The 574,151-nt window shown below is 44.8% G+C and overlaps 16 protein-coding genes and 4 long non-coding RNA genes across 46 annotated transcripts in view; 9 read left to right on the top strand and 11 right to left on the bottom strand.

Moving 5' to 3' along the window:
• The window catches only part of GATC (glutamyl-tRNA amidotransferase subunit C), a 4,482-nt gene extending 3,928 nt beyond the window's left edge, over positions 1-554 (top strand). For both annotated transcript variants that reach the window (XM_030583422.1, XM_030583423.1), the window contains exon 5: positions 299-554. In XM_030583422.1, the coding sequence (XP_030439282.1) occupies positions 299-357 (59 nt within the window). In that variant the 3' untranslated portion in view covers positions 358-554. The remainder of the gene's footprint in view (positions 1-298) is intronic.
• A 1,988-nt stretch (positions 555-2,542) lies between these two features.
• On the bottom strand, positions 2,543-9,202 carry SRSF9 (serine and arginine rich splicing factor 9). Its single transcript, XM_030583421.1, has 4 exons — positions 8,859-9,202; positions 5,877-6,046; positions 4,060-4,232; positions 2,543-2,829 (listed from the first exon to the last, which is right to left on the bottom strand). Exons 1-4 carry the CDS (start codon positions 9,071-9,073, stop codon positions 2,686-2,688), a joined length of 702 nt encoding a protein of 233 aa, XP_030439281.1. The 5' UTR covers positions 9,074-9,202; the 3' UTR covers positions 2,543-2,685.
• Positions 9,203-28,058: 18,856 nt separating this feature from the next.
• Positions 28,059-33,217, top strand: DYNLL1 (dynein light chain LC8-type 1). Its single transcript, XM_030582591.1, has 3 exons — positions 28,059-28,164; positions 29,604-29,741; positions 32,821-33,217. Exons 2-3 carry the CDS (start codon positions 29,610-29,612, stop codon positions 32,956-32,958), a joined length of 270 nt encoding a protein of 89 aa, XP_030438451.1. The 5' UTR covers positions 28,059-28,164; positions 29,604-29,609; the 3' UTR covers positions 32,959-33,217.
• A 94-nt stretch (positions 33,218-33,311) lies between these two features.
• Positions 33,312-50,040, bottom strand: COQ5 (coenzyme Q5, methyltransferase). The gene is made up of 7 exons (XM_030582587.1): positions 49,783-50,040; positions 48,848-48,997; positions 46,679-46,903; positions 37,905-38,011; positions 36,805-36,893; positions 36,446-36,557; positions 33,312-35,811 (listed from the first exon to the last, which is right to left on the bottom strand). Exons 1-7 carry the CDS (start codon positions 50,036-50,038, stop codon positions 35,710-35,712), a joined length of 1,041 nt encoding a protein of 346 aa, XP_030438447.1. The 5' UTR covers positions 50,039-50,040; the 3' UTR covers positions 33,312-35,709.
• Positions 50,041-54,679: 4,639 nt separating this feature from the next.
• Positions 54,680-78,371, top strand: RNF10 (ring finger protein 10). 3 transcript variants are annotated; one of them, XM_030582580.1, is made up of 17 exons: positions 54,680-55,108; positions 64,230-64,432; positions 65,781-65,980; positions 67,187-67,277; positions 68,460-68,644; positions 68,725-68,861; positions 70,832-70,992; positions 71,697-71,831; positions 72,025-72,274; positions 72,527-72,660; positions 73,107-73,224; positions 73,630-73,731; positions 74,311-74,445; positions 75,193-75,293; positions 75,623-75,683; positions 75,819-75,977; positions 77,171-78,371. In XM_030582580.1, the coding sequence occupies exons 1-17, from the start codon at positions 54,946-54,948 to the stop codon at positions 77,245-77,247; spliced, it is 2,412 nt and encodes an 803-aa protein (XP_030438440.1). In that variant the 5' UTR covers positions 54,680-54,945; the 3' UTR covers positions 77,248-78,371. The 3 variants fall into 3 exon arrangements, with proteins under 3 accessions (XP_030438440.1, XP_030438441.1, XP_030438442.1); XM_030582581.1 differs by having other exon boundaries at positions 54,684-55,108; positions 72,028-72,274; XM_030582582.1 differs by lacking the exon at positions 54,680-55,108 and adding an exon at positions 62,601-62,689.
• Positions 78,372-79,364: 993 nt separating this feature from the next.
• Positions 79,365-82,817, bottom strand: POP5 (POP5 homolog, ribonuclease P/MRP subunit). Of its 2 annotated transcripts, none has more exons than XM_030582588.1 (5): positions 82,701-82,817; positions 82,484-82,626; positions 81,736-81,885; positions 80,905-80,988; positions 79,365-80,683 (listed from the first exon to the last, which is right to left on the bottom strand). In XM_030582588.1, exons 1-5 carry the CDS (start codon positions 82,718-82,720, stop codon positions 80,574-80,576), a joined length of 507 nt encoding a protein of 168 aa, XP_030438448.1. In that variant the 5' UTR covers positions 82,721-82,817; the 3' UTR covers positions 79,365-80,573. The 2 variants fall into 2 exon arrangements, with proteins under 2 accessions (XP_030438448.1, XP_030438449.1); XM_030582589.1 differs by having other exon boundaries at positions 81,736-81,786.
• A 56,860-nt stretch (positions 82,818-139,677) lies between these two features.
• On the top strand, positions 139,678-181,371 carry CABP1 (calcium binding protein 1). Of its 4 annotated transcripts, XM_030582585.1 has the most exons (9): positions 147,971-148,064; positions 158,552-158,687; positions 159,998-160,115; positions 165,646-165,822; positions 171,987-172,017; positions 172,764-172,907; positions 174,684-174,793; positions 175,353-175,500; positions 176,312-181,371. In XM_030582585.1, exons 3-9 carry the CDS (start codon positions 160,071-160,073, stop codon positions 176,335-176,337), a joined length of 681 nt encoding a protein of 226 aa, XP_030438445.1. In that variant the 5' UTR covers positions 147,971-148,064; positions 158,552-158,687; positions 159,998-160,070; the 3' UTR covers positions 176,338-181,371. The 4 variants fall into 4 exon arrangements, with proteins under 4 accessions (XP_030438444.1, XP_030438443.1, XP_030438445.1 ...); XM_030582583.1 differs by lacking the exons at positions 147,971-148,064; positions 158,552-158,687; positions 159,998-160,115 and adding an exon at positions 139,682-140,666; XM_030582586.1 differs by lacking the exons at positions 147,971-148,064; positions 158,552-158,687; positions 159,998-160,115 and adding an exon at positions 164,827-165,014.
• A 7,527-nt stretch (positions 181,372-188,898) lies between these two features.
• MLEC (malectin) lies at positions 188,899-210,250 on the top strand. Of its 4 annotated transcripts, none has more exons than XM_030582728.1 (5): positions 188,899-189,035; positions 198,907-199,085; positions 201,079-201,255; positions 201,429-201,486; positions 203,187-203,517. In XM_030582728.1, the coding sequence occupies exons 2-5, from the start codon at positions 198,921-198,923 to the stop codon at positions 203,414-203,416; spliced, it is 630 nt and encodes a 209-aa protein (XP_030438588.1). In that variant the 5' UTR covers positions 188,899-189,035; positions 198,907-198,920; the 3' UTR covers positions 203,417-203,517. The 4 variants fall into 4 exon arrangements, with proteins under 4 accessions (XP_030438588.1, XP_030438587.1, XP_030438586.1 ...); XM_030582727.1 differs by having other exon boundaries at positions 188,900-189,042; XM_030582726.1 differs by lacking the exon at positions 188,899-189,035 and adding an exon at positions 189,448-189,670.
• Positions 210,251-213,521: 3,271 nt separating this feature from the next.
• UNC119B (unc-119 lipid binding chaperone B) lies at positions 213,522-223,218 on the top strand. The gene is made up of 5 exons (XM_030582445.1): positions 213,522-213,744; positions 215,851-215,964; positions 216,663-216,774; positions 217,071-217,243; positions 218,189-223,218. The coding sequence occupies exons 1-5, from the start codon at positions 213,537-213,539 to the stop codon at positions 218,299-218,301; spliced, it is 720 nt and encodes a 239-aa protein (XP_030438305.1). The 5' UTR covers positions 213,522-213,536; the 3' UTR covers positions 218,302-223,218.
• A 1,479-nt stretch (positions 223,219-224,697) lies between these two features.
• ACADS (acyl-CoA dehydrogenase short chain) lies at positions 224,698-237,089 on the top strand. 2 transcript variants are annotated; one of them, XM_030582436.1, is made up of 10 exons: positions 224,698-224,778; positions 225,518-225,681; positions 229,418-229,567; positions 229,789-229,900; positions 230,288-230,439; positions 230,870-231,040; positions 232,525-232,662; positions 232,950-233,045; positions 235,417-235,473; positions 236,413-237,089. In XM_030582436.1, the coding sequence occupies exons 1-10, from the start codon at positions 224,733-224,735 to the stop codon at positions 236,563-236,565; spliced, it is 1,239 nt and encodes a 412-aa protein (XP_030438296.1). In that variant the 5' UTR covers positions 224,698-224,732; the 3' UTR covers positions 236,566-237,089. The 2 variants fall into 2 exon arrangements, with proteins under 2 accessions (XP_030438296.1, XP_030438297.1); XM_030582437.1 differs by having other exon boundaries at positions 224,723-224,782.
• An 81-nt stretch (positions 237,090-237,170) lies between these two features.
• LOC115660772 lies at positions 237,171-251,943 on the bottom strand. Of its 2 annotated transcripts, none has more exons than XR_004002933.1 (4): positions 250,247-251,943; positions 248,224-248,349; positions 240,619-240,830; positions 237,171-238,778 (listed from the first exon to the last, which is right to left on the bottom strand). It is a non-coding gene; the product is annotated as an uncharacterized LOC115660772 (long non-coding RNA). The 2 variants fall into 2 exon arrangements; XR_004002932.1 differs by lacking the exon at positions 250,247-251,943 and adding an exon at positions 248,615-248,800.
• Positions 251,944-257,802: 5,859 nt separating this feature from the next.
• On the bottom strand, positions 257,803-404,308 carry SPPL3 (signal peptide peptidase like 3). Of its 3 annotated transcripts, none has more exons than XM_030582439.1 (11): positions 403,930-404,308; positions 315,259-315,336; positions 292,856-292,944; positions 291,050-291,169; positions 287,363-287,441; positions 285,395-285,507; positions 268,160-268,266; positions 266,973-267,136; positions 261,169-261,368; positions 259,937-260,046; positions 257,803-259,143 (listed from the first exon to the last, which is right to left on the bottom strand). In XM_030582439.1, exons 1-11 carry the CDS (start codon positions 403,950-403,952, stop codon positions 259,072-259,074), a joined length of 1,155 nt encoding a protein of 384 aa, XP_030438299.1. In that variant the 5' UTR covers positions 403,953-404,308; the 3' UTR covers positions 257,803-259,071. The 3 variants fall into 3 exon arrangements, with proteins under 3 accessions (XP_030438299.1, XP_030438300.1, XP_030438298.1); XM_030582440.1 differs by lacking the exon at positions 403,930-404,308 and adding an exon at positions 336,993-337,070; XM_030582438.1 differs by lacking the exon at positions 403,930-404,308 and having other exon boundaries at positions 315,259-315,380.
• Positions 404,309-408,523: 4,215 nt separating this feature from the next.
• LOC115660773 lies at positions 408,524-413,859 on the bottom strand. 2 transcript variants are annotated; one of them, XR_004002935.1, is made up of 4 exons: positions 413,719-413,859; positions 412,468-412,584; positions 411,557-411,690; positions 408,524-410,217 (listed from the first exon to the last, which is right to left on the bottom strand). It is a non-coding gene; the product is annotated as an uncharacterized LOC115660773 (long non-coding RNA). The 2 variants fall into 2 exon arrangements; XR_004002934.1 differs by lacking the exon at positions 413,719-413,859 and having other exon boundaries at positions 412,468-412,864.
• Positions 413,860-417,637: 3,778 nt separating this feature from the next.
• On the top strand, positions 417,638-438,794 carry HNF1A (HNF1 homeobox A). 2 transcript variants are annotated; one of them, XM_030582434.1, is made up of 10 exons: positions 417,638-420,185; positions 427,548-427,747; positions 428,650-428,836; positions 429,492-429,730; positions 431,156-431,313; positions 433,319-433,520; positions 434,411-434,602; positions 434,903-435,024; positions 435,379-435,520; positions 436,434-438,794. In XM_030582434.1, the coding sequence occupies exons 1-10, from the start codon at positions 419,851-419,853 to the stop codon at positions 436,559-436,561; spliced, it is 1,905 nt and encodes a 634-aa protein (XP_030438294.1). In that variant the 5' UTR covers positions 417,638-419,850; the 3' UTR covers positions 436,562-438,794. The 2 variants fall into 2 exon arrangements, with proteins under 2 accessions (XP_030438294.1, XP_030438293.1); XM_030582433.1 differs by having other exon boundaries at positions 431,111-431,313.
• Positions 438,795-438,883: 89 nt separating this feature from the next.
• Positions 438,884-445,359, bottom strand: C13H12orf43 (chromosome 13 C12orf43 homolog). Of its 3 annotated transcripts, none has more exons than XM_030582442.1 (6): positions 444,960-445,340; positions 442,423-442,468; positions 441,591-441,689; positions 440,751-440,824; positions 440,304-440,394; positions 438,884-439,979 (listed from the first exon to the last, which is right to left on the bottom strand). In XM_030582442.1, the coding sequence occupies exons 1-6, from the start codon at positions 445,105-445,107 to the stop codon at positions 439,619-439,621; spliced, it is 819 nt and encodes a 272-aa protein (XP_030438302.1). In that variant the 5' UTR covers positions 445,108-445,340; the 3' UTR covers positions 438,884-439,618. The 3 variants fall into 3 exon arrangements, with proteins under 3 accessions (XP_030438302.1, XP_030438303.1, XP_030438301.1); XM_030582443.1 differs by lacking the exon at positions 444,960-445,340 and adding an exon at positions 444,703-444,787; XM_030582441.1 differs by lacking the exons at positions 441,591-441,689; positions 442,423-442,468 and having other exon boundaries at positions 444,960-445,359.
• Positions 445,360-448,003: 2,644 nt separating this feature from the next.
• LOC115660815 (E3 ubiquitin-protein ligase RNF185) lies at positions 448,004-517,690 on the top strand. Of its 3 annotated transcripts, XM_030582551.1 has the most exons (21): positions 448,004-448,145; positions 455,903-456,134; positions 457,960-457,978; positions 458,696-458,808; positions 459,369-459,423; positions 462,249-462,366; positions 475,684-475,783; positions 494,592-494,727; positions 496,870-496,979; positions 499,997-500,185; positions 500,769-500,874; positions 502,193-502,389; positions 503,232-503,418; positions 506,494-506,580; positions 507,398-507,529; positions 507,849-507,905; positions 508,118-508,183; positions 509,221-509,395; positions 512,048-512,103; positions 515,163-515,320; positions 515,626-517,690. In XM_030582551.1, the coding sequence occupies exons 2-21, from the start codon at positions 455,953-455,955 to the stop codon at positions 515,780-515,782; spliced, it is 2,400 nt and encodes a 799-aa protein (XP_030438411.1). In that variant the 5' UTR covers positions 448,004-448,145; positions 455,903-455,952; the 3' UTR covers positions 515,783-517,690. The 3 variants fall into 3 exon arrangements, with proteins under 3 accessions (XP_030438411.1, XP_030438413.1, XP_030438412.1); XM_030582552.1 differs by lacking the exons at positions 448,004-448,145; positions 455,903-456,134; positions 457,960-457,978; ... (2 more) ...; positions 462,249-462,366; positions 475,684-475,783 and adding an exon at positions 486,354-486,841; XM_030582553.1 differs by lacking the exons at positions 475,684-475,783; positions 494,592-494,727; positions 496,870-496,979; ... (10 more) ...; positions 515,163-515,320; positions 515,626-517,690 and adding an exon at positions 465,828-468,387 and having other exon boundaries at positions 448,012-448,145.
• Positions 467,242-493,548, bottom strand: LOC115660816. The gene is made up of 3 exons (XR_004002943.1): positions 493,537-493,548; positions 478,173-478,181; positions 467,242-467,310 (listed from the first exon to the last, which is right to left on the bottom strand). It is a non-coding gene; the product is annotated as an uncharacterized LOC115660816 (long non-coding RNA).
• A 1,059-nt stretch (positions 517,691-518,749) lies between the features above and the next one.
• PIK3IP1 (phosphoinositide-3-kinase interacting protein 1) lies at positions 518,750-528,960 on the bottom strand. The gene is made up of 6 exons (XM_030582418.1): positions 526,701-528,960; positions 525,831-525,947; positions 525,526-525,642; positions 522,752-522,940; positions 522,529-522,607; positions 518,750-520,284 (listed from the first exon to the last, which is right to left on the bottom strand). Exons 1-6 carry the CDS (start codon positions 526,765-526,767, stop codon positions 520,077-520,079), a joined length of 777 nt encoding a protein of 258 aa, XP_030438278.1. The 5' UTR covers positions 526,768-528,960; the 3' UTR covers positions 518,750-520,076.
• Positions 528,961-529,653: 693 nt separating this feature from the next.
• Positions 529,654-538,233, bottom strand: LOC115660759. The gene is made up of 3 exons (XR_004002916.1): positions 537,095-538,233; positions 536,468-536,563; positions 529,654-531,044 (listed from the first exon to the last, which is right to left on the bottom strand). It is a non-coding gene; the product is annotated as an uncharacterized LOC115660759 (long non-coding RNA).
• Positions 538,234-542,550: 4,317 nt separating this feature from the next.
• Positions 542,551-566,281, bottom strand: PATZ1 (POZ/BTB and AT hook containing zinc finger 1). Of its 7 annotated transcripts, none has more exons than XM_030582415.1 (8): positions 564,983-566,281; positions 562,491-562,554; positions 559,676-559,711; positions 559,029-559,100; positions 555,934-556,105; positions 546,245-546,317; positions 545,377-545,499; positions 543,866-543,999 (listed from the first exon to the last, which is right to left on the bottom strand). In XM_030582415.1, the coding sequence occupies exons 1-8, from the start codon at positions 566,239-566,241 to the stop codon at positions 543,966-543,968; spliced, it is 1,833 nt and encodes a 610-aa protein (XP_030438275.1). In that variant the 5' UTR covers positions 566,242-566,281; the 3' UTR covers positions 543,866-543,965. The 7 variants fall into 7 exon arrangements, 6 of the variants coding, with proteins under 6 accessions (XP_030438271.1, XP_030438272.1, XP_030438273.1 ...); XR_004002915.1 differs by having other exon boundaries at positions 543,911-543,999; positions 546,245-546,382; positions 564,983-566,279; XM_030582411.1 differs by lacking the exon at positions 545,377-545,499 and having other exon boundaries at positions 542,551-543,999; positions 546,245-546,382; positions 564,983-566,275.
• Between the last annotated feature and the right edge of the window lie 7,870 nt (positions 566,282-574,151).

The raw sequence follows: 574,151 nt of genomic DNA, 5'->3' as shown, positions 1-574,151 counted from the left end.
TAGGGCAATGATAGCTTTGGCTACCCATGGAGAAACACTCGTGTCTAGCTCTTTATTACTTGGCCAGTAGTCATGTAGCAAGTAAAGGGTTTTATCGTACCCTGTTATTGCACATATTTGACTTATTCCAAGAGATAACTGTCTGTAAATTAAAGTGGAGCTTGTTTGTAGGGGAAAAGCTAGTCAGCTGTAAGTTTTTAAAGTGAGCCACATGGGCAAGTGTCTGTTTAGTAGTAGGAATGACTAAATAACAAGCAGTTTGTCTCATGCTATCATTGTTGATTTTGTTTGCTAATAGGTAACATCCCTTTACCAAAGCTAGAGGAGCGAGATACTTTTCTGCAAGTCTCCGAGTGAAAGTCAAGGTCTGGAATGCCACTTCGGCTTTTAAGTCATCTGTGACAATTGGCATATATGCCACTATGGCTGTGGAGTATCTTGATGCAAGTGTCTAATCCCAAGAATAATACCGTCCCATAATTATTTGATTTTTCTTCCTTCCTTTCTTCTGTAAGATGACTTTGAAATTAAAGGTTTGGTGTATTTTTCTAGTATATACAAAGGTGGAAGGCTATGGGCCATTTACAAGTCTAGAAATTTGGCCTCAGTGCCTCTGATTAGTCTGTATTTTGTGAAGATTTCCAAATGTTAACCTTGAAAATATCATGCACAGTTAGTACTCTAGACACAACAGCTGCCTACATCAACCCTGCTGATTGGGGGAGGGAAACTGGTACTATTTTACTGTCAAATTACTTAAGCAGAATGAGTAGAATGTTCCAGTACTTAGATTCATTTGGAGCTTCTCCCATCTTGTCACTCAATGATCTGATACTTACCCAAAGTCCCACATAGGAGAATGCTACATAAAAGTGCTTTTTGCCTCTACTTACCTTTCCCTACAGACTAAGAAAGCACTTAATTTATTAGATGCTGCAATCTTTATGAACTATTTTGCTTCTACCAAGTACCTCCATGTCAACACTGTATCTTGTTCCACATCTATATACACTGCACTCTATCCAGTGCTTCGTCCAATTTTGAGCTTGCAAATTAGTTACCTAAAATTGTATTTAGGTTGTATAGGAAACGTGTTTGTTTCTTAAGTGAAATAATGGGTTTGGGCTGGAGATCCTTGCTCAGACAGAAAACTGGAAAGATTCTAGGGCCATTATGAAAGTGTATTCAAAAGACCAGTTGCCCTGTTAGAAATGAAGTCCTACTATTTTCTGTCCACATTGATAGCATAGTGAGCTGGTGCAGGATGCAACCATTGTGGGCTTTGCTCAGAGCGAGTGTAATTGCAGTAATGCTGCCAGTGTCTGTCCACCACTAAAAGCACTTCTACGGGATGCAAAAGGTCTTAAGCATTGCAATTGCTTGCGCTACTGAAATTCTCTCGCATAGTTAAGCCTTCCTATCATAGGCTGAGGCAGGAAAACTGTCATTTTTTTAAATAACTCCATTATATGAAAGCTAGACATCACGTGCAGTCAGGTGTGAAATAAAGATGCACAATAACTTTTTTGGTCACAGAGCAGATTTTAGAAAATTAAGCAGTCTATCAAGCTTCTGTAGCCCAGGTAGACACTGTGAGCCACGAGCTCAAAGAGAAGCCTCCACTAGAAGCAGTGTGCTCATGGTTAGAGCCATGGACTGGGTCTACTACTACCCTCCTGGATGACCCTTAGCAAGTCACTTCACCTCTGTGCCTCTCATATGCTATCTGTAAAATGGGGATAATGATAGCAGCCTCCTATGTAAAGCACTTTGAGATCTATGGATGAAAAGTACTCTTAAAGTATTATTATTTAGAGGAAATTTTAGTAGAACAGCCATCACTCCTGGGCTTTATTATTTGTCCTATCATTGACTCCGTGACTTCATATAAATCATTCTGGCTGCATTGTAATTTTAGGCATTTGTAAAACAAGGAGTACTTTTGCATAAGCGTAGAGATGCTTCATAAAGGCATAAAGCACTTGGAGATATCCAACTGAAAAAGGTGCTACAGCACAGTTTTATTTTCCCTTTTTTTCCTCATTAACTTATTGTAAAGGGGAGAAAGCCATCTCATTGAGAGTAATACCATCCCCTGTGTGAAAATGCCCTCAGGCAGTTCAGCCCTCCTCCACCTGCCATTCTAGAGTGCACTGTTCTGATGCTGCAAGGGAGAACCACTCTCTGTATATATTTAGGCACCTAGTAGCCCACAACCTCAGAGTTGCTTGCAACTGCTCCCACCACCTCTTAATGCCATCATCTTCCTCTAATTGTACAAAAGACAACCACTGCTTATGAGTTACTAAAACATTTAAATATATTTCTACACAACAGGCTGAGTCATACAGTCACTCCATTGCTTTTTATCACCGTCCTGCAGACAAGCCACCAATAGTTACTGTGCTAATTCTCAAGCTTATTTTTCCTCAGTTAGGAGGGAAAAAAGTACACTTGACATTTTCCAAACCAAAAACAAAACTGAACTGCAGAGGTTCAAAATATTTCATTACCAAGAACATTTCCCTAATAAAAACTGTAAGTCGTTAAAAAAAAGATTTTTATTTAATAAAAGGGAAAAACAAAGAGCTCCTACGAAAGACTATATCCATCAGTCTTGGAATGTAACTTCCGAGCAAAAAAGAGGCTCAGTTCACATTTTTAAAAAGTCCTTGTTGGATGCAATCAGTATGGCCTGAAGGGGGATGAGTAGCGTGGTGATCCCCTGCTTTGGTATGGAGAATCACGACCCCTTGAACCAGAACGGGACCGCGAGTAGCCATAGCTGGTACTTCTTTCGGGACAGACTCTGATATAGGAAGTTTCACCCTGAAATTTAAACAAAGAAGAAAACCCAAACATTTACATTGCATCCTGATTAACAGTCCTCCACTAATATGAATAACACCAAATGGACCAAAGCATAAATAACCAAAGACTGGAGTTTCCACAAAGAGGGCAGTATAAATCCATCTGCTGCTGCTTGGGTCAAACTCTGCGCTGGCACTTGATGCCTCGAAGAGGTTCTTTACAAAACAGTATTGTGCATGTACTAGTGAGAAATACCTTGCTAGCCATCATCATCTGCAAGGGCAGAGGCTCAGCAGCCAGAAGAGGACCATGGACAAGTGCCTCCCACATCCAACCACAAAGGAAGAGGCTGTGGCAACCAGTACAGCCAGAGGGTGAAGGTCCCAATGGTCTGACTCCATCCTTAACTGCTGGAGGGAAATAGTTATAGATACTAGTACAGTCCTTCAGCACAGTAAGGAAAGGCCGAACTCTCAGGTCACGATCATGTATCAGCATCTCAAGTTCTGTAAGGAAATCTCCACAGCAAGCACTCTCAGCCTTCAGCTGAGGGGATGGTTGGAGCAGAACAGCTCAGCTACTGGAAGGCGGTTGCAATGAAGTAGCACAGCTCCAAGAATGTAAAAGCGGTGGTTTACTGGCTCAGACACCAGGAGACCACCAGAAGAAGAATCTCCATGCTGGAGCATGGGAAAAACAGCTATAGAAACCAACATAGCTGTTCACCAGCTTGTTCTTTGGGAGAGTACTGTAGTTTGCTGACAAAGCCCCCAGCTGGCAGAGGCAGCATGAATTGGCTTAGTTGAAAGGAGAAGGCTGTGAGCCACTGTGGCCAAAGGGAAAATGCCACAACAAGCTAGCTTACCCTGTAGAAGTCAGAGGCAAGCAGTCCAAATTCTTGGCTTCCAGGTAATGAAGGGTGCAGCCAACAGTACAGCTCTCAGCTATGACAAATGGGCTTGTCTGAGCCCCGCCCCTTCCAAATGTTATATTTTTAAAATATTCAGTATTAGTTACTTCACGCACTGAGCCAAGACCCTAACATGCCAAGCCACAGTGGGGTATGTGTTACAAAAGGTAGGAAGGATCCTTTATATTATTGTAACAGGTCACTATTAACCACCAACTCCAACGTTATCACTAGGTTCTGTTCTTATGCCTCCTGAGACCAGCGTGATAAGGAAAATAAGTGTATGCTCCTCCGTGACTGTGCACACACATGCTCTTCCCCTGAAGGCACGAACCCACCTCATGAGAGCGGAATTTGGTGTCATCCAGTTTACGCAATGCGTAGTCCATATCTTCCTTGCGGAGAAACTCAACTACACCCATTCCATCTTTCTGTACATCTGCATAACAAACATCACCAGCTTCACGCATATGATCCTTCAGGTCCTGCCAGCTGCCTGACGGAGGAAGCCCTGAGCATGGAGAACACAAAACATAAGACACCATATAAACAAAAAGGCCATCTACTCAGGCTGTCCCAGGGATGCTGACCCTGCCAGGCCAAGGGCTCCATCACTTCAATGTGCTTTGTGATTTTTCCATAGGATCAGAACTGCAATAAGAATGGAGGGATCCAAAAAATAGCACTACGTTCCATTCCAGAAAACCAGCAGCTGACCCCTCCGTGGAAGGTACAAAATGCGGGCCTCCTGTCAGTAAGATAGTCCCTGGGTCTCTCTGGAATTCAACGTGCTGAGATTTCAGAGGAATCTGCTATTTGTACTGTTGCAAAGTAATTCAGAACCACCCCTCAAACCCTGTACGTCTGTAATGAAGATTTTGCTCTCAAAGCAGGACTTTTTTTTTCCTTAAGGTTCCTCAAGCTCAGCTCCCCATCCAAGATTGGCTTGTCCCATTCATATCAGTTGTATTAATTTGGGTCCTGAGATTCCAGCAGTTCATCCTCTGGTAGTGAGCAAAATCACATGCGTTTAGCTGGTAATTATCAGCATGTTTACCTAAAGGAAGGCAAAGGGTTGAGTTACCCTGCCCCACAGCATGTTGGAGACTCTAATGTACTGCTGGTCCTGGCAATTTTCAAGAAGGCTTCACAATACCCTTTACCAATGCAGGTTTTCGTGATCATGTCAAAAAAAATCAGACGATTTTCAGTTATTCTCCCCCAGCCCTCCCAGGCTCCTGAAGAGGAGATGTACTCCTGGTTTCAATGGATAGCGTTCAGATCCTGCTGAAATGCTGATGATATTTTATTGCTACAGTAGAGTGGCTTCCTTACAGGGAATGTTTTATTTTTTTAGTCATAAAGTCACAGAAGCATACAGAGAAATGGCGATGTGGGTATTTTAAGGTGATGCATGGAGATAAACATGTTTTTGGGAGACATACAAGTATGTTTTTTTACGGACTGTCCCAAGCATCCGCTGTCAGGGAGTAATGAATCTCCTCCTGGGATTTCATATGCATTGCAGAGCTTCCAAACATACTTTCATTTCTCTCCCATAAAGGGCCCCCTCTACCCCTATTTCCTAATGTCAACTCACTACTTGAATGGCCTTTTCAGTTTGTTTCTTTGGTTTTTTTGTATGAAGTCCCACCTCAGGAATCCACTGGTTGATTGAGGGGGCTCCCTTCCATGGTGCCTTAGTCATTCTTTCTCATAATGAGTAGATCATGTGGAGCTGCTGAGGTACAGACCACACTTTTTTATTTTTTAATTAACAAACTATCAGAGCATATTACATCATAGGAGATCTCTAACAAATCCTTTCTAATTATGATGAAATGTTAGGTACCATTCCATCTAGTGCCCAACTGTTTTCAGAATCCATGGCTGAGTTCACATCTGGCCCCTATGAAGACATTTCTGCTCATCATTCATCAAGATGTGCTCCAAAAAGCAACAAGACTCCTCCTCGAGTCAAACTGGAAAGGGAACTGCACCGGGATACTCCTTTACAGGAAGAGGTTTCAGGTTACAGGAGAAACCTTGAACTATTTCAGTGATATGAAAAGCTCCTTTTTCGCGAGACACGGACACAATGCAATGAGGCACAGCATTAGGATGAGTCCTAGCCAAATTGAAGTGTGTAACATACCTGAAACAAGGACTCGAAATTCAGAACGTCGTGACGGAGGGCCATTCCTCCCACGCAGCCCCCCACCAAAACCTCCACCCCGACCTCGGGAGGATCTGGGGAACTCAACACGCAGTCGGCATTGACCATAATCATAACCATTTCTCCCATAAACTGCATCTTCTGCATCTCTGCAAACAAATAACATGAATCAGTGATTAATGACAGTCAGTGATTCCCAACATCTCAGTGGGCCATCAAGCATGTTAGAAATATTGCAGTTTTAAAGTAACTGCAAATATATTTGAGGATATTTTAGACTGAATTTGAAATGGATTCATCAGTCAACAGTGTATCACATCTGTAAATTGTTAAACGCTTTTTCCAAGCTCTTACGTTCCTGTGCACCATCTATTTTAGGTTACAACCATGTCCACTGTAAAGAACACAGGAGAGTCACATTATCTATCTTGCATTCACTGACAGGTTCTGCCTATCCACTATGCTTAGAAGCAGAGGCCATTTTCTCAGAAAGGCTGCATTCTGACTGAATTCTGATCTCATGGAACAAAGCTCTTTCATAATCTGACAGGCAGTAAGGGCGAATACTTAACCTTCACTAATAAGCCACTTATTAGAAACTGCCTCATTATGGTGTTTTGACTTGCAAAATTATATACAAGGGATATTTGTTTTCCTGAGAGCGTTCTGATGTTGTATTAAAGCCTAGACCTAATCTCACTTTCCATCCCACCAAGTCTATGCTAACGCATGCAGAAGGGCATGAACTAAAAACTAAAGCTTGAAAGTAGTTACAAAGTTATATACAACCACAGAATAACTGTTCAATTAAACATATATCTTTTCAAAATTCAGTCTTGCAAGCTGAACTTTACAAGTGTGCAAACTCTCTTTAAAATTAATTTCAAAAAGCATTGTGGAAGGTAGAAATAGCACTGGAAGATCATAAGTGAGAACACAGTGCATTAACAGAGCATCCCAATCCTGAGAAGTTTAGCATCTATTGTTATTAGTTGCTACTTGTATTACCATAGGCCTAGGAGCTCTAGTCATGGACCAGGACCTCATCCTCGTCACCCTTATCAAGGTGTGGTTCTCTCTTTACAGTGTCACAAGGGATGGGAGAGAGGGCTATTTATAGGTTTGTTTGTTTTTAAAAAGGCAGGAGGGACTACAGATTTAAACTCCTGTGAACCATCAACAAAATATCTCTAAACAAAACACTCTACCCAATAACCTAGGTGAAGAACACCCCTTCCTCTTAGATTGCCTGAGTGTTGCATAGGCTTACTTTAGAAGTGTGGTTCCCAAACTGGGTCTGATCCACCAGTGGTTCTTAACACACTGGCTCATGGTCCATGGAGAAATGGGTGGTCACATAAGTTCTGACTCTTATGCCACTCCCACCCCCAAAAATGTTAATCTACATTAAAGGAGCCAAAAAAACCCACCCCACATTGTTTTCTCAGTTAAATGTTTTCTTCTCCCTGAAAATAAGTATTGTAACTGACAAAGGGATTTTGCTTTCCTTGTGATGGGCAATCAGTGATGTAGTGTCTCTGCTAAGCCAAAAATGGTGTCTCTGTAATGTCTGAGGATGCATCTACAATATGTCCATAAACCCTGATTCAAAAATAATGAATGCAGACATGTTATTCGCTTCCATGGGTGATATTTTAAACACAATATTAGGAAATTCAGAGGCATTTCACCAGTAATAACTGTACCAAGCCACAGTATGCTCATATTAGAGACAAAACCATATACCTGCATGGTACATAGCGGTGGAGGTGAATAGTTACAATTGCTGCAGGAAAGCATCTGTTTTGAGTTTCTGAGTTGTGCTTAAGTATCAGCTAGAATGATTTTTTTTTTTTTAAGTGAAGAGACAAAGAAGATAACACCTTTATGTTTATAGTCAGATGAACAGAAATTCAGAGTCTGGGACTAGGTATACATTACAAATTGTAACTGCTGGTACTAAAACCTTGTGAAAACATTTCCCAAGCTTGCCAAAGCCCCTTTGATGCTACCTGAAAAAGGTAAGATATGGAGAATTCAGAAGACAGTTACTTAGACCACTGCAATCAGCTTAACTCATTAAAGAGGACAATAATGAGCATGTATTCCTCCCTCATATTTGTCCATTATTTATTAGCTGTGTTATGCAAAGCAGTAACTGTGGACTACAGTCATACTGGGTTTAAAGTTTAAACCCAATCCATCTGTGCTCTCTCACACACAAAAATTTACATAGCCAAAGTGAATCAGTTCATTTCTCCTGCAAGCTCAAACCTTGGTGCCTGTAATATTACAATTGCTCCCATGCAGACAAAATTGTGACATTATACACTGCTTAGAAGTGGAAAATCTACACATTTTAATTAATACAAAGGGGAAACTAAACGACTTGGGAAGTATCAGAACAGACTGATAGGGCCGTTTCTGGGTGTTCTTTTAAGAGATGATGTAACGGTGTCACTTAGGCAGAGTTCCGTCAGCTCAGAGGGGGGACAGCAGGTCCCCATTCACAGATTTGCTGTGCGCGTCACTGTCACTTATTCCTAGGGAAGATTGCTGGGGGGGAAGTGGGCGAGTCCCTTGATACAGACGGAAGATGTCCGGGAGTGGGGGGCACAGCAGGCGCGGAGTGATGCGTGGGGGCAGGAAGGGTGCATAAGGAATCGGGGGAGGAGGGCTTTGCCCGTTAGGAGAGAACAGGCCGGTAGGCTCCTTCTCCGGGGGAGGGGCGTCCGGCCAGCCGGGGCCGAGGGTGGGGAGGTGCAGCAGATCCTCCCTGGGGACCCGGGGGTGCGCGCCCGGGCTCTGGTGCAGAGGAGTTTCCCGTCGAGGGGCCGGGGCGGGAAGCGGATGTAACTGCCCGGGCGGGCCGTCTCCAGGGCTCCGTGACCTGGGGGAGGGATTCCACCCGCCTCAGGCCGGGCTGACTCTCCCGGGGGCCCGCTCCCCCGTCCCGCTCACCGCGGGTCCTCGAAGCGCACGAAGGCGAAGGGCACTAGGCCGCGCTTGCTCTTGAGCTCGATGTCGCGGATGCGGCCGTACTTGTAGAAAAGCTCCTCCAGGTCCTTCTCCCGCACGTCCGCCGGCAGGTTCCCCACGTAGATCCGCCCGTCCCCCGCGCCGCCCCGACCCGAGCCCCCGGGCCCGAAGCCCATCTCCCGGTCCCAGCCAGACATCCTCGCCTCGCTGCGCCGCGCCGCCCGTGCACACACCGGCTAGGAACCGCCGCGCCGCGCCGATCCGGGCCGCACACCCCGTCCCTACCTCCTGACGGAGGGCACTAAACAACCCGCTTAAAGGGGAGGATGCGCAAGCAACCGCACACAGCTTTCGTTACGCATGCGTTGTGCTCTGCGCCCCAGCACTGCGCATGCTCGCAGTTCCCCCAGGGGCGTGGCTCTTACGCCTATCTGACTGCGATTGCGCAAATTTCCCGTTCAAGCGGATAGAGACGCTCGCCGTGAGGGCGCAGGCGCGAGTTTCAGTCACCCTGGGCTGTGATAGTTGTAGGCCTTTCTCGTGCACACGTGCAACCTTCTCTTTTCATTTCATTTCCCTTTTTGCTTAAAGTGACAGAAGCAATTAAAAGCTTAAATGTTTGTGATTTTCCCAATACCATGTAACAAAAGTATTTTCTCTGCCCTCCCCTGCTGTTCTATGAAAGACAAAAAAGGGAATGACTACAGGGAAACTGACTCAACACAAAATACTGACAAACAAATTAAGGGAGCAAACAAACAAAAATTGAAATATACTTTTTCCATAATCCCAGGCCCTCATCCTCATCCATGTGTTTATCACATTTTACAGTAGAACCTCAGAATTAGGAACACCAGAGTTATGAACTAACCAGTCAACCGCACACCTTATTTGGAACCAGAAGTACACAATCAGACAACAGCAGAGAGGGTGAAAAAACCAGTACAGTATTGTGTTAAATGTAAACTACTACAAACACAAAGGGAAAGCAATATTTTTCTTCTGCATAGTAAAATTTCAAAACTATTAAGTCAATGTTCAGTTGTAAACTTTTTAAATAACAACCATAATGCCCTGTTCAGAGTTACGAACATTTCCGAGTTACCAACAACCTTCATTCCCAAGGTGTTAGTAACTCTTAGGGTATGTCTACATCTAAAATTTTGCAGCGCTGGTTGTTACAGCTGTATTAGTACAGCTGTATAGGGCCAGCGCTGCAGAGTGGCCACACTTACAGCAACCAGCGCTGCAAGTGGTGTTAGATGTGGCCACACTGCAGCGCTGTTGGGCGGCTTCAAGGGGTGTTCGGGGAACGCAAGAGCAAACCGGGGAAGGAGACCAGCTTCGCCGCGGTTTGCTCTCGCGTTCCCCAAACCACTCTGCAAACCGCAGGGAAGGAGACCTGCTTGTTCGGGGAACGCGAGAGCAAACCAGGGAAGGAGACCAGCTTCGCCGCGGTTTGCTCTCGCATTCCCCGAACCCCCCTGCAAACCGCAGGGAAGGAGACCTGCTTGCACGGAGGTTCAGGGAACGCGAGAGCAAACCGGGGAAGGAGACCAGCTTTGCCGCGGTTTGCTCTCATGTTCCCCGAACCACCCTGCAAACCGCAGGGAAGGAGACCTGCTTGCACAGGGGTTCGGGGAACGCGAGAGCAAACCGGGGAAGGAGACCAGCTTGATTACCAGAGGCTTCCTCAGGTATGCTGGGATACCTGCTTATTCCACGGAGGTCAAGAAAAGCACTGGTAAGTGTCTACACTTGATTACCAGCGCTGGATCACCAGCGCTGGATCCTCTACACCCGAGACAAAACGGGAGTACGGCCAGCGCTGCAAACAGGGAGTTGCAGCGCTGGTGATGCCCTGCAGATGTGTACACCTCCTAAGTTGCAGCGCTGTAACCCCCTCACCAGCGCTGCAACTTTGTGATGTAGACAAGCCCTAAGGTTCTACTGTATGTATGTAAATCCTATTGCAGATCAGATCATTGGTCCATATAGACTAGTATCCTGTCTCCAGCAGTAGCCAGTACCATATGCTTTAGAGAAGCAAGGTGCAAGAAACCTTAGTATAGTTAGTTATTAAATAACATTTGCAAAAGGAACGTTTCTTCCTAATCCCACCACATAGAGGCTGGTTTCTGTCCTAAAAAAATTAGAGTTTACATCCATTCCAAACTTTTTTAATAAAATCCTATGATTGTGACTCTGGATATTCTCATTATCTATATAAACGTCCTATCTTTTTTCTTTTTTAATCCGGTCGAGGTCTTTTGTATTATGTGAAAACAAATATTTCCCTTTTTCAGTTTAAAATGTTACCTTTCAATTTTAACAAATATCAGACAGAAAAGTTATTTTAAAACTATTAGTTTTGCAAAAATTGTAATTCACAGTTTGAGATAGTCTGCACTACTGAATTCTTTTCCAGTTCCCAGCTCTATTGCATATTCAGGGCTTATCTACACTTGAAAGGCTGCAGCAGAGTGAAGACATTACATATGCTCATGGGAGGGCTTCTCCAGTCAGCATAGGTAATCCACCTCCCTGGAAGGGATATGCATGCCATCTGTTGCTCCACCACTGTTTGGGAAATCCCATTACTGCAAATATATCCACTATGTCCTGCACATTACTGAGAGTCACAGTCCAGGCAATTAATGGCCGTGCACATTTGCATTGCAACGTCCCTCACAGTGGGTTTCCTGACTCCAGATTTATTCCTGACGGACAGGTAAAAATCTGACTTTGTAAAGCTTCCACAGTGTGATCGCCACTTGTTTCTCCACTGTCAGTGCAGCTCTCATGTTGGTGTCCCTGCACTGGAAAGCTGAGGCAAGCTCAGCCACAGATTGAAGAATGTGTCTTTGCACATCTGAAAGTTCTGCAGACACTGCTCATCATCCCAAACCTGCATTATGATGCAATCTCACCAGCCAAGGCTTATTTCTTAGTCCCAGAAGCGGTGTTCCACCATCTGCAACTGTTCCGTGAACACCACCAACAACCTTGAATTGTTTCTTGCTATGTCCCACAGTAATCTGTCTTCCAAGGCATCATCTAGTTCCCCACTCATTTGGTTCTTCTTGTGGCTCCGCAAATACTTCAGGATTGTGCGCCCTGTGCTTCCAATGCTCATGACAACAGCGCTAAGCTGTGCAGACTCCATGCTTCTGTCAGATATGGGGGACAGCAAGGAGGGACACATAGGTTTATGAGATGTTTTTTAAAAGGCATGAAAATTATGGGCTACAGATAACATTATGGGATGGAGACAGTTGCAAACTGGGAAATTGACCTCATACTCCCAGTCACTCCTGCGCAACTCATTCTGTGGCCCTACCATGCATTGCTAAAACTTCCAAAAGACAATTTTCTGGACGGTGGTGAGCTGCACCATTGGTGCTGATTCCGTGGGTGCTCTGGGGTTGGAGCACCCACAGGGAAAAATTGGTGGGTGCTCTGCACCCACCGGCAGCTCCCTGCCCCCCCACCCAGTTCACTTCTGCCTCTGCTCTGCCTTCGCCTCCTCCCCTGAGTGCACTGCATGTCTGCTTTTTCCCCCTAGCTCCCAAGGCTTGTGCCACAAAACAGCTGTTTCGCGTGGCTGGGAGGGAGCAGGGAGGAGGGGGAACGCAGCACGCTCAGGGAAGAGTCAGGGTCAGGGTGGGGATCTGGGGAAGAGCTCCAATAGGGGCAGGGAGGTGGTGGAGTTGGGGCAGGGACTTTGGGGAAGGGGTTGGAATGGGGGCGGGAAAAGGGTGGAGTCGGGGTCACAATACCATCTTCACTCTATTTACTCAACTTCATTGTATTGTCGTGGATTGGGTTAAACCCTCATTTAAACTGATGAGCATGATCTGCCCCTCCCATCAGACTAAAGGAGGGAGCAGTTAAATTCCCCTTTGTTTAGTAATAAAAATAGACACCCGCACCCCACCCCACCCCCACAGACCTCCATGGCAAGGCTGAGCAGAATCCTCGCCATGTAGGCTGAGGGGTTTTCTGGGGATTCAGAGAACGATATAGCAAACACAGTAGAAGCTAGGGCATTGATTGGTGGAGCTGTGTGTGTCTGTGTTTTTGAGAGAAGTAACAGAAAACACCAGAGAGCAAGGGCAAAAAAGCCAAGCATATATAGTCAGACCAAGACTAGGATTATAGCCCTGAGAAAAGCAAAGAGACAGAGCTTTTAGACTAACTGGTGCTGACTGGAAAAGGGGTTGGAACTGTGAGCAGACACTGTCTCTTGCTTGATTCCTGCTGTTTGTAGATAAACTGGAATGCATCAAAGAAATACCTGACTCCATCACCAATGTTTCCTCCTATCTAGAAGAACCCACAAGACCCTGAATTTTTGGCTAACTGGATGGGTTAAAAAGGGTAGTAGAGGTAGGGTACCTTCTCATTCTCTGGAACAGATTTCAAAAATATTCAGAAGCCACAACTGGGACCAGAGCTTCATAAAAGCTCAGTTCCCATATTTGGAGTGGTGGCAAAATTTTCAAAAGTGCTCAGCAGCACACAGCAGCTCCTGTTAAAATGACTAACACGGCTGCTACTCTGAAACCTGTTAAAATTTTGATACCTCATCTAGGAGTCTAAATGGGAAATGTTGGGTGCTAATCTCTTGAAAATCTGACTCTTAAAGTGTTTAGATACTAGTGATAAGTAGAGTATAAGAACCTAGACAGATAGATAAGTGTAGTTCTAATCTGTACAAAAACTATGTAAAATGCTACCGTCTTTCTCCACAGATCTCAACCTTCTGTATGTTCAGAGTCATATCTACTTCTTTTAGTGACAAAATTTTTTTTTTACTACTTTTTTACTTTTGTTAAGCTCATCAGAGCAAACACAGTGTTTGCTGGTGGAATGACTAAGCGGAAGAAAAACATGGTTACAGTAAGCAAGGTCTTTTTTTCAATGGCGAGCACTCACAACAAAAAAGCAAAATACGCTTGTTGGCTTGCTACTTAAAGATTATGGGTCATATTCTCACCTGACATATATTGACATAGTTATACAGAAGTCAGTGGAACTACACTGATTTAAACCAAATCTCCTCAAATTGTGCAGAAAAGTTGTCGGCTCACAACATTTTCCTAGAAGTTGTAATGCGTATGTCCTGGATTTCCTACAAATTCTCAGAAGGGATCATTAAATTCTATGTAATAATTCTTCGCTATTATAATATCCTAATGATTAATACTAACAACAGATTATATTAACAACTGCTGGAATATTGTGTCTAGTTCTGGTGACAATAATTCAAGAAGCATGTTGATAAATTGGAGAGGGTTCAGAAAAGAGTAATGAGAATGATTAAACAATTAGAAAATATGCCTTAGAGTGACAGACTCAAGGAGCTCAATTTATTTAATGTAACAAAGAGAAAGCTCTTTGTTTAATAAAGAGGTGTCTTTATTACAATCTATAAGTAACTACCTAGGGAACAATTATTTAACAATGGGCTCTTCAATCTAGCAGAGAAAGATATGACAATTCAACAGCTGGAAGCTGAAGCTAGACAAATTCAGACTGGAAATAAGGCATCAATTTTTAATGGTGAGAGTAATTAATCACTGGAACAATTTACCAAGGATTCTCCATCACTGACAATTTTTAATTCAAAATTGGATTTTGTTTAAAGATATGTTCTATTAATTATTTTGCAGAAGTTCTATGGACTTTGATAAACAGGAGGTCAGACTAGGCCAGGGTTTCTCAATACATGGGTAAGAACTCAGGACACAAAATTGGATTGCCAGACTGTTTCAAAGGGTCATGTGGCAGTTAGCTCCTATCTCATGGGGCTGGCTGGGCTTGCTTTCCTGATCCAGACACTGCAAGCTTTGGGGTATCACCACCACTCAAGTTTGGCCCAGCTGTCATGATGATGGGAGTCCAAGGCAGGCCAAATTTGAGTGAGTGGCACTGCAACCCCATGAGCCAGGTGACAACTCCACTCACGCAAATTTGGTCCAGTCGGGTGTGGCTGGCAATGCAATCCCAGAGGTTGCAACCCCCAGAGTGGAGAGCCAAGGCCAGCCCACAGGAGCTGCAAGAGCCATCACTGTGGGGGGAGTGCCAGACATAACCCAACCAGGTCTGTCCTTACCCATATGCAAACTACGCAGCTGTGCAGGGTACCAGGAAATTTAGGGCACCAAATCTCCTGGTGCCATACACAGCTGTATGCTGCTCCAGCGGCCAGCCGATCCTCCGGCCGGCTGAGCCAGCCAGGAAAGCTGCCCCTGCACCTCCTCTACCCCTTCCCCAAAGCCCCCACCCCTGCCCCACCTTTTCCCACCCCTGCTCCACCTCAGCCCTGCCCCCACTCCACCCTTTCCCCAACACCCCCACCCCTGCTCCGCTCCAGCCCCACCCCCATTCCACCCCTTCCCCTGAGCTACATCCCAGGGGATTGCAGTTACCAGGCAGCAGGAAGTGCAGTCATCTGGCCTCAGCCTGCTCCACTCTGCCGGCTCCCAGCTGCACCGCCAGTGAGTGCTGGGGGGTGGTTCCCCCCTGCCCCTCAAGTCCCAAGGCTGGGAGCCAAGGGAACAGAGAGGAGTGGTCTGGGGTCGGGTCACTCCACTTCCTGCCACCCCGAGAGTGTGGGGTTGAACCTGCCCTGCAATCACCAGGTGGCAGGAAGTGGAGCGACCTGGCCCCAACCTGCTCCACTCTGCAGGCTCATGCTGGGGGGCTGTCATAAACAGATAGTTAAGAGTTAATGCCTCTTTTACCTGTAAAGGGTTAAGAAGCTCAGTAAACCTGACCAGAGGACCAATAGGGTGACGAGATACTTTCAAATCTTGGTGGAGGGAAGTCTTTGTTTGTGTTCTTTGTTTTGGGGGTTGTTCGCTCTTGGGACTAAGAGGGACCAGACGTTAATCCAGGCTCTCCAAATCTTACTAAACCAGCCTCTCATGTTTCAAAATTGTAAGTAACAGCCAGGCAAGGCGAATTAGTTTTATTTTTGTTTTCTCAACTTGTAAATGTCCTTTTTTGCTGAGAGGATTTTACCTCTGTTTGCTGTAACTTTGAACCTAAGGCTAGAGGGTGTTCCTCTGGGCTACACGAATGTGATTACCCTGTAAAGTATTTTCCATCCTGATTTTACAGAGATTATTTTTATCTTTCTTCTTTAATTAAAAGCTTTCTTTTTAAGAACTTGATTGATTTTTCCTTGTTTTAAGATCCAAGGGGATTGGATCTGGACTCACCAGGGATTGGTGGGGGAAAGGAGGGGGGATGGTTAATTTCTCCTTGTTTTAAGATCCAAGGGGTTTGGATCTGTGTTCACCAGGGAATTGGTGAAGCCTCTCAAAGCTGCTCAGGGAGGAGAAGGTTTTGGGGGGGACAAGAAGTGCTCCTGACACTGAAATTTCTGGATAGTGGCAGAGTTACCATATCTAAGCTAATAATTAAGCTTAGAAGTGTCCATGCAGGTCCCCACATTTGTACCCTAAAGTTCAGAGTGGGGAAGGAACCTTGACAGGGGCGGTTTCCCCTCCGCCCCCCAAGCCTGCTTCTGCCCCCCTGCAGAGGCCTGGGGATGCGCCCCCCTGCTGTGGAGGTTTGGGGACCATGCAGGGAGCTGAGTAGGGCACCAAAATGTCTAGGGATGGCCCTGACCCAATCTCCCAGGGGGGCAGAATCTGACTGAAACCAATCCAGGGCTCCACCCACAGACTATTTGTGGGTTGTGACAGGCCATAAACATACAAATGGGTCCTGAGGCCAAAAAGGTTGAGAACCACTGGACTAGATCACCATGGTACCTTCTGGCTATAGAATCTATGAAAAGTAGCACCACAAGGATCCAGCACAGATCAGGCCCCATTGTGCGTGGCACAGGACATACATATAGCAAAAATCAGCCTTTGTCCCAAAGATCTTACAATTTAAATCAATTCCATGTATGGTTTGAATCCCATGACACCTCACTACACAATCTTCTTTTATGCCACCTACCTTACTCTAGCTATCATATTCGCCTTTCCCTGCAGCTCTCTGCTGAGGGTGAGGTATACTTTGATGTTCTTGATTAACAAGCAATGCTTTCATGTTTTGTTTAAAGCCCTTGTATCTCCTATACATTGGTGTTTCCTGCAGTCATCATCAAAGCCTTTTTTTCCAGCTCACCATTGTTTAAGGAATGCTTAGAAATTTGCTGCAGCCAGCAAGTTCAACCTCTCCCTGTCACCACTTATTTATGGGCATTTCTAAAGATAGCAGTATGTGCTGATCAAACTGCAGGATGCTGAATGGTTTATTTCTACAATTCCCGCATTCTGTCTACTGTTGGAAGAGGCACTGACTACACTGCAGATGCCACACCTCCCGATGCACACCCCAAGGCTATCCGTAGCAAAGGGAGGTTCTTCCTGGTAGGTACAGAACCCCTGCTTGCTGTGAGAGCCCAGAACTAGGGGAGGTGGCCAGTCATCCCCTATGCTTGTCTATTCCCCACTGCTTCAATATCCCTAGGTCATGGCAACTCAGAGCTGCCCTAACTGGCACTGGGGGCCAAAGCAATCTCCAGCAGCCCAAGAATTGTGATGATACATTGAGGAATTCATGCCATGGTTCAAAATTGATCAAGAGCAGACAGGACCCAGACAAGATCCTCACTGACTTCCAACCCTCCCATGTTGCACTATCTCCCTGGATGGGGCAATAGTGAATAGAGAGAGAGTCAGTTCCTGTTTCAATGGTTTTGTTGTGGGTCAGGGAAGCATATTTTGCTTTTTAAAGTTACAAGCAAAAAATATCTTTCTTGACCCTTTAACTGTTCCATTACATCACATTGTTTGTTAGGCAGAATTCCTTAGTTGACCTTATGATTTGCAGAGCCCCAAGCTGCTAGTGGAAGTGAAGGGAGATCAAGCTGTAAGTTGCTTTTGAGAGACTCTAAAGTAACCTCTGAAATCCTTTTCCTTTTTCTATCATGAGAATAGCCATGCTTTGCTGAGGTTACCTTCACCCTACAGCTCACAAGAGCATGGAGTTGTAAGCAGTTGTGTTGCTTATGGGTGACACTGAGCCTATATCTGGATTTGATCAGCATGAACAAATATTTGTATTTCAGAGAGAGGTGGATGAATACTCTTGAAACTCTTTATGTAGTTTTTAATTTCTGCAGAGAACTTCCCATCAAACAACTTTTCGAAGGGCTCTCTCACATGCTGCCCCTTATGCTAGTTGCTATTTTGGTCAGACACAGGGGAGCCAGGGTAGGGAAGGGCTCAGATCTGGGAACAAAGAGATTCCTAACCATGGGACTCTCATCAGCAACACTAGCTGTTGTTGGGGGCTTAAGCAGAGAGTGGAACAAGGTAACACAGAAAGCCTTGGGCCTGGCAGAGATATTTCCTTCATGTTGCAACAGCAAAGATGGGACTAGACATGTGCCTAGAGATCAGACAGGAAGGAGAAGCCCTTATGCAGCTTTGAATGAACTCCCACTACAAATAGGTGAACTTCAGGCCTGCGTCAGATAAGCTTCCAAATGTGCAGAGGTTTATCTGGAACCTTATCCTATCCTGACTACATGAACACATGTGCAAAGAGGGGTAAAATGCTACCAAATCAGAATTTTCCACTCATCCCAGTGATAACATTTTATATCCACTTTGCACTCACTGGGACAAATCCATCCCTAGTGTAGCTCCATAGTATTCCAGGTGTGAATCTGGCACAATGTGCGCAAAGTGGGTGTAGAAAGCTACAAATACTGTGAATGGAGAATCAGGCCCACTGAATCTGCAAATATGGGCTGGAAAACTCTGACTCCCAGCACTTCTGATTCCAAGAAGAAAGACACTGTTAAATCTTGTGATGTATCTGTTGTAAACTGATAACATTCCAACCAACAATCATTGCCTGTGTTCCCAAATGCACATGTATCAGTAGCTCTTTCCCAAATGCACATGTATCAGCCAATTCAAAAGATAACAAATGTAACAATGGTTGAATCTCACTAATCTGCACTTTGCTGAATTGCCAAAAAAAAACCTGTCCATTTTTCTCCACCTCTCAGAAAAGGTTTAAATGCAGAGAGTGTCATGAGCTGCCACATTACTAAGATTTAATTTGTTTTACAAACCACACAACAGAACATTTACTAGAGCATTATGATGTACATAATTAAAACCAAACTGCCATTGTCAAAATAAAGTAACTAAGCACATTTTGTGATATATCATCCTTTATTATTATTTATGTACGTACCTGTTAATTCACAACATTCAGTAATTTTCAGTTAATTTCTCTGCCATTAGTGTGAATTAACCATGTTCTAATCTGCAGCTGACCTGCTGAATGGATTACCTGAATAAAAATAACTTTGAAAAATTAACCCCTTCTCCCACTTCTGTGCTGCTATAGTGTTTCAGTGTAGACATTACCTATGCTGATGGGAGAGGTTCTCCTGTCGCTGTAGTTAATTCATCTCCCCGAGAGGGGGATAGCAAAGTCAATAAAAGACTTCTTCCATCAACCTAGTGCTGTCCACATTGGGGTTAGACTGACTTAACTATGCCTCTTGGGGGCTATGATTTTTCACACCCCTGAGCGATGCAGTTAAGCTGACAATTTTCTAGTGTAGACCAAGCCTTAGATTTCCAAGACGGGGCCTGGTCTACACTAGAAAATTAAGTCATCTTAACGACTTTACTCAGGGGTATGAAAAATTCACCCCCCTGAGCAGCATAGTTAAGCCAACCTAACTCCCTGTGCATTAGCACTAGGTTGTCAGATTCTAGCCAGGAGAAGGATGGCTGTAGGTGGGAAACAGCAGCAGCAGTGCAGCCTCTCCTACCCCATGGCGGGCTATGCTCCCCGCCTGCACCTGCTGCTGCAGAGGCTGCTGCCACGCTGGACTCGGGCCGCCTAGCTCCCCCCGAGTGGCACCTGGTTTCTGCTGCTCTCGGCTGGCAGGTGCAGGCCCCAGCCGAGCCCAACCCCTTGTGTCTCCTCCGCGGTGGCGCCCCCTGTCCGCTTCCTCTCGAGTGGCCGCAGTGGCAGCAGCCAGGGAGCTTGAGAGGAGGAGTGGCCCCCGGGCAAGCGGGGGAGACTCTGAGGTGAAGAGGCTACTGGGGCGGACCAAGCACTGAAGACTGACAGGTACCTGCCTCTGCCCCATCCCAGCACCGCCTCCCCCCAGCCCACTGAGTATTACCTGTCCCACCAGCCTCAGCGCCCTGCCCCATACTGTCAGCCACCCCAAGCTCACTGTGACACCAGCACCCTTTGGCAAAGGGTGCCCTGATCTTCACAAACAGCTGTCACCGCAGGCCTGACAAACTCACTGCACCCCACATGTGTCTTACAGGGCACTTACCCACAAAGAGGAACGTGGAAGGGATCTACACAAGGCTAGCAACTTGTCAAGATTGAGAACCTTTGTGAGATGTGTGCACGGGTAATATTGAAAGAATAATGGATTTACCTTAAAAGTCTGCTTTATAGGCTTGCAGTAGAAATTAGTTACCAGTGGATAATGGCCCTTTGGGTCAAGGAGGATTTGTCACCTTGTCTAACCTGGCTGGTGATGCAATGGAAGGCTCAATTGTTTAGCTTTGCACAATAGTAAGACTTTGAATGGGACACCATCAGAGGCAATGGCAAACAATTTAAACCCCTTAAAAGTCAAAAAGAAACATTACAGAGTCCTTACCCGTTCTGACAGGCTGTTTATAATGCTAAGTTTACTAGTTTTCGGAAGTTGTAGGGGGAGGGAGGGGAGGGGGGGGAGGGCAAGGTGGAAATTTCACCTAGGGCACAAAATATCCTTGCAGCGGCCCTGTCTCCTAATGACCATCAAGTTCAGAACAATTGAAGCTTTCATAAAGACTTTACTGGGCATACATATTTCTACACAATAACACTGTGTACAATCAGTTGATTCAACTGGTTATTCTTTGGGATTCAGATCCACTGTTCTCTGCTGAGGGTGTCTGGAGCCTGATTGTCACAAGCAGCAATAATTAAAAAAAATCAAGATATAACAAATGGAAACATGTGAAAGCTGATGGTAAGGACAACAAATTAACAGTTAGGAAATGCAGACAATTAATAAGGCAGATTAAAGGTGTAAATGAAAAACCAATGACCACTAGGATTAAGGACAATAAGAATAAATTATTTAAGCATATCAGGAACAAATTAAATCCTAATAACGCCATATATCCAACAGCATAGATAAGCATGGTAAAAGTAAAAAGCAGCAAAGAGTCCTGTGGCGCCTTACAGACTAACAGACGTATTGGTAGATGTAGTCTACAAGGTGCCACAGGACTCTTGGTCGCTTTTTACAGATCCAGACTAACACGGCTACCCCTCTGATACATGGTAAAAGTGTCAATTATGATGAAAAGCCATGAGTATTCAATAAATATTTCTGTTCTCTATTTAGAAAAGAGCAAGATGATGTATTAATATCTTCTAATGTTAAATATTTTCTATTCTATCAGAAAATAGGGAGGATGTTAAACAGCATCTATTACAGTTAAATATTTTTATGTCTGCTTGACCAGATAACTTGCACCCAAGAGTATTAAAAGAATTGACCAAGGAGCATTCTGAAACACTGTTGTTGATTTTTAACAAATCTTGAGACACTGAAGTTCCAAAGGACTAGAAAAAAAGCTAAAGTAATCTCAGTATTTAAAAAGAGTTAACACATTCACCCAGGTAATAGGCTGACATCAATCCCAGGCAAAATCATGGAAAGGCTGATTTGAGAGCCAATCAGTAAAGAATTAAAGGACATAGAATTTTTATTTAAAATAGTCCTTGTCAAACAAACCTGTTATAATTTTAATGTAGATTACAAATTTGGTTGATAAAGATAACTGCTCACATAATAGACTTCTGTAAGGCCTCTGACTTAGTTCTGTATGACATTCTAATAAAAAAAAATAGAACTATACAAAATCAAGGTAGCCCATATTAAAAGGGTTAAAATTGATTAATATGAAAATTGCAAAAAAGCAATTGTAAATTAAGAATTTGTAATCCAGTGTGAGTATTTCTAGTGGGGTCCTGCAGTAATTTGTTCTATGCCCAAAGATATTCAATGTCTTTATCAATAATTTAAAAGAATACATAAAATAATTCCCGGTGAAAGTTAAGGATAACACACAAATTGGTGCAGTGGTAAATAATGATAGAGACAGGTCACTTATATAGGTTGATTTAAATTTCTTGGCAAGGTGAGCTCATTTGAACAATATGCATTTTAATAAAATCTAATGCAAGGTCATACATCTAGGAACAAAAAATGGAGGTCACAATTGCAAAATGGAGAACTGTCTCCTAGACTGCAGTGACAATGGAAAGGGCTTAGGAGTCATGGTAGATAACCAGCTGAACATGAGCTCCCAGTGTGATGCTGTGGCTCAGAGGGCGAATGGTAGCTTTGGATGTATAATCAAGAGAAGATCAAATATGACTCAGGCCTTGGCTACACTTGCGTGTTATAGCGCAATAAAGCTGTCAAGAGCACTCTACCTCACTCCCCGTTCACACTGGCAAGGCATGTAGAGCGCTCTGACTCCGCGGCTGGAGCACTCCTGGTTCTCCACCTCCCCAAGAGGAAAAATGCTTGTTGCGCTCTTGCTGGAGCACCATGGCGCCAACGTGGACACCTAACGCGCTCTGATTGGCCTCCGGAAGTGTCCTACAATGCCTGTTCTAGCCACTCTGGTCATCACTTTTGAACTCTGCTGCCCTGTCCTCAGGTGACCAAGCGTCACTCCCGCCACTTAAATTCCCTGAGAATTTTGAAAATCCCCTTCCTGTTTGCTCAGCCAGGTGTGGAGTGCTATCAGCGCATCCTTCCAGGTGGCCATGCCTCCATGCGCCAGGTGATCTCCAGCATGGAGCAATGGCGAGGTCAGGGGTGAAAGTAACTTAAAGGACTTGCCGGTACTCCAGAATCCTGCAGAGGGGGAGGGGCCTCAACCGGAAGAGGAGTGGCCTCTATCGGAAGAGGTGGGGCCTTTAAAACCCAGGGCTTTTAAATCAGGATTTAAAGGGCTCAGGGATTCAGCTGAAGCTAGGAGGTGGGCCCTTTAAATCACCCCCATAGCTACCAGCTGCAGAGGCGGCTGGGAGCCCTGGGGTTTGGGCAGGGGTGAAAGTAATTTACATTTCTTATCCATATGGTCCAGTCGCAAGCAACCCACCTCTCCTACATACTTCATGGACTCCTCCCATTGCATGACATAGATAGAGAAAATAAAACTACAATTACTACTACCAGTACTGTCTGTAATAAAACTTTACTATTGGAATAAGCTTGAAAAAGTGAAAACTCACTGTCACATTTTTCTCTGTGTCTTCCCTCCTCCTCCAGCCAAGCTGCAGACACTAGGCTCCATGCTTTCCCCCTGCCTGGCACTGAGCAGCAGCTGCAGGGGCTTCCCTCTAGCTTGCAGCAGGGAGCAGGGAGACTGGCTGAGGGAGGGAGAAGCCTGCCTCCTGCATAAGAACAGTTTAAACTCAGCTGTTCCCTGTGCAGTTCAGTAACATTTCAAAGAGGATCTGCAAGCAGTTTGGACATCACAACTATGATCCTCTGCCGGGGGAGAGAATGGGATAGATTTGAACTTGGAAATGGTTCCTGATTTTGATTGCGTTTTTTTGTGCATAGGAGATCCCCTCATCCCGGGGGCAGAAAAGAACTGCCCCTGCCATGGTCACACACACACCCTTCCCACCCACCAACAACAATTGGGAGTGAAATTAACAAGGATGCCAGAAACAGCTTCTAACTCTGGTGGCTGAACTGTGCATGGAACAGCTGAGTTTAAACTGTTCTTATGCAGGCAGCAGCAGCAGGCATCTCAGCCAGTGTCCCTACTGCAAGCTAGAGCCTAGAGGAGAACCCCTGCTGTGGGGGGAGGGGGAGGAATGCAGAGCCTTGTCTGCAGCCTGGCTGGAGGAGGGGGAGGGAGGAGATGAAAAACCAATGTGACAGTGAGTTTTCCCCTTCCACCTGCTTTTATTAGCTCTGGATTTAAGCTGTGCAGCCAAATGCTTGTATTTATTGTGTGTATTAGTATTGGAGACAAGATCCCCTCATCCTGGGGGCAGAAAAGGACTGCCCCTGCCATGGTCAAACACACCCTTCCCCCTCCCCGCAGCTACTGTGAGTGAAATTAACAAGGATGTCAGAAAACCCTCCTAACCTCGAGGGCTGACCACTCAGGGAACAGCTGAGTTTAAACTATTCTTATGCAGGGGGCAGGCTTCTCCCTCCCTCAACCAGTCTCCTTTTCTTACCGGTCCTCCGCACTGGCCTACTTTCGCCTCTGGGTGAGGTGCTGGACCTCATCAGTGTTTGTTGGGAGGAATCTGTGCAACCCCAGCTGCGCTCCAGATGTAGGAATTACGATACCTTAGGGCACATATCAAGGGCCATGATGGACAGGGGCCATGATCGGGATGCAGTGCAGTGTCGGGTTAAAGTAAAGGAGCTGCGGAATGCCTAACACAAAGCCTGCAAGGCTAACAGCCACTCCGGTGCTGCCCCTGCAACCTGCAAATTCTATAAAGAGCTGGATGCAATACTTGGGAGTGATTCCACCTTCACTGCAACGACCACCATGGATACTTCCGAGCCCAGCACAGCAAGGGGGGGGAGGAGGAGGAGGAAAGCACGAGCAATGATGCTGAGGTTGCAAGGAGACACCCTGGAATCCCCAGATGCATGCAGCCAGGAGCTATTCTCGACACAGAAGGAAGGCAACCAGTTGTGGCATCCGGTGCTTGGGGAAGAACAAACAACAGAGGAGGTTCCTGGTAAGTGACTTTCTTTTCAGGAAGGAAGTTTTTAGGTACAGGCTCTTTGGGCGAGGATGGGGGACCACTGCTGCACACAGGCAAGCTGCATATGGGCCAGGGCAGAAGCTGCACTGTAGGAGAAAACCCTCCCTTGCTTCCCTGGTCACCCTCAGCAGCGAGATATCTTCCAGGATGTACTCCTGTGGAGAATGTTGGGACACTGTTCAGTGTAGGTGCTCCCTGCAGCTGTTGGCTCTCCCCAAGGCACAGAAACCCAGAGGACAGTACAGCCATGAAACAATCAGTCCCCATGGACCCTGTGCGTACTCACCATTTTTGGGGCTCATGTGGGTTATGTGCACTCACTTTGGGACAGGCAAAGTATGTTTTTTGTGATTGCCCTCCTTAAGTACAGGGGAATCATTGCTCTATCTGGTGTGTACAATGCTGCCTCTGTTAAGTGTTGAATTTTCCCTGTATAGGTGCAACCTTGAGAGCTCAGTTGTCATTCTTATCACTGTCCAACAGATTGAGAAGACTCAGGAAGAGGCCGCGTACAAGCAAAGAAGACTGTCACTTTGGATCTTAAGCAGCAACTCAACTGCCAAACAAGACGTGCTGGCGAGACTCGTTAGCATGTTCCGCAGCAGTTTGGGCTTCATTCCCACAGACTGAAAGGGAAGACAAAGCGTGCTCTGCACAGAAACCGTTGAAAGATGGTGCCAAATGTAGACAGAAACACAGGGATTGCTGGGATGTGAAGCGATGCATCATAGGGTATTGGGACAGGATCCAGAATGCCCCACACCCCATGCCTCCTTCCCACAAGCCACAGCACCAGAATGGGAAGAGGTGGTCTGTGGGATAGCTGCCCATAATGCACCGCTCCAAATATCACTTCAAGTGCTGTGAATGTGGCCACGCCAGTGCGCTTGCAGCTGTCAGTGTGGACAGACTGGCGCACTTTCCCTGGTGCGCTCTCTGAAGGCTGATTTAACTCAAAGCGCTCTACATCAGCAAGTATAGCCATGGCCTTGGGAGATAGTATTATATCTGTACACAGCTTTAGTGAGACCATTACTGGAATACTGAGTCCAAGTCTGGTGCCCACATGTAAAAAAAAAAAGTGTTGAAAAATTGCGAAGGGTAGGGAAAAGAGCTGCAAATATTTGAGGTCTGGAAACATGCCTTATAGTGATAGGCTTCCATTTTTGTTTACCAAAGAGAAGGTTAAAAGGTGACCTGGTCACAAGCTACAAATACTTGGGGAAAATATTTCTGATAGTAGATGGCTCTTTATCACAAAAATGCATGAGATTAAATGGTTGGAAGATGAAATTAGACAAACTGAGATTAGAAATAAAGTGCAGATAGGTAGCACTGAGGGTAATTAACCATTGGAACAACTTACTGAGGGATATGGTGGATTCTCCATAGCTTGAAGTCTTTACCTCAGGACTGGATCTCTTTTTAAAAAGATATGCTATAGTTCAAACAGATGTTATGGTCTTGATGCAGAGATTACTGGATGATTTTCTTTGGCCTATATTATGTCCTAGGTCAAACTAATCATAATGCCTCTTTCTGCTCTTATCTCCTGCATTTGTTTCAAGCTGCAGTCACGCTGTTTTCATATGTTCTAAGTGAACTTGACTGACAGGTATTAGAAATTAATATCTGATCCTTGGTCTTCCATTGTATCTCCAAGGGCAACTTAATACATATGTGGTATGCTAATGAATTCATACCAATCCAGATACGCCAACTGTACATGAATCTTACCCGGGTTCCTGTTCCAAGAAATAAATTAATTGGCTCATATCCAGTGGGTAACAATAAAAAGTGAGTTGAGAAACTGAGTAACGCATTGTTTTTCTTAACAATATTACAGAAATTCCTCACATTCAGTTCTGAGTATTTTCTCATTCTTTAAGCTCCCAGAGGGATTTCAGCAGATGCCACTAACCACCTTCAGATCAGAGAATGAGGTAAAGCTTAAAAGCGTTCCATGGTCTATGCTTGTCTACTACCTATTGAGCTTCATTCCTGCTGCAAATTCAGTTCTTATTCTCTAGTGACTTCTGGAGGAAGATAACTGGTCCCTGAACACTGTTGGGTCTGTCCAAAAGAGATAGATCTGATTCCCCCCACAACTGCACAAGATGATGAAGTCCTTGCAGCATCTGTTTCCATTCCCGCTCTTTGTATATCTTGTCTACTTAAGAGCAGCAAAGAGTCCTGTGGCACCTTATAGACTAACAGAGACGTTTTGGAGCATGAGCTTTCGTGGGTGAATACCCACTTCGTCAGATGCATGTAGTGGAAATCTCCAGGGGCAGGTATATATATGCAGGCAAGCTAGAGATAATGAGGTAGTTCAATCAGGGAGGATGAGGCCCTGTTCTAGCAGTTGAGGTGTGAAAACCAAGGGAGGAGAAACTGGTTCTGTAATTGGCAAGCCATTCACAATCTTTGTTTAATCCTGAGCTGATGGTGTCAAATTTGCAGATGAACTGAAGCTCAGCAGTTTCTCTCTGAAGGGGACTTCGGGACCGGACTTCAGAGAGAAACTGCTGAGCCTGCATATATATACCTGCCCCTGGAGTTTCCACTACATGCATCTGACGAAGTGGGTATTCACCCACGAAAGCTCATGCTCCAAAACGTCTCTGTTAGTCTATACAGATCCAGACTAACATGGCTACCCCTCTGATACTTGTCTACTTAGTCTCTAAGCTCTTTGGGCCAGGGACTCCTTTCTCACTTTGCGTGTGCACTACTTCAGATGGGGTCTCTAGGTGCTCCTAAATATAAATACCACTCTTGATCAGTGGCACCTTTTCTCCGAGGAAGGGGCCACAACTCTGGATGCCTGTTCCTGGGGAGATGGACCGCCACATGCCAGTCTCCGGAGGAGGCTTCTGTATTCCCGGGCCCTTGTATCCCTGCAGAGATTTGAGCCTAGGCCTCTCCATGCCTCTGAGAACGGGGTGGGGGGGAATCCTGTCCTCAGCAACGGTCTCCATAGCCCCGTCAATGACAGCCGCCCTCATCGCTGCTCCTGGGTGGGATCCCCCCATCCCTTTTATCGGATGAGACGTTATGGTAGGGATCCTTGAACCCGGGTGGTTCCGCAGGCTCCTCACTCTCGGGTGCAGGCCTCGAACTTAGGCCGGAGGACCACGCATCCTGTTGCTATGGGAACAGACGCCAGCGCGATGCATGTCGGGCTGAAACAAAACGCAACAGTAAGACGCTGCGGTAAGCGGTAGCTTTCGGCCAATGACGTGCGCCTGAGATTGTTGCGTAGGCCAATGATTGGCGCACGCGGGCGAGTCTTAGTCAGAGGGGCGTGGCTAAAAGTATTAGGCTACGGCGGTGGCGCCGCGCGCTTTCAGTCACATCGGAGAGCTGGCTGAGCGAGTGCTGGTTGAAAAGCTGCCTGCCCGCCCCATCCCTTCCCTCCGCGCTCGGAGCCGCCCAGCACACGGTGAGTTCCCGACCGAGGCAGGAGCCTCGAGCCGATCACAGGGCGCTGGGAGAAGGCAGAGGCCTCAGGTCATCTCCGCTGGCGGAGGGAGAAGGAGCGGATAAGAGGAGGGCGCCCCGGGGGCGTGGGTTCTTGTGAGCCTTGGCGGGGGGGCTGCTGTGATTCTGTGTGTAGAAGGGGGTGGGCGGTGGAAGTCCCAGTTGGGCGAGGGTACGGGAGGGCGCCCTGGCTGGGTGGGCGTGGGGAAGGTGACGGGGGGGGTGTCCTGGCTGGGTGGGCGTGGGGAAGGTGACGGGGGGGGGTGTCCTGGCTGGGTGAGCGTGGGGAAGGTGACGGGGGGGGGGGGGTCCTGGCTGGGTGGGCGTGGGGAAGGTGACGGGGGGGGGTGTCCTGGCTGGGTGGGCGTGGGGAAGGTGACGGGGGGGGGGGGGGGGAGAAGACCACCGATTGGGCATGAGGGGATGCCGATGAAAGTATTGTGGCTTCTTCGGTGCTTTAACCCCCCGCCCCCCAATACTAAGATTTGTCTTGGCAAAATGAGAGTGAGGACGCATGGCAGGACTGTCAATGGACACTCCCAAAGAGCCCCATATCTGGGAATGCTACGCGATAGCTTGTCTGTGCCAGGGAAACTACATAGAATTTTCTAGCATCTCTCTCTTCACAAAGTATTCCAAGCTCTGAATTTAATTTCCCGAAAATGTATCTAGTATTTTAAACTGCTCAGGGTCTCTATTTGCACTCAAATTATGACTAAGGGCTACTAGAAGTCCACCTCATGACGGTACTGACTATACCAGAGGTTCTCAAACAGGAGGTTGGGACCCCTCGGGGGTCAGGAGTTTATTACATGGGAGTCATGAGTTGTCCACCCCAAACCCCGCTTTGCCTACAGTATTTATAATTGTGTTAAATTAACAGTACTTTTATATATTTATATGGGTGGTTGTGTTCAGAGGCTTGCTACGTAAAAGGGGTCCCCAGTACAAAAGTTTGAGAACCACTGGGCTCTATAGACTATCAGTTTAAACTGATAAGCTTTAGAGTTTAGCTTAAAAACCAAAAAGTGATTCTACAGATTCTCTCTTGGGAATGAGATCATGATTAGTGAAACTGAAAATGCTCCTAACTATGCTTTCAAACCAGTTACTTCAGCTGAAACAGAGGGAGGAAAGTAGTGCTACAGCTGAAAAATTACATCGTTTACTTTACTGTCTGTATAACTTGTCACTGGCTGTAGAGCTGACATCTGCATGCTTTGAGGAGATGTGTTTTGCATTAAGGCTGGGCCAATGTTCTTAAGCTACTAGATAGTGACCATAAAAATCATGCATTGTACAAGACCAAGCTTGTTAAACAGACTGTCTGTGGGAGTTTTGGGTGGTGGATGCTCCTACTGCCATGTCAAATTATTTTGTGTGCGCGTGCGTGCTCCCTAGGTAACCATGTGTGATCGAAAGGCTGTGATCAAGAATGCGGATATGTCTGAAGAGATGCAGCAAGATTCAGTGGAGTGTGCCACTCAGGCCCTGGAGAAATACAACATTGAGAAGGATATTGCAGCTCATATAAAGAAGGTAAATCCCTGTTGTAATAGCCTTTTCCCTCTGTTGCTGGATATGCATGTTTTAGAACCTAGTATGACAAGAGTACTGCCAGAAGGGACCTCTAGAAGAAAAGAAAGCTTTACTAAGTGCTCAGCTCAACTGAAGTTGTATACAAAGGCCTTCATTTGCCAAGTAATTTAATGTTTAACTCTTCTGAAGATCTGTGTCATACATAACTGTTCCTGGGTTTGGTAACTGTTCTTTTTCTTTCCTTTGGGTTTTTTCATATCCTAGCCATATACTTGTTCTAGCAGCAGGGGAGCTGTTGGGAGAAGCTGCAGGTGGATGTTGCCAACTGAGTCTAGTTGGGAGAGGAAATTGTAGTTTACTATTTTTCGTACTTCTGAAGTTTGCTGAATTGGCAGTGCTAATGGAAGATGCTGGCTTGCCATAAGAGTGGGAAGGCTGAATTGAATTGAGACTACATTGAGTGGAACAGACTTCTAAACAGCAGTCATTGACAACGTATAAAACCTAAGTCACCGAAGTGCTCTCCTTAACTGTTTTTTGAGTTCTTTATAGCTAGCAATTTCCAGTGAGAATAGCAAACTTATTTAAAAAAAACCCCACTCCTGCTTGAGATGTAGAAACAAGTATAGATTTTATTCCCTTTAGAGAATGCACCACTTAAAAATCACTGAAGCAGAAACATCAGTTTAATGTACTACAAAACAATTCTATATCATTGTCAAACTTCAGTATAACTTCCCAATGGCTGTGGAGAGGGAGGGGATGTGATGACAGACACATTGGAAATAAAAACAATTAGCCAAGAGGCTTAATATAATAATCAAATACAAAACAGCTGGATACCTTTGCTTGTCCCAAAGCTCTAAATTTCATAACTGCTGGGCATGATTTGTATAAAGCACTTAAGTCTGACTCTTTGTGGTCATCACATTGGCTAGCAAAACTTGGAGTCAGACTCAAGTGTCTAACTGTAAAATACTACTCATTTGTGAATAAATTTGGTCTATTAAATTAAGCGAGTTCTTTTCTTTTAAGAATAGAGTATTAGGGCTTATTATGGTCTGATCTTTCTCTCTGTGGATCAACTCACTATCTTCATTTCTGATCTTATGAACTAGGATGATGCAAACTAGCATAATGGATTAACTAGAATGCCTCCTAAGCACTCTGCACTTTCATTGTGTGTGCCTGTTTGTGAGATCCTGTGTCACTCCTCCTCCTCCATATGCATTCCCTCTACTGCTTGACTTTCAAAATTTTTTTTGCAGATCACTAACAAGGGCTTTGCCCTATTGCTGGTTGAAAAACAGTAGCTTGAAAGCTATTGTGCTAAAGATATATTAGGACTCACTAGATTCTTGGATGCAAAGAGAGAATGCTTACACCTACTAAACTGGCTTGATTTCTGCAAGATGTGGCAGGTGGGCAGCTGTAACATTAATCAGAGTACAGTCTGGACTGATGGACAGCTCTGTCCGCTCAATTCCCTAATCTGGGGTGCCTTTTGTAAACGCTGCTTTGCTGTGAGAGCAGCCACTCCTGATCTGCTCTCTATCAGCTTTCAGCATGTAAATCATTCCCAGCCATACTGTATGAGTGCTATAGGCAGCCACTCAAGAACTACACTGCAGGACAACACCAGCCAACTCCCAGTCCCAGACTTTCCCCAGAAATGTTTGTCGTACTGCCCAGCACCCTCCTGGATGAAAAAAAACTTGTATCTAGTCTGTCATTTATTAATAGAAAATGATATGCACAAATCTTGTTATCCCAAATGGAGTTTCCCAAATACTTCAATCCAAACCCACTGGTTTAGGAAAAATAGATTAAGTGACAAGTATAAGTCAGGATTGGTTACATGGAAATAAAAGGTAAAACACAACTATACCTAACTTAAGCTAAGTGAATATAAAGCAAAGGGGTCTCTCACCACAAGTTCCAGCAGTCTTCCTGGCTGAACCTCTTCATCAGGATTTCCAGCCCCCAGTCCAGTGGTCCTTCCTTTCATCTTCAGGGGTTGATGCTGTGGGTAGAGAGTGATGATTCGGGATGTCTGCCTTCTTCTTACAGCCCTTTCTCTTCTGCAAGTGTCATCTCCAACTGATGTAAGGTTTCTGGCCACCTTCTACTACCTTACTATCAAAATATATTGCCCCCCGCACACAGAAGAGTGGCCACTTAATCAGGTTAGTGATCTGTTTGAGCTAGCTGACACCTGGCTGAGGCACTGGCTAGCCTTTTATCTCTGGAGAACTTGTTTGTGACTGCCTTCCGGAACATGTCTTTGGTAATATCGTATGGTGAAATTTTCTTTCACAGTCTTGCCACACCTTTTACCAGGACAATAATTTGAAAACTCATGATTTCCTGATTATACATCGGTGTAGGCAACCTATGGCATGTGTGCCGAAGGCGGCATGTGAGCTGATTTTTTTTTCAGTGGCACTCACAGTGCCCAGGTCCTGGCCACGGGTCCAGGGGACTCTGCATTTTAATTTTAAATGAAGCATCGTAAACATTTTTTTTAAAAACAATTATTTACTTTACATACAACAATAGTTTAGTTATATATTATAGACTTATAGAAAGAGGCTTTCTAAAAAAGTTCAAATGTATTACTGGCACACGAAACCTTAAATTAGAGTGAATAAATGAAGACTTGGCACACCGCTTCTGAAAGGTTGTCGACCCTTGCCTTACATAGTATGCTTTGTTCAAAACTTAATAACCTTATGAATGGGGTGAATAAGGGTATAAACTATCACAGCAGTAAAATACTATCTGTACTCCTGCAGCTACCTAGTAAGACAGTGACTTCTGCTGTCTCATGATATAATAACCAGCAATTGGGCAATAAAGGTAAGTCAGCAATTCCACTTCTCCCTTATTATCAAAGCTGTGGTCTTAATGCAGAGCAAAGGATATGCTGTTCTTACCCTGCCACACACCTCAGTGTTTGAACATTTAATATAAAGATGCAGGTGAGAATACAGCAGTTCAAAAAATCTGCAACTTTTGTGTGTCTAAGAAAGGCAGTTCTGCTGTGGTAATATTGTGCATTTTGTTTTTTTTCTTCCAGGAGTTTGACAAGAAGTACAACCCCACTTGGCATTGCATTGTGGGAAGGAACTTTGGCAGCTATGTGACTCATGAGACTAAGCACTTCATCTATTTCTACCTAGGCCAAGTTGCTATTCTCCTCTTCAAATCTGGTTAGAGCACAGACTGTGCTATTCAAACTTGCATCCGGTTCCAGGACTGCACACTAACTCCAAATAGAGACTGAAATCTTAAGCCTTCCCTGGGGAACACACTTTGCTCTTCAAGCCTTTTGTTGTGGTGGTAATGGACAGGGACTCCTCTGTACCAGTTTGTTTTCATTGTTGCTATAAAAAATAGCAAAAAAGTCTTTCTTGTATTTATTTTCTTTCCAAAAACCTGCTTCCCTTTTTAATAAAACTGTTGGATATACTCAACCTTTAAGAGTTTATTCTAATAGTTTTATAGCCATCTATCCCACTGAGCCCTATATTCTTGTACTAAGCTCTAAATTTGTACTAAGCTCCATGAAAACAAGTGAAGTATTTCATAAAGTGAGTGTATTTTCTCTAACCCAAAACTTGATCTAAAGCTGTTAGTATAGAAAAGTTCACTGCTGGCATAGACAAGTACAACTGTCTTTACTAAAGTTAAGTTGGAGCTGTAATTCCTGTAAGGCTGGCCTACATTTTTCTCCATCTGAAGTTCATATTTTTCTTATTCACTCACTTAAAGCATTTGTCAACGGGCAATATCTCCATGTAATTCTGGTCCAAGGCTGTGAGTGGCTGTACACTTGCCTTCTCTATTTTATAGAACATATTTGTAATATTGTCCAATAGTAAAACAGTGAGTCTTAATCAATTTCTGTGTCACTTACAAAAAGTCTCTGACAGATTCCATGATGCTAGATACTACATAGATCCTTTAGGGTTGTGCTGGCAGAGGCTGCTATAGTCCCAGTAAGCAGGACCAGTTCTAAGGATGTTAGTGAGGAGCACAAGTAGTTCTTAATGTTGAAGCACTTTCCTAGGGCAGGCACTAACTTTGAGCTGGGAACTATATCCTTTCAAATGCTGACTGTAAAGCCCCAGCTTGCAACACTTATGGATATTCACCATCTTCAGTACCAAGAATCCTTAGCCATCATGTTTCTGCTGCTCTACACTTGAAAGTTACAGCAGCTTTTGGAGAAGGTATGCCAGCCTTAACAGGTACCAAGGCAGGAAAAGGTAAGGTAAAAAGGGAGATAGGGTAGTGCTTTTGTTTTAAAAGCCTCATTAGAAGTAGCACTGCAACAATTGTACTGTGAAGGATGGTAGTACAACAGCTATTCAATATGCATGAGGCTTTATGATGCTCTTCATTAGTATAGAAGTAATGTTCAATTACGTTATGCTTCCATGTTTAACACTTGAGTATTAATTGTTCTACAGTTATGAATCTTGCTTAATACTTTTTTGAAAAATTTTTTTGAGGTGGAAGAGTAAAATATCTACTTACTGATCTGATCTAGATTCCAGTTGAGGTAGTTTGACAGACAATGTCCTGAATTCTAAATGATTAGGTTAAGTGTCCTGCTGTAGCAGGAACCCCTTAACCTAGTGAATTAGGTGGTAGACCTACAATAGATGATGCACCAAGAGCTGATTAATGTGATTTATCTAAGGGCATATGAAGTCACATTGCATCCAAGCTCCTTTAATAGATATTTTATACTACTATATTGATTACCATTTTGCAAGTTACTAGCAGATTACAATAACTTCGGCTATGTATCAAGCCTGCTTATGATTTGTTTCTACCAACTATGCAGTCTGAGCTAGACAACTCTGTGGCTATCTTTTCCCTTGGGTACTTACCACATTTCAATCCTACACTCTCATTCTGGTATAGAAACACAAATTACAGATTACTAAACCTTCAGGAAGCTAGTAAGAACTGAATTAAACTACACACTTTAAACTCTGGTAAACAAACTACCAGAATGCAGCTCAAATAAGGGTAAGTAAAGACAGGATAAGATTTTTAATACAATATTTCTAGTTTTTCCACATTCATTACTGCAGAAGTTTCCTTGGATCTGAGTAACTTGTCAGTCTTAACAGGATACAGAGGTAAAAGAGTGGAAAATTTCTTCAGACATGGTATAAGGTGATGGGTAGTGTATTTCACAATTATAGCACTGTTTCATGACAGTATAGTTAAAGTGAGGACAGTGAACAGATTCTTTCAGAACTTTATCCCCATCATTGAGGAAATACATTAATAACTTACTACTTCTGCAGACAAGTCTTCAGAAATCAGTGAGACATTTACCACACAAGTGAAACATATATAAAATTTAATATGATCTTTAAAATAAATACACATAAACCCTATGTGTCTCACATTTGTAATTTTAGGTGTTGCCCACATTTCCATACCTACCTTGAACTAGAGTCATTACTTCAATACAATATAAGATATCTTGTTTCAAGGCAAGTTGGTCCATATCTACCTTCAACCAGTTCTATTACTATATGGAGTATATGCTGTCAAACTTAGATAAGTGTAATTTTTGCCATATCCTCACACTGTACTTTAGAAAATAATATATACTAAACAAGTCTAATACAAAAGTCACTGTCTGTGAGGTTTGGGAAAAGTGGTAATCAGTTGAGAGTGAGCACATACCAGGCATCAAGGAATCACTTGACCCATACTTACATAAGTACCTAATTGGCAGAGGGATTCCAGATCTTGAGCTGGTTGTAAGAACATAATTTAAACTCAGAAACCCAAAGTCTGAAGCTTTAGATCTGCAGAGGGACCAAATCTTCCCCTCCCCTCAGTCTATCTTGGCAGTGAAGTTTTTGGAGTTGCATTGGTTTTAGCTTCCTCAGGAGAAATACCCTTTATCCTTCAAGAGCCTTGCAAAGTAGGAGGGTCACAGTTTGAAACCTGAGTGAATGGCTACAATGCCCGATGTTAGATTTCGATATTCCACTTTCAGAAAACCTGCATCTTCAACCATTGCCTTGAACTCATCCTGAAATATAGTAATAAAGAACATAAGAATAGCCAGACTAGGTCAGACCAATGCTCCCTCTAGTCCAGTATCTTGTCCTCTGACAATGGCTGGGGCCAGGTGCTTTGGAAGGAATGAACAGGACACAGCAATTATAGGGTGATCCGTCCCCTGTCATCCAGTTGCAGCTTCTGGCCAGGGACACCTAGAGCATAGGGTTGCATACCTAACCAGCTTGGCTAACAGTTATTGCTGGACATAGCCTCCATAAGCTTAATTTTTTTTTTAACCCAGTAATAATTTTGGTCTTTACAACATCCCTGGCAATGAGTTCCAAAGGTGGACTGTGTTGTATGAAATACTTTCTTATGGTTGTTTTAAACCTGCTGCCTATTAATTTTGTTGAGTGATCCCTGGTTCTTGTATTATGTGAAGGGGCAAACAACACTTCCTGATTTACTTTCTCCACACCATTCATGATTGTATAGACCTCTCTCATATCCCTGTCAGTCATTTGTGTGGGGGGGAAGAGTAACTGTGAAATTAGCAGAAGTAAACTAGCATATGCCTTCTTAAAGGCCTAGTTTCTTTACCCATAACCCAGCTGACCCCATGGTGACAATACACTAAAAGTTCAAGCAGAGCACCTTGTTACCTGGGCTGGAAAACGTCGGATGCTTTCCACAAGGTACTGGTAGGATTTCCAATCTCCAGCAATAATCTCACCCAGAACAGGGATAACCTGGAAACTGTACAAGTCATAGAGCCTGTCCAAAGAGACGAATTGCAGATTAACATGCAGACACTAAAATAAAACCACCTAGGACTAACTTTTTCCTAAAGAGGAATTAATTAGTCTCTGTATATCACCTTGGCTGTGGATTTCTACAGAGTTTGGATTTAAGTGTGCGATAGTGTTTCAAGGGCTTAGGATTCTTCCACATGTTTTTGTCCCAGCTCAAGAAAAACCCTCATGAGAGGAGAGAAAAGAAAAAAAAACTGACATATTCCAACCTGGAAATAAGGGGGTTGTTGACTTGACTGAATTCCAAACACAGAAATCTCCCTCCTGGTTTCAGCACACGATATGCCTCCTGTAGTGCCTGAGAGAGATCAAAAGTGGATGAACACACTGTAGGAAAGCACCCTCTCTATTATAATCTCATGAGGATGTGAAACATGGATGCTCCACCTCCTTGGGTTGGGCACAGTCCAAGCAGAAGAAAGACTGTTCTGGTTAAAGTCACCAAAGTGTCCTGGGATTTTCATAGGGAAAATAAAATATTTAGACTTGGACAATAATACCACCCACCTATCCATTGTGGGCTTAAAACTGTATGTATGCTTTAAATTAGGTAACATTTTCACATAAGTCCCTTTCTGTCAGGCTAAACTCAACCCACTCAGGTCAGAGAAGCTCAATATGGCTGCACTATTATATTTTTAAATCATATCTGTTGCTTTCGGTGAGATTGGCCTACTTTAGGATGGTATTAAACATTAGGTATTGCAGCCTACTAGCAAATATCCAAAGATTCATCATAAGATTTCAAGCTACATCCACCTTCTTCCTGAAGATAGGAGATAACACTACAAAACCAAAGCAAAAAGAAGCAGACATGCAGAAAGTCTTTCATCAGTTGTGTAAACAAGTAATTACACTTTAAGGGATTCAAAGCACATCTCAGCACATGGAATATTACATGCAATTATCAGTTTGATCAAAAATATCCTCTCAGGCAGAACAGTTATAACCAATCTTAAAATACCAGGTCCCAATTGAAATCGGTGACATTACTTGCTAGAGTGCTTACAAATATTTTTTAATTTTTAAGTAAGGACTACTCAGAGCTTCCCAGAAAAATGTATGCAAGTATTTATACCATGCTTATCTCCATGGTAAAAATCTGAACCCTATGATGCCCCTAGAAGGGCAGGATATTTATTAACCTCAATTTCTTTTCATTCAACCAAACTGTAGGGCTATATCCCAGTTTCTTTTACATGCGAGAAGCTGAAACAGAGGTTCCCTCATAACAGGAGTGTTTCTTCTTTTCTTGGTGCCCAGAAAGCCCAGGAGAACTGTATATCCCAAGACATGTTGCCCTGCTTACCTGGTCAATATGAGTTACATTCCGTATTCCAAAGGCAATTGTGTAAACATCAAACTTGTTGTCATTGAAGGGCAGCTCTTCTGCATTCCCAACCACCCATGACAAGCCTTAAAAAAAATACAACAAAAACTCACATATATACTAGGAGCTGCTCATCCCAGAAAACTTTCGGAAAGACTAGATCTTCACTCTGTTTTGGCAAAGGTAATACATATATAATAGGGCTGTCAAGCGATTTAAAAAATTAATCGCAATTAATTGCTCTGTTAAACATTAATAGAATATTTTAATGAATATTTTTGGATGTTTTCCACATTTTCATATATATTGATTTCAATTACAACACAGAATACAAAATGTACAGTGCTCACTTTATATTTTTTTGAGTACAAGTGTTTGCACTGTAAAAAAAACAAAAGAAATAGTATTTTTCAATTCATCTAATACTAGCACTGTAATGCAATCCCTTTATCATGAAAGTTGAACTTACAAATGTAGAGTTATGTACAAAAAATAACTGCGTTAAAAATAAAACAATGTAAAACTTTAGAGCCAACAAGTCTACTCAGCCATACTTCATGTTCAGCCAATTGCTCAGACAAACAAGTTTGTTTACATTTGCAGGAGATAATGCTGCCCGCTTCTTGTTTACGTCACCTATAAGTGAGAATAGGCGTTTGCATTGCAGTGTTATAGCCGGCGTTGCAAAATATTTATGTGCCAGATGCACTAAAGATTCATATGTCCCTTCATGCTTCAACCACCATTCCAGAGGACATGCGTCCATGCTGATGTTCGGTTCTGCTCGATAACGATCCATAGCAGTGCAGACCGACATGTTCATTTTCATCATCTGAGTCAGATGCCACCAGCAGAAGGTTGATTTTCGTTTTTGGTGTTCAGGTTCTGCAATTTGTGCTTTGGAGTGTTCCTCTTTTAAGACTTCTAAAAGCATGCTCCAATACCCCATCCCAATCAGATTTTGAAAGGCACTTCAGATCCTTAAATCTTGGGTCGAATGCTGTACCTATTTTTAGAAATCTCACATTGGTACCTTTTTTGCATTTTGTCAATCTGCAGTGAAACTGTTCTTAAAATGAACAATATGCTGGGTCATCATCCAAGACTGCTATAACATAAAATATATGGCAGAATGCAGGTAAAACACAGAGCAGGAGTCATACATTTCTCCCACAAGGAGTTCACTCATTAATTTAATTAACACATTAACGAGCGTCATCAGGATGGAAGCATGTCCTCTGGAATGGTGGCCAAAGCATGAAAGGGCACATGAATGTTTAGGCACATCTGGCACATCAGTGCTAGCTACAAAAGTGCCATGCGAACATTTGTTCTCACTTTCACGTGCCATTTGTAAATAAGAAGTGGGCAGCATTATCTCCCATGAATGTAAACAAACTTGTTTCTCTGAGTCAAGTGAACAAGTAGGACATAGTGAACTTGTAGGTTCTAAAATTTTACACTGTTTTGAGTGCAGTTATGTAACAAAAAAAAATCTACATTTGTAAATCGCACTTTCAGGATAAAGAGATTGCACTATGGTACTTATATGAGGTAAATTTAAAAATACTATTTCTTTTATCATTTTTACACTACAAGTATTTGTAATAAAAATAATGTAAGGTAAGTACTGCACACTTTGTATTCTGTATTTTAACTGATATCATTATATTTGAAAATACAGAAAAACATCCAGAATATATAATTCTATTATTTACCAGTGTGATTAAAACTGCAGTTAATCGCGATTAATTTTTTTGAGTTAATCGTGTGAGTTAACTGTGATTAATCAGCAGCCTTAATATATAATTTTTAAATCATACTGTGATTCTTCTTTTTGTTAGGGAGGACACCAAGTTTATTCCTGCTACCCTTCAAGGTCCTGCATCACGGCAATTCCCCATCAGACAAGGAAGAAGACCAACAAACTTGTTCCTAAATCAAAGACTTCCTCCTCCCAACTGGAGCGAGGCATGCTCTACCCACAGTACTTCAGACTGGGGGAAATGAGACGGAACCTACATCTTTAGCATGGCAGAAGACAGCAACAGCTATTTGGCTGCCCCTATGTTTTAGTGTAAGGATTCTCTTCTGCAACATTCTCAGTATTACAATCACTCATGGGGATAGTTTTTGCAATGAGTTGTACGAAGTCCACAAAACACTGAAAATGTATGCATTTGTTTTGATGTCAGAAAGAATTTCATGAGAGAAAGTAAATTGTGGTCATGAATCCTATATGACTACAGAAGGAAGAATCATAGGGTGGAATTAAATAATCTTGGAGTCATATACATTTTTTAAAAATAGATAAATACTCGTAGGAGCAAATGTCCTGTTCCATCCACAGATGGGAGTTCCCACGCTTTATATGGATTTTATGAAATGCAGACATTTCATAAAAAGTTGCCCCAAAACAACATTTCTTTGTTTGAACACACTGGTTATTGTCTCTCTATTTATCAGCACTGGAGAGTAACAAAAGATTATTATAGTAACAAAGAAGATGATGGGCTACACAGGGGTAAGCAACCTATGGCACGTGTGCCAAAGGCAGCACGTGAACTGATTTTCAGTGGCACTCACACTGCCCAGGTCCTGGCCACCACTCCGGGAGGCTCTGCATTTTAATTTAATTTTAAATGAAGCTTCTTAAACATTTTGAAAACCTTATTTACTCTACATGCAACAATAGTTTAGTTATATATTATAGACTCAGAGAAAGAGATGGTCTAAAAACGTAAACGTATTACTGGCACATGAAACCTTAATCAGAGTGAATCAATGAAGACTCGGCACACCACTTCTGAAAGGTTGCCGACCCCTGGGCTACAACTAGAGGCCAGAAAGCCAGTGTTTGACCTTTGAGCTCCCCCTTCTGGAAGAAGGCATGAAGTCGGGGTAAGTGAGAAGAAATCAAGAAGCTGACACTGATACTAGAGAACAGGCATTTGAAAGTAAAATGATCTTATCTAGTTTCTAAGTCACACACTAGCCTAGATGACCAAGTTACTTCTATGAGAAATCATTAGCTTACTTAAGCAACTACTAGGATGAGAGGTGGGGCAGGAAATCACAGACATTATTAAAGTCATTCAGTGTTTCATCAACACAATACAAAACGAGCCCTCTACAGGATTCCTTGACATCATTTTACCTACATATAGCACATTTTCTTCTCCAGCTTAAAAAAGAAGAAATATTAATTATCTTTTGGTGTTCACCAATATGTGCAATTCTTTTGAATAAGCCTGGGGGGGGAAATATTTTTACCTTGCTAATTTTTTCTCTACTTGAAAAACATTGATCTGTTTCCCCAACAGTTATTTTTCTATGCGCTACCTGCACCAATGAGGTAATCAGGAGTGCAGAGAGAGCTGGGTGTAGTAATTGGTTTGGGGTATGTAAGACTAAAAATTTTAACTGCTCCCCCAAAAGTTCATCGAGAGGAAATGAGGGAGTTGAAATTCTGTTCATGTTTTCAATCAAGTTTTAAAAGTTTCAAAAGGTACTTCAAATGTTGAGACTGACTGTATTTTCCAGTTACTGTTGATAAATCTTTAGTTTACTTTGAAACAAGGACTGGTATTAAACAATGTTTTTAAAACCAATTTAAAACAAAGTTTTATATAAAATATACCACATTTAAATACATATAGTAAATCTTATTTAAGGAATGTTTCTGTAATTGAAGTGGGAGAGGGCAAACAACTATTCTACAAATACTGTGCATCAAGCACAATTTATTAATTAATTACTTCTTAAATTAATCCTGATTGAAAGGACCAATGTGGTCCCCAAAAGCATTTCTAGAGATCACTCACTGAACTACCCCATTGACCTGCAAACTAAATATTTAATATGACTCAGATTCCAAAAGCACTATAACCTACTCTCTATTGGAGGTATCATCTCTATATAGGTTCCCCCCACCTTTGGACTCATGACATTTTTATTCGCTGCTTTGATTTTTAAAGTATTGCTTATGAGATCTGTGGTGTAGTTAGATTTTTAGGGCCAAACTATCCTATTTTGTAGCTATGCAGCTTGACTAAACTCAGTAGAATTGCATTGGTGTAACAGAGCAGTATTTTGCTCACTGGATGATTTTGAAGGAGAATCAAACACTTGGTTTCAGATTAATACTCAGACTCATATTTTCAAAGAGATACAAGTGTTAAAAAGACTCACTGTGCCTCTATAGAGAGTATAACTCACAGTTGCAGAATTGTCATGACAATTGGCCAGCTCATGTACATCATCTTACTTACCCACTCTTTCCATACTGTTGAGGATAAAGAACCTACACCTGATATTTGTCCATCAGAACAGTTAGTGCTCCTGGCAAATAAGCAAGTAGAATTTTGGACTATTGCTACATAAGGATTTTTTAGCATCACAGGTCTGGTCTACACTACGCGTTTATACCGACTTTAGCAGAGTTAAACCAATTTAACCCTGCAACCGTCCACACAACGAGGCCCTTTATATCGATATAAAGGACTCTTAAAACCAATTTCTGTACTCCTCCCCGATAAGGGGAGTAGCGCTGAAATCGGTATTGCCATGTCGGATTAGGGTTAGTGTGGCCACAATTCGACGGTATTGGTCCCTGGACGGTATCCTACAGTACACCATTGTGACCGCTCTGGAAAGCCATCTGAACTCAGATGCACTGGCTGGGTAGACAGGAAAAGTCCCGCAAACTTTTGAATTTCATTTCTTGTTTAGCCTGCGTGGAGAGCTGATCAGCAGGGTGGCGATGCAGAGCTTATCAGCACAGGTAACAGTGCAGTCTCCCGAGAATCAAAAAAGAGCTCCAGCATGGACTGCACGGGAGGTACTGGATCTGATCGCTGTATGGGGAGAGGATTCTGTGCTAACAGAACTCCGTTCCAAAAGATGAAATGAAAAAACATTTGAAAAAATTTCCAAGGTCATGATGCAGAGAGGCCACACCAGGGACTCACTACAGTGCCGTGTGAAAGTTAAGGAGCTCAGACAAGCCTCCCAGAAAACCAAAGAAGCAAATGGAAGGTCTGGGACAGGGCCGAAAACATGCCGCTTCTACGTTTAGCTGCATGCAATTCTTGGGGGGTCCGCAACCACTACCCCACCCCTGTCCGTGGATTCCGAGGTGGGGGTGGTAATCTCAGCCATGGCTGAGGATTCTGCGGACGGGGAAGATGAGGAGGAGGAATAGGACGATGAGCTTGCACAGAGCACACAGCACTCCATTCGCCCCAACAGCCAGGAGCTCTTTCTCACCCTGACGGAATTACCCTCCCAGTCCTCCCAAGCCACTATCCCACACAATGAAGGGACCTCTGGTGAGTGTACCTTTGTAAATATAAAACATGGTTTAAAAGCAAGCGTTTTTTAATGATTAATTTGCCCTGAGGACTTGGGATGTATTCGTGGCCAGTACAGTTACTGGAAAAGTCTGTTAACATGTCTGGGGATGGAGCGGAAATCCTCCAGGGACATCTCCATGAAGCTCTCCTGGAGGTACTCCAAAAGCCTTTGCAGAAGGTTTCTGGGCAGGGCAGCCTTATTCCGTCCTCCATGGTAGGACACTTGACCACGCCATGCATGTAGCAAGTAATCTGGTATCATTGCATGACAAAGCCTAGCTGCGTATGGTCCCGGTGTTTGCTGGCATTCAAGCAACATCCGTTCTTTATCTCGCTGTGTTATCCTCAGGAGAGTGATATCATTCATGGTAACCTGGTTGAAATTCCGGAATTTAATTAAGGGGACAGAGATGGCCATTCCTACTGGGCTCTTTGCCTGTTGCTTAAAATAAATCCTTCCTTGCAGGTAGCTAAGCAGGGGGAAGGGGGGCGGGTGATTGGCGCTGAGCTTTTTCGCGTTTGGCTAGCAGGGATCTTCCCTGCTACCAGCCACGTGGGGGGGGGGAAGGGGGCTGTTTAGCAGTGATCTTCCATGATATGAACCACACGGTGGGAGGAGGGGTAAAGCGATCATCCCAGAGAATTGGATGGGGGGATGGTTTCTGCTGCTGCATGTTAACAGGAAAGCAGCAGCACTGAACGGGCTTTGCTTGCTATTTGGTAAAGGAGGGCGCTGGATATATGAAGGCTGCAGAAGACAATGGCATACCATGGCTCCATGCAAGCCGAATTCTGCTGCCCGGACCTGCGTCTGCGAGATCTCTAACAGAGCCACAGGCACTCAATATTAAGATGCAAAATGTGACCTTGTAGTCAAATCACATGTGCTATGTAAGGTGAATAGTGTTGTTCACCGTGAAAGAGCATAAACATTGTTCTGTAAAATGTATCTTTTTAAATACTTCTCTACCTTTTTTCCCCTCCCTCATGCAGCTGCAAATTTTTCAAGCCTCCCTACTCCATCCCAAAGGCTATCTCAGATAAGGCGGCAGAAAAAAAAGACGCAAGACGAAATGTTCTCGGAAATCATGGAAGTGACCCGCAATGAAAGAGCTCATCTGAATGAGTGGAAAGACGTGATATCAAATTACAGGAAAGATGCCAATGAACGTGAGGACAGGAGGGACGCTCAAGATGAGAGGTGGCGGCAGGAAGATCAGAGGTGGCAGCAGGAAGATCAGCGGTGGTGGGATGCAACTCTGAGGCTGCTGTGTGATCAAAATGACATGCTCCGGCGTCTGGTGGAGCTTCAGGAACAGCAGCAGGATCACAGAGTGCCGCTGCAGCCCCTGTATAACCACCCTCACCATGTTCCACATCCTCCTCACCCAGACGTGTAAGAACATGTCGGGGGAGGCTCCGTGAACCCGCCCACTCCCCCCCCCCATGGACAGCCCAACCAAAAGGCTGTCATTACTTTGAAATTTTTTTAGTGGCCTTTTCCTTCCCTCCTATCCTCCTCCCAAACCACACCCGGGCTACCTTGTCAGTTCTCTCCCTCTTTTTATAATGAATTAATACGGAATACATGATTTTTAAACAATAGTGACTTTATTTCCTTAAGCAAGCTGTAATCTAAGGGGGAGGGTGGGTTGTTTACAGGGAAGGAGTCAATCAAGGCGGGGGGGGGGATTCATCAAGGGGAAACAAACACAGCAGTCACACCATATCCTGGCCCATGATGAAACTCGTTTTCAAAGCTTCTCTGATGCGCACTGCTTCCTGGTGTACTCTTCTAATTGCCCTGGTGTCTGGCTGCGCGTAATCAGCGGCCAGGTGATTTGCCTCAGCCTCCCACCCCGCCATAAAGGTCTCCCCCTTACTCTCATAGAGATTGTGGAGCACACAGCACGCAGCAATAACAAAGGGGACACTGGTTTGGCTGAGATCTGATTGAGTCAGTAATGTGCGCCAGCACACCTTTAAACGGCCAAATGCACATTCTACCACCATTCTGCACTTGCTCAGCCTGTAGTTGAACAGCTTCTGACTACTGTCCAGACTGCCTGTGTATGGCTTCATGAGCCATGGCATCAAGGGGTAGGCTGGGTCCCCCAGGATAACAACAGGCATTTCAACATCCCCAACTGTTATTTTCTGGTCTGGAAAGTAATGCCCTTGCTGGAGCCGTTTAAACAGAGTAGTGTTCCTGAAGATGTGAGCATCATGAACCCTTCCTGGCCATCCCACGTGGATGTTGGTGAAACGTCCCTTGTGATCCACCAGTGCTTGCAGCACCATTGAAAAGTACCCCTTGCGGTTTACATATTGGGTGCCCTGGTGCCAAGATAGGGATATGGATTCCATCTATTCCCCCCCCACCCCACAGTTAGGGAATCCCCTTGAAACAAAGCCATCCACTATCACTTGCACATTTCCCAGAGTCACAACCTTTCAAAGAAGCAGCTTAATGACTGCTTTGGCTACTTGCATCACAGCAGCCCCCACAGTAGATTTTCCCACTCCAAATTGATTCCTGACTGATTGGTAGCTGTCTGGCATTGCACAGAGGGTTATTGCCACTCGCTTCTCAACTGTAAGGGCTGCTCTCATCTTGGTATTGTGGCGTTTCAGGGCAGGGGAAAGCAAGTCACAAAGTTCCATGAAAGTGCCCTTACGCATGCGAAAGTTTCGCAGCCACTGGGAATCGTCCCAAACCTGTGGTCCCACCAGTCTGTGCTTGTTTCCCGGGCCCAAAATCGGCGTTCAATGGCTAGAACCTGCCCCATTACCAGCAGGATCTCCAAAGCGCAGGGGCCCGCGGTTTGAGAGAATTCTGTGTCCATGTCCTCATCACTCTCATCGCTGTGCTGCCGTAGCCGCCTCCTCCTCGCCTGGTTTTGCAGGTCCTGGTTCAGCATAGACTGCACGAGAATGCGTGAGGTGTTTACAACATCTATGATTACTCTCTTGAGCTCAGCAGGGTCCATGCTTGCTGTGCTATGGTGTTTGCACAGTTCACCCAGGAAAAAAGGCGCGAAACGGCTGTCTGCTGTTTTCATGGAGGGAGGGGTAAGGCTGTACCCAGAACCACTCGTGACAATGTTTTTTGCCCCATCAGGCACTGGGATCTCAACCCAGAATTCCAAGGGCAGGGGAGACTGCGGGAACTATGGGATAGCTACCCACAGTGCAACGCTCCAGAAATCGACACCAGCTCGGTACATGGACGCACACTGCCAAATTAATGTGCTAAGTGTGGCCACGTGCACTCGACTTTATACAATCTGTTTTAAAAAACTGGTTTCTGTCAAATCGGTATAATCCTGTAGTGTAGACATACCCTAAGTCTCTATCACTCACAGACCTACTATAGAAGTGATATAATGCAGGACTTACCTTCAGAGTAGCCAAGATGTTGTGCTTTCTGCTTTCCAACCTTTAGCATTTCCTTATTAATGTCACAGACCACCACTTGGGAACCTCCTGGCAATTTAAGTTCCTCTTCCTGGTAACTCTTAGAGATTTCCTCCCATGATAAATTCTGATGGGATTTCAGTTTCTGTTTGATCTGGTGCTCCCACTGGGACCGAACATAATTGATAAACCGAAAGGCGATGTCACCTGTATTAGTTTTGAAAGGGAGATGCAAAATATGGAATATTTTCTGACATTATAAAAATTAAATATTCAACAGGAAGTTAGGACTTTTAATATTTAGATAAACTGGAACTAACATGCTCCCTAGCTTTATTTTTTTAGATGAAACATTAACAAGTCACTTTCCCCCATTACTGTTAGTTGAAACAGAGTTTCTGTAAGCGTATGGGGTGGCTGCTGGATCGCTAGACGGACTAGATAGCCTTGCTTGTGATGCAGATGCCTGGCCGGGCTCCGGAGTCTTGCTGCCCTGCATGGACCTATGCTGCTCTCTGGACTTTCCCGTTCCCATACAGGATGTCAGGGAATGCCCTCTTCTGGTGTGCTTCCCCTGCTTCTTAGCAGGTACCGGGGATTGGGACTGGTGCCAAGAGGCCAGTGGCAGTGGCACACTTCGCACCCATGCTGCTGTGATTGCTGCAGAGTCTGATCTCAGGGGCTGACTCCACGAGGAGTGCTTACGTCCCGCTACTTTTTAGTCCTTGGCTGGAAGCTCTTGCAGATGTGACACATCACTAACGGGGGCTTCTCCCAAATACTTCAAGCAACTTTGATAAGCGTAGTTGATCTGCATAGGCTTTTTACAGCAATCACAAGGTTTGAAGCCCAGGTCAGGGCATGCCTTGTTCGTGGGGTAAGTCCTAGAGGGGACTATCTAACTCATCTACAATACTATTTGCTAGTCATTAAGAGACCAAATAAATTACTTATCTGGAACTATTTACACAATGTGATAGTGGGAAGGGGGGGGGAAGGGGAAGGGTAAAGAAAATGCTTCCAGCACTATCACTGGCAGTAAGAAGGTACTGCGGGAGGGGCCAGTGCTGCCCTTATACTGGCTAATATGTATGCCACTCCTGAGGGCACCAGAGCCGGTCCTTATGGATACCACTGAGGGAAAAACTTCCCGCACTGGTGCATGTGGTGAGAGCACATACCTAACATGGAATGGACATGAGCAACACATCTCAAAGAACAGCAGTTACAAAAGGTAAGTAACCATTTTTTCTATAAGTGTAATACTTTGCACTTCTCGAGCAGCTTTATTCAAGGATCTGAAGTGCTTCAAAACATTAGAAAACTAAAGGTATGTCTTCACTACCAACATTAAAGTGCTGCTGCAGCAGTGCTTTAACATGGCTGTGTAGTTGTGGCACCAGCATTGTAAAAAAGCCAACTCCAGGAAGGGAGTAGCTCCCAGCACTGGTGTACTATCTACACTGCCACTTTATAGTGCTGAAAGTTGAATCGCTCAGGGGTTTGTTTTTTCATACGTACCCCTGAGCAAGAAAGTTTCAGCGCTGTAAAGTAGCAGTGTAGACAAGGCCTAAGACTCAAACCTGCCCCTTGAAGAATAGAAGTTATCGTCATTCTCCAGATAGGGAAACTGAGGGACAGAGCAGTTAATTACTTGCTTAAGGTCATAGTGTGCGTGTGGCAGAACAAAGACTACAGCCCAGTATTCCCAATGTCAGGCCCCTTATTTAGCCACCAGACCAGTGGTCCCCAAACTTTTTATGTTGTGTCCCTGCTTACTCGTAATGTAATCGGTTCGCGCCCCCTGGAGGACTGAAGCTACAGCTGGAAGTCAAAGCTTGGATTTGGGCCAGGGCAGAGCAGGCCTGGGTGGTCTTCCCTCCCTGCCGAGCCCCCCCGCCCCCTCACAAATGTTTCTCCATGCCTCCCTAGAGGGCATGCCCCACAGTTTGGGGATCACTGCACTACACAGTGTTCTCTGGAAAGTCATGTAAATGTTGTACTAAGTGCAGCTATGATTTCTATTGTCTATATTGTACTTATTTTCCATTTTAATCTATAGGTAGATGAATTTCTGCTCTCCATTAAGGAATCATTACTCCAGCAAATAGAATTCCTTAATAGTAGTACTAGAAATAAAATGGAGTGCACCTGTCCCTCCAGCAACGTCTAGCAGCTGAGTTCCTGGGTAAGGGTTCATTTGATGCAGCAGGATATCCTTCCAGAGCCGATGAATCCCCAGACTCATTGAATCATTCATTATATCATACTTCTTAGCCACGCTTTCAAATACATGGTAAACTGAAATAAAATTACATTATCATGCAATACATGTCACTTTGAGGTAGCAGGGGATAGCATGCCACTAAATTTCATTTCTACGTATTCACTGTCCTCTTCCTATGTCTATACTAACATATAGCCCTGTAAAGTCTCAGGCAAGAATCCTATTTTTTTTATTTCATTAGCTAGATTATCATACTTCATAAAGTTTATATTTTGTTACATGCATTTACTTTCAACACATTCCTACATTTCACCACAATCCCAATCTAGGAAACACCATGTGAAGGAAGAGCAATTTGTTTTAAAAGTTATTTATAGACAGATTACCTGAAAGCATTCAGGTAAGCATTAACTTGCTAGGAAATTCTCATCCCTCAGACAGCTAATCCTTGAGCTATAGAATGCACCCATTTATTATAGGGGTAAATAAGCTATTATTTCTATTAGGGTAACTCTAACAACTTCCAACCAAGATCAGAGATCTGTTGTGCAAGGCAGCGTTCAGGTACAGAGCAAAAAACACGCCCTAGCACAGAGTTCTCACTATAAATGACCAGACACAGGGAGAAGAAAGAATATATGGAGCGAGCAAGTGACTGGGAGGAGGAGGAGGAGGGTGGGTGTAGGTGTGTGTGTGTCTCTCTCTCTGTCTCCTCGGTCCATTTTGTTTCACAAGAACTGGACCGCACTGCCTCCTACACTACACCAGTCATTGGGGTAGTTAACGGCCCAGCAGTCATTTCCCCTCTCCCCCTCGATCCCCGGCCAAGTCGCCCCGCCTTGCTCCTACCCCCCCTCACCTTTCTCCCCTTTCTCCGTCTCCGACACATTCTGGAATCCGAAGTGCGTCTCCCCCTCCGCGACAAGGCGCCGCGCCCCACTGAAGAGCCCCCGACCTCCAGACAGCAACTTCCTGTGGTAGCGGCGGCTGTGCAGAGCCCTAGAGGTAACCGCGCCAATAGAGGCCGCCATCTTCGGTAGCGGCGTGAACTTCGCACTCGCAGAACGCGTCTCCGAGTCACGTGACGCTTCAGGCCCCGCCAATGGGAAGCCCATCTGGAGAGGAGTAAATAAAGCGCGTGATTCTTACTGGCCCGACGGCAGGGAGGGCGGGATTTATTATGTAAACCAGGCCCGGGGAACGTGGTGCTGGGAAGAGAGGCTCGGGGTTACCGAGGGAACAGGGGTCTGGTATGTCTGGTGCTAGTGGCTCGTTCGCCTCCTGCCCAGAGAAATGGGCTTATGCAGCGCGACTCCGGATTTACCGCCCTCGCGTCTGCCCTGTGACACCGCACCGCAAACCCACCGCCGGTCGCGTCTCTCTTCACCCCCCAGCTCCGCACGGCAACCCCCGATCTTCCGCTTCGCGTGTGCGCTGTGACACCGCACCGCAAACCCACCGCCGGTCGCGTCTCTCTCCCCCCGGCTCCTGAAATCAACATCATTCTCTCAGGCTCTCAGTTCTAATCTAACTTCGGAGTCCACAACCCTCATTCAGTTGCCTAGCCTCATCCACATCAGTGAAGCAAGCAGGTGAGTAAGAGCTGCACAATAAATATAGTTAAAGTGGCATTTAGGGTACTACTTTCCAATAGCTCACAAAGAATCTCTAGCGGGTTACAAGTATTAGTTTAGTTGGCCTCATTTAAGGCTGATTTTTTTCAAACATGGACATTTGTATCAATGTATAGAACCATAATATGCATGGTTATAAAGACCCAGATCTATGAATGTATTTAGGAACCAAACTCCTATTGATTTCAATGCAAGTTATGCACCAAAATATCTTTGAGGATCTGGCCCATAATCATGTTCACATGTAAGTCAAACAACTTTATAAACCAGTTTAACCACAACCGCTTTTAAAACATGTTTGAACATGACTGAAAGCCTTGCCTAAGCATAAACAGAGAGCTAGCCATTCTCCATTACTGCATTTAAAATTTAATTATGTCATTACAAATTTCAGGTACATGAATGTGTGGGTTATTACTCCATTGTGGTCTGATCGGTTTATTGACATTTTTTTTTAGGTACTGAAGTTTGTTTAGCTTAGAACAGAAAATATAAAATACCCAAAGCTTTGTACATTTTTATTTAGATTGTGGTAGCACCCAAAATAATGTGTTACACACTTCCCCAAGCCAGAAAAAGACACATCCCTGCCTTAACATATATCCAGTCCAAGGACTCTGATCCTACAAGTTGTTCCATATTGACTCAGGGATCCACTTGTGTAGAACAACTTACAGGATCACAACCTAAAAAGATGGACAAAGGGATACATTTTATAAGACTAAGATCCAATTCTGCAATTAATTTTGCATGGCCCTTCCCCTTTGACTTTTTGATTTTGGAGCCCCTTTAACTTCACTGGGGCTCAATGAGCACGAACGGCTCTGCCTATGCAGAAAATTGTAGGCTTAGGGCCCTAGTGAGCAGTGTTCACAACTGATTACAGTTTACTTCTTATCAACCCCTTCTCTTAAATGAGTAGTTCACTCATGAAATAAATAACTTGATGATTTAGCTAAGTTTACATAGCTTTGCAGAAGTAATGGGTCTTCTCATAACATAGGAATGAGGGGACACCAAATGAAATTAATAGGCTGCAGGTTTAAAACAAACAAAGGAAGTATTTTTTCACACAACGCACAGTAAATCTGTGGTTAATTTTTGATGATCACTTGTTCTGTTCATTCCTTCTGAGGCAGATGACATTGGCTACTGTTGGAAGACAGGATACTGGGCTAGACGGACCTTTGGTCTGACCCAGTATGGCTGTTCTTGTGTTCAGGAGTAATTTAAAAAAGAGATCGGTGGCTTTGTGGACAAGCCGGGGGAGGGCATTCCATGTATGTGAGGCAATGTGGAAGAAAGTGAAGAGACTTGAGGGAGAAGCAGATAACCAGACATGAAGGTTAAAACTGATTTCTTCATAAATATGAAGATGAGATACTGAAGTACAAATAAAAAAGAATGAGGCGTACTTGTGGCACCTTAGATACTAACACATTTATTTGGGCATAATCTTTCATTGGCTAAAACGCCACTTCATCAGATACATGCAGTGGAAAATATAGTAGGAAGATTATCTGTATATATATATATATATATATATATATATATATATATATATATACACAGACAACATGAAAAAATAGGGGTTGCCATACCACCTGTAACAAGACTAACCAAATAAGGTGGGCTATGATCAGCAGGAGAAAATTTGTTTTAATTAATTTGCATACTGGACACCATTAAATTAGGCTTGAATAAAGACTGGGAGTGGATGGGTCATTGCACAAACTAAAAACTGTTTCCTCATGCTAATTTTTCCCCTACTGTTACTCACACCTTCTTGTCAACTGTTTGAAATGAGCCATCCTGATTATCACTACAATTTTTTTTCTCCTGCTGATAATAGCCCACCTTAATTGTTTAGTCTTGTTAGAGTTGGTATGGCAACCCCCATTTCTTTGTGTTCTCTGTGTATGTGTGTGTGTACATCTATCTATATCTATCTATATATATCTTCCTACTGTATTTTCCACTCCTTGTATCTGATGAAATGGGTTTTAGCCCATGAAAGCTTATGTCCAAATAAATGTATTAGTCTCTAAGGTGCCACAAGTACTCCTCGTTCTTTTTGCTGATACAGACTAACACGGCTACCACTCTAAAGTACAAATGTACTTCTTCCTCTGGACCTCCTTGTCCGTGACCGGACACATTAACCTTCTAAATAAAGGTAATGTTGTATTAAGTTTGTTTTATCTTTCTAAGCATCTAGATAGCTAGTGGTACATTTCTGATGGATTCATCACCTTAGTATTTAGGCATCCACCTCTTGGTCAACAGACCACCTAGAGAATTTGTTGATCCATATAAAACTTTTCATACTTTTTTTGGGTATAATTAACATGCTAAAATGAAGCAGAGGTTCTTCTGGATTCCAAGAAATGTGGGATAGTAGCTGACACTCCCCAACCCTCAGGGTTATGGGGCGTGTTGCCTCAGATTTATGAGATACTGGATCCTGCAAGGGAGGCAGCATTTTATGGAGTCTCTGTCATGACCTGCAATCCTGCATACATAACCCATTAGCAAGATGGAAACAACTACAGCCTGTACTGATATTTTGCTTTATACCTTGATTTTCCATCCAGTTTTAAAATACTAGTACAGGCATATGAATTGGAAAAGGGGGTGAACAGTGAGGGGACAGAATTTGCAGATGACATAAAATTATTTTGTGATGTCCAATGAGGACTATGAGGAATGGTAGAAAGCCCTAAAGAAGCTAGGTGAAAGGGCAACATGACAGATGAAATTAACGTTGATAAATGTAAAATAATGTATACTGGAGGGAAAAATTGGAGCTACCTTTACACCTTAAAAGGGTTTAAATTAAATGGATCGGGTCAGGAAAAGGATCAGGGTATTGGTGTGGTCAATGTACAGCTGTGGTAAAAAATGCGAACAAAATGTTAGGATGTATAAGGAATGAGACGGAGTATGATACAGAAAGTATTATAATGTCATTGTATAAACTAGTGCTTCACTCTCACCTGGAATACAATGTTCAGTACTGTTCACTCCATCTCAAAAAAGATATTGTAGAATTAGAGGGAGTGGAGAAACAAGCGATGAGCATGATTAGGGGTAAGGAAAAACTCTTTTATGACAAAAGATTGAAAAGATTGGTTTACTTTGAGAAAAAGCAAGAGGCCTGTGATAAAAGTATGATAAAAGACTAACTTCTGTTGGTGAAGGAGAGAAGGTTTTGAGCTTACACAGAGCTCAGGCTACCAAGGAAGAGCTCTATGTAAGCTCAAAAGCTTATCTCGCTTCACAACAGAAATTAGTTTAATAAAAGCTATAAGAGCTCTGTGTAGCTGGAAAGCCTGTCTCCTTCACCAACCAAAGTTGGTCCAATAAAAGATACTACCTCAGTCATCCACCTTGTCTTTCTAGTATTTTTCTATGGTGTTATGATTCTGTAACGTGCATATAACGCAGGTTGATTTCATCTGTATGTGAAAAACCATAAAATTGCTTTACAATATTCCGGGGTTGCATATTTGCATGAGTCTATAAAAGAGTCCCAAAACCAACTCAGATGTGAAAAGGATGACAACTCCCACAACGCTGTGCTCCGGATACAGTAATACAAAACAAAGCAGAGAACGAATGGCGTGAAACATTAAGAACTACAACTCCCATAATGCCTTACGATAGTCAATACAAACCAAGTATCAGAGGGTAGCCGTGTTAGTCTGGATCTGTAAAAGCAGCAAATAATCCTGTGGCACCTTATAGACTAACAGACGTTTTGGAGCATGAGCTTTCGTGGGTGAATACCCACTTCGTCAGATGCGCATCTGAGGAAGTGGGTATTCACCCACGAAAGCTCATGCTCCAAAACGTCTGTTAGTCTATAAGGTGCCACAGGATTCTTTGCTGCTAATACAAACCAAATTCGCCCAGACCCACCAGAGAACTACAACTCCCAGCATACATTAGGTCAGCCGGCTCCCTATATAATAAGTTCCATCCGGGTTCTTTTCTTGCTGCTGGCGACTCGTCGCCATTACAGGGGGACAACTACAGTAAGCGGTAGCTGTAGGAGCGGCGCCGAGGAGCCCGCGCTGCCTGGGCGGCGCCGACCACCCCCACCGCAGCCAGTGCCGGGCCCCGCGGGGCTCCTCGTCCCGTTGCCACCCCGCCTCCCCTCCCCCGGAGCCCCGCAGGCCCGGCCCGGCCTCCCCCGGCTCTCTCTGTTTAAGCGGAGCAGCGAGAAGATGTCGCCATGAAGGAGGCCGAGTCAGCGCTGCGCCGTCCCTGTCGGTCCCCTTCGCGGGCCATGAGCTTGGGCCCTCAGCGCCTCCCCCAGCGCCCGTCCTACCCCGTAGTCCAGAGCCGCTGCCGTCCACTCACCAGCGCCGTCGGGGCGCCCGTTGATGCTGCAGAGCTCGTCCAGCGCGGCCCCCGCCTCAGCTTCCGACATGGACAAGAACAGCCCCTGCGGCTCCGGGATCCCTGGCTCCTCGGCCGGCAGCAAAGGGCAGCAGACTCGCTCCTCCTCAGCCGGGCCGGCTGCGGGGGAATCTAAGCCCAAAGGCGGTAAGAGACGGGCCCGGGGGGAAGGGGCGCTGGGGTAATATTGTAGCTGAGTCTCCAGCCAGGGAGCGGAGCTGGCAGGTCTTTCGCACTGAGAGGGATTCCAGGCTGTGTAACAGTCGGAGGGCTTCGTGCTTCCGGGAAATGTTAACATCACCCACAGGAGGTCGGCGTGGGGCAGGGATACTAAGTGTCCAAGGGGTTGGTCTGCAGCCCAGGTGGTAGTGATCCACTGTTGTCCTCTTTCTAGCCCTTAACATACTGGGCATCTCTAGGAGTTTTGGAGAGGTCAAGAATTTTATGCCTGGCATGCATTGCCACTGTATTATCATTGAATGGAGCTTGGAAACTTGAACTTCTCTTGCTTGTAGGCGTTCTTTAGGTCAGCACTGAGACACACTTGGAGGGGCAGGGGGGATGTCTGAGGAAACATTCTTGCTCACTTCCATTTGTGTAGTACACGAATGGACAGTCACTTTGCCCACGCTATCGCTTGAGCCTCTTAGCAGCACTAAGCTCACTATGTTGTTAAAAAACAAAGGAAGCTTTCTATCAGTTTCTGTGCTTTCTATATCCTGCTTTGCTTAAACAACTATTATCTCCTGAGTATGGATCATAAAATCTCAGGGTTGGAAGGGACCTCAGGCAGTATCTAGTCCAACCCCCTGCTCAAAGCAGGACCAATCCCCAGGTAGGTTTTTGCCCCAGATCCCTAGGTGGCCCCTTCAAGGATTGAACTCACAACCCTGAGTTTAGCAGGCCAGTGCTCAAACCACGGAGTTAACCCCTTTGTTGTGTAAATAGAACAGTGTGGTGTATATCCAGGTGATGTGACCTGAAGTGGAACTGTGTCTTTTGAGTGGTGGCTTCCTTCCTAGAGTTTCTGAGCAACTTACAAATTGCAACTTGACCCTCCTTGAGGCAGGGGCAGTATCTTAACTACAGATGGAAAGACTGGGACTTGCCCAAAGTTAAATATTGGAAAGCTTTGTTCCAAGCTCTTCCAAAATCCAGCAATAATAAATCCTCATCTGTTGGTCTAATTAAAGATGAGTGGTGTCAAAGTTACTTGGTGGAGAGGATTGAATTCCACTCACATTTAATGGGACAGAGTGTAAATCTAGAATTACATACATTACTCAGTCCACAACAGACTGCTTCCTTTTGGCAGAAGGATCAAAATTAGAAGTGGAAATTGAACATCTCATTATCTCATTATCACTGTTACCTATTCAGTACCTCTTGGGAGAACATGCTTATCAGGACTATTATTATTTCTGCCCTTTTGTTTTTCTCCATTCTTCTTTGTTTCTCTCCCTCTTCCCTGTTTGTGTTCTGTCTTTCTCTCAGGTTCGCTTAACTGCAGCACCTCCTAGTTCTCTCTTCCAAGGGGCAACACTTCCACTCCTTTCCCCATTTTACTGCTCATCTTTTTAGCAAGTGAAGTAACCTTGTAACTGAGCTTTAGAGCCCTTGTTTCAGGCTGTCTGCAGACTTTTTGAGAAGACAGCCCTTATTAGCTTACACTTGGATCACATTTTTAAGGCTTTCTTTGCAACCATGAATACTGAAAACTCTTAATGAATGTTTTCTGCATAGTTTGTCATGGAGGCCATAACGAGACATCAGGGAGGCTGGATCAATCTTGTAGCCATATGTTTGACACACTTGCACTCTAGGTCCATACAAGATCCCTTTAATACTATAGTAGTTAACTATAACATTTCAGTTTAGACTCTTATTGCACATAGCTTCTCTGACTAATAGTTTATAAACTACCTTGTGTATCAGTCTACACCATTGCACTACATTATTTAAGCTAAAGGTCTGATTGTCAGAAGTGCTTAGCAGTAGCAGTCCCATCCCAAGGCAGTTGGAGTTCCTGGAGCTTGACACTCTTGACAGTCTAGTCCTGTTTCTAAGTATTGACATTTGCAACAATACTTGATATTGCTGGACTCTTTGACACAGAATTATGCACATTACAGTCTAATTGGAATGGTGCTGGGATGGCTTGTACTCAATTTCTTTCCTCTTGGGTGGTTTGTCTCAATTGCCTTTATGCCAACACACTTTTTTATAACACAATGTATACCTTGACAAGTTTGCCAGTGAAATGAAATAAGCTTCAAAGAGTAGCCATAGGCAGTTGAAATAAGTGGCTCTAACTCTTGAGGTGTTAGCTTCTCCCCAAGACTTCACTGCATATGTCATGTATTGGCAGCCCTTCAATTTGACATACTTGATCTGGATCTCTCACAGAAGCAACTGGAGTGTGACACATTCTTTTTAGGCTGCACTGTAACTGACATTAATTTTAACTTTAACCCAGTTTTTAAAGATGTTTTTTGTCATTGTGAGTCAAATACATGGGTTCTCTTTAAAAAACTGAAAAACCAAGTTCTAGTAAGATCCCTTCATGAGTCAATACCTATTGGGTTTGAAGCTGGGCCTTTTAGACTCCCAGCACAGACCTCTGCCACTTGAGATAAAGGAAAAAATGTTATCCTCAGTGAGCCAGCTACTAGGAGGGGGGAAGGGGAGGATACTGAACAGTTCTGGGATTCTGGCCATGTAGGGGGAAGGGGAACAGGATGGTTTATTAGACAGAACAGCCAAGTACAGTACATACACTTATTCTGAAAGGCACTGTGACTGAATGGATGAATTGTGGATCTGTCATTGAACTATATTCCATGCTAGTTCTGCCAGAAATGCTCTTGTAAAATCCTTCTTATTTGTAAAATGGGGCACAGTGGTGATGCTTGCCTGCTTCCTATGGTGGGGATCTGGTGCTTTGTTCAGTGACAGTCCAGAGAAATATAAACAACTCCATGGTTTTCTGATACCCTTTAGCCTAGAGAGAGGTGCACTGGTCAGGGAATCTGCAGTGAAAGTTTCTTGTTTCTCCCATCCCTCAGCAGAACATTCTCCAACTTGGCAGTGCTGCAGAAGAGGGATGCTAATGTAACTGAAATGGAGATCATATGTTAGAATCTGGGACTCTGGGGAGGACTGAGGGAAGAATTAAGTCATAGGGCTGTCTTTTACAAGAAGCAGTAAGGAAGCAACAGAGCCTCAAAGATTACTACTTCATATCAAAAGTATGACCTATAGGCCATATACTAATACAAAGAGAATATACCAAGGGCTGTTCTTATGTCTAAATGTTTCACACTAACCTTTCTAAGCTGTTTCCTAAATAACTCCAAAGTGGAAAAATTGGGGGCTGTACCTCTTTCTTTCTTTTATTTTATTTTATTTTATTTATTTTATTTATTTTATTTTATTTTATTTTATTTTATTGAGGCATCAAGGTTGCCTGAAAGGATTTCTTCAACTTTTTTTATGCTTGTAATTCAGGTTGTAGGCTGGAATAAACTGGATAGCTAATGTCAGTTACATTGCAAGAAGCTGTAAACTGAGCTGTTTTAAAAATTGTGTTAATGCTTGATTTAACCTTTTGAATAAATACTAGACTTCTGAATCTTGTATAACATCTGAATGTATATCCATTCAGGTACCATTCTAATGTCTCAAAGGTATTGATGCAATAGCTCTCTTGCTTGCTTTTGTATATAGCTGTAAGTCAGCAAATAACTCTGAGAATCTCTCTGAAACTGGAGGGATACCAAGTAGGTGCAATTGAGAATTAAATGATTTAGTATCTTAAATCCCATTGACTTTCAGTGGAAATTAAGCTCTTAAATCATCTAGGCACTTCTGTAAATGTCACTTGCTGTGAACAGCTGAGAAACTGGAATAGAGTACTTTATCACAACTTCTGACTTGTGGCTTAGGCACCCTGTGCTCCTGCTTAGGGTGCACCTTGAAACAGTTTATAGAACTGCTAGTGTTCTAAATGTGAATTCAACCTTTGAAAAGTTAAACACCATGCTCCCCTGTCTGAGGGGCCCCCACCTCTCACAATTAAAGATAAGAAATGTGATCTGTTCTACCTATAGTTATCTTATTTCAACTATATGAACTATAAGAAATGAGCCCTGCTTCATTAAAATGTGCTGGTTTGGATTAACAGTTCTAGAAAAGATTAATGCTTTCAAAAGTGTTCATTAGATTGGAACCAACAGCAGGGCCCCTCAAGTGAGGATGTTTGTTTGGCAACCAGTAACGAAGGCCTGTTGGGAAATGATATGTACATGTTTTAAAAACAACTTGTCATTAAAATCATTTTTTGGGAAGTGGAGGTAGGGACAGGAACTGAAAGCTTTTTTTCCCTAGGCCAAGGAATAAAATTCTGAATATATTTTATTCTAAATACAGAAGACAGCTGGATAAGGACCTTTGGTAGGAGAGGTCACCAGAGGCAGTTCATAGTACCCTGAAATCCATAACTGAGGCATATCAGAGAAGAAAGATGACAGTGGACAGTAGATGCTTTTTTCTGACATGCTGCCTGCCAAAACAATCAGAGGGAAGAAAAGCAGTTTTCCTATACTTGTAGGGAAATAGGCAATCCGCTCTAAGATGAGCTTTTGCAGCAAGACTAGACATTCATACTCTTTCTCTGGTTTTACATCTGACTCTTCTCTCATTTGTATCTTGTTTTACTACAACCCTGGAGGTTCTTGGACATCTTGGGAATTTTCATGCAGACCATCCTGAAAAGGGGAAACTGCCTTCATCTAGTAAAGTTGTGAAGAAAAAGTGTCTGGAGTCGATACCATTCTGGATTCTTGGTCAAAAGGCACATTCCTTGACCATAAAGTTTGATGCAGTAAAGTTGTCATTATAATGATGAAAGGGGAAACGCCTAACAGCCATTGAGTCAGGTTGAAGGGATGTAATGTGATAGGAATGTTCTGGTAAGAGTTGACTGACAATTTAATGTTCATAATGGCTGTAATTTTGTGTTTGCTTTACTAAGGTGAGAAATTTCCTTGCTATCAACTGCAGGGGAAGATTATTGCCACACCTGACAAGAAGTAATCTGACCCAATCTAAAAAAAGTGAGGCTATGCAGTTATCTTGACCCCTGTCATAACTAAAAGGGAAGGGTAACAACCCTTCTGTAGACAATGCTATAAAATCCCTTCTGGCCAGAGGCACCAAAATCCTTTAACCTATAAAGGGTTAAGAAGCTCAGGTAACCTGGCTGACACCTGACCCAAAGGACCAATAAGGGGACAATATGCTTTCAAATGGGTTGGGGGTGGGGGAAAGAAGGGAAGGCTTTTGTTTTGTGTGCTCTGTTTTTGGGTGTGGTCACTCTTGGAACTAAGAGGGGACTGGACATCAATCCATGTTATCCAAATCTTTGTGCACAAGTCTCTCATATTTCAAACTTGTAAGTAACAGCCAGGCAAGGTGTGTTAGTTTTATCTTTGTTTTCTCAACTTGTAAATCTTCCTCTTACTAAGAGGGTTTTCCTCTGTTTCTGTAACTTTGAACCTAAGGCTAGAGGGGGTTCCTCTGGGCTCTTTGAATCTGATTACCCTGTAAAGTTATTTCCATCCTGATTTTACAGAGATGAACTTTACTTTTTCTTTTAATAAAATTCTTCTAAGAACCTGATTTTTTGTTCATTGTTTTTAAAATCCAGGGGTTTTGGATCTGTGTTCATTAGGACTAATTGGTGAGGGTAGACTCTCAAGCCAACCTAGGAAAAGAGGTGTAAGGACTTGTGGGGAGGAGAAGGATTAGTCTCAAATCTGCCCAGGAAAGGGAGGCTTAGGGACTTGGGGGAAGGCAGAGTTCCAAGTGGCTCTCCCCTAAGATTTGGAACACGCTTGGTGGGGGCAACTTACTGTTAACCTAAACTGGTAAATAAGCTTAGGGAGTCTTTCATGTGGGTCTGCACATCTGTACCTTAAGTTCAGAGTGAGGAAGGAACCCCGACAACCCCCTTGTTTGCAGATACATTTTTCTGTCCCCTTGTGCTCATGAATTGAGAACCCAAAATTGCTGTGGCCTGGGAGGTCTATACCTGTCTAGAATATGCACTGTGATTGTAGATGTAAGAAGGCTGTTCAGTGATGGACTTGAGCTCTATTGGCTTTTCCATATAGACTTAGTTAATTTATGAAAATGGCTAATTCAATAGCCATTCCTTGTCTTTGGAATGAATTTTAATTCTACCAGAGACAATATCCTAGTCTCAGTGGTGTAAATTACAGCTTCTTCTCTACACTTGGTCTGTCCAAATCACCAGAGTCCAGGCCTGGCTACACCCTAAATATTTAGCTGCAACTGGTGTGCTTCTCCAGATAAAACACTGCCCCTAAGGTGTCAGACTGACTTGCCGTCTCTCCCATGTGCACTGTAACTGTTGCACAATTCAAAGAGATGCTGTGATACCAATAGTAGGACCTGTTTGAGTTCTCAATAAGTCGGAATTTGGCTCTGCCATTAGGCCAAGTACATGACCACTTTTGCCAGTAAATAATGGCAGAGTGGTTGCATAATGCCTCTTGAAAACTTCCCTGCTGCTTAACTAATTGATTACTATCCTCCTATTTCTCCATGTCATGTGAAAGGTGTTTGGCTTTAGTCTTAATTTTGAAGATCATCTTCTGCACGATTATCACTCTTTGGAAATCACAGGCACATCTAACAAGTAAAATTCAGAATTGCATGGGGTTGTGACTCCACTGGAATCCGAACTGTGAAAACTGATGCAGTAGGCCTCTTAAACTAGTTTTTCCCTCCACAACTCTAAAATGTGCTGGCTACACATTTCCATCCTGTGCATTTCCTTTCTACTAAGAGGTTAAAGCTTTAATTGGTCTTCAGATACATTTGCTTATTTATTTATTTTGTTTAAAAGCATCTGGATGCTCAGTCATGAGGTATGCATAGCCCTTCTCATTGTTCCCTGAACACACTTTTTGGGGGCATTCAGGAGGGAGAAATGAAATTTTTGCAGTGAAAAGTGTGGAGAATAGACATGAATGAGATCATCTGGTTACTATAAATGTGCAGTTGGATTGCTCCTGATGCCTGTCACTCAGGAGTAATAGTGGAAGATAAAAGCAGCAAAGAGTCCTGTGGCACCTTATAGACTAACAGACGTTTTGGAGCATGAGCTTTCGTGGGTGAATATTCACCCACGAAAGCTCATGCTCCAAAACGTCTGTTAGTCTATAAGGTGCCACAGGACTCTTTGCTGCTTTTACAGATCCAGACTAACACGGCTACCCCTCTGATAGTGGAAGATAGTTACCAAGGTTAGTGGAACAGTAAGTAATATGATCTTAAAATAGGGAAGAAGGGAACCTGTTAGCTGTAAAAGACTTATGCAGAATCCTGAGTGGTGAAAAAGGGGCAGAAGCCTGCTACTTCCCAATATGTGGATCTAGATGCAACTGATGTTCTAGTGCTGTTGTGAGCCATTAGATTTGATAAGTCACAATGGACCTGATGCATTGTTGTTAACTCCTCTTCTGAGAGGGAAGGGTGTATTGGCATATCTATGGGCTGATATTGAATATTAAGCTCTAATTTTATTCTGTTTCAGGAAACAAATGTATCTAGTGGCATTACCAGGTTAATACACAGGGAAGTGGATTGCCATGTTTGGACTCAACCTGATTTTACATTTAAGAACTCACTGGAACTTTAGAGGGAAGTACTTTCTAATCTTATGGAAAGATCCTCTGTAATAGTCTAGGAAGCATTAGCAACTCTTGTACACATTTTGGAATATCTGACTGCTTTCTATTCTTGTGAGCTTTAGAATTAAAGCCACCACTTTGTGCTTGATGCTAGTGCTTTCTGTGTTAAAATGCCAACAGTTCTCGGCACTCTCACTAGGCAAACAATCCCTGCTTCCAGGATTTGGGGATTTACTGACTAAAACACCGATTAGATAAATACACTGGGAGACCAAAGGTGGTGGTGGTGTTTTGTGAAAGAAGTGGGTTTTTAAGACGAGCCTGATGGATTGCACTGCCCAAAGCATAGGGCTTAGGATGAAAGAAGCACAAAGGAGAAAAGGAAATAAAGATAATAGTGATTAAAAAAGAAGTCCACATAATAGAGCAATGTGAGAGATCTAGAGACAGACAAATGCAGGCATGGTGGTATCTTTTACACAGTCTAGACATGAAAACTCACATAATCAACTAAGGGCATGTCTACAATACAAAATTGTCAACTGAAGTTACGTCAGGCATACCACTGCTGCAGTAATTAAATTGTGTTGTGTCCACACTATACTGCTTGTGTTGGCAGTGCAAGTCCTCATCAGGAGCCCTTGTACCAACTGTACTGTCAGTGCAGGGCATTGAGACTGCTTCTGAAAGCAGTTGATGTAAGCATCACAGTGTCTGTGCTGATGCTGTGTTGACCTAACTACGTTGACATTGATTCTATGCCTCTCGTGGAGGTAGAGTTAAGTCAGCATAGCGGGGCAGTTATGTTGACAGGAGCAAAATTTTAGTGTAGACACTTACATGTTTAGGTTGATGTAAGTTGCCTTGCAGTGACAGATATCAGTAGCGTAAGTCAGGCCTATGTATTCCCAGAATAAAGAACTAAATGATGGCTATTGAGTGTTTTTGAAAAACACTGGAAGCTAGAAAATTCAATCTTGATTACTTGGTGTAAAATTGTTCTAATTAAACACACCCTGCTTGTGGCTGTTCCTGATTCTAGCCTGAAACTAGTTTTGTGAATGAATTGTGTAGTATCATACTATCCTCAGTTCAGCTACATACCTGCCTTATGTCTCTGGTCCTTTTTGCTTAGTATAAGCTCTAAGTAGTGGTAGATTTTGGTGTACATTTCAGTAAATGCTGATTAAGGAGCTGATTCTGCATAGAAACTATCCATGGTAGGAAGAATCCAGACAATAGAAGCAACTTAGCTGCATTTTATTTCAAGGCAGCTAAGAAGTCTCTTCCTCTATTTGCTGCATAGGTTCCTGGATACTAATGTGCCTGAAAAGTATTTTGCTGTGGGTTTGGTGGTGTAGTTAGAGAAGCCTTGGAGCTCTGGATAAGTGTCTACAGCAAGACAATACTGACTTGTATACAAATGATCCAGGCCAAATGCAGTCCTGTCTTAAAGGCATAAATTACTTGACAGCCACTAGAAAAGCACTGGAAGTATCTCACTGAGCTTGTGAGGTCTAACTTGTTTTTTGTTTTGTTTTGTTTTTCAGATGGAAAGAATGCAAGTGGATCCAAACAACGTTACAATCGTAAAAAAGAAACTTCATATTCAAAAAATGAGAACTTTTCCGGCCAGTCCCGTCGCTCCAATTCACAGAAAAGCAAAGCTTTTAACAAGATGCCCCCTCAGAGAGGGGGCACTGGGGGAAGTTGCAAACTTTTTAGCTCTTGTAATGGTGGAAGACGAGATGAGGTGAGAATTGTAATGCCATGTCCGCAAGGCCTCTTTTTATGGGACAAGAGGATCACTCTGACCTCCTAGTTAGGTCTCCTGTGTTCCCTTTCTGGGCTAGGAAGGGCAAGAACCGTGAGATGGTAACATCGCTGAGATGCCAGATCAGAACAACTCTGCAACATCTCAGAAGAGGATGCTCTTTGGTCTGAGATTCCTTCGTTTCACTGGTCTTGTTATTGAACAGAAGTACAGTCTGATGAATGGGTGTATAGACAGGCCACATACATATTGTGAAACACAGGTTCTTCATGTACAGTTTTCAGTTCCTAAATCTGACACATTTGTCCAACCACTTGTGTATTCTGAATCCCACATGATGGAATATTTAGCAAAGTAATCCGACTAGCCTTGATGTGATCTAGTGAGGAGTAAAGGCAGTAAAGTACTATGGGTGGTCTGCCTCCCCCTTGGCATATTTAACCATGTTACACCCATTTTTTGTAAATTAGCAATTTAATCTACAAATACACCTCTACCCTGATATAACGCGACCTGATATTACACAAATTCGGATATTATGTGGTAAAGTAGTGCTCGGGAGGCAGGGTTGCATACTCTGGTGGATCAAAGCAAGTTCGATATAACGCGGCTTCACCTATAAAGCAGTAAGATTTTTTTTTTGGCTCCCAAGGACAGCGTTATATCGAGGTAGAGGTGTGTCACATTCAGTTACTATATGAGGGAAGGATAGCTCAGTGGTTTGAGCACTGGCCTGCTAAATCTGGGGTTGCAAGTTCAAGCTTTGAGTGGGCCATTTAGGGATCTGGGGCAAAAATCTGTCTGGGGATTGTTCCTGCTTTGAGCAGGGGGTTGGACTAGATGACCTCCTGAGGTCCCTTCCAAACCTGATATTCTATATTTTCTGAGTTCTAATTCTGTCCATTTCAACTATATGGAAACTAATCAAAAATCATGAAATCTCTGGAATGATCCTAAAACTTGCAATACTGTCTCTTTAAAGGGATGTTGTCATTTAAAAATAGCTTTTGTTACCCATGTCTCTAAAACTAGTTTTTTAGGATTAAAAAGAAAGCTTTCACTTTCACTGCATAGGTTGCTTTTACACTTCCATTTGTACAATGGAAAAAGAGAACTCAATCTTAACTTTAAGTTCCTTCGCATTTCTAATGCTGTAGTATTAGTATCAGACCTGGAGTGGGAGAAGGTGAGTAGGTAGGGGTAGTGTATATCGCTGAAGGGAATGGATCTGTGTTTGTGCTGATAGGTTGCAGTGTACCAGCTTCCAGAAAATTCTAACCAGACCTCTGTGTCTTGTTTTTTTTTTTTTTGTGATGGGTTTTTTTAGGTAGCAGAGGTTCAACGGGCAGAGTTCAGCCCTGCCCAGCTCTCTGGTCCAAAGAAGATTAGTCTGAACCACTTATTGAACTTCACCTTTGAACCCCGTGGCCAAGGAGGTCACTTTGATGGGAATGGTCACAGCAACTGGGGGAAAAGGAACAAATGGGGACACAAACCCTTCAACAAAGAGCTCTTCCTACAGGCCAAGTGAGTGGAAGATCAGGGCTCCTAGACATTCATACAAATGAACTTTAAGGGAATATGTATTCACTCTGTGTAGGTGACTGAGTGAGGGGATTATGTATTTAATTATACTGAATGTTTGTGGTGGTCTCCCCGTGCCCCGTGTTGGTTACTGAAGTCCTGTCTCCACAGTATTGGTGCAAGGGTTACCTTGTGTGTATACGGAAGGGTGAAATATGTTCTTTTCCTGATTATAAAAGGAGATATTGGTATCTGAGAGAAAACAAAGGAAATGCAGTTAAAGGGACTGAGTGTGAAGGATGGAAAGGGTAACACACCCTTCTGCCCAAATACTCCAGCACCACCTGTAAAATTTAATATTCCCTGTTTGGGTCCAGGAAGACCTGTGGTCCCTTTACCACTTAAGTAGTTCATATTTCCTTTCTAACTTGAGTAATGTGTAAACAAAACAAACTCAATCCATCTTAGTAGGGTGATATGTTAAAACTTGCTTCTTTTGAGATCAAAGCAAGTCTCAATTGAGTCCTCATGTGCAGAGGTCTTTGTTTTTAAACAGATACATTGTAATAGTTATACTGTCTTTAAAGGTGACATTAATTTTAACTTGTGTAGAAATATGTACTGAATGCATCAATAATCAAGGTAGTCAGTCCAATATAGCAGATGAACTTTTTTCAAGCTAATATATTAATAGCTTTATCTCTAATTTGGGGCAGGTTCAACATTTTCTGTATCTGATCACTTCCTTTAAGACCATGAGAAGTACTGCTAAAATTGCAGTCATTGGCATTTTTGTATACTATGGTAAAATGTGAATACACTTTATTTGTATAGGCTTACTATAGCACTTGTCTGAATAGTATGTGATTTCCTGCCTTGTGTTCTACCTATTTCAATAGTTTCCTTTACAGAAAGCTGTTTCCTCTGCATAAGTTCCCTTTCATTTAGTCTGTACTCAGACAAGAACTCCAGGCAGGATGGCCAAACTGCAGGGAGAAGAACTGTCCAAAGATGTGCTGGCTCTGACCTTAGCCCTGTTAGGTTCACTGATAACTGCTGGCCATGGTCAGCCTAGATTTCAAGTCTTTTCACATACCCAGCATATGACTTGGTTTCTTGAGGATCTTAGTGCAAAGGCCACTTCTGCCATCACCTGGACACAGTTGGAATAGGTGACTTATCAATTATGCCTTTGTGTCTTCTTTCCAGCTGCCAGTTTGTAGTGTCTGAGGAGCAGGACTACACAGTGAATTTTGCTGACCCAGATACCTTGGTCAACTGGGACTTTGTGGAGCAAGTGGTTAGTAGTGATGGGATGGGTTTTTTAAATGTATTTCTTTTCATCTACCTATCTAATATAAAAAAGTGCCTACCTGTTGCTCTAGTTCCATTTGACATAATGTGAATTTAGTTGCCATGAAGTCTCATTCCTTCCAGTATTGCATGAGTGACACGAGAATCTGACAGAGAATTACTTTTGAAAGACTGTACATAACAGGAACTTAAGACTGCCAAAGAGTATTATGAGGAAGAAGATATCTTCCTCTGTGCTTTATGGATGGACGTTGATTAGGAATATTAAGTGTTTCTGACACTTCACTTCACTTTTTTTCCCCGTAGTATTATGCAGAAATGTGGTCAGCCTTCTGACAAGGTCACAGGGATGAAATTGATGGAAGTGTGCTGTGTAGAATGCTTTTACAGACTCTTATGCTGTGCATGGGCAAACGTCTTTTTTTGCCTCACAACAAGAATCTGTAGCTACTTGAAGCACCCCAGGATTCTAACCAGATCTAGAAAATAGCGCGCTCTCTCGATACTCTTCATCTATGATGCGGTGCATGCATTTGGGAGGGAGTGTGTTTACTGTTTTATCCTGAGCTTGATGCTTCTTTGGAAACTCATGTGCATACTTCCCCCAGTAATCTTAAACAGATTACATATACATTACATAAAACACATCTGTCTGTCCTTCTAATGTAGTTTATTTAGGACCCATAGATTTTTCTTTAATCTGGGAGATACAGAGATTTAGTTGTGTAATTAGGTTGTAAAGTCAATAAGGTGACACCAAGAAGTCCACTGCTGCCTGCAAGATTAGTTGCTTTCAGATGGTAATGCTAGTAATCCTGGAGTTGGGGGGTCAGTGAACACAGGAAAAGGGAAACTAATCTAGGATACCAAGCCTTATCCTTGTCAGACTCTCCAGTGTACAACCTGTGGATGGCTCTACCGACTACCCTATGCGCATTTTAAAAACATTGTTCCTGCTAAAATTGCTAAACCATATGATCAACTTCTTGGTGACTGAAGAAATCTACTATCCCTGCTTTCTTGGAAAGGTTCCAGTCTGTCTTGTCTCTTTCTCTATAGGGCAAAAATATTTGGCCAACTTTGCAACAAATTCCCAAACAGATATCTCAATTTATAATCTCTAGTTTTAGTAATTTATTTGTATTATGCTTCTCTTATGGCCATCCAGCGAATCTGTAGCCATGAAGTGCCCTCCTGCCCAATATGCCTGTATCCACCTACTGCAGCCAAGATCACCCGGTGCGGGCATATTTTCTGCTGGGCATGCATTCTGCACTATCTCTCCTTGAGTGAGAAAACCTGGAGCAAATGTCCCATCTGTTATGGGTCTATTCACAAGAAGGATCTCAAGAGGTAAGACTTGCAGACAATTCAAATCCCTTCATCTTTCTGTAAAGTTAATTCTTGATACTTAGTCTGTTCCTGTATTGCAGTGTTGTTGCTATGGAAACACGCCAGTATGCTGTTGGGGACACCATTACAATGCAGCTAATGCGAAGGGAGAAAAGTGTTTTGGTAGCATTGCCCAAATCCAAGTGGATGAATGTAGAGCACCCCATTCATCTTGGAGGTGGGTACTCAGGAAGACTCTCCTGGAACTTTGGCTGCATGTATGACTAAAACTTGGATGTGGAAGCTGGTTGCTATGGGAAAACCTTACTCTAGGTGTATTTATATTGGGCTGATTACAAAATGTTGCTTTCAAATACTGATCAAGTTAACTACCATCTCTTAAATGACTAACATGCAGTCTCCTACTCCATAACTCCCTTCCATAAACTTGCATCATACATACTTCTCTAGTTTCTGTGCTGCAAGGCCCTGCCATCCCAGAATAATGTACAGAACAAGCCAACATTCAGTATTTCATAACTATTAGTGCATCACTGCAGAGCTCACTTCCTTTTGTTCGTCTCTGTTCTTGTTCCCCATGTTTTTGTTTGGTTTTGTCCCCCTCCCCTCCCCTCGGCTCAGCAGCAGAGTGAATTATTTTAATTTGATTTATTCTGTAGTTTATGCTAAATTATTTCAGAGATGCTGTGTATAGGAACAGCATATGCATGATTCTACCAGTGGAATCTTCTAGTGGGGGAAACTGTGAAAACTCTACCTATCTGGGGCTTGATCATAAAATCATAGAATATCAGGGTTGGAAGGGACCTCAGAAGGTCATCTAGTCCAAACCCCTGCTCAAAGCAGGACCAATCCCCAACCAGATTTTTGCCCCAGATCCCTAAATGGGCCCCCTCAAGGATTGAACTCGCAACCCTGGGTTTAGCAGGCCAATCTCAAACCACTGAGCTATCCCTCTCCTCTCTGAGCTGTTCCATATGCCTCATAATTTTTGTCTTCCCTTCTCTACCTTTTCCAATTCATAGTTATTTATACAGTCATTGCCTAATTTTGGCAATTAAATGTATCCCATCATACCATCTCCTCCATGCATTTAAAGCACTAATGGATACAACAATGATACAACTTGTGTGACTGGTGATGAGGTTCTTCATATTATTACTGCTGCTTTATGGGTTATTTTCATCTGTGGTCTTTCAACCAATCCTGTAAGAGGAAATACCGTAAACTTAGCTCTAAAGGTCAGTCTCCCGTTATAGGATCCTGGAGCATAGAACTCATTTCAGATGTTTGTCTTGGATATTTAAAAAGTTAAGATTTGAGTGTGCATCGGTAACTTTGGGTAAAAAACAAAACATACAGCACTACAGGGATATTGTAAGACTTGGTGTCAGGATAATTGCAAATGCTGAAAATTTCAGCATTAAGCTTGCACTTAAAAGAAATCCAAATATGGCAAGATATGCAAAATACACAGACAAGGGGGGGGTTAAGAGAATCTTAATTTTGCTCTGTAGTGACACTATGAAATTGGGGTGAGGATTGGATTTAAAGGAATGAAGATATCCACTGACCTTTTAAAAGCTTGTTTCTAATTGGGATTTCAAACACTGAAATTGCTTTTATTAATTTGGGACACAGCAAAAGGAATGTTTTTTTAACTGTTTAAACTTCAAGTTTAATACCAAACTGAGATTGTTTCCCACCCTCAGAATGAGAGCCAGCATGCTCTGAGGTCCTCCATCAAAATCGGGGAAGATCAGACTTGCTATTCCTGATGCTCCTAGGGGGTTAAGGCAGCAAATACCTTCTAGGCACTGCTTATTTCATAAAGAGACCAAAGCCCATCCCTTTTTAAAAAAAACAAGCCCTTTGTGCGTTCTTTAAATGTGCAGAGTGTGTTTGTGACCAAGTCACTAAAACAAATATCTAGTGCAGAAATTATTGTTGAAATGTTTATGGAGATATAATTTCATAACTTGCTATTGGGATTTACGATAAACTGATCTCCTATCCTAGTAACTTCTCACCAACGTTGCTTATGTGCAGATCTAGTCTTCCTAGCAGACTTGCCCACAATAAGAGAGTAGATGAGATTTTAATAGGAATGGCAGAGTTTGAAATTGGAGCTTGCTGCACACTGGGTATCTGCAAAGGATGTCTTACTGATATTCTTTCCCTGGCCAGATGAGCAGCACAGCCAATTCTCTAAGCTGCTGCTGGCATCCAGAGAGCAGGTGCTGCAGTGGGTAATACTGGAAGAGAAAACAGCATTACTACAACAGTACGAGGAGGAAAAGAACACCCCTGAGGCTTGCTTTATTGAGGCAGCTATCCAGGAACTGAAGGTGAGGACCCCTAGTTGTGGTGGATGTTAATGGTTACTTCATGACAACTGTTTTTAATGGAGGCCAAGTACCAACAGCAGGTTTGATTTTTGGGGGGATGGGGGAGTGAGATGAGAATCCTTTAAGCATCTAAATATAGAGATTATTTTTGGAAATGTGTGGTGATTCAGTATCCGCAATAGTAATGAAAGAAAAGAGTTAAAATCTCAAATATTCTTCCTTTGGGGCACAGAATATTGGTAAGGCAGTTTGATATTGGTGACACCTGCCAATCAAAAGCAGCAATATAAACACTGAAAGGGAATAAAAACTACATGCACCCCAATCACTGTTACTGACCAAACTCTGCCACCTGGAATACCACCAGCCTCTGAATAGTGTCTTAACTGTAGAGGTAGTTGTGGAAGCTTACCATTGGTGAAGCCAGGCTCTCCTTGTGCCAGGAGTAGCTAATTATTGGGATAATGATTCTTTAACCAAACCTGCAGGCAATGGCATGTTTCAAAGCCAGTATGTGGCAGATGGCCTGCAGAGGTCCTTTCTAAGTAAGCTGGTGTCTCCCTCTATTATAGAAGTGGCCACTGGGTGAGAGAGAGTCTTGATCTGTGGCAGTCTGAGACACAAGGGGAGGGAATAATGATGTTTATCATGTCTCCTGGAATAAATAAGAAACTGAAACGTGTTCTTTTTGGGGTGGCCTGTAGCATCGAGAGAGGGCTCTAACTTCACTGGACCAGAGTAGTGATAGTGATGTCGCAGGAGCTACAGCAGCTATAGAAGAATTGGTCCTGATGGAGCCCTCTGTGGCCAGGGAGCCTGCAGCTTCCCAGGAGAGAGAGGTGGGTTTTTTGGTCCCCTTTTCTCCCCCAAGACAAGCACAGTAGGATCTAACTCCACCTCATCACTCTAGTGTAAGGTGAGCAGGCACTGAGGATATCTATCCTTCTCAGAGCATTTGTGTACCAGAGATTATAGTAGTTCTGAATGGGATGATGTGAGCTGGATACTGACTCTACACTGTTTGTGCTATAGCAGTGTGTTCTGGAATATCTTTCTGCATTTGATGAAGAGATGGTGGAAGCCTGCTCTGATTCTGGAAGCTCCTTTCCTCTTCCCCTGGAAGCAGAAGAGGAGGAGGTACCTGAGGTGGACACTGAGGTGGTATCAGATGTGTGTGCTACAAAAGAAACTAGTCCCTCAGAAAGTAACTACCAGGAATCTAAAGTTACAGCCAACAGTGGACGTTTGAGCAGCAGCTCTCCTTTTTACTATTTCTACCAAGGTTAGTGGAATGGAGTCTGTTTCTGGAGGGAGAGGTAAATGTTGACCAAAAAAAAGTGCCCCGGAGGAGGCATTTGTAGCTTGTTAATTAACCTCTATGAAACAGAACTTCACAGAAGAAAGTCTAACATTTCTTACCATTAATGTTTGACACTTTGTGGGGAGATGGGTGGCTTTGAGAAATCAGTAGTTCCAGGGGAGTTAAGGGTGAGTGGGAAGTAGAGAAGTGACAAGTGAATTTCTTCCTTTGTAGCGGAGGATGGACAGTGTATGTATCTTCACCCTGTGAATGTTCGCTGTCTTGTTCGTGAGTATGGCAGCCTGGAGAACAGTCCAGAGAAGCTCATTGCAGCTGTGGTGGAGATAACTGGCTACTCTATGACAGAGGTAATTGCTGTAGCTTTCCCTTGTGTTATCAGTCATGGCCCTTTTTCTTAGGGAGGGCAGTTGAGAGCTGATGGTGGGTAAGATACTATTAGGAAAGGGTTGTCAAGTGGTTGTCAAGCACTTTCCAATACTTGCCGAAGCACTTTTTTTCCCCCAGGCTGGGGGTAGGATTGAGATCCACTTCAGGCACCTTTGGAAGCAGCAATGTCTAATATCAAGTCCCCTGAATTGACTGGTTTTGTTGGTGTTGCTTTTTTTCCTCTTCCTGAGAACAGATGAATGGGGAGTATTTGGCATAACCATTTCCAAGACAAGTTCCTAGAATTTCAAGTGTTTAGTGGGTCAGAGTAATGTCACCTCCTAAAAAGCAGATGACATAGATGGTTGTGAAGGGAAAGACTTGCAAGTTCTGCTGCAACAAGATATCAGATCTTTTCTCCTTTCAGGATATGCGACAGCGCCATCGTTACCTTTGTCACTTGCCTCTCACTTGCGAGTTCAGTATCTGTGAACTGGCTCTGAAGCCACCTGTGATATCGAAGGAGACCCTTGAGACATTTTCTGGTTAGTACTTTTGTTCGTTTTCCCAGTATGGGTGATGCCCTGTAACCAAAAAGAGTTTGGAAGAAGGGATGTCTGTTTCTGTGGCTGTGGGAGGGCAAATAGATAACAGGAATGTAAAAGGCTCGCTTGCTGCTCAGTCACACTAGTTCATGATTATCCTAGCTAGAACTAGGAATTGCCCTGCTGAGGTTAGGGAAATCCTGATTTGTCTGCAACAAGTGAGGTTTTTATTTGTGTGGATTAGACAAATGGTTTGGGAGAGAAGAGTATGGACTAGGGTGGGACGCTGCACTAACTGGCTTACGGGTAAGTTAATGATCAACTAGTAATAGTGCTCCAAAACTGGAAAAAGCGTTACCAAGTATTAGCTTTTACGTGGTTTCCTATGATTTGTGTGACACTTAGATGATATTGAAAAGAGGAAACGCCTGCGGCAGAAAAAAGCTCGTGATGAGCGGCGTCGGGAACGCAGAATTGAGATGGAGGAGAATAAAAAGCAGGGCAAGTGTAAGTCTTGCTTACCCACAACTAGTGGGTTTCTACAGCTCTTCAAATCCTGGGAAGGGGTGAGGTTTGCAGATTAGGGGTTAATACATTGGGGGGAAGACTGGGGGACCTGCCATGATAGATTAGGTATTCATTTGTAACCTAGCCATAGACTGGGCTTGCTGTAGCACTCTAGCACCCTTTCCTTATACGGTGAGATCATAAGTTGTGCTAGCTGGGTCAAATAAGTGTTTAACAGAAACTGCATAACTAACATTGAAGCTGAAGAACATGGTGGCGGGCTTGCCATGGAAAGGGTATACTGTCTTAATGTAACTCCCAGGATTCTGTCTCTAAATCCAAACTAATCCCTTCAGCTGGAAAGGTGAAGGAGAAGCAAACATCTGCATAGGGATTACCTCTACTCAGCAGCAAGGCTTCTATTTGTTTTTTTCTCAAGGTGGCAGTATTGTTACATTCCCTTCAAGGAAGAGACTACTCCCAAAGCCCTTGAAACAACTCAGCACTTGCACACCTGTGACCAATTACTCCATATTAAGCAATGTTCTTATTAAAACCTTTTTCTGGCTTTCTCTCTAGATCCTGAGGTCCACATTGCTTTAGAAAACCTGCAGCAGTTTCCTGCCTTCAGCGCTTGCTCAGGAGAACTCATCAGCAGTGATAACCAGAGCTGCTCTTTGTCCCTTCTTGGCAGAAGCTCTGTCTCTCTCACAGGTGAACAGTTGGAAGAATGCATAGATTGATGCAGTCCCTCCCTCAGGCTTTGACTCAGAACACAAAGCTAGACTTTCATTGCTGGCCACAGAACCCTTGGGTATTAGTGTGAAATCCAAAAGTTCAACACCCAGAAATAGGACTAAAGTATAGAGCTTCATAAGTGTTGTTGCCTATCTTCCATTATGTCTTGTCTATATCCTGGGTCTGAGCATTGCATTGCAGCCACCACTTACAAGAAGCCTTGTATTGTAGGAAAAGGAATAGCTGCCTCCAAGAAATGGATCCCCACTCCCAAGGGGAGCTGGGAAGGTTTGTAAGTAACTGAACCACCATTTATTTTTCTTGTGTACTGTAACCCGAACCATGCTACCCTTAACACTGAATATAGGATATGTTTTCCCATGTTAGTCCCGAGAAGGATCAAGTCAATGACTCCACCACCTTAGGTGTATCTCATCTTCAGGTCTCCTTTCCAGCATTCAGAGACAGTTCTTGGTCACTTGCTCTCTAGTAAGTGTCCCTGTACAAAAACATCTTGGGACAATCTGTATAAGAGGCTAAATAGCAGAAGGGGAAACTGAAATATCTACAAGATATATTGAGATGAAAGCTGAAAATTATGGACTATTATAATGCATTGTTTGACTTGGCTGGCACCAGCTTCTTTTTCGTCCATTGCACAAATGTGGGATTTTGCTCATGTAATTAGCTTTCCTGTTACATGACTGAATCTTGTCTCTGCAGAGTCTGTCTCAACTCCATTGTCAACTGCTGTCAGCCTGGCTAGCCCATCACTCTGTATCGGAAGCCTGGAAGAAGAGTCTCCCTTACCCTCCTTTGCCCAGGTAAATCCTCTTCCCTTAAAGTTGCATATGCAACAGAACGCCCAGCTGACTATCCTACTTGCTGTTTCCTCACTAGTCTGAAATTTTTAAGACCTCCAAGTATAGTCCTAGTGGCTGCTAAGATGGGATGGTCCCTCTGCTCTTCAGTTAATCAGTGATAATATTTAGCAAAAGACCCATAATACTGGGCAACGTCCTGTTTTCCGGCTTGGAAGTTTTATTGTACAAACGGCCTGGATTTCCTTAACTTCTGGGGGTGTGGGAGGGGATGCTGGCTGATAGGCCTTGGTCTGCTTTCTTATGTATGCTTTTTTCCCCTCCTTTGGTAGATGTTGAGAGTTGGAAAAGCAAAGCCAGAAATGTGGCCCAAAGCTGTCTCAAACTCAAGAGGTAAGGAAACCCTACCTTCAGTGATTATCTTGCAAAATTTCAGGTGTAATGGCTCCTGAATAAAAGTGCTCTTGTACAACCTCAGCAACACAACCTTTCCATCTGTGGCCTTTCTAGAAATCTCCTTTCTTCCAGATCAGAATACCCTGGCACCTCTTGTTCCAGTGGATAGTGATGGAGAGAGTGACAACTCTGACCGTATGCCTGTGCCCAGCTTCCAGAATTCCTTTAGCCAAGCTATTGAGGCAGCCTTCCTGAAGTTGGACAAACCGTTCACATCTGACCCCCTCTCTGGTAAGAACAAAGCAGTCCGTTACCTAAAGTCTAACGTGCAGAGCTCCCTGGCAGTGCGGGGAGTCCTTCCCAGTGTACAGGGGCCATAAAAGCCCCATCACTGGCTGGGCAAGTTTCCCCCCCAGTGTTGGCACTGTATAAGGGTTATATGAGGTCCTGTGTAAGTCCAGGTGTAGTAGCGTATTATGTTGGGGATGGAACTGTAACATCCAATACTAGAAACATTCTGAACAGTTCTAGGTTGTGGAGCTGCTCAGAGGCCACCTTAACACACAGCTGCAGTGAGTTGCACCAGCCTCCAACAAGTCTAGAGTCTCATAGGCACAGAAGTGGCTTAAAACCACCTTTGCCCCCTCTCTCCCTGGACTGCACCTGACTTGGACCTTAGAGGCACAGCATGCAAATGTCTCTTGGGTAGTCGTCATGCACCAGCTTCTGCTGGCTTCTCCCTTTGTGCGAGGATTGGTGTTGTGGTAAAGTGGAACTAGCTCACCTCAATTCTTTTTTGTGCCTCCGGCACTACAGAGATGAATTCTGCAGCCAATTGTAGTCATATACTAAACTAATTCATATCTAGACACTTTAATTTAAATGAATGGGCATTGATTGATACACTAGTCCTTGTTCTTATGCTCAGTTTCATGCTTCCATGAAAGTTGCAATGTATTGTAGACTCCATATTGATGACACAACTGTTGTAGAACTGTTTCTGGCAGTGGGAAGGAGATGTACTTTTTATTTCTAATCTTTATGAATGGGGTTCAAGTGACCCCTTCTTTAGAGGCAAGCTACTCCTATCCTTGCTACCCAATATCTGCCTGCATGCAGCAGTGTGATGGATAAGTATGTTAGTTCAGAGCTACTAAAATGACAGCAATAACAGCTCATACTGCTTGACTATTTAAAACTCTAGAGACCCAGAAAACAACCCATCAGACTGCATGTGTTTCACCTTTGGACAGCTTCCTCTGTAGCTGCCATAAGGGCTAGTACTGTAGTTTTTAAAAAGTCCTAAAATTCTATAGCCTTGGGTGGGAAATTCCTCAGCAATAGAAAACAGTCCTAGGTACCTACATTGAAACTAACCCTCTTCCTCAGCCTATTAACCATGAAATGGGAAGATCACTGTAGCTGGGGGAGAAATACGGCTTAGTCTAAGCCAAAAAAAGTTTATACATTTTTTTTCTTTACAGAGGAAAAGGGAGGCAAGAAAAGAAAGAAACAGAAGCAGAAGCTGCTATTTAGCACCTCAGTTGTCCACACAAAGTGATGCTGCTGTCCAAGAAAGTTGTCTCCTGGTTTTCATTTGCTTTTTGTCTTGCTGTTATAGTTTAAGCTTGAACAGACTAAATCCATGTTTCTAAGCCTGAGGGGGGAACCATAGATATCCATTTTTTTTTTCCCAGCACCTTCAATTGGTTGATACAAAATCAAAGTATTGAGAGAAACTGGAACCTGGCAACTGTTAGCCAAGGTTTCCAGTCTGTGCCAAGTTGGCTCTTTTGGCCCATCAGCAGTTTGAATGTTTTACTGCTGTCTGTGGCACTACCAGTTTTTTGTGGTATGGTGTCACTCAAAAGGCAGAGAAGCTCTACTCTTGCTAGGTGTGTATATATATATAGTGAGGAGACGGTACACAAGATCTAGCAGTAGGTGCAGTTAGCTGTAAAGCAAAATCCTTTTTCTTAGCAAGTGCAGTTGCTCCCACTGGAAACAAGCAATACTGAAGAGGTTCTTGTTTCTAGATCATAGCAGGAATGAGGGTTCTTTTTAAAATGACCGGAATAGCAGTTACTAACTCTTTCTGGTGCCTAAGGATTAGATCTAGAGTGGGAATAAAGTAGATCCTCATTACCAGACTCAAATTACAATACATATAGGACTCTCTGCATTTCAGAATAATGTCAGGGAATGACTGTTGTATTATAAAGCAGCTATGTTACTGTGTTAACATGGATGTAGTAGTAAGACTGATATTTTAGCCAGCATAGGTTAAAGAGAATCTTTGCCTCCATGATCTGGAGCAAACATTCCACTCGAGTCTAAAGCTATATGCTGGGTGGGTTTTTTGAGATCAGATGAATAAGTGATATCTAAAATCTGCAGAATTATTAACCCCACAGCAAGGAGCCAGGCAGTCCGGTCCTGGGGGGAACAGGGGCCTCATTCTGTTTTGTGCAGGGATGCAAGTTGGATTGTACTAGGCTCATCTTACTCTAAACCTTTTTCTCTCCCCCCTCCCTTTTTATTGGAGCAGTCTCATTCTGCACTGCCTGTGGTTTAATTTGAAGCTAATGCATTAATTGGTGTGGATTTTCATTAAATAAAATGAACAGTAGGTGTAACGTACCAGCAAAGGCAAACAGTTGCAATAAATGATATGCACAATTGGAATTATAGTGTGGGGGGAAGGGCAGGAGTCCTTCCTCTACTGTACTCTACCCCAGCTATTAAGGCTTGATTGGAAAGGTTTAACTTCTGCAGTTTAAGCTGAACAGCCACTACCTGAAAAAGAAGATCCTTCCCCTGGCTCCCTTTACCAACTGCCTGTAAAGGGAAAGAATGAAGCTGTGCCCTTTAGCTTGCACGTCCTCTTTATAGAACAGCAGCTTTAAGTTCCTTAACTATCACGAATACCAGAATGTCCTACCTTTTTTTCATGTGGCTATGCTGAAGGATTTACTGTGCAGTGAGCTTTCTTGCCCTACAAACAGGGGAAGATATTGGATTATTATGCTAGAGAGGAGGTCTGGCACCTTATCAAGAGTCTTAAGAATTACATCTTGCCATGTTAGTTCTTCCTTGCTATCAAAATTATCCCTTTGCCAGCCTTTTTTTCTAACAACATAAGAATGGCCATACTAGGTCAGACCAAAAGCCCATTTAACCCCCCTATCCTATCTTATGACAGTAGCCAATGTGACATGCCCTCAGAGGGCATGAGCAGAACAGGTAATCAAGTGATCCATCCCCTATTGCCCATTCCCAGCTTCTTGCAAACAGATGCAAGGCTATCATCCCTGCCCATCTTAGCTAACAGCCATTGATGGACATACGTTCATGGAGGATATCTAATTTTTTTAACCCTGTTATAGGCTTGGCCTTCACAACATCCTCTGGCAAAGAGTTCCACAGGTTCACTAGGTGTTATGTGCAGAAATACTTGAAATTAATAGGTAGCAGTTTTTTAAAAAACATTTTGGTAGCCCCCTAGTTTGAGTGTAAATTACACTCCCTTGTTATTGTCTCTACATCAGTCATTATTTTACAGGCCTCTATCATCTCTTTCCTAAGTTGAAAAGTCCCCCTGTTGTTAATCTCTTCTCATATAGAAGCTGTTCCATACCTCCAATAACTTTGTTGCCCTTTTCTAAACCTTTTCCAATATTTTTTTTTTTTTTGAGATGGGACTAAAACTAAACTTCCCTATAAATCTTTCAGGCTTCTTAAAGCAGCCACTGTCCAACCTACCCCTTCCTTTGCAATCCATTTTATTTAACACAAAGTAGGTATGTCTCTATCTGACATAGGGCAGACTGCTTTGTTTACACCAGGACTCAACTGAAAACATCCCACTACTTGCTCCTGCAGCCAAGAGCAACTTCAATAGTCAAGTTGCATGGAGTAGTTTTGGTTTAGAGAAGGTGCTGGCAGCTCCCCAAAGCCTTGTCTATACCCCTTCTATGTGAGGAGCTGAATTAGTTCAATGATGGGAAAACTTTGGGGGAAAAAAATCAGTATAAAACTTTACACCAACTCCTATGAATATCTTGAGCTTGATTTGTAATGCCTGCTACACTGGCTGTTCTGCAGTCTAAACTTTACTAATGTTATGATTCTATAGATACTTTAGGGGGGAGGAAGAACACTTTTGGGAGGGGGCCCTCACATTTTTCTACCAGCAATGGGGCACCTTTCCTCACTAGTGTGAATTAATACACTACGAGCACACTTCAATCAAAACCCAGAGGTAGATATTAGTGTTTTGCTGAGGGTAGTAGAGTAGTTATTCAAACTGCTTCTTTGACAGTTTAGAAACAGAGACTACACACGCAGGGCACTATATTTTACCATCCTCAAAGATGGCATATTAAGTCAGTTTCATCTCTTCTGCTATAGAAAAGCAAGCATGATCCAGTATTAGGATATGATTCCCCTAGCTGGGTGTAGTTGGAGGTTAACTTAGAGAAGTCCTTGGACCTGTTTTTATTAAAAAAAAAAAAACAAAAAAAACCCCCTGCTCTATCCTTCAAATAAATCCTTTTGATAAGAGCTTGCTTATGCCTCCCTTGCCATTAAAAATCCAGCCACTCCATTTTCCCCCTCTTGGCTTGAAGAGATTCAGACTTTCTGCTTAAACAGAGTAACTGAAGAGTGCTGTAGTTGAGTTTAAGACTGCTGCACAGTGATTTTACAATAAAGCAACATTTTACCCTTTGCTTTATTTCCAAAAAATCAAATATGTTTAAAAGAGTGGGGAATAGGATGCCTTGATCCTTATCTGCTCAGCATAGAGTAAAAAGCCCAGGATCTCTTTTAACTGCAAGTTATCTGCTTGTCTCTCAGGAGGCACGGCACTAGTTTTTAGGTTTATGTTCAGTCAGTCTCTGCAGTGTCATCTTCTTCATCCCCACTTTGAGACTGCTCCTCCTCTACTTCCTTAAGGCAACAGCTTAACAGTGACTTCTGGATGGACTGTCTTTCCTCTGCAACAATGAGGGTTAGGCACACAGTGAAAAATGTCACTATTCAACATGCCTTCACATAGAGGGAAGTACAAGTATTTCACTTAACTATACTGACCAACTGAGGAGCCCAGCTCTAACAAATAACCAGACTGACAGGAGTGAAATGAAACAAATGCATCATACAAAGTCTATGTGTAACAGGGTCCCTTTTAGAAAGTATGAATGGAGCAGCTGCTTACCTTCACTGGTGCAGTTGTGCAATAATAGCAGCAGCTGTTTCCTATTGTACTGAACAAGGAACTTCTGACATGTTCTTATTGTCCCTGTTGGAGAAACAAGTGCACACGTTCTGTATGTTAGCAGAGGGCTGATGTAACAGAGCAGGGCAAGATTCCATTTTAACGCTGCTATGCTATATTCTTCCTACTCATGCAGGAAGTAGGAATGTAGTGGATCAAACAGCAAGAACATCACAGGCTATAATATTAATCAGCTACTGCAATAGTACTGAATAACAAGGAAAAAACTCTTACTATCCCTCCAGCCTTCCCTCCCTGTTTGAAACTTCTTGACAGAGACTCAGTTGCTACTTTGCTCCACTTGAGATTTGATCATAACAGCTCCCTGATGGCAGATTACCAAAGTGTGAGGGGGTGGCCAGCTCTTTGCTGTAAGTAGTGAAGCTGGGAGAAGAAAGTTACACCTGCAAAGTAGGAGGGCTTTTGCTTTTAAAGCAGTAGCAGTATAAAGAAGAATAGATGAGTGATTAACTCAGCATAATGGAAAAAACAGCAGAGCTTGTAGAGTCCATAGCAGAATGAATAATGTCTTAGCTTTTAGATGACCTATTAAAAGCCATTAAAAGTGAGTTTATACTAGTCTCAGTGAGGCTTTACATGGGCTTCATCTGTCATATAACTGGAAAAATATTAAATAACTTAGGGCTCTTCCCTCTTAATCATTACAAGAGTAATAAATTCAAGATCTCAAAGTTCTGAGATGTTGCTGCACTAGGAGGAATTACTAAGACATACCACAGGCCACGAAAGAAAAGCTACTGAAAACCTTACCTCCAACATGTAGTGTGTTGAAGAAACAGGAATAACGCTGGTTCCTGTTCTCTAAGTAAGTGATAAAGGGAAGAGCTGAGCATAGGAGCCTGTAGAAGTCCTTTCGGCAACGCAAGAGAACTATGCCTGTATAGGCATTGAGATATTTCACTGGGCACACAAAACAGCTCATTAGAACAGTTGATCTTTCATCATACACTTGAATATTAGATCATATTTCAGAAATTCTGGTTTACAGAACTGGACTGCAGGGGATCCTAGAACGGAAAAACTGCCACGCGCAAAGGGACTGCACTTCAATCTCTTAAACTGGGGAGCGGAGGGGGGGGGTGTTGTAAACTTAATCCTTGAGGGGGGCTATTTAGGGAACTCGGGATTGGTCCTGCTTCGAGCAGGGGGTTGGACTAGATGACCTCGTGAGGTCGCTTCCAACCCTGCTATTCTATGATTCTAAGCCCCGGGCAGTGCTTTGGGAACTGAGGGCCGAAAGACCCATTCCGGATTGGTCGGAGACCCTGGTTAGCACAACAAGGCTGTCCAGAAATGACACACATTTGTTGGTGATTTTTCAAGACTCATTCACTCCTTGTAACACTGAAACAAACAGCCCGCGCCCTACGTCCAGTGATAGATGGGCAACCCCCGACCCCGTCTCTGATGTGCGCGTAGTACTCCGAGAAACGGTGTCCGGCCCCGCCTGTGGGCCTAGCCCGAGGGTCAGCACCGCGGAGCAGGGGCAGGGGGAGACCTGTGAAGGCGATGAAGCAGCAGGCCAGCCCGTAGTCCCCGTGGGTCCGGGCAACGGCATCCTTCGCCGCAGCGCCCACCGCCCGCTCGTCGATGCACTGCCGGCAGCGGGGGTCTTCGGAGACGATCTCACACAGCAGGTACCTACAGCGCAAGGCATCGCGTTAAGGGGGAAGAGGGAAGTGACCGCGCGAGCGGAGCGGTGACTGCACCCTCACCTGTGCTTGAACCGCACCATCTCTTCCTTGTCCTCCGGCCGGGCTCGGCCGCGCGCCGGCCTCCCAGGGACGCCGAAGCAGACAGACACTCAGCTCAGCCAATGGGAGCGTCGTCTCTGGGCGCTACAGCCAATCGACATTCGGCAGGGGCGGAACCGGAGGGGCAAGAAACATCGCGAGGGAGCGTCGCGCGCGCGCATATTACGTCCTCGTGCGCAAGGCTCCGAGTGGCGCGAGCGGCTCTCGGCAGCTGATGTTTGCTCTCTTCCCGCGGCCGGCACGCGGCCGGCTGGTCGCCCAGGGACAGTCGTCGGCGGATAACCGCCCCTCCCCCCAACCACCGCGGGGTCCCTGCGGCTGCCCGGGCAGGGCCTCGTAGCGCAGCCCCGGCCTTCACGTTCCCGCCCAAGGACCCATCTCCAGCGTTAGCCCCGCGCTGTGTCAGCAGAGCACCGCGCAGCGCCCCTCGCCTCCCAGGTCCCCCCATCTGCCCCGCCTCTTCCGGCTAGTGCGAGCCGGGGCAAGGCGGGCTGGTTGGCGGGTTTGACTGAGGTCCCGTCAGACCCCTGGCCCTGCCCCCGCCCTTGGCCCCTCTGTCCTCATCTGCCCCCGCCAGCCCCTGGTCTTGTTTCTGTTCCAGTCACTTTTTGGAGGCGCTTTGCCAAGCAATGACCCCTGCCCTGCTGGTGGGTGACCCTCAGAGCTCTGCCCCCCAGTCACAGGCCCTCCTCCATGGTGAGAGGCTTACATCTGCTCTAGGTCCCCTCCAAGGATATAGCGCTCTCAGCTGGCCCATGGATCCCTACACAACCACTGTTGCCCATTCACCTTCTGAAAGACTCTTGCCATGTCTCATGTATGTGAGGGGGTGAGTGGAATCCCCCTATCCCAGTGAAGCCAGGGGGTGGGACGAGAAGACCTTGGTTGAAAAATGAAGTAGAGAAGAGCAAGGGGGAGTAAGAGCACAAGGGTGTGAAAGATGGTGATGGGAAGACAGAGGGGAGAAGGGAAGACTGAAGAGAGAGAGGAGAAATCAGTAAGGAAAAATACTGTGAAGAAAAAGACATGGAAATGAAGAGAAGCATACATGTAGAGGAAACACTTGGCTTGCAAAAGCTCAAAGAAAACATCAGGATAAATGAAGAAAAAGTTGAGAAGCAGGAAGAAAAGATTGAGCAAGCCCTTAGCAAGTAAGTTCTTTCCTCTAGAGAAGTTAGTTTCATTTTCAATAAGTGATTTCATGGTGACTTGTCTAGTTCTAGTGCAAAAACAAAAAGTTGAAAATGTTTCAGGTTTTGGATGGGGAAGGGTTGGCCCCCACTGTCCTTAGATCTGATCCCACCCTTGGACTGGCATGGATTTCTCACCCTATCCACTTATTTTCTGATAAAGGTGCAAGTTAAGGCAGCCCTCAGCTCTTTTCTTGGTAATGGAGTTTGGGCAGCCACTGGGGGTCAAAAACACATGGTCTCCTAGTAGGAACTGTTCCTTGGAAATTTAGGATTTTTGTGCTCTCACTCTGGGAAACTACAGGGATTTATGTAAATCAAGTTTCCCTAATCCCAGTTTGTCCAACATGTAAGTAAAGTTCCAAATGCATGGGAGGTGGTTAGTAAAAGGATTTCTAAAAGAGAAGCCTGTCCAGAAGCCTGGGGCTTGGAGCAGTTTGGATTTGAGGGAGGTGAATCTTCTGTGTCGCTGGATGATGGGAACCTCATGCTCCGTTTGGCCATAGTGCTGACACCAGTTTGGGTTGAAGATAGTGAAAAGCCAAAGAGATCTCAAATGAAGACATGTCCAAGTCCTTGAAACCGAACCCAGTGTCAAGGAAAGAGGGTCAGTGTGAGTTCCACTGTGATGTGTGAAGTGGATGGGGACAGGCAGTGAGCACCGTGGCAACCAATGCAGTATGGGTGGTACAGGGCAGGGAGCTTGAGTTCCAAGTCACAGGCATGTATGGGTGGCATAGGGTAAGGAGGTCAGTGGCCCCAGGCAATAGGCACTGGGTATAAATGGTCTTGGGCAGGGAACTCTGTAACCTTGAGTGATTGGACTGGGCATGGATTGCGTTGGGTGGGTTCCTCTGTGGCTCCAGGAAATGGCCACAGTGTGAATGGCACTAAGTGGGGTGTTCTACAGTCCTGAGTGATAATCGGTGAGTGGGGCTGTTTTAACCTTTTTCCCAGATTCTGGACCTTAGCGTCCAAAATATGGGGGTTAGCATGAAAACCTCCAAGCTTAGTTACCAGCTTGGACCTGGTACTGCTGCCACCACCCAAAAAATTAGAGTGTTTTGGGGCACTCTGGTCCCACTGAAAAACCTTCCCTGGGGACCCCAAGACCCAAATCCCTTGAGTCTCACAACAAAGGGAAATAATCCTTTTTCCCTTCCCCCCTCCAGATGCTCCTGGAGAGATACACAGACACAAGCTCTGTGAAACTACGCAGAGTGATTCCCCCTCTCCGTTCCCAATCCTGGAACAAAAGTACTTTCCTATTCCCCCCAGAGGGAATGCAAAATCAGGCTAGCAATCCAACACACAGAACTCCCCTGATTTCTTCCTCCCACCAATTCCCTGGTGAGTACAGACTCAATTTCCCTGAAGTAAAGAAAAACTCCAACAGGTCTTAAAAGAAAGCTTTATATAAAAAGAAAGAAAAATACATACAAATGTGCTCTCTGTATTTAGATGATACAACACAGGGTCAATTGCTTAAAAGAATATTGAATAAACAGCCTTATTCAAAAAGAATACAAATCAAAGCACTCCAGCACTTATATTCATGCAAATACCAAAGAAAAGAAACCATAGAACTTACTATCTGATCTCTTTGTCCTTACACTTAGAAACAGAAGACTAGAAAATAGAACTACTTCTCCAAAGCTCAGAGGAAACAGGCAGACAGACCAAAGACTCAGACACACACTTCCCTCCACCCAAAGTTGAAAAAATCCGGTTTCCTGATTGGTTTTCTGGTCAGGTGTTTCAGGTGAAAGAGACATTAACCCTTAGCTATCTGTTTATGACAGGGGCATTCCATTGCATTGAGCAATGGGTGGATGTGGATGGTATTGGACAGGAAATTCCGTGGCTCCATTGATGGGTGAAGTGTGGTTGGCTTCTCTGTGGCTTTCCTTTGTTTTGCACTGTTTTGTATTAAATCCACTAAAGGATACATTATTCAAAGGAGATTGAGGGGTACCATGCTTTTACTGCAGGAGCCAGGCATTGCTCTGGCACTGTCACCAATTTGCTGATGCAGAGGAGGAGACATTGTCATTGCAGGTTATCCTGGTAAAGAACCAAACAGAGATGTGCCATCTGGTTGCAATTCCTGTTGAGTGACAGGGAGGGTTTGGCTTTGAAGGGATCCCAGCCAGCTCCCCAACTTATATTGTTTTGCGCCTGTAGAGCTGCCAAGCTCCAACTCAAGATTCTGCCTGTTTCACTTCCCACAATCCAATTGCCCTTTGAATTTAACAGAAAGAGAACAAGAACATAAAGTAACAGCAAGACACTCCAGTTAGCACAGTGAGCAAGAGGGTCCTTTATTCATAAACTACATCCAGCCCCACTCCATTTTCAGATTCTACCTGCAACCAACTCCATTTCTAACTGCTGCCAACACCTTAATCCCTCATGTTCTCTCCCTGTGGCACATAATAGTTTGTCTTCTGAGAGCTGTAATACTTTTGTCTAATTCTGGTTGTTGGGCTTGATGTGGGAATGGCTAGGTGGTGTTTAGTGGCCTGTCGTATATACAGGCGGTTGGTCTAGATCAGTGGCTCTCAACGTTTCCTGATTACTGTACCCCTTTCAGAAGTTTTATTCGTCTTGCATACCCCCAAGTTTCACCTGACTTAAAAACTACTTGCTTACAAAATAAGACATACAAATACAAAAGTCACAGCACACTGTTACTGACAAATTGCTTGTTTTCTCATTTGTACCATATAATTATAAAATAAATCAATTGAAATATAAATATTATACTTATACTTCAGTGTACAGTATATAGAGCAGTATAAACAAGCAATTGTCTATATTAAATTGTAGTTTGTACTGACTATGCTAGTGCTTTTTATGTAGCCTGTATTAAAACTATGCAAATATCTAGATGAGTTGATGTACCCCCTGGGAGACCTCTGTGTACCCCCAGGGGTACACGTACCCTCTGTTGAGAACCACTGGCATAGATGATATGGCGGTCCCTTCTGCCCTTAAGCTCTGTGTCTAGTCTTTGAAACTCAGATACACAAGTCGTTTCAGTCCTAGATTTCAGTCTCTGGTTTGACAGTCAACGGCAGCAGTGGCAGCACATCTGGTAATACATTAAAATAATTCCCATTTCTCTCCTGTTTCCTCTGCTCTCCAGGCTGCCTGCTGTGAATCCTGGTGGCTTCATATAAGAGAAGCTTACTGCTTCCTTCTGAGAGAGACAATTGGCTGAGCAAGTAGAGTGGGAAGAAGGCAGTGTCCTGTGGCTTCTATTTCCCTGTCTGCTTGGGCATGTGGAGAACCTCATTTACACTTCAAAATCTGTTTGTCTGTGCTTGTGCTGCTGATCTGCAGACACAAAAAAATGCTTCTCTGCCATTCACCCTCTCTTCACTAAGTCCAGATTGGGCTGGACAAAGCCTGGAAGTTTCATAAAAGACTGAGGAGTAAGATGGCTCCACAGGACATCACACATGAGTCACCTTCACCCTCGTCTTGCCCTCCCCTGTATGCAGCCTTTGGGCCTCTGTCCTTTTGCTGCCAGCATCAAACACTCTCTTAATGATCAATGCAAACATAACTAGTTTGAGTTGGTGCTGAAGGCAGTGAATGATGGATCCTGCAAGCTTTATCCTGTCACCTGTTAAAGCTAATGGGAGTGTGTCACAGTTCCCATGTTAACTGTGCCTCTGACCCCATTGTGGCCCTCTTGAGGGCACTGCACTTAGGTCTCAGGCCTCCAGCTGTCACCTTTCTCTAGGTAGGATCCTGCAATCGTTTTCCTCCAGACCAGGGACTTAGGCTTCAAACTCCTGTAATTCACCATGATCACCTCAGCCAATCTGATTTCATCCCAGCACCTGCAGTTTTACTTTTTCAGGGACAATAATAGGGTTTATTCAGTGGCCAGCCAGCTCTTGTGAAGCAAAGTACTATTTATTCAGAACAAAAGAATTTAAGAGAAAACCGACCATAAAAACAGTAATCAGCATCTTTTGCTTACCCAGATGGTCATCCATCTCACACTTGGAGACTCTGGTAGGGCTGATGTACTTTGACTTTCTCACAGGTCTTGCCTCTGTTGGTCACAGATCATTGCCTGAGCAAGCCCTCCACAGGGCCAGATGCTGTGGAGAACATTTTGTTATGAATAGAAGGGGATTTCCACGCCACTATATCCATGGTTGGATCTTTCCACTTCCAGTCCAGTGCTGGCTGTGATATGGGGAGACCCAGAGCCAGTGACACAGAATATCAGTGCTGTCTCCAACACGCTTTGTGGAACATGCCTGTAGTTGTGTACTAACTGGTGTATGTGCTTAGCACTGCCCCTGCTGGATGGAATGTTAGACTGTGGGTTCTTCTGAAAGCCCACAGGATAAAAACCATATTACTAGCAGCTATTGGAGATTCTCCTTAGAGAAGGCATAGAGGCCTGTGAATTTTGGGACTCTGGGTCCTGGTTTGTATCTCTCTTTGTCCAACCAGGTGAAAACAGACACAGAAATCCAAGTGTCAGAGCTCCTCTTTCTTGCTGCACTAATGTAGTGGTTCTCAGTCTGACTCTGGTCCCTGATAGACCACCTGAGAAAGCAGGAAATGTGCTTGGGAGGTGGTAAAGACTTGGTATTGGGAGAGCAATGAGGAGGCTGAAAGAGAAGGTGTGGAATGGGAGACCAGGTAGAGTATTTAGGTATGAACGATTGGGAGGGTAGAGCATTGGGGGCGGGGGGGAAGAGGAGCTGATTGGGCTGGCATGTGATTCATGGGATGGACTCTCTCTTGCAGAGGGTCCTTGGAATGAAATCATGTGGAACTATTGGCATGCTGTATAGGAAGGATTTAGAGGAAAGTGGGAGCTTGTTGTTAATTCAGTGTGGAAACATCTCCGTTAATTAACTGAATTCTAGACAGAGAGAACAGGATAAACCCAATGGAAATTCTGTCTTGGACGATAAACTCTTGCCCTCTGAAATGGATGCCAGCTCCACTGATCTGTTTTTTCTTTCTTCACTCCTCTCCCCTCCACCTGGGATCACATATTTTTCCTCCAAGCTTCTATGGCAGTTACAGATTGTGATGTGAATAGCTTTATGGGGAGCATGGACTCTAATATGGGTTTGCTGAGAGCCCTTCACCTTTGCCCTCTACAGGTGATGGGACTGATGAGAGGGTGTCATCTTGCCCTGACAATGTCATGGATCAAGTCTGCTTCCCTCGTGAGATGGAATGTTTTGAGCAGGTCTCTGCTGCATTACCTTGTGTTTCAGTATCAAGATGATTTTACCTAGTCTTCCTATCCCCTCGGCTCTCAGGGAAATTAATTGTGTCTGCAACTCATCCCACTTATAGATGCAGTGAGCTCCCAGGTGATATTGATCTGTCCTCTCCACTTTTAGGTCTCACCAAGGCCTCTGGTGTTATCAACCAGGTTCCTGCTTTAGATACACACCAAGACTCATGTGTTTCCTGCCTACAGACTGGGGTCCTGAGTTATCATCCTGAGGTGCCTCTCCCCGCATGCAGAAAGTCTCAAGTTACATCTGCTTGCTCATACAGTCCCAGGTGGAACCCTGTGCCCAGCCTTCTGACTGTAATGTGCAGACACAGGTTGCTTGCACATATACCCCCCTCATTCCCTTTACTTTCTGCAGAGACACAGCTGAGTCTCTGACAAACTGGGCCACGTGAGTGTGTTCTGCCCTGTAATCCAATAGGACATGTGCACTGTGCATGCTCAGGGCTTGGCCCTGTGCACAGCGAAGGCTTCTGTTTTCAGTCCAGGAGGCTGATTAGGAGAGACACAGAAAGCAAAGGAGAAACAGTGTTTAGAGAGCATCCTGTCCCACTTCATTTCCTGCAGAATGTCACTTGTGCTTCACTGTTGCTGATGTGGTAGAGATACACAGAGCAGCCCTGAGCCATCCCTGTTCCATCTGCAATTAATGCTCATGTTAGAACATGCTTCCTGACTCTGGCCAGGCTTGACAGGGCACTTGTCTTGCTTGGAAGAGGGGAACTCAGTGTAAGAAATCTCTGAGGGAGACTATGATAGCATGCAGTATATTCACTGCACGGCACCCTCATCAACATAACACTGCGACCAGCATCTATGATCCAAGAAAAGGTAACTGGCAGGACAAACCTGGCCTGGCTGCACTGGGCTCTATTCTGGTGATTTCTTCATCACCTTGTAATGATTATGGAGGGACTGATAATCTCTTCATAGTTTACACCCCTTCACCCTACAGCTTTGGGTAGAAAAATTTTTGGAGGATCAAACTTTTTCTGGTAATGAAATGTTGTCCTTCTATAATGCCATTTGTCTGAGAATCTCAAAACACTTTACAAGAAGTAATGAATTAGGAAGCCTTTTAACATATTTTTGTGAGGTAGATATGATCTCCATTTTGCAGGGAGGGAAACTGAGTCAGAGAAAAACTAAATAACTTTCTTACAAGTCTGTAGGATAGCCAGAAATAGAAGCAAGAATTCCTAACTTCCAGTTCATTTCTAACCATGAGAGAATGCTCCTTGTAGGCCTTGATGTGATGATTCCTGTGAGTATGTGAAGATGCCCAAAGCATCTGACCTCTGCTGAGCTACAAACCTCCACTGAACCTGCTGATAGGACTAAGATGGATCCTCCTGGATGTGGTATGTCTGCTATGACAACATCTGCTCCCTTTCTTCTCAGAAACATTTACAATTGCTATATTTTCTCTATGGCTTCCAGATCCAGGACCCAGTATGACTGGGCATGTTGACCCTGAAGATAGTGTTGGTCACCACTGTTTGCTTTTCAAAGCTGAGTTCAACAAACACACTTCACTAACTGTAAAAGCCTGAATTCATGCATCTGTGTGGATGAAGGATGGGATAAACAGCCATGAGGAGAGAGAGGCGTCTGCTGAGAAAGTGGGGGTCAAAGATAGAGAAGTTCAGCAGGAGAGCGATTCTGGATAAAGACTAAATTGAGAGAGTTGCTGTGTCAGTGGGTAGGAGTTGCCTTGCTGCGGGAGACCTTAAGAGATGCTAGAGGAGACAAGCTGTTTTTGATTGGGGTGCCTCCTCAAAACAGAGTCATCAATGTTAAGGAGGGTGGGGGATGATAGTGTCCCTGCTCCGTACTGTGTATTAAGCACATTGTAAATAGTTTGTAAAACACTTTGAGACCTTTGGATTAAAGACAGTCTATAAATATGTCTTCATCTTGGACTGTTACAGAGTAAACTGGTTAACTGGGAAAGGTCACCAGGCTGCATGTCTTCAGTTGTAATCTATATACTGATTCCATCTCATCAAGAATACAGAGTGTGCAGGAACTGGCTGATATAAATCCACATGCTCTGGGGAGTTGCAGAAACTGTGTTTCAGAGTTGCCACAACAGGTCCCAGAGTTGTTACCCATAGGTGAGCGTCAGAGCTTCTACCAGGACTGCAGTTAGATATATTCTAGCTAACACTCAATGATCTTTCCCCAAAATGTCTAAGTCTATTAGAAACATCTCAGAGTATCCTGGACCCCACTGGCCTTCCCTTTCTTATTCTGAAACTTCCTGAAATGCAGAGTGGGGATGGAAGCAGGCAGAGGATGAATCTGCTTGTGGGATGGAGATCTAGCATCCTCTGTCATCCTTGACCTTTAAGCAGTTCCACTCCAGAGACAGCCAGCCAGAACACTGGTGCTTAGCAGCCTAAGCCCTCAGCCAGGCCTGCAGGAGCTGACATAATGTGCTTCACCTTTTCACTGTGTCTGTTCAGGGCCTCAGGAGGATGAGTCAACACAAACTGGCTCTGACCTTCCTGTGACTCAGTTCCATATCCGCCTGTATTTAGGGACATTAAAAATGAGTCTTTATGGCATTAGCCTGGAATTTGGAAAGGTGAATAGGGGAGGCTGAAGTCTCTCTTATCTCCCCAACTTCATTCCTGGGGGGATTTCAAGAAAAGCTCATCTCCAAACAGACTCATCTGGTTCTGAGTGTGGTGTTACCAACTGCATTCATGATCTAACCTGTCATAGCTGACTTCAAGATCTGTGACCTGATCCCTGGTATATAAATTACTTTTCATCTTCAAGAGTCTTTACAGAAAGTACCTAATTACTCCTCAGGCCATCCTTGTTTAGGAGGTATAGGGTTGGATTGGATTTGTATTAGGAAGAGCTGTGTGAATAAACTGCAATGAACAATTTACATAATGAATTTATACTTTTTTTCTATCTGCAAACATATCTGAGAATTAGCAACTATATTGCTATTTGAAATTACTGACAAATATCTCCAGTGGAAAAATTCCTGGTTTGAGGGTAGTTTGTGAAATACTTTCCATTCAAAGATTGCAATTTGTACTGTGTGGTCTGTTTCTATAAGTCCTGTGGTATTGTTTCTGTTCCCTGACTGGATGACTTATGTAACTAACCGAACCGGTGCAAAATGTGAAATTTACAAGATAAATTAATTTTTAATAGTATATTTTCATGAGGATTTGTGGCAGTTAAATATTCATGGGCAGTGAATGTGAAGGGATGTGAATATGATTAAATCAAAATTCACTTTCAAGTTTGAATTAATATTTGTGAATGTTTTCTTCACTATTGGCTAATATCTATTATTCTTATCCTCATTTACAGAAGGAGAAACTGAGGTATTTAGACACTAAGTGACTTGTTCAAGTCCCAGAAAGGGTCAGAGGCACAAAGAGGTTAAGTGAGTTAGTGACAGAGCTGGGAATATAGCACAAGGACCCAGTGAGAGGAAGAAGGCAGACCTGGAGCAGCTTTGTGATGAGAGTATCTGCTTTGTGCATCTCTCATAATACCGCCTGACCCCCCTCTATGCAGCTAAAGTAATGGGTTTAAAAGTCAGGTTGTAATATAATAGTGCTCTATCCTTGTTATAATGCAGTTTGATCTTTCCTGTATAGCTAGAACTAAACCATGTAATAACCATGTCACCCAGCCATATTAGAGCTTTGTTTTTTAATATGAGTCTGTTACATGCATATAACACTATTTGGTCATAATGTAAGATCAAATGATGTTAAAACATGATCTCCTGACACAGCTAGTTTGGCTCTAGACTAAGGCTACGTTTACACCAGAAGCGCTGCTGTGTCTCTCTGGCACTTCTGGTGAAGATGCTCTAAGCTGACAGGAGAGAGATCTCCGATCAGATTAATTACTCCACCTCCCACGAGAGGTGGTAGCTATGTTGGTGGGAGAGCTGCTCTGGATTAGTCACTCCCTTGAGCACTGTAAATTATACTGAAGTAAGTTCTAGTATAGACAAAGTGTAAGGGCATGCCTACAGTAAAAATTATGTCAACCTAAATTATGGTGACATATAGCCACTGCAGTAATTAAATCGCTTTTGCATGTCCATACTATGCACCTGTGCCCATCCTGCCGAGCATTCATCCCTCTCTATCTCCAGTCAATTGCGTCTAATCATTGTGTGTGCATGTGGGAAGATCAGCTTAGGGATCAGGTACCAGATTCCATAACTGAGTGGTGTCCCTGGCAGCTGATACCCAGATCCTTTTGAGCAGACCAACCCAAAAAGGTCAGAGAGAGCACTCATCAGCATTTGATGGGCTGGCAGCCCAAGGAGAGAGGAATCCCAGAAGGACTGCAGTGTGGTATGACATAACGCAAATGTCTTCCTCATAACAGCAGGGTAGGGCTGAAAAAGGAAGTGCTAGCAAGTGTAGTAGTTACAAGCACAGGACTAGGAACAGGAGATCTAAGTTCTGCTCCTTGCTCTACTGCTCTCTTGCTGGTACACACATCTTTGTGTCTCCATTTTCCATTCAGAGCTAAGAATACTTGTCTACCTCACAGGGATATTTGAGGCTTAGTTAAAGATTGTCAAGGACTTCGAAATCCTTGAATCAAGGGTGTGCTCTGAGTGCAGTGTAGTAGTAGTATTAACATTGAGAGAGCAGAAGGTGGAAAAAGAATGTTTTTCTTTTGCCGGAGTCACCTCGGTGGGCTGAAGGTGTGCTTCCAAAGTGGGAAGAATTGGTTTGGATTTAGAGGCCCTGTTATTATTTTAAGTCCCAGGCATATTGGGGGGCTGACAAATATCTTGATCTTTACCTGTATCTTATTCCAGTGTAAGTACATTTTATCCCAAAATAACCCCATGATTGAACATACAAAACAATCTGACTAAAATTAAAACTGCCTTTTAAAGCCTCCATCTGCTGTTGCCTGAAGCTTTTTGTTCTGTTTCTCATTTTGCAAGGTCACTGAGACAGAAGAGCACATTCTTCAGGCACATTGGCTTCTGCACAGACTTTCATTTTAAGGGCTGGGAAGTCCTCTCTCAGCTTCTGGTCCCTTTCTCATCTCTCCCCTCCCAGCCTTTCCCTTTGAGCTCAGGGCCCTCAGATCAATAACAAGTCTGTCCTGACCTTTACACTTAGGAATAAAAGCAGATGCTGCTTAGCGGCTCACATGTCACTGCTGCTCATTAGCCTTTCAAGCTAGTCTCTAATTAACAGGAGGCTTCTTCAGGTGAAAGAGGATGTGATGTCTTATGATTTCTTTTTTAAAACAGGCACAACACCCATTTTTCCTTTGCCCCCTTTCTGTTATAGCAGCAGAGCTGAGAGAGCATCTGCCTAGGCTGCAGAGGGCCTGTACTTGTTGGCTTATCAGCTGGAACTGCCAAAGGTGTTGCTCGGAGCATCTTCAAAGCCCTTCCCCTTTATCCTGCCATGTGGAAGGTGTGTTTGAGAGGCCATGGTCTAGTGGTTAGAGCAGGGGGCTGGGAGTCAGGACTCCCTGGTTCTATTTCTGCTGTTTCCCTGACTGAAAACATGGTCCTGGGCTCGTCACTTTGGCAAAAATGTTTTAATAGGGCCGAGCATCCTAAATGCCAATTTAAGTGAATGGGAGGTATGTGTGCTCAGCATGTCTGAAAATCAGTTTCAAGATGTTTAAAGCTGGGCTTTCAATAACTGAGACATCTAAAATTTGAGACCATCTTGATGATCTGAGCCTAAACTGTTGAGCTCCACGTTTGTTCATGTGTAAAATAGGAATAATAGTAATACTTTACTCACTGGTGTATATTGAAGGGGTAGCCATGTAAAGCACCCTCTTGTATAGCCTTGACTTCCATTAAACATAGAAAAGTCTTTTCATAGTGGGAGATTTAAGCAGGAATGGAGGGGCAGCACACTGCTCATTAGCAGCCCTCAAGCTGCTCTTCTGCATAGCTGATTCCAAACTAGTTAATTCACTTAGGGAGAAGGCTAGGATACTAGTTGACGTAATGTAGGATTGTTCACGGTTCTCCGTATGGAAACTTTGCAATTTATCTCATCTGAGTCTAGTCTTTGTACATACACTGTATAAAATACATATTTAATACCTGCCTCAGAGGGGTGTTAGAAGGGTAGTAGAAGGCTCTGAAGATAAATGTAAGTTATTCATTATGTGGAATTCCAGAATTGTTCATCTTCACACAGCTTCCATCAGCAACTGGTAGCCCTTTAACCTCTTGCCATCTGTAAGGCTGGAGTAGAGCACTTCAGTGATGCTACAGGGAGAACTCCCACAGACCCAGTATGCTGTAATGTCCTTAGAGATTCCCATCTAGAACAAGCTCCTCAATGCCTGCTGGTGGGACAGGACCCTGAGACCTTGGTCAGTGCCAAGGGAATACCAGGGCAGGCCAGATGCAATTGCTAAAGTTGATTGGGTCCAACAAAGGAGCCTCCAGGCTTTACTTCAAAGTACAACTCATGGGGATAAATTCCAAAGAAGCTCTGGCTGCCTGTCCAGGAAGATAGCTTTTGTACAAGATCCCCTGATGTAGAACTCCTTGGTATCAATGTATCACCCATTGGTTAAGGACAGAAAACAGAGATATCAGCCATGGTAACAGGTTGAGATTCTTGAATCAAGGGCAAATGTTAAGTTACTGATTATTTTCAGGAGAGCTGAGCACCCCAGCCTACAGAGGAAGGATGGTGGTTAGGTGCTAGCCTGGGGTTCAGTTCCCTCCTCTACCACAGACTTCCTGTGTGACCCTCAGCAAATCACTTAAGGCTAGATTAAAAAAGGGTCTTTGGTGCCTAATTGCCTCATTAGGCAACTAAACCCAATATTTAGATGTCACTGACATTCAGAGCATCACTACTTCAGGAGAGGATTCGTGGGAGAGAACTCCAAATGGAGATAGGCAGCTCCCTCCAACCTGTCAGGCACCAAAGGCCCAGATCAATGTGAGTTAGGTGCCTAAATAGCTTGTGGATCTGGGCTCTATGTCCTACCCCTTTCCTCTGCATTTTACTCCAGGCTGGCTTAGGTGGCTCCCCGCTCAGCTTGCTGGCTTCTGAGAATCCCTTTCTTAGGCTCCTAATTCTTCCCATACAATGCCTGGGGAACTTGGGTGCCTAACTCAGGGCTGTGAATTCCACTGGGTGGCAGGGTATCTAGGAGTTAGGCATTGCCCTCAGTTCCCCATATGCTGATATGTAAAATGTGGATAACAACACTTCCATACCTCATAGGGTGTTGTGAGGGTAAATAAAAAATACTCAGATTGCGAGATGCTTGGGTATTGTGCTAATGTGGTCCATATAATTAAGTACCTAATGTATATAGATAGATTGCCCTGTTCCTTCTCCATCACATTTGGGTTGGCGCTAAGGGGCTCAGTCTTCTGAAGCAGGGAATGCTCAGATTCTTTCCCCCTGCTTCCCTCCCCCAAACTCCCATATGGATATTAGTAGGGGGTCCTAACGTATTGTAGAATGGATCTGCTGTTATCACTGAAAGATGACAATCCTCTCTTAGTTCTGTGTCAAGCCTCTGCAGCCCAGAGTCAGTGATATCTTCCACACAACACTGCCTCTCTCCCTAATGAGGAAGGCAATGAAAACCATTTGCCTGTGCATCCGTCATTAAGGCAACTCGGGGGTGATGGCACAAGGACAGGCATTGAGGGATGACTTTATATAATCTGTGCTTGCTACATGGGATTTGGTAGGGCAGCAGCAGCAACAACCTTTGACAGGAGGAGGGGAGCTGCAGTGGATTAGCTGTGTGGGGATGAGACTCTGATTGGCAGCTGGAGGGTCTCAGCTTGTGCTGGTGTCAGCTTGGTGCCAAGAGTATGCCATTCACTGACTAGTTGGGGTGCACAGATCTGAATTTCATGGCTGACCCTCTCCGACAGAGAGCTGCCCATCTGTCTGTTTCAGCTTTGATCAAATTCTGGTTGCAACATCCCACTGACCACAGCAAATGAGAGCCGCTGGGAAAGAGAGTGTGGTGCAGCCTGTGAATGAAGCATCAAGAGAGGACATGAGCACACATTTTTCCTTGCTGCTGAGCTGATTGGGTAGCTCATGGAGACACATGTCAGAACCCAGTTGGGTCCAGCACAGAGAAAACAATTATCTGGGGACATCTGCTGTAATTAGCTTGGAGACAGAGAGCTCCGGAGACCCTTGTGGGTTTTTTATGTGTTTAATATTATCAGTTTTTTCAAGAGGTGTTTGCACTTAAGTCAAAGGGGTTGGAAATAGCTGTCACTTTTCTAGCTGTGCACTTCACAAGGATAGGAACAAACTAAAAAAGTCTTGTTGCCTTTGCTTGACTTACTCCACCAGCAGCCCCAAGGGGATGGAGTTTGAACTGCACTTGGGATGACTCCTGCTGCTGCTGGCTGGTCCTACACCAAGGTCTTCAGTGATGGACGCAGCAGCCTCCTTGGAGAGCTAGATGCCCTCTCCCACAGAGAGGTAATTGAGATGTGATAGACTCAAGTCATCTATCTCATGCCACCTAAGCTGGAGCCTCTAGAGTACCTTGTGAAACCCAAACAGTTGGTGCTATGTGACTGAGGAGTTTCAATCCCATCCCCACACCTGTGTTGCTTGAAGACCGTATTCATCCTTGATATAAATCCAGTGTCTTCATCAGGGATGAATTTGCCCCAATATCTCCAGACATAACCAGTTTCCAGCAAGTCAACTAACGCCTCAGTTTCTTCTCTCTTAAACCACAGGGGGCATCTGTTTTCTCTTTCCAACTGTCCTGGCAGAGCTCACTTTTCCACATTTCAGCATGTGCTTTTTGCACATCAGCACTAATGGCTGCCTGTGTCTCAATTCAAGCAACCAAAGAGAACCATCCTCTACAAGGGACCCTATGCTTACAGTGCAACCCAGACTCTACAGCAGAGGTTCTCAAACTGGAGGTCAGGACCCCTCAGGGGGTCATGAGATTATTACATGGGGGGCTGCGAGCTTTCAACCCCCATCCCAAACTCCGCTTTGCCTCCAGCATTTATAATAGTGTTAAATATTTAAAAAAGTGTTTTTAATTTATAAGGGGGCGTTGCACTCAGAGACTTGCTATGTGAAAGGGGTCACCAGTAAAAAAGTTTGAGAGCCACTGCTCTACAGTTAGGATGGGAAATCTAAATCAAGAGTCTATTTTGTGGATCAGATTCATTTCAAACCCAGTGTACGCAGGTGGGTCAAGAATCTAACCCAGAGCCAATGAAGGTTTTTCTCTGTCTGTGAATCACACAGGTGGCAAAGTTTCCACCCAGCACTGCCACAGGAGCTGGCATTTCACACAGTGTGGATCCTCTTACACTGTTATCTCAGTCTCTTGAGCATTTGGCAGGGTGAATTATACATTGGACACTTGCTGGTGCATTAACAGGGCTATCAGAAGACTTGTCTACTTATATGGTCCCAACACCACAGCTTCCGAGCACCAAATGCCAAACCTCTTCCAGAACACACAGGGGTGACCCTATTTTGGCAGGGTGGTAATGAATGTTGAAGGTTTATATGGGAGTGAGGAATTGGTTGGCTCAAATAACTGATTATTCCCAGACATGCTGGCACTGAGTTTTCTACACTAGAGGCTTACCTCCAGATGCAGATTGATTCTTCCCTCTAACTCACCCCACATCCCAACACAAAATTCCCTCAATTGTGTGTTGCTCATGGCAGAAGTTGGAGTAGCTACACTAGGGTGCCATTTTTAATGTTTTTTTTTAAGTGTAGGATATTTGGTAGGAAAGTGTAATATGATGGTTTTGAGCGTAGGCCGGTCTCCACTGAAACACTGTTAATTTCAACAGTCCTTTAACTTGTTTGAAAAAACCTACCACATTACTCTGTATAAAACCCTGATCCCTGGGTGAGCACCTATACTTTATTATATAAAAATACGCAGTATTGCCAGCCCCAAGCATTCAAAATTCATGAATTAGGTAATAAAAATGGATGTGATTGCCTTACAAATCATGAGATTTTAAACATTTAGGATTCTCTCTATTTGCCTTCTGGTTTCTGAACCTTTAGGGTGCATTTAGGGCACAACTTCAAGCATTTCTCCACAAACAAGGGCTAAAGACTTACTTTTTCTTTTAAATGAAAGTCAACAAACTCGTGAATTCACATTATGACGGGACCTGGGGCTTCAAGTAAAAGAATAACTAATTTTGCATGACTCGCAATAAAATCACAAGAGCTGACAACACTGAATACCGCATTACTCTCCAGATAGTGAATATTATATCTTTCCACACAGGTACCACAGTGTCCTACGTGTAAAATATTCTGCAGTCGAAGGATATTTTAAAGTTCAAATTCCATTTGTTTAGTAATTTGTCTTGTCATAATCTGCTCTTCTACAGGTGAATGTGTTTAGAGGCTAGGGCACAGGTACCTTCGGATTAAACAATGGAGTTAAGCCTCTGTATGTAAATTGGGCTCACTTTCTGGCTGTCAGTGCTTGATACCATGTAACTAATATCCAGCCTGATGTTCCCTTTATTATTATTCATAAGCTTCCTTTCCTAACAGCAATCAGACTCTTCAGGCTGTGCTGTTCTTCTGGGGATTATCACTCTTGCTGGGTGTTTAAAGTCGCTCCACCTCAAGTCCTCTGCCTGTGACGAGCACCCGAGGCTAATCACCACAAAATGTGATGCCTGTCATGTCTTCTTGCTTAAGTACGTGAGGCAGACCTGTCATTCACTAAAAGCCTTTACATCTGTTATTACGTGGTAATCCTCACGCATCAGGCTTCCATGTAAGGAATCAGTGGAGCCCAGCAATCTATGGCTCAGTCTTAGTTTGCATAATTACCACAATGCAAGGCAGCTCACTTTCCTTGCTGAAATCATTAATAAGCAATAAGAGCGTTATATAAGTAGTAGCATCTTTTTTTAAAAGTATGATCATATCAAATGCTCTTATAATTAGGACAAAGATGAAGAGTTGGGCTGAGGGAGGGAGTGGATGAAGCTTTAAACTGAACCCCACCATGATGTGAGTGGGTTGCTCTGTATGTGATCCCTGTCAGGGATGCAGTCTGATGTGTAAGGAGGGAAGTAGATAATTAAATTATTAATTATGTTTGTTCTGATGGAGCAATGTTGAACATCATAAATAACATTACCCATTTATACCTCTCTAGCCCATTTATACTCAATTAGCTCACCCCATTAGAAGATGCCTGAGAAGATATAGGCCTCATGATGTGCCCTTGCAGCCATCAATTCAAGACTCTGTTGGATAAAGCAGGGAAAATTGTTCCAGTGTTAAGAACTCCCTCATGTTTCCACATTTAAATTAGGGTGACTGCCAGTTAGAGTGTTCCATCTGATTGCAGCTACATTGCTATTGCTTGGCAAGAGACATGGCCGCTCAGGTACCCAGCTTCCAAATTGTAACTTAGATCAGATGTGAGAGACTTGTAGATTTTTCTCCAGGAAGAAGCTATGTGACTGGGTTTGAAGAATCAGTACCTACTGGTAAATGAGAGCCAGGGGAAAGTATGGTTAATGGATGTAATTAATAGGCTGATTACTTCTGAATAGGAGAGATTTAAAAAGTCACCTGTCAGAATTGGTTTTCCTCTAACTCTGCAGCAGCCCTCAGAGATTAGTATCTTCCTAATGTGCCCCCTCAGTCACATGCATGAACACAAAGGGGGTCGGGGGGGTTAGGTGGCGGGAGGCAGCTGCACTGACACTATGAGGTTGCAGGAGCATGATGGCAATTTAGCGGAGCGATTAAATGATTGCAAACATTTATTAATAGCTTTGCTGCTGCAGCAGCTCCTCTGGGGAAATTTTGCTCCCTCAGGGATGCTCTCATGTTCTGCTCGCTTCATTCCAGGGCTTCAGGATTTGGAGATGCAGCTGTGGGCCGGATTTCAACATAAAGCATTAGACTTATATAAAATAGCACACCACCCAACAGCACACAATTGCCCAGAAAGAAAATGCCCAACTGTGAGAAAGAAACAAGCAGGAGCTTTCCATGGAAAAAAAGGAAAGGAATATTTTCCAGATATTGTTTGACCATCCCTTCCTTCCTGGGCACAGTGGCTATTCACTCCAGTCCATGGTTCAGTGGTTCCCTAGGGCCTGGCTGAAGTGGACTAGCCTCAACAGCAGGGCCAGAAATATTTGTCATACTGTGCAGAAAAATCAGTGAAAGGCAGAGCAGTATTAAAACAGAAATGGAGAGGATCTGTTAAAAGAACCCTGCAGAGCAGTCAAACTTTACAAGAGCTGGCTCTCCCACTGTTGCGGTGGCTGCTTTTCGTTTCTTCAACATCAGAAGGGGGCAGAGGTTCTACAATAAAGAGAGGGGGAGAGAAGGACTCGCTCAGCAGGTGATCACCTTAAGTTTGGGGGCTGAGCCTGATGAGCCGCAGGTCAGTGCTGTCCAAGGTGTAGTTGAGATGACTGTGATGGATTGGATCACAGAAACTCCCTTGGGGCTGCCAACTGATGTGCCAAGACTACTTCTGCCCCTGCTTTCCTGCCCTGGCAGCTTAGGACTTCAGTGCCCTGCCTGGTTTGAGTCAGACCCACTAGCCTGCTGCAAACCCAGACTCAGGGTCTGAACCACGTCCCCTAACAGCTGTAGGCTTACCTGAAAGCAACTTACAGAAGTGTTCCTGTCTTTAACACTCAGATGTCCAACTCCCAATGGGGTCCAAACCCCAAATAAATCCATTTTACTCTGTATAAAGCTTATACAGGGTAAACTCATAATTGTTTGCCCTCTATAACACTGATAGAGAGATATGCACAGCTGTTTGCCCCCCTATCCCAGGTATTAATACATACTCTGAGTTAATTAATAAGTAAAAAGTGATTTTATTAAATGCAGAAAGTAGGATTTAAGTGGTTCCAAGTAGTAACAGACAGAACAAAGTGAATTACCAAGCAAAATAAAATAGAACATGCAAGTCTATGTCTAAGAAACTGAATACAGATAAAAATCTCACCCAGTAAGCTTCCTTTTACAGACCAGTCTCCTTCTAGTCTGAGTCCAGCAATCACTCACACCTCCTGTAGTTACTGTCCTTTGTTCCAGTTTCTTTCAGCTATCCTTGGGAGTGGAGAGGTTCTCTCTCTTTAGCCAGCTGAAGACAAAATGAAGGGGTCTCCTGGGGTTTAAATAGACTTTCTCTTGTGGGTGGAGACCCCCTCCTTTCTCCTATGCAAAGTCTAGCTACAAAATGGAGTTTTGGAGTCACCTGGACAAGTAACATGTCCATGCATGACTGAGTTCCTTACCAGCCAAGCCACATTCCTGGGAAAGCCCAGATGTGGATTGGCATTTCCAAGTTCATTGTTGGCTTAAAGACTTCTTGATTGGGCTCTTACTGAGAATGGTCTTTTCTCAGGAAGCTGACCAACTGCTTCACTAAAACCTACTTAGAATCAAACAAGTGTGCAGCCCATATTCATAGCTTCGAATACAAAAAACGATACATGCATACAAATAGGATTACTCGATTCAGTAGATCATAACCTTTACATAGATATGTTACATGGCATATGCAGCATAAAACATATTCCAGTTGGGTCATATATACATTCATAAACATATTTCCATAAAGCCTTATGAGGGGCACCATCACAATAGCTTTACCTTTTTGCATCTTATTTGAGACATCTCTGCTCCACTGGAGCTGATCATGGCTCCTGACTGGTGTGAGACTGCAATAGGAGGATGAAAATATAAGCAATTGCACACTCTGTTGCCTGCCCTGGATTCCCCATGCAGAGGGGAAAAACTAGTTCCTTACAAATCTTTCTAACTAGATCTAGGTCCTAAAACAAATTAAAATGGCCCTGGACAGCATATTGGGAATGAAATCTTTCTGTCAGGCACCAACAGCAGCAGGTACAGGTGTTTGGACCCCTATGATTGTTGTAAATCAGACCCAGAATTAGGTGGGGAGTACAGAACACCACTTCACTCTTTCCCTCTGAATGCTTATTCCCCAGTCATTGCTACTCCTGTACAGCATGTCCAAGCAACTGGAAATGCCATTGGGGCACCAGCTTCTGGCCACCTGGGTTTGACTTCTTGGCTCCATCTGGCGGTTTTATCTTTTTTTCAAATGTACTTGCTCTACATATGTTCCAAACAAACCACAGGGTAATTTTTAAAAATGCCAGTGCACAATCTGTGCATCACTGCTCTGTACAGTAGAATGGGCAGCTAGAAGAGGTGAGAGAATAGAGCAAGGATTAGAAAAAGGAGGTGTGGAAGGGAGTGAAGGATGCAGGAAGAGGAGCAAATGAGAGAGTGAGCTAAGCAGTATAAGGCCTACATGCTTACTATCTGAGCCAAGCAAACTCCATTTTTGTGTTATTTCCATAATGTTATAGCTGGGCTTGGTTCTTTCCATACAGATCCCCCTCCCCACAGAATTTACAGTCAAAACTTTTCCTCACAGACCCTATAATATAATCAGCTGTATAGCATCGTTTTAAAGTGACCATTTTCAGGTGCTGATATAAGAACTGGTTAAAAGCCATTGATGGACCTGTCCTCCATGAATTTATCTAGTTCTTTTTTGAACCCTGTTATAGGCTTGGCTTTCACAACATCCTCTGGCAAACTGTTCCACAGGTTGACTGTGTGAAGAAATACTTCCTTTTGTGTGTTTTAAACCTGATGCCTATTAATTTCATTTGGTGACCTCCTCAGTTCTTGTGTTATGAGTAAATAACACATCCTTATTCACTTTCTCCATACTAGTCATGATTTTATAGACCTCTGTCTTATACCTCCTTAGTTGTCTCTTTTCCAAACTGAAAAGTCCCAGTCTTATTAATCTTCCCTCATATGGAAGCTCTTCCATACCCTAATATTTTTTGTTGCCCTTTTCTGAACCTTTTCCAATTCCAATATATCTCTTTTGGGATGGGGTGACCACATGTGCACACAGTATTCAAGGTGTGGGCATACCGTGGATTTATATAGAGGCAATGTGGTATTTTCTGTCTTATTATCTATCCCTTTCTTAATTATTCCCAACATTCTGTTTGCTTTTTTGACGGCCGCTGCACATTGATGTTTTCAGAGAATGATCCACAATGATTCCAAGATCTCTTTCTTGGGTGGTGATAGCTAATTTAGACCCCATTATTTTATATGTATAGTTGGGATTATGTTTTCATATGTGCATGACTTTGCATTTATCAACACTGAATTTCATCTGCCATTTTGTTGCCCAGTCACTCAGTTTTCTGAGATCACTTTGTAACTCTTCACAACCTGCTTTGGACTTAACTATCCTGAGTAATTTGGTATCATCTGCAAATTTTGCCACCTCACTGTTTACCCCCTTTTCCAGATCACTGTTTACCCCTTTTTCCAGATCATTTATGAATATTTTGAACAGCACTGGTCCTTGAGGGACCCCACTATTTATCTCTCTCCATTCTGAAATCTGACCATTTATTCCTACCCTATGATTCCTATCTTTTAACCAATTATGGATCTATGAAAGGTCCTTCCCTCTTATCCCATGACAGCTTACGTTACTTAAGAGCCTTTGCTGAGAGACTTTGTTAAAGGCTTTCTGAAAATCTAAGTACACTATATCCACTGGATCACCCTTGTCTACACGCTTGTTGACCCTCTCAAAAAATTCTAGTAGATTGGTGAGGCATTTTTGCCCTTTACAAAAACCATGTAGACTCTTCCCCAACAAATCATGTTCATCTATGTGCCTGGGAATTCTATTCTTTATTATAATGTCAGCCTGTTTGCCCGGTACTGAAATTAGGCTTACTGGCCTGTAACTGCCAGGATTGCCTCTGGAGCATTTAAAAAAAAAGATGGCACATTAGCTATCCTCCAGTCATCTGGTAAAGAAGCTGATTTAAATGATAGGTTACATGCCACACTTAAAAGTTCTTCAGTTTCACATTTGAGTTCCTTCAGAACTCTTGGGGGAATACCATCTGGTCCTGGTGACTTATTACTGTTTAATTTATCAATTTGTTCCAAAACCCCTCTAATGACCATTCCATGAGATGAGACTGTATCTTCTGCAAAGTGACCATGAGATGGTTGAGTTCAAGATTCTCACAAAAGGAAGAAAAGAGAGTAGCAAAATATGGACCCTGGACTTCAGAAAAGCAGACTTTGACTCCCTTGGGGAACAGATGGGCATAATCCCCAGGGAGGCAAATATGAGGGGGAAAGGAGTCCAGGAAAGCTGGCTGTATTTTAAAGAAACCTTATTGAGGGCACAGGAACAAAACATCCCGATGTACAGAAAGAATAGCAAATATGGCAGGTCAGGGCTGGCTTTAGGCCGATTCGCCTGATTCCCAGGAATCGGGCCCTGCGCCTAAGAGGGCCCCGCACCTTAGACACTTTTTTTTTAAACTTACCTCGGGTCCCTGGCTGCAATCTGCTCAGGGGTCTTCCGTGGTCCCGCTTCCTTGAGCGAAGCGCAGGCAGGAGCGCGGCAAGCCCCGCTCTCCTGGCTGGAGTCCCGGCCGGAGTGCGGCAAGTCCCGCTCTCCCAGCTGGAGCTCTGGCCGGAGCGCGGCAAGCCCCCAGGCCCCACTCTCCCAGCTGGAGCCCTGGCTGGAGCATGGCAAGCCCCGCAGCCCCGCTGTCCTGGCTGGAGCCCCGGCCGGAGCGTGGCAAGCCCCGGTCTCCCGGCTGGCGCTCCAGCCAGAGCGCGGCAAGCCCCACGGCCCCGGCTGGAGCCCCAGCTGGAGCGCTGCAAGCCCCGCGGCCCCGCTCTCCTGGCTGGAGCCCCGGCCAGAGCGCGGCAAGCCCCGTGGCCCTGCTCTCCCGGTTGGAGTTCTGGGCCTTTAAATAGCCTCCAGAGCCCTGGGGTAGTGAGGGGCTCCAGGGGCTATTTAAAGGGTCAGGGCTCCAGCTGCCTGCCTCTGCCACCCTGGTCCTTTAAATAGCCGCCAGAGCCCGGCCACCCCCATGCATTCCCCAGGGCTCCGGCAGCTATTTAAAAGGTCCAGGGCAGGGTAGAAGCTGGGGAGCCTCAGGCCCTTTAAATAGCCCCAAAGCCCTGGGATAGCAGGGAGCTTGGGGGATATTTAAAGGGCTGGGGCTCCAGCTGCCTCTGCTGCACCCCTGCCCTGCCTGCACCAGCCCTGCTTCCCCTGCCTGCAGCCAGCTCTGCACTCTGTGCCCACAGCCAGTCCCTGTCAAACCCCCTGCCGTGTCTCCAGTCAACCCCTGCCATACATCCCTGCGGCCCTGCCCAAAGCCAGCCAGCCCCACACACACTGCTGCCCGCACACCCTGCCCTGTCTCCAGCCAGCCCTTGCTGCACCCCCCTGCCTGAAGCCAGCCAGTCTCACACTCCTCTGTCTCCAGCCCTGCCAACCCCTGCTGCATCCCCCTGCAGCCCTGTCTGAAGCCAGCCCGCCCCACACCTCCCCCATATCTCCAACCAGCCCAGCACCCCTTGCCCTGCCTGCAGCCAGACCCTACCTCCAGTCAGCCCCTGCCCTGCCTCCAGCCAGCCCCATGTCCACTTGTGCCCTGCAGTTCCCAGGGCAGTAACCCTGCACACCTGCTTCAATGAGGTGGGCAGGGAGCAGCTGGAACCCACACATGTGAAATGGCAGTCTTTAATAACCAATCAACAGCATATATGATGCAATGTATATAATATATAATTTTATTATTTATATAGTTATGGGAAGTAAATAATACATGAAAGAAATGAAAGGCTTTTTTTTCCACTTTTTTTTTTAAGTCATCCCTGCCAGGGCCCCGCCGAAAATGTTCGAATTGGGCCCCGCACTTCCTAAAGCCAGCCCTGTGGCAGGTGACCAGCTTGGCTTAACAGTGAAGCCTTTGGTGAGCTTAAACACAAAAAGGAAGCTTACAAGAAATGAAAACTTGGTCAGATGACTAGAGAGGAGTATAAAAATATTGCTCGAGTATGCAGGAGTGTAATCAGGAAGACCAAAACACAACTGGAACTACAGACTGGTCAGCCTCACCTCAGTTCCTGGAAAAATCATGGAGCAGGTCCTCAAGGAAACCCTTTTGAAGCACTTGGAGGAGAGGAAGGTGATCAGGAACAGTCAACATGGATTCACCAAGGGCAAGTCATGCCTGACCAACCTGGTTGCCTTCTATCATGAGATAACTGGCTCTATGGATATGGGGAAAGCAGTGGATGTGATATATCTTGAATTTAGCAAAGATTTGATACGGTCTCCTACAGTATTCTTGCTAGCAAATTAAAAATGTGTGGATTGGATGAATGGACTATAAGGTGGATAGAAAGCTGGCTACATTGTCAGGCTCAATGGGTAGTGATCAACTGCTTGATGTCTAGTTGGCAGCCGGTATCTAGGGGTCAGTCCTGGGGCCAGTTTTGTTCAACATCTTTATTAATGATCTGGATGATGGGATAAATTGCACCTTCAGCAAGTTCACGGATGACACTAAGCTGGAGGGAGAGGTAAATACGCTGGAGGGTAGGGATAGGGTCCAGAGTGACCTAGACAAATTGGAGGATTGGGCCAAAAGAAATCTTATGAGGTTCAGCAAGGACAAGTGCAGAGTCCTGCACTTAGGACGGAAGAATCCCATGCACTGCTACAGACTGGGGACCGACTGGCTAAGCAGCAGTTCTGCAGAAAAGGACCTGGAGATTACAGTGGATGAGAAGCTGGATATGAGTCAGCAGTGTGCCCTTGTTACCAAGAAGGCTAATGGCATATTGGGCTGCATTAGTAGGAGCATTACCAGCAGATCAAGGGAAGTGATTATTCCCCTCTATTTGGCACTGGTGAGGCTACATCTGGAGTATTGTGTCCAGTTTTGGGCCCCTCACTACAGAAAGGATGTGGACAAATTGGAGAGAGTCCAGCAGAGGGCAACAAAAATGATCAGGGGGATGGGGCACATGATTTACCAGGAGAGGCTGAGGGAACTGGGCTTGTTTAGTCTGCAGAAGAGAAGAGTGAGGGGGGTTCCAAAGAGAATAGAGCTCAGCTTTTCTCAGTGGTGGCAGATGACAGAACAAGGAGCAATGGTCTCAAGTTGCAGTGGGGGCGGTCTATGTTGGATATTAGGAAACAATATTTCAGTAGGAGGATGGTGAGGCACTGGAATGGGTTACCTAGGGAGGTGGTGGAATCTCCATCCTTACTTGTTTTTAAGGGCTGGCTTGACAAAAACCTGGCTGGGATGATTTAGTTGGTGTTGGTCCTGCTTTGATGAGGGGGTTGGACTAGATGACCTCCAGAGGTCTCTTCCAACCCTAATCTTCTATGATTCGATGATGGAGCCTGCCAAGGGGGTCTGGCTATCTTTCTATTCCTAGACCATGTGCTTGGAAAGATCACAGCAGGTTGATCACATTGAGGCAGAACTGAGAAATTATGTGATCTGAAAGGGTGGATGTGCCCTCTACAGGAATCCACACTGGAGCATTTGAAACAATGTGGTATACAGCACTAGAAATCCTGGTGTAAGGACACAATGCTGCACTGGCTTCCAGTGTATGGACTAAGTAGTCTAACAGGCCGGCAGTTTTTGTGGCCTTGTAGAGCAATGCTCTTCCAGGGACTACAGTAAGTCACGTCTGCCCCCTTACCCCTGATCTGCAAGCCAGCGTACCATTGCCCAACTATAGTCCACTCTGACCCTGGAGAATTAATTCTTTAATTTTATTCCTCCGCTCCTTGCTTTTCTGGCCATAGGAGAAGTCACCAGAGACTGTGGTGACCCATGGATAGATAAGGGAGGAGGTCATCATGCCCTGAATGTTCATCACAGGCAGGAGACGGCATGGATATCTGGAAGGGGTGGGGGAAAAGTGCCTTCCACAGGTGGGGAGTGACATAACCTTATTCCCAGATTCTGGACCTTAGCGTCCAAAATTTGGGGGTTAGCATGAAAACCTCCAAGCTTAGTTACCAGCTTGGACCTGGTACTGCTGCCACCACCCAAAAAATTAGAGTGTTTTGGGGCACTCTGGTCCCACTGGAAAACCTTCCCTGGGGACCCCAAAACCCAAATCCCTTGAGTCTCACAACAAAGGGAAATAATCCTATTTCCCTTCCCCCCTCCAGGTGCTCCTGGAGAGATACACAGACACAAGCTCTGTGAAACTGCACAGAGACTCCCCCCTCTCTGTTCCCAATCCTGGAAACAAAAAGTATTTTCCTCTTCACCCAGAGGAAATGCCAAATCAGGCTAGCAATCCAACACACAGCTCTCCCCTGATTTCTTCCTCCCACCAATTCCCTGGTGAGTACAGACTCAATTTCCCTGAAGTAAAGAAAAACTCCAACAGGTCTTAAAAGAAAGCTTTATATAAAAAAGAAAGAAAAAATACAAATGTTCTCTCTGTATTAAGATGATACAACACAGGGTTAATTGCTTAAAAGAATATTGAATAAACAGCCTTATTCAAAAAGAATACAAATCAAAGTACTTCAGCACTTATATTCATGCAAATACCAAAGAAAAGAAACCATAGAACTTACTATCTGATCTCTTTGTCCTTACACTTAGAAACAGAAGACTAGAAAGTAGAAAGTACTTCTTCAAAGCTCAGAGGAAACAGGCAGACAGACAAAAGACTCAGAGACACACTTCCCTCCACCCAAAGTTGAAAAAATCCAGTTTCCTGATTGGTTCTCTGGTCAGGTGTTTCAGGTGAAAGAGACATTAACCCTTAGCTATCTGTTTATGACACGCCCCCCAAATTGCAGACAGTGGGGAAGCTCACTGGCGGCAATTTCCTTCTAGAACTTGAAAATAAACAGATCAATACAACACATGCACCTTTACATATACTACTAAGTATATAACTAACAGACTTTTACATGTTAAGAACACTTTTTAACTACTGGATTCTGGGAAACTCTTACGGGAGAGTGCATCAGCAACTTTGTTAGAAGCTCCTGTGATGTGTTGAATTTCAAAATCAAAATTTTGGAGAGCTAAACTCCAACGAAGAAGTTTCTTGTTGTTCCCCTTGGCAGTATGAAGCCACTTTAGTGCAGCATGGTCAGTTTGTAGTTTGAACCGCCGTCCCCAAACATATGGGCGTAGCTTTTCCAGGGCGTACACAATGGCATAGCATTCCTTTTCACTGACTGACCAGTGACTTTCCCTTTCAGACAGTTTTTTGCTGAGAAACACGACAGGATGGAAGTTGTGATCTGTTGCTTCCTGCATGAGTACTGCTCCTATACCACGCTCAGATGCATCTGTGGTTACTAGGAATGGTTTGTCAAAATCCGGGGCCCTGAGTACAGGGTCACACATGAGCGTTGCCTTAAGCTGGGTAAAGGCTTTTTGACACTTATTAGTCCACTTAACGGCATTTGGCTGGGTCTTTTTGGTTAGGTCGGTCAATGGGGCAGCGATTTGGCTGTAGTGTGGTACAAATCGCCTGTAGTATCCGGCCAAGCCTAAGAAGGATTGGACCTGTTTCTTTGACCTTGGGACAGGCCACTTTTGGATAGCATCCACTTTGGCCTGTAGGGGGTTTATGGTTCCTCGACCCACCTGGTGCCCCAGGTAAGTCACTCTGTTTTGGCCTATTTGACACTTTTTGGCCTTAACAGTTAGTCCTGCCTGCCTGATGCGCTCAAAGACCTTTTCCAGGTGGAGTAGGTGTTCGGGCCAGGAGTCTGAAAAAATGGCCACATCATCGAGGTAGGCAACTGCAAATTTTCCCAGTCCAGCTAGTAGACCGTCTACCAGCCTCTGGAAGGTGGCGGGTGCATTTCGAAGGCCGAAAGGAAGGACATTGAATTCATACACCCCCGTATGGGTGACGAATGCTGACCTCTCCTTGGCAGGTTCATCTAGCGGTACTTGCCAGTACCCCTTGGTTAAGTCTATGGTAGAGATGAACTGGGCACGTCCCAACTTTTCCAATAGCTCATCAGTACGTGGCATTGGATAGTTGTCCGGACGAGTTACAGCATTTAGCTTACAGTAGTCCACGCAGAAGCGTATTTCCCCATCTGGTTTGGGTACCAGAACCACTGGAGATGCCCATGCACTGGTAGATGGGCGGATTATACCCATCTGTAGCATGTTCTGGATCTCCCGTTCTATAGCAGCTTGGGCATGAGGAGACACCCGGTAGGGTGGGGTTCTGATTGGGTGAGCATTACCTGTATCAATGGAGTGGTATGCCCGTTCAGTCCGTCCTGGGGTGGCTGAGAACAATGGGGCGAAGCTAGTGCACAGCTCCTTGATTTGTTGCCGCTGCAGACGTTCCAGGGTGGTTGAGAGGTTCACCTCTTCCACGCCACCGTCTTTTTTTCCGTCGTAGTAGACACCGTCAGGCCACTCAGCATCATCTCCCTGGACTGTAAACTGACAAACCTGTAAGTCTCTGGAATAGAAAGGCTTGAGAGAATTAACATGGTACACTTTAGGCTTTAGTGAGGAATTGGGAAAGGCTATGAGGTAGTTTACAGCTCCCAGGCGCTCTTGGACCGTGAATGGCCCTTCCCATGATGCTTCCATCTTATGGGCCTGTTGCGCCTTCAAGACCATAACCTGGTCTCCTACCTTGAAGGAACGTTCTCTGGCATGTCTGTCATACCAGGCCTTTTGCTCTTCTTGAGCATCCTTTAGGTTTTCTTTAGCAAGGGCTAAAGAGTGTCGGAGGGTGCTTTGTAGGTTGCTTACAAAGTCCAGAATGTTAGTTCCTGGAGAAGGCGTAAACCCCTCCCATTGCTGCTTCACCAACTGTAATGGCCCCTTAACCTCGTGACCATACACAAGTTCAAATGGTGAAAACCCTAAACTGGGATGTGGTACCGCCCTGTAGGCAAACAGCAACTGCTGCAACACTAGGTCCCAATTATTGGAGAATTCGTTGATGAATTTTCTTATCATGGCCCCCAAAGTTCCATTGAACCTTTCCACCAGGCCATTGGTTTGATGGTGGTACGGGGTGGCAACCAAGTGATTCACCCCATGAGTTTCCCACAGTTTTTCCATGGTCCCTGCCAGGAAATTAGACCCCGAATCTGTAAGGATGTCAGAGGGCCAACCTACCCTGGCAAAGATGTCTGTTAGGGCCAGGCACACAGTGTTAGCCCTGGTGTTGCCTAGAGCTACTGCTTCTGGCCATCGGGTAGCAAAGTCCACTAAAGTCAGTACGTACTGCTTTCCTCTGGGCGTCTTTTTTGGGAAAGGGCCCAGAATATCCACAGCTACTCGCTGAAATGGGACCTCAATTATGGGGAGTGGCTGGAGAGGGGCCTTGACCTGGTCTTGAGGCTTTCCCACTCTTTGGCATACCTCACAAGACCGGACATACTTGGCAACGTCCTTGCCCATCCCCTCCCAGTGGAAGGACTTCCCCAACCGGTCCTTGGTTCGGTTCACCCCAGCATGGCCACTGGGATGATCATGGGCTAAGCTTAAGAGCTTCTCCCGGTACTTAGTTGGAACCACCAACTGTTTTTGCGGCTGCCATTCTTCCCGGTGTCCACCAGAAAGAATTTCCTTGTATAAAAGTCCTTGGTCTATAACAAACCGGGATCGATTAGAAGAGCTGAGAGGCGGTGGGGTGCTCCGTGCCGCCGCCCACGCTTTCTGAAGGCTGTCATCTGCTTCCTGCTCAGCCTGGAACTGTTCCCTTGAGGCTGGGGTCACCAGTTCTTCCTCAGACTGTGGACTTGGGCTTGGTCCCTCTGGAAGCGATGTAGGTGATGGGGTTGTTTCCGTTGCTGGTGAACCGCTCTCCGCTGGTGCACCTGAGGGTATTTCAGGCTCTGGCTGAGCCTTTTGGGTATGGCTGTCTGTTGCTTCTGCCAGTTCTGGCTCGCTGGCGCCCTCGGGCGTTGAGTTTGAAGATGTGGTTGCACTTGCTGGTGCTGGTTGCTGTTCCAGTTCCGGGCCTGGGACTGGAGATGCTGTGGCTGTTTCAGTGGTAGGCATGGAATCCGGGTCCACTACCTCTGTCTGGGTCTCTGGTAACACAGACGGGGCGTCTGTGGACGGCTCAGGAACAGGAATGGGTCTGGAAGCTTGCCTGGTTTGGCTACGGGTAACCATTCCCACTCTCTTGGCCCGCTTCACTTGGTTGGCCAAGTCTTCCCCCAGTAGCATGGGGATAGGATAATTGTCATATACTGCAAAAGTCCACATTCCTGACCAGCCTTTGTACTGGACAGGCAGTTGAGCTGTAGGCAAGTCTACAGCTTGTGACATGAAGGGGTAAATGGTAACTTTGGCCTTTGGGTTGATGAATTTGGGGTCAACGAAGGATTGGTGGATAGCTGACACTTGTGCCCCCGTGTCTCTCCACGCAGTAACCTTCTTTCCGCCCACTCTCAAATTTTCCCTTCGCTCCAAGGGTATTTGAGAGGCATCCGGGCCTGGGGATCTTTGGTGTGATGGTGGTGTAATGAATTGCACTCGCATGGTGTTCTTGGGACAGTTGGCCTTGATATGTCCCGGTTCATTACACTTAAAGCATCTTCCATCTGATGGGTCACTGGGCCGAGGTGAGTTACTGGAGACTGGTGAGGTTGAAGAGTAGGGTATCTGTGGCTTTACTTGGGTGGTATGGAGGGTCTTTGGCTGTCCTTGGTTGTAGGGTTTATGGTCTGTGTGCCCCCTGGGGTAATCGTTCCCCTTGACAGTAGCTTTTTTGCTTTCTGCCAGTTCCATCCATTTGGCTCCAATCTCCCCCGCCTCAGCGATAGTTTTGGGATTTCTATCTTGTATGTACCGTGTGATGTCTTTAGGAACACCATCCAAGAACTGCTCCATTTGTATGAGGAGGTTCACTTCTTCCAAGGTTTGAATGTTGTTTCCTGTTAACCAGGCCTCATAGTTTTTTGCAATGTAGTAGGCGTGTTTGGGAAATGACACCTCTGGTTTCCACTTTTGGGTTCTGAAGCGCCGACGGGCATGATCTGGGGTTATCCCCATCCTGTATCTGGCCTTGGTTTGAAAAAGTTTATAGTCATTCATTTGCTGCTTAGGCATTTCAGCTGCCACCTCTGCTAAAGGTCCACTGAGGTGTGGCCTTAATTCTACCATGTACTGGTCTTCGGGGATGCTGTACCCAAGACAGGCTCTTTCAAAATTTTCCAAGAAGGCCTCGGTGTCATCACCTGCCTTGTAGGTGGGAAATTTTCTGTGCTGTGGAGCAATAATTGGCGCCGGGTTGTTAGGGGTGGCTGGCACATGCAGCCCAGCTTTTGCCATCTCCAGTTCATGTTTTCTCTGTTTTTCCTTCTCTTCATTCTCTTTTTTCCATTTGTTTTTGTTGTTTTTCCATTTCTTTTTGGTGCTTTTCCATTTCTCGGCGGTGGGCTGCCTCATCTTCGGCTTGTTTCCTTCGGTAGGCCACCTCTTCTTCTTCTAGTTTTCTTTTGTGTGCTGCCTCTTGGGCTGCCTGTTCTCTTTGGAAGGCTGCCAGTTTGATGCTTTCTTCCTTTTCTTTTATCTCCATCTCTTTTTGTTTTATTTCCAGTTGTCGCCTGTGTTCAGCTTCTTTTAAATGGTCTTCGGCCTCCATTTTTGTCCTAGTAGACATGGTTCCTGTTTTCTGGTGTTGGGGTGCCCTCCGGTGTTTATCTTCTGAACTGCAGGCTCTCTGTTGCCTCCTGAAGTCTGCCTAGCAACAGTGCTTTTTTCCTTTTCTCTCTCTAGCTAATGTTCAATTAAGGGAAACCAGAAAAACCACTTTATTTGCATGCATATAAGTGCTGCTACTTGCCTCCTAATGGGAGGGCTATTGCATGACAAAAGACCCTTAACAGTCTTCTCGCTTAATATGCAAACCACAAACTGCTAGAGAGAGCAGAAAAAAAAAAATTCTCTCTGGTTCCCTTTTAAAACCAAACTGTTTCTCTCTGCTAAAAAGCCCTTAGCAGAGAAAAGAAAAATATAATATTCCTACTGGCTTCTGGATTCTGTCTATATCCCAACCTACTGCCACCATGTTATAACCTTATTCCCAGATTCTGGACCTTAGCGTCCAAAATTTGGGGGTTAGCATGAAAACCTCCAAGCTTAGTTACCAGCTTGGACCTGGTACTGCTGCCACCACCCAAAAAATTAGAGTGTTTTGGGGCACTCTGGTCCCACTGGAAAACCTTCCCTGGGGACCCCAAAACCCAAATCCCTTGAGTCTCACAACAAAGGGAAATAATCCTATTTCCCTTCCCCCCTCCAGGTGCTCCTGGAGAGATACACAGACACAAGCTCTGTGAAACTGCACAGAGACTCCCCCCTCTCTGTTCCCAATCCTGGAAACAAAAAGTATTTTCCTCTTCACCCAGAGGAAATGCCAAATCAGGCTAGCAATCCAACACACAGCTCTCCCCTGATTTCTTCCTCCCACCAATTCCCTGGTGAGTACAGACTCAATTTCCCTGAAGTAAAGAAAAACTCCAACAGGTCTTAAAAGAAAGCTTTATATAAAAAAGAAAGAAAAAATACAAATGTTCTCTCTGTATTAAGATGATACAACACAGGGTTAATTGCTTAAAAGAATATTGAATAAACAGCCTTATTCAAAAAGAATACAAATCAAAGTACTTCAGCACTTATATTCATGCAAATACCAAAGAAAAGAAACCATAGAACTTACTATCTGATCTCTTTGTCCTTACACTTAGAAACAGAAGACTAGAAAGTAGAAAGTACTTCTTCAAAGCTCAGAGGAAACAGGCAGACAGACAAAAGACTCAGAGACACACTTCCCTCCACCCAAAGTTGAAAAAATCCAGTTTCCTGATTGGTTCTCTGGTCAGGTGTTTCAGGTGAAAGAGACATTAACCCTTAGCTATCTGTTTATGACAGGGAGGGAGCTAGAAGGGGACCCACAAGTGTCAGTCCCATAAAGAACAATCCTGCCAATAGGTCTCTTCCATTGCTGATTTCTCACCTGGAGACCTGACAGCCCAGGCCTTTCTGATGTCAGCAGCCGCACTGCTCCAGCTGCTCCTTGAAGGCTACATTTCCTCTCTTGGAAATGACTGTTTTGTTCAACCTGCATCTTTAATCTCTGAGGTTGTTCTGCATAACTACAGGAGGATGTAGGAACCTTGCAGTCTTGGGACAGAGATGAGCATGCCCCTTGCAGGTTTGAGGTTGAGTTGTCAGTGGCCAGAGAGGCCAAACTGCAAAAGACCAGTCTGTTCAGAGCTGGTCTTTACATGTGTTTAGAGCACTATTTTTTTTTTATCCACATCTTCCCCTGACATAGAGCTCCCCATGCTGAGTCTAATGTCTCCCCAATAGCCCATCAGGATCTTGCTGCCAGCCCATCTTCTTGATAGTTAAAAAGAGAGATTACTGTACCTCCTGGGGCTTGACCCACCAGTGCTGACTGCCAGCTGCCTTTGCTTGCTACCCAATGATCAGTGAGGACAGTGGCCTGAGCACTTCCTCCTCTCAGGACAAATGCTCCTCTTCCTTACATTGGTCCAACTCCATTGGAATCATGGGAGGTTACACCATCATAAACAAGAGAAGAATTCAGTCCCTTGTGTTTTGTCATTCTGCCTGGTGTGAAGTTAAGAGCATGCCACCTTTGTAGGCTGTACTTCCCTGGAGTTCTTTGCAAACTGGCAGCCGTATTAAAACTGGCAGTTACATTAGCTAAAAAGCATGTGGTTCTGCTACAGTGATGTTCAGACACCTGTGTGTACTTAGGATTCTATTTGTTCCCAGCCATTCTTCTTGACTGGGGCAGGTCAGCAGCACTGCAGTAAGTGTTGAATAAATTGAAAATAGGATAGAAGAGATTAGGTGAGAGGTTGGGGTATCCAGCTCCTTTAGAGGGGTGCTTAAGGCAGGATATTGGCAATTAGGACTCCTAGCTTTTTTCCAGCTCTTCTGACTTGTTGTCACTTCCCCTTTTTGTGTCTCAGTTTATCCATCTGTAAAATGGGGATATTAGTTGTCTTTCTGATAGGGTGTTGCGATGCTTAAATTCAGCATTCTAAGAGCCCTGTACATCAAGCACTAGAGATGTGCAGAGTTTTATTTATATATGCCCTATATTTTCTCCATTTTGTTGTCCTCACTCTGTAAGGCAAAGAATACTTGCATGGAGACAGAGAGCCAGATTGTGAGCTGATGTAAATCTGCATTAGTTCACTGAAGTCAGTGGAGCTACGCTGATTTACATGAGCTGAGGATCAGTCCCAGAATCTTTGGGCAAAGTCATCTCTGTCACAAGAAAAAATGATGGAAAATGAAGCAGAAGTGACCATGAAGTGGCAATGGCAGCCAGCCAAGGAGTTGGAAAGCTTGGCTGTGAGCCTTCACAGGACCCATGTTTGACTTAGGTCAGGGAGCTTTTGGAGACCCTGTGATGAGTCTTGTGTCCTTTAGTGACCTCACAAAGACTATGAGGGACTGCATTGATTCCCTCACTTCGGTGATATCTCTTTATTTTTCCCTTTTCTGCAGCGTGCCTCTCAGTCTGAGCAGCAAGTAAAAGGATTACAGCTGAGCTACATCTAAAATAAATTGCACGAGCCTCCAAATAGAACAAAGGAGCAAAGTGCTAAATTTCTCATTTTATAAATAAAGCAGGAGAGGGAATATTTTTCAAGATTTTAAATAAAATTCCCTTAATTAGAGATGTGAGAAAGAATTCATCAGGTACCAGGGATTTGCCTAATCTGCTCCTCTCCTACTATTAAATAGAGATCTGGTCTTGTAACAGATCCCATGGAATTGACCCACGAAATTCATTTGCTCAGCCATCATACCACACTGGAGTAGGGATTGGGATTTGCGCACAGCCATAGGAAATACACTCCTGGGATGCACCTAACCAGTTCACAGACTTTCATAGCCTTTATGGTAGAAGGGACCATTATGATCATCTAGCTGACCTGCACAATGCAGACCACAGAATCTCACCCACCCACTCCTATATCAAACTTGTGTCTGAGCCATTGAAGTCCTCAAATCATGGTTTAAAGACTTTAAGATGCAGAGAATCTTCCAGCAAGTGACCCGTGCCCCACTCTGCAGAGGAAGGTGAAAAACCCCCAGGGCCTCTGCCAATCTGCCCTGGAGGAAAATTCCTTCCCAACCCCAAATATGGCCATCAGCTAAACCATGAGCATGTGGGCAAGACTCACCAGCCAGACACCCAGGAAAGAAGTCTCTGTAGTAACTCAGATCCCACCCCATCTAACATCCCATCACAGGCCATTGGGCATATTTACCGCTAATAGTCAAAGACCAATTAATTGGCAAAATTAGGCTATCCCATTATAGCATCCCCTCCATAAACTTATCAAACTTAGTCTTGAAGCATGATATGCCTTTTGCCCCCACTACTCCCCTTGGAAGGCTGTTCCAGAACTTCACTCCTCCAGTGGTTAGAAACCTTCATCTAATTTCAAGTCTAAACTTCCTGATGGCCAGTTTATATCCATTTGTTCTTGGGTCCACATTGGTACTAAGCTTAAATACTCCTCTCCCTTCCTGATAGTTACCCCTCTGATATATTTATAAAGAGCAATCATATCTCCCCTCAGCCTTCTTTTGGTTAGGCTAAACAAGCCAAGCTCTTTGAGTCTCCTTTCATAAGACAGGTTTTCCATTCCTCGGATCATCCTAGTAGCCCTTCTCGGTACCTGTTCCAGTTTGAATTCATCCTTCTTAAACATGGGAGACCAGAACTCAGAACTGCACACAGTATTCTAGGTGAGGTCTCACCAGTGCCTTGTATAACGGTACTAACACCTTATTTCTACTGGAAATACCTCGCTTGATACATCCCAAGACCGCATTAGTTTTTTTCATGGCCATATCACATTGGCAGCTCATAGACATCCTGTGATCAATCAACTCTCCGAGGTCCTTCTCCTCCTCTGTTACTTCCAACTGATGTGTCCCCAGCTTTATAACAATAATTCTTGTTATTAATCCCTAAAAGCATGACCTGGCACTTTTCACTATTAAATTTCATCCTATTACTATTACTCCAGTTTACAAGGTCATCCAGATCTTCCTGTATGATATCCTGGTCCTTCTCTGAATTGGCAATACCTCCCAGCTTCATTTCATCCGCAAACTTTATTAGCACATTCCCACTTTTTGTGCCAAGGTCAGTAATAAAAAGATTAAACAAGATTGGTCCCAAAACCGATCCCTGAGGAACTCCACTAGTAACCTCCCTCCAGCCTGATAGTTCACCTTTCAGTACAATCCATTGTAGTCTCCCCTTTAACCAGTTCCTTATCCACCTTGCAATTTTCATATTGATCCCCATCTTTTCCAGTTTAGCTAATAATTCCCGATGTGGAACTGTATCAAATGCCTTGCTGAAATCAAGGTAAATTAGATCCACAGTGTTTCCTTTGTCTAAAAAATCTGTTACCTTCTCAAAGAAGGAGATCAGGTTGGTTTGGCACAATCCACCTTTTGTAAAACCATGTTATATTTTGTCCCAATTACCATTGACCTCAATGTCCTTAACTACTTTCTCCTTCAAAATGTTTTCAAGACCTTGCATACGACAGATATCAAACTAAGAGGCCTGTAGTTGCCCAGATCACTTTTTTCCCTTTCTTAAAGATAGAAACTATGTTAGCAATTCACAACCCCTGAGTTTACAGATTCATTAAAAATTCTTGATAATGGGCTTGCAGTTCCTGTGCCAGTTCATTTAATATTCTTGGATGAAGATTATCTCCGCCCCCTGATTTAGTCCCATTAAGCTGTTTGAGTTTGGCTTCTACCTCGGATGTGGTAATATCTACCTCCATATCCTCATTCCCATTTGTCATCCTACCATTATCGCTAAGCTCCTCATTAGCCTCATTAAAGACAGAGGCAAAGTATTTGTTTAGATATTGGGTCATGCCTAGATTATCCTTAACCTCCACTCCATCCTCAGTGTTTAGTGGTCCCACTTATTCTTTCTTTTCTTCTTATTTATATGGCTATTGAACCTTGCCACACAACGTTTATTGTAGCAGACTCTGCCCACTTTGAGCAGTATCCCAGTTCACCCGTAACACATACTCATACTCTGCCTTTGTGTTGTACTGAACAGAAGCTACCTACACCTGTCCTACACTCAACACAGCCTACTCCATAGAATTAACACATCTGCTGAATTGTACCTAACTGTTGTCAATCACCCGTGCCCCATTGCTGACACAGCACTGAAATGAGGCATACTAGATCTCTCAAGTACACATGCATCTCTTTCCTTTGATCACACAGCCAGAGATCAGGGAGAGGGGCTCACATACACCCCAGAGGAGCACAGCCCCTGAAATCACCTCCTAGCACAATCACAGCTCTTCTGCACTACACCTAACACAGTGTATACAGCTGGAGTGCATATAGGTATTTCCCACTGGTTACTGTCAGCTTCAGCGGAGCAGAGTTAAGGTTGTGTGGGTGCATACTTTAACTCTGGCTTTCATGCATTTCAGAAGTGAGTTGGAAATACCTTAATTTCCTAGTTTTCACAAGTCTGAGTTTTGCTGAACTCAACATTCTGGAAGGCCACAAGATACCCCTGGGAAACCTTAATTCTGCATTAATCAAGGTTTTTGTCAGTGAAAAAAGGAACTAAGATGGAATAGGTTGGATACCCCATAAATTCTGTAAGAAATATAAAGGCCCATGGTAATGTAGATAGGTCCTTTTCAAGTGCTGGGTTGATAGAAGAAGGAAGGGATGGTGAATCTGCCTGTGTAGGTGTTGGGGTTATGGAAGGGAGGGAATGGGGTCTTTAGTTTTCAGGCATTGACATAGAAGCAAGGCAAGAGACACAGCAGTCTCTCCACTGCAATTCTTGGGAAGGGAGAGGAGGAGAAAAAGTGATAATGAGAAGGAGAAGTCAGAAGTGGGAGTGGGAAGGAGAGTTGGTTTTTCAAAGCACATGGGTGTAGAGCTGGGGTAACTTTTAAAGGCACTAAAAAGCAAGGGTAGAGAGAGGGTAGGGGACTTTTCAAGGTGCTTTGTCTCTGGAAAGCCTCTCTTCTGTTTAGAGAAAAAAAATCTCTTCAAAGACAAAATGCTGCCAGGCAACATGAATTTAGAACAGTTGAATGATGAGGCTGCTCATGATGAAGTTGGAAAACTCAGAAGTAGGTCAAGTTTTAAACTATATGAGAACAAAGACATTAACATTTCACAGAGGAGGCTTTCTTGTTCTGATGGTAAATTAAAAACTGGAGGAATAAATGCAAAGGCAGTTGATATAAAACTGAGTGGGAAACATTCCAAGAGGATTATTGTATCACCCTCTCCTGACTGCATTACTCAGGACTCTCCATCACTGAGACATGACTATATCACTTTTTCTGTTAGAAAAACATCCACCACCTCTTCTGTATCACAGCACAGCACCCAGGAGCCTTCATCACCAAGACATGACTGCATCACCTCTGCTATAGCACAGTACAGCATCAGGGAGCCACTTGCAGTGAGAAACTGCTAGGTGATCTCTGCTGTATTTCAGCCAAAGTATTGAGTGACTGAGTATTGAGAAATGAGCTGAGATCTTGACTATTCTGATTCTATCTTGAACCTCATCATTCCTGATGGATTTTATTTCTTTTCTTTTCTAACCATTGCCACTCATGTGTTTTCCCTCTCTTATTCACAGGTACAGCTCCTCTTGTGAACCACCAGCAAAACCATGGCTTCAGTTCTCTCACCAGATATTACTGAAGGGAACAGCCAGGTTGTCCCATTGGCTTCACTCAGTGTTAGAGCTCGCTTTCCCAGATGTCACTCATGAGATCTGTCACTGTCGTCCAGTGCAAACATAGTTCATGTTTCTTTAAACGCTACATTTCAGAAGACCAGCGTCACATGATATCCTCATTTTCTTCCCCACAGTCCTGCTCCTTGCACACCAAGGAGACCTGCTTCCGAGACCTTGCCTGTCCGTCTCCTACACCATCAGATTCATATTCCCTCCCTCCCTGATATTCTTTTTCTTCTCTTTAATCCCATCTCTTCCCCTGACTCCTGCGCCTGCTGTGAAATTCCCCCATCACTCATCGTGTCTCAGGCAGACATGGAGTGCCCCATTCACATAGCCCCATTTCTCTAAGTGAGGGCTCTCATTCTCTCACATGCTTGTTTTCCTGCAATTCAGAGGGCATTAGCCCCTTTTATCTTGTGTTTGGGATAGGCCCTTCCTTAGTGAGGGTCCATTTGTCCACTAACAAGGCCCACACAAGCAAAGCCAGTTGCTTCTGGAACCTCTCTTCTTTTGGAGGCCTCGTATCCCATGCGAGTTCTGGAACTCTGCACTGAGATACCTTCCTCTCCAGCAGCAGGACGGGAGGAAGAGGTGTCAACCCCATCTTTTCCCCTCACCAAAAGAGGAGGCAACTCATGGCCAGATTTCCCCATTCTAGCAGTTTGGGCACCTACAAAGCACAAGGATGGCTTTGTCTCCTATTGTCATTCCCTGCTTCTGTCTCCAGTTTCTCCCCTGGGGAGGCAGAGGCAGTGCTTGGAAAAAAGGTACATGGCAGGTCTCCTGGTACTTGACCTGCCCATTATCAGGGGTTGGATAGCAGAAATTTCCTGCATGGAGACTGAAGGATTTGCACCATAAGGGGACACTTATCATCTCCATCACACACCAACTAATGGGGTACAAGTTCTTATCAAAAGCCAGGCAAGCAAGGAAGATGGTATGGACAAAAGAGGCTCAGGGCACCAGTGTCTCCATTTCTAGATCCTCTTGAGAGTTTCTCTGGAATAAGCATTATTCTAGCTCACACAGAGATGGACTTTTTTGGGAGCATGTGGGTAAGGGGTAGGGATTTGTTTGTTTAGCCTCCCTGTCCCCAGACTACTGCCCTTTGAGAGAGAAGAGTGTGTTCTTTGCTCCTGGCAGCCACACGCAACCTGACACAGTTGGTGTGGTGGGAGCCACAGAGCAGGCAGGGATAACTCATTCTGCCTCAATGGCTCATTCAGGAGCTGCAGGGAGAAGCTATTTATAACCAGCCCTTTCAGGTTCAGTGCAGCAGCATCTTCAACACTGTGGAAAGGGAGGGGATTTTTCAGTTACAAATATAAACACTACAATGCCTCCAGAGGCACCCAGTGAGCAGCTGACCTCAGCCAGTCCTCTATCCCAGTCCCTTTGCCCAGCTCTCTGCATGTGTTCTTGTCCCACCTTGGGCTCTGCTCATTACCCATGTGCACAAAACACAGACTCTTGGCACTTATCTACCTGTCACCCATTCTGTCTGTCAGTGAGCCTGGCAAACTCCCCTAACTCTGTCTGTCTTGTCATTGAAGCAAGTTTCTTCCCTGGATGGTCTCAAACAATCTTCATACCAACAGGAAACCCCATCTAAAACCTTCTGAGGTAGAGTTGCCAACACTGTAGTTAGAAAATAAGGGACTGTTTTCTTAGCACATCTGTCCCACTCCCCTGATATTATTATTATTATTATTTTATTTTATTAATAGTAATAATTAATAATAAGCAGTACTCACCTACATTAACCAGGGGTATTTCTTGCTGCTTTTTTGCAGCATTCAGCAACTCCCAGTCTTGTTGTACAGAGATGAAAAAATAAAGGATGTCCCTTGTAATAGGGGACTGTTGGCAACCGTAGAGTGTCCCTTATATAGGAACTAATACTGTAATTAATAGGATTCCTGAATTATTTTCCTGACCCTGCCACAGACTCACTTCATCTCTCTGTTCCTCAATTTCTGCACATGTTAAATGGGGACAATGATACCTATCTTTGTTTAGCATATTGAGATCTATGGATGAAAAGCGCCCCCATGTTGTTAATACCGGAGAAAGGGGTGCAGACTAATAAGAAATCACATCACATAATAGCAGGGAACAGCATGTTCAAGAGAAATATTTTCTATAAGCATCGACCTGTCTAGATCTAAGTATTTGTGTGGCATGCATCATGGAGATTCTGAGCATGTTTCTGAATTTTATGTTAAAGTAAATGGGTTTGATTTGTCTGTCCTCTAAGATGCTTTTGAAGTCAAGTCTGCAACAACCCAATGAGCTCCTGTTGTCTTGATATTTAGTGTGTGTCCCTTACCATATTCTTAATCCTGCATATTGGGAACAACTCAGAGATCAAAGAGCTGCATGGCTCGCATCATTCTGGAACCGCTTCCCACAGATTCTGCACTTTTTAGCTGGCTCTGAAGCATCACTTCACCATGGGCCTTCTCTCTTTTCCCATTCCCACCTCTTTGTTTCTCATGTCCATTCACACCAACAAGACCACTGCTTCTTCACTGTGTATAGCCATTGTATAGGGCCAGTGCCTCCACAGGCCATCTGGCCCATCCACAGCTGCTAAATCTATACCAGCAGGCCATCTGCTCTTCAGAGTTCCCCCAGCTGCCCAACTCCCTTCACTGCTCCCTTATCTGGCTGCCTTAAATCATTGCACCCTGAACCTTCTGGGCTTATTGGCCCTATTAGCAGTGTCATTTTGTGAATAGTCTAGGCCCTGAAGCCATGAAATAAATAACTGACTTGTCCCTGTTTTCTTATCAGTTAACTTTATGACTAGCACACACTTATAAAATAGCCAAGCAGTGATGCTGCAGGAATCATTCCTTTCCCAATGTCCAACTATGAAGTTTCTGGCTGAGACCAGTAAATGTGAAAAGACGTATTCTTCAGTGGGTGACCAGGTCTTGCACTGGGCTGATAGGCAGTGGTATGGCAGATCAGCACATCTCTCAAGCTGCCATCTTCTTCCAAATCTCAGCTTTCACTTTTTAAAAAATCAGGGCTTTGTCTACACTTAACATGCTGCAGCGCACAGCTGCACCGATGCAGCTGCACCAGTGTACCGCTTCAGTGAAGATGTTCTTTGCCCAATAGGAGAGAGCTCTTCCTTTGGCATAAAAAAACTACCTCTGCAAGTGACATAAGCTTTGTCTGTGGGAAGACTCTCCCGCCAACATACAGCTGTGCACACAAATGCTTATGTTGGTGTAACTTATGTTGCTTATGTGGAATAATCACACTCCTGAACGACACAAGTTTTGCCGACATAAGCTGTAGTGTAGTCATAGCTATCTGCACCAGGAGTTAGGCTGGTATAACAGCACTGCTCAGGGGTGTAGTTATATCAACATAAATTGCTAGTGTAGACCAAGCCTCAATGTCTATCTATGATGGTTGCAAAGAGAAACTAACAAATGTGAAATGAGTAATTGATGCAGAGGTGTTTACATGAACCTGCAGAGAGCTTGGGACAATATCTCTGATAGATGGGAACTGCACCATTCATTTCAGTGAGGTGTGAACTCAGATGACTGGTGATGATATATTAAATGTCAACACCATTAGCTATTTCATTTCTCGACTCATCTTGCATAGGCCATGAGATGGTACCCAGAGCTGTCCTTGGCCCATAGTCACAGGATTACCCTTTCCAGCAGCTGTCTTGCCCATTTTCCCTTCTCTGCCCTGGACACGAGCTGGCACTTACCTAACCTGTTTCAGACCAAGTACTTCCTGTTGATAACACTCTTCAGGAAAGCTCAGGAGTTGACAACTACCCCCTCCAAGCCCAAGAGGCCATAATCTAAGTGCCAAGTGTGAGCTGCCCTGGTCAGTCTCCATGATCCCAGAGTTGTCAGGGCCATGGAGGGGAGATCAAGAATGTGTGCATGTCAGAGGCTCAGGAGGGATTTACCTTCCTGCAATTCCAATTGCTTGTTTTCTATCTGGGGAAAATCCCTTTTGACAGCCCAGGCAGAAAGCTTCTAATTCCCATCTATGGCTCATTTTTCACTTCAATCCCTCAGCGAAAGGATTTTAATGCTTGATGGATTCAAACTAAATTATTTCCGTTCCTGTGGCTTTGCAAAAGCCTCTAGGGTGTGTGTGTATGCAGGGGAGGAGGGCTGGGGCTTGTTTTCGTTACATTCCGATAATCCCCCTCTCCAAGGGAAATGCAGTTCATTTCTTTGTTTAGGAACTTCTTACTGATGATCCCTCTCATGCTGTCTTTCTGGCTCTTAGATCACAACAGTGCCCATAGAAGAGCTGCCATTTCAGGGGCAAATTAGTGTCCCTTTCCCCTGCTCCACACCAGTATTTCTAGTACAAATATGTACACAAATAAAACAACCATTGGGATGTGCTCCAGGAATGGTACTGAAGTGGTGGTTGCCTAGGTGGAAACGTGCATCTTCCACAGACCTTGCCTCTCATAACAGGACTCTTTGCAGGGAATGGGGAGGAAGCACTGGTTATGAGACTAGCAATTACAGCCTGGTACATGGTATCACCTTAGCTGAGTTCTATTCCTATTTCTGCCATTGACTCACCATGTGACTGTGCGCAGGTCATGTCCTCTCCTGTGCTTAAGTTTCTCTTACTGTAAAATAGGGATCATGGTGTCTGTCTCACAGCAGGAGCAGTGATTGTGAAAATTAACCTATGCTTCTAAAGTGTTTTGAGGTCCTCAGATGGATGGGACTATAGAAGGGAAAAATATTATTTATTCCAGTCCCAGGCTCTCCCATCAACAAAAGTCACTCTAGCGAATGATGAAGGGACACTACCTGTGAGAGAACTTGTTGCAGGCCCAGACTTTCCCAGCAGGAGGCTCTCTAGGGAATAGTATAACCACAGAGGCTATGGAGAAGCTCAGAGCTCCTCCAGTTGCAGTGTCTCCCAGAAGGAATCTGTTGGGTAAGTAAGTAAAGTATATTTTCAAAATGAAATCAGCACTGTTTGTCCAATTATAATGTGATACAAAGTGACATTTCTCTGATAAGAACAACAAGCTGAGGCCATCACGGGCTGTTTCCTGGACAGTGGCAGGAGAGATGGCCTCATCTCTAGAGGAAATGATTGTCTGCTCATTCACTCTGTGGAAGATTTTCGTTCTTTCTTTCATATATATAGAATAAATAAAATGACTACAGAGTGCACATGCCTAAAAGAAGGAAGATACCCTAGTCTCCTCTCCCAGTTTCTCCTCGTTTTGTTGCTCTGTCTCATGACCTTTACAGAGGTTCTTGCATTGGTGCTTGAGATTTCTCCCCCCTACCCCCGCCAAATATAACACTTCCCACCTCCTCATTTGCCTTTGATCACAGCCTTGCAGAGAGTTCTGACATTGTATGCATTCCCTACACCGGTGCAAAGCCTTAATCCTTTTAATAGATGGAGGTTTTTAGTTTAAGTCATTTATTAATATTAATTCTTAACTGTAAAGCATTTTGGTGACATCTGAAAATCTGTTTTACATAACATCCTTATTCACACTTGAGTCCTTCAGATCTGGAGTGCCAGGGAATAACTCCCTCTCTCTTTTGATCTCCCCGTTCTGTCATTAGTCCTTGTGCCTTTAATGCACAAAGTCATTAAAAACATTTCAAATGTTTAAGCTCAGTTAATGTATTTTTTTTTAAATCGCACTGTATTATGTGGAATGTGATTTGCTGTCATGTTTGCATTTAAGTGCTGCAGCAGTCAGCAACAGGAGTAGAGCAGATGACTCCATGAAGTCTTCTAGAGGTGCAGATCTAATGGGAAGACTTTAGATAATAATGTGCGCTATGCTATAGAAAACTATGAGATAGAGAAGATCTTTCCCAAAGTGCTGAGTGCCTCTAACTTTCTATATGTAACAGCTCTTGGGAAGGGGAACATGTGATAGAGAACCTAGGACTTGGTGTTTTAGAGAGTTGGGGACTAGGAGCAAATAGCTCACTTATTTTTATAGATATTCCAGCCAAGGCACTGAACAAGGGAAAGGGGAAAAGGATCCCAGTGGGTCCAGAGTCATAATGAGCCTTGTTCAGTTTGAAGTTCTTAGATTTGCTCTGAATTTCCTGAAGATGATTATTCTTTTCCTGACTACAGTACTGAATCTAGTTGGTTCAGTTAGCTGCCAGCCTTTTTCAAATGTCAGCTGCAATATTTGCATCTTTAGTGAGTCCTTGAAGTAGTCTTTAAAACCAAATACTGGCCTCTTCATTGATGTGAACCTTCTTGTAGCTGATTGGGAGACTTTCTTTAGGCCCAGAGCGCTTTCAAATGTGTCCTTACCTCAGCATAGTATCAGAGGAGTAGCCGTGTTAGTCTGGATCTGTAAAAGCAGCAAAGAATCCTGTGGCACCTTATAGACTAACAGACGTTTTGGAGCATGAGCTTTCGTGGGTGAATACCCACTTCGTCAGATGCATGTAGTGGAAATTTCCAGGGGCAGGTATATATATGCAGGCAAGCACAGTTGAATAACAGCAGCAGCTGGTATCTTTGACTGAAAATCTGTTCTTACCAGGTTTTTGGCCAAATTCTGCATACTTAAGTTGTTTGCATGAGCTTCTGTAAAGCATCTGAATATTAGGGTGTGTAGGGAAACTAGATTTGAACTCCCAAGAGTTTGATCCTTCTCTCAATCACACTGGTGAAAACCATGAGTGACTCCATGGAAGTCATTGGAAGCAAGCTGGTGTGAGATCAGTATTCAGGCCTCTTAATTTTTTGATGTTTCCCATTATTGGTCCATGGGGGACACCCCTATGTCATTGCAGAGCCTCCTTCTCCCCTTTTAGACTAGATAGTTCTAAACCAGGCTGTTGTTTCCTCTGAGCAAAAGACTCCACCACCAAAACTTGTTTTCAATAGGATGCTGTCAAATTAAGTTTGGCTCAGATCTAGGTGGTGTGTAGGGAGGAAAAAAACTTTGATAAGACCTTAAACCAAGATAATTGTTTCTATTAAATTAAAAATTAAGTGAAGTCCAGTGCAAACAGTGTTGTGAGTTTTTAAAGAAATAAACAACACCATCCTGTGTTCATAATCCAAACACTGTTGCACAGAGGTAGTTAGTACATAAGAAACTGAAAGTGAAGCTGACTTGAAACTGACTAGATACCAAAAGTTAAGTGACTGCCCTTTTCAGTTCAATGTACAGCCTGAAAGAAATGCAAAGAGTAGACAAAGAGCATTAATGCTAAATTAAATTTTGAAAATTATTTCAGTTTTCATATACTGTGGTGTTGTTAATAACTAGATTACTTAGAGAGGTGAGCTTGAACATCAAATCTGAATCGCTTCCTTCATCCCAGCTTGGAAAAGATGGGAGAATGGATCTGGACCTATTCCTATAATTTTAGGATCAGGGTCACATCAAAAATTGAAAGAAGCCTAGTTTCTTGCATCTGGCTTGGATGCTGCCCAAGAAGACAGGAAAACAATCATTTCCAAAACCACAATACTTAATACTTTGTACTTAAATAGAAATCCTTAAATAGATATAAAACAGTTTCAAAACACTTTAGAAAGATGGATACCTACTTTTCATATAAAGTAACCAAGGCACAGTGAGATGAAGGGGTTAATTGTTATAGGTGCCACTCAGTATGAGAAAACATTACAGCATCTGGCCTCAACTGTCTCAGATAAAGTCACAGGGGATCAGAGAGGGGACTAGAACACAGGTGTCCGGACTTTCAGCCCCCATGCTGTATCCACTAATTTGTGCTACCTCAAAAAAAAAGAAATAGGGAGGTGATTTTTGCCATTGCAGATAACTTTGAGCGCCTGTGCCTTATCTTCTTAGTAAGATCAAATATGGCCTGTTTGTTGTATTTTCATCTAAAACATGTTCTACTATACAGTCCTAGATAAAACAGCTACTCTTTCCATGAGTGCTAATTTGCCCCTGTAAAAACTTGTCTTCTTGCCTTATGGAAAAGTACTGTAGAGTTTAATAGCAATGAAACCAAGACATTTCTCTAGGTATTTAGTAAGGTTATATAAAAATTGGTTTAAAAAACCCTATAAAATTTAATGGAAAATGACCACCTTACAATGGAGGGGTTTTTTAATCATCCTGTGGAATTTAATAGAGAATGCTATCCCTGCCATAGAATTCCATAGGATGGTTCAGAAAAAATCTATACTAAGGTTATTATTTTCTATTCAATTCTATAGGACTTTTCCATAAAAGTTAGGATCCTTCACTCCAATCCATCCCCCTAGAGGCATGTTAAGAAATTTAACTTCATTTCTGTATCATGCAGTTTCCATCAGAAATGGAAGTACCTCACATCAATACTTTGTGAACTTTTCTTGATTTTGTTTTGCGTGCTAGGATTTGTAGCCACTCTATTTTCCATCCATTTTGACAAGGTGCTGGCACAGTCACTCTGTGCTGCTGTGTATGTGAATGTGTGACATTTGCGAATGCACTAACACCTGGTTCCTTGTTCTTCATTTTAAAAAATTCATCTGAATGTGCATGTGTCCAAGATTTATTTTAGGCCTGCAGATGGGTCATAGAGTATGCCTAGTGCACAGGGATGTAAGTCAGGAGACCTGGAGTCTATTCCAAGCTCCTCTGCTGTCTTGGTATATTTGCTGGACAAATAATGTCAACGTCCTGTATCTCAGTTTCCCCATCTGTAAAATATAGATAATGATTCTCATGGTCTTTTGGAAAGTGAGTTGCCATCCTGGAAAATGTAGTAAGTACTCAGATCTGGGCTGTAGTCCCTAAAAAAAGATTTTGTGCTTTTTGCCCCCCGGGGGGACTATTTCTTAATGCAATCCTCTTGATTGTTCAGTTTGTGCTCTAGTATATAGGATTCCGTGAAAGCTCAGTTAAGTGACATGGGATTTAAATTCCCAGGGAACAGGGAGCCAAATAAGAGCTATGGCCTGAGGCAAATCTCATCCCAAATCTCAGGTTTATTTGTCTCTCACAAGATTCAGTCTGTTAACATAATTAGTAATTATTATAACAATTTCCAGTTCTATAGCACTTTTCATTCTGAAAAATCCCAGTTCTCTTTTCATACTGTATATCTAGAGCTCTTTCTCCCACCACTGAAATGCAGCCATCTCTGAGGTGTGACACCACAAGCATTCTGTATTTATAACAGTACTGTTGGAGGAGAAATGAGCAAGGACTTCAGTTAAAACTGAATAGAAAGTTAGGCAGAATGCCCCTGATCCTCAATGGTATTTAGGTGCCTGTCATTGAAATTAATGGTAATTAAGCATTGAAATAACTTTGAGATTCTGGGCTAATTAACTATTCAAGCTATTAGGAAATCAGGGTAGTACTCAAACTCTTGCAAAAATATTATTGGATCTTTTAGTGACTATGAATCCTCAGTGCCTTTGTGTTATGTTTCATGCACAAGATGATACCTCAAACAGCACAATGCCCCCTAACAGTGTGATAGGGTGTTGGTTCAGCATTGACTCAGAGAAAAGAGGGCTATCTACTGGTCTCAAACTTTTCATATTATGATCAGGGTTTGGGTTTTTTTTGCCTTCCTCTGCAGCATGTGGGTGTGAGTCACTTGCCAGGATTATCTGGGTATATCTCATTTAATCATTTTCTTGCGATTGCAGAGGCCTCAAGCACTGATGTATCTCGGTCTTTCCTATTCCCTCCTATCTCTCCCTGTGAAACATAATCTAGTTTTTTATGGGTCTTGTTTACTTTGGTTTTATTTCGGTTGTTGGGTTTAGTGTGCAGGTTGTGTTGGTGGCCTGTGCTACACAGGAGGTCAGACTTGATGATCTAGTGGTCCCTTCTGGCCTTGAACGCTATGATTCTATATTTGGGTGCCTAAAGTTAGGAACCTAAATTCAATGTAGGTACCTAAGTAAAAGTGACCTGATTTTCAGAGGTGCTGAGCTACTGCAGCTTATGCTGATTTCTATGGGAGTTGCAGGCCACTTTTCCTTAGGAGCCCTAGCCAAGATCTTTACATACGTCATTTTAACGCCCAAGTTTCATAATTTTGACCTGAGTCACCAGCACCACCTCTTGCAATCCCTTGGGATTGCCTTAGACAGCTCTCAGGTTCTAAACAGACTTAAACCTGCTTAGTGTATATGAATTAGGTCCTGATCCTGCAAGAATCCCCTTGATTTTAAGGATCAGATCCAAGCCTGAGGTGATGAAGCTTCAAGCTATTGTGGTTTATCCTCCTCCTCAGAGTGAACAGGGTTAAGCTGAAGTTGGTCAGTGCATGTCCATATTTTCAGACTCATGTTTTCATTTCTGTTTATTGGCTATATGTGCCAAATTGTCTCTCCAGAACTAAGTTCTAATGGCACCTTGTTGATTTTGTACCATTAGCTATGTTCATTATGTAAAATCTTTGCAATGAAGGGAGAACAGCTGCCCTGGAGCCTGGAGATAATGAGTGAATCACTCTGACCAATCCAATCTGAGTTTGAGTTAAAGTTATTTATTTTACACCCTTAGCTCTTTTGCTGTAATAACTGAGTTCCCCCTGCAGTGTCATGATGAAATCTCATGTTTTAGTTGTTATATTGGAGAGACCAATGGATGAAAAGGAGCAACTGCTTGTGTCCTAATTTCTCAAACACTCGGCAGGGGGTGGCAAGATGAAATGGCACAAGAATCTGTCATCATCTGCAAATGGCACACATGGACACTTCATTCCCAGTGAATCGTGAGTTGCAGAAAAGAGCCATTTCCTATCATAAGGTCAAGACGTGTCCTCTACGAGGGATGGACTGGCTGCAGCAAAGATCACCATGCTAGGCTATAAATAAAGGCAATAGCAATCGCCTTGGTCCTTCCCCAGTGCAGATCCTTGCTCCCATTCCATCCCTCAAGAAGCCCTCCAAATGTAACCCCTCAGTGTTTGGTAAGTAGGGTGTGATAAATAGAGAGTAGTTTTTGCTTGCTGGCACTTATTAAAAATATGCCAAAGCAGGCAAAAATGGAAGACATTTACAACATAGGCAGGGATACTTTCACCTCTGCTCAGTATTCAGCTCAAGAGTCCCCTTATCTCTCTGAAAAGGGGGCACTGCTCATATGACCCAGGTGTAATTTTAGGCCTTCCTCTCTTCCCTTCAGGGGAAGAGATCACCCCATCACATGACCTGATTCCTTGAGACTGCCTTACCCTCCCACAGGCTGGAGGCTGTGAGCTCCAAGAGGAAGCAGGGTGTCTAGGAGATTTGGACTCATCCAGGAAAGATACCTGGGAGAGCTGGGCTCATCTGGAAGGAGAGTATTGAGAGGTCTCTTGTGAAAACTTTTCCTCCTATGTTAATTGTTGTGCTCAATTAGAGCTAAAGATGATCCAATTGATAGAACTTTACTTTCCTATTTACTCTCTGGCACCACATGTTTTTTTGCCCTGGGACTTCCGCTTGCCATCCACGGACTAGCACCCACGTGTCCCTGATAGAGCCATGTCAATACTGCTTTGATTTTTTTACATGAAGAATTCTTTTTAACACAAGGACTCAGAAATCTACAACTTAATGTGCTGCTCCATCTGCCATGTGGTTTACCCTTCCCTTCTTCGACGCTACAGAATGTCCTGCTAGGTAGAGGTTCACTGTGAAGTGGATCACAATTTGGTAGGGAATGGGTCTGGCAAGAGGAAGGACCACAGTTATCCACTTTGAGTGCAGAGTGAATGGATCTGCAGGGCCAGCCCAGCTTTAAGGACTGAGTTAATTCCCTTCCCAGCCTGTAGGGCTAGAGCTGGGTCTGTAAGAGGGAGCTCAGAAGGATGCAGCTCTAGGAAGATTCCTGGGTTTGTTATGGAACTGAGTTGGGGTGAGCTGCTGCTTTGCTGGAGCTTGGGTGAAGTTAGGCCCTGCTCTTTGGCTCAGGGAATCCCTGCTGTATTTGTCCCTTAGAGGGGCAGGGCATTTCTTACATTTCCTTTTCTGCTTGGTGTGGCCAATTGCAAAGATGTTTAAAGTTCATTGATGTGTGCAATATCATCTCTTGCTTTAAGTGCCCCATCATGATAGCAACACAGGGCCCTAGCCATGCAAAGATCTGCATCTTTCCTTAGCATCATCATGACAAGAAATGCTGTTTGCCCCTGTATCTTTCTCCTTCACCCCATTGAAGATTGCTCCCATGTTCCATGTCCCCACTGTCCTGCTAGAAGGGCACCACCTGATTCTCCCTCTGACAGGCCTTGCAGCATCACTACATCTCCTGTAGCTAAGAAGACAAAACAGAGCTTCACTTTCTCTCTCTCATATTTTTCCATTCTCCTCCTCTCTCTCAATTGTTCTTGGCTCTCTCACACTATCTCTGGTTCCTGTAGGTTTTCTCTTCTCTCTTGTAGGCTGCTGTCTCTGTCTTTCCATCTCTGCTGCCACTTAGATTGCTGAACCCTCTTTCTTTCCCATCCCTCCCCAGAGTCCCCACGGGGCCATTTTTGTCCCTTTCCTCTTCAGAGTTATTTGATTGCAGACCTCAGTCCTCTCCTGGCTGCTTGCTGCCCTTCATCTAGTGCTGGCTGAAATGAGCTTTCTGTTCCCAGTGACACTGCATGTGTAGGTAACCGGAATGGATTTGAGAAAAGTGATTACAGCCAGAACAATAATGCCTTTGTAATGCTGTGGGGATTATTCTTCTCCTATGGAGTAAGACCTAAAGAACAACGCCACATCGTCAAGCAAACTGAACCTCCAGCTGTCAATGCTGTAGCTCCCTTTAGAGACAGACACATGCTTGGCCAACTGCAATTCCCCTGAAGGCAGACACATGGCACCCTTGTTCCCATTGAAACACGCTGTGATTCTGCATCATCATTTGACAGAGACAGAGAGGCAGCGGATGTGAAGGGCCTTCTTTTGCCATGGGACAAGTCCCCTCTCTAGCAACCCAGCAGCTCTGCCTAGTCCACCTTTGCTTTTAGTTTGTTCATCCTTCTCACTCCTTCTTCCTTTGATGGATGATTCTATAATAAAAATGACCTTCTGGAAGAAAAAAAGTCTCTTCTAATTTCTATCTTATCCCCTACTCCTTGAACTTAAATTCCTACCCCTTTCCTGTACCAAAATGGGTCTCTGTAGGAGCCTTTTACACACTCTTATCATGCTTAGATCCCCATAAAGGCAACAACTTTAAAGACTAAAACAAGTTCAGTTTCACCTCACTTTCCTCGGGAAAGGAATCCTTGTTCCCAAAAATCCTCAGTAAACATCTTTCTACCATTATCATTTCAGAACGCCTTTTCAGTCACAGCATATGAGCCAAATTCTGGTTCCATAAACATCAGTAGCAAAATGCCCATTGGCTTGCCTGGGAACAGGAGTTGGTCTAGCATGTTTTGGAGTGATTCAGAGGCTATTTCATGTGCACCAGTATTGGGCTCAGTGCTCTACAGAGCACAGAGGAAGAGACGGCCTGTCACCCAAGGAACTTACATTCTACATTAAATAGCCAGTACAGCTTGGATACATAATGCCATAGCTGCTTATCAGATATCCAAGCAGTGATTTATCACTTTATATAAGGTAATGTCCTACTCTTGATCCCCTGGCAGGATCCCACTAATAGGTTTCACAGGGCAAGATGGGATCGTAATAAGAAGAGAGCGTTCATTTAGTGCACAAGGTTAGTGAGTAAGTTCAAAGCTAAAGCAGCCCTATGGAAGAATGTCTGAATGTGAGAGTGGGAGAATGATAGAAAAGGAATGCTCAGGAGGAGATAGAATAGGGGCTTCTGGGAGTCAGGACTCTTCTATTCCCAGATCTGTCGTTGACTTGCTGTGTGACCTTGGGTAAAAGTCATTTTAACTTATTTGTGCCTCAGTCTCTCCACGTATAAAATGAGGATGAGACCTGCCTGTCCCATACGTGTAGTTGTGTTTGTAAAGCACTTTGAGATGCTCAGATGGAGGTGCTCCTTGAAGAGCAGAGTGTTATAGTTTTAATAGAAGAAAATAGTGTTACCCCAAATGCAAGTGTAAGGAAGACAAGAACCAGGAAAATGTGATACTGCAGAAAGATCTGTTCCAACGAATCACAAAGCCCATGGCCTCTCCTTCCTCAGGTATTTTTGGGCTTCACAGCTTGTCCTGAGACATTTCTCACTCATCTCACTGTCAAGCAGTTCCTTAATAGGGCTGCTCCGTAGTCTCTTTAATACAAACTGAAATGTGCTCTTTTGAGTTCCCTTTAGGACAGATAAAACACCCCTGGTTCCTTTGAATCCTGTTCCATTTCTTCCAGGCCCTTTTCACTAGTGCTAAGGAGGGGCAAAAGGATTCAGATCCCAACAGCAAAAAGATTTTGTTAATTGTTATAAAGGCTAGGCGGGATTGTTACCACTTACAGGCAGTACTGCATTCATAATTACCTGCTGGAATGGGACAGGCACCTCCGTGCCACCTGCTGACATTGAGATGCCTATGACTTTGGGAATGGAATGCCATCCCCTTTCTGGATTAGTCTCTGATTTTGAATTACACAAATAGCTTTGACATTAGTTCCATCTCAGGAAGAAGTGAGTGCGCATGTTATGTAATATAATTTTAGTGTCTCAAAGATTCTGTTCTGTCCTCTTTTGTACTGCCAGATGGCACAGAATATCCATTCTCTCTGGAGAGATGTTCATATACATCTAACAGCTGGATTTATGGTGGTTCACTCTGTAACTGGGCACTGTTGTTCCTTGGCATTTGGCTCCTGCAGATCAGCTAGCTCTTTAGTATTCAGCCAATGCCACACCGCCTCTTGCCTTACACTGCGATCCCAAGATTAAACTGTCTGCAAGAGGACATAAGTGAAGAACTTTAAACACAAATTTGAAAGGAGAGGCCATTTCAGATTCTTCAAACATGTTCCTTCTCTGATGAGACCTAGGCCTGGGTTAGTGAACAACAGGTGTTAGATCCATGCTCTCACTCTGTTCCATTCTGCACTTGTTTCAGCTGCTGCCTGTTTCCTTGCTGCCCTGTTCTATAACATGGCTCTTAGGCTTCATTGTTATTGACTCAGCGGAGCTGTTTCTTACCTTCATCCCTGAAATGCTCTCCAAAGTGATGAATCACACACCTGCATAAGTGACTCCCTTCCCACAAATGAGGCATCTGCTCAAAATTCTGCAGTGTTCAGTTGGTTGGGACAGGGAACTATAACCCATCTGCTGGCAGTGATATCACCACAGTCCTCAGAAATAGCCCCAATAACGTCATGCTCCTTCACAGCAAGCAATGTCAAGTAGCACTCCAGTGGTCTGAACTTCCTCACAGCAGTGCACTGTCAGTGCCAGCTGGGACTCTAGGAATGCCAGCTTCTCTAAAATATCATAACTCCAGCACAATGGTCTTCCCAAAGCACACCTAATGTCTGTATGGGTTCCTCATTATGGATTCTCATACCAGTGTGCTGTTGAGCGTGAGCTTCCTTGCAGAAATGCTTCTTCAGTATCCATGAGTTCTCCAGCTGCAGTAGTTCTAGCAAGGACTCTGCCTCTCATACATGTAACCATACTGCTTCTGGAGTGCAATTTTAGTTTAATATTATAAAATATGAACAGTTATACAAAAGGGCAGCTGGGCTGTAATTAAGAGCAAGAATGACAGTGTAGATTTGATCAGGAAATTACTACTGGACAAGTGTCCTCATCACAATAACCACTATCACAACTGGCACTAATTAGCCAGAGAAATTGGACTCTTCTCTTGACCCTAGAGAGGACTTGAGGCATATTGTAGGAGAATCTTGCACTGCAGCTGAACATGTGTACCTGTTCTGTAGCTAAGCGCCTTCAGTCTCCAGGACTGTTAATGAAACATAAGCACAGCATGCAAAAGTTGGGGAAGGGGAGAGTGTGGCCTTTACTCACTGAGAACATGTGTCTGATAGGAACATTTAGCACTTCTCTTTGTCCAACAATTGATTAAATTTTAAAGCCCCTTTTCAAACCTGTCACCTTTTGCGAATAATGTCCTAGGTTTGATTACAGTAAAACTTGAGACACTAATTTCTTAGAAACAAACGTTTATTTATTTTTATAATGACCTTGAACCAAGGCCCCAGGTCCATTACCAGGCTTGCATCACAGGAAGAAGCTATTTCTAAAATAGTCTGAACAACTGACTCCAACCCTCCTGAACTTTGAGAACTTTGGGATTTGGATCAGGAATCTGAACCTCCACCTTTTGGATGTTTTGATCCAGGGAATTGTTCCTGCCAATTATACCAGTAAGAAGTTTGGATCCAGGTCTAAGATTCCAGGGATGTACCACTTAAGCAGTGTGAGCTCCCTAAAAACAGTGCTCAGAAAATGCCTGTTAGAACTCTGTGGAATGTGGAGTCCCCGACTGCAGCGCTAACTACCACTTTCATAGCTGCGACATCCTCACAGCAATGCACCAGTGGAAGCCATCACTACACCAATGGGAGCTTTCTCACAGCAGTGCCTTCAACTCAGCTAGCACCTCTGCAGTGTGAGCTTCCTCACAGCAGTGCCCTACCCCTGACCCCTGCAGTGTGAGCTTCCCCACAGCCGTGCGCTGCCCCTGCCCTCTGCAGCGTGAGCTTCCCCACAGCGGTGCCCTGCCCCTGCCCTCTGCAGCGTGAGTTCCCCACAGCGGTGCCCTGCCCCTGCCCTTTCAGCGTGAGCTTCCCCACAGCGGTGCCCTGCCCCGATCCCTGCAGCGTGAGCTTCCCCACAGCGGTACCCTGCCCCTACCCTCTGCAGCGTGAGCTTCCCCACAGCGGTGCCCTGCCCCGACCCCTGCAGCATGAGCTTCCCCACAGTGGTACCCTGTCCCTACCCTCTGCAGCGTGAGCTTCCCCACAGCGGTGCCCTGCCCCTGCCTTCTGCAGCATGAGCTTCCCCACAGCGGAACCCTGCCCCTGCCCTCTGCAGCGTGAGCTTCCCCACAGCAGTGCCCTGCCCCTGCCCTCTGCAGCATGAGCTTCCCCACAGCGGTGCCCTGCCCCTGCCCTCTGCAGCGTGAGCTTCCCCACAGCGGTGCCCTGCCCCAACCCCTGCAGCGTGAGCTTCCCCACAGCGGTGCCCTGCCCCTGCCCTCTGCAGCGTGAGCTTCCCCACAGCGGTGCCCTGCCCCTGCCCTCTGCAGTGTGAGCTTCCCCACAGCAGTGCCCTGCCCCGACCCGACCCCTGCAGTGTGAGCTTCCCCACAGCGGTGCCCTGCCCCGACCCGACCCGACCCCTGCAGTGTGAGCTTCCCCACAGCGGTTCCCTGCCCCGACCCGACCCGACCCCTGTAGTGTGAGGTTCCCAACAGCGTTGCCCTGCCCCGACCCGACCCCTGCAGTGTGAGCTTCCCCACAGCAGTGCCAAACTTTATTTCTTATCAGCAGCCTGATTTAGTCGCTTTTCTGCTGTCCGCTTTCCTCTCTTCAAGTTCATGCTCACACAAAAGAGCTGGGCCGGGGCTGCTTGGAAAGTTGATCCCCCTGCAAGTCACGGCGGGGGCCGGTTACCACGACAGGGGAAGGAGTTTAACGTGAAGCGTCCGGGGATGTTTATGGTGATGCTCGTTTTCTGCCTGACACCGAACCGGCTCCCTCAGCCCCTCCCGTGGGTGAGAGGGACGGATTCGGGTTTCAGGCGCTCGGACTCCCCTTCACGCTCACGCGCCACACGATCCCCTGTTAAAAATTGATGCAGCTGCCGCAGCGATCTCCAGCCTCCCCCTGCCTGCTGGGAGCTGCAGACAGCGCAGCCGGGCTGGGTGGGAGACGCCACCGAGCGCCCTGCTTGTCTCCCAACGCCCCCGGGTCGGCTCCTCTCGCTGGGGAGGGGAGGAGGAGACTGAGCGCCTCACCTGGAGGAGCTGCGCGTCGGCACCTTGGGCTGCCAGCAAGGGGAGGGGGAGGCCAGGCTGCTGCTGAGGAGACGGTGCCCTCCAGCCCCCGGCTTCCTGGCGGAGCCAGTGCCTTCCCAGGCCATTGTCTGGAGCTGTCACATGGGCTGTGGTGCTGAATTTAAGCAGATTTCTGAAGGACATGCCACGAGCACTTCCTCCAGCCTGCGGGGACTGCCGGGCGGAGAGCTTCCCCCAAACAGCAGCCGCCACTGGGTTTAAGATGCTTCTGTAGCCTCCCCGAGATGAGCTCGCCCATTGCAAAGAGCGAATCCAAGACTTCACTCCTGAAGGCAGGGGGGAGCCGGAGGGCTGCGGTAGGAGCAGAGCCCCACCCCAGGAAGAGCCATGCCCAGGATGGGAAAGGGCAACCCAGGTACCCAGTGAGGGAGCTGAGCAGCCAGGAGCAGCTCCATGGGGACCCCAGTTCCAGGAGGCCACTTTGCCACCCAGGAGTCAAGGAGAATAGAGTGAAGGGGCTCAAGAAGCAGTCACATGGACAGGGTGGGAGCCAGCCGGAGCCAGCAGAAGGAGGTCCAAGCAGAGGCATCAGCAAGGAGCAAGCCAGGACATCTAGACATCATCACCAACATCACCATCACCACCGCAAGCAGCAGCATCCCAGCCTGGACCAACAGCAGCAGCACACCCAGAGGGATGGGGAGGAGAGGGAGGAGGACTTTTTCTTCGGTCACAGAGAGGGGTCTAGCAGAGAGTCCCTAAAGCTCTCTGAAGGCTCGTCACCTCTGTCCAAATCCAGCAGCAAGTACTCCACCAAGTCCAACAGCAGCAACAGATCCGGGGAACCAGATCCCCTCTTCCAGCAGCTGCACCCCATTCTCAGCTCTGTCTTTGGCCAGGTAAGGACCAGAGGGTCTCACATCTGCCATCCTCCCATCTTCCCCCAGCACCCGCGTCTTTCTGCCCCTTTACACATCTTTGGCTTGCTGGCTCGGAGCCCTCCTGTGCTTTAGAAATAAGCTTGCAGCTATAAATGCACTGCTTCCTGGCTGCCTCTGCAAAACTTCTCTGAGCCATTTGCATCACAGTGGTGCAAAGTTAAAGGGGCGTCTTTCTTGCAATTGTGAACTAGGGTGTGTATGTTTATGTGGAGCAGAAAGGTTTGTACAGCGGACGGGCGCAGGATAGGCTCAGGTGTGTAGGCTGGGAGCTGGCTTTGCGAGTGTCTATTGATAAAGTGAGGGGAGCATCTGTGCACTTTGTGTCTTCCCTAACAAAAGAACAAACCCTGTCAGATCAATGGCTTATAGAAATTCCCCTTGGGAGGCGGACACTGCTGCAGCTGCCATGGTCTGCTGTGTGACAAAGGGTTCTTTCTGGCTGGCTCTGCATGTGCTGCATGGTGTCTGGCACTCTCAGAGATATCAGGCAATTAATTCAATCTCATCCCAGCACCAAAATGAATCCCACCCCTCACCCCATCCCCCTCTCTCCTTGGTTCACTGAAAATCCACTCCAGTTGTCTGAGCTAAATTGTGTCTGTGTCGGTGCAGGGGGTGGGAGTCAAATAATCTGATCTGAAAAACACATGCAGATATTAGGGTCTTTCTTGCACCCTTTCTTTTCTTTATATGTTTACTTCTCCTTAAGGTACATTTATGTGCAATGAGACTATGAATAATTTATGATGGCCTAGCTGTCAGAAGAAGGGAGGGGGACAAAAAATCATTCTGACCCAGTTCTGAAACCCTCTCAGTCAGTGTGTTGAGATGGAACAGATGCCTTCAGTGTTCGCAAGCTCTTTCTGTGCAAAGCTGTTGTTTTAAACTGTGCCTGGTAATGAAATTACCCCTGACAGGGCTACTCTTTAAAAGTGAAGAGGCAAAGGGAGCCTCGCTTCCAGTTTTCATTTAGAACCATTATGGGATGTTACAGTACTGGGAAATGTAATCTCCAGGAAGATTAATGTAACTGCAGTCTCCCAGAAGCACAACTGTAGGTATAAACCAGTAGCCTGAAGTGCTAAATTCCGGTACAGAGAGTAATCAGTGAAACCAGAATTAGGATTTGTGGTTTTGTTTTATAGACAAAGCTGACTTGGGAGGTTCTGTAGACATGTCTAGTCAAGTTGGGGTGGTGGAGAGAGGAAGGGAGAAGCAGAACCTTAGTAGTCAAGAGCAAGGACAGAGTGCACCAGGTCTGTTTAGTTCAGTGTCAGAAAGTGCTGTCTACCTCTGATAACCTTGACTGCACTGAAGAAAATCAAACCTCACCTGTTCCCCTTCCCTAGAACTTTGCATCATCAACAATAGTTTGTTTGTTGGGACATGAATATTATTGTTGCAGTGGACTCAGAACTAGTATTTCCCCCCAGCCCCACAAACAGGACATCAAAACTGAGGGATAAAGTCTTTCAGTAACTACATTCAGGGTTCTGGTCAGTGCCAGTGCTCAATTAGGTGACAAAGAGCAATATAACACCAGCATATCTGGAAATCTGTGGTCTAAATTCTGTTCAGTTACATCTCTGCAACCTGACTGACAGCAGTGGAGATGTAACTGAGTATGGATTTTAGCTCTGCAGCACTGCATGGCCTCAAAGTATCAGAACCACAAAATAAATCCATACCAGGGTCTCCAACACAAAAGCCATTGTCTACCTAGTTTTTAATTGACCTTTTCCCACTGATGGAAACTGGCTCTGAATGGCATCTTTATTATATCAGTGTTGCCTACCCACTTTCAGGTGTCACCACCTTCTACTGCATGCCATAAACTCTGCAAGATGTAGTCCCCCCAGTTCAGCAATGCTGGCTTGCTTACAAGAAAGAAAGGCACAGATTAAATGCTGCTTCTGGCTCTTTTACCCAGTGCATAGCCCCAGTGCCTGTGAATAAACAGAGATCTTTCTTCATAGCCTGACATTTTGTATCTGTGTCTGTCTGCCTCTTGCCTTCTCTGAAAGGATTTAGATGAAATGACCATTCAGTGGATAATGTAAGACAGGAGTGTGGAGTGGGTTGTAGTAGGAACATTTGGGAATGGGTGAACACAGCAGTGCAGTAATGCCCTGGTAGCTGCAGCATGGAATGCAGAAATAGTTGGCTGCAGGAGCACAAAGTAAATAAAATTGTAATTGTAAAGTTCAGGAATGGATGGAGGCCTGAGGACAGAAGCAAGTGCAAGTTTTGTCAACAGAAGGGATGGAGGCTGTATCCCAGGAGTGGAGAAGTGAATGTTAGCAGTTGGATATAAATGTGAGTGTGCAGTAGTAGGGAAGGACAGGAAATTATACTTATAGGAACCCAAGTTTCAATCATGGGTGGATGCAGTGTCACAGGGGTGCAGTAATGCCCAGGATTGCAGTATAGCATGAAAGGAGTTGCAACGCCCATTTATTATACACTGTAATTAAAAGATAGCAACAGCACCATACAGTAAACAGTTTCTTTGGTCCAGGAACTTCTAGCTAACACACCCAGCCCACTGTTTTGTTATCAGACAGTGAGTGAATCAGTTAAAATAAATTTTCAGTTGCACATTAGGAGGGGAGCACAATGCTGCAGATTTACCGCAAGCATGATCCAGGGGCACCAATATGTGTTGCCCCAATGATACACGAGCAAAACATCCTCCTCTATTTACATAGCGGTGCAATGATATGGTCACGTATGCAGAATGGTACAATCAGACAGGCAGAAAACGTTGCAGGGATGACTTTACACGGTATTTCATTATTGCAGTAATATTGTGAAATAGCAGTTCAGGACTCCAGAGTTGGGTCTTAGGCAGATAGATTTGTAACTGTACAGGAAGAAACACAGAGCATGGACAGAAGTGCTATAAATATATAACTGGTTTGCTAGCACAACTATGTGGTGCATTGATGGTGTAATGCTGCAGGCTAATGCTAAGGCATGGTACTGTCAGGGTACGGTAATGCAGAAAGAAGTATTTTATTAACTACACTCAAGGTGCACTGGTATTGTATATAGAGCAATAGTGCTATTTCAGTGCATCCAGCTGTACTGTAGTAGTCGAGTGGTGCATGGATAAACAGATGTGGGGGGTAATAGTGTAATAGTATAAGCCACGGTGCCACATTAGACTAAGGACATATTAGTGTGTTGGCTCTGTGGAGTAATACGTAATATTATAAAAGCGTTTTTGTGTGGTACTTATGCTTGGGTGTTGTACAGCCCCAGAGCGACTTGATAGTACAGTCCTGACAATGCAGTAATATAACAACACAGTTCTGGGGCTGTATAAGGAAGTGATACTGGTGCAGTGTGCGCGCATTTTGGCAGTTCAAGGATGGGATACTTGTGTAGTGTTGTAGCAGGTTGGCAGTCTAATGATAGAGTAATATAATATTGTAAAGGCATGATATACAGTCTCATGGCAATTGCACTCAGTGTGATGTTAGCACAGGGCTGTGCCAATCTGGCAATGCAGTGCTGTTGTAATACCATAACACAGTGAGTGAAATGTTACTATAGTGCTGGAGGGGAGGATGAAAGTGAATTAGTGAGAGTAAAATTAGTGCGGTATTATGGAAATACAATTTTGTACAGTGAACTTAATGCAGTGTTGTTATGGTCCAGGAGTAGTTTCTTAGAGTGGCAGCGTACTGGTGAGATATTAGTGCAGCGGTGCAGTAATGCAGCTGGGTGGTGGAGGGATACTAGTGCAGTGCTGCAGTGGTGTGGAAGATTGGCAGTGGCAGGAGGACAGCAGTGCAGCAGCATGCAAGTGGAAGAGTGGTGCAGTAGTATAGCAGCCTGGTGTTCGATGTTGGAGCAGCAGCATGGCATCATGTTGCAAGGATGGTGGTGCAGTAGAATGGCAGCATGGCAATGGGATGTGGCAGTGGTGCAGAAGTGTGGTACTGTGATATTGGTATAGCAGTAATGTGGCAGTGTGGCAGGAGAGAGAGCAATACAGAATTAGTGTGATAGAGGGACAGCAGTGCAGCATTAGCAAGGCAGCAGGGAGAGAGGAGCACAGTTAGCGTGACAGAGGAATAGCACTGAAGTGTTAGTGTGGCAGCAGGGATAGTGCTTCGGGATACCCGGGCAGCAGGGATAGCACTGCAGTGTTAGCATGGCAGCAGTGATAGTGGTTCAATAGCACTGCAGCGTTAGTGTGGCTGAAGGGACAGTTGTTCAGGAATAGCCGGGAAGAAGGGATAGCACTGCAGTGTTAGTGTCGCAGCAGGGACAGTGGTTCAGGGATAGCCAGGCAGCAGGGAAAGCACTGCAGTGTTAGCGTGGCAGCAGGGATAGTGGTTCAGGGATAGCCGGGAAGGAGGGATAGCACTGCAGCATTTGCATGGCAGCAGCATTAGCGTGGCAGCAGGGACAGTGTTGCAGCAGTAACATGACAGGTATAGTGATGCGGGTAATGTGCCTGCAGGACAGCAGTGCAGAAGTAGCATGGCAGTAGGGATGGTGGTGCCGCAGTAGTGTGGTAGCTGTAGCCTGGCAGCAGGATAGCAGTGCAGCAATAGCCTGGTAGCATAGCAATGTAATAGTGTGTCAGCAAGGATAACAGTGCAGTTGTAGCATAACTCCAATTCTTTCTTGTTTAGATCTGTTAGCTCCACAGTACTGGCCCTTTAAGCAGAGCCTTTCCTGGCGTTTGCCATGCAATATTAATTTGTAAGTGATCCCGCTATGTGAGACCCAGCAGTTTTCAGAACTGTAATGTTTTCACGCCCTGCCTGGCTGTTAAATTTTTTAATGAAGTGATTTCCCAACACAGTTTTCTGTCAACTGCTTTCTAATAGCCTGGGGTCATGCAGGTCAGAGAAAGCCGTAAGGGCCTATCAAATATTTACAGGCTCTGGGCTTGTCTACATCAGAAAGTTGCAGCGCTGGTGAGGGAGTTACAGCGCTGCAACTTTGAAGGTGTACACATCTGCAGGGCATCACCAGCGCTGCAACTCCCTGTTTGCAGCGCTGGCCGTACTCCCGTTTTGTCTCGGGTGTAGAGGATCCAGCGCTGGTGATCCAGCGCTGGTAATCCAATGTAGACACTTACCAGCGCTTTTCTTGACCTCCGTGGAAGGAGGAAGCCTCTGGTAATCAAGCTGGTCTCCTTTCCCGGTTTGCTCTCTCGTTCCCGGAACCCCGAGCAAGCAGGTCTCCTTCCCTGCGGTTTGCTGGGTGGCTCCGGGAACGCGAGAGCAAACCGCGGCGAAGCTGGTCTCCTTTCCCGGTTTGCTCTCTCGTTCCCGGAACCCCGAGCAAGCAGGTCTCCTCCCCTGCGGTTTGCTGGGTGGCTCCGGGAACGCGAGAGCAAACCGCGGCGAAGCTGGTCTCCTTTCCCGGTTTGCTCTCTCGTTCCCGGAACCCCGAGCAAGCAGGTCTCCTTCCCTGCGGTTTGCTGGGTGGCTCCGGGAACGCGAGAGCAAACTGCGGCGAAGCTGGTCTCCTTTCCCGGTTTGCTCTCTCGTTCCCGGAACCCCGAGCAAGCAGGTCTCCTTCCCTGCGGTTTGCTGGGTGGCTCCGGGAACGCGAGAGCAAACCGCGGCGAAGCTGGTCTCCTTTCCCGGTTTGCTCTCTCGTTCCCGGAACCCCGAGCAAGCAGGTCTCCTTCCCAGCGGTTTGCTGGGTGGCTCCGGGAACGCGAGAGCAAACCGCGGCGAAGCTGGTCTCCTTTCCCGGTTTGCTCTCTCGTTCCCGGAACCCCGAGCAAGCAGGTCTCCTTCCCTGCGGTTTGCTGGGTGGCTCCGGGAACGCGAGAGCAAACCGCGGCGAAGCTGGTCTCCTTTCCCGGTTTGCTCTCTCGTTCCCGGAACCCCGAGCAAGCAGGTCTCCTTCCCTGCGGTTTGCTGGGTGGCTCCGGGAACGCGAGAGCAAACCGCGGCGAAGCTGGTCTCCTTTCCCGGTTTGCTCTCTCGTTCCCGGAACCCCGAGCAAGCAGGTCTCCTCCCCTGCGGTTTGCTGGGTGGCTCCGGGAACGCGAGAGCAAACCGCGGCGAAGCTGGTCTCCTTTCCCGGTTTGCTCTCTCGTTCCCGGAACCCCGAGCAAGCAGGTCTCCTTCCCTGCGGTTTGCTGGGTGGCTCCGGGAACGCGAGAGCAAACTGCGGCGAAGCTGGTCTCCTTTCCCGGTTTGCTCTCTCGTTCCCGGAACCCCGAGCAAGCAGGTCTCCTTCCCTGCGGTTTGCTGGGTGGCTCCGGGAACGCGAGAGCAAACCGCGGCGAAGCTGGTCTCCTTTCCCGGTTTGCTCTCTCGTTCCCGGAACCCCGAGCAAGCAGGTCTCCTTCCCAGCGGTTTGCTGGGTGGCTCCGGGAACGCGAGAGCAAACCGCGGCGAAGCTGGTCTCCTTTCCCGGTTTGCTCTCTCGTTCCCGGAACCCCGAGCAAGCAGGTCTCCTTCCCTGCGGTTTGCTGGGTGGCTCCGGGAACGCGAGAGCAAACCGCGGCGAAGCTGGTCTCCTTTCCCGGTTTGCTCTCTCGTTCCCGGAACCCCGAGCAAGCAGGTCTCCTTCCCTGCGGTTTGCTGGGTGGCTCCGGGAACGCGAGAGCAAACCGCGGCGAAGCTGGTCTCCTTTCCCGGTTTGCTCTCTCGTTCCCGGAACCCCGAGCAAGCAGGTCTCCTTCCCTGCGGTTTGCTGGGTGGCTCCGGGAACGCGAGAGCAAACCGCGGCGAAGCTGGTCTCCTTTCCCGGTTTGCTCTCTCGTTCCCGGAACCCCGAGCAAGCAGGTCTCCTTCCCTGCGGTTTGCTGGGTGGCTCCGGGAACGCGAGAGCAAACCGCGGCGAAGCTGGTCTCCTTTCCCGGTTTGCTCTCGCGTTCCCGGAACCCCCCTTGAAGCCGCCCAACAGCGCTGCAGTGTGGCCACATCTAACACCACTTGCAGCACTGGTTGCTGTAAGTGTGGCCACTCTGCAGCGCTGGCCCTATACAGCTGTACTAATACAGCTGTAACAACCAGCGCTGCAAAATTTTAGATGTAGACATGGCCTCTGTCTGTAAGTGCCCAGGGCCAAAGGGCCTGTTGCATTTCCATCTGCAGAGGCCGTGAGAGGCTTTATCTTTTTGGTGTCTGTAGTCCCACTCCCAGATCTGGTTTTAATTCTAGTGACCAAATTAACATTAAACAGGAGGAGGAGAAATACCTTGTTTACAGCCCCCTCTTTTCTTTTTATTTCCCTTTCCTTGTCTGTCTTCTTCAGTCTCTTTGGCGTTTACTAGTAGAAGAGCAATGGAGTTAGGGTGCATCATGGATCAAACCAGAGTGATAGGAACTAGCCCTGCTTATCAGCTGGTTGGGGTCCCAAGCTGTAGGGGTGAGTAACTGCCATAAAGAACACCCTTCTCCAAAAGGAGCCAGAAACTTCAAGGCAAGAGAATATTTCCCAGCCACCCACAGAGAAAGAGTGAGCACTTTCTCCCTGTTCTCCATGTTATCCTGAGGTCCTTACTAAGGCAAAACTTTCATTCACATCACTGGGAACTCTGAGTTCCTATTGATTTGAATGGGAGTGTTGCCTGACTAAGAATGCTGCATCAGGCCCACAACTTAGAGCCCTCCAAGCAGAAATGCACAAGGATACTCTTCAGTCTGAATGATGAGAGAGAGAAAGTGTGTTATGTATATTTCAGTGATGGAAGTTCCTGGATCCCAGACTGTCTTACACAGATGTGTGTGAGTGATGGAGGTCCCTGCATGCTGTGTTGTGCTGTAGCAGAGGGGATTTCATTGTGTTGCAGTGATAGAGGCAGTTGGATGTAGTCTTAGGCTGTGCTGTAGTGGAGATGAGCAGTCATGTTTCAACGTTTATGGTGAACTGAGGAGACTAGTTCTAACAGCTGCACATTTAGGATGTTAGATTCACATAATCATTTGGGGGGCAGGGCATTTCTTCAGTGGCTCATAGTCCAGTCCCCACATTAGCACTGACTCCATTAAGTCTCCTTCGTAGCTGATTAAACATTGAACTTGGGTAACACAGAAAAACACAGAAGAGGGAAGCATAATCTCCTCTCCAGCTGCTTTTCTCTGACTGGACTATTATTCCTGCTGCATTTATTGTGGTGTCTGTGAGGTCCTGTCTGAGACATAGAAGTGGAAATCCAGAGTGAGCCCAGATTCAGAGAAAGGATCAGTTCTGAGACCAGAATGTTGAACTATAGAGAAGAGATGAAACACGATGTTGGTATAAAGACAACTCTGAGATCCTAACCATGGGTGCCTGGTGCAGAATCAGAGGACAGGAAAGAGTTGGTTCCCAGGCCGAGAATACAGGTCCCAAGAGCCTAGCGCAAACCTGCAGAAGAGAAACAGCTGGTTTTGACACAGACGTCTAGCATGAATCCAGTGCTGTCACTGGTTTCAGGGGAAAGGTCAGGATTGTGATCCAAGGAAAATCTTCACGAAGGGACCCTGTTCCCTGCTTCATTTTCCTACCCCAAACATTTCCTCTCTGCTCCATTCCACTCAGACCCTCCCTACTTTCTGTCCCTGGGGGACTCTTCCACTCCCTTCCAGGGGGCCCGGCCTTTTATGGGACTTTCCAGTGAGAGAGGTTCTGCTCTGTCAGTGTCACCAACACGCCCTCTGCTGCTGGCCAGCAGAATTCACTACAGTCTCAGTGTAGGTTTCTCCTTAGGAGACTTCTTTATATTCTAGCTCAGGGGTAGGCAACCTATGGCACGCGTGCTGAAGGCAGCGCGTGAGCTGATTTTCAGTGGCACTCAGGCCTGGTCTACACTACGCGTTTAAACCGATTTTAGCAGCATTAACCCAATTTAATGCTGTACCCGTCCACACTATGAGGCCCTTTATATCGATATAAAGGGCTCTTTATATCAGTTTCTGTACTCCTCCCCAACGAGAGGAGTAGCGCTAAAATCGGTATTACCATATCGGATTAGAGTTAGTGTGGCCGCAAAGATGGTATTGGCCTCCGGGTGGTATCCCACAATGCACCACTGTGACCGCTCTGGACAGCAATCTCAGCTTGGATGCAGTGGCCAGGTAAACAGGAAAAGCCCCACAAAATTTTGATTTTCATTTCCTGTTTGCCCAGCGTGGAGCTCTGATCAGCAGGGGTGGTAATGCAGTCCAAAAAAGAGCTCCAGCATGAACCGTTCGGGAGATACTGAATCTGATCGTTGTATGGGGAAACAAATCTGTTCTATCAGAGCTCCATTACAGAAGACGAAATGCCAAAGCGTTTGAAAAAAAAATCTACAGGCTACACAGTGCTGCATGACAAGCGTAACGGGAAGCCAGAGACTCAAACGGACGCTCATAGAGGGAGGGAGGGGGTACTGAGGACTCCAGCTATCCCACAGTCCACAGCAGTCTCCGAAAAGTATTTGCATTCTTGGCTGAGCTCCCAATGCCGGGACTTTGTCCGGCGTCGTTCAGGGAATAGCTCGTCAATTTACTCCGTCCCTCCCCCACATGAAAGAAAAGGGAAAGAAATCGTTTCTTGACTTTTTTCAATGTCACCCTATGTCTACTGAATGCTGCTGGTAGACGCGATACTGCAGCAGTGAAGAGAAGTATCCGCCCCTCTCCCATCCCTGGTGCCAGACGGTGCAGTAGGACTGGTAACCGTCCTTTTTATCAACCCGTGAGTGCTCCTGGCTGGCTTCAGGTGAGGTTGGCCAGGGGTGCCTGGGTGAAAATAGGAATAGTTTAGTTATATATTATAGATTTATAGAAAGAGACCTTCTAAAAACATTAAAATGTATTACTGGCACATGAAACCTTAAATCAGAGTGAATAAATGAAGACTCGGCACACCACTTCTAAAAGGTTGCTGAACGCCACCCCTAGTCTTCCAAGGGCTCTTCCCCTTATTGACCCCATCTTGCCAAGCTTTCACAGATTCACCCACCAACCATTAGGAATAGTTCTGGAGCAGGAAGTCAGTGATGCACTGTGGGAGGCTTGAGGCTGTGAGGTATGCGGCCCCCAAGTCCTCCTCAACTTCCCAACAGGAGCACGGAGGATGCAGTGATAATTCTTTGCCCTCATCATCCAATAGATATTTAGTACAGAAGATGTTGCATGGTAGAAGAAGACCGCACATGGCCACAACCACTACACAAGTATATGCCTGTGTGCTCACTCACCTACACATCCTGTATGTATACACACAGTCAACATACATACGTTCATGCATCCCTGTATGTACACACACAACCTACATATGGGCACCCCTGTACATAGATATATAACCTTCATACCTACACTCCTTTGTGTGGATACACACACACACATGCATCTCTGTGTGCAAAGACAAGCTGAATATACACACACATACAAATCCTTTCCAAACATTCACATGTTCCCATGCTCACACAAATTCCAACATGTTTGTATATAGACTTCTTCAAATGTATCCACACAACCTGCATCATGTAACAAAATCATTTTATTTAGTGTACACACCACCTTATGTATGTATATATATATGTACACATATACACACACAAACTCTTATATGTTTACAGACAGAGTACTCTCTATGAATACACATAAATATAGGTACACACAAAACTCTCTTAGAAGGATACACACACAGAACACAACTCCCTCTATTTAAAAATACACATATACACACAACTTCATATATACAGTTTTCTTACAATCCAATAAATGTGCACATGCCCCTGCATGAATGTACATATATGCATATAAAGGCTAAAATTTTCAAATTTTAATTCTTAAAGTTGGACATCTAAATGTATAGGCACCTAAAGAATAATACCCTGATTTTTAGATGTGCTGAGCACCCACTGACTGACATCTTCCACTGGAAAAGGAAGGAGGGACTTGTGGTTAACATGCAGAATTGGGAGACAGGCTATTCACATTGCTTCTAGCTATGCTAAAGACCTTGGGCAAGTCACCCTGCTTGTATCTTTGTTCCCTGTCTGTACAGTGGGGATAATACTTATCTCACAGTGGGGTTTGTAGGCTTAATTCACTTATGTCTTTCAGCTCCTCAGCTGGAAGGCACTAGAGATATGCAGAATATATTCACAGAGCGAGCACCCTGTCTGTTATGAACACAGAAAAACATCCATGCAGTCTACCCTTTGCTCTGCAGGGGGGAGAATTTATCGCATGATTTGCTTCTAAAGAGCCTGAAGGATGGAAGCCAGGCACACAGAAGCACTGAGGGGCAATGGGCAAGATTCTTGTGCACACCACCTCTGCCATGGAGCACTAATTCTGTTAGTGATGCATTTTTAAAATAGATCTTTATTTTTAAAGGATTTGGTAAAAATATCAAAGTAAAACCAAGCTAAAAAAATATCCATTATTGCTTTGTTCATCAAATATACAACATAATATCTAACCCACTGACATGCATAAACCTGCTGGCTGGATCAGTCTCATCTTTTGTCCTCTAAATTAGCCCAATGTAAGTTCCAAGGACTACGTATTGCCTTGACTTATGTTTCATGAAATATCATTGGACTCAATGGGCTTCCACAAGGTATAAATCAGGGAAGAGTTTGGCACCATGTACACTGCAGATCCTGTGTATTTGTTACCAAAATTAGCTGTGGTTCTTTCCGGCATCACAGCTCCAGTTGCTGTTTTCCTCTGTTGAGCCATGAGTAGTATTGATTTCCAATAACAAGCAACTGCATGATGTATATCCAGTAAAAGATGGTTAGCTAACTTTGGGCTCCCTTTTAATTATCCAGTGACATTCATGTGACCTTGCAGTTAGTCAGCAGGATCCATAAACCTGAATCACGTTTCTATTCCAGTTCAAGATCCCTTCTTGGAATAGAGGCAAACAGCTGTTACAATTGGTGTGGTCCTGCGCAGTTGTTTAGTAGCCTACTGTACCAATGTGAGGCTACCAAACTCAATACACCTATGACTGAAATCACTATTAAATCAAAAATGTTGAAATTTTCTAATCTCTGTGCTACCCATCCCTTACTTAACATACTTTGCACATCTGTAGCCCCTTGCAACCACTCTGGGAAGGGATATAAATGGATCACTTCATCCCACACTGATATGCAGCCTCCGCTCTAGGGTAGAATGTGGCAGCTATGTAACACTGCACAGCAACATGACACAACTGTTCAGAACAGGAAGTGAAGAAGAAACCTGTATTAACTTAAAAAACTGGAGAGGGCATTTAGGAAGGCAGAATATGATCACCTGAGTTGGAATTTGATCAGGAGACCTCACACTGGGGTTAACACCTTGACTCTTACAAAATGTGTCATTGGATCTTGAAAGAGTGCAGATGATCAGGATCTTGGTTTTTATGAAGGAACCTCCAGCCTCATACCAATCTGCAGTGTCACACTGGGGTATTGGTTTAGTGATGACTCCAAAGGAAGAGCACCACCTGTCTAGTCACCAGCACCATTGACGGCAGCACTTAGTGTCTCACCAGGTACAAACCCAGGCTGACCCTGGGATCAGAGGATAATTAGTGCTTTCTGCAGTGTCATGTTTTTTTCCAGACAGTGCAACTGATTCTCATTTCCCCTATTCCTGAGTTTAGGGCAAGGATGGGCACTGAGGGGAAAGGTTGTTTAAACTAGAGGGCCATTTCCACTCCACAGTGTGTAACTGAGATTCAGGCCCACTGCTTTTCTTTGAACAGTTAGATAAAATTGTCCTGAGCAGCAATTGCAGGCCAGGGTTCTTATACCTTGGGAAGGATGGGAAATATCTGTGGAGGTTCAATTTTGTTAACAGACTTTCTGATTGTGTTTGAATCTGATCCAATTAGTGTAATGCAGAAGAGAAACACTCACATAATGTTATAGTCAGCATGAGTCAGCAACGGACACCTAAGAATAAAAGAAGTCCCAAACTCTTCAGGCAGCTGTACTTGCCTACTAGACTAAGACTTTCCCTGTACCAGCGTGTGCCTGCTGCTGCCTGACTGGAGCACATAATACAGTCCAAGCTCCATTCCTGGTTGGAAAACACACAACTGAATGGGCAGCAATAACATGCCAGGGCCTAAGACAGAAGGAGGAAAGATGACCAGTCTCAGTATTTGGAGGCCCAGTGCTGGTACCAGTGGTTGGGAGCTGTAACAGAAGGACTTCTGATACCAATGACAATGTAGTGCCAAGGATGTTAATAAATCCTAATCAACAGGCTCATTGAAAGTCATCCAACACACATGACTGCATTATTTCTATTTCTACAGAGTTATGTAGAACTGTGTGGAAGGTGAGTAGGTACAAGGCTGAAAGGTAGCAATCCACATGCAAACTCATGGCAAAGGAAAGAAAGAATTCAAAACCAAAGCAGGTAGAAATCACACGTATGTGTGGGATAAATTAAACAGGCAGGAGTCAGATGGGTTTCTCAAGATAAAAAACAGTGAAACCTTCCAAGTACACAATAGGTCAAATCCATCCCTTAGATAGCTCCATTGACTTAAATGGAGGTCCACTGGGGATGAGTTTGAACCTCATACATATATTCTCACCAGAGATTAAACCACCACACTAATATTATTGTTACCCCAGTCATAAACAGGGGTCTGATCTGTTGTCCTAGAAGATGGAAGATCACATATTGTAAGGGACCTGAAATTTGATAAGGAACAGGAATGCTTTGTCCTCTGGAAATTGTTACTTGCCCAGTAGAAACAATTTTATTCTATGCTGCCAAGCTAGGCTGCAATCTGACAAAGCAAATTTCCCTCCTCCCCTCTCACATCTCAGTTTCTGAGTTGGTTTTTGATCTCTCTCGGGGCTTTTTCTGCTACTGGAAGTAGCCCCTAGCAGCTGCCACTGAACTAATCACAGCCAGTACACAGCAATGTTTTTCTTTGGAAGGAATGTCTTTGTCTTTCTTTAATGTCTGTATCTAAGGTGTCGGTTCCATATTTTCTTCATAAGCAGGAAGGGGTGTCTTGTAATAGATAGCTGCTATTACAGGTGAAAACATAGTTCACTAGTCTCCATCTCTCTCAAGAACAACATTGCTTCTGATCATAGAATCTAGAGATGGAAAAAATGACAATATTCTGTCATCTAGTCCAGTCCCCTACCCTGTGCCTATCCCAACCTTCATGCCAGGCTCCTTCCTGCTCCAAGCCATGATCAGTCTCCATAGCAAGTTTCTCCTTCCTGCATGATAAATTCAACTCCAAGCCAGGCTACATCCAAACCAGGCTCCATTCCCCATCCTTGGAATTGTTAGTGGGAATGCAAGGACCCAGGTGAGAACTGAATCTCACAAAAGCCCAGTAATGTTTCAATAAGTTTTATGAAACAATTCCAGACTTTTCTAAAGAAAACCTAATGTATGTGGGCAAACACATATGCACACATCTACCTGCACCCACACCCACATAAATCCACCCACTGATGTGTACCCACATAAATCACTTGTATGCACACGGATCCTTCTGCTGACTCCTTGGCTTCTTATCCTCCTAGGCATAGCAGCTTCAGAGGTAGAGGAGGGGGGAAAGATAGATTTAACTGGCCTTTTTGCATTTCTGGCTCCCTCCCTCCAGATTTCTTAATTCCCCCTCTGCCAGCTTTGATGCCACATCTCATTGCACATCACTAGAGGTGCTGAGGGATGGGAATGGGAATCGGACCACAGCCTGTCAAGTGAATCAGCTGCTTAACATGTACATCAGTAGCTATGCTTAGGTCAGTGATACTCAAGACCTCAGTGGTTCAGGAGCCAGCAAAGTGACTGACCAAGTATTATTATATCAACTACAGTTGGCTAATAACATAGTAAAAGCATCCCAATTGGTTAATAATTAAATCATACAGTGTTTTAATTTCATATGCTGCAAAGAGCTGCAGGACACACATTAAAGAGCCACTTGCGGCTTACGAGCCTCAGTCTGAGTATCACTGGCTTACGTTCTCTACATCCTAAATTGGAGGCTTGCTGGACAGGTACTCTGTTCTTTTACTTTAGAGGAATTCTATATAAAGAGGGAGGGGTTGAAGATTTAGGATTTTGCCCATGTTGCACACCTGAGTGCAAAATGGATCTAATCCCAGACACACCACACCCTTCCAGATCTGGAAGTGCTCCTCTTGGACCTTCCCCTATACCAGGGGTAATAAATTATTTTTTTTGTCAAGGTCTGAAATTTTTGGTCAAGGTATAGTCAAGGTCCAGACTCCAGAGAAAATAATAAAAAAACCCAACGATAATGATAATATGTAAATAAAAAGATTTCATGGTCCGTTCAAAAGCATTGGGGGGTCCAGATTTGACCCTTTGGCCACTTATTGACTACCTCTGCCCTATGCTCTGTCTGTCTTCCATCCTGTCCCCCCTGTGGTTCCCTGCCTTTCCACTTTCTCCTGGAGCAGCTTGGGTGATTTGGTTAATCCTTATGCCAGGGCCATCTCTGGGGATAGAAGCCTGGATAAACTGCTACATTTCCTCCCCTCTTGAACAACACAGGCGGCAGATATTTATCAATTGCGGGGTGTTCCTGGCCACTATGTTGCCTGTCACAGCGAGATTCATGAGCAGCAGGGAGGTGATTCTCTTGTAGTTTTGCTCTGGAATTGGAGTCATTTGTCTCAGGAAGGAGCCAAGATGGCTCACCTGCTATGTGGCAGCTTCTGCTCAAGGGAGACAGGCACTTTGTCAATAAACAAGGAGCCCAGAGATGGTTCCAGCTGACAAAGAACATTATTAACGGCCAACAGCTTGGCCCAGTATAGATCAGCACTTCATTAGCATCTCTGAACAGTGCAGGCTCAAACCAGTAGCCACATACACAGGAGAGGAGGAACTGGGAGCTCCCCCTGGCTAGTGCTTCCTCTAGCTCTCCTGCTGAGTGAGGCTGGGACTGGAGCAAACTCTCTCACAGGCACATGGTCCCGTGTTTTCCCCTGCATCTGTGGTTCTCAAACTGTGGTCCACAAAACGACAGAACAGAGAGAAGATCTGATTCACTGATGCTGCTGCAGGGAGGGGTGAATTACAGCTCTTTGTGCCATCTAATCCCCCTCTACTCAGTGGTGTAGCCAGGTTCTCAGCACAGGGGGAGCAAACATAAAAAAGGCGTCCCCCCTTGGCTCCTCCTCTGGCCACACCCCCCTTGGCTCCTCCAGCCGCGCTGCAGTCATGCTGCGCCCCCCGTCCCAGACACCCCACTCATTGGGTCCGTGCTTACCTGGCTGCCCAGGTGCCTCTGATGAGCTATCTCCTCCTCCTCCACAGTGCCAGGGCGCTCAGCTCCTGCTGGTTCCCGCTGAGTCCGGTGCGACCTAGGAGCTGGCTCCCCACGGGGAATGGAGACCAAGCCCCGCCCGCTTGCCAGGGGCAGAATGCAGTGCCCCGCATGCCTCCCATTTACAAGGGTGGCAAACAACACCGAAGTGCATCTTTACCTTGAGGTGCCTATACTCCAGCCATCCAGCATTGGCGGGAGAGCGGGAATGGGGAGGAGAGAGGCAGCTGCAGCTAATCCCCTGTTTGTGGCCAGGCTTCCCGCAGCAGCCGTGTGGGGCGCGTTTGCCCGGCGTGACAGTGTGCAGCCCTCCTGGCCAGGCGTGGGCGGCTGCATTGGAGTCCTGCAACGCGTGGCTCTGGCTGCGCCCGTGGAGAGGAGCTGGGAGGGAGATTCACCACCACAGCATCCCCCCGCTCGTGTGCGCACATTAGTGCTCCTGGGGAGAGGGGGAGGAGCCCCACACTCCCTCGCCCACCCACCACAGAGGTCGCTGCAGCCCTTGCGGCTGCTGGCCTCTGCACCCGTGAAGCAGCCGGTACATCCCCCTGCGGACGGCGCTGCTCAGGGGGCACTTTGCACCTCACTGCCCAGAGAGCTGGAGCAGCAGCAGCACCTGTACCCGGGCAGCAACAGCACCTCCTCCTGTCCCTCACTGTCTTCTCCCGCACTCTGAGCTGGGTGCTCTGCTGCAGCCCCTCCACACCGGGAAGCCACCGGTACTCTGCCTAGTGCTGAAATGTCTTGAGCTGCCACCACAGCAGCTTCCCCCTCCCGCCGCCGAGCCGCGCTGCGATGCACCACACTGCGCAAGGACCCAGAGCTCTGGCAGCTCCCAGACACCCCACTCAGGCACCGCTTTCGAAAAATGTGCTGAGGGGAAGCGGCTGCTTCCCCTGCACCCCACTAGCTACGCTACTGCCTCTACTCCAAGGGAGGGTGGGCTGTGATATCAGCACTGTGCTCCCTGGAGGGGTTCTGTAGGGATTGGGAATGTTGAGGCAAGGAATGCTAAGTTTCTCATCAGAGCTCCATAGGGACTCTGCCTATAGAGTCTGCTCCGGAGATGCCCTGATCTGTGCTTCCCCATCTTCCCTGCCCAAACCCCTCTTCAGGGATAGATAACATCCATTTGCCCTGGATGGTAGGCAGTTTCTGACCAATTTCTGCCACCACAACTTCCTCCATGGTGAACTTTCCATCTTGAAGGCCCTATGTCTTTCAGATGCTGCTGGTATAACCATGTGCAGGATCTGTCCCAGAGAATGCACTGTAGAAGGAACTCAATGGGCATTGAGAGGCTGGGTATAGGGTGTGGGGATTTCACCTTTGTGTAATACTAGCAGAATGAGGAGTAATTCCTGCTGGACTGGAACTGGAGATGCTGTCAGTTCCCATCACAGTCAGGGTTCCTAAACCAATACTTTAAGTGACTCTTGGTAGAAGAGACCACAGGGCTGTGGAATAGCTGTGAATTCTCTTCACACCTAGGGATCCTACAATATTTCCTACAGCCAGATAGTTTGAATGCAGAAAAATTACTTCTTTGCTGTTGCCTTGACAGTTCATCCTTCTCCATTCTTACAATCCTACAGGTGAGAACTCGTGAAACGGGAATAACCCTGTGTCTCCAGCACAGCAGCACAAGGGCTAAGATCCTGGTGTCGATCCCTTAACAGCTGTTGTTGGAACCACACTTGTGAACAATGTTGTAAAGCAGTTCCTCTGTAGGTGAGAACTCCTAAATCTCTGAGCAGATTAATTAATGTTCTAAAGTACAGCTGCAGCTCCAGCATCATCTCTGTCTTTGCAGTTATAGATGGAAGCGGCTCTCCATTCCATGGTCTAGTTATTCTTGTGGATCCACAGCCAGGGTGGCTTCATAGCTGAGGATGCATCCACCATTAAATTCAAAGCCCTATTGCATGGGATGGGGGTGGATCCTTTCTGTAATTTAAATCTCCCTTCAGACTGAACGTTTTCAGCCTTCTCAAGCCAGAAGTAAATTTGTTTGGGACTCGAATCCCGATTGTTTCATGGATGGGTATTGCGTTGCCCTGTGATAGGGAAGGAGGAAGATTCTGTTATCTCCATGTGCCTTAGAATGAGAGATGGTCTTACAGTTCATATTCAGATATATGTGTTGGAAGCCTTAGATTTCCAGGGTGTTTGGAGCTGAGTGCTTGGTTCAGCTCATTGCAGATATTGAGTGATCTATGAAATTTGGATCTGGAATCTGAACTTTTTTCCAGTACATCCTCAGAACATGGATCAGTCCAGATCCAGGGGCAGAGTCGGCACTAGGCATAAGCAGACTAAGCAATTGCTTCGGGCAGGTGAAGAGGGGTCTAGAAGCACTAGGTTGCTACCTTCAGCTACTTGCTTTGGCCATAGCAGAAAAAGAGTAGTAAGGGAGCCAGCTCCCAGGTCTTCTATTGTTTGTAGAGTAGGAGCACGTCCCATCTATATAAATGGTCCATTGCTGTGCTGGTCTGAGCTCCGGTCTCTGCTCAGAGCCTCTAAATGGATTGCCTTCCATCTAGCCTGGCTTTTTGGTAATTGAAAAGCTTAGAGGACTTGGAAATGCAGGGGTGTGGGGAGGCAGGGGAGATACAGAATGAGATGTTCACTGGCTATGTGGACCCAAAGTAGCCAGATTCCCTGGACTCATCATTGAAATCACTTCTTATGGTGCCTCTCTGCTTTAATTTCCCCTGAATCAGCCCTCTCCCATGAGTGAAACAATCTTCACTGCAGATTGAGGGGGGTGGGAGGGATTTGAGCATTAATCTGATGTAGATTATACCTCCACCTCCCTCTTTCTGTCCTCCCTCTCTCTCTTCCTCTTTTTCTCTCTTTCTGTTTCTCTCCCCTCCCTTTCCTCCTGCTTCATCTTTTCAAGAAAGTGAACATAAAGTAAGAACACAGAGAGAGAGAGAGAGAGAGAGAGGCAGAGAGAAAAGCTCCCTGAAGAGGGAAGCCCCAGCAGCCAATAGCTGTTTGGATTTGACTGGTGCTGCCTTTCTTGCTTTGCTCCCAAGGATACCTTTAATGGAATCAATTGCCTCGGTTCCTTTATAACCAAGTCCATCGGAAAGGCAGACTCAACATATTATGGGCAACTGTGTGAAGTCTCCACTGAGAAACCTCTCGAAAAAGGTATGTTCCCTGAATCAAAGTGCGTTGTGCGTGTTTCAAGCCCTGCTTCTTGGGACGGATGACGTTGCGGGTAGATGGGAAGGGAAGGTGGGAGGAACATGCAGACTTGTTTGCAAAGGTTTCAGCTCCCTCCAGAAGTCCTTTTCCTAAGACCTGTTAATGCAAATGCACTGTTCAGAACCTGCAATGATGAATGCCACAGCTGGTGTGTGAATATGTGTGTAGGTATGTGAGTAGGCATGTTTCCATCCATGTGTGTAAATGTTTGTATGTGCATATACATGCATTTGTCCACTTGCATGTGGTGCATGTATATGTGTACAAGCATGTGGGCACATGTTTGTGTACATATTATTTGGTTATATATGCACACGTGAGCATGTGCACATATTTGTGTGGGTATGCACATGTGCAAGTTAAGATGTATCTGTCTATCAATGTGTGTGCATGGAAAGGTGCGGATATTTGTGTTGTTTCTCTATGTGTGTGCAGACTTGCATGTGAAAATGTGGGAGCACATATTTATTAGCTTATGTCCCTCTCTGTGTGTATGCAAATGAGCACATGAATATGTGTGTTGTGTGTGTGCATTTCTGTGTGTATATCTTAATGTGTGCATACTTATGCATATGTGTGCAACATCTGTGAGTGAGGATGTGTGGTTAAGTGTTGCATGAGTGCGTGTCCACATGTATAAGTGTGTATGTGTATTTGTGCCTGCATGTGTGCATTTATTTTTGGATATCCTTACATATGTGTGGATTTGAGAATTTATATATTTGCATATTTGTATGTATCCAGGTTTGTGCACGTATTTACATATATATGTGGGCAGGCCGATGTATGAGCATGTGTTTGGCCATGTTTGCTCAAGTGTGTGTTCATGCTTTCCCTCATGTGTAAGCATGCCCCATGTGTATACACATTCATGCCCACCCATACTGCCATGTGTATCTGTTTGCATTTTACTTGTGGGCTGCTGTGTGCTTAGGTCTCAATGGTTCATGGATTAATTACATTTAGGAGCTGTGCTGCCACTGTGGGCTGAACTGGCAGTGGGACTAGTTCTTCCTGGTCACTGTGCATATCAGGATGAGGAAGGCATTGAGATAGAATATGCCCATTAGGCCGTCTGGAGGAAGGAATTCACTTGGGGACGCTGAACCAAATAATAATTCACCACAAAATGCTCTGCTTGTTCCTTACAAAGGGGAAGGTCATAATAGGCAATGACAGTGCACCACAGTGAGGGAGCTCACAGCATGGAGGCCTCACTGGCAGTGAAATGGCATTGCTGTGAGGAAGCCATGATGAGGAGGCCTTGCAGGCAATGAAGTGGCACTGCCATGAAGAATCTCACAGTGCAGAGGTCTCACCAGCAGTGAAATTGTGCTGCTGTGAGGACACTCACTGTAGCCTGGAGTCACTGAGTACCTTGCTAGACATGAAATGACCCTGCCACAAGGACGCTCACAGCGTGGAGGCCTTGCTAGCAGTGAATTTTTTCTGGTCTTAGGTTTGTCACTTTTGTGGGGCAGCTCACTGCTGTAAACTCTGCTACCACAAACAAAGCACAAGTGTAAGTTAAATCTGGAGTGTTTCCTGGTAATGACAGAGCATTGCTGTGCGGGAGGGAGCCCATCCCAGCAGACCCAGCTGATTTATGGGGTATGTAATGAGGCAATTCATTCCAAAGCAGCTAGACAGGGCTGAGCTCTCCCTTTTGTCAGTGTGACCCTGGGGAAGAAGCAGGAGAGGCACTTGGGGTTCAGCCAGCTGGAGTACCTAAACTTTGCACTTGTGAAAGGGCCATTCTGGCAATTTGCAGCCTGCCTCCAATGCACATAAAATGGAACAAAATGTACCTGCACTCGTCTCTAATGTGGAGATGTGGTTTGCAGAGAATACAGGTCCCAGCATACAATGGGCCCTGGCTGCTTAGATCAAAATGGAGCATTGCATTCTGGATCTTGTAGCCTGTCTAGCCCTACCTTTATTTGTATTTAATCCTTCACTCCTAAGAGCCATTTAAAGTGATGCATTCTGCACATAGTTCCAAAGGGTAGGAATGAAGGGGTTAAAGATGAGGAAGCCCACAGGCAGCATTATAGAACTCTGCAAGCTCCACTTTGGCCCTTATATTAAGGCCTCAGGGCCCAGTGCTGTGAGGTGCTGAGTCCCCTACACTGCTGTTGACCTCATTGCAGCCTGGAGTCACTGAGTACCTTGCAGGATCAGACCATTACATGACATAATCTCAGACTGCGGCTCTGTATAACATTCCTCCTCTCTTCCTCAGGTTTTGACACTGGCAAACTGAGGGTAAACTTAGTGAGCAAGGAGAGATGGGACATAGGCTGAGCTAGACTTTGCAAGGGAGATTTCTCCCACTCTCTCCAGCTCCACTGAGTCTTCATGTCCAGTTCTAGACTGAGGAACCACCTTGGCTAGAATGATGCCAAGCAGGGCCCTCTTCTTGCTGGTCTCCTCCATTTGTTCCTTCCAAATATGGCCTGTCAAATGGAAGCAGAGACTTTAACGTGACTAGGAGGAACCTGGAGGCCTCTTGCTTTTGAAAAACCTCCCTCAGGGAGAGGGAGGATGGATTTTGCATGACAGAGATGCTGCCTCCTGCACTTCTTTGAACATTGAGGAGGGCATCATTTCAAATTAAAGCGAGAGGGCAGAAGAGCCTCAGTGACAGATAATCATCTGTCACCCAAACACTCTCCCTAGCAGCTTCTCTCACTGCAGTGATGCCAGCTCTCTTTATTGTGGAGGCAGAACAAGAAGCTGTGTAGATCTGAGAGAGGATCTCTACACAGACAAACTGAGACTTCCCTGAGTAGCTTAGACAGAGGAGGAAGCCCTGGAAATAGTGGATGCGAAGTGTCCTGAGAGACCAGGGAATGGGCTCACTTTGAACTCTGGCAGACAAGACAGAAAGTTCAGAATAATCTGGAGGGACGGGATGGCTCAGGGGTATGGTTTGGGACTGGTGTATGGATCTTTTCACCTCCACCTCCCTGGTTCACCTCTGTCTCTGGCTGATCATGATCAAAATTCATTCCCGTCCAGTCTCTTGTTGTTAGCCCCCTATTTCGTGCAGAGTGCACCAGTGTCCCCGCAGAAGTAAACGCCTACGGTCACAACACTAATTGACAGTCTCAGCAGAGGCACCTAGGTGTAAATGGGATAAATCTCAGTACTCAGGAGTGTCCCTTGGGGCCAGGACTGAGGTACATTGGCAGGGGAAAGAGGAGAAGCCTGCTCTTTCTGCCTCTACAGTGGCTAAATAGAAATCTTCATTCTCCAAGTCACTCAGTTTGGCACCTTTTGCCAGCTCTACAGCCGCCTCTCTGGAGGAGCCTGGCCAAGTGCTTGTATGATCCCAGAGCAGCTGTGGGTTTTTATTGGGGAGGGGAGGGAAGAAAGGCTTGAACCTTCCTCACGATTACCTTGCTTCTATCAGTACTCAGGTCTGCGTGTTGCTGCTTCTGCCACTAACAGGTGGCTGGCCTCCTTTTGCCTTGTATCCCTCTCTTGAAGGAGCTGTTTTCTCTGCTTTAGCTTGATGTGTTTATGGGACATGAGGGAAGGGAGACTTTCCAGCACCAGATTGGGGTGGGGGGTGCAAATGGGCAGCCGCAGCAACTGGTGCTTTGTAGGGCAGTTCTCGGTGAGCCCTGTAAATAACCCTGGGTCACTAGCGGCAGAGGGGCGAGGGGAGACTCACATGGTGTCACACAAGGCTAGAAAAGTCCCATTCCCTTTCTCTGCGCTACCTGCGGTTCTATGGATCAGCCTGTTCTGTGTCCCTGGCAATTCTCTCCTCAGACTTGTGATTTCTGTCCACAAAGGAAAATAAAGGGCTAATCTCATCCTTCGTGAAACTCCACTGACTTCATAATAAGATCAAGAAACTAGGTGGCTCAGATAGGGATTAGGAATAGGCTTTGGAACCTTTCACCTTTCATTTGGTTTCAATGGAATTACCCCTGCGACAGATTTGGCCTGACATGTATATTTTCAATCTCTCATATTATATATTGAAAAAGACTCTGGGAAATAAAGCTGGTGATTTACAAAATATGTTGTACCAAAGTGACAAATGTTGACGTCATTATCACACAAATGTCAAGACAATTAGCTGCGCCTGTGATGTGCCAGGTGTGGATTGACATTAGTCTGTTATATTTGTATAGATAAATTCCCCATCCGCCATGTATAATCAGGTGAAGGGTTTCCTTCCCATCCGTGATTGCAATTAGAACCCTGTTGTGTTATTTCCTTTCTTTTGTGATTTTTGTGTGTGTGTTATATTGATCTTGGTGCTTTTGGTGGATAGTCACATGACATTATACATGAGCAGATTGTCTCAAGACTGTGTTTAAAAATGTAAACTACAAGGCATGTGTGCGATGGAGTAACATATGGCAGACGCAGCAAATAGCTACAATAAATGTGAGCAAGTGTGAGTAGGGAGCAAATGTGGCCTGCTTCTCAGCCCTGAAAAAAGAAGTTTAAGATTTAAGGGATGAGTTAATATAAAAAGACAATGGCTGTGGACAAAGTCTCCCAGATGAACTCTGGGAATGTCATCGGTACAAGCAGGAGCTCATTCCTGAAGCAGAAATATGATTGTTAATGTTTATTGTATAAAACCAAAGGTCCTGTGGGTAGTGCTGTCTTTTTATAGCTGCATGGGAAAACTAGGATGAGACATTTCTGCCAGAGCCAGAGAAAAGCATTTCTATATAAGGACAGCAGTGGCTCCTCAGCGGAGCCTGGAGCTCCAACCTCAGATTCTATTCTGGAGTCCCAACTGGCTGGGACGTGTGAACTCCTTGAGAATGGTCTGTGAAAATGCAGAGCAGACAAGGCTGCAGGACTGGGACTGTAAGTGACTGAATAGACTACATTCTCATAGGCTCGGTCAGCTATTGTAACTAATTAGCATTGTAATTGTCTGGAACCCAGCTCACTGACACTGTAAACGGCCGTCTGACGGTTTTGGTATGACTGTGGTACAGGTGTTAATATTCTGTTGAACTGTGTTGCCTGCTGTTCAGTGGAGGTCCCTGACGGAAGCTTCTCTTCCAGTAATCTCCTTCTGTACACACACAGACTCTTATGTCTGGGCGTGCTATTCCCTTGCAGGCCACATATGAAATCATTCACTCTGAGGCTGGAGACGGGAGGGACGGGACATGTTCGTTTTCTACCCTGGCCCTTCCATCTGTAGCTGGAGGGATGTGTGCTGCTTTGAGAAAGTTTGACGTCATTTCAAAGTGAAATCTTCCTGGTTGGCTGGACTTTTATCAGCCATTGACAGTGAACTCCTGTACCTACTGCTTCTATACAAGCCTGGACTAGACTGGTGGGAGGGACCCAGCATGGAAAGATGAAGGAAATTTAGGGCTAATTACTCTGTCAGGCAGCCCAGTAAAACATCAGATCAAAGACTGAGAGACATGGGGAGGTAACTTCCTCTGTTGTATTGTTTACTTGCTGCTGATTGGCTGGGAAGATTCGTCATGAGGAGAAGACCTGCTATAAGGCTGTTCAGACGAGTGAAGAGGGACCGTCAGCCTGCGAGTATCAAGGTCCACTCATGATGCTGGCCCAGAACTGCGCCGTCATGCACAACCTGCTGGGGCCAGCATGCATCTTCCTGAGGAAGGGCTTCGCAGAAAACAGGCAGCCTGTACGTAAGTCACACCCTGCTGGGCGAGAAATATACAAAACACAATGCCCACATTGCCACAAACATGTAGCCACACATGTTGCATCCATACATGGGACTCTGAGATCCCCCAGCGACAGGTCACAAACCTACAGCCTCAGACCTGCAAATGCAGACTTACAGACACACATACATGCTCAGGCACGTGAACTGGAAGAAGTGTGGAGATAACCTGGCACCTAGGTAGTAGGCATTGTAGAAACACGTATACAGATGGATAGATCAGTCGCACTGAAACACTCACAGTCATACGGACTCAGATATACCTGAGGAGTCCAACGTTCAAGTATGACACTCCAGTGAGACATCAACATCCCATACATGGAGGCTCAGATTAATATGTAGAGCCTAAATGGCCACTATATGTGCTTCACTGGATTTGACTGTCCCATCAAGGTGCCCACGTTTGGAGCATACTCAAATACGGCCTGAGATGCATACCCATCCACATTCACTCTGACACACAAGCTCAGGTTCATACACACATCAATGCACACTCCCATATCTGCACAGGAGAACACATACATGCAAACCTCAAAATAGCTACCTGTTCACACACCTTGCACAAACAAGTATCAGCATCTATATACCCACTAATATACAGCAGACACCTATATTTATATTTCTATCCATCCAAGCATATATATGCGTACATACACATCCATTCCTGCAACCTTAAAATATGCAAAAATATACACAGACATGTCAAATGTACATAGAGACATGCTAACATAATGTACATTCACAGTGACATAAAGCACATATCCCTGTACACAAATATTTAATATTCATACTAACATACTTAAACACATATACACAGACACCATATTATTAACACACATATAGGCATATGTGATTAAGTGTACACTTGCATACACTCATCCAGTACATTACATGTCAGAGCCGTAACTAGGTATTTTTGCGCCCGAGGCAAGAATATAAAATTGCGCCCTTCCCCAGGGCTGGCTCTTTGGTGGCAATTCAGTGGCGGGTCCCTCAGTCCCTCTCGGAGGAAAGGGCCTGATGCCAAATTGCTGATGAAGAATGAATGAAGCGGCGGTGGTAGAGCCTGTGATTTTGGGGAGGTCTAACTCATGATTTTTGACTGCTTGGGCTGGTAATGTTGCTTCCAAGATGGTCTTTGGTTCCAGTTCAGTTCTAATCCAGAGAGAGACTCACAGGTTAAGAGAGGAGGGAGGTGCTGGATATCAGCAGTGGCCACTAGGGATCAGCATGTGACCTGAGAATGTGGGGAGTTCAGGTCTGCAGGGAAGGATCGGGGTGGCAGGTTTGTAGAAATTTTGGTGGTGGCCAGAACCCGCTGCCTCCCAACTTCTGTCCCCCCACGCCCAAGGCTCCGGGAAGGAGTTTGGGTGAGGGAGGAGGTCAGAGGTGCAGGCCCTAGGCTGGGGCAGTGGATTGGGGTGCAAGCTCTGGGAGGAAGTTTGGGGATGGGAGGGGGTGTGGAAGGAGGAGGGGTTGCAGATTCTGGAAGGGAGTTTGGGGATGAGAGGGGTGCAGAAGGATGGGGTACAGGGGTGAGGACTGTGGCTGCAGATGAGGGGTTTGGAGTGTGAGAGGGGCTCAGGGTGAGAGTAGGAGTGTGGGGGGGTGAGGGCTCTGTCTGGGACTGGGGATGAGGTGTTTGGGGTACTGGAGGGGCTCAGGGCTCAGGCAGAGGGTCAGGTGCGGGGGGATGAGGGCTCTGGCTGGGACTGGGGATGAGGTGTTTGGGGTGCTGGAGGGGCTCAGGGCTCAGGCAGAAGGTCAGGTGCGGGGGGGATGAGGGCTCTGGCTGGGACTGGGGATGAGGTGTTTGGGGTACTGGAGGGGCTCAGGGCTCAGGCAGAGGGTCAGGTGCAGGGGGATGAGGGCTCTGTCTGGGACTGGGGATGAGGCGTTTGGGGTACTGGAGGGGCTCAGGGCTCAGGCAGAGGGTCAGGTGCAGGGGGATGAGGGCTCTGTCTGGGACTGGGGATGAGGCGTTTGGGGTACTGGAGGGGCTCAGGGGTCAGGCAGAGGGTTGAAGTTGCGGTGGGGGTGAAAGCTCTGACTCGGGGTGTGGGCTTTGGGGTGGGGCAGAGCTGGGGATGAGTTTGGAGTGCAGGCAGGCTGCTCCGTGACAGGGGCCAGAGAGGAGGACTCCCCCCAGCCCTTTCCCTGCCGGCAGCAGTAAGGTCTGGAGGAGGAGCACCCTTTTCCTGCCCCCGCAGCAGCACACTCACCCCCACCACTGTCACTGCATGTGCTCCTAGAGCCGCTCTCAGGTCCAGGAATCTCCCTTGCCTCCCCTGGGTGGGTGCCGGGGGGTGCTGCGTGAACCTCCTCCCCTGCTGTTGCCCCTGACTGTAGCATCACTGGCGGTGAGGGATGGGGCTGCCTCCTTGCCCAGCATGGGGCAGGAGTGGTGACTGCGGGCGGTGGGGGGGGCCCTGTGCTGGTGGAGGGTTCCACTGGAAAATGAAAGGGTCTGAGGGGGAAGAGCAGGCTCAGAGTCAGTCTGCCCTGGCAGTCTATGCGGGGGGCACTAGGGCTGCTGCAGGGAGGCAGCAAGGGGCTGCAGGGGAGAGACAGGGAGTCTGCTCCGGCCAGGAAGGCGAGGCGGGGGGGAGGAGCAAGTCGGGGCCAGGGGACACTCGGGGGAGGCGCAGGGGGGCAGCAGGTGGGGATGGGGAGGAGATCACCCAAGTTATAAATATCTCTGTGCCAGTGGCTTTTTTTTTTCCTCTGCCGCTTTCTGCGCCCCTCGGCTTTGTGCACCCAAGGCAAGTGCCGCACTGGCCTCGCCTTTGTTACGGCACTGTTACATGTTCCTCCAGTCAAACAAAACTCATCCTCAATGTCTGAGATTCATGGCAGTTAAAATCCAGTTGTCAGGCATCCCTCCATAATAAATCTCTGTTCTATATACTCACACACAAAGACACACTTGTCCTTAGCTGGAATAGAATCAAGGACCTTTAGTTCCAAAACCTAATCCCCTTCCACTTGAGTTGAAGACAAGTCACCATTAGTTATTGCTCACTGTAATTTTTTATTCTCTGCAGCCTCCAACCACTAGCAGACAATCGCATATTCCATTAGCCAGCACATTAAAACACATGCAGAAATATTCTCAAGCAAGTGCACACACACATATTTATATACTGGCACACAAACATCTACCAAATCATATGTGCTTATGTAAAGAACTGGATCCAAATTCCATTTAGAATGTCAATAGCTTGCAGGTGACTGTATCCACCATGTTCAGAGCCTGGAAATTCATAATATCCTAGGAGGCTCCAAAGAGAGGAGTACAAACATCTCTGACAACAGCCCTGGTGCGGAGTGAATGTATTTATAAACAGCTGTTCTCCTCACTGGCTCTTTAGACCAGCAGGATTTAGTGTGCATAGGACAGAAATAAAGTAATGCCAGAAAGTTTATTATGATGGAGGGGTTGATGATCACCTCTAGTGTATTCCCAGGACCTGAGCTCTTTGAACAGGTGTATCCCTTTTTCCATATATTCTCCTCCGAAAGCTTTACACTGCTTCAGCTGATTTCTTCTTAAGCAGATGTTTTCCTATTTAATCATTTTTAAGGGAGCTTCCTTGGACTTTAAAACAGAAAATCTCCTCATGACACCAGTTACAATTTGGGCTAGATTTTCCAAGGGACCTGGAGTGGCCTCTTCTTTTGCACATACAGTCTTTGGCTCCCTCCAATGACAGAATCTGCACACACAAAGAAGTGCTTATACCTCTGCACATGCAAATGCCTCTATGTGCAAAAATAGAGGCCAGGCTGAAAAAGTCTTGGGACTTCCTCTTGGACATTCTGGTGTGTTAATGATGCTGGCTATAATGGGGTTTCAGACATCTACTGTGGTACAGCCTGGTCTAGTGGTTAAAGCACAGGCCTAGCTGGCATGAGATCTGTGTTCTCAGCCAGATGCTGCCACAGATGCAGTGAGTAACCTTGCATGAGTCAATTCACTGTTTTGTAAAACTGAGTTGATGATACCTCCGTATCTTGACCATTCCTGATCAGACTGGTGGTGCTCAAGAAGGACTCCTGGGATCATTAAAATTCAAAAAAGCTTGGAGTCTCTTGGCTGGAGATATGCAAACAGTGCTTAATTTGTAATGAAAGAGATGCCAGGGCTCAAGCAATTTCTTTACTTTCATAAGTGATGTGGCAAGCCCAGAGATACTGGGGCTATGAACTGCCAAGCCCAGAGGTGCTGGGGCTCAGCTCTGGCACAGATTAAGCACTGTGTTACTGTAATTCATTATGATATCACTGATAGGAAGGCAGTGAGGCCTCCTGTGCCTGCTTTAAAGAGTGTGAACTCTTTTACAAATCAGTGTCTATGAAAGCAGAAGAAATAGGATGACATGTCTGAAATTACCAGATCTGTGAAGGATGAAACTGCAGAGCTTGAGCCTTCTGAAACTTCCATGCAGCACAGAGATGCCTCTGGGAAGGTTATGAATGACAAGCTGATCATTTCTCTGGCACAGCCCCTTTTTGCACAGATGTAAACCAGTGTGTGTCCTAGTTTGCTGTATTCTCTGGGCAGCCGCCGCTAGAGTTACCACAGAAGCCTACGGTTAATTAGCAAGAGCTCATCCTTATGAAACAGATCAAGGGCACAGTCTCCAGGGACCTGTGGTGAGGCTGCAGACCCCTGGGAGATGAGGGGAGAAGCCAGGACTCAGACAAGAAGGGAAATTTTGTCTCTGTTTCCAAATTCTCAGATATTCTGGATTTGCCTGGGAGCCATGAGTGGAGTTAGAAGCGGGTTTTAGTAACCAGAAAGCAGTGCATTTCCACACTCATCTTTTCTTCCTCTTGATGCAGTCTCTGAAGTATTCCTGTACTCTTTTACATCCCTCCCCTCTCTGAAAAAATCCAAACCAAACTGGATGTTTGAAGTTGCAGTGTTTCCTGATCATGGTGAATCCTTGTCCTGTTTTGTTTATAGAGGACCTTGCTGCTGTATATTTTGTTTCTCTGCCTACTTGTTTGGGTTTGAAATGTTTGTATCTGGAGTGAGCTCACTCAGGGCTGGTGCAACCATTTAGGCGGATTAGGCAGTTGCCTAGGGTGCCGAGATTTGGGGGCGCCAAAAAGCGCCCCCCAATTTATTTTTAAATGGTTGAGCAGCCGCTGCTGCTGGGACAGAGAGGGAGTCTGAGCTGCCGGTGGCAGCCGGCAGCCCAGGGTGTCCCCTGGGTCAGGGCGCCTCTGCGGCAGCCGGCAGTCCAGGGTGTCCCCTGGGTCAGGGTGCCTCCGCTGCAGACCGCAGTCCAGGGTGTCCCCTGGGTCACGGCGCCGCTGGAGGGGGCGGCAGGCAGCTCCGGTGGAGCTGCCGCAGTGGTGCCTGCGGGCAATCGTCTGCTCATGTGGCTCCGGTGGACCTCCCGCAGGCACCACTGCGGCAGCTCCACTGGAGCCGTGGGACCAGCGCACGGGGCGGCGAAATTGCCATCCGCCTAGGGCGCTCAAAACCCTAGTGCCAGTCCTGAGCTCACTGCTTCTACAGTTCCAGTCCCTCCCTACAGGAGTGGCTCTAGGGAATAGGATTGGGAGAGCTCATGGCTGCTCTCCCTCCCAGCAGCAATCACTGTAGACTTGCTGGTTGTGGTGCAGCTCACAGCTATTTCCAGACCCAGACGTTCCCAGCAAGAGTTGCTGTAGGGAATACGGTAGGAGCTTCAGAGGAGCTCCAAACTACAGCGGTGCCAGACTCTGCCACCCAGAGTCACTGTAGGGGAATGATACTGTAGGGGAATGATACACGGTGGAGGCTCTCAGTGCCAGCTCCTCCATCTGTAGTGGTGTGCTGGAGAGCTGGGCCTGAGGTGTGGAACAACACTTCTGTTTGCCCACCTGGCCAGCTGATGAAATGGAGATGGGCTTCCACAGAGAAGTCTGCAGGCAGCTGCTGGCACCCTCCTAATAGGAAAGGGAATGATGTCAAAGCCTTGCCAGGTAGATCATCACCTTCTTCTTTCTTCTGTCACTTTCTTGCTTGTGCGTGATGCTCCCAGGCCTGCCTGTACTCATAAGTGCTATTCTGATACCACTTTCCTATCAAATGGTTGGGTTTAACAGAAGATGTTCTCTCATTGCAGGACAGAGAACTGCGACCAGAAGAAATTGAAGGTAAAACTTTGACCCTTCCTCCATGTCTCACTTTCTCTCTGCTCAGTGAAAATATACTGCTGGCCAGACTGATCACAAGGGGGGAGAAATCTGGGGTAAAACTAGGTAGACGAGCTCATAGCTGTTGCCATTCTAGCCACTCCCTGCAGAAGACATCATAGGGAACGGTGCAGAAGTGCTGACTTTGGGGCAGCTCACATACATGCCATCTCCTGACAGAGGAGCTGTAGAGTGTAGTGTTGGAGTGGTGATTTTTGGGGGAGATCACATTTGCTCCATCTCCTGCCAGGGCTGCCCAGAGGATTTGAGGAGCCTGGGGCAATTTCGGGGGCCCCTTCCATAAAAAAAAGTTGCAATACTATAGAAAACTATATCTCTTGGGGGGCCCCTGTGGGGCCTGGGGCAAATTGCCCCACTTCCCCCTCCCCCCCCCCAGGGGAGCCCTGTCTCCTGCAGGAGGGCTGTAGAACATAGTGTAGGAGTGCTGACTGTCTCACCATTCAAAGACTCTGCAGTCTGAGCAGGGACTGCTGTAGGGCATGGTGTAGAAGTGCTAATGGGATGGAACTCAGAGCTCCTCTAGTTCTAGCTTCTCTCTGGGGAATCTGCAGGGGGAATGGGCACCTTCCTAAAGAACATCTCTGAGATCCTAGCATCGCTGCTGCTCACTCCTTGTGGGGGTGTTCTGGGAACTGTGTCTAACACCATCACTGACAACACTGTCCTTATTGGATTCACCCTGACAGAGTTAAGAGAAGCCTTCAAGGAGTTTGATAAAGACAAGGATGGGTTTATCAACTGCAGGGACCTGGGGAACTGCATGCGGACCATGGGCTACATGCCTACCGAGATGGAGCTCATAGAGCTATCCCAGCAGATCAACATGAATTGTGAGTGTGACCCCTCACTTGCATGTTCCCCTGTCACTGCCATTGTCTGCCTCGTATGCTGGGCTTTAGCTGTCAGTCTCTTGCTCTCATCTGTTCCTCCTCCTTTGTTCTCCTGGCTTCCTGCCTGCCTGCCTGTCACTCACTCTCTCTGCTAGCCCATCTGTCTGTTTGCCTAGTTCTCTGGGCATCAGTCAGTTTGCTTGTCTCCAGCCTACCAACCTATCTGGGTTTGTAGATAGTTAGTGAGGTATAAGAGCAATGTGTTGAGACAGATACACCAACATAGGACTGCCCTTGTTGTGTACACGGTCAAATGTTGCCCTCGATATGGGTGTTTAAGGTATTGGTGTGCAGCTACTGCATGTTGTTGTATTGAACCTGGTCTCTAGATGGTGTGTGCTGAGGAAGGAGATTGGGTGTTGAAAGGAGGGAGATCCTTTGGTGTGAGCATGGTGCTATGTCGGAGCAGAGTGCTGGGGTGTTTAGCTTGAGGTGTGAGAGTATTGAGGAGATAGCTCTGAGTGATGGGCTGAGGGGCTACCCTCTGTCCATCTGCTGTCACATGAAAGGTGGAATAATGGGGAAGTGTATTCACAAACCTGTCTGTGATTGGATATGGCTGTATTTGTGTCCTTTCCTTCTATTGTCAGTTCTTTGTCCTTACACTTGTCTGCAGCAGTGCTATATGGTGCCCACAGGAATATTCACTAGGCATTATTTGTTGTACTCCCTGGGCTAGAAAGTGTTAATCATCCAGAGAGGGAGCAGAAACAGTATCATGTGAAAATAACACATAACAAATAGCAGATAACCAGGGCACTGGTTGCCATGTGATCCACAGGCTGTATAACTAGGTCAGGCGGTGTGGTGATCCACAGGCTATATAACTAGGTCAGGTGGCCTGGTGATCCATAGGCTGTATAACTAAGTCATGCAGTCTGGTGATCCACAGGCTGTATAACTAGGTCAGGCGGTCTGGTGATCCACAGGCTGTATAACTAGGTCAGGCGGTCTGGTGATCCACAGGCTGTATAACTAGGTCAGGCGGTGTGGTGATCCACGGGCTGTATAACTAGGTCAGGCGGTGTGGTGATCCACGGGCTGTATAACTAGGTCAGGCGGTGTGGTGATCTACGGGCTGTATAACTAGGTCAGTCTGGTGATCTGACAAACAGGTAGGAATTTGAGGAACTCCATACCAATTGCAGCTACATCATAAAAAGGAAAATGCATTAATTCATTGAATACACTGCTTGTTACAATAGTTTGTCCAGCTGTGGTGTTGAGCTTCTGGGACAGATTTTCTCCTCTGCTCCAGTGCAGTATAGGGCCCATTCGGGAGATACAACTGGCTGAGGCAGAATTCCCTCTGTTCACACAAACCTGCAGGGCTGCCATGTGCTTGCTCACTCACAAGCCCTGAGGGATGGTGTATGCTGGGAACAGATCCATAGCACACAGTGCTGTGGGGATTCTGAGCTGCCTGCTGCCCATAGGCAGCCTGGGATGGCCTGCTGTAATTTAGAGGAGCTAGGACCCTTTCAGCCCTGTCCAGAATCCAGAGGGTGCAAAGATGGTGTAAAGCCACCTTTGTTTCTCCTCCCCCTGAACTGCACTCTCTGTGCTGTGCCTCCTGGAGAGTCAGATCCTGACGCTCCCATAGGTGGCTGATCTCCAGTGGAAGCCATGTGTGGATGTGTTACCCTGGGTGCTCGGCTGGGCTAAGGAGAAAGGGCGTATTAATGTCTTACATGCAAATTTCCCCTTGGTCCCAAGTGGGCGGCCATGTGGATTTTGAAGATTTTGTGGAGCTGATGGGACCAAAACTTTTGGCAGAAACTGCAGATATGATTGGTGTAAAGGAGCTACGTGATGCCTTCAGAGAGGTGAGCACCACCCCATGCTGCGGGACCCCCTCAGAGAGGTGAATGCCCCCTGTGCTGTGTGACCCCCTCAGAGAGTTGAGCACCCCCTCTCATGTAGTAAAAGTGGAGAGAAGGGGAGAGCAAAGGCAGGGAAGAGAGAAGATCAGTGGGGGAATGAGGAGGAGGAGTGAGCATATACAGTAAAGAGGGCCCTGAGAAGGAAAGAAGAGAAACCAAGTATGGAAAGAAGGGGAGCCCAAGGAGAGCAACAAGGAGAGCAAAGGCCTGAAAGGGAACAAAGGAGGAAGATGGGCCAAGCACAGCGATAATGTATAGGGTCTGTGAGGAGAGGAAAAGGACCTGAGGGAACAGGGTGGTATCAGAGCAGGAGGAGAGAAGATGCCTAAGGAAGGAAAGAGAGAGCCAAGAGAGACTCAGGGGACCTCATGGACAAATATATGCACTCAGAAGGGGAAAACATGGGACCCAAGTCTGGAGACTGTAGGTACCCAAGAAAGCAAGTCAGGGTCCACTTCAGCTGACTGTGCTCTTTCTACTGTTGTTTGTTGTCTCCCTGCAGTTTGACACCAACGGTGATGGAGAGATCAGCACCAGTGAGCTGCGGGAGGCCATGAAGAAGCTGCTGGGGCAGCAGGTGGGCCATCGGGATATTGAAGAGATCATCCGAGATGTGGACCTGAATGGAGATGGGCACGTGGATTTCGAAGGTGAGAGAGAATGCGCTACTGTCCATCTTCACTGGGGCAGGCAGGATTTCGGATCAGAGACTGGGTCATTGCCCTGCTTCAGGAATACAGGAAGGAAAATGATCTCTATGTTCTAAGAGGCCCAGGTATCTGTGGAATGGGGTGAGAGGCAGCCTGATCAGAATCTCCTGGGATTCTCCCTAGTTAGGATAAGGCTATTGGGGGAGAGATGGCTAGTGTAGGAAATTCCTGGTTAGTAGTGTCTGGCTGTACAACTCTTCTCAATGGATCTCAGTGATAAGCATGTCTCCATGGATCACATACTAGGACAGACTGTCCCTATGTCAGAAGAGAAACCTCTTTGTGGCCATGTGCAGCCCAATGGTGGATTTCTGTTTCCTCCTCAATGCCCCCTGGGTACATATGCAGGCGGCTAGCCTGAGCTACTACCCATACCGCCGTGGCCACACTGCTATTTTAGTGTGCTAGCCTGAGCAGAGCTAGTGCATTTACATTTATTCAAGTTGGGAATCACATATCCCAGCTGCTGTGTAGACATACTGTGTCAGTGTCCATCAAAGAATTTAGTGTGGAAATGAGACATTATGTTGTTCTAAGGCAGGTGTCCCAAATTATGAACTGCCCTGGCTAGTGGGATCCTGCAACACGTTGCGTAAACTCTCCAATGTCAGTAAAGAAATCAAACTAGTGAGCAGTGTGGGTGGGGCTTTCCTGTTGGCTGCATAGTGTCTCAGGATGGTGAGAGGTGGGATGGGAATGTGTTGGTGCAGTTGGTGTGTTCTCTAGCCTCTCTGTTTGTCAATGGCTGCAGAGTTTGTTAGGATGATGTCCCGTTGAAGATTACACTCCTCTGAAGAGGAACCAGCACCTCAGTGAGGGCAGAAGAGACCTGAGTGGAGCATCTAGCCCCGATGTTCCCATGCAAAGGTTAATAGGCTGGATGCATTTGAGACCGTGCGAGATGACCCGCCTCTCCTGCCCCAAAGTGGTCCCCACACTCCTCCACCCTTTCACACTGTGAAAGACTCATAATGTCCTGTAACTGGAATTATTCCTCCAAGAAGGCGACAGCAGGAAACTGCAGCGCCAGGACAAACCATGATGTTTTCATGAGATGTTTGCAACTTTAGACTCCTCCTCTCCTGCTTTTATTCTCCCACCAACTGCTGAAAAGCAAGAGAAGGAGAAAGCCTCTCAGATTGGGGAATGAAAGCAAAGCCATCTGGGCTTGGTAGCTGCAGCAGGTCGTGCTCTGCACCTGTTGGATTTCCTTGGTGAACTGTATCCGTGTTTGCTGTGTGTCTGTCTGGAGTTATTTATGCCTCCCTGGTACATTCTTGTGTCTTCTGTGGTTATGTTTACCGAGAGCAACTACAAATACATGTTTGGGGAAAAAAAAAGGTGATAAATGTGCAAACTGAAGCTGTGTGTGCAGCCCTGGCCTTTCTGTGGGAGATGAAGGGTGGGCTGGAGGGAGGAGCATCTGCCAACCGATCCACTCCAACCAGACTACTTTGGGACCCATATTGTGGCTGGGGAGACAAGCTGGAGCCAGGGGAGGTAGGTGCTGCTTGTTGCAGGATTGGTGATTGGGTGCTGTTCAGGGTGAGTGATACCTCCAGCCAATCTAGTCACAGGCAGCATAATGCAAACATGATATACATACTGCCAGGTACCAAAGACTTAATGGTCTAAATTCCTCCTTGCTGGAAATCCATTTAAGTCAGTGGAGTTACACCAGGGATTACAGTGTCTGAGGCTGTACAGTCATCCAGAATACAGAGACTCTGTCTGTCTGTCTGTTGCCTACTAAGAAGTGCACCCTAGAACACAGTATGTGACTCTGCAGTATGTACCAACATACTGGCCCCCAAGCTCTTCCTGTCCCTCTTCTATAGCATCAGGTGCATATCCCCTCTCTTTATCCTTCTCTTTATCCTAGGCTGTCCCTTGGACTCTCCTATCCCCCCCTCACTCTTTGTGTCTCAGGCATATGCTGGGGCTGCCCCATTCACATCCCCATTTCTCTAGGCTGGGGCTTTCAGTCACTCATTAGATCATTGGGCCCAGTTCCTCCTGCAGTTCAAGGGGCATTATCCCCTCTCTCTGGATTTCTCAGAGTCTCCTGGGAGCATTTTCTTATCCTTGGCTGTCCCTCTTCCCACGGTAGGGGCTGAGATACAAGAGCCTCCTACTAGCCCAGTGTTGCTATTCATTTTTTTCCCCTTGGACCGCCAGGTTCCAACATTCTGTTTGTCCCAAAGGCGCAATGCCCTGAATGAAGATTTTCCCTTGCTTCAGTTTGCTTGTTGCTGTGGCAGTCAGTCTGTAATTGACATTCCAGCAGTGGGAGCATGTATGAGAGTGTGCGTGTATGAGAGTATTTGGACAGGAGTGTGTGGGCGGGTTTGTGTGTGTATGTAGGGAATGCATGGGAGCGGGCAGATGGCTATTTGCATTGGAGATCTCTGTGTGTGCGCGTGCAATACTACTATAGGTATGTGGGGGTGCTCACCAGAGGTGAAAGAAAAGTGTATGTACAAGTAGTTGTACATAATACTGAAGCAAACATGCAGGGCTGTGATATGTGTGTGCAGTGTGTGTGTGCAGTGCACAGATACTGCTGTGATGAGCACAGTACAGAATCCTAGCTAGTTATATAGCCATGTGTATGATGGGAATGTTTGTATAGGCATGTCCCTAAGCAATGGAAGTGTGTGTGCTTGCATGTCCTCTGTGTGTGTGTGTGTGTGTGTGTGTGTGTGTGTGTGTGTGTGTGTGTGTGTGTGCAAAGTGCAATGGGAATGTGTGAAGTGATGGAACAGCATGTGTATGTGTGAGTGATGAGGGGGAGTGTGCATGGATGCCCCTGTGTATGCATGTGATGGGAATGCCTGCATAGGTGTTGAGTGTTGATGCATGTGTGTGTGATAAGTGTACATGTACATGGCATACTGAGCAATAGGAACATTGCAGGGGTGTGTGTGTGATGGGAATGAGTTTGCATGTGTGTGGCCCCTGGATGAATGGGTAAAATAGTCACAGTAACTGTCTGTTTGGCTGCCTGCTTGCTGCCTGCCCCTGCACTGAGGCTCCTCTGCCTGCAGCAACAGATGGTGGGACACTGTCTTAATTTATTTAAAAACATAAGTCCATTCATGGAGGTTGCACAGAGTCCAAATTGCACAGGATTCCCCAGAATGCATAATCTCACTCACTGGGCACATTCTCTGCTCATTACTGCTGCTGGGGGCTTACAAATAATCACGTATGCTTAGAGTAACCCTGCCAAAGCATCAGCCTGGAGGATGCAGGTGCAGTGCATGTGTTGGGGGAAGGGTGCTCTCTGACAGATGGAAGGTAGAGAGGTCCCTTTCCTGTCTGGTGATGGTAGAGACTGGAGGCTTTCTCACTCTGATCTGGGGCTGTCTGGAAGAAAAGAATATCACTAAACACAATTTCACCTGTGAATCTTGAGTCCAGCTCTGCTGTATGGAGCCACTGGGGCCATGGATTGCATCAGGGCACAGCATGAAGAGGCTGTAGTTGGGCTAGAGTAGACATGAAAGCCCAAGGCATCTGTTGAGGAAAGTCTTGGCATCCCCCATAAACCCACTGGCTCCTCAATGCAGGATCAACTGCGTGATAGGTTAGAGGGGGCTGGTCTGGATGCATGCAGTAATTGCTGTTGGTGCCAGCAGAATCTCTTCCTCTCAGGGATGGTTTTATCTCCCTATGCAACCTCGAATAATCCCAGGGAGTTTTGCTACTTTTTTGTGCTGACAGGGTCAGAGATTAAATCTTCAATCTAATAATCTCATTCCAGGGATAATCCTTTTGCTTTCATCTCCCAGCCAGTGCCAGGAAGGCTTCCAAATAGCCCTGAAAGACAATATGGAACAAGCAAGGCTCCGTCTGTCTCCCTTCTCTCTTGCTGTGGCCCTGTGCTCATCAGGATAAGCCCCAAGGCCTCAGGCTGCTGTCTCTAAGTGCTTTTGTCCTTAGCTGAGTGTGACCGTGTTGCCCCTCAAGATAGCCACATCCTGTTTCAGTCTATCATGTTCACTGAGCCCTGGTTCTGCCTCCCATCCATGGGTCTCTATTCTCTGTTTTAGCCACCCTAACTATGGATAATTCCTATGGATAATATAGCCTGTAACTTCCCGCCACAGTAAATGACTGGGGCCTTAAGAGGACTAATTGAAGTCACCATCCGTGCAGAATATAGGCCCAACACATGAATTAATCTAATTTCGCTGCTGCTTCTAGAGGATGGAGACAGCTCCAGGGATTGGGAAGAAGACACTGGGCCTTTCACTTGTAGGTTACAAGTGTAAACCCAGCATGGGTCAGGGGACTGGCTGGTTTAGCAGATTAGTAACAAGATACAGAGCCTTTTGTGTCTATAGCACCAGCTCCCATCTAAATTGGTAGTGTCTGAATGTTACGGACAACGTCAGTGGCCTATTGCAGGTGGGGATGGGATGGTCTCAGTCCTCATTAGTGAAAGCTGGGTTCAACGACCCACCTGACAGTGGCTGCAGAGGGACCGAGAACTGAATCATGGAGGCTGAACGCCCCTCTTGCAGTTAGACCTAGCTCCCAGGCCCTCACCTCTTTTGCCAAATCGGATGTTAAGCAAGCCTGCTACTCAGTGAATAATAAGCAGTCTGGCTGGCACAGAGGAAGATACTCTCTTAACTGGAGAGATGAGTGTGGTATTGGGGAGGGGAGAGACAACAATATGCCACTTTCCCTTTCTCCTGTTCATAGCAGAGACGTGACCCTTTCCAAGCCAGCTGAGTCTTAGAATTGAAAGGAAGCAGAAGAAATAAAGAGGCCACTTACAACTCGAGGCCTGCCCAGCACCAGCCCAACAGGAGGAGCACCTCCCTCTGAGACAGGAAGGAAGGAGGTCCAAGGTCAGTGTCAGAGGAAGGGATACCCCTTGTGTGACATGCGACCAGGCAGGGTGCAATGGGCCAGGTTTGCTCATTCACATCCCATAGGAAGCTGAAGTGGGCCTGATACAGAAAAGCACCAGAGGCCAGCCATTAGGTCTCTGTGTAATCTCCTCCAAGCAACCCCAATAAAAACCCTCTTCACCAGCAACTGTGCAATCCTGAGTGACACATACTAGCCCTGAGTGAAGCAGCAGGTGCATTAGGATGGCAGTGGCTGCCCCTCCTCCAGACAAACCCTCCCTAGTTGTGTGAGCCCCTTCCTGGGTCACAGGCCAGAACAAAAGGGCAGGAGGGGCTCCCAGCATGCAGTGTAACCTGCTTGGACTGAACGAAGCAAGGCACAGTGATCTGTGTGTCTCTATGGGCTGCACCTCAGGACTACAGATAAAAGTGAAGAGTGTGTGAGGTAGGGGCTGTGCTTGAGCAACCCCTTCATAAAGCACAGCCCAGCTCCAGGCCCCTTTCTGTGTCCCTGCCGGGCAAAGGTTGCCCCGCCTTGACATGGGCTGGCCGACTGCTCAGGTTTGTCATGGCTGAGCGACGTCAGCCAGCAAAGGCCCCTCACCAGCAGTGCTGCCAGGTCTTGCCATGGCATGCCCCACAGCGAAGGGATTCTGGCTGGGCTGAAGCCTGGCTGGAGATGAGGCAAAAAGCTTCAGGCCGCTCACAAGATTGAGCCCTGCCTGAGGGACTGAGCCCAGCCCCCCGATTGGCTATCTGCCCCCCTTACTTGCCTCCTGGAGCCCAGCAACAGTCAGAGTTGCTGTAGGAAGAGCTTCCTCAGCTACCCAGAAGCAACTCTCGCAGGAGGAGGGAAGGGAGCAGCAAGAACTCAGCAGCTCTGCTCCCTTTTGTGAGCAGTGGGAACAGCCCTCTACTCTGCCCTGCAGCACTCAGCCTGGGGAGGGGCAGGGGTACAGAGGGGTTCCTGCTGCAGCCTCTTCCAGGTGTGTGTGGAGGGGGGTGAAGAACCCAGCAGGAGCAAAAGTGAGGCTTGGGGGCTGAACTGATGGAGGTGGGGGATGTGCTCAACTGAAGGGGGGCTGAACTTATGGGGCAGAAATGAAAGGGGAGCTGCAGGGGTAGAGCTGATGATGGGATTGGTTTGGAGGTTGGGAGGCATCAGTAATTGCTGGGCAGGAGACGGGCAGATGTGGGTGTGAGCACTTCTCCAGCAGGGGTCAAAATCACATTTCCCAGTAAATTTGGGACAGTGGACAACACTACTTGTCACACACACATGGAGGGAGTGGGCAAGGGGAGTTCAAAAATCAAAAGACTGACCAAAAACCGTATAAAAATGTTAATGTTCATGATTTTTTGGGGTCTGATTCATGATTTTTGATCACCGGAGGTTGCCCAGTCAGAGGGTTTCTCAGCCACTTCTGCTCATAACTGATAACGGCCAACATGTGTATACATGCTTTTGGCACTGACTGCCCCTGGGGACCCCAAAGTGCTTTATAAACTTTAGACTCACAGCACCAATAAAATGCAGCCACCTGGGGCAGCGGGAAGGAATTTCAGCTAAAGAAGCAGAGGCAACCTCTCTACTGCCAAAAAAGTGCCAGGGGATCCTTAATGTCCATGCACAGTGGAGAAGGGCTCTGCTTTGAAGGTGCTTTGATCTGAAGTCCCCCACACAGTAAAATATCTGGTGCTCAGTGTATATACCTCAATGGGATCTCAGGGCTCAGTTGATCCTGTGTGGACTTGAACCCATGGAAAGATGAGCTTGAACCTGGAGTTTATATCTCAAAACCATCCCCTTCCTTTTTGTGGGTGTTTTACAGACAGGCTATTCTTGTTCATCCTCCCCTTGGCCATTTCATTTCCCTTTTCTAGCTAATGACTCCACGACAACTCATTACAGTAACTTGTGACATACAAAGAATTTAAGTGCTTAGAAGCTGTGCTGCTGACCCGCTGACCCAAGCTCCTGACAGCTTACACTGAGAAATCTTGAGGAATTAGTGAGGATTGGCTGTAATTGGTATAAATGAGCCTAACGTGGCCTCCCTCTGCCCTGCCAACAGAATGGCATTCTTCCAGGACAGGCTGCTTTCACTCTCTTGCTAATTGAGTTTGGGGGACACCCAGCAGGTTACAGGCACAGCAAGGAGATTAGACTGGATTTAATCCATCCAGGCACTGGGTCTGTCTGAGCTCGGGGGTGATGCCATTGCCACCCAAGTAACTTTTGTTCCCTGATCGGCCTGAAGGACTGTCAGGAGCAGGCAAGAGTCCAGCATGATGGGGCTTGATTTTGAGAGGTGCTAAGCATGCTGAGTGCCCACTGATTTCTATGGGTGCTTATGATGTCTTACAATCAGGCCTTTCTCTGCCTCTTGCAATATTAATAAGCCCTTCTTTGTGGCAGTGCTGCTGTGGGGCCCAGTTACATCGCTTCCATAGCAAGTGAACCAGGCTCATCTAGAGCTACACACTAACGTGGACTTAACCAGTGCACTGAGTCCCCATCAGGGAGCTGGAACTACTTGTCTACGGCTTGTGTATTGCCATGGACAAGGCTAATTCATGTAAAATTCTCAGAGCACTAGTACATCTCCTAGGACTCTCGTTATCACTGGGGCTGAAGAGCGCAGGCACTGTCCTCTCTGTAGCTTGTTTGGGCAGACCTCTCGTTCTGTTCACTGCCATATCACTCTTATGGTGACAGGGTGCTGCTGAGAGTGCTGATGTTCTGGAGGCAACTTAGGACAGGTAAACCCTCCAGTCCTAAAGCCATCTTGCTGGATTCAGAGCTGAATACTATGGATTCCTTGTGTGTGGAAAGAATGAGGCCAGATGGCAGAATGAGATGGAGTCAGATTGGTCAGGAACAGACCGAGACTAGAGTCCTAGCTAGCTAGAGCCTAGGATCATGGCCTTTTGGAGACGTTCCTGTGAATTTGCTTAACAGTAAAATCTACAGAGAGACAAGTTGAGTGAGGTAATATCTTTAATTCAGTAAAATTTCTACTCAGCTGAGGGTAGATACAAAAGAAAGACCTGTCTGCACATAGCCCTCTAAGCAGCTCCTGGTCTGAGGCAGACAGTCAGAATGCAGCCAGGAATTCTGCAATTGCAGTTTGAACAAATTATTGATTTTTTCAGCCCTGACTCATGGCCTAGTGTTCCTGAGGAAGGAGCCATCTATTTGCAAACATGTAGGACCCTTCTGGCCCGATAGGTATCTGCACCAGGGTTGACTCCTGCCAGATTCAGAATAATCTAAAGGGGAAGAAAGCCTTTCTATTCTGGGACAGCAACAGCACTTGTAGCTTCCTTGCTGGACCAGTTTGAGGAGTATGTCCTCTGAATCACGGAACCAGCAACGCCAGCTTGTATCTCATTGGAGGATCTCAGACAGCTTTACAAACAGACAATTAAGGCTCCGAATACCACTAAATAATAGAAGGTATCATTGACAAATGGAGGCAAAAAGAAGTTAGTGACTGGGCCAAGGCCACAGAACTAGTCTGTAGAAGCACTGGGATTAGAACTCAGGAGTTCTGATTTGCTGTACCCTGTTCTATTTAGGCTGATTTGCTGCTCCTAAGGTTTAGCCTGGGTCACCTCTGGCCCAATTGATTCAGGCTACACATGCAATATTCATTCACACTTTTGTTTAACAACAGTTATTCAACTGTCCTCATGTGGAGCATACAACTGGGTAATTCAGTCTCTAAAAATAGCATCCTGCTTTTACCATATGGGCAGCATTCACAGTACAACCAAAACAGGGTACCCTCTAGTCTAGAGGACACTTCATATGTAATGGCTGCAAGAACCATCATGTTTGCAATACCAAGGCTTCTGCCTATTCAGCAATGGGCAGTGGAACTACCCAAAGGTCATAAAAATCTCTCAATTAGTACATATGTTGAAACTTTAACCAATTTTAGCGATAATATTGGAGCAAATCAAGTGAGGACTTAGAAGTTTCATGGCAGCAGAGAGAAAATAAGATGGATCCTGCACCCAAACCACAAGTGTGAACTAAAGGGGAATTAATCTACCTTTCAGCAGTAATTACATGCAGTTGAGTAATTCTGATTCCATCCAGTACAGAGCTGTAACACACACCAAAATACAGTAACATGTAATACAAATTTTAAATACCTAAAAAAACCCCAAGAAACATGTTTCCTGTTTGTTACTAAAGTCTGTGAAAAAGGGAGTGTTCATCACGATTTCAATGCATGAGAGAGGCCAGAGCATTTTGCAATTGGAAAATTAAAGTTTGATTTATTAGGTTTTGTGTGTGCAGTTAATTTAACATTGGTTTAATATTTTTTTCACCAATTTTTCTACTAACTAACAAGACTAACATTAAAACAACAGTAAAAGCTTCCAGTCTCTCATGGTGCTGCTTAGCAGTCCTTTAGTCATGACTAAGGGCTAGGTTCTGGGGTCTGTCCATACGGAGCAGTGTGTAGGATTAGGGCTTCAGTCAGCAGACTGGACATCCCATTCCTTGAAAATTCCCAGTCACAGAGATATTAGAGGAACACAACTTGGAATATTTATTTCTAATAATACACTGTTCTAAATGAGTCCCTTTCAATAGCAAGGAAAGGCCATTTAAAAAGCATAAGGGTTTGCTGCTTTCCTGATGATGTTTAGAAGGGTCTGTTGGGTGGACCAGAGAGCAACATCACTACATCTGCTTAGAGCCATCTCTCCGCTCCTTCCTCTCTTGGCACACACCTGCCTGATGCCTCCTCAGTTTGTTTTGCTGCCAGGACCTTGGGTTAAGCGTATGAGATCCCCCTGAGCAGTGCTTGAGAGTTGCACGCTAACAGATGAGATGGGAAGTGCAATTAACCATCATCAGTGAAACTGACTGCACACAAAATGCTGTCAAACAGCCAATGAAAATGTTGAAAAAACAAAATATTTTATCTTTAATCTGTGTCAGCAATACCAATTTTAACAACAGGCACAGTATTTTCAGAAGGAAAAGTGATTTTCAGGACAACAGTGCTGGCTATTTTAAAAATGAGTTGGAAAATGCATTTTGTAATTAATGAACTGGGAATAGTAGAAAGGCTGCAGTCACTTACTGATATTGACTACACCTTGATACATGGCCATGTTTTCCTCCATTTCAAATGTCATTTCAATGGGAGATAGATGCCTACATATTTTAGAGGATTTCTTTTTAAGGGTGTCACCTTTGGAAAGCATTTGTTTCTCTATGAGCATAGATTACCTCTAATAAAACTAATTTTCCCGCTATATTGTTCTGGGCTTCCCCTCTTCTAGAGATTGGCATTTGAGAATGAGGCTCCAGGAATGGGAGTTGACTCAAAGTGTTTTTGTGGATGGCACTGCCTGTCACCAGCTCTAGGGGACGCGCTGCAGAGCCAGGCCTCTGGCTGCATTTATTTATTTTTTCTTTAAGAACATGGTCTTGCCACATTCCTTTGGACAAGGAATCGCAAAGCATTTTGGGACACAGTTCTAACCACATACTACCCTCTAGTGACCAATGTATGCAAAATCAGGACTGGCTCCTTTATTCATCCTATTATGAAAGGAGTTAAAGGGATCTCACTTGTGGGGCTTCACACTCTGCAGGTCTTAGGAATGATTTCTTTAGTATGCTGTCGCTGAACCAACTCAGCTTTTGCAAGGCTTTATTTGCCAAGACTTCTCAAGGTGCTTTAGAAAAGATGTAGAATAATTTCAACTACAATCTGTAGTGCTGAAGTTGTGATTAAAGGCAAAGACTGGACAAAAAGACTATGGAGCTCTTTTTTAAAAATATGGCAGTGCCTCTGGCCAAAGTGTAGGATAAAACATGGTAAGTGGCCAGTGTGATAGCCACTCAGTGTTGCAAGTTTAGGAGCAAGTAGGACATCAGATGAACCCATCTCCAGTCTGAGACTTCCAGGGGTAACAGAGAGAGAGAGAGAGGATCACAACAAGAATGACATTAATGGTCATACTGGGGCAAATATGAAAATCATGAGGCTATTTGGCCCCATTTACCATGGGCAAGAACATAGTTAAAAAATAAGGTTTCATCCAAACTTCAGCTGTGAAGTCCCATGCCAGGTCCTCCAAAGATCTTGTCATAGTCCTCCAGGATAACATAAGGACACGTGAGGACTGGACAATTCTGTAAAACACAATATGGGGGAGGGGCGTATGTGAGGATTAGGTGCAATAACTTTAAAGCCTTTAAGGAGCAATAAAGGACACAAATACTTTCTTTCCCTGGCAGTTCACCTTTCAACTGCATTTATTATGAAGATCAGAAAAGGTCCCTAAGACCTTTGATTTCCCAGTATCTTCACTTTCTGCAATTACCCCAGAAACCTTTCACTTCTCTGTCTCACCACCTCTTGTGCTTTCCCGAGACATTTTGCTTCCCCTCTCACACCAACTCAGAGATCTCTTAGTAGACACCATTCACAGAGTCTTTTCACTTCCCTCAGTCTCAAGAGACATTTAATGTGTTTTGCTGGGTCCTGTGTTTATGCCATCTTGGATTCTGGACAGTGCATTGCATAGGAATAGTGTATTGCTTGGACTAAAACTGGGTTAACACTCCCTATAAAAAGCATAAACACAAAGGAAGCACTGTTCTGATCTGACAAAAAGCTGCACCTAAAGAAACTGCTTGATGAGTCTCTCTCAGCGGCTGTGGCTACCCCCATCTTGTTTCAGTATAGTTTGTGCTCTAACTGGTTTCCCATCCATCTACTCAGCATAGTAATGGGCACTCAAATAAAAAGTGACAGGTAGAGGCAGGATTAACTGTGGCAACAGAGAATGGAACGAAAAGCATTTTAAACAGACTCTGCCCTGATGTTTAAAGAAAAGCTCTACCTGCTTGTCTAAGCAATCCGTAAGTTTGTAAAACAAGAGTCACATCTCATTAGGAATAACCTGTGAGATGTGTTTGAGAGTAGTGTTAACCACATTTGGCTGCAGTTGCTTGGTTGCTGAATGTCAGCAACTGTATGATGTAAACTAAGCAGGGGTTCTCAAACTGGGGGTCGGGACCCCTCAGGGGGTTGCGAGGTTATTACATGGGGGGGGGTCGCAAGCTGCCAGCCTCCACCCCAAACCCTGTTTCACCTCCAGCATTTATAATGGTGCTAAATATATAAAAAAGTGTTTTTAATTTATAAGGGGGGGGGTCAAACTCAGAGTCCTGCTATGTGAAAGGGGTCACCAGTACAAAAGTTTGAGTATGGGATGACTCCATCTAGAGAATTCAGTCAAGTTGGGTCAGATGCTACAGTCCTTATCCAGAACTCCTAATGATGCTAACAGGATGTTCTCTGCATCAGGATAATAGGATCTAGTTCTATGTCCATATAAATAAAATAAATGATTACATAAAAAATGGAAATCACATTATTCTCACAGATTACACCTTTCCAGTTTCTCTGCAAATAGAGAAACTAGAACTGGAGGGCTGATGTAAATGAAGGAAAGAGATAGAAAGAAGGAAAGCGAGACAGCTGGAAGGACAGAGAGAAATGCCAAGAAGTGGGAGAGAAGTGTATAGGTGGGACACCAAGTGAGGAAACCCTGATCTAAAAAGTCTTCCTTTGAACATGTAGTTGTTTGGTGCATGGATGTCTTGCAGGAACTGCCCTACCTGGGGTCAAGATCTACTTGGCTTCTTGACAGTTTCCATTATGAACACAGACATGAACTCCTTTCTTTCATTTCGCGATTGCCTATGTGTAGGAGGGGTTGGAGCCTCCGCTTATGGGTTAAACCAGAAGCTGAAATTAAAAATGTGGCTTCCTAACCTGCCCTGAAATGCCAGGTCCCATCTGTCAAATTCTCTTCAGGCACCTCGAGCACCCAACGCAGGAACTGGTGACGCTTAAAGAAGCGTTTCACAAACGTCCTCCCCCTCCATCAACAAAAGAAACCAGTCACCCCCTGCACCTCGCCATGGGCTGGATCTCCACCAGGAGCAGAGCTGCTGCACCCAGCACCCCATGGGGATCCCCTTCCCTGAGGCTACGGGGCCCCAGCCCCCACATGGGCATCCCCCCCCGAGGCTACAAGCCCCGGTCCCTACACGGGGATCCTCCTCCCGAGGCTACGGGGCCCCAGCCCCCACATGGGGATCCCCCCCGAGGCTACGGGGCCCCGGTCCCCACACGGGGATTCCCCCCCCGAGGCTACGGGGCCCCGGTCCCCACACGGGGATCCCCCTCCCGAGGCTACGGGGCTCCGGTCCCCACACGGGCCCCCTTCTCTCCCTGGGATAGAGGGACTCGGGTCTGATAAGAACCGTCATTCCGCTGGCGACGGGGAAGGTGACGGTTGCTATGGGAACCCCCACATGCTGAGCCACCCGCCTACTTCCGTTCTGTTGCCTTCCCACAATGCATTACGTTCCAGCGCGTTAGAGCTTCCTGATTGGTGGGCCCCTTGGGAGCGATCTCGGAGAGAGAGAGAGGCCGGTCTGGCCCGGGAGTGGCGGGAAGAAGTACTGAGGGGCCACTGCGTTGCCGTTTCCTCCTCTGTGTCCCAGTGATCGCGCCCAAGGAGCCCGGCCCGATCGCGGAGAAGCTTCTCCAACTTCGGGCAAGTGGTGCGTTCCGTGTCCCCCCTCTCGAGCGGATGGTAGAAGCCCAGCGAGAGCAGGAACCTATCACCCGCTCGGAACTAGGAGACGTTCGGGGAGGGGGGTTTGTAGCACTCCCCGCACATGGTGCGCGCCAGTCCCCGCTCCCCCGGCCTTTGCCAACCCAACAGCCTTAGCCGCTTGCTACCTGCTTATCTCTCAACCAAACGTGCTGTCCTGGCTCCTTCCTATTGGCTCGTCATTTATTAATATACAAATATGGTGACTCCAGTACCAATGGCAGACGGGCAGGTAGTTAACATTCAAGACCACGGGCGGTGACTGGTTGGCTGGTCTCCATCCTTCTGGCCAGCGGGTTCGGGTGCCCCCTTGCCGCGGCAGGAAGAGGAGGGCGGCATGTGCGGCGGGGCGGGGCTGCGCTGAGCTGAGAGCAGGAGCCGGGAGTCGGAGATGGGGGCGGCCGGGGCCCTCTGGGCGCCTGGGGCGGCTCTGGTGCTCGCGGCCCTGCTGGGGGCCTCGGGAGCCGGCCTGGCCGACAACGTGATCTGGGCAGTGAACGCGGGCGGCGAGGCCCATGTGGACGTGAACGGCATCCACTTCCGCAAAGACCCGCTCGAGGGCCGGGTGGGCCGAGGTGAGGCCCCGGGGGGAGGGAGCCGGAGGCCTGGCCACGTCCCGCCTCCCTCCGATCTGTTCTCGTCATCTCCTCTGCTCTCCCGCCGGTCCCTTCCCGCTCCCCCTTCGCCCCTCAGGCCCCGTCCTGCCGCCCCGGCTGTGGCTCCCCCTACGCTGCGCGCTGCCAGGCCCGGGACGGGCAGGCTCCTTGCCATGCAGCAGGCGGTGTGAGGTGGTGATAGGCGCGCATCTGACGGGCACTTAACCCTTGCCCCGCCAGCTGCCCCGGCGTGCCCGTCTCATGACTAACGGGGCCGTCTGGAGCCCACCTAGACGCTTTCCCGCTCCTGGCTGGGGCTGTTTGGAGGCTTCTGGCTCAGTGGTCGACTGGGGGCAGATGCCAGGTGCGGACCGGGGCCTGCTGCCCACGTACTCGTACTAGCAGAACGGCTCCTAGCCAGGTATCTTTCAAAGGTGGGGGCTAAGGGGACGACTCCATCCGTCTAGGACTTCGGAGCCCTGCTGGCTTGTGCCAGGCTGCACTGGATGGCCGAGACCCTAAACATGCCCTGAGGGGCCAAACTCCTGGGTGCAGCATCCCTGCATGTTCTCAGTGCCCTAGGTTACACTCCCATCCCCTTGTGCCTCGTTTGTCCCCTCCTGCTTCCTTCTGGCCTCACCTCTTCCTTTCCCCATTTGGCGCTCTTGGCTCCAGGGGGACAGACTCCTCTAGAGGAGTTCCCTATCTCAGCAATTCTTGTCTCTAGTCACCCAGCAAGTGTTGAACCCTCCTCCCATCTGTTAAAGTGGTAAAGGTTTCCCTGCCCCTACACTTCTCTTTGACTTGGTTGCCATTTTCCTGTTGATAACCTAAGCACTCACCATGCTGGGTACCTGTTCTGCTTCTTCATTCCGTGTTCTGTAATTTCCAGTCACACTGAGGAGCATTTTTGTGAGGGGGATGAAGAGAGACAGGAAAGGGAGTGAGGACTCTTTAGTACCTTGTCACATGCTGTGACCCATAGAGCATAGAGCCTTCCATTGCCACTACTTCTCTCCAGATGAGGAAGAGGACCGGGCTGATAGTGCTGAACTGCATGTGAACTTGTATAACACTCAGAGCTACCTGCTTCTGCCACCATGACTCTCTCTGGCCAGGTGGATACATGAGTGCAGCTGTTTGTAGAGATGCAGAGTCTGACTTTACAGCATGTGCTCTGTTTCAGCAGGCAGGGGGGAACAGTTGGGAGGTTGGTGTCTTCCACCTCTGATTATGTCACGAGTCTAGCATGTGATCCTAACTGAGCATAAGTTGCTTATTTGTTCATATCTGAATGGCTTCACTCTTCTTGAAACTGTTAGAGCATTAGTGTCTCATTGAGATGAGTCTTGATCTAACTTTTGAGAGGGTAGCCTTCAGCGAGAGATAGAAAAAGGAAATGAGCACTTTGGGGACCCTGTATCAAACCTCACAGAAGCAGACTGAGTTTTCTGTATTGTCCATCAGAAAGCTGCAAATATCAAAGTGATACTTACCAGCAACAATAATTTTAAAGTAAGTTATTTAGCTTCTGCTAAACAAGGCCTTTTTTGGAGGGAGGAGGGATGCCCACAGGAGCTGAGAGACTGCTACGTTGGCTGTATCTTGGAAAAAAAATAAATCACCCCTCTGTTGAGCATGCCCAGTGTCTCACCTGTAACATGGTAGCTCCCTGCTTACTGGATGAGACTTGCAAGGTTTAGCCTTGTAAAACTTCAAGTTCTGTGCTGTAGACTGCAGGAATGTCATCTGAGAGGAAGTCTGTCCTTACAGACTGAAGTGGAACTTACTCTTGAAAGGTGATGCGAGTTTGGTAGCCTGACCATTCAACAACATGCAGCAACTTGCTTTTTCCAGAGAAAGACTCCAGTTTCCACAGCAGGGGCTGTGAGTTTGAAACCCAGCTGGAAACAGTCTCAGTGACACAAGCACGGGGTTCAGGCACTTTCCACAGCTGAACTGCATGTTGCATGGTGGCAGCACCCATTACCCAGTGATGGAATTCTACTAGGTGGCAGCAGGGCTGAGCACCTGCTGGTGAATAAGGAACCCAAGTACCTATTGCATGGGAGGTCACAGTAAATGAAAATATGGCTGCTGGCTCACCCACCATTTTTGGCAGCAGACCTCTAGCACTGAGGTCATGGCAGGATTCTGCATTAGCTGTGCCCTGAGTGAAGGCAGTAAATGGGGATACATGGTATGGGGTATGTACTGCTGTTGCAGCTGCTGAAGCAGTGAAATAAAAAATCCACCAGAGGGTGTAGCACATAAAATATGTTGCAGCTGCACTTTGGATCCTCAGTTCTAGGGTAGGGTAGGGGAGGAGCCAGTCAGCATTTGAGCCTCATGAAGTGAGTTGCTGGTTTCTTTATCTGCGCACAATATGAATAATGTCTCTTGGGAGCCAAATTACTGTTCTCCTTTGTTCCGCTTCTGGATGTTCAAATATGATAATGGCTGAAGGTAAAGAACATGAACTCTGTTCTAGTCAGGTACTGTGACACCCAGCGTCAAACACTGAGGTCCAGATTCAGGCTGTCTTTACACTGCACAGCTTACAATGGTACGGCTGTGCCACTGCAGCTACGCTGTTATAAGGTAAGCCGTGTAGCTGCTCTCTTTTGCCAGGAGACAAAATAAAATCACCCCCAACAAGGGGAAGTAGCTTCGTTGACAAGAGAGCAGCTGTCCAGGTTGGTGATTTTTGTTGTTAAAACTTTTCGTTCAGGAGTAAGTTCCACAACCCTGAGGCCATGTCTACATCTAAAATTTTGCAGCGCTGGTTGTTACAGCTGTATTAGTACAGCTGTATAGGGCCAGCGCTGCAGAGTGGCCACACTTACAGCAACCAGCGCTGCAAGTGGTGTTAGATGTGGCCACACTGCAGCGCTGTTGGGCGGCTTCAAGGGGGGTTCCGGGAACGCGAAAGCAAACCGGGAAAGGAGACCAGCTTCGCCGCGGTTTGCTCTCGCGTTCCCGGAGCCACCCAGCAAACCGCAGGGAAGGAGACCTGCTTGCTCGGGGTTCCGGGAACGAGAGAGCAAACCGGGAAAGGAGACCAGCTTCGCCGCGGTTTGCTCTCGCGTTCCCGGAGCCACCCAGCAAACCGCAGGGAAGGAGACCTGCTTGCTCGGGGTTCCGGGAACGAGAGAGCAAACCGGGAAAGGAGACCAGCTTCGCCGCGGTTTGCTCTCGCGTTCCCCGAACCACCCTGCAAACCGCAGGGAAGGAGACCTGCTTGCTCGGGGTTCCGGGAACGAGAGAGCAAACCGGGAAAGGAGACCAGCTTGATTACCAGAGGCTTCCTCCTTCCACGGAGGTCAAGAAAAGCGCTGGTAAGTGTCTACATTGGATTACCAGCGCTGGATTACCAGCGCTGGATCCTCTACACCCGAGACAAAACGGGAGTACGGCAAGCGCTGCAAACAGGGAGTTGCAGCGCTGGTGATGCCCTGCAGATGTGTACACCTTCAAAGTTGCAGCGCTGTAACTCCCTCACCAGCGCTGCAACTTTCTGATGTAGACAAGCCCTCAGTGATAAAAGTTTTAACAATGAAAGTGTAATGTAGACCAAGCCTCAGCCTTGTCTGTGGCATAGAAATTGCCTGCTGCTGATAATGGTGGCAGCACAATATCACTTAGCTGCAAGTTTAACAAAGGACTGAGTTAACTAAGGGTATGTCTACACTACAGGATTATTCTGATTTTACATAAACCGGTTTTGTAAAACAGATCGTATAAAGTCGAGTGCATGCGGCCACACTAAGCACATTAATTCGGTGGTGTGCATCCATGTACCGAGGCTAGTGTCGATTTCTGGAGCATTGCACTGTGGGTAGCTATCCCGTAGCTATCCCATAGTTCCCGCAGTCTCCCCCGCCCATTGGAATTCTGGGTTGAGATCCCAGTGCATGATGGTGCAAAAACAGTGTCGCGAGTGATTCTGGGTAAATGTTGTCACTCATTCCTTCCTCCATGAAAGCAACGACAGACAATCATTTCACGCCCTTTTTCCCTGGATTGCTGTGGCAGAGGCCATAGCATGGCAACCATAGAGCCTGTTTTGCCTTTTGTCACTGTCACTGTATGTGTACTGGATGCCGCTGACAGAGGCGGTACTGCAGCGCTACACAGCAGCATGCATTTGCCTTTGCAAGGTAGCAGAGACGGTTACCAGTCGTTCTGTACTGTGCTGTGCCATTGTAAATTGGTGATTAGATGACTGTTATCAGTCGTTCTGTACCGTCTGCTGCTGTCATGGGTGCTCCTGGCTGACCTTCGCTGAGGTCGGCCGGGGGCGCAAATGCAAAAAGGGGAATGACTCATTCCCTCCTGTATGTTGTATCTAAAAATAGTCAGTTCTGCCTAGAATATGGGGCAAGTGTACTAGAGAACCAGAATACCTGAGAGCACAGCTGCTCCGTGTCAGATCCCACAGAAATGATGAGCTGCATGCCATTCTAGGGGGTACCCCTGCAACAACCCCACCCGTTGCTTCCCTCCTCCCCCAGCCCTTCTGGGCTACCGTTGCAGGGTCCCCCCATTTGTGTGATGAAGTAATAAAGAATGCAGGAATAAGAAACACTGACTTTTTAGTGAGATAAAATGAGAGGGAGGCAGCCTCCAGCTGCTATGATAGTCCAGGCAGGACATTAAATAGTGGGGGGAGAGGAGCCCAGCATCCCGCTGCTATGATAGTCCAGAATCTTTTCTTTAGACATGAAAGGGGGGGCGGGGCTGATGGAGTTCAGCCCCCAGTTGCTATGATGAGGACGGTTACCAGCCATTCTGTACCATCTTCTGGGAATAACCAGAAGTCGTTCCTGTTTTTACCCAGGTGCCCCCGGCCGACCTCGCCTGAGGCCAGCCAGGAGCACTCACGGGATGATGACGAGGACGGCTGCCAGTCCTCCTACACTGTCTGCCACCGGGGAAGGGAGGGGAGAGGATGCTGCTGTTCAGTGCCCCAGCACTGCGTCTACCAGCATCATGCAGTAGACATACGGTGACATTGAAAAAAGTCAGGAAACGATTTTTTTCCCTTTTCTTTCATGGGATAGGGGAGGGGAAATAAATTGACGAGATATACCCTGAACCACCCCGGACAATGTGTTTGACCCTATAGGCATTGGGAGCTCAGCCAACAATGCAAATACTTTTCGGAGACTGCGGGGACTATGGGATAGCTGGAGTCCTCAGTCCCCCCTCCCTTCCTCCATGAACATCCATTTGATTCTTTGGCTTTCCGTTAGGCTGTCACACACACTGTGCTGTGGACTCTGTATCATAGCCTGGAGATTTTTTTCAAATGCTTTGGCATTTCGTCTACTGTAACGGAGCTCTGATAGAACAGATTTGTCTCCCCATACAGCGATCAGATCCAGTATCTCCCGTACAGTTCATGCTGGAGCTCTTTTTGGATTTGGGACTGCATCACCACTCATGCTGATCAGAGCTCCACGCTGGGCAAACAGGAAATGCAATTCAAAAGTTCGCCGGGCTTTTCCTGTTTACCTGGCCAGTGCATCCAAGTTCTGATTGCTGTCCAGAGTGGTCACAGTGGTGCACTGTGGGATACTGCCCAGAGGCCAGTACCGTCGATTTGCAGCCACACTAACCCTAATCCGATATGGTAATACCGATTTCATCGCTACTTCTCTCGTCGGGGAGGAGTACAGAAACCGATTTAAAGAGCCCTTTATATAGATATAAAGGGCCTCGTTGTGTGGACGGGTGCAGCATTAAATCAGTTTAACGCTGTTAAAATCGGTATAAACGCGTAGCGTAGACCAGGCCTAAGATACACCCATTATCAGCAGCAGGTACCTCTTGTGGTGCAGACCGGGTGAACTACCCATTCAAGGCTTGGGTCTCCTGCCCATCACTGCTACAGCTGCAACATACAGTATCGATGCAGCTCTCCTTGCAGTGATGGTGTCACTACTTACACAGTGCCCTAGATGTGGTTGACCCTTCACACACAAGTAACAGCCAAGAGGAATTTACCATTTAAATATGGATACTCTGTAAAGCTTATAAGCTTTTAGTTTGCCCCACCAAAGGCTTATATGCTGGTGACCTGTATTTCACTAGCTGTAGGTGTTCAAATATCATCATTAATTTTAAGGGGAGGCTGACCTACACTAAACACTTGCAGCTGCAACCTGGAGAAGAATGTCTCTTTGGACTTTAGCAATCTCTTTTTCAAACTGTGCGCGGTGTTGTGGTTTGCTCCTCCCAAAAGAGTGTTTGTTCATGGTGTGTCACTGAACAGCAACCTGTTACAATAACCCTGCTGCAACCACAGTGCCGGGCTCAGCAAATAAGACTTTAACCCATGAGCTCAACTGCTATCTTCCTTCTCTTTCAACGGTTTTTATTGCACCATCATTTTAGTTCCCTCAGTTACTCATTCTGTTCTCATTTGTGTGGATGGCAGATAATGGCTGCAGCACAGCCTGCTGCTGATGGCTTAAAAGTCCTGGGTTGGCATTTTAGGGTTGTTTCTCCTCAAGCCTCAAATTCTGATCCTGGGACTTAAGGGAGAAAGTATAACTAAGGGATTTATAGCATATCCAGATGCCAAACAAATGAAGATAGTGGCTACTTTTGTTACTTCTAATGTGTAATGGTTTGTTTCTGTCTTGGTGCTTCAGTCATACTTCACCACAACTAAAATACTGCTAATTCAGATCCACTTCCATTGCATCATGAAGAACTGCAGCATACACATGAATTAGTCATTGGTAAAAAGAACGAGTTCTTGTGGCACTTTAGAAACCAACAAATTTATTTGAGCATAAGCTTTTGTGTGCTACAGCCCACTTCATTGGATGCATGCAGTGGAAAATACAGTGGGGAGGGTGGAATACTGTTCCTCACAACTTCTTGTCAACTGCTGCAAATGGACCATTTTCATTACCACTACAAAACGTTTTTCTCTCCTGCTGGTAATAGCTCACCTTAACTGATTACTTTCATTAGTGTGTGTATGGTAACACCCATTGTTTCATGTTCTCTGTGTGTGTGTGTGTGTATATACGTGCACACACATACAATCTCTTCCTACTGTATTTTCTACTGCTTGCATCCGATGAAGTGGGCTGTAGCCCACAAAAGCTTATGCTCAAATAAATTTGTTAGTCTCTATGGTGGCAGAAGTACTCCTGTTCTTTTTGCGGATACAGACTAACACAGCTGCTACTCTGAAACTTAGTCATTTGTGTGATTGGGTGAATTCACTCTGAGGTCGCTATCCCAGCCTGACAACAAACTTCCTTTCTCTGCAGGCTTGTCTCTAACCTGCAGCGTTAAATAGGAGTTGAGCTAGTGTTCATGAGCTATTTGGACTACTATAATTAGTTAACATGTAACGGGAAAAAGGGATGTATTTACAGCAGGATGTGAAAACAATGAGAGCTCTTCACCTCCTGTGGTTCCGATGATCAAGCTTCCATGACCCTCACTGGTGGTTACAGAACAACAGCAGTCTTACCCCAGGGTCCTAGCTATGTAGAACAGGTGTTAGTTTCCTCTTGGTCATTTCCATGGGCTTGGACATAGGTGCCGGGCAACTGGGTAGAGCTTTTGGCTTACTCTGCATTGGCCAACCCAACCCAACCCAATATCTCTATCCATGGAAATGGGAGTGGAAATAGCAACTGTCAGCTGACAACTAAAAGCTTAGATCAGCTTTCACTGCTGACTGGAAGTGCCAGTTGTGCAGATGCCATCCAGAGTCTCCCCTATTCCATCCAGTGAGAATAGCATTTTAGATTGTAAGCTCTTTGGGGCTTATGCCATCGGATGTGTTTGTAGAGTGCCAAGTACAATAGGGCTCTATTGCTGATTGAGGCCCCTGAGTTCCATTATGATACAGATATTAAACAACAAGGAAGGACAAACAAGTATTTAACCTCCATGATTGCTTCAGATCCCGGCACAGCTAGAAACATTCTTCAAAGGTTCTTCATTGTGTGGTGTACAGATAACTGAAGTAAAGGCTCATGCACACATGTGGCTCTGATGCATACCCCATAAAATCATATGAGGTAGTCAGAGTCCTCGGGAGTGCACATCCTTATTGATTCAGGTTCCCTGCATGGTGTTTGAAGGATTATTAACAAGAAGAAAGGGATTGTATTAAGATCCTTCTAATACATGCAACACTCTCCCAGCCTGCATGTTTTCTCTTGGGTGGAACCTGGCTTTTTAATGTTTTTTTTAGGAGAAATTGTAATTAGGTTTTTTATTTCAAGTCAATTGCAGGGGATGGGATTATATTATCTGAGGTGACTCCGTCCTAAATTGACTTAATTTCATTTGTGCACCGCATCATGTTGGTTAAAACATAAGAAGTTCAAAGTGCTCTTTCTCTAGAGAAGTCTGGTCTTAATGGCCAATCCTCTGATGCTGTATAGGCCTGGTTTGACATGGGTGAGGCCTTATTTCTCAGGAGACAGGATTAGGGAGGTAAATGGATCAGCAGGCTGGAAACAATGTCTGTACTAGCTAAAATAAGGGGAATGCCCAGGGAACCATTTATAGTGGACAGGGTAACAAAGGATAAGATACACCTGGAATGTAAGCTGAGGTAAAGAGTAAGTTATGCATGGACACTGCATGCTGTTCAGGGATTGGTTTCTACAAAATGATTTAAGCCAATTTCAAAATGTGTGATGCAGTGTAATTTGTAAACGTATATAAGGGAAGAGATTTGCTGTGTAACTCTGGATGTGTGGTATGCTCTATACACATCCCCTATCCTTGAGTCTGATCAGTGTAGCTTTACTATAACCCAAATAAAGGTAGCTAAGAAATTAGACTGGAGTCCAACTGAGATCTTGGGGATCCAAGTGGAAGAGGTCTTGGGGGAACCCTAGTGCACCCAGTCCATGAATAGGACCTCTTCTCTGCTAACTGCCTTGGAGATTGTTGCTCGAACTGTGTTTCTGTAGGATTCAGGTTTCCTCCAGCCACTGCTCAACCTACCTCCCCCTCTGGTGTACTAGATTAAAAATAGAAGTGTGGCAGTTGGTAAAGTGGGGATGGGGACACTTGAAAGGAAGTAGTGTCCCCCATTGGTCAGAATTAGGAGGGACTGTGGTGCCTCAAGAGAATTGGTCTTTGGAAGTTGTTTATAGAGTTATCTTCTGCTGATGCCTCAGAAGTTAACCCTTGCATTCTTGTTGATTTTTATATTTGGAACCCAGCCTCTGACTATGGCATGAAGCTGCCAATATTGCGGTCCAACACAGAGGATCAGATTCTGTACCAGACTGAGCGTTACAACGAGGAGACCTTTGGGTATGAAGTCCCCATCAAGGAAGAGGGTGACTACGTTGTGGTGTTGAAGTTTGCTGAAGTTTATTTTGCACAGTCCCAGCAGAAGGTAAGCTAAGTCTCCCCCAACCCAGGATCCTTCCTTGGTTATCTCTGATGATGCTAATGTCTGTCTAGGACTGTGTATCCCAAGTACCTGTGACATGCCTTTGGGGAGTTCAGGACTGAGAATCACCTTGTTACTCCCTGCGGAGGGTGAGAGCCTCATGGGAGCTAACCTCTGTGTCAGTTCCCTACACTCTGGTCTGCTAACCACCCAAACAACCTCCTCAAAAGTTTTGGCAGCCTTTACTTTGCCTTGCAGGTAAACCTCAGGTGCACTTCACTGCCCAAAACTCCATGTGGAGTGTTCCTCTGCAGTATCCAGCCCCTGTCACTGGACACTCACAGAAATTATCAAGTCTGCTGTCTCCAAAGAGGCATATCACACACCAGCCTGTTAACTCAGTTGAGGATTCACCCTTTACTTAACAGCACTCAGATGAATTTATAGCAAAACCAAGAATAAGTGTATTAGGAACAAAGATATAAGTGATACTGAGTAAAGATAGTGGAAGCAGATATGGCTACAAATAAAATAAAGTGTTAACATGCTTCGAAGAGTCTGACCGTAACTTAATGAGCTATAGTCCTTTGGCTGAAGCATTTTTCTTACCCTCAAAGGCCTTTCACAAAGTTTATGGATTTTCAGTCAAACCAGGGTCCAGATTTTTCATGACCCTCCCCTCTATTAGCTCCACTGAGCCAAGTGGAGCTGCCCTAGGGATGAACTTGTTCCTAAGGATGCGTTCCAAATTGATACCGTGCTCCTATATCAATTTCTAATATAAAGTAGAGCTGGATGTACTTGTTTGTGAAGTCATGTCTTCAACTGACTTTCTGTAGTGAAATGTGACTGACACTTGACTTTTGTATAGCACCTTTCTTCTGGAGACATCAAAGCACTTAATGATTCTTGCCGACCTTTGTGATTCCCATTTTGCAGCTGGGAAAACTGAGGTACACAAGAGTCAAGGCCACACAATAACTCAGTTTAAGAGCTGGAATTAGAACCCTAGTCCTGATTCCTAGTCCTGTTCCTTGTCCACTAGCCCATGCTGCTTCCCTACTTGGTGATTATTTTAAGCAGCAGCATTGGCTTGTAGAGGCTGATCAGAAGGATGGAAATAATTGGATGTGAACAGGTGGCTGTCCTGACAAAATAGAGTTCTGTAGGATTTAAGGACTAACATGCTTCCTTTACACAGTTGTGATGGTATTCCAGGCTATGAGTGATGCTTGAGTCACCGCAGCACAGAGATTAGCTTCCGTTCTGTTAGCTGTTCAGTCTCTTTGCCTAACTCATCCCTTTTCTTCTGCCTTTGGTCTCATCTCTTTCCCTCTTGTCTCTCCTTCCCCTGTTTTACCACCAGACCACTGGGATTAAAAAGCCAGGAGCACAATTTTCAGAGGTGCCGAGCACTAACAGCTCCCACTCGAGTCAACGGGAGGTGTGGGTGCGTGGTACACCTCTACCTCGATATAACGCTGTCCTTGGGAGCCAAAAAATCTTACCGTGTTATAGGTGAAACTGTGTTATATTGAACTTGCTTTGATCCACCGGAGTGTGCAGCCTCGCTCCCCCGGAGCACTGCTTTATCGCATTATATCCAAATTTGTGTTATATCGAGTGGCGTTATATTGAGGTAGCGGTGTACTTCTGAGGATAGGGCCTAATGAAACTCCCCATGGTCCTCAGTACTGAACAGTAGTTATGGAGACGTGTTAGAGGCAGGATACAGGTTTGTCTATTTGTAGCCATTTTTAAAGGGCTTAATTGTTTAACTTCTGTGGTCTATTTTGGGGCTGTGGGCCCTCCTTAACAAGGGGGTGGAGACAGATTGCCATATGCACAGAGAATCTGCATTGGTTCGCTGGCACATGCAGTAATACCTCTTATCTCCTGGGCTTTGTAACGAGCACAGACTGTTTCTGTCCTGTCCCCTCTCAGTCATGTGTCTGATTCCTCTCTGATACTCTCTGAAATCTCTTCCACCCCGAAGGTGTTTGATGTGCGCTTGAATGGCCATGTGGTGGTGAAGGACTTGGACATTTTTGACCGAGTTGGACATAGCACAGCTCACGACGAGATCATTCCCATCAGCATCAGGAAGGGGAAGTTGAGTGTCCAGGGAGAGGTTTCCACATTCACAGGGAAACTCCACATTGAGTTTGTCAAGGTAACAAACCCTGGCTAAGGGAAAGCCCTTTCTTTCTCTCTCCTCTCATCTCCACCCAATCCTTCACACCCTGCCACATGGTGCAGATGTGCATAGGGAGAGGGGAAGTGACTCTGATGGGTGGAGGGTATTCCTTCTTTGACAGCATTGACCTTTGTCTTCCCTTTCACTAGGGATACTATGACAATCCAAAAATCTGTGCACTATACATCCTGCAAGGAACAGTGGATGGTAAGTTTTTTAACTAATAATCCTTCAAGACTTTGTAGCTTGGAGGGCAACTGATTTCCTTTTAAACCATGTGTATAGCACTCTGTAAAGTGGCAGCCTTAACTGATCTGTCTCAGCCAGGCCCATTGCCCTCAGCTGTCCCCTGTGAAGTTTTGTCCTAGCGCATCACAGATGTGTTGTCTCTCCAGTCCTTCACTCCAAGTACACAAGGCTGATTCATTTGGAAAGTAGGTTGTGTGTCTAATTCAAAAACTGGGGGCCTTCTGAGTCTCAGTGGTGGTTAAAACTGGCTTATAGCTAAATTCTTTGGCTGCTAGACTTTGTGAGCAGCTCTGCAAAGATCTGGTTCTGGAGACCTCTTTAGCTAGTAATCATTCAGGTTTTCTGGCCCAGTGCTTTCGCTCCGCACGGGGCTTCTGCCCCCTTGGCTCTGAGGATGCTGCTGCAATTTTCCCAGACTTAATCTCTCGGAATAACTCTGTGTAGGGTTAGCAGGAGTCCCTGCTCTCTTGTTGCCGTATGTCAGAGCACTCAGCTGAAATCTTTGTCATATGATGGGTTTGTTTGCTGTTCTAGAGATCAGGGATTGCTACCCTGGAGGCAATGGGTTGGCTCTGTGGTCTAGTGGCAGCACAGTATCTTGCTGTGTGGGGAATCTGAACTCAGGTCTCAGACCAGCAAGGACTGGGGTGTGGGTTGGGATGCATATTGCTTTGCTTTGGTGGATACGTGGAGTGGCACTGGCAGGTTATGGGGAAACTGCTGTGAGATAGGTCTCCATTTACGGGTTGGGAGGCACTTGATTATCAAGGCAGTAAGTCTTGGTCCTGCCTGGGGTCTTATAAGGCTGCCAGGAGCATTGGAGGTTGGAATGGGGCAGATGTGCTTGCGTGATGTAGCTCTTCCTGAATGAGAAGCTGGAGAGTGGTGATGTCGCTCTGTCCTCACAGGCAGGTTCTTCATAATAGGGCCCTACCAAATTTATGGTCCATTTTGGTCAATTTCACAGTCATGGAATTTTTAAAATTAATAAATGTCATGATTCCAGCTATTTAAATGTGAAATTTCACAGTGTTGTAATTGTAGGGGTCCTGACACAAAAAAGAGTTGTGGGAGGGTCGCAAGATTATTATGTGGGGGTTGTGGTACTGCTACCCTTACTTCTGCGCTGCTGCAGGCGGTGGCACTGCCTTCAGAGCTGGGTGGCCGGAGAGCGGCAGCTGTTGGCCAGGCACTCAGCTCTGAAGGCAGAGCTGCTGCCAGCAGCAGTGCATAAGTAAGGGTGGCTTGGTATGGTATTGCCAACCTTACTACTGCGCTGCTGCTGGCGGCGGCTCTGCCTTCAGAGCTGGGTGCCTGGCCAACAACCGCCGCTCTCCAGCCACCCTGCTTTCTCCCCTGTGAAATCTGTACAGTATAGGGTAGAAGCACACAAAAGACCAGATTTCACAGTCCATGATGCGTTTTTCATGGCTGTGAATTTGGTAGGACCTTATTCATATACTAATATTTGCTTCACAATCTGAGAGTGGAGCCATCCAAGTATCTCCATGAATTAGGGTGCTTGTTTTGGAGTGGAGCCCTGGCAATGTGGAACTGTGTACCAGTCTATGGGGTACCCCATGTGTCCTGTTCAACTGGTTGGGTGTGGGATGGGGCAAGTCACATTCACAATAGTGAATTTATTTCTTTTCCAACAGATGTTCCAAAGCTGCAACCTCACCCTGGCCTGGAGAAAAAGGAGGATGAGGAAGATGAAGAAGAGTATGAAGAAGGCTCCAGCGTTAAAAAACAGGCCAATAAGAACCGGGTTCAGTCAGGCCCCCGGACACCAAACCCCTACGCCTCAGACAACAGTAGCCTCATGTTCCCTATATTGGTGGCCTTTGGTGTCTTCATTCCTACCCTCTTCTGCCTTTGCCGGTTGTGAGGGCAAGCCCCATGCAGAGATGCAGTGGCAGGGGCCGCAGGCCAGGAGGAAAGGAGTCGGACCAAATGTGGTTGCTTTCAGTTTCTCCATATTTTTCATAATTTAAGGGAAAAAAAAGTTCATTTGGAATGAACGGCAGGTACAGGTAAAGGGGGAGCTCGCCTTCCCCCAGCCAGCGAGGCCTTGGCTTCGCCTGTTGCACCATAGGCAGCATCCCTTCCTCTTCGGGGCACTTGAGATTAAACTGGATCCTTGCTGTCTGTCTGGGCTGTAGGAAGCTGATGCTGGCGAACTTTGGTCCATATTCCGCATGGAGAGGAAGCTGCGTGACCCAAACATTGTGCCCTTGTCCAGGTGGATAATTGGTCCCGGCTTAAGAAGCTAAGCAGGGAAGCACTCTCTGAATGTTGCCTGGAAAAACAGCCTTTGAAGTGAGGCCTAGATGTGTGTGGTGGTCAGAAGTGTGCACAGATGTTCTGGTGCCTTTGGGTGACAATTATGGGGGAAAGAGACTGGCTTTTCAACAGCGATCTGAATGCGTGTAACTAAATGCACGATACTTCTCTGTCCTAAAGATACACAGGCTCAGACTTGCTGATGGGTCTCCAGGAAAGGTTCCAGCTTTAGAGTGAGTTGCAAAAAGAGCTGAGGGAATTATTTGGCCTGATTTTCTGCACCAGTTGGGAGAAACTTTCCTAGTTTGATAATTGTGTAATGTTAGATCGTTGCTGCAGAGGTTCTGCTGTGACCTGCAATAGGCTGGCTTTTTGCTGCAGTGTCTCTGCCCCAGATGCGTTTGGTTTCTGTTTCAGCTGTGGCTTTTATTTTCCTTTTTAATATTTTTCTTCGCAGTGGGTCACTTCAAGCCCCATCCCACCTTGCCCTCTCTAGTGATCAGTGTCTCCCCTGGAGGGGCTGAGAACCAGGTGACCAAAAAAATGGAGGCTCTGAGCCCCCAATGCTTGTGCATCCCTGCTATGATCAATAATCTGGCAGCCATAAAACAGAGTAGTGCAACCTTGAAGTACTTTCCAATAACCCTGTAATCCTTCTGCATCAGCTGCATTGATCTGATCCAGTCTGCAGTAATGTGAGATTGCAGTCTGTACCTACCATTAACTATCTTGCGTAGGCTTTGGAATATCAGGATGTGCCTAAGAATTGGATGCTGGCAAGTACCAAGGTGCCCAGCCTCTCAGTCCTGTAGGATGAGCATGTCCGTCCATTGTGGAGAATCTGAAATGGATGGAAACTGATGTAGATCAGTCTGGTCAGCTTCCATGGTCACCTAATGATGGGTCTGAGCTACCCTGTTCACTTTCCCCCTCTGACAGCTTAGCAAGTGGACTCTGCACTCACATGAAGAGCATGTGTTCTCTGAGTGGAGTGTCAGGAGTGGCTACTTTGCTCTGGATCTGAGTCTGGTGTAATCAGGAGAGCAGTGTGGAAAACAGCAGCCTGCAATATGCAGTCCACACACACTTCCTGATCTGGAACTGAAGGTCCTTGGGCAGCTGGCATCATTTAAGATCTGAATCTGCAAGGTGCTGAGCAGCTTCCATTCCCATTGACTTATGGGAGTTGGCAGTGCTCCCTTCCTCATAGGAAGTGCCCAACACCTTGCACAGCCAGGGTAAAGGGTATTCTTTGGAGCTTAAGTCTTGAGACACCAGCCTTGTCAGCTTTAATTCTAATAACATCCATCCTCAGGGCAGAATTCTCTTTGCCTTGGGCTAAATATTTTTTTTTGGCAAGCATCTCATCTACTTCATACTGTGCAGCTTGACTGAGAAGTAATGCCCCTGCTGCTTCTGCCTGGATTCTGACTTTTCTTATCAGTTGCTTTTGAGCACAATTGTGTGTAGCTACTCAACTCACACCTGGCCTTTTGATAATCTAGACAGAGCATCTTGGTGAAGGGTCAGCAGAGCTCTATGAATAGTCCTTTTACAGCAGCCAAGACATTTACTTTCTTCCTATTAATTTTCAAGCTGTGGAAAGTGTTGCCCAACCATGGGTGCCAAGACAGAAGGTAGGGACACTCTCAGAGCATTGGTCCCCAAAGCAGCCATCTTTCTGAGCAAGTGCATTGCTGCTTTGTGTTTAACCACAATTCTGATTCTGTGAGTCCAGTGCAAAACATAGGATCCAGCTGAGCTTTCTCCCATTGCTACTGTCAGCTACTAATGCTCGCACAAGCAGTTCAATTGGTAAAACAGTCAGAGAATGCTTGACCGTAATGAAACCTACCCACGGGGAGGAGAAGGCGAGCAATAGATCTCCAGAGCAAGCCAAGCTCTGAAACAGTGAGAGGCCTGGGACTAGCAGCTCATTCAGCTGTTTCCTCCTGGACTCTTATCACTCCTAAATGCTTATTTTCTTAATGTATGAGTCAATTAAAAAGGTGTATTTTGAGGACATTTTTAATTACAGGCATTGCCACTCAGAAAATTTTGTCTAAACTTATGATTTCCCCAGATCTCTTTGGCCACCATCTGATCACTCTAACGCAGTAGCACAGCACAGGGTGTGGAACCTTAATCAAATAGCAGGAACTTCTTGGGTTCAGCACAAACTGCCCTGATTCATTAGGCAAACCAAGAACTTGATCCTGAAAACAACAAGGCTTCCAACTGAGGAGAGTGCTCTTCTCTTCCCCTGAGATGCCAGCATTTCTTAGACACAAGTCTCCTTCAGGACCCCTCAGTCTCTGCACAGCTTGAGCTCCAGGGCCCGCACCTAGGATCATAGGTGGTAGAGGTGGAAGAGGCCTGTTAGATTAGTCCACTCCTCTGCAAGGCCAGGGTAGCTGATCCTGCCCTGTTCCTTCTAACAGTGGCAATGCACTTGCTCTGTGCTGGACTCCCACCTGAGGATGAAGCAGCGTGTCTTTAGGGGTAGCCAGCACGGCATTAGACTTCTGCTGTGTGTTGCAGCCTATGTTTTTAAAATAAAATTAATTCAGTTTATTTTTTTTTAATTGGAATATTTTTTGCTCTGTTTACCCATAACTTGGTTATCAAGCCTTCTCCTCTGCACTGGGGGTGAGGTACTCACATGGGTTTGCGCTCCTTCCCTTAGCTGCTTGCTGGGTCGTCTGGCCCCATGATGGTACTATAATAAAGCAATTTTCCTTTTTGCTTTCCTGTTTCAACCCTTCCCTTTCTGGCAGCTTCAGACTTCATTTGAAGGATCCTTTTGGGACAAGTAAAACGTGCTTTGTTTTTTAAATAAGGACTATTAAAGGAGAGTAGGGTGCAGTGGTCAGAGGGACCCATCCAATGTATGAATGGATATTGAGGTCTGATTGTGGCTCGCTTTTGCCTAGATCTCTTCATAGCTGCATCTGCATTTTGACTGCTTAAAACTGGCAAGAGGTACGCGGCTTGGGGGTGGTGGTTTAGGGCTACTTTATTTTTCTGTTGTTGATATGTTGGAATATCTTATCGTTCAGCCGTTGTCTTTCACTGAAGTTGGTTTCCATTTGTGTTTAGGGATGGATGGTCGAGCAAATACAGTCACAGGCGAGGCTGCTGCATGGTGGAAATGAGTGGAGAGTCAGTGATTGCTTCCATGACACATTTCAAACTCTGGCTGGCTGTTTGCCTTTGGAATGGCTGCGCCGCTGTTCTACTTCCCTAAAGGAGTAGCTTTTCCACGGCCTTACGCTCCGGTAGTCTGTAATGCAGGCCAGTGCCCTGGGGGTTAGGAGACCAGTTAGAAGTAACCAAGGTAGTTTAAAAATTCAGTATCACAAACAAAACATCAGTGGGCAAATACGGACCTGGTCCCTGTGTGCACGGCCTTGCGATAGTGGGCAGGGTGGAGTGAGTACATTCAGGCCACAGCTCAGTGTATCTTGAGGAGCCTGTGGATGGACAGTTGTGTTCTGTGGGACAGATTGTTTAGAAAACAGGTTTAGTCAAGTTTTTTTTTTTTTTTCTAAAAACAAAAAAGCAATGTGATGGTGATATGGGCTTGACTTGAACCTTCCCAGCCCAGGGTATTCAAACTGCAGGTGGAGATTCTTTGGTTTATGTTTTTCCTCCCCACCTGCTGTTCCTAGGGTGTAGGATCTCAGAATAGCAGGCAGCCTTACACACCTGAGTCGTCCTCCTGCAAAGCAGTTGGGAGAGTGAGGATCTGTTTCATCCTTAACTCTGAATTCTGTGGGCAATAGTAGCTTTAAACCGTCCCTGTAACTTTGTACTGTAGTGTTTGTGTGAGTGGAACGATATCTAACCTTTCCCTGTGGGATTGCAGGTGGAAGCAAGTGGAATGCCAAAGCAAATCCTTATGTTCATTTTTGGTGCCTTTTTGTTGTGGTTTGATCACAAGTCTGTTGGAAGAAGCTTCTGTTTTAAGGAACTTCTGTTTCCTCTTTAAATCTAACTCCTGGAGGAGACGGTCCCTAATCCAGGCACTTCCCGCTCTAAAAGCAGCAGGCATTCTCTTACCGTCCTGTGATCCATGCTCTGGAATGTCCTACCTGAAGTACGGTGTGACTTGTGAATATCTTCTGATAGTTTCTGTTGCTGGATGCATAGTAATGGATGTGATAGGGGAACTGGCAGGCTCCTTCAGGTTTGTTCTCCCCAAAGAAATCTCCAGAGGGATGGGGAGCTTCCAGGAAACATTGTCCCCATCTGGCCATGGTTTTCAGGGGCTTGGTGAAGGTCAGATTTTGGGTAGGAGCGTGGCCCTCAGCATGGCTTCAGTCCTGCTTGTGCAGCAGTAGCGAAGTTTATGGCAGGATGTCAACCCCATCCCGCATCAGGACCTTGCTAGCAAAGGTCTTCTCGTAGAGTGGCCATTGTGGCAGGTACTCTAAACCAAGAGCAGAATACAGTGTTTCATCCCTGGCTTTGCTGTGGTTGAGACTGGACTAGCAGCAACCATTGAAAACATAGTTCAATTTCAGCTGTATGCCTGCATAGTCCCTTTGGAAAAGGATAGAAAACTGCTGGATTCTGCATGACTGTCGATGTGTAACAGATTCTGAGAAAGTGGTTTGGGACAAAACTTCTCTTAAACTCCTGCTAATAGCAGACCCTCTGTGGCATCTGTCTGCTCCTTGTTCCAATTAGGGCAGGAGAGAGATCTGCTTAGTGGGAATCTCAGGGGGAGCAAGGTCTGGAATCTCAGAATCAATTCCACTATCTGGCTCTGCTATATCTCCATAACAAATGCATGCAAAGGTCTAATGGGACTAGGCTTGGGATTTTTTTACACACTTGCCTCTGTTTCCACCAGATTTTATCCAGTGATTAAATAAGCTTAGGCATGTATTCTTGAGGAGGAATATATCATGTGGGTTGGAACTGAGAACTCCTCCCAGGAAAGGATGGAGCCTAATAAATAGGCACCAAGTTTCTGATCTTGACATAATGGTTAGGGGATGCATCAGACCCATGAAACTTGTGATTATTTCACATCAGATCTGAACAGACTCATCGCAAGAATATGATAGTACTTAATTTCTGGCATTGGTCTGTGAGGAGGAGGTTGTAGCCAGGGTTCTGTCTTCCTGGACTCTGGCTTACTCAGAGTTTATAGCTGTATATTAAAGAACTTTCTGAAGAGATCAAGGAAATGCTCTGGGGCACTCTGTGCCTGGTCTAGTCAGCACGACTCTCATTGCTGACATTGGTTTTTTTTTCCCCCTCCCCCACCCCAATAAGTGTTTTATTAAAAAAAAAAAAATACAGAAGTGCTTTCTTCCCTCCCAGAGAGAGTGCTGTCTGCTCAGGAAATGTGAATAATCCATAGCAAACAGCAAAAGTTCAGGAGGCTGTGGGTAGAGGTTAATCCCAGGGAAAGTGGGGAAACAGCAGCTCAGACAGGTGTCAAGAGCAGTTTTTAATAAGTCTTGTTTAACCAGAAACTCTTAGTGTGTGTGTGAATCTAGGAAATGCAAAATCTTTGAGCCATAGTTATTTCTTACTCATGTGTGTTAGGGGTGTGCTTATTTGTTCTCTCACAGTGATTCGGTTTTAATCCAAGCATGTTCAGTCAGAATCTTGGAGTGACTAAAACACCCACTAGAGGCTGATAAACTTGGGCCAGGGCTGCTCCTGGGGACGTCTTGCACTCAAGCTCTTCCTGCTTAAGAAACTAACCAGTCTGTAAGGTGGCTCCAGGCTGCATGAAACAAAAGTAGAGTTCTCAGGGCCGTTGGAGAAGTAGCTTGGATTGCCCAAGGCTTTAGCCCAGTTACAGTGACAATGTTTGGGTCTCATCTGCACAGCAACTCTTAACTGTTTTGTAAGTGGGTCCCATGACGTGGATATGGTTGTGTAGACAAGGCCTGAATGAGCTGCTTGCAGGTCCCTCTTGCTAAGGGAACACTGGCTTCTTGCAGTCAGCTGATTTGTTGAGCATTAAGAATCACACAGGTGCAAGCTCTACTCAAGGCTGCAAGACTCGAATGACCACGAAGGATATAGCAATATGGCGAGAAATATCAATTTCTTTTGGGTTAAATCTTCATCTGTATTAGTAATCAGTACTAAAGGGTTTTGAAGGAGGATTTTTTTTTTTTTACTGTCCATTGCTTTGTGTTATAACAACTTGCAGTAACTGTTTGTTTGTATCAGTCTTAGGCCCTGGATTAAAAGCACAGATGTCTATTTCTGATTGGACTGGCTTTGCAAAGGCTTGTTCTTTTGGGGAGAAGAGCTGGGTGTGTGGGTGGGTTATTTTATTTTTGGTACATGTAGCTGTTTATTTTTTAATTTTCCCAGGATGTTTGGTTGAGGGAATGTTCTGAAATCTACTGCCTGGCAGTTTTAACCAGCAGTGTATTAAAGGAAAATAAACAAAATTATATTGTCACTTGGAGCATCTGGTGCTTTTAAAACAAAACAAAACATAAAAACCCCTTTTTTTTTACTGCACAACAGGATTCCTTGAAGTGCTGAGATGGGCCTAGCTGTTTCCATTTACAATCCACCTGTAGAAGAGGCTCTTGGCTCCGATCAGGCAGGATGGAGGCAGATTCTGCCTTGTGGGTGTATTACGATCTGTGTCAATCTTTGCTTAAGACAGAAAGGGGGGCAAAGGGGACCCAGCCCTGAGCAAAGAGATGGTGTCAGGGTTACCCACTTATTCAGGTGTTGCCACCTTCCCCTGAGCTACAGGACAGCACATGTGGCATGGCAGGTGCTGTTAATTAACAGATAGTGTGTAAAGATTCAGCAGCAGGGTCTGAACACTGTAAGGATTCTTTGGAGGCACTAATGTGACTGGGTGTTTGAGCTGAGTGTACAGCACTTTCTTGGCCAATACCAGGGATTTTGGGTGGGTAATTTGGCACAAGGTAACTTGCAACAAGGGATGCCCAGAGAACCACTGCTGGAAGAAGGTCTGGGTGTATGGCAGATCACATCAGTCTAGGGACAGTGCTACCACTGTGTATTCATGTGTAGATAAGGCCTTACTAAATGGCCCAACCAGCATTTCTGGTGGGGCCTGTGAGGAGGGAAGGGAAAGCTCCATCTGTTTTTACTACACAAAGCCACCGGCTGCAGGGAGGGAGGAGGGGCTGGAGAGTAGCACTCCTCCTTTTCCACTGGGTTGTTGGAAAAGACACTTACTAATATTGTGTAACTAAACTGAAGATGGTGGGTTGTTTTCACTCTTTAGTAACTCTTCCCTTTTTCAGGATGATGCTCCAAGGAGTTCTACGAGAGATGACATCCATGGGCCAAAAACATTTGTCTGAAATACACATTGTTTGCCCTGCCTGTGTCCCCCACCCTATCACCAAAGTCAGTTGCACCACTCACCCCAGTGACTTGTGAACACCTACATATGAGCATTATCAAAAACTAAGGGGAGCAATCTTTGTTGGATCCCTTTGTGTTAGGATGTCACCGTGGTGCCTGATAGTAAAAATGACACAGCCCCACAAGGAGAAGCTGCAGCAGCTGCCACATGAAATGACTGGGTAGGATTGTCTAACTGCAGTATCCTGAGTCAATCTTTGCTATGGATAAGTTGTAGTAATTGAGGGTAAGATTGAGGGAAAGGAGCCTACTGGGGATCTGAAAAGAGGAGAGAAGGCAGGGAGACTCAGATACAGCAGAGAGCCCTGCCTCACTTGTCAGCTTCTCCCAACTGCAGTATAGGCATTTGCTCCTTTGGGGTAGAAAAGCAGGGAGTTTACTGTGTTCTCTTTGAAGCAGTGCCAGCTGTTGGCCCAGAGACCACCTGAAAGTGAATAATAGTTGTGTTTGAGGCTTTACAGAGATGTAGGAAGTCTTGAATCTGTCCCACACAGCTTACTTCCTCAATAAACATGCAGAGGAAGGATGGGAGGTGCAAAAAGCAAAGCCACTCAGCCTGAGTTTGGGTCAGGTACTTGGAGACTGGTGTGGTGAGTGAAGGTGTCCTAGATTGTGAGTCTGCTGCTCGGTTGGCCCACTACCAAAATGGAATAGTTATAGGTAGGGTTAAGATCTTGTCATGGGTACTTTTAGTAAAATTCTGACAGGTTGTGGGCAATAAACAAAAATTTATGGAAGCCTGTGACCTTAGTTATAGGGTTCAGACCCCTACTGGCTGTGTGGGCTGGTGCTTGGGAGATCAAGAAACCACAGCTTGTAACCACTTCATTAAGTGAAATGACTTACCACTGTTTTGTGATGCTACTGCTCCTCTTTCCTCAGGGGTGGAAGCTACCCATTCTCTGTAATTAATTTGCTGCCCCAGAAGGTACGTTCTTCAATTAAATTAATGAGTAATATAGTAATGCTTCTGTTTGCTCCAGATCTGTGCTTGCTGAGGGCTATAGCTTAGTTGCCTCTCAAACTACGGCTACTGGGAGAAATAGGGCCTCATAACGCATCTTCGAGGATAATTCAGTCCCTGAAGCTTTGTGTGTGGGAGCAGTGCTGTTTTCATCTCTTCAATTAATTCCTAGGAGCCTCTGCATTATCAGCCTAATTCATCCACCTTAGAATCTCTGCAGTGACTGGTTGCTGGAAGCAGGTGCTTCATCTATAACTTAAAAAAAAAAAAAAAAACATTGTTAAAATGAGTGAACACCTGCCATGGGCTGAGCAGAGCAAAAGCGTTCAGAATGAGGTGTAGCTGTTGAAGCTGTTCTGAAATGTTAATGTGCCCTAGGTGCCTCCTTGTGTGCTCAGACATATTGATCGGTACTGCAGATGCAGGGCTAGTTTTAGAAATTGCACTATTTCTGCTCTGCTGTGCCCTGAAAGGGAAGGCTGCATGGGGGCAGAGCTGGCATGGGGTTTCAGGTCCAGAATAGCACGCAGAGGTGATGTGACTAGGGCATCCACAGTGCAGAATACAAAGCTGTTCTTTGCAGGATTGAGAAATAGGCCTTATGCCATATTTTCTTGTAACAAATAAGATCCCCATCCAAACTGGTTCTGATTACCTGGTATCAGTTCAGCAAAGCATAAGTGCCCACCCTGCCCCCGGTTCCTTGTACTTCGCTGCTCTACCTGGCCATGGTCCTTTCTGTGAGCATAGCTCTGCTGCTGCAGGCTGCTTAATGTCCCCACCTCTGGCTGTGACTGCAGGGCACAGTAACCAGCCCTGCAACAGCGATGCCTGAGCTGCCCCAGAGAGAGCGATAGCACGGATGTGGCGCATAGCCAGCCCAGCATTGGCAGGAGCCCTGGCAACACGACCCAGGAGTCCTGACTGCCACAGTTCCTGTTCTTTGCTCTGCACAGTAACTGCCAGGGGCGAAGACTGGGGGTGGGGCTGATGCCTGCCGCGTAGGCTGGGGGGCAGCTGATGCTGAATAACAGTGTCTAGCTGGTTAGGGGGAAGGGGTGTGTGGCAGTAGCTGCAGGGCTCCCATCCCTCGTCCCCCTCAGGGCCAGGCTCAGCGCCCGGAGCACGCTGGGCTCTGCGTTGCCAGGAGGGGTCTCCCTTCCAGGCTTTGCACGCAGAGGACCATGCTTAGCTTCAGTCCCCAGCCGGGCTCTCAGAGACGAGCAGAGGGGCCGAAGTACTTCCGGCGTTGCCGCCACCCCGGTTGCCAAGCATCGCGCCTTTGCCCTCTGACCCCGCCGGCGCCCCGCCCCTCGCTCCCATAGCTACGGAGGGAGGCGGCGGCCATCTTGGCAGAGGTGGCGGGGCGATGAGCGGCTCGAGGCCGAGGTTGGCGGCGCCAGGCCCCGAGAAGAAGCCGCCGCCGGGAAGCGCGGGGGTGCTGAGCCGGCTGCGGGGGCGGCGGGGCTCTGGGGACGCGGCGCCGCGGGCGGCCCTGCCCCGCTCAGAGTCGGAGCTGCTGGCGCTGGAGACCGTCCGGCCCGAACACGTCCTGGGGCTGGGCCGGGTCACGGAGAGTGAGTGCTGGGCTGGGGGGCCTGGCACGGCCGGGCCGTCTGTGCTGCTGCCGCCCTGGGGGACCCCGGCATCCCCCTCCCCGGGCGCCCAGAGGCTAGCCCCGCTCGCGGGCGTCCTGCCCCACGTATCGTCCCCGGACTCTCCAGCAGAGCCGAGTGTGAGGCCCACGGGGACCTCTGACCGTTTCTCTGAGGATCTCCTCAGGGACCACATACACTTTGCCCCTCAGAGGCTCCATTTGCATTCCCCGAGACTTCACCCCTTACCGCCAGGGACCCCGTTATCATCCCCTCAGAAACCCTATACGCTATGGCCCCCGAGGGACCCCGTTATCATCCCCTCAGAAACCCTATACGCTATGGCCCCCGAGGGATCCCGTTATCATCCCCTCAGAAACCCTATACGCTATGGCCCCCGAGGGATCCCGTGCACCTTACCCCCAGCATCCATTAGCATTCAGCCAGGGACCCCCTATACCAAGGATGGCCAAACTTTTTGGCCCAAGGGCCACATCTGGGTATGGAAATTGTATGGTGGGCCATGAATGCTCATGAAATTGGGGGTTGGGGTGCGGGAGGGGGTGAAGGCTTTGGCTGGGGGTGCAGGTTCTGGGCTGGCACCAAGGGGGGTTGAGGGTACAGGAGGGTGCTCTGGGCTGGGACCGAGGGGTTCGAAGGGTGGGATCAGGATCATGGTTGAGGCACAGGAGGGGATTGGGGTGCATGCTCTGGGCAGCTCCCGGAAGCAGCGGCACATATCCTCTCCGGCTCCCACGCAGAGCCTCAGCCAGGCGGCTCTGCGTGCTGCCCTGTCCACAGACGCTGTCCCTGCAGCTCCCATTGGCTCCAGCTGGAGCGAGGCAAGCTCTGGACCCTGCTCCCTGGCTGGAGCAAGGAAGCCCTGGACTCTGCTTCCCGGCTGGAGCTCAAGGGCCGGATTAAAACATCTGAAGTGCTGGATGAGGCTCTGGGCCATAGTTTGCTTACTCCTTCCGTATACCTTACCCTCTTTGCGGCCCCAGTATCAGTCTTTCTGCAGAACTTGATATCCTCTTCTGAGGATACCAGAAGTAACCTTGCCAGGACAATATTCCTTCCGGTCCAGGACACCTCTTCCCTGGGGACTCCACTATCCCTTCCAGAAAACATCCTAGTGTAGACTATGTGAAGGACCTACTCTGCTTCCTCTCTGAACAGCCATATTTGGCTGGATAGATGAAAAGGTTGAAAGGCAGAAGTTGACATGGTCTTGTGATAGATCTCTGCTTATCCAACTGGGTCCATTTTGGTGTGAGTCATCCCACCTTTTCTGGTTTGTCCACACAGACAGAAAAGTTGGAGTACAAAATCTGTCAGGGTCTGGAATACTGAGACTGTATTGGTCCATAGGGACTCAGATTTTTCTGTGAAGTTCCACATGCATGCCCATGTAGATGTTACATTTTTGGTGCCAGGTCCTAAATTGGCTAGATCATCAAAGTTTTGTTTTACTTGCCTATCTAGGATGAATATCTCTGAAACCCTGAGACTGCTTGTCAGCCTTGTTCAATCTGCTCCTCGAGTTTGTTGGTCTCTCAGTTTCCAGTAGTTTTGATGAAGCAGGAGCCAAACTCTCCTTCCCTTTTGCAATTTGTCCTGTTGGCTTTTTTGCAGGAGTGATGCTGCTTAGGTGGTGCTTGTGTTAAACTGTGGCGTACTGAATAAATAGCCTCATTTTCCCTCTTTGATTGTATTAGCTCACTTAGTATATATAGCTGAGTAGTACTAGTAACTTATAGTAGTTATACAATATATACATATGAGTAGTAATAACTTGGTTCAGTCAGCACTGAGTCCAAATGCTGAACTGCATTGTACTGTTTGATTAGTTTAACTGTCAACTTGCTTTTTTGGTTTCCTTGCTGTTTGCCCCCCTCAACTCTACCAGAAACTTTTGGGAAATATCCCTAAAGGTTCTAAGGTGCTTGGGCTCAGTTAATGTTGCTGAAGGCCTTTTGATACCTGAGAGGAGAACCTTTGAGGCATATGGGTTAGTGGCCCATATTTTCTTCTGATCTGGACTGTCGTGAGCAAAAGAGCCACCTAATATGTTCCTCTATCTTCCAGATTATTTATGCAAACCTGAGGACAACATCTACAATATCGATTTCACCAGATTCAAGATCCGGGACCTGGAGACAGGGACAGTGCTGTTTGAAATTGCCAAGCCTTCTGCTTCAGGTAGAACCTGCTGACAGTGGGAAAAGGACTAGATATTATGGGTTCTGATGGGATGCAGGGAAGGGGCTGTGCAGGCCAAACACCAAGATCTTTCACTATGCATACTGTATTGAGTTCATCTATGTCGTCCCTATAGGCTGATACTATTTTTCCATTTGTGAGCTCGGTGGGATGCGTATACTGTGCTTAGAGATCCCTTTACCTCCTCAGCTCAGCAAGGTTGTTACAGATGGTGCCCAGTATTTGGGGGACTTGCATGCCCCATAGTTGTGGTCCTGCTGTTGTGGTCTGATATGGTTTAATTTTTTTCCCCCTGAATACTAAATCAAGGTTTATCAAATTCCATAGTTAAGTCCCACCAAAGATCCCTTTATGTGTAAGTCGGCAAAGGAAGACTGGAGTGCAGCTCCTGAAGGTAAAAGGCTAGTGGTCAAGTAACTACGTACTTCCATAGTTGATTCCTGGACATGCATCTTTGTGAGCAGGGTCTTTTGGTCCATGTAATCAATTGTGTTTGCTAGGAAGCTGCTCTCTGTTACTTCTTAATGACAGTAGCATATCAAAGAACAGTTCTTAGATATTGCAGTGCCAGGTGTCTGAGCAATGTCTTGGATGGTTTCTGTATACCACCTACAAGCCATCAGCATGTTATTCCTAGAACATCAGAAGATTAACTCTGAGTTGGTAAATTCTTCTAGAGCAAGATGATGAGGACGAGGATGACAGTGGAGAAGTGGACACCAGTGCAGGCCGCTTTGTTCGCTATCAGTTCACCCCAGCATTTCTCCGTCTCCGGACAGTCGGTGCAACGTGAGTAAAAGCTCATACAAAGAGGGGGGAGTAATGCCTCCAGGGAACTTTAGGTACCAACCCTGTCAATTCATAAGTAAACTTAACAATGGACTAGTGAGAACGCAGTTCACAATACAAATGAAAAAGAAGCTAATAGTGACGGGGAAGATTTCAAGATATGCCTCAGTTTAGCAGTGATATCAGCCGTATTGTTAGGTTCTGCATAACCACAGCTCTGAGGCTCTCTGCCTCTCCCAGTCTGAAGTGAGCTAGATGGTCTCATGAGGTATATTTCTCCTGCCCTATGCCTGCAGAGTGGAGTTTACAGTGGGAGACAAGCCAGTGTCAAACTTCCGAATGATTGAGAGACATTACTTCCGGGATCGCTTGCTGAAGAACTTTGACTTTGATTTTGGCTTCTGCATCCCCAGCAGCAGGAACACATGTGAACACATCTATGAGTTCCCCCAGCTCTCAGAGGACCTCAGTAGGTATCCTTCCTCCCTCACTGAACTGCTGCTGTGTTCAAATGCTCTCTCTCCCTGATATGATAGATGGTCACGTGGTGGGACAGGAAACTAGGAACAGGTAGATCTGGGTTCAGTTTCTGGCTCTTCTGATGGCTCACTGTGTAGTCTTGAGCAAGTTGCCTTCATATGCTGTGTGGTTGAGGTTTGGTGTGTTCCTTTATTGGCAGCTGATGACCTCAGAGTCACAGTGGCTTTTGCACGTAATGCCTCAATGCATAGTCCAAGAAGTAACCGTGGTGACTTGGAGAGAATATTCCCTTAAAGGCCAAAGACACACATTCATAGCACCCACTGTTTGGGGTTTGAGTCCTCCAGCTGCAGACTGGGGTTGTTTCTTTTCTGGGAGCCTGTGGAGACCCATCTGTGATGGTAAGCTGTGAATATTCCCTGTGTGGTTTTATTACAAGATGTGCTATGCTGTTGAGGGACAGACTGAACAGGAACAGGTGAATGCTCTCTGCCACTCTCTGGGTATGTCTGGCAGAGGGAGGATGAGCTGAGTTTGTATGTGACTTGAGTACACAAGCTGGGCATGCAAGTGACGTTAGTTTTTCCACTTACTCCACACCAGGCAGGTCTCAGAGGAGGAATGTACTTGTTCAGTGCTGCTGTACTGTGGCCTGACACGGGGTCCAGAATGTCTGTGTGAAATTGATCCACCCTCTTCCAGTTTGCTTTGACAGCCTGAAGACCTGTGTTCTGTGGATAGGCTGAACAAGTGGGCCAGTGCAGAGCTCCTGAGGCTCTCACAGTTATACCAGTTTGCTTCTCTTACCTCTCCTTAGGGGCAGAGCTTCAAAGTGACAGAGGGTTTTTTTTTACCACATGCTTGTTTTCTTCTAACATTGCACTACCTCTTGGGATATGCCAGACACAGTACTCATGACCTTTCTCTCCTGCAGTCCGCCTGATGGTTGAACACCCCTATGAAACCCGTTCAGACAGCTTCTACTTTGTGGATAACAAGCTGATCATGCACAACAAGGCTGACTATGCCTACAACGGGGGACAGTAACCATTGCGTTCATGTCCACTGGATGCTGTGCTATCCCTAACCATTCCAGACGTGCACAAAGGGAGGAGTGCTGCTGTCTCATGCACCAGGGCCTCTTGCTGAACCTTTCCTTCACCCATGGACTCAAAACATGAAGCAAGAAGGCTGAGGTGGCAGTTTGTGACAGTAAAGGAAATCTCCCTGCAGCAGTCCTCTCCCTGGCGTTCTTATGTACCTTGCCTCTGGCTTTCTCTCTGTTTCTGATGGTACCTTGTTTAGGTTTCGGATCAGGGAATCTAAGGCTCTGCTAGCAGATTATTGATGTTGTGGTTTTTGTTGTTAGGTTCACCCTGTGCCACCCAGTGGGCAAACTGCCCCCTGTCCAGAGAGCTCAGCTGATATGTGGGCAAGCTATGTCTCAGTATGAGAATCTGCTTTCTCCAAGTGGAGCCTGAAAGACAGACAATCTCTTTACTGCGTAGTGGTTCAGTCTGTATGAATGACTAAGACTGGCTCCCATTGTGCACCCCTGCTCCTCCATCCCTCAAGGGGAGAGTTACAAGAAGGGATGAATTTATCTTTAAATGGTGCAGGAATCTTCATTCTGCTTCCAGGGACCTGGGCCACTCCCAGGATTCCTTAATCTGTTACAAGTATGTCTTGCAAGGGATTCTAATTGAGGTTCAGGATGTTTGAAAAGAGAGATTACACTAAATTGGCCATTAAATCAACCTGCCAGACTCCCTACTCCTTGAGCTGTTGTTAGGGAATAATTGGGCTGTGAGTGGGGCTCAGCCTTAGGGCTGAGGTTAATCTTGCCACCTTCATTTCCCCTGCATCTGTGTGAGAGATTTTTCTGCTCAAGCTGCACTGTGGGGTAGGAGGTCTGTCCATTTAGCTCTTTCTTTGGAGGTTGAGGGAAAACCTGGAGAGTCACCTGAAGAACAGAACATTCTGCTTAGCAGGCAGATCTTCCTAGACGTCAGTCTTTTTATATATTTTTAAACCCATGTGAGTTTAAAATACCACATCAGAGGTATTATAGTAAGAGGCAATAGTGTTACCAACTCATCGACTTTGTGTTGCTTGGGCCAGTGCTTAAGGTTGTGCTAGTGTTAAACTGAGCCCTAAATGCTGCCCAGACCAGGACATTCAGGCACTGTTGGGAGGTGGCTGTTTGTGATGATCCAACAGGAAGAACTGACAAGATTTTATCCTTAAACCATGTGGATTTGAGCCTCTGCCAGTGTTTTACCTATTTAGTTGGATCATTTATATTTAAGATTTGGAAAACTTCTTATGACTTCTTCTGTGGAGATAATTACTACAGCTATTAGAGCAGCCAAACCAAAGTATATGTTTCAGACCTATGTAGCACCTGGCATTGAAGATGGGGAAAAAATATTTGTCAGGCACTGAGGCTGGGGTCTAGCTCTCTGCCATGCAAATGTGCACTAGTGAAATGCTTATCTGGGTATCATATTGGATACCCTGATCCATTGGTACCTTGCCATTCATTTGCACTCCAGCCCTATTGCTGATCAGGCCTGCCTCTTGTGTATAACAGCTTGGCCTTATCTATGCTAGACAAGTTGATCGGTGCCAATATCGTTTGTTCCCCCTCAGACAGTGGAAATGCACCTTGTGGCCATACACACACTGGCTGCAGTTGGTTCCCAGTCATGCTAAGTAATGTCCCAAGTAGACTGCTTTGTCAGGACTAAATATTGATTAAATCACAATTGTAGGAATGTGGATGTTACAACTTAGGGCTTGTTAATATATACACAATAAAAGGAAGCCATTGTTCCATTTGTGTGGCAGGAGATGAATAACGTTAGCAGTCGCACAGAGGATCAACTAGCTACAAGATAACAGGTGAGAATAAATGTGGGATAAGGATCATGAAAGAACCTTCAGTTATGGGGAGGATGTTAATTATGAATGATACCGCAAATGCCTTTTTTTTTGTTTTGGAGAGGGCATTAATTATGGGTCATCACAACAAATACCTTGGGAGCATGAATTGAATAAAAGTGACCAGGCTCAAGATGTGTGTGTATGGCTGTGGTGTTAGAAAGCTGGGAGGTAAAGAACAATTCTCCTGCCATTTATACCCATCAGCTTCCCCAGGGACGTGCATGTAACCCTATTTGATTGGTAGTTCAGAATCAGTAGAGCTGGTGTATCTTAAGAAAGGTCTCTAGTTCTCCTTTTGCTGGAGCTGTCTCCAGAGCTCCTTGCACTGTGCCATGGTGATACTGAAAGATCCTTTCTCACACAAGTACATCATACTTCTTTTGAGAGGGCACAATTCCCCAGAAAAGTGCTTTCTATCCTGATGTGTTCCAGGATGCTCAAGAGAGGAATGTCTAAGGAGATAACTAGTTATTCCCAAGGACCTGGTGGGAAATCCAGCTGAACTTGTGTGTAGTATAAATCCAGGTGCCTTTAAATATGACTTTTGTCTAATTCTCTGTCTAAAGCAACTGCTTCTTGCTTGTTCTTATGAATGTGATGGTTTGTATTTGTTCCAAGTGTAATGGATAATGAGGTAGTCAGAAGGGATGTGTTATCACCTGAGCCAGCAACAGAGAATACTCTGTACACAAACATCCCAACATGTATAAGATGTATTATCAAATCTTTAAATAGTATCTAGTGTAGGTAGGAGGATTTGGCAGTGGTTGGATGCCATCTAGTTGCTGTTTTGCAGAGTACATCTGCCTAACATGAGTATATTCCTGGAAATGTGGGACTGGGTATTAGCTGCTGAAGAAGAGTCCATTCCAAACTGCAGTGATCATCTTGAGCACCCAGAAGTCAGGGCAGAGGAAAGGACTGGTGCTCTGAGTGTCTCATATGTTACTGTGCCATCTCCTCAGCAATAAGAAAGGGAAAACTAAAGATCATAACAGATACTTCCCTGTTGGAAAAGAGAGGTGCTGCCAGTTGCATTGATTTTCCAGATTTAAAAGGCTAGCCCCAGAGGCATGATGAGAAAAAGGCTCATATAAGAGGGCAACACTATCCTAGGAGGGTTAGTCAGGCAGAGGAAGTTACGGATACTGAGCATAATCCAGTATTCCCTCTCTCTGATGTGCTGTTAGCTTCTCCATTTAGAAGAGGATCTGTGGAGTACTTCCCTGCCCTTGGTAAACATGATTAGCAGAGAATCTTTTTGCCTTCAGTCTGTGTGGTTTGCTGCTGAGTACAAGCTCCTCAAACCAGGAAGGAACTGAATGGGAATCTCCACGCATTCTTCCCTCTCCCCTTTCAAATGGGCTGTCCATTTCAGTGTGGTATATGTGTGTATGGAGCTGGTGCTAATGGAATGAGGCAGACATTTTTATAGTGTTGGCTAAGGAGTTAGTGGGTGGGAGATCAATGTGAGACTGGCCTCCCTCTGTTAGTATACACTAGGCTGGAAAGGGAGTGGGGAGTTAAGCTTATACTGTAAATAAAAGGACCAAAAATGCAAACAAACTAACTCCATAAAGTATTTGTCCTCTTGGGATCAGTCTGAAGCATTCTCACAGTGACTGCTTCAGGCCCATGTGCTGTGCAAGGAGAGGGGAGGAAACTTCCTGCACAACTGTTCCATGGGTGACTGAAGATTTTGTAATGCAGCTGGTGTGATAGAGTCACGTAGTGTTACATGACCAGGTATCGCTGTCCCTGTTCTCTCCCTTAGTTATGAACTGTCTTCCTTTGTGTATTTCCTTATGGTTTTAAGTGCTTCTCATCAGAGAGGAGAAGAGCTGGAAGTCTCTTCCCATTGCAGCTTCTCTGAGCTGCGATTTTCATTTTGCTTCTGTAGTCAAGGTCCAGGAATAATGGGAAAAACGTTTGAAAACAGGATACATTAGTGGAAATGAATCAGGAAGGTGATTAATAATATTTTGTGATAAGTGGTGGAGCAGCAAGATGAATTTGGCCAAATAGTGTGGTAACTCCACTTCCAGGTTCCGTACTTTATTAAATCTAATGTTTGTCTTCTGAACCACTGTCTTGTCACATCAAGCTTTGGGCTTTGTGATGCTCTCTGTGTGCAGGGCTCTTTGCATAGTAGCCCACATCTGCCCTGCCAGATGCACAGATGACTGCTGTCTAATAATCTGCGACTTGAGTACCAGATGTAACTCTTGGAGTCATAAAACATTGCCCTCTCCCTGTGGCTTAATGGTGAGGACAAAGCTAATGGATAGGTGGCGATGTCCAGCAAGCAATTCCTCTTCATCTGTCAAGGAAGATATAAGCACTAGCAAGTATCATGGTCATCTACATAGCCTTATGATTTTTTGGTTGTTAATGAGGTACATTTATAGGCATATTAGATGTGGGTTTTGGGCTGATGGCAAGTTGCAAATGCATCTCTATGCCCCAAAGCTTTGGCACTCCTATCAGAGTATTTGTAACAGGACATAGGTAGTGTTACATCTTCACATGACCAGTTTGTCTGAGGGAAAATATAATCCAGAATCCATACTTGCTTCATTCTGTATTCATTCATTCAGATATTTGAACAAGCCCAGCATTTCCTTGTACTTGGGACTGGCTCTTTGCTTCATGATACCCTTTACCCTGGGAGCCATCCATATTGTCTCCATATCATCCACATGTGTCCCTTTAGATCCAAGAATGATCCTTGGGTGCTGCAGGTTCCCCTTAGTTTACAAAGGACCGTAGCAGTTCAGTGGAGATGTAAAAGAAATATATTTTTTCCTTTTTAAAGATATTTTTCACAGAGAATGCAAGAAGCATCAATGAAGTTGCTTGTGATATTTCCCTCCTCTGCTGTCCTTCTACCTTGGATCCTCATTCCACTGTGTCTTGTCATGTCTCTCCTTGTCCAAAGTAAACAAGGCGACTTATTTGTATAAAATGTTATTTTGTCCCAAGCAATAGTAATAAACCAAGATTTTCACAAGAATGGGATTGAGTACTGTTTCTTGGCTTACTCACTCACCCACACTCTGATGAAGTCAGTATTCACTCACAAAAGCTTATGCTCCAATACGTCTGTTAGTCTATATGGTGCCATGGAACTCTTTGTCACTTTTTACAGATCCATTCTAACATGGCTACCCGTCTGATACTTCACATTATACCAGCTCTCAGCACAAGGCAGACCCCAGTGTTCAGAATCACATTAGACCAGTGAGCCTCGAACATTTTGCATTGGCAACCACTTTCACACAGCAAGCCTCTGAGTGTGACCCTCCCCCTTACATATTAAAAATGGAGTTATTAAATTTAACAGCGCCTCAGGCTGTCAGCCCCATGCCTGGTGGCACTGATAGCTTGCAACCCCCAGGTAATAAACTTCAGGAGTTACAATCCTCCATTACTCTTAAAACACAGTACCTCACTTCTAGCTTTGGATCCACACTGGGTAACAGTGGAAACCTTTATATGTTTCACCTTGAATCTGTAATGCAGATTTATAACTGGCAAGAAAGCTGAGACTATGGCTTCTACCATCCAATGCACATTGAAGCTGCTGGCCTCCAAATGGAGCACTGTGTGATGGGAGGGGTAGTTGTGGTTAAGCCTTACTTCTGTTTATTATTACTCTAGTGTCTAGAAGCCCTGCTCAGGATTGGAACACTACTTTGGTAGGAAGGTAATGTAGATATGGGCCCAGCCTGGAAACCTTTTGAATGCGGATTAAGAACTCTCAGATCATACAGTGTGAAATTATATAGGCTACAGTTGGCTAAGGGGTGTGGTGGGATGGCAGCTGGAAAGAGGAGCTACTAGCTTCCCTCCATATGGCCGTGATGGAGGGAAAACAGCTGGGTTATGACCAAGTTTTTATCTGCATGATTAGAACTTCGCAGCTCTTGTCTCTGCAGCTGGCCTCCCTCGGGACAGCTTGTGGCTCACGTAAGGCCTCTTAAACCGGGAGTTCCCCTGCTAGCTCCAGGTTTTGTTTCACCCTCTCTTGGCCGGAGTTACAAGGGATCGCTGGTTAATGAGGTGCAGCCGCCTCTGCGTAAAACAGAGCAAGTTGCTTAGCGGCTCCCCGCAGAGCAGAGCAGCGGGAGGTTTAGCGTCAGGAGCGGGCTCTGCGCTGTTTCTAGGCTGTTGTGGTCACAGCGCTCAGCAGGGGCTGGGCAAAGTGCGGGTCAAGGCGCCCCAGGGTTGAGCTGCGCTGTGCTCCCCGGGGCCGGCCCCTAGTGACCAAGGCCCCGCTGCCCAGGCCCGGCCTCGGGGCAGGCAGCGGGCAAAGCACGAGGGTTGCACCGGCCTCCCCGACCCAGCGTGTGTCGTGCTGGGCCCGCCCGCCGCTAGCGGAGCACGAGCCGCTGCCGCCGCGGGAGGAGAGCTCAGAGCCAGGCTCCGCCCAGGCCCCCGGGCGATGGAAAGCTGCTTATGAATATTAATGAGGCGGAAGCGAGCCTATCTGGCGCCGGTTGGGGCGCAGGCGCAGCAGGCTGCGCACCAGGATGGCGGCTGTACTCCTAGCCCGGGGCGGCGGCGCTGCTGCCCGAGGTCGGTAGGTGGGGAGCGGACCCGGCTGTTGGGCCCGGGGCAGTGGCGGGCGCTGCTCGCCTCATCTCCCGCCAGCGGGAGCGGAGCCAGCGGCTGCTCCCAGGGCCGCCCAGAGGATTCCGGGGGCAGAGCGGCGGCGGCGGCGCTTGTACTCGCGGGGGGCGGGGGGCTCTGACCACCTCCCCCCCCTCCGAAATGCCGCCGCCGGGCCAGGGCTCGCGGGGCCCAGGGCAAATGGCCCCACTTGCCACCGCCCCATGGGCAGCCCCGGCTTCCCCGCCCTGCTGCTGCTTCCCGGGGCGGTGTGTGCGGGGGGGATTCGCTTGCCCCGTCCAGGTTGCTGGGGCTGCCAGTTTGCGCCGAGCGCGGAGCCCAGACCGGCTCCTGCACAGCCTGGTCGCTGCCAGGGGTTGGGCCCTTGCGAAGCGGCAGGAGCCAGCTGCAGTGGGGGCACGAGGCTCAGTCCTGCCCAGACGTGCTGTACCGGCCTATGGTGCTTCTGTGGCGGGACTGGTAGGGCCCCTCACCGTGGTGTCTGAGCGCCTCACGCCCCTTGGGACAGGCGGGGTGATGGGGGGTGACTGATTTGCCCAAAGTTCACCAGAAGGGCTGGAACCTGGGTCTCCAGCGGGCTAGGCCAGTATGGACCTGCTGGACCATTATTCCTCCTGCTTGGACTTCCTGGCTCTACGGGCATGGTCGCAAGGGATCCCCTTCATCGCCTCCTTTTACTTTCTAGCCCTGACCTTTGGGTGCTTGCGACAGCTGCACACAGTGTACCAAACAGCGGAGTTACCAGAGACCCACCAGATGCTGTGTCAGACATGCCGGGACTTTGCTGAGAAGGAACTGGTTCCCATTGCCGCTCAGCTCGACAAGGAGCACCGCTTTCCTGCTGAACAGGTGAGTGCAACTCATTTGCGTAAGGGTTGGGATGATGGTGTGCAGATCTGGATGACCCCATCTCAAAAAAGATATATTGGAATCGGAAAAGGTACAGAAAAAGGCAATCAAAATTATTAGGGAGATGGAATACCTTCCCTATGAGGTGAGCTTAAGAAGACTGGGACTTCTCAGCTTGGAAGAGTGATGACTAAGGAGAGATATGATAGAATCTGTAAAATCATGATGGTGTGGAGAAAGTGAATAAGGATGTGTTATTTACTCTCGCATAACCCAAGAACTAGGGGTCACCAAATGAAATTGATAGGCAGCAGGTTTTAAAAACAAACAAAAGGATGTATTTCCTCACACAATACACAGTCCACCTGTGGAACTCTTTGGCAGAGGATGTTGTGAAGGCCAAGACTATAACAGGGCTCAAAAAAGAGTTAGATAAGTTCATGGAGGATAGGTCCATCAACGTCTTTTAGCCAGGATGGGCAGGGATAGTGTCCCGAGCCTCTGTTTGCCAGAAGGTGGGAATGGGCGACAAAGGATGGATCACTTGATACCGGTTCTGTTCGTTCCCTCTGAAGCATCTGGCATTGGCCACAGTCAGAAGACAGGATACTAGGCTAGATGGACCTTTGCTCTGACCCAGTATTGCCATTTTTATGACTGTGTGCCCCAGCCTCACCAATACGTGGCCCAACCTCTACATGTGTCCCTAGAGATACACGTGGCCCAGCCCAGCACAAAATATGTTCAGTTTAAATCTGGATCACACATGTCAGATGATGCCTCGTGCATCATATTGAGTATGCTGTTCTCCAGCGTCATTGTATCAGGGTGTCTATGTGACCAGTGTACAAATCGGCATGATAAACCAAAGCTTCAGAGTGATACACAAGGGATTCTGCCAGAAGCATTTCTACTTTGAGACATTATATTGTACTGCCTGTAGGACAGTTATTTAGCTTAAAACCATAAAACATGACAGCCATTGTGCATGTTAATTGCCCTTCTGTGTCTTCCCCTCTGGACTTTGGTACCATTGAGTTTTCTCTTCTCTCCCAGCGACTTTCCCCAGGGCTGCTGTAGTTAATACAGCACATGATGCATCTGACTTGGAAAATCATTAAATCACTTTACTAAAGAGGTGACAGGTCACATTGCAGCAGAATAGCGTATGACAGTGGTCCCCAACCTTTTCGTCTGGCGGGTGCCAGAGCATCCGCCGAATTTCAGCGGATGCTCGACCGCTGCCAGGACACGGGTGGACACTGCGTTGGGGACCGCTGGTGTATAACAATAAAATGTGCATGTATTGAGTGTAGTTCAGCTGATGAAATGAATGAAAACTACCAAGAGAATTATCTTGCCAAAGAGAAGCTGCACATTTTATTTCTTGACTATTAGAAGCAGCAAGGGATTGTTTGAGGTTCCAGTGTACCAGTGTCTAGATGTTTCACTTTTGTGAAAAGAGCTCAGCCATCCCCTGCTGCAGTACCAATGCAGTTGGATAGCTTAAAATGCTAACTAAATTGTTAACAATCAGATATGCTGTGCTAGAAAGCAAAATATTATTGACTTAGCCCACAGGCTTCAAACTGAGCATACACAAAATAAAAAGGCACATTTTTTCTCCCCAGTTTGAGTTACTGGCCACCTAAAATGTCATACTCTAAGAAAATTAATTAAAATGAGTATCCTTCCCTGGTTTACTGATCACCCCGAGGTTCTTACAACTGAAAAGACGTTGACTCTAATGTATTTCCGTCCATTGATGCTATTAAAATTTTCCATTTAATTCTATGGCATTACACGTAAAATTAGTCAGTGTCATTTGTTCATGGTCACTTTACAGTCTCCCTTTCTGGATTTCATATAATGGCTCAGTGCCACAATATTTGGGAGACAAATACAGGCAAGAGGAGCTTTTGATTTAAAAATTCCAAAACAGTTTCTGTTGGAATAAACAGAAGGTCCTGGCTAGAATTCAAGGAGTTTAATTTTTACAATAGGTAAATGTTAAGCCAAATTACCTGGCACTGTCATAAAATACAGGAGCAATCCTGTTGTTAAACCATGACAATTGCTCAGCAATTTACAAGATACACACACAATTATTGCCTAAAGAGATTAAGATTGAGAAGGCAGAACATGTTGTGTAACCCAGTATGGGGAATATCTTGAATTGTGTTGGTAATAATTAACTCCTTGTAAAGACAACTTCAGTGAGACAGCTAAAATTGCTTTCATGTCAACTAAAAGCCCTTTTCTTAAGTACCTTTAGGATGCAGTATAAATAGAGTGAAAGATTTCAAGGTATAGTTGCAAGGACGGGATCTGCTAGATTTCTCCTCAATCACCTCTGTACAGTGTAATGAACAGAGCTTTGCTAGGGAGTGTGAGAATAATCAAACATGGTTGGGAGTGATTCTACGTTAAAACAGGGCTAGTCTTTGTCTCATGTGGCAATGAGCATAGTCAACCTAAGGTAACTTGTCCTTAATCAGCAAGGGTTGCATCAGTTCTGAGCATCTCTAATTCCTATTGAAGTCACTGTGAGCTGTGGCTGCTCAGCAACTGTTGAGATCAGTCCCCAACTGAATCAAAAGCAGATGTGTCCTTTCTGTAAGCTCACTATAGCACATCTGCGTACCCAGGAGCTGACCCAGTAAAGAACGTGCTGCTGTTACCAGATATGCCAGGATTGGCTAGTATGTCCATAGGTGCCCCCAATGCTTTGGAGTGCAGTAGTTGTTCCTGTTGCCTGTGGTCATGTGAACGAACAGGAACACATCTGGAGTGTGCATGTGCTCAAGTGCACCCATGAGGGTGGTGTGGTGTGTGTTGCTGTACGTATGTACTTGAGGATTTGCCAGAGCATCACTGATGCAGAGACCTGGCCTGGTTTACACTGTAGTGTTTTGTCGACAAAAGTTATGCCACTTTTAATTAAGTACTTTAATTAAACCGCTGTTGCATGTCCACACTATGCTCCTTGTGTTGGCAGAGTGCATCCACACTAGAGCTTTTTGCATCTATGCAGAGAGCAGTGCACCATGGGTAGCTATCCCACTCTGCAACTGGTCGCACTGTGCTTTGAGAAGGGTTTGCAATGCCTCATGAGGCAGGTACAGCATCACGTGATGCAAATTTCTCAATCGTGGTGTTCAATGGGCATCCTACCAGATTGCCAGCCATTTTTCAACTGTTTGTGTTGTGGGGAGAGACAGAAATGCAGTGTGTGTTGGGGGAGAGTGTGTCAGCGTGTTGTCTCTTTTAAAGTTCAGACAGCAGCCTGAACAACCAATCCTGGGGGAGAAGGACCCTGCACCCCCAGGAGCAGCAACCTGCAATTCTGTGATTCCCTCTGAGTTCTCAGACAGCCTCCTCAGCAGCTCTGTGAGCTTTCCAGGCTGAGGAATATCAAAGCTTTCTGGAGCTTTGACAGGGGAAGGGTGCATGCCTGCAGGGCAGCAGAGTTCAAAACGTTGAGCAGAGTCTCATGGCGGGCATTATGGGATACTGGGGGAGGCAAGTTATATCAACATAATGAATGGCAGTGTCTACACTGGCTCTTTGTCGACACAACTTCTGCACAGAAAGCCCAACAAAACAAAACCACCTCAACAAAACTGGCAATGCAGTGTGTACAACTCCAGTGTTTTGCCATCAAAAGCTGCCTTTTGCTGACAAAATTCTGCATTATAGACAAGGCCTCTCAAGTTGTCCACTTCTCTTTGTCTAGGTGAAGAAGATGGGTGCCCTTGGGTTGCTGGCCATGGATGTGCCGGAGGAGTATAAAGGGGCAGGGCTTGATTACCTGGCCTATTCCATTGCTGTTGAGGAGATCAGCAGGGGCTGTGCATCCACGGGTGTCGTCATGAGTGTCAATAATGTAAGACCCTCCCACTGTCTGGGAAACAGGGTGTATGGAACAAGTCCTAGCAGCCAGGGGTTACTCTGCTAGTTGAGTAGTGTGAATCAGTGCTGACGGGGAATGACATCTGCCTTTGAGCCTGGAGGATGGGTCCTGGTCATGATGGTGCTGGACTTTTGGGAGTTATTGGTTCACTTTTTCTTGCAGGGTAAATTAACATGACTTCTTTCTTCTTGAAGTCTCTGTATTTAGGTCCAATACTGAAATTTGGTTCTGAAGAGCAGAAGCATCAGTGGATTGCTCCCTTCGCCAGCGGAGACAAAATAGGGTGCTTTGCCCTCAGTGAACCAGGTAATGTGGACATTAATATTCCTGGGCTGATGGCAGAGAACAGTTTCCCCTTGTAAATTCCCCTCTTTGTAATGTCAGGGAGCAGAGCTGTAATGCGTATGGGAGCTTGGAGTGAGAGAAGCCTCTGAGAGGATGGCATTTCCATTCTTAGTTTATTGTGGCTCTGTAAACGTAGAGGTGAGATGGAGCTGCCCCCAGTAAAGTGTGTGGTACTGTTACTAGATGTGCTATGATTGGCTAGTGTATATGGGTGTATGTGTGTGTGGGGGCCAGTTCTGCAGCCCCAGGCCCCATCCCCTGGGGTGCAGAAGTAATTGGTTCAATTGCCTTTGGTTATATGAGTGAACAGGAATACTTCGGTTTTGTTTTGCATGGTGCCTTGCTCAGGAAATGGCAGTGATGCTGGAGCTGCTTCCACAGTGGCACGGCTGGACGGCAATGAATGGGTTCTGAATGGCACCAAAGCTTGGATCACTAATGCCTGGGATGCCTCTGCTGTTGTGGTGTTTGCCACTACAGACAAATCCCAGAAACACAAGGTGAGCTCAGTGGGTTATAGCCTTAAATGTAGCTCTTGGAAGTAGCATGCGGAAACCTTGGTAAAAGGCTCCATAAGCTTATGTTGGACTCAGAAGGAAGAGCTGGGAGAAGCCTGTGTCCCTTCAGAAGGCTGGGGAGGGGGGCTGTGTGGGATGCAGTGCTGCCAGAGGGGGTGTAGATGGATGGGCCTATCCCCTGAGGCCCTGAGTTCATCTGAGAGAAGCTGGAGCAGAGCTCACTGCAGGGAGGACTATTTCATTCCCCCTTAATCTCCCCTCTATCACTTTTTTTTCCTTTCCCACTCCCTTCCCATGGCCAGCTGAATGGGCAGGTGAGTTGGGATTAGCCTCATGTGCTTCCCAGGAGAGCTCTGCCTAGCTGCATGATGAGAGGTTGGAAGCAATTTTAAAATCCTGGATCTGATTGCAGGGCATTAGTGCATTCCTGGTTCCTATGCCAACACCTGGACTCTCGCTGGGGAAGAAAGAAGACAAACTAGGAATCCGAGCCTCTTCCACAGCCAATCTGATATTTGAAGACTGTCGGATCCCCAAGGCCAATCTGCTGGGGCAGCAGGGCATGGGCTTCAAAATTGCTATGGTGAGAACGAGCTGGACTTGTGGGTAGACAGGGGCAGGACTACATCCATATAAACTTGTCCAGCCAATGGTGTGTGTAGTGACCCCTTCTTGGCAATGGAGGAGCACCACTGGTATGTCTTGCCTATCAGGTGTAGGACTTGAGCAGATCTGAAGCAGAGGGAGAGCCTCCCCTCTCACCATCTCACCCTACATCTGCTGATCTTGTGAGGAAGACCTTTTGGATACTTCTCTTTAATTCCCTCTATGGAGGAGAGGCAGAAATTCATACCTTGCTGATCCAGAGAGGACACCTTCTGGAGTTCATCCAGACATAGATTAGATCAGATCTTATTTGGGGAGCATATGTGACTCTTAGGAACTGAAATCTTGGCACATTATGTGCAGTGTAGCAGGACTTCTGAACTTTTGGGAGAGCTGGTTTCTCTACAAGCAGGGCTGGAATAACAACTAAAGGTTGACTCTTACAGGCCCATGAGCTAGACTCATTCTCAGACTGTCATAAGTTAAAAATTTGGAGGGCTGGGGGAGCACCTGCCATCAACACCTTGATTTAGATAGGTTTCTGCCTCCATCATCCTTCCTTTCATCCCCAGACTTGTCTCAGTGCAAGGGAATTTTAGTACACATTATTCTGGAATTAAATTTAAAATACACCAGAGTTTGATGTGGAGGTTTCTACTGGGAACGCTTCATGTAAAGAGGCCTCTTTATGAGGTGGGGGGTAAGAGAGTTCACTGCCACATCTTTTGTAAATGTTGCTTTTTTGAATGAAATCCTGCCTGGTTGAACAAGGAAGGAGCAACACTGACATGAAGGGCAATGCTGGAATTGTTGCAAGAAAATTCAGTTCATTAGAGGCTATAAAGGTGCCAGTACCTTGCTGGGGTGTGGGAGAGAGACATAGCACAGTGTTGAGCCTCCCTGAACAGGCATTTAACTAGTTACCCACCTCAGTACATGCAAGGGAAGGAAAGCTTGTGTCCCCCTCCAGAGTGGCTTGGGTCAAGATTCTCAGAAGTGAGTAGTGATGTGTTTTTTGGGGTGTTACACTTGACACCTTAAAGGAGCCTGATGCTCAGAAGTTTGGAACTTTGCACTGTCTGAAAATTGTAGCCAGTGTTCACTGCAGAGAGAAACAAACTAGAGCTGTTAACAGAAGTAGGGGGAACAGGGTAACAAGTAAATCTAGTTTTGTATCTCTATCATTTTGTCTTACTTCCCCCCCTTTCTTTGCAAAGCAGCAGTTCCTCTGCTAGATTATTTTTGCTGCTGTCGTGCTTTCTCCTCCTTTCATTCCCCTTGTCTGATCTCAGTATCTATCTGGGATGTCCTAAATATACTGAGGATTTTTATTTTCATACGTTGTGGGATTGTCCAGGGCATGCCAACATGACTGCAGATTGCTAGCTCATGCAGATATATTCACCCTTCAGCCCATGGTGTGACTGGAATTACAGATGTATAATTTGTGTCTCTCTCCAGCAAACCTTGGATTCAGGCAGGATTGGGATTGCCTCGCAGGCTCTTGGAATAGCTCAAGGAGCTCTGGACTGTGCTGTGGATTATGCTGAGAAGAGGTTGGCCTTTGGTTCTCCCATTTCTAAGCTGCAGGCTATTCAGGTATGGGTTAAGATGAAGATAGTCCTGTGTCTGACAGTACTGCTGCATTAGCACAGTAGCTGGCCTGGTCTGGGGAACGTAACGCACCTTGAACTCTGGACACCATGTATGCAAGCAACTTAGATTTACAGCTGCCTCCATGCACACACACAGGTCTGGCTTGGGCACTTCCCCATTACTGTGTGTGTGTGTGGGGGGGGGGGATGCTTTGGGTTTCTGAGAGGCTTGTCAACACAGGTGGTGTGTGAAGCAAATGAGTTCTGTCCTCATATGTCTGTCTATTGCAGTTCAAGCTGGCGGACATGGCACTGGCATTGGAGGGTGCTCGCCTGCTGACCTGGAGAGCAGCCATGTTGAAAGACAATGGGAAACCCTACACAAAGGTACTTCCTGCAATCTGCTGTTGATCTAGCAAGGAGAGGCATATGCACAGAATCTTAAACAATGGAAATCCTATTGAGCTCTCTGGTCCAGTCCCTAGCCACCAGGAGTTCTCTCCTAGGGTTTATCTTCCAGTGTTTTAGTTTAGTTAATCTCAGAAAATGACTAACAGAGGGCACCAAACATTGCATGGTATCCCCAGGTCATAGGATTCCCTGCAATCTGACTCAGCAGCTCCCACTTTAATAGAGAATTTAACACCAGTGAAAGGTGCAGTGTGATAACCTTGGCAGCTGAGATCCTCAGTCTGCAAAGCAAAATGAGCATGGGCAGTGGGAGCACTGTTCCCTCCCCATGAATGTGATGGCCTCCTGAGAATGGGTCTTATTATTGGATCTGGGACCTACATCCAGTTACCTTCTCCAGAACTCCCCAAAACATTTATATATATTTAATTTATGTAGCATTTGTGACAGATGCAAGATTTTTTTTCTTATAAATGGGTGATTCAGTAGGTGACTTGGAAGGGTTAACAAATCAAGGAGTTGCTCTAGTTATATCTTGGCTCACCTAAAATGCTGAGGTCTTGGTAGTCTCCAGCTTATTCTTTAATTTCACAAATTGAACCTAGTGCCCCATCTCTGTGCTGTGCATGGGAGATGTTACTCTAGCCTGTGTAGACACACTGAGCTAGTGTTGATGTAGTTAGTGGTCCAGGGCTAGCCTATGCAGCTGCTGCAGGTTCACTGCTATTATTGAGCTAGCCTGGCTATGTCTGTAGAAGGGTGCTAGACAATCCGGGTAAAAACCCTGCCCTGTAACTTAAGGTGCACTAATCACAAAGCATTACTTGTGCTAGCACCAGAGAGTTGTGAGAGTGTACATGGGATTCTGAGCTCTAACATTGCTGGTCCTGAGGAGAGCTCACTTAGAATGTCTGCTAGTTAAGCATGGATGTGAGGGCCTCCTGCGTAGCACCTCTTTGGCTGAGATGGAGAGTCCATGGCAAAGGAGAGATGGAATGAACCCCTAGACAGAGGGTAGGTTAAGGACTCTAGTCAGCTATTGCAGGGTTTATGCAAGGACAACTAGTTGACATCAGTTACTATTACACTGCACATTCCAGCCAACAAAATACTCTTACGCATTTTTTTTTCATTTCATCAACCTGAAGTATTCAGGTTCTGTTACTGATCTTTATCTCCCCTGTCAATTTCTCTTCCCTGTTGATAATTTAAAAAAACCTACACAAATAGGAGAAACTGACTTGAATCAAGGAGGTGTCAAAGGAATCAAGTACACAAATGGAGGAAAAGTGTGTTTATTTTTTTCTTCTGTCCAGGGTTTCAGTGACAATACAATATAGGGAAAAACTTTTCACAACTTAACAGTAAGGCCAAGAGCTTGGCATGGTTTGAAAAATAACATTAAAAAGGATAATTTGCTACAAACCCTTTTGCTTCAGGGCATAAGCTAGCCCCTGGGATGAAGCAAAAACCTCTCTTTGGACATAATTTTCTGTGTAATGGGGTTTTACAGCTTCCTCTACACCATTGCTCTGGTACAGCAATACATCATGAAACCCAATTTTTTACTTAAGTTAAAAATAACTGAACAAGATCCAGAGCTATGTTGTGCCTATACTTTGACTAAAGGGGTTTTTAAAATTTATATTTATTGATAGCATGAAAATTACACAATTTAAATATCTGAACCAGTGTTATGTAAAAAGGCCATTCAAAAGATGGCAATGGGTAGGTTTAATTAATGAGTTATTTAAAAAAAAACTCTAAATTTAGAAGAGCTACCATTAGGTTACAGAATAGGCCATTTACATCAGAATGCAATACAACTGTAATCATGCATTAATACACCATTCCATCTCTGAATGCAGGTATAATTGTAGGCTTGTTTGCTTAACTAATAATTTTCTTTTGAATGAAGTTTGTTTCTATCATTCAAAGTATCAGCCAGAGTCTGCAACCAACCTACCTGCCTTATCATTGACAATTTAATAATTAAACACTTAACAAATCAACATTCCAATTGTAAAGTTCATGCATACAGCAATATGGGCATGGGCAACTTAAGTGTGTCTCATTTCCTGTGTGTACTAAAGCTATGTGCTTTTTCTTTGGCTGTTAGCTCCAGCCCCTCTCACCACTTGCATCTTCTAATCAAACAGGTGGAGAGGGCTTAGCAATGAATGCTCAAATTCCAGCATGAGACTATCAGGAGAATGTGCCTTTAATCACAGAGGGTGTGAATTCTGGCTCATTTACTTGTACACAAAGTTTTGTTTCAGGTGGTGCACAAATATTGATACTAGTGCCCTGCTATATAAATTCTACAAAATATCCTTTGTTTTTAAAGGAAGCTGCAATGGCCAAGCTAGCTGCATCGGAGGCTGCAACTACCATTTCCCATCAGGTAACCATCTGTCTCTCTTCTTCACAGCTCACAGACTAGCCTAAGAGAGACTGGGTCTCCGCTCCAACAAACCAGGGGAGCCATGTGTCCAGATATTACTTGTAGTGTTATAACTGATGGATAATAGCTATATTTATTATCTATTTAAATGTCAGTTGTGGAAAGTTAGACAATGATTTAATAACAGATTATAAATCTTGATACCACCAATTGTCAAGATGTGTCAAAATATAGTAAGTAAATATCCTCACATCAAATTGGATTCTCAAGCAGCATTTTTATTAATGATTTGTTTATCCATGGAAATATTTTTAAGCAGTTGATGTGTATATGAGATGCACATCTACCCATTTAACAACTTAATTCTTCCAAGCCTAAAATAAAGTCTATATAAAGGAAAGAGCTCAACTTTCTTGCTGAAGAACTAAGTTTTGTTCCATGTAATCATGTAAGCACCAAGGCCAGAGAGGAATTACAGCAGTACAGCTGGGCTATTCTGTCCCCTGTGGAAAGTCCCTTCAGCTGCTAGGCCTAGAACTATATTGCAGCAGGGCAGGTTTGAAGCCCAAGTAGAGTTATTCAGTGCAATGGTGAAATATGCTTCTGCTTACCCAATAACACTTGCATTTCTGTGCCTTTCCCTATAGCTGATGACAGCATCAGTCACTGGAGTATGGCACCTAATGAAAGGAGGGAGGGCAAATAACTCAAGGCTGTATCCTTGGTACAACACAGTTTGCCTCAATCATGCTCACTGCAGGGTATGCTGGATGACTCATCAAGTTTTTCTACAGAGAAGGGGTCCATCAGCTACCAGCATGACTGATACACCCTATGACCTCTCTCTCTCCTCCCTGTGGTTGCTACTAGACTAGGGTCAGTCACATGAGGATTGCAGCATGGGAGTCTCTGACATAAGACTCACTGCTTTTGTTTCAGGCCATCCAGATCCTGGGAGGAATGGGCTATGTAACAGAAATGCCAGCAGAACGCCACTACCGGGATGCTCGAATCACAGAAATCTATGAGGGCACAAGTGAGATCCAGAGACTAGTGATAGCAGGGCAGCTGCTGAAGGAATATCGTGGGTGAAGAAGAGCAAGATCAACTCAAGTGCCTTATAACCACTGCAGAAGTGCTTCTAGCCTTTGCCCTGGATGAAATGAGGTGGCAATTCCCTCATATCCATACTCACCACCCCTCTTTAATTGGGTTGGTCAAGCCCCTTCTCAAATTGCCTTTGTAAGGGTTTAGGGCAAAGTGGAAAGGAGGCAGCAGCATCTGTGTGGCCCAATTTATAGTTTCAACTGTTCTCTTACAGACACAATCCATGGAATCAGTAGTTAGCCCTACTGGCTGCTGTCCAATATTTAGTTCCTGTCACAGGGTGCTTGGGGATAAGTAATAGTTGTATTTTTCTTGTGAATGTCAAAGGCCTGGTGAGAGTGGGGGTATAATGCAGCAGCAGGACACTCAAAATAATATTTCAGTACCTAAATGGGGGCTATATTTTCTAAAATTGTGTGGGTGAAGGGGTGATCTGTCTGCACTACCCCAGAATGATTGTTACACTACCTCTTCAGGTTTGGTCACTAATGAATTCCAAATGGTGGACCCTGCTGGCTGTGAGCTCTCATTAGATGGATTTTCCTTTAATTACTGCAGCAAAGGGGGGTTAGTACCAGGCTTGTTCTCACAGGATGAAAGGAAGGTGAGTTAAAGCACGTGTAGTCTGTGTAGGTTTTTTTTTTTTTTTTTTAATAGCACACTTTCAAGAGCATTGCCCATATGCTTTTTCACCACTAAGACAGAACAGTTAACTGCCTTCTCAACCTCAATGAAGCATTGCTTGACAGATTTACTTTTGGGAAGAAGTTACTATCAGACCTTATTTCATTCATTTGAGGATATTAGTGAAAACAGCAGTTCTTGAAACTACACACACTTCAACCACCCTTGGAAAAGGAATGCAGCATCTGGACTAAAGCTGTTAGCCCCTCCCTTGAGGTTAGTAATTAAGACCAAGTTAGAGAGCAGAGGGGGGTATTTTTGCATTAGTTACACACTGATCTGCCCACCATCCATACACAAAGGTCACTGTATGAAAACCTTGATGGGAAGATTGTTTCACAGCAGTTGGTCTTAAACAGATGTTCTTGAAAGTGAACTTTCAAGAAAGTTATACATTATGAACAGGAATTAATGGGGTTGGCATCATTTCTCATCTTGCTCTACCATTTGATCCTGGACTTAGTCCTGTACCATGGTACAAAGGTGGGGGTAATAATCGGTTTTGCTGTAGATCATAATTCATGCTCATTTATGGAAAGGAAGGGCAGTATTACAGATCAGAGCTTTCCCCCCACCCCCACAACATCCCTCCCTGTTAGAACAGGTTCAGGAACTATGCTGCAAGAAGTAGCAACAAACAATAGGGGACAGGAGCTTACATGTTAAAGGACATTTTTGTATTAAAAATATCAAATCCCAACTCTACTGGAAATTGAGTGGGGCAGGGCCAGTATGAAGAATATTGTTTAAATAGTTTAACAATACCAATAGATTGGTAAGAGATGTTGGGAGCTGCATTTGGGATACAGGGAGTCTATGGGAGAAATTGTTTTTAAACAGATGTCTGATGGCTTTTACCCCACACACTATCTATATGCACTTCAGAAAGGAGCAGCACAAGGCACAGCATGATACCATACTCCCTAAAAAAAGTAAAAATTGCTATTAAGGACCAGAATTCCACAAGCATGTTTCCAGAGAATAGAGATGCTGTTTCACTTTGGGGATTAGAGAAAGGTTTGACTGCCCTCAGCTTTCTTTCCGGGCAGACACTTAGAAGAAAGCAGCCCTGCCATAGCCACAGATGAGGGCAAGTATCTTTGTTCCCTCTCCTAGAAGATAGGCCAAGATTCTGATCTTGATGACCCCAGTGTGAATGCAGAGTAACTCTGCTGAAGTTAGTGGAGTTACTCCAGTCTTTCCTTAGAACATGCCTGTAAGATTTTTTTCCTTGCTCTTGCATGTCCTAGTGCAGGTTGGTCACAGTGGCTATGAGGATGTTATTTTCCTGAAGCCCATTAGGGGGCAACTGAACACTCAAGAAAAAAATCTTGTGGCTTTCAAAAAGCTAGTGCAAAAAAGGAAGTATAGGGAGGCTAACCAGGCAGGAAATGGAACATACCTGATATTTCTGGTTAAAAATTCCAGAGAAATGTAAATTATGTTTAATCAAGTAAGTCGAATGAAGGCTGCCTGTTCACTCCACACAAAAGTAGCATCTGGAAGTTCAAAGCCTGTTGAAGGGAAACGGTTTGCTTTAGTAACATGCAGAAATCAAATCACTCATTTGCATTAGGACATGGTATTTATAGCTTTTCCAACTCTGTCAGACTGTTACTATGAGCAACTGTCCAATTTCTTCTAATTGGGAAGTAGAAAACATTTCAGCAACATTTGGGACCCCCAGTTTTCTGGCTGGACCATTTCCACAGATCTGTTTGCCTTGCTGTTAAAACAAAGCAGCTCTGGTAGAAGTCTCTTCTTACAGTTTTAAGACTGAATTAAGAGTCTTCTGGCTGCTGTTTTCTCCTAGTTATAGTCCTGTGTTCTACTGTAAATTATTTCTTGTCATCCTTGCCTCTTGGCAACTTCCAGATGGTTATAGACTCATCCCACCTTGTTTACTGGAAGCTATATATATTCACTTCTTACAAGGGGCACTCAACGTAAACAGTTACTATCCAAAAGTGACACTTCCTAAATTACTGTAACTGAAAGTTTAGAGGAGAGTTTCTCTATTTTTTCTCCCATGTTGTTGGCAGGCTCCCTGCCCAATTTTAAAATTTTGTCCACTTGTCATCACTTTGTACGAAGTCAGTTTTAATCTGTAAAAGCAGCAAAGAATCTTGTGGCACCTTATAGACTAACAGACATATTGGATGCATGTAGTGGAAATTTCCAGCACTACATGCATCCGACGAAGTAGGTATTCATCCACGAAAGCTCGTGCTCCAATACGTCTGTAAGGTGCCATAGGACTCTTCGCTGCTTTTACAGATCCAGACTAACACAGCTACCCCTCTGATAGTTTGAATCTGATTGAGTGGAGATTTAACATATGATAGGAAAGCATGTCTTTAAAAGCCACAAAAAAACTTGTCAGGGGGCTTCAAGGGCAGGTGTAGCATCTGAAACGGCTAATTACTTTATTGAGTCTCCCCCTTTTCTCATAAGGGGAGGCCAGAGACGTTTTTATGCAACTTCTAATATTCAGGTGCCTAGAACAGAAGAAGCTATTCTAAGGCTATATCAGTGAGAAGGATTTATCATCTTCCCTAATACTTGCTAATGACTTGTTTTAACCATATCCTCTCAAATGTGTCTAATTTGCTATCCAGTCTCCTCCCACAGATTCTTCAGTATTCCCAAATTCCGTTTCTGATTTCCTTATCAGGTTATTTTCCTCCATGTGCTTTAAATTAGCATTTTTCCAAATTAATTGGTTTTACTTCTTGTCTGTATTTCTAACTTCTTCTTCAAGCTCTTCAGTATTATTCATTTCCCATTTGCAATTGTGAATTTTAACAGGAAGCTATTTCCACCAACCCCTTTTAGATCAGTCAATGATTTTAATAAATTTAGACCCTGCCGGTTCCCTTCTAGCTTGTTATGGTCACTTCATAAACATTCATTTTTTGTTGTTGAAGGACAAAGTTCCTCAGATAGTAGGGACATATATTCCATACATCCAAGTCACACCAGTTACAGTCCTGCCACTCAGTTATAACAAGCAGGCTAATACTCCACTTCTGCTCTTACAACCAAAGACAGCCAAACAGCATAGTTCTCATTGAAGAGCTCCACTCTGTCCAGATCTAATTCCTATTCTCAAATCTTGCTGAAAATTCCAAAAATTAATTACAGATCTTTGTTCTTCCATATTTTTAGATGTAGAATAAAACAATATGACCTGGAAGAGGTTCTTCCCCATCATAGGTGAAAGCCAGCAGGGAGATCTGGGATCTATTGCTTATGAGAGTTAATACCACTTGAGGGCATGATGCCATGGTGGTTAGATCCCGGCTCAAGCAAACCTCTGACCGTTGACACTCCTGGTCTCTACGCTTCTCTTACCAAAAGTATTGTTAGCACAGCTCCAACTGTATCAGTAGTCCACAGATTCTTCCGATCCACTAGTGGGTACTGGTGCAGAGATGGAATTATATTCTTCAACTGATGGACAGATGCATAGGGTCTGTGTTGATTGGGAAGAAATCTTGTCCATCAGGTGCTCATTATGTGATGTTGGGCAAGTCACTTCATCAGTCTGGGCCTCAGCTCTTCATCTATAAAACAAGAATAATGTACCTCACAGGAATGTGGCAAGGCTTCCTGAGTGTAGAGAGAGCTTTGAGATCCTCAGATAGAAAACGCTGTAGCAGTGGGACGTATTTCAGCTCTCCCAGCAGCGTAGAGCGTCACTGAGGAGATCTGGATGACTCAGTTGTAGACTGTGCAGAGGTATGTGAGGTGCTTTTGCAGAAAGTTGCTTCTTTCCTCGCTGAGGGCTCAGAATAGTAATTACTCTTCCTTCCTGTAGTTTCTCACTGGTTACATAACATGAGTTATTCAGCATCACATACCTTCATCAACCCCACATGCCAAAGTCTAGCTACTTTTATCAGTGTCAGAGGGCGATATGGAGAGGTGGCAGAAGCGTGGCCCAGGCATGCAGCTGTTTGGTAAGGGGAAGTTTGAGGAGGTTGACACACTCTTTTGAACCCACTTCACAGTACAAACGTTCTCAAGCTGCTGCTCCTGCTGAATTTCCAGTTTGCTTTTTTTTTTTTTTTTACCTACAGCTTTCCTGGAAGTTGCAGCTCACCCTCTCTCCCACAGCCTGGACAGCGAGAGCCTTACCTCTGTCCTCTCCAGGACAGATTAATGCCACAGTTCTTTGAGACGTTTCTAAAACGTGCTGGAGCTGAACACAGCAGTTCACCTCAGAGAGATAAGTTGCTATGAACATACTATGCTGGCATTCTGCATGCAATGCAGAGGGTTGCTTACAATCTTTAAAGCCCTGAATGGCCTAGAACCTAGTTACTTGAGTGAGAAAGGCATCTTCACCTATAACTTGTCAGGACATTTAAAATCGTGTGTGTAGCTCTTACAAAAGGGCTTGTCTTTACCGCAAACGGCAGCTTGAGTTAGTACAACTCAAGCTGATCTGTCCGGCCTGACTGACAGCAACGACACTGGAATTACACCAGCAGGACCAAAACTATGGGTTGCAATCCCAAGTGGGTCTCTCCATCAGTGGACAGAGTCGCAACAATCCCAAGTGTGTGGAAGATGCCATTTTACAAAACGGTATCCTCCACACAGCATGACCTCACATTAGGTGTGTGACATGTCACACTGTGCAGAGGATGCCATTTTAAAATGACAACTTCCATGCTGTATGGGGTCATGGGAAGCAAGATATCTGAATATGGGTTCATGGCAGGGAAAGTTGCAGCGCTGGTGAGGGAGTTACAGCGCTGCAACTTAGGAGGTGTACACATCTGCAGGGCACCACCAGCGCTGCAACTCCCTGTTTGCAGCGCTGGCCGTACTCCCGTTTTGTCTCGGGTGTAGAGGATCCAGCGCTGGTGATCCAGCGCTGGTAATCAAGTATAGACACTTACCAGCACTTTTCTTGACCTCCGTGGAATAAGCAGGTATCCCAGCATACCTGAGGAAGCCTCTGGTAATCAAGCTGGTCTCCTTCCCCGGCTTGCTCTCTCGTTCCCCGAACCCCCGAGCAAGCAGGTCTCCTTCCCTGCGGTTTGCAGGGTGGTTCGGGGAACGCGAGAGCAAACCGCGGCGAAGCTGGTCTCCTTTCCTGGTTTGCTCTCTCGTTCCCCGAACCCCCGAGCAAGCGGGTCTCCTTCCCTGCGGTTTGCAGGGTGGTTCGGGGAACGCGAGAGCAAACTGCGGCGAAGCTGGTCTCCTTTCCCGGTTTGCTCTCTCGTTCCCTGAACCCCCGAGCAAGCGGGTCTCCTTCCCTGCGGTTTGCAGGGTGGTTCGGGGAACGCGAGAGCAAACCGCGGCGAAGCTGGTCTCCTTTCCCGGTTTGCTCTCTCGTTCCCCGAACCCCCGAGCAAGCGGGTCTCCTTCCCTGCGGTTTGCAGGGTGGTTCGGGGAACGCGAGAGCAAACCGCGGCGAAGCTGGTCTCCTTTCCCGGTTTGCTCTCGCGTTCCCCGAACAAGCAGGTCTCCTTCCCTGCGGTTTGCTGGGTGGCTCCGGGAATGCGAGAGCAAACCGCGGCGAAGCTGGTCTCCTTCCCTGGTTTGCTCTCTCGTTCCCCGAACCCCCGAGCAAGCGGGTCTCCTTCCCTGCGGTTTGCAGGGTGGTTCGGGGAACGCGAGAGCAAACAGCGGCGAAGCTGGTCTCCTTTCCCGGTTTGCTCTCTCGTTCCCTGAACCCCGAGCAAGCGGGTCTCCGTCCCTGCGGTTTGCAGGGTGGTTCGGGGAACGCGAGAGCAAACCGCGGCGAAGCTGGTCTCCTTTCCCGGTTTGCTCTCTCGTTCCCCGAACCCCCGAGCAAGCGGGTCTCCTTCCCTGCGGTTTGCAGGGTGGTTCGGGGAACGCGAGAGCAAACCGCGGCGAAGCTGGTCTCCTTTCCCGGTTTGCTCTCGCGTTCCCCGAACAAGCAGGTCTCCTTCCCTGCGGTTTGCTGGGTGGCTCCGGGAACGCGAGAGCAAACCGCGGCGAAGCTGGTCTCCTTCCCTGGTTTGCTCTCGCGTTCCCCGAACAAGCAGGTCTCCTTCCCTGCGGTTTGCAGGGTGGTTCGGGGAACGCGAGAGCAAACCGCGGCGAAGCTGGTCTCCTTTCCCGGTTTGCTCTCTCGTTCCCCGAACCCCCGAGCAAGCAGGTCTCCTTCCCTGCGGTTTGCAGCGGGGTTCGGGGAACGCGAGAGCAAACCGTGGCGAAGCTGGTCTCCTTTCCCGGTTTGCTCTCGCGTTCTCCGAACCCCCCTTGAAGCCGCCCAACAGCGCTGCAGTGTGGCCACATCTAACACCACTTGCAGCGCTGGTTGCTGTAAGTGTGGCCACTCTGCAGCGCTGGCCCTATACAGCTGTACTAATACAGCTGTAACAACCAGTGCTGCAAAATTTTAGATGTAGACATGGCCACAATGCTTAGCAGAACAACTGGATTAGCTGCTGTGGAGTAGTTGTATTCCCACTACGCTATTAGCTCAATCAGCAGCATCACTTGAGCTTTAACACACCTCCCACCACTCCACCCCAAACAGGCCAGCTAGTTCAAGCACCAGTTCACTCACACTAGAGATGTATGTGTTTGTGGATAGGAGTCGAGTTAGGGGTAAAACTTGAGCTAACTGTGCTGTGAAGAGACACCCTCAAGCCTCCAGGATCAATATCAGAGTATTTTTGCTAAGGCCCCTGCTCCTGCAGAACTCCCCTGCTACCACGGAGTTTGAGGAGCTTCAGGACGATGAGGGGCATACATGTTTAACCAGGCCTCTCAGGGTATGTCTCCACTGCAATTAAAAACCCATGGCTGGCCTGGGCCAGCTGACTGGGGCTTGTAGGCCTCAGCTAAGGGGCTGTATAACTGTGGTGTAGACATTCGGGCTTGGGCTGGAGCACTGGGTCTAGCACTCTGTGAGCGGGGAGGGTCCTGGAGCTAATGTGAACCAACACCACAATTTTAGCCCAAGTCAGCTGGCATAGGCCAGCTGCAGGTGTCTAATCACAGCATAGACCTACCCTCACAAGCTGCAATGTCAGATGCTATAGTTAAATGATTTGGTTGAAGTAGCTACTTGAGGACAACAGCAGCACACCTGATCCCACATTGGTGGGTGCTGAACAGAAAAACATATCAAATTATAAGCTTTTGCTGTAGATAGGCTGCACCCAGCTCAGAGAACTCACTGACTAAAACAGGTCATGTCCAGGCTTACAAGACTATGAACACTTCCAGCATGCTGGCCAACTGAATATACTCAGGGGCAAGTAAACCATGAAAGTAAAGTCATGCAAGGCCTGCCACAGCTCCTGTGGTGATCTGACTTTACACAGGAGCAAACTACTAAATCTCGTTTCCCTTAGCAGCTACTGTTTGCAATCAACTGCTTTATAAGGTAAGTTTCTGCTACAGACAGATCAGGAAAAAATTGCTGCGTGTACAAAACAAATTTTGCAAGATTCAGTAGGGGGATTTTAAGAGTGATCTCCCCCCTCCCTCAGGGAGCACTAACTTGCCCAGAACAAGCATAGGTAGGGCCAGGCCAGCCTTTGAGAAGAGGCTGTGTGAAGTCATGTTTTTATTTGTCAGTTTATGAGCTGAGCCAAAGCCCAAAAGTGGGGCCTTGGAAAGGGAAAGTCAGGTCATGGACAGATCACACAGGAGGAGAGGAGAAAGTCACAGCTATGCGTTACATTCTATTTTACAGGACTTTGGCTTTTTGCCCCATGAAGTTGTAAGTGAACAGGAAATTAGTTACTAGACAGACTACTGGCAATGAGGGCAAAAACCTTACGAGATGGTCACACAGAGGTGAGGAATACATTAGCAAAAAAGCTGCTTCTAGGGCAGGGAGAGCTGGTCAGATGAAAGCAGCTGGACTGCTCTTGCTTGCCTTATGTTTGGGAAATGCCTTGCAAGAAATAAGAAAGCTTGGCTCTGCACCGGAAGCATTGCTGAAACTCTGTCCCCTTCCCTACAACTATAGGTGGAGAGGCTGCTCATCTTAGGCCTGGTCTACACTACGCGTTTAAACCGATTTTAGCGTTAAACCGATTTAACAGCGCACCCGTCTACACTACGAGGCCCTTTATATCGATATAAAGGGCTCTTTAAATCGGTTTCTGTACTCCTCCCCAACAAGAGGAGTAGCGCTAAAATCGGTATATTACCATATCGGATTAGGGTTAGTGTGGCCGCAAATCAACGGTATTGGCCTCCAGGCAGTATCCCACAGTGCACCACTGTGACCGCTCTGGACAGCAATCTGAACTCGGATGCAGTGGCCAGGTAAACAGGAAAAGCCCTGCAAACTTTTGAATTACATTTCCTGTTTGCCCAGCGTGGAGCTCTGATCAGCACGGGTGGCGATGCAGTCCCAAATCCAAAAAGAGCTCCAGCATGGACTGTACGAGAGATACTGGATCTGCTCGCTGTATGGGGAGACAAAGCTGTTCTATCACAGCTCCGTTACAGAAGACGAAATGCCGAAGCGTTTGAAAAGAATCTCCAGGCTACACAGTGCTGCGTGACAAGCGTAATGGAAAGCCAAAGAATCAAATGGACACTCATAGAGGGAGGGAGGGAGCACTGAGGACTCCAGCTATCCCACAGTCCACAGCAGTCTCTGAAAAGTATTTGCATTCTTGGCTGAGCTCCCAGTGCCTGTAGGTTCAAACACACTGTCCAGTGTGATTCAGGGTATAGCTCGTCAATTTACTCCCTCCCCCCACCATGTGAAAGAAAAGGGAAAGAAATCATTTCTTGACTCTTTTCAATGTCACCCTATGTCTAACTGAATGCTGGTGGTAGACATGATGCTGCAGCAGTGAAGAGCAGTATCTGCTCTTCTCCCCTCCCCGGTGGCAGACGGTACAATAGGACTGCTATCCGTCACCATCAGCCTGTGAGTGCTCCTGGTTGGCCTCAGGTGAGGCTGGCTGGGGGCACCTGGGTAAAAATAGGAATGATTCCTGGTCATTCCCCGTAGATGGTACAGAACGGCTGGTAACCGTCCTCATCATAGCAACTGGGGGCTGAGCTCCATCAGCCCCCTCCCTTTCTGGTGTAAAGAAAAGATTCTGTACTGCCTGGACTATCATAGCAGCGGGATGCTGGGCTCCTCTCCTCCGCACCCTTAATGTCCTGCCTGGACTGTCATAGCAGCAGTAGGCTGCCTCCCCCTCATTTAATCTCACTAACAAGTCACTGTTTCTTATTCCTGCATTCTTTATAACATCATGACACAAATGGGGCGGACACTGCCACGGTAGCCCAGGAAGGTTGGGGGAGGAGGGAAGCAACAGATGGGGTTGTTGCAGGGGCACCCCCCGTGAATGACATGTAGCTCATCATTTCTGTGGGATCTGACAACGAACAGCTGTGCTCTCTAATACTCTGGTTCTCTAGTACACTTGCCCCATATTCTAGGCAGGACTGACTATTTTTAGAAACCATAAAGGAGGGATTGACTCGGGGAGTCATTCCCATTTTTGCCTTTGCGCCCCCGGCCGACCTCAGCTAGGGGCACCCATGATAGCAGCAGACAGTACAGAACAACAGATAACCGTCATCTTATTGCCAATTTACAATGGCAGCAGACGGTACAGAACGACTGGTAACCGTCTCTGCTATCATGCAAAAGCAAACGAATGCTGCTGTGTAGCGCTGCAGTAACGCCTCTGTCAGCGGCATCCAGTACACATACAGTGACAGTAAAAAAGAAAAAAAGGCTGAATGGGCTCCATGGTTGCCGTGCTATGGCGTCTGCCAGGGCAATCCAGGGAAAAAGGGCGCGAAATGATTGTCTGCCGTTGTTTTCCCGGAGGAAGGAATGAGTGACGACATTTACCCAGAACCACCCACGACAATGATTTTTGCCCCATCAGGCACTGGGCTCTCAACCCAGAATTCCAAGGGGCGGGGGAGACTGCGGAAACTATGGGATAGCTACGGAATAGCTACCCACAGTGCAACGCTCCAGAAATTGACGCTAGCTTCGGACCATGGACGCACACTGCCGAATTAATGTGCTTAGTGTGGCCCCGTGCACTCGACTTTATACAATCTGTTTTACAAAACCGGTTTATGTAAAATTGGACTAATCCCGTAGTGTAGACGTACCCTTAGTGTTTTCAAAGTTTTTCCTCTGCCCACCCCATATAAAGAAAATGTATACCCATACATAAAGCAGGAAGTCTCTCTGATCAGACTGAGCCTGAGACAAGCTGCTTTGGCTCATCACACCTAAACATGATAGCATTCATCACACAGAAGTGAAGACCTCACTGATGTTTTATTTCTGTTTCTTTAAAAAAGCTAGGCTGTTTCCCCTGCAGAGTTAACTGGGGTGATTGGCTCCTGGGTGTGAGCAGCCACACAAGAATTACTGTCCTCAGTGGTGCTGCATTCACCTGTGTGGGTCACTAGGATTTCTAGGGGCCTATCCCATGGTTCTCTGTGCTGCAGCCAGCTGAGCTACTGATCATCCCCAGGTAATTGTGGGAAATGTCATCTGTCCTTCTGGGCACGAGGGAATTGTAGGAAAGCACAGAGGACAATCAGCACTCAAGTGGATTAGCCTGTCTTCACACTCAAGTAGATGGGTTACCAGCTCAAGTGAAAGCAGCACTGGGTTTTAACCTATATCCCCCAGAAGACTAACTAGTCTGGATTGAAAAGACCACTAAATTTGTGTGAGAGGGTTGTGCATATGGACAGGGGCAATATTTGAGTAAACAGCCTGAGTTAACTCCGCAGTGAAGAGAATCCCTAAATGCACAGCAAGAGAAATTCACCCTCAGCAATTAAAGAACCACCCATTATGGAGATAAAATAGTCCAGTGGGTAGAGCAGACGCCTGGCAATCAAGATTATGGGTTTCCTTCCTTACTGCTATTGCCTTGCTGGGTTATCTTGGGCAAGACACTTGACTGCATGGCTGAATTTAGAGGTCTGTAAAGAGGTGATAACACTTACCAATGTCTCAGGCGTAAAGGAGTTGAGAGCCTCCAGATGGAAGTCACTGTAGATATAAGAAGTTACTGTTGCACAAGGCACCATCTCCTTTCTCTCAAGTCTTATTTTTTTTTGGCATAGTCCCATCTGCAGTTTGAGGAGAATAAAAGTATGCAATTATCATCACGATTAAGCCTGTGAGTTTGTCACAGAAGTCACAGATTCTGTGACCTCTACAACTTCTGCAGCAGCTAGTGCGCCCTGCCTGAGGAGCTCAGGCAGCACCTGGGCCAGTTGCACTGATTGCTGCTGGGGAAGTCTTGGGCCACCGCCCCCAGCAGCAGCAGGAGTTTGGGTGGGGGGGTGCATGGCTGGGGCGTGGGAGGAGATGAGGGCTCTGGGTGGCACTTACCTCAGGGGGGTTCCCTGGAAGTGGTGACACCCTCTGCTCCTAGGCACAGGCACAGCCAAGGGACTCTGCATGCTGGCTCCGTCCCTGCAGCTCCCATTGGCCGCAGTTCACAGCCAATGGGAGCTGTGGAGGCAGTGCAGAGAGCTGCCTGGCTACGCCCCTGCCTAGAAGCACTGGGAGGGGGAATGTCACCGTTTCCAGGGAGTTGTGGAGCGAGGCAGCCCCCACCAACATCCCTCCCCCCTAGCACTAGTGGGGGTCCTGGGCTACTGCCCATCCCACCCCCCACACCCTCCCCGGCCAAGATTCAGTCAAGGGTATATAATACAAGTCATGGACCATGAATTTTTGTTTATTGCCTGTGAGTAGTCCATGACTTTTACTAAAAATACCTGTGACTACAATGTAGCCTTAATCATGTTCAAACTGAAGACACGACACAGCAGGAATATGTTAAAATGTTTTAAGTACTCAACCTATGCATTTTTACCCCCAAATGCAGCTTAAAAAATACGGTGTCACTCTCCTCTCCTCCGGTAACAACTGAACATTCTAACAGAGCTATCCATGAGGGGTTGATTGTATGTCCACTCTTATTTAATATTTTCATTAATTTACAAGTATAATTTGAAGGGATAGTATATTTGGAGGAGTGGCAAAAATCTGTGAGCAAATAAAAACGGACCTGGACCTAAAGATTAGAAAAAATGAGATGCAACTTGGACATGTTACCATCATTTGGGTAAAATTTATCACGTCATATTCAATATGGGGAAAATGACACTAAATAGTTTAAGGGCAATGGCACACTGCAAACTGAAGTCTAAATTGCAATATAAAAAAAAGACGACAGCAGCCAACAATTTTGGGGCTGCATATACACACATACTGCCACAAAACAGAGTGCGTTTTCTCTAGCTCTGGGTATGTATCTATTTTTGAACACCCAGATGTGCAAGGCACTTCACAAAAACAAGTACAGATGTGACCACACCTGTTATATAGAATTAAATACCAGGCACCTCATTATCAAAGTAACTGCAGATAACAGAAAGGTCCTGGAGGGACTGATTTACTGGAAAAGATTAAGAATTAACCAAGTACTGGATTGGCTAAGAAACAGCTTTGTGGGGGATAGAATAGTAAAAAATGAGAAAGGTACAAGCAGCTAAGAAGGGAGAGAAGTTGAAGATAATATATGAGGGAATCATAGAAGTATAGGATTAGAAGAGACCTCAACAGGTCATCTAATCCAGTCCTCTGTGCTCAAGGGAGGATAACGAATGAAATAACTAAGGAATAGGAGTAAAAGGATTCCAACCCCCACCTCCTCAACCATTTTAGGTCAAATGTCAGGAAAAGCTTCCCAACAGTAACATCTATCAGGCTGTGAAATATTCTCTAAAGGAAGTGATGGCAATTCTACCCCTTGGAACATTTCAAAATAGACTGCAACACAAGCAACTGACAATCCTGCAGTGGCAGGAAAATTTGACTAGGTGACCCAATAGATCTTTTCTATCTCTAACTGCTACAGTTCATCAGACATTCCATTTTTATAGAAAACTGCAGACTGGAACTTGTTTTGGGGCAGACCAAGAAAATGTTACAAAAAACACACTGAAGACCAACCTCCAATCTTACAGTGTGACCACAGCACCTGGGAGCTCTTCCCCCATGACAAGATCTGACAGCAGCAGCCCTGCCACACCTCAGACTGGAAGATTTTGAGAGCTTGTGGATTTCTGCAGTCAAGGAGAGACGTGCGAGATATAACAAGCTAAAAACAGCACTAATTCATTTACAATTGTCTTTACATGTGGCACTTGTGGAGGAGGCTGCAGGGTCCAAAATCAGTCTTTGGTCTCATCACAGGACCCACAAACTCAACGGGAGACTTCATCATATGTAGAAGAAGCCTTCCCCGTCCCACCAAAAGAGGTCAATATTTAGTTGATTAAGTAATCCAGCAGCACATATGTATTTCCTAATTCATGATAGAAATGCCGGTCTGAAAGAGACCTCGAGAGGTCATCTAGTCCACCCCACTGCACTGGGGGCCAAATATTCCTAGGTTATACTTGACAGGTACTTGTCTAATGATTTTCAGTGATATTTCTCCTTCTCTCAGTAAAATGGAGGCTGCCAATGAAAAGCCCAGGAAGTGTCCACAGTGAATAGACATCTGTCAAGTCCCACATCAGAGGCAACACAAGGAAAGGCAGGATTTGCAAGAATGCCCATCCAGTGGGCACAAGGAGGATGAAGCTTTAATACAGTACTTCAGGCATTTGATAGGTTAATTATGCATCACTTGAAGAAAAAACCTCCCCTCAAGTTTGTATTATGCACAACTCTGTCCTTGCAGTTGTACCACTGGACACCAAGTTGTTCTGTATATTTCTTTGCAGCATGGGCTTCTCTCAAAGGGGCTAGTAACAGAGTTTGGAAACAGTGCATAAGAAGGGAGCCAACAGAACGCTTCTCTGACACCACTTGGCTGGACAATATTGGACATAATGTGGCCAGCCTGTATTTCTACCAGTTTGTCTACACTGGCTGGTCAAGCAGTTGGAAACAGATTTAATAAGAACTCTGTTTAGATAGAATTTAAAGCCAGATTCTTAACTCCAATTAATTTAAATTAATTTACATGCTTTGGGCTGTAGGGACACAACCTAATTAAAAAAACCAAACAGGAAGAAAATTAAAAACATTGCATGGCTAAGAAAGCACAGGGGTAGGAACTGTTCTGAGGTTACATTTCAGATGAATGGGTGCAGCAGCTTTAACAAGTTGCAGGTGTTTTCTAAACAGAAATGTTCATTCAAGACATCTGGAGGAATGTGATCTTACAGGTGACTCACATAATGAGAAACTTTACAGTCTGATGCTGAATATTGCTAAACAAGCAGTATAAAGCATTTATTAAACAGCAGATTTCATACTAATTCATAACAGCTCCAGACATCCTAGTTCAGGATGATGCGAGTCATAAAGTATGCTAAGGATGTCCCGTAGAACATTGCTGCCAACAGGCTCTGCCTGATAGCATTATCTAAATGAAATTATATTTGTATACTATTGTGCTATCTATACATTTTTGGTAATATTCTTTTATTTAGCAAAGTTTTTAAATATGCTAAGTAGCACACTTTAAAAATTGTCCTACTCAGATGCAGTCAACTATCAGATAAACCAAAGTGTCCAGAATTGCATTGTCAATTCTGGATTCCACTGAAGAGATCTGTGTCAAACATATAGGGGTACATCCAGACTACCTGCCGGATCGGCAGGTAGCGATCGATCTATCAGGGATCGATTTATCATGTCTTGTCTAGACGTGATAAATCGATCACCGAATGCGCTCCCCATCAACTCTGGAACTCCACCAGGGCGAGAGGCGGAAGCGGAGTCAAAGGGGGAGCCGCGGCCATCAACCCTGCGCCATGAAGAAAGTCAATCTAAGATACGTCGACTTCAGCTACACTATTCTCGTAGCTGAAGTTGCGTATCTTAGATCGATTCTCCCCCCGCCCCCCAAGTATAGACCAGGCCTAACACAACTCTGAGTCACTGTATCGATTTAATCCATTTAAAAAACAAAGGTGGAAATAACACAACTACCTGTGTCACAACTGGGTCCTAGTTGTGATCTTGGACCATGAGTAGCCTTCTGAAATCCAGAGAATCCAAAGAAGCTTGCAGACTGGCCTAACAATAAGCTTGAGAGATGCCAACAGAAACTGCCAGATCAAAAAGACAAGGATGGAAACTACTCTGCTCAGAGAGAGCCTGACAGCACAAGAAAGTAAAACAAGGGGGCTATTTTTACTCTAAAACTGGAAAAGTTTTGTTTGGTCTTACACAGGAGAAAAATACTATAAGGGCTTAAAATATATTAAAGTAAAAAAGCCCAGGAGCAATGCTCTCATCTTTGCAAGTGTAACCATTTTGCATTAAGAGCAATTATGCTTCAGTGAATCTGTCCCAGAGTTCAGCAATGGGTTAAGTAGTCTCAGGATACAAATACACTGCAATTTTTAGCCCCACAGCCTGAGCCCTGCAAGCCCGACTCAGCTGACCTGTGGGCCAGCCACAGATGTGCCGTGAGTCTTTTACTAACGTGTAGACATAGCTGGAGTTCTATAACTCCTAAAAAGGCTGCTCTTTTCTTTTAGGTATGTTATGATCTTAACCCACTTATGTGAACTAGTGCTGAACATAGCTTTTCAGGTCAGTTTTTCCTACCCAGTCAGCTGTTCCCAGCCTCCAATGAGAAGGCGATGCAGACCATTCAGTGGATTAGGTGCTAGAACTTTTAGAGCAAGCACTGTGTTTACAGTTGCATCTGTTCTCTCAATAGGAAGTAGAAAGATGGTTAGCTGTTGCACTTTAGGTAGACAGAGCTTAGCCACAGAAAAGGAATGACAAGATTGTTTTTTTCTGAATGCTGAACTAATCCTTGTTAAACATTTCCTTTGCTAGCCCTTTTAGAGTCCCAAGACATGCCTCTCTTCTATGCATAACAAAGAATACTTGTATGGGCTTTTCCTGGAATTGATCTAAAAATGCCAGGGAGGAAAAGCAAAACTGAGGAGCTGGACTTTTCCCAGCTCTCACTTGGTCACAGCCAAAGCCATCCTGCGGTTTGCCTACCCTAGTCACAACTGCATCATCATATTAGGGAGATGATGTATCATTATGCAAAATGCATGCATAGAAATATTTTCCATATTAACCATAAAGGTAAAGATAGAAGGGAGGCCTAAGAGACTGACAGTGCTTGAGGTGGAAATTAACTTAAAATAGCTGGAAGTGCTGGGGAAATGAAGCAGTGACAGGTTGGATCTGAACAAAGCCTCGTTAATAAAAAATTGGGCAAACACATTAACAGCACTGGTGATTACTATATTTCTGAACACTGATGTACAGAAAGCCTACAACATCTCTGACATAGAAAGCTAATAGCAATGGACACGGTTCTACCACAATCACTTAATCCAATTTCCATGAATAAAACTGAATTTTGAAAGCAGAAGGCTCACAAAGTAGTCGATTTGTTCCTAACCCAAGACGTAAGGCACCAAACTCTCCCCAAGAAATCAGTATAACAAAGAGTAGAATCGGTAGTTATGTACTTAACTGAACTGAAAGTTTATACACAGTCCATGTTTTTTAAGTTTGGAGCACTGTTAGCAGTATCACTGCTGAAGCAGTGAGAGAAACATGCCAGTGAATCTGGTAAGGACTTTTACATCCCCACTCTTTAGATTTTGGTTCTCTCACAATATTCTGCTAAAACCTTAATTGCCTGAAACATACAAATGCAGCTGTCTAAAGATTATTAGCTAGGGATTTTTTTGGCTTTAAGTACAGATGGATGCTGTTTATGAGTTACATGGGATGGGGTGCTTATAAATTGGATTGCCGTTGTAAACTGTCTCCCACAACAGCCCAAAACATTAGAAGACACAGGAAGTGCTAGTTTGCCCTTTTTTTTTTAAACCAGCTGGTAAGAGTAGCTATGTTACTAAACCCTGCCCCTCCCCCCCATCTTGTTAGCAAACAGTATTTTGGCGCTTTATCGTTTCTCTTGTATATTTGCAAATAAAGTAATTAATCACTGCAAAGCAAAAATCATTAGAGAATCTGACTACACACAGACACTTTAAAAGCTTGATGGAAGTAGCAATGCCTCGATTACTATAACTTCCACTAAATTCTCCTATCTTATACATTTGTTCTGCAGACACCAAATGCGAAGATTCTTTGGGAAATGTGAGCATTAGTGTGATGTACCACAGCTATGTAATGACACTCAAGATTTCTGATGACTTAAATGTCTGGCCTGACCCAGAGCCCACTGAGATCAGTGGGAGTCTTTCCATTTACTTTAATGGATTTTGCATCAGGTCCTAACTTACAGGAGAAGCATACTTCATGCTTCTGCAAGTCATGTGGAGGTACTGAATAGTACAGAACTTGGATGCATCACTTGTTCTCTCCAGCTACCCCTCCCAGATGTTTATTCCTTCTACAATCCCCACTCTAAAAAAAGCACACTCTGACCAAAGCACCATCTCCTCCCCTCAGATACCGTTTTCAGCATGACTGCTGGAATATACCTGTAAAGGTGCTGAAAAACGGTGCTCTCTCTTTCTTCTACACTAGCAGATGAACTGTTTTCAGCACCAATTCAGCAGGATTCATTACTGACAGTCACTGTCAGCCAAAGGTGATGTAGAATTGGTGTAAGCCACTGGATTAGCAGCAACTGCGGTATGCAAATACTTACAGATCACAACTGTGCACACGCTGAACTGGAAGATTTACCTGGAGTGGAGAAAATAATTCACTGTCACCATAGCCAACTGATAACATTGTTCGTTACCAGAATAGTATTCTGTGCACAGAGTTAAAAAAAAGTTTACCTTTTAATACATGAAGTGTCTTCATTTCTGGGTTATTCACACACGTGCCCAAGGTTTTAGACCATATACAAACCGTGCTGGTAAAACTGAAGTACAAAAAGTAAGCAAGCTTTGAACCAGGCTATTTCTGCAGGTAGTTTACTGAACAAAAGCTTCCTAAATGTTATTTCATTTTAGTGAAAGAACTTGGGCCCACGGTACCCAGTGGGTTTTTTAACTAAACTGCATTGCACGTTTGTTCCAATGTAAGTTTTCAGTAAAGTTCCTGCCTCTGAGAGGACTCCTTTCCAGTGCAAAGCAAGCATCACTATTAGCTATGAAGTGGGTGTGTCCAATATAGAACAAGATGGTTTTATGAAACTAGTATGAGGCAGAGAGATTGCAGGAAAGGTTTCCATGAGAAGTAGAAGTTTGATCACCTCAGTGTGCAGCCACAAACTTTGGAGAAACCCACTACCCAGTCTTTCAATCCTCTTAACAGTTTATATTTTAAAAGCTCCTACTAGCCATAGATTATTTCTATTCACCGTCAGTTTAATCCAGTCAAACAAATCTTAACAAGCTCACATTTTACAGCCTAAACAGAGCTAAAGAGTCAATGAACTGACAACATCTAAGCACCAGTTTATTTATTGCAGAAGCAAAAGACATTCTTAAAGGACCAATGGCTTGGGAAGTGCGTGCTTGCTACTTTACTCTGTGGCTATTAGCAGAGGTCAATGCCACTGCTGGTGGAATAGGTTCTCTCCTCTACCCTCAATCACCTCCCAGGACTGCTAAACCAAGGACTTTGAGGGAGATGAGCGGAGGAAGAAAATAAGGAAGTTTTATTTTCCTACATGATAAGTGGCTTTCTGAGAAAGGCACTCTCTGGCTGGAAGGAATGTGCTGTTCTCTTAGAGATATCAACATGCAAAATCTTGGAACAGAAGTCCTCTTCTCTCTCTCCTAGCAGTTCATATACAAGTATCCTCCAGCCAATGCTGCGCTATGTGCGGCACATACAGTTTTCATCACACAAAACCATATGTTCCATCCTAGACCAAGGGAAAGGTCTTGCAGAAATAACAGTTTTATGTTTCTACCTGACACTGGATTTCTATTACTGTGAAGAACAGTCCCATAGAAAGAGGTTGTTAGGGAGAGGCGCCTTCCACTGCTTTGCTGGATCTTGAAAAGTCTTGTCCAATATGTCCCAGAAAGATACTGCCTCTTAAAGGGCCTACCTAGCCTCTACTTTTCTTGGGAGTTCAACTACCATGACCAAAGCCAGAGCTGCCTCATCCTCACCACCATGCTGATGAAGAGGAAAGATACCACAACATTCCTTCTTAAATCAGGACAGACTGATGACTTCAGTCAATAATACTCGTTTGTGCTAATGCTGTGGGTGGACTTAAACCTTACTTTTTTTTCTTTTTAAAAACATGCCTACTAACTAGGAATAAGACCAAAGTTTCGGTGCAGTATTTAGCAATGTCATAGTTATTCCTAAATCAGTTTGCAGTCAACAAAACCCTTTAGACATTTGGTTCCATCAAGAAAAGTAGAAGTGGTCTTAACATGGATAGTGGATCTGCAGAGTCCATTCTGGAGACTGTCCCAAACTTCAGGCTTTACAACTTATGGATTACTTTACAGCTTGGAGGAGTTTCTGTTTCTGGTCTCTCATTTTAATCCAGGACACTAACATAAATCATATCTAGACACATAGGAAACACATGGTTTACACAAGCAGGTGGTCTTTTTGGTAGTCATCCTGTTCTGTGACTCTTTTCCACAATGGACTGATTCAGAACTCAGAACACGTCTTCAGGGAAGAAGGCTAAAACTCTCTCTGAAGCAAATTCAGCACAATTCTTCCTCAAGGAACTTCAATATTCCCCTCCTAAAAAGTGGATGAGCACAGATCTTCCATACTATCTGCCTACCATTTTTGCTAGCTGCAGGGCTGAAGAGAGGGTGTCTCTTGTTATGGCTTAAGACTTCGAGATAAAAGATTTTTTTCCTTTGAATACTCCTCTCCCTCCATTATCTTCATTTATATAGTGTCCTGCTGCTTGTGGCCAACTACACAGATCTGTCCAAAACTTCATGAATCTGAGCCAGAATGGAGGGAGGTGTGTCCACCAACAGAACTATGGACTGACCTCAGTCCCAAACCCTTCTTCTAAAAGCAGGTAGACTAGATCTCCCATCACTCTATAAACTTGTTCCACGTGTACCAGGACACAATGACTGAACTGAAAAAATAAGGAAGAAGGAGATGCATAAGGAAGAATTAGCTACCTCTTAAAAAGCATCCAAGTGTGCAACCGGTGAGAGGATCCTGGGATTTGGAGTTTCTCTGTTTGTAACTTCCCAGAGATGAGTCAACAGCCAAAGGAGAGACCACATGTAGGAGGAAGTAAGTCACACAAATACATAAGAGTGTGTTCAGACTGAATTACCAGGAATCCTGCTGGGTTTTCCTTACCTCTTCATAGTGAGAGCCTACTACCAAACAGGATAACATTGCTGCTCCTTAGGGGCTACAAGGAAGTTATGCTTTGCTCTTAAGTAATCCTGTTTCCCCCTAAGTCAGGCAACAACAGCCACCACAATCAATCAGTTCACTAACAGAAGCCACCAGCTCACAGGTGCATGCCCCAAAACCAGTTTGACAAAACATTTTAATCTTGGCAGAAGAGGAAAATCCTGGGGCCCTTAGAAGTAGTTACTCTGTCAGTCAGTTAAATAATATAACCGCAACTATTTGGTTAGAAAAATCCACATTTTAACAGACTCCCATGTACAAAGCAGTCAACACACAAACTTTGACCAATCACAGCAACAAAGGACAATTTTTTTTCTTTTTTTCTTTTTTTTTTAAGGGGTAGGGGTCTGGAAAAAATACAGCACACTAATGAAACAAAATGCCAAAAATACAAAAAAAAATAGAAAAAATGTATTTACAAGTGGTACATTACTATGATCAGAACGCACAAAGACAATTGCTGCTATAATACATGCATTGGGTCAAGAAGGAACTACTAAAAAACCTGCAAGGGAGAAGTTCTTTAAAAAAAGAAAAGGGTAAGGGTTTAAACTTTTTTCTTCCCTAGTTTGCTACATTGATCAAAACCAAATACTCCCCTAAAGTCCATAAGTACAATCAGTACAAATACTACACTGGTTTTTAACTGTGGGTTCAGCTGTGGAGGGGGGAAAAAACAGCAGCTCATCATAGAGTCATATACAAGAAAGCCATAGTAAACTGCTCTACATGCTAAAAATTACAGCAAGCCCCTGACTGCTACATAGCATGATCTTAGCAGGTTTTCCTCTTTATTTATTCATATATATATCTATACGCGTGTGTGTGTATATATATAGATATATATACTGTATATATATATATGTATAAAAATCGTGCCCTTGTTCACTGCAACATGACATCTGGGTGGAAATGTAACTCGCTACAACAAATTCTTATATGTATACTGCAATAAGTCACTCAATGTCTGTGGATTTAATGTCACCTCACACCACAGGAAATATTTAATAAATCAAAAAAAGAATATAGTGACAGATTTTCTGTCTCAGTTCTCTCCAAAACTGAAGTCTGACAGGAAACTGGTCCCAAAGTACTTGGGGGCTCTCTGATGAAACTTCAATTTGCTTAATTGTTTTTCCTTTTAGTGTTTGCAAGTTTCTGAACGACTTCCACGCCGTTTTCAGTTTAAAGTTTGTCTCCTCCTCTCTCACGAAAGTAACAGTCTGGTACTAATCCATAAAAGAGGGAGAGGAGAAGAGGAAGGTGGCTGCAGTTGCACAAAGTGTCCCCACATCTGCAGGGAGAAAAGGAATCCAACGGAGCTCCAGAACCTTTGTATTAAAAAGAAAAAAAAAAAAGCAAAGTCCATTCATACAAGTTCCATAAACTGGTACCTTTCCAAGTACCAGTCCAGCTTTAGGAGACAAAACCACAAGTTAAGAGAAAAGGACCAAGGCAGAAGTTTCAGTCACTTTCCATCTATTCCATCATACTTCCAGGAAACGGGAGCTGCTGGACTTGGAGTGGAAAGGTTCAGACCACATGCGACGTAGATCACCCTAGAGAATGGGAGTGAAAAAAGAAAGCTCTTCAGAAACAGTCCACAGATTTTAGCAACTATTTCTAAGTCCTGTGTTTCAGGTATGTCATCTTAAAGCATATTTGCTGTCTCACAGGTAGTGAAGACTGTATTCTGACACAACAAGGAAGAAAATCTTTTCCAGGCAGAACAAAGACTTGTGTATATTTGAAGCAATTCCACCTCATAGACATTTCTGCTGGAAAAACTCAATGGGGAGTGATATAGAGAATTCTACTTTTGTTGTGCCATACTGCTTGGAGCAGTAGGTTTGCATTTCAACAGTGTCTCTGAAATGCAAACCTTCCATTTTCAATTTAAATTCCAGGTCTAGTTTCTGCAAAGAGGAAAGCAGGAAGAATCTGCCCTTCCTCCACATTTAGAACTTTGTGTTCATTCTCTCTTGATGAGCAGGACATGGGACAAATTCACTAAGCCACATCTTGTTTAAACAGAATGGCCTTTACTGGTTTGGAATCAGATTGCTTGCTAGGAGTTTAAAAATACGATTAATCCTGTGCCCCAGACAGGAAATCCATTCTTCACAAAACAGTTCACTACAATTATGTTTCATAGCTATGCCAGTGAGAACACAACTCTATCATTAACGGCAGCGATACAAACAGCACATCATATCACACCCTCAGAGGAATCAGTGAAACTGCAAGTATAAAGAACAGAACTTGCTTCCACATTAACACTGCTACATCTTCCTGTGTAGGATCCAGAGCTGGACTACAACTTCCTGCAGACTATACTCATGCTAATCTCACCTTTAAATAAGCCATGGTGAGGAGCGGCAATAAAGTGAATGGTACCAAATAGAGCAGGGCAGGCTGTGCGGCCCGGTGGATGCGAGAAGCCACTGTTGCCGTTAACAGACCTTAAAGAGTAAAAAAACAAACAAAAAAAAAGTGGTCAGAATCCACTGGTGATATATGATGTTTTTACCTTTTTATCCACATCTGGATTCCTCCTTCACTGTCCTGTTACAGTGAAAGCATTAATTAGGAATCAATCTACCTAGGATACATTCCTAGCTTTTCTATAGACTGTTCAGCTGTGGGCAAGTCATTTTATCTGTGCCTCCATTTCCCAGGATAGACATGAAAACATTAAATAATGATTTTATTTAAATTGATTTTAAGATTAGGCTTGGTTGTAACTTCAACTTCAAGATTTAACAGTCTCAAGGATTAACCTAACTATAGCTATATAGTCATAAACAAAGTAGTTAGATGAATGCATCAGAAGGATTGTTACACTTTCCAGGATATCAGCTGAGGTTTTCAATCTGGAAATCACTAGACTGAAACATGAGAGGTCTGAGGTAGGGAATTCTCAGGAACCATCTCTCTTCTCAAGTATTTGCCTGAGGCAGCTGGGGTGGAAGGGAAATAGGTTTTTGTAGGGAATGGTCTTCCCTTTCTATCCTTGAGAGAACTGGAGAAGTTAAATTATGTGCATGCGCCTTGAGCTTTATGGAAGAATTTTTATAGGGGGGAACCTGCTATGTTACAAAAATAACTCCCAGTTGTGACTATTACAAAGTTCCTGTATCTTCTAGAAATGTCACAGGATTACGAGCCTAACATTAAAAACGTGTAACAGATGCAGAAAGCTGAGATAGAAGGGTTCATATAGAAGCAAAAATTGTACAACTGCACTCTGACCAATCAGGGCTTCTTTTCTAGATCCCATATGGAATGATCCATCTAGAAATGTTGGTATTCCCTCCATAGCCCAGGCCTCAAATCCATATCCTCCCCACTACTGATGCAAACCTCCACAAAGAGGCACAATCTCAGCCTCCTGCTGCTAATTCAAGCAGTTATTTCTGGTGAGATGATTGGAATAAGGAGATTTTCCCTCAGGTCAGTATTCCAAAGTCCAGGGAAAGTAGTAGGGGGAAAAAAGAGGAAGTCCTTCATAACTGGTCTCATCTGGTACCCTAGTAAGACCAGCCCATTCTTGTAAGCAATGCAGTGGCTGTTCATTTCCTTACCTACAAAGTATCCAATAAGTGTGCAGTGAAAATAGGAGACCTTCTGCATACGCCCAGAGATGTTCCCAGGTCCTGGAGTACCACAGGAATCACTGTTGGCTTGTTTTTTGTAGTTATCATAACGCAGGACAAAGCAGAGCAGAAGACCGGGCATCACAATATCTCCAATCCCCAGCATAGAGAAGTGGCTGCCTGTGGAACTGCAGAACAATTTAAATTACATGCACGCCCAAGGCATTGGATGACAGGATCTAGACTGCTATTTCCACCGTGCTTCTATATATGCCACCTTTCACCTGGCATGACTGATCTGGTTATTAGAAGAAAACTGCCAGCTGGTAAAAAGACGCCATGTGATCCCATCATCACAGCAACATAAGGTGCTTTGAGTTTTGTTTAATGTTTTCGTTCTGGAGGGTAAGATTTCCTGTCAGTAAGAATCTATTGCTTCATATCAGGACATCCCAATTCATAGATCAGCCTTTCCGGATCATAAAAGCCCTAACAGTACTGAGAAGAGATGCACATCGAGTTTTTTTGTGCCACCAAACCGCTGAGTGAAACTGTTGCACTAATTCCAGATGCATCACTCAACTTTTTTTCCTATTTCTGTTTGGAATTAATTTAATGTTTGTGGGAGGTGTTGGACTGACAGTGCTATCAACTTAAATTACTTATTTTCAGCAGCAGCAAAATCTTCCTCATGCTGTCCCATCAATACATCCTACCCCATGGTACAGAGAACAACTCCACCATAGGACAACAATTCATTTTATGGCCCATTCACATCTTTGACCTCAGTTTAGAGAGACCACTAAACAGTCATCTGACAGTATAGCCACTTCCCAGATATGAGCCAATGACTAAGAGTTCTAAGCTTCTATTATCCCATCATCAGTCCCAAGATCTTCTTCATAAAGTGAAGTGCAACTTAATTAAGTCAGAGAAAAGGGCCACAAACTGAGCAATTTTTTTTGTTTTTCTCTTCTTGGGGGGTAGGGATTGGTTGTCTATGGCTTCACTGGGCCAACAGCTGAACGGGATCAGAATAAAAAATAGTGAAGTGTGACTTCAACTACTATATATACACTGAACAAAGGAACTGTAGTACTGGATCAGACTCAAGATTCATTGAACCCAGTATCCTGTCTGACAATGTCCAATACCAGATGCCTCAGAGGAAGGCGTAATAATCTCGCAGGAGGCAGATGAGGAATAACCTTCCCTCAACATAGGTCTCATCCTGATCTCTAGTAGTTTGGAGACTGGTTAAGCCCTGAAACATGAGGCTTAATATCCTTTCCAAAATTCTTGCTATCATTAATTATAACAATTCTGGATATTCTTGATACCCATATAAATAGCCAATCCCTTTTAAAATCTTGTTAAATTCTTGACTTTAATTTTCCTGCTGCACAGTTTCACTATTTAATCATGCATATCATAAAATCATAGAATACCAGGGTTGGAAGGGACCTCAGGAGGTCATCTAGTCCACCCCCCCCGCTCAAAGCAGGACCAATCTCCAGACAGATTTTTGCCGTAGATCCCTAAATGCCCCCCTCAAGGATTGAACTCATAACCGTGGGTTTAGCAGCCAATGCTCAAACCACTGAGCTATCCATATAAAAGTATTTCCTTTTATTGGCTTTAAATTTGTCACCTTTTAAATTTTATTTAAAAAGTTTCTCTGTTACGAGACAAGGAGAACACACATTCCCAATATACCTTCTATAGACCATTAATTGCTTTATATGCTTTTATCATGTTCCCTCTTATTCATCTCCTCTATAGGATAAACACCCCAGTCTTTCCAGGCTCTCTTCATATGAACGTTCTTCATGTCCTTGACTGTTTTCATTGCTCTTCTGAATCTCCTGTACTTATACAATATCTCTTTTTAGATAGGGTGACCAGTACAATACACAGTATTTCAGATAAGGTTGAACCACTGATTTATATAAAGACACGATAATATTTTTTGTATTATTCATGAACTCATTCTTTATGCATCCTAACATCTTGTTCACTTTTTTGACCACAGTTCCCACTGAGCCAAGATCTTCATTGAGTTGTCTGTCTATATTGACACTCAGATTTCTTTCAAGCATCATATTAGGACAATGTTTAGAGCAGCAATTTCTCAGCTACAATATCTGCTTCTTAGAATGGCAAATTCTAGAACACATGAAGAGAAGCTACTCAAAACTTAGTTCTAAATTACACACAAAACTTAATTCAGGAAGTAAACATAGCTGAGCCATTAAATAATATGAACCACAGTGTAATTAAGCTCAATACCTGGGAGGAAGGATCATAACCAAAAAAAACAAAACAACCCTAGCTCCATGATTCAATTCTAACTCTAAAGCAAGAAAAACAGACTTAATATGAAGTTTCTTCATCCACAGACTTAATATGAAGGCTAGTTAACCAGACCATAAGAGTTTCAGAAAGTAGGCAGAACCCTAAAGAAAAAAGCATAGGGCAAGAAAAATATATAATTAAATGTACAGGTGCAAGAGGTTATTCAACTTAAACAAGGTATCCGTCAAAAAAATGAAAATCCAACCAGAAGGATAATAAGTTATTGCTGGTTACAATTAAATTTAAAATAGAAATTAGAGAGGTTATGAAAATTTTTGAAGATAGCCAAGGACATAAGAACAACAAAAACCTGAGAGAATCAGTGGGTCTGCTAAACCGCTAGTGAGCTAAGGGAGCAATTGAAGACAAAAAGGACATTGCAGAGAAGCTAAATTATTTCTTTCTGTCAGACGAGTGGATGGAAGATGTTGAGGTAGCAAGCCTGAGATTGTCAAAGATTAGGATGTCAAGAAAAAGATAGTGGTCGAACTAACTAAATTGAGAGAGAAACAGTCACCAGGACCAAGAGTTCTGGAAGATATCAAATGAAATAGCTGAACTGCCAGAAATATGCACACACTCAACTACTACCTAGAGGACTGGAGGGCAGCAAATATAATTTAAAGGAGACATATGGAGAGATTCTGAGTATTACAGACCAGCGAGCCTTTACTTCAAACCTTAGTGAATTGGTAAAAAACAGTAATAAAAAATAGAATTATAATCCCCTCTACATGATCATATGATAAGGGTAAATCTGGCTTTTGTAAAATAGAATGATGTCTCTAATCTAGAAAAATTTGAGTAGATAAACAAAAATAGTGGAAAAAAGGGAAGCAGCTGATATCTGAACTTTCAAAAGGCATCTGAAAAAGTATCTCACAAAAGTCTTGTAAGAAAACAGTCATGGGGGGACAAAGATGGAGTACTGTGATTAGAAACTGGCTAGGAGGTAAGAAATAAAAAATGGGAATAAATGGTCTATTTCAACATGGCAAAACATTAGCAATGGTGCTACCGGTTCCCCATATATATTATCTCACCAGATTTAGTTTATTTATTGAATTAATTTATTGAAATTGATATTTAAATACATTAAATGCATATTTATTTATTATGCTGACTAGATAATGGGTCAAAGAGTTAAACCACGAAATTTGCTGGTGACAACAATTTATGTTAGTCAAATCTAGAGAAGACTGACGATCTTCAGAGGGACCTAACAGAACTAAGATGAATGGGCAGCATATTGGCAGATGAAATTCAGTGCTGACAAATAAAAGATAATGCACAGGGGTTTCTAACCATTAGAGGAGTGAAGTTCTGGAACAACCTTCTATAGGGAGTAGTGGGGGCAAAAGACCCATCTGCCTTTAAGACTAAGCTTGATAAGTTTATGGAGGGGATGGCAATTAATTTGGCAACTGACCTTTGATTATCAGCAGGTAAGTATGCCCAGTGGTCTGTGATGGGATGTTAGATGGGGTGGGATCTGAGTTACTACAGAGAATTCTTTCCTGGGTGCTGGCTGGTGAGTCTTGCCCACATGCTCAGGGTTTAACTGATGGCCATATTTGGGGTCGGGAAGGAATTTTCCTCCAGGGTAGACTGGCAGAGGCCCTGGAGGTTTTTCACCTTCCTCTGTAGCATGGGGCACGGGTCACTTGCTGGAGGATTCTCTGCACCTTGAGGTCTTCAAACCACAATTGGAGGACTTCAATAACTCAGACATAGGTTAGGGGTTTGTTACTGAAGTGGATGGGTGAGATTCTGTGGCCTGCATTGTGCAGGAGGTCAGACTAGATGATCATAAAGGTCCCTTCTGACCTTAAAGTCTATGAGGAAAGAGATCTGTGTGTCACTGTGAAACCACTCAGTGAACATCTTTATTCAGTACACCGCAGTGGTAAAAAATGCAAACAAAATGTTACATCATTTAAAGAATGAAACAGAACAAACCAAAATTATAATGCTATTACATAAACAGATGGTACGTCCTTCATCTGGAATATAGTGTTTTATTCTGGTTAGCCTATGTCAAAGAAATAGCAAAAACAGAATGAGTTCAGAGGTGGGCAATGAAAATAATTAGAGGCGTGGAAATCTATATGAAAAGATTAAAAACATTGGTCTGTTTTAATTTAGGAACGAGACATGACAAGAGTACACATAATAAGTGGTGCACATAGTATAAATGGGACGCTCCTATTTACATTCTTACATAAAACAGATTTTTCTCTAATTGTCCTCCATTGGGTTTCTTGCACCTTGCTCTGGAACATCCGGTATTTGCCACTGTCAGAGATGGAATACTATATCAAGTGGCCATTGGTCTAAGCTAGTATACCAATTCTATTTCCAAACTCTCATGTAAGGAGGATAACTGTTTACTCCTGGGGGAATTCTGCACCAAAAAAAATTAAAATTCCGTACCAAACAATTAAACTTCTGCCAAATTCTGCAACTTTTGTCAGAACACTATATATTCATGCCAGTTTAAATTATTTTGTTAAATTATTTCAAAATACTTGTCAGCAAGTATGTCTAACAATACAGACACAAAAATTCCCCCAGGATTAGAGAGTTGAAGAAACCTCTACGATAAATCAGTTCCTGCTTTTCTGCCCCTTCCCAGCTGGGGGGCCAGACACACACACACACACACACACACACACCCCCTCTTCCCCCCCAGAGCCCAGCCAGACCAACCCAGACCCTCATACCCCTTCCTCCCCAGAGCTCAGCCACAGCCTCCATCCCAGCCCAGACACTCACACCCGAACCCCACCCCACAGCCCAGACACTCACATCCCTTCCCCCGCCCCAAGTCCAGCTGCCCTCGCCTCCTCCCGCAGCCTAGACACTTACATCCCTTCCCCCCACTCAGAGCCCAACTGCGGCCCCCTTGCCCAGACATTCACACTCCTCCCCATAGAACTCAGCTGCACTGCTCCCCCCCCCACCCCGACCTTCACCTCCTCTCCGCTCCTCTCCTCAAGCCCAGGGATCTAGAGGGAGAAACAACCTGATGCTGGGTCCTGGGCTTGCACAGTTTCACGTTTGCCACCTCCTTCCTTCAGGGCATGCTGGGAACTGCAGCTGCTGGGAACCCTCCAGTTCCCTTGCCCTCCCCCAGCCTTGTCTTCTATTTGCAAACTGGGCTCTGCCAGGTCCAGCGGCCCCTAGTGGCGGCCAACATCTCTGCAACCCATTTCGGGGGGAGGGAGAAGGGGGAAAAATGGGAGTCTGCGTACACAACATGAATTTCTGCAAAATATTGCACTGCACAGTTGAGCAGAATTCCCACAGGAGTAATAACTGAAGAAAAAGAGAAAGTGAACAGGAGCTTATGCTGTATTCTTTAGTAGCCTCATTGCTAACAGAAAGTGAGGGCTATCTTTTGTTCTGTAGTACAGTATAAAAGTGGCTACTCTTACCTTGGAAAGACAAGCTTGCCAGGCAGTGACAGGCGGGGAACATCTCTACCTACGTTTGGTCCCAGATGCAACTTCCGGGATAAAACATCAAGGGGATTATCAGCTGGTTGCGTAGCCACTTTCACCATAACATTGCTATTAAAGATGTAGGCAGAAAAAAACACCTAGGGAGCAGAAAAATAATTAGAGACCAAACAAGCATCAGATAGAATGCAACTCAAATATGTCACTCCTCTGGCTTCTGCTCTGTTCAATGGACGAGGAAAAACATACATACGTAGGAACTGCCTGTAGGATAGGGAAATAAAAGCAATTGCTGGAAGAGTTCAGAAAAAAGGATTTTTTAGTTGCAGTTGTCCTCCAGAAGACTGAATATGGCACTAATGTACTGGAATATTAATCTTAAACCACTGGCTGCACAATTTTGCAAAGGAGGAACAAGGATTGGAAAGTCACAGGCTGGGCACTGAGGATATAGACAGCTAGAAAAAAGAATAGATTTGGGATGTCTTCTCTTTAAACACAGGCACTCAAACTTTGCACTTTTCCATTCAGGAACAAGTAGCCTCTTAGACTACTAAATCCTGCACGTAATGGGATACTGACCCATTGCCAGCACTTGTTGGCAAGTAGTTCCCCTGAGCCAGTAATTAAAACAGTTAGCTACTAATGTAGATTGGACAAAGCCATTTTCACCACTGTTACAAAAGTGTGTTTGTTCCACCAAGTCTCAGTTGTACTTTCTGTAACTATGCTGAAAATGATCTTTCCCCACCAGCAGTTAAGCAACTTTCAACACTGATTTAAGGATCTCAATGCTGATAACCATAGTCAGTAACAGATCAGCTTCCTAGTATACATGAGGCTTCAGTGTTGTTTGGATATGTTGAGTCCAGTCTGCAGCAGTTTTGCTTTTGCTTTCCAATCTGTTCTCTCTCTTTCTATAATATGCCATGGTTGAAGTGCTCCAACTGCGGTTCTGCATTTGTCAAATGGTTAATGAGCAAAGGATTCTGCATCCTACTGCACACTTTTTAAACAAGGCTTAGAACTGGCCTAACGGGGCTCATCCTCTGGCTTTGCTGGAGCTCAGAATTTTCTATGTTTAGAACTATGTTAGTTGACATGAACGAAAGGGCCAATCACAAATATGGACAGAACATGTTTTAAAAGGAATGGAAACTTACCCAAAAGACATCATAAATTAGTAATCCTGAGAGCAGCAAACACGAAACCTTGAGGCTCGGCAGCCGAACAAAGGCAATCATTGCAACACACAGGCCCATCGCCAGAGCTATAAAACAGTGAAGGACATCATTTGTTCAGTATTCAGGACTACAATAGCAGGTAAAGAAGGCCCAAGCTTGCAGCTAGACAGTCATCTACAGCATACAGCACTGTCTAAGACCCCATGGTCTCCTCTCCCAGAGTGGAGATGGCCGATAGAATAAAGAAAAACATATATGCAGTATCTACACTGGACAGACTGTAAACAGAGACTCATAATAATAGGCATACCTGTGTGGGTATTTAATACACTCTCACTTAACTAAACTTCAGTTATCTACAACAGGGTCATGGTCCCACAGGGTACGCCTCACTGTGATTAAAAGTATGATTAAGCTCAGGCAGGCATTCCTAGGCTAGTTTTAATGTAGCTAGCGCATCTAAAAATAGCAGTGAAGACGTAGTGGGCTGTGATCAAGTCACAAGCTAGCAATGTGAAAATGTACCCCTGTTTCCAGGTGGACATGTACAATCTTCATTGAAGTCCGTGCCACCATGTCTTCTCTGCTATTTTTAGCTATGCTAGTTCGATTGAAACTAGTACAGATATGCCTACTCAAGCTGCAATCCTCCCTTCAATTGCACTGTAGACTTATCCCATAGTGTCTAGAATATTAATGATTTCCCCTCATACGAAATCTTGATTATCTAAACTTATTCAACCCTCTCCCCATAGTAAGATTTTATTTTACTAAAAATACACAAATTATTGTCATATTACAGTCATAGGTCAAAATCAGAGACCTTATAGCAAGAATGACCATTTCAATGGCATGACCTTCAACTCCTAATAGTTTAGGAGCTGGCATCTGATACATCATATACATAATCCCCAAATTAGACATAATAGGGTTTGGGTTTTTTTTTAAATTTGTGTTTTTGTTTAAGAAATGCATGAGACTTAGTAATTGAAAATGGAAATCTAAACTTCAACTTCAGGGAATTAAAAAGCTCAGGCAGGGTTACCTTCCTCCATTCCGGTCACAAAAAATGGTAAAGGAACATTTAGAGAACAGTAACATACAGACTGTTCAGGATGGAGAGCTAGAAAGTGATGAAGTAATAGGCTACTGGCTTTACTCAGTGTCATCCTGATATCCAAACCAAGATGGCAATGCAGCCAACAAGCAGAAAGCTGCAAAAATTACTAAGCGAATGCTTTCTCAACTTAAAGAAAAAAGGTCAAGCATGTGCTGCGTGTGCTTGGCGGGTTGCCAGCTGCAAAAAAGTGGAGAGGAGCCGTTCTATCTCCTGCAAAATATTTTTGTGGAGGAAAAACTACGAAGGTGAACTGAAACTAATTATCACATCTTCCTGCTCTCCTGTTACCAAAGCCTTGCCTTTACTTTTGAGAACAGGTTCAAATACATGTATGTAAAACCCTAAAGCAGTGTAATTAATAAGCACTTTAATCAACGTTCATCCTGGGACCTCAAAGCATTGAACTTTAACAGCCGTAACAGAGCCTGGTGGGGTAAGGCAGACATTATAGCTATAATTTCATTGAAAAGCAACCACAGCAGATATGGAATAGCAGTTAACAGGGCACAGAAACATCAAAAGCTATTTAGAAAAGGAAGTGAATACCACCCTTGACCAAATTAAAATACAGGGGAAATTTACACAAGAGGAATGTGATTATTAGAGTGGGAATTTGACTAGGCTAAGGCACATGAATTAATACCCTTTTTCTTGCACAAAAAGCCATCAAGTTTTAAGCACAAGCGGTCAGCATCTTGAAATTACATTTAATCTAAAAGCAGCACAATCTTCCTATCAATGTACTGAGGCAATGGTTCAGTACTAGCTCACAGGAAATAGTGCAACCACAGAATTTCCAACATCAATTCCCACAGGGCTAAACAATTTGACAAACAAGCATGAAGGAAAGAGCATGGATTCAGTAGCTCAGTATGCAGACTTAGTTACAGGCTCTTCCTGGCAGGACAGTAAATACAAAAGAACATTTGGTCTTAAATCAGTTAAGAGATTTATTTAAAGCCCAGGTTAGTATTAGCTCAAGGATACCTATTTTAAGGAGAGGATTTCAACTTATAATTAGCCTGAAGTGGAAGTACTTTTACCAATGTCAAGATTTATTCTTAATGTTTATTATTCGCCTTTAATTCCTCTAGTGCTGCCCAAATACAGGTATACATGTATGACACCACAATTACACTAAAAGAATGCAGAGGCTAGGAAAGGAAAACCCAGTTTCTGAGTTGAGGCTGAAACATACCTTCATCCTCACAGATTAAGGCAGGACACATTTTTGCAGCTGTTTAAGAAACATTGTTAAGATGCAAAAAATATGTCAGAGTGCTAAAGAGCATGATATTGACATCCCCAGGCACTGAAGTGTTAGTTCAAACTCAAAAGGGGACCAACAGCTTCAGGTGCTGGTGCATAAAGATTGTGACACTAGACAGAATGGAAGGAAGGTGGTAAAGGTCTATCCCTGACTGTGCAAGGCCTGATGCAAGTGCATGAGCAACATCAGTGTATTGAAAGAAGTCCTCAACAAACCACCTCAGACATCAGAGTTTCTTTCTTGTTAGTTGCTGGTGTGCAAAAGGGAGCCTGACGTCAGAAGTCCGAAATGCTGAGGTGTTATCTTCACAACTTGCCAGAGTGGCAAGAGGCCTGGCACTGGTAACCTTAAATACCAAGCTACTGCAAGCAGATGCGTGCTGGCAGCGCTCAAGTGCCAATCCACGGGCTTCATACAGAGTAATCTGGATTGCTTGGTAAATTGGATGCAAGCAAACAATATGTATTTTAAAATGTGACCAAATTTAAAGTTCTATATCTTGGAACGTAGGTCATACTTACAGGATGAAAGAGACTATCCTGGGAAGCAGTGATTCTGAAAGACCTGAGAGATAATCAGCTGAACATGAGCTCCCAGAATGGAGATGTGGCCAAAAGGGCTAATGCAATCCTTGGATGCATAAATGAAAATACTAAGTAGGAAGGTTACATTTCCTTTGTATTTGGTACTGGTGCCCCCATTATTGGAATACTGTGTTAGGTTCTAGTGTCATTCAAGAAGGATGTTGATAAACTGCAGAGGGCTTAGAGAAGAACCATGAACATGATTAAAGAATTGCAAAACATGTCTTACAGTGACAGACTCAGGGACTCAATCTGTATAGTTTAACAAATAGATTAAGGGGGAGAACCTGGTCACAGTCTAAGTACCTACAGGGGAAGAGAAATTTGATAGAGTGCTCTTCAATCTAGCAGACAAAGGAATAACACGATCCAAGAACTGGAAGTTAAAAACTGGATAAATTCAGACTGGAAATAGGGCACGTCTTTTTTAATAGTGAGGGTAATTAACCACTGCAACACTTCAACGATTGTGGTGGATTCTCCATCACAAGCAATTTTTAATAAAAGACTATTTTTCTAAAAGATCTGCTCTTGTTCAAACAGGAATTATCCTCTGGCTTGAATTATATATATCAGACTAGAGGGTTAAAATGGCCTTATTATCTACAAATGAATCTGTGCATTTATGCAGTGACAATGGACTGACAGTGGCAGTTGCAGAGGCCAACAGATCCAGCTTCATACAATGTGACTTCTCCATGGGACCCAGTGTGCCTACAGCTCTAAACAAGGTGGATAAAAATCAATTATTTAGAAGAAAAAAAAAGATCTGATTTTTTTGATAAAATGCTTTTTGAGGAAAAAACCTGTCTAAAGATAGTTTTAATTAAGATACATTATAGCTCAAAGATCTCATCATGGAATACTATAGTATGAGACAATATATTCATGAAATGTTTAAGAAAAGTTTTGTAAATGAGTTCCAATAGTCTAGAGGGTGAATTTGTTAACATGAGTTTTGATTGGTGGAACAATGTCCATAATGATCCTGTTGTAGGTGCTTGTGTGACAACAGAAGAAGGGAACGTCTTCCTTACAGAAACACTTGATACATCAGGAAATGCACACACAGCAGAATACTTACAAGTAGCAGCAGTAAAAGTTATAACAAACTATGAAAAAAAATTCAAATGTCTAGTACACAGCTTGGTCACAGACAATGCTGTAAATGTATCCAAGACGAGAAGAAATTTAGAAGAGAGTCCCAAGATAACAACATACAGTTGCAGTGCTCATTTGATGCACCTCCTAGCCAAGGACATGTTGTTGAAATTTCAAAATACTTCCGTAACAACCACTCTGCAGCAGCTGCTCTGAAAAAAGTTGGAGGAACCGAGCTAACTCTCCCACAAGACAGATGGAACTCAGTAGTGGACTGTTTTGAGCACTATGTTAAGAACAGGCTTAATCTGATGACAGTTTGTGAACAAAATTGTGAAAAAATAGATGGCACCATCACAGCCAGATTTCTCAACATTGGGCTTAAGAGAAATGTTGAAGACATGCTGAGTACCTTGAAGCCTATTTCTGTAGCCTTGAACAAAATGCAGGAAAATAGCTGTTTTATTGCTGATGCTGTTGAAATTTGGAAGGAACTGAGTAAGATCTTAAAAAGAGAAATATGCAACGACAGAGTTAAATTACAAGCATTAAAAAACACAAATGGGACAAGCACTATCTCCAGCTCATTTTCTTGCAAATATTCCCAATACTCGGTACCAGGGTCAAACCTTAACTGCTGAAGAGGAAGAGTTGGCTATGACACGGACATTCAACAATCATCCCTCCATAATGCCAACTATCATAAACTTCAGAGCTAAGGGTGAACCATTCAAGAAATATATGTTTGCTGATGATGTTTTAAAGAAAGTCACACCAGTGAACTGGTGGAAGTTACTTAAGCACTTGGATTCAGAGACTGTTGAAGTGATAATCTCACTTTTAACAGCAGTAGCTTCCTTTGCCGGTCTAGAATGAGTATTTTCTTCCTTTGGACTAATTCATTCCAAACTGAGAAATTGGGACCTGAAAAGGCAGGAAAGCTTGTTTTTCTTTTCCAGATTATGAACAAACAAGAAAATGAGGGTGAAGACGACTGAGTTAACTACCGAAGCCAATATTTTAAGTTTTTCATGTAGACCAGGCTGACACAGTCATTTTAAATATTTCGTTTAACTATTTTAGTTACACAATTTTAACAAACACAAACCTGATTTTAAAGAACTCGAATGTTTACCTAAATTCAAAAAAATCATATGCTTGTTTTGTTAAAATATTCTATGTTTGCTGTTGAAGAAAAAAATCCAGAACACATAACATCGTTGTTTTAGTTAAATAAAACAATTTCAATGCCTATCTGGTGATGTTCTCCTCCTAATGCAGCATGGCAAGAAAATCCTCCAAATATTAATGCTTAATCTGTTGAACTGGAGATACCTCAGCTCCTAGTGACTTCATAAATATCTGTTTCAATTATCTTTGGTAAATGAAATAACCAAACAATCATTCATTTTCTGATATAGCTGTAAAACTAATCAAAAAAGTTTTCAAAATAAATAACTTTAAAAATCTATAGTGTGTACCTTCTAAAAATGAAACCTACATCTACCTCTGAGTTGTGAAGAACCAACATGAATGCACTTTTACCTAGAAATCCATGATTAAATCAAGTCTTCCTGACTAATTATTTAAATTAAATCCACCCTGACACTAAGTGTTGATTTTCCCAGACAATCATACATAGATCCTGCATGACTGTAGTGCACTAAGAAGTCTGACACTAACAGCCTTAGGCACCAACGTTGTTCTTTTTGCAGGATGCCAGAGTAATGAAGGATGTCTGGATACTATTGCCTTAAGCATTGTGCGCCAGCCAAACAGGCTGAATATGACTCAGTGTGTCAGTGCTTGAGGCCATTGGAGAGCCAGTGTGCCAAACCACACAGATGCAACAAGCTACATTATAGGATGCTCATCTCCCTGGATAATGTCAGTTTGCATGGTCATTAGACCTGTTGGGCTAGTCCATATAGTGAACTTCCAACACCCGAAGATATATAGAGAGCACCTAAAGTTTTAAATCATTAGAAACTGTATATAGTATCTGACAATAATAATCTCCTGGTACCAGGGTACGTGCTGAATACACACCACAGGAAAACTGTAACTCTACCCAGAAGTTACATGTTTGGCCTTGCAGGCATGGGCAGATAGTGGAAGCTGTAAACGGAGGCCTAAAAAATGGAAAAGACAACCAATGAAAAACCCCACAAAACAGAGCTTGGAAGCAAGCATATCTGAGACCAGCTCCAGTGTCAACCTGTGCCAAGACTCCAAGAATGAACACCTCACTAAACAAGCAAAGTTGGAGAATGTATCTAACACATGAAAGATCCCGAGGCCACAGAAAAAACTGAAAATCGTCAGGATGTGCCTAGCCAGACAAAAACAGACAGGGTGCTGACAGACCTAAAATGGCCAAAGCTCTATTGGGTTGTAGACCAAACCATCTGAGGACACAAGAGGGAAAAGGCCACAAGAATCACAGGTGCATTGGTTAAGACCATTGGGCAGCTACAGCAGGGATCTCCTTTGCCGACCACAAAATGGAAAGGAACGAAGAAAGGTTCCAGAACCTCTGAGGTACCTATAGTTGCAGCATGCTACCAGTGCATCACAGAATCAAAAATCTCAAGTTAGTGGATGTTTCTGCATGACTTGTATGAGGAGCAGGGCCCTGGAACAAGAACCATGCAATAATGTCTTCAGTGAAATTAAAATTAAGCTTTGTCCCCCACCTAGAAATAGCCCAAGAAATCTGACATTAAAAAGTTTTGTTAATCACTAGTTCTAAGTTTCTTTATGTTTTATATATAATTATTTAATAGAGCGACTGCAAAAGGTGGATTAGGTCCAGAGTCCCCCTATTGGAGGCCTTATGGTCCTGTCACACTCATCTCATGAAAGGAGCAGTGGAGAGGTCCTTCAAGCAGGCTAAGTGACTGCAGGGGAAGCAGCCAATCAGTGCCCATGAGGGCCCTAAAGAAAGTAGCTGCAGCACCAGAAACATACAGTTCCTTGCTGGAGCTAAAGGAGTGCAGAGAGTGCTCTTGGCTGGCTCAGTGCTAGTAAGGACTAGGGGAGCAAGGAAGAGCTCCTGGCTGGCTAATGGGCCTGAATTTAGAAGGGCCCTGAGCTAAGGGTAAAGCATTTGTGAAGGCTGGGGCTGTGGGGAAGTGGCCCAGGGAACTGCAGGCAATTTTGCTAAGAGGACATAACAGCACACAGCTGCTATTCTTAGGGTCCCTGGACTGGGAGCCAGATTAGTTGGTGGGCCCGGGTCCCCCGCATAGGCCACTGGGAGGGGCCTATGACTGGACAGCAGTAAACCTCCAGAAGGGGACTGTACTGTCAGAAGTCCCAGCTGGAGAGCTGAGGCCAGAACAGACAGACTAAAAGACTAATGGGCAAAACCACTGCTTCCAGGGAGGAAACCCTGAGGGTACGGCCCAAAACTAGGGCTGGGACTGCTTTGAAGAGTGCAGGCCCATCCGACCAGAGGGGAGTGCTCACAAGAGGTGGGTGCTATGTTGTTACAGGGACAGATTTTCATTATTTTTAGATATGGGGACCTGTTGGCTGTGAATGCGATTCAAGGATCCTTAAGGACTTTGTGCGCAGTTAATTTAGCAATTTTTGTATATATAGTAAAACTTCATTGATAACACTCTACCTGTTTCTACAGTTAGGAAGGAGATAGTTTAAGCTTTACATCTTATCAACTGTCCATAATGGGCCGCTCTCTTACCACTTCAGAAGTTATTTTTCCCTCCCTTGGTATCCTGCTGTTAATTGATTTATCTCGTTAGACTGACCTAACACTTGGTAAAGCAACCCCCATCCTTTCATGTACACCTCTACCCTGATATAACGTGGTCCTCGAGAGACAAAAAAAAATCTCACTGTGTTATAGGTGAGACCGCGTTATATTGAACTTACTTTGGCCCCTCTCCCGTTCCTTGTGCCCCCTCCAGAGACCCCCATTCTTAATCACCCCCAGGACCCCACCCCTATCCACCCACCCCTGCTCCCTGTCCCCTGACTTCTCCGACCCCTATCCACACCCCCCACCCCCTGACAGACACTCACCAGCAGCGGTGGGAAGTGGAGCAACTTGGCCCCAGCCCACTCCACTCCACTACCTCCCAGCCGCAGCGCTCCTCTGCCCGCTGCCGGTAAGTGTGGGGAGGTTGGGGAAAGGACACCTCCTGCACTCACCTGCGGCAAGAAGCAGAGCGCCACAGCTGGGAGCTGGTGGAGTGGAGCAGGCTGGGGCCGGGCTGCTCTGCTTCCTGCTGCCGGTAAGTGTGGGGAGGTTGGGGAAAGGATGCCTCCTGCACTCACCGGCGTCAGGAAGTGGAGCGATGCGGCCCCAGCCCACTCTGCTTTCCTTGCCCTGGCTCCAGCTATGTTGCTGGGGGGCGGGGGTGTTGGGGAAAGGTCCTGCATTCACCTGCGGCAGGAAGCGGAGCGCCACGGGCTGAGGCTGGGCTGCTCCGCTTCCACTGCTGTCAGTAAGTGCGGGGGGGATCCCTTCCCCCAAACCCCCTCCCCTGAGCAACACGGCTGGGGCCAGGGCGAGGGCAGCGGAATGGGCTGCTCCCGGCCCCCCACTAATCCCCCAGGCCACTCTGGGACTACAGGGCCCCCAGAAGTGCCCCTCCTCAGCTCCTGCCTCTCAGAACCCCGGGGGGGTTGGTAGCAGAGCCCTGACCACCTCTGAGACTCTCTGCCCGTCATCCAACCCCTCAGCCCCGGCCCAGCACCTTAACACGCTGCTCAGAGGAGTGTGTCAGAGCTTTACTGCATTGTATGCGAAACCACATTATATTGGGTCGTGTTATATTGGGGTAGAGATGTATTTATACCTGCTCCTGTATTTTTCACTTCATGCATCTGATGAAGTGGGTTCTAGCCCACGAAAGCTTATGCTCAAATAAGTTGGTTAATCTGTAAGGTGTCACAAGAACTCCTCATAGTTTAAGCTTTGTTACAACACTGCAATCTTTCAGTCACTGTGTAGCAGGGTTAATCAAACTGTTGTGGTTTGAAGGCTGGTAAGCAGAAACCACAGAGTATTACATAAATTGGCAAATGCAATTTTCCCTCTACCTTCCCATGAAGAAACAATTGGTGGTCACTGAAAGAAAGAGGACACTGGGCTTGAAGTTTTGACTTAGTGTGGTAAAACTTATGTTTCTGGGTACATTAGCAGAAGTTTCCAAATGTAGTTTTAAGTATATTCTGGAGAGATTGTGAGTTAACCTGAAGCAGAATACCTTTAAATTACCATCTACTCAATTCCCTCAGCATAGCCAAGTTCCAAATTAGTCCCTCATGCCTCTGAAGCTGCTCAAATCCTCCTCACACATGAGAAAAGACATTACTGTCTATAACCCATTGTGTTCACATTATCCACCTCCATTTGAGCAAAAGCATGGGAAGGCCATTTCCATACTTAAGAGAATGTACTCGGGTGCTTGCCATGTCATACTGATTAAATCCTCAGTTCATTTTGCCATCCAAGCAAAAACAGAATCAAAACATTCCACACTGAGAAATAAGCATTTTAAAACCCCACCAACTTACGTCATGTATCAAAACAATCGTCTTGGGAAAAACAACTTAGCTTTCTATTATGTAAAATACCCCTGAACTTTGGGAACAGCTCAGCCAACTGCCCTGGGGAAAAGATGCCAGGATTCATACAGTGGTGGTGTGCGCTAGCAGGAACTGCCATAACCTAGACTTTGTAGGTGCTGCGAACTGGCTTGGAGGAGAGAAAAGGCTCTATGGCAAATAAAAAGGGAGATATTGTCTGAGTTCAGAAAAACACAAGACAAGTTGGGTGTTTTCTCCCCTCCTTTCTGTCAGGCCGAGATCAATGGCCTGCCAGACTGATGCAAGCACACACTTGCACCATCTGTTTCGCTTTCTTCTGACAGAGAAACAAAATATCAACTGAGAGTGGGTGGGCAAAACCAAAGTACACAGAGAGAAAGCCACTGGCAAACAGTGGTTTAAAGCATAGTAAATGCTCCTTTTGCATGCATTACTGAGCACTATAACCGTCATCTTTCCTCCTCAAAGCAGATCAGTTTATTAGAATCCAGTACTCAATTAACAGATAAACAGGAGACATGCAAGGAAATGTGACTGCAGTTTACCTACAATGGTAAAGCTAGAGAGCTTGCTTTCCTGACAAAGGCCTCTACAGGCCCTAGGGTTGCCAGGTGTCCAGTTTTGACCAGAACACCTGATTGAAAAGGGAGCCTGGTGGCTCCAGTCAGCATTGCTAACTGGGCTGTTAAAAGTCCAGCTGGTAGCACAGCAGGACTGGCAGACTCCCTACCCAGCTCCGTGCAGCTCCCAGGAAGTGGCCATCATGTCTGGTTCCTATATGGAGGGGGGGACCAAGGGAGCACCACAGCTCCCATTGGCCGGAAACTGTGGCCAATCGGAGCTATGGAGGCAGAGGCAGCGCGTGGAGCCCCCCGGCCGCTTCCCGGGAGCCACCTGAGGCAAGCACCACACAGAGCCTGCATCCCTCACCCCCTCCTGCGCTCCTACTCCAGCCCTGACCCCCTCCTGCACCCTCAATCCCTCATCCCTGGTCCCAGCCCAGTGGCCACACCTTCAGCGAGAGCCCTCACTCCCTTGTCCACCCCAACCACCGGCCTTATCCCAAAGCCTCCTCCCACACTCTGAACCCCCTCCCACACCTTAAACACCCTGCCTCAGCCCGAAGACCACTCCCACACTCCTAACCTCTCATCCCTGAGCCTGGAGTAGTCCCCTCCTGCATCCCAAGCTCTTCATCCCCGGTCCCACCCCAGAGCCTGCATCCCCAGCTGAAGCCCTCACCTCCTCCTGCACCCCAATCCTCTGCCCCAGCCCAGTGAAAATAAGCGAGTGAGCGAAAGCAGTGAGGATGGAGTGGGGGTGGGGCCTCAGAGAAGGGATGGGGCAAGGGTGTTCAGTTTTCTGCTATTAGAAAGTTGGCGAGCCTAACAGGCCCTTCCTTCCCTGCTCAGTATTACTCATGACTATTTAATTTATTTGGCTTTATACATCCTAAAAAGGCACCTATACATACGTTCTAAGCACTCTTGACATAACTTAATTCTGATATAGTTACACTGGTCAATTTCCCCATGTAGACAAGCCTTGTGGGGCTTTATAAGTCAAAACCAGCACCTTGAACTCTACCCAGAAATGTATAGGTAGCCACTGCAGATCACAGGGTAATGTTATACACTCAAGGTGAGCTACTCTGCTTAATCAATAGAACCCAACACACTGTGCCAGCTTCAGTTTCCAGGTGATTTTAAAGGTATAGCCCAAAGTAACGTAGGTTTCTGTATTTAATCTTGAGATGACAAAAGGTATAGATGAGACATAACATCCATATTCAAACCTGAACAAATGCCAGACACATCCTCAATTTATGGAACAGATATTCTCACCACCTCCTCCTAGTTACTTCCTCCAAATACAACTATCACCTCAGACTTTTCTGGACTGAGCTTCAATCAGCTAGCTCTCATCTAGACCCATCTATGTCAGCAACCAAACTGACAAAGATGAAGGAGATATAAGGCAACTAGATTCTGTGAGAGTTGTCATTACAACCTTTTTAATAAACTTAACCAAAAATTGAAGATGGGACAGGGCAATTGTCAGTCAGACTGCCAGGATCAAGCTACGGTTTCTTGAGCAGCTGCTGCACAGTTTTCTTTAACTGAACTATGCAATCTGTACTCCTCTAAAGATGTGTTGACTATCTCCAACAATAGTCCAATACCTTTCCCACTGGCTTTTACCAGCCAGGAAGGACAACTGGCCCAAACACAAACTGTTGCATAAAGTACCCTCAACAGCTCAGGTACCTAAGAATGGTACCTTCCCAACAAACCTGGGAAGACAGTTTTGTCCCTCCTCAAGAATTTGCCTCATTCCCACTGAATTTAAGTCATTTTATCTGTAAATAAGAAAATTCCTCTCCATAGGAATTCCTCTTGAATCAGCAGCCCAGTAGAAAAAGCTAGGCTTAGCCAAGGCTTGTACTTCCTGAAATTTCTCCATTGGTCCCATGAAATCCCCAATTTGTTTCAGAAGAGCTCCAATCCAGATGAATAATGATGTCATTGAGCACTATCAGCGTCCGAGAGTCCAGTACTACCATGGAGAGGAACTCCAGGAACTCAAGAGGAAACTCTTGAGTTCCTCTTCAGTCAAAAATGAAAAAAATGAAGAATAATAGAGTATGCTATTAAAAGTCAATGTATTAACTTTTTTAAAACTGTAATGTGAAAAGTCAGTGCTAATTTTGACAGTCATTTCATTTTTAGCCACTTAGCTGGCAGTGTTTTGCATCAACCAGAGCATCAATATTAGGTTTGATATCCTGAGACAAAACCAATTTCAGTGTTGCTTGCAAATGTTCACCAGTGAGCCATGACCTTAACACAGATTTGTTAATCTTCATGGAAGAGAAAAACTGTTCACACAGATACATATATACACACACTTCCAAACATTGCCATTACCCTTGCGGAAGCAGAGAATAACGGGAAATCCTTGTTGGAAAAAAACTGGTAGAATTCTGGAATTCCAACATTTGTATACTTCTGCTTCACACTAAAGCTTCACTAACTTCATCTGCATTTCCTCTGCAACATGGTCAATTTCCACAGCAAATGATGTGGGAAAAAGTTGAAAATGTGGTTCAAGTGCCTTGAAATCTCTAAATGGCACATCAGACTGTTTGTGTAAGTTAGAAATGATATCTGCAAATCCTTCCAAGGATTTGGGTTCAACTTTTCCTAAAGAATTCAGAGTTGAGAAATGGACCAAATTGTCAGCAGCCAGCTGTTTCCCCCACAACATAAGCTTGACTTTGAATGACTTAACACTGTCAGACATCTGTGTTATAACCTGTTTTCTACCATGAAGTGTCAACTTCAGTGCATTCAGGTGATTGGTAACATCTGTTAGAAAAGCAAGGTTGCAGATAAAAGTGGAATCAGCAAGCTGTGGAACCTCCTTGATTCCTTCATGAAGATGAAAAACAATCTCCTCTCTAAGTGCAAAAAAATGCTTAAAAACATTTCCACAACTCAGTCGTCTAACTTCAGTGTGATACAGAAGTTCTCCGTACTTGCTGTCCATATACTGACTTCAGTGGAGCCAGGATTTCACTCTAAATAATTAGGGACAAATCTGGCAAACTCCTGTTGAGACAGATCCTTTGAGGAGCTGAGCATGCCCAACCGGAATTTAGGACGTTCAGCTGGTACTTGGTATATTGCAGGATGTTGCACAAGTGAAGTTTTTCTGAGTCAAAATCCTGAACCTCAGGATTTGATATATGATCAGTATTTAAAAACAAACAAACAAAACTCACTATCATAAAACAACAATTAGAAGACCTTTATAGCCTTTGTTCCCCTGAGGTGGAGGTTTCCTCATCAAATAAAGTTAGTGCATTTATATCTTCTAAATCTTGATGGAACATATCCATGAACACCTTATCAGCACACATTGCCACTTTAATGTCTTGTTTTGTAATTTCATAATGTCTTATATTTTGTACCTAATTTCCAACCAGCTTTAAGATATCTGCAGAAATGCATGGTAATACTGCTACTATGTAAACAGATACTTGGTGGTCAATTTTATAACCTAGAACTTCTTTTAACAAAGGATGGATTTTTTTCTACTGGGAGAGATAATGGATTTCTTCATTTCTTCTTTTCATTAACAGAACAGGCATCAACTACTGCTCATTTATCAATAGGACGAGGAAAACTTTTTGAACACAATCGTCTATATCCAGAAAGCTTCTTGGCTGGGCTTGGCATAGCCTATTCAACAACTGCAGAATTAATGCCTCAATATATTGTAAAGCATTTTTAGACGAGGAAAATTTAGGATGGACTTGCACTGGAACCTTTTTGAGGGCTGGCACCAGCTGCCCCCGCCACTTGGGCGCGTTCTCCTCGCTGAAGAACTTGTAGAGTTGTAGGCAGGCTCCTTGCAGGGCCCGGGATGGGGCAAGCGGGATTAATGGTCGGCCTGGTGCAGCAGCCGAGGACAACTGGAGGACAGCGGCAGCACCCGCCAGAGGCATGATTCAGTGCTGGGGGGCAGCAGCAGCATCCCAGCATCCCCCGGTCTCTCCTCAGTGCCCGCCCCACACAGGGCCCTGAGGACAGAGGGGTGTTCCTAGTCTCTGTATGTCAGAGGGTGGAGATAGATGGCAGGAGAGAGATCAGCTGATCATTATCTGTTAGGTTCACTCCCTCTGGGGCACCTGGCATTGATCACTGTCGGTAGACAGGATACTGGGCAGGATGGAGCCAGTATGGCCATTCTTATGTTCTTATAGGATTTCTATTTAAGTATGTACAATAGAGTACCTGAATTTGAACATGTCTTACTTAAGATGCTGAACTTAAGCCAATGCATAAACTTAAGTTCAATTAATAAAAACCTTAGTTTGTTTGCAGACAATTCAGAAACATGAAGGCTATAATGACTGAATAGTTCATTCATAATTCTGCTGTCAAACAAGCACCTTCTCCTGTTATGATGACAGCATAAATGTTCTCCCCATGCCCCAGCCCCACCCCCACTCCACACTTGCATGAGGCCACACCCCTTCCCCAAAGTTCCCGACCCAACTCTGCCCAAATTCCAACCCCTTCCCCAAATACCCGCCCTGGGCCCACCTCTTCTCCGCCTCCTCCTCTGAGTGCGCTGCATGCCCCCTCCTTTCCTCCCCTCCTGAAAGTCCTGAGCACCGCCAAACGCTGGGAGGTAGGCGGAGGAGTGGAGACGTGGCACACTGAGGGAGAGGAAGGAGGGGCGGGGTGAGGGAAGCTTGGCTGCCGGTGAGTGCAGAGCACCCACTAATTTTTCCCTGTGGGTGCTTCAGACCCGGAGCACCCACAGAGTCTGCATCTATGGGGGGCCACAGGAAATAGCTCCGCGGGCCATATGTGACCGATGGGCCGCATGTTTGAGACCCCTGCTCTAACCTAAAACTTACATACAAGATTAAGACACTAATTAATCCAATGCTGAGGTGGGACATCAACAACTCATGCTGGATGCTAACAACGTCATGGCAACCCTTCTTTGGTTTATGCTGTGTTGAGTACTTAGCTAAAAAAAGTCCTACACTGTCTCCCCAATACATGCACAGCTGGAGGCCTCTTACATTACTACGGTAGTGTCACTTTATTGACAGCATCTAACACAATGGGGCCCTGGCCACAACTACCTTCCCTCAACCAGCACCAACTTGTTCTAGAGTGAATGCAGAAGACAGTAACTATTCTAGTTCACTAAAGAAACAGAGCTCTTTCTGCTTCCATCAACTTGCACATGCAAACCAAAACAAGTGGCTGGCAGCAGCAGATTGTTCCATTAGCCTGTCTTCATAAGTATATATTGACAGAATGTGAATCAGGCCATCTAAAAGTGACAACACCTTTTAACACAACTACAAAAGAGATTACAGCAGTTAGAAAATGGATAAAATAGGCTATTCAATGTCTGTCCCTTCCTTATCATCAGATCTTCTTCTACCAGTAGCAATTTCAGATTACTACTTAGATGACCAAGTTCAGTCTTGCAACTTTTGTCCTGAAGTATGAAACAAGTTATATCAAAGTGATTTCACTGAACAAACCTGAATACAATTTCAATTGCCTCACACTTCTCATTAAACATTTGTGTGGGTGAGGCTTTACCTTTTGCCAGCAGTATGGCACTTGAGGAAGGAAGATGTTACTTAAGTGTCTTGACCTGTAAGTATCATAGTCTACATACATCAGTTCAAAAATAATCAACATGAATGGTAGGAATCAGCTAGAAATCAGAACTGACTTTGAGAAATGTCAGAAGGCCAAGCACTCTTCAGCTGCTTCCTGATCAAGAAACCACTTCACTAGATGAGATTAGGCAACATAATCAGAGGCAGAAATGAGATTTTAATCTTTTGTCTGAGGAGGTATTTAATATCTCTCTGCCAGATAAACCGTTAAAAGCAAATCTCCTTACTGTTTAACAATGTATATACTTAGAGAAACTAAGTCTTTATTTTGAAACAAAAATTCACGAACTATGATCTAAGGACCACTGGCGGTCAGGAAGCACTCTGATCTGCAGAAAACTATCTGGATACATGATGCTGACATTCCTCTGTTTTCAGCTGCTAAACTGCATTTAATGTATCTTCAGATATTTATAATCACTTTTCTAGCATTATTTTTCCATGTAACCAGTTGCTGAAGTTGCCACTGGGATGTTATTCTGTCATGGACATAAAAAGGGAGGTGCTCCAGATAATCACAAATGGGTGGGGAGAAGTCTATTGAGATGTGATCTACCCCATGAAAAGTCAGAGTTCATTTTACAACTATGTGAAAAACAAAATCAGGTCTACTATCCTTCGATTGTCTGACACTTTACTCGAGGTATGTCTCCAAGAGCAGGAAATGTTGATGTGTTAAACAAAATTAACACACTATCCCATTCATGACTATCATGAACATCTGTACAATATACTCAAAATCAGAGGCACTGAAAAAAAGAGATACTCAGAGAATGAAGGAGGAAAGAATTGTGTGGAGTGATCACTTGTATATTTAAGCAGAAATCCCACTTTCTTAACTATTAACAATGAGGCTACAACTTTGCCACTCCTGGCCAGCCGAGCACGAACACCATTTGCTGGTGGAAGGCAGAGAGGAGTCAATACAGTCCCTTTTCCTCACACCTAGTAGAATCCTTCCATTACTGCTAGAAACTAATCATCTTCACTAGCTCACATTGATTTAAAGAGGCCTGTGCTGCTGCCCATTGCAATAGTTTTTCCTTAAAGGTATCCAGAAGTGTAAAGGAGTTCTCATTAGAGGAGTTAATTATAAAAATACTCTTCTGCAAACAGACAAAACCCCACCACATTACTGCAATGCAAGTTAAGTGAACAACTCCAGCAATGTGAGTTAAGTGAACAATTGCACAGACTCTCCATTAGCCTGCCACATATTTTACAAAGGTTTGCCAAGTGCGGTCTAACATTTTACTTGTATGAATCAGGAAGGTATCAGGGTCCTGGCTTTGGCAGAAAATCTATAAACTGGGACTTGACTCACATTTCACATACTTACCATCCATGAGGAGCCAGTGGCCAGTTAGGACCCAGATAAGGACAAGCATAACAGACAGGGAGAATGAGAGCAGCTCAGCAGCAGTGAAACGACCACAACAGCCAAAGGAAATCCTGGAAACAACACATCATATAAGTTCAAAGTTTTAATGCTTTAATATTTAAAGAACAGAAAAACCTCTGGCTCTGTTTGGACAAGGCTCATAAGTAGTAATATTCATGAAAGATGCCAGAGAGAAGTTCTCTTTGCCACAAAATAGGTACCAAAAACAGCAACAATAAAGGCTTTCTCCACATTTAAATAACTTACCTAAATCCTGAAGTGGTGGGATAAAAGAGTTAGTCTATATCCGTGCACATGGATTTAAATCCAAGCAGTTTAAAACAGTGATTTTAATCATTATTTAAATCAGCAAGCAGGACACCTTGATTTAAATCAATTTTAATCCTGTTTTACATTTGTATATAGTTATTTTCCTAAAGAAAGATTTATTCTCATTAGTAAATATTAAAACATGTTTATTTGCAACTAAATATAACTGTTACACTAAATTTAGTGCTTCACTTTGCTAAACAGATACACTATATCCACACATTTATTTAAGCAATTATATAGTTTAATTTACATTTATTCAGATTCTTAATTTTTACATATTTTATGTTAGAAATTAGTAACAATGCATTTCATATTTACTAGATTCACTTTTTACTTGTGATTTGTATCTACTTGAATAGAAATTAGAATTCACTTAAAAATACATACAAAACCAATTTTAAAATGCTTTTTTATTAGTTAAATGAAGGTATTGGTAATGTGTTGGATACATAAAGTTTAGCACTTAAAGCTAATTACTAATCAAGTGAAGTTTCTGTAGTTAGCAAGTAGAAATTATTATTTCTGGTCATCATGTACTTCAAGATTTTAGAACTAGCAGATCTCATCCGCTCACAACTAATTTTATTAATAAATTGGAAGAGGAAAATAAGCTCTCTTGATTTTTCAGTTCCCAATTGGTTTCTTAACTTTGAATTAACTAATCACTGAACTAACTGATTAAAGTGAAATGAAGAAAATATTCTCTCTGCATATACAGAGCAGAAGATAGATTTATTTTAATCTCTCTATGTATCAAGTATCAAAAGTAGGTTTAGCACTTCAGCAAATGCTTGCTTCATGTGCTTAATCAGGTCAGAGGTCTGACTCTCTTTAAAACTTCAGCAGCAAACACGTACTGTTTACCTTAAAAAACCAAATGTACTATACTAAATTAAAATCTTTTAAAAATTAGGCCTTAACACAGATTGTCATAATTTCAAATTTATTTTTTGAGAAGTTTATTCTAAAAATAAACCTGTATTTAATTTAAATAAACTGATTTAAATCACAAAAAATCAGCAATTTTTATCCATCCTGGTCTATGTCCATTTAATTCTTGGCTCTTCTGCTGAGACTGTTATCAGGGTTGACTATCAACTGGTACTGAATATGATGGTTTTGCAATACGGATTCCTGTCCGCAAGACTAGCAACTCATTTTAAAAAGGGCATTAAACAGCTGTCATTCATGTTAAGGTGGCTATTGCAAGGTCACTATAGTCTTTGAAACCTCTAGAGTTAATGAGCATAATGCAACTGTGCTAGCTTAATATAAAAGTCCAACCCCAGTTCCTAAGCACATTGAAATCTCACCCAAAGCAAGCCAAAACTTCTGAAAAACACTGAAGAACACTAATCCTCTGCAATAGTTATCATATTTCCCATGCTGGCAAGTGTGCATGATAGGCAGAAATTGTGCTTCCTAGCTTCAAAGTGGGAACATGGCTTTGGCAGAGAACCAGAACTATACAAACAATCTGCACTAGAGCCCTGGAGTTAGTGCTAGTAGCAAAAACCCCAGTTAAAAAAAATCCCATTAAGAGAAATAAATGCAGCATACAAAAGAAAAGCAAAAGATTTATCAAGTCCTTACTTGTTTTGAGGAGAACAAGGCCGTGTTAAATACTGGCACATGGGGAGCAGAAGGAAAGCAAAGGCTATTGTTGCAAGGACTAGAAAAAGAGAAAATGTAACATTAGTACATTCAGATCCAGTTTGAGAAAGCTTTGTGACAATATCTTAGTATATACTACAGCATTTACTAAAGGAAAAACCATTTAAGGCCAAGATTTCTTTTGCAGGACTTTTATAAAGGAAACGTGCAAATAAGTTTACACTTCATTTTACTATCAACTAATATTATACAATTAAAAAACCTCACAGAGGAAAACACACAGATAGCCATTTTTCTTAATAGTCTTCAAGCCACTTGGGGCCACATTCAGAGAAGCAAAATACTGTGTCCAATTATTCCAACAGTCAGCCATAACGGAAAAAGATACATTACAATTTGGTTATGAAACGCTCCCAAAATGCTGCGTCCTATCAACACGGACTATTCTAAATCCTCCTAACACTGAAACACACGAATAGTCTCATTGACTTCAGTGACAGTACTCCCATGGGTAAACAAGCTCATGCACAAGTGCAAACGGTTAGGGCCTAAATAGGGTATAAACTCTGCTATAGGGTTATCTCCAGACCATCTAAACCTGTCTCACTCAACCTATTGTTTTCATTGTATAATATTAGTTGATAGTAAAATGAAGTGTGAACTTATTTGCACATTTCATTTATAAAAGTCCTGCAGAAGAAATCTTAGCCTTAAACAATCATGTTCTAAGGGTAGATTTCAGGGCAGCATAAAAACTTCCCAAAGGAAGTCCTGTTGTAACTTCCTACATGTAAAGTTTCCTTCATATCATATTTTGCAACTACCACCACATAATTCAATATAATGTTGAAGTTGTTAAATTACTTAGGGAGGAAAAAGTCTTTAATCCTACCAAAAGAAAAAGTGCTTGTTCATAGCAATGGGCAAACAGACAACTAAATGTGTTTCAGGGGAAAGGAAGATCTAAATTTATCCACCCTAATAATGATCTCCATGCTGATGTGTAGTTTCAATAGCAAATTCTGCAACATAAGGGACAGTATCCTCCATAAGGCAAGACCAATTCATAGAACAATAACTCCATCACAAAAATAAATGGCTTGAGGGAAATAATTGTTCCAATACCATTTACCCCATTAGATTCATCCAACAAGAATAAAACAGAAGGATCCACCACCACCCTCAATCTACACCCCCAAACATAATATAACCTATATATACACAATACATTGCAAATAAAGTGACAAATAACAGGAAAAAAAATCTGAAGATGAAAAGGGATTAACATGCTCCAATAAAATAACATCAAGGAAAGGAACAGTAGCCTACATAAAACAGAGCTGACAAGAATCAACAATTAAGGGAAAGGGTTTATGACCCAAGTGCCATATAAAGTTACCCAATACTATGAAAAAAAATAGTTTTAACTGATGAGGTCATAGAAGGGTTTTTAAAATCCCCTCTTCACAGAATCAGCTTGAGGGTACAGGCTGACAATTTTTGCTGTGTGTAGCATATTCAAGGCTCTGCCAAACAGGAGCAGTGAAGCACCTTCTTACTGATATCTTGATCAGCAAACAGTGTTCTGAACAACTGCAGAAGTAGGGCCAAAAGGCCACTATAAATTTTTTCTGAAGTCCAATTGGTTGACATTTACTTGTATGCAAAAAAATCGAAGCTAAAGCAGTTTCTGAACTTTTAGAAGATGCAGCCTGCAAAGTTGAGAGGCTTGTTGGCCTGCAATGCATTGAGTTTAAAATATATTTGTAAGGCCCTAATCAATAAAAATTGGCGAAGGGAAATGTGGAGAATTAAGACTAGGTTAATGTTTTGTTATTTATGCATTACACTTAAAGGAAACTATCCCTATGCCAAGGAGTTTACAGTCATGGTTCGATAAAATTTGCCATGACATAGAAAGCAGGAACAGCCAAAAGGATGAAAATTTGAAGGGGTGGCACTACCATAGTACAAAGTCATACGGTTACTTATTTGCCTTTTATTTTATTTACAATGGTTACCAAGTTAAATTTTTATACACATTCATTCAAAATGTACAAAAATCACAGTCATAATAGTGCAGCATTGGAAGGGACCTTGAGAGGTCTTCTAGTTCAGCCCTCAGTGTTAAGGCAGGACCAAATATACCTAAAAAATCCCTGACAGGTGTTTATCTAACCTGTTCTTAAAAACCTTCAATGATGGAGATTCCACAACCTTCCTTGGAAGCCTATTTCAGAGTTGAACTATCCCTGTAGCTAGAAAGTTATTCCTAATATCTAACCTAAATCTTCTTGCTGCAAATTAAGCCCATTACTTCTTGTCCTACCTTCAGTGGACTTGGAGAACAATTGATCACTGCCCTTTTTATAACAGCTCTTAACATATAATCACCACCATCCACTAGCCAGCCATCTTGCCAAACAAGGAAATTAGGCTAGTTTGGAATGATTTGTTCTTGACAAATCCATGCTGGCTGGCTATTCCTTATAACCCTATTATCCTCTTCGTGCTTACAAACTAATAATTTGTTCCAGTATCTTTCCAGTTATCCAAGTTAAGCTAAACTGTCTATAGTTTGCTGGGTCCTCTTTGTTCTCCTTTTTAAAGATAGTTACTATGTTTGCGGTTCTCCAGTCCTCTGAGACCTCACCCATCCTCCATGAATTCTCAAAGACAATCCCTAACGAGACTGCTTCAGCTAGTTCCATAACCACCTTAGGGTGAATTTCATCAGGTCCTGCCAACCTGAAATACATCTAACCTAACTAAATACTGTCTTTAACCTGTTATTTACCTATTTTGGCTTGCATTCCTTCCCTTCGTGTCGTTAATATTGGGTTAAGTATCTGGTCACAATTTACATTTTAAAGTCAAGAATGAAGCAAAATAGAAAGCCCTCAGCCTTCTTGATAACGTCCATTATCAACTCTCCTTCTCCCCTAAGTAGAGGGCCTACAGTTTCTTTCATATTTCTTTTGCTCCTAATGTATCTATTGAACCTCTTTTTATTGTATTTTATGTCCCTTGTTTGATGCAACTCATTTTGTGCCTTAGCCTTTCGGATTTTGTCCCAACATGTTTGTGCTTTTCTTTTGACTTCATCCTTAGCAACATGTGCATGTTTTCACTTTTTGATTTTCAGGTCATTAAAAAGCTCCCCATGGAGCCAAACTAGCTTCTTACGATTTTTCCTATCTTTTCTTTGCATGAGGATAGTTTGCTGCCGTGTCTTCAATATTTAACAAGGATAAACAACGAAAACAATAGGGAAAAGACCAAAAGAACGCTCTGAAATTAAATGCATTGAGGAAAAAGAAAAACAGAGTTAAACTGGGGAAGAAAAGGAAAAATATAAGTCTGGATTCTGAAGCTATCCACAGTTATGGGCATTAATTTATAATTTACACATGCATTTTATTTCTAAAAGTTCCTTCCACATCTCCCCAGAAAATTGGCCAATTTATCATTCAAATGATTTATCATACTCTTTAAAATAGTATAATTATACAAATACAACCCTTGAGAGTTGTCAGGTCATAACATTTTTCATATACTTGGATCACATGATCCATAAATGCATTTCAATTCGTAGTGACAAGACTCAGAATGCTTAACATTTCCTGTTTGAGACTGATGAACATGAACAGAAGAGAATGTAGTCACCTGCTGTGCATATCGTAAAGACTACTTGAACTGAATCAAAGAAGAAGAACATGACTAGGAGAGAAACAGACGCTCCAATCGGAAGGAACAGTGCCTGGGTGGAATCAATGGTCTGGATACCTGCAGGAGAAAGAATAGAACAGGCTTCATTTATGGGATTTCTCATCACACATACTAAAATAGAACATCCTATTTAGATCCTCTCCTAGTCTGTTTTTGTAGTCCATCTCCCAGTCGTTTCCAGGACTCTATGGAGAATTTGGTCATTATACTGCTGACTGAAGAATACTGATTCTAAGATATCCATTTACTTTCAAGGAAATACATCAGGGCCCGGTTACAGTACTGAATGCAAAGATGGTTGTTCAACTAAGACTTACCACTCTCTCATAGGGACTGGGTAAAGAACAGGAGCAGACTTAGCCTGCTGTGGAGCCCAGGAGAGGGATGGGTGGGGAATGGTGGTAGCCTCTGCTCAGGATGTTGTTTGTGACTATCAAGAGATGATAGCAGGTTTAACATTAATCGTGGTAATGTGATTCCCAATCCCATCTCATGTTTACCATACTATTTACCTTAACCTATACAAAATCAGCGTTGTCTAAGATTTAAAGGAATGGTGTTATATCAATGGCTTTCAAACTTTTTTCTTACTGGTGACCCCTTTCATATAGCAAGCCTCTGAGTGCAACCCCCCTTATAAATTAAAAACACTTTTTTATATATCGAACACCATTATAAATACTGGAGGCAAAGCAGGATTTGGGGTGGAGGTTGACAGCTTGCGACCCGCCATGTAATAACCTCGTGACTCCCTGAGGGGTCCCAAACCCCAGTTTGAGAACCCCTGAGATACTGCATCTGGATGAAATATGTGCTTCCCTCATGAAGTAAAGGGGAACAAGGCTGGAGGTGCAGATCTTGAACCCCAGCGTCTTTGGCATAATCCAGTACCCAGGCATGGGTGCCGGCGGTGACACACAGATGACCAGTAAAACGGCATCCCAAAGTCCTTAAAATCCTAAAAACTGCTACTACAAAAAACAAAATAATAGCTATATACAGAAATGAAACAGTCTTTCTGTATTTTAGAGAAGTGTGTCATAAGAGATGAAAGAATGGAAGAGGCTTCAACTCAGACTATGTGATGGTGAGAAGGAACCGAGGGCACAGTTGGTCTGCCCTGCCCTTTATTGCCTCAGACAAAACCATGAGGTGGAGCAAGGACACATGCATGGTCTAACAGACACTACTATTTTAAAAATCTCTGGCTCCAAACACATGCATATAACCCTCAGTGGAACACAATACAGATCATCACTCAAAGAAGAACTATACTATAAATAGACATTGTGGTGATATGAGGTGTTGGGACCTATGAATTCCCAAGTTCTAATTGTGGCTCTAATAATTACCTTGTTCAAGGCAAGAGAACAATTTGTGTGCATTTCAATTTCCCATATTACAATGGCTACATACCATAACTAATCTAAAAGGGTTGTTATAGGAATTAATGTTTATAAAGTGCCCTGAAGATGGAAGGCATTTGTACAAGTACTAAGCATTTGTAATAATGTGTAGAAAGATGTTGTTGATTTTGTGAAGGCCAAAACTATAACAGGATGCAAAAAAAGAACTAGATAAGTTCATGGAGGATAGGTCCATCAATGGCTATTAGCCAGGATGGGCAGGGATGGTGTTCCTAACCTGTTTGCGAGAAGCTGGGAATGGGCAACAGAGTATGCATACTAGCTTGGCCAATGGGAAGACAGGAAGGACTAACGTGAGCAGCTGGAGAGTACTTACTGTTATTGGTGCTGTTGCCATTGAAAGACCCAGGTGAGCTGCTGCTGTCTTTCTCTTTGTCTTGATTCTCAAAGTCCATGTTAAGAGACCTGTAAGAAACAAAGCAAACTCTTAATACTCAAGTTTCAAACTCCCATTGAGGTTCATTGTTTGTTTTATAGTTATTTCACAGATAATCAAGAGGATACATAATACCAGGGTACAAATATATAGTAATGACAGAATAGCTTGCATTGTTGGAATGGCATTATATGCAAAAGAAAGCATAGAGTCAAATATAGTAAAAATCTTAATTAATCAAACACTACAACAATCTCTACTGATCGAAATGCCATGCTTGAATAATAAGAGCATAGCAGTAGGAATAAGCAACTGACCACCTGACCGAGAAGTGACCGTGATAGAGAAATACTCAGGGAGATTAGAGAGGATGTAGGGGGGGGGGGCCACACACAGAAAACCCAATAACAATGGGGGATTTTAACTATCCCAGTACTGACTGGGAACATGTCACCTCATGACGGGATGCACAGATAAAATTTCTAGACATCATTAATGACTGCTTCTTGGAGCAGCTAGTCCTGGATGCCACAAGAGGAGAGGCAATTCTTGATTCTGCCCTAAGGGGCGGACACGATCTGGTTCAAGAGGTGAATATGGCTGAACAACTCACTAATAGCAAACATAATAAATTTTAACATCCCTGTATGGGGGAAAATACCAAAGAAATCCTTAACTTCAAAAAGGGAACTACACAAAAAATGAGGCAGCTAGTCAAACTGAAGTTAAAAGAAACAGTCACAAGAGTGAAATGCTTGCAAGCTGAATGGAAACTTTTTGAACACACCATAATAGAGGCTCAGACTATATGTATAACCCAATAAATAAAAAAAGTAATAGGACTAAAAAATGCCATGATGGCTGAACAGAGTAAAGAGGCAGTTAGAGACAAAAAGACACCCTTTAAAAATTGGAAGTCAAATCCTTCTGAGGAAAATAGAAAGGAGCATAAACTTTGGCAAGTCAAGTATGATTAGGTAAGCCAAAAAACAATTTGTAAAACAACTAGCAAATGACAAAAACTAACAGCAAAAATTGTTTTATGCACATCAGAAGCAAGAAGCCTGCCAAAATCAATTAATCAGTGGGGCCACTGGATGATTGAGGTGTTAAAGGAGCACTCATTAAGACAAGGTGGCTGTGGAGAAGCTAAATTAATTCTTTGCATCACTCTTCACTGCAGAGTATGTGAGGGAGACTCCCACACCTGAGCCCTTCTTTTTAGGTGACAAATCTGAGGAACTGTCCCAGACTGAGTTGTCAACAGAGGATCTTTTGGAACAAACTGATGAATTAAACAGTAATAAATCATCAGGACCAGATGATATTCATCAAAGAGTTCTGAAGGAACTCATATATGAAACTGCAGAACTACTAACTGTGGTATATTAGCACTGTACCAGATGACTCGAGGATAGCTAATGTAATGTCAATTTTTTAAAAAGGCTCCAGAGACAATCCTGACCATTACAGACCAGTAAGCCTAACCTGAGAATCAGTCAAATTGGTTGAAACTGTAGTAAAGAATAGAATTATCAGGCACACAGATGAACAAGATATGCTGGGGAAGAGTCAACATAGCTTTTATAAAGGGAAATCAGGCATCACCAGTCTATTAGAATTCTACAAAGGGGTCAACAAACATATGGACATGGGTGATCCAGTGGATACCAATGTACCTGGACTTTCAGAAAGACCTTGACAAGGTCCCTCATCAAAGGCTCTTAAGCACAGTAATGAGTCATGGGATAAGCAACTGGATCTGTAACTTGTTGAAAGACAGGAAACACAGAAGAGGAATAAATGGTCAGTTTTCACAGTGCAGAGAGGTACATAGCAGGGTTCCCCAATGATCTGTACTGTACTGGAATGCAAGGCACTGGGCCGCCTTGCTCAGCACTGAGGGACCCTGGAGGCTGGCCATTAAAAAAATAGTAGTCTCTACCTGCTCTGACACCACACTGCACCCTAGAAGCAGCCAGCAGCAGGCTCCTACGCAGGGGGCCACACTGCACCCTAGAAGCGGCTCCTACGCAGGGGGGCCACAGGGCTCCACACGATGACCCCACCCCGAGCCCTGGCTCTGCACTCTCATTGGTCGGTGGGGAAGGTGGTGCCTACCGGCACGCCTCCGCCTAGGAACTGGACCTGTGGCTGGCCACTTCCGGGGCGCAGTGCAGTCCGCAGTGCCAGGACAGGCAGGAAGCCTGCCTCCACATCCTGGCTGCACCACTGACCAGAAGCCACCGGAGGTAAGCCTGCACCCCAATCCCCTGCTCTAGCCCTGAACCCCATCACAAACCCAGAATCCCCCCCTTCACCCCAAGCCTCTCATTCCCGGGCCCACCCCAGAGCCCGCACCCCCAGCTCAGAGCCTTCACCCCCTCCCATACCCCAACCCTAGCCCAGAGCCCCCTCCCACGCCCCTCATCCCCTGCTCCACTGCGTCAAGGGCATCAACAATTTTCTTCATCTGGGTTGTCAGAAAAAAAGTTTGAAAACCACTGTGATAGAGGTCTATAAAATCATGAATGGTGTGGAGAAAGTAAGTGGTTTTTCCTCTTTCACATAAAACAAGACCAAGTGGTTAGCAAATGAAATTAATAGGCAGCAGAAAGTTTTAAACTAACATAAGGAACTACTTCTTCACACAACACACAAATCAACCTGTGGAACTCATTGCCAGGGGATGTTGTGAAGACCAGAAGTACAACTGGGTTCAAAAAAGATGATGAAGGACAGATGCATCAATGGCCATTAGCCAATATGGTTGGGACACAACCCATATTCTACGTGTCTCTAAACCTCTGACTGCCAGAGGTTGGGACTGGAAAATTGTATGGATCATTCAAACTGCCCTGTTCTGTTCATTCCTTCTAACACATCTTGTACCAGCCAGTGGACCACTGGTCTCATTCGGTATTGCCATTCTTAAGCCCTTATTTTATTATATATAGTTATAAACCCTGATGCAATCTTAAGTATGATTGTGTCACTGCTCCATCATAATATACACATAATTTTAGAATTAGCTATGACTATGAGCCACATGCTAGACACACAAACGTACACATCACTCTCACTGACTATGGATGTGTCATCTTAACCTAAGACCAGTCATCAGTCTATCCTCCTTTGATTAGGGAGCAGTAACAGCCTCCCTATCACAAAAAACACAACGTTGGTCTCTGACAGGCACAAGACTGAGTGGCCTGATGCCCCAGTTCTATTCCTGGCTCTGCTACAGACTCCCTGTATGACCTGGGAGAAAAAAATTATAATGATTTAATCTCTGGTGCCTCAGTGTCATATACAAGATGGGATATTATTTATCTGCTTCAGAGTCTGAGAGGCTAAATGAATGAATATTAGGTATTAGACTTCCATATATATATATATAAAGACCTGTATGATTGAAATCCCATCTTCTTCCTATATCATTCAAGACATTAAAAATTTTACATCAAATCCTTTCGCATCCAAAATTATTAGGCTCCCTGTCACTTATTTCTTAACCCTTGTATACTTTTCAGTTAAGCTAATTATACTGTGTTGTTGAAACCATTTTGGAAATAGTTTTAAATGTCTACAGCCCCAAGGGAGTCATGAAAGCACACACTGTCTAACATGCAGCCAGCCAGTTAAGTTCCTGTCTGAATTGGCAAGGCATCCAAAGTTTAAAATGTCAGTTGTGATACCTATTAGACATTTATCTACTTCACACGGATGTGTACAAAGTGATCGGAATATGAGCAAAGAGTTGAAGTTCTTTGGGATCCCATAACACTATGTCCACACAGTTTGTTTGTTTTTCTTTAACAGTAACCTTAACTTTTGAGTTTGACGTACATTTTTAGAACTATAATGCTTATCATACATTTCCTACTCCAAGGATACTGTTATGCATTTCCAACTTTATTGTTAGTTCACAAATAATGTTCTTGGAAATATATTAGGTTTTGCTTGATTACAAAAAGTTTCTACATAGCCTATAACTTAATTGGCTACATGATTTATTTAGATGTATATGTAACCAATAAGAATGCAGGGAAATTTGTAAACAATTACCACAAATGAATACTATTCAGTTTCACTCATGGATCCAGGTCAGCTGTAACCCACAAATATTTGTCATTGTTATGGCTGCTCTTTTTATAAAAAAAATGTAATTACTCCATTGCCTTAGCTGAGATCTATCAACTTACATTTACCATTTTTTGGCTAAATTCCTTGAAAAAGTGGTTCTTCAGTTAAGGGCCTATTGGGGTCAGCAATAAACCCTACAAGAAAATCCAATCTAGTTCCACACAGAAGTAACACTAATTAAACTTGTAATGACTTTCTCCTATTTTGATATACTGTGTTTATCACAATTTAGTTGCTGACTTATTTTACTCAAAAAGCCATCATTGTGAGAAACACAAAAAGCATTGTGAGAGTTCTAGATTGGTTCTGCAGCAACACTATCCAATAAATACAAAAGCATTTACACAGAGCTTTACTTTTCCAACAGTATAAGCATTAAACTATTCTCCAAGTTGAGCTGTCAACAGCGATCCTGGTGCACCAACAAATGTTATTACTTCAGCTCCATTAGAAACAAAGGATTAATTTCAGTATTTCCCAAACAGATCACAACACACACACCCTGTTAATTTTTTGTACAACTCTGCAGGTATTAAACATTAACATTTAGTACACACCAATATCTACCTATTGTACTATACAATTATGCAGTTTTTACACATTTTCCTTAGCGTTGCAGGAAACTCTGCATTTTAAAATTTTGCACACGTATCAACTGTTTCTCAGTAGATCTAGGCTTTTCGAGTTTTAAAAATATTTTGTTTCTTCCACTTTGATTACTCAAGAGCACCTGAATAGATTTTGTTAAACTCACCTTTAGGCTTAAGCAAAGCATGGAGAAGTTTCAGTCCTAGACTTCAATTCTATACTCCTGTAAACCTTACGAATTTAACAGCTAGCTAGTTATCAAAAATACAGTGTGTATCATAGAGGCAAGTTAAAGAAGTAATAACCCTCTGTTTTTGCATAGAACTTTTTTTACGTAAGATTTTCAGAGACAGATGTGGTGTTGCAGTGACACTGCGTTTTTCCTTTTTAAACCTTGCTTCAGATCCAAGATAGTGGGACAAAACAAAGTTGTATCTATAAAATTATGTCAAGTTGTGGCACAGTACAGTATTGTCACACCTATGGTGCAAAGTATGAGGCTAAAGGCAGGGTATCAGTTACCTGAACAGAGGTGACATTACAGAAGTGGGCACGCACTGAAGTGTCTTGCTAAGATTACCACAGTTATGTCAAATATTAAAGAGAAACATCATATATACTTGTTCATTAGTCCGTTTGTTTATAAGCCGACCGTCCAAGATGGATAAGTAAAAAATGGCAAAAACTATGAGACCCTTTCATAGGCCGACCCCATATTTCAGGGGTTGGCAAACTTTGGCTCTCAGCCCATCAGGATAAGCCGCTCGCAGACCAGGATGTTTTGTTTACCTGAAGCGTTTGCAGACACGTAGCCCCTCAGTTCCCATTGGCTGTGGTTCGCCAAGTGGTGCAGGCAAAGGGACATGCTGGCTGCCACTTCCGGCATCTCCCGTTGGCTGGAAATGGTGAACCGCGGACACAGGGAGCTGAGGGGCTCCATTCCTGCGAATGCTGCAGGTGAACAAAACTACAATCTATTAGATATTCAACTCAATAGAGCTTAAAATCATCAAATTTTGGTGTAGACCCGTTGATAAGCTGACCCCTGCTCTTTAATGCTTCACTTTTTTACCAAAAAAATTTGGTTTATGAACGAGTATATATGGGTAGTTTATACAATGTTTTTTAAATATTGTTGCTCCAAGAAATTATCTATTTTCAAAATTTAAACAAAAATGAAAACAATGGTCTTTTCTTTGTAACTTAATTTTGTTTTCAGCTTCTTCAAAAAAGTTCTGTCCATCCCTCTTTTGAAGTACTCTCCTTGCCCTACACTCTACTTCCCCTCTTCTGCATTGCTCCGCTCTATGCTCCCATTTTTGCTTCCCTGCCATCTCCCCCATATTTATATTGCAAGAACAGGCCCACAACACTCCTTCCATTTAAATGTTTCCAGGAATCATTTCAAATCACTGGAGAACCAGCTGAACAAACTCAAATGGTAATTTTCCCAAAAATCAAAATTATCTTCTTTAAAATGCTATAGCTTAACTGAGACCCTCTCCTAGCAGCCATTTAATAGTGAGGTCAATAAACACCATTTTGTAATTTAAGGAGAGAGCTAGCAGCCAGGAAGAGGACTGGGAGTTAAAAATGGAGGAAGAAAATAGAGGTGGAGGGGCACACAAGGGAGGCAGATGTGGGCACAAAGCTATTTTCTGCAAAAAGTTGGAGAAAATATTTTAAAACATTAAAATTTTAAGAGTACATGGAACACCTGTGAATTGAATAGGCAACAGCCATTAATTAGGAAGGTGCTTTCAGCTAATATGACATGACACCATTTTCTTACTGGTAGGCATTACAAGATAACACCACAGCTATCGACCAGTTAAAAGCAGAATCACCTAATGCCATTTTATAAATTTGTCCTTATCCTCTGCTGTAGAATTACCAACAAAATCAAAACTGAGAAGAGGTCAATAAACATCCTCTGAAAAAAAATAAATTCAGTTCTCCATTGGGGAACAAGTTATATTGAGAAACTAAATGCAAAGTGCAACAGCAAACAAACTCGCTTGCTGGGTAAATTTAACTTTTGGGAGGATTCCAAAGGCAGAAGTCAGCAAGCATTGCCAACTTGGAAACAGCAAGCAATCTACACAGTTGCTTGCCCCGTATATCTTAACGGCACAATTCGGATAAGAGTACTAATGCCAGGTTATTAAGCCATGGCTTGCCTCCCAGGGAAACATTCTGTAGGTTTACACTAAGGCCAAAGTAGTGACTAATCTGCTGGCACTTTACAACTACCAAAGTTCAATTTCAACCCTGGATAACTTGCATTGTCACACTGCCTCAGAAAATTTGCAGAAAAACTATTCTTGGGACACTAATGCCTTCGTATTAGCTCAATTTTTAAACAAATACTTGTTTCACATGCAGCTAAAGAGATTCCTGAAAACATGCACAAAATTTTTCTTTGTTCTGCTCAGAGTACAATACACTAACCCACATTGGAAGGCTTTGGGAAAAATAAGAACTGTGAACCAGGCACAATACAGCCAGAATTCATTTATGCTAGCTATATTAATTAAAAATTACAGCACAAGGCACAATTAATGAAGTAATAGCAGCTTAATTCAATCAAAACTCAACACAAATTTCAGCACTCAAGATGAGGCACGACCTAAAACCACTAACTGCTTGCAGGATATCAACTTTTAGACTAAAAGCCAGTACAACACAGAAGGACTTGCTGGCTGCCAGCAAAAAGGAAATAGTACTGAAGGTCTCCCCAAACACCTGAGAATTGTGACGCTATCTTCCCCAGCGAAGCCAAAATACATAAGCAGTAACAACAGACCTCAAAGGAAATTTAAAAGTAGCTCTTCTCATTTAGTTTCATGTGTTTAGCCCCTTCATGTTTTGCTGACTGAGGGCTTGTCTACATCAGAAAGTTGCAGCGCTGGTGAGGGAGTTACAGCGCTGCAACTTAGGAGGTGTACACATCTGCAGGGCACCACCAGCGCTGCAACTCCCTGTTTGCAGCGCTGGCCGTACTCCCGTTTTGTCTCGGGTGTAGAGGATCCAGCGCTGGGGATCCAGCGCTGGTAATCAAGTATAGACACTTACCAGCGCTTTTCTTGACCTCCGTGGAATAAGCAGGTATCCCAGCATACCTGAGGAAGCCTCTGGTAATCAAGCTGGTCTCCTTCCCCAGCTTGCTCTCGCGTTCCCCGAACCCCGAACAAGCAGGTCTCCTTCCCTGAAGTTTGCTGGGTGGTTCCGGGAACGCGAGAGCAAACCGCGGCGAAGCTGGTCTCCTTCCCCGGTTTGCTATCGCGTTCCCCGAACAAGCAGGTCTCCTTCCCTGCGGTTTGCAGGGTGGTTCGGGGAACGCGAGAGCAAACCGCGGCGAAGCTGGTCTCCTTTCCCGGTTTGCTCTCTCGTTCCCCGAACCCCCGAGCAAGCAGGTCTCCTTCCCTGCGGTTTGCAGGGTGGTTCGGGGAACGCGAGAGCAAACCGCGGCGAAGCTGGTCTCCTTTCCCGGTTTGCTCTCGCGTTCCCCGAACCCCCCTTGAAGCCGCCCAACAGCGCTGCAGTGTGGCCACATCTAACACCACTTGCAGCGCTGGTTGCTGTAAGTGTGGCCACTCTGCAGCGCTGGCCCTATACAGCTGTACTAATACAGCTATAACAACCAACGCTGCAAAATTTTAGATGTAGACATGGCCAAAGACTAAGTGTCACAGCAGTTGCTGCGCTTCCCATAGGACACAGGGAGGCCAGTGTTTTATCTTCACACATATGAGGAGAAAGTTCTTTCCTCCCAGGTGCAAGAAGCCAACATATTTACACACAAGGAAGGATACCTGACAATAAAAGGCAGTTCCTTCCCACAAGAAGCTGAAAGCACACAGGATAGTGTGTTCAGACCACTTAGCCTCCACATCATAAATATAAACTGAATGAATTTCTATGCAACAAAAATATCCCAGCATCCTCTGACAAAAAGTGAACTGCAGATAGATAGATAGATAGATAGATAGATAGATAGATAATCCAGTCCTCAGGGAGCATCTGTGCATATATTTGGATCAAAAACAGAAACAAGCAGGTAGGGAAGAAACCATGCAAAAATTAAAGTGTGACTGCTTTTACTTAGGAAGTTTTCCCCTTGGCTGGGTGGGGATTTATTTATTCTTTGTATTGGGGTTTGAATATATTTAGTGGTTAATAGTGTTGCCCTCCTCCCACTCAGTGATCAACATTCTACATTGTTGGTGATAGCTCCCATTATTAGTCGAAGAAGTCCAAGTTAAAGATTTCTCTGGAGCAGGCCCTCATTATTTTATTTATTATTTGTATTATGATAGTGTCTGGCTGTGAAACCCTCCCACCTCCTCCTCTGGGTTTCAGAGCCTGAGCTTCACAGAAACATCTACATCAGCCGTTTCCAAATTGTGAGCAGCAACCCTTAAAGTGGCCATGCCACCAGCAGATGGGGTTGCAGTGATCCCTACTTTGTGGAGGACACCATTTTGAGCTGCACAATGTGTCTTGCATGTATGGTGTGTGTAAGGTCACAATATATGAAGGACACCATTTTGCCCTACAAAATGGCATCCTCCATAAAGCATGACCTTGCACGCCATACATACAAGGTCACATTGTGCAGAAGACACCATTTTGCTCTTCAAAATGGCTTCCTCCATGCAGGAAAGACTTCATTAAAACGGCATCATGCCAGCAAAAATGTTGGAAACCTTTAGAGTTTACGTGGCTGTTTTTAGCACCACAGACCTGGACTTGGACGCACTGCCACGAGCATTGGCTTTATTTATGTGCCATGTAGACACACTCTAAAGCAGGCCTGCACAACATACAGCCCGCAGGCGGATTCTAAATCCCCCGCACATGGCGCTCTGCGGGCAGCCCATTAAATCTCAGCCGTGGGGGGCAATCAAAGGGCTCTGGGCTGCCTGCAGCCGCAGGGACCCCTGAGGCCTTTCAATCCCAGCCGTGGCGGGCAATCAAAGGGCTCTGGGTTGCCCGCAGCCACGTGGAGCCCTGAGCCCTTTAAATCCCAGCTGCAGCCGGGAGTCAGAGGGCTCTGGGCTGCCTGCAGGGGCAGGGAGCCCAGAGCCCTTTAAATCCCAGCCCGCAGACACTGATTGCCCCTTCCCCAGACCCCTGCCCCAATCTAAGCACCGCTGGTCCTTGTCTCCTGATACCCCTCTCCCGGGACCCCTGCCCCAACTGCCCGTTGGGACCCAAGCCCCTATCTAAGCCTCCCTTCTCCTTGTCCCCAACTGCCCCCTCCTGAGAACCCCCCTCAACTTTCCCCCAGGACCCCATCCCCTACATGTCCCCTGATAAATCCCTGGGACTCCCATGCCTATCCAACTGCTGCCTGTCCCCTGACTGCCCCCCTGAACCTCTGCCTCATCCAACCCCCACTGCTCCCTGTCCCTTGACTGCCCCCCAGAACCCCCTACCCCTTCTCCAACTCCCAGCCCCCTTACCGTCCCACTCAGACCACAGTGTCTGGCTCCGTGCAGGTCCAGACACGTTGCTGCCATGCTCCCCCGCGGAGCCCACAGCCCCCCCTCCCTAGCACCTGCCTTCCAGATTTGAACACCTCAAAATTCAGGAGTGCTCAAGCTCACTTTGAGCAGCTGTTACTTCATTTCTTCCAAATTAAATACACTGATCCACTGTAACTTGCTGTAGAAAAAGTAGGATAAAATTGAGCAAGAAATGCTTATTAGGACTGGAATTGCTATTTTCAACAGCCATTCCCTTTTCGTTTGTTTAAAAGGAAGACAGTGATATCGCATTGGCAAATTCCCCATAGAACAAAAGAGTTGAACAAAAGAAAAATAAAGGCACCTCAACTTTTCCTCATTTATGGAGGACAGTCTTATAATATGCATTCAGATATCCTCCAATCACACAAGCTGAAAATTGTTCCACTTTACTGCAGCTCTGTAACCATATGGGAACCAATCCTGTCTGTGTTCTGGGCACATCCAAAATTCCTGCTGAATGACCCACCATGGGAGTGAGTCACCACTGACCCTGGGCTTGGGCGGCAGGAGATGTGGGGGGGGGGCACTGGTGGGGGGAAGCCCAGGGTGGGGCAGCAGCGGGGTGGGGGAGGGCACTGGTGGGGAGGAAAGGGGGAAGCCCAGCGCTGGTGAGGCAGGGAGTGTGGGGGTGGGGTGGGGGGGGAGAGCCCAGGACTGGGGCAGCAGGGAGGTACAGGGGGGAGCCCAGGGCTGGGACAGGGGGCAGCCAAATTTTTTTTTTTGCTTGGGGCAGCAAAAATCCTAGAGCCGTCCCTGCCAGGTTCCCCCAGCCGCCGGAGCCCCAAGCCCCGAGCCCTTTCATTTGCCCCTGACGGCTCCCAGCCACCTCTTCAGCTGGGAGCCCCTGGTCGATTTAAAATCAAGTATTACCTCCCCACCCCTAATCTTCCTTTTTGTCCCACAGCTGTTTTGGTGGGGCGGCGCTGGGGAAGGAGGGTTTGTTTCCGCAGGGTTGGGTGGCTCTGGGGGGAGTGTTTCCGCGGGGCCAGGAGGTTTTGGTCCTCGGCTGTTTTCTTTGGAGTAATGTGGCCCTTGCCGCTTTACAAGTTGTGCAGGCCTGCTCTAAAGGATCCCATCAGGCCCCCATTATAGTAGGCATATAAACACTTGAGGAAAACACTATTTAAAAGGTTTACCTGTGACATAATGGATAATAATCCCAATCTTGTCATACACTGTAAGTCTGTAAGCCCCAACCTAAAACTACTTAACTGAAGGGATTTGCTCACCCATATAAAGCTCCCTGTACTGATGAGTAGCCTACTGAGACTAAAATAGTACACAGCAATGCTAATTCTAAATTGCATGTCTAACTGCAAACAAACCAGTGGGTTCAAAGCATGATATTTTACTAAGATATTTGCTGATCCAAATTTTGAACAAGGATTTTGATGGTTAGGGATTTCTGAAGGTGGGGAGAGAAGGGGGGGGAGGGGAAATGGGCTTAGTTTTTCAGTATTAAAAATTTACAATAAAATATGCAGTTTCTTTAGAATATTTAGTGTGATGTAAGAGTTAATACAGTATCCAGCACAGATGACATGGTACTACATGGCTGCAGTACAGCTACAGTGCACAGCAATACTACTTTTCTTAAAACAGTCTTGTCAGCTACCTTAGAAATGTATAGCAGCACAATGCATTGCAACCATATTGCTCACAGTTTGGGTCCTCAGCTTTACAAAGCAGAGGAGACTAAGAATGTAGCAGAGGCAGTGTACTCAGACGCAGGGTGGGAAATACTGCCTAGTAACCTTCTCCGTTTAATTGAAAAGGTGGTAGCAAACTGACTACTAATATAAATGTATTCATCTAGCCTTGACAGAGGGAATGATCCAGTGCTGGATCTGATGTGGTGATAAAAGAAGAGAACTGGGCAAGTGTGTCTCTGCTAAAAATATTTTTTTCCTAAATGAGAAACATTAAGCCTTAATCCTGATTCATGGGCTAGAACATCTCATGTGTAGCGATATTTTTACCACTACCACCCCCCCCCTTTTTTTTTTTTGGACCTAGGGGGAGATAAGTTATCTTTATGTTTGTTAATTTAAATGGAGAGAAAGACAGAAGTCTTTCTGGAACCCTCTGCTTCATTCTCAGTATTATTTATATGAGTTCTAATGAACCCTGAGAGCATGTCCTCCCTCTAAGGCAACTTCACTGCAAAATATATATCTTGCTTCTCTGTAAATGTCAAGTTGAAAAGCCAACTATAAAGACACTGCACTTAAGCCATTTTGTTTCCACAAATGCTTTAGTCTCCCAAAGTCTAAGGGACTCAAGACATTGATTTCTTCCAATAATGCCTCTTGTATACATGAGGTAAGTTTAAATATTTCATTGCAAAAATGGGGAGAGATTTAAATCTCACATCATTTGCTCTCAGCAGTGTTTTAAAGACCTTTATTAGGACCTGTAGGGGTATGTTTCAAAACAATATGCAAATAATTTTGCCATACAGTTCCTATTAGCGTCAGTCAGAGACAAATCCCTTTATATCATTTTGAAAATTTACTAATGTGTTTGAGAATATTTTGCTTATTGGTTAAACAGGGTCTCTACGTTGCACTTTCATGATAAAGAGATTGCACTACTGTATTGTGTATGAGGTGAATTGAAAAATATTTTTTTAATTTATATTTTTATTACAAATATTGGCACTGTAAAAATGATCATATGAGCACTATACACTTTGTACTGTGCTGTAATTGAAATCAATATATTTGAAAATGTAGAAAAACATCCAAAAATATTTAATACATTTCAACTGGCATTCTATTGCTTAACAGTCTGATTAAAACTGCAGTTAATCGCTATTTATTTTTGTACATTAATCGCATGAGTTAACTGCGATCAATCAAATGCCTGGGTTACAGTTCCTCCCATCCATAAAATGTTGAAAATCATCAGCTTGCCCAGTAAAGAACTGGGATGGCAGCATGAGCCAATATGTAAGATCAGTTGCATCAATGGGAAGATTATTTCAAGATGCTCCTCAACTGTTCATCTAGTGTCCCTCTTCTGCTTCAAGTGAGACAGGAAGTCCTGATAAAGCCACGTTCTGTTAACCAAGAAGCAGTTCATACTACAGTTCCTAAACAGAAGTGAGGAAAGGCCCCATGAGCTTATACCACGACCCCTGAGTAGAAAGGAGAGATTATTATTGGTCAGACACTCTTCCAGTCCATCTGGCACACTAATCATCTCTGACGATTGGAAGATGGGTCTTATTCTGCCTCTGTTCAAAAAGGGAGATCATGGTCTATTAACTGTAGAGAAATTATGCTGTTGTCAATCACAAAACAAGTGTGTGCCACAATGCACACTGCTAATGCGAGAAATTAACATGGAAACAGAGGCCAGGATATTCATTGTGGCTTAATACCATGTTGTGCCACTACTAACCAGATCTTTACCTTGAGATAGCTTTTTGAGAGAATGACTGAATTTAATAAGGCATGCTCAGCATTTTTGATAGATTTCCTTTTGACTGTTGAGCAATCTTGAAGGAATCTGATGAGGCATTCCTATGAAGACAGTGTCATTCATAGAAGAGCTCTATAAAGGAATGGAAATCTGTGTTTGGTCAAGATCAAATACACAGTATGGTTTCCCACTCTCACAAGAGTACAACAAGGCTCTGTCTTGTCACCGTTGTTCAATATCAGCACTGACGGATAAGCTTGAAGAGGACAGCTGTCAGTAACGTTGGGCTGAACACCGTTTTGCTTCAAGATCTCAAAATAGGCCGATAAAATGGAGAAAATACACTGAATATTTTGATTACATCATACCTCATAGATCGGGGTCGGCAACCTTTCAGAAGTGGTGTGCCGAGTCTTCATTTATTCACTCTAATGTAACGTTTTGTGGGCCAGTCATACATTTTAACATTTTTAGAAGATCTCTTTCTATAATTCTTTAATATATAACTAAACTATTGTTGTAAGTAAAGTAAACAAGGTTTTTCAAATGTTTAAACAGCTTCATTTAAAATTAAATTAAAATGCAGAGCCCCCCTGGACCAATGGCCAGGACCCGGGCAGCGTGAGTGCCACTGAAAATCAGCTCGCGTGCCGCCTTTGGCACGTGTGCCATAGCATGCCTACCCCTGCCATAGATAGAAGTCTAGCAGTCTCACATTGCATTTGAGTACGCTGAAGGCATTTCCATATAGAGAACTAACTTAAAAATTCACATTCAGCTCAAATGATAGCCTCATTGTACCTTGTCAATAGCTCTATAGCTAATCTAAGTGAACAATGAGCTCATACTGGCACTAACAAAACTCTTAGAAACTGATAGGAGAAAACGCCCCTCTTTCTTTGATAGCCTACACAAGACCAAGGGACCTCCCAAAGCAGTATATATTCAAGGAAGATTTAGTGTTTGACAGCAGTCTTCAGTACCATCTTGCCGAAGACTACATCAAGCATTCTGTAGCACCTAACGAAAATATGTGAGGAGACAACTCATGATACTGAACCTCAACTGGATGAAGTCAAACCCTGAACTCTGAGGTTTGGGCCACACACACCGTTGCACCTGTTTAACATTACTTTTAAAACAAATTTTGTTAAACTGGTGCCAAGTCCTGTGTGGACATTCTCAACCCAATATAAGCCAGGTTTAAATCAAATGAAAAATGTCCACCCAAAAGTTTTCACCAGTCTATTTTAAAACCAATTTTTATTAACCTAGTGCAACTTTGTTAGACCATTTAACTCATGGGAGATGAGATCAAGGATTTAGCTGTTTCCTTGTGGTATTTGGGAGGCACTACAACGTCAACATTTAAACAAATATAGAAGACTGAAGAGAGAAAACGGATAATGACAAGCAATTGTGTAAGGATAGGGGAAGTGTTCAAAATATCTTGAAGGTTTTCATGTGAAATAAAATTGGCCCAGCTGACTATTCTACAAATGTGATTAAACACTGAACTTGTACATTTAGTTCCACAGCAGCATACAACTCCTTGAGCGATTCTACTCTTCCCTTAAGGAATCTACAATACTGTACATAAGCTGAAGGAGTCGGGGGATTAGAGGGGCTTGAATTGAAATTCTTAACTGAGTACATTTTCACAAAGCAACTTGCCTTCTGTGCACACCACCACAAGCAGAACCTCAATGTGATTTTGCCAGGATTGGGGTTCCACTATTCTTGTCATGCAGATGTTTCCTGGCACTTTTTCTTTAGTGAATTTCGATGAACTGTAAATCAAGCTTCTGAGTGGATTTGTTTTCTTCCCATGGAACCTCCTCAACCAGATTAATCCAACAAGCACATGAATTTTATCCCAATTACTCATCCACCCAATTCTTTCTAATCCTATTACTGCACTTCTGTCAAAGTCACCCAGCAGCACAACTGTTTTCTTCATTCCGGACTGGGAATTCAGATTTCAAAGTCTACTTCTTACAAAATATGGGTTACTAAGCCCAGATACCCTTCTCTTTCTGTCTAGTGTAGAACCTCACCTCTTCCAAACTTAAAGTCCCCCTAACTCCTAGGAAGCAAAGGAAATTCCCTCACCTACACCATTTTCCAGGACAGATCTCTTCTCTTGCTGAACATTATTTGGCAGACAGGGTGGGCTCCAAAAGGTTATCCCTGTGCTAATGATTTCTAGCAAGTATTCTGAATAAAGTAAATGTATTATTTTCTACAAATTTCTGAAAGGACAATTCTGTATCTTATAGCAAATTATTCAAGATGGAAGTCTTTGTGGGGGGGGGGTTGGTTTGTTTTTTAATAAATGTAAGGAAAACACACCAACCTAGGTCTAGAATATCTGTATTCTGACTACTGTTATCTGAATCAAGTGAACTTGCAGAAAAATTTGAGACTCAACCCTGATTCTAATGACCCTCTCCATGTGAAGAGACAGAATGTAGTATTACTGTCAATTTCCCCACATTCCTTATGACACTACTGTCACATTCTAGGGTGTCCATGGGGTATTATTTATCACAGCTAAATTTAAATTACTGTATTTCTCACACTTAATCCCTGCTTTGCAGATAGAAACAGCAGGGGTTCAAAGACCTTTATGAATGAAAACATTAATGCTGTAGAACTGTACTCTAAGCTCTAGTTAAACACGTCCTGTGACACAGGATCTAGTATCGTGCCATTAAAAAAAAAAGAGGGGGAGGGAGAAATCAGAGGAACAAAATCTGAAGGTAACTATCCACAGATAGTAGGCAATTTATGCTTTAACTTGGGCATTTTGCTGTCAGATGTAAGAGGTCTCAAAATCACTAACAAAATAATACAAGGATAGTTTTAGTCAGGTCTCTTGAAGACAGGTGCCTTAGAACTAGTCAAAACTTCTTTATTTTGGGCAAGTTTGTATTGGTGGCTAACAGGTCTTTTTATATTATTTACCCATGCTGCCTGCAAAGATAAAGAAATAAGAAAAATATGACATTTCTGGTTGTGATGAACCTTGTCAGATTAAGCGAGGGCATGATATCACAAAAGGATAAACATGTTTGAGATAGTCAAATAAGTACTCATTTTATATTTTAATACTTTAATGTAATTAATTAGCTGGTAGAAATCAGTCCTATAATATATTATTGAAGCAAATACAGTTGTGCAAGTAGTACATGAATAAGAATAGAATGTGAGATTCTCCTAGTTAGAATAAATTACATGGTTTTCAATTCTCATGATTCAGACCACATGGTGGCCAATAGCTGTGATCAGAAAGGCATTCTCCCAGTGATATAATATTGCAGAGTTATGTGGTTATAAAATTTTAGGCCTTCTTTCTAAACTTGCAGTATTTTCCGACATAAGGATATTCAACTAGTAGGGTCAGTTATTTGATCTGGTAAGGCAGTGTGTATACATAGTTGGTAAAATATCTAATTAGATGTGTCAAATTAGATATAGGAATCTCTGCATTCAGGCTTCTATGCATATTTGGCACCTGCTCTTTTTATTCTGAGTTTGTATCTTGTTAGAATGATTAATTACAATGGTTGTACATGAGAACTAAGAACATACTAGTTTTGGTTAACAGACAAAGATATTATATGGATTGGAATATGCTGTATTATGAACACTATGCAGGAATATAAAATTAGGGGCTAGTCCAACCTTGAAGAAACCTAATCCTTCCTCCCAACTATCAGAAGACAATGAGTCAGCCACATTGGCCTCAATAGATACACTGCTGCTTATAAGATATTGAAACAGATTGTCATGTTCTTAGCCTTGTTCATCACAGGTCTTCCAACTCTGTGCTGCTTGATAGTTCCCTCATAGAAAGCCTGCATTTCCTGCATTGTCACAAAGGCCAAAGGACTGAGACTGGCACTTGAGTTTTTCCACAAGTTCACTCTCCACCCTGCCCTTCCAAAATGCACACTTCACATTTGTGCAGCATTACAGGCAAGGAGACATGGGGCTAGTCTGCACTGGCAATGTTAAAGTGCTGCCACTGCAGCGCTTTAATATGGCTTGTGTAGTCACAACAGAGTGCTGGGATATAGCTCTCCCAGCGCTCTAAAAAAACCCACCTCCACAAAGGATGTGGCTCCCAGCACTGGTGCACTGTCTACACTGGTGCTTTACAGTGCTGAAATTTGCTGCGCTCAGGGGGTGTTTTTTCACACCCCTGATCAAGAAAGTTGCAGTGCTGTAAAGTGTCATTGTAGACAAGCCCATGCTAAGTTGAAGTCAGATCACCATCCCCTAAATTAAGAAGCTGTAGTCTAACCAAAATTAGAAAGTGGGGTAGAGAATTTAAGTACTCTCGAAGCAGGAAGAGACTGCCTAAAACAGCCAACAGAAAGGTGCTTCCATGTACTCAAAATAGGAAGCTAGATGTCTCTAGCAGCATCAAAAAAATTAGTTATTCATGGTAATGGGAAAATGAGCTTTCTGGGCTGAAATGGGATATTTTCTCAATTTGCATTTGCCTTGTTTATCACAATTATCCAACATCATTCCACCAAATCGTCTGATTGCTACTAGTTAAGTTAGATTCTTCTATAGTTTTCCACAATTCTCCTTAATGACCCTGATTCCAATGCTGATGATTGGGACAAACCACTATCAGCGTCTGCCCGTGCTGAGTAGCCATGTTATACAAGTGTTCCTTATTTATATGTGTTGTTCAACAACGGGACTTTAAGGAATTTTCTACTCTGAAAAGTGATTAAAATAGCATTGTAGAGCCAGAACACTGCTACTAGTATTGAAGATCCAGAAAACCAAATAATTTCATCAGTTACAACTATGTAGCATCTCCGATACACTAGCTTTCTGCACATTCATTATTCAGGGCCTAAATGAAACAGACAATCCAAAGTATGAGGGAAACGTCTCACTTGCAAGATTACTGATAAATATCAGTGACAAGAGAAGAACTCAGCCTGACTATAAGATCACAAATTAATTTCACAAAGGAGACAAACTGTTTTACAGGGCAACTAGCCCATTAAATCACTATGTAAGCACGGAAACTCCTCAATACCATTTTTACAGTCATTTAACAAAACCGAATTACAGTTATTTTACTAGCTTCTTACAAAGAACTTTTTCAAAAGCCAATTTAACAATCCATCTTCCAATTAATTATTAGCTGAAGAGCATCCAGCTCCTCATTTTCCATTATTTCACTATTTTTCTATAAAATAATAGTTCAGAGAAGTATAAGCTTACTCAGTGTAATAATGATTTGGTCACTGTTTAGCCAAGTACTGTATTATGCTGTCCTTAAAGTTTATATGATACTGAGATGCGATTCACAGATCTATAGTTTCAGGGATCACTATTTTGTTTTTGAAGACAGGAAGGTTACAAATATTGCACCTTTCTTCAGGGACAGGTGCTCTTTTAGGAAATACTACCTATTTCAGCAGAAGTTCTCTTAGTGTTTTATTGCTTTATGAACTCCCAAATGAACACTACCTTGCAAATTACCACTGCACCTGAATTTCTTAATTAGCTTAACTATATCTTAGATGCTTCTGTTAATACCACATGATGATTTCCTGTATAAATCATTACATTAGCCTGACCAGGAAAGCAAACGGGATGGAAATTTCTCTCCATCATGTTCCATACTACTACTACCATAGCAGAGATAAGCTGAAGGCCTATTAGTATAAAAAAACGGGGAGATATTGCGTGGGCGCACTCTGAGAGCCCCTCAGTTTTGGAATTCACTCCCCAGTTTGGCTGTAATGGTCGAAATCTGGAGATCTTCAGGACACACTGCAAGAGTGTTTTATGAGCAACATTTAAAAGGGATGAGGTGGTTAAGGGGGCAATTTTGAAGGTGGAGAACTACTGGAAGAGGGGGATGATTTAAGTTTGAGAGTTCCTGGCTCATTGTTGGGGGTTTATACTGCACTGTGCTGCTGTACTTTATGTTCTGTTGTATCTTAAAATATTAATTTTAAGATCTCCTAGAATATAGGAAGAATCTCATTCACTGCTACAGACTAGGGATCAAGTGGCTAGGCAGCAGTTCTGCAGAAAATTACCCAGGAGTTACAGTGGACAGGAAGCAGGATATAAGTCAACAGTGTGCCCTTGTTGCCAAGAAGGCTAACAGCATTTTGGGCTGTATAAGTAGTAGCATTGCCAGCATATCGAAGGACGTGATCATTCTCCTCCATTCAGCATTGGTGAGGCCTCATCTGGAGTACTATGTCCAGTTTTGGGCCCCCCACTACAAAAAAGATGTGGAAAAATTGTAAAGAGTACAGCAGAGGGCAACAAAAATTATTGGGGAGGCGGGGAGGAAGCTGGAGCACATGACTTATGAGGATAGGCTGAGGGAACTGGGATTGTTTAGTCTGCAGAAGAGAATGAGCTGGGATTTGATAGCTGCTTTCAACTACGTGAAAGGGGGTTCCAAAGAGGATAGATCTAGACTGTTCTCAGTGGTACCAGATGACAGAACAAAGTAAATGGTCTCAAGATGCAGTGCGGGAAATTTGGGTTGGATATTAGGAAAAACTTTTTCACTAGGAGGGTGGTGAAGCACTGGAATGGGTTACCTAGGGAGGTGGTGGAATCTCCTTCCTTAGGAGTTTAAGGTCAGGTTTGACAAAGCCCTGGCCGGGATGATTTCGTTGGAGACTGACCCTGCTTTGAGCAAGGGGTTGGACTAGATGACCTCCTGAGGTCCCTTCCAACCCTGATATTCTATGATATGGCTACGGACCCTTTCTACTGCTATAGCAGCAAAGAGTCCTGTGGCACCTTATAGACTAACAGACGTTTTGGAGCATGAGCTCTCGTGGGTGAATACCCACTTCGTACATGCATCTGATGAAGTGGGTATTCACCCACGAAAGCTCATGCTCCAAAACATCTGTTAGTCTATAAGGTGCCACAGGACTCTTTGCTGCTTTTACAGATCCAGACTAACATGGCTACCCCTCTGATACTTTCTACTGCTATGTAAATCCAAACATTCAACCATTGTAGAATTACAGTTTACTGTAACTTCTCCACAAATACAGTATTCACTTTAATTACCCCCTCGACCATAAGCCAGATAGGTCCAAAACTCTCCTGCACCTAGAATATTTAAATATTCATTAATCATCTTAATATACTTGGCTATTTGTTCTCCATACCTTCTTTGCCCTTTTTGCTTATATACCTTTTGTAACATTTTCTTTGATGAAAGGCTTCTTCAGCTCTAATACTATCCGAAGTACAATATTACCCCTCTGAGTATTGAGTAATACCTGCCTAATCTTAATGATAGGGACAGCCAGTTCTTCCCCCCAAAAAATCACTGTTTGCGTTACACAACTTTGCTTAATGTATGATGGGATTCAGCAACCTTTATCTTAAGGGTTGGCATCTGGACCATTTGAGACTTGAATTTGCTCTCACCTGGTTTTGGAACATTAAAAAAAATGATGTTGTGATGTGTTGCTCACTGTAACGAGGAGTCCGGTGGTACCTTAAAGACTAGCAGATTTATTTGGGCATAAGCTTTTGTGGGTAAAATAAACCCACTTCTTCAGATGCATGGCATGAAAATTACAGATGCAGGCATAAATATACTGACACATGAAGAGAAGGGAGTTGCTCATTGTGAATTTCTGGCTGTTTACCATAGATTCATTAGTAACAAGAAGTTATGTACTATTGTTTTCCCAAGCTTGATAAATAAAGCAAACATGTTTTTCATAATTTTTTAAATGTCAGGGGTTTAACTAACTAGAATTTACATATTTTGTTCAACTGGTACACCCTGTCTCTTGGCCATATTCAAAGTAGTCAAATATTTCATACTAGATGCAGTACATTCTGTATTCCCTTCCTCCCTGAACTGCTGCAGTTCAACTGGTTTCTCTAAACTAAACTGGAGGTCCCCAACACAATGGATAGTTACTTTCACAACTTTCCTGCTATGCATTGGTCAACTCATTTAATTTTTAAAGACATTCAAATATATTTTACAGGTTTCAGTTACAGCAACCACCAATTCCATCATGTGGAAAACAGTGACAAGAAGTTATACAGTCCTCTGTGACTCTGCTATACGGATTATGTATCAAAAATACTTTATTTAATCCTTTTGCAGCCTACAAGATAGTTTCAAATGGATGGGGAAAATGTGTCCCTGGCCAATTTAATCCATATACAGTGTAAAACAGTGCTGTGGTATACTTGATATGCCTTCACATAGTTGATGCTATTGTGGCATATTTGGACCTTGATTTGCCTTCATATAATTACATACTTCAGGAACTGGTCTTCCAAATACACCAGGTCCTTCCATTTTCTTCCTCCTCTTTATATCCTTCTCAGAACCAAAAGTGAAAATTTAAAGTCCATTTACAACAAGTATCAGTCTGAGAAAGATAGAAACAAACACACATACTAAATAAAGTCAGACCACTAACTGCTAAGCATTAGTCAGTTCTTTGGTACATCTTCTAGAATAGGTCTAGCTCTAACTGACAGATGTGTCTTTCCCCTCCTAACAAGCAGGCACTGACATGACTAACGTACTGAATGTAAATGCTGTTCATAATGAAGTTTACATCTGAAATAAATAGAAGCTTTAGAGAACAGTCTTACCTGAAGCTGCCATAGACTATAAGGAGAATGGAAATCAGGAATGTAGACACTTGGCTGGAATCCACAAGGGAATATGCCCTAGAATGGGGAAGAGAAAGGCACAATGTGTCACCACAGAGCATCACTTTTGGGTGTCATTTGATAACTCTTCAGCTTACGTTAACAAAACAAAGAGGACACTGAATGACGAGTCAGGAAGGTAGCTATTTCTAGAATGTCAATGCCAAATAAGAAAACACTTAGAAGACTGACTAATTATAATTAGCCTATAACATTCAATGATAGACTCACAAATTATTTGCAGTATTCAAACAGTGATCAAATATGACTTGTGGTAACTTGTGCCAAGCTCACCACACGGGAGCTTCTGCCAAAGCATGTGGGAGGGGGAAGATTCTTTAGCTTTATCTAATGAAACCGTGCCTATAAGATGCAGCCTTCTCAAACAGTACTTAGTTATAGGACTTAACTGGTAACACAAAAGGTAGAATGGTGACCAAGCATTATTTCAGAGAAAACAGGCTGCAGCATGTATTTAACTACATCCCACATAACTGCATAACATTATACCTTACATGAAAGATGAAAATATTTTGATATAGGACTTCTGATGGAGATTTTGGTAAGGACCAAGTCTTAAACTCACTAATGTCAGTTTACTTGCATAGATTTCCTGAGAAATCAGACTTCAGAATACATATGTACATGGCTTCCCACATGTGTTTATAATACAGAACTAAGATTCCTAACAGCCTTGTGTCCCTAATGCCTACGCTATCTAATTTTTGGTTCCCTACCCCCAAGAGACTGAATTGTATTGTGTCTAGCTTATATTGCAAACTCTGGGGTAGGGATGGTGTTTTTGCCAAATTTATAAATCAGCAATCTAACAGAATTAAATATGTTCATACCACCGCTTGACAAATTTCAAGTTTTTGCATATGTATCTATTTATGCGAGAGTTTCTATTGGGCGTCTAGCATTCATATTTTCAGGGCATGAGGGATTCAAAATGCCTCTAAAGTTAAAACCTGACATGGAACACTTAGCAATCACTGGATTGCTTCAGTTTCACTCTGCGGCAGAAATTCTGTCCGTACAGGCAACATACGTTTTTATACCACTTGCATTATTGTAGTATTCAGGTGACTTACACAATGATCCTTCCCTCTGTAAGATTATACCAAAACAAAATGTCTAAAACATGGGGATGTGTATGTTGTAAGATTCCTAAAACCTGTACAAAAATTTAGAACTGAGTGTTTCAGAGGTCTGACAGCTAAGAAATTGCCAATAAGCTACTGTAAACCAAAAGGAATGAATGGAAGATGACTAGCTAACTGACTCAAACAAGTATTTAGGTACGCTTACTCATTTTTCTTCTACAATAAATGAATGGTGTGTTATTGGAGATAGTCAATTTACGCATATCTCCTCCATCTGAACTACATGGTATAACATATCAACTCTAATATTTTAGTATGACAGTGTTTTATCACCCCTGCAAACCCAGATAACTCGCTGGGTTAAGCGTAAGCAAATCTATTCACAACTTTCCCTGTTACAAGATTCACTATTAAATCATAACCTGATGAGAGGTTACTATAACCTAGGTTAACAGCTACTTTGTACTTCAATACACAGGTACCATCAGCAACTTCACCATATTGAACTATATACATTAAATATACTACAGCAAAACTATAAAGGCATCAGAGGATAACAAGTGAGAATGCGAATGTATCCATTTCTTAAATTGGTTTATCCCTAGATCACTTGACTGAAGGTGAGCAACAGCAAAAGGACAAAAAGTACCCTTTCACTTCTTTACAAAGACCACAGAATGCCTGGGGGGTATGGTTCTCTACTTCGCATGCTCCCCCTCACCCTGCCTTTTTTATTTACCATATATATTTGTTCATAAGCCAAATTTTGTTAAGTAAAAAGGAGAAGCATCAGAGAAGGGGGTCAGCCTATGAATAGATAATAGAGAGGGAGAGGTGGGACACAGCCCCTTCCCCCAACAGAGGGAGCAAGAAGAGGCAACACAGCCAGTAGAGATAGAAGGGCAGAGGCAGGGCCAGAGTCTCTCCGCTTCTGGTCACATTGCTCTCCCCCGAGTCTCCGAAGCAGCTGCAGCACTGAAGCAGGCTGCGGCCGTGCCACCTGCCCCGGCCCGCCAGAGCAGGTCTAACCAGGCCAGAGACATCCTCCCCTGGCCCTCCCTAGATAAAGTGGGAAGGGATGGGATGGGGAGAGTGTGGTGGTCCAGGGCTAGGGGTGGGGTCAACTTCTCCCACACCAAAACATTTCCCACCAGTTGCTGTCCCAGCCTGTCAGGGTAAGCAGCTGGCATGCCAGAACACTTTGTTTACTTAGGTTTACTTCCGTGCCTGCAGATGCTACAGGTAAACAAACCATCTCGGCCCACCAGCGGCTTATCCTGATGGCTTGGGAGCCAAAGTTTGCTGACCCCTGAATTATAGGGTCAGCTTATGAATGAGTCATACAAATTTTCCTTTTTTACTTATCCACAGCAACAGAACTGGGAAAGCATTTTTAGGTCACGTTGACACTACAAACTTCAGTTGACACAGGTTATGTTGGCATAAAGCCACAGCAGGTAGTATAGTAAAACCTCAGAATTACGTAAACCTTGGGAATCTAGATTGTTTGTAATGCTGAAATGTTCCTAACTCAGAAAAATGTTATGGCTGTTTCAAAAGTTTACAACTGAACACTGTCTGAATATAGCTTTGAAAAACAAGGGGTGGGGGGCAGCATTTTTTTTCTGCATAGTAAAGTTTAAGTTTAACTCAGTAGTGTACTGTATTTGATTCTTTTTCCTATGCTGCCTGATTGCACACTTCGAGTTCCAAATGAGGTGTGTGGTTGACCGATCAATTTGAAACTCTGTTGTTCATAACTCTGAAGTTCTACTGTGTATCGTTTGTGCGTGCGCACACTTGGCTCTTCTTGTCAGCGCTGCACATACTCCTCAGGAGTGCTTGTGCCAATGGGCAACGCAGTGCATTATTGGGCCGTATCCCAGCGTGCAACCAACCGCTACCCAGCATATGATCTCTTGTGAAGTTTTGGCAATGCATGCTGGGACAGAAATGAGTTGGGTAGGAGTGACTGGGAGCAATGGGTCAACTTCCCAGTGTGCAACTGTCTCCCATAGTGTCATCCATATCCCATAGTTTTTGCACCATTTGTAAAAATCCCATGAACCTGCATGTCCCTCCTTACTGTTCATCTCTGACAGAAGCATGGAGCCTGCACAGCTCCGCATTATTGTCATAAGCGTTGCAAGCACAGAGTATCTGCAGAGCTGTAAGATGAATCAAATCAGTGGGGAACATGACAATTTCTTGGATGACAGATTGCTGTGGGACATAGGAAGAAGCAATTCAAGGTTGTGGGTGGCGTTCACACAGCAGCTGCGGATGGTGGAGCACTGCTTCTGAAAAATGAACATTGATTGGTGGGATCGCACTTTAACGCAGGCTTGGGATGATGAGCAGTGGCTGCAGAAATCTTGGATGTGCAAAGCCACATTCCTGGATCAGTGTGCCGTGCTCACCCCAGTCCTCCAGCCACGGGGAAAACAGAATGAGAGCTGCACCGGCAGTGGAGGAGCAAGTGGCAATCGCACTGTGGAAACTTGCAGGGACTTATACCTCATTCGGTGCACTAAATGCCCCAACAACAATTATGTGGATGAAACCAATCACTACACTCTTGAACAAATTCACACAACGATAAAAGACAAAAGGTATGTCTTCACTAGCACCGTTAAAGCACTGCCGTGGTTTACATGGCTGTGTAGTTGTGGCACCTCCTTGAGGGGAGTAGCTACCAGCATTGCTGCACTGCCACCTTGCAGCCCTGAAGTTTGCAGCGCTCAGGAGTGTTTTCTTCCACACCCCTGAGCGAGAAAGTTGCAGTGCTGTAAAGTTGCAGTGTAGACAAGGCCAAAAATATCACCCTATCATCTGTGAACACACTTCACAAAGCAATCACTTTGTATCTGACCTACCAGTCATCCTCAAAACCAGTGCTCTCTAACCTTTTTCGTCTGGCAGGTGCCCAACAATGAGCCACGGAGGACCATAGCGGCGCACAAGCATCCGCCAAAATTCCACTGACAAGCGGCAACATCAATAGGTGTCGCCGCTGAATTGCCATAGAAAATTGGCAGCATTTCAGCAGCGACGCCTCTGGATGATGCAGTTTGTTGGTAGCATTTCGGCAAATGCTTGTCCATCGGACAGTACGTGGGTGCACTTAGATGCCTTGGCAGGTGACATGGCACCCGTGGGCACCGCGTTTGGGACCCTTGCTCAAAACACTTAACACTTTCAAAAGACGAGCCTAGGGAACCACGGCTAATGGGAGCTGCAGGGGTGGTGCCCGCAGGCAGAGGCAGTGTGCAGAGCTACCTGGCCACATCTCTGCCCCCAGGTAACTGACACCCAGAGCTCACTTCATCCTGTGCTGTGCCCCAACCCCCTCCCACACCCAAACTGGGGGGGAGAAAGGGAGGAGAGAGACACAGAGCCAGGTAAGGAGCCTGCCAACCCTGCCAACACCTCCTCTCCCAGCACCAGCAGGGGTCCTGGGCTGCCACTCTACCCGTCACCCCCAAGCAGCCAGGTCGCCCTCCCCCAACACCCATGAGGCCCGCGGGCAGCCACCCCTCTCCCCCAAAGTTTTATTCATAACTAGTTTTAGTAAAAGTCATGGATAGGTCACAGGCCATGAATTTTTGTTTACTGCCCGTGAACTCTAGTAAAAATACTTGAGAGTAAAACGTAGACTTAAATATAATATACACTCAACAAGGTATTTAATACACTATATTACAAGACAAGGCCCCATTTGGCATCATTCCTTCCCTCCAACACACACGGTTCTCCACTCTAATATGCTATATGACAGATATGACAAACTGTACAATAGCATATTAACACAATTATCCAGTATTGCTGCTTGTTCATGGAACAGTTTAATATGTTTAAAAATGTACAAAGTGGGTGATTTTTTATGTTACGGGGCTCAATGATTTTTTCTTCCATAATACACTCAGATTTGAATCAAGTATTGTTTTTAAATAAAGTTTATTTCATTACAGTGAAGTGAAAAACAATTCTATATGAATACTGGAATAACCCTTACATAAGCCTATAAAGCATTGCAGCGGAGAATAGCACAGTGACCTGTTGATTCTAGGTGGTAAGCAGTAACCATGAAGATATTTTCATCCTGCATACAGCAGTGTTGCCGGTACAGCAGCATTATGTACAGTGGAGTCGCATCATAGACATTTAATTTACGCAATTTTAACTATACATGCTAGGCAAAAACAGAACAAAAAAGAGAAAAACAAAAATTTAAATACTGTACCTGTAGTGCGGGCAATTCTGCCCACCATTCCACTCAATGAGCGTTTGACTATACGTGATTTTCGCCTTACATGCTGACTTCAGAACCTAACCCCTGCGTAAAGATGCAACGCCCCTGTATTCCAAGTAGACAGTGGAGTGTTCCCAGCTTCTCTGCATAAAGATTTTTTTTAGAAAGTGTTCCAAAAACAACTCAGATTCAGTACCATATTACTATGATGCCAGTACAATCCACTACCACAGGCGCTTTCAGCAGGGGAGCCCCAAACAGGTCCAAGGGAGTCACAAACATCCTTCCTTTCTTCATTACTTGGTGGGAAGGGGTTCAAAAGCTTTTTTTCGGTTACATGAAGTCACTATATGAAACACTGAGAACTACACTACAGAACTCAAACAAGGAACTCTCAATGGCTACGCTACAGATGCAACAACCGCACAGCTACAACACTGCAGCTGTAGCGCCATACTACAGATACTCACTACAGGGACAAATGGAGTTTTCCTGTTGCTGTAGTTAATCCAACTCTCATAGAGGTGGTAGCTAGGTCAACGGATGAATCCCTCCATTGACCTAGCGGTGTCAACACCAGGGCTTACATCAGTAACTGCATCTCTGAATTCACACCCCCATAGCCACCTAGCTAAGGGCTTGGCTACACTTGCGAGTTAGAGTGCATTAAAGCAGTCTTGGGCATCCGAGCTCACTCCCCGTCCACACTGGCAAGGCACATGGAGCACTCTGACTCCAGGGCTAGAGTGCTCCTGGTACTCCACCTCAGCAAGAAGATTAACACTTGGTGCGCATTGGCTGAAGCGCCCGGGCATCAGTGTGAACGAGGTGTTGCACTACTGCACTCTGATCAGCCTCCAGAAATGTCCCATAATCCCCTTAAGTCAAGAGGCCATTCTTGTCATTGTTTTGAATCACTGCAGAAATGCAGATGTGTCATCTGAAAGCTCCATTTCTGACAGCCGGCTGCTTATCTGCTCTGAGACAAGTTAGTGTGGAATGCTGTGAGAGAGAGAGGGAGATGGGGGGGAGGGGGAAGTCTGCTGTTGTCTGAACTTACAAGACAGCATGCCGACATGCTCTCAGCCCCCCAAAAACCTAATTTCTTTCTCTCCCCCCACATACACACAATACACTCCATCAAACACCACCCCCTCCATATGAAAAGCACGTTGCAGTCACTTGCATGCTGGGATAGCTGCCCATAATGCACCATTCCCAATGCCGCTGCAAGTGCTGCAAATGTGGCTACACCAATGCGCAAGCAGCTGTCAGTGTGGACAGACTGCAGCGCTTCCCCTACTGAGCTCTCTAAAGGCAGGTTTAACTCACAGCACTCTACATTTGCATGCCCTTGAGGCTAAATACGGTCTGATCCCACTAGAATTTCCCTTCTTCACATAGCCTGGAGACATGGAATGTTAAAGAGTATTGTTCAAGCCTGTGTATAGAAATGCTTCCTGAAACCTGACATCTTAAATGTTGGTCAGTTTGCTAATGGATTAAAACCCTTGACCCCGAGACAAGAATTTTTAATCACTTAATCTAGACCCAGAATAAGGATCTGCAGTAAGTGGGGTAATTACAGAGAGAGTCATTTTATAATCTACTTAGCTTTTTGGACACGACTCAAAATTCCAGAAATCTGCAAACTTATTTATATTTGGAACAGACATCTAAATGACAATCTAATTTAGCCAGTGCAGGAGTCAGGTTATTATGAATACATATGTAAATGTTAACCAGGTCACAACTGGAGCCATATCACTGGCATGCCAAACAAAGTTGTGTTAAACATTTTTTTCAAAGAAGGATGCAAGCAGGAAAAGTAATAGGAGAAATTGTCAACTTTATGCAATGGCCTTTATCCCAGAGTTTTCACTGAATGTCTACCAGGAATGTAAGTCACATTAACTAAATGATTAGCAGTCAGAACAGTAGTAGAAGATTATACATACAAAAGATATGGTTTTAAAACAGAATTTATCCTTTGACTTAAAATATCCATTGAAAAAGCACTTTGTAGTACTTGTTACAAGGCTGTCCAGAATGGAAAGGTGAGCTCTTTCCTGGTTCCTGCTCTCATTCAGAAAACTAGCTGCTGAACAAAGTTAGCTAACAGGCTTCTGAAGGTTCCGGTTTAGTACTGCAGTTCGTTACTCAGCTGTACACCAAATGAAAAGCATTGCCCCAGCCCATGTCCAGTGTTAGATTTATGTGCAAAAAATAGTGCTCAGAAAAGTACCACAAGCTCTTCTGGTAAGGTTCAATGCTTAATAAGATTCTTTTGCTACCATACCTCCAACTGAACATTCGTTCTGGAAGGTGGGTTTTAAAGAATACTTAACCAGGCTAGCAGGAGCCCTGAAAATAAACTTAAGATCACTGATTTTGCCAAAAAATCTAATGGATAAAGCATTTCAAAAGCTGATGTTATCAGGTCATTACCAAATCCATAATTCAATTTAATACTCTCCATAAACTCTACTTTCCCATCTGCAGACAAAAAACCACCCAAAAGTTTTCTTTAGGACTGAAGACCATATTCTGAACTTCCAGTTTTGCAGGGCCACTGCTGATTTTAATAACTGGTCCGCCATCACACATCTGTATTCTAGCTGATTTAAGGCAAGTGCTTACAACACAGAGCCTGCTAAATGCATGCCAAGACAGACACACAGCAAGCACTGTTCTACAACATTCTGTGTGTCAGCCTTCTAGCTACACAATGAGAGTATTCTTGTCTACACAACAATCCAAGCAGCCAGCTCTTTAGCCTGGCACAGAGAGCTCCATAGATGTTTACCTACAGAACAATTCCAGGAATACTGAGCTATTCAGCCACACAACCACTTCCACTCTCCTCAAACACTAAGTGTGGAAAGCATGTACCATAGTACAAGCTACAGCAGGCAGTCCAAGCAACTTTTCCCCCCATTCTGGACAAAAGTGAATAACCTCTATATCCCAGTAATACATACACACACTTTTTGCTCTGCTAGATAATATGTTGACCAGCTAATAAAGCGTCTCAACAGCAAACTTAACGTCGTTAAACTGCAGAGATCACTTACAAGCTCTTGGCCTCCCACTCAGCAATCCGGGGTCCAAAGCATGTCTCTCTTTTCCTTCTCTCTCTATGATAATGTAGCATCATTCATTTGGCTTCCCCTAACCAGACCACTTGGGAGCTTCCAACAAAGGCTTCCTTCAACACTAATTCCTACTCATTCTAGCAACATGTACAATTTCTTTAATTCCTCAGACTACCCACTTGAATGCTATTCTTTCTAAGGCTTTGTCTACACTACAAAGTTTTGTCAACAAAAACAAATGGATACATACACACTGCAATGCAACTTTTGGCGGCAAAAATGCACTGTTTTGGTGACAAAAGATGAGAGAGAGAGAGAGAAGGCTTTTTGTGCAAAATTTTTGTCAGCAAAGCACCAGTGTAGACATCATGCTTGATTTTATCACTTTAATTGGCCTCCAGGAGGTGTCCTACAATGCTCATCCTGACCGCTCACACTGTCGATGCTAGTCCCCAAGTGTGGACACACACTGCTGGCAAAGGGAGTGAGTGTGAACATGAAATACCAATTTTTTTATAGTGCTTTTTGAGTGTTGACATAACTTTTGTCGACAAAACTCTGTAGTGTAGACAAGTCCTAATTTCCTTCCAGAGGCTCATCCTCCATTGTGACAGCCATAAGGACATATCCCTTTATACTTCCCCCAACCTTATACCTTTGATTCTTACATTGCTGCCAGTCTCTCCAGCTAATGATTTTAAAAGGAATTCCACAAAAACTGGTCAACACTGCTTCCAGACTGATGGAAAAAGTCACTTAAGGAAATGCCTTGCATTGCCTCTCCTATCAATTTTCCATCTGTGTTGAGTGATGTGTCTCTGCAGCACATTCAATCCACAATAGACCAAAGAAGAAGGCACCAGGACCATGAATCAAATCTAGCTTTCTTGAACAACAGCACAGAACACTAGCTACTAAGCAGCCTCTGTATCTTAGAGACAGTGTAACTAAATCCAACGAAAAAACTCATCCCACAAAGCAATGACACCAGCAGTAAATGCCACTGGCTCTGGTCTTACACCTCCATGGACAAACAGGATTTTGAGAGAAAGAGAAAGAAAAGAATGCATATTGAATGGCAGTGCCTTTAGATATCAACTGCCCTCACACAGGGCCCCTTATACCCAGCAACAGAAAAGTTTGGCCATATCCCCATTGTGTTCTCTCCTTTCATGCATTTATAGTATGCGTAACTGAATATAATCAATACAGCAGCAATGGAAGGAAAACGACTATCTTAAATAGTATCCTTTCAGAAGGAGAGGCCAGCTGCAGTTCACCAAAACACATGTAAAAACAGAAACTGGTAATTTATTTTAATAGACATTTCTATATCACTCACCATAGTATTGGAGCACCTTTAAGATAAAAGGAGGAAAAATCGAACAATTGTTAAAACAAAGCAGACATAAGAGTGAGGCTAGCCTGTGTTTGTTAAAATGAAATACACAGGCCATTCATTTTGTTTAGAGGAATAGTTGTACAATTTTTAGACTTCTGTGTTAAAGCCTACATCTATATCACTTTCCAACATTGCAATGTTCAGTTTCTGATAAGGTTTCCATTGCCTCTCTCAAGTCCCACTCACTGGATTGGCTTAAAAAAGGTCAGCCTACTCTATAGCACGTGTACATGGGTCAGCGTAAGTGCTTCATGTTAGGCAATTCAGCATCTCAAAAGTATTTATTCAGTATTGTAATAAAAAATTCTAATAAAGAATTAAAATCCTTTTAGTATGTAACAGACAAACCATTTTAAGATACGGCATGCACAGAGATGAAAATCTGAATAGGTGTTTCTCTGCTACTTGTTTAAATAGCTTTACAAAGGACTCAAACAGAATTTATTCCAGTCCAGAGTCTTTATTTCAGACAATGGTATATCCAGTGAGTTCTCAAAATGAACATGATTTGACTTTTAATTGTTTGACAGCTGACTTGCTCATTGACAATCCACTTGCACACCGATAGGTACATATAAGAAATTGCAATTGTTCAGACATGCCCTGGTCTCATTTAATATAGCCACTCACATGGTAAAGAGATAATTGTTTCCTGAGTCATAGATAAAGGAGACCATTCAAAAGAAACCTTAAACTAACCTTGGGGCCTAGTATCGGTTACTAATGTGTGGACATTGTCTAGGCTCAAGATTTACAAGAGTTCAAATTCCTGAAATCATTTCATTTTTCACTGGCTCTTAGTTTCTAGAGCTCTCCAGTACTAGGTAGGTTCCATTATCGATCCTCAACCATGAAAGAATAGATAGGCCCCTTTTAGTTCAGCTCACTAGCCTATTCCAACTTCTGGGGGAAAAATGGCTATGCGTGAAGCAGCTTCACAAAGCTTTACACACCCTTTAATGCATACTAAAGGCCTTACTTCATTCAACAAAAATGGTGTTCCACAGCCACACTTACGAGACACCACTTTTATCACCTGATCTACTTGACCTTACTGCTGGGGAAGTGACAACTATCCATATCTTGCCAAGTCATCCAGTAGGTTACCCCGGGAAGATTTGTCCTACTTTCACAAGTAAATGGAGAGCTGGGAAGGAGAAACTCAGTTAAACCTCTGCCCAACCCCTCTCCCAGGGCTCTCCTCCCTTTTGATGAAAAGGTCTTGTGTATTTACAAGCACTAGAGGAGATGAAGCATCACTTTACTATTGCACTTGCCACTCATGATTTTTTGAACTTGCAAAACATGAGAAGGCGGCAGTTTATTATGGGTTGCATCTCAGCAGATGGGCAATTCTTTCAAAAAAAATCCTCATCTGGAAATCTAGAATCTGATACTGAGATCCACCAATGGTGGAAAAAAAAATTTTACTGCTAAAGTTTAAGACCTAAAAAGCAATTTTACTGTGTAGACCACGCTGAAGATTATCTTCTCTCTAGGTCACATGGCAGCAAACAGACTATCCAAAAATCTTGGTGTGCTGCTTCTTGCCTTGGGCTGTCAAAGGAGAATCTTGCACTCCAGATCAGAATTTTCAATATTTTTTCACAATTACCATACAATATGCTGAACTCAAAGCTTACCTACCATCAGTATCACCACAACTGGCCTAAAGCATAAACATACTTTGTCCACATCAAAAGATGAGCTTTTTACCAGGGATGTGTTTTCATCAGTATGAATTTTTTCAGTTTCTCTACCCTCACCCTATTTCTCAACACTCTGCATAATATCACTTCATTTAAGGAAGTTACAAAATAAAAAAGTTTCACATGCAGTGGGTGGTGTTCTACATTTTAGAAGAAGACTGCTTAATGCAGGTTCGCCGCTCCAGGGCAATGGGAGCAGCGGGAAGCAGTGCGGGCCGAGGGATGTGCTGGCTGCCGCTTCCCGTCACCCCCATTGGCCTGGAGCGGTGAACCGTGGCCAGTGGGAGCCACAACTGGCCGAACCTGCAGACGTGGCAGGTAAACAAACCAGCCTGGCCTGCCAGTGTGCTTACCCTGGTGGGCCATGTGCCAAAAGTTGCCGATCTCCAGCATAATGTATTGGTAACACTTAAGACAAACATCAGTTTTACTCTGAGGATGAGTATACCAATCAGGAAAAAAAGGATTGGTTTTTGTTTGTTTGTTTTCGTGGGGGTGGGGAGGTGGGGTTGTTTTTTCAAATATAAACGTACGCTAGTAATGCCCAACAGTCCCAGTCAAAACTAGAGCCTCTTTCATGGATGCAGTACAAACACTCTGGATGACTTACAGTCTAGTTTAAGAGTATATCTTCATAGGATAGTTAATTTGAACTCCTACCTAGTGTTTCCCTAACAATCCTCCTGACTACACCCAAACCCTGTGACCAGAGTATGTTAGTACTTTCAACATTGAGCAGATAGCTTATCTGGGGCTGTAGGCTAAAACCCAAGTGAGGCTTTCACCTGCCCAACATGTAGTAAGGATGCAGATTAAGTCACCTGTGTGCTGATAGTCCTCCAGTGTCTTCCCCAAATTTGCTCTTGCCCACCCTCCCAGAAGGATAGACAATTTCTGCCATAATTCACTTAAAAGGATTAGCACTAGTCTTATTACTGCAGCACGGATATGCCTTTAGAAGAACTAGTGAGATATACAGACAAATGCCACACAAGTGAAGAGACACTTTGTAGTGTGAATATTCACATCCAGGTTAGACTAACTTGGGTGCCAATCACTCAAGTTAATTCTGCAGTGAAGACATATCCTAAAAGATTAAGTCAGGTGCAAAACTTGGAAACAGCTAGTAAGTGCTCATACATTGCACTGGCACTTCTCTAAAGCTTACTCTCCAGAAACTCAGCTTCCATTTAAAAACATATTTATAGCTGTCACGGTTATAGAGAAAACCTCATAAACATGAACAAAGGGTCACCAATGCAGAATTGAGTCTGCAACAATAGACCCAAAATGTATGAAGTGTCAAATTCATCTCCATGAAACGTTACCTCTTATGCTCAGTGACAGTTTAACTATTAACTATTTTATTCCTCACGTAAGGAACAAGGACGAGAATTACACATCTGGATAATTTATTCTGAGTGACATCTCATTTTGGTGCCACAACTGTGCCCCATTTGGGAGTTACCACTTCAGAACCCCATCAAGAGGAGGCAAGCCCAAAGAGCTTAACAGCCCATCAGCATATTCAAGCTCCACCAAGGGGGAGCCCATCAAGGTGCCCAGGGGAGCCAAGCAACACATATCCTATTTTGAATATCTGCACAATTTACCATGAGTAGTTTTATTTTGGGTTCACATGGGTGGGGCTCACTTTGTGAGTGAAGCTTGGAAAACTACCACTTTTTTTCAAACTGACTCCTGATCAATTGTGTCTGTCTTTGCTTCAGAAGCTCAGGGTATGTGCATATAAGAGCTTGTAACTGGGCTTGCCACTGCACTACAGCTAAATCTGAACACTTGTAGCTACAGTCACGTTTTTCAAAAAGAGAGACATGACACCCATAGCACTAAACATTTAATCCAAATAATTTTTTTTTCCTGTTAGAATCTAAAGGAATTTGGAGTAGTCTGCTTGTCTTTCCCATGAATCACATTAACAAAATAAGTCTGTCAGCGTACTCAGACAAAAAACCTTAACTGCACATGGCTGTTAAATCTGGACAGCTTACAGCAGCCAGAAGATTTGAGAAACAAAGTTCACAGTATCAGAAGTGTCTCTCAAATTTCTCCTTATTCACAAAAGGCTTCCCCCACTGAAAATGAAAACTGATTTTCCCATCGAGCTTTGGTTAGGACTCACTGAACATGCACATATTTTGAAGTAAAAATGAGGATTTACTGCATTGCATTAATTTACAAGAAGTTAATCTGTTTGACTTGAGATTTACATAGCACTAGAGACTGCACAGAAATATTTAGACAGACCATTCCAAAATCCAATACCCTCCTCATCTTTCAGTAGGAAAATAAATCCTGGAAATCATGGCCACATCTGAATGCCTGGCTACTGACTAAGCTCTTAAAGACACACCGCTTTCCATGATCAGTGAAATATTCAGCAAAGCATTCGGAGAAACCCTTATAGACAAAACTGTTGCTGGTGCTGCCATTTGAGCTACCTCCTCTGGTTTACCCAACTGTTTGCCAACAGAGCAAATAAATGACATGTTAAACAATGTTTAAGAATTACAGCAGCTGGAAATGTTCCAAATTTCATGTTCTGTTTTCAACACCCACTATAATGCAGGAATGAAAGCACAAAGAAGATTAACTTCTAACCACTGCATGAAAGGATCAGAATATCTGATTCATGTTATCAAGGGGATCACCTCTCTCAAACAGTGTAGAATGACATGCCACCACTTCAAAACCAGTCACATGCCAGGTGCAAGTTCTTTACTCTCTAACAAATACTACATAAATGATTGCACATAACCAAGCTGCTCCTGAAGGAAGAATGGAGTCAATGGATACTGAAGAGAATACATCTTTGAACTAATTCTCCTGGGGCACATGCAACTGATGGGAAATAAGTTTCCAATCCAAAAATAAAAAGCACAATTGAAAGAGTTAAACTGCAATAATTTAAGAGCTGCAGGATAATACTCATAAGAAATATACATTTTTATACTGCACATTATAAATATATATATAAATAAATGTGAATCTGGACATAAGTTTCATGTCTTCCCCACACAAGCTGACCAGGGCTTCTGAGTTTTAGACAAATAAAGACCTGGGGATTTTCCTTCCTTTCTTTCTCTGAACAAAGGACAATTCAGTTACAGATCAAAAACAATTCACTGCATTAGCACTCAACACAATATCACCTCCAAGCAGAAATTAAAGTCCTACTCCACAGTCCTAGGCTCTGAAGTAGTAAATTTCCTATGTTTATTTCTTAGCAGTTTTGTGGGTTTTTTTAACTGCTTTGTTTACTGGTATCTGTTACTCTGTACATCTTGAATATGGCACGAGCCTGGCTCAAAATCTGTAACAACTCCTCACTTCAAGTCCTCCCAGTTAACATTGTTTTTTTGTTATGTTGCTGATCAATTAGACTAGAGAACATGCTCGTTTAAAGTTATGCAATGCTCCCTTATAACACTGTCTGGCAGCTGCCTGCTTTGTCCACTGCTTGAAAAAAGAGCAGCCCATTGGAGCTAACTGGTGAAGGCATGGAACCAGGTTGGACGGGCAGCCCCCCTATTAGCCCCCTGTTCCCCTAAGTGCCCTGTGCAGCAGCTGCTCAGCAGGCTATCATAGCCAGCAGTTGCAGTTGTCCCTTCCCCCACTACCGTGTGCTGCTCCTGCCCTCTGCCTTGGAACTGCTCTCTCTCTCTCTCACACACATGCACGTGCGCACACACTATAATCTTTTGTCTGGTGAAAAAAATTTCCCTGGACCCTAATCCTCCGTATTTACATTAATTCTTATGGGGAAATTGGATTCACTTAACAATGTTTCACTTAAAGTCGCATTTTTCAGGAACATAACTGCAACATTAAGCAAGGAGTTACTGTAAATCTATTTTAATGTGGTTAAACTGTGATTACTGGGCTTTCCGCTGTTCTGCAGAATCCATTCTTCAGTACAGAACTGTGCTCCAGAACTTAACGTTTCACTTTCAAAAAACTGTTTTGAGCCCTTACTGATAATGAAGAAAACATTCAAATTTCAGTGTAAGGCAATGCAGTGATGTCTTCAATAAGTGCGCAGCAGTAACTGAAGACAAGTGAACCTCATTTCATTTCATTTCATTTCATTTCAATGAGTTAAGAACAAAGCAGAATATGGTAACAGCATAAAATATATATTTAATATAAAAACAGAGGCTGGCTATTGTACTAATGTACTACTGATGTTCATATTTTAACTAAAAAGTCTACAGTTTTTAATTTAAATGAATCTGACGAAGAATGTTCAAACTGCCACAGAAATTAGGCCCAATTTGCTGCTGAGTGCATGGGGCCTTGGGTTATACTCTTAAAAGTAGTTGTACTTCAGCTGAAGAAGAGAAAGTTTAAACTCTAAAGGGGTTTAACTTGAGGTTTTATTTTAAACTAGTTGAGTTAAATTAGCGCAAAAAGATGAATAGACACTTCCGTCAAGTCTACACTACACTCTTTGGCCAGCTTAGCTATGTCAGTCAGAAGCATGATGAGGTGCGATGTGACCAACACCACCGGTGTATATACAGCTGTACTAGCAAAATGAACTTTTGCCAGCACAGCTTATTTCATTGATGGAAGGGCAGCACAAGAACAAGTTATTCTGGCAAAAGCAGCTTTGCCTGCACAAGTTCCATCCACACTGTGAACACTTTGCCAGCATACTGATATAGGTAAATTGGCAAAGTACTCCTCCCATGGACCCAGCCTTATTTTGATTTAACTTAAGGCAATTAGGAATCAACTTAAGATAAATCAAAATAAGCTACATTCACTCTTACTTCAATTTGTCTACACATGGATTTGCACTGGTGTAACTAAATTGGGATAAAAACAGATTGAAGTTAAGCCAGCGTAATTTTGGTACAACCAACATCTTGTACATTACAGCCTTTCAGCCTAGTTTTAAGTGGGGGAAAAAAGCCTCAGACAAGGACCAGCTCACACTTCAGATGTCACCAAGTTACATGAACTCTGAAGTCTAAGTGTGTGCAGTGTCCAAAAGCCTACCTTTTGAGGAAGACAGAATAAGTATTTTTTTTACCTCTTAGGTGAACTTAACGTACAATAGCATTTGAGGGCTATTAGAAAACAATAAAAAACCTTTGAAGGTCACCTTAAACTGTAAACTAAAATCTAACCAAAACCTCAAGCAAAATGCTAACTTGGGACTTTGTCTACTAATAATCCCAAAGACAAACCATCTTCTATCTAAAAAACCGTTCCCAAAAGTTTAGCTTTTGCTATCAGGGCACTGAAGGGAAAAGGGAAGGCATGTAAAAAAAAAAAAATCTTCAGACACATTTACTGAATCAAATCACCAGTTTCAGAACTGTCTCATACTACAAAGATATCTTGCACAGCTCCAAGGCTAGAGAGTTCAAAAACTCCATCCTATCTGAAAAATTGACCACAGGGGCTCAACATATTACACGTGACCTTGGTGGATCATGTTTTTTCTGGCTGGCTCAGAACAAGCTGGCCTTTCATCAAGCAAGATGTTTCAACACTCCTCCAGATTTGTTAGCATTTCAGAAACAAGGCCACTACAAAATCTACTCATCAGACTAACAGCTGTCTATTTGCTATTGATATCAAATTAAATTAAGAAATTAGCTGGAACTTGGAACAGTTTGAAATGTTTACTCCAGTTGCTGCAGAAATCTGAAGAGACTGCAGATGCTATTTGTTCAATAAAAGCTACCTCACACAGAAACCACAGAGTTTCAGTCTCTTTTCCTGGGAAGGTGGGAGTATGATGTGACTGTCTCAGTTACAAGGCAGGCTGCACCTCTGAGCCCTCCCTGGTTTTTATTAGTGCACCCCACCAAGTGATAGGCCTTTATATTTCCCAGGATGGAACTGCAGTTCTCCCACATTCTTACACCAGGCCGTCAGCTACACTACCCTGCCTGCCAACCATGCTTACCCAACAGGTCCAACTGCATTCGGTACTTGCAGTTCTTTCCTTTGGGACTCTGTGACCGTTGGTGAAGAGAGAGACCAGGCAGCCTTCTTAAATCAACATACAATTTAATCTTAACAGCTGGAACAAAGCATAAACATCAGAGAAAGGATTTCATAACAGTCTACACTCATATCTATCTTGACTAAAGAGAGAAAAGGTGGACGTAGTAGTTTTTTTGTTAGTGAAAGAGACAGGCTTTTGAGCTACACAGAGCTCTTCTTCAGGTCTGGGAAAGGTACTGAGTGTGTCACAACTAAATAACAGGTGGAACTGATTGTTTAGTGTAAGCATTTTAAGTAATCATATTCCAAGAGATCATTCAAAGTGAATTGGCCTGTTAACACTTCTGCAGTCAGAGGACACCGAAAAAAAGGAAGCGTGGGGGGCTTTCAGGGGTTATAGATTGTTTTAATAAGCCATAAATCTAGTGTCTTTATTAAGACCATGATTTGTAGTGTCTAGCAGTTATGAATTTAAGCTCTGAGGCTCATCTTTTGAAGGTGTAGTGCAGCTTTCCTTTGAGGATGAAAACAAAGATCAAATATGGAGTGATCATTTTATGAAAAGTATTCGGCCATGGGTGAGTTGATGTTTTAGCCTTATTTTTTGTGTGAGTTCCTTCGAGAGTGTAGTGATTGTCTGGTTTAACTCGCATAGTTATTGGGGCATTTATGCACTGGATGAGGTATACCACATATCGTGATGGACATGTGTAAATCCCATGGATTTTGAAAGGGGGGGCAGGGAGGAGATACTGATCATCATAGCTGTGGTGGTATGTCTGCAGGTTTTGCATTTGTTATGGCAGGATCTGGTGGGTTCTGATCTTTGGGGAGCTTGCTTCTGATGAGCTTGGCATGGTTGGGGGAGTGTTTGAAGGCCAAAAAAAGATTTTTCAATATGTGGATCCCATCAAGTCTGGATTCTAACTGTTTTATGATACTCCACATGGGTTCCAGAGTGGGCGGTAAGTGAAAACTAGAAGTGGTACAGTCAGAGTATTTCGCCCCACTCATCTGCCACTCAGGATTGAAGCAGGCTCTACAGAGGTATTTTGAGTGCCCTATTCCATAATGCAATCTACTTCTTTGGTGGAGTGTCCTTGTTTGGTGAAGGTGATTTTAAAATGTGTTAAGGCATATATTCCAGACTTTACTCAGAGTATATTCTGTGGTATCTCAGTGCTCAGCTGTAGATAGCAGACTTCTTGGTGTATTAGGGGTGGTTACTGGATCTCTGAAGGAAAACGTGGTGATCTATGAATTTCTCAATAATACTTGCCTGTAAGGTTCCATTGCTGAATCTTATTTGTATCAGCATCAACTGGTACAATTTCCTGCCACAAAGTGTTTAGAAACAATCTGACTGACGAGTGGTGGTGGTTGAAGTTGTGATGAAAATCTGAAACTGAGTTTAGGTCATATGTCCAGAGGATGAAAATATATCATTGATGTATCTCAGGTATATCACTGGCGTCGTGGTGCATTTGTCCAGAAATTCTTCCTCCATGTGGCCCATAAAGAGGCTGGCAAATTAGGGAGCCATCCTAGTGTCCATGGCTTCTCCCATGATTTGGGCAAAATGTTTATTGTTGAATGTAGAACTGTTATGGGGGAGGATGAAATGGATGAGCTTGGCGATGTATTTGGGGTTTATGTCTGAGTATAGTCCATTGCCCTGTAGATATTTGAGGCAGACAGCAATGCCATCATCTCTTAACTAAAAGCTTACCACCCCCTGGAGGGAAGCCTATGAAGTTCCTCACACTCCCAGTTACTCTAACCTCTGGGGTCTCAGTGTCCATCTGTTTCCCTTAATTGTCTTTCCCAGATTTAGTGAGTATGTCCTCTTAAATCCAGTCAGGGCCTTTGTTGTGCTGTTCCCAAGGTTGGAACACACACACACCCCTTGACAAACTAGTCAGGTGAGCTCAGCAGAGCATCATAGTTAGAACATCAAAGCAAATGGCTCTTGCATTGTCCCTTAAGCTTTGGAGACTGGCTGGCTAGGTCAAGCTATTGTACTTTTTCCTGCTTGTTTTTCCAACAGCCGGCTATTAAACTAACCTAACATTCACATAGGAATAATTTCAATTTCTAACCCAACACAAGCCACACAGTAAACATCCAAATAACCAGGTCAACATACTGTATTTATTGTTACAGAATTACAGGGACTACACAGATGTACCTTTTATAATTAAAAGGATAGTGTTATCAAAGGATGGCTAAACAAGCAGCCCTGTTATAACAGTCCCCTTCACAAGTTCTCTTCCTCCAATAAGGCCTATGAGTAAGGACAAGATTTTGTCACGGAGGTCATGGAAGTAATGGATTCCATGACTTTCAAAGACGTCATGGACATTTTCTGCTTCAGCTGTGTCCAGGGGCAACAGAGATGAAGGTCCGAGCCACCACTATGGGCAGTGTGGGCCACAGAGCTGTTAGTGCCCCCACCCTGCAGTCATTCTCCCCCTTCCATCCCCCCCAACCCTTATTTTTAGTGGCAGTCAGACAAGCCACAGCCTTCTGAGAATTTTTGTTCATTGCCCATGAGTGGTCTGCGACTTTTACTAAAAATAACCAGGACAAAATCTTAACCTTACATATGAGGTAGCAAATCATCTCATGAAATACCAGGGTTTCCTCAAAAACAGATTGAGAGCCGCTTTTGTCTGTGTCAAAGTTTAGCTTCCACAGCTCCCCAAATGTATGATTTATACTTTCTTTCTAATCTGTTTTCAATCAGCTTGAAATCCTTCCAGATAATAAGAACTGTAACACAAACCCAGAGAAACAATCCATGGTTTTGTTTTCATTGAAAGCTGAACAAACCCAAGGATAATAGCAAGGAAGTATGTAACTGTTTTAAAATAAAGATAACAGGACCAGCACAAACCATCCCAGCCACCTAAAGAATTAACTCTGGACAGAACTCTAGAATTATTTCTCACACAATCCATAAGTTATCTTCGGCAAACAAATTATGTAATTAATCTCTTTAAAAAAATCACTACAAGCATCCCCAGTCACTCTTTAATGTTTTTCTACATACCTAAATACAGAAAAATAATTAACAATAAGACCCCAACACCACTTGCACACACCTCATGAAGGATATGAAAAAGCTTTGGAACTCTGCAGTATTCCCAATTTAGTAGGAATAAACTAAATCTACTCTCTAACTACATCAAGTGTACTTGACTGACATCAATATCAGCAAAAGATTAAGGCACATGGGACTTTTAAATCACAGACCATCTTTGGAGCACTGCAAGAGGTGCATGTGGGAAAAAGTGAACTTGAAGTTTGTCCATGAGGACAGGCAAGCCCAGGCACGGAAATTTAAAAGCTATTAATATTTTCTTGAAACAGAAAAGTAGATTAAAGAGCAGGAAGATTATATTTTAAATTTGAATAGAATAGGGAGTAGTTTTTCAGTAAAAAAAAAGAAGTTAAAATCAAAAAAATCTTAAATGATACCATGGGGTAATTAAGAGTTTCAAGTAAAAACCTAACACTTTCTTTGTAGGGATGTGAAAACAGTTTCTCACGCAAACAGTTGGAATCCAACTTTGTTTGGTAGGACGAGGCGGAGGTACCACTGCTTAAAAAAATCAAAGTCAGACAGAATTAAGTGCTATAAAAATTTCAGTTTTTAAAGATGGCTAATAAAGAAAGTCAGTTACACTCGAACTAAGGATGTTCCACTAAGTTCTTTTAAAACAGAAACAAAGAAGCATGTAGTCTTTGCAGCCAACATATTGTTTAACTCTGAGATAGAAGCTTTCCTCTATTGGCAGGATCATCTTCTAGAGATATGCACTAAACCATATTTGATCTTGCAAAAATTGATTTGAGTATCTAGTTCCAGGCAGAGGCAGAGAAAAATCCGACTCTAAGTGTTTGTTTAAACTAGAATTTTTGCTCCTATTATAACTGGAGTCTACTAATTGCTCATTAATTTAGCTAAAACTTGCATAAGCTAAAACCTGACACTCCATAATCGGTTAATTTTAGTCTAGACAACCCCTAAAACAAAGATGTAAGAAAAAAAATTAACTATTTTATTTACCTCAGTACAGAGATCAAACGAACAATTGCAGCACAGAAGGAGAGGGTACTCACCTTGTGCAGTAACTGGACTTGAAGATGTGTCCCCCATGGATGCTCCACTTCAGGTATGCATGCTCCTTATGCACCTTTGATCAGAGATTTTTGGTAACTTTGTTAGGCCTGGCCTGCACATGCGTGCCACACCTCCTTGTGCCCCATACCGAGGATATATAGAGCAGAGTGGGTAAACCACCCTCAGCTCAGTTTCTTCTCCATTGAAACATCCCACAGACAAGACTTCAAAGCAGAGGGGATGGAAGGCCAGTAGTGGAGCACCCATAGGGGGACACATCTCAAAAGAACTCCAACTACTGCACTTCTTGGAGTAACGTCAGGTGGTTTCTGGTCACTACCCACAGAGAGAAGTGAGCTTTGCAGCTGGCTCTAAGACAGATGATTGAACTGCCATGACAACAGCAGCATCTGACCTAGAAGCACACAGAAGGGTAGAGAGTTTTGAGAAAGTGTGAACAGACGTACAAAGTCCAGCTTCACAAATTTCAGTCACTAGTACATCTTTCAATAATGTCATGGAGGCAGACTGGGATCTAGCAGAATGGGCTGTCACTCTTAAAGGTGGCTGAGCATTAGCAGCCTTGTAGCAAGTGAGAATACAGCCATAAATCCATTTTGAAAGTCCGAGTGTAAACTGTAGGCCCTTTTGATCTCTCCGGAAACAAAATTAACAGTCTTTGAGACCTTCTCAACAGACTGTTTCTGTCAACTTACAAAGCTAACGCCCTTCTAAAGTACAGAGTAGATTCTCCTCTAGACTAGTGGCACTTCTTTATTTTTTTTGGGGGGGGGGGGAGGCACAGGAAAGCGTAATAACGTGGCTGATGTGAAAATGGGAGGATATTTTTGGTAAAAATTCAGGATGTGGTCATAAGAAAACCTTTTCCTTAAAAGAAAACTGTTAAGGGGAGAGTTCTGACACTAATGCCCCCAGTTTTTTGACCCTGTGGGCAGAAGTTATGGCTCCCAAAAATGCCTTTTTCATAGATAAGTGTACCAGAAAACAATTAGCTGGTGGATCAAATCCAAGTTACATGAGGCAATGAAGGACTAAGTTAAAATCCCATATGGGAGTGGATTTCTTATTTATAAGAATAGATTAATCAACCCTTTAAAGAACCCTACCATTGTCAGGTAGGCAAATATGGTGGATCCCTCCACAGACTAATGGAAGGCTGTGAGCACTGCTAAAAGAACTTTAAGAACTCATAGAAAGACATGACTTTCTTAATTCCTAAAGATAAACTAGAACAGCAAGAGGAGGAGAACGAATTTATGAAAGCTGTCACTGAATGCACTAGTGATGAAACCTCTTTTAGTGAAGATAAATAGTTCTGGTAGAAACCTTTCTGCAGTTTAATAGGACTTGTTGAACCTCGGTTGAACCATGGAAGAGCCAAGCTGAGTCAAAAGATGTCCAGATTGGGATGGAGAAACTCAATGGAGATCTGAGATAACACATGAACAACAGTTGGGGAAGAGTAACAATGGACAGGTAGTGACACAAATCAAGTGAGATTCGTCTCAACCACGTTGGTGCAGTAAGAATGACTTTTGTTCTGTTTGATTTTGTTTAGCACCTTCAAAAGTAGAGGTATGGGTGGATATGCACAGAAAAGACCCTTCATCCAAGGAATGAGAAATGTGTCCCCTAGGAACCGATGGCCCAGACCCCCTCTTGAACACAATTTCCTTCCACTTTCGGTTGGCAGCAGTTGCAAAGAAATCCGCTTCTGGAAATCCCCATCTTAGAAAAATGTGCATCTGAAAAGCCAAGAGGGAATTCCCATTTGTAATCTTGGGAGAAGTGCCTACTCAGATTGTCAGCCAGTGTTTTGAATGTTTTGAATGCCTGAAAGTAAGAGGCTGAAATGAGAAGATGGTTGGCTATACAGCATTTCCACAGCCTTATTGCTTCGACACAGAAGAACGTGGATCTTGCCCCCTTGACAACTTATGTAAAACATGCAGGCTATGTTGTCAGTAGTGGCTTTTGCAGATTGATCCATGATGAGGGGAACAAAACAGACAAAGGCATTCCTGACTGCTCCTAATTTCAGGAACCTAATGTGAAGTTAAGACCTTTGAACAAACCATTGGCTCTCTGCACACCTAGGTGAGCTCCCCACCCTACGAGAGAGACATCTTAAGTTATGGTGACTGTTGGAGGAGATTGGTTGAAACGAACTACTGTACATAGTTGGCACAGGTCTTTCCATCAATTAAATGAGTCCAGAACCCAATGAAGAACAGACACCATCCTATCCAGACTATTTGTTCAAAGTATAAACTGTTTCAAGCCATCCCTGAAAGCAGTGAAGATGTAACCTGGCATATGGGGTTACAAAAGTATATGCTACCATAAGAACCAGTAGCTGTAGGCATTTATTTGAATCTCTGAAATTAGGTTTATTAGTATCATGAACCTACCTGCAGGAAGGTATGCCCTGGCTGTTAACAGCATTCAGGAAAGCTCCTATCAAGGATCTCTGATTAACTGGGCTCAAAATAGACTTTCTGATGCTCTGTTGAAGACAAACTGTGAAAGAGAGTCATAGCTGTCTTTACAAGCAGCCAATTGTCGAGGCAGAGGAAGATGAGTATTTCCATCTGCCAAAACTAAGCTGCTACCACTGCCATGACCTTTGAGACTACTACTGAGGCAGAGGAGAGGCGAAAGGGAAGCACTTGATTCTTAGAAGCGATCCTGACCAATTGTAAAATAAAAATCTCTCATGAGAAGGTTGAATTGTGATGTGAAACTGTGTTCTGAAGGCTGCAAACCAGTCCCTGGAATCTAAAGATGGAATAGCAGCTGCGAGAGTCACCATCCTGAATTTCTGTAATTTCACAAAAGCATTTAGGCATCTGGGAGCTAGTATCTGTCTCCATTCCCCATTCTTTTGGGGGGGCCAGAAAATACGTGAAATACAATTGTTATAAACAGATAGTTAAGGGTTAATGCCTCTTTTACCTGTAAAGGGTTAAGAAGCTCAGTGAACCTGGCTAACACCTGTCCCAATAAGGGGACAAGATACTTTCAAATCTTGGTGGAGGGAAGTCTCTCTTTGTGCTCTTTGTTTTGGGAGTGGTTCACTCTTGGGACTAAGAGGGACCAGACGTTAATCCAGGCTCTCCAAATATTTCTTTATCAGTCTCTCATGTTTCAAAATTGTAAATAATAGCCAGGCAAGGCGGATTAGTCTTATTTTTGTTTTCTCAACCTGTAAATGTCCTTTTTTTTTGCTGAGAGGATTTTACCTCTGCTTGCTGTAACTTTGAACCTAAGGCTAGAGGGGGTTCCTCTGGGCTATATGAATTTTATTACCCTATAAAGTATTTTCCATCCTGATTTTACAGAGAGATGGTTTTTACCTTTCTTTAATTAAAAGCTTTCTTTTTAAGAACCTGATTGATTTTTCCTTGTTTTAAGATCCAAGGGGGTTGGATCTGGACTCACCAGGGATTGGTGGGGGAAAAGAGGGGGGATGGTTTATTTCTCCTTGTTTTAAGATCCAAGGGGTTTGGATCTGTGTTCACTAGGGAATTAGTCAAGGCCCTCAAGGCCACCCAGGGAGGGGAGGGTTTTGAGGGGACAGGAAGTGCTCCAGACACTAAAATTTCTGGATGGTGGCAGAGTTACCAGCTCTAAGATAGTAAATAAGCTTAGAAGTATCCATGCAGGTCCCCACATTTATACCCTAAAGTTCAGAGTGGGGAAGGAACCTTGACATGGTGAGCAGCGGTGAGATATTTTTAGGAACCAAAAGCCAATAGGATTTTTTTTTCTCTCCTTTCTAGATGCTTAGAAAGTAGCCTGAAGGCAGAAGCGTTAAGTTTTTTAACAAGGGTCTTTCTTAAGAGGAGGCTTCAAACTGTGAGCAAGCAGCCAGCAAAAGGAATTTACAAGCTGAATTGTTCTCTCTTTTTACCTCTCAGGTATAGCTAGTTAGAAAGTCTCTGTTAACCAAGCAGCCCTGAGCTGAGTGCATCCCAGTTTCAGTGAGCTGCAGAGGGGTGTGGCCAGCACAAGAAAGCAGGAAAATGAGTACCAGTGGAGCAACTAACAAACTAGAGCTGGCTAGGCTAGAAGCAACAAAGAAAAACAACGAACATAAGAGAGAGATGGAAATAAAACAATTAGAAATAGCCAGAGAAGAGGCTGCCCACAAAAGAGCTATGGAGGAGAGAAAAAAAGAGATAGAGATGAAACAAAAAGAGATGGAGATGAAACAAAAAGAAAGAGAGAGAAAAGAGAAAGCCAAAGAAGCTGACCACCAGAGATCTATGGAGAGGAAACAAAAAGAGATGGAGATCCAGAGGGAGGCCAACCAGGAGGCCCTGGAATTAGCAAGGGCTAAGCCGGACATACCAGCCAACCCTAACAACCCTTCTCCGGGTACTGTTTCCCATCCCAGAAAATTCCCCATCTACAAGGCAGGTGATGATACTGAGGTCTTCTTAGAAAATTTTGAAAGCGCCTGCCTTGGGTACAGCATCTCTGCAGACCAGTACATGATAGAACTGAGGCCACAGCTCAGTGGACCCTTAGCAGAGGTGGCGGCTGAAATGCCTAAGGAACACATGAACGATTATAATCTTTTTCAAACCAAGGCCAGAATCAGAACGGGGCTAACACCTGAGCATGCCCATCGGCGGTTCAGACCCCTAAGGTGGAAACCAGATGTGTCATTTACCCGACACGCCTACCACATTGGAAAGAATTGGGATGCCTAGATATCAGGAGCAAGTGCTAAATCTCTGGAAGAGCTGTCCTTCCTAATGCAAATAGAGCAGTTCTTCGAAGGTGTTCCTGAGGAAATAGAAAGGTACATCCTAGATGGGAAGCCCAAAACTGTAACCAAGGCGGGGGAGATTGGAGCCAGATGGGTGGAAGTGGTGGAAAAGAAAAAAACTACTAGCAAGGGGAGCGAATATCAGAGGGGGCAAACCGAAAATAAACCCTATCACCGGGGGCAACCCAAGACCCCACCTACAACCCAAGGAAAGCCCCAGACACCCTATTTTCCCACCTCACCAGTCTCCAGCAACCCACCTTGACCTAGTGACCACTCAGCCGGGCGATGTTTTAAATGTAATGAACTGGGACATGTAAAGGTCCACTGCCCCAAGAACCCCAACCGATTACAGTTCATTACACCGCAATCACACCTAAGATCCCCAGGCCCAGATGCCTCTCAAATACCCTCGGAGAGAAGGGAAAACTTGAGTAGGCGGAAAGAAGGTTATCGCGTGGAGAGACACAGGGGCACAAGTGTCAGCTATCCACCAATCCTTAGTGGACCCCAAATTCATCAACCCAGAAGCCCAAGCGACAATTCACCCATTCATGTCAAAATCTATAAGCTTGTCTACAGCTGAATTGCCGGTCCAGCACAAAGGCGGGTCAGGAATGCGGACTTTTGCAGTCTATGACAATTATCCCATCCCCATGTTACTGGGGAAAGACTTGGCCAACCACGTGAAGCTGGCCAAGAGGGTGGGAATGGTCACACGCAGCCAGGCCAAACAAGCTTCCACACCAATCCCTGTTCCTGAGCCATCCACAAGGGCCCCGTCTGTGTTACCAGAGACCCAGAGAGAGGTGGTAGAACCGGATCCCCTGCCAACGACTGCAACAGCCATAGTGCATCCGTCCCAGAACCAGAACTGGAAAAGCAACCAGCACCAGAACCGTTGCCAACACTGACTCCAGTGCTTGCAAACCCATCTACAACTTCAGCGCCAGAGGGCACCAGTGGGCCTGAACTGGCAGAAGCAGCAGACAACCATACCCAAGAGGCTCAGCCAGAGCCTGAAATATCACATGGTGAACCGCTTTCCGCTGGCGCACTATCAACGAAAACAACCCCATCACCTACATCTCTTCCAGAGGGACCAAGCCCAAGTCCATAGTCTAAGGAGGAACTGATGTCTCCGGCCTCAAGGGACCAGTCCAGTCTGAACAGGAAGCTGATGACAGCCTTCAGAAAGCTTGAGTGGTCGCACGGAGCACCCAACCACCTCTCAGCTCTTCTAACCGATCCCAGTTTGTTGTAGAACAAGGACTTTTATACAAGGAGACTCTTTCTGGTGGACACCAGGAAGACTGGAGTCTTCAAAGACAGTTGGTAGTTCCAACTAAGTACCGGGTAAAGCTCTTGAGTTTAGCTCATGATCATCCAAGTGGCCATTCCGGGGTGAATAGAACCAAAGACCATTTGGGGAAGTCCTTCCACTGGGAAGGAATGGGCAAGGACGTTGCTAATTATGTCCGGTCTTGTGAGGTGTGCCAACGGGTGGGGAAGCCCCAAGACCAGGCCATAGCCCCTCTCCAGCCACTCCCCATAATTGAGGTCCCATTTCAGCGAGTAGCTGTGGATATTCTGGGTCCTTTCCCAAAAAAGACACCAGAGGAAAGCAGTACATACTGACTTTCGTGGACTTTGCTACCCGATGGCCGGAAGCAGTAGCTCTAAGCAACACCAGAGCTAAAACTGTGTGCCAGACCTCAGCAGACATTTTTGTCAGGGTAGGTTGGCCCTCCGACATCCTTACAGATTCAGGAACTAATTTCCTGGCAGGGATCATGAAAAATCTGTGGGAAGCTCATAGGGTGAATCACTTGGTTGCCACCCCTTACCACCATCAAACCAATGGCCTGGTGGAGAGGTTTAATGGAACTTTGGGGGCCATGATATGTAAATTCATAAATGAACACTCCAATGATTGGGACCCAGTGTTGCAGCAGCTGCTTTTTGCCTACAGGGCTGTACCACATCCCAGTTTAGGGTTTTCACCATTCAAACTTGTGTATGGCCACGAGGTTAAGGGGCCATTACAGTTGGTGAAGCAGCAATGGGAGGGGTTTAAGCCTTCTCCAAGAACTAACATTCTAGACTTTGTAAACAACCTACAAAGCACCCTCTGACACTCATTAGCCCTGCTAAAGAAAACCTAAAGGATGCTCAGGAAGAGCAAAAGGCCTAGTATGACAAACATACCAGAGAGCATTCCTTCCAAGTAGGGGACTAGGTTACAGTCTTGAAGGCGCAACAGGCCCATAAGATAGAAGCGTCATGGGAAGGGCCATTCACGGTTCAAGAGCGCCTGGGAGCTGTTAACTATCTCTCAGCATTCCCTACCTCAGCCCTAAAGCGTACCATGTTAATTCTCTAAAGCCCTTTTATTGCAGAGACTTAAAGGTTTGTCAGTTTACAGCCTAGGGAGGAGATGACGCTGAGTGGCCTAAAGGTGTCTACTACGAAGGAAAAAATGACGGTGGCGTGGAAGAGGTGAACTTGACAACAATCCATTCCCCTTACGCAGGGCTACAACTGTTTTTATGACTACACTAAGTATAGAAGAGATATCATTTCCTGTCTCAGCAAGTGTTTGTGAGATAAATCCCGGAAGAGAGACTTGGCCTGCTTGGGGGGGGCAGGGAATGAAGGTAAAACAGATTGAGCAGCCCAGTGTTATGACCTCCAAAGACTCATCTGTTGGAAAATGGGAGAGATGGTCCGTAAAGACAGGGAGGTGGGTAGGATGGGGAGCTGAAGAGTTCTGAGGTGGGAATATTCTGAGTCCTCGACCAAAGCTATTAAAATTGACAGTTGAATGAAGATAAGGCTAGTTGGTAGTGTGTAGTCGCAGTAGGAGGTTTCGTCTTCTGATACCTCCATCTCTTTTTAGATGATTCAGTTTGCCTACAGTAATAGAAGACTGAATCGTATAAGATCTCTGCATTGCTGGAGATCTGCTAAATTTTCTTTTGTTCGCAGGTATACATATACCAAGGGACCTGAATGTGGCCCACAAACTTTTCAAGTATGGAGAAATGTGTCTATGGACTTTGAAAATAAATTATGTCTGCCAAAAGGGAGGTCTTCTGTGCTATTATGAACCACTGTAGGGAAACTGGACAGTTGCAGCCAAGACACTCAATGCCTGATGACAGTGGTAGACATGGAATAAGCCAGAGTCTCAGCTGCATGTAGGGAGGTCAGCCACAAGGTTCTAGCAATGGCCTTAAACTACTCACTATATCATAAGGTGTAGACTTTGTATGGTGTTGTCTACAATACTCATTGACTGCCTCCACAACAGAAGAATTTGATGAAGGATGGGAAAATAAAAATTCAGAGATTTTTGCTGGAACAATGTATTTTTGTCAGCATGTTTACAAGCTGGTGACACCATCACTGAGGTCTATGACATGCTTTTTTCAGTTTCCAATAGAACCTCATTCACTGGTAACAGCGCTCATTCAGAAGATGTGGTGTAAAGGATACCCAAAAGTTTATGTTGCTACTCTTGGACCTCCTCTAAAGGAATCCGGAGCAAAACAGCAAGGCATTTCAAAAGCTTCTGAAACCACTTGAAATTGTCAGTCAAAGAAGGTGGTGAAGGCATTACACCTTGATCTGGCGATAATGATAATCTATTTGTCTGAGGCGTCAACTGGTCTGCTCTGGCCTCTTGCTCCTCGACAGTTTCCTCCTCAGGCTCCAGCTGTTGATGAGGAAGTGGAGGATCAGCCAAGTGTATGTGCACCCCATGGGAGAAACTACCTAGGAGCTCTCGAGAACTGCTGGTGATAGACACACACAGATCTCAAAAAGGCCACTGAGGGGACCCACAAGATGCGCAAGCAGGGATCCACTATTGGTCATACCAGTGAAGCAGGGCTCAAGATTGTTTCGCCTTTTAAATCTTCCTTTCAGTGTAGGTTACAGGTGAGTAGTCCCTTTCATGGTCGATAGGAGATCACTGGACAGAAGTCTGACAATCAGCAAAATATACAACACAGTCCAAAGATGGAGTAAATAATGAACATGGACAGCTGTCCGTGTGGTGCAGCAGGCGCCAGAGAGCTGGTTGGTACCAGGGAAAGATATGGTCCCAAGAGTCCCAGAAGATCCTAGAACCAAACACTTGATATTGGCTAGTAATGGAGACCCCAGCTCTTCCAAAACACAACAGATCTCTGAAATATTTGGAGTACCAGGTGTGTCTGAACTGAGGTTGGATGGGGCTCTGAAATGATCAGTGTTGATACCAAAGACAACAGTGGTGGTCGAGATAGCGCCAGTACCATGGATGCTGAATGCTTAGATGGTGCATGTCTACTGGACGTCAGTACTGAAGAAGCTGCCATCTTCTGGTACACCAGTGTAGTAGCCTAATATATTGGTTTGGGTACAGAAGGTGGTAAGAAGGAGCCTTTTTCAAAGCAGAATGTTTAGAATCTCTGCTGGATGTCATATCTAGTCAGTACCAAGGGAGATTTTGGTACTGAAGTATGCTTGCTACTGTAGCTCTTAGAAGAAGTCAAAGTCTTCAATGAACTCCCAGTACCAGAACAACCTAGAGCCTCAAAACCTTGTGTCTCCAAAATGGTTATTCTGTGAGGCAAAAGATTTCTTTGAATAATCATCTCTGGTAGAAGATCCGGAACCCCTATTCCTTTGAGTCTTATTGGTACCGTCTGTGATCTTATTCCCCAAAGCTCTTGGTGACCAGGATAGAGAAGTCAACAGGGTACAAGGGCACTTGAATGCGCTAATCTACAACGAGGTTCTCTGAGCCTGATCTCAGGTCTTGCTCTAGCACGAGCAGACTAAATTTAATATCCCTGATTCTTCTACATGTGCTTTTAAAAAGATATGCAGATCTTACACTGAGACACATCCATATACCAGCCAAAATAGCCAACCAGACACAGAGAATGACCGTTGCTAATTGGGATGCACTCCCTGCAGAAGAGGCAGCATTTGAAGCCTGAGGATCCCAGAATATCACAACCCTGAAGCTAGCATCTCATCTGGAAGGAATCTGTTTCAAAGAAAACCCCCAAAGCATGCAAGAATTATCAAAATAAACATATACAACTGGGTAAACAACCAAGCTAAACTATCACTAAGAACTAACACTAAAAAATCTAAGCTATAGGCTATGCTAGAGCAGGCATATTAGATGCTGTGTCTCAGGCCAAAGGGTGGTTGAGAAGGAACTGAGGAGCAGTTTGCCCAAGCAGCTCTACATAGCCACAGTGTGGAGCACAAATAGATGTACAGCACACGCGCAGGCTGAACAGATGCTGCTACTGAAAATCTCTGATCAAAAAGTGCCTGGGGCACACCTGAAGTGGAGCACCTGCAGACATACTATTGTTCCTCATGGAAAAATTAGGAATATATTTCTCCAAATAGGAAGCATCATGAGGAGACACTACAACCGTGTATGCACAATCAATACACTGGTTTCAGAGTAGCAGCCGTGTTAATCTGTATCCACAGCAAGAACAGGAGTACTTGTGGCACCTTAGAGACTAACAAATTTATTTCAGCATAAGCTTTCGTGGGTTACAGCTCACTTCTTCTGATGCAATAAACTATGCTTCACATTGTCTGTGCTAAAAAGCACAGATTTAATGTACTGCAGGGCCAATAAAGAAAGTAATAAAATATGAACCTTAGTTCAGATTGTCAGCATAGAGCAAAAGGCACATGAACATAGGACCCCATGCAATCAGTTTGTTAAGGCAGTACTTAACTTCAGTGCAAAAGAAAGCAAAATTAGTGTTCTAGCCTGCAATTTATTTTTGGGGGGTGGGGCTGTTCCACAGTTCTTGCCCTTAAGTACTGGGTTACCCTGCTATTGCTGCTATTCTGGAGGAAGCCATTAAGGAATACTTTTCTTCCTCCATCTGACTGCTGCCAGACCTTTTCTTGATGCTTTGCCTCCTCAACTGCACATCTTTTGAGCTCTCCAGATGAGAGCTAACTGAAGAACCAAAGGAGACAGAAATATAGTACTATGAAAGAAGGCAAGCAGTGGTATTAGGGTCAGAATATACACACCAGCGCACAACTGCCATGTCATTCATTTCATGCCTCAGCTACAGACCTAAACTTTCCAGGGAGATACACCAAAGGGCAAATAGACTGACTAGAGGAATACTAAGCCAGCCTGATTTACTTGGATCCCCTAATGTATCTAACAACAGCAAGCAAGAGTGAGACACTGCTCCTGCAGGCTGTAGAGTCCTGGCAGGAAACCAGTTCAAGTACCACCTCAAAGCCACATCTAACCTTGGCTAGAGATGTGTCAGGGAAACCCACTGTCTAAAACAGCTGAAGCCCACTTGTGGCCCAATCAGCATATAGCAGCAGCCCATGTGACATCCTCAGAGCATACAGGTAGTGTATATATAGTGTGAGGATGTGGCCCACAGACAGCTGTATAATATGCAGCCCACAATTGTAAATAGGTTGAGAACCACTAATCTAAAAGGTATATGGGTCAAGGCCAACCAGCCCTCAATTATTTGCCAAACCATTCTGGAAATCCAATTTGTCCTCCAGAGAAAGAAGGCACTCTAATAAGTAACTTGCAATAGTTCCCTTAAAGACACAAAGGTGTGCTGCTAGTCTTCAATGGAAATGCAGTACACGGAGGAACTGATTTAGGCATCTGCAGCAACATGCCAGTAGTGGGATCTAAGATGTGACAGACCTGAAGGGGGAAAAAAAAGGAACTCTTAAATGGCTGCCTCCAAAATTATGGAAATGGCAGGATGTTCCAGAAATGAGGGCCAGAGAAGTATCTAAGAGCCACTAACAGATGGCAAAGCATGCACCAGCGCCTGGTATTTATGATCTAAGAGTGCAGCCTTCTCTCTGCCAAACTGAGAAATCCCTAGTGATCCACTCTGATGGAAAACTTTATGGGTGGTGGGAAATAGGCAAACTGTTCATTTAAAGTTTAGTACATAAAATCTCCAACTGTCAACTGAAAACACATCTAACAGTATTTCTGGGATACACCGTGAAGATTTAAAGCAGGGGTCTCAAACTTCCAGCCCACAGGCCATTTGCGTCCCAAGAACCTCCCCACTCTGGCCCACGGAGGAGAGACGCAGGCAGCCATGCTGCCGGCAACGTTCGCTACAGACGCAGCCACCACCACCACCCCGCCTCCCCAATAGCACCCATTGGCTGAGGGAGAGGGACAGAGACACCGACACCATCATTAGTTGCCAGTCAGTCAGCCACGGAGGCAGTGTCATTTTTTTCCACATGAATATAAACAAGTCAAAAATACCGAACACAACTATCTGATGCACACCTCACTGCAATCCTGAAGGTTTCAACTGCTCAGTCACTGAGGCCAAATATTAAACTGACAGAACTGAAGCGCTGCCAGGTGTCTGGCAAACACTAAAAACTCTGAGGAGTATATGTGGGAACTTACAGAATCATACAATATCAGGGTTGGAAGGGACCTCAGAAGGTCATCTAGTCCAACCTCCTGGTCAAAGCAGGACCAATCCCTAACTAAATTCCCAAATGGCCCCCTCAAGGATTGAACTCACTACTCTGGTTTAGCGGGCCAATGCTCAAACCACTGAGTTATCCCCCTCCCTACACAAAAGCTTATGCCCAAATAAATTTGTTAATCTCTAAGGTGCCACAAGTACTCCTCGTTAACACCACTACCACTCAAACTAAAATCTCTCTGGCAGGCAAAGAATTGTATGAAGTTGTATGACAGTTTTAGTATTTCTAAGAAATTTGAAAAAAATACAATATGTAAGTTTTCTTTTCTGAATACCATCTTCAGCGACATCATTGGCCCGCTGGGAGGATTTGAGGACTGGTCCTGACCCTAAGGTAAATTGAGTTTGAGACCCCTGGTTTAAAGATTTGGGAATCAAGTAGACCTGGAATCAGTAAAACTAAATGATATTTGGTTCACAAGATACAAAACTGGCCAGAATTCTGAAGGTACCTTCACCCGTAGGAATGACTGTTTCAATTTGTTGCACAATAAACTTTTCCTCCATTTCCTGAATACTCAAATAAAGGCTGGACCTATTTAGACTCCACTATCCAGTACATTCCTTTCAATCCTGACAAACAAGACAGGGCAGGAAATTGTTCTCTTCTGAACCTAGCAGCTATTATCAATAATTCTTAGGCAACCAGAACTACGTCTGATCTGTGGTTAAGGTTCTATTGCACCCACTATTCTGAACCACCACAGCAGTGGTTGGTTTAGTGAAACATGGATGGATTACAATATGAATTGCATACAGTAACCTTTAAACAAAGCTTTAAGAAGCTGCTCTGCTCATAAATAGCCAATTCACAATTTGAGCATTACATCTCCCCCTTTAAATTTAAAAACTTACATTAAAAAAAGTACACGCCGCCACCACCACCGTGCAGAACTGGAATTAAAATTTATGTTCCAGAAAGCTATCAAATCAGATTAATTTGAAGACTCGACCAGCCTTAAACACAGAGTGCAAATTGGTTTATTCTTTTCATTACTTACCTATCATTCTGCTCTCCTTTTACACAATGACCACAGGAACCATCTATATTTGAGACATGCTCAAATTGACTGTCAGATGCTACAGAAGCCTAGTGCGTAATATTTCTATATCAGGGGAACAATTCAAGAGTTGCTAGAAGTTCAAAAAAGGAAACAACTTACAAGGCTGCTTTCACCTAGATTAGAATTTATGGGCTGTTTAAAGGTCCAACTCATTCTTCCATTCAGGGTACACAGTGTAACACTACATAACAAAACAGGATCATCTCATTCACATTTGTCACATCTTGTGTTAATTTGGGATGATCACCTTTAACACCTGCTTTAGCTCAGGTCAGGTGACGCCTCCCTCCTTTATTGGAGGTTTCATGTTAATAGCATTGAATTAGTTTATATTTGTTCTAATTTGTGTATTGTATTCTATACTGAAATTAAAAACACATGAAGCAGTGACTCCTTTAAGAAACAATATCTATTAGTAACTTCTATATTAATTTAATGTTACAACATTGTTAAATTATATCTTCTCTAACGGAGCACTAGGTGAGCCAGAACTCCATTCCAGTATTTCTCTGGTGGCCACATCAGTTTCTTTAGGATTTAAAGCCATCAAATTCAATAACGTTTCTGTAAAATCTTCCAGATATGAATCACTGCAACTTCCTGAGTCTCTTAGAGAAACAATAATTCTCAGAGGACTGTGAACCAGCCCTTTACATTTCTAACCATTTCGGATCTGATTTATTTTAAAAGAAAGATCTTGTTTCTCCAGTGAGACTAAAAATAAGTTAAGAGAAGGAAAAGACCTACGGAGCCTGATTTTCTGATAACCTGCACACCACCTTTGTGTGCAAACTATCTTAGATGTGCATGTCAGTGATCTGCTCATGCACTAGGAAGATAGGCACCCATCCAGCCCCATCCATGTACAATCTGATTTGTACAGATCTGCACACAAAATAACGCATAAGTTACCTGAAAAATCAGGCCCATTAAATTGTTAATCCATCCAAGCACAATGGAGATTTCCATCACCATTCCTTGGGTGGGGCAGAGGGGGAATTGATCTCACTACTAAGACTTTTTCCTCATTTTTTTTCTAGATTGTGTTCTCCTTCACTTAGTTCTGGCCGAAATGTGTGTGTCACAGGAGTGAGGAAGAGGGATGGAAAGAGAGGCTCCAGCTAAAAGATGTGTAAATGAGCAGGTGTAGAGTTCCATTTGCCCCCATCCTTCACCCCACTTTGCCTCCTTAATAAATGCCTGAGCATCATTCCAGAAATTGTGGAAGAGCACATCTTACCCCCATGAGACTAGTTCTTTAAATGTAGTGCCTATACAGCCACTACACTCTCATTTGCTCCAACTCCTAGACAGAGACAAACACCTACAAGATTTCTATCAAGCATTCTTACAACTACCTGCTGAAGTGAAGAAAGACTGACAGAGCCAGAAGAGTACCCAGAAATCACCTACTACAGGACAGATCCAACAAAGAAAGTAATAGAATGCCACTAGCCATCACGTTCAGCCCCCAACTAAAACCTCTCCAGCACATCATCAAGGATCTACAACCTATCCTGAAGGACAATCCATCACTCTCACAGATCTTGGGAGACAGGCCAGTACTTGCTTACAGACAGCCCCCAGCCTGAAGCAAATTCTCACCAGCAACCACAGACCGAACAACAAACACACTACCCCAGGAACCTATCCTTGCAACAAAGCCCATTGCCAACTCTATCCATATATCTATTCAGGGAACAACATCACAGGACCTAAAACACATCAGCCACAGTATCAGAGGCTCATACACCCGCACATCTACCAATGTGATATATGCCATCATTGGCCAAACTAGACAGTGTCTACATAAAAGAATAAATGGACAGAAATGAGACTTTTTGAATATTATAATTCTTGACCAGTCGGAGAACACTTCAATCTCCCTGGTCACTCAATTACAAACCTAAAAGTCACAATATTACAAAAAAACCTTCAAAAACAGACTCCAACGAGAGACTGCTGAATTGGAAATAACTTGCAAAATGGACACCATTAAATTAGACTTAAATAAAGACTGGGAGTGGAGGGGTCATTACACAAAGTAAAACTGTTCCCCTGTGTTTATTTCCCCTCCCCACGGTTCCTCACAACTTCTTGTCAACTGTTGCTAATTGACTATTTAGATTACCACTACAAAAAGTTCTCTCTCCTCTGCAGGTAACAATTTACCTTAACTGATCACTCGTTAGAGTGTGTATGGTAACACTCATTGTTTCATGGTGTGTGCGTGCGCATGCGTGTGCGTGCGTGCGCGTCTTCCTACTGTATTTTCCACTGCATGCATCTGATGAAGTGGGCTGTAGCCCACGAAAGCTTATGCTCAAATAAATGTGTTAGTCTCTAAGGTGCCACAAGTACTCCTGTTCTTTTTACACTCTTGGGGGGGCCTCTAGCCCATTACTGTAATACAAACAATAAATATTGAATCTTGAAGTGATTCTGAAGATTTGCAGCTCATGCTGCTACAGCGGCCCAGATCTTCTAAACAGCCTTAGGTGCTGGGACCCCAAAATGCTGATTCCCCAGCCAGCACTGCTAGAGAAATCCTTAGTTCTGCAATTTTTCTTTTTATTTAAATTTTATTACCTTATCAATAAACATATTGATTCAATTACAAATTTGGGGGATTACAAACAATATTTGAAAGGACAGCTTGTTTTAATCGAAGATCTATTAAACAGCTACACAATTCAGCAACTTTTAATGCTATATTTCAATAATACATAAGATCAAAATTTAAAGGGAAATGAAAGTTACATCACACTCTACAAGTAAAGAATTATTCAGTTATTCACTTATAGAGAAAGTTAAAACAATGACATTCTCTCACTTTAATTTCTTAATTATTCTCTAGGTAACACTTGGACATGGAGTTGAAAAAATGTTTTTCCTCAGTTGCAAAATCCAACAGTGGGGAAAAGTCCCTAAAGTAACTAAAGTTTTGAAATTTATTAGTGTTTTCATACCATCAATCTGCTGATTTAGCAATGTAGGGAATATAAGGTCTTTTGCCAGTGAGAAATCAAGGTATCTTTTACATTTCAATCTGCCTGAAAATATTTGGCCAAAACAGACAGAAAAAAAAAAGTTTTATAAACTGAAGCATCGAACAAAGTAAATAGTGGTATGTTTTATGCTGTAGAATATGAGAAAGAGGGGGGAACTTCTGTCAGATCTGTTTGATTATCAGCCTTTAGGAACTAGCTCCAGAATTTTCAGGTAAACCTAGAACAAAAATACTGCAGGCCCTTAAATCTGTTATACACCTCTACACCAATATAACACAAATTTGGCTATAACCCAGTGCTCCGGGGGCGGGGGGGCTGCACACTCCACTAGATCAAAGCAAGTGCAATATAACACGGTTTCACCTCTAACATAGTAAGATTTTCTGGCTCCTGAGGACAGCGTTATATCGAGGTAGAGGTGTACTTAATTTCCATTTTTCAAGTGGAGCAATGCATTATTATACCAAAAATTAATATTTTTCGAACAGTGACATTTTATGTCCCAGATTACTAATGTATTCTTCCACAGAAGTAACCTTTTCCCTCAAATCATTAATTTTTAAATTGCATACATCTACTTTAGACTCCAAAGAATGAGAGATTCATATGGGCAAAAAGTTTTTATTTTAGAAAGAGTTATATGATTCGGACAAGGAAATGAAATTTTTAATAAACCCTTCCGTCAACAGAAGTAGCTCCATCTAAAGTAGATTGTACACAGGGAAGAAGAATCAAGAAATCCCTTAATAGAAATGGATGTTATGTATTCATTCATATATCATCCTCTCTTATTTCTCTGGAACAGATTGAGAAAAACCATAGAGGGATTAAAATAGGAAAGCATTTTTAAAACAACCTCGATACATACACACACAATTATGCATCTGAAAATTCTGAGAAATCACAGAGCAGCAAGATCATAAGTCTATTCAATCTGTACGCAGTCCCTCTCCAACTCACAATCACAGTAATCACAGGGTGGCGCATTTAGTCTTTCAGACCCTTCTGTTGATTACTCATTTTTTGTCCGAGTAAAACGCAGTCACACTTAAAGGCCCAGAAGATAGGTTTTGCTGTTTTAGACATATACTGGGAAATTTCTCCACTAACTACCCTGCCTTGAGAAAAAATGTGCTATTCTCAACTAGTAATTAAAAACTGAGTATTCAAAGAGAAGACTCACAAAATTTCATTTATTTTTTCTGGTACCTTTCCACCACTGCTACTGTCTTCCAGGGAAGAATCTTACAACTCTGCTCAGTTTCTTTGCTGTTTTGAGATTACTTTGTAAGCCACCCAAGTGGAATACTACACAGATGAATCCTTCCCAGGGCATTCAATAATCTTCACAGGTATTTTAAGCAACATCTTGTTCTGAAAATACCACAGTCCCTTGGGAAGTCCCTTGCTGCTGCCTTTATAGACTGTTTCTATTTCTGCTAATGTCAAACTCAGAAACAAACTGCTACTACAAATTATTTCAAGTAAAGCAAACAGTGTAGTTTAACCTTCCCAGAAATAACTTAATTCCCTTGTGGAATGGATTTCACTGTTTCAAAATACACCCCATAAACAACAGCATTAACATCACAACTATGGGAATCTGAAATTGAGGAATGGGAGAACAAATAAGGCAAGGTCCTCATATATCAAAGGACATTATAAAAGAAAAATGGTAAAATTCTGTATCAATGGTACCTAACTCCCCTTAAAATGGAATGATTACAGTGCAAGAATGGGAAAGTGCTGAAGAGAACATAATGAAAGAATTTCTCCGTATATGGTGAAAGTGACCAAAATTTAAGACATTTTGGAAAGCCATTGGAGATTCTATAAAGGAGATAACGTGTCAGCTGTCAAATAACCTTTTCATATTTTTGCTATTTTTTCATGAAAAGTGAAGTCTTGAGTTTTGTGGCTTTCTTACCACTCATTTCCTAGTTCCTGCTAGAATTACCATAGCAAGGGGGTGGAAGAAGTGTGACTGCTATGGAAGAGTGGGGGAAACTCTGGTACTAGAAAAAATTAACTCAAAGTCAGAGTTCTGCACAAGAGAAGGAAAAAAAGCTATTCAGAAATCTGGAGGAACATTTTAGAGTTTGCTGGAAGGAGGTCACTGCCACCAAATTTGATAGTTAGAGAACTTATGAACACTAAGGAAAAGAGAAACCCCTTCACTGTCAAAATTAAAAATTAAGATATTAAAATTAGGAAAACAGATAGGAAGAAAAAAGAGAAAAGTTTAATATTGCACTGTTTAACCTGTTTTATGAGCTGTCCTAAATGTAAGAAAATCAGGTATCTCGATCAAAACATGAAAGACTATCCAACTACCACTGACTGGAAAGACAGAAGAGGAATACAAATAGCACAAAAGAATCAACCACAATTGTGAACAATACCACAAAACTGAAGAAAGTGATTGGTAGCAGGTCTCATGAATATAGCTTTAGGAACTTTATAGGCCAACTCATATGTATACTAAGTTTATCTTTATTTAAGCTGTAAAACAAATTCTTCAAATTTCTGTTATATAAGAATTGGTCTGTTGATACATTAAATCGAGACAACCATAGGAATGTAAATTCACCCCCAATATTATACTTTGAGCATCTCTCAATATAAAACTGAATCAAATACATTAGCACTTTTTGCATGGAATATTTTGGGTGAACTGTTATTTGTTGAGGACAAGCTTTTTATTGCTCTGCCTGCAGCCCGATAGGTTATAATTTTGCTTTGGTTCCTGTAACTGTGACAACTTTGTGAGCATCTTTTGTGTCCATAATAATGAACAGATGCTGTTTCACTTTGCAGCAATATTATGGCTTGGCTAGAACACTTTTTAATATACAGATGCAGATAATTAGATGTATAAAGTAATGAACAAAGACTTTCAGACAAACCATCCCAAGATACAAAGCACAAACACCATTTATTTAATATTAAAACTACTGCATGGGGAGTGAAAAATAATAAAGGAGAACATCTGCTCAGAAAGAACCACTTAAATCGTCTGAAAGTTTTAAATACTATTTGCACCTCACTGCTGAGGGTTTAAAGTATCTTGAAATAAATTTGATTTTATACACGAGAAACTAATTTGTTGATAGTTGAAAAGTAACAGACAGCTGGAATTTACACAAGAGAATCAAAGCATTGTCCACATTTAAGTCACTAGCTTTGACCTTTAACAGCTGTATATTATGTGATAGAGAAACCCACCACCTTTTTCACTAATATCTGAAGTGGGTCCCATACTTCTGTATCATTGATATCATAAGTTTATAGGAAAATCCAGGAGGTGAAGATAGAAACACATGGCTTCCTCCAGGCCCTGATTAAAGAATAATTTTATTATTTGAAGTTTACAAGTACCACGTAGGCTGGGCAACAGACTGATGCCAAGTGTGTGTTAAATTGTTCAGAAAGTCAACTGTGTGCCTGCCCTGCCTCCTCTCAAGATTGAACAAAAGGCTCTGGAAAGTCTGCCTCAGTCTTGGAAAACACACACACACGCTACATAATTACTCAATCTTAGGCCTGGTCTACACTACGCGTTTATACCGATTTTTGCAGCGTTAAACCGATTTAACGCTGCACCTGTCATCCACACAACGAGGCCCTTTATATCAATATAAAGGGCTCTTTAAACCGGTTTTCTGTACCCCTCTCCCTGACAAGAGGAGCAGCACTGAAATCGGTATTACCATGCCGGATTAGGGTTAGTGTGGCCGCAATTCGACGGTATTGGCCTCCGGGCAGTATCCCACAGTGCACCACTGTGATCACTCTGAAAAGCCATCTGAACTCGGATGCACTGGCCAGGTAGACAGGAAACGCCCCGCGAACTTTTGAATTGCATTTCCTGTTTGGCCAGCATGGAGAGCTCACCAGCACAGGTGACCACGCAGAGCTCACCAGCAGAGGCGACAATGCAGTCTCCTGAGAATTGAAAAAGAGCTCCAGCATGGACTGCACGGGAGGTACTGGATCTGATCGCTATATGGGGAGAGGATTCAGTGCTAACAGAACTCTGCTCCAAAAGACGAAATGAAAAAATATTTGAAAAAATTTCCAAGGCTATGATGGAGAAAGGCCACACCAAGGACTCAGTGCAGTGCAGAGTGAAAGTTAAGATGCTCAGACAAGCCTACCAGAAAACCAAAGAAGCAAACGGAAGGTCTGGGACAGGGCCGAAAACATGCCGCTTCTACGCTGAGCTGCATGCAATTCTCGGGGGGTCCGCCACCACTACCCCACCCCTGTCCGTGGATTCTGAGGTGGGGGTGGTAATCTCAGCCATGGCTGAGGATTCTGCGGACAAGGAAGATGAGGAGGAGAAAGAGGAGGACAAGCTTGCAGACAGCACACAGCACTCCGTTAACCGGCCAGGAGCTTTTTGTGACCCAGACAGAATTACCCTCCCAGCCCTCCCAAGCCAGTAACCCAGACAATGAAGCCATAGAAGCGACCACTGGTGAGTGTACCTTTGTAAATATAAAACATGGTTTAAAAGCAAGCCTTTTTTAATGATTAATTTGCCGTGAGGACTTGGGATGCATTCGCGACCAGTACAGTTATTGGAAAAGTTTGTTAACATGTCTGGGGATGGAGCGGAAATCCTCCAGGGACTTCTCCATGAAGCTCTCCTGGAGGTACTCCAAAAGCCTTTGCAGAAGGTTTCTGGGAAAGGCAGCCTTATTCCGTCCACCATGGTAGGACACTTGACCACGCCATGCATGTAGCAAGTAATCTGGTATCAGTGCATGACAAAGCCTAGCTGCGTATGGTACCAGTGATTGCTGGCATTCAAGCAACATCGGTTCTTTAGCTCGCTGTGTTATCCTCAGGAGAGTGATATCATTCATGGTAACCTGGTTGAAATTCAGGAATTTAATTAAGGGGACAGAGATGGCCATTCCCACAGGCTGTTTGCCTGTTGCTTAAAAGAAATCCTTCCTTGCAGGCAGCCAAGCGGGGGGAGGGGAGGGCGGGTAATGGCGCTGAGCTTTTTCGCGTTTGGCTAGCAGTGATCTTCCCTGCTACCAGCCACACGGTTGGGGGGGGGGAAAGAGGGGTGATTAGCAGTGATCTTTCATGATACCAGCCACGCAGTGGGGGGGAGGGGTAAAGCAATAACCCAAAGAATATGATGGGGGCGTGATTTCTGCTGCTGCATGTTAACAGGAAAGAAGCAGCACTGAACGGGATTTGCATGGTATTTGGGAAAGAAGGGCACTGTGTATATGAAGGCTGCAGAAGCCGAAAGACAATGGCCTACCATGGCCGCATGCAAGCCAAATTCTGCTGCCCGGACCTGCGTCTGTGAAATCTCTAACACTAGAGCCGCAGGCACTCAATATTAAGATGCAAAATGCGACCTTGTAGTTAAATCACATGCTATGTAAGGTGAATAGTGTTGTTCACTGTGAAAGAGTACAACCATTGTTCTGTAAAAAGTATCTTTTTTTAATACTTCTCTCCCTTTTTTACCTTCCTCATGCAGCTGCAAATTTTTCAAGCCTCCCTACTCCATCCCGAAGGCTATCTCAGATAAGGCGGAGGAAAAAAAAGATGCAAGATGAAACGTTCTCGGAAATCATGGAAGTAATCCGCAATGAAAGAGCTCATCTGAATGAGTGGAAGGAGGTGGTATCAAATTACAGGAAAGATGCCAGTGAACATGAGGACAGGAGGGACGAACGTGATGAGAGGTGGCGGCAGGAAAATCAGAGGAGGCAGGATGCAACGCTGGGGCTGCTGCGTGATCAAACTGACATCCTCCAATGTCTGGTGGAGCTTCAGGAACAGCAGCAGGGTCACAGCGTGCGGCTGCAGCCCCAGTGTAACCACTCTCACCACTCACCATGTTCCATATCTTCCTCACCCAGACATGTAAGAATGCATAGGGGAAGGATTCGTGCATCTGCCCACTCTGCTCCCGTGGACAGCCCAATCAAAAGGCTGTCATTACTTTGAAATATTTTTAGTGGCCTTTTCCTTCCCTCCTATCCTCCTCCCAAACCACACCCAGGATACCTTGTCAGTTCTCTCCCTCTTTTTATAACATGCATCTGAGGAAGTGGGTATTCACTCACGAAAGCTCATGCTCCAAAATGTCTGTTAGTCTATAAGGTGCCACAGGACTCTTTGCTGCTTTTACAGATCCAGACTAACACGACTACCCCTCTGATACTTGACCTCTTTTTATAATGACTTTTTAATAAAGAATACATGATTTTTAAAACGATAGAGACTTTTTATTTCCTTAAGCAAGCAGTAATCGAAGAGGGAGGGTGGGTCGCTTACAGGCAATGAGTCAATCAAGGCAGGGGGGGGCAGGGGATTCATCAAGGGGAAACGAACAGCAGGCACACCGTACCCTGGCCCATGATGAAACTCGTTTTCAAAGCTTCTCTGATGCGCACCGCTTCCTGGTGTGCTCTTCTAATTGCCCTGGTGTCTGGCTGCGCATAATCAGCGGCCAGGTGATTTGCCTCAGCCTCCCACCCCGCCATAAAGATCTCCCCCTTACTCTCACAGAGATTGTGGAGCACACAGCAAGCAGCAATAACAATGGGGACACTGGTTGGGCGGAGGTCTGAGCGAGTCAGTAATGTGCGCCAGCGTGCCTTTAAACGGCCAAATGCACATTCTACCACCATTCTGCACTTGCTCAGCCTGTAGTTGAACAGCTCCTGACTACTGTCCAGGCTGCCTGTGTATGGCTTCATGAGCCATGGCATCAAGGGGTAGGCTGGGTCCCCCAGGATAACGACAGGCATTTCAACATCCCCAACTGTTATTTTCTGGTCTGGGAAGTAATGCCCTTGCTGGAGCCATTTAAACAGAGTAGTGTTCCTAAAGATACAAGCGTCATGAACCCTTCCTGGCCATCCCACGTGGATGTTGGTGAAACGTCCCTTGTGATCCACCAGTGCTTGCAGCACCACTGAAAAGTACCCCTTGCGGTTTACGTACTGGGTGCCCTGGTGCTCCAGTGCCAAGATAGGGATATGTGTTCCACCTATCGCCCCCCCCCCCCCGACAGTTAGGGAATCCCCTTGCAGCAAAGCCATCCACTATGACCTGCACGTTTCCCAGAGTCACAACCTTTCAAAGAAACAGCTTAATGATTGCTTTGGCTACTTGCATCACAGCAGCCCCCACAGCAGATTTTCCCACTCCAAATTGATTCCCGACTGACCGGTAGCTGTCTAACGTTGCAAGCTTCCAGAAGGCTATTACCACTCGCTTCTCAACTGTGAGGACTGCTCTCATCTTGGTATTGTGGCGTTCAGGGCAGGGGAAAGCAAGTCACAAACTTCCATGAAAGTGCCCTTACGCATGCAAATGTTTCGCAGCCACTGCAAATCGTCCCAAACCTGCAAAACTATGCAGTCCCACCAGTCTGTGCTTGTTTCCCGGGCCCAAAATCGGCATTCAATGGCTAGAACCTGCCCCATTACCAGCAGGATCTCCAAAGCACAGGGGCCCGTGGTTTGAGAGAATTTTGTGTCCATGTCCTCATCACTCTCGTCGCCGCGCTGCCATAGCCGCCTCCTCCTCGCCTGGCTTTGCAGGTCCTGGTTCAGCATAGACTGCACGAGAATGCGCGAGGTGTTTACAACGTCCATGATTGCGGTCTTGATCTGAGCAAGGTCCATGCTTGCTGTGCTATGGCGTTTGCACAGTTCACCCAGGCAAAACGGCGCACAACAGTTGTCTGCTGCTTTCACAGAGGGAGGGGTGAGGCTGTACGCAGAACTACCCGCGACAATGCTTTTTGCCCCATCCGGCACTGGGATCTCAAACCAGAATTCCAAGGAGTGGGGGAGATTGTGGGAACTATGGGATAGCTACGGGATAGCTACCCACAGTGCAACGCTCTGGAAATCGACGCCAGCCTCAGCATATGGATGCACACCGCCGAATTAATGTGCTATGTGTGGCCGCGTGCATTCAACTTTATACAATCTGGTTTACAAAACCAGTTTACGTAAAATCGGAATAATCCTGTAGTGTAGACGTACCCTTAGCTACAGCATTACTGCTGCAGCACTAGAATAGCAAGTACCTTGGGCTCTGGAACAGGAATCAACTTTTACACACTTATCTCCATTACACAATAGTTTCCCCAGCTCCTCACAGTGAATATGGAAGTGTGCATCTGTCATTTCCCTGACAAGACTCCCTGTCTCTTTAGCATAGCTTCTCCTGGCCCAGGGGAGAGTGGCTTGAGCTACCCTACTCAGGGCTGGACTGAGGTGTGCCAAGGGGAAGGGTGGGCCTTCCCCCGGGACACAAAACCAGCAGAGATCACCACCCATGATCCACAGCTGGGAAGAAGTGCATGTGAAGCAGGTTTCCCTTTCCACAGCTCTTCTTGTTTGCCTTACAGGCTGGGATCAAGCAGAGGCTTACAACAAGACATAGCCAAGAATTAAGCTGTTCATAGCCCATCTCCCCCTACCCAAAAAAACTAGCTGAAATATTTAGTATGCAACCAGTCAAACAGAAATAAAAAATAATTTAAATTTCAAGTTAAGAGTTGTAGAAACAAAGATCTCAATCTTCAGCAGGCAGGTCCCATACGATAGTTGCAGAAGCAAAACAAAAAACTGACAGGCTCATGAACAAAAGAGACATACATATGCGCAAGCATCAGACAGGTTTGGGTTCTGCATCAAAAGCTTAAGAAAAGACAGAACACAATCATTTGGGAAGTTGCCCCTTAATTTCTCTAGTGACATTACTAAAACAATGCAATTCCTGAAGAACAGATCAAAGCTGTTTCATCCTAAAACTACTCCTACAAAGATTAGGTAAAGCAAGTTTTATTGCTACTAGGACAAACTCATGGTATCTTTTCTGGTCATGTTTTTGTCATTCTTTGGAACTAAGAAACATGCTGTATTTGTGCAAATAATCCATAGTTGGCAATTACTTCTTAATGATTGAGAATTTAGCTAACATTTAGCTAAATGGACAAAAGGCTTGGCTGTTTCTTCAACTGTCACCTTAATTTAAAAGCCTGTTTGAAGACATCTTCACCCTAATGGATTTAGTGGCCCACACATATCTTTGTGAAGTGTGATCACAGAGATTCTAAAATAGGCAGCCAGTCTGATTAATCCAGACTAACTTGGATCAATATTGATTAAAGAATTGACAACTTATTTTGCAGGCAAGAAATATGAGATATGGGCTAGTTTTCCTTATTGTGTTTTTAGTTATGCAATCTTAATAATTCTTTCCTCTTTCAAAATTCTTCATTGATTCTGCCTGGAAAAAGCCAGTGCAGAAATTACAGCCATTAATGAAGACTAAGGCCCCTCCTGTAAAGGGCAAGTGTTGCCATGATTAAGAAAGAGATGATTAAGGGTTTGCTTAAAAAAATCTTTAGATGTTAAAAACTATGAAGCAAAATAATTGGGCTTTTTAGGGGGCAGGAAGGAAAAGGGGTGGAGAAAAAGCCAAAATAGAGAAAGAACAAGTGAAAGGAAATTTAGGTAAGTTAGATGTATTTATGCCAGTAGGGCCTGGTGAAATTCATCCCAAGGTACTTAAGGAACTAGCTGAAAATCTCTGAACCATTAGCAATTATCTCTGAGAACTCAAGGTGGATGAGTGAGGTTCCAGAGGCCTGGAGAAGGGCATCATAATATAGTAAAAGCTGTGTTATCCGGCCCTGTACCAACCAGAAAGCTCTATAAACCAGCATTTCTATTCTTCATAGGAAGTCCAGTTCATAGTCCAGTTGGCACGGGTCGGCAGGCTCCCTATCTGGCTCCACGTGGCTCCCTGGAAGCGGCAACATGTCCCTGCTGCTTCTAGGCAGAGGAACGGCCACGAAGGGTTCAGAGTGCAGGAGGGGATGTGGGGTTGGGCCGGCTTTTAGAAATGCAGGGCCCGATTCAAATAGTTTGACGGGGCCCCGGCAGGGATGACTCACCTGGCGGTGCTCCGGGTCTTTGCTGCAGGTCTTCTGTGGCACTGAAGGACCTGCCACTGAAGACCCGGAACAAGTGAAGGACCTACTGCCAAAGTGCCGCCGAAGACTTGGAGAGCCGCCAGGTAAGTAAAAATTAAAAAGGCGCCTAAGTTAGGCACTCTTCTTTAGGGAATGGGGCCCTCTTAGGCGCGGGGCCCAATCAGAGGGGCCGGCCCTGGGAGGGAGTTTGGGTGCAGGAGGGGTTTTGGGCTGCTGGATCTGGGGGGGCACTCACCTTGGGCAGCTCCCCACAAGCTGCAACATATCAAACTGCTCCTAGGCGGAGGCATGGCTCAGCAGTTCTGACCTCACCCCCAGACACCACACACCCCCAGTTCCCATTGGCTGATGTTAATAAGAGCTTCAGCTCAGAACAAGCACACTCATAACATGTTAAGTTCCCTTTTTAAACAGATCAGAGGACTCTGAAGTTTCCAGAAGCAGGTAGTTAGTATACAAAGGGTCTCTCCCCCAGGCCTTATCGTCAAAAGTTTGGCTTCAGAGGGGGAGAATTTGCATTGCCCTCACTTCATGGTATTTCCTCAGGATATTCACTTCACAAGTATGCTCAAAAAAGACCTTTTAAATTCCTCAGACCTTCCAGAGATGGCATGAATCTTGTCTCTCTGCTAAAGAAGTTCCATACAATCTCACGATACAACAAATATTTACATTTATAATATAATTAACTCCAAAAATGTTACACCCCATTCAACGTTTAACTGAATTCAATAAAGTTTCTTAATTCCATAAGGTTTGTTCAAGATATCACAGCTTATTGTCAATCCATTACACACTGATTCTATAGATATCCTTTTCTTCATCATATCTTGTTTCAGACATGAATCGAGAACAAAATATATAGACGCCACAATGACTGCTGTCATAGCAATGGATAAATATGCATGTATATGATTATTGTATTGGCTCAAATATCAGGCCTTGATACAGGCAAACAAATACCTTGTATTCAAGTCTGATCCAACAGGGTGTAAATGGAATGACATTTCAGTGGATTTACTCCTTCCTCTTAAAAGTCATAGTAATACTGGTCAACTTTTCATTCTCCAACAGCCTTAATATGCAGCATACCACAAAATACCACTCAGTTACACCTGCTCCACATGCAGATAAAACTATTAAGAGATGGTGACACATTCTGGGCTACTACAGCTTTTCATTAAACCCAAAGATTACCACAACCAACAGGATGAAGTGAACTGCACAACCCAACGCGGATAAAACTGGAGTGATTTGTATAGAAGCACTCAGAGAAAAAGGAAGAGGCAGAATCTGCATTGCCTATCCTTTGTCAGAGTTGTTTGCAGCTGCAGGGTCCTACTCAATGTATCTGTGAACCAGTTAATTCTCAACAGGGAATCTGACAGACAATCATTAGCATACTAATATTTATAAAAGGGATATTTAGTTTATCATCTACACCTAAAATATTTAGCTCCATTTCCCCATAGTTTTCTTATCTCTCAGCAAGTCCAAAGATTTCCAGAAAGGTAAGCCGAGCCTGTGCCCAACTTTCCCCAAACTCAGTACTTCTTTCCTATCAGGTGTTTGTCTCCTCTCTTACCCCTTTCTGGAGCTGTTTCTTAGGCACTCCCAGGTAATGCTTCAGCCTCCCAGGCTTCAAAAGCACTACCTCCTCCTCCTCTTCCTCTTCCTCTCTTTCCTTAGAATGAACTGTTCCCAAGCAGGAACTGTTCAGCAGCAAGCTGGCCTCCCCCTTGGCAGGGGATTTGTCCTCCTCCTTGCAGTCCTGGCCAGGGGTCTCTGCTCCACTGGGCCAGGACTACAGTCTTCCCCTGCACCCTGATATCCTGGGCCTCTCGGCCTCACACTGAGCCCCTGCACTCACACTGTCAATGCTGGGAATCCCTCAGTGCTTCCCTAACCCTATCCCAGCCACTGTAAAAAAAACTTCTAAAAAAATTGCTAAGAATAAAAATTGATACAATCTTAATAAAAAGGGCATTAATTGTCAAAATTAGGGGGAAAAATTGTATTCTACCAAGCCTATCTACATCCGATCATTACAGTTAAAATTGGCTAGGCAGTTCTCACTGTGTTCCTGAGGTTGAACTCTCCAGGACTGGCATCAGGGCCATTTTAGAGAAGGGCCCCTTTCATTGGAATTTTTCCTCTCTGCAGCATGCCAGAGCTTGTCTAACTTAGAGCACAATGCAACATGTCTGATAACGCTTTTGGTTTGATTTTAGTTTTAGTTTGTCTTGACTCCTTTCAAAATGAAATACTTACCTCTGTAAGAAGGCAGTAACAATGGGTCTTTGCTACCATCTATAGTAGGTAGATTTTATTTACATGAACGTTTGAGTCGGGGGCGGGAAAGTTGTTTGCTTTTAATTCTTACACTAAACAATTAGTTATTTTAGCAATAGTGCACTATAAAGTCACAGCATAACATAAAAGTCTGTGTAATTCTAGAATTCAATGATAACTCTGATTTGCCATGATAATGAGATAATTTGCTGAAGTACCTGACTGTAACTCCACTGTAGGGCCAACCCGAAGACATTGGCCCAAGACACACTCAACCATATTTAGCACTTTATTAATAGAAGGAGCAGAAAAATACAATCATCTTTGTAAGATTTTATTTTCTCCACTCCCCTAACAATTTTACTCAAACAAGAAAATTACTTTAAAACACAAGAACACTACAAACTACTATTACATCAACTATTACAAAATGAGATGAGTGAAACCTGACACACCCAACACACTCTCTTGAACTGTGTTCAGATCTCTTCTATGAGTAAGCTGTAACAATGCATTCCAACTACTAATTACAGCTCCTTAAAGTTATGGGGTTAGCACAAAAATCTACTCCAACACAATTACTACTTCCTGCAGGAGCAGCTCCCAAAATAGCCTGTCATGCAAATTATGTAATATTGTTTTTAATCAAACCTAAACATTTCTCTAAAATCATTTTATGAAGAAATGCTTTTGTGGAAGCATTTGGCTTTAAAATGAGAGAGGCTAATTTCAGAAATCATTGCTTCAGAAAGCTTTTGGGTATAAATAGGCAACATTCTACAAAAGGTAGCTGGGAATTCAAGTCTCAGGTAATCTACAAGAGAATATCCACAGGACTGAATAGGACAAATATCTGATCATATTAATAGGTATAACAGAATTCCTTTGGTCTGTTAATATGAGTAAAAAATAGAATTGTCTTTCAGTTTACACCACCAGAAGAAACATCCTAGTTTTGTACAGGAAGAATAGTCCTTATTACTCTTCCATACAGAAGTTTGAGAACTATAGTTGCATGGATGTTTCTCTTTAAAGGAGCAATAAATCCATTTTAATGGTCAATATTGCATTTCTGATATTCATAGTAATAATCTGTAGAACTGTCCATATTTCCTTGAAGAGTTAACAACAACAACTATGGTAAAAAAAAAGTCACAAGGCAGCAATCTTACAATTACTTTCAGTTCTAAGACAAAACTCCAGCAAATGCAATACAAAGGTGCTGCTTTAAGTAAGTAAAATGTTGACAAAGTCTGCACTGCAAACTAAAAACATAAGAATGGCCATACTGGGTCACATCAGTGGTAAGCTAGCCCAGGATCATATTTTCTGACAGCAGCCGGAGGGAACAAACAGAGCAGGGCAATTTATCAAGTCATCCATCCCCTGCCCTGGCACAGTCAGAGGTATGGAACAGATAGAATATGGGGTTGCTGCTCTGACCATCTTGGCCAATAGCCATTGATAGGTAAGTTCATGGAGAATAGGTCTAATTCTTTTGAGCTCCATTATAATTTTGGCTTTCACAACATCTACTGGCAATGAATTCCACAGGTTGACTGTGCATATTGTGAAAAAGTACTTCCCTGTGTTTGATTTAAACCTGCTGCCTATTAATTTCATAGGCCTAGTTCTTGTGGTACATGAAGGGGCAATAACACTTCCTTATTCACTTTCTACAAACCATTCATGATTTTACAGACCTCTATCATATCCCCCTTAGTCATATCTCTTTTCTAAGCTAAACAGTCTCAGTTCTCTCATATGGAAGCTGTTTCATAACCCTCATCTTTTTATGACCGTTCTCTGTACTATTCCCAATTCTAATATATCTTTCTTGAAACGGGGTGGCCAAAACTGCATGCAGTATTCAAGGTGTGGGTGTACCAGGCACATATATAGCGCCATTATGATATTTTCTGTCTTATTATCTATCCCTTTCCTAATGATCCCTAACGTTGTTAGCTCTTTTGACTGCCACTGCACATTGAGTGGATGTTTTCAGAGAACTATTCATGCTGACTTCAAGAATTTTCTCTCGAGAAGTAACAGCTAATTTAGAACCCATCATTTTGTATGTATAGTTGGGATTATGTCTTCCAATGTGCATGACACTTTGCATTTATCAACACTGAATTTCATCCGCCATTTTGTTGTTCCACCACCCAGTTTTGAGAGATCCTTTGTTACTCTTTGCAGTCTGCTTGGGACTTACTCATCTTGAGTAATTTTGTATCATCTGAAAACTTTGCCACCTCACTGTTTACCCCATTTTCCAAATCATTTATGAACATGTTGAATGGCACACATCCCAGTACAGATCTTTGGGGAATGCTGCTATTTACTTATCTCCTCTGTGAAAACTGAACAATTAATTTCTACCTTTTGTTTCCTATCTTTTAACCAATGACTGATCCATGAGAGAACCTTCCCTCTTATTCTATGACTGCCTACTTTGCTAAAGAGGCTTTGATGCCAAGGGCTGTCTGAAAGTCCCAGTACATTATATCCACTGGATCACTCTTGTCCAAGTGTTTGTTGACCCCCTTCCTAGAATTCTAACAGATGGTGAGGCATGATTTCCTTTTATAAAAGCTGTTTTGACTCTTCTCCGACATATCTTCTTCATCTGTGTGCCTGATAATTCTGTTCTTTAATACAGTTTCAACTAATTTGCCAGATACTGAAGTTAGGTTTATTGGCCTGTAATCACTAGGATCACCTCTGGAGCCCTTTTAAAAAACTAGCTTTACATTAGCTATCCTCCAGTTATCTGGTACAGTGTTGATTTAGCTGATAGGTTACATACCAGTTAGTAGTTTTTCAATTTCATATATGAGTTCCTTCAAAAACTCTTGGGAAAATAACATCTGGTCCTGGTGACTCATTACTGTTTAATTTATCTATTTGCCCCAAAACCTCCTCTACTGACACTTCAATATGGGATAGTTCCTCCGATCCGTCACCTAAAAGGAATGGCACAGGTGTGGGGATCTCCCTCACATCCTCTGCAGTTAAGAGTGATGCAAACAATTCATTTAGGTTCTCCATAACCACCATGTCTTCTTGAGTGCTCTTTTAGCTCCTCGATCATTCAGTGGCCCGAGTGATTGTTTGGCAGGCTTCTTGCTTCTAATGTGCTTTTAAAAAAAAGTTTGCTCTTAATTTTTATGCCTTTTGCTAGTTGCTCTTCAAATTCTTTTTTGGCCTGACTAATTATACTTTTTATACTTGCTTGCCAGAGTTTATGCTCCTTTCTATTTTCCTCAGTAGGCTTTGACTTCCAATTTTTAAAGGATGTCTTTTTGTCTCTAACTGCCTCTTTCTCTCTGCTTAGCCATTGCGGCTTTTTTTAGTCCTCTTACCCTCAAATTTAAAAATAAAAGTATATACACATACAGTTTGAAACTCTATTATAGTGTTTTTAAGAAATTTCCATTTAGCTTGCAGGCATTTCACTCTTGTGGCTGTTACATTTAACTAGCTAAGTTAAAAGGATCTCATTTTTGTGTAGTTCCCCTTTTTGAAGTTAAATAGGGTGATGGGTTTCTTTGGTATTTTCTTCCATACAAGGATGTTAAATTTTAATTACATTGTGGTCGCTATTTGTGAGTTTTTCAGCTATATTCACCTCCTGAACCAGATCCTGTCTGCCACTTAGGACTAAATCAAGAATTGCCTTGCCCCTTATGGGTTACAGGACTAGTTGCTCCAAGAAGCAGTCATTTGTGGTTTACAAGTTTGATTCTACATTCCATCCTGAGGGAACCCACTCCCAGTCAATATGGGGATAATTAATATCCCCCATTATTATTAGGTTTTCTGTTTCTTTAGCCTTTCTGATCTCCCTGAGCATTTCACAACTGCTGTCACCATTCTGGTCACTAGTATATTCATTCCTACAGCTATGTTCTTATTATTCAAGCATGGAATTTCTACCCATTGAGATTCTATGGTATTGTTTCAAGTTTGAATTAAATCAAGACCTGGCCTCAATAATACATAACTTGTCACTTCCAGTTTATGGATTAAAGGAATGCAATGTCTCTTGCCTTAACAGCATCAACCCTATGAAAACTGAAAACCGGTGCAGAATGCAATGGCTTACTTTTTCAGCAAAGCAGATTACTATGAGTACACCACCTCTGTACTCCACCAGGTTTCTGTATATGCCATGTTGAACGTAAGGTCTACCTTCTCATTTTCATAGCTCTAAATGGACCACGCCCATGTCACTCAGAACTTCGTCGCCATCAATAAGTCTCCTCCTCAGGTATTACTAAACAATCTATTATAACAGTGAAGCCTGTTTGGTTCGGAGACGAGTTTTTCTGGGGCTGACCCAAGACATTAAAACTCAATCCCACAGGAACTAGAACCACAAAGCTCATCACTTTCCAGCACATATGCAAAGCATACTTGAATCTTGCCTTTCCAGTATCACCACCTAGTATATCAAGTTAAAGATTTTATAATCCATGTACAAGCAGTCTTTCCCTATGGAGAGGGGAAGACAAGATCCCCACTCAAGAGAGGTTAGTCACTGCTTATTTTTAACTGTGGAAGGCATTCTGGTACCATGGTGACAAGCATGGTAAAAAAACACTGAACAGAACAGACATAAGATGACTTTTGCTATTGAAAAAGCAGATGGAATTGCAATTTAAGTATGATGAATCCCCACACTGGATAAAGCAAAACTCTGATGAAGTGTAAACACTGCGGGGGGGGACTTAGAGGGCTCAGCCTCCTTGAATGTGAAATTTGGACTCCCTCTGCATCGGCCTACCAAGCCTGCAGAATATTCTCATAGAATGCAAGTACTCAGCAACAATCCATACCACCTAAGAACTTAATCTGAGGACATTTTGACTGAAATCTTCTAAAATTAGTTAAATCCCCAAATGTCACATCACTTTAAAACACACTGATGTTAAGAAGATTTAAAATATACAGAAAATTCAGAAATATTCATTAAGAATTAACTTGCTTATGGTGTAAAGCCATCCAGAGATAGTAGGATGGAAAAACTGAGCTGTCACTTGCAGGACTGTTTTCTACTTGTTAATCTATTTCACCAAATCCCCCAGACAAGCACGTTCATCTCCTCTCCCATCCCATTGAGACAAAAATGTTAACAGTTAATAGTACTATGCCCCTTTATAGGGGCTGACCTCACTCAGGCCTTGAATATCAAGAGATGTTAGACTGGATTAAATTTAGTTGGTTCACCTCAAAATGCCTTGCACTCAACATCTTTTCAAGTTAATTATGAGGCATTTCTGAGCACAGTAATCAATCCTCCTTGCAATAGGAGTAGCTCCACTTTACAGTGAGTAAAGTACTCACTTTAAGGTTCACATGGACATATTTTTCATTACTCCACTACTGGCAGTCCTCCCGCTGCCCTGCCTCACACTTGGATCAGTCTATGTACCTGTTTTCCTTCCACTGCCCCACAGTCATCTTGACTTTACCACCTCTCCAATTAAATGTCTGAACTCAGCCAGACTGTGCCCCTTTGAGAGCAGGCAGAGATGAGTTCACATACTCAGTCAAATACCCGTTATAGGAACCATATCATCCTCATGCTTCTGCATGGACCCCCATAGAGCTCCTGGATTTGATTACCCTGTTTGGAGACCCACATGTCCAATCCCATCTGGAGAAGAGTCATCAGAATGCAGACACATACAAGACTATCAGAGAAAATGAAGAAGAGGGGGTACTCCATTGCCATGTCAATGCAAAGCAGCTCCAACAGAAGTACCTGAAGGCAAGGTATAAGAACAGGATCTCCACTAATGCTTCCAATACCTGCCCATACTATGAGGAACTGGACAACACTTCTGTTCGCAATGTCATCACCGTACCCTAAGATGGGGTGGACAATTTTCCACAAAGCACCCCAGATAACACAGCAAGAAATTGGATGGGATCTAACCACGAGATTTTCCTGGGCAGCCAAGAACTGTACAATATGACAGATTCAGAGATTACATAAGACTCCCATGTGGACAGCCATATTGACAATTACCCAGAAAATGCTGCAGAGTGGAGCTTTATCATTAAGTATTATGATCTGTACTATAATACAGCTGTTATTCGGGTACTGGCTCCCTACCACCACGTTGCCAAGCTGGTTCCTGCTCACTCTCCCTCCTTTCCCAGTCTACCATGCCCCTGCTCAAGATACTGGCACCACAAGGATTTAAAGAAAATTAAACACTACATGGTGGGCATGTTTATTGTAGAAGTAGATATAGAAACAGCAGTAGAAAAACTACTTTGGCTCAGTCATTAATGCCCCCAGTTAGGAAACTTGAGATTTTATACTATAAATTGCCCAAATCAGGCTACACAGACATTTATTGCTCATACGGATCTTAAGTCATAATAAGGCATTAATGGCTACCTAAACCCCTTGGGTTCAGAACAATTACTCCAGAATTTTATTCATTTTGTAATGCACTTTATGCTGATTTGTGGGTGTCAAAGAAGAGAACTTAAGGCAAAGAAAGACTGTGCTCTAGTTTGGCACGCACAATGAAAGGCAATGCAACTTTCTCAAGACAGCCCGTACCACTAGTGCTTCCTTCCATTTCTGTATCAGTAGAAGAGACATACCATCTTGGTAAACAGCAGCACTTCATCTCTCTCTGGTTTGCCCATTGTTGAGGTAAGTTAAATTGCTTTGATTTAAATCAGTTCATCCTGTTGAGGGCTGACCTGGTAACAGTCTTCAAATATGTTAAGGGCTGTTATAAAGAGGACACTGACCAATTGTTTTCCATATCCACCTGAAGATAGGGCAAGTAATAATCAGTTTAACCTACAGCAAGGGAGATTTAGATTAGGTATTAGGAAAAACTTTCTAAACATAAGGATAATTAACAGTGGAATAGGTTACCCGGGAGACTGTGGAATCTCATCACTGGAGGTTTTTAAGAACAAATTAGGGTGTGTCTACATAAACACAGTTTCCAACAAGCTGGCGTGTAAACTACCTCACACTCTCTGTTTGGACCCTGCCGCTTTGCACTAACAGTTCTCTAGTGTTTTGTCCTACCCCGTTTTAAAGCAGAGTAGAACAAAGTGCACTAGGAAGCTTCTGGTGTGTGGCAGTAGAGCCCATGCAGACACTCAGTACCTTACACCCTCTACACTGCAATTAAAACGTGCAGCTGGCCTGTGCCAGCTAACTCAGGCTCATGGGGCTTAGGCTAAGGGCCAATTAATTGCAGTGTAGATGTTCGGGGACCCTTCCACTTTGCAGGGTCCCAGAGCCTGTGTTGCAACCCAAGACCAAACATCTACACTGCAATAAAAGAGCCTCTTAGCCTGAGTCTAGCTAGCCTCAGTCAGCTGGCATGGACCAGCCGCAGGTATCTAACTGCAAGGTAGACATACTCTGAGTGTCTGTGTGGACCATGCTTACATACACCAGAAGTTCACTAGTGCACTATGATCTACTCTGCTTTCAACAGGGTAAAATAGAACACTAGAGAACTTTTAGTGGAAGTGTAGACATACTCTTAATGTGCAGCACATTAGTGCAAGGTAGATTTACAACCCAGCTTGCTATGAACTAAATATTCATATAGAAAAGCCCTCAGACATCTGTCAAGAATGATCTAGGTATACTTGATTCTGCCTCAGCATGGTGGGGGGAGATGAACTAGATGACCTCTAGAGGACCCTCCCATCCCTACATTAATATGATCATATGATTTCACACTCTGAGCACTGATTCTGATCCTGAATGTTGTATGCTCAATAGCCCTAGAACCTTGAGAGAGATTCTCAGGGTTTACATTTTTTTCAGCAAGACTCGTCTCAAGATTACATGGCATTCCATTAGTTAGCAGTGTGAAAACTGCAACTATCCCTCTTTTTTGCACAGAGCTCAATAGATCCCCTGAATATTATATGAAATGGGACCACTGACAAATCAAAACATACCACAACAGTGGAACTGGCAGACAGGTGAGGGAAGAAGAGACCAAAAGAAAGCTTGAAAAAGAAGAACAGCATTAGCTCAATTTTCCTATATAGAACATGATAATACCACCAATACAACTTAATACTTAGTACTTATAGTGCACTTTTTATCCTTGTATCTCTAAAGCAAAAAGACAGAAACTATTTCCATTTTATAGATAAGAGAACTGAAGCACTGAGAAATTAACTGACCTGACCAAAATCACAATGGCAGAGTTCGAAATAGAATCTAGACCTCCAAATCCCAACCAGCTTAGACCTGGGTTCTATTGCCATCTCTGTTGTTATACCCTTGGTCAAGCAAAAGACGGTTACTCACCTTTGTAACTGTTGTTCTTCGAGATGTGTTGCTCACATCCATTCCAGGTAGGTGTGCGCGCCGCGCGTGCACGTTCGTCGGAAACTTTTTTACCCTAGCAACTCCAGTGGGCCGGCAGGTCGCCCCCTAGAGTGGCGCCGCCATGGCGCTCTATATATACCCCTGCCGGCCCGCCCGCTCCTCAGTTCCTTCTTGCCGGCTACTCCGACAGTGGGGAAGGAGGGCGGGTGTGGAATGGATGTGAGCAACACATCTCGAAGAACAACAGTTACAAAGGTGAGTAACCGTCTTTTCTTCTTCGAGTGATTGCTCACATCCATTCCAGGTAGGTGACTCCCAAGCCATACCTAGGCGGTGGGGTCGGAGTGAGAAGTCGCGGCACGGAGCACTGCAGTTCCGAAGGCCGCATCCTCCCTCGACTGCTGGACCAGGGCGTAGTGGGAAGCAAAGGTGTGGACCGATGACCAGGTCGCTGCCCGACAGATTTCCTGGATGGGCACACGGGCGAGGAAAGCTAGCGACGACGCCTGCGCCCTGGTGGAATGCGCAGTCACACGGCCCGTAGGGACATGGGCCAAGTCATAACAGGTCCTGATACAGGACGTAACCCAAGAGGATACCCTCTGGGAGGAGATAGGAAGACCTTTCATACGATCTGCTACCGCCACGAAAAGTTGGGGGGATTTTCGGAAGGGCTTAGTCCTCTCTATGTAGAACGCGAGAGCCCTACGGACATCCAGCGAGTGGAGCTGCTGCTCCCTGCCTGAGGAGTGAGGTTTTGGGAAAAAAACCGGAAGGAAAATCTCTTGGTTGACGTGAAAGGCTGAGACCACCTTGGGCAGAAAAGTAGGGTGTGGTCTCAGCTGCACCTTATCCTTGTGGAAGACCGTATATGGGGGGTCTACCACAAGAGCTCGGAGCTCCGACACCCGTCTAGCTGAGGTGATAGCCACTAGAAAGGCAGTTTTCCAAGAGAGGTAGAGCAGGGAGCAAGTAGCTAACGGCTCAAAGGGGGGCCCCATGAGCCGGGACAACACCAGGTTAAGATCCCAGGTTGGAGCAGGGGGACGGACGTTAGGGAATAAACGTTCCAGCCCTTTAAGGAATCTCGACACCGTCGGGTGAGAAAAAACGGAGCGACCGTCCGCACCCGGGTGAAAGGTGGAGATAGCTGCTAGGTGGACTCGCAACGACGATAAGGCCAGACCTTGCCCTTTGAGGGACAAAACGTAGTCTAAGATTTCGGATACCGAAACTTCCATAGGGCGGAGATTTCTCTCTACGCACCAACAGAAGAAGCGCTTCCATTTCGCCGAATATGTGGCTCTTGTGGACGGTTTCCTGCTGCTCAAGAGCACCTCTCTCACAGGCGTAGAGCAGCGCAGCTCGGAACCAGTCAGCCACGCAGGAGCCACGCCGCTAGGTGCAGCGACTGCAGGTCTGGGTGACAGAGGGTCCCGTGGTCCTGGGTAATCAGGTCCGGATGAAGGGGCAGGGGAACTGGGTCGGCTATGGCCAAGTCCAGCAGCATGGTGTACCAGTGCTGCCTGGGCCACGCCGGGGCCACCATGATCACGAGAGCCCTGTCCCTGCGCACCTTCAGGAGGACCTTGTGGACCAGAGGGAACGGGGGAAATGCATAGTACTGGTGGGTTGACCACTGGATGAGGAAGGCATCCGCTATCGACCCCGGCTCCCTGCCCTGAAAGGAGCAGAACGCTTGGCACTTCCTGTTCCCTTTGGACGCGAAGAGGTCCACCCGGGGATAACCCCACCTCCGGAAAATGGAGAGAGCGACGTCCGGGCGAAGGGACCACTCGTGTGACAGGAAGGATCTGCTCAATCAATCTGCCAGAGTGTTCCGTACTCCAGGGAGGAAGGAAGCCCTGAGGTGAATGGAGTGGGCTACGCAAAAGTCCCAGAGTCGTATCGCCTCGTGGCACAGGGAGGAGGACCTGGTGCCTCCCTGCTTGTTGATATAGTACATGGTCGTCGTGTTGTCCGTGAACACGGCGACACAACGACCCTGAAGCTGATGACAAAACGCTTGACAAGCAAGGCGGACCGCTCTCAACTCCCGCATGTTGATGTGGAGCCCCACCTCTTCCTGGGACCACAGGCCCTGTGTCCGCAGGGTCCCTAGGTGGGCCCCCCAGCCTAGATCTGAGGCATCCGTTGTCAGGGATACCGAGGGCTGAGAGGGGTGAAAGGGAAGACCCGCACATAATACGGACTGGTCTAACCACCAGCCGAGAGAATCTAAGACCTTCTGGGGGATTGTGACTAACATGTCTAAAGGTTGCCTTGCCGGTCTGTAATGACTGATAAGCCACAGCTGGAGAGGCCTCATGTGGAGCCGAGCGTAGTCGGTCACAAAAGTGCACGCCGCCATGTGGCCTAACAGGGCTAGACATGTCCTCACTGACGTCAATGGGGCTGACCGCAAACGTTGAACGATCGCCGCCATGGTCTGGAACCGTTGCAGAGGCAGCGAGGCCCTGCCCACAGTGGCATCCAGGACGGCCCCGATAAATTCCACCTTCTGCGTGGGCCTCAGAGTGGACTTGTCTGTGTTTATCAAGAGGCCCAGACTTGCAAATATGGCGGTGATCATGCGGACATGGCTGTTGACCTGCTGTTCCGACGTGCCCCGAATCAACCAGTCGTCCAGATAAGGGAACACGTGGACGCGGTTGCGTCGAAGATGCGCCACGACAACTGCCATGCATTTTGTAAACACCCTCGGGGCCGTGGACAGGCCGAATGGGAGGACTGCAAACTGATAATGAAGAGCCCCCACAACGAAGCGGAGAAAGCGTCTGTGGCGCGGCCAAATGGCAATGTGGAAATACGCGTCCTGCATGTCGAGGGCGGCGTACCAGTCTCCCGGATCCAGGGATGGAATAATGGTCCCCAGGGATACCATGCGGAACTTCAACTTCACGAGGTATTTGTTGAGTTCTCGCAGGTCGAGGATAGGCCTGAGGCCCCCCTTGGCCTTGGGGATCAGAAAGTAGCGGGAATAAAACCCCTTGCCTTTCTCGTTTTCCGGAACCGCCTCTATAGCTCCTTTGCTGAGGAGTGTCTGCACCTCCTGCCGAAGGAATTGCTCGTGAGAGGGGTCCCTGAAGAGGGACGAGGAAGGAGGGCGGGAAGGAGGAAACGAAACAAACTGCAGGCGGTATCCCGTCTGCACCATGCTTAAGACCCAGCGGTCCGATGTTATTTGGGACCACGCCGGGAGGAAAAACGAAAGGCGGTTTGAAAACGGGGGGGAAGGATCCATAGGGGAAACTGTTACCGCGCCCTCGGGCGCACCTTCAAAATGAAGGCTTAGGACCAGGCGGGGGTTTTGAGGAGCCTTGGTTCTGCCCCCCTTGGTTCCCAGACTGCCTGCGCCTGCCGTTCCTGCCGCGGCGCCTGTAAAGGTCCTGCCGCTGGCGGAACTGGGAAAACGGCCTACGTTGTTGCTGTTGTTGCGACCTAAAGGGTCTACGCTGCGTCACGGGGGTGTGCATCCCGAGGGACCGCATGATGACCCTGTTGTCTTTTAGACTCTTGAGTCTGGGGTCTGTCTTATCGGAAAACAGGCCCTGGCCTTCGAAAGGAAGGTCCTGTATAGTGTGCTGGAGCTCCGGCGGAAGGCCGGAAACCTGCAGCCAGGAGATGCGACGCATCGTAACTCCTGACGCGAGGGTACGGGCAGCCGAGTCCGCAGCGTCCAAGGAGGCTTGTAAGGCCGTGCGTGCGACCTTCTTGCCTTCGTCCAAGATGGCCGTAAACTCTTGGCGAGCATCCTGTGGCAGCAGCTCCTTAAATTTGTCCACTGCCAACCAGGAGTTAAAGGCGTATCTGCTCAGCAGGGCCTGCTGGTTAGAGACCCTGAGCTGCAGCGCCCCAGCCGAATACACCTTACGGCCAAGGAGGTCCATCCGCCTGGCCTCTCTGGACTTGGGGGCCGGAGCCTCCTGGCCGTGACGCTCCCTATCGTTCACCGATTGCACCACCAGTGAACCGGGAGTCGGGTGAACATGTAGATATTCATATCCCCTAGAAGGGGCCATGTACTTTCTCTCGACTCCTTTCGCTGTCGGAGGGATGGAGGCCGGGGACTGCCAGATAGTATTGGCGTTGGCCTGGATGGTCCGTATGAAGGGCAGGGCGACCCTGGTGGGAGCATCAGAAGAGAGGATGGTGACAATTGGATCCTCTATCTCCGAGACCTCCTCTGCCTGCAGACTCAGATTTTGAGCCAATCGCCTGAGGAGGTCCTGGTGCGCCCTGAGATCCAGCGGGGGGGGGCTGTTGGAGGAGGTACCCGCCACCGCCTCATCCGGGGAGGAGGATGATGAGACCCCAGGCACGAGAGTGTCCAACTGAGGGTCTTCCTCAGCCCTCGCCTCTGCCTCCGGAGCCACAGCGGAGTCCTGCTGTTTGGACCCTTCCTCCCCTTCCGGGGAGGGAGGGGGGCGAGACAAGGAGGCTTCAGGGGCCCTACGCTCCGCAGTCGCCGGTCTAGCAGGGAGCTGCTGGGGGCCCTGGGCCTGATGGTATGCCCAGGGTGTCCAGAATCCCCACTGTTGTGGGCCTTGGTCTTGCAGCGGCGGATCCCCGAACAGCGCCGCCTGCCGGTCGGTGCCCAGCGCATACCCGCTGTCCGTCTGGGAGGATACGGACGGCTGTCTCGAGGGCCACGGTGGGGCCGACCCCGGATGGTAAGGGTCTGCGCGGGCCGGCACGGAGGATCGTCTCGGTGCCGGGGACCGGTGCCGGGAGTCATATCGGTGCCGGGACCGGGATCGGGACCGGGATCTGTCACGGTGCCGGGATCCTGATCGGTACCGGGTGCCGCTTCGGTACCGGGACCTGCCACCAGCTCGGTGCCGGGAGGTCGACCGGGACCTACCACCAGCTCGGCGCCGGGAGGTCGACCGAGACCGGGACCTGCCACCAGCTCGGTGCCGGGAGGTCGACCGGTGCGGCGAGTAGCGTCGGGACCTGCTCCTGGAGTCGCGGTGCCGGTGTCGCCGACTGGAGCCTGACCGCGACCGCCTCGATGCCGACCGTTGCCGCGAGTGCGACCGGTACCGCTGAGGGGAGCGGTGCCGGGACTGCGAGCGGCGTCGGGATCTGGAGCGCCCAAGACGTCGGGACCTGGATGGCGAATGACTGTCTCTGGGCGGCGCCGACATCATGGGCTTGCCTCTGGGCTCAGTCAGGGCAATAAGGTCCCGAGCCGAGGCGAAGGTCTCCGGTGTGGATGGGACCACTACCTCAACCCCAGATCTCATGGGGGAGCTCGGCGGCACCGGACTCAACGGACCCGCCGGGCCCGGAGTCAACGGTGCTGACGGTGCCGGCGGCGCCGCGGCCGATGTCGAGGCCGGGCGCTCAAGCCGGGTCTGCCTGGCCGGAGTATCATACTTCGACGGCCTTGGCTCTGATTCCAGTGCCGGAGAAGGTCGGTGCTGAGGAGTCTTCTCGGTGCCGGAGCGATCCGGTGCCGGTGCCGATACCACGGCCTGCGAAGCCGACGGGTCAAGTGCCGCCTCCATTAGGAGAGTTCGGAGCCTCTGATCCCTCTCCTTCTTTGTCCTCAGCTTAAAAGCCTTACAGATGCGGCACTTGTCGGATCTGTGCGATTCCCCGAGGCACTTCAGGCACGCTTCGTGGGGATCGCTGGTAGGCATGGGCTTCTTGCAGGCCGCACACTGCTTGAAGCCCGGCGAAACAGGCATGAGCCTGGCGCCGGGTGCCGGGAAGGGCTAAGCCCCCGGCGAAGAACTACTTAACAACTATTTAACTAAACTATCTACTTAAACTAATTAACAACTATAATGGAACTAGAGATGAACGATAGATAAACGATAGAGAACTAGGAGAGCTAGGGACGTGGAGGACAGCTAAGCCGCGCTCCACAGTTCCAACGACCGACACGGCGGTAAGAAGGAACTGAGGAGCGGGCGGGCCGGCAGGGGTATATATAGAGCGCCATGGCGGCGCCACTCTAGGGGGCGACCTGCCGGCCCACTGGAGTTGCTAGGGTAAAAAAGTTTCCGACGAACGTGCACGCACGGCGCGCACACCTACCTGGAATGGATGTGAGCAATCACTCGAAGAAGAATTTAATCTTTCAGTGCATCATCTGACAGTCTATCAACACACCTTTATGTCCTGTTCAAGAGAAGGCCTGAAAACAATGTTCTACCCCCCTCCTCTGGCTCCCAGTTCACTTCCAATACCAGTTCCACATCTTGATCCTGATCTTCACTACTATCAGCAGATCTGGATCTAGCTGCATCACAGACCACCTCGCCAACATCCATAACCCAGGACTGCTGCAATCTTCTGGAACAATGCAGCTAACAAAGCCCAGAAAAGCCTGAAGGCATGGCTACATTCGCAGATGTAGAGCGCTTTGAGTGAAACCAGCCTTCGGAGAGCGCAGTAGGGAAAGCACTGCAGTCTGTCCACACTGACAGCTACGACAGCACTGGCGTGGCCACATCTGCAGCACTTGCAGCTGCACTGGGAGCAGTGCATTATGGGCTGCTATCCCACAGAGCACCTCTTCTCACTCTGGCGCTGTGGCTTCTGGGAAGGGAGTGGGAGGGGCATTCTGGGTCCTGTCCCAATGCCCCGTGACACATCAGTTCGCATCCCAGCAATCCCTGTGCTTTCATCCACATTTGGCACCATCTTTCAACGTTTTTTGTGCTGCGTGTGCTGTCTTCCCTTTCGGTCTGCGAGAATGGAGCCCAAAATGCTGAGGAATATGCTGACAAGTCTCACCAGCACGTTACATTTGGCAGTCAAGTTACTCCTTAAGATCCAAACTGACAGCGAGGACTCCAATGATGATATTGACTCTAGTAACGTATATGACACGAGATAGCTTGTGGCATTCACAGACATGCTCACCACATCAGAACGCCACTTCTGGGCTCGGGAAACAAGCACTGAGTGGTGGGATCACATCATCATGCAAGTCTGGGATGACAACCAGTGCCTGCAGAACTTCTGGATGAGAAAAGTCACTTTCATGGGACTGTTTCATGAGCTCAACCCCACCCTACGGCACAAGCACATGAGATTGAGAGCTGCCCTGACAGTGAAGCAGATGGCTATTGCAATTTGGAAACTGGCAACTCCAGACAGCTACCGATCGGTCGCTAACCAATTTGGAGTGGGAAAATCAACCATTGGAATCATGTTGATGCAAGTTTGCAGGGCCATTAATCACATCCTGCCCAGAAGAACCATGACTCTGGGTAACGTGCATGACATTGTGGCTGGTTTTGCACAAATGGGTTTCTCTAACTGCGGAGGGGCGACAGATGGGACACATATTCCAATTCTGACACCAGCCTACCTAGCCTCCGAGATCATTTATCAGAAGGGGTATTTCTTTATAGTTCTCCAGGCACTTGTGGATCACCGTGGGGATTTTTTTGACATTATCACAGGCTGACCCGGAAAAGTGCATGACGCACACATCTTCCGGAACACTGGCCTGTTCAGGAAGCTGCAAGCTGGGACTTTTTTCTCAGTTCATAAGATCAGCATAGGGGAAGTCGAAATGCCCATTGTGATCCTTGGAGACTCTGCTTACCCTTTAATGCCATGGCTCATGAAACCTTACACAGGGAACTTTGACAGCAAGGAGCGATTCAACAAGAGGATGAGCTGGTGCAGAATGATTGTGGAGTACGCTTTTGGCCATTTAAAGGGCTGTTGGCCTCTCTGTTTGGGAAGCTGGACCTGGCCGATGACAGCATCCCTGCGGTTATATGTGTGTGCTGTACCCTTCATAACATTTGTGAAGGGAAGGGTGAAAGATTCACTCGGGCATGCAACTTGGACATTCAACACATGGAGGCTGAATTTGAATAGTCAGATAGCAGGGCTATTAGAGGGGCCCAGCGCAGGGCTGCAAGGATTAGGGATGTCTTGAAGAAGCAATTTGAGGCTGAAAGTCACCAGGAATGTCTGGTGCCCTGTACAGGAGTGAAGTGCAGTGGTTCCAATGTTAGTAGGAATCTGTGCTTGCTACGCTGACTTGCAGTGCCTGTTCCTTTCCTGGGCTAAGGAATCTTTTACGTTATGCAGAAATAAGGAATGTTTCCAAAGCCAAAAAATCCTTTTATTGAAAAGAAAATTTATTTATTGAAAAGAAACACAACTGCTTAGCAAACAGAAAGGGCAAAGGGTAGAGTGGGGACTGGTACAATCATAGATTTGCTTATGTCCTATTATCACACTCATTCTTCCTGTATGGAGTGCTGTGCAATGAGTGTTGCACTTCAGGATGGCTATACTGCATAGTGATGGGGGTTTAGTGCAGTGGCTAAGGGTCGCAGTTTGCAGGGCTGGGTGGTGAAGCTACAGTGCTAAAGGCAGCTGGTGGTGATAAGAACCCGGATGCTGGGGAAAGTGGGTTGGAGGTGACATGGGGGCACAAGGGAAAGAGTTTTGGGTCAAGGGATGCAGGAGGGGTGGGGGGCAGGCTCAGTAGCACTCCACCTGCACGGCTATGAGCGTCTGGATCGAGTCCACTTGGTGCTCCATGATGCTTATCAGCTGACCCGTGGTTTGTTGCTGGAGCTCTGCGCTTTTGTGCCAGAGATCCACATTCTGCTGGCAGATCTTCCTTTCACTCTCTCTCCACTCCTGTGCTTTTAGATTCTCATTAAGTGACTGCTGCATTACTTCATGCAGCATGTCTTCTTTGCTTCCACATGGCCTCTTCCTAATTCTTTGCAGTCTTTCGGACAGTGATAACACGGACGGCTGAGATGTCAAGGTTGCATCTGTAAAGGTAAAAATGCAGCACTTAACAGAGGCAGCATTGTTCACACCAGACAGAGCAATGATTCCACCATACTTAAGGGAAAGCACAGTCTACACAATAGCATAATTTGCCCATCTCAAAGCGAGCGCGCATAATCCATGGGAGCCCCAAAAATGGTGAGTAAGCACAGGGTCAAGTACAGCCACGATTGTTGCATGGCTGTACTGTCCCTCTGGGTTTCTGTGCCTTGGGGAGAGCCAACAGCTGCAGGGGGCCCCTATACTGAACACTGTCCCCATATTTTCCGCAGGAGTTCATCCTGGAAGATATCTCGCTGCTGAGAGTGACCTGGGAAGCAAGGGAGGGTCTTCTACTGCAATGTGGCTTTTGCCCTGGCCCATATGCAGCTTGCCTGTGTGTAGCAAGGGTCCCCCCACTCCCCACAGCAGTGGTGCGGACATATTAGCCTGACTGGGACAAGGACCACAGTGGCTCCCCCAAGAAACCTGCGCAAGTGCATTGCCCAAGCTCTGGATGAGACCTTGGAAGTGATCACTGAGGCCTATTACCACAATGTGAGACTGCACATCAACGCCCTACTCCGCACCTAGGCATGCATGCAGCCCTAACCCTCCTCGGCCGAAGAGCCCGCACCGCATAACTTCCTTCCCAAAATAAATGCCACTTACCAGGGACCTCCTCTGGTGTTTGTCCTTCCCCAAGCACTGGCCGCCGCCGCAACTGGCTACTTTCCTCCTGGCTTGAAAATAACTCCTGGCTGCATGCATCTAGGGATTCCAAGGAGTCTCTCCTCCTCAGCACCCTCGCTCCCACTTTCCTCCTCCTGCCTTGTTGAACTGGGCTCTGAAATGTCCACAGTAGTACTCGGAGTGGAGGTGGGGTCACACCCAAGTATTGCGTCCAGCTCTCTGTAAAAACAGCAGGTTGTGGGGGCAGTGCCGGAGTGGCGGTTTGCCTCATGGGCTTTGCAGTAGGCATTCCACAGCTCCTTTACTTTAACCCTGCACTGCAGCGCATCCCAGTCATGACCCTGTTCCATCATGTTCCTTCATATCGGTCCGAAGGTATAATTCCTATGGCTGGTGCGCAGCTGTAACTGGACAGCTTCCTCCACCCAAACACTCATGAGGTCCAGCACCTCGCCATTGCTCCACACTAGGGATCGCCTGGTGCATGGAGGCATGGTCACCTGGAAAGATTTGCTAAGAGCACTCCACGACTGGTTGAGCAAACAGGAAAGGGATTTTCAAAATTCCCAGAGAATTTCAAGGGTGGATCTGACTGTCAGTCACCTGAGGGCAGAGCAGTAGAGTTCAAAATGATGACCAGAGTGGCTAGAATAGGCATTGTGGGACGCTTCTGGAGGCCAATCAGTGGACATTAACAGAGCAGGGGATCCACAATAGCTCCATGGCACTCCAGTGGGGGGCGCATCAGACATTATTCCACTCGCCGAGGTGGATTACCAGAGGCGCTCTAGATGCCGAGTCAGAGCACTCTATGTGCCTTGCTAGTGTGGATGCATCGTGACTTAAAGCGCACTGGGCTGCTTTAATGCGCTCTAACTCGCAAATGTAGCCATGCCCGATGATACCCTCTGGTGGGTAGGAATTAGTGTCCAGGCAAGTGGGGGACGGAGGGAGGAGAATGTAGGGTGTATAGAATTTCCTCCAAAATTTTAGCTTTTCTTTTAAAATGTTTTAAAATATAGTTGCAATATTTGCCTAGTGAAAATGAAGCAAATGTATGCTGATGCAATGTGGTCCTCAGGAATCTAAAAACAGCTTCAATGCCTTTTGCTGCTAGTTAGAGCTTTCACTGCTAGGGAAATTGGTAAGACTTATCAGGTTCACTATTATTCAATACCCCAGAGCAACAGAAAATCTGACAAGAATGGTGATATTCTGCTATTGCTTAGGAAAGCTAGACCAGCAGCAGACAAATAATGCATAAAACCAAAAAGGTGTCTGCAAGAAGGGTAAGGTTGCAGAACCATCCACTCCTTCATAACACCAGGAAAGGAGTGGAAGTAATCAAGATTCTGTCATAAATCTCTTAAGAATGCTTCTACTCTTTCAACAGCTGGGAGGTGGGTTTGGTTCAAGTTAAAAAGTGCAAGCTGGATATCAAAGACAAAACCCCAGCCTGTTCCTCCTTTCCAGCAGCCAAGGGCTATATTTCACCAACGTGTTGCTGTTACTTACGCATTCACATGTTCTATATCATCCTCAGCTGGCAGGTATTTGATACAGTTGTCCATCTTTGCTATGATGCAAAATGAACGTTTGTAATTCTTCCACATACTTAAGAATTTGCTAAAAGCATTCTCTGCCCCAGATGTGATGTCTGAAATGCTACTGTGCTAGTTAAAATGTTACAGGTCTTCTTGAAGAGCTTCTTTTGCCTTGGCTGTAGGTGGGGAATCTAGTATTTACTGGACACCCAGCTGGTCTTCTGTCACTGTGGACCTCTCCCTTCCCTGGAAGGTCCTCCTTACCCCCTAGAAACATCTCATTGTTACTGGCTTACTCCTGGATCCCCAGTGTAACATCCTCCCAGAGGAAATTAAGATAAGTGGAGAGCTGTTTGTTTTGGGGAAGAACAGATTCATTCTTCTCATCTTTCTCTCACCCTGTTACCACAGAAAGACACACGCAGCTTTTTTTTTTTTTTTTAAATATCCTAGATTTGGCCTAATGTTAGCATAGTTAAATGGAGAACATTTTGTTCTTTCAGACACTATTCTCAGCTCTGTTAAAAATCAACGTAAGCAACCCATCAAATCCTCAGTTACGTTATCTGTAAGACAGACAACCTAAAGTGTTGCTCACTAAACACTGTAAAGCATACCTATTTATACCAGTCAGCAGAAGAGAAAAGACACATGGTATGCTGACTCCCAATTCAGTGCACTTTGCTATAGGCTCAAGAGTACTCTGTGGAGGATTCATAGAATATCAGGGTTGGAAGGGACCTCAGGAGGTCATCTAGTCCAACCCCCTGCTCAAAGCAGGACCAATCCCCAGACAGATTTTTACCCCAGTTCCCTAAATAGCCCTTCAAGGATTGAACTCTCAACCCTAGGTTTAGCAGGCCAATGCTCAAACCACTTAGCTATCCCTCCCCCCGATTCTCTCTTTCAGAGTCATCCTATGCTGACACTGCTGAACAATGACAGCTTAGTTTTGGCTTTTTGTTACCCAGAAGTCAAATTTTAGAAAAGAACTAAAAGATTTGGGGAAAATAAAGTAAGTCATTTAAATTACTGTGAGCCACCAATGTGATATGGCTGTGAAAAATGATAACTGTAATCCTAGGATGTATTAGGCAAAGCATTTCTAGTAGAGATGGAGACGTATTAATGCCATTGTACAAGACATTGGTAAGACCTCATTTGGATCCTGTGTACAATTTCAGTCACCCATGTTCAAGACAGATGAATTTAAACTGAAATGGGTCCAGAGAAGAGCTACTAGGACAGGGGTCGGCAACCTTTCAAAAGTGGTGTGCCGAGTCTTCATTTATTCACTTTAATTTAAAGGTTCCGCATGCCAGTAATACATTTTAATGTTTTTAGAAGGTCTCTTTCCGTAAGTCTATAATATATAATTAAACTATTGTTGTATGTAAAGTAAATAAGGTTTTTAAAATGTTTAAGCAGCTTCATTTATAATTAAATTAAAATGCAGAGCCCCCTGGACCGGTGGCCAGGACCCGGGCAGTGTGAGTGCCACTGAAAATCAGCTCACGTGCCACCTTTGGCACATGTCCCATAGCTTGCCTACCCCTGTACTAGGATATGGGGAATGGAGAGCCTATCTTATGAAAGGATACTGGAAGAGCTTGGCTTGTTTAAACTCGCAAAAAGAAAACAGAGGAGATATGACTGCTTTCAGTACATACATTAGTTACTCCTGGGGGAATTCTGTGCCACTGTGCACATGCAGAATTCATGGCCCCTGGAGATTTTTTTGCTTCCTCGCAGAAAAATGACTTCTGACGAGGAAGCAAAGGGAAGCTGCAAGAGTGGTCACACACCCTTCCCTAGAAGCCTGGGCACACCGTTTTGAGGGCCCAGAGCAGCCAGCAAAAGGCAAATCACTGCACTGGTGGGGACGCTCTGGCCAGTGGTTCTCATTCTGCACTGGGATCGGCTGCTAATTTTGGCTGGGTCTGGGTCAGACTCACCCGCAGACAGGGACGGCTTCAAGCTGATTGACCGGATTCCCCTGTGCCCAAGCCACAGTACAGTGTACTGGCAAGAGCTGATGTGCCACACTGGCGTGGCCAGGCTTCCCCAGCGGGGCAATTTAGAGGGCTTGGTGCTCCCTCAGCAGAGGCTGGAGCCCCAGGCCCTTTAAACTGCCACCAGAGCCCCACTGCTGGAGCCCTGGGGTAGGGATGTGGGGCTCTGGGGGCTATTTAAAAAGTCCAGGGCGCCCATTGCTTCTATCACCCTGGCCCTTTAAATAGCTGCAGGAGCCCCACCAATTCACCAGGGCTCTCTCGGCTATTTAAAGGGCCAGGGCAGTAGAAGCAGGGGAGCCCTGGGTCCTTTAAACAGCCCCCAGAGCCCTGGAGTAGTGGGGGGCTCCAGCTGCCTCTGCTGCCCTGGTCCTTTAAATAGCCACAGGAGCCCCACTGCTTCCCCAGAGCTCCTATAGCTATTTGAAGGACTGGGGCAGTAGAAGCAGGGGAGCCCCGGCCCTTTAAATAGCCCCCAGAGCCCTGGGATAGCGGGGGGCTCTGGGAGCTATTTAAAGGGCCAAGGCTCTGGCTGCCTCTGCCACCCCAGTCCTTTAAATAGCCACAGGAGCCCTGCCGCTTCCCTAGGGCTCCCGCAGCTATTTAAAGGGCTGGGGCGGTAGAAGCAGGGGAGCCCCAGGCCCTTTAAATAGCCCTCGAGCCCCAGGCTGCCGCTGTTACCCTGGTGGGGGATGGAAGAGGAGGGAGGACTTACTGTACAGAGTGAGCTGTACCCCTTGTACCCGCATTCCCTGACCGCAGCCAGCCCAGCACCCCCTTTTTTTTTTTACTTTTTTTTTTGGTCATCTCTGCCACGGCCCTTGCAAAAAAGTGTTCCAGTTGGGTCCCGCACTTCCTAAAGCTGGCCCTGCCCACAGAAACCTCTCCGAGTACAGGAAGCTTCCCACCTTCAGTCCCCATTGCTCCTCAGCTGTGGGAGGAAGGGTCACTGTACAGGGAGCTGCTTCCCTTCCTGCCCAACCCCCATGAATCCAGACCACTCCATACACAGACTGTCCAGCCAAGCCTCACCCCCCTGAGAACCAAGTGATAAAACCTCATGCACTTGAACCCTCGCCCCCCTGCACCCGGAGCCCCCCACCAAGCCTCATTCCCCCAGTGCTGTAAAAAAACTACCTCTATAGGAGTAAGCGCAGCAGCGCTGGGAGCCAGTCTACACTGGCACTTTACAGCACTGAAACTTGCAGCGCTCAGGGGGGTGGTTTTTTACACCCCTGAGCGAGCAAGTTGCAGTGCTGTAAAGTGCCAGGGTAGACAAGCCCTGAATTGAGTCTTTGAAGGCTTCAAAGGAAAAAAAGAGACTAAGTATGAAGAGAGACGTTTTCCCTGAGCCCAGAGACAGCCAAGAGATTAATCGCTCATTTTCACTGCATTGTTAGCTTGAGGTATAACTCAATTTTTGCTCCTAATCAGACTCCTGTACATTCACAAAAATCTTAAGTGGAGCTTTGAACTCGACCCAGCTAGTCCAGGGGAGAGAGGGTTGAAGCTAAAATGCTGCTGACACTTCAGCTAGTAATGCAATGGGCAGCTTGAGTTCTAACAATTCGGTAACTACTAATCCAATCACTGAGTAGCTCAAGAGTTCTTTTGCAGACTGGTTGCACTCACTTTAGCTAGACTAGCTGAAGTGGAATAACTCAAATGTACTGTCGAAGTGAAGACAAATTAGTCCAAACTCTTTCTTGCCTGAGCGTTTCCCCTAACACTCCTGCCGTTCACACAACCCAACCCAGCAGACACCAGCTCTGGTTTTGTTTCAGCCCACGCTGGTAACCAGCTTACTTGGCTATTCAAGTCTAGGTGCTGTTAGTCCTCCAATGCTATCCCACAATTCCCCGAAAGTTGCACTTGTCTACTTCCTCCCTTCTTCTGTACTCAAGTCACCTGCACTGGCTCAGCATTTTAAACTCGTATTTGCCTGCACCAGCACCATTTCTGCTGCAGACAGGCAGACAAGTCCACTGGGTGCAGTTCAGATCACTGATTTGCAGACTTAATTCTTCAATGGCATTCTCCTTAAAAGTTCTCACCACCAAATGCTGTTTGCTTTTGCCTTCAGAACTGACTGCATTAATAAAAAGTAACTCCATTTGCAAATTGTTTAAATGAAGTATTGTTCCAACGTCATTACCCAAGACATTAGCTTCATGCTAGGTGAGAGAAAGCAAGAGTGCACTCTGCAAACAAATTCACAGAGCAGTCCAGTTTAATGTACCACTAGAATATCCACCAAAAATCCATCCCAGCACATGGGCAGTACACCAACATTGCAGAGGTAGTTACTCAGGCCATACATGGGAACGTTACACCAGTACTAGGCTAGCCTGGAATAAACTTCAGTGAAGATATATCCTTACAGGTAAAGTGAGTATTTAAAGAACGGGAGGAGGGGAAGAAGGGCTATTCTTGCTGTTTACAACCAAGTGCCAGATGACATACAGGAAAACATCTAGGACCAGGAGCCTCCAAACAGCCACAGAGCGTAAAGGAAGCTCACCCAACCCAGACAGAAACAGATCTAGAAGTGACTTAACTTCCTAAGATCGCAAAAGGTGAGGGAGAGGTCAGTGGCATCCCAAAACCATCGTAGCCCTTTTTCAGTTTCTATTATGTTAGATTATTTACTGGTAGTGTTTGTAGGCTATAAAATAGGTTTGCGTATCACTGACTTCTCTGTACGTACACTGTGCATTAAGGAGGTATTTTATGTGCAAGACTGCACATCAAGGAATTGCTTTGTTAATGTTTGCCTTTATAGATAAATGAAGTTGTGATTTAAAAAAAAAAAAATCACAGTAGAAGGGTTCCTGTAAAATTCCAAGGTGAAATATGTAATCTTAAGAAGCCACTCCACCCTTAGCCCATACCCAAAAGACAGACTTCATTTGTACTTCTCTTGGTATATTTGTCAATTTTGAATGTTATTGTGGTGTAGCACTGGAGGACTATTCTATTATAAAACTCTTGTTTTGTTACTGTTCATAAATTACTTTTTTTTAAATGGTGATTTTTTTTTCTAGTAACCATAAGTCTGGTAAATGCTTCAAAAACATAGCAGAAGTACATGTTCCCTTCTAAGGAGCTTACAAATTTTAAACATGGCTGAGTGGAGATGAACAATACAACATAAGAATTACAACACTACAATGACACAGTTACTCCATTTCAGAACGTGCACATCATGGTGGTTCTATAGGATAGAAAGACAGCTTCCTCTTTCACAGGGCGCACAAACAGAATTCCCTAAGGGATACGAATGAGTAAAGTGGCTTAGCAGACCAGAGCAGGAAGAGCATTCCATGCATAGAGGCTTCATGAAAAGTTGTGGGAGAAAAGGATCATCAAGGCCAGCATCACTGGCAGAATAAAAGGAGTGTCGCAATACTTACATTTCAATAAGATTTATGGAACATGTACTGTATTTTCCAAGTATATTACACAGCCTTGACCTGACATTGTTCATACTATTTTGTGTTTCACACCATTTCTCCCTACCCACATGACTAATTTGTTTCCAATTTTTTATTTTGAATCATTTACATACAAGCACAATAACTGTTACCAAAATATGTTTTGTACACTGAGATCTTCCTGTAGACCAATTTCCTTATAGTAGAAAGTTGTTGAAATTAAGTTCTCATGATCCATCCAGAGGATAAGGATGACTTCTACCACACCCTTAATATCATTAGATTGATCCCACGTAATAAGCTCATCATTTTAGGTGATTTAAAAGCCAGAGTTGCTCGGGATGATGCATAATGGGGCAATATGATAGGGTTTGTGTTACTGACTCCATGACAACCTAATGACTTTCCAAATGCGCCAAGTACAACCCAGTCATCTCCAACATCGTATCTGAACAAGTAACAAAATATAAGACAATCTGGAGGCACCCTTATTCAAAACAGTGGCTCATGATGGATTACATTATTGTACAGTGAAGTGATCTTCACAATGTCAGGCTCACTCATTAGAGGCACAGAGAGTCATGTGGAAGTCAAGTGTCCCTCTGAATGCTATCAATCAAGAGACAGCACCTCATGTCAATGAAGAAAATCAGTATTTCAAGCCTGGAAACTTGTGGCAAACCGTTTGAACTCCAACAAACTCCTGGAAGCATTTCCCTCAATTACAGAAGCCTCGAATGTTGAGACAGTCTAGAAACATTTTCTGGGACATAAAATACAATACAGATGCTAAAGTTCTTGGATTTGTTAAGAGAAAACATCAGGACTGGTTTGATGAGAACGACCCCAAAAGTATAGCCGCTCTTTAAATAATTGCATAGTTCCCATCAAGCCTATACAATAGACAAAAATTCAGCCGCTAGGAATGCAGTATATCAGAGAAACACACCATTCAGAACAGACTTCAGCAAATTAAAAATCTGCGGTGGGAAAAGAAAGTGGCAGAGTAACAATTGACAACAAAGACTTTTTTCCTGGGTGTTATGTGTGGTGTCTGGCCCCAGGTACAACCCTGGATAACCCCCGTACATACAATGGATGGCAATGAATTCTTAAACTGACCAAAAAAATCCTTGGCCAATTGATGGAATATTTCAGTTCGCTTCTCAGTCACCCTTCCAACATTTTGAAGGATGCAATTTATGTTCTTCCATACTGCCTATTAAAAGAAGAACTTGCACTAGCCCCTACCTTATGAGAGACCATAACAGCAATAAAGCAGCTGCCACAAGGGAAAGCACCTGGACCAGATGGCATTCCAGTAAAGATCTATAAGCAGGGTTGGTACCACAACGCAAGGCATCACACATGGCTCTTCCATGTTATCTGGGAGCAAGAATCAGTGCCACAGAATTTCAAAGATGTCAACATGGTCCACCTCTATAAACATATGGGTGAGAGGGCAACCTGTGATAATCACCAGCGCATTTCCTTACTCTTTGTTGCTGGGAAAATTCTTGCACAGGTCACACTGAATAGACCTACCAACTATATTGTGGAAACCATCTCCCCAAGTTTCAGTATGGATTTTCATCAGGACAGGGACCTATAGATATGATTTTCAGACTGTACACTTCAGGAAAAGTGCTCGAAGCTAAACTGTGGTCTTTATATATGGTGTTTGTCAACTTAGCTAAAGCTTTTGACTCTGTAAATCATGAGGGACTGGAAACTTCTGTTCATCTTTGGATGCCCTGCAAAGTTTATTTCTGTCATTTGGGCATTCCATGATAGCCAAAGGGGTGCAAAATGGCAAGATATCAGATGTCTTTCTAGTCACAAAGGCACCAAACACTGTTGCATGCTGGCTCCCACTCTTTTCCATCCTTTTTTGGCTATGTTTATGGATGCATTTCATGACATTGACACAGTATTTATCCATTTACAACTGATGGAAAGTTGTTCAATCTACAACACTGTGGTTCTCACATAAAAGTGGCAGATTTACTCATTAAGTTTTTATTTGCCGATGACTGTACAGTGGTTGCTCACTTAATTAATGACAGTCAATTTGTAACTGATCAATTCACTCGTACAATTGTTTTGGTTTCACAATCAGCTTAAAGAACACTGATGTACTGTACCAGCCTGTGCAGTGAATGCACGTCTACTCTACCCAATTAAGATTAACGCTCCACTCAAGTTCATGCAGAAGTTTTGCTACTTAGGTAGAACACCACAATTAATTATGAGATTACCCATTGCCAAGGTCAGTGCTGCATTTGGAATGCTGTCACACCACCTATGGAATGATAGGGGCATCAAAATAAGCACTAAGCTAAATGTCTACTGGGCAGTCACACTTAAAATGCTTCTATATCATTTTGAAACATGGACAACCCATCGCCACCACTTGATCAATTCTACATGCGTAGTTTTTGGTCTGTTAACAGGGGCAAATAATGGGACCAGATTCCCAATATTGATATAATGGTTGGATGTCTGGAATTCAAAGTATGCTCACAAAAACTCAGCTGCTTTGCACTTGGTATCTCATTTATATGGCTGTCTTGAGAATACCCAAAGCCATATTTTATGGTCGCCTAAAATAAGGCATCCATTTTCATAGTGCCCAATATAAACAATATAATCTGGAACAAACTACTCAGTGGAGTTCTGGTGACCCCATCTCGAAAAAGATACAGAAAAGGGCAACAAAAATTAGTGGTATTGAACAGCTTCCACATCAGGAGAGATTAAAAACACAGAGACTCTTCAACTTAGAAAAGAGGCTACTAAGGGGAGATATGATAGAGGTCTATAAAATCATGAATGATGTAGAGCGAATGAATACGTGAAGGGGGTAAATAATACTTCCCTAATCCAAGAACCAGGGATCACTCAATTAAATTAATAGGCAGCAAGTTTACAACAAACTAAGTACTTCACACAATGCATAATCAACCTGGTGAACTCGCTGCCAAGGGATGCTGTGAAGGCCAAAGTATAAGTGGGTTCAAAAAAGAATTAGGTATGTTCATAGCAGACAGGTCCTTCAATAGTTAGTAGCCAACATGGTCAGGGATGCAACCCCCTGGATCACTTGATCTCACTGAAGTCGAGCTTGAAAGCATTTCAGGTTGATCCTAGCAACTGGGAAGCAACAACAGAGGATAGAGCAACATGGCAACAGATTTGTCAAGATGTTAACCACTTTTAAGCAAGGCATATTAACATTTTATGTGAAAAATAAGAGCCCACACCCCAAACTCCTCCTGTGCCCCACAACCCAATCCTCTGCCCTGAGCCATATGCTACACCCAACCCCCTGCCCTGAGCCCCCGCCGCACCCCTCCTGCACCTCAACCTCCTGCCCTGAGCCCCATAACCCTCTGCCCTGAGCTCTGCTGCACCCCCTTGCACTGAGCCCCCTGCCACATCCCTCCTGTACCACAACCCCCCGCCCTGAGCCCTCTCCCACACTCCACACTCCCTTCTGCACCCCAACCCCCTGCCCTGAGCCCCCTCCTACACCCGGCACCCCTCCTACACCCCAACCCCTTGCTCTGAGCTTCTTCCTGCACACCACACCCCCTCCCACACTCCCGCCCCCCAACCTCCTACCCCAGTCCTACATTCACAGCCCTGCATGCAATTTCCCTACCCAGATGTGGCCCTCGGGCCAAAAAGTTTGGCCACCCCTGATTTAAGCACTTAAGAAGGCATTTAGTTTCACACACAAGACATATCAGAATCTGACCTTCTCTTCTTCCAGGTTCTGGGAAGTCTCCTCTTTTAGAAAGTGAGATACTTTCTCATCAGTTATTACTTTAGCTTTCCTGCAATGTATGGACTTTGAGGCATACCTGAAGACAGTTTTGTTTGTTTTTGCTCAATCTTATCTCCTGCGGTACTTCATTTCATAGTTCAGCACTTTTGAGAGAATATGTTAAGTCTTCATCTCAAGCTTCATCCTAGGCTTTGTCAACTACATTGCCAAAAGGCCACTGCTTTCTCATTGTGAAAGGAAAGAAAGGCTGTCCATGATACTGTAGATCCTGACAATCAAGCCCAAGGCCTTACTCAATCTGAAACCAGTTCATGCATATAGTACACTTCTAAATAAATTTGCTATCATACTAAGTGTAAGCAGATCCTGAAGATTCATTTTAATTAATCTGAAGAAGTTTGAAAACACCATGCAGCAGCTTCCATTTATATCCTGGATTCAGGATAAAAGTATAAAGAGGTATGCTATGGTAAATGATCAAAAGCAAAGGTTAACTTGAGGAACTGATCAAAAGCATAACCTGTGTTGGAGAGATGTGCACTTGTTCAGATATCATTCTGCACTTTCTAAATGTATGGGGTATTTTTCTGCCCTGGGATTAACTATACTATCATTTCTCTGTAGCATTTGAATTAGACTAAATGGAAAGAAGTCAGCCAAACAAGATACAGGGATGCAGTATGGTTACTGAATTGGTTACTACAGTCTATAAGTATGTACATGAGGAAAAAAGTGTGATAATGGTCTTTTTAATCTAGTGGAGAAAAGTATAAATACAATTCAAAGGCTGGAAGTTGAAGCTAGTGAATTCAGACTGGAAATAAGATGTCAATTTTTAACGGTGAGAGTAATTAACCATTGAAACAATTTACCTAGTAATGGGGAATCCACCATGAATAACTATTTTTAAAGGAAGATTAGATATTTTTCTAAAAAGATATGGGTAAGGAATTCTTTTGGGGAAGATTTATGGCCTGTGACATACAGGAGGTCAGACTAGATTTTCACAATGGTCCCTCCCAGCCTTAGAATCTAAGAATCTATAAATCTAGGAATTCACAACTGAATGACAGTTTAGGTCTCAAGAGAAGTCAGACACTTTGTAAAGAACTACTGAAGAGCAAAATATTTTAAACTATTAACTAATTTCATGCAACACACCTGTAAAATATCTAAGGATAAACAACAGGGCTATCAAGAGATTAAAAAAATTAATCGCGATTAATCACACTGTTAAACAACAACAGAATACCATTTATTTAAATATTTTTGGATGATTTCTACATTCACAAATATATTAATTTTAATTACAACATAGAATACAAAGTGTACAGTGCTCAGTTTATATTTATTTTTATTACAAGTGTTTGCACTGTAAAAAGAAAAGAAATAGTATTTTTCAATTCACCTAATACAAGTACTGTAATGCAATCTTTATCATTCAAGCTGAACTTACAAATATAGAATTATGTAAAAAATACTGCATTCAAAAATAAAACAAATGTAAAATTTTAGAGCTTGCAAGTCTGCTCAGTCCTACTTCATGTTTGTTTGAGTGACTGGTTGAACAAGTTTGTTTACATTTGCAGTAGATAATGCTGTCCACTTCTTGTTTACAATCTCACCTGAAATTGAGAACAAGCATTATCATGGCACTGTTGTAGCCGGCATCGCAAGGTATTTACGTGACAGATGTGCATGCTTCAACCACCATTCCAGGGGACACGCCTCCATGTTGATGACTAGTTCTGCTTGAAAACCATCTAAAGCAGTGTGGACCGACACATTCATTTTCATTATCTGAGGCAGATGACACTAGCAGAAGGTTGATTTTCTTTTTTGGTGATTCGGGTTCTGTAGTTTTTGCATTGGAGTGTTGCTCTTCTAAGACCTCTGAAAGCATGCTCCTTATCATGTCCCTCTCAGATTTTGGATTCTTAAACTTTGAGTCAAATGCTGTAGTTATCTTGACAAAGTGCAAAGAAGGTACCAATGTGAGATTTGTAAAATCTGTAGTGAATGTGTTCGCAAAACGAACATGTGCTGGGTCATCATCCGAGACTGCTGTAACACGAAATATATGGCAGAATGTAAGTAAAACAGAGGAGGAGACATACAATTCTCCCCCAAAGAGTTCAGTCACAAATTTAATTAACACTTTTTTTTTTTTTTAACAACCATCATCAGCATGGAAGCATGTCCTCTGGAATGGTGGCCGAAGCATGAAGGAGCACAAGAATGTTTAGCATATTTGGCATGTAAATACCTTGCAATGCTGGCTACAAAAGTGCCATGCAAATACCTGTACTCACTTTCTGGTGACACTGTAAATAAGAAGAGGGCAGCATTATCTCTTGTAAAAGTAAACAAATGTATTTGTCTTAGTGATTGGCTGAACAAGAAGTAGGACTAAGTGGACTTGTAGCCTCTGAAGTTTTACATGGTTTTGTTTTTGAGTGCAGCTATGTAATAAAAAAAAATCTACATTTGTAAGTTGCACTTTCAGGACAAAGATTGCACTACAGTATTTATATGAGGTGAACTGAAAAATATTACTTCTGTTTATCATTTTTACAGTGCAAATATTTGTAATCAAAATATACACTTTGATTTCGACTACAACACAGAATACAAGATATATATAAAAATGTAGAAAAACATCCAAAATATTTAAATCAATTTAAATTGGTAGTCTCTTCGTTAACAGTACGATTAAACCTGTGATTAATCGCAATTAATTTTTTTTAATCGGGATTAATTTGAGTTAATCATTTGAGTTAACTGCAACTAATCAACAGCTCTAGTAAATAATGATCACTTCCCCACTCAGATACTCTCATCACTGAGGCGAAATAAAGGGACTGCTCAACTATGCATAGCAACAGTTAAAAAAAAAACACTGCTTAAGAAACTGAAACTGCAAGGAAATTTTTGACAGAAACATCTTTTACTCAAGTTGGAATCTGATCATGAAACTTGCATTAATACTCCTACAATCTCCTTTAATCTCTTTAATGACTTCAGGACCCCAATTTTTACATCTAAACCAGCAGACAGTATCACCTCCAGTTGTAGTAGAATACCCCTTACCACTATTGGGGGAGATTGGCTCAATATTGATCTGCAAAGATGACTGCCACCTACAGAATCACCAACATCATGCCTGCAGCAGTACATCTACAGCTTTTGGAGATTTCAAATCCAAGTACTGGTCCTACCTATCCCTATATAATTTTGATATCAGACAGGATCACAGCAGAATGTGGCATGGCTGCAAGGCCAATATAAGCCATCTGCCATTAATCCAAGCTAAAGTTATTACAAAATTTGCACTGTGCTCAATTTATTTAGTCCCCATTGTTTTTTACTTCATTAACAGCAAACAACCTTGAGTTATCACTTAACTATATAAATGTCAATACTACTACCCACCCAGCTTCAGTTGACCCCCTGCTCCTTGTCCCAAAGTCTTTTTCAGTCTAGTCCCTGACTAGGTTAGTGCAAAGTCTAAAAAGGCAAAGCACAGGGGAAAAGGGATTTAACCAATGAGCAATTAAGGGTGGAGATAGGTACATAACTAATGCTTGTTATTCCAAATTTACTATAGGTCAACTCCATGGATGCCAGATAATACAGATTTACAATAGTTAACAGTGGAATATGGCTGCAGATTTCCGTTACTGACGAACTTAAGAGTAAAAGCTAAATTCTATCTTCATATATAAGCACAACTCCCACTGAAGTCTTCAGGTGGTATGATTAATTAAGGGGAGAATTTAGCCTGTATATTTTGTGATTCTTCTTCTAAAAAAGTTAATATATTAAAAATTACCTTCTTATATTTTCATTTATTGTAATCAGCCTCACATCCCCGAAGTGTCCTCACTGCAGATCTCACTCAAGTTAGCCTAGCTGAAGTGAGAGCAGCCATGCTACAAATAAACACTTGAGCTGCACAGAGTGATTTTCTTTGCAGCTGAAGGTCTGTACTAACTTAAGCTATAGCGTACTGTATATCCCACTGATGGGCCAGCCTACTTGAGCTAAAAGTATCAAACCAAACTTGAGTGAAATTTGGGGGGGGGGGGAGAAGAGGGGGGCCTGGACCTATGTTTGGGGCAACACTGAGTTATAACTCAAATTACCTATGACATGAAGACAGACCCCAAAATTCTGAATCTAAATACACTATAAACAATAAAGCTGATTAGAAATCATCATGGGACAAAGAATGGCATTACGTGTTTGTGCTTATTTGAGAGCACCTTGCTTGCTGACTCATTTGACAGTTCACAAAACTGAATTTCCATACAAGCATACCTGACCTATTTCTTTTAATTTTAACACTTGATAGACACACCTGGTCTGCTAATATTGTCATCAGAGATTTCACTCAATTTAATAAAATCACTACAAATGACATCATTGGTACTGTAATGATGCTGACTCTAACATGTGAACACCCTATTCAATAGAAAGCTTTGATGACTATATCTCTGTATAAAGTCTCCTTAAGCAAAATCTCACTGTTGTAAAGGCTGTTTTGTAACTGTTGCTTTGGTTACAATATTTACATGGAAAGGATTAATGAACCTGTTAATAATTCCTAAATAAAAAGTAATAAATTAATTTCCACCTTTTCTGCACTGGGCTGAGAAGCCGCCTCCTAATACCACTTCTTCATAGCCCAAGAGTTTGATGTCAAACACAGGAACCATTCTACTGCCTGAATCTTCACCCTGAACTTTATAAGTGACCAAATCAGAATTAAAAGGCTACTGACTGAGTACAGATCTGCTTTTTCACTCTGATCCTTCATCCTCCCTGACAACACTCCCATGGAAAATATTCAGACATACAATGTTCTATGTTACATGTAGCCATACTATTAGGAAAGGGTGAGACAGAAATTATAAAGGAAATATACTTCTGTTTTGTTAGGAGGAAGCCTCATTCTTCTCACCTCTGTATAAACCAAGTTTTGGAGAATCTTTAATGGCTTCAGAAAGCAAGAAACCAAACAGACTATTTCCAGAGTGGGTAAGAAATAGGGGGAGTTACATCAGGACTTGAACATTTAGACACCTGCTAACCAGAAACAAATAACAGATGTATGCTACTTTCCCTTCCAAGCAGGATCCAATGGAAGTACTCTAGAGAGAATAGTGCACTCTTTGCACCACAAGCTGACAGGAAAAGAGGGGCTGGATTTTTTCCACTAAGTTACCATCCACAGATCCTGCTGTCTTCATCCCCTTCTTTTGTATTAGAATCGACTTTTCTATGGGCTTGTCTACATCAGAAAGTTGCAGCGCTGGTGAGGGAGTTACAGCGCTGCAACTTTGAAGGTGTACACATCTGCAGGGCACCACCAGCGCTGCAACTCCCTGTTTGCAGCGCTGGCCGTACTCCCGTTTTGTCTCGGGTGTAGAGGATCCAGCGCTGGTGATCCAGCGCTGGTAATCCAATGTAGACAGTTACCAGCGCTTTTCTTGACCTCCGTGGAAGGAGGAAGCCTCTGGTAATCAAGCTGGTTTCCTTTCCCGGTTTGCTCTCTCGGTCCCGGAGCCACTCAGCAAACCGCAGGGAAGGAGACCTGCTTGCTCGGGGTTCCGGGACCGAGAGAGCAAACCGGGAAAGGAGACCAGCTTCGCCGCGGTTTGCTCTCTCGGTCCCGGAGCCAGCCAGCAAACCGCAGGGAAGGAGACCTGCTTGCTCGGGGTTCCGGGACCGAGAGAGCAAACCGGGAACGCCGCGGTTTGCTCTCTCGGTCCCGGAGCTACCCAGCAAACCGCAGGGAAGGAGACCTGCTTGCTCGGGGTTCCGGGACCGAGAGAGCAAACCGGGAAAGGAAACCAGCTTCGCTGCGGTTTGCTCTCTCGGTCCCGGAACCCCGAGCAAGCAGGTCTCCTTCCCTGCGGTTTGCTGGGTGGCTCCGGAAACGCGAGAGCAAACCGCGGCGTTCCCGGTTTGCTCTCTCGGTCCCGGAACCCCGAGCAAGCAGGTCTCCTTCCCTGCGGTTTGCTGGGTGGCTCCGGGACCGAGAGAGCAAACCGCGGCGTTCCCGGTTTGCTCTCTCGGTCCCGGAACCCCGAGCAAGCAGGTCTCCTTCCCTGCGGTTTGCTGGGTGGCTCCGGGACCGAGAGAGCAAACCGCGGCGAAGCTGGTTTCCTTTCCCGGTTTGCTCTCTCGTCCCGGAACCCCCCTTGAAGCCGCCCAACAGCGCTGCAGTGTGGCCACATCTAACACCACTTGCAGCGCTGGTTGCTGTAAGTGTGGCCACTCTGCAGCGCTGGCCCTATACAGCTGTACTAATACAGCTGTAACAACCAGCGCTGCAAAATTTTAGATGTAGACATGGCCTCAGTCTGAAGTTTGAATCTTCACCACCTATTAACCTCTGCCACAGACACCCCTGTAGTTACTATGATAGACAGCCACTTTCCCTTCCCTCACCTTGGTGCTCCTAAAGAGGGAAAACTTTCTGATTGATGAGACAGTCTCAACACAGACCCACTTCCTGGCTTGGAAAATAGATTGGGGAGATTCCCACTCTGCCTCTACTAATCCCATATGAAATACTTCTGCTGTCACCTTCTACCAGAGGACAATTAAGCCCATAACTCTGATGCTCATGAGTTTCCAGAATAATTCAATGGTAATTGCATCAGTTCAGTTTCACTGTTGGTCAGAACTTTAAGCAGTAGCACTGAAACAAATTACATTCTTATGAGCTTCATTCAACTACTGCAGGCACTTGGCAGAAAGTTTCCCCACTCATCATGAGCAAGCATTGTCATTCAACACTTTTTAAAATAAGGTTTCCTTCTGCCACTTGTTCCACGTTGCATATCAAGATTAGCCATTCCCAGGAAAATACTAATCACAGTCATGCCAGAAAATAAATTATTGTTACTTATTTTTAGGATAGTACACCCCCCCTTTGAAATACTAGTTTCTAAATGGACAGATAGATCCAATACAGCAGAGACTGAAAAGGCCCAAAGAAAAACAGTTACTGTTCTGGATAGAGTTTAAATATGAAGATTTTACAAGCAATAGCCTGGAGAAGAAAAGTCAGAAGGCACTTGCTGTATTTAAAAGGCATGACAAAAAGGGATCAGTACGCCTTTCCACAATGGCTTTTAACATAAGAAAAGTAAGCATTGTGAAATAAAAATGCAGACAAAATTAAAATATTAAAGAAAACACTTCATAAAATTTCAGCTTTATATCCGTAATACAAAAAGAGTAAAACAGTGAAATATCAAAATTACAATGTCCTCACCATTTACAAATTAACTTTTCTATCAACTGTCTTAAGACATTCTGAGAAAATCATAGTATGTTATATTATCTCATTGTATAGAAATCATTTCAGACAATGCTTGTGTCCTATAATCACATTTTTAATTATTTTAGAAAATACTTCACATAACACATAGGCAGTCTCCAGATTTCAATGCAAGTGGAATTAGAGTTTTAAATTAACTTGATTTACAAAGTTAAGTGACTGTACGATTAACACTGACAGTTATGCATGGTAAGATGAGGTGATCAAATATGCTCCAGGACAGAAGATAATAAGCCCCATAGGCGTCAGAAAAATCCTCCCACCCTACACCTACAGCTGTCCAGTAGGGAAGGTGCTTTATGGGGTTTTTTTGTCCCACTTTTTCATCAGGGGTTGGCTGCTGTTAAAGGCAGGATACCCAGATGCTAGAAATGGTGTTATCCTATGGGACAGAAAAGCCATTCACTCTGATAAAGCTGCCAATTAAAGCACAAAAAGAGGCTTAGATCTAGCACATGGAGGGGAAATGAACCACCAACTGCGAAAGAGCACAGCAGCACCATTTATTCAACAGCTTTCCCAAGAAACACCTGTTTTCCACTTTGCAATAAACACATACACTTCTGGTACCATAGAAGATTATGTACAGAACTGTATTATCATACTTATATAAAGAAATCCAAAGATTGTTGACTGACTATGAATAATCAAATGCTTTGCAGGCAGAAAAGAGCGCAAAAGATACATAACACAAGTGTTCAAATCTAAACTAGGTCTTTACCATTCTTCTCACCACATTCCTCGCACTATGTTGATTAAAGCCTTACATATAAAGTGTAAACACCACCAGATAAAATAGATTATACTAATGGATATAGGTAAAAGCAAAATTACTCACTCTGTTCTGAGACACATGTATTGTTCTGCTACAGCAAGGAAGAGCCATAGCTCTATTAATATATCAAGTGGTTAAAATTCCAGTTAACTCCTATCTTCGGCTTTACTTGCTTAATGTACGTAGACTACAGAAATATTAATCTCCCTCAGAATAAAAACTGCAGTGCTTTTGGTGCTTATCTTTAGTACTGTTCTAAAAAAAATAAAAAAAAAAGATAGCTAACAACAACCACACCTGTTTAAAAGAGAAAGGGAATCAAAGGTAGCGATTAAGATTTTCAGAAGCATTCAGAGCGGAAAGTTTGCTCATTGGCTCAACTGAATAAATGCAATGACCCCTCTGCAGATGGTATACCCTAAGGTCAAAAGATCAAGTTTTTCCTCTTTTAATAATAATCTCATAAAATTTTCAAAATACAAAAAAACTACTCTTGGCTTTACAACAACAAAATAGCTCAAAATGTGAAAGAGTAAAGCACTACAATGCAAGTGCTGCAATATTCTTCCAGTCAATTCAGTTGTTCCTTTGGCATCTTTGCACAATTAGATTATCTGACATATTTTCCTTTTTAATCCTTTAAATCATCAAAAGCAAACTATGGAAGTAATCAGATCTTGAATCCCAGCTAAGCCTGACAGAGGGTCAGGACATACACACAATGTCCCCTATTCTCAGTTGCTCTGTTTCACTGGTCTCTTGACCCTGTTCTTTTATTTCCTGTATACAATATTATCAGTTCACCGGGGAAAGAACTCTGCCACACAGTCTTATCAAGAGAAATGTTCTGATCCGGACGAATATGGATCTGGAGCTAAAGTTAGGAAGAATTAATACCACTACCTTTTAACTGCAGGAAACGTTTCCCTCCTTACTCTGGGTCGAAGAGGAGTTTCGTGTAACACCTATAGCCATGGACGTGCTCAAGTAACCTAAAAGGACTCCAGCTGCTACAAAAGGGGCTGAGAGCGCAGCGCTCGGTGTTTAGCGAGGCCTACTTACATTTGCAGCCGTTCAAGCGAGTATCTCCGGTGACTCCCCCAGTTATTTCTATAAACGGCCGCGCAGAATAAGCGCCCAGTTCCGCTGTTACAGGTTTACCCGACACCACGGGCCTCGCGCCCAGAGCTCCCCGCTGCCTCCTGGGGGGTCTTACACACTCCCCTGGGGCAGGAAAGGGGCCTTACAGCCCGGTCTCCGAGCCGCCGCTCCATCCCCGAGGAGAGATGCATCGCCGACTCCTTGCCCACCCGTCCCCAAGGACAACACCTGCTCCCCGGCTCCCAGCCACAAGCCCGTCCCCGGCGGCCGCCTCTCTCACCCATCCCCGCACACACCACCCAGCCCTCCGCCCGGCCCATCCCCAGGTCCGTAGCATTCCCTGCCGACCCCCCGCGGGCCCGGAGCCTCCCCCGCCAGCCTGGCCCAGCCGCTCACCAGGAGTAGGTCTGTTCCGCCATGACGGCTGCGGGGCGGCCGAGCTGCGCGGCGGTGGCCAAGCCCCGGCTCCTCCTCTCCCTCACTTGCTCCGGGGCTCACTGGCGGCCCCGCTGCGGCTCCCGGCCCAACATGGCGGCGACTGTAAGCAGGGAGAGGAGCGAAGGGGTCCCCGCCCGGCGGGGGGGCTGCTCAGTAGCCACGCCACAGGGCCGTGCTCGGGCGCCGACGACGGGCAGGCCTCATGACCGGGAAGCGGCGACGGCGGCCGGACTGGGAGAAAGAGAAGGGGAAACTCCGCGTACCGAGCTCCAAGGCGAGCCCGCTCAGACTCTGCTCGCGCACAGGGGGCGGGGCCTCCGGTCGCGCGGGTCACGTGCCCACAACACGCTCACGTGCCGCCGCCGCCGCCGCCGGCCCACTGGCGCAGAAGCGTTAGGGAACCTGACGCGGTTGTGTGCTGGGCCTGCCCGCACTCCATTCCCCGTGATCGTCCGGGGAGGAGAGGCAGAGCCTTCTGCCGGGAGTGCGACCTGTTCGCCTTCTCTGGGGATGAGCCCGTCTTGCCTACGTATCCCCCACCAGAGAACTGGGAAAGGAGCCGTCCCGGGCGGGGGGAGAGTCCCTTGTTTTCCCCTCAGTGCTGGGACATGGAGCCTTCCAGGAGGGCGGTGGGGGGAGAGTCTGAGCTATTCACTTCTCTCTCGGTGGGGACTTGGAGCCTTCAGGGGGGGGGGGGGGCGTGTCTGAGCTATTCACTCATCTCAGTGCTGGGGACATGGAGCCTTCGGGGACTGGGGGAGTGTCTGAGCTAGTCACTGCCCTCGGTGCTGAGGACATGGAGCCTTCCGGGGTAGGGGGGGGTCTGAGCTATTCACTTCTCTCTCGGTGGGGACTTGGAGCCTTCAGCGGGGGGGGGGGCGTGTCTGAGCTATTCACTCATCTCAGTGCTGGGACATGGAGCCTTCGGGGACTGGGGGAGTGTCTGAGCTAGTCACTGCCCTCGGTGCTGAGGACATGGAGCCTTCCGGGGTGGGGGTGGGGTCCGAGCTAGTCACTGCCCTCGGTGCTGAGGACATGGAGCCTTTTGGGGTGGGGTCTGAGCTATTCATTCCCCTCTCAGTGCTGAGGACATGGAGCCTTCCGGGGTGGGGTCTCAGCTAGTCACTGCCCTCGGTGCTGAGGACATGGAGCCTTCCGGGGTGGGGGGTGTCTGAGCTATTCACTCCCCTCTCAGTGCTGGGGACATGGAGCCTTCCGGGGTGGGGTGGGGTCTGAGCTATTCACTCCCCTCTCAGTGCTGGGGACATGGAGCCTTCCGGGGTGGGGGGTGTCTGAGCTATTCACTCCCCTCTCAGTGCTGGGGACATGGAGCCTTCCGGGGGCGGGGCTAGAATCTGAGCTATTCACTTTTCTCGGTGGGGTCATGGAGCCTTCGTGCGGGGGGGAGGAGAGGGTTTGAGCTATTCACTCCCCTCTCAGTGCTGGGGACATAGAGACGGGGGGTGGGGGGAGAGCCCTGATCTATTCATTCCCCTCTCAGTGCTGGGGACATGGAGCCTTCCGGGGTGGGGTCTGAGTATTCACTCCCCTCTCAGTGCTGGGGACATAGAGACGGGGGTGGGGGGAGAGCCCTGATCTATTCATTCCCCTCTCAGTGCTGGGGACATGGAGCCTTCGCGGAGGGGGGAAGAGTCCTGAGCTATTAGCTCCCCTCAGTGTGGGACATGGTGCTTTCTGGGTGTGTGTAATGTTTATTCCAGGTGCCCTTCCCGTCCGCGCTGGGTGCAGGACTCGAGCCTGCTCATTCTGAGCTATTAAATTTCCCCTACAGTGCAAGAAAATTGCCTGGGGAGTAGAAGTAGGGTGGAGCCTGCACACACACCCCCTTTCTCGCAGCTCAGCCCGAGAAGCTATACCCGCCGCGGAAGGGGCTCCGCTCAGCACGGCTGCTCTGGGGGTGCGGTTCTCTCCCTTTGCAGGGAACCATCTTTCCTCGCCAGTGGAACTGCCTTTGGGGTGGGGGGGTGGCTACGAGAGGAGTTCTTCTCAGCCCTTCCGCCTTTATATGTAATCGGTGTAAACAACTCATTAGGAAGGAGCAGAGAGAGTCTTGTACCTGATTCGAACCCTAAATGTTGGAGACAGAACAAAACTGGGCAATGTGCTGGGCGTCAGACTAGATGTTCATGATGGTCCTTTCTGGCCTTTGAGTCTATGAGAATTCTGACCTCTCACACGTCTGGTTTGTTTCTCTTAGTTCACTTGAGTTCTGCTGGCAATGAAAGTCTGGCTGACTGCCAGAAATCCCTCCTTCCAACTAAAAAGCTGGTTTGGGAAGTGTTCGCTGCAGGAGTTGTGAGTCTGCATGGCAGGAATGGCCCTGTTAGGATCAGGTACAGACTTGAGCTCAGTGGAATGGGGAAATCTCAGGGAGTCTTTTAGTAGTGAATAGGGTGAACCAGAACCCACACATCAGAAGTTTGAAAGTAACATCCATTTTAAGGAGGGAGGGTGTCCCTGAGTCTAATTTATGCATATTTTATTCTGACATGTTGCAGCTTGTGAGACCCAGAGTAATAGAGACAGTTTAATCATTTTGGGCTGGGATACTTAGGAACACCAGAATTGGCATATTAAATTAGACCTATGGTCCATCTAGTGCAGCATCCTATCTCTGACTGGCCAGCACCCAGATGCTTCAGAAGAAGGTGCAAGTAACTCCACAGTAGGCAGATGTGGGATAATCTGCCACCTCCCATGAAAAATCTCATCCTAATCTCTAAAACTGTTTTAAACCCAGAAGCATGAGGTTTTATATTGTCAGAAAAATTTGTTAGCATTAACTGTTAACCATATAACTGTCCAATCATTCTGAATCTTTCTAAAGTCTTGGTCTTAATGAGTTCCAGAGTCTAAGCCCTTGGCTACACTGGCACTTTACAGCGCTGCAACTTTCGCGCTTAGGGGTGTGAAAAAACACCCCCCTGAGCGCTGCAAGATACAGCACTGTAAAGCCTCAGTGTAATCAGTGCCGCAGTGGTGGGAGCGCGGCTCCCAGTGCTGCAAGCTGCACCCGTAGAGGATGTGGTTTACGTGCTGCGCTGGGAGAGCTCTCTCCTAGCGCTGGCGCTCCGACCACACTCACACTTCAAAGCGCTGCCGTGGCAGCACTTTGAAATTTCAAGTGTAGCCATACCCTAATTGTTCTTTTTGTAAGTGTGAGAGGTTTACCTTGGTTTCCATAGCCACATTTCCACCTCCCTCACTGTGCTTGCAGTGTGCCATGTAATTGGTTGGTTGCCACCTTGCCCAGAAATTACAACATTGAGTGGAGTCATGGGTAGATATAGGACTCAATCCTGTGAGCTCATGAGCTTCCTCAGTCAAAAGGAGTTGATGTTGAATGCTGGGTTTGGGTATGTTTAGATATTTATTTAAAAATCTGGGGTGGTAAATGTAACTTTTATTTCAAATCAACTTGGTTTTTGTCAATATGCATGTGAGTTACGGGATTTGTGCACAGAGAGATAACTGCACTCCTCTCAGTTCCTGAGGTTGCTACTCTGTCTCCCTCATTACCTGGAAATGTTGAATTTATAGGAGAAGACACTACTGACATTTGAAATGGATGTGCCAATCCAGCAATGCATGCATCTCAGTAGCTTGTTTTCATTACTTCTCCTTGCTCAAGAAATATCCAGTAGTAGCTTCTATGTGTTTCTTCAGTCAAAAAAAAAGAAAAGGGGAAACTCTCCCAAATTTACCTGCAGAGTGATGTCCTTCCAGTGCTGGGGGAGAACATGGGAGAAACACACTTATGGGGACTGTGGAGTGAAGGGGTGCACATGCATGCATACAGCTTGTCTTTTTGTCTTCAAAGGCCAGACTTCATCTGCCTGGGGGAAGAAACAAGCTAGGGGCCCAATCCTGCAAGTCCTAACTTCAGTGGAACTACTGGATGAGAAGGATCACACCCTAATTTAACACAAAACTATATTTCTATTTCCTCTTTTACATACCTGGGTATACATATTGAAACCTTGAAAACCAACTGCTTTTCCCATTGCTGTTTCAGTTCCACCAAATTCATGTGACTTCATAGGTACATGCTATTTCTGAGGAATAAGCTTATTTGTTTTTCAGTCAGAGGAGGGGCACTTGATAAATATCGTGTCCTTGGTACAATGATTCTGAACTTTTAAAATTCTCCTTTAATTACATTCCCTGGTATGTTACAGAAAACTGACACTTACAGAGCCATATTTGACTTTTTCTTTCAAGACAACAAAGGAGATTAAAGAAACCAGAAGCTCAGGATTCTTTTAGGAAGCCTGCAAGGGGACAAAAGAACATTCAAAACGTCCAAACATGCTGAGACAAAATGCTAAATGGATGTCTCACTGTAACACCATACACCATGTTAAAACCATCTGTCAGGGAGAAAACTTGTCACTTGTTGATACGACTTGTCCCTTCCCTCTTCTCTGTCTTAGTCTCTCTCTGTTTAGTGCTGCTGATAAATCCTGAATCCTAAGAATGATTGTGCTTCTCCTGAGTACAACTTGTGGCCCTGATCCCACAAGCTTTGTTCACTCAGGTAAACTTTACTCCATATTATTTTGTTTAAACTGCTTGCCTGAGTAAGGATTTGAGCCCTTGGACATCAGTCCACCTTTTCACTATTTTTCACTATTCTCTTTAACATGGCAGAGGGTAAAGAGCTAGTATTAAGTGACAGGTGTCCGTAATGTAATTGCCTTAGAGATGGAAGAGCTCCAACTAGGCCTGGAATAAATAGCCCTTATAGTGTAAGTTTAAGGTACATGCAGAGACTGCACTCATTAACATAATGTTAATGACTGTAATTATAGTATTTTTTCTTTCTGCCATTGTCCTCAGTGCAGTATCAGGAGCTGAGTTACTTGGTCTTATTTGGATAGGAGAGTATTCAGGACCTATATTTTTGTTAGTTTTATTTATTGTATTGAAACAGGGCAGCTTTGTTTCAGGAGGTTGATCTGTGGTTACAGAACAGGATTGGGAGCCATGGGTTCTCCTCCCAGTTCTGTTACTGGCTCTCTGTGTAACCCTGAGGAGAGTCATTTCACATCTTTGTGTCTCAGTTTCACCATCAATCAAACTGGGATAACAATATGTCCCTACCTCACAGGGGTGTTGGGTGGACTGATTAGTTAAATATAGTAAATCTCTTTGAAGAAGGAAAGTATTACATAGGAGCTCAGTGTTCTATGAAGTTTGTCCTTCCTGGGAGGAGGAGGGAGCACCCAAAATACCTGTACAATTAAAATAGTGCGTATTAATAAAATGACATTTGGAACTTGTTTGAGGGCTTCTCCTTCTCTAGCTGTACTCCTAAAGTACCACATATCTATGCCATGAAAACAGTGTTAAAGATGCATCATAGCTGATGGAGTGAGGAATGTCATCTCCTTCCCCTCTGTCCCTCAGAGGTCTTGCACTGAGCCAGTCAACCCTGTAATGTTGCCACACTTCTAGACCCTCCGCAAAAACACACACAGCAGGACCTCCTCTCAGGGGAAATCATTTTCTTTTCCCTGAACAGTCTCCCTCAAAGTAGCAATTCACTATTACCAGAACTGAAATTGGAAAACTGTGACACAGTGAGGAATTTGGGACTTTTCATTCTACTGCCCTGCAAACAGAGTATCACTGGGAGCGATTCCCACCAGACCATGCATCAGTCTGTTCAAACAATTTATTTTCACAAGTCTTTACATACGAGTAGAGCATCATAATCTGCTCTTTTCCACTATCAGAGGGGAGTGTCAATCAGTACTTCAAGTACTTTTAAGTTCTTCAGATTAGTTTCCTGTACTCTTCTGGGAAGGGGGGGCATACAACAATTCTGGTATCCATAAAACAGCAGCATGCATGCTGACCACCCATGATGAAATGGTTTCTAATTCTACAGCCTCTTTAATTCTCTTACTCTACTTACCACATTAGTTTGAGGCACACGTGATTTTATCTGATGGGCAATTAACGTATCATCATATTTTCAGCACAGCATGGTAAAAGCAGGCAAGTAGACTTTGTGCCTAGGCTAGTAAATATTCATGATGATTTTGCAGGCATGCTCCAGCAGCATTACACAGTAACAATGAGACCAGTTCACAGGGCAGGATTATTGCATTCTCCTGATCCAGCATGCACGCACTCTTAGCAGCATGGGGTGGGGCATTGCTTGCATTCCCCAGATTATTTTCTTATCATATATCTCTCTTTCACAGAATCTCCTCAGACCTGCAAGAGATGGAGAGCCTTACTCAGAGTTTCAGTGATATCAGAGTTTGACATTACAACCTTCCTGGCCACACATGAACAGATTTTAAGGTAGCCATCCTACAGCAAAAAAACTTCAGGACCAGACTTCAAAGAGAAACTCCTGAGCTTCAGTTCATTTGCAAATTTGACAGGATTAAACAAAGACTGTGAATGGCTAGCCAACTACAAAAGCAGTTTCTCCTCCCTTGGTGTTCAGACCTCAACTGCTAGAAGAGGGCCTCATTCTCCCTGATTGGACTAACCTCGTTATCTCCAGACTGATTCTGGCCTGCATATTTATACCTGCCTCTGGAAATTTCCATTACATGCATCTGATGAAGTGGGTATTCACCCACAAAAGCTTATGCTCCAATACATCTGTTAGTCTATAAGGTGCCACAGGACTCTCTGTTGCTTTTGACATTACAGTCTCTCTTCAAGTGAGCTGCACTGCACTGCACCTTGAACATACACTGCTGCAGTGCCTAGACCTGTCAGAGCCATTTCAGTGCTGGCAGCAAACAAATAAGATCCTTCTTTGTCCCTGGTTGCTTAAGTAGCTCCCAAGGCACAGTAAGGTAACAGCATGGGAGAGAATGGGTGGTAGAGGAGAATCAGATGGCACCAGTGACAGCAAAGAGCCCTTCCCCATCAGCCACAAAGCTTGGCTTTTATCAGATGTCAGTCTAACAGAGCCAGTCTCGATTCCTCACTGACGGAAATAGAGAGAGAAGAGCAGAGTGGCCTAGTGTGAAATGACCACCTTGCAGACAGAGACATGACAGGAATGGTTGGCCGCTCTTCGGAGCTTTGAGGGGAGCAGAGAGGATGGAAATGAGCAGGGAAATAAGGCAAAAATCAGAATTCCAGTCTTAGAATTTATCTCAGACCTGCAATGGGTTCTTCTGCATTCAAGATCTTAATATGAATCTCAACATTGTAGATGGTTTAAATGTGTGCTCCTACCTCTGTTTATCCAGGCAGGTCAAAGAATGAAAGGATGGCATACTTGTGTGCACATCCTCCTCCTCCTCCTTTAGAGAGAGAGGAAACTAGAGATAAATAAGACTTGTTCCCTCCATCTCCCTAAGGCCAGTGCAGGGTCATTCCCTATACCATACTTTCTAGTTCTTTGTCCAGTCTAATTTTAAATGTCCATTAGATCTTCAACTATTTCCCTAGGGAGATGGATTGTCAGGGAAGGGCATCAAAACATCTGTTTTCTTGATCTTAACTACTCCCTGCACTACGTGGCAAAGGGAATTAAAGAGGAAAGACATTGCTCTGCTGAAGACAAAGCTCCAGGTTCAGTACCTACCAAAAATTAGCTGTTTACTCTCCTGCTCTACTACAAACTAATTTCCCATCATAATCCCTTCATAATCATGTATTCTGGTACCCCTTCCATCCGGTGAGGTGTTCACAGTTTGCACAAACAGCTGACATGTAACCCTGTAAAAAAACAAAACCTAACATTATCCAGGATTTCTCACAATCCCACGTGTTAATTAAGAATGAGCTCCCAGGGCACAAATCATCATAATCATCATCCTTTATACTTATAATAGCTCCTTTTCACCCTAACAGGGGGATTAGGAGGAGGAGGACAGCTTCTCTGTCTGGGAAGAGGAAGGATAGTGAAGTTAAATTAATTCATGCCAGTAAAATACTTTGAAACACTCTGCTAGAGGTGTAGTAATGTCAGTGTGGCTGTTACACTAATGGAACTATATGGGCTCCCTCTGGTGGTCTCTTCATTATAGGAAAATTTTTATTTGTTCCTTCCCCAGATGCTCCTTGGAGCCATGATGTGGATAAGTCAGGGGCTGACTCTGCCATAAAAAACTGCAATGTTTATTTGTCAGCAGGTATAAGAGGAATAGTTGAATACGATGGATGTAATTAAATACAATGATTACAATTTATGTTATTGACAGAACAAATCAGATGTTATGGGCCTGAATTTGCTCTCAATTCTATTAATTCAACCTTCTGATTTAGGAGATAGATGGCCGTAAAAAGCAGAATTTATATAGCTCTAAAATAAGAATAATACCTATATAACACCCCCACATTGTACGTTCATGCTGTGGCACTGACTGCTAATCCACAGTTAACTATTTTATTAAATATTCTTGACAAAAGCAACAATACTAGAATGGTTAACCAAAACCAGAGCATTATTTATCAGTAGAATAGAATGCCTCGTTCAAGATACAGGAGACACACCTTGTTCCAAAAGTCTGTCAGGAAATGCCAGCAATTCAACACTTTAAGACAACTCCCATGCAGTACGCTGTCCTGTCCGCTGTTTGGGTGGGAGTGAAGGAGATTATTCATTATTATCTGAAAGTAACATGCACAGAACTTTAGAAAAGAGATGTCATTTTTTTATCTCACCCTTAAAAAATACATACAGAAGCTTGAACCTAAAATCTGCTTCCTTCTTTATTTATTTCTCCTTTATGAATTCACACTGATTTGTTAATGTAAAGTTGCTTATGAACACAGGGTTGAGCAAGCTTCTCTATTATTGTAAGGTTACTCATATCATTTTGTCATTGAAGGGTTAATCTTAAGCACTGGGCTGCTGTAACTATGTTTATTCATAATTGGGAGGAAAAGAGTAGTGAACTGATTTTGAAAAAAAAAAAAGGCATGGAAAACAATAAAATGGATGTTGAAAACAGATATAGGAAAAACAGACAAGTGTCATTTTGAGCCTCTGAATCTTAAAAGCTTCCTTTCACTAGTAGAGCTGCAAACATCATATGAAGCATGGTAACTTAGTTCACATTACAGCCTAAATTAATCAAGTCATTCACAACTCAGTAAGTCAGTTATTTCAGATAAGGAAGTCCGCAAACACTGAACATTTATATTAAACAAGAAAACTGATGCAGCAAAAACAAGTCCTTATCATCCAAACATTCATTATTATGGCAAAACCTGTCAGGTGCCATGCCATTAAGTCACAAGAATCTCTGCTGTCCAAATTTGTGCCACTGTACATTTTAGTTCTTGCTCTAGTAGTAGGACTGTAACTTAGATGGGTAAAGCACTGCAGCCTCCTCCTTTAACCTATTCCACAACTATAACGTCCTCATGGGATACTGCACCCAGTTGCAATAATCAGAGGTACCTGATCTAACAAACCCTTATTTTAAAAGAAAGAGCACTGCTGGTGAGGTTATCAATGAGACATTTTCCCCCTGCCCTCTTGCTTCACAATCCGATAAAGCCAGTATGTCAGCTGTAAGACGTTGCAAAGCTCATCTTTTCTCTTGGGTTGTTCAGGAAGGGAGGATTTGAGGAGGGGTATTATTTGATGGGGTTCTGAACTGTTTATCAGTTTATCTGTGATTTGATGGATTATGTTGGGGAACAGCTTTTAGGCAGTAACGTTTTTATATTAAGAATGTTTACCCTCAAATTTTGTTGTAATTATTTGTCCAGGCATCTGGAGTTTAGAATAGGTACCTCTGAAAGATTAAAAGTAGTAAGTCCTTTGGTTCCAGCTGGCCTTCAGATACAGCCACTCTGAAATTTTCCATGTCTGGAGGTTGCAAGGGGGACCAGGACTAGCTGGGAGATGGTTTCAGGGTGCATCAAGAAGCTGTATCCTGTGGTTTTAAAGAAAGAGTATTGGATGTTATCTTCCTCACTTGTGTCTTTCAGTAATGACCCCAGATGTTGGCTCCTCTTGTCAAGAGTGGGCTCTTCCCAAGAAGCAACCAAGAAATCAAATGTGTCTAAGCTTAAGTGGTGTTCAGAAGAAATGGGGGCACTTCCTGAACAGGTATGTTTGTGCCCAAAGTACTCAATTCAAGGAAAGCTGCTGTGTAATACAGAAAATAATTCTCTGTGTTGCACAGAATAGTGAGGTCATTACACTACACTACACTACACAGAGGAGCAAACTCTAAAAAGATTAAGAGAAACATACTACAGCTCTACCCCGATATAACGTGACCCAATATAACACGAATTTGGATATAATACAGTAAAGCAGTGCTCCGGGAGGTGGGGCTGCACACGCCGGTGGATCAAAGCAAGTTTGATATAAGGCAGTTTCACCTATAACGCGGTACAATTTTTTGGCTACCGAGGACAGCGTTCTAGTGAGGTAGAGGTGTACTATACTAGGCACTTTACAAGTGCAACGGAGAAATGTTAAGGTCTTAAATATAACTAAATAGAATAATTCACAATCAAATGGGAAGCCACCATCTTCACAGTATGATGATATAGAGCAAGACTTGGAAACATAATCCCAGATGTATTCATGAAATAGCAGAAGACTTTTGAAGTCCTTCAAAGATAAAGTATCTTTTTAAAAAAATTGGTCTCAACCACTGTAAATTAACTTTCCCCTTTTCACAAAAATATAGAATGCACATTGCATTATCTGTGAAAGATTTAATAAGGTTGTATGGGACTATTATGCCCCTTCAGAGGCTCTCAGTAGTGGCAAAAATGCTGATGGCCGGTTTACACTTTGCTCCTGGTCTGTGTCAAGTCTCCATCCAAACTGATAAATGCCACATGTGTGAAGTCTGCTAAGAGGTACTAATTGCTACAATACTTCCCACCTAAACCAACCAAATGGACACAACTGTGATAATTGTATCTGTCCACGGGAAATGTGAGCTGTACCCCTGAATTGCTCTCTGGAATCCCACACGCAATCTCCCAGGATTGTGCTCTGTCCATGGTAGCCATTCAGAGAGGTAGCTCATCACCTTTTTTCACCAGAAAATAGGGAGTTTCCCCAAGAAGTTGCTTACTCTTTATTCCTTTGCTGTCTCCTGCACATTTAAAGACTGTGGGTCACAATCACCTTTGCTCTGATGAATAAGAAGTGGAGATAGTTTTCTCAAGACCCAACCAGCTCTGCTCCAAACCTCAGCCAGAGCAAGTCATTGGACAGTGTCACACAAGACTTCAAGTCCCCAACATGAGCAGCCATCTTTATATGGTCAGTGTCAGTTTATATTTTTGTTAGGCATCTGGACTCAAAGGAGTCCCAAATGGCAGGAAGGAGGATGATCTTGTGATTAAGGCTTGGAGAGTTGGCCTTTATTCATGGCTCTGCAACATGTTTACTACATGACCCTGGAAAAGCCACTTAACCTTTAGGTACCTTGGTTTCCATCTGCAAAATACCCACATCATAAAGCAATTTAAGCTCTGCAAATGAAAAATGCTATATAATTATTTTCATTCGTCTACCTTCTCAGGGTATGTGATTGTGATGCTTAATTCATTAATGTTTGTAAATCACTTTGAGGTCCACAAATGAAGGCATCTGAGACTGCTAATGTATCGTTTTACAAAACCTTGAACTCCCTACAATTTCCAAGTGCTGATGCTGACTGGAACTTGGGCTCCTGTGACTTGGCTGCACCATAACAAATCCATTCGGAAGAGAGATTCCTCATTTTATTCCCACATACCATGAATATGGAACCTGAAGGTTGTTTTTTTATTTTAGTAAGAATGAGACCAAGATACAGAATAACCCATTTTAGTGTAGGAAGATACAGTGAAGGAGAAAGATTCCTGCAATGACATGAGGCAGGCCCAGAATCTCCATCTCACACTGGAGCCTTCCTAGCATTGTTCCTATTGTCCCAAACTCAGTTTTTGAAAGGAAAAGTGTCAGGTCAAATTAAGTCTAGAATTTGGGGGTTTGTGATTTTAAAGTAAGTTTTACTACATTTAATATTGATATAATGATCTTAAAAAGAAACAGTAGAAGGAGTTTCTTTGGATTTAACTCTTCCTCTGCAGTGACTGCAGCCCAGACATTAACATCACTGTGATAGTGCGTAACAGTCTGAAAGTGAAACTAATAAACATAAGTTAAATTTACTATTATATTTTAATTGTCCAGGAAATAATTTTCCATTTGTATTAAAAGAGGTACTGGTAGGTCAAAACAGAGCCCAAATTTGGGATTAGAAAGAGTTCATTTTTACAAAACCTAACAGTACAAATATTTCCACAGTTATTTTTATTATTATTGCTGCAAAGAACAAAGTTTATTTTAAAGAATAACATTCCTTTCCAGCATCTTTGTAATAGAGATGAACCAGAAAGTGAAATTATAGGAAACAATGATGAACTTGACTAGTCTAGGTTCATTATTTATTTTTTGCAAATCAGCACAAGAACAAATGGATATAAAATTGGCCATGAACAAATTCAAGGTGGAAATTAGAAGGTTTCTAACCATCAGAAGGGTGAAGTTCTGGAACAGCCTCCCAACAGAAGTTGGGGGTGCAAACAACTTAATTAGTTTTAAGGGAGAGCTGGACAAATTTATGAGAACTGTATAATAGGATTGCTTGTGATGGTGGGAGTAGATCTCACTTCTGGTTTATGTCATATGTTCCTGAAGCTCATGTGTCTGGGTTTCAGCTGGGAACTGACAGGTATCAGGAAGGGATTCTACCCCGTCCCTAGTGTATTCTGTGAGGATTTTTTTATCTCCTTCCTTTGAAGCATCAGGGATGACCATGGCTGGAAATGGGACATCAGTGGGGTGGGCCAGAGCTCTGAGGTGGCGCCAATTCCAAGCATTACCTTTCTCAAGTGTTTGGCTGACTGATTCTTGCTCATATGCTCAGGGTCTAACTGATCGCCATATGGGGGGTTGGGAAGGAATTTCCCCACAGGTCAGATTGGCAGTCTTCTATGGATCCTAATACTTATATCTCATTTGGGTTTCATGGGGTCGGTGGCCTGTGATATACAGGAGGCCAGACTAGGTCCCTTCTGACATTAAACTATACAAAATTATTTCAGGTTTTAGCTAAAAGATAACCCAGGGCAGAAAACGCATAATTTTTTAACCTGAAAGAATCCTTTTAATTAATGGTATATTTTTCTATACACAAAGAAAATGCATGCACCATTAAAGTACACTTCAAATCAGGACTGTCGTTTAAAAAAATAATTACATTACTTTTCTATTTTTCCCTAAATACTGAGGAACACCTTAGACCAGACAGAAACTTTATATGTTTCCCTTTAAAGTTTTCCACCCACTGTTGTTTGATCAGAATGTGAACTCTCTTTGTCTAGATGGTGTCCAATCTGCTCTTTATTTTGTTGTATGTTTGAGACAACAAATACAAACATTCTTAAAATAAAAATACATTTTCAGTCTGAATGATTTATTTTAGTTTAAGGAAAACACCCCAGGAAAGAAACAGCAAGAACACTATGGCTGTTAAAGCAGCAGAGTGTCCTGTGGTACCTTATAGACTAACAGACGTATTGGAGCATGAGCTTTAATGGGTGAATACCCACTTCGTCGAATGCATGCATGCTCATGCTCCAATACGTCTGTTAGTCTATAAGGTGCCACAAGACTCTTTGCCGCTTTTACAGATCCAGACTAACACGGCTACCCCTCTGATACTATGGCTGTTGTGTCTGCATGCAGAGGTCCTAGAGACATATAGGTGCAGTGCACGGAAAACGAGGGGTTTGCAGTTTCATAGCTACATGCATCACAGCTGGGTTTTGTAATGACAACAAAAGCTTTCCAAACTTACAATTGGGGCTCAGACTATAGTAAGCTGTGCCTTTTACCAGGCTGAGGCTATGTTCCAGGACCTCAGGTTAGCCATATTAACTTTACTTGTGTATTCTGCCCTGTGCCAAGGGGAGGAGGTGCTTTCTGGAGCAGACAACATCTGAAACAAGGGCAAACTATTAGTGAAAATCCCTGCTGAAGGGCTGACCCAGCAATCCACTGATGATTTGTTGTCAGAAGCAGCCCTAGGAGTTTTGCTGTCCAGGGCAGAAAATGTTTTTAGTGCCCACTATTGTGACCAAACAAAACAAACACCAAAGAAAAACAGACGGCCAATCAGCCGAGTGGAGAAAAAAAATACCACCAAAACCCTCAGAACTTGCTGGTAAGGGCAACCACCTTCCTTGCCCATGCCTAGAACTAGCCTAGCTTGTTGTGTTGTCATAATACGGATCCATTTTTAAAAGGATCCATTTGTCCTTCGCTGGCTCAATGTGCAATTGAACCTCTACAGAGTGAGGCTTGGGAAGCCCCCAAAGGGAAGGGAATGCCCCAGGTCGCTCTGCAGCATCACCTTTGGTCAGTTCTTGGGTTGTGGAGGGAGCTCCATTCAGCCCTCCTCATCTTGGGCCTTAGAGGGGAACATATAAAAGGGAGACAAATGTGTGGGAGAGAATCTACAAAGACCCCCCCCCCAGTAAAACATTATGGTTAAAATCCTCTCCTCTCTGCTCCCACAGGGGAAACAATCACCCCTTCCCAGTCAAGATGGCACAAGCTATAAAATCAGTATTGGGAGATTAGACTATTACAAGTTGATTATTTTAGTTATACCTTCTGTTAGCCAGTCAGAGCAGAGACATTAATTCACAAGTGTTAAGGTGAAAAGGGACCATTATTAACATCTAATCTGACTTCCTATACAACAGGGGCAGAGAATTTGACCAAGTGATTCCTGCATCAAGCCCACACCTTTTGGGATTAACTAGTGCAGATCTTTTAAAAAGACATCCCTAAAAGACTCCCTAGGGAGTAGATCCCTAAAACAGGTTAGTATCAATGGGGTAAAACGATGGTGTTGATAAATGAAGTCACTGTGGGTGGCACTCATAGGGAGAGGAGGAGCAGTTGTAGGCAAGCCAGGAACCTTTAGAAGTGCACCAATACCCAGAACACAGCTTGCATGTTTATTTTGTTTGCCTGCTTAGATTATAAATTCAGTGGGGCAGGCCCCATGTCTCCTTTGTAAAGAGTACACATTGTGAGCGCTCACCAAAAGAACAATAAAGGCAGTAGGTTCCAATGAAGAGAAACGGGGACAGGTAAGTGCCAATGTGGGGAACTGGCTCAGCAGTCATTTAGTGCCCCAGCCTGTCCCACTGAAGTCAATGGGAGCCCTTTGAGAGTATGGTAGATCTTAGAATATTAGAATAAATCCAGAGGTTGTACTTGATGCCTGGGGTGTGGTACACAAAGATTGGACGAGCTGCGGAGGCCACTAATTCCCAACCCGAAGGTTTCAGTGGGACTTAGCCCCATGCTTCTGGTTCCTCAAGCCTATCCCTGTTCTTAACCAATAGGGCCAAGAACCAGTCAGACTTCTCCGCTCTCACTTTCTCATTCAATTTTCTTTCCATTTCTCTCTTCTATCTGTCTCCCATCCTGGCTTTTTCTCTGTCCATTCCTTTTACTCTCCTATTCTCTTCTGCCTCCCTACCTTTTCCCCTCCCCCTCCTGCACTTTGTGAACTGCTGCTGCAGTGCTGAAGTCCAAAGTTCAGTAACTTGCTAAGCACACGGATAAATATGAACCTTGGAGAATTTACACTGCTCCAATGTAAACAGATAGCCAAGGGTCCCTTTATCAGCACTGGCTCAGGACAGTCGTGGGGGGTCTGAAGTGGCTCATTTTTGTATTTTGTTTTTTTTGGGGGGTGCAAAGGCGGGAGTCTAATGCCATTCCCACTCTGCTGACAGTTGGGTGTATTACCTCAGGAACATGGTGTAGAGAAGGCTGAAGGCAGAACGTGCTGAAACTCAAATCCAAGGGACACCAGACTGAAGACCATGGTCTCTAAGCTGAGTCATCTTCAGGTGGAGCTGCTGGGAGCACTGCTGGAGTCAGGGCTAACCAAGGAGACCCTGATCAAAGCGCTCGGGGAAGTGGACCCCTATGCTCTGCAGAGTGAAAGCCAGCGTGCCATCAGTGCCATCCAGGTGGAAAAAGGGGAACCCTGTGCTGAAATTCCCAACCTGTCCAATGGGATGGAGGAATCCAGGATGTCCGAGGAGGAAACCTCTGACGATGGGGAGGAATTCACCCCTCCAATCATGAAGGAGCTGGAAAACCTGAGTCCAGAGGAGGCTGCTCACCAGAAGGCTGTTGTGGACAGACTATTACAGTAAGGACATGGTTTTCCTTTCCCTTTCTTGCTCTCCGTTCCTTTATTTCTCTTTCCTTCATCTCTTCCCTGAAATACGTTAGGGGTGCAGAGATTCTCCCCATCAATGCCAGCCCCAAAACCAAACTGACAAGCTTCATGTTCCTTAATAATGTTCAGTTCTCTTCCAAAGACATTTAAAAAATACGCACAAAGTGCTATGAGGCCCAATTACATATTAAAAGTGCTAATATCATCTGGGAAACAATGACTTTAGAAAAATCTGGGAGCTGTACAACTTCTGTCGCTTTAACTGTCTGACAGTTTTTACAGAAGCCACCATTTCAGTTGTTAGAAAAAAATAAGAAAAGAAGCCATCATATTAACTTCTATCATGTAGTGTGGGAATTCTCATCATAGGAGGGAAAAATGCTCCTAAATTCTCTTGCCATTTTTACCAAGATGTATATTTTTATTTTACTGATTTTAGCTAGAGTCAAGTATTTGTCAGTAGAGACAAATTAAGAGAGCCTGATCTTCATATCTTTGTTCATGTAAGACTCCCATTGATTTCAGTGGGAATTTCAGATGAAGAAGTGCAAGCCAAATTGGTTGGCAATCCAGGTCGACATTACCCTTCTATCCTCCATCTCCCATCATGAACACTGAATGTAGACAAGTGTGCAGTCTACAGACTACTGTTGTATGACTTGCCTGAACATGCAATTATTTATTCTTAATAGCCAAAAAATATGAGCTTCCTGAACCAATCACACTCATTTCACTCCAGAAAGCCCACAGACAGAATGAGAATTGTGCTCCTGCAATTCTGACTCAGCGACATGAATCCTAGAGATTCCAATAGCTGGTCTGCCTGAGCAAGGACTTCAGGATATCGCCCTTCAAATCCACCTAACACAATTAAATCCTTAGCCACAAAATCTCATCCATCTGCACTGAAGCTACTCTCCAAGATTATGAGCAGACAAGAGGCACAGGGTGACTGCGACGTTCTGGAGACTCAAACCGCTACTCACAATCTTTTTGGGGGAAAATTAAACTCCAGTTAGAGGATTTATCGGCTTTGTGGCCATTCCTTTTTATAAGGAAAGGATATTAATACAAAACGTAACAAGAAAAAGTACGCACAAAACCCCAGCAATAGCCCCAAGATAGAGAGAGAGCACAGTACTTAAGGATTAATATTCACTGTAATATTTAAGGGGGGATGGTTCTATTGCCTGACCTCTAGAGAGTCTGGGCAGATTTGGAGCTGATCACATTACAGTAGCTGAAGGAAGAAAATAGACTGGAACAGCACTTACCTGAGAGGAAAGATGCTCCCCATAACTCTATCTTCTTTTCCATCCAATAAATCCCTTCCCTTCTTTGCCTTTTCATTTTGTCCCCCTCCTTCTTTCTTACACCCTTGCTTTTTCCAACTCCCCTGTTCTATATCTGTTTTCCTCAGATCCTCCTTTCCTATCTCCCCACCACTTCTCTCTGTCTCTCCTCACCCTGTTTCTATGTCTACCTGTCTGTGAGTGTCTGTCTGTCTGTCTCTCTCTCTTTCACATTGCTTTTACCCATCTCCTTCTCTCTCTCTTCTCCCTAAGCCTGTGTAGAGAACTTGGGGCAGTTTGAGCTCCAGTTGCACCAGGCGGGCCCTGGCTAGTTACTAATTATCCAATGGCTTTATTATTTCTCTTTTGTCTTATAAATTTATAAACGAAAAGACCCTGATAAGCTTTTTGATCATTAACTTCTGATGATTTATCAGGTGCCTCTCCATAGGGAAATCCATGGAAGCTAGAGAAGAGCACCTGCCTTAATCCCCTTATTAATGAATGGATGAAGCAGGAATTAAACTCTATCCACTGTGCTCTGGTAAAGAGAATTTCACAACTGGAGGGAATTCCTATCCAGGAGTTGGGGATCCAGTGTGGTCCTTCACCCCCACATCTCCCTTCACCTTGGCATAAACTCTGGTTTCTGATCTTCCCATTCTTTCCAGTTGCCCTGTGGTTTCTGTCAGTTTCAGCACAAAACTAATTTCTATACCACATTTTTACAGTAATGCTTTGCACTTCTTCAGCATTTTCTAACTGAAGATCTCAAAGCTCTTTACACACTGTGAATGAAACATCATCCTCATTTACAGACAAGGAAACTAAGGCACAGAGAGGTTAAGTGCCTTAGCCATGGTTACATAGGAAATTGGTGGAAGTGCTGGAAATAGAACAAGGGTCTTCCGGATTCTGGTCCTGTGTCTTAACCACAAGGTATGGAGCATATTGATCCAAACCCATTAAAAACGTCTCCTAAATGGGGGCAGAGGATAGACAGGTCTGATAAAAATCTCTGCCTTTCTGCACAATTTTAAAAAGCAATTGTGTGTTTGGGGAAGTAAATTAAAAGCATCTGGGTCAATATCAGAGACCGATAATGGGCAAGCAATTGCTAACAACTAAGAAGCCCCTTCAGGAAAGAAATCTTTTAATAGAAGAAGGCCTGATGGGCATGTCCTTAGAATAATAAAATAATAATAATTTATATTATATATAAATAATCCTAAATAATGTAGGTGGTTTTGAAAATGCTTCAATTCACTTGAAAAAGGAACAGGACTGGAGGTATGATAAGAAGTCAATATATATTATACATAGTACAAAATGGTGTATTATAGAAATCACTTCCCACCAGATGGGACACAAGGAAGGAGAGCAGCCTTGCTCACCTAGCACAATGGCATGCAGAACAGAGCTTCTCTGCTTGCAAATTGATGGTTGCTCAAAAACCTGAGTGTATGATTTTGTGGTATTCAAATACATAGGCACTATGAAAGTGCAGAAATCCCCTTATGTGTTACCAGCAGTTTTCAGACGATTGTAGACCACATCTAAATCAAAAGATTGTCTCATGGACACCTCACCTCCTGTTCATGGTCACAGTAACTTACTTGTTTACATGGGAAAGTAACATAGGAAAATGTTTTAAGATATTTCTGTGCTTTTGATATACTGCCTGCGAACAAGGAGAAAATCACAATGTGACCCGTCACCTTTCTGCAGACCATTAATATGTGCTCTGTGAAACACTAGTGATTCTGCGAAGCAGTTTGTGAACCGCTGTATTACACTGAATAAATCCAATATGGAGGCAATTGCCCCCTTACATAGCTCTAAGTTCACTTGCTGGAGTCCATTACCCTTTGTCCCTACAGAATACACTGAGTATGCAATCCATAGGGAGGTTTCCTTAGTGAGGAGCTAGTGGGTGAGCCCTTCACCCACTACATTGTGAATCCCAGAAGAGAGATAAGGGATGGGATTTTCAAGAGTACCTCAGCGATTCAGAAGTACAAGTCTCATTGCTCTTCCATGGGACCCACAATCCTAAATAACTTAAGTGTTTTTGGAAATGCCTCAGTTCACTCCACAAAGGACAGAACTGGAGGGAGAAGTCAATAATAAATTAATTAATATGTTGGGGAAGGCTATGGGGCAATTATTAGCTATTCCCTATGGACAAGACAGAATATTGATTGTCTTTGGTGTGGGCCAGGGAAGGAGCAGACTTCAGTTGGTGAGGGGTATGCGGTGGATGTATAATGAGAAGGCAGGATAAGTGCTGCTGTTACCTGTGGCTAGGTATAGCAATTTTTCCCTCTAGGGCAAAGGGTAGAATTCCACAAGGAAAGAGGGAGGTTGAGGTTATAAGATTTTCTAGGCATATTTTCTGAAAAGGAAACAGGGAGCTGTAGAGGTAAAAGGCCCAGTCCTTTCCCTCAGGGAGCTGGTTGCTGAGGGGCCCTGAGATTAAGCTATAACACCCCTTTTATATCAGCATCTGATTGTATAGGCCAAGCTAAGGCAAACCAAGCAAAGTTCAAATGAAAACAACCATGCTGAGGTTAGTCTTACCTTCCCTGCTCTCTGCCTATCTCAGGTCCAGTTTGTGCACTGAAATCCGCGATAGATGTCTGGCACTCTTCAATGAAAAGGACTGGAGGGATGATCCTGAGCACTTCAAAGCTCTGGACCTCCTTTGAACTTGTTTCCAGTTCAAAGCACAAGGAATTCAGAACCTGCCTCCAAGAGATCAAATCAGATCTTTGGCACAAGGGAATCTGAAAACGATCAGACTGTGCTGCCATGAGAGGTGGTGGAGAATAAAGGAAAGAGGATGGACAGAAAGAGGACAAAAAATGGGAGAGAGAGAGACAGATTGGGAAGAAAAATCAGGAAGACTGAAGGAGAGAGAAGGTCCCCTGAATGTTACATCCCCAGCTCTCTGGATTGGGTTTTCTTTAATGCTAACAACTTGATATTTACTTTCCATTTAAATTTGAGATGTTGCTATAAATTATCAACTAGCCTCTTGTTCCCTTTGAGTTTATAACTAACTACCTGGGTTACTTATTGTTCAAGTAACAAAAGGGAGGTGAAAACGCCCTCAAAAAGCAACCTCACAACTGAGGAAAGGAGCAGCTGGAATGGAAGAGATAGGCCCCCATGCCCCAGAGGTTGTATAGGGCCAGGGAGAAAGCCTATTCTCAGGGGACAAGGAGAAGCTGAAGGCAAGAGACCAGGACCTAGAAGATGGGAAGAAAAGTCTATTATCTGAGGATAAGGAAAATCTGGAAATAGCCCCTGAAGAATGGTAAAGCAATGGGGGTAGAGTTTGTACTTGGGAAGAACAGGAAGCTGAAGCCAAAATGAGGCATGAAGTGGTCAGATGTTGAACAAGGCTGGGACCTTTTTGCCGTCCTGACTCACTAAATTAATTGAGCATTTTGCCCAAGTAAAGTGAGCAAGATTGGCCCTGCAGTGAAATCCTACTCCTACTAAGGCAAAGTCAGTTTTGCCATTGACTTCAGTGGGGCAAGGATTTCATCCCTGGTGTTTGTGTCTATGGTGAAGCCCACTGCAGGCAGCACTATGAGGATAAGTGATAGTCTGTGAGAGTGTTCAACTGACCTAGCAACACAGTATAACCTATGATCATGATGTCTCTTTACACAGGAATTAAAGGTTTGGCTTTGACAGTACATGTGGACACAGTTAAGGCATCATCTATGCTACACCATGAAACTACCCTTTACCTGTGTTAAGGGACATCCATGCTGTAAACAGCTCCCAAGTGCAGATGCACTTGAATTGTAGACACACCTTGGGAATCTCTCTCTACCTTGGCACCCCATAGTGTTCTAAACTATGAAAGAGTGAGAGTCTCATCCTCTCCCAAGTACCTCCCCGCTTTTCTCACACAGAGAGCTGAGAGAGAGGTAAGTAAGTGGCTCAGATGCCAAGTGGGAAGGAAGTCAGTACATTATAGAAGCGTCTATGGGTGATCATGAATCCCCCTCCCTTTCTTCACTAGATGACCCAGAAACATGATCTGAAAGATAGGGCAGAAACCTTGCCCTTGAGCATCTTCTAATTATCACTGTACAACAGAATCCTGGGCCAGCTTGGGGCTGTTGGGTATCTCTTTAAAGGAGGAAAGTGCCCAGGGCTCAGCTGCAGGCTGGATTCATAGAGGCTGAATGAAGAGAGACCACAACAGGGAGGAGATTAGCCCTTGTCTCAAGAGGTAGTAGAGCAAACACCAACTGCTTAAAGCTCAGGAATGGGAAAAACAGGTTAGATGAGTTGCCCTAATCTGGGGTCTTTGAAGAGTACAAGGGGAGAGGGTGGAAAATGGAGCATTTTGGCACAGCTCCACCAGTGGTGCCATTTTAAGAAAAGAGATTTCGCCAGAAAGCTGGCCCTGTCTCGCCTCCTATCACACTTTAACTGCAGTTGAGCTTGCTCCTTGGACCGTCTGGTTGCTGTCAAAGAGGCTGCAGCAGGAACAGAGATAAGGATGTTTGTACTGAGAGAACAGGTGCGGACTTTGTCCTCCTTATCGCTTTTCAGCCTCTGACAACCCCCAGAGTCAACAAAAGCAGCTAGTGTTCAGGCTGCTCTCTCGCCCTCCACCCCCAACTATCCTGCTGTATTTTCCCCATAGTCCTGGGTATTTTTCTCTTATTCCACCCACCTACTACTGGTATTTGGAGAGGACATCAACATTATCTATACTGTGCTGGGATCACGTCCACTCCAGTCAGTCCCTCAGGCATTTCACATTAGAAAAACAGAGGGCAGCTCCACGTTACATCTGCAAAGAAACCAGACATTTCCTCAACGCAGAGGTTGTTCATGTTTGGTTCTAAACTGCTTGGTTCAGATCTTCCAAGTTCTACTAAGTTTCAGGTTCAGTCAAACCCAAACGACTCACCAAAATTCAATCACAATCCCTTTACTCAGCCCCAAGGTTACTCAAATGCTCAGGAACCTTAACAGACGTTCTAATAAACCTTATCAGATTTACAACTATTATGAAATTCCCAAGGTCAGTTTACTATCTTTTTTATTTTTTTCCATGCACAGTTCTACTCTTCTTGGCTTGTACAGCGGAGTGGTTGGGATTGTAAATAGGTGTTCATTTTTTTCTCTAAGTACATAGATGCAAAATGGAAAATTTGAAAGAGCAGATGTGTGCTTATCTATATGTGTATATGTAAAAAGCCATATGTGCAACGACATGTGGGTGGTGTATATGGTTGGTGTCTGGGTACAGGTGTCTCACGTGCATAAGTATACATTGTAGAATCATTTCAAGTTATTTTGGGTTTGGAGCTCCTCTCTTTCTTGGCAGCTCCGCTGTGGGTTACCCCAAGCTGGATCAGAGCCAGAGTCAGAATGCAAGTGAGGATGAGTCGGTCTGATATTAAAGTGAACCCAGTTTAGGAAAGTACATTACGTTATCTGTGAGCACACATCCCCCAGACAGGGAAGCAGAGAAAAAGAGACCCACTTCCTGAAACGGAAAAGCAGAGCCCAAAACATACAGCATTGTGAGAAATGGAACCCTGAAATATGGGACATCATCGGCTCCACCCCTCATCCCTCTCCCACTGCTCCAGAGGTGATAGGCTCTTGGTCAGAATTGAGCTACATAGGAAGGATGGCATAGAGGAAACTGTCACCACTGCTACTCCAAGGAGTTCACTCTCCAGGGCTATCAAAAATATTCATTAAATGATTTAGGCAAGTAAGTCATTTAGCTTGGAGGTTAGGTCAAACCCCTGCATAGAGTGTCACACTGAACAAGAGATTTCTTTGGAGAGATGAACGGCTATTATGCAGCATACTACATCTATCCTACCTGCTTCAAAGGCAAAGCATGAACAGAGGATTCACCTCTCTCATTGCTTCTGGTGCCCACACTTCATGCAAGAAGTGCTGGCTGACATTCCTTGAATCCCTTTTGTGCAACCTGGATACACAGACAAGAATTCTATCTTTAATGAGGTGCATTTTCTGTTCCTTCTAGAGAGGATCCCTGGAGAGTAGCAAAGATGGTGAAATCCTACCTCCAGCAGCACAACATCCCTCAAAGGGAGGTGGTGGACACTACAGGTTTAAATCAGTCTCACCTCTCACAGCACCTCAACAAAGGCACACCCATGAAGACCCAGAAGAGAGCTGCCCTCTACACCTGGTATGTCCGCAAGCAGCGAGAGGTGGCCCAGCGTAAGTATAGCAACAGCAAATCTCTCCTAACTCTAGTGTCCTATAGCTCCCCCTACCCTCATCTGCAGTGTGGAAGGCAGGGGAGGGGGGCCCTTCCTAGCAGTAAGGTTAGACAAGTTCATGTCACCACTCAACAGGGGTGGCCAAACTGCACAAAAGAGCCTGCAGCCACCCACTTCTTTAAAGGTGGAGAGCAGGCTACAGCTCTCATCTGTCGGTATATCCAAATGGGGGCACTGACTTGGACCAAGATGGGGCACTGCCCAATGAAGTGCATTTATGTAAGCATAGACAGCATAGCTGATCACCAGCAGTGATAGAACCCAGGACCTTCAGCACCAGAAAAGAGTTATCTGCAATTTCATCTAAAGAAGTAATTCCTTTAGCCATGAGTAAGTAGCAGGCTGTAGCTCTGGGGTCAGCCCTGAGTGGGATACCATCTCTCACACATACTAAGTCAGTGTGTTACAAATACATGCTTAAAATGATAGCCTTTGCAACCTCCACCTCCATATGAACAAATGTGGCTGTAATTGGTTTCATTTTATACGTATTAGATGGGCCCCTTGTAAAATTAATAGTTGGCCTTTAGTTGGGCCTAGAGGGTTGGACTCTACATGAGTTGCATCCACCCCAGCTCCTGCTGCTAGTTCTGTTTCACTGCTTCACACTAGGAATCAAGATGCAACATATCCAATGGTCCCAGTGGGAATGATCTTACCCATTTTAGACAAATATAGAGCTTTATTTAAATCTCATCTAGATTTTGCACCTGCATTTGTTCAATAGTAGGAGACACTGAGTAAAGCTAAGTTGCTCTGAGCCAGATGAATTCCAAGCAAGAGAATGTTACAAAAACATCCTATCAGCAAGCAAAGCCCCTTGCCTATTTGTGTTTCCAGAGTTCACTCATGCTGGTCAGGGACTTGTGGCAGAGGAGCCCATGGGAGATGACCTGCCCACCAAGAAAGGGAGAAGAAACCGCTTTAAGTGGGGTCCTGCCTCACAACAGATCCTATTCCAAGCTTACGAGAGACAGAAGAACCCAAGCAAGGAGGAGAGAGAAGCACTGGTGGAGGAGTGCAACAGGTGAAGGAGGGTCTCCAGTGTTGATGGAGGAGGAGAAAAGAGAGGGATGGAATGGGTCTTTGTGTGCTCTTGCTATACTGCCAGAAGCCATACTCTGCTCTGTGTAAGGGCAATGGGGTAGCAGTGGATTGAGATCTCCTGTTGTTCTTTCTTTGGGATACAATTTGCAAAATGCTGTGTAGTGAAATCCCAATACCCAATGCAAGAGAATGATTGGCTAGAGCCAGCTATAGAACAAGCTTCCAGCACTGAGCTCTCATTGCCTGTTATTCCAGTCCTGGGCTCCAACAACGCTCTGCCTCTCTACCCACTGTACAGAACAGCCTGCTCATCCTGCCCTGAGCCTCTGCTTAACGGGTGACCAGGCATGCATACAGACACCGAAGTCATGAACACACCACACACCCACACAGACCTTTGGCTGTTGAGCGTGTCCCCCCGCACTCCCCACACTCCATGAGTGTATCATCAAGGGCCTGGTGTTATGGAGACCCTGCCTGGTCACAGGAGTCACCATAGCACATATTAGCTAATTAGGGAGTCGATCCAGAGCTATCAATCATTCAGCAGTGCTCCAGCTCACCAAACAGAAAGAAAGTGTTTCCTAACACATCTATGAGATCGCCAAGGCCCTTCCTGTGCTCTTTCTTGATAGGGCAGAGTGCATTCAGCGTGGCGTCTCCCCATCCCAGGCCCAAGGTCTGGGCTCAAACCTGGTCACCGAGGTGAGAGTTTATAACTGGTTTGCCAACCGTAGGAAGGAGGAAGCCTTTCGGCACAAGCTAGCCATGGATACGTACAGTGGGCCGCAGCCCAGCTCTGCTCCCTCACTGACCTCTCACAACTCTTCCTCCCTTCAGCCAACGCCTGCTATCTCGCCAAGCAAAGTCCACGGTGAGTACTGACTACAAAGAGGGAGTTTTGGAACAGGAGACTGGTGAGCCTGCAAGTTCAGGCACCGAGGCCATTTCGAAGCTTGTCCCGTCAGAGGCTGATCAGTAGATGGGACAGCCAAACTGACATGGGGTTTACACAGGATCAAAGTGTAGGTGATAAAGGGATATTTCTGCATGCACGAGATGAGGGGAGAAGGGTGACAAGTGGAGTGAAGAGGACACTGGAAGCTCAATGCTGAGGGAGTGCCTTACAGTCAGTTCTTATTCATTGCTCTGTCACAGCCCCCTATTGATGAACAGCAGTCAGTAATCCCTATTTCAAGTGCTCGCCTGTTACGTTGTATCAGAGGTTAATTGTATACCCTTTCTTCTCACACGCACGCACGGCTCCCTCTTTGGGAGCCTCCAACTGCCATAAGTCAGAGACACAAACATTCTTGGCTGAATTGTTAGGAGTTAGGAAAAGTTACCCTCTGCAGCCTCAGCAAGCCAAAACAGACTCTTCTGCTTTCAGTGATTATGAAAACTGACAATGGCATCTCCGCCTCCTTTCTCTGTGGTAGCCAGATGAACAAGTGACAAGTACCTGTATTCAGCAAGCTCACTTTTCTATTATGTAATGCTCAGGTGCTTTGTCCTTTTTCGTGTTTCTAGGCAAAAGTCCTTGAGATGCCAGTGTGTTAGTGAAGCAGTACCAATCATCATTGATCTCCAGGGCTGCAAGAGACACTGCAACTAGAGCACAAGTGCAAACGCCCCCTCTGTGCAGGGAAGGGAATAAAGCTGCTACCTAAACTGTCCTCAGTGCTAAAGCAGGGATTTAATGGTGGAAATTCCATCATCCCTCTCAGAGTAAGGGGTTTCTAGCAATCTTCCTTGACACAATAGAATAGAAAAGCCTACCACTTAAAAGGCTAGAAGGAATAATTCCCCTCTCCCTTTGACACACGTTGGTCTTGCCAAAGAAGGATTTGGGTCTATTGGTAAGGCCAGGGAAGCCCAGGATTGAGTGAACCTGGAAGACTGAGTTTACCTCTCACTTTGGGGTAGATGCTATCACCCAGACTCCCTTCCCTTCTATATTTACTCCTAGGAAGAATTTCTAACCAACTTAGCTACACAGCTTTTTTCGCATGGCAATACTCAGCCTTGCACAAAGCTGGTACATCAGGAGATGACTTGTCCAAGGCCACCCAGCAAGCTACTGGGAGGATTAAAATTTTGGTGTGTTCTTGGTTTCCAAGTACCGTGCTCAGTCCACACACCCTCTCAGCTCTGAAACAGCACCAGTGAAGGAGGGCTGCCTTGGTGCACTTGGCACTTCTAAGGCAAAGGCCTAGAAAGGGAATTGAATTTATTGCTTGTCCTAATTTACTAGATCAGCCTCATCTGTGGGAACCAAGTCTCTCCTTTTCTGACATAGGAATGAGGTACAATCAGCAGCCAGCCAATGAGGCAGAGTCTTCCAGCAGCAATCATCATGGGAACAGCTCCATGGTGACCACCCAAACCATTCTTCATCAGGTCTCTCCCCCTGGACTGGAGCCAAGCCAGAACCTGTTGAGCACAGACACTAAGCTGGTGAGTGACATATACCCTAGTCCAGGTGATTCCATGATGTCAGGGAATCAAAGAAGGCTCCCTGGGTTTCCAGAGGACAATATTCAGATATGATATTTTCCAGAATGCTGTTAACTCTCCACAGCAGTACCAAGTCCAAAAGCATTCTTAGGATTCTCACACCATGACACCTAGTGGTGGGGGTGGGTACTGGGAGCATGAGGACTGAGTAGGACTATCCTATCCAGTTACTGCCCTGGGATTAATCAAAACAGTATGGTACACCTTTCAATAGGAAAACAGGGCCCAGGACATCTAATGACAGACCTGCCATTAACCTCCCCATCCCAAAAGGTCTGTTTCTCTCCCACTATCAGATTCCTTCCATTACCACTCACTTTTGATTGAACTCCACACTCAGCAAGATAGGGGAAAAGAATCCAGTGGCTCTAACAAATCAGGGACCTGTTACTTTCCCTGACCCATTTGTAAAAGTAAGGTGCAACAGACCCAGTTTACATATAATTCCTACCAATAGATCTTGTACAGTAAATCTGGATTGTACCAGCCTAATCATATTCATCTTGAGGCAGATCTCCTTTGGATATCTTTCATTAACTAAGCCTTCTCCCATGTGGTATGTATCACTACGCTAAGGTTATATAATTGATCATTCTTGGCTGGTTTGCACAGTTCCCTTTGGATTGTATGCGACATATAAAACCTGTTAGCAAGAAGTTTCTATTGGTCCACCGCTGTCCTGCGGCAAAGTTCAATTCATTAATCCAATTAAAATCTTTACAGTCACCCAGTCGCTTTGCTGATTTTCTGGTCACTCCTGTGAAGGAAAAGTCTTTCCACAAGACTTTGAAAATCTCCTTCTGCTGCTGTGTACAAAAAAGGACACTGTCAAGATGGTTAGTCCAACCATTTACCCTATTGCTCCTTAATCTTGTTACAGATCAATGCAGATATGTATGTTTAGGAAGTTCCAATGCTTTATTTAACTATATATATATATATATATATATAAAGTATTCAGCTTTGGCAGCTTAATACTTGTGATACTTTTATAGGACTTTTTAACTAGGGACCTCACATGGTTTACAGACTATAACCTCAACCTCACTAGAAGGTAGACATGAATTACGAAGTTCACCTGAGAGTTTGAAAACTGAGACACAGACAGGTTAATTGACTTGACAAAGGGCACAAATTCAGTCAGTGACAGAACCAAGTCTAGAACTGAAAGTCCTGCTCTATCCACTAGCCAGACATGCTCTCTCTCTCTGTAACAAGCAACCCTGCAATAACGCACACTAGAATTTACACCCCTCTGGTGCGTACTTACATAGAATGTAGAGAAGCCCTAAGAAAGGAAGGACTCATGAGTTCTAGCCGCCGCTTTGAACCAGCTTTTAAGTCACTTAGCCTCTCTGTGCCTCACTTTTCAAACTCTAAAATTAACTTCATATCTACCTTCTAATGGGGTTGGGAGGGTTCAAGTTTGTAAAGCCTTTTGAGATCCCTAGTTACAAAGTGCTAAACAAGTATAAGTGTTAGGCTGCTAAAGCTGAACATTTAATATGTTGAAGAAAAAAAAAGCATCGAAACTTTTTATACATAAAAATTTGCATTGGATTTTTAATAACATAATAAGCAGCAATAGGGTAAATGGATGGACCACTGTACCTCATTTTCCCCTCCCTAATGTAAACTGAGGATAGTACTTCACTATATGGGAACAGAGGCTAAATTCACAAATGTTTGCAAAGCACTCAGATTCTCAGATGGGAGGAGACTGACCAGGGCAAAGTGTTATTGTTAATACCATGACAGTGTTCTTTAATAGTTAATCAATCAGCACGGAGGCAGCATACAAACTATATTCAGCTAAATAAAGTCCCTTCCAAACTGTCAGAAGCTGGGTGGGAAACTGATCACAGATTGGAACTTTAAAGTGCTCACCATACTCCAGCTGTTGCAGACGGCATTTTCACAGCTCTTCTTTCTTCCTCATGCCCAGATCTCTGCTCATGGGGGACCTCTCCCTCCTGTCAGCACCCTGACGGCTTTGCACAGCCTAGAGCAAAATCCACACACGTTGAGCCAGCAAACCCAGAATCTAATCATGGCATCACTGCCTGGTGTTATGGCAATTGGAGCTGGTGAGACCTCATCCCTGGCACCAGCATTCACCAACACAGGGGCCTCCACCCTGGTAATAGGTGAGCAGTGAACAATGTGGGCAAGTTGGAGGGCTCACTGTGGTTTCTATCCCACACTCTGTTTAGCAGGATTTCCAGAAAGGGAAAAAAGGATCTATGATCATTTTAAATATCTCTCATTTCCTGAGCCAAAAGCTTTGAGGCTGCAGGGAAAAATATATGGTTGAAGGATGAATCACAAATATGGGGACTGTCAGGAGCTCCTCAGAAGCATTAGTACTTTGCACCATTCCACATGATATGAAAATGTCCTACTCCTGTAGAAGCTTAACAGTTCACAAGTGGGGAACGAATGGCTAAGCAACTTGAGTAAAGGGATACAAAACCTTTCATCTCCATGTCATTGTTTCAAATCCAGCTATTTGGTAGCCTAAACAAAATGAAACCCATGAGTCTAAATTTTGTTCTTTGTGGCTAGTTACACATAGCACTCTTGTCAGCAGTTTGAGGTGAAGTTAAAATAAGGACTGGGCCATTAAACTCCGCTTTCACTTTCAAAGAAGGTCTCTCCAGTGAAGGATTACAGCAGATTTGAACAGAATTGCATTGTGTGATCTGTGGCTGAACAGGATGCCTCAGCTCAGGCACAAGCACTGGTGGTAAGAGCTACTTGCATGGTGCTTTTCTGCACAAGATGTGGCTCAAACTACTGTTGATAGACCTTAACTTTCATAGACACTAAGTTCATTCACAACTGGACAAGGCACAGGTGTAAAGCAGCTCCCCCTGCCCCAGAGTCCTAGCTCATACTACTATTGGAGACTAGGCACAACTATGGAAATCATTCCAAAATTTCTGCAGACCCCATTTTGGCAGAGGGAACAGTCATGCACTCCCAGTATGAGATGAGATGAAAGAAGGAACTGAATATGCATGTCTTTATTTCTCAGGCCTAGCCTCCACCCAAGCCCAGAGTGTTCCTGTGATAAACAGCATGGGAAGCAGCCTTACTACCCTTCAGCCTGTCCAGTTCTCCCAGCAGCTCCACCCATCTTACCAGCAGCCCATCATGCAGCAGGTCCAGAGCCACATCAATCAGAGCCCCTTCATGGCCACCATGGCCCAGATACAGAGCCCCCATGGTAAGGGTTCAAACTGGATTTCACCACCTTCACAGTCTCTTTTGCTTGAGAGGTTAACTGATGGCCCCTGGGTTTGAAGCACTCTGTTTATTATCAGAAGAACAGAAGAAGAGGGTAGGTGATTCCTCTTCTAGATCAAGATCCCATTGGTTGTGTCTGAGATTCAGGATTGATTGACAGCAGATTCATGTTGGTGTCACTTTGGCTAAGTTGATCTCCCATTTATTTAACTGTTCCTGTTCCTAGTTACAACTCTCAGAGCTCCAGAATCCACACAATCTTGTTTTCTTTCATTTCTAGCTCTCTACAGCCACAAGTCTGAAGTGGCCCAATATGCACATACTGGCCTTTTACCCCAGACCATGGTGATAACAGATACAGCAAATCTCAGTGCCCTGACTAACCTGACACCAACCAAACAGGTAACAAAGCAGGGAATGGTATTTATCATATGCCTTCATTCCCCTACTTAAAACTGCACTGTATATCACACAGCATACTGCCTATGCCAGTAGAGTATATCTGGTACCCTGTCTGTGCCACTCCAGCAGAACAATCTTCCTCACCCCAGCGCTTGCCAATACCAGCTGGAACATTGGGAACATTAGAGCAAGCTTCCTTGCTGCACTGCCAAGAAGCAATGAGTTTCCTTGGAAACAGAACCTGCTTGCTGTTTCCAATCCAGCTTGCCCATGTAAATGCCTCTTAGAAAGCTTTCAGGAGACAGATCTAACCCAGGCACGGTTCCAAAGCTCAGGAAACATTAATTTTCTCAGGTGTTTACATCTGAATCAGAGACCCATACGGAGTCTGGGATCCACACGTCAGTGTCACAGACACCAACAATACATTTACAGAACCAAGACACAACCATTCAGCACGTTCAGCCAGGCCATCTCCTCACCCCGAGCCCAGCTGGTAAGACCAATAAACTATCATTTTATACTGTCCCTCCATCCCTCCTCCATCTGCCAATACCCCAATGGTAGGACATGAAATAGCATCCAGGGCTTCCTATTCTGCATCATAACTCCAACTAGGCCCTGGGGGATACAGAAAATGACCTAATGAAAAGAAATACTAAAGCACAGTCCATAGCAAGGATTTTTCAGCATATCCAAAGTGAGGTATGGGTGTGGATATGGGGCCTATATGGAATTTGTACAAGTGACTAACATTGAAGAACACAGGCAGGAATGGTGTCCCTACACAGCCAAACATGTAGAAAGCATTCAAGGCTGGGGAGGCAAAGATTCCTTCAGGGATAGGATATAGGGTAAAGCCTACCAACTCTGAGAGGACATTAGTGAGTCATTTTAATTCCAAGGGGGGTTGATCCCCAAGTTACTTTGAGAACAGCTTTGGATCTGGGCACGCAAGTCTTTGCCTATGAAATGGGAATGGGATAAAGGAGTGAGGGCTTGTCTATAAAAACAGTGTGCAGCAAACTGGGGTGTAAATCTAGCCCGCACTAGCCTGCCACGAACTAAGTGTCTGTGGGGACCCTGGTGCCACACACTGGAAGTTTCACAGTGTGCTTTTATTTATGACTGTTTCAAAGAGGCGTAGATCAAGGTACGCTATGAAACTTTTAGTACACTGCAGCAGGGTCCACAAAGCAAGCTAGCGTGAGGTAGATTTACACCCCAGTTTGCTGTAAGCTCAATGTTGGTGTAGATGAGCCCTAACTCTTCAGTGATGTCAGGAAAATATCAGACCTTAGTGTATGAGATGAAGAATCCTTAGATGCCATGTAGGAGTGAGGGAGGGGGGAATTAGAAAAGGAACAGATGAAGGAAACTACCATGCTAAAACTGCATGTTTTTAACAGTCTCCTCTAGCAGCCTGGTGCTCTACCACAGCTCTGACTCCACCAACAGCCACAGCCACTTGCTGCCATCTACTCACAGCGTTATTGAGACCTTCATCCCCACACAAATGGCATCCTCCACTCAGTAACCATGGTGACCAGTTCACAGGTGACTGCCATGACTGAGCCATCAGGAGCACCTCCATCTGTGTTTGTGATTCACTGTCACTGCTGCCTTCCACAGGGAAGAGAGTGCCTGGCCTGGAGGCCTCCACCCCCTCTCCACTGCCTTGTGTGAAGTCCTCACCCTCATCCAAACACAACATGGGAAGAGGTTTTTCTTGAGCACAAAGCTATGAGCACACATCCAGATGACAGAGGAGGACAGGGCTGATACCACTAGCTTCCACTGCCAAAGGGAACAATGGCCAGCATAGAGACCAGAAACTGAGGACTTCCATCAGGATACGGGTCTGAATGGTCTACAGCAAAATTGCAAAGGGATAGCTGGAATTTTCTTTCTTCTTAACCTTAGCTGGGCTGCATATATATAAACCTGCCAATTCCACAGCAGGTCCTGCAGGAAAGAGCAGAACTGAGCTGCTAATGGCAGGTGAGCACCACTTACCCACCCACCACTGCTGCAAACAAGCAGATAGAAACTGAATGAGAAACTTTTCTTGGGGCAGACAGTACAAGAGCCCGAATACTGGCCCTGCAGCTAAAAGACACTGAGAAACAGAGCCAGGGATGGCATGAGAACTATCTTCTCATTACAGAACCACTAACTAAAAACTTGTCATTTCTTTAACTTAAAAGGGACACTGTCGATTTATTTAGGTTCAGAAATATGACTTCCACTAGGCCAGGGCTGTTTGAGGGTAAGAGGCCTGAGTATTTTCAATAGTTCTACTTTGTTTTAAATTCAGAAATTGAAGGTCAGGAGAAAGGAATGTTTAATTCTCCACATCAGCAGGCTTGATTCTTGGTCTCTCACACACCCCACAGGGTGATCAATGGAGCCAGTGCGGTCAGCATTTGGGATGGGGAGAGAGCAAGAAGTGGCTCAACATAATACATCTGAAAATAATGTTTCAGAAACATGGCTTTTTAAGCCCTGCCCCTCATGTAACACCATTGCCCCTTCTAACAGAGGGAGAGGTGTGTGTGTGTTGGTCTCTCTCACATGTATCAGATCTTCTCTGTAAAGGTCTCCACATAGGCGGATTGTTTTAGTATAAATATATTGTTACCACATTCTTAATTCTTAGCCCTTTACTGTATGCCTGATGCTACAGCCCCCCCTCCTGTGAATAATCCCTCACATTTCCATGGATCTATTTGTATAAGTGAACGCTTTGAGTCCTGAGGCCCTAGTTATAAATGCTTCTAGTATTTCCTCTTCTTCCTTGTTGCTTATATGTTCATATCACTGATGAGCTGCAAACAAACATAGGAGAAGCCATAATAAACGTCTTTCTGGGGTTCTAATGGAGCTGAAGCTATCAATTTATACTGCAGAGGGGACAAATCCCAATGAGGGGAAAATATGGTCAAGCCTCTAAAAGGATAAGAGATAACAATAGAGAACAAAAGAAACTATACAAATAAGTTGACAGTGCCCCCATTGCCACCATATCTGATGACTGCAAACATATAGATATAAATTGGTGCCAGTATTCAGAAGACTTTTTCCCTGGACTCTGATATAAAGAGCTATTAGAGCCTAATTTCAGTAACTGAAAATCTCAGTGGAATTTGTCTCTAGGACTGATGCCCCTCTCTACTCTGTTATCCTGTAAATATATTTAACTTTCAGTAAACTGAAAGAAAACCATTTGAGACTGTTTGTATATTTATCCTCTTTACAGTATAAGCAAAGTCAAATGTATGAGGAATCCAGAAAAAAAGTTTTAAAAGTCACATGATTTTCAGAAGTTAAAATTACTTATAACTGTAATGATGGCCATAAGGCATGTGATTTCTGTTGGTGTATTTTGTTAATTTACAGGCCGATTTTCAAAATACTTTTGCAGTTTAGATTCCTGCAGGGCATTTCCTTATGTGAAAAATATCAGGGTTCTTGCACAAAATGCGGGTGACTCCCAGGACCCTATGAGGAGCAATATTTTCCTCACTTTAGCATCTTGAGTTCCTCCACCCATCCAAATATTAGGTCTTTCCCTGAAATCTCAGAGCTGCAGGCCTCTACTAGGAAAGTAAAAACAGTACTGAAAACTACTAAAAACTGCTGCTGCATCTCAGAGAGACAACACACACCTGGTTGATCAAATAAGGACTTAAATGCAGTTACTACCATGCTGGGCTCAAAGGCACCTATTTCTGGCAGTTCTACAGCATCATCAAATAGCTACAGACAGTTGTGCAATAAAACTACATATGATGTGTAATACCTGTTAGCTGTGCCAATCCTAATGGAAGAAGATGGCAGGTCTGCACACAACATTATATCGAATGAGACTACGAGGCATTTATTGTTATTGAATTCTACTGCACACTGGCAGATGTAATACCATGAAAATAAAGCATCGAGGGAGACAGTTTTGAAAGAAATACCTGCTTATAACAATTAAGTGATACCATTGCACAATCTTTTTATAGTTCTGCACAGGACCCCTGGAGAGGTGTATATTCCATGGGAATTAGTAACACATCAGGTTTCGGTAACATACTTCTGGTGATTTTAAGAGAGGCAGGTGGGTCCCCAAGATTTGCCATGATATTTATGGATGAGTCAGTCTCTCTCACAACCTGGAGCTGTTTCTCCCATGGTTCTGGCAGCAGGTGTTGGAGAGGTGAAGTAGAAACTGATCTTCTGCCACCATCTCCACCAAAATCAGTTTATCGCACACGTGCACTAGCTCCAGGGCACAGGATTTGGGCTGGATACATAGAAGGATCCGACCAGGGCAGAGGTGATTCTAATATGTCCCTGTATCGCCCAAATCCCTCAATGCAAGGTCTGCATAACCAGCAATGCAAGTAATTGGTTTGTGATGGAATGGAAAAGGGGAGTTCCCCAAGGGATGCCTCAACAAGGGCAGTCACTTAAACTCTTACTCCTTTGACTCCCCTAAAACAAAAGCTTTGCCAATTGTTTCCCCACATTTCCAGCAGAGGACAATGTGCAGGAACTACCTTTGTTAACTTTTCACCATCCTTCTTCCATCCTGACCATATGTGGTTCATAGAGCAGAATCATCATTTGCTTCTTTTCTGATAATCTTTTTCTTCTTCTTCACCACATTAGGCAATGTTGTTTCCTCTGTACATCTGCCTTCTTGCCTCGTGCACTCTCCATCAATGGATGATAGAGTCTTGCTGCTGATCTGGTCACATCCTGCTGTCTTCTGTTCATTATTATGTTCACCTCTAGCTTTCTTCTTCCTTTTCTTTTTCTTCTTTTGGTTGTGCTCTGTGCACTCCTGCTTGTGAACCTGGCTGGAATCTGGAGGCATCACAGAAAAAGCACTTTGCTTCAAGATATCTGCTGCTGACACAGCAGCCTCTTGGTATTTCTGCCATTCCTGGTCACTGTCCAGCTCACTGGAAGGGTTGCAAGCAAAGTGGGAGGTAAGTACATTACTCTTTCATCCTGAATTCACCCAAAGCACAGACCCTGAGATTAGCATAATCTTGATAAATGTAACAACTTCGTGACTCAAAAACGTATTCCAGTGACCGCTTAACCAGGCTGTACTCCAAGCTGTCCTTTAAGATGCATTATGTGCATTGGAAAAATTAATGCAAGTTGAAATTCCTAGTTTCCCTGCACTAGGAAAAATATTTTTCCAACGTCAAATGTAAAAGGAATCTCTGAAACACAGCATGGAGTATTTTTTGGAACAAAGTAGCAGAATAACACCTCACCTAGAACTGGAAGGTCGTCGCCTCTTGGCTGAGAGCAGAGGTTTGGATTTCCCACAATCTCCTGGAACAGATGAAGACAATAGGCGAAAGCCTAAGAAACACAAAAAGGAACAGGGGGAAATAAATAGGTTAGCAAATTATTTTAGACAAGATATAAAACAGAATCAGTGGCAGCAGCTAACAGCAATCCAAGTATGAGGCAACAGTGGTGTCCACCCTCACATGGAATTTACGTTGGCCTGAAGAACTAGACGGTGTTAGTTAAGCTTTCTGCACTATTACATGAAGATAACAACTCCTGCTGATATTAACAAGAAGTCCTTCTACTGCACTCTTTCTTTAATCTAGAGCACTGTATGAACTAATATCAGATAAAATTAATTACATTTGTCCCAGTGGAGAGCTATTAGATGAGTGCTGACAACAGTGACTGTGCTTGGAACTCACCGTCATCTTCAGAGTCAGCTGTTTGCATGGAAGTCTGTGCAGGACCTGATGAATCCTCCAATACAGTGATGTAGCTAGAAGGAAGACCACAGTCTGAATTTAGGAAAGGAAACAAGGATTCGATTTTATGCAGCCAGGCTAACTTTAAGAAGTTGGAAATGTTAAACAAGATTAAGGTGAGCAGTTAAGTAACCTTTACTCAGTGGGTTCAATTTTAATTTTTTTTTTACTATCTCCACAGAGCACGGCCATTTCATTCAGAAGCATGGCACATAGAAACTATGCATATACAACAGTCCAAGCAGCCAACCCACATTGTATTCTAGGCCCATTAGTTCCCATGGGCCATACTTCCACATGAAAGAAGGGTAACAGCGATCTGCAATTAGGTGAAGCCTTTGAACACCTACCACAATGCCCGCACAGCTCTGAGTTAGGCTGAATTTGTTTGTTGTATGGATAAGTTGACAAAACGATCACAAACGTGGACTGGGGAATTTCCTCAACAGATTCAAAGCCTTGCCATAAATGGAGGTGGCTTTGATAAATCTCAATCCTGTCTATTCCCTTCCCAACACAGAACACAGGTTTACATTATAGGATAGGACAAGGGTCAGTTCACAAGCATTAGGAGCTCAGTCACAGGCCAGCAGTATGCATAGAGATGTAGGAAACAAGCAGAGAAACCAAAATATAAGATGTTTCCCATGGAAAAAGATATATTTAACTCTTCAGTGATTCCCACTTCTACCACTCAAGGGTACTGATACTGCTCTTGCAAGGGAAGGTTCTGATTAAGGCTTGTTTAATCTCATAAGGCTGTGCTTTGGTACTAGTTACCTGTCTAACATTGTTCCCAGTTTCTTTGCAACATGTGCTCTGAACTCTGGTGTGGTCTGTAATTCGTTGCCATCTTTGTCATGGTCATTCACCTTCTGTCTGTTTGAAATAAAAACAATGTGTGATCTCCTTCAGACCCAGTAACCATCTGCTGCTTTCACCTAAAACTGAAGACTGGGGACTGGCAATGGGATAGAGAGCCTTAGACCACTAAAGTGATCAATTCAAATGCAGCTCAGACTGATAGTGGCCAAAAGCAACTACCATCAGAAGGCTGTTCACTAGCATGTGTGAAGTAGCTTGGGTAGTCTCAGTATAGTCCACATTCCCTAAGCATCAACCGATGTCCACATTCCCTAAGTATCAACAACATAATTGGTATTAACTGACCCTTTGCTGAGAGTCTCAGCAGCACAGGCCAAGGATTGGAGCCTGAATGCTCCTACCATTCCTTTGTCCCCGAAGAACAGAGTTGCGGGTATATCAGCAAAGCAATGTGCTGCCGCTCACTCCAAACATGCCCCTGGAGAGAGGACTTTAGTAAAAGTTGCCAGGTTGATAGGCTTGGAGACTGTGCTTAAAAAGAAAAATATTGAGAATGAAGACAGAAGAATGTGGACTCCGTTGCAAGGCTTCTAAACCAAGGATTGCTTTCCCCATTGATCAGGAGAAATATTTGGCCACTTAGTATTCAACTGTAGACAAAAGACAATATCTTATAATGGGAAGACTCAGGTAACCTTAACTACTGTATAGGCAGCACAAATTCTGCCTATAATCACCGTTTCATTTTTCTTCACGCAAACAGCACTCTGAAATCCAGAAAAAATACCTGAGACTAGGCTGAACTGGTAGTAATTTGTCCTTCCCAAAGCAACCTGACAAAACAAAGCAAAGGCAAATTAGACATCTCCAATACTAAAACACCTTTAATCCTAATTCTACTGTAGATGATTTTATAGGGTAAAAGTAATTTTTGCAAGATAGAATAGTGGTCGCATTCAAAGGATACGGTTATGATTTGAAACATTCTTCAAGCAAACTCCACATCAAGTGACTAACTCCACTTGCTAAGATAGTGCAATATGAGTTTAATATTGGATCCAACATCTACTGGAGGAAAGTATCCAACTCTGGCAAGAATCCGATATATCTTTTTCTATTTCTATTATGATCCTAAATAGAAGACAAGCCAAGTCCATCCCTGAAAGTACTATATTTCACATACTCTATGACATAGAGCCCCACAGAGAGACTAACTTTGAAGTCTGAATTCTGGAGTCGACAGAAAGGCTGCCAAATTCCTAGGAGTGAGGTACAGATGAAGATCACTGGCAGGGTGAAGGCACAAGACAGAGTAGATCTGAAGCTTCCTGGCTATTTAGCTACTGATTAAATTACCCAGAAATTCTGTTTGGATTCAGTAGCTGGATACTATGTCTGGTTTAAGTAGGAAACACCTATATTTTAAACCTTCATTATGATTAAACAGCAGAGACAATAACATTATCCAGTGTTTAATATGAGACAAGGTTGTTTTTTTGTTTGTTTTGGTGTTGTTTTTTTTAAACAGGAGGGTTTAGGGTCCCATCCAAATTGTAACAAATGACTTTTAGAGAACTATTACAAGATTCACTCTGCATCAGAGAGGGAGCCAAGATGCATATTCCCAAATAATGTTACTGCCCTAAACAGTTAAAGCTTTAGTATGGTCCAGGAAAATGGATGGATGCGGTCTACATGGCAGGACTAAACAATGTTTTAACCATAACAAGGCAATACTGTATTAAAACCCTGTCTACAAAGTAGTAGCTATCACAGTTTAGACAGGATCTTAGAAGTCCCCCAATTTTCTGCTCTCTCAGCATCCAAGCAAGCATACTTTGGACAGCATGCAAGACAGTCTATGCACTTATACAGAAAAACAATGGTACGACAGCCTGGGGAGTAAGAAGCCAGCATAGCAAAACGATTTTTCTTCTGTACATTAATTCCCCAGATTACATTCAAAATATGAACCATAACTCAACTCTGTGACTTACACCAAGGGTCAGGAACAGTGAAGAAAGGCAGACAAGACACCAAACATGAGTCATGATGCTAGAGAATCCTCAGTCCTCCCAATTCTTTCATTTTGAGATTATTTCAGATTTATTTTAAAGGATATTTTTAAGAAGTGTTTTCTTACAGAGAGTGCAGATTAGCATGAGATTTAATATGACACTTTCAAATGTTTTAACACGACCTATCCCTGTTTGAGTCATGGCTGAGTTCACCATTAGATTAGTTCCTAACCAACTGTACTCTAGACACGATCAGAATTAAACATAAAACTCCTGAGTTAATACTGGAGGAGCAACTGCCTTTGAGAGGCCACACTGGGTATGTGTACATCTACAATTTTGCAGCGCTGGTTGTTACAGCTGTATTAGTACAGCTGTATAGGGCCAGCGCTGCAGAGTGGCCACACTTACAGCAACCAGCGCTGCAAGTGGTGTTAGATGTGGCCACACTGCAGCGCTGTTGGGCGGCTTCAAGGGGGGTTCGGGGAACGCGAGAGCAAACCGGGGAAGGAGACCAGCTTCCCCGCGGTTTGCTCTCGCGTTCCCCGAACCACCCTGCAAACTGCAGGGAAGGAGACCTGCTTGCACGGGGGTTCGGGGAACGCGAGAGCAAACCGTGGAAGGAGACCAGCTTCCCCGCGGTTTGCTCTCGCGTTCCCCGAACCCCCCTGCAAACCGCAGGGAAGGAGACCTGCTTGCACGGGGGTTCGGGGAACGCGAGAGCAAACCGGGGAAGGAGACCTGCTTGATTACCAGAGAGGCTTCCTCAGGTATGCTGGGATACCTGCTTATTCCACGGAGGTCAAGAAGAGCGCAGGTAAGTGTCTACACTTGATTACCAGCGCTGGACCACCAGCGCTGGATCCTCTACACCCGAGACAAAACGGGAGACCGGCCAGCGCTGCAAACAGGGAGTTGCAGCGCTGGTGATGCCCTGCAGATGTGTACACCTCCTAAGTTGCAGCGCTGTAACCCCCTCACCAGCGCTGCAACTTTGTGATGTAGACAAGCCCACTATCGGGGGCAGGGGCTTGCACCCACCTACTGACCCATACGGCCCGCCAGCACCAAAATCCAGGACTAGCCACTTCGTCTGCTTTGGGGTCTGGTTGCTCTTGCTGAGATGTGGGCCAGTCACAGGCTCGGCTACTGGCCAGCGAGGCAGGAACGGAATTGGGATGTGACAGCCTAGGATTGCCCCTGACCAGGTGAGTCCAGCCCAAGCATGGGAGGGGAAGGGCCTGCTCTCGGTCGGGCCTCCGGTCGCCAAACCAAAGGACCCCAGCGTCACCCCCAGCTGTCCTACCGCTGCCGGGCTGAGGCCGAACCACCGCCGACCGCTGCCCAGCCAGGTCCCAGACGGCCTCGCGAAATCGCTCCAAGTCCTCCGCGCTGCTGCTGCTGCTGTCCGAGTCCGAAACATTCGCGCCACAGCCACCCAGGGGCGCGGCCATCTTGGAAACCGCATAGCATCCTGGGACTTGTAGTCCAGGCCACAGTGACAGAGGACCGAGAGCCTTCTGCTGAGCCCATGCGTTTGCAAGTTCCTGCTCTGGCGGGGAGACTCCACAACCCTCGCCTCTCCCTAAGGTGGACGGGGTGAGAGAGTGACGAGCTGCACTTCCTCCGCAGGGCTGGTTTGGGGGGCCATGTTTGTATCTCCCTCTGCAGTGATCCCTTCTGAATGATCATTTAGCTGAAAGGGACAATATAAAGATTTATGTCAGTGTTTCTCAACCTTTCAGGTTGGCAACCCCTTATCCAAAGTAAAAACAATTCATTAGCTGATTACATTTACTATAAGAGTGAAAAATGTATCAATGACAAGCCTATATATTTGTGTATATATTTTGATAAGTTGATGGAGAATCCTTGACCTTGAAAGGCACAGGTGTGCAGTGACTGCAGGGATGAGATTTTCTTTGCTTTAGAAATGTTCAACATCTCACTACCAGCCTTGTTGCCTTTTGTGAAGTCCCTGGGGATGATGAGCCACTGGGTGAAAAACATTGATTTATGGCATTCAAAACCAAGGTGCTGATGATGTACAGTCATCCACAGCACTCTGATATCACAGAGGGAGCAGAAAGTGTCTGCTAGGATCCATCTCATATGATAATCTTTCCTGCATTGTTAAGTGGAAGGAAGTTACATCTCAAAAGCAGATGGGAAGAGGGTCACAAGGTGCACAAGAATCCAGTAAAACATGGACAAAAAGTCAGGTAGGCAGTACCTACTCTGTATCAAGTGGGGTGAAACACATTGGTACTGCAGTGTAAAATAAATCTGCATTGTCACTGACTGTTGTGTAACTGTTCTGTGCATACAGAGGACACAGTCTCCAAGGATCTGAAATAGGCTGATATAATTTACTAGCAAACTCAAAACTGGGTTAAAAAACAAACAAACACAAAAGGAACTGCACCACCCTACACTTTCAAGATCGGGTGGCATAAGGAATACATAATCTGCAATATCCCCGACTGGAGGTAAAAGGTTGATGGGTCAAAGTACAGACATTGAGATATGAGAGTATGAAGTTCATAAAGTGGCTATGTTCGGGTGTGGAGTATAATGAGTAGATACGATGATGAGGATGGATTGACCCTCATTTGGTGAGATTTAATGTTCAGGGAGTTTATGATTCCAGTTCATACGATCCAACAGAGAAAGTCTCTTGGTCCCTTTCTCGTAGTCGAAAAACGATGTCATTCTGGCTCACGCCTCCTGGTACTGTCGTTGGCCGGTGATGTTCTCGATGTAGATGCCCCTGGACCATCGGATGGTGTCTGAGACCATGAACCGTGCGTAGTGTCGACCGATCCCGCAGGTCCGCAGCACACGCTCGTTGCGGGGGTCCCAGGCACCCAGGGTTCCAACCATCAGGGCGTCCATCTGCACCTCGTAGCCCTTCGCTCTCAGGGTGTCAGCCAGGGGGGCGTAATTTTCCAGTTTACGAGCTTGGGTTTCCCAAAATGCCGGGGTCCTGTTGTCAAAGGAAACTGTGATGTCAACAAGGATGATCTTTTTCTGGGCCTCGTCGGTGACGATGACATCAGGTCATAGCTGGCTGTCAATACTGGGGATGGTGCAGTTCACGGAGATCTCCTCCAGGCGTGGTGCGATGGCTTTCACGGGGCGGTTCTGGATGGTGTTGTAGCACAGCTGCCAGGCTCTGGAGTGGGGTTTGCAGGTGCACAGGACGTGGGGCTGGGTCTTGCTGGAGTAGCCACACTTCTGCAACACTTGTCTTGGTTCCTGTGGCGGATGGCTCCGTTGAGCGGGACGCAGTTGAGCCGGACACAGTGGATGAACTGCCAGTCAGCGAAACGGGTGAAGCCGCCCCCGGGCAAGGAAGTGGTTGCTGGCATCCCACTTGCTGGTCAACTCAAAGGCTTTACCCTGGTCCTGTTTATGCTTCAGGGTTTCCACATACAGCGAGTGGATGGAGGCCTTCAGGGTCCTCTGCAGCAAGCCCCTGGCACTTGGGGTGACAATGGTGTTGTTGTCAGACCTGATCTGCGGCACCAGGACTCCCAGCTCTTGGCGCTCCTCGCACCACTCCCAGCAGCAGCCAATGCGCTTCCCCAAGCAACACGTGGCGTTACAAGTGCGGGACCACAGTGAAGTGATGTCGTGCCCATCCCGTCCGAATTCCCCATCTAGGGAGCTGCTCAGGAAGGTGGCAATGTCTTGGCTGGAGATACTACACACATCTTCATCTTAACTGTGTGTTGTTAGTTGATACACTTGTGGAAATTCCAGCATGGCTGCTTGTTTATAACTTTGCTGTGGATCTTGCGGAAGACATCTGCTACTGGTGTTGACTTCTTGGCTCTTAGGGCCTCTGCTTTCCCAGGCTGAAGCCATAGGTAGTTCATGATCTGTTTAAAAACAATAAAACTGCAGGGGATGGGGGGTTGGACGGACACAACCACTATGGCTTAAACCATCTCCTCTGTCTCTGTATGTAGACCAGTGCAGAAGCTGCACTCTTCTCCCACACCCCCTAGGCCCCTGTGTGTGGAATCCAGACACTGAAGCGTGCTACGATGGTCTGGTTCCCTTAAGTTTAGTAGAAACAATACCATTGTTTGGTGTTTAAGCTTAAATTACCCCCTGCTCCACTGCCGTAGGAACCATGGTGTGTGGAACCAGCCTCCATTCCCCCTCATACTCCTCCCTCCCGTGTGGAAGCTGGACTCTTTTCGCCCCGCTCCCCCCGGTGCGCGGGATCTACGTGCCCCGGCTCTGAGGGGGGAGAGTTGCCCCCCGCCCCTCCGCTCTCCTGGCAGGCGGAACCTGATGCCGCGGCCCCGCGTGCCGGTCGAGAGGCTGGTCCCGGACAATGCAGGCGGGGCTGGGTTTCCGGGGGATCAGGTGACAGCGGCGGCCCAGGGAGGAGAAGCTGGAGCGGGGATTGGAGCCAGCTGGGAGTCCGAGTCTCGGGGCTGTTGTAGTTGTCGTGGGGGTCGCGACACCTGCTTCTCAGGTGAGCACCAGGGGGACGGGCCTGAGACTGCCGGGGGCGGCTTCGAGGCCCTGCCGGGGGTTGCGGGCGGGCCCGAGGCCCGGGACGGGAAGCGGGCTGAGGAGGGGGTCGGTGGGGTGGGGCTGGGGACTTGGGCGGGGCTGAGCGGTCGGGTGGGTGTATTGGGCTTCCTGTCAAGTTAGCAGTAGGTGGTCGGGAGCTGAAAGGAAAAGCCGAAACCTCTGGCTCCTCAGGCAGGCGCTTCTGGCTCTTACTTTGTCTGTGGGGGAGGGCGAACAGTTCGTGTGCAAGGGGGTGTCTCCTCGCAGATACACTGAATTGACATCTGTTTACGTTTCGTTTTTATTGCCTCAGGCCATCAACTGGGTAACTCGTAAGTCTGTATACGCAAAAGAACAGGAGTATTTGTGGCACCTAGGTTACTTCTTCGAAGAAGTGAGCTGTAGCCTACGAAAGCTTATGCTGAAATAAATGTGCTAGTCTCTGAGGTGCCACAACGCTCCTGTTCTTTTTTTTGGAAATCACAGTTTATTAATGCTTACTTTCCCAAACTAGCACATGGCACAGGGTGTCCCAGTATCTGGCTTGACTCAGGTGGGAAATAACCCCTCCCCTCCTCATCTGTGTGTGGCTCTTTGTAAAATGTTATTTGGTAAACAGTCTCTTGTCCCAGTTGCATTTTTTCTGTAACACTGACTGTGTTAAGCAACAAAGAGTTCTTGTCTTTTCTTTGGTAAATTATAGAATAGCAGATTTTAGGTTTACCTGTAACAGTGGGACTTTGATTTTTACTTTTGCAGCTGAGGGAGATGGTACTGCTCAATGGTTGGAGTAGGAGTCCAATAGCAAGGAGACTTGGATTCTATTCTCCTTTTTGCTTCTGGGTTCCTGTGTTTCTGCAGGGAAACAATTATTTGGTTCCCCATCTGTAAAAATTGGGATAATTTACACTCCTTTGTAAAGTGCTTCAGCCTCTTAACATTATTTGTCACTCTTTACATTTAGATATTTTTTTCTCTCCAAGGACCTAAAATGTTTCATAAGTGTCCATCAAAGATGTGGCTATTTATAAATAGATGAATATTTGGGTTTTAGTTCTAATCTTCAAATATAGTAACTTCTGATGTATTTTAATTGCCCTCTGGGATTCCTTTATATGCTTTAAACCACATAAAAACAATTATTTTTTATTTTTTTTTAATTTAAAATAAAACCTCCCCTGGCAACCTATAAAGTTCTAATAAGTAGTCCACATAGTACATTTGTGACCGATTTAATCCTGTAAAACATATTACATAATCTAATATCATCTGAATATTTTTTTCTGGCGTTATCTAACTGATTATATCAGTTTTCTTTATCCCTTAGATTTGCCATGGTTTAAAAAAGAAGTGTATTCATAGGCTTCATTCCAAGTTCTGTTTGAGTCTGTTATCTGTTTAATGGACGAGAGAGAGCGTAAAACAGAACAAAGCTATCTTTGTTTTTTACATGCTTGGTGTTCACAATATTTTTTTTATACTAACAAAGTACCTTGCATTTGTATAGCATTTGGATTCCAAATCACTTTTTAAACATAGGCCTCAATCCTGCATTCTAATCCTCTAGCATAGGTTTGTGAAGAGTCCCACTGAATTAAATGTGTCTCTGAATTGCTGCATGGGTCTCTGATAGTAGATTAATGTGCAATATGGTGTTTTAAATTGATGTTCAGTCATATATATATGTGTATATATATATATGTAGGGACCACTTCATCTAACACTGAAAGGGATATACAGCACAGCAATATAAAAACCGCAAAAGGAGAATAGAACATGCATGACTGATTATCTAAAGAGTGAGTCAAAACATAACCTATTAGGAGATGGGGGAAGGGAATAAAGAGGCAACTAGGTAAATGTATGTTTAATAATTAACAGTTTTATTTCAGAAGGAATGTACATGCTGTGAATGTCAGGAAATAAACTTACTGTTTTTCATGTGGCTGTCAGCAAACATCAGCTCTTGCAGAAAAAGTGACCTGTGACCATATGTTAGGTACACTTAAAGTTCAGAGAAGTCTCAGGTTTCAGATTTGTGTTTTGTTTTATGTCTGAGGGTCTTCTTCTAAACCTAGTGTCGAGAGAGAGATTTTCTTTAAACTTTTATAATATTAATGAAAACAGATCATTTTAAAATTTGGATTGCTGTGTTTGCAACAAAAACATTGTAATTTTGTGCTAGTACATCAGAAGAAAGTGAACCCGAAATTTTCATTGTCCAAGCAGAGGGAAATTTAGAACTTGAACAAAACAGAATCTGTCATGAGAAGCAAACTAGACTTGAAAAATTCTTTAACTTTTTTAGTAATCTTTTTAGTAATGTAACACTGTGACACATTAGTAAAATGATCAAAGAAACTTATTTTTCTATACAGGTTTTTTAATCTGACAGTGTTCCTTTAAATCTAATATTTAAGATATAAAGCAAAGAGAAATAATTAAAAATGTTAATATGTAGTCAGTGACCTAGAGCCCAATTGGAAAGCAGTTATTCTTAATATTTATGAAATAAGTAATATTATAAAGCAAACACTTTTGAACATTTTATATACCCTACAAATATGATATATAACTTAGGTGACATTATCACCTGATGCTTTCTATCCTGCACTCTGAATTATTGTCAATCTGTGCTCTTTGTCATTGAGATTTTTGGATGCTTTAATTTAAAATGTCATGATCTCTTTTTTCTTGTGAAGTTCCTCGTAGTTTTCAGAGGCAAATTGCTGTATCTCTGGAAAATCTCTAATTTCTCTTAGATCCATACACTTGGTCTCTTTCACTGGCTGATGCTCCAGCCCTGCGTTTCCTGGTGCATCGTTCCCCCACTTTTCTACTCCACTCTATGTCTAAATATTTTGTGGGTATCTTCTCCTCAGTTGTTTCTTGTAGGCGCACAGATGAGCACATAAACCTCACCAGTCTCCCATGCTATTTATTTCCCCCTCAGTTTCTCAGACCATCTGTTGCTCTGAACTGCCATGGAACCTTCAGCCCCCAGAGTGCCATCTGCTTCTTAAAGCCCTCTTTCTCCTCACATATTCATTTGCTCTTTCAACCAGACTGGCTCCAGAAAAGTCTTCTGCCCCTTCCCCCCCTTTTTGTTTATTTAAGGACATCTGCATGAAAACAAGTTCATTTTTTCTTAACAGTTCATCTGTTCCTGCTGTTTGTTCTCCATGTTAAGTAGTAATACACTGTGATATCAGTCATTTCCACAGCAACCAGTTATGATATCACAGAGGATGATGATTTCAAATGGGGGAATAAACAGCAGGAACAGATGGACACTTAAGAAACAAATACTTTGTTTTCATGGAAATGTCTTGATAACAAAGAACAAGGGAAGAAAAGTGCAAAATCTTTGAAAACTTGCCATGAGGTCAGAAGTAACTGTTGCACCTTCTCCTTCCTTCAGTTTCTTTAATGGTCCTGGCATTTGTGAGTTGGGCCTTGAAGAGCTGGTCAAAGGATAAAGGTTTAGTAAACCTAGATCAGGGGTCTGCAACCTTTCAGAAGTGGTGTGCCAAGTCTTCATTTATTCACTCTAATTTAAGGTTTCGTGTGCCAGTAATACATTTTAACGTTTTAGAAGGTCTCTTTCTATAAGCCTATAATATAACTAAGCTATTGTTGTGCGTAAAGTAAATAAGATTTCTAAAATGTTTAAGAAGCTTCATTTAAAATTAAATTAAGATGCAGAACCCCCCCCCCCGACTGGTGGCCAGGACCCAGGCAGTGTAAGTGCCACTAAAAATCGGCTCGTGTGCCGTATTCGGAACCTGTGCCATAGGTTGCCTACCCCTGACCTAGATTATTACCATTATACTCCCAGTTCTTTCTCCTCACTTTTAATAAACACTTTTGTGTTTAATTTAACCTGAAAGCAACAGTGGCTCCTGAGGTGCTTTTGGCGTCTCCTTTATCTGAGCCCCTGAATCGAATACAAAAAGGGTCTGGCCTATTTTAGTTGAGTTTCTTAAGTGTACTTCTCTGCCTCCTATTCTGTTTCTTTTAACAAGCTCAGGTGGTTGACTGAAGGTGGTATCATCTTGGAATTTACTCTCAGACTTATGAATCTGTTCTAGTTAGAACATAAGTGATCCAGTTATTATGGATTGAGCAAATGTGCTGCTTACTCTCTGACTCTCAAATCCTTTCTCACTTTAATTTCAAATGTATAAATAATAATGTTTGTACAATACCATAAGAGTCTGCATAGTGCTTTACATATAAATATAAGATTGTCCCTTCCTGCTGCAAAGAGTTTATTACAAACTAGATTAAATAAGACACGTTGTGCCTCAGTGAGAGATTACAACAGACTAGTGGGTGAATGAGACAGTCTTCCACAGTACATGCTCATAAGTTACTTGTTATTGTCTTATCTTATTAATTATGTTTGTAATCTTTTTATTTTTTTAATTGATGAATTCCTAATGGGGGATTAGATCTGAAAAAGAGTGCTAAGAGAGACTTGGAGGAGGTGCAGTTACAGGGTCAGGAAGGTCTTTCTTTTCAGGAGTATGGGTCAGCATTGGAGAAAGTACAAAGGCTTTTGTGGGAGAAAAGCCGAACTGGGTCATCTGACGGACAGCTCAAGTGCGGTGAAGGAAGTTATTGGCAGAAATAGAAGTAATTAAGCCTTTTTGTGTATCTGGTTTCTCTCTTGCATTATGACCAAATCTGCTTTAAAAAGAACATTAAATCCAGGTCTGAAAATTCATGCTATAGATCCCAAAATCTGTAGGGGGTAATCCTTCCCCTATCTCTCCTGCTACTAAAATATTAAACCAATATTTAAAGCAGAATACCACGTGAGCGAATCCTGGTACTTTAAACATTAACTTCTTGCTTCAGTTTTGGATTTTTTTTGTTATTGGGGTTCATTTAAACATTCATTATCTGAGCAAGATAAGCTAATGCTGCTAAAGATTCTGGCAGAAAGGATGCATGACAACAGTGAAAATTGTTTTTTAATGTGTAGTTTGGGAATTGGTAGCATTTCCACCTGTCCTGTACTAAAGCATTTTTTATTTTTTTTTTTAATAACAAGGGCAAACTGCCTTGCTGATGAGGGTAATGAAGCCATGCTGTGAAATGCTAGGAGTCAGCAGTGCTGAGAGGCAATGTGCGTTAAGGCACAGTAGTTGTAAATGCTGAGCTGTCCTTCTGGGACCCCAGGCAAAATGATGTAACTGAGTGAAAAAGCTCTGTAGAAATAAATCTCTTCTCCTTCCCCATTTGTTCTGTTGTGGTGTCATTGATGCAATATTTTAATTGGGCTCAGGCTTGACACTTTTTTAGTCCTGCAGCAGAACTGCATTGTATGAAAAGAACTCTGCGATAAAAGCTGGAGATACTGAAGTTTTGTGTTACAGCTCTGTATGTGTGCTTCAGCATTACTCAGGAAGCTGAGGTGACTTTTTTAGTACTTGTGGGGTAAGTTATGCAGTCAGTAGTTTATGAAAGGTTCTAGTTGCCCTTTCCAAATAATTAATTTCTGTGTACTTGTGAAAGTTTTAGACAGCCATCTGTTTCTTTGATTTATAGTATCTATGATTTATAGACTTTCAGCATCTTGGTATCTGAGCTCCTTATATATTTTTAATTTTTTTTTCTTGGTTAATTGTTACTGACTCAGCAGGTATAGATTTGTTCTTGATTTGTGGATTAAAATTAGAGTAGACGTTTGGTATTTGTATTGGATAATAAAAAGTATATCTCTATTCCCTGGGATTTACATGTCTTGTACCCATGCTGCCTCCATTCTGTAAAGTGCTTTGGGATTCGCATGTCATGGAAATCTCATACTAAGGTTTATGGTAGTTATGTTTTAGCAGAAAGAAATAAAAAGAGAGAGAATCCTGCTGAGTAGACATATACCGTATGTGCTGGACAGGTAACATATTAACATGAGTCAAGAGCATGTGAGCTGTACAAACAACTGGGATATTCAGTCCTCAGTATACTGGGTGCTTCTGCAACATAATGGCTTGAAATGTTCACTGTTCACTTCCACCCACGGCCATGACAGCAGTGAGAGGGATAAGAAACAAGGTTTTAAAATAAATATATCGGAATTTTTCAATTTAAACTAAATATATATTTAAAAAAAATACGTGTAATTAGGTAACTTTGAAATTGACAATCTGTTAAGGCCTAAACTTATTGTTATATAGTTAAATAATTTTAAATTAAATACAAAAAATATTAAGCAGTGTATGTTTGCTGCTGAGTTTCAAAGAAAGTCAGACTTACTGAACTGTTGTAAGCATCTGGAACCCAAATTTGTTGAAGTTCTAAACCAGATTTTGAGAGCAGATAGCCTCTTCTGCAGGTGCAAGAGAGTAACTTTTTAAATTTTAGTTTATTCAGCTAGTTCAGTTCAATAGCTAGTTCAGTCAAAGTTAAGAAGGAAAAAGCAGGAAAACTTGTCTTCCTCTCCAAATCTAGGAATAACAATCAGGTATAAGAAGATGAGATCTACTGATTCTAAAATCTTGAATGACATGGTGACCAGAAACACTCGTTTCTGTTCGCTAACTACAAATAATGCTTCCTTTGTTTAATACATCATCTAGTTTAAAATGCAAAACATCGATACACTTTTTTTTCATACGTATCCGGTACATTTAAGGTAGTTCTATTTAAAACCAAAATTTAAAATGCTGTTTTTGTTTGTGTATTATAAGTGCATTCCAAACAACCTCCAAAAGGAGCTTGACACAAATCACAAGTTAAAAAAAAACAAAAAACTTATGTAGTAAATAAGAAAAACCCATTTACCATTTTTCTAACATAATAAAAATGTAAAAATTAAGAATCTCCATAAATGTAAATTAAACTGTATAATTGCTTAAATAAATGTGTATAGATATATTGTATCCCATGGTTAGCAAAAAGAAGTACCAAATTTAGTACAAAGGCTGCGTTCAGTTGCAAGTCAACATGTTTTAATTTTTACCAACCAATGAGAATCAATGAGAATCTTGAGAAAAATAATTAAAAAATACCAATGTGAAACACACACCTAAAATTGATGATTTAAATCAATCTACCCTGGTGTGAGTATCACTTCCATCCACCTTCTTTTCCCGGGCTCCTGATAACCTGAACTAATGGATGTAAAAAAAAATCCTAGGTGCATTGAATGACCCGTATGTTCAACCTGAAAGTTTGTGGGGGGGAGGGGATAAAAAAAGACCTCTTTAGTTTTCTTGTAAATCTCACTGAATTCTAGAAGAAAGGTGTGACGTGGTCTCCTGACATGGTCCTTTGTTAAACTCCCTTTCAGGCTGTGCTCAGAAATTTGTGCTCTGTGCTGAATTTTGGGAAGAGCACATATGACTAAATGTACATGTATCAACAATACACTTTGCAAAGAGTAACTGCTCTTTGGTAACATTTACAAGAAGTTGGAGATGAGAAACCTGTGTTAATTTTCAGCCTTGGGGTTTAATGTGCTAGTCAGTCAGTGCACCCAGAATTTTAAAATGTAGGTGATATCAACAGCTAGGTCATATGACAGATATTCAAGACAGCTTGACTTCTAAAAAAAACTTCTTGGCTGCCATAAAATTGAGATGTTGGAATGTGGGATCCAAATGGTCCTTGGGCAAGTAATCTGAATATTTTTTTCTTCTTTCAATTTCAAATAGGACAATAATGTAACAGTAATGCAACTGGAATTTCTTTTTCTCTGCCTCATAGGATTCCAGTCGGAAGATTTTACTGACCTTGGATCTGATTAATTCCTGAGGATGGCAAGTAAAGGGCCCACGGCATCTACATCTACTGAAAACTCCAGCACTGGAGGGACCAGTGGCAGCAGCAGTAGTAATGGTGCTGGGGACAATACTAATCAGGACAGCACTTTTGAATGCAACATCTGTTTAGACACTGCCAAGGATGCGGTTATCAGCCTGTGTGGGCACCTCTTTTGGTCAGTATTCTGCTTTCCTTAGGTAGGCCAGAATATGGGTCTGGGACAAACACACTTTTATCATCCAGAAGCTGAGGATGTAACAAGGTTAAATCTCAGATGAAAAGTCCAGCCTTGTAATCTTAAAATGTGAATGGCATTATGGACTTGGAATTGAATGCTGTAAGCAGAAATTTGCCAACTTACTGTTCTGCCCCCAGACCCATTTTTCTGTTAAATATGTAGTTTCTCCAGGCTAGTGTTGGTCTCCTTAAGTTTAGCTTTTGGTAGCCCTCTGAATTGTTGTGCTAAAAGCTAAATTGCACAGCCTTGATTAATATAATTTGGCAGAGCAATATTATTCTCATTCATGCCTTCTGGCTTGGCACACACCCACTGTTTGGGTCTAAATTCCTCTGTAACCCACCCATACCTGGAACTGCTTTGCACCTTGTCCTTGAAGCAGGCTCTGGAGTCCAATTATGCATTTTTATGCAAATCGCACCCTCACTGCAGGCCTCCTTTCACTGCTAGTGCTGGCAGAAATGTTGTAGAGAGCCTGTTTTTGTTGTGAGGTTATTTTTCTTTCCGTATAGCATCTTGGCAGTGGCACTAGCTTTTCAGGTCCACCGTCTGTCCAATGTGAGCAGATGTCCCATAAACACAGTGAAAATGTTATGCCTCCCATGTGTCTTGTCTGGGTTTGAGCATTGAAGTAGATTGCCCCTTTTCCACAATACTTCAGTGGGCTGCAATGTTATCTTTTGCCTCAAATGTTACTGTTTTGGTGTAGTTGAAAGATGGAATGATACAGGAAATAACCCTCTTTCCCCAATTTTTTTTAAATGCAACAGTTAGCAAGGGTTGACATTGCTAATTGTGTGGGGTTTTAAACACTATGGATTAAATTCAGGTCTCAGTTAAACCTGTGTGGTTGCGTGGGTGAAAGCAAGTAGAATTTGGTTTCTAATGTCAACATATCAGCCGTAGGTGCTTGTTATCTGGCTTTTTTTTTACAATGAAACCTTTTTGTGATCACAACTTTTTGATTAAACCACCTAAGTGGGGTGACTTTACAGCAGGATTGAAGATCCAGTCTTTCGGTGGACAATCTGCGTATTGTTTATACCACTTGGAGAGCAGTTGATTGCAGTGTCTTTTGATAAGTAGTCTTATTTTGTGGTCTGTTTTTGTTTGATTTTGACTTTTTTAAAGTTGCCACAAGGACTTTAATTGAAGTAAAGTGTCTTAAAGGAGAAATTAGAATAACCCTACTCTGTTCCTCATACTGCATGCCCATTTTAGAATTAACAGTGTGATGCATAATGTACATTTCTCCATATCTCTCCCAATATTTTAGCCATATGATTCTTAAGATCCTAACGTCATTCAGTTGGCATCTTTTTAATTTGCAAATTCGCTTAGGACATGAGCGCATGGTATCAGTGAGCAGAATCTGTGCAAAAAGGCCTAGAAGGATTAATTTAAGCCTTTATGTATGCCTTTTGTGCTGATATCTAAGGCGGTGGAACTTCTAGATGGTGAGAGTACAGGGACCAAGAGTTGTGATGTGGTTTCTGTCCATTTGGTAACCTAGTGTCAGACTGAAAAACTGGAAGGGCCAGAGGAGGTTTGACTTTGGCTGTACTTTCAGAAGTTCAGTTTGTTCTAATGCAAAGTTATGGTACTGACATTGCTGATTCTTTAACCTTCTGCTGTCCCTTAGGTGTGCTGTCCCCAATATACTCTCTGTATTTTCCAAATCTCAGTGTAAGTTACTAACTACATTTTTTTAACCTTTCTCTCTTTCTGTCCTGTTATCAAATCACCCTGGGAATACCAACAGTTGGCCTTGTTTACACCAGGTAAGATCGTTTTCTTTTTACTTTGTCTTTCATCAGCTCCTATTACACAATAACCCCCTCAGTCCTCTAGGGTATTCTGTCAGAAGCTGCAATATCCCCTTCTCTTTCTAAGCACACTTGTTTCTCTCCAGGGCAACCAGAATGCACTAATGAAACTTAACATGCAATAATTTGTAATCTACTTTTCCAGAGGAAGAGAGGTATAAGCCCAAAGTCCCTTTTCTTTTCAGGGTCTTAACCACTCAAATATTTAGAGATTCAGGGAGGAGAGCTTGCATATGGCAGACGAGAGGGCTTAGTGTGTAGATTAAAAACTTGAAGCACTTTTCTTGCCACACTTACTGTTACACCGCTACTCTGTATATGTTAGAATCATAGAAACAAGAGATGAGACAAGACTAGTCCTTCCTTCCCCAGGCCAGTGCGGGGTTGTTTCTACAGTGTAGTTTTCAGAGTTTTCCCAGCCCAATTACAAATGTACACTTCAGCAGATGTGATATAGCATTTTATTATACTAAACTGCAGCAAGTACTGCCCAAATCTGAGGCACTTTGGTATTTCCGAAGGGTAGGCAGTTTGCCTCCTTGTTTTTCAGAATACCTGTAGAATTCTATTTGGCTGGCTTTTGTGTGGCTGTGTGAGATATATTTGCATGTTGTTATTGTTCCATTGTTCTCATGGTGCCTTATTTATTTTGGTTTTTTTTTTCTCTTGTAGTGGTTAGAGACCAGGCCAAACAGGCAGGTGTGTCCAGTATGTAAAGCAGGAATCAGTCGAGATAAAGTTATTCCTCTGTATGGAAGGGGTAGTACTGGGCAGCAGGACCCCAGGTAAGGAATCTAAATGCAGCCACTTCTTTGGAAACCACAAACCTAATTATTATACAGTTGATGTGTCAGATAAGAGATGGCCAAAACTTAGGGGAGGTGATATGTCTGCCAAATACATCCTGGCTCTCCCAGGACCTGGATTCCCACACTCTGTTTCTTGCTTATCTGTGGAAATCTATTTGAACTGAATTGAACACTAATTACTAACTGAAGATGGCACATTGTGCAAAATAATTCCTGACTAGGACAACTTGGACAGGACGTTCATTGGGTTGATCACAGTTTTCAAGCTCCCTTGATTGTGAAATGCAACAAGGATGTTGCTGCACAGAAATGTAGAATCTCAATTTGTGGATTTGGAACTGGAGGTTCAACTAACTGGTGGGCCTGTTGGCCCCTGCTAGTAAGCTAACTGCACACAGGTTTGCTGCAACAATTCAGTGGTCTCTGGACATCTGTGAAAGAACAATTAATGTTGGTTCTATTTTACTGGCCAGGGCAGGAAGCTAATATTACACCATATATCACTACGTTTATACTAACTCTGCTGTCTTTTCCAGAGAAAAAACTCCACCACGACCACAGGGACAGAGACCTGAACCAGAGAACAGAGGGGTAAGTAAAACACAAGTTAAAGTGGAAAGATTGGATTAGGATTTGGGGAGGAGGGAGACCAACTGTGGAGATCCTTTTATATTGCCCATTGTACATCTCTTGGTACCTGATGTTGTGTTGTGGATGCCTCCATTCCTCAGCATTTTATAGCACGAGTTAACTTTAATCAAACTTTACAATTAAAGCATACAATACGGTGTTGCTGGGGATATTATCTTTCATAATCAGAACGTGCTCCGTATGCATAAGTGGTGCAGTGCTTCTGAAAATGGTTCTGGACGTCTCTCTCCTTTTTGTCAAATGAGAGGTGTCTTGGAAATGTACACCATGTGTGCTTCTGTCACTGTATGCCAAAGGTCCCCAAAGTGTGGGGCACACCCCCTGAAGGGGCCATGGAGGAATGTCCTGGGGGCGCAACGAGGTCCAGGCCAGCCTCCATGGAGGGTGGAGAGGGAGTGCCATCCAGCCCCTCCACGCCCCCAGCTCTGCTCCTGTGTCTGGCCCCAGCCCCAGCCTCAGCGCAGCTCCGCTGATGGCCCCATGCCAGCTCCCAGCCTCGCCACTAGCCGTGGCTCCATTCTCAGCCCGGAGCCGAGGCTGGGGGCAAGGCTGGGAGTGGAGCCATATCTTGCAGCAGGCCCAGCTACCAGCCTACACCACATCCTGACTGGGACCTCAGCCTTGGCCCTTTACCCTGTCTGTGTTCCTTCCTCACCCTCCCCGCCCCCCAGAGCTGCAGCCGTGCTCCCAGTTCCGGGGGTGTGTGGACAGGAGTAAGGGGGGGGCATGATCCTCAAAAGTTGTGGGACCACTGCTGTGTGCTGATATCCACTTCACTATAGAATGTTACTTTACCATGTTTATATATACACATCCCAAATGAGTGGGGTACATTTATGCAAGCAGCAGCCCAGGTATGTAAATACAGTGAATATAAATAGTAACTGTTCCTCATGTACAGCCTATCAGGATAGATCAGAGTTTCCTAGGACAGTAAGAAGTGATCGTGACCTGATGAAACACTTGCATATTTCCATGTAATTCAGCTTCAGGTCCCCAGAGAGCACTCGTATATCTCATTGCTTCAAACAAACAGCCCTGCTGGGTATGACTGAGTAACACTTCTACATTGAATAAATGGGAGCTCAGTAGTTCTCTGTCCACTGAGCATTGCCTTCTTATTAAATCAGCTGCTGCATCTTGGTAGAACCTTTTAGCAAGTGCTGCCATTAATTGGAGGAATCTGGCATAAAGACATTGCAGCAGTGGTGCTGCTTCTCCAGTTTCTGAAACTGCAGGAGTTGCCATGCAAAGGAGCATTGCTGCATCCAGGGCCGGCGCTTTCATTTAGGCGACCTAGGCGGTTGCCTAGAGCACCAGGATTTGGGAGGGCAGCATTTTGCCCTCAGCGGCAATTCGACGGTGGGGGGTCCTTCCGCGCTCTGGGTCGGCAGCAGCAATTCTGCGGCGGGTCCTTCACTCGCTCCGGGACCCGTCGCTGAAGTGCCCCAAAGACCGGGAGCATGGAAGGACCTCCCCCTCCGCAGAATTGCCGTCAACGACCGGGAGCCAGGAAGGACCCCTGCCTAGGATGCCAAAAACCCTGGCGCCGCTCCTGGCTGCATCTGGCCCCTTTTGTAGGGAGTTGAGGACAAGACAACTGTCAACTAGACAGAAGAGTCAGGGGATTAGTCCATAAACTCTAGGTCTAAGAATTATGTCACTGGGATCAGTTCTGTGTACACTCAAAGCTGGACAGCTAGAAACTAGGGTATTCTCCAGAACTGATACCATTGGTATAATTCTGAGACAAGGCGGCAATCTTCTTTGGATTGGTGGAGTTTAGCACTAGGGTAACTGTTTGCTCTCCCACAGCCATTCCTTACAGTATCATTGTTTTGTTTCATACTACACCTCCTTGGGAGCCAAAAAATCTTACCGCGTTATAGGTGAAACCATGTTATACTGAACTTGCTTTGATCCACCGGAGTGCGCAGCCCCCCCTCGAGCACTGCTTTACAGTGTTATATCCAAATTCGTGTTTTATTGGGTGGCATTATCACGGGTGGCTTCGGGCCCCAGCACGCCAAGCTGGCAGAGCGCCCCCCGCAGCATGCTGCCCTGCTTGGGGCAGTGAAATGTCTAGAGCCGCCCCTGAGCATTATATCAAGGTAGCGGTATAGTTGTTTCCTAAACATTGCACCCATTTAAAGGATTTGGATGTTCCTGATTTAGGAGTTTCATCTTTCTGCTTGGCTAGACTAACTCTGTAATTTTCCTTTGGACCCTCTACAGTCAGTCAGTGATGTTGGATCATAAAGCAACCCTTCCTTCCCTCCTACATCACATTATGTTGTATATAACCTATTGTAGGCTCCTTGGGGCAAGAACTCTTCCCCATCTCCCCATAAAGCTTCCTATGGTGCTACAGGAACACAATTTTAAAGTGACCGTGCACAGCACTTTACATATCTCCTGAGAAGCAATGTTGGGTAATTTTTCATGTTACTTTTGTTTTAGATTGATGGACAGCAAATATTGACTCATAATTAAAGCTTTTTTAAAAACACAGTGAGTGATATCAAATTATATAAATTATGATACATTGTCAGATATCTAGTGAGAGAATTACAAACACATTTAGCATTTGCTAATTTGTAGTCCTCAGACATGAGCTGCAGTGACGTGTGGGACCATACAGGCACATACTGAAAACTGCCAGACATTTAGACTAAAGGAGTCCATTGACATGGAATATTTGGCTTTACTCTGTCTTGCAGTATAAATGACAGTATGTTTCACTTCCATTTTTTCCTTCTTTGCAGGGATTCCAGGGCTTTGGGTTTGGAGATGGTGGCTTCCAAATGTCATTTGGAATTGGGGCATTTCCCTTCGGTATATTTGCCACAGCATTCAACATAAATGATGGGCGGCCTCCACCAGGTATTATGCATCTCACCTTCTGGGAAAATCCCACAGGAGAATAAATTTCATATAGATTAATTTGTATCTTTCAAGCAAAGAACCTGCTAAATCACTAACTTGTCTGTATGCCAAAGTAAACCAGTGAAACAACATGTAGGGAAACACCCCTTTGAGCACACAGTGTTGGTGCACTGTAGAGCTAATAATTTAAAGGTGAACAACAAAGGGAAAACCTTTGCTGTGTATTATATAAAATACATTTTAAAGGTGTTTTTCTGGTGGTTTTACATTAGAAAATACCAGGTTATGACTTCTCTCTGCTTTGCTGAAGGGCTTTTTGGAGGATTGAAGAACTGGAGAACAATAGTGACATTATAGGTTAAACAGGTTTTAACAAAAAATGTTTTAAAACAATCCGACTGAACATTCCTTCCGCTCAGGTGAGAACTGGGAAAGCCTCTTCAGTGATCTGAGCGCTTCCATTCCAGTCCTCCAAAAGATTTTCCAGGAAAGCCAGAGAAGTTGAGACCTGAATTTCTAGCATTTTTAAAAAGGACAACTCCCACATACACAAAATATGATGATCTTTTTTCATCCCAAAAAAGTTATCAGTCTTTATGTACCATAAAGAAGAAGAAAAAGCAAGAACACTACTTTCTTTGCTTTGCAGTTCATCTTCAAGATGATCACTTATGTGCTACAACAGATAACTTCCTGGTGAATTAATTTCAGTGCTGTCAATTGAGTAAAACCAGTTGGGTTACTTTAGTACAGTGTCCTCATTCTGAGGATTGCCAAACAGCCTGTAAAGCTGAAGGGTTTGGCAGTCCCTCTGCACACTACTCAAACTGCAAGAGTCTGCCTGTTTTGGGCAGAAAACCTACAGCCCAAGATTTCCAGGCCTGCCTGTGATCAATCTTTTAGCCAATAGTCTGCCATACTGTGTATAGAGTAAAGGAGCCCCAGTCCATGTATTTCATATGGAATAATGAGAGAAAACTGAACTGGATTCTTAAGCTCATGAAATGGCTGCTAAGTTGTATACCCCTTGGCATCTTCATTTAGGTCGTTAGTTGTACCTTGCTTTGTACTATCTGCATAAGCATGTGTCCGTTTGGAGCTAGAGACTGTGGATATGTGCTGGTTTGGGTTAAATAAGTACATAAGAATGGCCTTACTGGGTCAGACCAATGGTCCTTCTAGCCCAGTAGCCTGTCTTTTGACGGTGGCCAATATCAGGTGCTTCAGAGAGAATGAACAGAACAGGAAATTGAGTGATCCATCCCTTGTTATCCACGCCTAGCTTCTGGAAATTAATGATTGTCAGTAATCCTTTTTTAAATCTGTTGTTCATCTGCAGGCTCAGTATTTTGTTCCAGACGGAGACACTTAGTTTTCAGCTCCTTTAAGCTTCCCACTAGTTTTATTGGTATAAGACTCCCCTTAAGATTTTCTGTCTGTTTATAACTTGCTTATTCTGAGGTAGCTTCCTCTTGTGGAGGGCAAAGGCTGATGCAAAACTTTGTAGTGTAGAACAGTGGTCCCCAATGCAGTGCCCGTGGGTGCCATGGTGCCCACTAGGGTCTCTCTGTGCACCTGCATACTGGCTGGCAGACAAGCATCTGCCGAAATGCCGCTGAAAAGAGGCATCATCAAGAGGTGTTGCCGCCAAAATGCTGCTGAAAAGCAGCGTTGCCAAGAGGCATCGCCACTGAAATGCTTCTGATTTTCGGCGGCATTTCAGGAGCCACACCTCTTGACGTTGCTGCTTTTTGGCCGCATTACAGCAGATGCTTGTCTGCCGGCCACGGTCCTCGGTGGCTCATCGTCCGGTGCCCGCCACCTGGAAAAGGTTGGGGACCACTGGTGTAGAAACACCTGGCTGAGATAGACTTACTTCAGCATTGTCTTTTGTAAATATCTGGTGAGGACTGCAAGCTTGAGTAGGGTCACGTCCCCAGGCCTAATCTTGCTTTGTGGATCTGACGTTTTGCATTCCTTCCTAATTCCCAGGCCATGTCTACATCTAAAATTTTGCAGCGCTGGTTGTTACAGCTGTATTAGTACAGCTGTATAGGGCCAGCGCTGCAGAGTGGCCACACTTACAGCAACCAGCGCTGCAAGTGGTGTTAGATGTGGCCACACTGCAGCGCTGTTGGGCGGCTTCAAGGGGGGTTCCGGGACCGAGAGAGCAAACCGGGAAAGGAAACCAGCTTCGCCGCGGTTTGCTCTCTCGGTCCCGGAGCCAGCCAGCAAACCGCAGGGAAGGAGACCTGCTTGCTCGGGGTTCCGGGACCGAGAGAGCAAACCGGGAACGCCGCGGTTTGCTCTCTCGGTCCCGGAGCCAGCCAGCAAACCGCGGGGAAGGAGACCTGCTTGCTCGGGGTTCCGGGACCGAGAGAGCAAACCGCGGCGAAGCTGGTTTCCTTTCCCGGTTTGCTCTCTCGGTCCCGGAACCCCGAGCAAGCAGGTCTCCTTCCCCGCGGTTTGCTGGCTGGCTCCGGGACCGAGAGAGCAAACCGGGAAAGGAAACCAGCTTCGCCGCGGTTTGCTCTCTCGGTCCCGGAGCCAGCCAGCAAACCGCAGGGAAGGAGACCTGCTTGCTCGGGGTTCCGGGACCGAGAGAGCAAACCGGGAACGCCGCGGTTTGCTCTCTCGGTCCCGGAGCCAGCCAGCAAACCGCGGGGAAGGAGACCTGCTTGCTCGGGGTTCCGGGACCGAGAGAGCAAACCGCGGCGAAGCTGGTTTCCTTTCCCGGTTTGCTCTCTCGGTCCCGGAACCCCGAGCAAGCAGGTCTCCTTCCCCGCGGTTTGCTGGCTGGCTCCGGGACCGAGAGAGCAAACCGCGGCGTTCCCGGTTTGCTCTCTCGGTCCCGGAACCCCGAGCAAGCAGGTCTCCTTCCCCGCGGTTTGCTGGCTGGCTCCGGGACCGAGAGAGCAAACCGCGGCGTTCCCGGTTTGCTCTCTCGGTCCCGGAACCCCGAGCAAGCAGGTCTCCTTCCCTGCGGTTTGCTGGCTGGCTCCGGGACCAAGAGGGCAAACCGGGAAAGGAAACCAGCTTGATTACCAGAGGCTTCCTCCTTCCACGGAGGTCAAGAAAAGCGCTGGTGAGTGTCTACATTGCATTACCAGCGCTGGATCACCAGCGCTGGATCCTCTACACCCGAGACAAAACGGGAGTACGGCCAGCGCTGCAAAGAGGGAGTTGCAGCGCTGGTGATGCCCTGCAGATGTGGACACTCTCAAAGTTGCAGCGCTGTAACTCCCTCACCAGCGCTGCAACTTTCTGATGTAGACAAGCCCCCAGTGTGAGTGAGGCAGTCTGAATCATTTCTGTAACAAAGAAATTTTGCCAGTAGCAGTCTGTCAGCTGGTGGGTTCCTTGCTAATCTCTCTAGACTTGTGAATATGCTATGTGCAGTATATACTACATCTTGAAGAAGAGGAAAGAACTGAACTGTTTTACTCCCTGTTTTTCAGCTGTTCCGGGGACTCCCCAGTATGTGGATGAGCAGTTCCTATCCCGTCTCTTCCTGTTTGTGGCTCTGGTGATCATGTTCTGGCTGTTGATTGCATAACTGCTTTATACCCTGTATATTCCTGGTCATCAGGGTCTCTGAACTAGTTAAAAACTGCTCCCCCATCCCACTTTAAACCTTTTGGTGTCTGGTTCCATTGCTAATCACAGGTTCCAGGAATCAGTGGTGCCACAACATGTTGAGGAATTTCGCATGTTGCACCAGAACCTTGGAATTAAATAACAGTTAAAAAGCATGTCTTACCTCAGCCATGTCTCATACCGCTGGTATCCAGATACATCCATGGGCCTAGCTTTGAGCTTCACTCTCAAAGGGAGCGTTGCTTTGAAATCCTGTGCCAATCAGCTAAGCCAGGTTTATGTGGAAGACACTGGTGCTGAAGGAGTGTGGGCGGGTGAGGAAAGGAGCCTACTGCATTGTTCATCAGTATCACGTGTGTAACATCCATGATGGGAAAGAAATGCATCAACTGAAGTTCCAGAACATTCTTAAATCTTTTTATATCAAAGTCCAGTTCTTGCCAGGAAATATCTTCTGGCACTAATAAGACTTCTTTGGGAGGGCATCTGCCTGAAAATGGAATCAGCTTTGGAGACCAGTGTTCTATACCTGCTGTTACTGACCAGAGTTGTGAAAAGTCCATGGCACTTGAATGGCTGTAACTGGAGGGATTAAGAAACTTCAGCCTAAAATTGTAAAATAATCTGAATTTCCGGAGCTAGACTCTTGAAAATTCTCTCATCATGGGGTTGAGTAGGATTGTTGGATGGTAGAGTACCTCTCTGGCCACATGCAGTGCTGTTCCTCAGTGACAAAGCAGTGTTTGTTTTTCTTGGGTTTGTGCAGCTGTCTTTGCCTTTACTCGTGGATAGTACCTTCATAACTCTATTGCTGTAGCTGCACTCACTCCTTCTTCCAAAGTTGTGAGACTTCCAGGACTATTGTGTACTCTGAATAAAATCATTTTACAGATCTGAGATCATCTTGTTTGGGGGGAGAGGCCACAATGGGGATATATTAAGTGAGTTGTGAGGTTAACTTTTCAAACATATTTATTTTGGCAAAAAAGGACATCTAAACTTGCCTAGCAGGTGCCACTGTAGGGAATAGTGTAAGACCATTGCCTGTATGGTAGTGCCCAGCTGCTTCCAGCATGTAAGGAATAGCTGTAGTGCAAGAGCTGCTGCAGGTTTACCAAAGATAATATTTTTGCGCCTGGAGGAGGATGTTGCAGAAGTTGTGCCCACAACTCTGAAAGCTTTTATGGAATTCTGTTAGGTATAAAGCTTTAAAAAGTGTTTCTGATTGATTCTCTGGATCCACAGTACCTGAAATATGAGGGATTTTTTTACCTCTGTTTGACTTTCTTCTAATTCTAACTGGACACTTTCAAAAGGGTTCTCTTCTGTCTTTATTTTGAGATGCTAATAGTCAGAGACTCACCTTCTGTAGAGAGGAATTTTGTGACTTCCTGGGCAATAAATCATGATATCTGACAAAACAAATCAATATATAGAAACTCATGGACTTGCTTCAGGAGCTAGGCTTTTTCTCATGTACAAGGATGAAGTGTCTGAGCAGGACAACCATGAGCAGTAGCAATGAAACTTACTTGCCTAAACACAAAGTGTTCATCCACCTGTAGCATGATGGTTTGGGAAGAGCAGGTAGGAGTTTTGTTTGCCTGCCCCAAAAGTCTCCTCAGCAAGCACGATTTTGCAAAGCTGGATTCTGCAATAGTTTACCTCATCCATCATATACCAAGATGCAAGATCTGGTTGAGTATAGGTAATTCAAGTGCTGTTTGAACAGTACAGGCACTTCAGGCGCGTCATCCCTTCTAATTGGCCTCTGTAGTGCATATTTTGGAAATTTGAGTGCATTTTTATCGTCAACTGGCCATATTATGAAGCTTTTTCACTGCCTTGATGTTTTATTGAGAGGCAGCTCCACCTGCTGGTGAAAAGGGAACGTTCATCTGCTAATGTAAAAGGGATTTTATTTCCTTCCCTTCTACCATTATTCTGAGAAACTCCTATGCTAGGAAAGAGAGCGTGTTCTTCTAGAAGTAATCTGGTATGAAGATTATTTCTTCAAAGCTTTTATCCTTTGAAGATGACAGTGAGAAATTCAGCTGTAACATGAACAAAAGAGGGTATTAAACCAGACTTAACAAACATTTTTTTGTTTTAAAATATAAAATTTTAAGCTTATTTTGCCAGTTGCTCTTGAGACGCTGAAGGGGTGAAGACTGAAGAGGCTGCAATGACAGAATTTAGAGTCATTAGTTTCCTGGCAATCCAAGAATTAGATAGTTTAAGTGTTAATGCTTTTGATTTTCTTAGTGTGCATTTTGTATTGTATCATTTTTCCCTCCCTTGTATTCAGACTGCACATGGTCTGCAGTTAGAGAAAGATGGCACATACAATGCAACCCTTTACTGTTCACTAATTTTCACTGTTGTGAAAGTGATTTAGAATAAAAAATGGTTTTACATTGACCTCAGCCTGTATGGATTCCTTTTGTGTAAGGAAGTGCAGTGCTCTTGCCTTCTGCTACTTGGAATTTCACTGTAGGAGGCATTACTGTGAACACAGTAGCAGAAAAAATATTTTATATCTATATTATTGTGGAAAATGTTAGCAGTATCAGGGCTGCTGTTGGTACACCTGCTCTGTAGGATGCATGTCCATGATGTATTCTTCACTCAAAGAAGGAACCAGTTGTTGCTGTCTTCTGATAAATGGCAATGAAACTGTTTTTGAGGGTGCTGGAGACTAGACTTAAAGGGATATCCTCTATACTCACTGATCCTTTCACATAGAGAACATTCCTTAGAGCTGAAGGTGCTACCTGTATTAGCATATAGGCCAGCTATTTCTAGTCTAAACAGACCATCTGTGAGATTGAACTATACCTCTTTCGACAGAGAAAGTAAAAAAGCAGGCATCCCTTTGTTTCACTACTTATGTCTTAAAAAGAAAAAAGTGACATTTTTTTAAATCAGGAAACTCTTGTATGGGGGGGTGAATCTGCTCAAGAGTGGGGACTCATGAATGGCCTTGTCCTACTTCTGCCTGGACTCAATCTCTCCCATCCTTTAATGTCATTTACATAGTTAAAAAAGTTTCACCGCTACTAGCAATCTTGAGATTTCAGAGGAAGACCAAAAAAAATAAACGGCACGATAAAAGCCTGAATGGGGGAGGGGTTGAGCCGCGTAAAAACTGCTATTGTACACGGTAAAGCAGTGGTTCTCCAACTTTTTTTTTTTTTCCCCCGGACCACTTGAAAATTGCTGAGGGTCTCAGTGGACCAAAATGTTGTTTGTACAATTAGCTATCTGTTGTAAATCGCTTTGGATAAAAGCGGTATATACAAAATAACAATAATTAACTTTTTTTGTTCTACAAATAAAAGCACACAACTCATATTTTAATACCAGTAGTCTTATCTTTTAATGCAATGGTTATGCCCTCTCTTCCCCCCCCTCGCAGTAGCCCCCAAGCTGGGGTTGGGAAGAAGGGTCTGTCCCCTGCCATAGCAGCCACAGAGCTAAGACTGGGAAGAAGGGCTCTCTCTGCTAGACAGCCGCAGCCCTGGACCTGGGGAAAGTCACTTCTTCCTCTGGCCGCCACAGTCCACCATGTCCCAAACTCCCACCCCACTGTTCCCTCCCACCTGCCCCCTCTCCCCCCCCCCCCAGGCCACCACATCACTGTACATGTGTATCTTCTCAAGGGTCCAGGTACCTACTTAGGGGAATCTTGCATGTGCAGCTCCACGAATTAGGTGAGTGGCTTTTCATTGTTTTATGTGCAACTTCCCAAGCATGCAGCTTAAATGGAACTATCCATGGATCCTTGCATGGAGCTCATGAACCACAGTTTGAGAACCTCTGGTGTAAAGGAACATGCACCCCAGATTAAAACAAGGGGGGGAAAGGCGGGCAGGTGTGGGGGTAGGCACCAAGCCTTTCCCCTGCTCTTAGAGAACTGTGAGAGAGTTGTGTTGTCAGGAGGTGGAGTAAGTAGGGGGGCTGGCTCAGCGTGGGAGCGAGGTTTGCGGATGGTAGTAAGGCTAGAGATGACGGCTGGCCTCTGTGGGATACTTTAGTTTCGCCCCTTTATAGCTGCCCTCGCTCATGCAGCAAGAGAGGCGATACAAGAGCGAGGCGCTAGGATGCAGCCACGTCCCGCCCCGAATCTCCCAGCTGGTTTAGCACGTGTGGCGTTAGGGAGGAGGTGGGAGGGGGCGGAGCCGATCTGTGATTGGCCTATACCCGAAAAGGTCTGTGGTGCGGATTGGCGGAGTTCTTATCAATGGATAGGTCGGTGATTGGCCTGTGACCATAAAGAGGCGGGGCTTCCAGAGATGGGCGGAGCTTTGATTGGCCAGCGGCAGGGAAGGGGCGGTGCAATATTTGCCCCGGGGCGGGCGTTGCAGGCCCCCTGGGCCAGGTGCGGTATGACCCACCCCGCATTCCGTAGAGGCTGACGTCACATGTGCGGGCGAGGTCTGAAGACCTGGTGGAGGCGCTTTGGCCACGCGCCGCACTGAGGGGAGCGAGCCGGGCCAGGCGATGGAGGGGCTGCCAGGTGAGGGGCTGTGGGGGGTGAGCTCTGGTCTCTGCACTGCCTAGGCCCCGCCCTCGGACTGGGGGTGTTCGGCTCCGCTGTCCCCGGCCGCTGCAGGGCGCGGTTTCATTACCGGGGGGGCGGCTAAGCGCTTTGCGTGCCAGGCCCGCCCAACGGGGACAGGTGCTGCCTGCGGCTGCTCGCACCAGGCAACAGGAGCTAGCGGGGAGCCGAGGCCCTGCTCTGCCCCCTGAGGCTCTTTTCACTCCCCCAGTGCCCCTTCTGTGGCCCCCTCCCCTAGGGCCTTGGCGTAGCCCCTCTCCCCTGGGACTCTGGCACAACCCACTCCCCTCACATCCCCCTATGGTCAGGGTATAGCCCCTCCCATACCCCTTCCCTGGAGTCCTGGCGCAGGCTCTCTGCTCATCTCCTACTTGTAGTCTCCGCACGTCTCCGGGGATTGGTGGACAGGGCCAGCCAAGCCATCTGTAGGAGTGTAGGGCCATAAGTTTTTGCTTTTTCTCCATCACTGGCACACTGATCTGGGTGAGTGGGAGGGATTGTGAATTGCTAGCTGAGTGCAGAACAGCAGGGCACAGAAGTGGATGCATGGTATCAAGAAGTCACTTATAAGCTTGTGCCTAATAATGACCCAGCTAAAGGCTGGGTGTGCAGCTCCTTTAACTGCTGTGCATATCATAACTGACATGTGAGTTCAGAGTGACCCTGTCCTCTCCACTGGTGGAGACTGCAAATATTTTTGTGTTCTCCGGTCTCTTGTATCCTTTTCTGGGCAGTGGAACGTGGACATCAGCTTGAGGCTTAATTTGCACAATGTTGAAAGACCATGTAAACGTTTCACTTGATAATGTAAAATTGCTGTTGAATCTTTATTATTTCTTTCATTGGCTATTACAGCTTCCTCTTGGTCTTAAATATTGATCTATAACAGTTTTTTTTTAAGCTTTAGTGAAAATTTCAGCAGAATTTTCCAACCTGCCCTGCAGGCATACTGACCTTCTGGGCATACAGACAGATCTGTTGTAGATAAGTTGGTCTGGCAGTCATACAGAAAGCTTGAAGGAAAGAGAGTTGTGACTCGCATTGTGAATTACCTTCCTGTCCCAGTGCTCCACAAAAGTGTCTGTTCTTTCTCTTTCTTTGTGTAGGCATCCAGACTAATCTGTTTTTGGCACTCAGTTGTGGTCTTTTATTATGTTTGATTTCTCTTTATGCAGAGACTTGCATTCCCAGACATGCAAAATCCCAATGGGGTCCTTTGTTGTTGAGGTTCCACCCATGCTTTATACTCCCTTCACTTTGAGAGATTCCATTGCAGCTACCATCTTTCTAGTTGAGGGTTAGCCTTATAGATTATCTGTAGAGGGTACACTGCTAAGCAATGAGGCACTTCCTTTGTTCCTTCACCCAGCAGCATTCTTGTTGGCCTGGAGGAATTTGAGTTGAATGACCTACTTTGTTGATTCGGTACTTCTGTTGTCTTTTTCATCCTCACTGTTTCTCCTGGATACCTAAGCCAACAAGGGATTGCTTCAGCTGAATACATAATTTCTCACTTGCTTTCCTAAACTGTTGTGTAGTCTTGACACTGCAATGCAGCAGCTGTATAACATTACGTCGCAAGTGAGGTGATTACTGAGAACTTAGGTGAATTTGTAAAGTCCTGTTTGAGCCTTTTAGGTGACTGTCAGTCACATTAACTAACAGTGTGGTAACTTGTGCCTTTAAATTCCTTGGAGCAAAGGCTCTGTTTTGTACAGTACATGGTATGCTTATGACACTAAATAGAGGGAGCTGGATGTAAAGAACGTGTATCTTGTGCACAGAGACTATATTTTATCCAACAGAAGGCAGGATGTCTAAATCTAGTTCACCTATTGCATTTTTTATTTATACTTTTGGGGACGCTGAATGGTTTTGCTCCTTATCCTCATGAGCAACTTCTCAGGCACATGGATTCAGAAACTTACCCTTTACTCTAGAACATGCATCAGACTTATTGGAAACTGAAGTGCACATTCCTATACTAAGTGAATGAAGCAGAGGCTGTGGCCTTCTGCATCTTTCTCTTGGGTTTTAAATCAACATTGTGTCTGTAAATAAGGTCAACTGGAGTCCTATATTCTAAGTAGCAGAAAGGGGTAAAGCTGCTTATGGTATTGAGCCAAAGCTAACTGGAGGAAGAATTGATTATTTGATACATTTGTAGCTTAAATGAGTTTAACTCAGTTTGTATGGACAGTGTCACTTAAACTAGCAAACTGTTTTTTGTTAGGGTGGGTCTTGTTTGTTGCTTGAGTTACTTAGATACATGTACATATATTGATCTCTGCACTGGAGGTGAGAGACTTGTGACTTCCTATCCCTTGCAGCTTCCTGTCTCATTATGAATGCTGAGGATGAGACCAGGAAACTGAGTTAAATATCTGTTAATATTTAGAAAAACCATAAGTGATTTAAAGAGAGAGGTGCATCTGACGAAGTGGGTATTCACCTATGGAAGCTCATGCTCCAAAATGTCTGTTAGTCTATAAGATGCCACAGGACTCTTTGCTGCTTTTAAAGAGAGAGATGTTCTCCAATGAAAGATTATCCTAAGGGTGTTTGAGGAGAGTACCTAGAGCAAATGTTAATCATTATTGAAGTCTAATTAATGGTTTCTAGAATCAGGTTTTTCTCCTAGTCTTGGCTCCTCTCCCATTGTGGTGCCCTGCCTTTTCTACTCTTCCAGGTTCTCTCTTTGCCATAGGTTGTCAGGATGACTCTATTCATCTGCTCCCACATGGTGCAGTAGGAACTCTTAGCTCTTGAGCTGTCATGACACAGATTATTTGTTCATGGTCATTGATAAGCAAGTTGTTGACCTTTTCATCTGAGGTGTCCAGAATGCACTATGCTGAGAGGTCCATGGCAGATTAGATTGGCTTCTCATATTTGGTGAACCTTTTCTGGTGATTGAAAATTTGATCTAGCAACTTCATCTCCATCCCAAACCTTGATGTTGGAGAACCAGGCAAAGAATTGACAAGATGAGGCAATAAATCTGGCTCCCTGTGATATCTGGGGTTATTCTGAAAAGAAACTTCAGTTGTGAATCCTGAAACGCACCAGTGTGTTTTCCTCTCAGCATTGGACAGTGGAGTGTATCTGCTGGAGTTGATCATACCTGAGGAGAAAAGTAACGTAGGAACTCTGTTCTGCTTGGTCTGGTTACCTAAGCATGTGAAGGCTAGATTTCAGGCATTAAATTTCTTTCTTTCCAAGCTTTCTAGTGAAGAGTAGAAACCCTGTGGTGTTTGTGTTCTTAAGGATTTGTGTCTCAAATGCAGTATCCTGAAGATTTGGAAAACAAAACTTGTAAATAGATGGATATGCATCCTAGTTCTAGCTCTCTGAGTCCAGCAGAAGTGATTAGTGCAGAATCTGGGCCTGCAGGTCCCTGAGTTGAATGTTTGCTTTTGCATCTTGAGCAAACAAGGAACCTGCAGTTCATGAAAGCCTCAGAAAAATTAACACACTGAGCAGAAACTCTGGCTCCCTTGGCCACTCTTTATGAATGCACAGAGGGTGGTAACTGGAAAGACATTTGGAAATGGCATTTGCTCCCCAGGGAGCCATTGCATATGTCAGTACTGTACCCTGCCCAGTTATAATTTGCTGCAGACACTCAGTGCTAGTAGGTGACCCTGAACAGGAGCCAACTCTTGTTACATGTGGCTCAGGGAGGTGGTGATAGGGGGGTTGACTGAGCTTCTGTCAGGCTTTCCTGTTCTCTGAAAACTGGCTGCTCATAAATTGGAAGTCTGGCCTCAGATGAATGCTTGATTAATGAGTGTTGAGTTCCTTCTTTTAGCATATCATTTCCATGCAACTTCAATTGAACAAAACTTTGAGTAGAAAAAAGGTGCATTTTGACAATTGCTCCACTATGTGACATGTCTTTCCACACTCGTGACAGCACCTAAACTTTGCTCTCACTTCCCAATCATCTCTTTGTGTCTCATAGATTGGTAGACTTTCAGGCCAGAAGGGACCATCATGATCATGTAGTCTGACCTCCTGCATATTGCAGGCCCCAGAACCTTCCCCCACCAACTCCTCCTTAGTTTCCTTTAGTCCTAGCTTCATGACTCTGCCATGCTGCCCTCTACAATTGAAGTAGTCTGCCCTTGTACACCAAACACCCTTTCCCCCCCCCCCACCTTACAATCCTTTTGTTGTCCAAGTTTGTAAACTGCTCGGGAACTTGTCATATCATCGTGTCTATTCTAGTAGAGGCCTTAAAATCCTTCTGCCAGTCTCCAGCTGCTTCTGAAGGGTCGGTAACCCCAGGAAACAGGAAGCCTGTAGGATTTGTTCATCTTTTCCAAAACGAAGTTGCCACTTACAACTGGAATTGTCTTTAGGCCGCGTAAATGCTTGTAATAATGATGTATCTCTGGTCCCAGGATATTAGACACACTGGGCTGGTGAGGTAATATCTTTTATTGGACCAACTTCTGTTGGTGAAAGAAACCAACGTCTGTTCCTGAAGAAGAGCGCTGTGTAGCTCAAAAATTTGTCTTTCACCAACAGAGGTTGGTCCAATAAAAGATATTACCTCAACCATTTTGTCTTTATGGTAACAAGTGAGCTGACTGGCAGTCAAGGCTATTCTTCTTTAAACAAACCTCTTTTTATTCTCCCTTATCGCCTTTTCTGTTTCCTAGGAAATCCAGTTAATTAGATGAATTGCTGTAAATCTTCTGAGTCATTAGCATGGGGCAAATGCTAGCTTGGCTTCTATACTAGCCTAGCATATAATACTTCTGAGTAATAATAGCTGAAGTACTGAACTAGTTTGTCCTTCTTATTTCTGGGCATGAGAGAAAGGCAACCAAGTGTGACTGCTTGATTTATTTAGCTGAGTCCTGCTTTATACTGCAGAGCACAATGACACTGATGGCCATTGTAGTGAGGCATACAGGTCTTTGGACACAAGTGTGTTAAGGTTCCGGTTGGAAATGCCCCCTGTTTTCTAGAGTTGAGTGTCAGATAGTGGCACTGGCTTTTACTTTTCTAGCCCTGGAGGAGTTGACATTGAACATGTAACTCAAGGATTGTCCTAACAGAGGTTGTGGGAATTCTTGCCTGATAGCATGAAGAGATCTTATGCTGTTTGGTAGCCATTCTAATAATGCTCTGCTTTTCGTGTGTAGGTGAAGAGGTCTGGAGATGTCTGGGCTGTGGGGACAGCATTCCAGCTGGTCAACGACTGTACAGGACTGTTAATGAAGCTTGGCACAGCTCTTGCTTCCGGTAGGTTAAATCTAGCCTGTTTTTAGATATTACTTTTTCCCTATGTTCATCCACCATTGTGTTACCCTGTATGCTGGGTATTAACACTTACAGGGTTTTAACTGACTGCAGTATTTTACTGCCACCTTTATGCCTATTCAGACAAATCTTACAGAATGATCACGTGCTCCTGCTCATTACTATATTCTAATGCTGGCATAGCACTTTGAAACTGAATTGCAATTCTAATAGCTGTTTGAAACAATCTAGAGAAGTGGTGCTTACACAACACACAAATAAAGATTAAAATAAAAATGAAAGCTCTGATTTTGTGGTGATAGCAGAAGGTGAGATGCTGCATATTTCTCTTCAGCTGCATCCCAAGATAGTGCCCACTGAACTAGGCTGAGACAGTTTGAGTAGCGGTGGTGTTCTCTCTTTGCCATATATGTATGGTTTGAGGGAGCTATTGAGGATTGGCAGGGAAAGGTGCTGATGTGCAGGAAGGTTTTGCGTTCCCCAAACATTCTTTCTCCCTGTCAAGCTATTTAGATCTACAACTTACCATAATCTCTTCTGACCACATTGCTAGAAGCAGAGAGTGAAGAGGCCTTTGAAATCCTCTGCTCTTAGCAGCAAGCTTTCATGCTTGTAATCTGTTCCGTGAGCAATTTATCCAATTCTTGCTACATTAGTTGGATTTTCTAAGGGGTCCTGATTCTGAACACATGCAGCTTCTGCTGACTCCACTATGAGTAGCAGTTGTGTAACAGCTGTTGATCGGTCTCCTAAGGTTCTAGCTTTCATTTGGCTTTATCCTTTCACCATTGCTTATTTTGTCTGTGCCCAGGGAAAGGGGGGTTTGGGAGGTGGGTGATATGTGCCAGGAGAAGTGTCTACTGTTCTGTGTTTTTTAAAGTAAAGATCCTACATTTTGGTTACTGGTGTCTAAAAAACATATTAGGCTGGCAAAATGTTTCTAGCTCTGGCAGACCATAAGAGAGATTAATCTAAATAATCTCCCAGTTTGCAAATACTGGCAACTAATACTTTATACCACTGAACCCTGGCTCTCCAGTGTTAGGCTATTTGGCAATGACCAGTCAAAGAGTACCAGACAATAAAGGTCACAGAACTCTAGTCTTCTCTTGTCCACACTCAAAAACAACTTGGGGGTTAAGCGCTCAGGCTTCCTCTCCCTCAGCCGCTGCCAACTTGGTACCAGTAGTCAAACTCAGATGTGCATGACAGACCAGAGCACCAACTCCAAGTGAAGACTATTCCAACAGAGCCCTGCAGGCATCAGTTAGGGAAAACTAACTTTGAATACAAGTTTTAGTTTACATTTGTCTAAGTGCTTTTTGCTATGTGACCTTTCAGGCTACTACACAAGGTGTGAGACAGCTCTCAAGTCGTGTCTTAGCAGATGGACTTGAGGATAGGATGTGAATCACATGGAATCTTCATAAGGGGCTGATGGAGACAGTCAAATCCTGCCCTTAGTGACACCTGCGCAGCCTGCATGGCCTTCAGTGGGGCTGCACAAGCCTGAGTAAGGGCAGGATGTAATGCTGTGCACTAGCTTGATTTCCTAGTGAAGAGTCTAATCAGACCATGCCAGCAAAAGATGCCAAACTCTCCTGTCCTGTGACATGCATCAGATTACTGAGTCTAACTAATGTTGTGCTTCCCTTACTGCCTTGTGCCCTTGACTGGCTACAACACTTGATTACGCTACCGTGCTGAACTAGGCTACGCTGTGAGAAACTACAGTCAAGGAAACTGCCATTCTCTTTCTTCTTGTTCCAGGGTGGGGCTGTACACTGAAACAACAAATTCCAGGTTTAATTGACTGACTCGCCCTTTCTCCTCTCGCTCTGTAGCTCAGCATGTCTCTAATCTTGTGCTTAATATCCCAATGTCCAACTTTTAAAAGGCCTTTACTGGTAGGAAGACTGGTAGCTGAGAGTTCCGGCAGCTCTTGTGGAGAGTTGTTTACAGGCTTCCTGTGGATTAGCTGACTTTGTCGCCTGGCACATAATTTCCATCATGCAGTTTGGCACCTCTCCAGGCCTGTTAGCTTTGTTTAGCCTCAGTCAGGCTAGACTTCTGATCACACTTCAAGCTGGTAGCTGCTGATGCTTGTGCATCTCTCTGAGGATTTAAACTGTCACTTTCCTCCTTTCTTGAATAGCATGCACAGGCTGTGTCCGTAGATTCTGTATCTTCTCTAGGTATGGCTGGAGAGCAAAGTGATCAATTCGTATTTGATATGTACCTTGGACATCTTAAATTGTCTGTCTGTTGGCTAGCTAGTGCTTTTGCTTGAACCTACTGAGTTATTTGCTGATATTCTTTAGGAGAGGCATCTGTCCACTCTAAATATGCCTTTGCATAAGGCTGTTTCCACCTGTTTCTGCTTCCAGATGTCCCCAGCGACCACTGAGATTCAGTCCCAGGGGCATTAGCCACACAGGGTCTTGCAGAGGTTTCCATTTGTCAGGCTTTCCTTTAGATTTCAAGAGTATCTGAATAGGCATGGTCATGTCCCCTTCTTGCTGATGCTTATGTCTGAATTATCAGTAGGTTTACTGGAAGGAAAATCTGTTCAATTGTGTTTGGGCATAATTAAACTTCCTACCCTAGCCACATAGGAACACAAGTTCTGTTGCCTTCAGAGTGTGACTTTATTCCATGGTATAGCCTTAAGGTAGATAGCTTACCCTCTGATCAACAATAGATGAAATATCAGGCTTCTAATGGCCTGTGCCAGTTACTTGATGCTAGTTTCCCTTCCTTGTTCTTGGCTGAAAATATCATACTAAAGCAAAAAATGTCGCTGATATTGCTTTTCTGTATAAACAATTGCATTTGCCAGAGGGATTTTGCATGTGTTTGGATGAGAGTGGTGGGTGAGCAGAAATGGGAGGCAGAGGTGAAGGAATGTAGTGAGCTGGCCATCTGAAATGAGTTCTGTGGTTTAAAAGAGATGATAAACACTTTTGTGATAGAGAGACTACAGCACTCTGCATCCTTTGACTGTCCTTCCGGAAAGTTCAGGGTGGGGGAGGGAGCTCCTAGTACAGTTTTTTGTCACAATCATGTCCATGTCTTAATGCTGTCTACTAGTAGGGATAGCAACACATCTCTGTGACCATGCTGAAGGGATAGCGTTGTATGGCAACCTCACTTTTTGAGTAGTTGTCTAGTGCATGCCTCCATTGTACTTCATAGCTATCCCATGGAGCAGTGTAAAGTTGCAACATTCTTGATAGGATTCTGAATGAAAAAGTGAACTGATAGTCTTATCTCACTCTGCATTGGGGAAAGCTCTGAGCAGCAGAATAGGTTCTGAAGTTGTCTTTCTGCAGAAACAGGAAGACACCACTGCATCTTGGAAGTAGAAACTTTAAGTGAGTGCTTAAATTTAGCAGAAATTGACTTAAAATTCCACACTTTCCAAGGAAATCTGCCTACCCTCCGCTGACAAGTGGTCAAATAGATTGTATTTATTTATTTTAAATTCTGTGTGGACAGGATTAGGATTTCAGATGGTTCCAAGGCTAATATGCTACATTTTGTGCCTTAGGGCTTGTCTACATCAGAAAGTTGCAGCGCTGGTGAGGGAGTTACAGCGCTGCAACTTAGGAGGTGTACACATCTGCAGGGCACCACCAGCGCTGCAACTCCCTGTTTGCAGCGCTGGCCGTACTCCCGTTTTGTCTCGGGTGTAGAGGATCCAGCGCTGGTGATCCAGCGCTGGTAATCAAGTATAGACACTTACCAGCGCTTTTCTTGACCTCCGTGGAATAAGCAGGTATCCCAGCATCACCGAGGAAGCCTCTGGTAATCAAAGTGGTCTCCTTCCCCAGCTTGCTCTCGCGTTCCCCGAACCCCGAGCAAGCAGGTCTCCTTCCCTGAGGTTTGCTGGGTGGTTCCAGGAACGCGAGAGCAAACCGCAGCGAAGCTGGTCTCCTTCCCCGGTTTGCTATCGCGTTCCCCGAACAAGCAGGTCTCCTTTCCTACGGTTTGCAGGGAGGTTCGGGGAACGCGAGAGCAAACCGCGGGGAAGCTGGTCTCCTTCCCCGGTTTGCTCTCGCGTTCCCCGAACCCCGAGCAAGCAGGTCTCCTTCCCTGAGGTTTGCTGGGTGGTTCCGGGAACGCGAGAGCAAACCGCGGCGAAGCTGGTCTCCTTCCCCGGTTTGCTATCGCGTTCCCCGAACAAGCAGGTCTCCTTCCCTACGGTTTGCAGGGTGGTTCGGGGAACGCGAGAACAAACCGCGGCGAAGCTGTTCTCCTTTCCCGGTTTGCTCTCTCGTTCCCGGAACCCCGAGCAAGCAGGTCTCCTTCCCTGCGGTTTGCAGGGTAGTTCGGGGAACGCGAGAGCAAACCGCGGCGAAGCTGTTCTCCTTTCCCGGTTTGCTCTCTCGTTCCCCGAACCCCCGAGCAAGCAGGTCTCCTTCCCTGCGGTTTGCTGGGTGGTTCCGGGAACGCGAGAGCAAACCGCGGCGAAGCTGGTCTCCTTTCCCGGTTTGCTCTCTCGTTCCCGAACCCCCGAGCAAGCAGGTCTCCTTCCCTGCGGTTTGCAGGGTGGTTCGGGGAACGCGAGAGCAAACCGCGGCGAAGCTGGTCTCCTTTCCCGGTTTGCTCTCTCGTTCCCCGAACCCCCGAGCAAGCAGGTCTCCTTCCCTGCGGTTTGCAGGGTGGTTCGGGGAACGCGAGAGCAAACCGCGGCGAAGCTGGTCTCCTTTCCCGGTTTGCTCTCACGTTCCCCGAACCCCCCTTGAAGCCGCCCAACAGCGCTGCAGTGTGGCCACATCTAACACCACTTGCAGCGCTGGTTGCTGTAAGTGTGGCCACTCTGCAGCGCTGGCCCTATACAGCTGTACTAATACAGCTGTAACAACCAGCGCTGCAAAATTTTAGATGTAGACATGGCCTCAGATTCAAACTGAAGACTATAGCAGTGCAGTTTAAAACGGGAGACAGGTATCTAATGCTTTCTATGGCCTTCTTTTCGCTGTTTGCTTGTGAATACTGCTGGGTTTGTGTGTGCTGCAGATGCATTTGGGGCTGAGATTTATCATGTTCCTTGTAATGAAAGGCAGTTACAAAATGCATCATTTTTCATCTCTACCCACTTCTTTTCCTTCTGCTTCTCTTCTCCCCTCCTTCCCCCACTCCATCCACATATTCTGGCAGTTACAGTAAGCACCTGGTAGAGTTCCAGGGTTGAAAGGTCAATGCTTTATCCACTCATCCTCATGGGAGTCTCTCCTTAGAGATGTCTCCGCAGTGGATAGGGTGTTCAGCTGTTGAATCTCACTCTGGCTATCGGATTTAGAGAGAAACCATTCCTAAGTGCTCATTTGCCCACAGGTCACCCTGAGTTTTCATTGGAGTTAGAAAAACAATGAAGCACTTTGCAGGTAGTCTGTCTTCTGAATAGTTAGAATTCCTCAGGGAGGGTGTAAAAGCTGCTGCAGAATCTTGATGGCCACTCTGTATACGGTAGAGTTGGATATTCCATTCTGAGCTTTTACTTTCAGGTTGTCTTCTAGGGCCTTATCATCAAAAGTCATTACTCGCTGTTCCCAAAGTGTGCATGGTGGTTTACAAACAAATGAGATCAAGGGTTGCTTCAAAAATTTAATCTAAATAGACAAAAGCTATGGGTTGGGAAGCCCCTGAAGCATGAGGGCAGTGGTGTTAGTGCACATTTTGTTACTAGAGATGTGCCCTGTTTACAAAGAGATGTTGCTTTTCCCAGAAACATATGTAATAGACAATTACAGAATTTATCTTGCTTGCTCCTTAGCATACAGATAAATACATTCAGGAAGCTTTTTAGCCTTTTTGAGTTGGGCAAGTGAGTGGTGGTGGTGACGAGGAAGATCCATTTATTGCTGCTTATTTCAGATGCTCATTCTTAGTGCATCATGCTTATCTATGTACCCCTATGAGGAGCTGTCACTGTCCCGGCTTGAGAATGTTATGTTTTAAAGTTAGAAGCGATAGGCAATAACCTAGTAAATGTGCAGTACTTCATTCTCCTTTTTTGTACAGTTTGAGAGGTATGGCTGCTTGCAGGAGTTTCACTCGGATGCTATTGAAATATTTCAATAGCTGATCACTGCGATCAGCTTCCATTATACCATGTGACCCCACCAGCCACATCTTGTGTTGTAAATGCCTTGTAAGTACAAGGAGGTATTGGGTCTGCGTCAAGATACTTGGAGTGCCTCCAGGACAAGGAAAAAAGGCACACTACTGCCTCCTCATTTGCCTAGTAGATGCCAAGCCTGCTCAGATCTCCTCCTCCTCCCCCAGTTTCTACCAGTCTCATCAATGAACTGAAGTGCCCCTCTGTGCATGGACAGTGATCTGCGTATCTTAGGGCTTGTCTACATCAGAAAGTTGCAGCGCTGGTGAGGGAGTTACAGCGCTGCAACTTTGAAGGTGTACACATCTGCAGGGCACCACCAGCGCTGCAACTCCCTGTTTGCAGCGCTGGCCGTACTCCCGTTTTGTCTCGGGTGTAGAGGATCCAGCGCTGGTGATCCAGCGCTGGTAATCCAATGTAGACACTTACCAGTGCTTTTCTTGACCTCCGTGGAAGGAGTAAGCCTCTGGTAATCAAGCTGATCTCCTTTCCCGGTTTGCTCTCTCGTTCCCGGAACCCCGAGCAAGGAGGTCTCCTTCCCTGCGGTTTGCTGGGTGGTTCGGGGAACGCGAGAGCAAACCGCGGCGAAGCTGGTCTCCTTCCCCGGTTTGCTCTCGCGTTCCCGGAACCCCGAGCAAGCAGGTCTCCTTCCCTGCGGTTTGCTGGGTGGCTCCGGGAACGCGAGAGCAAACCGCGGCGAAGCTGGTCTCCTTTCCCGGTTTGCTCTCGCGTTCCCGGAACCCCCCTTGAAGCCGCCCAACAGCGCTGCAGTGTGGCCACATCTAACACCACTTGCAGCGCTGGTTGCTGTAAGTGTGGCCACTCTGCAGCGCTGGCCCTATACAGCTGTACTAATACAGCTGTAACAACCAGCGCTGCAAAATTTTAGATGTAGACATGGCCTTATAGGCTAAGTGCTGAGGAGTCTCAGTCCATGCCTGTTCACTACCACCCCTGGCATCTAAAGTGCCACTTTAAAAACCAGAGCATTTGAAAATGTGCAGCATGTAACTCTTGCCATTCGGAGCCCCTGCGATTATCTGTATACAGCTTGCTTTAAATACACCAAGACAGTTATTTTGCAGTGTTAAAATGGCGGCAACAAAAAAAACCAAACCCTTGAAACATAAAAATCTGCTTGAGTTCCTAAATTTAAAATGAACCAGTGGGGAGCCTGGAAAGTGATTTTTAAGATGGAATTAATTTGTAAATGGAAGTTTTCGTTTTACCTGTCAAGGCCAGAGTTCAGGCTTCTTTGTTTCTCTTACAACAGTTCATGTCAGATGTCTAAAAACCTTGTAAAGAAAGCAGCCCCTGTTGTGGCAAGTTTTAGTGCATTCTGTCTCCAAATCTTGCAGGAGAAACACAGAATTCATGACAACCTGTCTAAACCAGATACAATTTTCAATTTGCAAACAGATGCTCTAAGGCAGGGGTCCCCAACGTGGCGCCCGCAGGCACCATGGCGCCCACCGGGGCATCCAAGTGCACCCGCATACTGGCCACGGATGAGCATCCACTGAAATGCCGCTGGCAAGCTGTCACCAGAGATGTCACTGCCGAAATGCTGCCGATTTTCTGCGATATTCCAGCGGCAACGCCTCTGGATGACGTTGCTTGTCGGTCACATTTTGGCAGCGACGCCTATTGACGTTGCCACTTGTCAGCGGAATTTCGGCGGATGCTTGTCCGCTGCCCCGATCCTCCGTGGCTCGTCATTTGGCGCCCATCAGATGAAAAAGGTTGGGGACCACTGCTCTAAGGCCACCAATGAGTATTATTTAGATCTTAAATAGTCTTGTATTTATTTATTTTTTTAGACTTCAAAAATGCACATGCTGGAGATGTTGGCCCCTTCCACAAAACCCCACAATGCATGGTGGCCAACGTAATTTAGCTGTGGGAATGTTAACGTTGGAATTTCTTCACTCTTATATGTGCTCACCTTTAGTGCAACTTGTTTGTCCAGCAGAGATTAATGGTATCTGCCAAATTACCTGAGGAGGATTAGTGGTTCTGATCAGGAGTTCAGATTTAAAACCTGAGATGTGTAATAAACAGATTAGCACCTCTTTGAGAGAAACCCTTTTATCAGAGCTGTAATGTTCATAATTGAGTGATAAAACAATTGAGAAGGGAAGTAACTCTGTTCACAGAATTCTGTGGGTGGAGTAACTGCTGCTGCCTGATGGCTAGGACTTGTTTCAAAAGTAGAATTATCTTCTTGATAAGATGTTTCCTGTTTAAATAGAAGATTGACTATATGTCCATTGGCTTTAAGGAAACCCCAGACAAAAATCTCTTCCCAGTTTATCTGTCTGGGTGGCTTTTATTACTTTGAAGTTGGGTTTTATCTGCTGGCTTCTTTCACAGACTAGTAGGCTCCTTATCACATCTCTGGATCAATCTTCAAAGGTCTGAAGAGCTTAGATTTACATGGTCACGTGGACTTGACCATAGAGAGGGTTCAGCCTGTGACAGCAGCATTAAGGGGACTGCTTTTATCAGGAGGTGATATGCAGTGGGAGGAGGGGCATTCCAATTTTCCATGGTGTGTTGTGGTGTTTATAGTAAGAGGGCACTGGGATGTGAGCCCTGGGCCGCTTTCAGCACACAATGTATGGAGAATGTGGGAGAAAGGAGTGCATTCCTAGACACAGACTCACAGCATTGCTGCTTGCAGTGAAGCTGTCGGAAATGTCAGAAGGAATTAGATCTGCATCAGAATTGATGGCTGCATCACGCTTTACAGCCCTGGTTCTTTCTGCAATGTCTAAGTCTATGTTAAAAATGAAACTGAGTAGGAGAAACTGACCGTTTCAGGTTCCTTTTCCCCATAAATGTAGCTGCATCTTCTCTTTACAAAAATTAGGTGCCTGGCTCTCTAGTGGAGTTGAAAAGCCAGCCACTGCTGTCAAACCTGCAGCCAGTGCCTCCATTGAGCAGAGAGCCAGCTGTATGAGATGGAGGATTTTCATTCAGAGCAAATCAGGGAACTTTGATCTCTGGTGCATGGCTGGGTTTTGAGACTTGTGAGAATGGCAGGTTTTACTGACTACACAAATGTGGGAGGGCTAATAGCAGCAGTGGCATGTGTAACAGGCTAGCCACTCAACAGAGCGTTGTACAAACACCAGTGCTTTGTGTTGGATAGACCAAGACTCTGAGTAGAACTCTCTGGGTATGTCTACATCTAAAATTTTGCAGCGCTGGTTGTTACAGCTGTATTAGTACAGCTGTATAGGGCCAGCGCTGCAGAGTGGCCACACTTACAGCAACCAGCGCTGCAAGTGGTGTTAGATGTGGCCACACTGCAGCGCTGTTGGGCGGCTTCAAGGGGGGTTCGGGGAACGCGAGAGCAAACCGGGGAAGGAGACCAGCTTCCCCGCGGTTTGCTCTCGCATTCCCCGAACCCCCTGCAAACCGCAGGGAAGGAGACCTGCTTGCTCGGGGGTTCGGGGAACGTGAGAGCAAACCGCAGGGAAGGAGACCTGGTTGCACTGGGGTTCAGGGAACGCGAGAGCAAACCGGGGCAAGGAGACCAGCTTCCCCGCTGTTTGCTCTCGCGTTCCCAGAACCCCCCTGCAAACCGCAGGGAAGGAGACCTGCTTGCACGGGGGTTCGGGGAACGCGAGAGCAAACTGGGGAAGGAGACCTGCTTGATTACCAGAGGCTTCCTCAGGTATGCTGGGATACCTGCTTATTCCACGGAGATCAAGAAAAGCGCTGGTAAGTGTCTACACTTGATTAGCAGTGCTGGATCCTCTACACCTGAGACAAAACGGGAGTACGGCCAGCGCTGCAAACAGGGAGTTGCAGCGCTCGTGATGCCCTGCAGAAGTGTACACCTCCTAAGTTGCAGCGCTGTAACCCCCTCACCAGCGCTGCAACTTTGTGATGTAGACAAGCCCTCTGTCCACTGTTCAGGCAGTGGCATGGACAAGGCAGAACAGGCTGAAGCAGTTTGGCTGTGCAGCAGTTGCAGGTTTAAGTCAAGGATCGAGTGACTTGTTTGCTCTCAGAATAACCAATCTTTGACCTGTTTTTTAATATTACATTCTGCACTGCCATTGAGGAGCCCTGGGCTGGGTTAAACTGCCAAGCCTGGTCTTCTTTTTGCTCTGAGGCAGCCAAGGCTGTACCTTTGGGGGCAGATTAGCCTTCCTCAGAATGAAGGGCACTGTGCAGCAGAGAATCAATAATGATCTAGGAAACTGCGATAAGCATTTATCTGACATAAGCAGAGGCTTAACTCTGTATTTGATCCTGCCCTTGCTTGACATCAGTACCATTGTGCCCAGAGGAGCTTTGTGTTCATATGCCTGGCTTTTATTGTAATAGAAATTTCAAACCTTTCAGGGTGTGTGTCACATGGCTTCTCTCTGGAGTCTGGATCACAGCTCCACCCCTGGTGAAAAGGGTCTATTTCCTTGGTGCTTCTAACCACCCATGTTCCTTTTGTAAAGGATGACTCCTCCTCCCCTCCCGCCTTCAGGGGTGGAACCAAAGAAGGAAAAACTAACTTGACAGCAGTTTGTTCTTGCAAAATCTACCAGCTCCCACAGAAGAATGTCTGTCTGAATTTTAGCAAGGTTAGTGGTGACGCTATCCCACCCAAGGGTGCATTTGCTGCTCAGTGGAGGAGGAGGAGGAGATAGTTACAGCCATGGGAGCGAGGAAAGATCTGAAAAGAAGTGAGTGGCTGAGAGACCTGGCACTCCTTAGGCAGTTTCAGAGAGGGGACAGGAGCCTGAATCAGCACAAGGTGAAGTGAGACCTTCCAGCTGCCATGCTGGCTAAGTGGAGTTGTTCACAGGCAGTTGGACAGGTTTGCGACGGAGCCGGTTTATCCAGTGCTTGAAGATGGGAAGTTACTTGTCTGCTCCATCTTATTTCACTCCCAAGGATCCCTTTCGGTAAGTTTTTTGCTCCCAGATTATTTCCCTCCGGGCCTTGTCTCCACTTGGCACCCTGTAATGTTGTCCTGGGTGCCTTGTGTTTGAGGTTCTCAGAATGAACTTCAGCTGCTTGTGTGCGGGGAGCAGCAGGGCTGAAGCTAGGAGCTCTGACTTGTGAACTGTGGGGGGGACTAGGCAGAGTTCTTGAAAGCTAATCTGTATCCATGTTCTTATTGATAAGAGGGTGTGGCATGTGTGCATATCTGTTCAGTAATGCTGTGCCTATGTGCACAGCCTAAGTGTGTACTGCCAGGCTCCCGTTCAGATTGAAACCATAAACGTCAGCTTCCTCACTGCCTCCCAGGCAGCAACCAAAAAGAATAGGATTTTATGGAAGGCTCCTGAGATGTAGAAAGGGAGACAGTATGTGTTTATGGGAATGACACAGAATGAGGTCATTGAGTGCCATGTGCTCCTCACTGGGAGGAGTTTGGGAAGGTAATGTAATCCATAGGCAGCAGGGTGTGACCATGTTTAATGAATGAAATCAAGTGATTTTCAGGCAATAAATAGTTACAGTAAACGCCTGTTATCTTGGAATGAGCTCTTATCTCAGATGTTTTGCTTATGTTAACCCCTTTTGTTTGTCTGAATGTTAAACTTCAATCCATTTAAATGACTTAAGGTTGAGGAAGGAGATGGCTGCAGAGCAAGGCCTTAATTGCACTAGTTTCTCCATGTTAGCCAGCCAAGTTAGAAATTGGTCCTGCAAACATAGTTGTGTTGGCCAGTAAGGCTTGGGAAAATGCTTAAAACAGTCTTAAAATCCTCAAGACTGAAGTTCCTATCTTATGTGGAACAAGGGCTGGCCAGTTTAGACAGGACAGACCTAACTTCACAGGCAGGCGTCTAAAAACCCATTTCCTACCATTGGGAGGAAGTGCAGGCAGAGCCATAGCCTTGTAATAGCATGTAGAGTCACATTAGTAAAAGACATGTATGGGAATTATTCATGAATACATGCTCCACTTGCTGCTGCCTAAAGGAAGTGCCGTGGGAGAGGTGCATGTGGAAACAGAGCTTCCATGCCCTGCCTTCTGTCTGTAGCCCCTTAGATATACTTTCTGTTGTCTCTTTGCTCTGGAAATTTCTGGGGCATTAGCCTATGTGCGCACTTTAGCTAGGTCCTGGGTGAGGAGGTGGTTAGGTTGAGTTTTAGGGAAGTGTTATGTTCTGGAGGTGTCCTTTTCTCTGCATGGCAGTTCTTTCCCTTCCCCACCTTTGGAGATGTAGACCTGGTATAAGGGTGACCATATGTCCTGATTTTTATAGGGACAGTCCTGATACTTGGGGCTTTGTCTTATATAGGCATCTATTACACCTCACCCCACCTTGATTTTTCACAGTTGCTATTTGGGCACCGTATCTGGTATAGGGTTAACCCACTTCATCTGGTGATCCACAAGGGGTATCCATTAGTGGCCTTTACTGAGAGGGTGCAGCCATTTCAGTGTTAGTATGAGGTTTCTCTTCATTCAGATACTGGCTTCCTTTTAGATGTAAAGGAGACTGCCTTTGAGCTGAATTTTCCCCCTCACGGTTGGTCAAGTTGGTTTCTTGTTGTTATCTGATCCATTTAGCATCCTCCAAAACCAAATTGACTGCAGGTGAGAGTTTCTGATATCTCTGGGCCTGCTCAGTTGCAGAACTCAGCAGCATGGACACAGTAACACCTAGAGCCACACCAAGATGTGACCTATTTTCCAAGTACCATGGAACCCTAAAGCAGATCTCTGGAGTTGTGACTGTTCCACTTTGACCCATAAAATTCTCATCACAGTTGAAATGGCTGGGGCTGGGGCTGGATGGGCTTGGCTCCTTGCTCTGAGTGGGCTTGGCTGGGTGGGCTTGGCTCTGCTCTGGGCACTCTGACCTGGCCACTGCCTGTGGAGTCCGTGCTGCTCTGATTTGGCCTGGCCTGGCCTGGCTCCCCGGGTGGGGGGATGAGCAGCTGGGCTTTGAATGGTGCTATAGGGTGACGGTGGGGCAGGGTTGCTCTGCAATTCTTACTCCCTGGAGGCAGAACTCATCCTACGTTGACTACTTCAAATGTTGGGAGGTATGCCTAAAGCGTAGGGACTGAATGGGATGTGGTGGGGTTTGGGTATGCAGGTCAGTTACATCTGTGAGTGTCAACTTCATGTGAAAAACCTGTCCTCCTCCGGGGCCACTAATTCTCTTGCTGCCTCTTCCCTCTCACTCCCATGTGAGGTAAACAAAAAGATGCAGCCTCGCAGAGGCAGCTGTTAAAGGACTATATATTTTGTAAAATAATTCAATAAATGGTCATTTTAATATGGCTTTAACAAAGTTATCTAGAGTCTTAGGAATGATGGATGGGGAAGGGAGGGAATTAAGCATGGAGTGGCACACACTTCTGTCTGGCTGTCACTATAGATTAGTGTTCTTGATTATATGATTGCCATGGAAGCAGCTCAGATGCCTTTAAATGCAGGGCTGTGGCATCATTAAATGAGTAGGTAGGAGCTACCAGTTTAAAGCCTCTGTTCACATGTCATGGTTGTAAGTGATGGCAAAGGCAGCATCAAAGCCTCTTGAATTTCTTTAGAAAAATATAGGAGGTATGGGGATCCCTAAGAACCCAGCTCTTCCCCCTCCATAAGGCCCATGTTATGGCACCCTCCCTCTGAGTAGGGGTGGTTGCAGCTCCCTTGGATACCCGCCAACATTGCTCCATCAGTCCCTAGAACACTTGAAGTATCATCTGTTCCCCTGGGGTTTGAACATGCTGCTCCCACAATGTTCCTAAGCTGTGGGAGCTCAGTGTCCAAACTGACTTCACCTATTCCCTTGGCAGCCTGTTGTGTTGCCCCAAGCCAACCTTGTTCATCTAAACCCCAGTAGTGTTGGATTTTCACACTTCGTGGAGAAGTGACTGTTCTCTTCAAGAACATATTTGGTCTTCTGGTTTGCGGATGGGGGAATTTCACACGTGCAGGGAAGACCTTCCCTTGTTAAGCCTAGAGGATTGTTGCAGCCCTCATCTCCTACTTTGCCACTACAGGAGTAGATAAGTATCCTCACCATTAACCATGTCCAAAAATCAAGAATCTTGTCAAGGATGCTGGAACAATTTGTATAGAGGGGGTGCTGAAAGCCATTGAACCAAACTGTAAATCCTCTATATTGGGAGGCCAACCTGAGCTTGAGAAGGAGCCAGAATTTACCAATGTACATTGCCAAAGAGCCACAGTAATACATCAGCAGCCCCCATCAGCTCCCCCAGGGCCTCCTGCCCACTGACAGCCCTGCCTATCAGCGCCTCCCCCACCTCCCGATCAGCTGTTCTGTGGCATGCAGGAGGCTCAGAGGGGAAGTGGGAGGAGCGAGACCATAGCAGGCTCAGGGGAGGGGACAGGAAGGGGTGGAGTGGGGGCAGGGCCTGTGGCTGAGCAATGAGCACCCCCGCCCCCGCAAGCACATTGGAAGGTTGGCACCTATAGCTCCAGCCCTGGAGTCCGTGCCTATCAAGGAGCTGCATGTTAACTTCTGAAAAGCCACAAATTGGCCACCTCTGCTCTACATGAGGGAAATCGCTTCAAGCAGCACCTCTAGTTCCAGCCCCTGTGAATCTTGGCAAACATGATCCCATGTTTGGAGAGGTGCTCTGCAGCTCCAGAAAAATGAACTGATTAAGAACTGTTCATGGAGATTCACTTTCCTTACCTGGGGCTCAAACGTCGTACCTGATGGAGTGAGAAGAGAACCTGCCTGAACTTGGTGGGGTTATTAGCAGCAGCCAGCCAGCAAGGGGACATGATGGTGGTTTCCAGTCTCCAAGGAATCAGTCATGTTTTGGGTACTCTCTGAACACAGTGGAGAAAAGTAAATCTGGGATTAGACCTTCCCATTGTCCATATCCTGAGCAGAAGAGTGAAATCTGCCTTGCTTCTGGATGTCGTGGCCTAGAAAGATGAACCCATAAACGAGCAATGCTCAGTTGATGCACATCAAGTGAGATGGAGGGGAGTTTGTCCCACTATCTTGCATGAGTAAAGCTGCTCTCTTAATCTTTCCAACTGGGGACTTGAGGGTCATATGGTGCCTCTGTAGCCTGGCCAAGGACATGGATTTTAGTCAAAGGGTTGGTTCTGGTGACCAGCTCTATACTGTGTACAAACTTTCAGATTTAGAGAAATCTAAAGCATCTTCCTTATTAGAATATATATAGGGTAATGGTGGCAGAAGGAGCTGCGTTGCGGTGTGTTGTTCAGTGAGGTTCTTCTTGCCAACAATGACTCATGACGGAGGCAGCCGGTTAGCACCGTTGAACAAAGTCTTCTGTCTCTGGGACCTGACACACTTACTGTTGCCTCATTGTTCTGGGTGGGGTATTGAGCCTTTAGCTGCAAATTTATCTTGCCCTGATTTGTTTCATCACATAGCAAAGAGCTGACTGCTTACAGACTCCACCCCTTTCACCGTTCTTTTACTATGGATGTGTTGCAAGTGTCCAGAGTTCCCATTTGCTGGTAGAAACTGCTAATCAAACTGGTGTCATAGGGTTGGGATCAATTGCTAAAGTGGTATGGGGAAGGTAGGGGAGCACCTTGTAGGCCCCCTCCTTAAGATCATGTCCCTGTAGTGTTGACTACAGTGGCATAAAACTATGGCAGCATAGCCAGCATAACCCCGTCGCGTAGATGAAACCTACAGTGACACAAGGGGGTTTTCCATCAGTGTGGAAATGCCACCTCCCCAAGCAATGGTAGCTAGGTTGACGGATACATTTTTCCATCAAGTCTACATCGGGGCTTAAGTGAGCATATGTAGGTCACTCATGGGTGTGGATTTTTCACACCCCTGAATAATATAGCTATATCCGCCTAAACTTTAACAGTGGGTCCAGTCTAAGGCCTGGGCTACAGTGGCGCTTTATAGTGCTGCAACTTTCTCTCTCTCAGGAGTGTGAAAAAATACACCCCTGAGTGCAGCCACTTAAAGTGCTGCAAAGCGCCAGTGTAAACACTGCCCCAGTGCTGGGAGCTAATCCCCACGGGGAGGTGGAGTACCTGCAGTGCTGGGAGAGCTCTCTCCTAGTGCTGCTGCTGCGACCACACTCGCACTTCAAAGCGCTGCCGTGGGAGTGCTCCCGCAGCAGCGCTGTATGGCTGTAAGTGTAGCCATACCCTAAGTAATACCAGGGGAGCAGCAGAACACTGCCTGGAGCTGCAGCCATGTTGCTCTTACTGAAACTGGGGAATTACATGAAGGAAAAGTGGTCTCTGAATTGTGACCTTGCTGGGTATTTTCAACACTTGGGTATAACTTTTAAGTGGCTGTGTCAGTGTTTCCTGTCCCCTCCAATATTACTGTTTCCCTCTCAAGTGCAGGTCTGATCATGGAGCTTTGCTTGTTTTAAGCTGTAATTGAGCTCTCCGTGTACACACTGGTACAGGCATACACATGGAGGTGGGATAACTCTGAAGGATCTTGTTTGCTGGTGTTAAACTAGATATTCCTGCAGTGTGTTGCTGTTAGTCACTACTTGCTCTTCTCCCGCCCATCCTCTAGATCATTCAACGAGGGATGCTTACAGCAAACGAAAGCCAAAGGCTAGCGGTTGAAGGAAAGACATTGTTCTAATGCCCTGCAAGTGGAGTGTATGCATACCATTATGAGGGTGTAACTCTTGAAGTGCCCCAGGTCTGGAGGTTGTAATAAATGCACTGTCCATCTTAAAGCTCAGATACTCTCCTCCTACTAATGAAATTGGCAGGGCCTATTGCACATATCAACGCTCTATCCCCTCATGAGGGAAAAGGATTTGCAGCTCCCCAAGCTGGGAGAATCTCTACTTTCTCAACATTCATGAACTATTACTCTAGTTTGGGAGGAGGAGTTTATTAATCCATAGTGGGGGAAATGGCTCCGAATACCTCTTACAATGAAGTTACTTCCCTCAAACCACTGGCTATCTGTAAGCAATTTCACCTTGTTCGTTCTGCATCCATGTGAATTGGAATGAAAGTGGATTTCCATGTTGAGGCAAAATCTGGTGCTCCTCTTGGTGTATGCACATTCCAGTCTTATCTCTACTACCTGGAATTCCCCAGTGGAAGCTTAGCACAAATTAATTTAAACTTCCAGGAAGGTGTGTTAAGGTAGTTCTTGTGTGAAGGATGACAGAATGACATTGATGGGTCTGAGTCTATCTGCAAGATGACTGCAGTAGCTTCCTGCCCAATGACCTGGGAAGATTATCTTTAGGAGGTGAGAGAGTATTTGTTTCCATAATCTCAGGGGTAGTTTACACTGAAAAGTTAGGTGGACTGATTATACTGCTCAGGGGTATGTAAAAAACCATACCTCTGAGCGATGTAGTTAACTTGCCTTAACTCTTGGTGTACACAGCACTAGATTGACAGTTACTCTGTCAACCTAGCTGTCACCTCTCCACGTGGTGGATTAATTATTGTCATGGGAGAACCCTTCCTGTTGCCATAATGAGTGGGTACACTGACATGCTACAGCAGTGCTGCTGCCGTTGTGCCCCCGTAGTGTTTTAAGTGTAGATTAGCCTTCTGTCTTTGGCCTCTCTTTTGCCAAGGGAGTCAGTCTATGCCAATAGTGCTATAGACATACCTGTTGCAAATTGGACTAAAACTGCAAGTACATAAGAACAGCCATACTGAGTCAGATCAAAGGTCCATTTAGCCCAGTATCCTGTCTACCAACAGTGGCCAATGCCAGGTGTTTCAGAGGGAAAGAACAATGTGGTAATGATCAAGTGATCCATCCCTTGTTGCCCATTCCCAACTTCTGGCAAACAGAGGCTGGGGACACCAAGTAGATGATAGTTTTGGTCACTACCAGCCTGGATAAGATTTTATCCCATTACTAATTCTGAGGCTGCCCAATGCTTGCCTTACGGATCTTAAGGAAAATATCATGTTAGCAAAGCCATTGCTACTCCTAAATGATTCAAGGTATTCTCTTAATCTGTCTAGTGCTGTGCATGCTCATGTGAATGGCTAGTCTTGCTTCTCAGGTTGAGGGCTGAATGTGTACTGCCCTGGGCCCCAGGGAGTGTTCAGTATGCATTTTTCAGCAACACCACCACCTGTACAGGCCGCCTAGCTCAATTAAAGTCACATGATGCAAACTGAGGGAAGGGGGAAGGAACATTTAAAAGAAAAATCTTTCTTTCTACTCCAGTGCGTCTGCTAAGAACATAACAGTAATGTGCTTAAGGAGCAGCACAAGGAGCCTGAAGATTTGGATTCAATTTAGTATTTTTGCTGCAGATTTTCCTTTTCAGCAAATTGTTCAATCCTGTGCCTATTTCTTCATCTGTAAAATGAGGCTGATTCTATTTGTCTGCTTGCTTGCTTAATTTTAAGGCTAAATTTATGTCTGAAGTGCATTGAAACCCTTGGCTGGAAGATGTTCTAGAAGTATCAAATCTTTCCTTGGGGTCAGTTATCAGCATGAGGAAGGAGAGAGAAGACCTGCAGCATCCACCACTCTGTGAATAAACATTGAGCTTAAAAGGGTAAATGTCTTGTGAAGCTCATTCTTTGAAGGATAATGTATTATGCAAAAAAATCAAGAGCAGAATTCCTGCTCAGTACAGAGTTCCTTCTGCTTCGGGTGATTTTTAAAGACTGTGGCTGGAGGAAAACTAACTCTTATGGGGCAGTCCATGATGAATTGTTGCTAGCCGTGTCCCTTTGTCATCTTCTAGGTGCTCTGAATGTCAGGACCCCCTCACTAACTGGTACTATGAGAAGGAGGGGAAGCTCTATTGTCACAAAGACTACTGGGGGAAGTTTGGGGAATCTTGCCATGGCTGCTCTTTGCTGATGACTGGACCTGTGATGGTAAGGACTCTGCTATGTCTCGTTCTTCCCAGGCCTGTTAACTGCAGCAGACTGGGGGTTTTAGTCTTAGAATTCAACTGTTGATATGAAGTGTTGAAAGTATGCATGATCTATGCATCTGTTGGGATGTAGATGGCCTTAAATAGGCCAACTTGTGAAGGAGGAGTGTGAGGACTAGGCACATGGGCGGCTCCAGGCCCCAGCATGCCAAGCGTGTGCTTGGGGCGGCAAGCCGCGGGGGGCGCTCTGCCAGCGCCGCAAGGGCAGCAGGCAGGCTGCCTCTGGTGGTTTGCCTGCGGAGGGTCCTGCGGCTTCGGTGGACCTCCCGCAGGCGTGCCTGCGGAGGCAGCCTGCCTGCCATGCTTGGGGCAGCAAAATCCTTAGAGCTGCCCCTGACCAGGCACATTTTGGGGAAGATGGCAAGCAGCTGAAATGCATAGAACTGAACAAGATGAGGCAAAACACTTCCCATCCTTCCCCCAAGTTGGGCATCAGTGAAATTTATGTTCAGGGAACTGAGACTCTGCTGTTGCCTGATACTCAAGTTCCTCTAGAGCAGTTAGCCTCGTATCCAGTGCCTTACGAAAGGCTGCAATTGTCAGTTTGCAGTCTTATGCTATGTCTACACTACAAATTACTTCAGTATAACTTACGTCGCTCAGGGGTGTGAATAATCCACTCCCCAAGCGGCGTAAGTTATAATGACCCAACACCAATGTGGACAACGCTATGGTCTGCAGGAGAGCTTCTCCTGTCGACATAGATACTGCCGCTCATGGAGGCAGGAATTATTAAGCCAATGGAAGAACTCTCTCCCATCAGCTGAGAGCAGCAGTCTCACCCAAGGGCCCGGGGCACTCTGGGGGGCTGTGAGCGGATTTCAGGGGGTCTGCCAAGCAGGTCAGTGTTAGATCTCTGGGGCCCAGGGCAGAAAGCTGAAGCCCCATCATGCAGGGCCGAAGTCTGGGACCCTGAACCCCGCCACCCAAGGCTCAAGCCAAAGCCTGAGCAATTGAGCTTGGTGGGGCCCTGGGCAATTGCCCTGCTTGCTACCCTCTAATGCTGGCCCTTTTTTTTTTTTTTTTTTTAATGTGCAGAAAAACAGTTGTTGTGGCAGTGGTGGGCCGTGGAGTTTTTATGGCATGTTGCAGGAGGGCTCAGCAAGAAAAAAGGTTGAGAACCCCTGGCTTAGAGCATCTTCACCAGAAGTGCTACAGTACTGTAATGTAGATGTAGGCTTAGACTGAAGCATTTCTGAAGCTCCATAGTAAAATGGGACCATACCTAAAAATAGCTTTCCAAGCCCTCGAGTGGCTGGCTGCAGAGTCAGGGTCCCTCAAGCATTTCTAGTTTGAGCACTTCTCGCATGCTTAGGTGTAACACAATATTGTCCTGCCTCACATACCTCACGAACAAGGAAATCCTAACCTTCTTAAATCAATCTTTTCCAGTAATGAAAAGTATCCAATATTTAGGTAGGCTAAATAAAAGCAGTATATTGTGTACCAGCTAACTAACGCTACTCTGGAGGCAGTACTGACATCTGCTAGTGAACATAGTGCAGATGAATTCTCACCATTAATGGAATTTTTGCCAAAATTCCCTCAGTAGGGAAGAGTCTCATATAAGAACTACTGCAAACTAGGAATATGAACAAGCCAATTTTTTAAGTGTCCCATTAGACTCATCTCTGCTTTCTGGTAGCTGGTGGAAGTAGCTGAATCTTGTGCATTAATACTAGTCTTGCAAAATCATCTCTCAGATTTCAGTTAAGGCTTAACATCTACTCTTACCTGTATCATAACTAGTGGGGAGTCTAGTATTCGCTCAAATACCTACTTTGCTCCAGGCTAAAAATTTTTAGCAACACTACCAAATATATGGGGAGGAGGGTTACCTGGGCCACATTCAGTGGCTTATGTTGATGCACTTGTTTCAGAGCAGTGTATTGTTACCAAGGCAGAGAGGGAGGGGATTTAGGAAAGGCAGGGTGGATTTGCATTGCTCTATCCAGTATTTAATGCTGCTTAATCTTGGGAGTCCATGTAGATTTACTGTTAATAGGTGCAGTTATTGCTTCCCCAAGCCCCTTTTTAACAGTGTTCCCTCCTTGATCAGAACTTCCTCTGCCTGTCTGTGTAGGTGGCTGGAGAATACAAGTACCATCCTGAATGCTTTGCTTGTATGAGTTGCAAAGTAATAATTGAAGATGGAGACACGTATGCGCTAGTACAACACTCCACACTCTACTGGTAAGATCAGACACATGACACTCCATTGCTGTCCTGCTAAAATGATCCTGTGGTACTGTGCACTCCATTGTCTGCTGTACATGCAAATCACTTCCCCATTCTGTCTAGTGGGTCTGTGTGGCTTAAACATAAATGGATGTTGTAAAACTGGAGAGGACTCAGAGAAGAGCCATGAGAATGATTAAAGGATCATAATACATGGCCCACATCGGCTCACTGTGCGCAAGGGGGTGAGTAGGTAAGCCAATGGCTGGCTGGCTGGCCAGGTGGTGAAGGAGCCAGTGGCAGGCTGGAGAGTGAGGGTGAGCCAGCAGTGGAAGGTAAGAGGCCACGGAAGTGAGCTGGCGGCGGGGGAGGAGGGATGAGGAGGTGAGCAGGGGATGGAGTGGGGGGGCGGATGAGCTGGTGGTGGGGAGGGCGGATGAGGAGGTGAGAGGGTGGGCAGTGGTGGGGGGTGAGGAGGTGAGTGGAGGAGACGAAGAGGCGAGCAGGTGGGCAGTGGGGGGGGGGCAATTGGGAGAGGGAAATGGCAGAATGCCCCTGACAGTCCCAAATGTTCAAGTACCTGCCCCAGGCTGGTAAAGAAAACTGGGTCATTAAGGCTTGACAGTCTGTGGAGGAAATCACTGCTAATCCCAGGACCAGACAGGCTGCTGTGTTTGGATCAGAGGTTCTTCAACTTTTTCATAGTGTGGAAAACTGGTTAATGCAGGGACTGCCTCATGGGTTCATGTGCCTGTCGTCACTGCAGCAACGGCTTCCATGGAAAAGCCACCTTAGGAGGATGTTTAAATGTATATTTAGCTTCTTTCTAGCTCACAGTCAGAAGAAGCTGGCCCCATGTGCACACACCCAGCTCTCTGGACTCAATCCCACCACACTTTGGGAACCTTGCAGCCGAGTCTGTCCTCAGCAGTGCAAAGGCAAAGTGAGGACAGGATCAAATCAAATGTCCATCCCCGTGTTAAAGAAGAGAGAACTATGACATACTTCACATAAATCCGAACTACTTCATTAGCTGAAGAGTTAAGCTGTAAATTTTAGAGGAGCCCAGTTAAAAGCCCATCAACAAATCTCACTTAGAAATACTTGACAACTTCCCTAAAAACCCACAGGCAGGACCGTCTAGAAATGAAGAGTTCAGAGATCCAGCCCCACAGCCATATCATTCTTCCCTGTTCCTCACCACCCCACCTGCCCTGCGCCCAAGAATCCTAGCCACATCCCACCCAATCCAGGCCCCTACCTCTTCTTCTGCAGAGCAGCCCTTGCCACAGAGCCAGGACTCATAGACTCATAGACTCTAGGACTGGAAGGGACCTCGAGAGGTCATCGAGTCCAGTCCCCTGCCCTCATGGCAGGACCAAATACTGTCTAGACCATCCCTAATAGACATTTATCTAACCTACTCTTAAATATCTCCAGCGATGGAGATTCCACAACTTCCCTAGGCAATCTATTCCAGTGTTTAACTACCCTGACAGTTAGGAACTTTTTCCTAATGTCCAACCTAAATCTCCCTTGCTGCAGTTTAAGCCCATTGCTTCTTGTTCTATCATTGGAGGCTAAGGTGAACAAGTTTTCTCCCTCCTCCTGATGACACCCTTTTAGATACCTGAAAACTGATATCAGGTCCCCTCTCAGTCTTCTCTTTTCCAAACTAAATAAACCCAAGGGCAGAAGGGCAGTTTAAATAATTTACAGAGTCAGTGTTATAAACATGACACAGGTCTTTGTGATTCCCCCAGTAACACCCAGAGGCCCCTGTCTGACTCAGCCAGATGCCTGGTGTTTGGGGCCAAGCCATTTTGGGGGTAGGAAGCTAGGAAAATGTTCAGAAAGGGAATGATGGATATTGGTGAAATACCTTAATTGCAAAACCCCTTTTCTGAAGGTTACCAAACCTCCCAGACAAATCCTACCTGGCCTAGAAGAGCTCAGGGACTCTGGTAATTTTTTTGGAGAAGTTACATGGAAGTTAAAAATGGATCTTAGTTCAGACTGATCCTAACTTACAACTATGGAGTGGCTACTACTGGCCCATTACATCCGTGGAGGCGTCTCTATAGCAGCATTGGGCCTGATCTGGTCTGGCTCCCATCCCCTCTCCAAGGGTTGCAGCTGTCTGGAGGTGTTGCCTTCCTTATTCATGCCACATTCATTCAACAGGGCAATTGATGACAAAGTGGGGGGAAGATCTTATTCTACTTCTAACAAAAAGGCATTTTTCTGTGACTTTATCCTACCTTAGTGGCCCATTATAACATTACCAAGGTTCAATACCGCTGTTTTGGCAGGGCAGCGCTGGGGAAGGAGGGTTTGTTTCTGTGGGGCAGGGGGTGCTGGCGGGGGGGGCTGTATTTCGGGGGGGCTGATGAGGTTTGGCCCTCAGCAGCTGTTTTCTTTGGAGTAATATGGCCCTTGCCACTTTACGAGTTGTCCAGGCCTGCCTTATCGTGATGGACTGAAGGATCTAAATCTTTCTTAATAGAGAAGAGGTTAAGGAGTAACTTGATTATAAGTATCTGCATGAGGATCACATTGAATAATGGACCGTTCAGTCTAACAGAGGAAGGTATGATGTGATCCAATGGATGGAAGCTGAAGCTAGACAAATTCAGACGGGAAATAAGGTGTAAATAGTGAGAGTAATTAACTATTGGAACAATTTACCACAAGAGTGGTGGATTCTTCATTCCTGACTATTTTTAAATAGAGATAAAGTTTAGAAAAACATCCTGTATGTTCTAGGAATTATTTTGGGGAAGTTGTATCATCTTGGTTTTACAGGGGATCAGACTAGATGAACACAGTGATCACTTCTGGCCATGGAATCTGAATCTGTAAACACCAGAATGGAATGATCAAGTACATTTCTAGGGTTCAGGGAGCACTGCTTGAAGCCTTGATAGTTGATGATAGATAATACCATTGTTCCAGCCTTTTAGGATCCGGCTACATAGGTTGGCAAGAAGGGATGGGAAATGGCCAGTGACTCTCCTCTGTTCTTTCTGTAGTGGAAAATGCCATAACCAGATTGTGCTGACGCCAATGATAGAAACTCTCTCCACTGAATCTCTGCGTGAACAGCTACCATACACGCTGACCCTCATCTCTATGCCTGCAGCCACTGATGGCAAGAGAGGGATCTCTGTGGCTGTCGAAGGTGGCTGCTCCAGCTATGCCACCAGTGTCCAGGTGAAAGAGTGAGTATGAAGAGGCCGTAATAGCTGCATTAGCTGTTCACAATTCAGTAATTGTGCAGAGGTATCTGGGCAAAGGAAAGTGGGAGCTTCTGACTAACTTTTATTTCTGAGAATCTCTCCAGTTTCTGAAATGGAATTTCTCATTCAGTGACCACATGTTGTAGGAATGAGATGCAAATGAAACCATGAGTGTTTCTTGGCTGGGCAGTTTTTTGTTGTTATGGCTAACTTAAACTGTGATTCAGGGCAGGGATTCTCCACTGCCCAGAAATCACTTATGGGGTTATAGCCATAACAAATAAAGAAACTAGTTATCTTTCCCTATGGCTTGGCTACTGTTTGCTTCCTTTTCCTGTGGGTATATGAGAAGATCCGTTATTCGCCGAGCTTGTGGAGGTCTGGGCACCTCAGAGAATGCTTGCCATCACAGCTTGGTGGTATCTCACATTAGCAGACTGAGAACACTTCACTGATTTCTGGATCCTAAAAGGGAAGAACACTTTCTGGGAAGTAGAGATCCATTGAACTTCTGGTAATCTGTGTTTAGGAAGATTCTCCAGCATGACTCTTTCCTTTCATTTAGAGTCAACAGAAGACACATTAGCCCAGATGTCCAAAATGCCATCCACTCTGGAGACCGGATCCTGGAAATCAATGGAGTCCCTATTCGCACATTACAAGTGGAGGAAGTAGGTATAGTTTTATCTTGAGGAATCCTGAAGTCTATACTCCAGACTGACTTTCCCCTTCTCTCCCCCCACCCCCTTCTACCTTGGGACTTTTTTACAATCTTCCCCCATAGCAATGCCTATTGCATGGAGCTGTAATGCTGTCATTGATTTGTACTACAGTACAATCCACTGGCTGTGAATGCAAGAATTAAGCTTTTGCTGCCTCTTACTTTGGAGTCAGCATCTAAGTTCCATTGAAGAGGGTAAATTGGGAAGTGGTTTAGAATAGGGGAGGTGTACATCAACAATTGGTAGGTGGTTAAAGAAGCCTGGAGTTCAAGTTGTCTCTAAGGGAAGGAGTTGGACCAAATGACTGAGTTGAAGGCAGAGTACATGTATCCTCTGGCAGACCTGTTTTGAGAGAGGACAGCTGCCAGGCATGGTCAAGTGAGACAATATCTAGAAGCTGTGTATGGTGTAGCAACTGACAGATTTGTCTACATTTACTATATTAAATGCTTTATACAGCTAATCACGTTCAAGGTAACTCAGTGCACAATATTAGGCTACCCTTTAGGTCGCCAGACAACACTTTTTGTCTGCTGTTGGTGTTAGCTAATACTTTGAGCCTTCTCTTCTAAAGCAGAATAATTAGATCTGGGTTTAGACACCTGGGTAGCTTTACATTTCCCTTATAAAAGTGTATTGATCAGTGTTAGGCATGATCTACATCAGGGATTGGCAACCTTTCAGAAGTGGTGTGCCGAATCTTGATTTATTCACTCTAATTTAAGGTTTTGCATGCCGATAATACATGTTAATATTTTTAGAAGGTCTCTTTCTATAAGTCCATAATATATAACTAAACTATTGTTGTATGTAAAGTAAATAAGGCTTTTAAAATGTTTAAGAAGCTTCATTTAAAATTAAACTAAAATGCAGAGCCACCCAGGCAGGGGCCAGGACCTAGGCAGTGAGTGCCACTGAAAATCAGCTTGTGTGCTGTCTTTGGCACCTGTGCCATAGATTGCCTACCCCAATCTACATACACTGAAGAAAGCAAGTCCAAGAAGAACATGGCCTCACTCCAGAAAAATCGTGAGCTGGGTCTCTTGTTGCTGATCAGAGCAGAAGAAGATCTAGCTAGAATGAAGAGCTACATGTTGCTAGATTGTGAGTGGTGTGGTGGACAGTTATATTGTGTGTAACTAAACCACAGCCTTAGTGACCTGATTGAGGCACTGTAGATTCTAGCTTGAAGGACATTCAGGTGTCTTCATGTTTTTACAATGGTCCCCTTCAAAGGCTCTTACTCTGCCCTTGGATTTGTGTTCAGGTGGAGGACCTGATTCGCAGGACAAGCCAGACGCTTCAGCTGCTCATAGAACATGACCCTGTCTCTCAGCGACTAGACAGACTGCGTCTGGACTCCAAGCTCCCCACCCATGTAAACACCACCACCACCTCGCGCTCCATTTCCCCTTTGGACATTAAGGGGAATCTGGAAGGAACACTGAACAGGCGCTCCCTCAGGTACCTAGGAAAACTGCACTGCGGCTAGTGCTTCTAGAGTAGCAGCTGCAAATTGTCTGAGAAATGACTGTTTTTTCCCTAGACTATGAGAATACCACTCCAGCCTGTCACCTCTCATCCAGCTGTGTGTGTTTTAGCATGCCCTAGAGCCTGGGCTGTACAATGCACAGTCTTGCAATTGCAGATGACTGAGTCATGGCCAAGCCAAGCTTGGAATGAAGCATTGCCCAGGAGACGATGTTGCAGATCCCTTCAGTCATTCCCTATGGCCTCCCCTTCGGGCTGGCTTGTTTAGTAGCGTTTAGACTGATAAAGGATGAATTGTGGTTTCTAAATCTGCTAACACTTGAAATAAATTGAAAAGTCAGATTTCTGCCAGGCTTAGATGGCTGTGATGAGAGCTTTCCCCTCAGGGACTGGCCCCTGCTAAGTGAGGCTTGGGTCTTCAATGTTAGAAAACCTGCCCTCCCCATACTGGGGTCCTCTGCCCCACCAATTTCCTTCATCTTAAAAAAAATTCCAGATCATCCCGTATCACTTCCACGACACCTGAATCCCTTGCTCAGAACGATCAGGAGTTGTTCCTTGTAAGGTGGAAGTCAAAATTCAAATGGATAGAGATGTGCAGCTGTGGAGGCTTGCCAGCATTGACTTTGCTGTTGGCTCACTGAGGAACTGAACACTGAAAGTGACTCTGCAGCATTGGGTACATTCTGCAGCACCTTCCACATTTGCAGAATTGTGGGAAGCTAGTGAGCTGGATGGTTACTAGCATGCACTCATCTAGGGTAATAGACCTTCCTTGCAGCTGACCTAATCTTCCAGTTGCTTTCACTCTCCAGGCGAAGTAACAGTATTTCCAAGTCTCCTGGACCCAGCTCCCCAAAGGAACCTCTCATTCTGAGCCGTGACATCAGTCGCTCTGAATCTTTGCGCTCCTCCTCCAGCTATTCCCAGCAGATCTTCCGGCCCTGTGATCTGACACATGGTGAAGTACTTGGGAAAGGATTCTTTGGACAAGCTATCAAGGTGAGTGGGCAAAACGTTGAGCTATGAACTTACTGCCAAATTCCCAAGTTACAGGATATACCTTCTACAGAAACTTTCAGACATCACAACAAAATCTCGAGTGACTTTTGTTTCCCTCCCAGTAGTGTGCTGGGCCTGGGAGCTTGACTGGCGGTTTCACTATATTCACAGTTCTCTCTTAGCTTAGTGTAGCTGGTATCCTGGAGAGATGGCTTACATTCTGCTGGAGAGTTTCTGTCCTGTTTAAATTGCAACCTGTCTAACAAGCATCTAGTGTGCTGAGGTATTTGTATATAACGAGAGCTGCAGAGTGAATGGGTCACAACTGTCAAGAGGAGGACTCACTGTTACATGAACTGTCTTCGTGAAGGTGCCCACTCAATCTCCCAATTCAGTATTGTGAAGTTCCCTCAGTGCAAGAGTCTGTGCTAGACAGACTGGGACTTGTAAGGGATCCAGTGACAGTTACTGTGGTAAACTGTTTAACAGTCAGACTCGACTCCCCTGAGTATTGACCACATCTGTGCAGCGGTCCCTTTGAGAACAAAAAGCTCCTGCAATAGTAACTCTACTATTCCCTGTATTAACTGTCTGATCTTAGCCATGGAGCATGGACCCTTCAGGCGCTCCCTCCTTGGCATTCTGCATCAACAGATTTCCTCCTGACCCCCAGAGTTGGAGTTTGTGCAGGCTGCTCAGATGTCTGGTATTACTATAGCTGATCCTTGAGTCAGTTTCCTGAACACTACCTACCTTCCAAGGACCAGTATGAGCCCTTCAGTACCCTTAGCTCCATCCCACTATGCAGTGGGAATCAGTTTCTCCTTAACCACTGTTGTATCAATCATCGTCCTGCGCTTCCTTGGGAATATGACAGTGTGCTCTGGGATTCATAGCGCTAGGTGTTCAATCTTTGATATGGTTCTATACTAATTGACGCATTTCTTTTCTCTGCTCATAGACAAATAGCATGTCCAGGTAAGCAGAACCTTTTCCTCTGCAGCATGTCTTGCCATCTGCATCCCCGTGGGGTTAACAGCACAGAGGCATTTCCTCTCGTGTTGGTGCATGCACTGGGAGATAGTCTCCTCAGTGAGTTCCATAACAGCACTTTCCTTAAGTTTGTTTGCTATACCAGCCTAAAGAGTCCATTTATTTGTCTTCATTACTTCCCTTCACTTGCCTTGCCTTTGTCACTGTGCTTTAGACACTTACATCTCTTTGTGGAAGGTGGTGGCGTAGTGCTTCTCAGCACTCGACTAACGTTTGGATAGGAGATAGAGAAGGGATGCTGTATTGCTGCCTGGCCCTATTATCCACGCCAGGGTCTCCAGGTTTTCGCACTCCTCCTAGATCAGAGTAGCGCTGAATTCTACTGCTCACCTTGTGTGCGCACTGGTGTCAAGGCTGAATCCAGTCTTTCCAGTAGAGCGGTTTCCCAGATTCTCTAAGCTCGTGGTCCCTTTCCAGATTAATGTTCTTTACAATACTTGTCCCTCAAGATCTTGAACTCTAAACATGAGCAAGTGACACTTTGTAACCACAACATTCCCGGAAATTATTTAGTAAGCTTCACAAAACAGAGGTGCAAAAAGGACTCTGTAATTATGAGTCTGAGTCTGTTTTACTGATGTGCTATGTGCTTTTCAGCTGGGGAGATAATTACTTTTGATCAGCAGTCAGTTATGCTTTCTTTATAATTGTAATTGAAACAAAGCTGGACTCTGCATTTCATCCTCTGTCTATGAGAACTTCCATGGCTTCTGCAACTACAGCAGAATTACTCCTTCACAAACCCCCCAAATCTGAGCTCCTGGCCAATGTAAGTTTCAGGGTCTCCCAAAAGAGGCTTGTCTTTTAATAGCCAAGTCAGCACTGCTGAGTCAGTTTTTTGCATGATGAGATTTGGTTGATCCACTGCTTTTCCAAATGTTCTGTTGAACGCTTCTACCCTGTTCTCTGTGGACTGAACATTTATCTTCTCTCTTCTGAGAGAAGGAGATCAGCTTGTTAGGTGCCCCGAAATTTAAGTGAGGTAGACTCTGCCACCCAAGCTGAATTACTGAAGGAGTGGGCAGGAGGAGGAGTTCTTCCAGAAAACCTGCAGTCATGCTCTAAATCCAGAGTCAGGCTGATGTCAGTGTGATTTCAGTGTGCTGGTTAAAAGGCACCCAGATCCTCACAGAGCAATGCAAAAAAAGCCAAGAATCATTGGATAAGACTTAAACAGCTTTCATGAAGGACCTGGCACAGTTTTCAGGCATTTAAGAGCATGGTGGTGTGTGTGACACAGTGAAACCATGAGGCTTTAGGTACTGTCTCACATGTTGTCGTCAGCTTGGTGCCATTCTTGGAGATTGCAGTACACTTTTCACACCGAATGTGGAACCTTGACTGCTTGCTGTCACAACTAAACAGTCTCCAGTTGTGCATCTCCACACAGCATTTCAAAAGAACAAGTTTTCAATAAGCCCATCAGAAACCTAGACTTGCTGGAAGCTACATGACAACAGGGATATCTATTGACTTGGTGAGAATTGCTTAGTTGTTCTTCTTGACCCGTAAAAAAGGGAACCATCCTCAGTAATTTCACTAATAGAGGCTGAAGTGGTTGGTTAAGGTCTGTGTGCGTGGGAACCTGCTTTTCATGTTTGTTTAATTGTGCTTGTATGGCTTAAGGTAATTCCAGGCACACACAGGTGCAGGGTTAATACTGTTAGCAGAGGCTCTAGCAGCCTGCAGCACACTCTCAGATTCTGCACTGGTTAAAATTGAACCACTAACGGGGGTTCTTGGGATACAATAATATTGTGGATTCAAAGGGCCACACCACAATGGGCCTCTTGTGTGTCTATTTTATCACTTTCAACTTACAGAATCTTATGGGAAACTTTTTTTTTTAATTTTGTGGCAATTTCCTACAACTCCCTGGACTTGGTCTGCCTGAATTTCCTCTCCTCTCCCTGGTCAGGGGTGGAGGGAGGTGTGACCCACAGTTTGGGAAACCCTGCTCTAAAGCATCTATAGGTTTCATAGGGCTTTCCTTCCTGCTGTGACGGTGTCTGTGTCCAACAGGTAACGCACAAAGCAACAGGGAAGGTGATGGTGATGAAGGAGCTGATTCGCTGTGATGAGGAAACACAGAAGACTTTCTTGACAGAGGTAGGAGCGAGATCTCAAGTAAGGCCAGGGAGCCAGTTGTGTGGGAATTTGAGCTCCTCTCTGCCCCGGTAATAATGCATACCAGCGATCTTAGCAGGGAAGCAGCATGTTGGGGGAAGAAGGGACTCGTTGGAAACATGTCACAATTAAACATGACTGACTTATTCAGAAAATGAAGATGACTTATTGAAAATTAATGAATAGAAAGTCTAAGAGGCACTCTGAGCCTAAGAGGCTATTTGGTTGAACTGTACTTAGTGAATATAAGTGTAAAACGTAGGATGCATCCTGTACAGCGAGCTTTCCAGTATAAAACATTAATAGGAAACAGCTGACTCAGAGACTAAGAGCTGGAAGATGTTCCATTTAGTTACAGCAGAAAAGGGAATTTTTAAATCGACCTATTGAATGGCTGCCTTCCTCGTTCCCCAAAGTCAGGCTTCTCTGAAAAGCAGCTTCCTAAATACCTGAATGCTTCTCTTCTGGCCCTAAGTGTGTCATACAGCACACTAGTTGACAAGACATCCACACTGCAGCTAAACCATAACCAGCCTAGAGGCTCTCCAGCCTGATCACTGTCTTTCAAGAATCAAGTAGTAATGGAAACAAAAGAGGCAACAATGATCATTGAATTGTCTTAAAGTTGGGTTTTGAATGGACTTTCTTCTGATACTTCTGAGAGGTGCAGTGGGGCTCCACGGACGGTATGTGCCCCTTCTCTCCTAGTGCGGGGACCAGTAAGTAAAGCTACTGAGAATCTCAGGAAGGCCTATACCAAACTTTCATGAGGGTGGGGGGGATGTTTCTGTCTCCACAGGTGAAAGTGATGCGCAGTTTGGATCACCCCAATGTGCTGAAGTTCATTGGTGTACTGTACAAGGACAAGAAGCTTAACCTTCTCACGGAGTACATTGAAGGGGGGACTCTAAAGGACTTCCTCCGCAATGCGGTGAGTAAATGCCTCCTGGAGCATGTATGGGCATCCTGATGGTCTCTGGCCAGTGTGAAACAGGTGCCCTGGCTACACAACGCTGTCTTTCTGCTGCTGGGTGTCCACAAGGAGCTCAATGAGCTGGAATGTCATCTCTCCTTTGAAGCTGGTTTCTCCAGGTAAAGGGAAGCTTCCCCTACTTTTGCACATGTTGTAGCTGGCCTGTAGATAGAGCATCTTGCTCTCCAGGACTATATAATCTTTCTCCAGCTCTAGCAGGAGGTGGCCAGCTAGTGCGATGAGACCTGGTCACTCAGGAGTTGTCATTGTTTTGCAGGACCCTTTTCCTTGGCAGCAGAAGGTCAGCTTTGCCAAAGGAGTTGCTTCAGGAATGGTGAGTTGAGTGTTCTGTTGAGACTGCTCCTGCAGGATTCTGGGTTGAAGCATGGAGGGCTGATGTAATAGTATGTTATATTAATGGCCTGCAGAAGCTGCATGGTAGTTAGGGAAATACTGAATGCTTTTACCAATGTTTTGAGGGGGTTAACTACAAAGGATGAATTCACGAGACTTGCTCTAATGCTGCTTTCTGTCCCTCTGTTTCAGGCCTATTTGCACTCCATGTGTATCATCCATAGAGACCTGAATTCACATAACTGTCTGATCAAACTGGTGAGCTGGTATATGGTCCTTCCTTTGTCTTTTCTCCTCTCCTCCCTCTGCTTTTCTCCATGTACTGTTAGCTTCCATGGACACACTAGACCTTCTGGTTACTCTCCTTGGCAGCGTGGAGGCGATCCCATCTTGTAAGCCTTCTAGCATGTATCCCAGTTTTCATTTCAATGTCCCCATAAATGAAAGTTCCACAGCCTAATGTTTTACTTTCACTTCATTAATCCTGGTCACACCCTTGAGTCCTCTCCCATTTCTAAACCCTTTATACTCTATTGTAGCCTCTTCCCCACTACCTGTTGCTAAGTTGAGCTATATACTTGGTTCTCCTATCCTTTGTCCATAAATTGCACCTACCGTCCCTTTTGTTTCTTCTCTGATCATTCATTTTGTCTCACTAACTCCTCAAGAATCCTGGGGGCGCGCTCTCTATTTTAGTATGCTATGAGATCTCAGCTGTGGGCTTCATTCCCTCAGCCCTGACTCTCAATGTCCCCTTAGTCTGAATATCGGATCTACCTCTGGGCTGCAACCCCAAGGTCAAATCTGAGCAGAGTGTTTGCTAGGAAAGACTTCTGGGTAGAATTAGATAAGCTGGATAGAGAGCCAAATGCATTATAGCAACTGTAAGAAAGTTAATGGAGTTAAAACTCCTTCCCTGCACGAGCAGTAGAGAGTCCTGTGGCACCTTATAGACTAACAGATGTATTGGAGCATGAGCTTTCGTGGGTGAATACCCTCTTCCTCGGATGCCTGCATGAGGACTCATGGGCTGTCTTCTCTCTTTACCCTATCTGATCTTGTTTCCCTCTACCTCTAATCCCCCTACTCCCTGAGACACTGCTGGGCTCCCATGTTCGCTGCATTCTACTAGTTAGCTGCAGGAGGTTCCTTATTACCTATCTGCACAGCTGCTGCTATTGTTACATTTAATGTGCAGTTTATAAGTGACAGGAAATATAGCCAGTGGCTATATGAGTTACCTCTGGGAGGAGCTGAGAGGGAATCAGTTGTTTGTGATTAAATCCCTTGGCTAGGATAACACTGTGGTGGTTGCTGATTTTGGACTGTCTCGGCTGATTGTGGAAGAGAGAAAGAAACCCACCCTGGAAAAGCCATCTGTCAAGAAGCGAACTCTACGGAAGAGCGACAGGAAGAAGCGCTATACTGTGGTCGGGAACCCATACTGGATGGCACCAGAGATGTTAAATGGTAAGATGCTCATATTGTGGCAGGTGAGGAGCTACCCCAGGGCACTGCTGTGGGGATGACAGGATTATTGGAAACTCCAGCTGTTGGCAGCAATCAAATCTATTAGCTGCCTAGGGCTCTAAACCTTCTAATACACAAGCTTCTTTCTTGTCAACAAATCTGGTGGATGTGCTTTCCCTTGCACATCGGCCCTGCTAAATTTCCCTGCGGCCAGTAATGTAAGCAGCAAGAAATGGGGAGCCCATTCCTGAGATTTGTCAAGATTCTTTGGGAGGGGTAATGGGCCTGTACTTGCTATCATCCAGATGCTGGAGGCAACAAACAAGAGGCTTGAAACAATGCGACTGGCTTTGAAATTAACTTCAGTCTTGTGTCTCTGACATCCTTAGGGATGCAGTGAATGGGCTGTGCTTCATAGAAATGAAGTAAAATAGAACTGTGGGGCAAACTTGTAAAGTTTAGTCTGTCCAACATTAGAGGGGAAGCCGGCTGTTGCATGGTTTTCCCCCACACACACTCAAGAGTCGGGAAGGCAGTGGCTATATGTCTTGAGGTGCAGATCTTCGCTGGCACTGGGTTAAGGGCAAACACATGTCCCCGATGGCACTTGCTGCCTGTGTGGGACCCGAGTGAGGGGAGAATGCAAACTCAGCTGTTTCTCGTGAATTGGGCTTCCATGTGACCAGGGCATGGCTGCAAGGCAACCACATGAACAAGTAGAACTGCCCCTTAATCCTCCAGAAAGAGCAAACAGGGTCATGGTTGCACTATCAAGTATTGCCCAGCTGACTTCAACATCAGGCTGTTCTTAGGAATCTCTTGGGAAAGGGAAGACTCTGGTTTTATGGCCTCTATCCTCCCTATCCTGCTGCTCTCTGCTACCACTTTCGATGCTGCCCTCTTCTTCCTTTGAGCTCTGTGCTGTTGGGCCCTTCGGAGCCTGGCAAAGGGTTATCCTGCTTTCCAAGGCATTAGAGTAGTGATGCAGGAACACTAATGTATAGCATGCCTGGCACTTGCCAAGAAAACTGCCAGCTGTGCCCCCAAGATAGTCTGCTCTGGGATACCGGGGCTCTTCCCAGATCCAACACTCACTTGGCCCTGCCACAATTCCATTCCTGGCTGTGGAGGGAGGCCTCTGTCTCTGCCTGGAGAGACCAGCCCTGTGGATCCTGTCTCAGTGCAGGGGCCTGCTTTCCCTATCTCAGCCCTCTGCTGTCGGAGATCGTTAGCACTTAATTTATTACCTCTGCAGTCACTGCAGCAGAAACTGGGCATCCAGCTTCCTGGGCAGCCAACACTGGCTTAGCATACCATGGAAGTGCATTGGAAGGACTGTCAATGTGAATGGCAAAGGCTCTCTGGATTTGACATCAGCAGTCACTTGACCCTTGGGGGCCATTTAGGACTCTGCAGTAGAACCCTTTCTCCTCCCTTGAGCACCCTTTTTCTTCCCTTGAAACTGGGCTGTATTATAGGCCTTATGGAAATGAATTGTTTGTGTGCGTAATGGCAGTGAAAGAGAGCTCATTTTGATGGACGTTTTTTGGCTAGCCACAGACTGACTACAGCGGTTGCAGTTTCCATCCCTGCCTCTCCACTGTGCTTCTTGTTCTATCTGAACTAACCTTCCAAGCAGTCCTTCAGCTCCATGTCCCGTTCCCTTCTCTGCAATGTGTGGATAATGCCAGTTATGGTGGAGGTTCCTGTGATAACTGAAGGCACCAAACTGTTGTTGGATGGTGTTTACTCTAAGTCATTATCCAGCTAAGATACTGTCCCCATTTCCCAAGCTCTGGCAGGAATATGATGCACAAACTTCCTTGTGGTGGTCTGTCAAGAAAAGTTGCCATGGAAACTTTACAGCTTTATTCTGCTGCCTGGAATCCTGCTTATGCCTCACTCTTGCAGTAACATGCTTCCATTACTGCAGTGGGGAATACACCTGACCTTTCCAGGCTGCATCCAGTAAGTTTGGAGCCACCAAGTGAATTTATTCACTGCTACTTTAAGCCAGCACCACAACAGTTGATCAGAAATGCTCAACAAAGGCTGATGGTGTGAAAACCAGAGAGTTCTGCCCTCACAGAGCAATCCCTTCAGAAACATGGAATGCGGGAGGGCTGTTGGCTACTCCAGCCTGTACCTGCATGCTAAAGAACAGCTAAGGTGGGCATTGAACATAAGACGTAATTGGTTTTTATTCCATTCACTTCCTTGCAAAATAGCCATGGGGGGGAGCAGCCACCAGGCTCTGAAACTAGATGCAGCTGCTCTAGATGTGCATGCTAATTGCTACTTTGCCATGCTAGAAACCCTCTTGCTCCCCCACATCAGTGACTAACCCCAGCTCTGCCTGGGAAACAAATCTAGCATTGTAAAATGGTCATGAGTGCATCTGTGCAGGCAGGGACACCTCTTCCCCCACCCTTACCAGGATGCTGCTGAGAAAAGTCATGTTTTACTTGGCTGAGCATGGCTGTGCTTGACTCCACTTCAGAGCACTCGCTGGCCTGCTAGGCTGCCTGGGCCTGGATAGTGAATCCTTCCTAGTGCTGGCATATAGGCTGCTGCACAATGGGATGCTATTTGGCCTGACTGCACTAGGAACATCTCTAGCTCACAAAGTCGCCTGTCTTGTATTTCCTGCAGGGCAGAGTTATGATGAGACTGTGGACATCTTCTCATTTGGGATTGTTCTCTGTGAGGTAAGTCCAGGCCACACTTGGGTGTCTAGTGGGTCCGAGCGAGAGGGCTTCCAAACATCACCGGGGTCCTGTCCTACCTCTTCCTCTCCATACACAACAGAAGGCAGCTCTGTGCAGCTGAGCCCTGGGTTCCTGACTCAAATGTACTGTGGCTAGGACGAGTCTGGGGAGTTGTACCTTGCATGCCCATCTCACTCCCCTTAGTGTGGGGTGGGAGGGAAGAGGGAACTTATTGCTTTGTTGGTGCAGTTCCCTCCTTAAACTTAGAACTGGTGCTGGGAAGGAGAAAATCTGGCTCTAATGCAAAAATCTTGGGATTTAGGTGGCATCTTCCAGGAACATGGGAGCTTAGACCTGAGATTCTTTCTCTCTCTTTCTGAACCCTGGGTCTCCAGCCTGTAATTAACCATGGTAATTCAGGGCCTTCGTAAGGGTGAGATTTGACACTAGAGAGGTGGTCAAAATCTGTTTGAAGGTGAAAAGTGGGGTTGAGTTCGCAGATCCTGCTTCTGGAAGAAATACGCCTGGTCTGGCTGCACAGCGACTTCTCTGCCTCACTCCTGCTGTGTGTAGAAAATAGGCCATCTCTTTTCTCCATGGTATGAATGTCTGATACAGATCCAAGAACCAATATCCTGTGTGCCTAAAACTTCTCCCCACCTCCTTCCCTTGCAACACAGCCAGATGTGCGTTATGTACAGATTGTTCCCAAAGGAAAGCACAACCTTTTAAAGTACTCACTGTGTATAGAAGTGAGAGCAATCGAGGTGGCAGGGAGACCTGAATTGGAGTTTTCCTTTTTAATGCTTGGGTGGAGAATATGGAAAAAATGTCATATGCATGAATGGTACCGCCTCATCTAGAATACTGTACTGGTAACCAATGTTCCCTTTAATTTTTTCCATCCAAGTGCAGAATTAACTTTGTGCACCAATATTGAGGTGGTGTGCGCCACCAGTAGAAACAAAAAACCTAGATATGATATATATTTATTTGTTAAAAGTTACCATTGGGATAATTACTCCAGCCAGGACAGGTTAGGTATTTTAGAACTCACTACTCAATTAAATTTAAGCCTGAGAGAGAAATAAAATTATGAAATGCATAGACTAGTCAAAAAAATAAAATAACAGCACTTTGAAAGAATAAAATTACAGAGAACATATATGTGCATTGCAGGAAGTACCAGGAAATAACAAGTATGCGTTGGGAAGTGTCAGAGACAGAATGCATGTATGCTGGATGCTGGGGAAGTCTGAGATGCTGTGCTCTGTCTCTTTAAGGCACTCGCCAAAGGCTCAGACCACAGCAGCTGAGCTCTCCTGCTCCTGAGACCTGTCCACCCTCCCCTGCTCTGCAGAGATGGAGTACATGGGCTGGAGGGAGGGGAACACCCTGACATCAGTGCTCCCCTGTGCCCCCGTCTCCCCCACCTGCTTTGCACAGCAAGCAGGAGGATCCCAGGAGCAGTTGGCCAGGGCTCCAAGAGAGAGGGCAGGAGCAATGTGGCTGTAGAGCAGTGTGGGGAGGGGCACCAGAACACAAACTGCTGTGCCTGGCTCTCCTTATCAAGTGCTAAATCAATCACTCCTGGATAGCACTGCCACTGTGCAGCTTAGAGGGAACGCAGCTGGTAACCATCTTGAAGGTTAGTGCAAAATGTCAGGTGGGGTGCAGAGAACAGTAGCAAGAATGAGTAGGGGCCTAGATATTCTTATAAAGAGGGACTGAAAAAATTTGCTTTGCTTACCTTAGAAAAGAGACAGGTAAGAGGAAACATGATAGATAGAATATCTATGATAGAGGTTCTCTTCCTCCCATCTCATAACTCACACTAACACACACACATTCAATGAAATTGCAATTTAGAAAACTTAATGATAAAAAAAAAATTTCTATACAGTGCTCAATTAGACTGTGGAACTACTTGCCACATGATGTGGTTGTGGTCAACAACTTGGCAATATTCAAAGTGGGACTGTATTTATATGGGTAACAAGAACATCCAGTTAGCATAAAGTATTGTAACAGAGTAATGGAAGAGAAATAAAACCTCATATTTCAGGTCTTAAATCAATCTAGGTGTTAGGGATTAGGCTGAGACCTTTGAGGGGTTGGGGGCAGATTATCACACATCTGCCTGTTCTGGGGTTTGTTGCACATTCCTCTGAACCATCTATTGGCCACTGTCAAGGATGGGATTCTAGACCATATTGATCACAGGTCTGACCCAGTCAGGCAATTGCATTCCTAGGCTTTGACTGGTGGCCTTCTGTATCCAAGGTGACAGGTAGAATTCAGTGGAAAATGTGTTCAGTGTTAGAAGCCCTTAGACAGAGGCAGAGAACCTAAGTAGTGTCCCGTGCATTCTAGTCATCTTCCCCATTTCTTTCCTCTGCTTGGGTTTCCCTTCTGAGATTTTTTGATTGGTCTCTGTAATAATGTGTTTGATGCACCATTTCTTTGTCACCCTCCTGTTGCTCCTGCAATGTACTTCAGAGCTCACTGCACATGCCCACTTGCCTTCCCCCAGCTCCCTGGCATGTGAGCCGTGTTAGGAGAGGAGGGGTTTGATAGCATAATGACATCATGGAGGGCTGTGTGCACGCTGTAAGATGTTAATACCCTGGGAGCAGAGAAATTGCTTCCTCCTTCAGTGCATGGACTGCCAGTGGCTAGGACACTGCACAATCTGCACTAAAGCTACAGTTGTATCGTACTCCTTCCAGCAATACCCTAGGGATGGGGAGATTGAACTTGGGCTTGGTTTTCCTCTGCCGTAGCAGGGAGAGACTTCTAGGGTCAGCCCCTGTACTGCCTGTGAGGTTTGCCTGTATTAAATGGTGTCGCCTTGATCCTTCTTCATGCAACAAGCCCTTCTGTAGCTGGGGACTGGTACAATTCTAGCTCTGCTCCCCTTGCCCTGTAATCAGACATGAATTGTAACGTTTCCAGGGAGCCAGCCTAGCTCTAGAGACTGAGCAACCCCCACCGGCTAGCCCTCAGCTGCTGTCCCTGCTGCTACAATCGCTGTACCTGAGCAGTTCTTTCCCCTCTAGATCATTGGGCAGGTGTATGCTGACCCTGACTGCCTCCCTCGCACACTGGATTTTGGCCTCAATGTAAAGCTGTTCTGGGAGAAGTTTGTTCCTGCCGATTGCCCTCCAGCCTTCTTCCCTCTGGCTGCCATTTGCTGCAGGCTGGAACCAGAGAGCAGGTAAGGGGTGTGAAATGGGTGAGGCCTGGGTCTAATCTCTGGTTCTCTTCAGTTTGTATCTTTGCTTCTCTCAGGCTGGAAGATGCCCTCTCCTCCTGCCACCACTGGGAAGGTGTTGCTCTGCAAAGTGGGTCAGAGTGGGTTGGCAGGTGTGTGCTAATATCCAGGGCACTTTGGTTGCTGTGTCATCACTTCATGGAGGAGTTTTTCGCTGCTGTCTTCCTTTTCCCATCACTGTCCCAGGAGCTAGTCCGCTGCTGTCCTGTTGACCCATCTCTCTTACCTGTCTTATCACTTCTTTCTAGGCCCCCGTTTTCAAAGCTGGAGGATTCCTTTGAAGCCCTTTCTCTCTACCTGGGAGAACTGGGCATCCCCCTCCCTTCCGAGCTGGAGGAGCTGGACCACAATGTGAATATTCAGTATGGGCTGAGCCGTGACAAGCTACCTGAAAACACAACATAGGCGGCCCATCCTGTGATCTGTGCTTTTCATTGGATCCCATACGAGTGACATGGAGGGGAGATGTACTTCGGCCACCTGCAGGGCATTCAGAGGGCACCAACTGCATACTTGGTGCATCACCTCTCCCTCCCCCATCAAACAGACATGGCAGTTTAGTTTCATCTCCTGGTTTCACTGTGGATTTATGGCACATTCTGCAAGTGGAAAGGATTATTTCCTGCCTGCTGCACCAAGGAGAGCTGCTCAACACAAAGGGGAAAACACAATTCTTTGGGGCCTGTCTGGCCTTGTATCACTGTGGTGCCTTAGAACTTGACATGTGACTATAAGCTGTGAAATAGTCCTGGCCTATCTGGCAGGAAGGGAATCACTATAGGAAGTCTCCTTTGTTAGGAACTGCTTTTCTGGAATCACTTGTCCCAGTCTTTAGTGACCGTGCTCTCCTTGGACAACCTGGAATACACTAAACTGGGAAAACCAGGCACCTGGCAAAGGGCTCAGTCAGGGACTCCATTGCTTTTCTACATGCCAGGGTGGGAGTTCCTGAGCTGCCTAATGGTTGGAAGAAGCTCTAGGAATTGAGGGGAGCTTGAACAGAATGGTTGTGGTATCATGTCTGTGGGTAGAATTTGTCTCGGTTAGTGTAATTCACCCTCCAAGGCCCTGATCAGAAACACTACAACCAGTGAAAACTGGGCTTTGCTCACCCTCCTGATGTGAATGAGGCTGTGATCCGAGTCCAGAGGGTAAGAAGGGGGAGACTGAATGGTTCCCAGGTATGCTTTCAACACCTTCAATTACTGAATCCACACAACCAGTCCCCCAGCCTGGGACCTCATATCAGGCGAAAGGACACAAGTCTGAATGCCCAGAACTGCAGCAGCACTCTGATCCTGATGTGCTGTATACATGGGAGACTTGTCCCCCAAGGGCTTGTGCCTCTTTCTGGGCATTTGACCAGGTGCAGTGAGATACATGTCTCATAATGGTGGCAGAATATACCTGGTGGTGAGCTGAAAAGCTCTATGCTGAGGCATTTGGCTTAGACTAGGTGAGTGTTGTTTGAGATGGATAACCCTCATGAGCAGAAGGAATTTGAGGGCAAGGACAGATGCTTGTGAATTGGAGTCTCATGTCTTCTGTCCTCTGCGTGTACTAGCTGGAGGATTCATAATTCAGTAGCTATTACTGTCCTTCTCCAGAAAGACCTGCAGTGGAGGGGAGTCCCATAAGTGTGTCTGCCACTCAAGTTATCTGTTCTGGAGCCCCTGACACAGAACTTAGTCTCATTCTCCAAACAGAATCCTTCTCCAGAGTCATGCCATGCATGGAGGGAACAAAGCCTGGAGAAGGAAGGAGGCAGCATATTCACTGGAGCTTTGAACTGGGGCATTAGAGGGAAATGGAGGAGGAAGGAAACAACTTCCCTAGTAATATGTGGCTGGTGCTACCCAGTCAAAGGCTGGCTGGCTGAGTCCACTTGAGTTCCATGCCCTCTTGGTAAAACTGGATTCAGTCTCTGCTCTCCTTTGCAACCCCATAATCTTCTAGTGTGGAATGTGTTAATATTTGTTCCTCTGTTCTCTAAGGCATTGGGAATACGTGAAAGCCTGGCCATAGAAATTACATGGGACCAGCCCTCCTGTCTGTCTTAAGTTGGTTGTGTTTAATTTGTATGGTGGTGGTTTTAAAACAGAAGTCCTGTACTGTGAGCGAGTAGGGGAGTTGTCAACTGACTCCGGGGGATTCAGGCATTCTAATTGTTACAGGACTTTCTTCCTGCTACTTAGTAGGATGGGGAAAGTCAAGGGAGGGTGATGTGTGGGTGGGGAGTCTTAACTCTGTGATTGCACAGCACAGTGTTTGTTGACTAAATTAAAAGCAATAAATATACCCTAGGGACACAAAGCTGTTTGTCTGCATTTGGAGCTTCGGGGGGAGGGATAGCTCAGTGGCTTGAGGATTGGCCTGCTAAACTCAGGGTTGAGACTTCAATCCTTGAGGGGGCTGTTTAGGGAACGGGGGTTTAAAAAACAAAACTGGGAATTCACTTTGCTTTGAGCAGAGGGTTGGACTAGATCTCCTGAGGTCCCTTCCAACCCTGATATTCTATGAAAACATGAGGCTGCCACACAATGGGACCCCTCACTCAGCGTATCACCAGGGCCCTCAGACTGGTAGCTGCAGACTGACTTGACTGAACAAGGGCTTTGTAGAAGGTTAGGATCTCATGCCTGACCTATGTGTAAATCCTCTACAGTAGTGCCTTTAGCTAGGGTAGTGGAACAGGTGGCAGACAGCAGCTACTGTCAGGCATAGACTTTAAAAATAAAAAGCATTTGTCATTGCCAGTTTTGAAATCACCTGAACTCTAGCTGCCTCCTCTTAATCCATGCCAGCCACTGTAACCTTCTGACTGTGTTTACGCCAGCCTTTCCAAAGGAAGAGGAAGGGAGCTGCCTCTGAGCAGGAAGTAAAGCAGAATCCACTTCCATCAGAGCAGAAAAGGAATAATTAGATCATCTCTCCACAGGCCCAGCCTGCTTAGTCACAGTAGCTTGTTCTGGGCTAGTGAATAGAGAGCTGCTTTGTTAGGAATGCTCTGCTCCACTCTAATGCTAGACTTTGCCAGTATGTCTACAGAGTCAACATCCCATGGTGTTAGCTAGAGGTGAAGGCATGTTCTCTGAATTGCAGAGGTGATTGTGGCTGTGTGTGTGTGTGTCTTACGCAGGATGGAGTTGTAGCTCTGAAGGGAGCAATAGATGGACTACAATGGCCTTAATTATTCTCTCCTCTCACTGCTTTGCAGTTCAGGGTAGGAGGCCTTGCCTAGGTTTGAATAATGCTGTTAGGTTGCTCATGCAGCTATATACCCTGAAGGAGCTGAAACATGTTTAGAAAGGCATGCTGAGCTGGTCACATTGCCTAGGTGTGAGCTACTTTTTCAACTGAAGCCCACACAAGTTTTCACAGAACCTTTTTATTTTCCTTTTTAAGCTTTAATTCAATGTAGCACAATCTGCATCTTTATTTTATATAATGAGGTATTTAAAATATTTACAAAGAAATGGTGTTCAAAAATTTAAAAAAAAACCACTTTCCTTTTTCTGAACCATATAAACATCAACACTTAATCTCTGCTCAGTAACTCCCCTTAACGTAGGTGGGTAGAAAAGCTTATTTGGATGGCTTGAACCTTGCTGCAGAGATGGAGCTGTGCATTTCTCTGAATTACTCCTACACAGATTATGAACAGACAAGTGCTTCTTGCTGAGACACTTGCCCTAAAATCTTTATCCAAAGGGGCCAGTTTGGATAAACAGCCCCTGCAGTGTGACCTCTCCTGCAGCCTGTGCAAGGGACACAGAACAGGATGCAGGAGGCCTTGATGTGCCTGCACTAGCGCAGCTGGCTTGTCCTTCTCAAGTGCTTTCCACTTGCATTCACCCTAGGACTGGCTTAAACTCTTGTTTGCTGGAAATACACATCCCTGGGGAAAGTCTGAAAGGAATTCAGAAATGGCTACTATCCCTTTAAGCAGCAAAGAGTATTTGGCCACTCTCCCTGAAGCTGATTGAGGGGTTCTCTACCTTCCCTCCACTTTTGAAGTATTTCTGCTCGTCTGCCCTAGCACACAGCCCAGCTGGATGCTCTGGCACCAGGCTCCTCTGTACCAGCCAAGGAGGGTGGGAATGTGTCCTGGGCACTGGAAGACTTTGCTTTATGAGCATCTTGATAGAGATCTCTTAAGCAATGCACTGGGGCTAACTGTCTCCCTCCCCTTTAACCAAAATCATCTCTCCCACCTGAACATGAGCTCTTCACATGCCCATATTGATAGCTGTCAGTTGACTCTTCCCCATCTCTAAAAGACATTTGCACAGGACAGCCTTTCTCCTATTAAAGTAAAATGTAAAACTACATTCCAAGTCTCTACACCACGCTGCTGTAAAGCTCCCACCAGTCCCTCTGATACTGCTGCTGTGTCTGAGTACTGGCTGAAATGCATGTAACACTGGTCAAAAGAGAGGGGAACAGAAAAAGAGGATGCAGGGAGTTCCCATTCTGAAGTACAGGAGGTGGGGCTAGCGTGGCACATTGCACCAGTCCTCAGGTGAAACAAGTCCTGCTAGCCACACAATGAACAGCCCCCATTTCAGTGCATCTCCAAGTCCTGTCACTTGCTGGAATTCATCAACAAAAAAGTACAAATGACCCCCCACTCCTGAAACAAGAGACTGGGATCTTAGCCTCAATCTTTTCAACCTGTGCCTCTCCTGGCCCTAGCTCCTCAGGCACCGGGAGTACCTGCCTGGCCCATGAGAGGTGCATTGCCATCATGTGCCTCCTCTATGGGGGTCTGGTTGGTGTGTACCACTATCATGTTCTCATCCACAAGCTCACAGGCCTGGTTCGTGAAGGCAGAAAGTGGAAGGGTGATGCGCTGCATTTCACGCTCATAAACCTTCTGCTCGTGCTGCTCCTTCAAGTCTTTGCCCCTAGAAAGAATCGGAACAGGTGCTCTGAGTGCTGACTGCAGTAAGGTCAGTCTCTACAAGTGGGCTCTGTCCCAAAGGAGCTGCAGCAGAAGGGAAGATGCTACTGCTCCAACAAAAGACTAAGCCTTTAATATGAATGTGATATGCTTGGTTTTTTCCCAAACACAGGGCTGAAAGCAAACAGAGCCGTGTGGGGGGGAGGTTTCCAACACTCCTTGCTTTTGACTGGTTCATCCAGTTTTACAACAACATGGAGGTTAAAGCCAGTCTGCTTCCACCTGTCACTGGCCTCAAGGCTCAGACAGTAGATATGGAAACAACGTGGCAGCTAACTGGATTTTGGTTTATGGCTCTGTCTTGAGTCCCTGTAACAGGCAGGACAGCTGAGTCAAAGCAGGAGCTGCCAATGTTTAGAGAAGCCATTAACTGTGAATGGTAAGAGAGGATGCAAGAGCTCTGGGTGGTGGCTGGCACTTGCACAGGTGAGGAGGGATAAACACATGCTTTAGGCAATGAGTATCTTCCAGAAAGCAAACTGAGTTAATGGCACTGCTCAGCGTAGGTATGTAATGATCTTATGTGCCTGCTGTGTTCTAAAGAGACTTGCTCCTCCAAACTACCTGACCCCTCACACGACAGCAAGGAAGGTGACATGTCTTCAGTGTCTGGTGCCAAGAAGTGGTTTTTTTAAAAAAGAGTGACAATTCCTGCACTCTATAGCAAAGGTAATGCGTGCGTTAGTTAATGAGACACCAACCAGTTTTTTTTAAGACAAGTGCTACATGCAAAATTTAACTCTAACTGGGAAGCCAATGCACCTGAACATGGCGAGCTGAAAAGGGAAAAAACTGAAGCATCCACTGCTGACCCTGCCTGAAGCTTGAACTTGGGCTATTTTGATTTAAGGGAGGGGCCACTAAGAGTCAAGCCTCCTCAAAATCAAAATCTTCTCACAGCAAAAACAGTCCTGGCAGAGTCAGGCCCCAATTCAATGCAAGTCTGGTGGATCAGAAATTACATTTCAGACTGTCCTCTGCTTGAGCCCTGGAGTAGCCAGCTCCAAGAGGCTAGAACAGCGTCCAGGGCTTATTGCCAGACAGTTCTAGTGCAGTCTAACCTCCTTTCTTCCCTCCTCCCCCATCAGTCCTCTCTGTCTTCCTTCACTGACACCCTGAATCATGCTCTAACCTTATTCACACTGTTGGAGTCTCTGCTGTCCACGCTTGCTGATACATCTTATGTAAGGACTTGGCTCAGCCTGGGAGGGACTCATTCTGCTTCACTAGGAGAGGTTGGCAGCTAGCTCCAAGAGTTAAGCCCTAAAGCAGGGATGTGATAATCCCTCTGTGGCTGTAGGATGTCTGTCTGGAATGCTATCGACAAACTGCAGGCCCAATCAGCCTGTCAGGTGCACACGTAAGTCTGACTGAACTGAAGGGGAGTTGAGTATGTGCAGCTATCAGGCTAACTGGGCCATGCAATTCAAAGGACAAATTTAGGAAAGGGAAAGAATTATGATTCTACCCTGTTTTCACTCAAATAGATGAAGGTATAAACACGAAAGGGAGATATGGCTTAGACTACCATGAGCAGGAAAGGGAAGAGTGGGCTCAGCCTGAGGAAGACACAGAACAAAGGGCAGGTTACTGTGGTTTGGGTGTTTGTTTTTAAACACAGCTGTTATTACTGTCTCACTGTGTTAGGGCCTAATCCTATGAGATACTTAACTCCCACTGCTTTAACAGAGTAGCCAGTACTTAGGACTCAGAGATGTGCTGGCAGGTCCATATTGGGGAATCATAGGCAAATTGGCCAGTGTGTCTACACAACTGCAGCCCTGCCAAGGGCTTCTGCCTTGCAATAATGGAATGAAAGCTTAATAAATCGTTTCTGAAAAGTGTCACAGGGCAAAAGTGGTGAAAGCTCCAACAGTCAAGACATATAGAACTATACGGTGCAGCATCCTGGAGGCTATACTTCAAGGGGAGTGGGCTCCTCCACTGGCCTTGGGTGAGTGGGGGGTTATTACGGGACCTAATACCTCTGTGTTTAAATGAGTTCCACCGAGACTATGACAAGACCCGATCTCACAGCAGCACCACCACCGACGTATAAGAGCCTACCCTTCTCCGAGTCCTGCATGAACTGGGACTTAGGTGTTATCTATAGTAGCTCAGAATTTCCTGACTGTTATAGGCCTGTATCACAGCCACACTGCAAACTCTTGATCCAGAGACTACTTACCTTTTGTAGATGTAGCCCACAACAATGCCAGCTCCAATGGCAATGATTATCACCATCATGATGAAGGCCATCACATAACCTGGGGGGAAGGAGCAGAAGCGATAAAGTTAGGAACAAGGCAGCACCTCAGCCTCTACATACAACAGTGGCTTTAGGGTTCAGAAAAGAAACATCCTGTTGTAGTCCCACTGAGGAATCTAGAGAGTGTTCCTGGAGGTCATACCTAATGTCCCCAAGTCCTTCTTTTCCTTGGACTTCATCCGGACTCTCTGACTGATCCCAATGACGGGCTGCACAGCAGCTGCCTCGCTCCGGGCTGGTAAAGTATCAGCTGGCTCAAATACCTGGTCTATCCCCTGAGAAACCTCAGCCGTAACTGTAGGGACCAGAGTCTCTGTGGAGGAGGTAACAACTGTTGGGGGGAAAAAATACATTAAAATATTAAAATTTTTCACCGAAGTTTCATAGCAACAGCTATCTTGTGAATGGGGCACAAACCCATCTCAGACCCAGAACCCTGGTCCCTTCCTCATCTTAAACTGACAAACAGTCCCACTCCCCCCTAGATGTAAGAATGCCTCCCCACAGATGGAAGAAAACACACGCGCGCGCACACACACTTTTCAGTTCAACTGCTGCTCTATATAAAGATCAAGAGCAATCTAGGCAACTGGCAGAACAAAGCACCAAAACAGGAGTGAGAGAACAGAGGTGAGACCTGAACCCAGAGCATTAATCAAAGGGCCACCAGGTAAATCCATTTATAGCTCAATATACAGAGAAAAAAAAATCACACAGAACAGAAATGACCAAGCTGACCAATATCCCCATACTGAACTCTTGCAGGAGCCCCTGCTGCTGTTCTATTTCCCTCCTGCCTCAACATTCCTGAGCAAGAAAGGCCTGCGTGGGACTGGTCTATGAAAGAATTTAAGTCCATCACCACTCTTATGTACAGCTTGCTACCAAACAGCCCGTGTGAAAGAGTGAAGGGAAGAGGGGGAGCACTCACTCTGGGTCCACCATCGAGCTCACCTTTCATATTCCTAACAAAAGCTAAAGGGGGTGTCAGCTCAGCGCACTGGCAGTATAAACCTTTCACATCCTCCATGTGGCTCACTAATCTTCATATTCCATTTCATATGACCACTGTGGAGTAATGAAGACCATACCAGCAGGACACGCTTCTACTCCCTGTCTGGGCTAGCCCTAGACAAGAAAAACTACCTTTTTGGAGGAGAGCCCCACACACTCAATATGCTGCCAAGACTGAAAGCCACCCTCCACAGCATCTTTTCTATGGGTCTCAGAACCCCCATCCGACACATATGATGGCAACATTCCTTTAGGTATTTTTCCTTGGAGCATTTTGGTTCAATACCTCGAGTCTGTGATCAGCCAGACTGACTTCCCATATAACACAAACCATAGGACTTCCCTGAATTAATTTCTCTTTGAACTATAGCATATCTTTTAGAGAAAAAAATATTATGTGATTCGGGGGGAGGGTGTGTTGGGTTAGTAACAGGCAGGAGACCACCAGGAAATAAGGGTCCCTCTGCAGAGGGATGTTACTTCACACGGTGTCTTTCAGAAAAAAAGGAGCAAAGGATCTGGCAGGGGCTATGCCTAGGGAAGAGAAAGCAATGGGGCAGCCCCTTCCCCAGGCAGACATACCACAGCAGGGAAGGTGGTTTAATCTGACAAAATGGCTGAATCCCTGGCAAGTGCACAAATTGCTCAGCATATTGGCTCCCAATCCCAGGCAGTTCCTCAGTCCCAGGACTTTTAAATAAAGAGCCATGAACAGGGAACATCTGCTCTGTCCTTAATGAGCTGCAGTCCCAAGGGCAGGAGGATTGAGAAGACTGAGGGAGGCAAGAAGTCTGAATCCTGCCTGGGGTGGAGGACTACATGCAAGGAGGGACATGCTCTCCTGTAGAACAAAAGGACCCCACTCGTTATGCCCTTCCAGCTTGACTGTGAACCACAGATGACTACTCTCTGGGAACACTTTTTTAACCAAAACGAATTTTGAAATGGAAGATGGGGGTGTCTGGGGAAGGTTTTCGGGCCACAGACTCTTAGACATTAGAGAGGAGAGCAAACAAGCAGATAGTTCAGACAGGATCAGTGCAGATGTGTTCTGTATTGTGCATCTTCTAATATTTTCCCTGGAATAGTCCTAAACAGATTATTCCCACTCTAACACCTCTATCAGGGAGATTTTCCTGGTATGCCAGTTCTTCCCTTTCTTAATTTCTTCCTGTTGATTCTAATTATTCCATCAGACAACTCCTCCCCATGCCTGTAGGTGGTTGGCCTGTCCAGTCTGGATTTGATAGCTTTACTTGTTTAATCTTTGCTTCCAGCGCCCTGTGGATTCACGGGTGCCACAGCTGTTTGTGACGCTCTCCGCAAGCCGGTGCCTTGAGCCTCACAGTCCCCGACATTCTGCTGCTCTTCGCTCCCTCAAGTTTGTCACCACCTGAGCTACCCACCCTGACATGGCCTTTCCCTGCAGCGACCCGCGTGCGACTCAGGGCTGGTGAGGCGGGGGCTGCTCCGCGGCTCTCTCTGGGTCGCGAGACACACGTGGGAAGGGACAGCATGACGTCACGGTGGATGCCATGCAAGGGGGGGGGCGCCGGCGGCGGCTCTGGGAGGTGGAGGTCTGCTCACTCCACGTGCAGGGGGCGCGGACAGCCCCGCCCTGGGGGCGGGGTTAAATTGTTTACACGCCGAGCTATAGCCGCGGGGATGACATCACCCCAAAACGGGAGACCAATCAGAAGCCCCTATAAGCTTGGCAACAGGGCAGCCAATCCCGCTGCAGCAGGGGTGGGGACTAGCAACCGCACCCCCTCGTGGTTCGTCCGACGTGCTCCCCCTGCGCACGTGCCCTGGTCCAGCTGACCGCACGCGGGGAGGACAGTGGGTGGGGACCCCGGACTAGGGGAGAAAGGCTCGCGCCAGCCCGGGCGGAATCCCGCTCACCTGGGCAGGGGGCGATGTCGCAGGGGCTCCGCTCCGGGATGCCGGCCTCGCCGCTCACGTAGCACCAGGGGGCCGCGTCGCCGTCAGGGTTCCGGCAGCTGCTGTGATCCTCGGAGACTGGGGGCCGGGAAAGACACTTAATGCGCGGCAGGGGCTGGGCTTGCACCCCCACCCAGCCCGGGAAACACACACAGGAGCGAGCGGGGAGGGGGCCCGACAATAACACAGCTGAGGAGCTGCTTGGAGCCCCCGCCCCCCCATAAAAACCCAACCACCCCCGCGGTGGGGCAGCCGAGCGCACCTACCTGCAAGGAGCGTGGAGCTGTAGTTTCTCTGCACCGCCAGCCAGTTCAGGCATGGGGCACCGCTCGAGGTAATCTGCTGGCTGCCCCGGTAGGAAACGCCATTGCCAAGGGCACATTCTGGAGAGAACGAGAGAGCCCCACCGGCCCTGAAACTGCGCACGCTTTGTAACCCACAGCGGCACCCCTGGTGCCAGCCCCCCCGCTGCCTCCGTCTTCTCGCCTCTTCCTTCAAGGCACCTTGAAAACATCAAAGCACCGAACACCCTCCCCGGACGCCATGACATTTCCGATCCGAACGGGGGCGAACAAACTCAGTTCTAAAACGGGGGCAGAAAGTCTCTCGGCAGAGCCAAGCATCGCTGACGTGCTTTAGACTCTCCAAACTGCCCAGAAGGGGAGGGCTGGGCGAGCAGTTCCGCTGATCTTCAAATGTAGGGACGCGTCTTCCCCCCCACCCCCCTTTCCCTGAGCCACCCTTGGGGCGCGGCCCCTCTCCCGGGCTGGAAGTAGTAACAACCACCCAATACATGGTTTCCACTTTCCGCAGCCCGGCTGTCCCTGCGTCCGCAGATCGGTCACGTCCTCGTTACCCTTTATAGACTCACAGAACTGGCAGGGACCTCGAGAGGTCATGATGTCCCTGCACTCAAGGGGACCGGACTTATTTTATGTGCCACAATCTCATCCCCTGGCAGAGACAGAAGGGTTTTCAGGAGGCTGAGAGTCGCCTTTGTTCCTGGTAACAAAGATGGAGCTCGGAGTCCCTCTCTCCGAAACTATACGGAATAAGACACCCGTACCCCACAGCAGGGCAATGCAGGCTCCATCGCCTGCCCCGCAGCTCGGGGGGGGGGGGGGTCCGGCTCTCACCTTCGGTGGCAGACGCTGCCGTTAGCAGCGCGCCGCTGAGAAGCAAAGCTTGCACCCAGTCCAGCATGCTTGATCCAGTCCGGGCACGAGCAAAGGCTGGAGAAGTAGCCGTGGAAGTCTCAGCAATCTGGGAATGCTGCTCGCTCCTTTTTGGTCTCGGCCCCTGCTTGGGGCTTGTTATTTTCTCTTTTGGTAAACAGGCTGGGCTGAAGCTCACTGCAGCGAAGGCTCCTCCTCTCCAGACTCACCCTGGGTCTTGAACATGCGAGAGAAAAGCAGCTGCAGCAGAGAGAGTGGCGGAGCAGGCAGCCCAGGGTCTGTGTGCCCGACCCCTGGCTCGGAGAGTTTCGAGGATTCAGTTATATAAACGGTGAAACAGACGCTCTAGGGCAAACTCCGGCAACCTGGGCTTTCACGTCCCCTGACCTCTGAAGGTTTTGCACGATTCTGGGATCGACGAGGGGCGCCCAGGAACCAGTTATAGCAGGAGTTAAATCGCATTTAACCTCTCCGCCTGTTGCATGCACACAGGCGTAGTGGAGCCGGTTCAACTCCTTTGGCCTACTGCCTATGGGGAGGTGGTGAGCTTCTGTCTGCCGCTTCCCTAACAGCACACACCCTCTGCTGCAATCTCTTCGGGATAATAGTCCCCAGGCCTACACCCACAGACACACCAAGGAATACACACACCGTTCAGAGTCTGAGAGAGAGGCAGGGCCTGAAGAGAACTTGCCCCCCTTTAAGGTAGTCTTGTTTCAACCCCTCCATCCAAACTTTGTATATTATGCTAGATTCATGTTCCAAGAGGGTTCTTGGGAGTCCAGCAATGCTGCTCCTTGATCTGTCAGCAAGAGACACTAGTGTAATAGCACAACTTCCCCATTCCCACCTTCAGCAATAAATCCCTCTGTGCTACTAGTCACCCACTGAGGGAGTTAGGAAATCAAGTTGACCTGTTTGACAGTGCATGTTATGAAACAGCCATTAGATGTTTTTTGCTGGTCTAGTGGATTGATTGGTAACAGTGTGATGACAGCTATAGAAGGGCCATGCTTGCTGTCCCACAGGAGTAGTGCCATGGAAGTGGGGGTTTGAAGAAAAATATGATTCTAGAGTGAAGAAGGGTGGATATTGTTCTATTCAGGTTCTTATGCTGCAGTGCTATGGTATCTGAGGGAAGGGTATTTGCAAAGTAGAAATAAAAATATTTTTGCATAAGAGTTGGCATGAACCCTGGTAGGGTTCATCTGTACTATTGAAGCTGGGGTACATGCGTTTGCCTATCTCAGCTTCTTCCTACAGCCTTGAAATCCAGGACAGAACGTGGCTGCACAACGTGATAGAGACCCAGGTTTGCACCTTTTAGACAAGATCCTGAGCTTAATCATGTGCAAATAATTTGTATAGTGGAAACAAACCTGAGCTGCTGGAGTTAATGAAGGTGTTTATAGCTATAATTGCTTGTTATTATCAAAAATATTTATCTTACTCCAACAGCTTAATAGAGGGAGAAAACAATAATTTGTCTCACAAGTGTAGCTTCCCTGTTTTCAGCTACAGGATGGGTCACAGGCCTCATTGTACATATTCATGCGTGATTCCTTCCAACTTCTACCAATCTGGATCCTTGGCCTCCATATTCATGACATCTTTGGTTTCCCCAAGGATCCTAATCTTGCCATCTTTAGTCTGGATATGAGGAGGAATTTCTCTTAGAAATTTACACAGGGGGAGATGGCCAATGAAGAGCTCCCTATTCACCTGTAACTACCCAGGTACTCCCTTATTTCCTAATTTGGGTTTCTCTGAGTTTGCCATAGTAAGCAGGAGATCCCAAACAGTGTAACTAAGCGTGGTGGCACTCACTAACACACAGGCTATGCTTTCACCTCAAGGACACCAATTCCTGTAGCTTCTCTGCTTTTCATCTGTTTTTTCTTTATTTAATCCCACATAGTTTAGAATCTGTGGCTCTGGTCCTAGTTTTCTGGAGAAATGTTCACAGCTGAGACTAAGAGATGAAAACTCCCTGAAAAATACTGTTAGTGTTGGTTCTACTGTAGGCATTCTATCAAAATAATGCAACCTTTTTGTAGCAATTTCAGACAATAAGTTTAAAATAGTTATTTATATTTTTAAACATGTAGGAGGCACTCAGATATTGTGACGAGAGTAACCATATAAGTACCTAGATTGACAGACTGTTTCCTGTTTTAGACAAATTAAAAACAATCAGCTAAAACAGGGATTTGCAACTTTTCAGAAGTGGTGTGCTGGGTCTTCATTTATTCACTCAAATTTAAGGTTTCGCATGCCAGTAATACATTTTAACGTTTTTAGAAGGTCTCTTTGTAGAAGTCTATAATATATAACTAAACTATCATTGTACATAAAGTAAATAATGTTTTTAAAATGTTTAAGAAGCTTCATTTAAAATTAAATTAAAATGCAGAGCCCCTCGGACCAGTTGCCAGGACCCAGGCAGCGTGAGTGCCACTGAAAATCAGCTTGCATGCCACCTTCGGCACACATGCCATAGGTTGCCTACCCCTGAGTTAAAATATTCAGCCCTTCTGGATGGGAGAGTCTCTAAAAAGGTCTAGGGAGGAAGGATGGGCTTGTGCAGTGGTCCCCAATGCGGTGCCTGCGGGCGCCATGGCGTCTGCAGGGGCATTTTAAGGCACCCGCATCCTGGCCCCTGGGAGAGCACCCGCTGAAATGCTGCCGAATTTCAGCAGCATTTCGGCGTGGATGCCTCTCGCTGATGACGCTTGTCGACAAGTGATGTCATCAAGAGGTGTCGCTCCCGAATTTCGGCAGGGACGCCTCTTGACAACATCACTTGTCGGTGACAAGCAGCGTCATCGAGAGGCGTTGCCGCCGAAATTTGGCGGCATTTCGGCAGGTGCTCCACCGCCGCAGTGGTCCTTTGGCTGGCGCCTGCCAGCCAAAAAGGTTGGGGACCACTGGGCTTGTGGTTAAGGCATAAGACTGTGAATACAAGGTTCTATTTCTGGCTGTACCACAGAGCTTGTGTGTGACCTGCGGCACTCCACTCTCTCCTCTGTGCTTCATTTTCACTTTCTATAAAATAGGGGTAGTTAATCATGATTTCCTACCTTAGAGGGATGTTGAGAAGATCAGTGCTTATAAAATGCTTTGGAATCATAACATGGAAGCCGCTAAAAGACTGAAAAGTATTTTTACACCCGAAGGCTGCAAGGTCTAATGGATGACAGGGTATCCAGCAAGCGTATATTCTACTGGTTCTCCACATGATCCTGGTGAAGTTAAGCTTCCTGGGGCTTGTTTCACCACCTGTAAAATGGGTATATTAGTACTCAGCTAGCTTTAAAGGACTTTGACATCATTGGTGAAGGAAGCTGCCTAAGTACTGGTTCGCACTAGCTGAAATGTCTGCTCTCTTTAATTGCTTTATGTTTTACTATGGGGACAGACTATTGCTGGGTCAGGTTCCAAGGTCTGTCTTCTGGTAACACTTTCACTGAAGCCTGTGGAAGTTTTGACTAAGGCTGTAGGATCTGACGAAGTGGGTATTCAGTGAATACTATTCACCCACAAAAGCTCATGCTCCAATACATCTGTTAGTCTATAAGGTGCCACAGAATTCTTTGTTGCAGTCAAATCAGGGAGTCTAGGAGGGACTCAAAAGCTCTCACATTACCAGGGAAGCCCAATAGCCTTTTCCACCTGTCTGACTTGTACACATTTTTTTTCCTTTTATCTCTACTTTTTCTGGGGTGCCAGGGCAGATTTAGGCCCTGCAGTTTGACAGAGCAAAGTCTAAGGAGATGCCATGGAACTCCAGAGAGGGAGGGAAGAAGGGAATTAAAGGCTGTGCCTGCTCATTAGGAATGGGTTGAATCTACTTACTCTTTTCTTACAGCTGAGAGCTTCTGTTATTTTCTAGAGACTTTATTTGAAAAGGAGATGTTCCACTGATTATTGGATGGATACCTCTGTGCTATATCCATGGCACTTCTCAGTCAAGGATCTTAAAGCACTTCACAGAAGTACATCGGTATGCTATTTTACAAATAGGGAAATGGAGACAGAGAGCTTATGTGATTGTCTCAAGTTTGCATTGTGAATCCCTTATCTAGGTTCTGGTCACATCTCTGTCTTGCACGCAGTTTGGTGCTTTAACCACTACACAATACTGCCTTCCATTGATAAATCTGTATCCCCAAATGCAGACATTGTCTGTACAGGCTGATATTATGGCATTTACCTTATAGTAGCAGACCAAACTGTCACAGATGTTTTCTTCTTCCAGACTGTCCCTTTGGTTTCTTTTGTTCTACTTCTTCACCTCTGGGAAAACTTAATAAAAAGTTTAAAGAAAGAAATATTCCAGGGTAGTTAAGCACTCGAATAAATGGCCTACGAAGGTTGTAGAATCTGTCATTAGAGATTTTTAAGAGCAAGTTAGATCAAGATACGTCACAGATGGTCAAATAATACTTAGTCCTACCTTGAGTGCAGGTGACTGGACTAGAAGACCTCTTGAGGTCCCTTCTAGTCCTATAATTCTATCAAAATAACAGTGGAGCTTACCTGCTACACAGGGTGCTGTGAGAATGAGGCAATGTTTGTAAAGGGCCCCAAAGACAGAGGGCAACAAGTATACTAAGTGTTCTTAAGTACTTAAAAATAAAATGCAGATAATTCTGCAAACCATTCCTACTCCCAGCTCGATCATAAAACAGTGTCTGTCAGGGTTTCTCACCCAGCAAAGCCATCCTTACAAGATGCTCCAGGGGACAAAAACAGATTCCAACACGTTTTTTCTGGCTTACAAAAATGATGAGTCAATCACAAGGACTGGGACAAGAGGGCTCTGACTACACATGGAGTTTATGAAGTTGTGGGCCAATGTGCAGCAGCAGAATTACAAGCCAGAGAGCGAAACCATGCATTACGGGTCAGAGGGGAGACAGGGAATGAAAGTTCTGACTCCATTGCTGGATCTCCCTGCTGGCATGGTAAAGAAAAGGCTCTGCCCTTCCCCCATCAATCCAAGAGCAGGAGCTATTGCCAAGTAAGTGTCAGACAGAGCCTCCAGGACTAACGAGGAAGTCAGCAGGAGCAAAACAACCGGCTCTGGTATTTGAACTGGTCTGGACAGGTTCAGAGACTTTGCTCTACTTACTCAGAGTGCCTTCGCTGATAAGTTTTCTGCATGGTATATAATGAAAGGCTAGAGGCTCTAGCAGTGTAATCTGGGTCCTGTAGTTCAGAGGGCAAAGTAGCCCCTGTGGGTGACTGCAGGGCTCAAAGGGGGAGTTATATTTTTCCATCACAAAGGGGTCAGTGCTGAATGCCTTCAGCTCTTGCTGGCTACATTTGTAGTCAGGGCACAGCCCCCCAGCATGATCGAACCCTTCAGACAGCTACATCTTTCTATTGTGGCCTCTTTTGTGATAATTTGTACAGCATTTTCCCACGATGGTAATCAGTACCACTCATCACCAAAGCAAGCAAGCAACCCAGAGTTATTTGTATTCATGCTGGTCTATTTTGTAACAGACTCGATTTAGATTACTGTTGTCCTTGTCAGAACTCCCCCTTCCTAGTTTCTGGGCCAGGGCACACAAATAACAAAACTGCTTGGATTACATAACCTGTTGTTTTTTACTTGCTATGTGTCATGGCAGGATATCACCAAACCCTGGCTGTGTTATTAGGCACAAGGCACAGCTGACAGAGGAGGGGGTGATTTCCAAACCTAGACTATGCCTCACACTTACCCTGTCTCGCTGCCGTTAAAGTGTGCTACTGCTGGAAAAACAGAGCCTGTCTCTTTAAGGGTGTAGGAGAAATGCCTTTGTGAGGAAGGCAGCATGGTGTTAGTTGGGAGGCACCACGATCTAAGGGGTGAAAGCACGGGCGTTGAAGTCAAGAGCTCAAGATTTATTAATGTTAATTTTTTAGATCCAGTTTTCCCTACATCCCACATACACCCCAGTTAGGCTTGCCACTTAGGCATCTCCCCAACAATGAAACTGAAGGTTAGAAATACTTTTCACTTTTTTTTTTTAAAGGAATTGTTCTCGTATTTCCTCCTTTTTGTATGCTGTTTAGTGTCTTCTTATATTGGAGATACTTGCCTCACATTTTAAAGGCTGGTGCTGTGTGTCTGGGCCTTGGAGAGTGCTCAGGTCTCCCCTGGTGCCATCTTTCTGATTAACCAACCCAAATGTAACACTAACAGTTTCACTTCTCTAATGACACCTGGTTCATTGTGAGCCTAGTAGACAATTTTTTTTCCTTCAACTTCAGAGTTGGATCTCTTCTGCAGCCTTCCTTACATGCCAAGTGATTCTGCTAATTCTCAGGCAGGTACAGATGCAAAATTGTAATTGGAACAATAGTTTTGCAAGGAATCTTGTAGAATTGCTAAATTGTTTGATTACTTGATGCAGGTAAGATTCTGCCGCTTGTAAAGTCTTCCTTGCTATGTTAACTTCAGACAATATACAATGCCACCCCACTAAGCTGCACAGAAATTTGAAAGTAAGCGTTTGTTCAGCAATGGATCATGCTTCTGCATGAGATTTGGCTCCAGAGGTACCAACCAGTGTTGCATTATCAGCTACGGATAGCTATGCATCATACACTTCTCCAGCTTAACACTTCATGGCTCTTACTGCTTCAATTCTGCTTTTCCATTTTCTTTCAGGCAGTTGTTTCACTAATATCAGAGTGTCCAGCATGTTTCAAAACAATATCCCCTTGACAAACGGATGAAAATAAATTAAAATAGCCTGAATGACCCCCAAAAGGTTCATGCCTTCAATACAACAGCCAGCAGCACTGCTCAATACCAGGCTGATAGAATGGGTGCTACAGGACACAAAAACTGTTCAAGAGAAACTCAAGCATCTGTTTCTACACTCCGCTATTCTTCGCTTTCATGTTAGCTCTGTTGTCACAGCGTTGCCCTCTCACATCTGCAAGAGGCAGTCCCATTTTATTTAATTTCTGGAGAAGAACTTCTGTCATGCCTGCACCCCTTGAATCATCCAGTTTCACAAATACTAAGAAGCAATCCTGTATTTTCACATTTACACTGCTTTCACATTTCCAGATCTTGTGGAAATAAATCTTACAATCATAGACATGTCTACCGCTTGGCTATTAGCCAGCGTGCAACCATGGACAACTAAGTAATATTTTGATTCCTTCACCATGGATAAGATTTTGCCTCTAATTTCTGATGCCAAAAGATCAATTAGCTCATTCTAAATTTTTTTTTCCCAATGTAATGAAGACAGGACTATTTGACGTTATTCTTTCCAGAAATTATTTCATAATGTCATCAGACAGGACCATCAACTCCACAAATTTAGGAAGTTTCCATTAGCTGGTTCCTACAGCCTGTCTGAATGGCCTGGAAGAGCCAAATTCTGAACAGCAAGTGTCCAAGTAAGAGCGACAAGTCTATGCAGAACATTATGCCAGTGTTCTGTTTGCACACTAAGTATATACTGATTATTTTTGATCAACTATTACAGTTTAAAGACTCTCCTGCAGTCCATTACACATCTGAATGATTAAATGTGATCAAGAAATTTTTCATGACTGCTGAAAGTGGCAGATATAGTTTTCCAGTCTCAGATGCCATTGCTTGCCAATTTGGACTTGACATTCAAAGTAAAGATCTTGCAACAAAGGCAAAATACGTTATCACTGCCACCCTACCTCAGCCCTGCACCTGGATCCTTGGCCTAACCTGGCACCATCTTGCTATCCCCCACCTGGCCCCTTGCCTAGTCCCCCCGCACTCACCCCTCAAAACGCACCATCCCCACCTGACCCCCCAGCAATCCCTGCACCCACTAGTCCGCCCCTCGGACCTTTCCAGAGGAGCTCCTCGCCCACACACTGGTAGCACTGCCAGAGACATGGTGGAGTTAAAGCGGTGGCTGCAGTGTGAGTCCGGGGCAGTGGCCAGGGACTGCCGAGGCAGCAGGGCAGACCTGAGGAGCAGTAGGCATGGACTGGGATCAGCATGGAGCTGAACGGATTGCTGCACTTGTGGTGCAACCACCTGAGCTGCAGTCACAATCTTCCCTGGTAACCCCTCCCAGCTTCATCCTCTACTGGCTGTTGCCTATCTGCTGCCCTAGTCTTGTCCTTGCAGAAAGGCAAATGTTTCTGGTTTTCCTCAATTGTGCACGTCACAGACGTGGAGACAGCACATTTTATAACTCCTACAATATATACAACCTCTCTGCAGCCACTACAAACATGCAGAAGCCAGCCCTGCAAGCATGAGAGCACCTCCCCCTGCAATTCTGGTTTTGAGTTTAATTGCATCATAGAAATGTAGGGCTGGAAGGAACCTCACAAAGTCATGAAGTCCAGCCCCCTGTGCTGAGGCAGGACTGAGTAAACTTAGACCATCCCTAACAGGTATTTGTCTAATCCGTTCTTAAAAACCTTCAGTGATGAGGATTCCACAACCTCCCACGGATGCCTGTTCCAACACTTCACAGCCCTTCTAGTTAGGAAGTATTTTCTAATTTCTAACCTAAATTTCCCTTGCTGCAGATTAAGCTCATTTGTTTTTGTCCCAGCTCCAGTGGACGTGGAGAACAGTTGCTCACCATCCCTTTTTTAAACATCCCTTCCTATATTAATCATGGCCCATCTCAAGACTAAACATGACCAGGTTTTGTTGTTTTTTTTTTAAATCTTTACTCATAGGTCAGGTTTTCTAAACCTTTTATCATTGTTGTTGTTGTTCTCCTCTGGACTGTTTCCAGTTTATCTACATCCTTCCTAAAGTGTGGCACACACAACTGAACACAGTACTCCAGCTGAGGTCTCACTAGCGCCGAGCAGAGCAGGACTATTACTTCCCATGTCTCACATACAACAGTCCTGTTAATATACCCCAGAATATTAGATTCTTTTGCAAATGTGCCACATTGTTGACTCGTACTGAGTTTGTGTTTCACTATAACCCCTGAATGCTTTTCAGCAGCACTATTACCCAGCCAGTTATTCCCCGTTTTGCAGTTGTACATTTGATTTTTTCCTCCCAAGTGAAGTACTTTGCACTTGTGTTTATTGAATTACATCTTGTTGATTTGAAACGAGTTCTCCAATTTGTCACAGTAGTGTTGAATTCTTAATCTGGTCTTCCAAAGTGCTTGCAACCCCTCCCAGCTATGTCTCATCTGCAAATTTTGTAAGTGCACTCTCCACTCCAGTATCCAAGATATTAATGAAAATACTGAATATTGGACCCAGGACTGATCCAAGGGATCCCATTAGATATGTCCTCCCAGTTTGATAGCTAACCATTGATAACTGCTCTCTGGATAAGGTCTTTCAACCACTTGTGCACCCCCCTTATCGTAATGTAATTTTAGACCACATTTCCCTACATTGCTTATGAGAATATTGCATGGGATTGTGTCAAAAGTCTTATTAAAAATCAAGACATATCACATCTACTGCTTCCCACCCATCCACTAGACCAGTAACCCTGTCAAAAAGTTTGCCATCTTCAACAGCAACTCTGGTTGTGAAGTGAAGATCCCTACCTGCTGTATGAGGAAGACCACAAGGATCCAGAAGGGCCTTTTCTAGTGTTACCTTGCCTCACCATACTATTTCTTACAAAATAAAGACACTGGGGTATTATGCAGTGCACTCGATTAGTTAGCTAACACTTGACATGGGAAGGCTGCAGGGCTATTTCTTAAATAAAAGTATATTTATTTTAAAAGTACCCTTTCATCTTCACTCTCCTCCTGGTATTCAGTGGGGATGGCCAATGGATTGCAGCTGCTCTTTCACACAGACACTCGTTGCTGGGTCACCTTCTCCTGAAGGAGTTAGAGAAATCTAATCAAGCAGGCACAGAGAAAGGATTTCTTGTGTTCAAAATAAGCCCATCCAAACATGTACACAATGCTGCTCAGAACAGCACAACCCTCACACAATCCTGTGGCAACAGCAAGAGAAGCCTTTGTCAGGCTGGCAGGAGCTGTCTCTGCAAAGAGGGAAATTCAGAACTATGAAACATACAGGCCGTCTCTTCCTGCACCCTGGGCTTCTATAGTCCGGCTCCAGAAAATAAACGCATGCACCCTGCAGGGTTAATTCTTTTTTGGTTTATTACCATTTATAATCAGTGTGTACCCCCTTGTACAGAGGCCTCAACTTCCAACAGAACATACAAAAAATACACACAATAGAAAAAAATAGGTGAGTAAAAGTAATTGCTTGATACAAATGGGTCCCTAAGACAGCTGAGGTGGCAAGTCAGGCTTGGTTTCAATAGAGATAGACCTATAAATAGGCAAGAAATTTAATTCAAGCAGGGAGAGAGTCACCCATCCTTATCAAAGCCTCACCTCCTGCTTCCATTGAAGATTGTGGCGAAATTCAGTGGCAGCAGGATTGGGGCTATCCAGAGCCAGCGGCAAACTTCTCTGCTCCCTCCCTTCCAAGGCACCATCTCTTCCATATGTCACTGCATCAGAAGAAACATACTGTACCAGCTTTCCTGATTTACCCTCCTCACGCCATACATCAGCCATTCACTGTTTAGGACTTTTGAGAAAAGTCTTTTCATCTTAATACACCCTGTATCAGCATTAATTGCAGCAACTTTCCCTCTCTGCCTTACCATTGTGCCCTTGGGTTCTAACAGTTAGCAGAGTCAGCCTGACAATTCTGGAGAGAGCACATAAAAGCTGCTTGGAGAAGATACCTGTCTGTTGATAAAGCAGCCAGAAAGCAATTAGCAAGAATGAGACACCAATTTATCATACAAAGCACATACCAGAGGGGTGTGTTTACTACATGACTGCAGGTAGCTTAGACGTTTAAACATCAGCCAGTGTCTTCAGGAAAGGTGCCCTCCAGCCCAAGGGAGTCACTGGAATGTCAATTAGGCACCAATTATTTCCTGCAGTGAACATCTCTCAGAGCACTTCTAGGTCTGCAAAACTGCAAAGGCCACCCAGGAAAAACTACATTCAGCTGGACTCAAAGACCACATCAGTAATGCCAGACAGCTTTTAAATACTGCATGTTTAGAAAAGAATGCATCCCAATGTTTGTCCAACTTTTTATCCATTACACCTGAAGTCCAGGGTGCTGAACAGATGAAAGAGAGCAGAATTTGGCCCATTAACTGATCAGTCTCCACAACACACCAATGAAGTATGGTTCCCATGCCCTGTTTTATATTAGGGGAATGAAATCTAGGAAGAGGGTAAAAAGTTGATCCTCCTAGGTGCTAAGAGTGGTGTTAATGGGAGCTGCAGGGGCTCGGCATTCCACAGCTTCAGAGCCTGAATTACCACAGTGCAAATCAATGACAGAGCCAGGTTTACAATTCAGGACCTCAAGTCTCCCAGTCCCACGCTTTGAATACTGATCACATTTCTTCTCAGAGGAACATGGACTAGCACAGCAGTTCTCAAACTGTGGGTCAGGACCCCAAAGTGGGTCGGAACCTTCTTTGAATGGGGTGGCCAGGGCTGGCTTAGACTTGCTGGGGCCTGGGGCTGAAGCCCAAGCACCACTGCCCAGGACCAAAGCCAAAGCCCGAGGGCTTCAGCCCTGGGTGGCAGGACTCAGGTTGCAGGCCCCAGGCCTGAGGCTGAAGCCCTTAAGCTTCAGCTTTGGCCCTCCTGCCCAGAGCAGTAGTGCTTGGGCTTTGGCCCCCCCCACCGGGGGGCAGTTGGGCTTAGGTGGGCTCAGGCTTTAGTCCCCCTCCTGGGGTCGTGAAGCAATTTTTGTTGTCAGAAGGGGGTTGCAATGCAATGAAGTTTGAGAACCCCATAACTAGCAGATTACTGTGAAAACCAAGTCCTATGGATCACTCACAGGGGCCTAGTAGGGCCTTGCTTTTGAAAGGAAGGTTTGCGCAAATGGAAAAAGGCAAGGCCCAGGAGAGGATGTCCAGACAACTCTAGTTTTCATCTAAGCTTTAGTATTACTCCCCCTCCCACGCCATCCCTTGCTGATTTGTTCCTCCTCCTCCTCTCTGGGACAGAACTGGGTATACAGGTTCAGAAATTCAATATTACTTCACTCACAATCAAAATTCAGCACAGTGCCTAGGCAAAAGGTAAATGGTACAGAGCCTGCTTAACTGATGTGAAGGGATTCATCATACTGGTAAGGCCAATACACTCCACAGTATAGTTTGGCACTTCTCTCAGATTTTGTCACCCTGAACAATTGGAAACATGCAGTTTTATTTTTATGGGGTAATAAAAGGAAGCCTTTTCTGTTTCATTGGGGGGGTGGAATCTGTAACTTTCCCTGTTTTGGCTTTACTTGTTTTATATGTAGTGAAGCCCAGAGCATTTTACTCATCCTTTCAAGGTCAGAAATTAGTTCTTTTGAAATGTACTTTGGCATCACAAGTACTTTCTCTTTTTATATTAAAGCTGCAGATTGCATCACCCTCCAGACTTAAGACAGGCACCGGCTTAAGTTCAGATATTACATTTTAAGCACTGAGGTTTAAGGAAAAACAAGATGTTAAAAAGTTACGAGACACACTACAAAAACTAGGTTAGCTCTCCTGCTTTTAATCCAGTCAGCTGAAGAGTTAGATCATTCAGTCACATGATTTCTCTATTTCAAGTAATTCATTACTGAGGACATTCAGTTCAGGGAGTGACAACTGTAGGAAACAAGGGGAAAGAAAACATATTTCCTAAGCCATTGGCACTCAGAAAAGAGGTCCAATACTGTCACCAGGCATTTACAATTATACCAAAGACTGGTATGAACACCAAATCCTCACCACCTTAAAGTCCTGTTGCTATGCTTTAAGAAAATAAAAAGTCTGTTTAGCTCTACCTGTTTTATCCCATGTATTTTTTTCTTATTGTTAAGGCACTGGATTGGGACTTGGGAGACCCGGGTTTAATTTCTAGTTCTGCCAGACTTCCTGTGTGACCTTGGGCAAATAATTCAGGCATAGATTCAGTAAGACTAATGTGCCTCGCCGAATTCGATCCTTAATCCATGCCTGTTACCTACCTATAAAATGGTGATAATGTGCCCTCTCTTCACCCTGTGTCTATCTTTGTTATATAGATCTTTGGGGTGTGGACCACTGCTACATTTGTATGCACTTCCAATCGGTTAGGAGGCTGGAGGCACTACTGCAATACAAATATCTCACTTTGATTACCAAGATATGTATAACTGAACTTTTTCCTTTTGTTAGCCTCCTCCTAATGCCTGAATGCCATTATGATCCAATGTTTATGGCATGTCAGTCCCTGTCTCTCGGGAAGGAATTGTAAAATCTCAAAAACAGGATTGCAGACTCACCAAATGAGGTGGGAAGGAAAGGGAAGCTCTTTTTAAAAGGAGAGAGTTTCTGTTTATAAAAACATGGGTACTCAGCAACTGGAAGGAAAATAGAAAAAGTTGGGTAAGGCTGCCCAGAGTGCAGCTGTGTTCACTGCAAGATCGTGCAGAAACACTTATCAGGTGATTTTTTTGTCCAGATCTTTTCAGTTCTATTAGAAGTACATACTTCCCAAGTACAAAATCACACAGAATTGTTTTAAACCAGCAATGTTACAGCAAAAAAACGCACACCTTATCTGAAATTAACAACTTGCCCCAGAAGACGCAAGGAACCATAAAATATTCTTGGCGAGCTGCTTGGTTTCTACGTTAACAAGCCCACCCCAGCCACCATGTCAGCACAAATCTCTCCCATGCACATTGGGACCAGTTGGAACAATCATTACAGATTTGTTAACCTCCTACCTAATAGGTTTCAGTCCACTGGCCTGGGAAGCAAGTCGCTTTCATTTAATTTCAATCTAAGAGTCCCTTTGATAAGAAGAATACATGGTGATGCTTTTAGAATCCTCCCTTTTTAACAAAAGCTCTACACCTTTTATGAGATCAAGTCCAGTTCTGCAGCACTCAAAATAAAGTTCTGATGCAACTGGCCAAAATTCATCCCAACCGTAACTCCATGGAAATTTGAATGAATTTGGCCCACTGTCTGAACTTCTCCCTAGGCTTATGCCTATTGTGAACAGAGTGCCCTCTCGGAGTACTCATGGAAACAATAAATGGAGACACACATGCTATGTTCACCTTTTGTTAACTGCCCTTTCTCCTCCAGCTCAAGTCCAGCAGCAAGGCGATTCCCAAATTGGCAACAAAGCTCTTGTCAAACACACTACTCAGTTTACATCCTTTATCAACACTTTCCTGCCTACTTCCTCCCAAGTCCGCCAGTGTGGATAATCAATAAGAGTGAGGATGACTGGAGTTGCCAATCTCTGATCCTGGCTTACCCTTCTGCTGACTGGAAAGCCGGCTATACCTTGACATGCTCCTGGTGAAACCCTTGGCAGATCACAAGAGTTGTTTGGTCAAAGCCTGGATTAGTAAGATTTTAAGATATTTTATTACCTTGCCAAAATCTTGCTTCTCTACTGGTCAGCAAATGTAAAAATAAAGTAAACTCTAGAGATCGATACATCAATAACAGAAACAACTCTGTCTGAGCCACTTGGCTTTAAAACTTTTTTTTCTCCTTTCAACGAAGACACTTTTTTGCTTTTGTTTGTTTGGGTTTTTTGGGGAGGGCAGATGGGAGAAGAGGAGAACAATCGGCCCCCAAAATTAGCAGCAATTTGTCAATTTCATATCAACAGTGTGTGACACCAGCCCACCTGTTTGAGTGGGGCTTGCATTGTACAAAACGGGCCACAGACTATCTGTCTTTTGGTTTAGAATACTCAATACTGTTCACTTTACAAAAAAGAAGAACAACTTCCTGCATGAGTGAAGTCATGATTTGGGGGTCTTTTTGGTGGCTAGAGGAGGGTGCTCAAAATCATGAAGGAACCCCACCCCCACCCATGAGGCTTTATGGCAATGGCACAGGTGAAAAATAGCAAGAAAATATGTCTTATTTCAGCTACATTATAGCTACAGAGTTTAAATTAGGAGCAATCAAGCACAGCACAGACAATTTTACGCAGCAGCTCACCGTTGTGTTCATCTTTAACACAAAAGTGCGATCCACAGAGAGTGCACGTCCCAGCCTGCAAGGCTACATCTTGATCCAGCACCGTGCTGCATTAAAGATGGAGGCAGCTATCTTCTCCACCGTATGCAAATTTGATGTGGGTCTCCGGCTCCTTAGTTTGGCAGATCTAGTAATACTTAGCATGTACCTAAGCAGCTGGCATTTCCAAAGCATTGTATAAACCTTCATTAGGTTAATCCTTACAAACTACTGTGATGTAAGGAACCTTTATTTTGCAGATGGGGAGTTAAGGCAGAGGTTCAGTGACTTGTACTATAAGATCTTGAGCAACAGTGGCAGAACCATGATTAGAACTCAGGAGATTCCGGACTCCTAATGCAGCATTGAGTTCACTAAATCGTCCGGATACCTGGTTTTTGGTACAAAAAAATTTCATCAAAGTTAAATGTGGGAAGGCTAGAAAGGGATATTCAGCCTCTCTATATCGGCATCTGTGTTCATCTATAACACAGCGTCCAATGCTCTAGAGCTCAACTCCGTAACATTTTATATCAGCTTTTTCTTCTGAGGCATGCTCTGATCAGGGTCCCTCCCTTTGAGGGTGGAAACATTTCTTCTCTAGAAGAAGAAAAGAAAATAGGATTGCCATGTGAAAACCTGATTCAAGGGGAATCAGGAGTGCTGTATTGGAACCAAGAGGTCCAGGTCATTGAGAGTACATCACAGAGAAGGACCAGTGTCCCATTTCCTGGATCTCAGCTGCACACCTTGCAGATAGGTGGCTAAATTGCTCAAAAACCAGACAAAACGAGGGGATGTAAAGTAACATACTAACTTCTTTAATACAGTCCAATCTGATTAATTCAACATCACTCTGTGAACCCTGGGTTTATTCACACTAAACACAAGTCAGTGGTACAGATAGTTTACCCAGATGCTGACCATGTTCATCTTCTAGGTACCCACACATCAAATGAGCACCAACCAACCAGACCACAAAGGTATTTTCTTCCTTTTTTTTTTTTTTTTTGATAAAACTATTTCTTCGATATACTTAAAACAATTAACTAGCCAAGTTATTAATTATGATACATCTAAAAAAAAATTAATACTAACCCTAACGTGACTGCTGCTTTAAGAGCGCTCTGTATATTGCCTTAGTCTGGCTTTTCAGTAGCAATTCACTACAACAGGTCCTAAAATAATAATAATAGAGAATTAAAAACCTGACAGCAAGTTTAATGGTTAAAAGTAACAAAAACCTGTTTTGAATAGTGATTTTCCTAAGCAGGTTAGTTCCTGCTGCAGCACTCACAGCCTCACAAATGGCAAAAGGGATCCAAATTATTTTGCCTTCTTAAAAATCAATTTTTAAAAGGACATCTGCACCGTTACCTGCTAGGTACCACAGGGATTTGTTTACATTATGAGCAGTCAGTAATGGGTGTGTGTAAAAAACTTACTGTGGTTTTTTTGAGGAGTAGAGGGGAAAAAGAGGGCAAAGGCATAAAACCTAGTTCCCCACTTTTGGGTCACTAGGCTGTTTACAATTCTGACCACCACTGGTGGCTTTTATTTATTCTAAACGACCATACTGGAGCTCTGGCACTCCATATGGTGTTTTAGGTCACATCTCTCATTCAGGGTCATGCAGATTTTCTGCAGGTCGTCAGGCAAGAAGCCTTCTTTTCCCTAAAGAAGGTTTAAGGAGGGTAGACAGGGAGGGGAGCTAAAATGAATACAAATTTCTCAACTATAGAACCAAATTTCATTATTTCTTCTCTCATTCACAGCGTCTTATAGGTATAACCAGACGGCTGCTTTGTTTTGTTAAGATTAAACGGTCTCATTTCCCCTCTGGCCCCATTGGTTGCTGGTCGACCTCTGGATCCACCAGGGATGATGCAAATGCTGACTGGACGATCTGAAACCCAAATGACTCCAGAAGAGACATGTTCTGTTGGGGTGAAAAGGGGGACCCTAGAGCAGGACCCAGGTCCCCCAATGGGCCCCCAAGGGCTCTGACGTGAACTTTCTGTATATGTTTGTTCAGATAAGATTTGGATCTGAAAAAGCTGCCACATTCAGGGCAGGGGTACTTCTTCTCTCCCTCCGGCTCCATTTTGTTTTTGGTGACTGCCATATCGCATGAGAAGGACCCATTGGCACTCTGTTTCTCAGGAGTCTTGAGGTCACTGGCATCAGAGAGGTCGCCATAGGAATCGGAACTCTCAATCGGGTCCGAATGTGAGCATTTCTGGCCTTCTACGGAAAAACAACAAGACAAGTTTTCAGAACCTTATCTCCCAAGAGTGCTATTCTAAAATGCTTTTAAATAAAACGTGCAGTCATCAGCTGATTCACTATTACCCAAAATGACAGAATGCTACAGACCTAACAGATATACTCCTCCATGTAATGAAGCATTGTGCCCCTGTGGGTCCCTCTTCTGCATAGCCTGGACATGCTCCATCCCCCAGCACCCCAAGTTCATATTATAGATTGTAGTGATAGTGGCGGTATCCATAATATCCTCTTACATTTATATAGTGCCCTTATGGTGCCCCCTTTGAGATGTAAGACACTATATAAATGTACAGTAGAACCTCAGAGTTATGAACACCAGAGTTATGAGCTGACCGGTCAACCACACACCTAATTTGGAGCCGGAAGCATGGAATCAGGCAGCAGCAGCAGACAAAAAAAAAAAAGCAGCAAGTACAGTATTGTGTTTAATGTAAACTTCTAAAAAAAAAAAAAAAGGAAAGTTTACAAAAAGATTTGACAAGATAAGGAAACTGTCTCTGTGCTTGCTTCATTGAAATTAAGATGGTTAAAAGCATAATTTCTCTTCTGCACAGTAAAGTTTCAAAGCTGTATTAAGTCAACGTTCAGTTGTGAACTTTTGAAAGAACTATAATGTTTTGTTCCCTTACGAACATTTCAGAGTTACGAACAACCTCCATTCCCAAGATGTTTGTAACTCTGAGGTTCTATTGGAGATATTATCATGCATGTTTAGATGCTTGAGTCACTTCACCCAGCGTTGAAATGAAGCAGGTACTTCTGGGTAGAATCACAGTGCACAACAGTTTACGGAAACAGGTGAAGAAACCTGGAACTATTCCATCTCTAATATCCCAGCCTGGGAGAAGGGGTTGCTCTGCTCCTGGAGATGCAGTTCTATATAGTCTCAAGAGGCTCCTTCTCAGAATAAGGGGCATTACTCTCAGTTACTTCAACACATACCCTAGCCATGTCACTGGTATGTTTGAGGTGTTCCCCATCCTATTTTGGCAGTGTACCAAGAATACTTTTCTATGATCCTCTCTCATGGCATATGTATGAGCATGGCAAACCCAAATGTATTCCCCAAACAAATCTCAGAAAACAAACTTTTTTCTACTCCTAATCCTGAAAGGCCATGTTTCATAAAACAGATTTTCTGTGGAATCAGCATTAGCAATCAAAACAGGACATGCATGAAATCAATATCCCACTGGGGAGAAACACTTTTTAAATCGGCACACAACCCAGGACCAAGGAGCTTCTGTAGCAACTCTGTGAAGACTTCCATAGAAAGAAAGCTACACAACTATGACATCCCATCAGCACAAAGACAGAGCACAGGGTATGCTTAACTCAGCTCTGTTCTGATCTCCAGGGCAAAAGTAACCCCAATTTTTTGGGACAGCCATGGTTTCCGATATCAGAGAGAGGTTTTCTGCTGTTCCAGCTTCGACCAAGGATACAGATGGTCCAAAACTGAGAGGCAAAAAGGAAGTTACTGTACACATATTAATAACTAATTTTACAGAGGATATTTACAAATTAAATAATTTTAACCACTCTGAAAAAGATAACTTACTTTAAGCAAAAGCAAAACTAAATATTAGTGACATCTAAAAAGAAGCAGTCAATATCTTTATCCTTCTTCTGAACCACAGCGTAAGAGAGGCAAAAAAAAAACAACGTTTAACTAAAAATATCTATGTGGTGCCTCACCTATTTGAGCTTAAATAAATGGACTGTCATGACTCCTATCAGACAAGCATCTTCCTGACTTTCCCTCCATGGGAATCAAAAATTGGGCTATACGGAGGTTGCAATCAGTCTCGGAGCATCTCAAGAGCAACTGGGAATCCTGGTAGGACCAGATTCTAGACTGAGCTATAAGCTTATCCTTCCCAACTCACAACCCCTCAGTTAAGATTCAAGCACAATCTACTCACAGGAAGAGGAGCTAGATGACCTAACAGGTCTTTTCCTATATAAAGTGAAGGAAGCTACCAAAAGTTGAAGTACTTTTACTACTTTCCCCAATAAGGTACCCAGAGAGATCCTTGCACAAACTATAGAAATGAGCTCTATGTAACCTCTCCACTTCTTGCTAAGCTTCTCCGTAGGACTTCCCCGTCTTTCCCTCCTCCCCTTTCCCATGCCCAGCCCAGCTCCCCACAATACAAAGTCCTGTGCAAAGAAGCAAAGTGCAGAGCAGGGAGTCGCTTGCCTTTGATGCCATAGGTCCTGACGCAGTGGAACGCTGCTCCCCCATTCGGGATGGGCTCCTGGTGCCTGGAGACCTGGGGAAGGGGAACACCGTGGTGGGTTTTAACATGGACCTTTAAGTAGGAGGCAGAGGAGAAACCTAAACAAGATAAAAGGAGATGAGATCCTGCCACCAGCAAAGACACACATCTGCCTTCCCTGTTCCTTTTATCCTTCTCTCTCTCCCCTAGTCTCCCTTAAGAGACTCACACTAAGTTAGTTTTTGGATACCCAAAACATGCTGAAGTAGGACCCTTGTGTTAGATCTGACTAAAGATCAAATGAGAAATGGGTTTCCACTGGTTCTGTGGGGAAAACAAAACTTGTGCATGCATGTGTGTAGAAAAAGCTACTGCAAAGAAGATGACACCCTAGAATCCTTCAGCAAAGCAAAGCAAAGTCCTGAAACTTTCTGCTTATGCCAAGTATATTGTAAGAGAACATATTAAGAGAAATTACAAACAGGACTGTTATTTAGAACCTGCCAGTAATTCCATGCTATGTTCCTACTGTTTTAAGAAGGGCTCATGTTTTGGGGTTCACCTGCTTCACCTTTCCCTGTAATGTGATAATTTGTCTCAAATATTTTTGTAAGCACGCTTTCATTTGCTTTTAGAAGTTGTGGCAATTAGTCTGAGGATCATTAGGCCCATAATTGGATGATAAAGAGGCCAGATATCTGAGGAATCTTTCAACCTTATCAGTAAAGAGTCATTGTGGTACTTCTCAATAACTGATATCATTGTGATACTTTCATATTATAAACCTTTCCCTGTAAGAATCACAATGAGGCACAAGATCCACTGGTACAGTCACATGAGCAGACTTTTTTTTTTTAAAAAGAGTAACAGCAACAACAAAAAACCAAATGTACAGAAAAGAGAGAGAGAGAGAGAGAGAGACTTACATTTTGGCCACTAACATAGGCCTGGTCTACACTTGAAAACTGTATTGGTATAACTATGTTGGTTTGGTGGTTTTTGGTTTGTTTTTAAACCGACATAGTTATACCAGTACAAACCCTTGTGTGGGTGCAGTTATATCGGTATAAAGGTACCTTATACAGGTACAGCTTATTCTCCTTCCCATACAGGGATAGCTATCCTGGTATAAAGCACCTTTATATGCTGATATGAATGCATCCAGAGTAGAAGGGTTGTCCCGCTTTAACTATAATGGCACAACTTTCTAGCATAAACAAGGCCTTAATAGGCAAAATAAAGTCATTTACTCCAGGTAATGATTTTAAACTGAACTCTGTTTCACAGCAAAAATCCCCATACCTTTCTTACAGAATGGCCCTTACTATGCAGAGACTTTCACTAGAACCTGAAGTTCTGAATGAATAATGCATCATAAATCCTTTACGATCTCAGAGGATTTAGGTACAAGCCCAATTACAGAACTCTCATAGCAACCCGCTGGAGAAGAAAAAGGAAGCGGACAGGCTGCTTTTATCTCGGGGATGGAACAAGGTCTGTCTCCTGAGAGCAGCTGAGTTGCACATAATCAGCATATGGAGACAGCATTGTGGATCCATCAAGAAAACCAGAACAGTGATTGAGCAAAAATATTCACTTTAAAAAAAACAGAGCAGTTGTGTCTTGGCCAAATCAGTTGTCAAAAGCACTGAAGGGAAGGATATATTCCTCTGAAATAAGATTTCCCCAAGGCCTCAAAGTGTGATTCTGAGTACATCGCATTGACAAGGAAAATATACATCCTTCCTCTGCTAAAATTCACAGCAAATGAAGAAAGAATCAAAGTTGGGTTGTGAGTGAAATTGGCATATCATACAGATGTGATAGTTACACTTCCAGCTAGGCTGCAAGCTACTTAGGGATAGAAACCTTCTTCCCTTATTTCACAATATTTGTACCAGAAGTATGTGGATACTGCAATATAGCAAACTCAGAACCAAACTGTGAAATAGGATTATGAAGTAGGAACTTATTTTCAGCTTGCCAGAGATTTCTGTGTTAAGTAATGTTTTAAAGTCTGTGTTTCGCGTAATGGCAGACAGCTAAAAGGAGACAAGTGTTTATATACCAATGCTAGAAGTCTAAATAATAAAATAGGTGAACTAGAGTGCCCTGTATTAAATGAGGATATTGATCTAATAGGCATCACAGAAACTTGGTGGAATGAGGATAATCAATGGGATACAGTAATACCAGGGTACAAAATATATCGGAAGGACAGAACAGGATGTGCTGGTGGGGGAGTGGCACTATATGTGAAAGAAGGCATAGAATCAAATGAAGTAAAAATCGTTAATCAAATCAAACTGTACCTTAGAATCTCTATGGATACAATTCCATGGTCTAAAAATAAGAATTTAGCAATAGGGATATATTACCGACCACCTGACCAGGATGGTGATAGTGACTGTGAAATGCTCAGGAAGATTAGAGAGGCTATTAAAATAAAAAGCTCAATAATAATAATGGAGGATTTCAATTATCCACATACTGACTGGGTACACATCACCTCAGGACGGGATGCAGAGATAAAGTTTCTTGACACCTTAGATGACTGCTTCTTGGAGCAGCTGGTCCTGGAACCCGCAAGGGGAGAGGCAATTCTTGATTTAGTCCTAAGTGGAGCTCGGGGTCTGGTCCAAGAAGTGAATATAGCTGGATTGCTTGGTAATAGTGGCCATAATATAACTACATTTAAAATCCCTGTGGCAGGAAAAACACCACAGCGGCCCAACACTGTAGCATTTAATTTCAGAAAGAAGAACTACACAAAAATGAGGTTAAACAGCAATTAAAGGGTACAGTGTCAAAAGTGAAATCTCCACAAGCTGCGTGGAAACTTTTTAAAGAGGCTCAATTTAAATGTATACCCCAAGTTAAAAAACATAGTAAGAGAACCAAAAAAGAGCCACTGTTGCTAAACAACAAAGTAAAAGAAGCAGAGAGAGCCAAAAAGGCATCCTTTAAAGAGTGGAAGTTAAATCCTAGTGAGGAAAATAGAAAGGAGCAAATGAAGTGTAAAAATACAATTAGGAAGCCCAAAAAAGAATTTGAGGAACAGTTGGCCAAAGACTCAAAAAGTAATAGCAATTTTGTTTTGTTTTGTTTAAGTACATCAGAAGCAGGAAGCCTGCTAAACAACCAGTGGGGACACTGCACAATCGAGGTGCTAAATGAGCACTCAAGGACGGTAAGGCCACTGCGGAGAAACTAAATTAATTCTTTGCATCGGTCTTCAAGGCTGAGGACGTGAGGGAGATTCCTAAACATTAACCATTCTTTTTATGTGACAAATCTGAGGAACTGTCCCAGACAGAGGTATGATTCGAGGAGGTTTTGGAACCAACTGATAAATTAACAGCAATAAGTCACCAGGACCAGATGGTATTCACCCAAGAGTTCTGAAGGAACTCAAATGTGAAATTGCAGAACTACTAACTGTAGTCTGTAACCTATCATTTAAATCAGCTTCTGTACCAGATGACTTGAGGACAGCTAATGTGACGTCAATTTTTAAAAAAGGCTCCAGAGGTGATCCCAGCAATTACAGGCCTGTAAACCTGACTTCAGTACCGGGCAAACTGGTTGAAACTATAATAAAGAACAATATTGTCAGACATATAGATGAACATAATTTGTTGAGGAAGAGTCAGCATGGTTTTAGTAAAGGGAAATCATGCCTCACCAATCTACTAAAATTCTTTGAGGGGGTCAGCAGGCATGTGGACCAAGGGGATCCAGTGGATATAGTGTACTTAGATTTACAGAAAGCCTCTGACAAGGTCTCTAACCAAAGGCTCTTATGTAAAGTAAGCTCCCACGGGAAAAGAGGGAAGGTGCTCTCATGAATAGGTAACTGGTTAAAAGATAGGAAACAAAGAGTAGGTATAAATGATCAGTTTTCAGAATGGAGAGAGGTAAATAGTGGTGTCCCCCAAGGATCTCTACTGGGCCCAGTCCTATTCAACATATTCATAAATGATCTGGAAAAAGGGGTAAACAGCGAGGGGTGGCAAAATTTGCAGATGATACAAAATTACTAAAGATAGTTAAGACCCAGGCAGACTGCGAAGAGCTATAAAAGGATCTCTCAAAACTAGGCGACTGGGCAACAAAATGGCAGATGAAATTTCATGTTGATAAATGCAAAGTAATAAACATTGGAAAGGATAATCCCAACTATACATATAAAATGATGGGATCTAAATTAGCTGTTACCACTCAAGAAAGAGATCTTGGAGTAATTGTGGATCGTTCTCTGAAACCATCCACTCAATGTGCAGCGTCAGTCAAAAAAGCAAACAGAATGCTGGGAATAATTAAGAAAGGGATAGATAATAGGATAGAAAATACCATGTTGCCTCTGTATAAATCCATGGTACGCCCACATCTTGAATACTGTGTGCAGATGTGGTCGCCCCATCGCAAAAAAGCTATATTGGAATTGGAAAAGGTTCAGAAAAGGGTAACAAAAACGATCGGGGTATGGGAAGGCTTCTGTATGAGGAGAGATTAATAAGACTGGGACTTTTCAGCTTGGAAAAAGAGATAGCTAAAGGGAGATATGATTGAGGTCTATAAAATCATGACTGGTGTAGAGAAAGTAGATAAGGAAGTGTTGTTTACTGCTTCTCATAACAATAAAACTAGGGGTCACCAAATGAAATTAATAGGCAGCAGGTTTAAAACAAATAAAAGGAAGTATTTCTTCACACAACGCACAGTTAACCTGTCCTTGCCGGAGGATGTTGTGAAGACCAAGACCATAAAAGGGTTCAAAAAAGAAAGAGATAAATTCTTGGAGGATAGAACCATCAATGGCTATTACCTAGGATGGGCAGGAATGGTGTCCTTAGCCTCTGTTTGCCAGAAGTTGGGAATGAGTGACAGGGGATGGATCACTTGATGATTACCTGTTCTGTTCATTCCCTCTGTGGCACCTGGCACTGGCCACAGTTAGAAGACAGGATACTGGGTTAGATGGACCTTTGGTCTGACCCAGTAGGGCCATTCTTATGTTCTTATGTTTCACTGCAGTTACAAAAAAGAAAGGATCTATATTGGGAACAATCATAACATGATAGTCTTTGGTGAGTTCTGTGATTTCACCTGCAGGAAACACTATTTTATACAATGAAAGTTTATATAGTGAAAATGTCCTGTAAAGTGCCTGGATTTCTTCTATGCACTTGGTAGATGAAGGGGTGAACCACCAACTTCTACCAAAACAGTATCAATAAAAGTTACTTCATAGACAGCTAAGATAAAGTGAGATTTTTAGCATAATCAGATCTTGAGAAAGATCATAGTCCAAGATTTACATAAGGCCAGAATTATAAATAGGTACGTGTCTATCCTAGCAAGAGAGGTGGAGGATTCCCAAGGAATAATCCATCATTCTTAAACCCTTCTTGAAAACAAACCAAGGTGAGATTTAAAGAGTCTTTTAAAAAAAAATAATAATAATAATAATAATAATAATAATAATAATAATCTCATCTACTGCCCTATCCACAGACATGTTTCACAGCCCCAGGGAGCAGATCCTGCTTCTTCTTATCATTTTAAGCTTTTCAAACACGCACAGGAACAGGAAGGAAGTAGACTACCTCCTACCAAACAGAAGTGTTCTGTCTGTAATGAACTACCCCAAGAACTACTGCAGGATGTGCCCTGTTCAGTCTAAACTGAATATAGCTAGATCAGCTGGCAAATACCTCCAGCCCCTGGCCTTTACCAATCACTTCAAGCCCAGCAGGAAGAATGGCAAGAATTCATCTTTCTATCAAAATAATTACAGCGTATTCTCAGTCTGAACACACCTCACATAGAAGGTGAGTCCACTAGGAGCAGAACCAGTGGCATTAGTTGATTCATGGGATGTCTGTGGCATGGAAACTGGACATGTACTTAACAGGAAGTGTCTTTCTTATGTTGCACTTTCTAATCACTATATCTTATTAAAAAAAACAATGCTAAGATTGTCAAAGGAGTCTAAGGGTATTGGATGCTTATCTCCTCTAGCTTCCTTTGAGCCTAACCCAACCTAAACCAATACATAACATTTCTAAGTATCTTAGAATAGAATAAGAGAAAATATGTAACAATTAGATAGGAAGCAGCAGTTGACAGTCTGATGAACTAAATACAATTAATTTGCCTTTAGAAAGAATATTTTAATAAAAAAATAAGTTTATGAAAATTAAGTTCAAGTTGATGTATTAACTGTTCAGTTAAACAAACCAATATTAAAAATGAACTTACAGAACTTTCCTTACAGCACCTTTTAAATCTCAGTGTCCAATACTTCCTTTTGGCAAAACCACCTGAACCCTACTCTGCATCATCAAATGGAACCCCTATTGACAAGTATCAGCAAAATGGCTGCCCCATCAGAGAGAGAGAGAGAGAGGAGTCCAGTCACTAAACAGAGATATTGACAAAGATGGATTTTTTTAAATTGTTTTCTAAGTACTTAGATTTCTAAGGTATTACAGTTCCTCTGTTGCAGAACTCCTTTACAGAAACCCCTTCCCAGAAAGTACAACTTCCCAGAGTAAACAAGATTAAATTATGGATGCTAATAATCATTCTAAGCATTAACATCCTAATTATACAAATCTCCTTGAACTGACTTGGTGGTGGTGATTTCTGAAGACCATATTTTTCCACTGTAAAAGAAAATAAAAATTTTAAACCAGGAAAGATAAAGATACCCTAGGTGTCTGTGTGTAACAGATCTGTGACTGTTCCTTCCAAATTCCAGGACGAGTCCCCTATACCTTTAGGACAGCAAGTTGCACATCACTAACTTTGCATAGAAAGCCTCTCAGTTTGTCAGCATAAAGCAACAAATTAAGCCCATATTTGCCCATCTCACTTTAACACTAAAATATATTTGTACACACAAGAACCTCTTCCTCATCCGCCCAAGAGTCCTTGCTTTCTTCCTCCTTGGCTGTCCAAGCTTGGCCAGAATCTGGCCCCAGATTCATTTAAATTTTTTTTTTAAATCTTTGTTTCTTGCTCTACAGTTATCATAGCCAGCATTACTTAAGTTACCATTCCAAGGAAGCAGTGCACCAAAATGCATTTAAAGGGGAAGATCAAAATAAACTACTCTTAGCACAATCATCACCTCCAGGGAGGAAGAAAAACTTCCACAGATTCTGTTGACATGAACCTCTATCATGGTTTCTTAGTATGAAATTTTCCAGTGCATTTCATTTCTCAACAGTCTGCCGTTTATAGGACTTCTAAACAGAACAGTTCACATTGTCCACTGATTGTCATCAAACATCTTGAACTAGGGCTTTCAAATTTCTTATCCATGTCACTTTTAAGCAGTAAGTATCCCACTGAGTTTTTAGCATATGATGCCATACTTGCTCAACAAGATCAGTCTGTACTTAAGAGATCAATAAGCTTATTTCCTTGAATTTTAGCTGCAGATGGCCAGCCTTTAACAGGTTAACTATTATTTGTAGGTGCTGGTAGAAAGTTAAGTTCACAACAGCCTAATCTCTCTCTTTGACAAAGCATATGAAGACAGTCAAGTGTAGAAAAAAAGCAGCACTTTTAAAAGCTGTCTGCTACCTTGGATGCTCATCAGACCCCTCCACCTTTACACTTACACACACAAAAACAAGCTTACATTTGATTTGGATTTCTGCTTAAAACCGTATCATGTAAATAGCCCTTATTAATTTCATTGTTTGATGACCAAACCAATGCCTTTGTTTTTCTGGTTGGATTTTTGAGGAGAAGCAGTGACATCCAGTGGCTGCTAGGGTGAATCCTAGGTTCTCAACTACAAGAAATATTCCAGTTCCAGTTAACATTAATGAAAGTTCAATGTGCTACCCACCATGTTTGACTGAGGGCATAGCAGAAGAGAGCTTGGATCAGGGGCTTCTGAATCTCAGTGCAAGAGTTGTCAGGATAAGTTAAAGAAAAGTTTTTCAGAAGTCAAGCCCTCCTTCCTTGAAGAAGGCCTATATTCATTTTAATACCCAAATCCATGGAATTTAAGAACCCTGAGGATCTCATAGCAAACTGCTGTTTCTATGCAAAAGCTTAACTCACTTTAAGGACCCAAAAGGTGTTTCCACAGTGGACAATGGCTCTTTCATAATTTAACAAGTTGCTCATTACTCATCTTTACCTACTCTAACCACCCAACTGTTCCTATCCTGCACACGGTCCCCAAACTTTCAGCTATGTAACAACTACATTTTCTCAATAGATATCAGCTCCCTTCAACTGGGAAACAGAACTAAAAATAAACCCCTTCAGCAAAACCAAAAGGCAGTCCCATAACTGACAGTGGCCGCCTCCAACACACGAAAAGGTGTTCCCACACATAAAACCAACCCGTTCAACAACCTAACAGGTTTTACTTTATCCAACACCAAGTTCACTCCATGCAGAAACATCCCTTACCTGTAATAATTGTTACCAGTTACTAGCAGGTACACTTCAAAAATTAGTCAAGTGTTGGTCAGGGTTCTGTGCAAGCAATAAACCAGTGTATATCTAGATATGTGAAGTAGGAGACAAATGTTTCTGGAGACCAGAAAATACCGTGCTTTTGATACAATACTCGGATCAGTCCTTTCCTTGCATGTCAGGAGTCCCTCTATAATCCTACCTCTTCATTCTGGGAATCCTTTTGCTCTCTTTCACTATCTCTGAACCCATTCCTAATCACTAACTTTAATGCTTCCTACACAGATGGACCATCCAAGGAAATCCTTTAGTAGGTATCTTTTCACCCTCCCTGAAACCAATTGTTATTTCACTGCTGCTAACAGAAGTGTGCAGATATGCACAAGTGTCTTTTTGTTCACCTGGCACCAGTTGCACGTCTCTCTTGCAATCTACAGGATTGTTCTGAAGTAGTGTCTTTAATTCAGTGTTTTAAGAGTCTCATGATATCAGTCAGTCTGGTCTTAAGACTCCATTACCCTTTAGCTTCTTTCTTCCAGAAACTTTGTCCTGTTTATCTATCCATAGCCTACCAGCAGTCCCACGCTATCTAAATCTGCAGGCCTTGCTCCCCAATTTGTGGAAAGTACATACATAATGGAGAAGCTTAGCTTTGTTTGCTTTATAAATGAAAGTCTGTTTCTGGCTCTTCTGCTTACAAAGCCAACCTTGTAAATGTAAACCAGCACAACGCAATTGCTAGGGTTCAAACGAGAGAGCAGCTGAGCTCCACTTCTGGTGCAGGAGGCTAAGAGGGTATCAGCATATCACATATACTTATGTAAAATTAAACTAAAAAGAATCTTCTCCCAGACCCTCCCCAGGGTAATTAGTCCAGCCCTGTGACAGTGAGCAGTTGCACAGTGAATAGCGTCATGGCAAGCAGGAACTGGTTCCTTTGGAGGGATGTGGGAGGGGAATTTGGCAAAAAATTGTAGATCCATCCAAAAATGCTAGGCTCTGCGTTTAATTTAAACTTCATCAGAGAAGGAATATTAAACACCGAGTCATGTCCAAAGGCCAGGCCAATACTTCCATCTCTTCTAAGATTTTATTGTTCAATGAGGAAAACCACAAGAGAAGCTATAGTATGATCACTTCCTGCTGCAGACAGCAGTACAGAGCTTAGTGCTGTCTCTGCCTTGCACTATCCCCCTGAAATAAAGAGACAGCTCATCATTACCTCGGTTACAGATAGTGCAGAAATTGCTTGGTCCTTCGCTGTGTTTCTTCAAATGATCTGCCATGTATGCTGCCCGCAAGTACTTTCCACACACCTGGCATGGAACTTTGTCTTCATGGCATGCTAAGTGTGAGCGCAGTCGGTCACGGGTGGCAAAGGAAGCATTACAGGTCTGCAGGTAGAAGGAGAACAGTGTGAGTCACCAAATCCCCTGCAAGTGTTTATATATCCATATCTACACTAAGTGACCCCTACCGTAAGACTCTCAGACCCTGCACATGGACACAAGTGACAATCATGAGTTAATTTTCCCCAAACAGGCAATCCAAGTTACCATCACACTGCAAAGGATGCAATGTTACTGCTCAAAAAGGAGCAGGCACCAGGGTTAGGACTTCACAAAAAGAAAGAAGGTTTAAAACAATACAGTCTGTAAAATGTGAGTTAAAAAAACAAGATCTGAAATGCCTCAGCTCCTCATTGAAATCTGCGTTACTAAAATTTCACAAGTCATGTTTGGTAATGTAAATAGATTTGCCATTGTCCTTCTTGAACAGTCCACTCCAAGCACATCAGAGTCTATCCTAGTTTATTTTATGGTGACATCATAGTCACATAAGCCAGGTTTACATCAATCCCTCTGTTTCCTTCCTGCATTCACTTTGTGATCTCATCAGTTTGACTCTAGTCTCTATGATTTCCCCTTGGACTCCCAATGATGTATAAACAAAGCATCAGAGACCAGAAAGTAAGGCTGGATTGACAGGATCACAGAGGGCACTACAGAAGGAGAACCATGTTGGCATCCATAGTGCAGCGAGACCTCAGAATGGCACTGTGTAATCTGTTTACAGTGGATAACTTGATCCCTGTTATAGTGTCATACTCCAGTTACTATTATGTAACAAGATGAACTTAGGGTAAAACAACAACATATCATTATAACTATACACGTCAACCTTGCAAAATTCAACTTGCCCATTCACACCAAGAGAATAATTTAACAGATGAGTGAGACATCCATCCCCACCATAATCACAGAGTGTAGGCAAGCAGATTTTATGCTTGGGCTAGTATGTTTTTGACAGTTTTGCAAGGCTGATCATCTCATTAGCATATACATGAAACAAGTCAAATCTTTACCAACATGTTACATTAAAAAAATACAGTCTGAACACATTGCTCACAAATGGAGGACAGAGAAAACCAGAAATATCAGAACGACCAGTCCAGTTGGATGAAAGTAACAAAATTCAAGGTTGCGCCGTGATTGGCTTGTACCACAGCACCCTTTAGGTGAAATATTGGGACACCTGATTTATACCACAGCTCCCTAGGAAATTATATAAACTCAGTAAGTGATCTAGGGAATGATTTTTTTGTCTTTTCAGAAGTAGTGGTTTACTTTTTAGGCAACTGTTTCACTGTAAAGTAGATTTTGTTAGGATAACAACTTAACTACTGCCCTGCAATTACAACACAGTAGTTTAAAATAAATTAAACTGGCAATACAATAGAGGTACATCTGTAGAATTTTACATAGCTGTCACTCAGTGCCTGATCCTAAGCCCACTGAAGTTATTTGAAAGACACCTACTGACTTCAGTAGGCTTTGGATCCGGCCCTAAAGGGTCCATCTTGTGAGGTGCTAAGTACTGTATATACTCATTCATTAGCCCATTTGCTTATAAGCCGACCGCCCAAGATGGATAAGTAAAAATAGCAAAAACTGTATGACCCTTTCATAAGCCGACCCTATATTTCAGGGGTTGGAAATCTTTGGTCCCAGCCCATCAGGGTTAGCTGTTGGCGGGTTGGGACATTTTGTTTACCTGGAGTGTTCACAGGCATGGAGCCCCTCAGCTCACAGTGCCATTCCCAGCTAATGGGAGCTGCAGGAAGTGGTGTGCCACTTCCCACAGCTCCCATTGGCTGGGAACAGTGAACCGTGGCCACAGGGAGCTGAGCAGCTCCATGCCTGTGAACACACCAGGTAAACAACATGACAATGTATTAGATATTCAATTCAATGATTCCATAAAGTTTAAAATCATCAACTTTTGGTGTAGACCCGTTTATAAGCCGACTCCCGCTCTTTGATGCGTCACTTTTTTACCAAAAATATTCAGCTTATGAACACGTATATACAGTACTTTATTTCAATGGAAGTTGAGGGTACTCTGCAACAAACAGGACATTCAGTATCTTGCAGGACCAATCCCTAATATAGTTTAAAAAACAGAGATACAAACATGGATTGCTGTGATATATGGAATTTCACTGACCTCACTAGTGAAAAACTTATAAATCACAAATGATGAAGGGAAAAAAGGTAATTTCTTTAACATGAAAGAGAAAGAGATTTCTCCTCATATGAACTCTCAGGACACAGCGCTGAGCAAAATAGGTGTAGCTTTCATTTAGCAAAATGCTACTGGAAACAAATAAGTCTTTAAGTAAGGATTCCAACAACAAATCAACCTGTTGGAGGTAAAGATAACGTGTGTTCCTGAGCAGCGGAGCATGAAAGTCAAAAGCTCCATCACCAATAATTCAATATCAAGTGACAGCAAGCTTGTGTATAAATGCATTCGGAATATGTAGGCACCAGTTCTATGACATAGTTTTAATTCTAACATACGAGAATTTGTGTCTATCATCTATCCTACATTGAACATATCAAGTGGAAAGCTTTGGGTAGGGGTAATACAATCATATTTCTGTTTGGTAATCAGTCTTGCTGCCAATTTTTAGAGAGTCCATTCCTGGAAAAGCTATGTATTGATCAGACATGCAAAAAAAAGTCTAAAGAACAAAAATAAGGGTCCAGTTGAGTAAGCACGAACCAGTTTAGCTGAATCATACAAAGGAGACAGGACCAGGTTTGGAGAAAACCTCTTACAGTTAATATTAGTTAATGTTTGTAAAAGGCTTTAAAGATGTAAAATGCTAAATGAGTGCGAAGTATTTATTATTAATTGTTATTAATAATAAAGGAAAACTCCAGTGCTTTCCTATCAAACATTGCATAAGTAGATAAATAGACCGAAAAAGAATATATAAAAAAGTTTAAAATAACATTGTTTAAGAAATACCTCTTGAAGTTTCAACTTTTCTATGGCTGTGGATGTCTCTGAGCTTATTCCAGGATGGCTGCCATTTTCCTGCTAATAGGCAGGAAGTAAGAGAAATTAGGACAGGAAGAAACTCATTCTGCATTGAAATCAAGGGGAAAAGCACTGGATTTGGAATGCCAATTTTAGGTAAATTTCAATAAATAGTTTTTATTTGTATTTTTTCAAATAAATGTAGCTTGATTTTTAACAACTTGTATTTTCTCTTGTTTATTTAAATTGACAGATGTTACCTAAGACTGTCAGCTGTTCCTTCTTCCTTGAGAAATAATGAACCTCTGATTTCTCTCCCCCATATTTCCCTGCTATTTCAGTCCACATTACTTTCAAACCATCATTCCTCCCACCCTGCAGCCTGATGTTAGTACCAATCCCTACAAAGTAATCAACCCAGCAGCTCAAGTTCAATCCCATGTCAGGTCCCCAGGGCAGCAACCTGAACTATCCCATTATGGCCAGCAGACTGACTTACCCCTTCTCCCATGTTAAGTACTTAATTGACAGATTAAAAAAATTCCAATGTTACCAGGGAGGAAAGTATCCAGAGTTCCATTTGATGTCTGCCTTGGACACCAAAGCAACTTATTGGATCTGATTTCTCAGATTACCTGGGTCTGTAGAGGGCTTCCTTCCCCATTCAGAGTCTGTTTTAAGAGGAAGGGAAAAGGTGGAATCAGGTGCTTGTCTGCAGAGACAAGCTCTCTTTTTAAGTGAGGTAGATGCAGTGCTGTGTGCTGACTAGTCCTAACAGTGACCTGTATAAGTAGCATTTAGCAGATGACCATCTCCTCACCACAGATTCATTTCAGCTGCCCTGAGGTTATGTTTTTGTTGATGGCCCAGAATCCACAGTGCTGTGATATGACCTTGGAGCCTCCCTGGTTTGCAGAGATGCATGTAGGGACTCAGGTAAGTGACAGACTGTACAGCACAGTTCTGAAGAATATCTTTAAAATAGAGGAGCCTGAAAAACATTTCTCTCTTTGCCAAAACAATACTTCTCTTTTGTAATTAAGGTTGTTCAAGGATCCTTGTCATTTGTAAACAACAGAATTCTCAAAGGCGCTCTAACTGCCACTAGGGGGAGCTAAAACAGCTTCACTGATTTTCAAGTGAAATCAAGGAAAAATGGTGGTGAGGTATGGAGAAAACACATACCAATACTGAGCTATTTTTCGCTTCAGTGCCCAAACTTGGTGACTAGGAAAGATAATTCTATGGGAGGGAAAGTTATTTTTCAGGAGATAACTAGAATGAAAGGCACATTAGTATATAGTAATATTTTAGATTTGAAACTAATTTACAGCACTGTTTTCCAGAATGATATCCTTTCTGTGGTGTGTATCATACATACAGATATGTGTGTGTGTGTGTGTGTGTGTGTGTGTGTGTGTGTGTGTGTGTGTGTGTGTGTGTGTGTGTGTGTGTGTGTGTGCGCGCGCAGAGAAACGTTATACTTCGGACAGGGTGCTGTCAAGTAGTTTTTGCAAAGATAGTAGGCATTCAACAAATCTTCTACATTATGGCCCACAGGTCGGATCCAGTCTGTCAGGGCTTTCAATCCAGCCCGTGGGATTGCCAACCCCGTGGCGCAGCGGGGCTAAGGCATGCTCCCTGCCTGCCCTGGCCCCGCGCCGCTCCCGGAAGCAGTCAGCACCACGTCCTTGTGGCCCTGGAGGGAAGGGGGGGCGGGGAAGAGGGCTCCATGTGCTGCCCTCGCCTGCAGGCACTGCCCCCCACAGCTCCCATTGGCTGGGAATGGGGAACCGGAGCCAATGGGAACTTTGAGGATGGTACCCACAGGCGAGGGCAGCGCAAGGCAGAGCCACCTGCCCTACCCCACCCCCAGGAGCCACTGCGGACATCCTGGCCTCTTCCGGGAGCAGTGCAGGGCCAGGGCTGGCAGGGAGCCTGCCTTAGCTCCACTGCGCGCCACTGCCACCCTGGAGCCGCTTGAGGTAAGTAGCTTTAGGACGGAGCCCAAACCCCTCCTGCACTCCAACCCCCTGCCCTGAGCCTCCTAACGCCCTGCCTTGAGCTCCCTGCCACACCCCTCCTGCACCCCAACCCCCTGAGCCCCTCCCGCACCCCAACCCCCTGCCCTGAGCCCCCTCCAGCACACTGCACCCCCTTCCACACCCCAGCCCCTTTCCCTAAGCCCCTTTCTGCATACTGCATCCCCTCCTATACCCCTTCCCGCACCCCAACCCCTTGCCCCGAGTCCCTTCCTGCACACCACATCCCCTCCCACTCCCCTTCCCGTACCCCATCCCCTTGCCCTGAGCCCCTTCCTGTACACTGCACCCCCTCCCACATCCCAACCCCCTGCCCTACATTCATGGCCCTGCATATAATTTCCCCACCCAGATGTGTCCCTCAGGCCAAAAGGTTTGCCCACCCCTGCTTTAGGTGCTCTACATCTCTGAAAATCTGCTCATTGGATTACTTTAAACTGCAGAAACATCCCACAATCCCCCACAATTTGGAAGAAAAACAGGGGCATGTGTCAGGAGACAGAAAAATGCAGGTTAAGAGGCAACAGTCAGACAGGATGGGGTTAGAATTTTTTAGAACGGAAAAATTTCTCCCCCACCCTCACTGACCTCAAAGAAAACTGAAGGGATTTTGCTCCAACTTTCTGTAAAATCCACCTTCCTTCAGACACCAAGCATGGAAAATATTGGCCCAAGAAGCAAATATTTCAGAAATTTACCATAAAAGCGTTTGAAGACAGGGGGTCATAATGGAAACTGTTTTGCCCAGATGCCTGTTAACTACTCTCCCACCCACCCCGCAAATGGATTATAAAAGGTCAATCTTGATTTGGTTTTAAACCTTAATGGAAGACTTATTGTTTAACTGTAAAGAACTATGAAAGTTGATATTGCATTTCAAAGGATACTGTGCTGATGTCACCCATGTCCTTGCTGAAAAAAAGCTTCCATTTTTGCTCAGTGCAATGTTCTGAAGGCTATGTGATACAAAGAGCTTCACAGCAAGTGAAGTTAAATTATCAACTGTGTTTGAAATTATATTAAAAAATTAAAGCCAGCATTTGAGCCTCTTATTAGTGGCCACTGAACTACAGAAGAGAAAATGGGCATCATTTGAGACAGCTAGGGACAAAGCAGCAGGGTAAGGTTTCCAGGGTGGGACTGGGCTACGGCAGCAAGAAAGAACATCTGGTAGAGGGGGAGGGGAGACAGGAGAACCAGAGCAGAAGGAGATGACAACAGGGGGGGGGGAGGGTAGAGAGAGGAATGTAAAGCAGCTGTCAGTTTGTTGAACATGATTAGTTACAAACATGATTTATTTCAGTTCACACATTTCTATCAATGTTTGATCATTCTTTGCACACATGTACATTCATTGTCTTTTTTTAAATAAAAAGATATAAACCCTCTTTTATCCCCCTGCTCCTACCTGACACTTATGAGGTCTCTCCGACGTGTGCACCTGTTTGATATGCCCATTCAAGTGGTCTGGCCTTAAAAAAAAATATATATATATGTATTTATATATGTATATAGACACACACATATACATATACTTGAAAACAAACATTAAAAATAGAAGCCACTCTTGCATCCACTCCAAGAAAAGTTTTCTCTGGTGTGTCTGGGTTCCAGTTCATTCTAGCAATCCATTATATTTTACTTCTCAGAAACGGTCGGAGCTCTACTCTGATAAATATCCTGCCCTCTCTCTGCAAGGAAATACTGTTTTCTGATCAGAATAATCAGGAGATCTAGGTCAAAGTTTTCATACTAGGATGCCCACAGTTGGACTTCTAAATTCATATTTGGACACCTGAACCAAAGTGACCTCAGTGTCAAAAGTGCTGAGCATTTTAAAGTCAGGCCACTTTGATTTAGGTGTTCAAATATGGATATAGGGATCCAACTTTAGGCACCCTACTATGAAAATTTTGGCATTAAGTTCTACTTCTGTGTCTCAATTTCCTCATATATAACATGGAAAAATATTGTCCTCTCTCACAACTATGCTGTGAGGCATAATTAATGTTTGTAAAATACTTCGAGGGCCTCAGCTGGAAGTGCTGTAGAAGAGCAAATTAATAGTGAAAGAAGTTAGTCCATTCCTAGCGCTTGGTAAAGCCTGTTTTGAAGGAGGAAAGCCTGAATAGCTAATGATTTTCCTAGTGGGTGTTTCTCTGGGTGGGAAGAAAGCTTTTCATTGTAGGAGGCCAAAGCTGCTTGGAAACAAATTCTTCAACTCTCCTCCCCCAGCTTTCAAGTCTCAGCCAGTCAGAGAGAGCTGGGTGGAATTTATTTTCTGGAGACAGAAAACGAGTTAACTCCACAGTTAAGCTGTTAAACCTGATGCCTGGGCAAGTGGGCTGGGGCTGTTTAACTGGAAAGACTAGTCAGAGGTTTGAACTCTTAGTACATATCTATGGACTTCAGAGATGCCCCTTGAATCAACCCTGGAACTAAAGGCATACTGTAAAGTTAAACATCACACTTCTGTTTGATTTATTTTGTTTACACACTTTTGTATAACACTTAATTACCAAAACTAGAAGATTAGAGAAAAAAAAATTCTCTATTTTTCAATTTTTTTATTTTATGAAGGCATGTCAACATTTTCACTGTTCCCCCTTAAACATTCAGGCCCTGGTTTTCTGAATTCAGTGAGAGCACTGAGTTTTCAGTACCTCGGAAAATCAGTCGGTTACTTTTTTTTTATGCATGGAAGTCTTTCACCACAGCAACAACAGGGTAAAAGATTTTTCCTTTTATTGAAGTGTGATTGGAAAACAAAAACTGGCAGGGGATCTCAGGGGCAGGTACAGGACGTGAAAGTACTTTTACCTTCTTATGGTGATTAGATTTTAAGTTTCTGTAACAAGTTTATTTTCTTCAAACGTTCCTACACTTGCCAGTTATTGGAGAGCTCCTCTTTATCTTTGTATGTATAGCAAAAAGCCCCTGTCCTTATTACCAGCATAGATTCAGCAGGGACAAAGGTTTTTAAGTTTATATTCCTGGAGTAGCTTTATCCAAAGCAGAATTCCACTGCTTACTGGTTAACATATCAGTTTCTTCTCACCAGCCAGGGCAAGTGAAAGAGCACAGATCCATTAACTGGGGATGTTATATAAGCAGCAAGGCTGGTGTCCACTCTTTTCACTTATCTACCTCTCCTCAAACTGAACACTAAACTTGTGAAGCACCCAACTCTCAAATTCATTCCTGAACTCAAATCACAAGATACACACAAGCCATATTAAGGCAGCATCAAAGATCCACTTGTCTGTGGGAGTTCACTTAAGTGACAACAAATAGCCACATTAAATGCACAGATCTTATGCATGCTGCAGGGTAGAAACAGGATGCCCTTCAGGATGCTGTAAACACAAAGGACACAAAGACCATGCATTAAAGAGAACTGTTGCTGCAGACTTTGAAATATCACCTCTTCATTCGTATGTGGGTGATTACACACTAGGACTAATGGACTAAAGTTAAGACAAGGAAAATGTAGACTGTTCATCAGAAAAAAGTCATTTTAAAATCTATTAATACATTGCACTTCAATAGCAACTTGCACTGGAGGACTTCAAATCACTTCACAACCCATAATTAAGCCTCTGAACACTGAATTATTTCAATACTCATTTGACATAAGAGTAACTTGCCTACCGTCACACACCAAGTCTACGACAAAACTGGGAATGTTACGCAGGACGCATCCTACTCCCCATTTTGTCATTTAATTACTAGTTAACTCTTCTACAGGACTGTAAAATAGTCTTCCCAAAAAAACGATGAAAGCCCCATCCCTTGCGGGTATTTAAAACTGGCAGTATAGGGATGATTCTACACGGGTCCTCCACAGGTGCACTAGATAACCCTCTGGGTCTTTTCCATTCCACCTCAATGTCCTCTTACCTGGAGAAGCCTTTTCCACAGCTCTGGCAGATGTAGGGCTTTCCCACAGAGCCATCGTGAGACCGAACGTGATAGGACATCCTGTCTTTCCGCTTGAAACGCAGCCCACACACTGGACAAGAATATGGCTTCTCACCGGAGTGCGACAGCTTGTGCCGGTTCAGGTGGTACACGTCCCGAAAAATCTTGCCACAGATCTCACAGGCCACCTGCTTCCTTGTCCTGCTCCTCTTTCGGGGGGCATCAGGATCATCCTGACCAGGCACTCCGTTTTCACCAAGCCTTGGCGGTGGGATGTCTATGTAACCCAACTGTAAGCTCGTCACCCCATGCTGAGCCTCATGCTGCCGCAGACGATTGGCGTCTGTAAACACTTTCCCACAGAGGCCACAAGGAAGGATGCCAGCCTCTCGCAGGCCCCCTGGGGTACCAAACATCATTGAGTCCAAGAGGTTTGCTTTGCGGGGACGCCCCCTGCCCCTCTTGGTGCCCAAAGTGGGGGCACTGGTCCCCACGTTCTGGAAGGGCGAGGCCAGTAGGGGTGGCGACAAGGGCCCCGCCACCATGGGCAGGCGGTCGACGCCTTGCAGGACGGGCAAGGAGGACTGGGTGGCGGTGAGGGCGGCCCGCGTGGCCTCGTCTTCAGGCATGCCGGCGATGCCGTTGCCATTGGGCGCCAGGCCAGCCCCGTTGGTCATGTCGAGGGGGAAGCCCAGGTCAGCAGCGCTGGGGCGGAAGAGCATGATGTCCGGGCGCGCGGGGGGCACCAGGATCTGCACGTTGGACTGCTTGATGACCTCCTGGCAGATGTCGATGACGGAGCGCATGAGCAGGAACTTGGCGGCCGTCATGAGCTCGGGGAAGCTCTCCAGCCGCACCACGATGCGCGAGGTGTAGGCGAAGTCCAGGATGTCCCCGAAGACCTTGGAGCTGATGGTGTGCATCTCCAGCTCCCGCCCGCCCGAGGCCGCCCCGCCGCCGGCCCCGGCCTCCGCGGCGCCCCCTTCCGCGCCCCCGCCGGCCCCCTCGCCCAGCTGCGCGCTGAAGACCGACTCGAAGTACTCGCTGCAGGCGGCCAGCACGGCCCGGTGCGCGGGGAAGCTCTCGTCGCCCACCCGCAGCAGCACGTCGCAGAAGCGGCCGCCGTTCTTGCGCTGCTGGTTGAGGCTGTGCAGCATGTCGGCGCTGTGCCGGCTCACCTGGTAGGTGTAGCAGCCCGACGACGGGCCGCAGGCGGCGGCCTCGCTCACCCGCTCCATGGGGCTGCGGTGCCCCCGGCGGCCTGCAGGTGGCGCTCGCTCTCAGGCTGCCCGGCGGCGCGCGCTGCTTCCTCCCTCTCCCCGCGGCTGTCCAGGCCCGACGGCGGCGGCGCGCGCTGCCTGCAAAGCGCGAGGGGATTGAGAGCTGGGGGGGGGGGCGAAACAAAAGACTGAGGCGGCGGAGGGGCGCGCGCGCGCAGCACGGAGTTGGAGCTGCAGCAGCTGAGGCGGCGCGAGCTCCGCCCGGGCCCGGCCGCCACGAGGCGCGGAGGCCGCAGCGGGCAGGGGCGCGCGGCTGCAGCGGGCAGGGCGGGAGGGGGTCCGGGCTGCCGGCTCTGTCCGTCCCTGTGTGTTTGGAGCGGAGGAAAGATGGCAGCGGCTGCACTTCCTCTTGCACTTTCACCCCTGGGGGGAGGAGAAGGAGGGGGGCGATACCACCCCCCCCCGACAAAAATCCAGCGGGGGGCCCCCGGCTGCTGCTCCCCGACCAAGCGCCACCGCCGCCGGGCCTGGCCCCGGCCCCGCCTGCCTCGCTGCACCCGCACCAGGAGCGTCGGAAACTTTCCTCTCTTCTGGGGTTCTAACGCCCCCCACCCTTTTCATAGAGACCCCCCCTCCAGCCACTCGGGTTCCCCCCACCCCCCCGCTTCCTGCCCCCTCCCTCCCTGCATCCGCCAATGCAAGAGCAGCCAGAGCCAGCAGGCCAGCCCCCACCCCCGCCCGCGGGGGCTGGGGGCTGCAGTCTCCCCCCTCCCCAGCACAGATCCTCCAATGCCGAGCCAGGAGCAAGGCCCCCGCCCGAAGCATATGGGGGGAAGGGGCCTGCACTCACCCCCTCCCCCAAACAACCAGGCTGCAGCTCGACTGCCCCCCCAACCACCCCGCCCGCAAAAGAGAGGAGGAGGGGCGGGGGGGGCAGCATGCGCAAACCGTCCCTCCTGGACTCGCTGCAGAGCGGCCCCCACCTATTCTCCCCACGCCTGAGGAAAGCTGATCCTAAAGGGGCCAGGGGCTGCAGAGAAAACACCCCCCACACACACACACACCCCGCGCACTTAGACCTTCACTGCACCCCCTTCTCCGTGTGGGCAGAAAGCTGGGCACAAGGGGGGGAAGAAAAGGAGTACAGGAGTTCCCTCCCAATCCAGGACAAAATCCCTCCTGAGAGGAATTGGGGAAGCGCTGCCCTGGGGGGCGAGCTGCACGAGTCAGCCGATTACACAACCCTGCGTCCCTCCATGTTGGGGAAACCTGGACAGCCGGATTTAGCTTTGTGCTGACCCTTGGGATCCTGGAGCTGAACAACCCCCAAGATCGGGCCATTCAAGGCTCCCTCCACAGTGAGGCTGGGTTCCTCAGGCCCTGAGCAAAGCATGCCAAGGGCTTCTCACTACTTTGATTTAATAAGGGGCTTTCTCTGGACTGGCCTCCTTGTGCCCTCAGGGTTTCTCCATCATAAAATCCTATTTTAATAGCTTCACAATAATTCAGTTCTAGATTAAATTTGACTTGTTCGGTCTTGGTGTGGGAAGCCACAGCAGTTTGTTTTTGCACAAGTTCCCCCTACTTCCACCACTAAGTTCACATTTTGTTCTAAGAAAGTATTTAAAAAGTCACAGGCTTCAAGTGTACTCTTCTACACCTGTGAAATTAAATTAGATATGGTATTAAAAAAATTCCCAGATTAATTAATAAATATGGTTTCTTCACTTAAAATGTTATACTAGAGAAAATATGGAATTTTGTGTGCAGAAGAACATCCCAGACTTTCAGGTTTTTTCCCCCAGAGCTCCGACCAGAAGCACATGTATAAAATAGTGGTGGAGCTGAAAGAGCATTCTGGGTATTGATGTGCAAATTAGCACACCAATCTTCCAGCTTCCAAAACAGAGTTATTATAATAACACTTAAGGCCATATAGTGCCCTCAATCCCTGTGCTGTATTTCTGTTGCTGTCAGTAGGAGTTGCTTGTCTACACTGAAGGCAGAGTATTGCCAGTGTAGCTTTTTACCACTGGATCAAGGTTTGTGTATATTACATATACACACATGCAGCTAGGTGATCTGTTTGGATTGCAACTGTGACAAATCCACTTTAAATACTCAAATTGCATAAATACTACATGCTAGTAGTATTGTTCTCCAGATCTGTTTGCCTGTCGCAGAAACAAGAATACTCAATATAGTGAGGAAAAAAAAATTTGTATTTAAGCATACGTCAGGCAACAATTCACAGGCTTCACATACATAGTGCAAAGAGATCATCAGGAACTCTCTCCTCTTTTCTGGTGAGTTTTAGTCAGTTCTGTGTCTTTTCCTCTGTTGGTTTATTTTGCTTTTTGCCTTATTCAGCTCCATATTCACTGACATGGTTCTTCTCACCTGGCTTCCTATTTACAGTTCCCCCCTGCCTTTTCTTTGTCGCTAATCTTTAAGGGGGAGGGGAACTGAATTCCTTGTGCTGACACTCCACTTTCTTCAGAAGACCTTACTCCAACTCCCATAGAACCTTCTAGTTCCAACATTCTCTCTCTTCCAGCAAAGAGGCATCACCCAAAACATGCTTCCTGCTATTTGTACGGAAAGTTAAATATTCAACACCAAAGTGGTGGTGTTTGTGGAAAGTTAAGCCAGCCATTCTTTCCATTAAATAGTGCACTGGATTAGCATTCTTCATACTCATATTCTAATTAATGTATTGTGCCTGTTAAAGATCATCACCTGCAGACTACTGCAGTCCCAAGAGAAGCACAGCAATTTAACTGGCATCTTCACCTCTTTTACATGATGGAGGTTACTCTTGCAGTGTTAAGGCTGGGATCTAATCTATTTTGTTTTCATCCTATCACTCCTAATACCTTGGCCTTCATATATTTATGGTCTCTCCAGCTGTTAAAGCACCACTCATAAATACCCTAATGTAAAATGTAAAGCAGTTTATTCTTAATGCTAATATGCATTTAAAATACATACATGTTCTATCTCTATTTAACTGTGATCACTTAATTGCTACTCAAGTCAACTTTATCCCAGGCTTGTTCTGTCCTGAACATACACAATCACAAGCCATCAACCCTCCCCTCCCTGGCTTATAGTCCGCCTCCCATCCTCCATCTGATCAACTGCCATTTCCCAACTGTCTTGGAGCTTTCTGAATTCAATATTTTATTCCCTTTATTAAAGGCATATCACCCAGAAAGCTGCTTTCTTGCTGTTTACACCAGAATAAGCCCAGAGACTGAAGATTCAGAGGGAGAAGGGGGGGAAGAGGAATATTGCTATGTATAGATGATTGCTACTTAAATCAGTTAACAAATGCTATATATATTCTTTTTGTTAGCTTTGCACTTAATATTTATTAGATAAATATGCTTTTACTAAAAAGGATTAGCCACTCACAGTAGAATAGATACTTGACCCATTTACATTGCTTTCTATATATTTTTAATATTTGTAAGAGTTCACGTGAGACTACAGTGTCCGGACATGACAGATTTATAGTATCAACAATGAAAGATTAAATATATTTCAGGATACCTCATTTGAGATGTGATACGTACTATTAGATTGCTAGGTATCAAATTAGCTGTTGAATAAGGCATGTTTGACATAATTTAACTCAATTTATTAACATTTATATTTAAGACAAATTCATGATTGGCCTGAAACTTGGAAGACTGAGTTCTTTATTCTTGAAGTGGTATCTGCAATCTACCTCCCCACACCACATTGTGTAAGTACCTTATTAGAAGTGTTATCACCCTGAAACTTGTTTACTCTCATCAGAACCAGCAAATTACCGGCTTGGTGATAATGTACTAACTGGAGTACAAATAACTAGTTTTATATTTAAAGGATTCACACCCACTTTCAGTGGAGGGAGTTCACTTGCTTTTCCAGGTTGCTCTCTCAGTCCATTTTCTTTCTCTGTCATGTTCTCTCTCTCTCTCTCTCTCTCTCTCTATTATGTTATTTATTTTTGTTCAATATATTTTTCTCAGCAGAAAAATTCTTCTCATCCACTTTATCCAACTTTTCTCTGTTGCTCTCTTCCTGCTCCTATGTTGTTCCCACTCCCCACATCTTTTTTTTCATTATTTTTTTTCTTCAGGTGCCCGGTCCCCACTCAAGCACTATATCCTCTATTTGAATAGTAGCACAGAGGAGTTTTATTAGCTTTTTAATAATAAACATAGTCTTAGTACATGGATGTACTGTACACAGCACATGTCACAGTGACCCAGTTCCTGGTCACTTTACTCACACAAGTATACCCATTAAAATCAATGGGACCCACTAATTTAAATAAAGTGAGTAGAATTGGGTCCTGATGGGTAACTAAGGGCTTAATCCTCTCAAAGAGTTGAGCATCCTCAACTCTCATGGCTTTTGAGGATGCTCTGCACCTTGTGGTGTTGGTTCAGTTTGATAATCTTTAAACTAGTTAGTTGGACATTGTTCCACACGGATTACAACATGTTAGCGGAGTAATTCCTCACAGACAATTGAGTAATGTATAATAACGAGTAGTCATATGACTTGTTTACTTTTTAATTCTGTTTCACAGAACTATATAGTAAGTATTTATGCTTTTACCCTCTACTATACAGATTTAATGGGGGAAACCAGCATTTCTCAAATTGGGGGTCCTGACCCAAAAGGGAGATGCAGGGAGGCAGGGCCAGTGCAAGGAAGTTTCATGCCTTAGGCGAAACTTCCACCTTGCACCACCCACCCCCAGCTAACCCCGCCTACCGCCTCCCCATGGCAGCTAACCACGCTCACCCACTCCGCCCACCCGAGGAAGCTAACACTGCCCACCACAGCAACTAACCCTGCCTGGGGAGCCCGCCCCAACTCTTCTCCACTGAGCATGCTGGTGCTGCTCTAATTCTCCTCCCCTCCCAGGCTTGTGGCACCAATTGAAGGAGAGTTAGAGTGAGGGCTGTGTGCTCAGCAGAGGAGGTAGAGTGGAATTGATCTGGGATGGGGAGCAGTTCCCCTGTGTGCCCCCCACCGTTACTGCAGGCGGCCCTCCCCTTGCCTCACCCCCCCCCCCCCGGCTCGAGCTCACCTCCACTCCACCTCCTCGCCTGAGCGGGCTTTTAGGCACCAACCACTAGGTGCCCTAGGCGGCCACCTAGTTTGCCTAAATGATTGCACCGGCCCTGCAGGGGGGTCGCAGTATTGCCACCTTTACTTCTGCGCTGCCTTCAGAGTTGGGCAGCCAGAGAGTGGCGGCTGTTGGGCGGATGCCCAGCTCTGAAGGCAGCACCCCCCAGCAACAGCACAGAAGTAAATGTGGCTATACCATGGAGTGAGCAGGGGGGGTGGCCCTCAGGGAAGGGGGTGGGACACAGTGGGGCCTTGGAGAAGAGGGTGGGATAAGGGCTGAGGGGGGTGGGGTCCCCAGAAAATTTAAAATCAAAATGGAGGCCCTCGGGTTGCTAAAGTTTGAGAACTGCTGCACTAGAGCATTGATTTCAAAACCTTTTTATTCTCTAATGCCCAAAAAGCTGATCCGACATGGCCATGAGCGTCCATCTTACATACAAACCCTTTCTTTCTCCCTGCGTTCTGTCCTCCCTTCTTTCCTCACTTTATCCCTCCTTGCTGTGTTTCCAAACAGTCTAGAGCAGAAAGGCTCTATCTCCAGTTACCTGTGTGGTAGAAACTAGTTTTTAAATTTGATCACTCCATCCAGTCCAAGAGTGACCAGATTTAAAAACAGGAAGCCTGTAGCAGAGATGGGAATATAATAGCGTTGTCAACTTTCTACTTGCACAAAACTGAACACCCTTGGCTTGCTCTGCCCCTCCACTGAGGCCTTGCCCCCGCTCACTCCATCTTCACCCTGTCGCTCACTCTCCCAGCCCTCACTCATTTGCTCATTTTCACTGGGATGGCTCGGGGGCTGGGGTGAGGACTCCAGCTGGAGGTGTGGGCTCTGGGGTGGGGCCAGAAATTAGGCATTCAGAGTGTGGGAGGGGGCTTCAGGCTGAGGCAGTGAGTTGGGATGCGAAAGGGGGTGAGGACTGGGGGTGTGGGCTTTGGGGTGGGGCCAGGGATGAGGGGTTTGGGGTACAGGAGGGGGCTGCGGGCTGTTGGGTGAAGCCAAGGGGTTTGGAGTATGGGAGGGGACTCCAGGAAAAGGCAGGGGGTTGAGGTGTGGGAGGAGGTACAGGCTCTGGGCTGGCGGTGTGGATTCTGGGGTGGGGCCAGAAATGAGGGGCTCAGGTAGGGGGACCAGATAGCAAGTGTGAAAAATTTGGATGGGGGTGGGGGATAATAGCTGCCTTTATAAGAAAGACCCCTGAATATCAGAACTGTCCCTTAAAAAGCGGGACATCTGGTCACCCTAGGTTCAGGGTGCGGCAGGGGGCTGAGGTGTGGAGGAGGGGTGAGGGCTCCAGATGGGGGTACAAGCTGTGATGTGGGGATGGCGGATTTGGGATGCAGGACAGGGCTCTGGGCTTGGGCCTGGGGGTGTGTGAGGGCTCTGGCTGTGGGTGCAGATGGGTGGGGCTGGAGATGAGGGGTTTGGAGTGTAGGAGGGTGTTCCGGACTGGGACTGAGGGGTTTGGAGGGTGGGAGAGGGATCAGGCTGGGACAGGGGGTTGAGGCGTGCTGGGAGAGTGAAGGCTTCAGCTGGGGGTTCAGGCTCTAGGGTAGGGCTGGGGATGAGGGGTTTGGAATGCAGGAGGGTGCTCCAGGCTGGGATCGAGGGGTTTGGAGGGCGGGAGGGGGCTCTGGGCTGGGACTGAGAGGTTGGGATGCAGGCAGGGTGTGAGGGCTCCGACTAGGGGTGCAGACTCAGGGGTGGGGCTGGGGCTGAGGGGTTCAGAGGGTGGGAGGGGGATCAGGGTTGGAGTGGGGGCTGGGAAGGGGGCAGGCTGCACGTGGCACTTACCTCAAGAAACTCCCGGAAGCAGCAGCATGTCCCCACTTCCGCTCCCGTGCGGCTAGGCAGCTCCGCGTGCTGACCCATCTGCAGGGACTGCCTGTGCAGTTCCCATTGGCTGCAGTTCCTGGCCAAGAGGAGCTGTGAGTGCAGCGCTTGGGGCGGGGGTAGCGTGCGGAGCCCACTGGCTGCCCCTACGCATAGGATCCAGAGTGGGGACATACTGGCTGCATCCTGGGAACAGCGCGGCGTGGAGGCTATCAGAGAGCCTGCCAGCTCCTTTACACGGTGCTGCCAACCAGACAGTCAAGGACACCTGGTCACCCTAGAATATAATCTAGGTGTTCTGACTCCAAATCCAGTGTCTAAGTACTGAACACACCAAAAATTGGGCATCCCTAGGCAAACAAGCTGCCTCTGGATAGATCTTCTCCATTTCATAAAATGTGTTAGATAGTAATTTAAGTAGGCAACAGTGCTGAATGTCTGACATTTACAGGTTAACTAGTCAAGACATGAAGATTATCTGCTCTTCTGAGTAGGAAAATGTATCAGCCATTAACTGAGTGTAATTGGCATGAAGGATTAGACTCAATAAGACATGACGTGTATGTAACTACAGTGGCACACCTTAATTTCTTATGGTGCTGAGCAGGCTGACAACTTTTGGCCTTGTGCCACAGGACTTACCTAAGTTGTTAGGTTCACTACAGAACCCTGTAACACTGCATTGTGAGCTTCCAGAGTGGTCCTTGTGTTAAAGGGAGTATTTTTCACCACTGTGAATAAACTACTTTTTAATTAAGGGTTCGCCTTTACAGTTATAGAAAACAGTCATATACCTGAATAAATTAGTTAACAAAAAATGCTCCTTTAAAAATAAGTTTTGCATTGACTATAAATAAGGCAGAGACTACAGACATTGACATGATTATTACTTTTATAATCGTACAATCGTCATTGCATTTTACACCCGTCACCCCAAATCCTAAGATCCTTACTTAATTTA

The sequence above is a fragment of the Gopherus evgoodei genome, chromosome 13, assembly GCF_007399415.2.
Source record: "Gopherus evgoodei ecotype Sinaloan lineage chromosome 13, rGopEvg1_v1.p, whole genome shotgun sequence".
NCBI lineage: Eukaryota > Metazoa > Chordata > Testudines > Testudinidae > Gopherus > Gopherus evgoodei.
The sequence above is the reverse complement of the archived record's forward strand: the minus strand, read 5'-3'. Positions and strand labels throughout refer to the sequence as shown.

Bases quoted from the DNA above. Each gene is read 5' to 3' on its own strand.
- SRSF9 (XM_030583421.1), bottom strand. From the start codon at position 9,073: ATGTCTGGCTGGGACCGGGAGATGGGCTTCGGGCCCGGGGGCTCGGGT. The intron at 6,047-8,858 runs GTGAGCGGGACG...ATTTGTTTGCAG, and splicing joins GTGCGCTTCGAGGACCCGCG to AGATGCAGAAGATGCAGTTT. The intron at 2,830-4,059 runs GTGGGTTCGTGC...TTTAAATTTCAG, and splicing joins CCAAATTCCGCTCTCATGAG to GGTGAAACTTCCTATATCAG.
- DYNLL1 (XM_030582591.1), top strand. From the start codon at position 29,610: ATGTGTGATCGAAAGGCTGTGATCAAGAATGCGGATATGTCTGAAGAG. The intron at 29,742-32,820 runs GTAAATCCCTGT...TTTTTCTTCCAG, and splicing joins TTGCAGCTCATATAAAGAAG to GAGTTTGACAAGAAGTACAA.
- COQ5 (XM_030582587.1), bottom strand. From the start codon at position 50,038: ATGGGCTTCCCATTGGCGGGGCCTGAAGCGTCACGTGACTCGGAGACG. The intron at 46,904-48,847 runs GTGCACTCCATT...AAACTAATACAG, and splicing joins AGACGTTGCTGGAGGGACAG to GTGACATCGCCTTTCGGTTT. The intron at 36,894-37,904 runs GTAAGCAGGGCA...GATCTCTCTCAG, and splicing joins ATGTAACTCATATTGACCAG to GCACTACAGGAGGCATATCG.
- RNF10 (XM_030582580.1), top strand. From the start codon at position 54,946: ATGCTGCAGAGCTCGTCCAGCGCGGCCCCCGCCTCAGCTTCCGACATG. The intron at 68,645-68,724 runs GTAAGACTTGCA...CCTGTATTGCAG, and splicing joins CACAAGAAGGATCTCAAGAG to TGTTGTTGCTATGGAAACAC. The intron at 75,978-77,170 runs GTAAGAACAAAG...TTTTCTTTACAG, and splicing joins CACATCTGACCCCCTCTCTG to AGGAAAAGGGAGGCAAGAAA.
- POP5 (XM_030582588.1), bottom strand. From the start codon at position 82,720: ATGGTGCGGTTCAAGCACAG. The intron at 82,627-82,700 runs GTGAGGGTGCAG...CTTGCGCTGTAG, and splicing joins ATGGTGCGGTTCAAGCACAG to GTACCTGCTGTGTGAGATCG. The intron at 81,886-82,483 runs GTCTCCCCCTGC...TTGTGTGCCCAG, and splicing joins CTGCTTCATCGCCTTCACAG to TGAAATATCTCAATGCCTAT.
- CABP1 (XM_030582583.1), top strand. From the start codon at position 140,052: ATGAGCTCGCCCATTGCAAAGAGCGAATCCAAGACTTCACTCCTGAAG. The intron at 140,667-165,645 runs GTAAGGACCAGA...TTGGCTGGGAAG, and splicing joins TCAGCTCTGTCTTTGGCCAG to ATTCGTCATGAGGAGAAGAC. The intron at 174,794-175,352 runs GTGAGCACCACC...GTCTCCCTGCAG, and splicing joins TACGTGATGCCTTCAGAGAG to TTTGACACCAACGGTGATGG.
- MLEC (XM_030582726.1), top strand. From the start codon at position 189,487: ATGGGGGCGGCCGGGGCCCTCTGGGCGCCTGGGGCGGCTCTGGTGCTC. The intron at 189,671-198,906 runs GTGAGGCCCCGG...TTTGGAACCCAG, and splicing joins CGAGGGCCGGGTGGGCCGAG to CCTCTGACTATGGCATGAAG. The intron at 201,256-201,428 runs GTAACAAACCCT...CCCTTTCACTAG, and splicing joins TCCACATTGAGTTTGTCAAG to GGATACTATGACAATCCAAA.
- UNC119B (XM_030582445.1), top strand. From the start codon at position 213,537: ATGAGCGGCTCGAGGCCGAGGTTGGCGGCGCCAGGCCCCGAGAAGAAG. The intron at 213,745-215,850 runs GTGAGTGCTGGG...TCTATCTTCCAG, and splicing joins GCTGGGCCGGGTCACGGAGA to ATTATTTATGCAAACCTGAG. The intron at 215,965-216,662 runs GTAGAACCTGCT...AAATTCTTCTAG, and splicing joins TGCCAAGCCTTCTGCTTCAG to AGCAAGATGATGAGGACGAG.
- ACADS (XM_030582436.1), top strand. From the start codon at position 224,733: ATGGCGGCTGTACTCCTAGCCCGGGGCGGCGGCGCTGCTGCCCGAG. The intron at 224,779-225,517 runs GTCGGTAGGTGG...TTTACTTTCTAG, and splicing joins CGGCGGCGCTGCTGCCCGAG to CCCTGACCTTTGGGTGCTTG. The intron at 232,663-232,949 runs GTATGGGTTAAG...TGTCTATTGCAG, and splicing joins CTAAGCTGCAGGCTATTCAG to TTCAAGCTGGCGGACATGGC.
- SPPL3 (XM_030582438.1), bottom strand. From the start codon at position 315,380: ATGCTCTGTGGTGACACATTGTGCCTTTCTCTTCCCCATTCTAGGGCA. The intron at 268,267-285,394 runs GTAAGTATGTGA...ACTGTTTTATAG, and splicing joins CCACTGGCTCCTCATGGATG to CTCTGGCGATGGGCCTGTGT. The intron at 260,047-261,168 runs GTAAGGAAATGA...TTACTCTTTAAG, and splicing joins ACTTATTGGATACTTTGTAG to GTCTGTTAACGGCAACAGTG.
- HNF1A (XM_030582433.1), top strand. From the start codon at position 419,851: ATGGTCTCTAAGCTGAGTCATCTTCAGGTGGAGCTGCTGGGAGCACTG. The intron at 435,025-435,378 runs GTAACAAAGCAG...TAATTTTCTCAG, and splicing joins ACCTGACACCAACCAAACAG to GTGTTTACATCTGAATCAGA. The intron at 435,521-436,433 runs GTAAGACCAATA...TGTTTTTAACAG, and splicing joins CCTCACCCCGAGCCCAGCTG to TCTCCTCTAGCAGCCTGGTG.
- C13H12orf43 (XM_030582441.1), bottom strand. From the start codon at position 445,345: ATGATCATTCAGAAGGGATCACTGCAGAGGGAGATACAAACATGGCCC. The intron at 440,395-440,750 runs GTGAGTTCCAAG...TGTGTTTCTTAG, and splicing joins AGCTGACTCTGAAGATGACG to GCTTTCGCCTATTGTCTTCA. The intron at 439,980-440,303 runs GTGAGGTGTTAT...CAACCCTTCCAG, and splicing joins CGACGACCTTCCAGTTCTAG to TGAGCTGGACAGTGACCAGG.
- LOC115660815 (XM_030582551.1), top strand. From the start codon at position 455,953: ATGGCAAGTAAAGGGCCCACGGCATCTACATCTACTGAAAACTCCAGC. The intron at 458,809-459,368 runs GTAAGGAATCTA...TGTCTTTTCCAG, and splicing joins ACTGGGCAGCAGGACCCCAG to AGAAAAAACTCCACCACGAC. The intron at 506,581-507,397 runs GTAGGAGCGAGA...CTGTCTCCACAG, and splicing joins AGAAGACTTTCTTGACAGAG to GTGAAAGTGATGCGCAGTTT.
- PIK3IP1 (XM_030582418.1), bottom strand. From the start codon at position 526,767: ATGCTGGACTGGGTGCAAGCTTTGCTTCTCAGCGGCGCGCTGCTAACG. The intron at 522,941-525,525 runs GTGAGCGGGATT...TCCCCCCAACAG, and splicing joins CGACATCGCCCCCTGCCCAG to TTGTTACCTCCTCCACAGAG. The intron at 520,285-522,528 runs GTAAGTAGTCTC...GATTCTTTCTAG, and splicing joins GTGGGCTACATCTACAAAAG to GGGCAAAGACTTGAAGGAGC.
- PATZ1 (XM_030582411.1), bottom strand. From the start codon at position 566,241: ATGGAGCGGGTGAGCGAGGCCGCCGCCTGCGGCCCGTCGTCGGGCTGC. The intron at 546,383-555,933 runs GTAATGATGAGC...TATCTTGTTTAG, and splicing joins CTGCACTATCTGTAACCGAG to GTTTCTCCTCTGCCTCCTAC. The intron at 544,000-546,244 runs GCAAGCGACTCC...GTTTTTCCGTAG, and splicing joins CAGGACCTATGGCATCAAAG to AAGGCCAGAAATGCTCACAT.